The sequence below is a fragment of the Microtus oregoni genome, unplaced genomic scaffold, assembly GCF_018167655.1.
Source record: "Microtus oregoni isolate MIOR12 unplaced genomic scaffold, Mior012 000037F_ref0000500, whole genome shotgun sequence".
NCBI lineage: Eukaryota > Metazoa > Chordata > Mammalia > Rodentia > Cricetidae > Microtus > Microtus oregoni.
Genome location: NW_024543096.1, coordinates 16,537,262 through 17,113,977, shown reverse-complemented (window position 1 = coordinate 17,113,977; position 576,716 = coordinate 16,537,262). Strand labels below are relative to the sequence as shown.

Below are 576,716 nucleotides of genomic sequence, written 5' to 3'. Positions count from 1 at the left end.
GATTATTTTAATTCTGTATACTTATAGAAAAATTAAGGAGTCATTTCTAAAAACCTGTTATTGCTTTATCAAAACAAGTGAGTATTTACTTTTTTGGTTTTTCGAGGCAGGGTTCCTCTGTGGCTTTTTGAGCCTGTCATGGAACTAGCTCTTGTAGACCAGGCTGGCCTCGAACTCACAGAGGCCAGCCTGCCTCTGCCTTCAGAGTACTGGGATTAAGGGCATGTGCCACCACTGTCCGGCTTGAGTAGTTACTTTTTACACCGAGTGTTTTATTATCATATTTTAGGAAGCAAAGTACTCTGGTAAAATAAAAGGACAGTAAATGAGATTTCAAGCTAAGAAAATGCTGTTGAGTTTGGGAGAAACAATTCTATGTTCCACTGAACTACAGGTCCTGCACCTTCTCTAAGGGATAAGGGATACATCAGAGAGCCTTGTTTGGACTCTAGAAATGCAAGTACCTCAGGACGGTCAGCAGAGGGCGCTTTGACATTTATAAAGAGAAAGGGTCTCTCTGTTCCAGTGTGGAAAATTATAATGTAACTAGCGTGCCATGTGTGAATACACTGTGCGCATGACCCAGCACGCATGTGTATATTTTGATTTATATATTCGTTCACGTGAAGATTTTAAAATTCCACCCCAGCTAATGAGCTCACCAACCTGCTTGTTTTCAGACTGTAATACCTTCTTTTTCATTCCCCCATATGTTCAGCTCCTTAGGTTTATCCGGTGACATTATGCTTTGGAATATATTGTGGATATATTTTGCATAGATCATGTTATGTAGGAGGGGTTTAAAAATTGACCTTTATAAAACAGCGTCTTTCTCCCTGGTCCAATCTGTCACAGTACTTTGTTATTGTTGTTGTTGTCTTGTTTTGTCTTTTTATAGACAAAAGTCCAATCTTGGGTTTGGTCTGTGCTTATTTCTGTGAAAGTGTCACAGAATTTATCCTTGCACTTAAGGATCAAAATAATGTTCCCTATCACTATCCCATAGAAAAATCTAGTGATTTTTAGGATCTCTAGAAATAAATGCCACAGCATTTGATGCTAAAGGAAGATCCTTACTGTGGCACTATATTACTTTTTTCAGAATTGGCTCAAATTAAGTGAGCCACCCTTTATATTTTCCTAAATTTAGTTATCGCTGACTGCTAAGAAACCGCAATGTTACTGGGGTCATTTGAGGGTAGATAGGAATATGGAGAGAGAGGGAGGAGAGAGGAAGAAATAGGAGTGTTATGGTATTGGTGCTTATAAAGGACTTGTTCTTTTCAAACTCAGCGTGCTGTGTGATGCACAATTGCACAGCAGCCATAACGGGGCTATCAGCCAGTCACTCCCACTTCAAGGGCAAGTCCATGAGTATTTTCTCAGAAAGAAAAGCCTCCAGTGTATAGCTGACATAGACTGGGTTAATTCCCATGACAGTTTAGAACTGCAAAGTTAAAATTTGAGCCGAGTTGTAACAAAGTGATGGTTTTTACATTTTACTCGGATTATTAGACCCTGCCTTCTCTATTCTGAAACATGAACAAGGACTAAAAGCCCAAAGAGCAGGAAGAAAGCAGTGAGTTGGTGGGGTCACATTGCTGAGGGGCCAAGCACCAAGGGGCTGCATTTTTATTTTAAAGGTATATGATCTAGATATGGAAGTATGAATTGCATACTCCCAAAGAAACAGTGATCTATAGAAAAGCAACGCAAAAGAAAGAAAAACCACAAGATCTCGGTATTAAAGGGTTCCGCAGAAGACACACAGACAGGGGTGACCGACAGCATCACAGACTGGGCATATATCACAATTCAAGAGGTCACCAGAAATCTCAAAGTATGTCAGAACACGTGATGAGGGAGGATACGGGAGGACAGTCACGGGAGGTTGAGACCTTGAAGGCCGAGGAGAGCTGATGTGTTTCTCTGAGTAATTTCTCCAGTTGCTTCTCCCACGGGCGAAAACTCACTTAAAGTCAACAATCCCTTGTCTGGATATTTAGAAAATATCACCACAACGCCTGCCTGACCTTTTCCGAGAGTGGTCCTAAGAAATCACCAGGGGCATCATACCGACAGTTTGGCATTGCCCATCATGGGACGATTTATACCGCGGAAGTTGGCAGTCACTTTAATCCCCCTTAAGGACGTCCTGTTGAGCTTGGCCTGTGAAGCCTTAAGTGCACCTCCATTTGCCCTTTCCATATGTCTGGTTAGAGCTGTTTAACTCTTTCAGCCTTTCTGACAGGCACCTATGAACTAAAAAGGTTTCCAATTCATGCCCTTCTGTCTCATACTCCCTAGTCTTTGTTAATGTCAAGACGTCCAGTGTGGTCATGGAGAGCATCACTTGTGATTGACTCCATTCTAGAACATTCTGCCTTCATCATTTATTGACAGGAACAAGTCCTTCTGGTGGGTGTAAGTCACCCTCACGACCCTGTATTTTAATAACCCCTTTCCGTGTGCGGACCCCAGAGCAAAGGATAACAGGCAGAGATAATACAATTTAAGCCAACATCATTACGCATGATTCAAATTTAATTCTAGCTGAAATATTTCAGCACAAAAATTTTCTATAAACAGGAGCAGAGGCGCTCCACGGATGGCCATGTGGGCCTGTGGTTCTAAGAGAGATTTTTTTTCCCTTTGGGGAACTCATTTCCTAGAAGCTTGGATCCAGGAGAGAATATGCAAGGTGGGTGGAGGTGGCTTCTCTCCATTCTGCGGGAACACATGTTCCCTGGCACACGGAGCGAACTATGACAGACCAAAATGTGAGCGTGTGTGTAGATCCATATACATAGAGCTGAAAATAAAAGTAATCTATTTCCTCTCAAAGAAAAGATTGTTATTGCTAAAGAAAATAAAATATGTATTATTAGTAATACGAAAGTAAGCACATTTTGGGGGTCCGTGCAGTCTTGGGTATGTGCTAATATGAGGACATGCTTCAAGCTTTAGGGATAATCTTTGACAAGAGGATTATGAAACTGGACTGAAGGCGGGTATGATGTCTAAGTCCACAGCGAGGTCATAGATAAGACTACCATGGAAAGCGAAATTCGGTGAGGTGTAGACCCTGTCCCCATCAACTCCCAGAAGAGAATAGGGGGATTGTTCTTCTGGTACCTGGAGGTCCTTTTCACTGCCCTTGTTTCCTGCCGGAATGTAAACCCACCGTTCATCACGGAGGTGTGCCAGACTGCGGCAAGGATGAAAAGATGAGTCCGTAGAGCGAAAGTTTCTGGGCTAGGAGAAAGTCTACCTGGAGGTAAACAGGGAGCAAAGTTGTATTTTACGTAAGGAAGCCCAGCTCCTTGAAGAAAACCCAGTATTATTTGTCCCTAGCTTGCTATACCAGGACATTCCAGCAGAGGGCAGACGTTACATTAAAATGAGTCTAAACTCACCAACCCCCTTCCCTGTTGTCGCTTTCAGTATTTTATTGTAAAATTTCTGGTTTCTGAACGATATAAAAATATTTTAAAAGTATTTAAGGTATATAATACGTTAAAAATACAAAATTTCTTAGATTCCAGTTAATATTTTTGACTATTACCAAAATATTCAAAATGTGTTTCCAAAATCAAGAGATTTTGGCCCCCATAATTTACAGCCTTCTTTTAGAGATTTACTGACATTGTAAGCAAAGCTCTTGTTTTTTTCTCTTATTTGTGAAGCTATTACTCTTTAACTTTTTATTTTGAAAATCCATTTTATCTCTTAATTTAACAAGTATGATTTTCGTTGGTTCCAATAAGTCTAATACATACAGTTATATTAATAGAAATGACTTCATTTTCAAATTTATTTCATCGCTGGCTTTGATAATTGCCTTAGGGGAAAATTACACATGTAAAAGTTAATTAAACATATTTTACATTATGACTCCAATGTCCAGCACAGCTCTGCAAGAGTTTGGATTTACTTCTCTTCAAAACTCTTTTTTCTGATTTAAAAGGATTATTCTTACAATAATAAGCTTAAAAACTATAGGAGCTACTATCTATATTTTTAAATAGGAGCAAGGCACCTTGGAGTAGTGTCTGAATTCGGGTCTGGGCACTTCGCTGGGCTCCAAAGCACGTGTTCTCTTCATGGCAAAGCTCTGCCTCCTGTAACCCCTCTGTTTTGTGTGGCTTCTTGAAAAGGACACACACACACATGACTTCGGATATTAGGACCTCCTAGATCGCCATGTTTGAAGAGTACAAAGACAAAACAGGAGAATCCTGAGTAAATCTGTAGTAATTCAATGTTTGGTACATAAACTCAAAACATTGTTTGTTTGCTTGTTTTTCTTTTGTGAAACAACACATTTCTTGATAATGCTTTTCTGGAGAGGCGTGTGTGTGTGTGTGTGTGTTTGAGAGACATTTTTTTTTTTTAACTCAGGCAGAAAACCTGCAGGGAAGGTGGTTTCAGGGTTATTGGAGATATATTATTTTCTTTATTATTCAGTTTATTTCTTTTAATACTTCTATTTCGATGAAAGAACAATAAAAGCTTGCAAATAAAAGCATGCTCTTTAGGAAATTCTTTGTGAGGCTGTGAGGATTTATCATTTGAAGATTCCATGGGGCTCTGTAACTGATTTGGTGCTGCGAAGACAGAAGTGTCCCCTCTTCATATGTGTGCAAAATGAGTGTGGATGGGTGAGGCGGAAGTTTGTGTCTATCCGCGAGTCAGAAATATTAGTGAAGTGCAAACATCTCTCCAACTTGTTTCTTGGAATATAAGATGTTTTAATTTTTATGGAGAATTTGACATTACAAGGAAAATGACTTTCCAAAGTGAGTTTCATTTCATTTAGCAGAGCTTCCAAAACTTCACACAAACCATGGTCCATGCTTGACGTTTGTAAAAAGCAGTGAGATGCTGGGTGATGTGGGTGAATTCTTTAACCTCTCTGAATATCGGTTTCTCACCTTGTAAAATTGAGTTGATAATGGGTGTGGCTACTGCAGAAGATGATGATATATCACAATTTGCATTATATCTGGAAAAGCTCTGAGCTTAGTGTTCTTCTGACACAATGCAGATTTGATTGTGAAATCCACAGTACCCAAATAATGAAATCAATTGATCACACTCAGCATTGGGTACTAGCATTATTATCAGCAAATATATTTACATGCCGTATAAATCCTCCACCCCAAACTGATGTATGCTGGCTCAAAGCTGGGGGAAACCTTGGCTCTGCATACACTGAGTCATTTTAAGATTTTGGTTTAATTGCTAATGATTAGAAAATGAAATGGAAAATCAAATATTACTCCATTTCCACTGCACTCACGGGAAAATTTGACGGTAACAATATTCAATTTCTAGATTGTATATATTGGCGTTTTCCCAGCCAGTTTAGTATACTCTTCAACTCTCGTTTCTACATTTAAAATAACAAATGGAGAGTATGTCGAAATTTACTTTTTTGCCACAGAAATCTTGGCCTCTATGTCTAGAACTGGAATTATCTTCGCAATGACATTTTCCCATCTCATTTTACACCTTGCCTTTTCCTTACAAATCATATTCTCTTTTCATCAGTACATCTGCCCAAACGCTCTCCGTCTTGACAGTTCTATCCCACACTCGCCTCTGAGCCTCTAACAAGACATACCTCTGGGAATTGCAAAGTGCCATATTTAAAATCTCTCTGTGAGATATCCAGGTTTCCCGTGTGATCATGAGGGATTCCTCAGATCTGAGTTCCAGAGCTAATCTATGACAACTGATAAGCCCAGTGTTTTCACATTTGTGTGTTTGTGTTGCGCTAATACACTTAAACAGTATGTGTGTCCGTGGTGCGTTTTCGTGCGACTTTTTTCTCAGCTTCTGATTTTTTTAAGCATGGTGTCTTAAATGTTGGGTAGATAGCTTGGGCTAAACGTCCATGATACTGTCCAACCTAAATGGACTTAACCAAATTGTAGGGAGATAACTTACATGTCAGGGACATATTTCATAGGGACAAGAGTCCACAATAAAATGCAAGAAATTATTGATGCATGCCATGCATGGATGATTCTCAGATACTGCCCTCTAAGTTGATGGGGGGTTGCATGCTGCATGAATCCACTTATGGCATTCTGGAAAGGGTAGAACCATGATGCCCAGAACCAGATCAGTGATCACCAGGGGACAGCCAGAAGGCACTGATGACAAAGAAGCTTCTTCTTGAGGGGACTTGTGAGGTGATAAAGACATCCTCATTGTAGCAGTAGTTACTGAAACATTTGTCAAACTCACTGACCACAGAAGAGTAATCTCCACGTTGAAGCTATGTTCATCTGACTCAGGGTAATGAACCACTTCAAAGAAAGGACACACGGATCACTTTGAGCTGTACACCGTTCTCTTCTCAAGTTGGACTTACATACAATGGGCTTGTTTTCTTTGATTTCAGGGCTAACAAATGTGGCACTGATTGCTTTAGATAACTGACAGGTATCTTGAGGTGGCTTATTAGTGTTTTGAGAGCTTTCAGAAGAAACGAAAATTGCCTAACCAGTTATAAATATTATGAAATAGAATTAATTATAAAGAACATTATGAAATGGGATGCCTGCCCTATTACGATACCAATCGTTTGATTTTCATTTCAATTAAGCTCTTCTGCCAGTAAGTCATTGTGTCTAGTATTGCATAGTAGTTACCAAATCGAAAAACGTAAATGCTACCACAGCCATTTGACATAATAGATGCTGGGGTCAGTCCAACCTGAACAGCAAGTTCCACAGATCCTTCTGATTCCAAGTCAGCTTCCAGAACTCCTGTGCCCTGACATCTTCCAGTTTAACGTTAGTTCGGATCCTTGATGATGGTATTGCCTACGTCTTCGGAGATAAACCACGAGAAAGAAGAAGGTTGTCCAAATGGAATGACCTGACTACTGGCAGCAGCATTGGGACTCAGTGAAGGGCATACACTTGCCATTCATACTCTGGGTAGATGGCGGCTTCATATAATTATAGTAAAGAGAAACATTTCCAGACTCTCAGACTCTAGCGAATGTAATGCCAGACGTCAGTCATACTCTCTGGGAGAAGATTCTTTTAGAGATTTTAAATTCATGTTTATTTATCCCTGAAATGTTAATTTCATAACTGGTCAGTAGGTCTGCATGCTTCATTAAATTCTACCCTTTGCTCATTCCACTGTCGTGATACACAAAACAGCCCCATGGGTTCTGTAATAATTTGTGTTTGAAAGCCGCTATTAAGCTTAGGATTTCTTTCCAGGGGAGAAAATTTATGTGTACAGGTAAGATACATAATTCAAATCACAAATGTGCAGGAACTCACATTTACTTTCCTGTTGGGTGTTACTGTAGGTAGCTTTTGCAGGTTTGAGTCATTCCCGGCAGCTGCTCATCCGTAGTGGAATGCTTTCAGTGTAGCCCGTGTGAAACTCTTACCTTTGATTCATACTTGCTTGGGTGTGCCTTCCCTCCTTGCATTGAACTGTATGTGCTGTGTGCTGTAGAGGTGTGCAGCGAAAATACGTTTATTCTCAGAAATATTTTTTAAATATTTTAAAATGTTTTCCTTTACAGAATCAGACACAAGTTTGGCAGAAGGAAGTGTCAGCTGCTTAGATGAAAGTCTTGGACATAACAGCAACATGGGCAGTGATTCAGGCATCATGGGAAGAGATTCAGGTACTGCCTCAGTGTTGTGCAAACCTGGGAAAGTGTGAAGTAAGACACCATATAGTGGGATGCATGGGGGCTGTTCAGAGCGTCCCTAATGGACGGATGCAATTAAAGCAATTTTGTTTTCAACAGCGAGTCATGCTGGAACTTTGCCATTGACTTTCTTTTCCAGCACAACTTGCCCAAGTCTTACAAGGAAACCTTAATTTTGATCTAGTAGATGTCTTTTCAGTCAGGCATAAGCCATGGTTCATAGAATTATGTCCTCTCTCCTTTCATGAGATCCGTTTAAGCTAATTTAACTGTGCTTAACTTCTTTGTACTGTTTGGTTTATTTACCCCTTCCCCGGCTATTTATTTGTTTTTATTTTAAAATGTTCTAAGGCAGAAAATTAATCCTTCCCACAGGTGCAATGTGACTGCAGATAATAAGTAGGAGGCCTCTGAAAACAAGAACCTTGCAATCACACATAGAGCTAAGTTAGTTCTTACTCGGCTGCAATCGCCGCAGAGCATAGGCGGTGTTTTGATCTCTAAATGAAAACTGGACTGGGTATCTCCCATACTGTTCTCCATATTGGCTGCCTCTCGCTCCTGCAGGAAGCGAGAATGCCGGCTTCCAGTGTCCCCCACTTTATAAGGGCCTCCCCTTATTAGACTTCCAACTTGTCAGTTTGATTGATCCAAATTATCCCGTGCTCTCTCTTGAATGTTGGAGGGTGCCCATCTTTCAACTGTAGCTGCAGAGTTACTGGTGTCTGCTGCCCACCTTTCTGTATTTGTCTTCAAGTTTGAAAAGATGCCTTGGGAGAATTAATAAATAAAACTACTTGGCAATGAGCCAGTTTGGGACCAAGGGAAAAGTGACAAGTTAAGAAATAAATTAGCTTATTTTTTTGTGATTGGGTTGTTTCTACTTACAAAGTACTGTTTGGTTCATATTGTTCCGCATTGTAAGATTTATAGAGATATAGACAACAGGAAAAAGAGTTTTGGATAAGCATGGGTATCTGCCTTAAATGCTTTTGGAGTCAAACTACACCATGCTTCTATTTATGCATGTCTTTTTTTCCTTCCTCTCCCAGCTACACTACTGCAATCTTTACAAGTTAACTTGAGGCAAGCTAGCGCACCAAATGTCAGCCATGACTTTGTCATAAAAGAGGGTCAGTTTGTTTTCTGTTCAGTGAGGTCAGTGTTAAGTTCCCCACAGGAATCAAATTTGGTTTTTTGTCTTTCTTATGAAATAGTTAAATTTAATACTTGCCACGTCTACTGCGTGTCACTGATGCTAGAACTCTAAATATACTCTAGCTGATGGTTGCGGTCCATATGGGTTGTTTTAAGCTGCCGTGCCCTATCCTAATTTGTATTTGTCTAAGGAATGGTTCTTCAACAATATTTATTCATTCAATAAATATCTAAAACCCATCCTCTATTTGCAGGGCATTTTGCCTACTTAGAGCTGTCAGCAAATGTGTTTGCTGATTTTTGGTCTTCAATGCGCATGAAAGACATGATAAATCAGAGCACAGCCTCCTTTTCAAAAGCAAATACGTTTTCAAAAGCAAGTGCATTTTCCAGGGGCGCCCTTCAAGGTCTAGGTGGATCAGTGTTTAACAGCAGAGGAGGATTTTGTGTAGTGGGCAGTAAAATTCTGAAATGATGACATTTATGAAATAATTTGACCCTGAGTGCATGCTGAAGCCATTTAATAAAGGCTTTTGGTGAATTGGTGAGGGGTTAAATGCACCCTGGATCATTTAAGACTGTAAGAGCTGAAATTGCTCTCTCCTTCGAGGCTGACATCATAAGGCACCGTAAATCACACATCCTCAACCACCCCCTTTATAAGCAGTACAATGAGAACCAAGACAGTTGTTTGATGATCTGCATAGAAGTATCCTACAATAGCAGAATGTGACTGCCAGTGCTTTTCAAGTTTATATAACCTAATCAGGTCACAAGATTTCTCTTCCCCCATCTTCAGAGAGATATGTTGATTCTCAAAGCAGTGACACTTTTTGTCAGTCCGTATTGACCTGATATGGAGGATATACCTCCTGCTATTTGGAGAAGATGTCTATTAATATTTGTCCAATAGGAGCGTTTTCTCCCCGTGGTTACACACTATAGGTAAAAGGAGGCTCTGTCGATTTCAAACACATGCAGTGGCAGACCTTTTCTCTCCAAGAATAACTCAGCTGTCAAAACCCATGTGAGAATGAAATTTGCCACATGGTGTAGTTCCGATGGAATATTATTATTTAAACCCGATTTCATTTCATTTTTGACCATTTCCATGTTGTAATAGAATTTAAAGATCCTCCACTGGCTCTTATCGGAGAGGTGATGTGCAACGTGCTTCAAAGCCTGTCACTGTCTTTAATACCATGTTCATTATTGGGTTTAATTGATTATAATTTAGGTTCGATGGATTATATAATTGGTCTTAATGGATTGTAAACTGGGTTCTATTGATTATATAATTGGAATATATTGATTACATAAGAGAGAGAGAGAGAGATTCAAGAATAAATAAAGCAAAACCAAACATTTAATTTTTACTTGATGTTAGCTCGTGTGGCTCATTGATTCTAGCCAGGTTTTCTCCTTCTGGTGGCAGAGGAGATGAGCCTCTGTTTTCATTGCTCACATGGATACATTTTTTCCATGCCCGTGTCAGAAGATGTGATCAGGCAAGAATCAGGCAGAATATTTAGCACTAACCCAGCATTTTTCTTTGGATGCTGTTCTAACATTGAATCCAACTCTATTTTTTTTTTCCTGAATCTGTTCTGTTTTTTTGTTTCAAATTTCTGGGCTGCCCAGTGGGATTCCTAGTCCTGACTCAAAAATAAATAGGATTACTTATTTATCTAGTCTGATGTATTAGGTGTGAGCAGTATAGTTTCCTATATTAAAGTCCTTTGAGAAACAAATTAAGTTTGGCAGGTTATAGTGTATAACAGGTGCCTACAGAATGAATTAGCAGCATATGATCAGCTCAGTCATAACTTTGGTTCCGGAGTTGAATCTTTAAAATGATAGCCTTTTGATTCCTCTAATCCTTCTGAGTTATAAAAATATAATAAAATCCTACTATGTTGTGCTGGTTCCTTTTCTCATCAGTTAACCACATGCTTGACAAGAAACAATTTAAGGGAAGAAAGAATTACTCTAGCCCATGGTTCAGAGGATAGGGTCCATCACAGTGGAGAAGGCATGGTGGAAAGTGTAGCTCCTGAATCTAGAAGATGGAGAGTGAATTTGCTTATTTCTCTGGCAGACTAACAGGAAGCAAGTTGTCCAGGTTAGACCTCTCAAAGGCTCCCCTTGCCTCAGCCCAGACCTAACCTTTGAAAGCTTCCTCCCAAAGCTTTCAAAGAGCTACCCACAGCAGAGGAAACACAGGAGCCTGGGGGCTACTTCGCGTTCAAATGCTAACATAAGCACAATCAGTGACACCGAGAGATCATTCATTTTACTGGGGTTTTGGGTTTCTGGAACAGAGACCTAGAAAATCTTCATGTTTCTCCTATAAGTTTTGTTACCAAAGGATATAAAAGAAAACATAACAACAAAAGGGGGAAATTATTACTAAAACTGTATACACAATTACTATGAGGAACGGGACATTTTATTGCTTTTAAATCAATACTAAAATTTTGATAGAGTAAAATTAACAGAGGATATATTGATATAAAATTCCATGTCTAGATTTATATACAGCTTAGATTTTATCTTTTATTATAAATAGTCTAGCTCTTTGGGAAAATTTGGGTATTAAATGCTCTTAGTAGAGGAGAAACATGAAGGTTTTCATTAGCTATAAAAAACAATTGCTGGAAACAAGGCGTTATCGTTAAACAAACCTGAAACTTACAGAAAGATAACGGGAAGTGAATCGAAAATGCTGATGACCTCTGCGGCTGTTTGTTAATAAAAACCACATTAAATGACTCAGCAGATGATCCGTCCACAGCCTAAATGTACCCCATCTGTCGTTATCCACGTGTAGATGGCCAACGTCCCGCGTGCTCTGTAGATGGCTCTCACTAAGTGGTATTTGGTGTGAGTTTTCCTACCTGCATAGCTCGTTCTCTCTCAGCAAGTTAAAACCCACTCAAAGAGGACCAACAGTGTGCGGAAATGGAGCTGTCAGCAAGTTCTTTTAAGTTAATGGGACGGTGTTGGCTCGGTTTTATTGTGCCCATTGATAAGGGAGCGAGTGAGCATGCCTCTCCTGTGTGGCGAAGAACTGATAAGCACGGTCGTTTCATCTTTTCTGACGCTTTAGAGCACAGATGGACATTCGAGGTGGGAAAATGTTTGCCCCAATACATTCCATGCTGTCAGCAATGCAGTCTTAGAACCTTTCCTCTCGGCTAATAAGATGGAAAAACAAGGTCACCTCTGAACAAAATATATTTAAGCCAAGACATGGTATAGTAGGATTATTTTGGCATTTATAACTTCACTATCAGCTAGCATTTACCTTGTCAGAATTTTTTTATTTAAAAATGTATGTTATGGAAATACTTGTAATATATCTTGCTTTGGGTATCAGGAGAACAAATGCATACGGACTTGCATATCAGGGAGTAATGAAATGACAGTTTAAAACTACGTGGTTAAATTCCTGACGATTTAGTTCAAAGCTACGCAATTATGTTTTATCTTTTGGTGGAGACGTTATCAATTAAAGGTCAGCATAGAAAATTCTTTCCCACTGTGTTCTAAATATGCTATACAACCTAGTTGCCTCAGACACAAAAGATGTCCCTGTTCTCACTGTATGAATCTCTCTGTGTATATGTGTTCTCTTTCTCTCTTTCTCTAGTTACTCTGTTTCTCTCTGTGTGTGTGTGTCTCTCTCTGTCTCTCCCTCTGTCTGTCTCTCTCTCTGTCTCTCTCTGTCTCTCTCTCTCTCTCTCTCTCTCTCTCTCTCTCTCTCACACACACACACACACACACACACAGGCAGCCCTCCTTGTCCATAACTGCTACATATACAGATTCTGTCAACTGTGTATGGAAACTATATTTTAAAATTTGTATTGAAGACACGGAAATAGTTTGTCATTACTTCTTAAGGAATAAAAAATAGCTTTTTATATTATATCAGATTTGTAACTAGGGATCATTTGTAAGAAGATATATATGCATGTTATATGCAAGTGATGTCCCAGTTCATATGCAGGCCTTGAGTGCTTAAAGCCACGCAGACACCAATAGACGACAGCAGGTATGCTCTCTGTGGCATTTACTTGCCAGCTGATATTTTAGCAAATTAAGGAAGTAGTTCCAGCTGTTATTTTTCTTTCTTTTAAAAAAAATGAAAATGAGAGCTGATCACTCCTGCCTCTCCAGCTCATTTTGATTTACAGGTGGAAGGACTAAGAGAAGCCAGAAGGACAAATGGCTGAACAAAGTACTGAGAAACCTGGTACATCGGCAAAGGGAGCCGACAAGCCTAGAAGGCAGCCTCTTTGAGAGCCAAAGGGAACGTGTCCTTACTTGGTCTCCCCACGTCCTCTCCTCCCAAGCCCTCCCCCCCCCCCAAGCTGTTAATTCACTCTGGGGTAGAGAACCTGAAGACAAAGCCGACACTCTGTGGTATGGAAAACAGAGCGTGGGTTGACGTGGATCACAGAGGAAACGGACTTACACCACCGGAAACTTGTGTGCAGTTTCCGGCTTCAGAGCCTTTCTTTCTTCGTTGCCCGTTCCTTTACATCCCTTTTTCCATGCTTCCTTCCTTCAGATGAAAGAATGGGGGCACAAAGAGCTTCCCCTGAGCCTGAACTGCAGCTCAGGCCTTACCAAATGGAGGTGGCCCAACCAGCCTTGGAGGGGAAGAACCTTATTATCTGCCTTCCCACGGGGAGCGGGAAAACCAGAGTGGCTGTTTACATCACTAAGGATCACTTGGACAAGAAAAAGCAGGCATCGGAGCCTGGGAAGGTGATAGTCCTTGTCAATAAGGTATGGCTCCCTGTGCTCACCTTGCTTTCAATAGCCTTATTTTTGTTTCATTATTCGGAAACTTTCAGACGATGACATTTGTAGCAACAAATTGCACAGATTTTGTTTAATTAGGTGTAATGTCAAATAAACCATTTATTTTAATTTTCCACTTTAAGGTATATATACCTGAAATTTAAAAGATTAACTTTTAGGCTTTTTTTTTTCCCTCAAAAATCTGCAACATTAAATCAAATCGTTCTAACTTATGTATAAAAATTTTCCAACACCCAGTGTAAGGCCAATAAACATGAGCACGTGTGACCTGAAATTGTCTCTGGAATCTAGGATCAGGTACCTCCTTTCAAAGCACCTTTAACCACTAATGCTTAACCAAACATCCTCTTTTTCCAGAATATACAGAATGTGACTGAAAGCCAGAGAGAATATTAAGTGAATATTTTGTCTATTTCAAGTTAAATAGGCAAATTGATGGTAAAGAATTTATGCAAATATATAATATTAAATGCTATTGAACTTTTCCCTGGAAATGTATGTCTTCTGAGGACCCCAAACCCATCTTCGTATCAACATTATAATCACAATCTATTTATTTGAGTTTTATTTAAATAGATGAGAATTTATGCACTTATAGATTGGGAATATTAATCTTTCCTATTTTATAAAATAAAATTTAGTGTGCTTTTCCTGAACAACAGTAGCTTTCTTCTTGTTTCCATATATTCAATTACGGAAACTACATCGATAAACTTCTAAGACCGTATTTTTTAAGATTTAGGTTATTCCAAACCTTTTGGTTGAAAGCTGCCTCGCTATACTTAAAACTACATGCAGAATCCAAGCCTTGGCGATTTTCATCATGACATTTGAGATAGACTTGCGTGCAGCTTCAGAGTTCCACGTGCTCTCCCGGCACTGGCATGTGATTCAATGGCGGAGCCCCAGTGCCCCCAGAACAAAGCAAAGAGACATGACATCTTTATATTACAGCTTTCTACACACTATAAGAAGATAGGTTTGTTTTTCTTTGCTTGGTGATGATGACACATTAGTATTTATTTGCCCAAAACCTTTCATTTGTTCCCATTTCAAATATAATACGTTTAAATCCTACTTCTAACCATCAGCACCTTGACCTTAGACAAAATTAGAAACCTCTCTGGCTTTTTATTTGCCTAGTCTATGAAATCAAATTAGCTTCCATGTTCTGAAGTTAAAATTGGACTCTGCACGTGTGTGTATGTGTGCATGTGTGCACACACATATACACACGTGCTCACATACTAAAAAGAGTTTAATAATGCCTTATTAAATTTTCATATTTTTAATGAAGTGAAATATTTCACATATCGAACAGGATTGAGTCCTAGGTCCATAGAAAAAAAAAGAATGTTAAATTATTATCCAGGCACTTAAAGGCTCTTAAACCAATGCCTTTGTTTCTCTGGGACAATTTGCCCTTTTCTGCATTTCAACCTCATTTTCTCTCATCTCAGAGATTCTCTTTTGGATTTTTCTCTCTGTGTTATCTTTACCACCTCATCTAAACCATGAACGTTCAGTTATTATTTTCCATTCTTTCCCTTCCCTAATTTCCATTATCTGGTCATAGGACCACTGATCATAAGAGTTGAGGGGGCCTTTGTGATGTAGCCTTCTTCCTTGGCGGAGGTATGCCTGGTACCAAAAATACCCACCATATTTCAAAATAACCACAGGTATTCTTTCCACACTTGCTGCTCAAGGAGCTCCATACATGTGAATATTCATGCAAACTTATGTTTCTGTGGAACACACGGTCACTCTTTCCTCTGTCATTCTGGAGCATAAACCTCATTCTCTGGTTTTGCAACAACACTTTATAAGGAAAAGGCAACATCCTGTCATTATTCATGTAACACAATTCCCAGGCCACCCAAGATTTGGAGTTCTCCCAGACCCAGTGTTTAGAGTTGGACAAAATGCTTGTAGATGCAGTCTTAGGGGTGTGGAGTGAAGGGAAATGAGGTTGACATCCAGCTCGGGTCTGAGGACATTTGTCCATCACAGACTTCAACATTAGCTGCATCTTGTTATCAGCTTAAAATCCCTGGTTCCTTTTCATTTGAATACATACTAAGCTGAAAATCTTTTTAATTTATTTTTCTGAAACTAAGTTTCAGGCTTTCAGTGCAAGCACCCAATATTTTCCATATTATTCTTCATTCTATTTGATCATTTTAGATCGGTTTTTATTATTTTACACGTATGAGTGTTTTGACTACATGCATGTCATGCAGCACATGCATGTCTGAAACCCATGGAGGCCGTGGCATTTCAAATGGCTTTTTCTCCACAGATGAGCACTGAGAGCATCACTCAGTCCTTTTCTGCCTCATTCTTGTTTCCTTTGAAATTACTAAAATTCTTCCCACTAGCTCTCTATTTACATCATAATTGCGAACTGTAAGGTTTTTCTCAAACATAATTAAAATAACTTCAACTTTAATTATTGATTTTTTTTCTTCAGGAAATCTCTGACTTAGTAAGACAACATGTTCATGTTTAGCCCAATAGCAATGTCTTATAACTTTTAATCTAGAATGCAGAAATTCTAGTCTCTAATACCATTTCCTTTCGTCTCCATCCTTTCCAAAGTTATAGCCTTCAAGTGCAGAGAGAAAAGCAAACACCACCTGTGCTCCCAGACTTTCCGTTTCCTATCTAGGGCTTCACCATCACGAGGGATAAATCCCAGGTTCCTTCCGATGCTGGGATGCAGCCCCATATGATTCAGCAGAAGTGGGTAGCAGTTGGGCTTGATTAGTCTTGGCACGCACTGTGTCATATCTCAGGAAAAGGCTCCAAGAGGACCACACACCTCCCAATTAGCCATGTCAGACTTGCATCTGGCTTTCTCTGTGTCCTTGAGTAGGAAGTCAATGCCACCCAGAGCGAGTCTCAGGATTATCCAACAGTGACTGAATTATCAGGTAATGTGATCATTATGAGAAACTGATGGTGCTTGTGCTGAAGCTTGGCCATGACATTCTTCCTGCCAGTTTTCTATTTGCTATACTATGTATTCCTGGACTTCCAGTTTTACATCCTTCTAGAATGGAACCTGTAGCAGGCTTTTTCTTTTGGGCCACCAACCAGCTTCCAAATCATGGCACAGGGACTTCCTATTAGTTACGAATGCTCAGCCTTCTCTTATCCTCTTACAACTTAACCTGTTTCTCTTTGTCTGTTTTGCCTTGGGGATTTACCCTTTTCTTTCTGTGTGTCCCACTTTTCCTGCTTCTTCTGTTTCTGGCTGGCTGGTGCTGGCTGTCTCTCTCTTTTTCCTCCTCTGTTCTCTTCTTTTTCCTATCCTCTCTTGAGCCTCTATTCTTCTTCCTACGTATTCTCTCTGCCTGCCAGCCCCACCTATTCCTCTCCTTCCTGTTCATCTTTTAATTAGACCAATCAGGTGCAGTAGGCAGGCATGGCAAGCAACATATATTTTTAATAACTAAACAAATACAGCAAAAAACAATTGTAACATCGTTACATTGTTAATCTTACATCGTTAAACAAAGGCAGCAGAAACAAATGTAACACACCTTTACACAGGGAAAGTAATATTCCACAGCATAAATAAATGTAACACATCTTTATCCAATTAAGTAGTCCGCAAGAACCCTCAAGATAGCCTGGGATTGGCCATACAACTCAGGTGTTAGTGTATTTGCCTAGCAAACAGGAAGTCTAGAGGTCAATCCTCAGTACTTCACATAGCACAATTCATGCTTGGTGGTATTTGCTTGTAATTCCAGCAATGAAGAGGTAGAGACAGAGGGATCGGGAATTCAAGGCCAGCCTGGACTCTGTGATAATACCCTTTCTCAAACAAAAGAAAACAAAATTTAAAAGTAACATAGATGAGCTCATCTTCCTCTTGGTCCAGGAGTTGAATGACTTGAATTGTGGAAGTGGCACTGGGGTTCCAGTAGTTGCTGTCACCAGTTATTGCAACATACCACGCTGACTAGAAAGGAAGCAAAATTTCTACCTCTCTCACCCGTTCTCGCTACTTTGTTTTCATGGAGACATCAAAGCCATCCTGGTAGTCCATTCTTTCTCATCCTGCACATTGTCCTACAAAGGTGTTGACGCTACTGCCTGCGTTCCTTGCTCTTCCCACTCTCACAGTCAAATAGCCTTTAGCAGGATCCCAGGCACTAAGGATAAATGATCTCTAGAATATGTGCTCAGCTAGACTGAGTTTCTCTAAGTCAGCAGCCTTATCTTAAATACCTTTGTGTTCTGGATGCCGTGCCTACATCTAATACAAACACGGTGGGTATTTAGTGTCAGATGGAAAGATATATAGATGGTCATATCAAATTAACTGATTCAGTGTACACATTTCTCTTACAGTCCTTTGCCTGATATGCCTTTGTATCTTTCAATTTGCTTTCCTCTCTCCGTCTTCTGAATTTTAAAAAACTCTTGTGTGTTCCCATTTATAAAGGTAATGTTAGCTGAGCAGCTTTTCCGCAAAGAGTTCAACCCATTTTTGAAGAAATGGTATCGCATTATTGGATTGAGCGGTGATACCCAGCTGAAGATATCGTTTCCAGAGGTTGTCAAGTCTTATGATGTCATCATCAGCACAGCTCAGATCCTGGAGAATTCCCTCTTAAATCTGGAGCGTGGAGAGGATGATGGTGTGCAGCTGTCAGGTGTGTTGGAGTGTGTTGATTTTTAGAAAAAAAGACTGATAGAGATATTAAAGATAGTAACAAAGGCTGCTCCTTGTATCATTGTTTACTTGATGAAAATTATTTTATTTTATTTCCTGAGGCTTCATTGAAGTGCTCTACCTCCTGGAAAAATGAACAAAAACAGAAAAATGTCTAGCTTGATGGCTTGCTTTTGCATAAGTATCTTGATACTAACTCAGGCATCAAGCACTCACTATGTTCTTCCATTATTTCACACACACACACACACACACACACACACACACACACACTACAGATTTTCAACTTAACTTTTGACTGGCCCACTGCTTACCAGAGTTCCTCCAAACCCTTCCTTGAAAAGCCAATTGCTCTTCCTCTGTGCTATCATTCTGCTTATGTCTCTCTGAGAGAATCATTAGCTTGTAATATAAATATATATCATATATATAAAATATTATATATATAATTTTAAAATTTGGTGATAGATCCTATCAGAACTACCTTCTTTACTGTAGAGTAAGGCTACAATCCTGCCTACACTATTTGGAATAATTAAATGATTAGGAGAAAGACCGAGTAAAGTAAAAGTTATCTCAATAATTAAATGCAAGCTCTAAACAACACAAAATCATCCCTCTCTAAATAGCATACTTTCACTTGCTGTAATAAAAATAGAGTTTCTCAGGCTAAAATTAAAATTTTGTTCAAGAACAAAAGTGGAGCCCTGGGAAGATTTTATTTTTGTGTTTGATGTTTGTTTATTGTTTGTTTGGAAGGAAGGTATGAGTTTCACTAACACTTTCTGGATCTTGTTCTGAGACAGGGGTAATAGCTAATAGGAACAGAGTCATGGTGACCACATATGAGTTTTTGTATTCATGAATGGTAATAATGGGTAAAGTTGTATTTGTTCGTAAAGTCACAGCAGCAGACTGAAGTAGGGCTGTACCAGTATTCTTCCGGATGACTGATATGCAGAGGTAGCTCTTTCCTTTAGCTTCAAGGCTCTTGTCCTACTGTTCTAGCCCAGTTTGGGTGAACACTTCCCACCTTTTCTGTTCAGATTTCTCCCTCATTATCATTGACGAATGCCATCATACCAACAAGGAGGCGGTGTACAACAACATCATGAGGCGGTATTTGAAGCAGAAGTTGAAAAACAATGCCCACAAGAAACAAAACAAGCCAGTAATTCCCCTGCCACAGATCCTAGGACTGACAGCTTCACCAGGTGTTGGAGGAGCCAAAAAGCAAGCCGAGGCTGAAAAACATATTTTAAATGTAAGTCTCCGAGTTTATGAACAACCAACCAGCTCTCTCTAGTGCCTAGGCTTCTAAGGATTTTCAATACGTGTTGAGAGTTCAAGTGCCAACGTCATCCTTGAAGGTTGTTTGCTTTGCCTCTAGAAAATCGACTCAATCTTCTACAACATGGCAATATCCTTCATAAACGATATAAGCTGGATATAATTAGTGAGAAGGACTGTAGAGATGGCTCAGCTATTAAAGGCTAGGCTCACAACCAAAATTAGTGAGAAGTTTGGGTTGAATAGAATGCCTTTGCAGCTATTCTACTTCAACACTTGAGCGCCATGATCTCTTGATACAGACATAGAGTTAAACCACACATGCTGATAATTTTCCTTGCTGATGACTTGTTCCTCCGTGACTTTCAAAGCAGCATGCTTTTTGTGTCTTTTTCCACTATGTGTCAGTCTAGGATATGGGTTACTCACACGAAGAGATAAAAGATGCAAATGTAGTGGTTCTTGCCTTTAATCCTGGCACTTGGGAAGCAGAGCCAAGCAGATTGCTGGGAGTTTGCAGTGAGTTCCAGGCCAGCTCATGCTGCTGAGTGAGACCCTGTCCCTTCAATAAGGGTTTGGGGATGGGAGGTGGGGGAGTGGGAAATAGGAATATGAGGATCTTTTATTAAAGATGCACCCATCAGCTTCCCCAAATAGGGGTGCTATTTACAGTGCTGCTGTTGACCTCAGGTGAGACCCTCAGGGGACCTAAGAAGCCTATCATTGGAGTGGAATTCAGTAGAAACTGCTAAAGTAAAAAAATTTAGAAAAGGATTGTCTCCAGAATATACCTTATTACTGAAGTAAAGGCCTAACTGCTGCCTATGATGTAGGCACCAAGAAGAAGGTAGCCCCTCCCTTTGTGCTTTCTTCATATGTAGAAAAGAGTGGAGATGCATGGACAAGAGCGTGACCATGAATGTCGCAGCCTGATACAGACAGATAGCAGCTGCCACAAAACTATCCTGCTATCCAGTTATTTCTAAGCTATGAAATGGAATTTAAATGACAGCTGTTTTCTAGAATTAGGCATAGAACACACTTTTAGAACCAGAACAAATACTATTGATAATTGGTTGAATACATCCATAGTAGGCATTGCTAAAATGCTACATTTAATATAATGCAGCATATTACTTGAACGGAATGTTATACTACATATTTGTGCAAAAAGCTTCATATTACACTTTATTGACATAAAACTATGTATTTGGTTGTAAGAAAAGAATACTTACCGTGTCTCTCTTTCAGATATGTGCCAATCTTGATGCCTTTACCATTAAAACAGTGAAAGAGAATCTTGATCAACTTAAACACCAAATAAAGGAACCATGCAAGAAGTTTGTGATTGCTGATGACACCAGAGAAGTATGTTCCAAACAGTTCATATGTATTTGTCTGGCAATGCCATATATTTTTTATCAAAGCAGTCATCATTTTATACTTTTAAAAACTGATAAAAGGCAGCAACACTACTAGGAATTGTCATCACCATCCTCCTCCTCCTCCTATCTTAGATGGAGCGTAGTTCAGGATTTGACTACATGCGGTTCTTGGAGGAGGGGGAGCATTGGGCTGAGGAGCATGGGATGGCCAAATTACAGGGATTGTAGCAGTTAATGTCCTCTTACTGACTTGATGCTTTGCAAGATTGATTTTTTGACATTCCAGGGAGCCATTCTGTTGCAGCTGGCTGTGACAATAGATATTCTCATTTGTGTATTTTCTTTCCTTGGAAAACACTGATTGTGAAAAAGTAAAATATTTAACGTACTGATGCTTTTCTGATGAATATTTTCACTAGTTTAAAAAAATAGCTTATAGCCAATATGGATGTTACATTTAATAGGTTATTCCAATTCTTTTTTTCTTAGAATTGAAGACTTAATAAATCTTAGCTATGAATAATAAATTTAGTCCCATTGAGAAGTCCCCTCCTAAGGCTATGGGACTAAATGATGGGATATGTGTGCAGTAATGCTCGCAGTGTTTTAGGCACCAGGCCAATGCTAGTGGCCAGTGCCAGCCTCTACAATGTGCCCATTTCATTCAGAAACAGAGCTATGCTGGCGTGTTGATTACACTATACCCACTCTTTCAATTCTTGTCACTGGTATTTACCTGATAAACTCAAGTTCATGCTTCTCGTCATGATCATCCAAAAACATTTCCCTGAATATCCTTTGAGAAGAATTGCCATTCTTCTTTTACTTAACTTTTAAAATTACTCTTTAGAAAAGTTCAGTGTGTGGAGAAGAGCACAAAATGTGCCCGTGGATTTTCATAAATTGACCATACTTTTGTAGAAAAATTTAGATAACTAGACAGTACGTTACAAGGCCCTCTAGACTCCTTCTTTTTCCAGTTCCCAAGCTAAGGGAAACTATTTGTCTTGACTGATTTTGAACTTTATCCAAGTTGAATTCATATCTAGATTTTTCCAAATGATGTCGATTGCTTGTATTTTGGAAGAAATAGTGGTACCTGATAATCACAGAGGAATGTTACCTAACTACAATTAAAGACTGTCTAAGTAATTGTGACAGTGATTCAATAAATATTTGTGATTGCCTTTAGCTTTCAAGGGTTGTAATACTGACTTTTTAAGAAATTTAGATGGGCAATTTATGATAGAGGTTTATGGTGTCAGGATTGGTGTCCTGACGGTAGAAGCAAAACAGTAAAAACCAAACACAGCACACGAAGAAGTGGTCACAGGTCATTCCGTTACACTGTCTAATTCGTGATTCCGAATCAATTATAATATATAAATTATTTTAACAAAGACAATGCCATTTAGTAATACTTGTGTAATTGTTTTTAGAATCCATTTAAAGAGAAACTTATAGAAATTATGACCAGCATCCAAACTTACTGCCAAATGAATCCAATGTCAGATTTTGGAACCCAGCCTTATGAGCAATGGGCCATTCGTATGGAAAATAAAGGTAATTTGGGTCTCAATCTAACAGTTTTTCCTTGTTTACACCAAGATTTTAGATGATGCTCTCAGACTCAGAAACAATCTGAAAGCAAATGGAACATCAAGTAGAATTTCTGTTTTGTGTGTAGGGCAAGCCCGCACATGTTCTAACTCCTCATCTGAGGGAAGAGGTGTCAATTCACCCGGTTTTCACTTTCATTTATTATATATAAAGTATTAAGGCAGCTATCAACAGCTCTGTGTCCAAAGGCAATTTTACTGACGTGTTTTTCCAAGCTGTTCAGCCATGGTTCAGGTCCACGTTCCTGCTCATACTGAGCTCAGGCAGCAAGCGTTGGCATTGACAACCAGCCCCTTTACAGCCTGTGGCGCATATGGAGCCTTGCTCATCCTAACACCGCAGTGAATTCACTTCGGAGCCACAACCAAATCAAGTTTACAACACAGTTGTAGGACGGTTCTCTGCCCTTTGCCTCACTCACAGACTTGTTTTCTTCCACAGCTGCTAAAGATGGAAACCGCAAAGACCGTGTCTGTGCAGAGCACTTGAGGAAGTACAACGAAGCCCTACAAATCAATGACACGATCCGGATGATTGATGCATACAGTCACCTGGAAACTTTCTACAGCGACGAGAAAGAAAAGAAGCTCGCGGCCCTAGAGGACGACGATGAGAGCGGAGACGATGCCAGCAGCAATGACGATGTAAAGAAACCTCTGAAGCTGGACGAAACAGATAAATTTCTCATGAATTTATTCTTTGGTAAGATTCAGTGTAACACAGAGCCCAGGTTCCTGCCCTGACCTCTCAGACAGAGACTCACTGCTCTGTTTGAGTTTTACAGAATGCCTTCAAAATTCATCTTAAAACAAAAAGAATTTCATGAGGACTGTGATTTATAATTGATACCACAATTAATTGTGTGATCATATTAACCATTTGACCATCCAGCTTTTATTGTTCAGACCATTGCAATTAATTAATTAACAAGTCTGAACACTAAATATATCACAAGAAGATCACCTACAGATGAGTCGTGTCTTAGGGAATCATTATGTAAAAACTGACAGTGTGATTTTTTTGTTTGTTTGTTTTTCAAGACTCAAGACAGGGTTTCTCTGTAGCTTTGGATCCTGTCTGGGACTTGCACTGTAGACCAGGCTGGTCTTGAACTCACAGAGATCCACCTGTATCTGCCTCCCAAGTTCTGGGATTAAAGGTGTGTATACCACCTTAAAAGTATGCACCACCACCTAAATTTTTTATTTAACTTACAAATGCAAGCTAATTTTATTTTTAATAGTTTTAAAGTCAGTTTCTTCTTGAACTAACCAATAGAAATTGGACATATGTATGGTACATAATAGGTTGTGTGTGTGTATGTGCGCACACGCGTGCTTAGTGGGGTGGCTACATCATGCTAAAAACATTAATAATTATTTTTAAAGATAACAAGAAAATGCTGAAAAAACTTGCTGAAAACCCAAAATATGAAAATGAAAAACTCATTAAATTAAGAAACACTATATTGGAGCAATTTACAAAGTCTGAGGAATCATCTCGAGGAATTATTTTCACAAAAACGCGGCAGAGCACCTATGCCCTTTCCCAGTGGATTACAGAAAATGCAAAGCTCGCAGAAGTCGGCATCAAAGCGCATCATCTCATCGGAGCAGGACACAGCAGTGAGGTCAAGCCCATGACACAGGTGCACCAACTTCTTGGAGTCGTTTCTTCTAATTGCTTGCGGGACTTCTCAATCCTTTCGCCATCTCAAACAGAATCCCAGGAGGCTCTTAATTTTTGAACTAATGGTAGGCCGTTAGCTGGTACTCGATGAGTTAAGTGTCATCTCGGAATTCCCTTTTCTTTTTACTTATGGGGATTTCTGAAGTTTGGTGCCTCTTGTAAAGATGAGGAACTTTTACCTTAACAACATCGCAAAGGAATATTCACAATATAAAGTCAAGTGGGAATTCAAAGCTGCACAGGATGTGTGGGTTACAACCCAAACTGTGCAGCAAATATTTGTAAAATAAAGCCTATAAGAACCTGGAGGAATTAACGTACTGGCTGTGTGAGGGACAGGGTTTTTGAGAAGGCTTCTGCTACTTTGCCAGACTCTTAAAATGATATTATTTATTATGTGCACAGTAAAAACCGTTTCTGAGAGAAAAAAAAAGACGCTTGTAAATGGTTTTTGTGTTTAAAAAATCGTTTTACCTGTTTAAATATTCTTCAGAAAGCTAACTTTCCCTTGGGTCTGGCTTGGGGAGGAGACGCTTCAGTTCTGTGATAGGCCATCACTGTTACACACAGTGGAACAAACCAAATTTATTTAGTGTTTAAGAGAAGAAAAACTGAAATTTCTCACCCTGACACTCACTACCTGTGCACTCCCTGGTGGTAGCTGATTTAAATCTAGGGGCTGCCAGCCCTGCGGTCTCACCTTGTGAACTGGAGTGGACCCATCCATCCTGATAACAGTTAGGCACGTACTTGATCTGAGGACTTAGAGCCCTGAGCCTGGAATTTCGTATTCAAGTACTCTTTGAAATGAAGGCACAGCTGTATGCTAAAATCAAAGACATTATTTTTTTTTTTTAAATCAATGGGTGTGAAGGAAGAAGGTAGAAGGTGCAAAGATTTGTCAGGGAGGTTTCTATCATGTTCTTCCACAGTGATGAGACAAATAAAAACTCACGTTGCCTTTTAAGAAGAGAGGAAAGGGCGTAAGAGAGCACACACTTGGTCTAGAAGGGGAAGGTTGCTTAGTTTATGAGGATAGAAGTGTGCGCTGATGCCAGAGGCTAGCAGCTTTGATGAGAGCTGTGAGGAAATGAACACCACCAACTGTCCACATCAGACGGGACTTACACTCAGCTGTTTCTCTAATGTCAAGGCCAGAGGTTGGATTTCAATTGACTTATATTAACTTTCAAAGTTCACATTAAAAAAAATACTCATGGTGATTAGGCTGCAGTCATATAGTCATCTGCTTTTAATTTCTATTGTCTTTTGACTAGGCCTTATATTTACCCTGGTTAAAGTTCAATCTTCCTCAAAGTAAAATTAAAGAGTAGCGCTGCTACCCACTTTTCCAGCTCCCCTCCCTGGAGACATCCAGCACTTTGACTTTCTCCTATATCCTTTCTGGACTGTTCTGTAGGTTTTTGTGTTTGTTTTTTCCTGGGTGATCCTTAAAGTGACCAACTGCAATATACATGGGAAATTTTCTATGTCCCAAAACTGATATAAATGGTTCAGTGATTTTTTTTTTTTAATTCCCTAAATCTCAGACTCTGGGGTTGACGTACTGAAAGGTAAACCCTATTTTAGCCTGTCCCTGCCAAGCCTTTTCTGAGCCAGCAACACCTCTTTCCCTTTTCTTCCTCCCAAATCGCCCATCAATTTATTTCCTTGGCATAAAGAATGCTCTTCCCACCTCCAGACTGCAGGATGGAAATATTTTTGTTATTGTGCGGTAATCCCAGATTGGAAATCAAATGTTGTCTCACCATCATGTCTTTGTTCATTGCCAAAAACAGATGGCGGCAAATCCACGCATGATCTAATCCTCTGATTTGCACTGACCAGTTGCAATTTATGATTTCTTCTCCTAATTAGAAGATCTGAATGTGTTTAGCATCACAAAATTTAATTTATTAAAATGTTTCCACAGAATGAACAAAAAGAAGTCATTAGTAAATTTCGCACTGGAAAAATAAATCTGCTTATCGCTACCACAGTGGCAGAGGAAGGCCTGGATATCAAAGAATGCAATATCGTTATTCGCTATGGCCTCGTCACTAATGAAATAGCCATGGTCCAGGTATGCTCAGAGATCTGTACCTAGCGTGTTCCTTCTCATTCCTGTGTGCCTATATGGATTCCTCCCTTTTACTAAAACAACACAAAACCTCTGTTGTAATAAGGCCACTTGTTTGTTTCCCCGCCGACTGGCAGCTCAGACCCAAAATAATCACATAGAAACTATATTATTTAAAACACTGCTTGGTCCATTAGCTCTAGTTTCTTATTGGCTAACTTTTATATATTAATTTAACCCATTTCCATTAATCTGTGTATTGCCACATGGCAGTGACTTACTGGATAAAGTTCCATCTGGCTCTCGAGGGGCTACATGGCTTCTCTCTGACTCCACCTTCTTCCTCCCAGCATTCAGTTTAATTTTCCCCACCTAGCTAAGTTCTGCCTTGCTATAGGTCCAAAGCAGTTTCTTTATTTATCACACAGAGGGAAATCCCATGTCGCTCTTTAGCTTTAAGTAAACAACTGTCTTTCTGCTAAAAGACCAATCTTAAAGAACTGTAAGCAAAGCCTCTTATATGACTGCTGTTTGTTGAACTATTATGGCAACTTCTTATAATTTAACAAACAACCCTATTTTGGTTGCTATTTCTGTGTCCTGAGATTTTTCCAAGACCATGCATGAAATTGGCCCCATTACAAAGCTCAGAAGAGGCCTCCTCAGTCTTAAGATGTCAGTGATTCCCTAGTGGAATCAGGAATCTGAACCACACTGTCCACAAATGTCTGACAAAGTAACCCATTCAGACCTCAGGGAGCCCAGCAGTTCTGTGTTTTCCTCCTTCAGTCACGCAACTTTTCTATATATTTAGTTTCCTATAAAATCTTGAGTGGGGTCAGTAAATAAATGAATATTCCTCAGTTTGCATCCAAATTTCACAGCTCTCTTGCTCACCTATATTAACAATGCCATGGTATTTAGAGGACTTAAGATGAAGAAAATACAGGACATTATTCTTTAAACATGAAAGGGTTTTATTTCATCCTTTCATGCATGACAAGTTATTGAAGAAGGATGTCATCAGTCAGTTAGATTATTTCAGGAAGTGATCTATATATCAGAGGTTTCTGACTATACTATCAAGGCAGTTTGCCCAGGAATAGTATTATAGTTGACAGCTAAACTCTTGAGCTACGTAACCAAGCTTCTACTATTAAAAATGTGTCAATATCAACTCCAGTGACCGATTGGATCTAGTGAGTTTCACTCTATCAGTGCTAGGTTGTTTATGATCTGTTGGATGGCCTGATACCCACGCACTTATGGGGATGCTAAATGAATGGCCTTAGTGGTCATTAAAACTCAGGAAGAGGACATGAAGATGCATGTTGGGGAGGGCAAATGGGAAGTGGATATTGTCACATTTTGTTGTTTACACAAATGAAAATTTTAGAACAAAAAAATTTGGTCTCTTTTTATGTGCATATTTTTCTGGAGAAATGTGTAAAGTCCAAAGTAGGTTGCCAGGAACAGTTCTGTGTGTGCAGAAGCCCTGGTGCCAAGGCCAGAAATGTGCCTTGTCCTCATCCTTCCTCCTTTCAAATAGATGGCTTCACTGGTCCAAGCCACTGCTCAGGGTTTTCATGGTTTATAACAGTTGCTCAGGGTGCAGCAGAGCTATATGGGTGGTGTATTATTTTGGCTTCTTAGAGTTGCCAAAATCATTCTAGAACATTGCATTAGAGGACATTTAAGTTTAAAAAAGTTTATCTACAAGCCATGGGTAATAACTACCTCTACTGAGAATGGAGAGATTATTTGAAGGCTTGATACCCACAAAGACTATCTTCCCAGGAACAGCTCATAGCAAGACACATCGTTTGTTTCTTTGTTGATGTTCTCAGGCCCGCGGTCGAGCCAGAGCCGATGAAAGCACTTATGTCCTGGTCACCAGCAGTGGCTCCGGAGTTACTGAACGTGAGATTGTTAATGATTTCCGAGAGAAGATGATGTATAAAGCTATAAACCGTGTTCAGAATATGAAACCAGAGGAGTATGCGCATGAGGTATTGTTCTTGGCCACTGTTGAGTTTAGTTTTCATCTGAAAATGGCTACATTTGATGGCCACCGATGTCTGTGTGGCTACTTCTCCAGACAGAAATTGTGCTGAGTAATCACCTCCTGTCTGAAGATTTGTGCTTAGTCCAGATTCACAAAAAGCCCCAAGATCTATGGGAGGGCAGGAAATGGGGGAATTTTGTTCATTGCAGGGACACCAAACATCAACTTTGGTAATATAAAATTAGGCTGCCCTTTTCCAGAAAGACTTGTGAAACTCACTCATTAAAACCTACCTGGTAGTTTGATCCAATCCATATATACAAATACAGTGTCTTTATTACAGAAATATTTATAAAATGACTATTGTCTGCAAGGCAGTATTCTAAAAACAGAGACCATGGTGCCATATAAAACATATGCTCTATGTAGTAGAGATTCTAGTGTGTGCTTGGTGAGGATGGGGGGGAGACAAACAATAAACACAAATTTCGCAGTGTTGTGCATATCATACAGTTGTGAGCACTATGACCTTAGAATAGGATTGTGTAGCCAGGCTTGATGGCTCGTGTCTGTAATCACAGCATTCAGAAGACTGAGGCACGAGGGTGACCCCATGGTTCTGAATGATTAAAATGTATGTACTATGTCATATAGCTGAATCTCAATTTACTAACAGTTATTTGAATTGGGCAAAAGCACACAGTGGGGGGAAAAAAGAATATATTTATACAACATTTCTGGAAACTTTCATACCACTGAAGTAAAGACTGTAACTCCTATAATAGCAAACAATCCATTTAGAAGAAAATTCACACCCTTGCATATGGGTGTGAATGTTAGTTTCTTAACATTAGAATTGGCTCTCCCCTAAATAGAGTTTTAGGGAGGGGTGCTTTCAAATTGGTGTGCAAAGTATGTAACCAACTCCAAGGTTTCCTGGCCAGGTTTTCATACAAACTTACATTTTAAAACCCCTTAAATATAAAGTAAACCAAACATTTTTTCACTAAATGATCCTGCAATAAAGTTATTCCCTCATATTTATGACTAAAGGCAATGACTTAGTGAGATTCTTATAAAAGCTGATGCTTTAAGACTAAGTTGTTTAGGTGGATTCTAGGATTCTCTGTAGCTCACAGGTCAGAGTCTCCCAAACCGTAGACTAAAACATTGTATTAGTTAGCCTTTCATTACTTTAAGGAATACCTGAGGTACACTGATTTATAATGTAAAGAGGTTTATGAGTTTGACTCAGCGTTAAATCGATAAGGTCTAAGAACAGGGAGGGTTCTGTAAGCCCACACCCCCCGATCTGTTATCACATATGGCAGGAATGTATATGTTCCTCAACTTCTGTGTGCCCTCTCTGTCCTCACAAAGCCACCATAATTCAATTCTGTGGCTTCCACCCCTAACTCCTAATCCAAGATAATCTTTTCTCAAAGGCCCCGTTTCTAAGCACACAACTAGATTAAGTCTCACTTCCCCTAATACTAGTATTAACACAAGACTTTGTGGGTCCAATTCACGCATGAATACAGAGGTGCCAGCAGTATTCAAATCATGACAAATAATCCATCCAGGGCCTCCAGAATGGACTGCCTTTCTCGGTGTCCCTTAAGCAAGAGATCTGCCCTCTCAAGACTTCTCAGATGGATGGAAGAGAAAGAACAGCAATGAAGTGGACTATGTACAGTGTTGTTACACTCGAGACTCGCAGAAAGAATTCCTGCCTACCAGTTACTGAGAGAGCAACTGTCAGCAGTGTGTAGGCAACCACGAATAGAAAGTGAGAGTTGACACAAAAGACAAAGTCTGTTTTGTATGTCATAAAATGTCAGTCTTACTGCAAAGTTAAAATTATATCAAACATCTAGAATGAACCCAAACATCGCACACCACTTGACCCAACACCTTTCATTCCTTCCTTCCATTGTATTTGGACTTAGGTAGACATTGACTACAGTAGAAGACTGTATACTAGATTCATCTGGTGCTGTTTTCTCTTCATTTTTATCTTCTAGAGTACAATCTAAGATATGTGAATTTCAGCTCGTTCATGTCCATAAAACTATGAAGAAATATTTAATTCACTATTCTTGTCTCCACACAGATTTTGAAGTTACAGGTACAAAGTATCTTGGAAAAGAAAATGAAAATCAAAAGAAGTATTGCAAAGCATTACAATAACAACCCATCATTAATAACTCTACTCTGCAAAAATTGTAGTATGCTCGTCTGCTCAGGAGAAGACATCCACGTGATTGAGAAGATGCATCATGTCAACATGACACCGGAATTCAAGTGAGTGCAGCCAGACCCAGGTCTAGATTTCTTTAGCAGAGGTGAGGTTCATGCCATTGTAATCATTCTGCTTACACAGTGAGAGTGAGATTTCCTTTCTTTTCACAATTTTCCCTTTTCTAGTCCCTCTCATATAATCTGATCTCTTGAGTCTGTTTGTAAGTAATCTCCCTTGAGACAGGGAGTCAAGCTAAGACACAAAGCCCTTTTGACACAAGGCACTTAACTTGCAGATGTCTGTATCTGATCTCAATTATTCTGAATGACTGAAAAGTTAAAATAACAGCAGACCTCAAAGGAGACCCAGGGACAGTGTGACACTTGGGAGGAAGGTGTAGGATGGGGACATCCATCTGTTTTGTTACAAAAATCATGGAGAGCAGATGAGAAAGAACAAGATACAAGATTACCCAGCCATGTTGGGTGATTGTTAAGTCCCACATGATGAACCCGTGACTATGTACTGTAATTTTGTCAAGTCTCACTGTTGCTCTTTCCTTTGGGACTGTTTTAGAAGACTCTACATTGTAAGAGAAAACAAAGCACTGCAAAAGAAGTTTGCAGATTATCAAACAAATGGAGAGATTATTTGCAAATGTGGCCAGGTGAGTGAACTTTAGTGGGTTCCATTGTACTTTGGCCAAAAAGAATGTTAAATTGAATGGGCATTTGATTTCTCCTTTCTCTCTTGTTTCCTAGGCTTGGGGAACCATGATGGTGCACAAAGGTTTAGATTTGCCTTGTCTCAAAATAAGGAATTTTGTAGTGGATTTCCAAAATGACTCGTCAAAGAAACAGTATAAGAAGTGGGTGGAACTGCCTATCAGATTCCCTGCTCTTGATTGCTCAGAATATTGCCTGTATAGTGATGAAGACTAGCTCTTGATTCATGCTTAGTTTACAATGTTGCCAACTCAAACTTTAGTATGATTTTGATTGATGTCATTACACCACTGAGCTAATACAAGAATATATAAACGATCGTTTTTGTTTTGTTTTAACTTGTGTAAAGAAAGAACACAATGCATACTCCTTACTGGTTATAAATGTAATTGTTAATCTAAATTGTCAGTTTGATGAGCTCTGGCATCACCTGGGAGATGGGCTTTTGGGGTTGCCTTTAAGGGATTATTTTAACTTGATTAAGGTAGAAAGAACTGACCACTGCGAATGGTCCCATTCTCCAGGCTTGGGTCCTGGACTGTATAAAACTGAGAAAACTAACTGAGCCTGCATTTTCACTCATAATTCTGCTTCTTGACTGTGGAATGCAATATGACAAGCTACCCCAAGCTCCTGCTGCTGTGACATCCCCACAGGAATGGATTATGACCTTAAACTGGGCGCTACAAGAAATCCTTCCTGTCCACATTGCATTGGTCAGGGCATGTTATCACAACAATGGAAAAAAAGTAACTAAAACAATAGGGATGAAGAAAATCTACCAATAATACTCACCAGTGTAGAGTGTTACAGTTTTGTGGAAAATACCGGAGTATAAGAGAGAAGAATCCCAGATACCAATCTCAGCCAGTTCTGTCACGGATCAATGTGGAATATTGTTTTATCTGGGCAAAGATGTATTACATTTGTTTATTCTGTGGAATATTATTTTAACTGTGTAAAGATGTGTCACTTTTGTTTATGCTGCATTTGTTTAATTATGTAAAGATTTATCGCATTTTGTGTTTTGTGATTTTAAATATACTCATTTATTAAAGCAGCTGTTGGGTAGGTTAAATGTCTAGCTAGAGTTTCCACACAAGACTGTAATCAAGGTTTGCCAGACTCTTCTCTTCCACAGCAAGAAAGAATCCACTTCCGTGCCCACTCAGAATTTGCTTCCTTTCAGCTGTCTGGCTGGGGTTTCTGCTTTCTTGCTACATTTCCACTAGGAATTGCTCTCACATCCCAGGAATGCTTTATTCTGTGGCCTCTTCAGGAGCCCACCCTAACTATATCTCATGTGATTTTTTCAAGGCCAGAAGGAGAAACTCTCAAAGCTGCTAAGGAATCTCATGTTACTTAACTAGAGTAACAGGAACACAATTTACTTTGAAAGATAATCACGTTCTTTGAAAGTGTTTTAATTTTATGAAATGTTTTTGTAAGAAACGCACATGTATATTAAGATATTTTGAATCTTTTATTGATAAGACCTGAGCTAAGATGAATGTACTAATCAGAGCTCTTGGGAATATAAACACAAAAAAGAAGAGTTAGTTTTCTTTAAATGCCTTAAAAATTCCATCTGAGTATTTAAAGTATTTATTTATTCTAAAATGTTTTGTAAACTATGCAAGAAACCAAATATCTAAGATATCTTAATGGATCACAGTAACACATGCGGCCTGCTTTTAAGGTATCAACAAATATTCTTGTCAATGTTTTACCCTTTTTTGTTTCAACAAAAAGAGATGTTTCTTCTTTAAAGTTAAGGGCATATATTTCAGATACTATATAATTTAATATGTGATGATACCTGGCAACTTGAACTATAGAAAATATACTTTATTTTTAAAACCACTATAATTAGTGTTGTATCTTGATTAATTATTACTAAATAGTGTAGAATCCTTAACATTGGTTACTAGAATGTAGCTGTGAGGCGAAGCCATTAATTCCAGCTTGAGAATGCCTTAGTTTTTGTTCTTCAGTTGTTTGAATGCCCTTCAGTGACTTCATACCACACATCTGTGTTTCTTCTGGACTCTTAAAGTGGTTGGATTAAAGTTCCCTAACTACCCTAACATTTCCATGGTTTGTGCTTATGGCTCCCTGTCTGTTCTAAAACATAGCCCATGAATATAAAATGATTTCTCCAAAGCTTTTAGTACATGTCACAAGTAGGTGTTCAAAAAGTGTGCTATGAAAGAAGCAGACATTTTCATCTCTGCAATTCAATAGCGGCTGCAGCCGAAAGTACCACCTCAGAGAAAACAAGTCGGCCCAGAAGGCGTTGTTTACCACTCAACTGGCAAAACCGAGGAAGAGTTTGAGTTCCCCTTGTTATTACAGCTTTGAAGATGTGGGAGTCTCAAACACATTTCAGAGAAGTTAGAGGAGAGTAATAAAAAGAAAGATGAATATTTACACTGCCCAAGTTAAGCCACCCACCGGGTACCTTTGACATCTTGTGCTTTACCTAAGGCTTCTGCCACGTCACTCTGCTCCTTACTCAGATATGAAGTCATTCTTTGCCACTTCTTCAGCAGATATCTCTTAGGATCCTTCAAAAACAAAATCCAGATGTCACTTCCCAGAATTCAGCTGCATTTACATTTCCAGGACAGAAATGGGGAGAGCTTGCAAGAAAAGTATTGCTCACTCAACCCTTAGCACAAAATACTCATGAAACTGGTAAACAACTGTGTGAGTCAGAGCATTAAGCACAAAACAAGACACAGACTTGAGGCTGTTCCAAGAATTCTAAGAATTATGATGTTAATTAGAAACTTATTTTTTTTGCCATATTTAGTCTTGCTAGATATTGTTTGTTTTTGTACATAGAGTGTGGGATAAGATAAACTCAGATGTGACTCTTTACTAGTTTGGGGACTTTGAGAGTAAGCCACTAATCTCTTTAAGGTCAAAAGGAATAATAACGACCTTGAAGAGTTATCCTGGAAACATAGGCACTGAAATGAACAATGCCAGCAGTTAGCATGTACAAGAAATAACCACAGAGCACAGTGAGCATTGCTGAAAGAGCTGAAGCTTCTGTAGTCATCAAAGATATAGGAAGAACAGAGTAATATTGCGTTTTAGATCTGCATTTCATCTTTAAGTAAAATGCATACAAAATTGAAGCCTCTCCTATCTAGACTTGTCAAAGAGGGGCCATCCCAAGAAGTAGTAGTAATACACATGATAGTTGTTAATATGTCCTCAGGTTGGCTAAAGGAAGGATTTAGCTTCTACAGGCAAAACACAAAGATCAATGTAAATGTATCATTTTATTCATTCAATAGCTTTCAGATTTAACTAGATCTATCTCAGAATGATTTTAATTATGTTCGGTCTTCACCTAAAGAATTGATAGTAATGCCGTCCCAATGATTAAGTTAGGAACTACATGAGAATAAGAAGCTAGGGTACCATTCGTAATTTTGTATAGTGCAATTTATAGTTGTTGCTTGTTTCTAAGTCCGAAAACTTTTTCTCAGATTCTAAGATGCAAAATATGAAATATGGATCCTTCTCCAGGGTTTAGCCTGGTGAGTCTGACTGGTCCTCCCTATCCCTCACATCTGTTCCAACCCCTGCAGTACCAAACTCTAAGCCTGGACCAGGAATCCAACACCAAATGGTCAGTCCTGAAGATACACATACAAGTAAAATTATACAGATTGATCAGCTTGAATTTATATATTTAGGAATACACATAGACATAACAACAATTTAAGAAAAAAGGGCCATAAATTTGAAAGAGAATGATGGACAATATTTAGAGAAATTTTGCAGCATAATACCAAGTCTTTCTTTGCATGAATGTAATTCCATGAGCACATCATTTGAAGATGAAATGTAGATGGAGGTTAGCTCTATTTATTACTTTATACATTTCAAATACAATTAAAGCCAAGATCCTGAGTAGGACCAGGGGAAGAAGACTGATAATAAAAAGTAATATTTAACCATGCATCTAATAATATACTGGGGTATAATGTTACTTGAACATATTTTTTGTATCTTAGTTATCTTTTACAAATGTTAAAAATGAAATTTCTTTGATAAGAATTTAAGTGATTCATTTGGTTACAAAAATATAAAAATACTTAACCAAAGATGACCACTCTGTCAACATCAATGACACCTTTACCACCGGTCCTCCACTGTCCTTTGTAAGCTTGCACTAGGTTTCTGGATGGCTAGTTCTTTCATTTTGAACAATTAAGAAAACTATAAATATTATATCATATTTATCAAACTCTGAGAATTTTTATAATACTAAAATGACTCCAATATTTGATTTAGAGTTATCTTAAACTATTTTCCCACATGAGACCAATGTCAATCTAGTATTACACTAAGGCAAGGTTTAGAAGACGAAATTACTGTTTTCCTTAGAATTTGACCCTGATTTAAATTTGTAAGTCTTTCCTTTGATAATATGTGGTAAATTTGTGCTGAATTTAAAATTAAAACTTAACTTTTTTAAAAAGAATATATCTCACTTGATAAGTAAATCCTAAATCTCTCTCTAAAATGTTAATATTCTGTGTTAAATTGTACCAGGCGAATTTATACACACACACACACACACACACACACACACACACATTGAATGTCACTACCTCATGGGGAAAAATTCACATTATAGCCTGTAAGCTTTGTAATAAATATCTTCAGTGTTTCATTTTTATAATTTGCTTAAGATAAAATGTAAAATTGGAATAATTAAAATGAGTATTTTAAAATGTTTTACTCTGAGGAAAGGGTTGATTATGTTTCATACCTAAGATAAAAAACAATAAATAAACTAAGATGAGAATGAACATAAACAAAATAAGATATTAGCAAAAAGATAAAAATATATGCACATTAAGACAAGTTTCAAAGAAGTGAGAAAGAAAAGGAGACAAATTTAGTTGAAGAATACTTCTTCCTCTATCTAGTCAGCAAACATACTTAATGAATTAGATACTGCAATTTTGGACAAAGAATAAAGAATAAGAACTTTTTCCCCATTGCTTTAAATATTTCTTTAGAGAGTGACCACATATTTTAGAATCGATAAAGACCAGATTAGTAATGCAGTGAGAACGTTTATATGGAGGAAAGAAAATCTTTTCAGAGTTTGCAGAGAATCTTCAATGTCCTCAAAGTTGTTGCCGTGTTTGAGGTTGAAAGTGTAAAGGACTAATACCTTGCAAATAAGGAGAGATCTGTTGCAACCCACTGAAAGGTAATGTGCTATCAGCTATTATGCCTTGGAAAAGCAAAATTCATTCAGAACACATTCAAGGCAAACACATTTCTGCTTTGATGAGTGTGATTGCTGATAGATTTGTTAGAGTTGGTAATGCGTAGATAAAAATATTTGTTGAAAGAATATTACTAGACTTTACTTATCTAGGTAACTACAAATACATTAAGCTAATATTAATGAGATTCAACTCTCTAAGTGGTTGAGAAAAGAAAAAAGAAAACCTAATGAGTGAGGATGTGGAAATCTGCTATACCAGAGGTCATGATTCTCTGAGTGGAGAAAAGTGGGAGGAAAACCATACGTCTTTGTTTTGATCACACCCCTTCTCCTTCAAAATCGCCTTGCGAACAATCCTATTGCCCTCAAATTCTTCCAGACAAAGCCTTAGTAACAGGCCATTAGAGTCAGCTGCCCAGGTTAAAGGCATTCCTGTCTACCCATTCTGGAGAAATGAGTGCTCAGAATGTCAGATATTACTCTGAATCCAAGTGGCAAATGGGAGATTCAGTGTGGGGGGCATGCACATCTTCACAGGACCTTTGTTCACAAAATGCAATGATTGGTATCAAACAATGCTTAAAAATTCATATATGTTTTATGATGCATTCCCAGCTGACTGAATTATGTGAATGGGCCAAGTAGTCTTCAGTGAAAGTAAACAGGAAGCTGAGGTAACCGACTTAGGAAGCATAGATGACAAAGGGATTTGCATGAAAGAGAAAAAGAGAGATGAAGGGAGAGCTTTAACAATGGGTCCAAAACTTGAGCTGTTTTCCAGTTGGGAAATGAGTCAGGAAACAATAAACTGTTTAAAACACAGAAGGAAAGAGGCATCTTGAGAGATGGAAGAGGATGACCGCATAAGTGAAGAGGTAGTCTGAGGCTGGACAAAGAGGGTAGCTACCACTGCGTTTGGAAAGTGAAAATAGAAACGTAAAAATGAATGAAAGATACACCTTAAAGTTAAGGTACTAAACCAGCCGTGGCTGGGATTAATTCTGTTGTCATCTGCCACTAGGCTGTCTTCTAAGATTAGAAGATGAATGTACTGACCTAAGGAAATCAGTCGTGATTTTTAAATCTCCTTTGATGAATTCATAAATAGCTTCTCAGAAACCCAGACTACTGTGGAGAAATGTGGTTAGTTGAATCAGAAATAGCAAACATAGAAATAATTGTTCGGTAAACACATGCAGTGTATGAGGCTGAGTTCTGGGTATCTGTGTGTTCAAGAAGCTTTTAGAAGATGGACATTGTAGCTTGAGCCTACAGCTGCCCGCAGGAAGAGCCTCTTGAATGAAATTAAAGTCAGCTAGGGATATCTCTCTGTCTGTCTTATAAATAAAACCCAAAACAGTAGACAGCATACAACAAACAAAAACAAAACAGAACAACAACAACAAAACTTTTTAATGCTACCATCAGTTTGACCCAGTGAGGCTGAGTCCCTCTCAATATGCAAATATATTTGGGAGAAATCAATATCAACAACCAAGTTAATTAAAAACTAACTTAAACATTTGCTTCTGGTGTGCAGAAAAAGCAAGATACTTACATATTACATAAATATCTTTATTCCTTTGATATTTTTTCCAAAAGAACCATTCACTATTTCATGAGCTGATATACCACCTCTATTTTTCTCAAAATCCTTTAAGATTATCTCCCTCAGATCACCTGGTATTATTTTTCTCTTCCTGACCCTTTCTGCCAGGCTGGTTTTTTGTTCATTTTTATTTTGTTTTTTTTTTAATATTCTATTTAAAAGTTCGTTTTTTCATTATACATACTAACCAGAGTTCCCCCTCCATTCCCTCCTCCTTTCCCCCCCTCCATCACCCCCATCCACTCATTAGAAAGAATAAGCTCTCGCATGGGGAGTCAACTTCCCCTGTAATCAGATTGGTGAATACCCCACTCTCCTCATAGAGCCTTCATCCAGTAACTTCCAGGCTTTTTTAAAATAGGGATTCCATGTGCAATCCTTGCCTCTGCCCATTTATCATATGTGTGATAGATGATCAAACCATAGATGACTTTCCTGACCTAGAAGTAGGGCTTGGGAAGGAGGTAATTTTTGAGAATATTCATATTTTAATAACAGAATATCCAAAAAGATGCCAGCAACTAATATATTACCTTTTTACCTCCAAACACAACCTTTGGAATCTCCCTGAAAATGAATCCTGGTCTTCTAATTACTTTTGTTTTGCAGTAGCAAGCATGTGGAAGGACACTGCAGGAAGGAAGAGTTTTGCTTCTTGGTTCCTAGGCCCTTACACTGTAGGTCATGCCAGCATCCAGATGGCGCCTGCTACTGGGAGTGTTCTGCAATAGGCAGCTATCCTGGCACCTGCTCAGGCAGTTGTGTGTAGTATCTATGGTGAGAAAGCTTCTGCCAAGTGTTTTCTCTAGTACCTGACAGGGCACCATCCAAGAAACCCCAGTGCCTTCACAGGATCTTTGCTAGTCAACAGTCCACAGTACCTTCTCTAGCAAGGTCCGGATCTTAGTCTCACATGATCTATCAAAATTTAAAGAGTGGTTGTCGTTCTTTTGTCTGCAGTTTCTTTATCTTTTAGCTTGCTTCAGCTGTTAGTATTAGCTAGTCTTCCAATCCCATCAGAGGTCAGCAGATTTATTTTAAACTGGACCAGTGGTTTCCTCTTCTAGATTTGATTTGGACTGTGACAGTCATCACTAAAGAAATAAGTTTAGTTTGGAAGAAGTTATATGTTCCACCTAGCCAATTACTCTTACAGTATTACACTTCACATAGGAAATGACTCAATACAGCTGACCAATTAACTACCCAAATAATTCAGAGTGAACAGAATGTACTTTATAACTAACAATTTTGTTTACTTAATTAAAAACAATGTGTAATCATCTCAGTGACTGAAGAGACTAAGTATATCTTTTAGGAAAGACCTTATTCCTGAACCCCTCAATACAGATCCACCACCTCTGTTTGAGAGTTCTCTGTTGGCCGGGCGGTGGTGGCACACGCCTTTAATCCCAGCACTTGGGAGGCAGAGGCAGGCGGATCTCTGTGAGTTCGAGACCAGCCTGGTCTACAAGAGCTAGTTCCAGGACAGGCTCCAAAACCACAGAGAAACCCTGTCTCAAAAAAAAAAAAAAAAAACCAAAAAAAAAAAAAAAAAAAAAGAGAGTTCTCTGTTTAGGTCTGTACTTCAGTTTTTAAATTGGATTATTTGTTCTCTTGATGATCAATTTCTTGAGTTCTTTATATATTTTGGAGAACAGACCTCTGTCTGATGTGGGGTTGATTATTTTCTTTTAAATTTCATTTTTTTTTATTTTGGGGGTGGGAGAGGTTGCAAGGGCAGAGGGCAGAGAGATGAGTGAGATGGAGATGCATGATCTGAAATCCACAGAGTCAATAAAATGTTTTTTAAAAAGTTAATGTCCCTGCTAAGACTCTAAAGCAAATAAGAATATATTTGCTTATAAAGAGTCAATATAGAATTATGTTTTTTTATTCTTTATTGTTTTTAATTAAGCTATAAATTTCCCACTCCCCTTAGAATTCTAGTTTTAAGCTAGTTTTAATTCTAGTTTTAAGAATTCCTTTCGGGAGTACTGCCTTAGCCAAGATAGTCAAGTTTTAAAATGAACACTTTTCTTTCATTGATAAAATTTATAAAATCTGCTTATTTAAATGGAATAGAAGTATTTAGACTCTTATGAGTCTAAGTTAAACCAACGTTATGATCAAAGTTAAACGAACAGCCAAAACAGTTTATTTTAAAAGACAGTCTCAGAATCCACGTTTGTGAGTGATCTTGTTGAGCACACAGTGAGACGGAGAAGTACATGCTTTAGTTCTTGCTATACTGTACAGCCAGCCACACAAGATTCGTGATACCACCGATGACATGACCTTCAGAACATGCAGTGATTGACAGGTAAGTACAGATGATAGAAATGTAGCCAGATATAGATACATCTATAAAAAGATGGGTAGCCGATGCAGACTGAGATTGTCAGCGCCATACAGATATGAATGCTGATTATTAGAGATGTTATAATTGATGCTAAATATTAATAGCAGTTTATCACAGTTAATCTTCTGGGCCTAGCTGAAGGAAATGATTTTTCCTATCTTTAAAAATAATACTACTGCAAATATTTGGTTGACTACTGATAGACACAAAAATATGTGTCTCACTCTATGCATGTTGCGTTGGTTCACACGACATGTGTCTTAAATATGTGTAAGGAGAGGAGCAGTTTTGAAGAGTGTAATTTCTACTACATTTCTTTTCTTTCTTTTATGCAGTACTGAAGATTGAACCCGGGCCTTTTGCATGTTAGACCTGGGCAACCCCTGATCTATATCCCCAAACTTCTTGTTCTTTTATTTTGAGAAAGAATTTCACTAAGTTGCCCAGACTGACCTTAAAGTTACTCTGTAGCCTTAACAGTTTTGAATTTTCAGTGGTCAGCCTCAGCCTCCTAAGTGTCTAAGATTTTAAGCTAGAGATATCAGGCCTGTCTCCTGTTACCTTTTAAAAACAGTTACTAATATGAATTTCAAATTGTTTATGAACACTTCTGTGTCCTTTCCAATCTGATGCCTGGCTGTCACTACTACTGTCCAGTGTGGCCACTCTGTTCCCACCAAGTTAAATTTCATATAATAATTTCCTCTAAAGATGTAACATTGCACAGTGAACTTTTTTAAGTTGATTTTTTTATTGAGCTCTACATTTTTCTCTGCTCCCCTCCCTGCTTCTCCCTTTCCCTTCAACCTTCTCCCAAGGTCCCCATGCTCCCAATTTAGTCAAGAGATCTTGTGTTTTTCTACTTTCCATGCAGATTAGATCTATGTATGTCTGTCTTGAGGTCCTCTTTGTTGTCTAAGTTCTCTGGGATTGTGTTTTACTGCTCTATGAAGCCATCTCTGGAGAACCCCCTGTGTCACTTTTCCCTAGTCATAGTAACTTTTCTTACACCCCATGTTTTAACCTAAACATGCCAGTGCACATTTCTTACCTAGTACCTTAAACCTGCTTTCTAGTTATTTTATGTAGTTTTCTTTCTGTCCCCAGTGCATCTATTCAGCCCACCTGTTCATCAGCTCTAGTATTTGTCTCTGACATACATCTAGTTTCCAGGAGATTTGCTAGCTGTTTAATGATTCCGATGTTATGCAGAAAACAAATGTGGGCTGAAAGAAGGGGAAGTTCAAAAAAGGACTTAGCGAAAGTATCATTTACAAAGCCGGATGACTACCTAAAAGACAGAAATAGGGGCATCCCAGGTAAGAGCTACAGCAGGAGCTGTGTCCCAAATGGAGAAAACGCATCTTATTCAAAGAGCCGAGTGAAAAGGCCAGCGTGGTTAAGTGGGGCAACTAAGAATGGCTTGGAGCTACTGGAGCTGGAGCGGAGGAGAGGCCAGGTCCCACGAAACCCTGACGACTGGCTGTCTAAGTTGCATTTAAATCTGAAGTGATCAGAAGCCATTGGAGATGTCCATCAGGGCAGTGGCAGGAATTGATTTTCTCTGCAGCTACTCTGATGAATTAGGAGGAACGGGCAACATAGATGCAGAGAGAAGAGTTGGGTGGTGTAGAGCTTGTCTGCTGGTGTGGATCAGCGTGAAGAAAACGGCATGGAAATAAGGGAATGGAGGTGTTGTGATGGAAAAATTTCTGGTACCAGAATACAGTGAACCAAGGGAAGAAAATTCAAGGATGCGAAGAGGAGAGCCCTCTGGGTACAATTGTGGTGGTGTTAATCTGTGTGACTAAGTATGGATTTTCAAGGATGAGATCAATGATCTGTTCTTGTGAAAAGGGTGAGGATCCTGAACACAGCAGTAGCCGTTTCTGTGACCACAGTAGGTCTTGTGAGCGCACAGGTCTCAGTTCTCTCTCTCGGTAAGGATAGCAGCATCTAGTGTTTGGGCTCTGGGATCAAATCGCCTTGGTTTTTAATTAGGACTCTTTTGATTATTCTTCAAGTTTTCTGATACATTCTACTTACATTCACTCTCAACTCTGTAAAATGTGAGGAAGAGTAATTGCATTTATAGCTCAGGCTTAATCAGATCGTAGATAGCACACCCGGGGCCGTCCTGCTGTAAAGTAAACACCCAGAGAATGTTTATTGCTAGCTGCTGTGAAGTGGATTAGTGAGAGGATCAAATGAGAAAATGTGTGTGGCCTAGAAAATGAAGCACTTACAACAGGAAGAAAACATCTCAAGGAGAAAGCAAAGTCTCTTTGTTTTAAGAACTCATGGGTATATTTTTTTCTATTAAAATAATGCCTTCTTGTGACTTTATGGGGGATCAATACAAAAAGACAGCTAAACTGTCTTGCATAGAACAGGACCACTTAGAAGAGGGGGACATAGCCATGAAGAATGGTGGAGAGGGTGCCCCAGAAGCTAGGCTAGGAGGCTGCAGCCTCCATGGAAGAGCTGACTTGTGGAAATTCTGTGATTGTCTCAAAACCCTAGGAAATCTGCTACTGACTACTTGAGTTGGTGCTATTTGGTATTAGTCATCGGGGCTTTCTGGCAGGGCAATATGGGAATGATGCAGAGACATCACACACAGGAGAGCAAGGGAGGGAATTCTGGACAGCAAATGCTAAACACACGTTACAGTGACGGGCACAGAGAAAGTTGTCAGGAAATATGAATTCCTTTTCTTTATGTGAGGGATGAGCCAGCATCTCTGACCTTGAGGAGCTGGCAAGTTGGTTACAAGTCAATAAGATGCGTGAAAGCATCAGATGAAAGATGAACATACAAGAGGGTGTCCCATCAAATACAGGGGTCATGAAGTTCAGAAAAGCCAGCCATGCTCTGGATTATTTGAGAAATGCTTCTGGATTAGGAGTAAGCAAGTTAAGGTAATACCATATACATTTAATGTTCCATCTATATTAATTTAATGCAATTTCAAGAGTAGATTCGGGTAGGAAGTATGTTCTAAATGAGAAAGACTGAGGAAGAAAGACTAACATATTTTACACGTCTATTGGAATGCCATGCTGTGTCTGGATTTGATGGAATGCCATGCTGTGTCTGGGCTTGCCATACTGTCTGGACAATATGATGTCATTCTAGTTTCTTAAGCAAGGAAATGACATGTTTTAGGAAAAGAAAATGACATGTTTCTTGTTATTCTGGTTTCTTGAGCAGGAAAATGACATGTTTTGGAAAAGATGACCCACAAAGAGTTAACAGGCTAAATCATAGATTGAAGAGAGGGAAAAATTGGAACGAACCAAGATTCAGAAAGGAGCTGGAAGGAATCACCCTGGCTGAGGTAACAGAAATCTGGACTTGGTCATTGGCAGTGGGAATGGAAGGAATGGGTGGTTCTGGATGCTTCTGTAGTAAAATCATAAGCTAAGGAAAATACGGCTGGCGAGAAATTGATGGCAATATACAAAATAAATACAAAGTGCAGCACAGTTGGTGACAGAAACAAATACAAGTAATTTATTTGCATTACCTTATTTTTGCCCTAAACGTGACTCATAGTTCTGCTTGGCTGTCATCTGCTGCCATGTGTCCTCGCGTTGCTGGCATATGGAGTCACTATTTCATTGCACCCGAGAACTTGTTCCATGAGCTACAGCTGTTTCCTAGTCTAGGCACACTGATGCCTCGCTTACGGTACATGCGATCCTCTCGCCTTGAGAAAAAGGTTCAAAGTGAGTCAGAACGTCTTTTTGTTGTCAGTGAGGCCAACCCATTGGTTTCCGAAGGATTCTGCTTCACTCGGAGGGGTGCCCAGTGAAGCTTGGCTACTCCCTGTGTCCATTTCCAGGCTAGCAATGAAAGAAAATGGGCGGCAGCTGAAAGCCAGCCAGCTGTAAGACAGGAGCAGGGCCCTCGCCAAAGCCCAGCCAGACCCATACCTTGGTGTTTGACTCAGAGCCTCCAGAATTGTATATGTATCGGGGAATACATTTCTATCACTTTAGGCTACCCAGTGTGCAGTGTTTGTTTCTGGCAGCAGACGCTGACTAATGCAGTCTCTCCATAGTCCAGCAAAAAGCTTGGACCTAACATTCCAAAATTCTAGAAATAAGTTTCTGTGTATTTTTTTAAAGATGTTTTTTGTTTACTTAAACTGTGACCTGAGATAATGACACCATATGACTTTCAGATTCTCTTAGTACTAAGGATGAGAATACTTTCTCAGTAGTCATGAGACCCTGAGTTTGATCCCTTACATTGAAAAAAAATAGTAAAGAGAGCTAGGGAAGAAGGGAGGGAGGGAGGGAGGAAGGTAGGGAGGGAAGGAGGAAGGGAGGGAAAAGAAACCTTCTAGAGCAAATTTATAGTTTTCTCTCTCTCTCTCTCTCTCTCTCTCTCTCTCTCTCTCTCTCTCTCTCCATCCCCCCCCCCTTTTTTTGGCTTTTAGAGATGAGATTTCTCCATGTAACCCTGGCTGTCCTGGGATTTACTGTGTAGACCAGGCTGGCCTCAAACTCAAGAGATTCACCTGCCTCTGCCTCTCAAGTGCTGATATTAAAATCCTTTGCTACCACTGCCTCCTTATCGTGGTTATTTTTTAAATAACCACATTTTAAAATTAAATAGATAAAATTTAAAAAACTTGTTTATTGAACTGACTAGCACACTATCAAGGTGAAAATTATTAAGCTAATGTATACTATTTTATTTTTTATACATTTTCAGAAGACAGTGTATATTTTATACTTACAAACTCTTTTGATACAGTTTGTCCAGCAGGTGTTGTGTGACTAGTGGCCATGGCAGTGGGTGCTTCAATTCTAGACTCTTTGCTTTTCAAAAGGAAGATATAGGTAGAGTTTGGTTTAAATGTGAGCTCTTCTATTCCCTCCTTGATGGTTATTTAACTCTAAAGTCTTTTATTTTTCTCTTCTTGTTAGCTTTTTTATTCCAGCCATGCACACTTTTCCCCATCAAACACTGATTAATAGCTTGTAATAGATAGTGTGAGTCTCTTGTAGTTTAAATGTGTCTTCCCCAAAATTCATGTTGGGATCCAAAACCTACTATGTATGTACTGAGATAAGGCTGTACAAAGTCTAAGTGCTCTGCCATCAAAGATGGATTTCACAACCCTGTGAATAGCTTGGGGGACTGTAAGTAGAACAACTGTCTGCCCTTCTTCTTTCTGCCATCAGATGCTACAGAAACAAGGTACCCACCCCACAACAAATGGTGCTATCTTAGAATTGAGGCCTCTAGAATTCTAAGAAATGAACCCCTGCTGCTCATACATTTCCCAGATGTATGTATTTGTTAGAACAGTGCCAGCAGCCACAGATGAGCTCTCTGCCAAGATTCTTTCTGCAGGATCAAGGTACCAACACCTGAACCAGATAGTTCATGGCTGCCCACCCAGTAAGTACTGTCCTAGGCTATGTTGAAGGCCTCGACCAGCACCATCACCCTTTGGGAGTGGCTTGAAGTGAGAAAGTGATGAGTGATGGAATTCACAAGTTAATCACCCCATTTCAGACAACTGTGAAGGGACAGCCCAGCTTCCAGCGTCCTGGTGGGTCTGAATGAGGTCTTCTCTAAGGTTGTACTACAATCTGGCATTTCGTTCTACCACTTTGTGTCTCCTTCACTTCTTTCCAGGGAACGGAATGAATATCTATAACGACTGAACAATGCCCTCCACCCCAATAATCAAATAAACCCTGCTTACATTGCTCCGTTGTATGGTCCGTGGACAATGAACTCAGCTTTAGAAAGAATACTGTCACGATCTGTTTCTGAGGCAAGAGTGTGAACGGCCTGGAGTTGGGGGAGAAAGAGCGATGCTTTCTCTAATTTCTGTATCTTGTACCTAAACTTCTTCACATACAGGTAAGACTACAGCTCCTTCTTTATGCTCTTTTACTTCTTTTCCTTTTCTGTATAATCCCTTACATGAACACCACAATAACAATGGAAGAAACAGTGCTGGTGGCCATGTCAGAGCAGCAGGTGGCAATTGACTTCAGGAGTGTGGCCCACCAGAATGCAAGGCATGATGGGTGAATAGGAATGATGAATAGATAGGCAAAGACCTGAGGCATTCGACTCCAGAATGTTTCTTGTTGCTACCGTGCCTTTACATGTTTGCCACGGCCATCTTTCCCTAGGATCTGGCAGGATGTAAATGTATGTGTGTGTCGGGGGGGATTCCCACTATCTTTAATGTAGTGTGATTGGCTCATGGAAATATCCTGTTCTAGTGGGCATTTTTTAACCGGTGGGTTTTATGAAGATGATTTCTTCCTAAGCTCTACTGTTTAAGTGAAGTAATAATTTTATACAACAATAGTGTTAGTTTTACTAGAATTTTGCTGATTGAACTATTTTAATAAATATACTAAGAGATAATAATAGAGGTTAGTTTAGTGGGAAAATTAATATAGGTAAAGACAGGATCCAGTGCTGCCCTGCCCTTGACAAAGCTGGGGCTGCAGAGGATATGAGTATAAGAATAAGGAAGTGTCACATGGCTGGGACTTATGAGTTTCTCTTGAGGAGCCATAAAGATTGTGGTGTAGGTTAATGATTTAGGAAAACAATTGAGTCCCAGAAGGCAGACTAGCTCAAGTTCTTTTAGTTTTAATGTTAAAAGAGGTGTTCACAGGTTTCAGGATACATCCTAGTTAAAACAAAGCTTTAACTAATGACTTAAGATTAGGTTAATACATGTTTTTGTTAATGTCTTTGAATTAGAAAATCATGGGGAATATTTTAAAGTTTAGAGGCACTCTTAATAGCTGAGTGAGGGACTCATTGAAGTCAAGGAACAAAACAATGGCAGCCTGGCTATTGCTGGTTGACATATCCTTCTTTGCTAGATAATCAAAGGTGATGATTAATTCCTTGTACCCATTTCGGCCTTTAGCTTCCTGATATAAAAAACTCTCAATGAGCATAGTTGAGCACAGGTGTAAGATGGAATCTCACGGTTGTTTTGATTTGCATTTCTCTGGATGGCTAAGGTTGTTCAACATTTCCTTTGTATAATATGTACTCACTCATAAGTGGCTTTTAGTCATAAAGCAAAGAAAAACCAGCCTACAATCCACAACCTCAGAGAACATAGACAACAAAGAGGTCCTTAAGAGAGACATACAAGGATCTACATAGGAAGGAGAAAAAAGGCAAGATCTCTTGAGTAAATTGGGAGCATGGGGGTTGTGGAAGAGGGTAGAGGGGGAGAGGGGAGTAAAGGAGGGGAGCAGAGATAAATGTATAGTGTAATAAAAGCAATAAAAAGAGCTGTTAATGAATGGTTGTGCACCATGACAATTTAAAGTAGAGCTGACTGTTTTCCATATATAAAAGTTTAGATTCGGTCCCCATCTGGAGTGGGGGGAGGGGGAGAAGGGTGGGAGGAGGGGGAGGGAAATGGGAGGCTGGGAGGAGGTGGAAACTTGTTTTTTGTTTATGTTTTTTTTTCTTCTTCTTTCCTCAAAAAAAAAAAAATAAAGAGCACTGATGCAATTTTTTTAGAGAAAAAAAAAAGTTTAGATTCGGGATTCTTTTAAGATTTTTATAAGATTACCTTTTGAGATAAGTAATGAAGTGATTGATCTTTTCTTTGTAACTGAAAAATTCAGCCTGCCAATTAAAGAACTGGCTGTGGAAAATACCTTGCTTACTTACACTCTGTTAATCTATAACAAGCTGCGTGGTCATGAATGTATTAGGTTCTTGGGATTAATTTGTTTTTCACCTGCAATACGTAAAATGTTTTATCATGTAAGGGAGATGGCAAACATGTTTTTTTTTACTTGTACTCATTGTAATCATTCACTTAAAAATTGAAAATAACTACACTGTAATTTTTATATTGCTTGAAAGATTCTGTTGGGACATATAAGCTATAAGGGAAAAATAAAGACACAGAAGGGATACATCTAGATAAAGGGAAGAAAAATAATAAAGGGGTTGAGGGAGATGATGGAAAGACATTCAAGTTTTGTGTGTATGTGCGTGTGTGTGTGTCTTTTCCATCAGCCCCAGAGAGTTTAGCTTTGTCTCATTCTTTAGCCACAGAAAACTGTTTTACTTCCTCAAATAGAGAAGTCAAATTGAGTGCTTAGTTCACTGACTCTGTGGCTCCCCCTTAATTCCTGAACTGCTGAGAGCTGGTTCAGAACATTCAGTTACAGCATTGGGCTGAAGTATGAGACAATTATCACCAGACTAATTGGTCATTAACAGAACTGAGTAATTGTTAAGCTCCATTTACCTTGACAGGACTAACAAGGTGCACCTTGGGTTGTGTTGCTGCGAGCATATCCTGAGAGTTTTAAATGAAGAGGGAAAATCCACCACAAATGTGCATAGCACTGCCCCATGGGCTAGAGTCCAAACTCATGAAAGAATAAAGAGGAGAAAGCAGCCTGAACTCTATTATTCCTCTCTACCTTCTTTCTTCATAGGGACCAATGTGTCCACCTCCTTCACACTCCTGTCCAGGGTGGACTGTGTTTCCTCTTAAACCATTAGATAGAATAAACCCTTTCTCTTCAGACTTCCCTTTTTTGTCAGATGCTTGGTCACAGCAATGAATAGAGCAACTAATACACATGGTATGGAAAGCAGGGACATCCACTAACAATATGCCCTGCTTCTTTTTTTCTGATTGTTCCGGGCCTGTCTCCATGGTTTGCCGCAGATTCACGAGTTAACATTGTGCCCCATCCTCCACTAAGGGAATCCTCACCCGTTTTTCTTCCCCGGAAGAGTTCTATCTTTCCAGATGCTTTTTTAAAAAATCACAACACTATTGTTTGTGGTGCTCTGCCTTCACTTCCAAGAATACTTGATTCAGTACAGGACCTCTGAAAGCCTTAGGTTGACAGACAGCCCTTTCAGGGAGCTGAGTGGATTTGTAGATACCTTTATCTGCTACACAGAGATCTTCCCATAGGAGTTCCTGTCCTAGCATAGTACACAGAAACCAATGCCAGAGTTGTGTAGGCCATGAAGACCTTGACCTCCCACTTTTCCTTTCTTTCCCCTACTGTTTCCCCATCTTTCTTTATAACTGAGACCCTGCCAGGAATGCTTTACTAGGATGAGTCTAAAAGAGGAGTTATAGGGAAAGGAAGCCCTTAGCTGTGTTAAAGTTTTAGTGCGAGGGAGGAAAACCCAAAACTCCCACAGCCACTTGGGTCCTGATGGTCACGAAAGTGCCTTTTGTAACACCATAACATTAGCTCCACATGGTGCAGCCACACTGCAATCAAGGTAAATCATGCCCTAAAAAAAAAGTCATCCCACAGTTCTGACATGTTGAGCTACACAATGACTTTCCAGGGTTTTACCTCTTCTAAAATTTGATCAAGTGGTTGTTTTTATGATGAAAGGATAGTCTAGTATGACTTTTCATCTTTAAGTGATGTGGGATTCCCCCTCTGTATGTTGTGATTACCACTGATTAATAAAGAACTGCTTTGAGGCTATGGCAGGGCAGAATAGAACTAGGTGGGAAAAGCTAAACTGAATTCTGGGAGAAAGAAAGCAGAGTCAGAAGAGAAGCCATGTAGCCCCAGAGATAGATGCTGGAACTTGACCCGGTAAGCCACAGCCTCATGGTAATACACAAATTAGTGGAGATGGATTAATTTAAGATATGAGATAGCCAAAAATATACTTAAACTATTGGCCAAACAGTATTGCAAATAATATGTTTTTTGTGTGATTATTTCGAGGCTGAGCAGCCGGGAACAAACGAGCGGCCTCTTACAACATTTAAATGTCCTAGTTGCTGGAATCACAGTATTGTTTGTTAGACTGTGCATTTACTGAAATTTCACCAATTAAAATGTCATAAGAAGGAGACATGGACTTTGAATAATTCTCACCTTACTAATCCATAAAAGAGATACTTCCAATAAATAGCTGGTTAGCTTTCTTCTCTTCTCAGGGGAAAATACCCAAATAGCTGCAGTGAAGTCTCCTCTTACTAATGCTCCACCTAGAATCTAAACCCTGCAATCCACATTGAAAGACACCCTGATGCAATAGCGCAGGATTACATGACCATTGTGAGATAACAATGGCTGATATCTGATTGCATCTCAGAAACCAACCTGACCATTTGACTAACCATGCCTGGAAGTGTCCCCTTGAGTCTGGTAGAAACTGGACCCACTAGAAGCGAGGGCCCAGCTCTGACTCTCTGCCTTCCTTTTCTCGGTTATTTGGCCATGAGTATTTATTAAGTACATATATTTTAAACTAAGTGGTTGTTGCTAAATCCTGGCAATGTGAGTAAAGATAAAATTTTGCCTGATGGAGCTGTGTAGGGGAAAGAGACAGGAAGCAATAAAGATAATAAAGGAGAATGTTGCAGGATGTCGGCAAATGATTAAATCTGGGGAGGCTAGAAAGAATGGGAAAATGTAAGAGCTAAAAAGGTCAGTTTTATTTGTATTTGCTGACTTATTTATATATCTATTTATTTTTGCAGTGCCAAAGACTGAAGTCAGACCTTGGGCATATGAGGCAAGTACCCGACTACTAAGTTGCACTTGAGCCCCAAGAGTTTTATTTAGCTTTAAGTATTCATTCAATAATTTCATCACCATCATCATCGTTTAGAATTTGGGGGCTAAATGTTTGGCTAGTGTTTTTTAATATAGTTAATATAGCAGCTCACTTTGACCTGGGACTTCCTAGGTGGCCCAATCTGGTAATCTTTCTGCCTCTGCCAGAAGCAGGTTACCTTTCCTAAAAATAAGGGCTCGTATTAAATGTGTAATAAGGCATCAATAAAAGCAGGGCATTTGAGCAAGGACTTCAGCACCTTTATTGTTCCTTGTTCATAATTTGTATGTTTCTATTTCTCTCTTTTTCTTTTCCAGAGTCTATTGGACACTGTATGTCATTTGAGATCAGGAACAGTTGGTGGTGTGTGTGTTTATCAGCTTAGAATTACTTCTTGAAATCCTTTCTTTTGACTTTTAGTTCTTGAACTCTCTATGTCACTTGTCTTTTCTGTCATGCTGTTATAGAATATCTACTAGAGAAGACAGCTTTGACAATGGAAAGTCTTTATTAACCAGAAGGTGACTACACTTGGTGCTCAACTACACTGGGTTTTCTGAGTCCTCATGTAGTCCTAAGTCTCTCTGAAGGTGAAGTTTTTAAGCACACACATACACACACACATACCAAAAACATATTCTTGGTTGAATACTTCAGTTAACAAGCACAGTTATCCAGAAGGAGAATTATAGAAGCCAAAAGGCAAGGTTAATACACCTAGATACATTTCCAGCATTATGGATTTTGAAGGATTAGTTTTTGTTCATTTGTTTATCTTGTGGTGTTGTCTATATCCTGAGTTTTACAGACTGAATGACACTTCCATCATGGAGTCAGTTGTGTTAAGGTCTAGGGAGACTACTAAGGTCTAGAGCTTTCTTACACTATCCATCTTTGCGATACAGGTATAGCAACAATATAGATAAAAGATAGACAAGTAGATCTATTTGATAGATATATAGATAATGGCTAGGTAAATAGAAAAGGATAGTTGTTTTTTTTTAAATTTATTTATTTACTATGTTTACAATGCTCTGTCTGTATGTATGCCTGCAGGCCAGAAGAGGGCACCAGACCTCATTACAGATGGTTGTGAGCCACCATGTGGTTGCTGGGAATTGAACTCAGGACCTTTGGAAGAGCAGGCGATGCTCTTAACCGCTGAGCCATCTCTCCAGCCCAGAAAAGGATAGTTTTATAAATGCATGCATAGATAGATAATAGAGAACAAAAGATGATTAATAGTTAGATGGGTAAATAAGTGATTGATAGATCGATAGGTAGATGAATAGTAGATAGATGATAGATAGATAGATAGATAGATAGATAGATAGATAGATAGATTTATAGAGCTGTTCTTTTTTTGGATTTTTCAGACTCTAGAGATCAGATGAGTTTTGCCCACTTTGATAAGGATTGATTTTTATTGTTGTTCACACTCTGGATTTATCTGCAAACTTTTCTGGAGAAACACAGAAGGAATGTTTCAGCAGCTATCATAACCTTCCTTAGAACAATGCCACTGATGCACAAAATTATCCATCATGAAGATTTTTCATAATCCTTTAAATTTATTTTCTATTACCCTTACATGTAAAGGATGGTAATGATTGGGCTTACCATAACTGAAAAGAGTCAGCCAGGTTTCATTAAAATAAAAAAAAAAAGGAGGTTAAAACTGCCTGTTTCAATTCCTAGGATTATCTGACAGTTGTTTGTTGTTGTTTTTACCCCTTTGGATTTGTTTTTTTTTTCATATATTCAACTTTGTTTTATTCATTTTTTTCTTTCATGCTTAGAAATTTAATTTGTCCTGTTTTAATAAAATTATCTTTTTACCTAGATACCTTAGATATGAAACTTAAGATGGAAACGCACTTGTGCGGGGATGGAAAATAAGGATACTGATGAAGTCATGGAGCTGGAGGACGGATTAACAAAAGCAAAACTGTCTATAATAGTATCCAATTAATACTCTTTTCAGCTCCATCTCACCCTCCCTCCCTCTGCTGTAAATGCCAGGTCAGTTCTGGAGTTCCCCATTTCTTTCAGGCCAAATAGTCCCTTTCTCAGTGTGTCTCAGGGAGATGTTTATCTTTTGCACAATTGTCCAACGATTCCTTTTCCACTGTCTTCATTGCTGCTTGATAGATCCCCATTTCCCCTGTATTCTACTCTAAATGAACAAAATACCAATGCATATGTTCAGTCTGCCAATTTGGACTTCCATTTCTCCAACTCTTTTATGAAGAATTCGCAATGCGACTCAAGACAGCTCTCCTCTGCCTCCAGTTATTGGCAGCTTTTTGTCTCTTACCCACTCATTTCTTTGAATCTACCCCTGTCCTTGTCAGCGAGGACTTATTTCTTAGCTGAAACCTACCTATGCTGTCCAATAAAAGGTTTTTCCTTCCCGTTTGATCACACTAGGTCATGTACGTTTCAATTGATGAAAATTTCCAGTTGACCAACTCATCCAAAACCTTCCTTCTAACTCACCAAGGCCAGCTGGCCTAAGTCTGAAAAAGCCTGGGATAAAACCGGACTTGCTGAACATAGCATACAATGAGGACTACTGAGAACTCAAGAACAATGGCAATGGGTTTCTGATCCTACTGCATGTACTGGCTTTGTAGGAGCCTAGACAGTTTGGATGCTCACCTTACTAGAACTGGATGGAGGTGGGGGTTCCTTGGACTTCCCACAGGGCAGGGAACCCTGATTGCTCTTCGGGCTGAGGAGGGAGGGGGACTTGGTTGGGGGAGGGGTAGGGAAATGGGAGGCGTTGGCGGGGAAGAGACAGAAATCTTTAATAAATAAATAAATTTTAAAAAAAAGAAAGAAAAAAACCTTCCTTCTGTTTTTATTCATCTTCCAGGTCTAGTCTTAATTACACATCACAGTCATGTACCCCAAAAATCTCTCCAGCTAAACCTTAGCATGGATCAGTCAATTGTCTTACAGAGTACATGGTTTTGTGTCCCGTCTACACCAAGTTGTGTAACTTTCAAAAGCTGCTTAAGTTTCCCATGTCCCTGTGCTCTCTCATGTGTAACTATTAATAAAGGCAGTAAGATCTGAGGGTGGAATGAGATGGCGATAGTAAAATGCTTATAAAAGTGAGTTTGAGGCCAGCCTGGTCTACAAGAGCTAGTTCCAGGACAGGCTCCAAAGCTAAAGAGAAACCCTGTCTCGAAACAACAACAACAACAACGAAAAAGTGTCAGGCCCTGGAAAGTGTTCAATGAACACTGCTCTTCATGGTTTCCATAAACTGGTGAAAGAGTATATTCTCTGATCTAAAGTACTGTAGGTATAAATTTATACTGGCTGATTAATCTTCCCATGGATGAACCATTGTGAAGGAGTTGTATTTCAAATACCATTAAAGACAGTCAGGGCAAATTCTTGTGGTCCCAGCTCCTTCAAGAATCAGAGTTTGAAAGATCAGGTATGTGAGGCTATCCTGGCCTATAGGCTGCGTCCCAAAAAACAAAATACAACACTAATTTCATTGAAACATTGTTTATCTTCTGAGTCTGCAACATAGAGGGAAATTATTTTCTTTGTAATTCTAACTCAACAGATAACTCCCACTGCTTCCAGAACTCATTTTAATTGCAATAGGATAATGAACCCCTGGTATTTAATTATAACATTTGGGAAGGTGGTCGGTACCAATTATAAACTGAAAGACATGTTTCTTCATATTCTTCCTTACATCAAAATCATAATTTTAGAAATTAGATTAGATCTTAAAGGCAGTTTAAGCGATATCCTCTCCCATCACACTATGTCACACCACTTCCTCCAGATCTCTAACTGTGTGACAGCTATTATATGCTCTCAAGATGTCAGGACACATTCTTGCTTGGATCTGAGAAATCCTTGATGATAATCTGACAAATTCCTTAAATTACGCAAGTATTTGAAGAGAGATCTCATAGCCCCCAGAAAATGTCTATTTCTCTGATGACCAGGCTCCAGTTCGAACAGAACTCTGTCCATGGTGTTTGTAGAGTGAGACTGTGTTCTTTTGAGAAACATACAATGATGATGCAGACCAGGGATGTGGTTTAAAACTAAACTATTGTTTTAACATTGAAAGTATTGGTTATGTTTAACATCTTAAAAATGCCATGACATACTTATGTTGTGTCCCAGAGAAAACCGTGGTATATTCATTAATTCAAATAATCACTATTACTTTAGAAGCAATCAGAGAAGTCCCAGATAGAATCAATGTAACATTTTCAAACCATGCCCTATTAGAATGATGAGTAATTTATCTAATTTTTAATCTTGATGTTGTTTTATAATCAGTAAATGAGTTTAGACACAGGCAAAGTGAAATTATATATTAAAGCAGCGTGTTTACAGTGGGGAATAAGTGGTCATTACCTCTGAAGATCCAAAGTGGTGAGCAAAACATTATGGCAGAAGGGTGGTACCACAAACTTGCTTAACCTCCTGATACCTGGGAGGCCAAAAGAGACAGGAATGGACCAAGGATCCTGTATATCTTCAATGACACATTCCTACTGGCCTAACTTCTTCAGTACAGCTTAAACTTCCAGCGTTTTCAACACCTCTCTTCAGTTCCAACAGCTAAGGATCAACCCTTCAATACAAGAGCCTCTTAAGGCCACTTGAGCTCAAAACTATAGCAGAGCTATTTAGGAAAACAACCAATATTTGTTAGTAAATAGCTCTAGCAAGGTGCGTTTGTAACTTACTAGAATATCATCGTATTTCAAACTAAACCTTACAAGACCCCTGCTTTGACAGAGGCAGCTCATCATCTCTATTGTCCTAATTCATGCCTTTGAGTTTTAATGGAACAATGCCATTCTGTCTGTTTCTGTATAATTTCAATAGATACAGAGTCGTTTGATGAGAAAAGTTTTCATGCTGACAAATGGCACCATTTCACTGGAGGATGGCATGCCTGTGTCATGTGTCCCTTCTGTCCCCTGTCATAGGTCTCCAGGGTACTCCTACCAAGCACAGCTCCAGCCTGCTATGCTTACAAGAGCTCCAGAAAGGAAAAAGAAACAGAGATGCACCTTCCATACGTGTACGAGAATATGTTCCTCGGTGAAACAGACCTGCTCACAGTTATCTTTGTCTCTGTTTTCCCAGCAACAAGAACTAACTAGATGATAACTGTGCATTTTTTTTTTATAAAGTTAGTTTCCTTGGTGGAGGAAAAAGAAAGAAAATCAGACACCTTATTAAATGTATTTCTATATTGACTCCAAAAGAGAGAAGAGGGTAAAGTTGCTTTAATGGTGAAAAGTCCAAGTATTTGGAAACCATTGCCTGGATACAAGCTAGATCATGTATCTATCTGTAATTCTGCTATGAGAAATTTAGTCCTAACTTATGAAATTAGATGCAAGCGCCCATCTTTCCTTCTGCACTCAGTTGTATTCTATTTTAAACAGTTCAAACAGTTAATAAGTTTCCAGATGTTAGGGTTTGATTAAACCAACTTCCTAAGGAAAACACAAACAGAAAGAGAATGTGTATTCATCTTTATCATTTTCCCCCTCACTAACACTTCCAACTTAACTGTTTCTTCTTAAAGGCTCTCTGATGTCTTCAGCGAGTCTCTGAGAGTCCTCAAGATAAATCCTCCGCTCATTTCTAGAGTCCACAGTGCTAGTCGGCCCAGTCATATGACGGTGTCTTTAATTGCTAAAGCTAGCAGGATGCATTTTAATTATACCTCCATCGTTTATTGCAGACAGTTTCTGTCGAGAAAAGGAGGTCTTGGGAATCACTCACTACAAAGTACTTGTTGACTTGTGGGGGTTTGGCAGGCTGAGACAGAATTTCTGAGAAAGTATTAGGCGGATGTTCCAAAGAAAACAACCAATCTAAGAAGATCCACTTGAGGGCCATTCATTTGGCACCAGGCTGGTGGTTTTACCTTGGACTGAGGCCTCACGATCAAGACACATGGAGATACCTGTAAGTGCACAGCACCCCTATGACTCTCGTGACTGCTTCCATTTCTTAAGTGAGAACTCACTAGCTGCAAAGGGAACGGGAACCCACAGCGGCTGTGGGCTGTAAGTGCACTTCTCTGCCAGTTCGTGCTAATGACTCATTTTCCTTAATAGACCTTTCATGAGGCTGGAATTCGGGGATGGCTGTCTGGAGAATGTCTGAGAGGAAGTTCACAAGCCACTGTCCTGGTTTATGGTGGAGACAGCTTCCTGTGGTAATCAGAGCAGTCAACTAAGGCAAACAGCACCATATTCCAGTAATGCTTCCTCATTACTTTCCATAAACAGTTCACGAAAGAGCAGCCTGAAGTTGAGCATAGTCAGGCAAAAGACGCCGCAAACTTCTGAAGAAAGCCATCGGGGGAAAACCGAAGATAGCTTACTTCAGAAACTGTATCCGTGGGGAAACAGAGACTCTGCCCTAGTGAATTGCTCCCATCCAGAAAGAATGTCCAAAAAAGTGTGTGTGTGTGTGTGTGTGTGTGTGTGTGTGTGTGTGTGTGTGTGAATTCCAGCAGTCATCTTCCTGATCTGCCAAGATGACCGATCACTTTGAAGTATGTGGACTTGGCCACAATGGGGTACACATGACTACTCTTTTTCACTTGCCTTTTTAAGATGTATTTTAAGGTCTTTATAATTACTAAATGTTCTCCTTTCTCAGAAGATATTCTGAGAGCAAAGCAAAAATATCACTCTTGTAAAGCCGTTTCCATTCTTCCAAAGGTCTGCTGGTAAATTATTCCCACTGGTCTTTCCATCTTTCTAGCCTGTGCAAACACACCTAACCCATACTACATTTCGACAGATGGCGCTTCATTTCTTTAAAGGAAAGCAGCCGTGGGTTTAGACAGTTGAATTTTTAAACTTCTGTATTTACTGAAAGTGCATATGGTGCTATATGGACAAAGAAATTTTGCTGAAAGAAAAACATTTCTGTCTGCTGCACCTCATCGGCTCCGAGGAGGAAAGTGTGCAGTTACACCGTGTTCTTCTCACAGAGCCGCTTTTGGCTCCAATGTTCTTCCCTTCCATCCCTTCCTAAAAACCAGAAATGTGTGATGCTCGTATCAGAAAGTTTCTTTATTTGAAATTCCTCCTCTGCGCTTCAAATGGGAGGAGTCTGGAAAAGAGGGTTACCAAAGTGACTTGAGGGACTTCTCGGAGAAAATGAACACAAACCTGAACACCAAAAAAAGTGAAATACAACAACCTCTGGGTGACAACATAAGCAGAGGCTGGTGTAGAGTTTACAAGGGTGGGAGGGCTATAAAGCCTCCCTTGAGCCACTCGTAGTTCATTTAAAGGCCAAGAACGCCCCCAAAATCTGTTTCTAATTTTACAGAAATCTTTCGAAATTTGGCACAGTAGTCAAAAGTCCGTGGAAAGGAAAAAAAAAAAAAAAAAAAAAAAAAGCTCATGTCCTGACTTCAGCTTCCAACTGGAAGACGGACTTGCTTCTTTTCAACGGTTTCCACAGATGCAGTGACCCACGCTGTGCAGTGAGAATCAGCTAACTTTCAAAAACATCTGGAGAAATGAAGGTTAGTGCGTGTGGTCCCGGGGATTATCACGACGCAGGGGCAGCACGAGCTGAGTACTGTCAGAGTGTTCTATTGTTTAGAGGATTTGTGTGTGAGTGTTGCTTCCCGGTGTGTGTTAGGATTGGGAAGTGGCTCAGAATATGCTGTAGAAACATTTGTTTTAGCAGAACTGGAAAGGCTCCAGCAATTACCGCCAGATCAGTGGAATACAATCACAAGCTTTGTAGGGGAGGAGAGGTAGGAGCTAGGGATCGACAGAAATCTTACCATTCCTTAGTAGGAACTAAGCTCGTGTCTAATTTTCTGTATTCTATGTAGACATGGCTGAAAACTGTCTTCGGAGTTGCCACTTTGGCTGCGCTTGCTTTACTGGTGATATGCATTGTCTTACGGCCCTCCGGAGGTAAGAAATTTTCTGATTCACTCAGTCTGCCTCGCGTAGCCTGGAAAACGCACCAATGTGTGAACTCAGATGGGTGAACGTTTCCTAAGCGCCTATTTTCCAAAGGAAGCCTGATATTTCTAAGAAGACGTGTAAGTTCACAGTTGTCTTGTGTGCAAGACCAGAAATACTGAAGAGTTAAGGGTAGGAAGAGATTTACAGTGTTATTTCAGCAACAGAAAAACCTGGGAGCTATTCTGCATCACTCCCACCACCCCCAAAAATACATGCAGAAGACAAGTTTTGATAGGCCTCTCAAGACAATATTTTTAACTTGCATTGTTTTCTATTACTAGATTTGCCTGGTGGCAAGCAAAAATAATGAGTAAGAATAGAAAAGTTAAAAAAAGAACCTATGGAGGCTTGGAAATCACTAAATAGTGCTTCCAAAAAATGTAAGGAAGACGTTCAGAATAGAAATCTCAGGAATAGCCATATAGGAAAAGTAAAATTCTTATTCTATATGCAGTAGCAATTAACAATTAAATTAGGAGGCTTGGTATAGTTAAGCAAGTGTTATCAAGATAAACTGGATTTTGTTTTTGTTTTTATCTAATTATTTTGTGCAGAAAGGCTTGGGCTGACAATGATACCCCTTCATTGAGACCTGAAAGTTGTTATGCACTGATTTTGAAACTAGTTTTAATTTTAATGTTATCAATTGATAAGGAACTCTTTCTGATTATGAAAATTCTTATGAACAGCAACTTGTGCTTCTAGGTAGAAACATAATATAAGAATAACAGATCCTGTACTTAAGATCTGGGAAACATGATGCAGCAATAACAGATCTTGTACTGTAGGGTCTGGATAAGAGCTGGGGAATATGTGTGGTTAAAAGTGAACCGACACCAAAGGGGATTTACTGCATACCTTCAGCTGAAGAACACGTGTCCTGAATTATCTGTTGCCTTTAAATTGAAACACACAAAAATATTGAAGAGTTCAAAATACTCGTGGAACTTCCATAGAATTAGAAAATGAATACAGGTTAACCTGATGACGGTAGTGTCCCTGTGTCTGCATTTTAATATTTACCTTACATGTCCACTCCCTACAGTACAAGATTTTTCCTGGGCTATTAAAAATGTATGTCCCAATTTTTATTTTTTAAAAAATAAGTTCAAGTTCAAACTGATTTAAAGCCAGACTATCACTTCAATATTTTAGAGGACACATTTCCTTCAACCCAGAGCTATTGAGTGTTGGGTTAGGTCGCTGACCCTTTTAATCCAATCTATTACAAATTATTCTCTGACTCTTGCAAATGCTCACTAGAATTATTGAAATGAATAATCTGCCCCTTCAAAAATTAACAGTTTTTAAAACAAAAGTATATGGACTTTGTTAAGACAGCCTTTCATGTCCACCATGTTGAACTTTGGACTTTGAAGTATATTTCTAATGAGAAGCATATTCATCCAATGCAAATAGCATAAAAGGATAGATATTTGGGTCTATACTTACATTTATAGATGTAGACATTTGTGTAATTACATATAATCCCAATCCTTATCTTCTTTCCAAGTTTTTTTATGAATAGCATACTCAAAAATATGTTATAAACTATATATAACATAAAAGTCCTGTGTTTTTTTTTTAACATAGATTTCTATTTTCAATGGAAAAGATAATTCTCTAAGTGATTTCCTGTTATTGTGAAATAATCAAATTAACCTCAAGATAAAATTTTAGGACTCAGTTATAATGGAGAAATGAAAAATGCTTAAGACTTCTTTTTGGTGCATAACATCCTCGTCTTTGTACACTTCAGAACTTCTCAGAATGTCATCTGAACAGCTTTTGAGTGAGACTAATCGTTCTTCACTTCAGCAGCAGGCCTGGGGTCTAGTGTGACAACCTCCTTCCATTGGCTTGCCTTCATTTTTCTCACGCCCCACACCTTCACCATGTCCAAGATGGGAATCAGGTTCCACCCTACCTCACATTTCTCCGGTGCCTGAGAAACACAATTTGAGGTGTTCAGTCCGGGGAAAGTAGGGCGAGCACAGAAAAGAGAACTAAAAGCTATTTAAGCCTCTACCCCCACTTTATCAGATACGATGTCAGCACACATTTGTCCTCTGTGCCTTTTGTTTCTAGTCCAGGTGCTGTGTGACATTGTAACAGAAGTCAAGAAAGAGTCATCCAGTCCCTAACTTCTATGCTAATGAGCTCAGATCCCTAACTAAGTACCTCCTACCATTGTGCTGTTGTGGAGGCTCCAAAGTTCAAGATTCTCAATTTTCCTTCAGGCAAACATGGGATAATTCTTCACTGTGCACACCTCAAAACACACAGCCCTCATCTCACCATTACAGAAGATTTCTGTCACGTTCCACAAGTATAAGTGAAAGAAATAGAGTCAAGATAAAAGGGGCTTTTTATTTCCAGGATCAGAAGTCCACAAAGGATTAGCCTCCAGCCTAAAAGAGTTCTGGAGGAAAGAGAGCAGATCTTAGGAATAAGCAGAAACGTGGCAGTGAATAAGAAAGCTCTGTTTAGCTCACTGACATATTAAAAACAACTATGGTTCAGCTCTTTCTGAAGCTCCCAGAGGATTTCATTTTCATTTTCATCCAAACTGAAGACACACGCATTTCCGCTGCAGACCCACGTGATCCTTAGCTTCTGCCCCTTCATCTCTCTCTCTCTCTCTTTTTTCTCCTGCCTCCATTTATTATCTCTCTTGAGGATTTTTCTCCCTGGAGTCACCCTTAGACCGCTGTGATAGTACAGCCAGGAATAAAGTTAGCACAGTTTCCCTTCCTCTACGCCAGTGACCACCATCACACAGACTTTCTTCTCTCGAGAGACTTACAGCTATGATACAAACTAAAACCAGAATTAGAAAGTTGCAAAGGTTTTAGAATTCTTTAAAATCTCTATAGCCTTCCTTGAGTCATGATTTATGTTTTCTGGATTTTGCCTTTTCCTCCTCTGGTTCTTTGGATAGTACATTACCTTATGCGGTGATACTCAGACACTCAATACATGTTAGCTGCGATTTTTTTACATTTATTTATTTTACATGTGCTTCTCTGTGTATATGTGTATGGGTATGTTTGTACGGGTGGTTGTCAAGGACAACTTGTGGGGGTGGGTTCTTTCCTTCTACCATGTGGGTTTCTGGGATGAAACTCAGGTTGGCAGACTGGTGGCAATCACCTTTAACTGCTGGGCCATCTCACCATCCCAACTACAATTTTTTTTATTCCGAAATTTATAGCATGTGCCATATATTCAAAAAAATGTGTCTTCAATTCTATTTTCTCTCCCATCCTAATATGGGCATATATATGTGATAAAGGATGATTCATCGATTTTACTGTTGGATATAGTTAATTTTTTTTAAAAAAAAATCTATTTAATTCTGATAGTAGAAACCTATATGCCTGAGTGTCATCCTTTTTTCTATATTCCACTTGTTTGGACCTAAAACAACATATATTTTAAAAAACACTTTTGTGTGTGGCAGTCTTAAAATGAAATAAAAATGTACAGAGATAAAGGGGTGTGGGGACACAGCTGAGTGAGAGAAAGCAAAGGGGTCACACTGTGCAGAGTCCCAGGCTCTCCTGAAGTGTGACTCTGCAGATCCCGAGAAGGGCAGACCCTGCTGCTTTAGCCTTAGACCACCATATGCCCTCCTCTCCTCCTTTCCGCTCTTTCCTTCATTGGTTCTTGCTGTCAATTTGACCTAATGTGTTTTATAGAAATTTGTAGTGGATGCCAATTTAAAATCAGATTTCCCATAAGAAATTAAGTCTTGGGCTTCTTTAGAAAAATATTTTTTAAAGCAGGACCAGAAGTAGTCTGTTCTGACCACTAGGAGAACTTGAACAAAACTTTATTTTCTCACAGTTCTGGGATCTGGAAGTTTAGGAGCAAGGCGCCAGCTTGTTCCTTGTTCCAGACTTCTTTTGGCTTGAAGACCGCTGTGTCCTTACCAGACTCCTGGACTCTCCCTTATGTATGAATGTCCCTGGTGTTTCTCTTTCTCTTCTTCTTCTTCTTCTTCTTCTTCTTCTTCTTCTTCTTCTTCTTCTTCTTCTCCTCCTCCTCCTCCTCCTCCTCCTCTTCCTCCTCCTCCTCCTCCTCCTCTTTCTCCTCCTCCTCCTCCTCTTTTTTCCTTCTCCTTCTCCTCCTCTTCCTCCTTTTCCTCCTCCTCCTTCTTTCTTCTCTTCATTCTTACTTTTGTTTTTCAAAAGCTACATTTTTATTTAAAAGTTTTTTTGAATTTTATTTTACATACTAACCACAATTCCCCTTCCCTCCTCTTCTTGTAATGACACCAATCCTCCTGGATTAGAGCTCTGCCATTACAATGTCATTTGACATCCTTAATTTTCTAAACACAATCACATTGGGGTTGCCCTTCAACTTGTAACCTTTACATTTATTTTGCGTATTTGTTTATTTGTGTGTGTGTGTGTGTGTGTGTGTGTGTGTGTATGTGCACGTGTGTGCGCCCTTGCATGCCATGGTGTCTGTATGACGTTCAGAGTGCAGCTTCTAGGCATTGATTCTCTTCCTCCAAGATGTGAGTCCTATGATAGAACTCAGGTCATCAGACTTGGAGGCAAGCACCTTTAAGTGAGGAGCCTTCTCACTAGCCCTCAACTTGCCACATTTTAGAGGACACAACTCCACTCATAAGGAGATAACAAAATGATATCTGAACTAGGACTTCAAGAACAAGAAGGGTAAAAGCTCATGACAAGCCCTCATTATAGGGGGAAAGCAAGACAAGGCCTCTCACTCAGGAATGTGTTCATGAAACCAGAGCCATGACTCCAGAGCTACCTCAGTCATTAGCAAAGAATACAGGATTACACATAGAGGACAACATCAAGTAAACCTGCATCACGATTAATATTTGTTAACATTCATTAATCATAACTACTAATACCTTATATAATGGATTTTAGAAGAGTTTTTGAATTCATAACTAACTTAAATAGAACAGAGATTAGCACTTTCTTTTTTTTTTTTTTTTTTTTTTTTTTTTTTTTTTTTTTTTTTTTTTTGGTTTTTCGAGACAGGGTTTCTCTGTGGTTTTGGAGCCTGTCCTGGAACTAGCTCTTGTAGACCAGGCTGGTCTCGAACTCACAGAGATCCGCCTGCCTCTGCCTCCCGAGTGCTGGGATTAAAGGCGTGCGCCACCACCGCCCGGCAAGAGATTAGCACTTTCTAAGAAGAATAATCATTTCAGTGCTTAAGTTAGGCAGAAATAATTATTATTCTGCAAACTATAAGTGTTGTAACTTAGCAGTTACTTTTTGAAAAAAAATCTGTCAAATGCAATCATTTTGAAAGGCAATGTGAATATGTTCTTAAGATTTTCCCAGTACTAAAATCTACAACTGTAGAGCAAACTCTCATATTTTTGAAGTGTTTTAATTTCATTTACTCAATGGCACACTCCACAATTGTAGCAGGAGGTACTGAGGCAGAAGAATGGCTGCAAGTTTGAAGCTAGCCTGGTCTACTTAGCCAGTTCCAGGCTAGCCATGTAGAGAACCCACTCTCAACACCCAGAACAAGAAAATAACAGATTCAACACATTAAAGATATGTTTATGGAGGCGATTTATGTTCCTATGACACAGTCTTAACAGTCCAGCAATCTCTCTCTGCGTGTAGCAGAGGCTGAGAATTTGATAGCTGCTGAGTTCCCAAGGCTGGATGCTGCAACACTTCCAATCTGATTTCTGTAGAACTGATAGTTTTCAGTCCATGTTGGGAGGCTGGAAAAGCTGGGTTCAGTGATAGCAAAGGGTGGTGGTGATAGTGGCAGCAATACAGCAGATGCACTCACTAGCGACGAGTGGAGGTGGGCAAGCAAATGGGAATGCTGCTTTTTCTTCTGACTTCTTTATATAGAGACCACCCTAGAAGGTGTTGCTGGCTATTCTAGGGGAAGGGTTTCCCTTCTCAAACAATCCTTCTAATAACCACCCTCACAAACATGCCCAGAAGGATTTTCTGCATTCATTCTAGATCCATCAAATTCGACAACCATGGCTAGTCATCATATATTAGCAGTGACCACTGTGGAAAGAAAATATAATTACTTGGAAAGCTATCCAAGTTCAAATAATCAGAAAACAATATTTTTAAATGGCAAAAAATTCTTAATATGTGTATGCATGGAAAACAATTTCCATTGTATTCTCCATAGCTTTAACAGAAATTGAAAAGTTGATTCTGAAACCTCTAAAATAGCTGGATATTATTTCAAAGTAAACCAGAGGGACTTGTGCTTCATGCATCATAAATTATCCTGAAAACTATGCAGTCGGGGTGTTGTGCTTCAAGCACAAGAGAAGGCATCTGCATCTATGGACTGAGATAGTACAGAAGTAAAGCATTATGGTGGAGAGATGGCTCTGTGGGTGGAAGCTCTTATCAGTACATCCTGACCACCTGCGTTTGATACCCTCGTGCAGGATCCCACATGAGAAATAGGATGAGTGGTATGTATCTGTAATCCCACACGGATATAGCAGAATCAGCTGAGTATTCATTGGCCAGATATCTTGCTGCAGAACAGGACAAGAGAAACTCTGCCTCAAGAAGGTGAAACTCAAGAGATGACATTCAGAAGGTGTTTTCTGACCTCTACAAACACATGACCTCTCTCTCTCTCTCTCTCTCTCTCTCTCTCTCTCTCTCTCTCCCACGCACGCACACACACACACACACTCACACATAAACTTTTATAGCTACCTTGAAAAATCAGTGGAGGAAAATATTAACAGAAACTTCAGCTGGAGCAATTGGATGTCCATATCCAAAAGCATGGGCTCTGCCCTCACACCCTGAAAAAATTAACTCAAAGTGGGCCAAAGTCCATTCAAACTCTCCAAACCCAGGGAATATCTTTAGGTCCTTGGGTGCAGCAATGATTTCTAAACTCTGACCCTAAGTACAAACCACAAAAGACAAAATAGGTAAACTAAAACTTTTCCAAAGTTAACGCTTTTAAGTTGCCAAGAATAACATCACAAAAGTGAAGAGCGTTCACAAAATGGGGAGAGAAATTTATAAAGACCATAACAAATTCACAGTAAAGAGGGAAATACACTGACCGAAAGTCTGTCTGTGGGAGATACAGAGAAAATTAACAAGGGCTAATGAGCACGTGGATGGTGCTCAACACCAGTCATCATTAGCAAACTGCCAATCAAAGCCACAATAAAATGCCCGGAATGGAAAAAGCAGGGAAATAACTTGTCCACTGCAATGTGGCATGGAGCGGGAACAGAGGAGAGCAGCCAGAGCAGAGAGAGACGTAGGAGATGAGCTTTCAGGTCTGGTTGCCAAACAAAGACCAAGGGGAGAGGGGAGGACAAGGATCAGCCCCAGTCATTTCAATGGAGGACTGTGTGCATGGCAACTAGTGCCATTTATGGAGAGTAACCTGGAAAAGGAGCGTGGGTATTGCTTCATTTCATTTCTTCTTTCTTTCATTTTCTTTCTTTTTTTTTAAAGGATGCACTGCCATGCCTTGCAGAGACCCTAGATCATTTTTTTAAATTTTATTTATTTTTATTTTATGTACATCGGTATTTTTGACATGAGTGTCAGGTCTCTTGGAACTGGAGTTACAATTGTGAGCTGCCACTAGGTGCTGGGAATTGAACTCAGGTCCTCTGGAGAGCAGTCAGTGTTCTTAACAACTGAGCAATCTCTCTAACCCCCTCTTCCCTTTTCTTTTTTGTTATTTTCTCTCAGTCCCCTTCCCTCTCCCATCTATTTCTCTGTGAGTATGTGAGTATGCGTGTAACCATTCTACCTCCGAGTCACACCTCTAGCTGTACTAATTCTGAAGTATAAATGAAGATGTGAAGAAGCTGAACACATAGGAGTCTGGGGTGTAGAGAAGTGGGGTTCCAGTGTGGCACTGGTCCACGGGTATGTCCCCAAAAACTATACTGGGAGAATGAAATGACTTCAGAATGCGGCTACTCCTCAGGTCATGCGCAATAGCAATGAAGGACCTACGCCGCAATCTCAAACTCGAGTTAGAAGGTGTGGTGCCAAAGGAAACTGAGTCTTAAAATAGACAAGGAAGGGCTTTGTGTTTATGAACCCCAAGAAGGTCCTTGCATGCTGCTCTTATGCTGATACTGACCCTGTCCCGTGATCTTAAAAAGCTCACGATAGAAAAACTTTACGTTTCCTTTGAAAGACTTGTTCTTCAGTATGGTTGCTACCTTCTGAGATAAAGAGCTCCTGCCCTCTGTAGCCAGACAGTAAGTACTCTAGGATAGAGATGTCTTTGCTGGAAGTCAGCTCAGATGTCTTCGTGGATTTTTTTTCATCTATGTTTCAGAGAATAATTACTCTCCTTCTTGCATGTTGTTTGGTTCTTGTTCTAATTTTCATAGTTGTTGCTGTTTTACGACAAGTGTGCCTTTATGTTAAACTATGATGGCAAAGTACTCAGGCTCTCCAAAGAGATGGATTTGAAGTCCAATTTGTGATGCATTAAGCATGTTAGTTGGCCTCTAGTTTCTACTTCCTAACTTGCAACTAGTGTTCACAACAGTCTATATCTCAGAGTGTACTGTGAGGTCTTAATAGACGCAAATGAGAGATTGCTTAGTCAGTTGTAATACACCTGTTGCTGACAGAAATGTATTACTTCAGACCCTTCCACAGCAAAGCAGTAGTCTTCACTCATATTTAATTTTAAACAGCTTTAAGTATATTTTTCACCCAGTTGTGTCCTGCACTTGTTCCTTTGGACTTACTCCAGAAACAAGCGGGACCCACTCTGATGGTTAGGATGGGTGCCCCCTCTTAAGTAGGCTCTCTGAAGAGCTGTCAGGAGGATGCTCTGAGGCCATTTGTTTTCCATGGAGTGGCCTTGTGGCATCAATCCCAACTCGTTCACAAAAAAAAGAACACAAAGACCTGCCTGTCATTGTGTGCTCACTTAATGTGGCATGGCTCTTCTTGTGCTTCCTGACAAAATGTGCCTACGAAGATCGGATGTTTCTACTCTGGTACACACTCTCAATCTTTTAGGACTAGTCAATTAAATGGCAGACACAGCCTCATAAAGACACAGTGTTTTCAGGAAGAATTCGGAGTACCATGGCTCATTACTTCCTTGTGAATCATTTCACGAGTTGTAATTTCTTGAATAACTAATTGAGCTAACTTTCATCTTTGCTTAATATGTTGAAAATTCAAATAATTAAGGCATGGCTAATTAGGGCATTTAAGTGCTGTATGAGTAACTATGCTAAAGATGCGCCAAGTTGAATTTAAGGGCACAGCCAAGGATGAAGTGTTAAATGGGCAAGTGTCAATTGTGCAGAGCCGATAAATATGTTTTGATAGGTACACTCTATTTCTTTTAAGCCATCAGAGTTTGGAACCACAAATGCAAAGCTGCCATTCTAAAATCACCCAATGGTTATATTACAGCATGATTGTTTGGAAAATGGTTAGAAAGTCCATTTATTCATTCAAAATTTGAAGAATGAAATATTTTAATGGAATAATGATTCAAATTTGTTTAGTGTGTTTTGTTGTTTACACACACACACACACACACACTGCAATCAATGACCAGAATGCTTTCCCTGAAATATTACATCTAACCTGGAGCAGAATCAATCAGCTTGCCTTTCCCCTTTTCTTTGTGGTCAGGAAGGAGAGTATGCCCGAAGGAAAAGTCCACTGCAGGCGATGCTCAGGAACATAAATGTTGAAAGAGACCATACACATCTCCTGAGAGTCACAGCCATTGCGTGGTCTGGTGGTAGCTCTTCTCCATAACATGGAGATTGCTATACAGCCTTACAAGCTCCCAGGAATTTGTAGGCAGGAAGCAGATCTAATGATGGGTGAAGAGATACATTAACAGAGCAGATTTAGTGAAGCACATAAGAATCATCCAGAAACATGGAAAAAGTTACCCTACCAGACCCCAGCCAGAGACTCTGCTTCAGTGAGTTTGAATTTGAGAAAAATCTTTTTTTTAATTGTATTGACTTCCATGCTTCAGTTTTTTTGGGTTTACTTACTTGTTTTGTTTTCTTTTGTTTTGTTTGAGGCAGAGTTTCACAATGTAACTCAAACTTGCCTGGAAATCATTTTGTAGCCTAGGCTAGCCACAGAGTCATAAAAATTCCCTTGCCTGAACCTTCCTGGCCCTAGAATGATAAACAGAAGTGGCCGCGTTGGGTTTTAGAAAACCATTTTCTTTGTACATTGCAGTACTGAAGAGTGAACTCCGTACATTGTTCTTGTTAGGCAAGAGTTCAGCCATGGCCCTTTATTCTTTATGTTTTTATTTAGACTCAGTGTCTCACTATGTTGACTAGGCTGACCATGAAAACATTCAGTAGCCTAGACAGGCCTTGAACTTTCTATTTTCTTACCTCAGCCTCCAGAGTACCTCTGCTAACTAGCATAGAAATCTAGCTTTTAAGTAGCATTCCACAAGACTCCAAGGACCAAATTTGGGTAAATATTTAAATAAAGTAAAAGATTTTATATATATATATATATATATAGTGTTAATATATAATTACAATATAGACTAGAGTATAGAAAATAAGGTTGGGTATATCTTTGAGGGAGAATTATCAAAAACAAGGTAACACAGTAAACACAGTTAATTTTTTTTTCCACCTAAAGCTATTTCTTGTGTTTCTGCTTTGTGTAGGGCACATGTTAGTCATAAAAATCAAGCATGACATCTTTCTTCATGGTTGGAGTTCTATGCCTCAAGGAACATGAAAAACACACATGTTCAATACTGCCGCGATGCGGTGGCACAGCTCCACCAAGGATGTTTTAGGTGGCAGGTGCCAGTGGATGGTGCAGTGAGCGTCACACACACAATCTTTATTGTTTTATTTACACTCTAACGTAATTTGATGCAACATCCTAGAGGAGAGATCCAGCATCCACTGAGTTACAGATGCTTGGTATATCCCAGCAAAAGAAACCTCAAATCCTCCCCCTACTCCACCAGGGAGGGATGTAGTGGTACCCAGCCTAATATCAACATAGCCATGAGATTAGAAATGATCTTCCTACCTCCGTTTATGCCATGAGCCTTATCCCTCATCTGCACACATATGTTGTGCATCATGCTTGGTTGGAGGTAAGTACTATTCTCATTCTGGCAATGAAGAGCATGAGTAATACTACTTAAATACTTTACTGGTATTTTGAGCCATAATATGACATATGCTAGCTTCTCTAAATAGATTGTTGGCATTTGTAACCACTATGTGCCCACGTGAATAAGTGACTAACTACTAAATCATAGGAAATATTCTATCAAGTGCAACCTTTCTGTATCGTAATCTAATAAATACCAGGTGACCAATAATCATACAAAAAAAAAGAAAATGACTAGGTCTTTAAAATACTTTGAAAAATTGGCCATATATGCCAAATTGGTACTACTTTTATTTACAACAGTAATGGTAACATGTTAGTTCAGGAGCTGCACAATAGCCAAAGAATTCCAAGAGTGACTGATGCATTTTGATAAGTTAGGAAAAAAAGTGTGCTTTCACTGTTTATATCATAGGCTCAGCTAGCTCGGCATTGAGAAAACTGTGATTTAGTTCAGATTCAACAATAACAGAAACAAAAACGCCCAGGGATCAAAGTACTTGAGAAACACTGATCTAGATAATTTACTGATGGGCTGACTAGATAACTTTACAAAGAGGAGGGCCAGGTCTGCTTCATGAGCACCCACATGAAGGCTAGGCACTGGTGGCAAGCATTTGCCACCCCAGTGTTGTGGTAGAGAGGCAGAAGGATACTGGGGACTAGCCAGAGCAGCAAGCTCCAGGTTCACTAACAACGAGGCAGAGAATAAAGGAAAGCTTCAGCATCAACTTGTGACTTCCCCTTCTCTCTCTCTCTCTCTCTCTCTCTCTCTCTCTCTCTCTCTCTCACACACACACACACACACACACACACACACATACACACACACACACACACACACACAAACACAGCAGGGGTATTTAAAGAATACTTTTGGGCTGAGGAGACAGTTCAGCTTACTCTGTCATCATGGAGACCTGAGTTCAAATCCTCAAGCCTCACATAAAAAAATAATAAAGTTGGGTATAATCCTGTGTATCTGAAACCAGGTATTGTAGAGGGTGGAGACAGGAGGGTGGACAGTCTAGCTTCAGTTTTAGAGAGAGATTCTGCTTCAAAGAAGTATGGAAGAAAGGGAAAGGAATACAACAGGGTGCTCAACATCTGACTGGTCACATCCCATTCATATATAGGAAGCAAGGGTGGTGGAATTGAAAGCAAGTTGGGGCTATAAACTCTTAATGCCTCCCCAGTAAAGTACCTTCTCCCACCAGGGTCCACATCCTGAACGTTCTGTGATCTCTAAAACAGTGCCAGCTGCTGAGGACCAAGTATTCAAGTACTTGAGCCTTATGGGGAACATTTTCCTTTTAAAACACCACAATAACCAAACCCATGGTCATAATCAGATTGTGGACCATATGCACATCAGTAGGAATAGATTAAAAGAGCCTAGGATGCTACTGTTCAATTAACAACTTAGCTGTGATTACAGGGCACACATATATGACTGTTACTTCAAGGTAAATAAAGCAAACTGAGCCCCGCATTTCCTAGTGTAGTCTAGTACGACTGAATGGGATTGCCAGTATTGTGTGGACAGATCCCTTGTATTTTATGTGCGCAAAGTAGGGCTGCAGAGATTCACCAAAGCAATATAGAGAATTAATGGAAGAGTATATGCCCACCCACTCATACTTACATGCCTCCATCCATCCTTCATTTCACGTATACATTCATTCTATGTAATTTAATAAGCACTCGCTTATTAAATGTCTGTGTCTATTAGACATCAAAAAAAATGCAATGGCAATCAAAATTTCCAGACTTATGGCAACGATTTGGGTTGCATGGTATAATAGAACTTGGAAAGCCATTAATAGACTAGTCACACAAATGTACATGTACTTTCAAACTTAGCTTCTCTAAAATAAAGTGGCCTATGCACTGAGATTGTGAAAAGGAAAGCTGACTTGCATGCGAGGGTCAGGAAGGGCTTCTCAGAAGTAGAAGACTAAAATCAAACATTTAAGCCTAAATAGAAATCGTGAGACAAAGACGGCGAGTTGCGAGAGATGTACAGAAGCCCCGCAAGGAGACAGAGGTGGTGTAAGTTCCCCCACAGTCTCCTGCATTTGAACACATGGTTCCCTGTCGGTGGCCCGGCTTGAGGAGGTTTAGATGATACAGCCTGGCTGGAGGAAGTACATCACTGGGCGGGGTGTAGGCTTTGAGACTAAGCCTCGTGCCATTTCTACTTTGCTCTCCTTCTTCAGGCTTCCATTTAAAACTGGGGGCTCTCAGCAACTTGCTCTTTTTTCTATACCTGTAACCTGTTGCCACACCCCTTCTTTGCCATGATGGACTCTTATTCCTTTGGAACCACGAAACAATTCCTCCTTAAATTGCCTTGGTTAGGGCAGTCTATCACAGCAACAGAGAAGGGACTCATACAGGTGGTTATGGGCTGGAAATAAAACCCAGCATGTTTGGGCTCAAGACTATAATGATGGAGGAGCAGGAAAGATTGATAGCAAAGGCTGTTCCAGACTTGCCTGGACCTGTAGTCCATGTTTAGAATTTTTATCTTTATAATGAGAGTCACGGCGAGCTATGCAAGACTGTTAGCAGAAGGATAATATTATGGTTCTCATCTTCAACAGTTTTATTTTCACCTGGGCGAATGCCAGACTCATAAATGCTATTTTGAGGTATTGGGCTTTCCTGTAACTTTGAGGTTCTAAGCGGTGGCCTGGAGAAGGAGCACGTGGGATGGAGGGAGAGGGGCAGCAGGGCCATGAAGAGATGTTGGGAGGGCATCGCCTTATTGCCCATCTGGCTTAACCTGACAGTCCTGGGGCTCTGCTGAGCTTCCGAGGAAATAAACTCATGCTTAAAAATACAACTGTTTTGATGGATTCATGTGTAAAAGAAATTTTCCTGTGGTTTGTGAGCTATGTAAGGTTGGTTTTTCCACAAATTTACATAAATTTTTAAGACACTTAATGTGGTGCTCCTGGTTGTTTCTTTTTGTAAAAGTTTATATCAGGGCTAAGAAAAGTGTGTTCAGTGCGGCCCTTCTTAAGATTTCAGAGGGTAAGAATTCTGGCTGATCTCATTCATCCGAGTGGGATTCTAAAATGCATCATTGAACAATGAATAGGAAACCAAGCCAGGTTTCACAAGCGAGGGAGTACTGCCGAACTCTGTGGAGACAGAGTAGGCTGTGTGAAGTTCGGCAGTACTTCAGAGCAAGATTGTTTCTGTAAGGTCCGGAGTTGTTGGAACCTCACCTCCCTTCCTAGAAGTCCTGTACAGGTTTTATTTTTACTGCTGGATGAAATCCCTGTTTTCCCGAAATCTTCTCCTTCCTCTATACAACCCCCACCTATCCCTCCCAGGCCACTAGTGCACTCCCTAAGTCTGGGTTGCCTGTCAGCAAACACACCATTTAGTAGTTCAACAGGCACTTTGCAATGGCAGAACCTATCCACACCTGAGAAAGAACAGATGAAGGACAAGCTTAGAATTTAGTTGGGCTATTAACCTTGTTTCTAATAATATGTTTCTTCCTCCCCTAAGACCAGAACCCCGAAAGAAACACAAGGAGAGTTCTCACTCTGAAGGATATTTTAAATGGAACATTCTCATATAAAACATTTTTCCCAAACTGGATTTCAGGTAAATGAATCATGTCTTATCTTCTGGAGGTTTATAAAATAAACATTCTTTTTGTTGTTAGTGCCAAGATACTTTTACAATAGCTGGAGCTGCTATTCATCACTTGAAGGGAGCAGAGACGGATTATTCAGAAGATTCAGAGAACCTTTTGCACCACCATTCAATCTGGGCTTGCACAATTGGTATAAAGCTACCCTGAATCTTAGCAGAAAAGCAAAAGTTAGGAATGCTGTGTGGGATATTGTCAGTGAATGAAGTTGCTTGTGGGAGAGGAAGCAGGCCTTATTTTGGTGTTTTATTATTCTCTTCGAAGTCAAGAGAATTTTACCCAAAGTGGGGGGGTGGGTGGAGTTTATTGTTAATCTAGATTACCTAAGAGCAAGCCAGTTCCTTCCCTGACAAAAAATAAACTTTAAGTGTTACAGAATTGATATTCCTAGTTTTTATGATTAGAGCGTGGTCAAAGATCTAACCAAAGAAATGGTAAGATCAAAGAGATTGCATTATACTTGTGCAAATAAAGGTTCATTTATTAAGGTAGAATATTGCCTTTTTTCCCTTTAGAAAATTCATATAAAGTATCAGTTACAGTAAATCAAAACAAAGCCCAAATAAGATTTGTTTTCAGTGTTACAAAAGAAACTCACCATTTCAATCTAGTGTGTCCTCTTTGTAGCTCAGAGAAGATGACATTTTCCTTCTGAGCACCCTGAATCCGTTCTAACAAGGGCTGCCATGGGTGCCATTTAGCAAATGTGCCATCTTTATGAGATGCAAAAAGAGCACAGTTTCGTCCTCCTGTGACCAGCTTCTCTGTGCTGAAAGGGAGGAAGGCGAGGCATTATCTGTGGAACAGAAGGGGATCTTTTGTTACAAATATTTTCTTTAAGAGCCATCATTTTATGTTTTGCTTTCTTTTGCATGTAAAGCACAAGAATATCTCCATCAGTCTGCGGATGATAACATAGTGTTTTATAATATTGAAACAGGAGAATCATATGTCATTTTGAGTAATAGCACCATGGTATGTATCAGCATCGTTTGACTCCCTCAGAACCTTGGCAAGCACCCCACCGACACAAGACCACATTCAAATTCTTAGTGGTGATGGGGTTACAACCGTTTCCCACCTCCATCTCCAGTGCCTTCTTCTAGACATACCGAACCACTGCCCTCATCTTCTGCTCTCCCCCATAGTATCTTTTCCTTCTGTGTAAGTGACATAGCATAAGATATGAATTAGAAACCTAGAGTCAAGTGAACTGAGATTCAACTCCTGTCACTAATGAGAAACTTTGGATAAGTTACTACACTACCCCAACTTGCAATGCCTCTATTTATTCCACTATAAAGTGAGGGCAATAATACTTCCTTAGTTTAATATAAAAATTAAATCAAATAACATTGAAACTTGCTTAGGATATTGCTTAACATAGACTAGATGTTCAGTGGATGGTAGCTATGATGCTTGGTTCATATTCTCTCTTTTTGGACTCTCCAGCCTCCTCCATCTCTACCCATAAAGACCTGGTCTTAAGTCTGAGCTTGCAGGATATCCTTGTAGTCCTTGTAACCAATCATCCTCTTCTTCAATACCTTTGTTCTTCCCTTAATGCTTTTGCACCACTATGCTGAATCACTTTTATAACTTGCTAATTTGTACTGTCATTCTTTATAAAGTTTAATATTATATGCTTTTGAAATTGCTGTGGTTTTTTATTATATCATCCCATAGTGTCTGGTAAATTCCCTTATATGTACTAGGTCTAGCATCTGTTTTTAAAAATTGCATTTGAGTATATTAATAATGTGATACTCCTTAAGAACAAAAAATTTATATCAGGCAACTTCTTCTATATTCTAACCAACTTCTTCATAATTTCAGAAAAGTGTGAATGCTTCAGATTATGGTCTGTCACCTGATCGGCAATTTGCATATCTAGAAAGTGATTATTCAAAGGTATAAAGTACTTAATTTTGATATGTACATATATATATATATACACATACATTATTTATCCCATTAACATACAAGTTAGTATATTAAAGTAAGAAAATTTAGTGACTCTAGGGGAGGGGGCTCCTACCAGTAGAAGTATATATCTATCTCTAAACATGCAATAAATCATGATGCATGCAATAAATGAATCCTAAAGCATTGCTGAAATGTACACAATAATTTATAATTTGACATTGCATCTCATTAGTCTCATTAACTAATTATCAAGTAACAGAAACCATTTTATTTTAAACTGAGGTAAGAAAATGTCAGTTGGGTATGCTGACGTCAGAAAGGGAACAATTATTATGGTCTCTCTAGAAGTCTTTATCATCATAATTCATTAGACAATTCTTGTGCATTTTAATCTCACAAAACTACATTGCAATTCCAAATGGAAGAATCGAGGTGTAATATATGAAGTTATATATTAAAGAAGTTTATAGTCAATATACTATAGAAGAGGCCTCAGATTTGTGTATTTGAGAGTCTAATCCTTTGGGGTTACTGGTAGTTAGTTTTCTCTTCCTGAATGAATAAGTGGTAGATAGTCAATAGTTATCTCACTTCTTTTCTCCGTATGTAACAAAAGCATAAGAAACTCACATTCAAATCCAAATTCTAGCAGTTCCTTTGCTTTAATCAAAAAAAAAGAGAAAAAAGAAAGAAGGAAGGAAGGAAGGAAGAAAGAAAGAAAGAAAGAAAGAAAGAAAGAAAAGAAAAAGAGAAAAGGAACTTTTGCTTTGACGACATTTTTCAGATCTTCCCTGGGATGAAGCTCCCTGCCAAGCTTTCCTTCCTCTTCCAATGGGGAAGTCACTCGGCCGCTACCAGGATGCACAAACAGGGCTTGTTCTTCAGTAGCCCTGGTGACCTGAATCCTCAGAAATACACATTTTAGCCTGCTGGAGCTTGTCAAGAGATTGAAAGTCCTTTAAGAAACAGAATCCAGAACAATGCTTGCAATATTCACTAATCCCAGCATGCACTCAAGGAGATGAAGGGTAGCTCTGTTCAGGAGGAATATAAAGTTTGTTAAGCTAAACTCTCCTATTCATTTTTCAAGTTATATGGTTTAAATATATATACCCAAAGAAAGGAAGACGTGTTGTAACAGGCTGTGTGGTGAAATTCCTTCTAGGCAGTTGCTAGAGGCTATGAGCATCATCAGGGTCCTCCTTTATTCTAAAGACAAAGTATGTCAAAGATAGCTTTTTATACTAGAAAATGACTTTGGGTATGTTTTTAATGGAGTAAAACTTAGATCATCTTGGGGTGCCCTCTGGAACCTGAACAAACCGCACAAAAGTATACAGTAAAAGTAAACAAAACCCTGTGTGCACAGAAACACATCTCCCCTAGGGCCCAGTGAGAATCTGTCATGACATAGGATTATTTGAATAAGCTTTCTGAGCTCTAAAACTTTGTCCTCTGTCTTTGCCTCTCTTCCTAACAGCTTTGGCGATACTCATACACAGCGACATACTACATCTATGACCTTCGAAATGGGTAAAGCACCACTAACTATTAATGTAGCTTAACTCTAAGACTTCAAACTCCAATCTGAGTTTAAGACTACATTATCTTGTTACTGATATTACGCATGTAGTTTGCAATAGACGTCAACCCACAAAACAGGAGAACCCTCCTATGATATAGCTATGATATAGTATGATTTAGACTACTATTGTGTGTTATATTTACAAAATATATTTGACTTCTCTCATTTAAAAAATATAGATGTTCTACTTATGGAAATAAAAATGTGTAATAAAAGAGTTTTTTTTTTTAAATGCATGGGCACGAAACTATATTAAGGAAGGAGACCACTGCATTAGAATGAGGCCTGAGATAGGAGGTATGGCAACAATCATTGTCTGGATACACAATCTATTCGTTGATTTAAAACTGATTGCTTTTAAAATTTCAAAATGCTTATTTCAATCTTTAAAGCATTAATTATCTCTCAATTATAGAAGGAATAGGGATTGTTATTTATATATTAGTTTCTTTATTTTTATGTGCATTCCAACTACATAAATTGTCACTATTTAAAAGAAAAAAAAATGAATGTATAGGAACATTGAAGGGCAGCATTCTAGACAGAGCGTATATGATAGCGTTCAGGCAGAGAGAACACAAAGTGCTAATAAAAAAAAAAATCTTAAGTATCTCCTGTCAACTGATTACAGTAGGGCTGCCTACTAGGGGTGGGGTCTACAATACTGAAAAGACTTGGGGTCTGGAAACAGGGGCCAATAATAGCTAGGTAACCATTAAAAAGAGCTCAGATCTGTTTCTGAAGACAAAAGAAAACCATTGAAGGTTTTTATAGGAAATGACACAATCAGATTTGCAAGTCAGACAACTCACTCTGGCTAATTGAGGAAATGGATTAGTTTAGCTACTCATCTTAATATGATACCCTCTTTACTATTATATAAAAAGTAAGGATAATTATATGTCTTGAAGAAGTATTGAAAAGCTTATTCTGGGCTATTTCCCCTTTTGTTTAGCAAGGAACAAAATAAATTTTTTTTTTTTTTAAAAAAGTCACCTCCTTTTTTAAAAAAAAACGTTCAGGAAAGAAGCAAGACCTGGATTTTAAAACATAGTCTCAGTTGACCTAATGGATTTGGAGTCTCCCTTCTGTTTCAATATCACCACTAAAGGCAAAAAGTATTTACAGAGCTCTATAGCCCGAGAAGCATATAGGGAAAAATGCAAATGAGAGGAGAGAACCAACCCTACTCCTAAGAACCCTTCAGTCTGGGATTTGTAGCCTTGCAGACCAGTTTTATTCAGGCCTTAATCGGGCTCTTGTTTTTAATGTGTTGTCACTCACTTAAAAATACTTGATATTGAAGTTTAACAAGTTGAAAAGCACCCAAATGAAAACATTCCCAAATAAAATGATGATTATTAATATCTTAACAATGACTTCAGTAAGATTATTGTAATTGATACCCACAGACACTGAAAGAAAATCCCTTTTCTCCATGAAGTGTCACTGGGGTATATCAACTACACTCTAGGGTGGGCCTCATGCACAGGGGTAATTGAACACAGAACAAATTCCATAGTTTTTGTGGTTGCTGTTAGGGACTTTTTGTTTTATTTTGGTTTTTAAAATCTTAATTGTCCATTACTTGTTCATTTTAATTTTCATGGTCTTTTTTGAAAGGGAAAGAGAATATTAAGTTGGATGGTAGAAAGGATCTCAGGGAAAACATCCTCAAAATATATTGTATGAAAAAATTAACAAAAGTTTTTAATAAATTTAAGAAAAACGTCTAGTACGGAGTAATAAAGATAGCTGTGGTTAAAGCAAGGTGGGAATTCATGGTGAGAGCTTTTATAAAACATCCCCTTTCTCCATGTTTCATGGCATCAGTGATGCATAAAAGTACAAAATGACAGCTCAAGTGCCTTTCCAGTAACAAAGAGACATGCAACTGGATTTGCATCTTGCAATTGTTTATGCTATTGCGTGCCTTAACTGTATTCCATAGAGAAAAGTTAGGCTTTTTTCTGTACCTTAGGCAGTTACAATGTATTGTAACTTAGGCAGGGTTACAATGTCAGTCAAATAGAATACCCTCATTAACTTCATACATAACTGGAAACCAGATGAAGAATGGCTTCTGCCATTACCTTAACTATGTCCTTACCTCTCCATATATCCTTGACTTCTCATGTGCATGGTAATTCATGTACTGACCCCTGGCTGCCAGAAGTCATAATCTTCTTCTTTCAAGAGCATCACATTTTCCTATCAAATGTTTGTCTCGGTGTTAGGTATTGTTCTCTGTGACATAATAAATTCAAACAAGATAAAGTGCATAGCAAGTCTTCGCAGGTGTCCAGATGTGAGGGAAAGGGGAACGATAGAACTGACAGACAAATGTGAGGCCCAAGAGACAGAGATTTAAGCAAAAAGGAAATGGGGTCTTTCTGAATATCTTCAAATTGGTCTTAGGAGTAGATATTGCTAGGCTGTCCCACAAAACCAGCCCTGATGGTCAAGTAGCGAAACTTTCAGCACGGCAGCTTAGGATTCTCTAGGGCATAATGTGTTCTTATTGAAAAGCTACAAGAACTCCACAACGCGATTCACATAGCTGAAGCTTGCAAAAGGACTCTAAACATCAAAGTAAGATTTTTTTTTTTTTTTTTTTTTTTTTTTTGGCCAATAGACTATCTGAAATTTCCCCACGGGTGGAGAACTTTGCAAGCTTACGGCACACTGCCCAGCATACGATCTGTTTTTCAGTTTCGCTTGAGATCAGCTGTTCCTTTCCTTTTCTGATTTCAAGTCAGATCCCTAGGGAGATTGTCAAATGGCATCTTATTTTCAAAAATTTGAAATTCATATGCATTCACAGAGTTGGGGGTTGTGAATGAGGATGTGGAAGAGCACATATTAAACTTGAGCCCAATTATAGAAACTCAGAGCTGGAAGGCACGTCGGCGACCATCTTAGTCTGCTGTGTGCAAATTTTACAGTCTCAGGGGTTAAATGACTGGAGCTTTATCTGGGGTCTGCCCAGGAACCAGCAATGCAGTTTGTAAAAGCCATTGTCATCTCTCCGTGTCTCACAGTTAGATGCTGTCTAGATGGCCCACTCTGTGGGTGTGTTAGTCACTGTGAAGCTCTGAAAACAGACAAGTTAGGTGGCTTTTAAACCAATGGGAGGATGGCCATCACTGTGCATGGCTATTGTACCTGATTCCCATGTACTCCTCCTTTGTACTTGTAGAAGTGAGGACATTTCTTACAGATGTCCTTAATTTTAATGGTTTGTTTACTTACTCTGTTTAAGCAGATTTTTTAAAATATTGAATGCCAAGAATTGTGTTTTTATATATTTGTTTTTCTTTCTTTCTAGGGAATTTGTGAGAGGCTATGAGCTCCCTCGTCCAATTCAGTATCTATGCTGGTCGCCTGTTGGGAGTAAATTAGTAAGTGTTTAGATTATAGAAGTGTTTAATCATTTAAATAAAAAAGGAGCCATTTTATTTTGGCCTTTGTTAAATTTCCCTGCCTAAAAGGAAAAAAAAAAAAAGATACATCATGACTATTTCAGTGGCTAAAAACGGGAAGAGTTTGGATAAATTGAAACCCGTTTGAGAATTCCGCAAAATCCAAAGCTCATGGATAGACTTCTTTAAATATCGCACTCAAAAACTTTATCCTTACACTCAGCCAGAACGCGTTGTGCCAGAAAACGCAGGAAAAATATGGTTTTCACAAGTTTCCCAGACTAGCTTCAGACAACATGAAATTTTGTCCAATCTCTTATTTAAGGACTCTAAATAAAGAATAGATCTGGCTAGCTATTAATATTCAGGGATTTGTTTGACTGCCTGTCAATATGCACAATTATGTGTTGGATAATGAAATAATTATTTACAGTAGAAATTATTTTATTTGATGAAGGTTTTTAAAATCATAAAATGTTAATGTAAGTTGATTACATTTTTTTAACCTGTTAGATTATTTTAGTTGTGATCCTTTTGCATTTGAATTACCAGCCCTTTAAAGACAAATTAGGTAAATAATTAAATAAAAATTTTTACTGTTTTTGATAGAGATTTTTCACTTATTCACTAATTTTCTACCACTTCTAGGCATATGTCTATCAAAACAATATTTATTTGAAACAAAGACCAGGAGATCCACCTTTTCAAATAACTCACACTGGAAGAGAAAATAAAATATTTAATGGAATCCCTGACTGGGTTTATGAAGGTAAGTTATATTTCTTTTCTACCACTGCTGTATCAGGCTTAAAGCTGAAAATGTTCTCATATATTTAGTAGGAATTAGTTGAATGGAATCTTGTTCTTATGAGTGGCTGTTCTTCTGAAAACTGTTAATAGGTTGTAAGTAGACAGTGACTTATCTTAAAGAATAAAATCTTGTTATCAGGGACCAGTGGAATCGATATTTTTGAATGTTACAATAAAGTACATAATACTTACATTCTAAAGCGTATATGGTCCTCAGTTACTTAGTTAATTAATGTGCTATCCCATTTTTATGTGGCTTAAGGAAGAACTCTTCCTCCTTTCCAAGGTAAACAACTATGAAATTCAGCAGGAAAATGGTTTTAGTGTTTTATATTGACATTCTCTTAAATTTTATCCATATTCTGAGACATGTAGTACACATGCCTTAATTGGATTTTAAGAGGTCTTCTAATCTATTATCTCTTCCCTTTCTTTAAAAAAGATATATGTATACGTATATTTTTACAAACACACACACACACACTAACACTGGCTTTAAAAACTTCTTAGGAATGAAACTCAACCTCCACTGGCAATGTCATTTGGCAGTGAAACTATAGTCTGCTTTGTCTACTTTAGGCATTGTCTCTTTACTAGACAATCTTGTCTACCTAAGTCTGTAGCTTAGCCTATTAGGGCTACTTTAAGTTATTTTTTAATTGCCCTAAAGGGAAAATTAATTATTATCAATGTGTTTATTATTTATTTTAAATGTTGCCTTTGTGATTAGCAGCAGTTACTAACAAGACTAATTGACGTCTGATGTAGAATAAAGTTTAAACGGTTCCTCTTAATTCACAGTATTTTTTAATAACCAAAGTCTGGCATATGTTACATCCACATTAAAAACATGATTTAAGTCAATAAATATTTGTCTAGAAGTACTGACAATGATTTTAAGAATAAGCTATAGTTGTAAATTATATGTAAATACTTATTTTTCAGAGGAAATGCTTGCTGCAAAATATGCTCTTTGGTGGTCTCCAAGTGGAAAATTTTTGGCATATGCAGAATTTAACGATTCGGACATACCAATTATTGCCTATTCCTATTACGGTGATGGACAGTATCCTAGAACAATAAATATTCCATACCCAAAGGTATGCCGGATACTTTTCATAGAGGCCTTCATCCCTTGATATCAGAATGAGCAATCATTACCATGAATAGAGGTGGGATCAACACATTTGCAAAGTTACTTGTCCTTGTCACTGGAAAGCAAACACTGTACTGTGCTCTATTGTTTATGTGGACATCTGTTGCTTTGGACATCTGGCGATGCTGGAAGAAGTAGTCTTTGAAAAAATCCATTGCAGAATCTTTGAAAAAAAACATATGGTCTAGATCATGGAGGAAAAACAAGCTTAACTTAGTATATATATATATATATATATATATATATATATATATATATTCATTCTATGTTCCAAATTCAGGATAAAGTTCTGTTTCAAAATGCCTTCTTGAATTCTCATGTAAACGCGAACCCAAAAGGGAAATTCAAATGTTGAATTTGAGGACTTGGTCAGGTAGCATCAGGCAGATGATCAGATCTTTTGTAGACAGGTCAGTGAAGTCTGTGAGCCTACGTGTCTTCTTTAAGCTAATTAAATGAAGGGAAATACCATGCACACTTTTTATTCAGTTCCAAGGCTGGAGGAGGACCTGAGTGTGCAGCAGAATGGCCAAGGGACAGGGAAGGAGCATTGTTACCTATTTTAAATTTAGACAAAGGCATGAGAGCAAAAAATCAGGGAATAAATTTGTCTCATGCAAGAGAATTAGACTTTTTTTTTTTTTTAGAATGTGGCTTTTTTATACATAGCTCCTACTGCTTTTACTTGCCAAACCCTAATCATGAATTACTCCAGTGGATCCCTACATGTGACAGCATAGATGTGGTGGCATTTGCGAAAGTGGCTTTTGAAACAAGCCAAAGACAACCCAGAGAGAGAAGTCGAATTATAATGTTTATGTTAAAAGCCATTTAAGAAAAGGGAGGAGATAGGAAATGTGTGTTGAGATAGGAGTCCCCTCAAGGACTGTGTAGAAAAATTAAAAGTTGGAGTTGCTTGGAAGTGAAAACCCTGATACTTAAGAATTCAAAATCGAAAGAACTGAGGTGTTCTGGAGAAGCAGTGTGAGCAAGACGAGGTGAAGACACTCAGAATGGAGGAGTGGCAGCCGCTTATCTGGGAGTGTGGACCTAAGTTCTCGTGTTTCTTTACAAACTAGAGACACTAACACCTTTAGTGCTGGATGACGAGATTAGAAAATTCCAAAGAACTGAAGAAATTTCAGAAAAGACCAAACATCCTTTAGATTAGTGATTCTCAAGCTGTGGGTCACGACCCTCTTGGAGTGAAGCGACCCTTTCAGAGAGGTTGCCCAAGACCATCAGAACATAGATATGTACAGTATGATCCATAACAGTGGAAAACATATAGTTATGAAGTAGCAGTGGGAAGAGTTTTACAGTTGGCAGCCACCGCAGCATGAGGAACTACATTAAAGGATCACAGGATTAGGAAGGTTGAGAACCACACTTTAGATGAAGGCAAAAAGCATTGAATACTGTGCTCCCAAACTTTGCGGATTCATATTTTATTTTAACTGCAAGATTCTTTCTGAAGCAAAATAACATCAATTCCAAGAGACTGTCTAGGCATGAGGCATATAACGTCATGTAAATTTTAGGAAAATAGTAGCACAATACACACAAACCAAAGAAAAGGGTAAAAGCCCACGGGCTCTTTACTTGTTAGTGTGATTGTTTTGGGAAGGAAGCAACGGTAGTGTGTTGTGAGGCAACTGGGGAGATGAGCAATCTGGTCATTTAATCCTTGGCAAAAGCAAAAAAAAAAGGTAAGTTTCATATAGTTCTGCTTTCTTTTCTCTTCCAAACAGATCTTATCCCTGCCCTTTTGAACACATGGGTATATTGTTCTTTATCATCTGAAAAATAATGAAACACAGCTGTCTCAAAAATCAGGACAGAGTACAGGTGGCAGACGTACCCTTGACAACCCCAATGATTTCTCCTGTAAATCGAGTCCTTCATCAGACACAGGAAATAGCTTTGACTCCCATTGGTACAATATTGGTACTGCCTTGCAAGTACAATAGAAATGAAGTTTCTGACCTCTATGCAGAATATTTCCAACTGTATTACTCATAACATTATTTACTTACTAAAATAAACCTAGAATCAAGAGATGTTTTAAAAATATTGGTGGAAAGTAAAAATAGTATTAGCTTGTAAATTTCCATTTTCTTGCTAGGCTGGAGCTAAGAATCCTGTTGTCCGTATCTTTATTGTTGATACTACCTACCCGCACCACGTGGGCCCCATAGAAGTACCAGTTCCAGAAATGATAGCATCAAGGTCAGTGATCTCAGATCCCCTCTCCTTCTGTTTTCTTTGTTTTCTTTTTCAATATAGGGTTTATCTGTGTAGTCCTGGCTTGCCTGGAACTTTCTCTGTAGAACAGGCTGACCTCAAACTCACAGAGATCCACCTGCCACTGCCTCCTGAGTGCTGGGATAAAGGCGAGAGCTACCACCGGACTCTGTCTCTCAGTTTTAACCAAATTCTAACACATTGAAAAGCTTAGACTTTTTTCTAGTGAGTTAAAAATGCGCATGCCAGAAGCAGAAAATTAACATGCAAGATGCTTGCAAATTAAAAGTCACAAATAAGTTTCTTAAACTAGTTTTTAAAATACCCTCCTGCCCATTTAAAAGACTCATTTAAAGACGACCATGGTGATGAATCAAAAGCTTTCTGGGGTTTTCCTCAGAGGTAGAAATGTAAAGTTGGGACCAACTTGCAGATTGAAAAGTTTATCATGACTTCAGCGTGACTCCATTAATGTCTGATCTACTTCCCTCAAGCTGAGGTTTCTGGATCTATGAGCACCATGGGGATATTATAAACCAGATAGTCAGCCAGGTGGTGGTGGTGAATGTCTTGTATCCCAGCACTTGGGAGGCAGAGGCAGGCGGATCTCTGTGAGTTCAGAGCGAGCCTGGTCTACAAGAGCAGGCAGGACAGACTCCAAAGCTACAGAGAAATCCTGTCTCAAAATAAAAACAAAAACAAACAAACAAACAATGTCTCCAAGAGCCTTACCTGCCTAGCACACCTGCCTACATGGCTTAAGTCTTCTCCAGCTACACCAAGGGGAATCAGAGTTAAACTCAACCTGGTTAATGGAAACTTGAATAGGTGTTTTTATTTTAAAATACTATTCTCCTTTAGTGCTAACAGTAATTGTACATGAGTTAAGAGACATTCTACACACTCTCGGCCCATATTTACATATTTAAATCAGTACATTATTATTTTTATATATAAACAAAGAACTACATGGCTAAATAATTTCACTGTGGTAGGATATTATGAGATCTGGATCTGAGCCCCAAGTCCCTTCTAGCTCTATGGAAAATCAAAGTGTTCTGCAATTCTAGATATAAATGTTAATTCATAGACAAGTACATAATAGAAAATCTAACACTTTTGTGCCATATATAGAGAGAGATTAGATAGATAGATAGATAGATAGATAGATAGATAGATAGATAGAGAGCTTTGCCCTTACATCTTAACTCTTTTTTTTTTTTGCCAAAAATGAGGAGAAAACTCAAGTATGAAATAATTTGCTTAGATGAAGAAGGTCTTATTTAATCTAACTGGCAGTTCTATTTAAATATTCTTCTCTGGGAAAGTTTGTCTTTTTACCTACTAAATATAAACCCTATAAAACAACTGTCTTTATATTTAGAAAATATAAATGAAGTTATAATTTAAAAGTGATAATGGGCTATCTGTTTCGGTTTGTTGGCAGTGACTATTATTTCAGTTGGCTCACTTGGGTGACTGATGAACGAATATGTTTGCAGTGGCTAAAGAGAGTGCAGAATGTCTCAGTCCTGTCTATATGTGACTTCAGGGAAGATTGGCACTCATGGGACTGTCCAAAGGTAAAGTGTGTTAAAACCACTGGCAACTATTTCCAAAGATGAAAACACAACAGGAACTTCTTATTTATAGGCCACAGTTTGTACTGTGAAACACGACTTGGTGCATTCAAACGCTTATTGTTCTTTAGAATAGCGTGCCACGTCTTCACAGCAACTCTAGGATCCTGAGTACATAGCACAGCAGCTGTTTTTATTAAATATTTGAATATAGAAAAATACTAAATGAGACAATGTGACATTGAGATGGTGATTCTCCCATTGAGATGGTCAGGTCAGCAGTAGACAGAGCAAAACAAAGAAGATAAAGCATAAAAGAAATTACTAGAGAATATTGGAGAAATAGCTGTTTCATACACACAAAAAAAGAAGAAATGAAAATTAGGCATGTTCTATCTTGTCAAAAATTGAAAAAAAATTACAAAAGGGATTCGAATTTTGCCTATTTTTAAAATCAAAGGTGGGTGCCTGCTAATAGGACATGATCTGTTAGATCATTATGCAGCCTATGCCACTGCCCACTTATCTTTGGAGAGAGCCCCCTACTGTACTAATCCAAAGGTGGGGAGCTTGAAAGTAAGATACAAATTTGCTGTCGGGCTTCAATTAATTGCTCAAACTCAAACATTATCTGCTGAACTTAATGAGTCAAAATCATTAAAATATACCTGTCTTTAAGTACTCATTTTAAAGACTAAGAAAGTAAATTCTTTCTTTAATTAAGACATATTGAATACATTTCTAGAGAGTTCTAATTATGAAGAAATATTTTATTAAACCAAACATGAGTAAACTTATTTCATGAAGTTAAAGTCAAGATCAATCAAAGTAAGCCATTAAATTCTATCTAGGAATTAGAACATTTTATTTTATAAGGGAGAATATTTTATTCTGTTTGGAAATGTATCAGAGCTATACTAGTCAACATTACTTAAGCTAAAATTATTTTTAAGTCGTTACCTTGTCAGAAAGCCTTGACTAACCTTAAGAAAATTTGCTAGACATGGAGTTTATCTCATTTATGTCTTTATAAACAAAGCAAAAGGAAAGTTTTAAGTAGTATAATTGGCAAAACCTGATCTTAATTAAACTAGTTAATGGGAACACACTGATCTGATTGATTGGCTCTGGTTGGATATATTGTCAACACTCCCTGAATCTAAGCATTATGGACTCTGCTTTAATGTTATTAGCTTGGAAACTATAAACACAGTCCAATAAAAATGGATTCATTTGGAATCTGAAATTATAATTTATCAAAATATGAGACAATTTTAACTTAAATCAACAGAACATATGAAAACCAAAAAAAAAGTTCCCACAATGAGGAACAGAGGTTCCTGAAAAATCACCTTTATATTTAGAAAAGTAATTGTATTTGGAATATCTTGACTAAATAAACCCATAATTTTCCAACAGCCACACTAATGACAAATGTATTTGTGTTTTGAAAATCAGTAATATTTGTGGGTAGTTATTCTATATTTTATTGATGTTGCCAGACATGAAAAAGGTAAAGAGGCTGGAAGCAGTTATTTATACTATAACAATATTGGTGAAATTAATTAAAAAATTCATAGCTTGCTGGGCAGTGATGGTGCATACCTTTAATCAACATTTGGGAAGCAAAGGCAGTCAAATCTCTGAGGCCTGCCTGGTCTACAGAGGGAGTTCCAGGACATCCAGGGCTATACAAGGAACCCTGCATCAAAAGGGAAAGAAGGAAAGAAAGAAAGAAAGAAAGAAAGAAAGGAAGAAAGAAAGGAAGGAGAAAAGAGGGATGTAGGGAAGGAGGGAGAAATGGAGGGAAGGAATAGAAATGTATAGTTTAACGAACAATCATCTTATATTTTAGTCTTGTCTCTCTAAAAGTAGACTAAAATAATTTTTATCTACATGACTTATAATGCTCAAAATCTTTTTTTTTCCGATCTTGCTTTTCTTTTTCTCTGTGAGGCACTAGCTACCAGCACAGGAGATAATCAAAATCTTCTCTTAGGACAGTTTTTGTCTTCATGCCTTGTTGGAAGAGTATGCATTCCCAAGGTCTTCCTTTTATTTTGAGTCTCTCTCTATCTCTCTTTGTGTGTGTGTGTGTGTGTGTGTGTGTGTGTGTGTGTGTGTGTGTGTGGTGAGGGCAGGAGCACACACATGTGTGTTCAGAAATGACTGTAGAAGTCAGAGGACAACCTCAGGTGCCATCCTGGGGAATGTTGATGGTCTCCTTCATACAGAGTCTCTCATTACCCTGAGTTCAGCATTTAGCCTAAACCTGTATGCATGTGAACATCCAGCAGGTCCCAGGTAACAGTACTGGTATTACAGGTGCATACCAATATACCTGCCTGGCATTTAAATTTAATTCTAGGGCTGGAAGTCAGGTCATCATGCTTTCAAGGCAAGCACCTCCCTAAGAAGCCATTCTCACAGCCCCTGTTCTTTTCTTTCCTAGGTTAAGTCTCATTCATCTAGAACTTTTTTTCCTTTCTGAAATCATAATAAGTTAGAATTCTACATTCCCTTTCTTCCCTCCAAACACTTCCATATACCCCTTCCCACTTTCCTTCAAATGTATGCCCTGTTCTTTTCTAAATTATTGTTGCGTACACATATGTACATACATATATATTCCTCAGTAGGACCTGGTCAGTCTGTATAATGTACCTTGTTTGTATGTTTTCAAGATTACTTGTCACTGGACAATCAATCGGTGTCCACCTTTCCAGCTCCCAGCTTTTCTGAGTTGCCTATAGTTTGCGTGTGTGCGTGCATGCGTGTGCGTGTGTGCGTGTTCGTGTGTGTGTGTGTGTGTGTGTGTGTGTGTGTGTGTGTGTGTGTGTACAGGGGTAAGACCTCGTAGGCTTTTCCCCAACTGCTTTGGCATGTCCATTGCTATCATCCTCAAGTTTGGGCAGTCAGGCTGACTACTTACATAGAAACTTCATTCTCTACACAATACATCTCCAAGGCTGGCCAACAGCACTGCTGTAAGAAGAAATTGCAATGATGAAGTGGTGGTTTAATACTTTATACAAATACTTAATACAAATTTATGTTTTGTTTATATAACCAAGAGCAAGGCCAACAAAATGAGATGTGGTATGGAGTGGGTCCTCTGCTCCATCACATAGTCCAGAAGCCCAGCTGATGGCAATTCTGTTATCTTAATGTGTGACTCGAAGTCATTAACATTCATCTGGAACAAAGAGAAGAGGATTGGGGGGTCTGCATGTCTGCATGGGACGTTTATATGGGAAGGGCTGCAAACAGCCTGTTTCCCTTTTCTGTTCACACGCTGTTTCTAGTCCTTAACACATAACTACATCCCACTAGAAGGGAAACTGGGAAATGTGGCTCAGCTACAGAAAAACACTTCTCCCCCGAAGCGTAACCAATTATCCTGCTGGTTCTTTCACAACTGCCCGCTTAACTCCCTCCAGGTAATCTTTATTCATAGCTTAAACATAGACATTTCTAGGACTACTTGCCAATAACTCTCAAAAATGATTTCTGATTATCTGAACGTTCAATATCTCCTGTGCTCTATCCCCAGGACTGTACCTTTGATCTGGGTCTTTATCGTATTTCTTAAACATTCACATTCTAGATGGCACCTTGGCCTCATTTCACCATACCCACTACCAATTCCACATCGTCTCTCTTGTTTACAATTTTATTTTCCATATTTGGCAAGTGATATCTTTCAAAGAATTTAGCCACAGACATGCAAAATTCCTTGATGGCTTACAGGTTTCTTTGAGTTCTTGCTAATGTCTGTGTCTTCCTTGCTTCCAAATTTACTGTGGCCACTTTCCTGTCCATCACTACAGTTACTACAGTATCTATACATATTAATTCCACTCAGAATGTTTTTATTTGTCTAGAAAAAAGGCAAATATTTATTTAAGAAGTGATACTTCTGCACTTTGCTAAAACCTAAAATTACAAATGTTTAAGTTTTTAGTTACCCCGGAAGAGAAAAAAGAATACAACCTTGACTTTACTATGGTATTCCTTTTTCTCTCTAACATACCATGTGCTTGGCTTGTGCTGAACTTCCAGACATGTGCAATAATTCCAATACCTGCCTCATGGAAGAGTTAAGGGAAAAAAATTCCAAGATTAGATCCAGCGCTAATTTGTCCATACACGTATAGCAGTGCTGTTCTGTAATATTTAATAAAGTCTCCTGAACTGGAGGCTGAGCAGTTGGACATGCTACACACTGACCGGGTGTCTTGACTGTTCAAAGTGTCCATATTATGCTTTTGAAAAAACTGTTCTTATGATTAATATCAAATCTTGCTTTTGTCTTTTAGACCCGGGAACATATAGAAGAAAGCAGAACAGGATGGGCTGGTGGAGTATGAGCTTCTATATTTTCCTTTATTTTAATGGTATCCAACTCACTGAACTGAGTTTTACAGCATGTATGTGTTCTACCTTGTATGTTATGGTTAGGCATCAAACAGGAAAGTGTGTTTTATTATAATTTATGATTACTTGTGCCTGGAAGCTTTTGATAGAGTTATTCAGTGATATATGAGGTCCACTTAGTTTAAAAAAATAATCAAGTTTTAAGGGAGAATAAGTGAATGTTGTCTGGATGCTGCCACACATCACGATGGTTGCATCCGGCAAGCATTTGCATTGGGTTGACTGCTCTGCTGAGATCAGATGTAGTGTACAAGAAGGGATCCATGCATATTAATTTTTATCTTTGGAAATTTATTTAGTAGTGAAACTTCTCAATTTCAGAAGAGGAACTGCCAAAAAATTTTCATGGTGTTAACTTTGGGGAATAAGTTCCCATCCTCTGAAGGTACCTGCTTTACTGAATAGCTTTCCTTGACCTATAATCAAACTAGTAGCAATGAAATTAACCTGAGAAAACCTAGGTATGTTACTGATTCACACAGTCATTTAGGTAATGTGTGTGTGTGTGTGTGTGTGTGTGTGTGTGTGTGTACGAGTGTGTGTGTGAGTGTTTAGTACTTGTGATCAACAAAAGCCATATATACTAAGCAAGTGTTCTAACATACACTACATTCCCAGTCTTTGTAAATGAATATTTATTGGGTTTTTAGAGAAATTTCAAAGGCTAGTCATACTAGTAGTATACAATAAATAGTTAGTTATAAAAAGTGGTTTGTTTAGAATTCATCCTCAGAGATTTCGACTGCAAAAATCACAAGAAGTTAACTAGAAATATTTTTTCCTTTGAATATACAAAATAAAAGAACCTAAATTCTTGTTCTTTACATTTAGAAATCATAATAACAAAACTATCAGCAGCTAATTAAACCCTGCTCCACATATCTTTGGCCCATTGCTAAAACCTCTTGATGAAAACCAAAGCATGAATTTTGTGTTTGTTCTCTGGAAACCTGTACTTTGAACTAACTGTTAACTCGGTTTAAGCATCATCTTTTGCCATTTAGGGAGGATGGCATTATACAGCACTGTGACGAGTAAACTCGCTTTCTAGGTGGGACATTTTAAGTGGCTTTGCACTTCACACGGAGATAAGCAATTTATCAGAAAATCTAAGCATGGCAAAGAAACCAGAGCAGGACCTTGTTAAAGCTGAGGTCAGTGCAGATGAACGTCTTATCTAGGGTCCAGGTGTGACTTGCCGCAAGAAGCACTTAACTCAGACTGCATTATGGCCCTAGCCCTGCCAGCATGATAGCGGAAATATTTCACACCCTCTTTACGTCCCCTAAGTTACCTGCTCATCGGAAGCAACTGTCTTCCATGTGCGCAATGAAAGGGAGGAGATAACAGACTTAGCCTAGCAGAAAGAGTCTTCCTGTTTGCCTGGTTCTAATATCCTAAAGCAGAACAGTCTGGCCTGTTAATTTTTTATTTTCACTACAAATGAAAGCTTTATTCGGAATGCAATCTTTCTAAAAGTCCCTTAAGTAGCTCACTAGGTATAAGCGGATAACTTTTCACTACGTTACATTAAAAGGTACTGTGACTTGGGTTCCATTTTAGTAACTAAGACAATGCAGCATCAATTGTCTCTCACTGTGCAGGGCACAAGGGAGTCGTTGTAAAGAGGATCCTTGTAATTAATTCTGCTATACATAGTTGAGGGCGAAACTTTCTGAAATGAAAGAACTTTTTTCAAATACTATACTAGTGCACGGCATGCACTAAATTGCCAATTAATTTCCTAGTCCTTAACCTCTTGATTCACTTAATGTAATTTGTCTCAAGATGCAAAATCCTACAATGTAGGTCCTACAATGAAGGATGCTTATGAATTTATAAACAGAAAACAGTCTCACGTTCCTCAATTTTCCGTTCTATTACAAAACTATTTAAAGACAAATCAGACATTTACATTTAGCAGAATAAACGTGAGCCAAGACTTATTCATTGATCAGGTAGCCTCCAGGATACAGAACCCTTTCGTATGTTGCCTTGTGTCTTAACCCTCATTAGGACTGTGGTCCTTGGATCTAGGGCTAACACTAATCGAGTAGGATCACATCTTCAATTTTTTTTCCCATAATTATATCTATAAAGTTTCCATCCAGGTGGGAATGGATTTAGAGAAACATTATTCACCTAGTAAAGATATAAGAGATACATTACATTTTAATGGCACATGACCACAATATAAGAGAAATAATTTTATCGAAAGATTGCATCCAAATGTGATCATTAAATAAACCATAGTGATTCTTCCTACTATCCCTTTCTTCAGAAATTGATCTCAGAAAAAAAAATTATAGAAAGGAACAAATGTTTGTAGCTAGAAGATACTGTTTTGTGCTTTGGAGTTTATTGTTTTCCTCGAGTGTAAAATAGCTGAACACTTTTGCCTACTGTTCCATGTACTTAAAGCAGATAAAGAGACTAGGTTTCAAGGTATTCTTACATGCTATAGATGAGCTCTGCTCTCATGAGATTTTTCTCAGAAAAGTATCATCCTTTCAGAGGAGGACAACCTGTAAAAATAGCCATAAATGCAGGGCAAATAAAATTTTTACAATGATAGACACATGACACTCTTGATAGAGCAAATCAAAATTTTACAAGGGGAGAAACATGACACGATCGATGGAAATTTGGTATGAGACATTTGCAGAATTTTAGTTGTCTATTCTTAGGATATTGAGTTGCCACTAGTTCTGTCCCAAGACATGTGAATGTTTCGTAGTTCCAATGCAATTAGATGGCTCCCAGCAGGGTATGCTGAGTTCTTCAAACTCAGATCACAAGGTTATTCTGTCTCCTGAGCAAGAGCTAAAGTCATTCTACTCTCAAGTGAGCTGGGCCTGCCCGACTACTAAAATCTTTGGCCGTTAGACCATGATATCATATTCTTTCAAATGTCTTCATTAAATTGTTGACATTAGGAGCTTAGCATCAGATAGTTCAAAAATTAAAAGTACTGTAAGTTTTAGTGAGAATTATACTTTCCTCAAATGCCTCATTTTAAAGTCTGCTTTGATTAAGTACCAACACTGGTTTGTTATTCATTTTACTCAACTCCAAACCACATCACCTTAGAAGAGGAATTTGTTAGATTAGACGGTGTAATGCTAGGGGTTCTGGGGGGAGGGCATGCACAGCGGCAAGCAAGCACCAGCTGGCACATGCAAGTGCCTATTAGATCACTGGAAAAGCTGTCATCTGAAAACTTGGAATTTCAGATATGAGTGACAGGTGATAAGAGAGGCCAGGCACTAGGATCCTTAGCCATATACGGCTTTAAAAAAAAAAATCTGTGGCTTTAGTTTGTCCTTTGGAATATAACCTCTGTTCATTTCTTTCAGTTCTTTGTTTCAACACCAGCTTTTAGCTACGATGCCATTTCGTACTACAAAATATTTAGCGACAAGGATGGTTACAAACATATTCACTATATCAAAGACACTGTGGTACGTTCCTTCCAAGATTTTATCTCCTCAAAGATCATTCATTTGAGGTTGCTCAAGTAACGCTCAGCTTCACACAACATAATGTTTGTCTTTTTATAGGAAAATGCTATTCAAATTACAAGTGGCAAGTGGGAGGCCATATATATATTCAGAGTGACACAGGATTCACTGTAAGTATTTCACGCAAGCACGATGCACCATTCAGATTTTAATTGGCACCAAACAATGGATGTACAAGTGATGGGCTGTACTGTCTACTCAGCTAACCGAAAGAGCATTCTGTTGCTCTCTGGTTACGTTCAAACAGCTATGATTCCAATAAAAGTGTGCATTCTTTAATAACTAGTCAGCAAGATTTCCTTTGGGGGAGAATTTTATTAGGTACTTTTATGGAAAGTATAAAAATCCTCAGATAACAATTGGTTCTAAAGGTTAATTTTATTCTGCAACTCTTAAAGCAATGAACAAGCTTCAAAACCCCATAGAAGTTAGCCCACAGATGTGGAGACTCTTTTCTAGTGATTTGGTGTTATCTGGGTTTCATGATATCTCTAACAGCCATCAGGTATTGGAGGATTACTGCCTGCCAGAGACTGGGAGGTCAGGATGGGTGCCCCAGGTGATGAGATGAGACATCAGATCCTTAGAGCAGGTAATTGACTTGGCTAAAGGCCATTTCATTAGTGGAAGGTGAGACTTCAGAACTAAGGTTCATGAATCCAAGACTATTGCTGTTAACCTCAGTAGGGAATTCTTTAGGTTCTTTCCTTTTCTGTTCATCCCACACACTGTCTTAGAAAACTATCTTGGAATAGTCATCTGTGATGCATTTAACTAATCAGAAGTCCCTGCTTTTTTTGCCCCGTCAATGTTAATGCTGTCTATATTAGGGATATGTTCCCCCAGTACTCATAATCTGGCTGCCATTAAATGGAACTTGGGGAGCAAAGGAAGAGAATTATTAGTCTGCCCTTACCATATAGAAAGGGTTAGGACCTTACAGCCATTCTATGAAATTATTTGAGCGGGAGTCAAAGGAGTTTGGTCCTCATACAGAGCAGTCAGAAAAGTGATTAGAGTCAGAAAAGTGATGAGATAAAAATGAACGGGAGATAGATTTCACACAAAATAGGTTTGGGAAATAGGAAAAGAAAACCCTAAAGGCTTGAAGATCCTGCACTGGTTATAAGATGGCTGGGGTGACCGAGGCTTGAGCTGCTCTGATGACAATGAACTGTGGACTAGAAAGACAAAGACATGCCTCCTTTTTTGTGTGCCCTCTACATGAGGCCCGACACAGTGAGGGATCAGTTCATCTTTCTTAAGTGAATGACAGGAAAGGGAAGATGGGGTGGAATAATTATTACTGACTGTGAGAGAGAGGAGAGAGGCAACTGGGAAAGCAGGCAGGGCTGCAGTGTTGGAGGGGAAGGCAATACTGGAAACTTTGACAGCCTGGGAAAGCAAGGATGAGGAATACCACGGGGAGGGGAGTGAACAGGTAATTCACACACTGTTTGAAAGGGTGTGGGACAGGCAGGTGACAGTGATGGCCAGAGGGTGGTGACTTTAGTGCAGACATAAATAAACCGGACGGGTGCAGGTTTTGAATACGAATTTCATGCGAGAAATGCGTTGTGTTTTGTTGTCTCTTTCTTCTTTAAGGAACTTTAAAAAAAAAAAATGACACTGAGGATGCCTGAACTGCTAAGCTCTCCTGAGACTTAAAACAAACCTTGTTTATTCTAAACTTTTTCACACTCTATTATGCTTTTCTTGAGGGGGAAAAAAAAGACAGCTACCTTGAGATATTCCAATAAATCCACAGAGGAATGGAAGTCATGTCACCAAACTGGATTTTCCACTTCATAGCTATATTAAGACAGAACTGAGCCTGCACCTGGGTGGTTAGGTAGCAAGTTTGCTCTCCTGTGGTTTCTTCTGCAGCTTGGTGAATAAAAACATGGCCTGCGATATCTGCATACCATCCAGCTCAGGCGAGTTTCCTGACATGCCAGGGTAGAATAGAATCAAAATGTGTTCTTAGTCATGTACAAAGTAAATAATTTAGTTCTGAGAAACCAGTAAACATTCATTATGGAAAAGGAAAAGTATAATATTAGTCTAAATAAGTCATTTTTCATGGCTCGTACCTAATGAATCAGAATAAGATATTTTGGTCATAAAAAGTGTACTCAGCTCATTCTTACCTTTCTCTGATGTTCTGTAAACTACAGTAAATGCCCCAAACTCAAATTATAGCAGTGATTCCTATACATAAATATTAACTAACAGTTTCATTAAATGAATGGGATTTTTGCCAAAGTTACTAATATTAGTGGCAACACTTTTGTCATTTAATAATCAGTGCTTACTATTTCCTAAATTCATTTCAGGTTTTATTCTAGCAATGAATTTGAAGGTTACCCTGGAAGAAGAAACATCTACAGGTAATTTAGGTCAATCCAAAATAGTATTGATACGTAAATACAGAGACGCATAGATATTCGAGTGAAATCGAATCATAACCCTAAGTAGATAAAGAATGCTTCTTGAAGTCTGAAATGTAATAAAATTCACTTGTAAGATAAGGTAAATAATTCAGAAAATGACATACATGATATTAATATAAGCCATATGCTTCCACAATAGGAACCAACTTAAAATGTTTTCTTTAGAAAAGAACAATATAGGAAATTATAACGATGATATAAATACTACATAATGTTGCATAGTGGCACATATTTCCAAGACTTGGAGCTAATTCAGGACTTTTATGTGCATTTATTGAGCGCTTGCTGTGTGCCATACTCTTTTTATTCTTGCCATGTGGTCGCCACTCTGGCTCACTTTGCTATAGCCAGCTCCATCCCTATATCAGTCAACCCAATTGTACTGCTGATGGGTGGAATAGGAACCAAAAGACTCCTTTCTGGATGTAGAAATAGAAACAGTGGTTAGCATTCCTGGTGCTCTTCTATAAACCAGCTATCTTCTTAACCAATTTGCACCTGTAATTGCATTGAATTTTAATAACTTTTAGGAAGTAGAAAATATTGTTGGAGTTAAGATTTGAACATGCGTATGCTGTCCTCTGAGCCCTTACTGTTAACTCTCTTCTTTCTATTTCCAAGATCACACAAAAATTCAAGCATGGAATCTGTAAGAGGAAAAACAAAAGACAAAAAAAAAACAGAAAAACAAACAAACAAAAAAAAACCCTTGTTATTCATCGTCCTCTTTCACACCTGGATACACATTTATCTTTCAGTTGGGAATCCTCCTTCTCTGAAAACAGCCATGTCTCTAGACCCCCACTGTCATGCTCAAGGCAATCTCAGGGAGAAGGAAGAGAAAGCCTTGGGAGGTGGCAGAGCTCACCCTGGCCGCCAGAATGGGCTCTGACACAGCCTGACTCTTGGCAGAACACCATCGAGTATCCCCAAGAAGGGATTCTGATGAAGTGTTTGATGAGAAGTTCAGAAATCTATTATTTACTGAAACTAGTGACTCCATTCCAGAACCACAGTGTGGGAACGTGGAGGAAGGAAAGTTGCAGCTTGACCTGTGAGGGATGGAAGGACAATGTCTTCAGACAGAGCTCCCAAAAACCCGCACGATCCATTGAAAGTATGAAAGTTCAGGAGGGAGATAGAATGTGGCTTCTTATTTCCACATTACTAAAGTCCCCTTCCAGACATAGGAAAGAATAGAGATCCCTTCTTGGTAATGCTCCCAGGTTCCTTTGGATGTTTTGATGTGGAGTAAAAAAAGAGGAGGTGAGGGGTAGGGGATCTCCAACTACTTCATAAGCAATTAATGGCTATGAGAAACCACTACCCCACTCCCATCGCGAGTGTTCTACAGCTCTCCCACTTCGGGAAAACCACAGAGGGCTTCTCCCTCGAATCCTGTGCCTCTTCAGGCAAAAATGGATCAAAAATCAAGCTACATCAAAACACTGTGATTCCCCTCTACTTTAAATGATATTGGCAACAGAAAAATAGAGTGGGTTTGATGTCAATATGTAAATTAGTCACTTTACATGGAGTAGTACATTTTGATAAATACAATCTCAAAATTTTCAGCTTAGCTTTATTTTCATTTCCTTCTAGAATTAGCATTGGAAACTCTCCTCCGAGCAAGAAGTGTGTTACTTGCCATCTAAGGAAAGAAAGGTGCCAATATTACACAGCAAGTTTCAGCTACAACGCCAAGTACTATGCACTCGTCTGCTATGGTAGGTGACGGACCTAACATAAGCATCGCCATGCCCACTGCCATTGTCATCATCCTTGTCAAGCCATTTGATTGTGTGAAGCTTTTCATCTTTTGAGAACCTGTTATATACATGGATCTTATCGAATGCCTAAGGCTTGGGGAATGAACAGCATAGGAAAATTATCCTTGCTTGTTTGTGTTCAAGGAAACTGAGCAACCAGCTAAGGTGCGTAGCTCTGTTGGGGAATCGTCAGGGCTGAAGCAAGAGTTGGCTGCCTCTTATCTTCTCGCTCTTAGATGCCACATTCCACATCACTATGATGTCACATGCAGACACCATCTACCAGATAGGTACAGAAGGAGAAATGTCAAAACAGACGCGTTTTTTTTTTTTTTCTGATAAAGTGGTTGTTCTGCTTGGGCCTCATTTGTGGGAAAAGTATCAAAGAACAATGACCCAGAAACCTGAGATCAGCACAGTGAAGACAAATTATCCTTCCAATTCTAGTATCAAATGAGGACAGAAAATAAATCTTTGTCATTCTTTCCTTCCTCTCAAAAGTTGGAAGGCAGTTGAGTAATTCAGTCAAATATTAACAAATGAACCACTGTAGCACAACACAAAAAGCATTTCCTAGCTGTTTAGACCACGGTTACATTTTACAAATTATTTGCTGTCTAGATAAGTTGATTTTATTCATATGTTATCTCGAATAAATAACAAGAAATACAAGTTAAGATAACACTATAAACCAATGGAATCAATGACTACTGAGGGTTTAGTAGAATCTCTAATGCTATAGTTGCTGAATTGTCACGCTAGAGAACCCTAGTTTAGGGAAGTGGGTAGCACACTTGGCAGGAAATACAACAAAGTGCACGCCTTTCTCCTCCTATTCCTGATACCAGTTACTCCTGTGCAGGTAGGTGACTTAGAGAACAATGGAACCTTTTATCAACTGAGATCTCTACTCAGCTGCAGAGGCCTCCTGTGGGTTTCCCATATAATGAACAAGAACTAACGATATGTCACATCCCTTAATCCAAGAACCTGGCTCTAGAACCCGAGCCACGGCTCATTTGACTATGTAGGCATGAATAACCATTCTAACCCGAATGCTCCCTTCAAGATGTCACAAGATGTCAGTTTGAAATAACACTTCCATAAAATGTTTGGTCAGTGGCATCTTTGAAATGTCAAGAGATTGTTGTTCATGGCCATATGTGCTGATTGTGATGATGGCATTTAAAGGTAAACATTAAATGTCCCTCTCAAGTTATATGCAACATTTCCCAACCCAAACGCTATATTTATGTAACATGTATCAAAAGCTTACATGTCCGGCACACAGCATCCTTGAACTAAGGATGCTGAGCATCTGTTTATCTCTCTCTCCTGGAAGGCTGGGTGGGCTCATCATTTTCGTCATGCCACTCATAACTGGAAGACGAGGGTCTAATACATTACACATAGGCATCGCCGAGCAGCAAAAGAATGACTGTCTTTTGCAAACTCTACCAAGATAGTTGGTTTTTTTTTTGCTATGCTATTTGCTGATAAAGGCAAGAGTGTTACATTAACAGACATGCATTTATAGCGGTATGCACTCTGTATTTGAATAACGTGATACAGCTCTTGGGGAAAGCATGCTAACACATTTTGTATAGCTTTCTCTCTAGTATCTACTTGAACCTAAATGTTCACTGAAGTATAGATAAGGAACCAAAGACTAAACTCTCATCAAAAGTTGATGGAAGAGTCCTTTCTAGAACTTGAATCGCCTGACTTTTCTACCACTCACTCTTCCTCGGCAGTATGGTAATTTCCCATTTAGCAAAAAATACACTGTGTGGGAAGCATCACATCGTCTGGTGTTTTTGAAGCTCCAGTAAAATGAGTCATTGCACCATCATAGGAAAAACCTTGAAATCTTTCTCTTCAGGGCTAAGAGTAACGCCTTATTATGTAACTTTCAAACTCTCCAAAGGGCTCTTGAACTTGAACCCTGGAAGATAGGATTAATGCAGGTAAAAAACCGTATCCATAACGCGGGACAAAACCAGCACAAAATAGGAATTTTAGGCATTGATGCCATGTCACTGGGCTATGTCCTCATCCTGCTGGGTCATGGACAGCCCGTCATTGATTTGTCTCTTAGTTTAAGATTAAAATAAAATTGTGGGCTTTCACTACTGGAAGCATATGCCCATGAAAATTCCGTATGATGGATTCTAATATGTTAAAGCCGAGCGATTTAAACTGCCTTATCTCCTTAGATTCTAGCCCCAAATGTAATATGCATGTGTGTCCCTTTTGATAGCTTTGAAGCAACACTGAGTCTCAGGAAAAGCTTTTCAGTTATATTCTTTCTCAAACACTCTCGACTGCCACATAAGGACTGCTGGTTTTTAAGAAAGCCAAAATAAAAATCTCTTCCCTCTTGTCTCAAGTTATACTAAGAAGGAAGGGCGGAAATCAAAATATTAGCTTTATTATTTATAAAGTCTAGTCAGAGAATGTGACAGAGGTAAACTGTGTGCCTTCTAACACAGCCCCCCCCCCCCAAATTACAGTTGTACAAACATGGGTACCGTTGTAGAGTTCCAGGATTCGCCCATGGGGCTTGGCACTTAGAGCTCTACGGAATAAATCAGAAGCATGTTTTCCACAGGGAGAAAGCTGCCAGGAACCAGCCAGAAGGCCCCATTCATAAGCAGGTCTCTAAGAACTCAGAGAAGTCCTTCTTCTGCTTTATTTAAGGCCAGGGACACAATTCTAATGGGGCTCCCTTAAAGCAGAAGGAAGTATTTGGAATGCAAGAACAGCGACCCAACTATTCGTGTTGCTTTTTAATCCACGGAGTCCTTCAGTAAATGCACTCTTTAAAAGTGTACTCTGCTTATTAATTTACTCCACACTTCAGATGAGTGATAGCATGTTTGTTTGTTTGTTTATATGTTGTTAAAGTGGCCAGTTTCTACATAGAGAAGCTAAAATTTTGCAAAACACGGTAGGGCATGATGTCCAGACAGGATGAATGTATCGGTCATTATGAAAGATGCTGCTAGCTGACAGCTTACATCCCGAGTCTGGAGATTGATTTAGTCACAGGCCATATCTAACAGTTGTACTCTGTGCTGGGAGACAAGGACCTGTCGTGTTGCCCTGTTATGATAGCGCTGCATGCTCAAGAGCTTGTTGGAGGCTTGGCTCGAGTCTCTGGAACAGACGTTAAAACCTACCTTCCCTCATGACCCCATCCTTCCTTCTCTAACCCCTCAAGCATCATCTCAATATGGCCCCTCCTCGTGCCACAAATAACTAGCCCCCAAAACGTGACCTAAAACAGCATATTAGAGAAGGAAATACAGTTTATGCAAGATTATTTCTACATGTAATAATCACAAGGTTAAAAGGTGTTAGCTTTTACCCGCAAAATGAACTCAACATTCAACAGAAATATGACCTAGGTGCTGATGAAGATTGCTTGATAATGCACAACTAAAACTTGTCCAACACCGTGTGACATCTTCCCAGAAGGCCATTTTCAGCTTCTGAGGTTTTCCTGTGTAATTAATTAGGTTTTCACCATCCAGGTTTACTCCTAGCAAAGCTGCAGCACAGGTAAGACCTTTCCCACATCTGTTCTTTGATTGGGTTTTGATATGATGCATGTTGTTTGAATGTAACTTAAAATGCTTGCTTCTCTGTGGATAAAAAAAAAAAAAGTCACCGAAGAATTAAAACATGTGTTGGCACTGGTCTACAAGCAATCCTGGCTGAAAGTGAAATGTTATTTTTAAAAGAAGTCACATTTTTGTTTCCATCCTGTGCACAGGCCCTGGCCTCCCCATTTCTACCCTGCACGACGGCAGAACAGACCAAGGTACTCTCCCGCCTCTAAAGACATCCTGAGTTGTCTAACATGAGCCACTGTAGTGGGCATAGTCAGTTGGTCCACCTTGAGACGAGGAATTGTAAAGCCGCGTTGTCATCATAAAGTATATTATTCCACAGATTCAGATGTTGCTTGGATTAAACCTGATCACTTAAGGCTTGGTACTTATTGGCAGAGGCAATGTGACATAATAGAAATCGCACCACAGAGATCGGTTCTCTCCTCCCCCGACCTTCTAAAACCGCAGAAGATTAGAATCAGAAAGAATATTTACACATTTTCTTTCTCCTCAAAAAACAAAAAAGAATTTCTGCTTTTCGAGGAGCTTCTTCTTCTTCTTCTTCTTCTTCTTCTTCTTCTTCTTCTTCTTCTTCTTCTTCTTCTCCTTCTCCTTCTCCTTCTCCTTCTCCTCCTCCTCCTCCTCCTCCTCCTCCTCCTCCTCCTCCTCCTCTTCCTCCTCCTCCTCCTCCTCCTCCTCCTCCTCCTTCTTTCTCTTCCAGTTCTTCTTTTTCTTCTTCTTTTCCTCCTCCTTCTCCTCCTCCATCTACTTCTTCTTCATAATATTCTTATTGCATCACCCCGATACTGGCAAAAGAATCCAAACATTACTTCTCCGATTCAGTTCAGAGCAGAGAGGATTGCCATTCCAGCACTGCCGTTTGTTCTGCATTGAGTTAACAGCTGTATCACATTGTTGCCATGTGTGAAATCCCTGGAATTTGGGGATGCTTTCCACTTTTGATGGCTGTCATCAGAATTCTCCTCTACCTTGAATTCGTGAAGGCGGTTAAAGCCGTTTACAGTTCAAATGGGCAGTTTTGCTTTCCGCGGGGTTATTCAACTGTATAATTGCCCGGTGTTCTTCCTGATGGATCCATATTATCCTCTGATTGGCCATTAAATTAAACACCAAAAGATCAGAGTTGCTGGCGAGCAGGGGTGATGTGGGGCAAGCAGTTGCTTTCTCCTTCAGCACTCATGCCTGCAGCTGTCCCTGGACAGCCTGGCTGACAAGTCAGGACACTGCTTGGGGATTAGGTTTGTGTCAGGTTAATGGCTCAAGAAAAGGTGAAAATGAAGACGTGTGGAAGAGGCTGGGAATTAAGAAGTAGGACAGTGGATTTAGTTTCATTTTGAAGTTGTTTTAACCTTGTGTCTAATAACAAAATGGTTTGATGCACAACAGATTAAATTTGTTAATTAGACATATTCAACATTCAGAGAACAATACTTTGAAGCAATACTACTTTCAAGTCCTGAAGTTTTTGTTTTAATGGAAATCTCCATAGATATTTAAAGTCCATCTTATGACCACTCTAAAATATAACTTCTCTTCCTTTCCTCCATAAAATGAAGTTCTATATCCTAGCATTTTTTTTCTCGATGTTCTTGTTATATTCTAGGCAGATACTAATCTTTTTAATGCTTTTGAAGTTTTATTACACCACTCTCTATATGCATCATATATATTTTTATATTTTCTAATTCAAGAAACCACTCAAATTCTTTCAGAGAACAGATCCACCAACTTGTCTAATGAGAACAGTATTCTTCCACACTGTATTAGTTACTTTTCTCATTGTTCCAACTGAATCCCTGTAAGAAGCAGCTTGAAGGACACAGTCCATAATGCTTAGAAAGCATGGTGGAAGGATCCTGAGGCAGCTGGCCCTGTTATACCTGCAGTCCGGGAGCAGAGAAAGGGCAAGAAAGGCAGAGATGAGTCTCTCAGTGACTAAACAGCCTCTACCTCCTGAATGTTTTGAATGAAAAAGTGAGATTTATGCCCTGGCAATGCTGAAGCTTGTATGGGCAGTCCATTTATGGCAGTTCTGTTGATCTTGTACATATTGGGCTTCATGGTCTAAGCTGATGAGGATGACTGACCAGGTCTTCTCTTCAAGAGGCCACCAGATCTCATTACAGATGGTTGTGAGCCACCATTTGGCTGCTGGGAATTGAACTTAGGATCTTTGGAAGAGCAGGCAGTGCTCTTAACTGCTGAGTCATCTCTCCAGCCCTCCTGAACATTCTACAACCTTCCAAAACAGCGCAAGTTTGCCACTCACTGAGGAGCGGTCTCAAGAAGACACTGGCATACAAATGACAAAGAAGACACAGGGACAATTACTTTTTAGGGGCAGTTTCTAGAGAAGAGTGAAGAAACTGATGAGATTAAAGTGAAGTTGCACCTGTATAGGAAATTAGTGGGTGTTTGTTTGTTTGGGCAAAGCCACCAGAGCTTTTACTGCATATGTCTTTGAAGAGAATAGAAAAGTTGGATACTAGTTGGGAAAAGTTAATGTTCTGAAGATGATAAGTATTTACTGAAGTCTAATTGAAGAAATTATGAGGCCAAAGGGGCTTAAAGAATGCTAGGCACAGCACTTAGCATGTGTCTGTAAACTCAACACAAGAGAAAGAGAGAGAGAGAGAGAGAGAGAGAGAGAGAGAGAGAGAGAGGAGAATCAGAAGTTCCAGACTAGACTTGGCTACATTAACTGCACTATATTTGACCCAAGAAATAGAATAAGAAAGTTCCTGAGAAATTGGGAAGGGTCCAGGAATACATGAAGAGAGTAGTCTCTTTTCATGGGAAAGGAAGAAGAGTTTAGCGGTAGTTTTATGAATGTTTGAGAATCTTAGGGAAAACAATGAACTTCATTTCCTTTGCCAAGAAAAAAGTCATTTGAAAACAGCAGATTCTATTTGAATCAGATACTATGGAAACCCAGAGGTGCTGACACTTAACCACTGAGGGCCAATTTGAAGTTAGTTGCTTTGGGCATTTCAGGTTCTCATTAAATTAAGTAACTGAATGACCTCAAGATTTTCCACAGATTCTCCACAAAATTAATTAATATGAAATACAGCATTTTTATACGACAAGCAAAAATCAAATATAAGATCTATCACTTTTAAAATTCAACTCAGTTTTGTCATTAAAAAGTATCTACAAACATATGGAGACATAACCATAACTGATGCTAGACCCCCAGGAGGCTCGAGGAGTAATAAATACACAAGGACAAGTGAAGAGAAGAAAGAATATGATCCAGGCTGTACCGCCCCTTACAAACTGATGGCTCATACAGCACAGCCCCAGAGAGAAATCCTGACGTCACCTCTCACTCTTACCACAGCCCAGAAAATTCTATTTCTTTTTTAATAGATACAACCACTTCATGTTCACTATTCAGAAGAATACAACTCTAACTACAGAAGTACTGATTAGCTCTCCAATCAAACCTGACACTTCATTAAGTCATAAAATTAAAAGGTTCAATAATTGACAGAAAGGCAATAGAGTTAAAAAATCATAGAATATGATAACACCTTATATTTCCAGAACCTGTAATCATATGACAAGAATAGCAATCTATGAGTCCATCACCCACTCTATACCCTTGTGTCATACAGGGTTCACCCCTTCTGGGAGAACTCCATGTACAGACTTCACATGAAGGAAGGAAGAAGCTGGATTCACTTAGATTTGTGCATTTAATCTTTGTGAGTTTTTAACTTCTAGTAGTTCACAAGTATTTCTTTTCTGATGGGTTACTCAATGCTAATGTGGAACTTATTATGTCTTTTATATAAATCATACCCAAAGCATTTCTATGTGTGCTAAGATTAAATATAACACGTTTTGGAACGAAACACCATGAGCATACGAAAACAGAGAGCGATACTGGAAGTGGTTTGGCAAACAGAGTAGATATAAGTCTCTAGTTCACTGTCTTCGGTGACCACTTTTTAAAAATGAATATAAACAAAAATCTTCAGGATTTATTTTGTAGCAATTACCATATCTCACAAGTCATCTACTTCACCCTTTCACAGAAAATGTAACTCTACATATTGTATGAAAGCCTAATTTTTCTCACAAAGATGCTAGTATCAAATTAAAACTTAGTTTTAAAAGCTTCCTTAATATAAACCCATTTACATGTATTGCCAATATGTAACGTTCAGAGGATCAACTAATTTACTCAGTATGAAACATTAGAGTGTGGAAATATAACTGAGCTCAAGTAGAACAGAAACTTTTGTTTTGTTCTGAGGGAGGGCCTTTTAGGCTATTGACCAGGCTAATCTCAAACTCACTTCTGTGTGAGCCAAGTGAAACTTGAACTCACAGCCTCTCAAACATTGAAATTATAGGTAGGATGGTCTACTCTTGACTATGAACAGCAGCTTTGAGATTGTTGATCAGGTATGAGACAGATCAATACTGTGTAGTGTTTTCTGACTGAGATATGTGACAATTTGGGGGAAAAGATTTTGAAAGAATCGTGTACATAGCAATTTGCTTTCAAAAAAGAGAAATTTCTATATTAATCAAATATAACGGGGAAAGGTTAAATACAAACACAAATCTCAGAAACAATGTTAACTCCTCATACTGAATACATTAGGTTTGCAGTTATAACACCATTTCACCTAGATAAATCAATGATCTGGTTATTCTATTTCCTCCTTTTAGTCAACTAAAATTTTAAAACAATGTTACCTATTCAGCTCCATGGCTTCACACTGAAAAAGTACAGTTGGATGTGAGAAAACATGATCAAATTAGTATTGTTGCTTTTATGTTTCTGCTCAAAACATTGGAAATGGGCTTTTGATTTGCATATTTGATTGGTTGGTTGGTTTTGGTTGGTTGGTGTTCTGAGACAGGGTTTTCTGTGTGTAGTCCTGGTTGTTCTGGAGCTCACTCTGTAGACCAGGCTGGCCTCGAACTCACAGAGATTCGCCGGCCTCCACCTCCTGAGTGCTGGGCGTGCACCTCCACTGCCCAGCAAAATGTTGGAAATGATAGCGGCTGTAAGGATCACTGAAGGTCACTGATGGAAGTGTGATGTCCTCACACTCGGACACAGTGCACAGACAGCTCATTATGAATGTCAAGATGAGGTACCTGAAAGACCCTTGCCCAGTTATTCCAGCATTGTCTGTATAAACTGAAGGAATTTAAAGAAATTATTTGTATAAATACTATTAACTAATGCCGAACATTATATGTTTTTAAAGAAATCCAAATACTGGAAGAAAACAAGGAATTGGAAAATGCCCTGAGAAATATCCAGCTGCCTACAGAGGAAATTAAGAAGCTTGATGACGGTGAAATAAGTAAGACCTTTTAAAAACTTCTCACGTAGAGATGTGAAAATGAACACTTCTCTCACTTAGAAAAAATTACCGAGTAAATGTTATAGTCCAAGCCGTGTGCTATAAGCTCTCATTTAAAATAACGTTTCTGTAACAATATTTAGCTTTGTTAAACATTAGAACATGATTATACATACAGTTGATCATCTACTTTTTCATAGCTCCTTCTCAACACTGACATTTTAAATACAGAGATTATCTAATTTTAATTTTAGAATATATGATTCTAGAATGAAAAGTATTTTGAGATTTATAGTCATTTGCAAATTAGACCTGAAATATCTGATAAGGTCAATTTAAAACATGTTCTTAATTCTTAATGATTTACCTGGTATGGGTTGCTTTCATGATGTGTATGGTCAAAGAATAATATACCTGTGATGAAATAATTATTCTCTCTTTTTCTGTTTCCAAAGCTTTATGGTACAAGATGATTCTTCCTCCTCAATTTGACAGATCAAAGAAGTACCCTTTGCTAATCCAAGTGTATGTAATATTTTCTTTAGTGTAAAAACTATTTACTGAAAATATGCTGGATGAAATACACACTTATAAAATAGAATGAACCATTCTCCTTGGTAACAGTTCCTATTGATGCTGTTTTTATATATTCCCCCAGCTAATCAGAGTAAATAAAATATGGTTATTTAAAATAGATCGAGGGAGTTTTGAGATTTGAGATGGACTTGCTTGCATTTGTTGTGTTGAATTTCCTTGGGATGGCAAATTGCCAAATGTGTCAGAATACCTTTGAGATAGAGAGACTGCAGCCAAAAAAAAAAAAAAGTGTAAATCATCTTAACATCTTATGTAATTGAGTTAGAAATGAAATAAAGGAATGGAATACATTTAGTGGAATCACACCCAAAATCAGGGCTGACCTACACACAACTTGCTTAAAACACCATGCAGTTTTTTTAGTATATCTTATGTCTGCTTTTAGCAAGTGGCAGGTGGCAGAAATGACGAAAAACCCACACATATTCCTTGAAATGCCAACCCTAGATGTATCCGTTTTGGGGAATAGGAGAGGCTGTGTCCCAAAACAACTTCCTGGTAGCAAACCTCTGGGGAAGCCTGATCTCCTCTTGACTTAGAGCCAGCTCTGTTATTGATATTGGAATTTTTATCACATAATTGGCCTGGGAATTGCCAGAATCAGTTCTAGGCTGTGGTGGGAAACTGAATTTTATAAAGAATTCAGAAATTATTTTGTATTTTTCCTTTAGGTATGGAGGTCCCTGCAGCCAGAGTGTCAAGTCTGTCTTTGCTGTTCATTGGATAACTTATCTTGCAAGTAAGGAGGGGATAGTTGTTGCCTTGGTGGATGGCCGAGGCACTGCTTTCCAAGGTGACAAGTTCCTGTATGCGGTGTATCGGAAGCTGGGTGTATATGAAGTGGAGGACCAGATCACTGCTGTCAGGTGAGCGCTGCTCCATGGAGCTGTCCACACACAACAGACGTGGCACAAACACTAGTGTAGTTCAAACTGGGGCCCCTGAACATGGTAGCTGTGTCCTCCCACGGAGCTATACACCTAACCATGTTTTCAATTCCTAATGGCTTCCATTTTTTGTGCTTTTTTTTTTTGGTCTAGTTTCCTAAAATGATTATTGGTTATAAACGGATCTTTTGGACCAAATATGGGGAAAGTTGTTCACTGAAAGCGGCTAATAAACGTGAAGAAAAAATACTGGATAGATGTGAAACATTCCAAAGCACTTTTATTTATTATCATGGCTCACATTTGGAAAAGCGAAAAGAAAAATATTACATAACTTTAGCAATAATCTTCAGGAAATCAAATATCCAAAGGTATTCAGTTATTGTTGGTCCTACTCTTTAGTTTAGAAACGAATCAGATTTTCATCGCACTACAAGTTCTAGGTGTTGGGAATTCACTTGTGATAAAACTTGCTGTCAATTTTTGCTATGCTAGCATGAAGGTATATGCCAATTTTCCTTTGACAAAAAGCTCCTGTTTTGATATAATAGAAATATTATTATAAGAGCATTTGGAAGGAAGGCAGATCTAATTTCTTCTCCTCCAGCCAGATTTCTTTTTTTTTTAATTGAGCTCTACATTTTTCTCTGCTCCCCTCCCTACCTCTGCCCTCCCCTTCATCCCCAGCTAAATTTCTAACCACCATCTTTATGATCCCTCCATCTTTCTTGAATCGTAAAGGATGTCAGTAAAACTGCTGCTGCCCTGGGGACACTATACAGGGTTTCCCCGGACTCCCATTGCTATAATGTGAGCAGGCGGGGAAGTAAGAGCTTATCAGTCTAAAAGCGATGGGCTAAGTGGCTGATTGCATTCATAGACACAGATGATTTTGTCCATGCAACAATTTATGATTGAACACCTATTCAGAAGAAAGAGCAATTTAGAAAATTTAATAAGAATATTTCTGTTATCCCCTTAGTGCTATTGTTATTAGCAATATTAATCAACATATGCAAAAGAGATTATATTTAACAGCTAGGATAAAGACCCAGACAGCACCTGTTTCTGTATTTCTGACTCTAATCAAAGCAGAAAAGTTTAGATTCATGTGTAACTAATTTTAAGAATAGAAAGGCAGTCATGACTCATAGATTCCAATGTTTCTTCCTTTCAATGACTAGTCATTTATGCACGGATAAAATGTTCAATTAAAGCATTCAATTGTAATAAAATAGAGTAAATTAATGACTAAATTTTTAAACCAAAATCTATAATTAGCCCCTCACTTCTTGGAGGCTGCATGATTTTCACTGATCCAGATTTTTGACATTTTTACTATTAATTTATTTGGAAAAACTTTGTCCAGTGGAGAAATGATTCAAAATGAACTCCTCTGGGGTAACAGAGAACTTTGTATTTTGCTTTTGTATGTTTGTTTTTATTTTTGCAGCATTGGACTCCAAGCCCAGGACCTTGTAAATATTAATCAGCCACTAACCCACTGAGCTAAATCCTCAGCTTAGCTTTTCCAGACAATGGTGTGTCCTGTCAAGAGTATGAGCACATTTGTCAGCGTTCTGGCTTTAATTCTTCAGGTGTTTTGTTAGAGGTGCATCTAGGGCATTATCTATTAATATTTAAAACAATGAAAAACACCATGGAAATTTAAACCAAAGACTTCCCAAAGGCATGGAGATAAAAATTACAAATCATTGTTTCTTCTTTAACTGTCTCTTAGGATGGATAGGCCTAGAAGGGTGCTTGTTTTGGCTTTGGCTTAAAATAATCAATCATATAGTCCACCACCAACAAAATACGTCGTGGTACTTAAGGCATTGATTTACCATCACAAATACAGTACTCAGAAAAAAAAAGGAAATCTTAATTTCCTCTATTGAGGGAAGTAAAAGCATAGATCTGAAGCGCATGCGAAGATCTTAATGAAAATTCTTATTTCTAGCATTCAATATAGAGAACATAGAGCCACAGGTTTTACCTTCTATCAGTTTTGCATTAATACCAACTTGTCTTTGGTACTTAATTGCAGATATGCCAGAGGTAGACACTGGTAGCCATTACCTTCCCTGAACTTTTTTTTCTCAATCAGAACCTGGGGAAAGCTTCCCTGAAATAGGGTGAGCATACAGCCACCCATGTGTTCAGCTCTTTAACAATGGCACCCCAAATTTTTTTTTTTTTGTTTTTGTTTTTTGACTTTAAATTTATTTATTTATTAAGGATTTCTGCCTCGTCCCCACAACCGCTTCCCATTTCCCTCCCCCTCCCCCGATCAATTCCCCCTCCCTCATCTGCTCGAAGAGCAATCAGGGTTCCCTGACCTGTGGGAAGCCCAAGGACTGCCCACCTCTATCCAGGTCTCGTAAGGTGAGCATCCAAACTGCCTAGGCTCCCACAAAGCCAGTACGTGCAGTAGGATCAAAAACCTACTGCAATTGTTCTTGAATTCTCAGTATTCCTCATTGTCCGCTATGTTCAGCTAGTCCGGATTTATCCCATGTTTTTTCAGACCTAGGCCAGCTGGCCTTGGTGAGATCCCAATAGAACATCCCCATTGTCTTAGTGTGTGGGTGCACCCCTCGTGGTCCTGAGTTCCTTGCTCGTGCTCCGTCTCCTTCTGCTCCTGATTTGGACCTTGGGAGGCACCCCAAATTTTAACACTACATTCTGTATAAAATGGTGCAACTTGCAGTCCTGCCTTTCAATGCATTTATAATCTGGTAAGCATGGACAAATGGCCTGCATTCTATGGGGACAGCACTACTTATAGATGAAACTTTGAGCAAACTCCTCAGTGAACAGAGTGGCTGCATGGCCCGTTCAAGCAACACATCCTACAGTAGAGAGAGTTCCAGCTCTGGCCTTGGCTTTGCTTGAAATCTCTGTCTCATGAACATGTAAATGAGGCCTTTGAACCCGATCCCTAAAAAAAGGAAAAGTTAAGGAGGAGAAAATAATGATCCCAAGGATGACCCAACTCCTTCTCTCTCTCTAAGTGTTTTAGAAATCACACACCAAACCCAGACCCGAGGAAATGGGTTTGTAAGCCCTTGACTGCCACTGTCAAATAACCCCAGAAATGAAATGTTTTCTTGAATCTCTTATAAAATTGACATAGGTGAATTATGAACAGAAAAACCATATATGTGTACTTGAGACAGAAGCAAATGTGAGCCAAGCCAAGATAATAAGTTTAAACAAAGTGAAAAATGGAAGAAGACGTGACAAATACGACCTCACGGCTTGTCTGTGCGTGAGAATGCTTCTAAAGACAAGCTCTGGTGAAGAAGGAACATGACTTCCTCAGGCTCCTTGGAAAATGTTACATTAAAGAAAATCATAAATTTTTTGAAATTACAGGGGCAGTTCCACATATTTTGAGTCTCTTGGCATTGTTTATATTCTCATAGTTCTAATTTTATGTAATTTAAGGGTTAATGGTGAAAAATTACAAGAGAAAAATATATTATCACACTTATAGACGGCATCAAAGAGAAAGTTTCTCAAATAGTAAAATTGATCACTAGGATTCAAGATGACTTAGCTGAGAGTCCTTTTCATGTGTAAAAAAAAAATGGAAGTTCAGTTCAACCTCTAAGATTTGTTACTACGACTGTGCTGATAGTACCATATTATCAGTTCTTTCTGATAACCTTCCAGGAAGCTTTTCAGATTTTGGAAATGAAATTTACAGAGCCCTGTTGATCTCAAAAGGCTCGTGTTATCTAGCTAACCTTTAACCTAGTCCTGCCACATTAAGTGTTAATGTTTCATTTCCATGTTAACCACTGCTCCTATCATTTCCTGTAAATGTCATCCTTTCAGAATACACCTAGGAAGGGCACGGATAAGAATTTCCTGCTCCCATGGATCACCTGTTATTTGCTTTGTGCCCCAGATGCAAGGCAGAATGATTGTTAGCTTCTGGGAGATCATAAAATCCTGAGCAATTTTATGGCTCAGGGCCATCTTCCAACACCAGTAGCGGAACTATATATATTTTTTTAAAACAAGAAAGTGAACCTTCTCGTCCCTCATTTGGGTTTTGAAATTTGCGTGAGAATGGCTGGAGGGCCACATATTTTTGCGTTCTTGCTCGCTTTCCCTTGATCAGCTTCCACTCAGGTAGCAATTTTCCATTTGCTACTCCGTTTCTTCCCTGTACACTCAGTGTCCTTCAGAATTCGTGTCGGGTAAGCTGTGACTAACGGGGCCTCTTCCCATCTGTTTGTCCCGGGCATTTGCCCAACTCCTCAATTCGTCAGAAACGTGCATGCTGAGTCGATGCAATGAGAAAAATGGTTGCTATAAAATCCCTTTAAGTAACTCTACAGAGCTGGCAAAAAGAACTCAGAGGTAGGGCGCTAGCATAGGATACCTAAAGACCTAGGTTCTATGCCCAGAACAACAAAAGAAAAGGAGAGCCCATTATTCAACTAACAGAACACACTTGTTCTCCACTTCTGGATAGCAGACAAAGCCATTAACAGAAACCAGAGGCCACACCGCTGTATTTTCTGGGGCTGTCTCTGGGTTCCCTTCTTCCCCCTGCTGTGTCATTCTCTAGAGCCCGCCCACTCCCATCACACCTATCTCTCTTGCTTCTCTCTGTTTCTAAAGTTGTATTTAGGCTTTATCAACCTATTCCCCCAAATAAATCTCATTTTCTCTTTTATACTGGGGAATTGAGGTACAAGTGACCAGCATGCCTTGCTTTGTGTTGACTAGATGTTTCCTGAGACTTTTAAAGGTTGTTTATCTTATAGTTCATTATTCCCGAGGAAAAGAATGTTTTCAAAACTTCTTGGAAATGGGATGGAGCCAAGCAAATCAATTCAACATTTGAATTGTTCCTAATTACAATACACAATTGTCCATACAATGGTAAATTGGAGACTCCTGTTTATGAATGTCAAGAAGGATGGTTGTTTTTTGTCCTCTGAATAGGACTTAACATCAAAATGAGTATCAACAACTAAGCAAATAAGGTGATACAAATGTATTAAAAATTGAATCAAAATGAAACAAAAATCCTTCCAAGACCCAAGGATTTGGGAAATTAGGTACTTCTTAGTGGAGCCATTGTGTTCTAATGAGGCAATCTGAGGACAGGCTTTGACAAAAAAGGTTCAAACAAGGTTTAATCTCCTGAGGGCACTGGGATCGCTGCAGATAAAGAACAGAGCCTAAAATGATCCTTTTATTCTCTGCAGAAAACATGATACTTTTATTTTACTTATTTGTAAATGCAGCCTTATTATGCACGTGTTTAAACAAAGAAATGAAGCGTTTCTATTAAATCTTTGGATTAAAAATGCTTGTATAATGAAGTAAATGTCATGTGTACACAATTAAAATTCTAAAAATTTGTTTCTTTCACTTTAGAAAATTCATAGAAATGGGTTTCATTGATGAAAAAAGAATAGCCATATGGGGCTGGGTGAGTTGTTTTATAAGTTCCCTGCCTGTTATTCAGTTTGGTAATCCTCGTTTTCTGAAGTGTTCGCTTAGAAGGTTTTTCATGAAATGTCAGTGTTGCAACATAATTTAATCTGTCAATAGAAACAGTCAATTTGGATAATATCAGCCCTGAAGTGGTGGTTTTAAGTGTTTGTTCCTTTCTTTAATTCAATTTCTTCTTTGTATAACAAATGAACTCATAATTGACATATTTTTACTTAATTTTTGGTGCTGAATTATAACATACCAAACAGAACTATGCCTATCAAAGGTTTGACTGCCTCTCTGATTTTGAATTTAATAGCTATTGTATGTTTTATGTTTCATTTTGATGAAAAGCTGAGTTAAAGTATGAAATTATAGAAACTTTCAGAGCATTTTATTTAGCTCAGTGTAGTCCTACCAGGGCTGTTTGACATTTTTCTCTTTTTGGACAATCAGATTCTCCTAGTAGACCCAATATGAACTTTTGCTAACTTGAAGAGAAGCATTATTTGGCTACCTAGATACTGGTTATGGATATGGAACTCCCTCCCATGTTTTAGGAGTGATGTATTTATTGAAAATAAACACAAAAATGAGTGGCAGAAGTGATTAGTCGTGAGTCGTGAAGTCACTGGTGAAGACACTCTAGAGAAATAGTAAAAAGAGTTTAGGTTTGCCCATTACAAATGATGATAATTACCCTTCAGAGAAGTTTGCCTGCTTTACCTTTTGGTCTGAATTTGTACATTTGAAAGTCAGTTTGTGGTCGGGTGAGCTTGGGTTGTTTTTCTTGGCTGATTTCTCTGAGAGAGGCCTGCACAAGATGGACGGAATGAGACACACATGGAGAGGGACCTGCAGGATCCAGCTGAACTCCCAGCTCAGTGGCCAGAAGAAAAAGAGTTAGGAATTTGGAGAAAGTTGTTATTTCAAGCCAATTTGTCCTTCTCAAAACTATCTAACGTTACGTATCTAAACAGAGTTGGGATTCAAATGGGTAAAAACAAGTGAAATATTTTTATAGGGGAATATTTCAGATAAGATCTTTCCTAGCACCCATTTTTGTGAAATTCCTAAAGTCAGTCTTTGACAGAGTCTCATTTTAAGCAAATACTGTACAAAATCATTAACATTTTACTTAGAACTGTGCTTTTATTTTGCTGCAGGCTCTGAGTAACCATAAGTTAGAACTTTCCATTTCATTTATAGAATATGGTTATGGATTAGTTTGGTAGAGACTCTTCTATGTGGGATGATTGAAAACCCACACATCGCCCCTCAGTACATCCGTATCAGCCCAGACTCCTTCAATAAGAGACTCTTACCCTACCGGATTGTGTCAATGCCGTCAAAGACATAAATCTGTTCGTCTCCCGGCACTGCTTACGTTCTCGCATGGCAGTTACCATGAAGCAGACTGTGAGCATGTTCAAAAGGAGACAGCAAGGAGTAGATTGCCTGCCATGCTTAAGAGGCCCCAGTCAGCTAGAGAAAACAAGGTGCAAAAAGATATAATACTACATCTCCTTTTGTACCTGTTCTTCGAGTTTTGCACAACTCCATTCTTAATAGCCCATATTTCTGATCTCTGATTCATCTATCCCTTCATCCTTGTAAATTTCCATTATATCTCAACTAGGTCTTATGTTAAGCAATTTATTTTCTTTTTGCAGACATAGTCTCATGCATCTCAGCTTAACTTGCAACTGCCTATATATCTGAGAATGACCTGGAACTTCTGATCATCCTGACTGTACCTCCCAAGTGCTGGGATGACAGACGTGCACTGCTTTCCCATTTTTATGTGGTCTTAGAGCTCTAACTTGGTCTTCACACCTGCTAGGCAAGCTCTGTACCAACAGAATCACATCCTCAGCCCTCATGCTAACTTCTTTGTGGACAAAAGGGTGAATAAGGTACAGATTTGACCCTCATACGGGCAAAATTCGAAAGCAATGGTTTATAACTCATCGTACAAAACAACAGAAAGAAAAGAGGTTAATTGTGCCTGTGAGAGCTAATAGAGACGTCAGAAGTGAGTCAGAGTCTTTGATGGGCAAAAATAGCTTAGTAAATGAGCATTTGAGAATGTGAAGACCACATTTATCCTGGTTTTGATAAAGCAAAGATGCATGTTTGAGTTGATCAAGAATATGTTCAACTTTGAAAGTCTAAAGAATCATGAAGAGAAGTTTGGAGATATGTCAGGAGAAGTAGGTCATGAAGTAACCAGGACCTTTTAGGCCACATGAAAGGGAATGTGTGTGGCCTTTTACAATTTGTGCCTCTGAGACCACAGCAGTCTATAAGTTCCTTAAATGTTAGTATGTTTCTGAGTGTGGCCGTAACCCATACATCAATATTTTGTAAACCATTGGAGCAAACTCTGTGGTTTCAAAGATGATGGCTGGCCATTTGTACTCACTTCTCTTCTGAGTCTTATACTTCAGCAGCTTACCAGGTATCTCTCCTTCAGGAGATGACATTCAATAGAGTAGAAGACCCAGATTTTAACCCACAAACCTAGGATATGACATTCATGGGCTTCAAGTTTCATTTACTCCAAGCTAATCTTAAAACAAGCCCTCATCAACACTGAAGACCCTCATCTACCGAGTCACCCAAATTAGAAAGCTCAGAAGAGTTACTTCCTACCTTTAATCTCTCTAAGCTCAACATTCTCTTGATTAGTGAATTATTTTTCCACTTCTAATGGCTAAGTAGTGACTGCCATCTGCAATGACCTTATTTGATTTCAATTTCTTCATGTGTCATTAAACCAGAACTTCTCTAATGTAAGGTGTCTGAGTATAATCCCCCAAAAAACTTCTTAAAACACAGTGTCCAGTTCCTTACCATCAGAGAGTCTATTTGAGCTCAGAGATTCCATTTCTGAGCAGATTCCAGGAAATGCTGATGCCTCTGGTCTATGCTCTCAGGCTGGGCAGTTTCTAATTAAGTAATTTTAATTGTTTCTTAACTAACAACTTTGGTTAGGCCGCACAAATTCCAATGTTATTTGAAATATTGCCATTCTAATATTTTTTGTTTTTTAGTACTTCACAATTGTGCATATGGTATATTACATACATACATTATATATAATACACATACATACACACACACTATTTATATGACCAATGTTCATATATGAACTTTGGTCATTTACACCCTTTATTACCCTCTCTCTGTTCCTACCATCTACCTCCAAAACCTTTTCCCAACAAGCCCTCCTCATACTTGCATGATCTTTGAGATGGTTTTGCTTATTGGGTTTTTTTCTTTGGTGTTATTCTTTTTTTTTTTTTTTTTGCTTTTGACTCACTGATTTTTATTAAGGTTGTTGCACTAGCGTGAGTTGTGGACACGTGTTTACTAGGATATAACATGGGCAATATTTCAGTGACTATACCACTAAATAAATGACTCTCCTCCCCCAGCAGTTATTAACTGCCAATCACCCCACAGAGAGTGAGGTTTCCTGAATCCCTCTCCATGTATGATGAAAATGCTGACAGACCTGATCTTGTGCAGATCTTGTTCAGGTTAACTGCAGTTACTTTGAGTAACTGAACACAACTTCCACATCAACAACTTTTTTGTGCCTTTGGTCTCTTTAAATTCTTTCTGTCTTCTCATCCAATCTACAGCGTTCTCTGAGCCTTGAAGGAAGTAATAAATGTCACTTACTTGCCCTTATTTTCAGGACTTATTCTCACTAGTCTCCTCATTAATTATTGCCCACTGCAAAAGTGGCTTTTATGAAAAACCACAGGGAGCAGTGCTAATGTGTGGGCATAAACATCATTTTTAAAGCAAAGTCAGATAACGTGTCCATTTAGCAAGGCAACAGAAGCAGAATCCACCCTTTGACCTTCTTAGCCACATTCTCTTGAGGATGCCTAGAGAGTGAAATGGGTCTCAAAATTAATCCTATACCTTAATGTTCTCCCCAAAATTGTCCCACTCATACCAGGAGATTTTTTTCCAGGAAAATATTCTATAGTCCAACAGTTTGGGAAATAGACGTTTATTAAGAGTAGTGTGTTTAGTCTCCATGAAAGACTAGTAAAGAATTGTTAAACTTTTTTGTTTAGCACAAAAAATATTTTATTCCACAATTATTGATGCCTTCTCTTTCCGTAAGCACATATTGATAGTATGAAAAAATATGATTTCATGGATATCTCTATGAGAAGAGCTGTTGTCATTAATAATACCCCTGTACAGGTGTCTTAGAAAGATAATGCCATAGACTAGAAGGCACTTTGAGGATCGAAAAGGGATCTGAAATGATAAAACTGGGCACAAATTGCAAAGGCCTGCAGTTAGCCAGAGAGGCAGGCACTGGAAAGAGGCCATAGCCTTTTCCCTTGCAGACTAAGTCAAAAGGTTGGTGTTAATGTTTCATATCAGGAAGAAAGGTATCTTTTTTCTGGGTAATAGTAAGTATTTCTGCCGCCTGTCAAATAGGTCATGGCCAACCCAGCTAATACTATTTACAACTGGTTTGTAAAATAAGCTTCAAATCCTATATTTTCTTCCAAGATATGGACTTAAAGACAGAAAGAGAGGCACTTTCAACACCACTTTTTATGAACTGGATTATGTAACCAAAGATTTATAACCCTCATTTTAGGTGGTTGTTAAATATCTGTTATGTCTCTATCATGGTGGTTAAGAAGTGATTTTGCCCTTGGGACATTTGGCAGTCCTTAGAGACACGTTAGGGTTTTGCTCTGAAGAAAGGCTATTAGCATGTGGGACAGAGAACAGGGTGAGGTTGAAATGCTCAGCACTGCGGAAGAAAGCTTATAACATCAGTAGTCTTAAAATGTTGAATGCAATGAAAAAATTGAAGCAATATTCTTACTGTTCAGGAGCAGAGAGAGCTTTGCCTAAACTATTAGAAAAAGAAGCTACATTTTCAGGCATTGCTTTGTTAGTATAGACCTAGCCAGGTGGTGTTGAATAAGCATCAGTTCATTATTTAATCTTAGTTCCTTTCTCTTGCAGTGACTAATTATAAGCAATTTGAATTGCTATGTGAGAAGGATGTAAATGTAGGATGAATACACTTCTAATAAGAGACCACGTTAGACTATATTATTTCTTCCAGAAGAAGTCTCTCTGGTGTGGGAAGACAGGAAATGCTATGGGTTGCTAAGACAGATCGTCTAGGTTTGAGCCCCAACTCTGCTTTTTACTGATTCCACCATGCCACCATTATGAATTCACCATGAATTCTGAGGTATAGCTACTCCATTATGAAATGCATCAACAATTTCTCCCCCTGGTCTCCATGGGGATTACAGGATATAACAGTGGAATCATACTTTTAGTAAAAATGTGTATAAACATCCCTCCTGTTTATAAGGCCATTTTTTCCAGTGTTGGGAATAGATCCATAGGCAAAACAAGCAAAAGTCTCTACTCATGAAGTTGGAGAATAGTGGGAGAGAAAGGAAGAAAAGTAAATGAGTACAATACAAAAATGTTGAGCAATGGTAAGAGCTATCTAAAAAATGCAGAATAGAAGAAGGAAGGAGCATAATGAAGGGCTAGTATGCTTGCATGATTTGAAACAAAATGGCTGCAGAGGTCTTTGGAAGTCACATTTGAGCGATGACCTGAAGAAGAGTGAACAAGGGGGCTGAGGACAGGCACTTTCTGGGGAAAGAGCTAGCCAGACAGGAAGTCACAGGATTGGCAAATGTCCTCAGGTCAGTCGCCATTGCCAGAGTTCAAAGAACAAGAGATCCAAGGAACAAAGTGGAAGAAAGGCAAAGCAGGGATGGGGGGCTGGATGGGTAAAGATGGGACAGATGGTGAGGAACCTCAAAGAGCATCGCAGTGAACTCCTGGGCCAGACAAGTGTTAGCTAGTTATTGTTATTGTTGGTAGGAAAAAAATGTTCCAAAATGTATGATAGCTTAAATAAGAACACCCATACCCCTGATTTAAAATTCTGTGCCCTTCCAGGAATGATTTTAAAAGCATACTTCATTTAAACAAAATGGCAAGGCATCTAAGTGCAAAGGACACAATTCTAGAATTCTCTTGGCCAATCTGCTCTGTGGGTTCTTTTCTTACAGTAACCACCCACTCTGCCTAGGAGACCCACACTCCTGAGAGAACAGAGAAAGTCAATGTGGTTTTTTTTTTTTTTTTTTTTTTTTTCGGCTCTTCATTTGTACAGTGGGAATAGTTTTTCCCAGCCACCCGGGCACTTAAAGCCTAAACTTCTCTAGCTGTGCTCTGTATACAGTAAGATTTTGCTATTATTAATTCCTGGACAATATTTGTATTCTACCCTTAAAACAGAAAATAGCTATTTAAACATAGTGCTATAACACACTCCTGAGTTAGTACAAATTAATAATGCCTGAGGTTCTGAACGCAAACATCCGAGAAGATTTTGATACGGAGTAGGCATTTCAATGTCATGCTGTGTTATTCTCTGCTCTCAAGCGTGGAGAGGAGAGTCCATATCCAATGTTATTGTTTTAGTAAATACTCTTTTCCAATAAAATCATAAACAATAGTGTTTGATGAAGCTCTCAAGTTTACTCAGCTTTCATTTGAAATTGAAATTAAAGAGGGAAGAAATCCTTTCTATCCAGGAGCGGGTTCTTGCTGTCCTACTACTTAAAGCAAATTATTTTCATAAGTGAAATTTCAAATCATATAGAAAATTTCACTTACCAAAGTGATTTTAAAACCAAAATGTTCCTTCTGCTTTTAAAATATATTTTCCCCTATTAAAACCTAGCTTAGTTCTCCTCCAAATATAATAAAAAGAGGCCATGGTATAATTGGAGTAGCCTATTTTATTCTGTGTTTTGCAGCCAAAGGCCCTCTATAAAATTCCCCAGAGATGGAAACACAAAACCACAAACCACTTAGAGGATTCTTCATTTAACTGTTAAATTCAATGAGATTCTTAGCTCATCTTCCACAGCTTATATTTCATTGGTGAAGAATGGGCCCACTTGCCCCTCTTTGCTCCTGTCCCCCTTCTCTGTCCCCACCCCTCTCTAAAGACTAACAGCTTAGGAGGAGGCATGATTTGCATGGCTGCAGAGGGAAATTCACAAGGTCCCATGTGATGCGGACAGATGTCCCTGCATCAGGGCCCACAAAAGCACAGGGAATGACTTTCTAATCTCCTGTGTGCCTTGGTTTTTGTCCATCTTTTAGAAGTCCGCTTAGATCATGTACCCAGTACTAGCAACTCTTCCAAACTTATCTGTACAGGCAAGATTTGCTTTCCAAGAGGAAAAAAAAAATAAACCCTTGTGATGTCCTATTTATTTCTTCTGCTTGCTAAGCCACATACACATTCTGTTCACAGAGCTGTTCCTGAAATGCCCCCCCCCCCACCGATTACTTGGAGAAAGAATTCTGTGAGACCTAAAGTACTCCCAGCTCTGCCCCGCGTCTCCTTTAGCATTTCTTTACTTTTCTGTGAAATTTGTTAGACATGGAAGGGCTTGAAGGACACCAGCAATTTTCCTTCTTTTGAGTTGCTGTGTTAGAATGCCTCAAAATAGCACAAACTCCAGTTGTGCCCTGTTAATGAACGAGGTAAAAACGTAGATGCGAGTTCTGCCTCATGGGCCTCTTGGGAACTGCAGAAAGCATCTCACCTTTGCATTTGGAAACCATTCTCTTTTTCTATGCATCTCTTTCAAGAAGAAACTTGGTTTTTGTTTGTTATTTTTTTCTTTCTAACAAAGTCCTAGTTAGAAAGATCTAAATGGACAATTTGTTTTGTGTTTTTATAGAAACCTTGTAATAACATATTTCTTCTAAACATTGCCTACCCTGTTTTCAGGGAGTCTGTTATTATCAGAGATAAAATTTTTAGTGGCGCTTGCCTCTGGGGTGCAAGGTGAGCATTTAATTACTCTATGCATACCCTCCCAGCTCCCCCGGTCTTTATTGTGAGTAGGTTAGCTTTAATAACAGCTGAGAAGCTTCTGCGCATGCATTCGGAGCTGACCAATAACAATGTCTCTACAGTCCTACGGAGGTTATGTTTCATCCCTGGCCCTTGCATCCGGAACGGGTCTTTTCAAGTGTGGGATAGCAGTGGCTCCCGTCTCCAGCTGGGAATATTACGGTATGGAAACATTTCATAAACATTGCCGCGAAAACATTTAACACATAATTACTCTGTATTTGAGGTTGCTAGGAAAACAAATTATGTAGTTAAAGTTCACCCAAGCATCACTGGGGAAAAATATAATCTATAAACGAGGCTATTCCTATAACTCATTATTATTTTGCTGTGACCACCTTTAGTGGTTCAGAAGATCTCTTCAAGATCATAAGAGGAAGGATTCTTCAGAAATCCGGTATATCTTATTTTTTCCCAGAAACTTTGAGTCCCTGTTAAAGCAAATCTTTAACACCAGAGCTAACTCTGTTTTTGAAGGCACATAACTCCAGCAATGACAGCTTTTAAGCAAATCTTTTGCAAAGTCAGGCTGGGGGCCAAGGAATTCACCTTCACACTACAGTGTGGAGCACAGCTCCTTTACTTCACAAGTCAAGAGAAAAAAAATACATGTGTGTGTGCGCGCGCACGTGCATGTGCATGTAATTGAAAAGTATCCATTCCTGTGTGTGCCTGTTTTCGTGATTAACCTCAATGCAGAATGCTTATTTGAAAGGAACTCTAATAACCGTGCAAAAACAAAATTTTAAAGAGCTTCTAGACTCTCTCATGCTGGAGTAAAAATGAGACATTCATGCCTTACAAAAAATTCTTTATTCAGAAAGGTATGTGTTTGTGTGTTTGAATATGTGCGCATGATGTTGCGTCGAGCAAATTTGGGAGACACGTTGTCATCCCAGATGCAACAAGACACCAGTGAAGGAACCAGAGGTGGTGGAATTTGCACTTTAGTTTAAAATAAAATGAGGCCGTTTCCATCTCGACAATCCCCCAAGGAGAGTACATGGAAAAGCTTAAGAGCAGCCTGTGAAAGGAAACTCTTAGATGCTCATGTTTCCATAAATATTTTTTTGCGTTGTTTCTCAGGCCTCAGTGAGTTACGGAAAGGACACCTTCCTTGAGGCCACGCAGGATAGCAAGGAAAACAAGAGCTCGCCTCAAAGACTCCTCGTGGGAGGACGAGGGCACTGTAGCTAATGTAGGAGTTTCGTAAGGTTGTGAAGTGACATGTAGAAAGTGGAAATAACACACACGGGCGTCTTTTCACAGCATCCATCTACACAGAGCGATTCATGGGCCTCCCGACAAAGGATGATAATCTCGCGCACTATAAAGTAAGCGTTTCCCATTGTATCTAGGCCACTAATGTATTTCGAATGTGTTAAGTCATTCTAAAACAGTGATTCAGAGTTTTGCAGAATCAGTTCTGGATCCCCAGGGAAAAATTATGATCTTTTGTTAAACTGGAGCGCATCACTAGAATGAAGCGCTGCTCTTTGGGGATTCTATTCTTTCGCCATGCTCCTTTCCCTAACCTCCCTTTTCTCATCTCCCCTCCCCACCCCCAACGCCTACACAGCTTGAGCGGGCATCATTTATGCCTAAGGTCTCACTCATATGTAACATATGACACATAAACTTTCAGTTTTTCAAACTAAGAATCAGATGGAAGTAATGCAAATGATGATGAAAATGTGTTGCTCTGACTCTTAAATATTTATCAACCAAAGCAATACATAATTTCAGTATTGGTGCGAAGTCCATTGCACAATGATTTAGCTAGTTTTCTATTAGAACTTTGCAGCAACTAAAATGTTAATTTTTCTTCTTTTCCAGAATTCAACTGTGATGGCAAGAGCAGAATATTTCAGAAATGTAGACTATCTTCTCATCCACGGAACAGCAGATGGTGAGGTTTAAGCAAGACTCTTACACATAAAAATACTGAGCCAGCATCACTTTGTTTAAGAAACATTAAGCATCTTCCTATGCCTGCGCTCAGGGTCAGTACCTAAGAGTCAGGGACATTTCCATAGCTGAGCGTGATTGCTCGCTGTTGACAATGTCAAATGCATGACTAGATAATTGTCGGTGTTCATTTCCAGGCAGTACATTGTCACTCTAGGCTTTCTGGTATTTAGCAGCACTTTAACTCTCTCTCTCTCTCTCTCTCTCTCTCTCTCTCTCTCTCTTGCTCTCGCTCTCTCTTTGTTGCAGATAATGTGCATTTCCAGAACTCAGCACAGATTGCTAAAGCTTTGGTTAATGCACAAGTGGATTTCCAGGCCATGGTACGTGATTCCGTTTTACCCTTGTTCATGACCTTTGACTACTATGCTAAGAGACAGGGGTCTTGCATATATATTTATATAGTTATTTATTTAGTCAAATCTGGGGGAAAAACACAGCTGGTGAGTAGAAAAAGCAGAGTATTAGTAAATGAATCATAGACTTTTTTTCTGAATTCCCTCAAGAGTCGAACCACCTATGCCATATAAACTGGCCTGAATCATATAAAATAAGGTAATTTGCAAGATTGAACAGCTCAAATATGCAATGGTTCTGAAGTCCTGTGTGCATAGGTGTAGGTGCATCAGAGTTCCTACAGAACCTAGGAGTAGCAAAGCAGCTAAAAGGTTCTGTTTATTCAGTAAGAAGCAATTGCAAGATGTTCCCAGAATCTCAGTGAATTTCCACAGTTCCATTCAGCCAGAGAATCCGTTCATCTGTCTGTGCTCAGGACCTGGCACATGCATTCCAGGTTGCTAGAAGAATGCAGAATGGGATCAGAGAAGGCAATGAGGCCAAGACTGACAGTAGAGATTGGTAGCCGGGGTGTCCCTGCTTCAATAAATGTATTTTCTCCCTCAATTGCTTGTATTGGACAGGACTCCAGAAAGGGAGTTCCTCAGCTTTTAGAAGTTTGTATTTTTAAAATATAATTTACCAGAAGTGAGATAAGGTTTTGTGGCCTTTGTTTATTGTGACTTCCTAAAAAATATTCACCTAGGGAAATTTATAATATTGCATCATGGCCTTTGCCACCTTTAAGCAATGAAGGCAATTATCCTACTGCAATCCCTCCAACAAGGAAGTTTTAAGTTATGTTATTGCCCTTTTTTTCTGTTACAATGGTGTTTTAAAGTTCTATAAAAGGGATTTATGTTATTGTGACAGACTACATGGTGAATTTTTCTGAAAAAGAGAATTAGATTTACAGGCCAAAAGCTTGTGGAACTTTTGAGCTACCAGGATCCTAGGGAAAATTAAATACACTGTTTTTACTTTTCACATGAAAAACAAAAGTGCCAAAAACCAAAGTAACAGACCTAATGTACCAGTTCTGGGAGCCAAGACTCTTGGTTCTAATCCCCAGGATGCTGGCCGTTAGAAGAGCTCATCCTTTAAAATGTAAAACCTACAGTTAAAAAAAAAAATATATAAAACATTACTGGATATTGATAAGAACTCTACGTTTTCCTGCTCCCAAGGTTTGCTTACAAACAATTGTATTATTCAAGGGTTCTTCAAAGAATCTTCCAAAAATATTAGGAAACTTCCTGTGACTATACAGTCCAAGAAAGCCAAAGCGAGACATGTTCCGTAGCTCCAGGGGTAAAACCTGCCTCTCTCCTTTGTGTTGCAGTGGTACTCGGACCAGAACCACGGCCTATCATCTCGCGGGTCCACCAACCACTTATACATCCACATGACCCACTTCCTCAAACAATGCTTTTCTTTATCCGACTGAACCAAGGCGGGTACTAGCCAGTCTGGGAGTTTCGCGTGGATGACGTGGACCATGAACATTGGAAAGGCCGCTAACAATTAAGGAGGGTTCCGAAGTTCAAGCTCAATATTGTTTACATTTTCTTATACTCTGTGAAAGAAGAGAAGAAGGGAGCCACGCATCTCACTTTGGACACAATGGTTTTATCTCCTGCTCACTTGGGGTGAAATAAAGTCAGAAGTTCAAGTGATGTCTTGTCGTTTGTGGACGCTAATTTCAGGCTCTGTGCTGTACTGTGGAAAAAGACTTCTATGGGAAAAATAATTGACTAATTTGGTGTTCATAGAGGAGGATAAACTAGATGCAGTTTGCCGGGGGAGGGGGTTGTAATGAGAACCCCAAATACTGGGACACATAGCACAGAGTACAGGAAGGCACCATTCTGCACATGCAGTGATCGAATCTGAGAAGTCCTCACTTTCTGCTGTCCCTCTAAAAAATGTTTACTAACTTTAATTCCAAAAATTTCTCAAGCACTGCCAATTAATGTTGATAAGGGTAAAGTCAGACTTTTGAATCCAAGCTCCTTTTAAGAAATACATTAAAACTGGAAGTGATATGACTTTGAATTTCTATAGAATTAGTAATAAACTCTACCTCAGATTACTGAATTACTAAGTTAAACCAACAAAAATAAAACTGTCAACGATATCTAAACAAGAACAATTTACATCTATATACCTATCTATTACCTCTGACGTTTTACATTCTAAAGTTCATTTCGGAAAATAGAGAGCTACAATGCCCATCATCGATTAGAAACTCTGGGTAGTTTGCCATCTCTGTGATTGCCACACCAGAACACCAGCAGATAAGCGGGAATGAATTTGGAAGCATCCACTCAGCACTGTTGAGAGGGCATCTCATTTATGCTTCCCAGCTCTGGATTGCCCTCGGTACTCCACCCCTCCCCCAAAATTAAGTCTTCCTTTCTGGGTACAGGTTCCACACCCTCAGAACCTCCTCTCATTTTTACAGCTGGAAGACCCACTCCAAGTGAAGAACAGGTACTTGAAGGTTCACAGGTCACCATTTTTTTTCCAGAGCATGAAACAATCCTCAACCCAAAATCCTTTCTGCTGCCCAGTTTTGAAAGATGCTTCTCACTCTGGCCACCCAGTCTCACCTCCCCCAGCGACAGGGCTGCAGAGTAGATGGAGAGCTGGAAGGCCCCTTCATACCTCCATAAGATTGTCTCTCACCACACAAAGAAGCTGATGTCCTGGACCACAGAGAATGAGGCCCCCTGAGTATCTGTTCCCCACAGCACAGCCTCTGAAGCAAGCCCAGAAGGGTCTTATCCTTTATCAGCTTGGGAGGAGAGAATAACCAATAGGCATTTCCTTGTGGTACTCTGCCTAAGACTTACTAACAGGATGTCTATCAGAAACCTTGTTACATCAACAAGTTGAGTTTCACATTTTTGTGGGATGTGAAAAGCCAGTTTCTATATTAATGTACAGAAATAACTTTGAGCCTCAGACCTTTGCTTCTGGGCACACAGAAGTGACTTCCAAAAGACAACTTCTATCAGGTCATTTCCCTACTTAGACATCTCCAGGGAGTCCCCTATTTACAAATTAATCTTTACCTCAACTGCACAGCACGTGGACACACGATCCTTTCTCAATTTTTCCCATGCAGACTTCTCCTAACCTTTCTCCAATAAGAACTCCATAAGAACTGAATTTCTCCTAATATTCCATATTCCTTCACGTCTCACCACACAGAGAGAGTCTAGGGTAGCCACTAGCCGTTTGTGGCTATCTTAATCCAAATGATTAAAAATTAGATGAAATTAAAATATACTTTAACCATACTTTCCCCAAGGAGTAGTAGGTAACGTGGGAGATGTGTAGATTTAGGCTTCTGACATCAGCACAGAGAACAGTAACGAACAGCCATATGTCATGAACAGCACTCTCCATGGCCTGAATCCTACAACGCACTATAACGGAGGATTCTCACCAACAGTTCATTACAATCATACCTCTCTTCTCGTGGGAGAAGGAGGTGTCCTGCATCACTTTTGATGGCGCTTAGCCTGACCCTTTAGGAAGAAACATCTAGGTCTTCCTTGGGGCTTTGACTGTACACTCGTTCATTCATTGACTGGTTCATTCAACAGACATTTGCTGAATCTGGCTGTGTACCAGACATTGCCATACTCTGAGGAGGGAAAGGCAGGAATTTGACTGGAGATTCTTTAATATTTACATTTTATCCTGCTCCACTAGATTCTCTTTGGGGCACGGGAGAATAGAAGGACTATAAACAACAATGAGAGCTATTCTAAGTAGAAAATGCCAGATTAAAAGGATACTTCTAGAAAATAGTACCTCTTTTCTTTAAAAACAAAACAACAACAAAAAAAAAGACTAACATAGTAACATTTCTATTTTCCACATTTTACTCTTGGATTATTTGGAGTGCACATCACAAAGTATCCACCTACCACAACCAAGTTTTTCATCAGCTCATTCACTAACAGACACAAATCACTATTTTACGTACTGTGGGTGACTAAAAGAAAAACAAAATCCTCATACACGATAAGAGGAAATCGTAAAAGTGTGTAAAAAAATATTTCAACCCCTCCCCCGTGGACCTGGCCCGCTAACTACTTGTCAAGGTTTCAAAGTTTTAAATGATAACGCAATATTTCTTAGAAAGAGTGAGGAAACAGAAGCAGGTGCATGGGAAATTTGGTTAAACTCAACACAAATGAAGGAAAGTCTACTGCCGTCTTATTTTTTTTAAAAAAAATCTACCTCAGAGTACAAAGCGTATTATTTATTTCCTTCAAGGAGCCCTTCCCTGGGTTGGCACAGTGTGTGCACTTCAGGGGTTACTAAAGATGAGTGCATGTCACAGTTTCTCCATTTGTAAGCTGTTTCAGTAAAGGCGACTTAACGAATCTGATTTTCCCAACATTTAAGCATTTTTTCAGAAGCTGACAGATCTTTATGCAAATGTTGTTGCCAAGCTGTTTGTAATGGTGAAATTATACTTTGACAGTAACTCTTTAAAATATATTAAACCCAGCTAAGGTTTTTTTGGAAATGTTGCCAATTAAGTGACTTTAATGAGCTTCTTGATGGTAATGTAATTAAAATTCAGATGTTCTAATTGTTTAAAAAAATTAGTTCTGGGAGAGTAAAATAAGCAAATGTAAAATGAATTAGGGCTAATTTAAATGGTGATTATGTGGTCTTCTTAGAAGATTCTACCAAAACAATGCTTTCAATTATGCTGTTTGTAAGGAACGAATAAGGCTCCTAACGGAGATTTCAAATTGAATCAATAAAGCCGATATTCTGAGTTTACCCAATAAGACAAATTGAAAGACTGCGAGCTTGGCAAATCCTCTGCAGCCTGAGAAAACCCTGTTGCGACACTTCCTTGGCATAGCAGACAGGTACCTTGGCAATTCGGTGTGGGATAATTTTTAATTCGGGGAGAAATTAGTGCCTGGACCTCACCAAGCTATTCAGGGAGAAAATGATCTGGCTAGCAGCAAAAGCCTCTAATGACCACCTGCTCAGATCATTGGCATGCAATCCCAGCATGTTGCTCACAAACGCTTCTTTTGACACACAGGTAATGTCTTTGGCAAGCTAGACCGATATGATTCCATTTTGTTGGCTTCTAATTAATACTCCATTACTGGCTACTTTCTTTAAAAAAAAAACTGCTTTGACACCCTACGTTTTAACAAATATTTGTTGGTACAGCATGGCATCCTTTGCTGTGTGGTTGGTTATGGACAGCCTGTGTTCTGTGAGTGAGAGAAAGGCTGAGTCAAGTGGAGGTCACAGCCTGACAACCCAGCTTCCTTCTTTGGTAATTACTGTTCACTGACCTGCAAAGATAGAATCATCTGTGCCCGTCATTAATTGCTGGGAACAGGAATGCTTTTCTCTACAATAGAAAGTAAACTTTGGAAATGTGTGTCTTAAGGAAACACATAATACAGAATAAAAGTGATCAGTACGTGTAAAAACACACCCACTCACACATGGTTTAGGTTGCTATTTAACAATTCTTTCAAATAGCTTTTAGAAGTGTTTTAAATGTTTTATATCATGCTGAGAATAAGCTACTTTTCCAATGCTGAGCAGTAATTATTAAAATCCAAGAACTAATACATTTTTAAAGATATGGTGTCTAAATACTGATTTTCAGTGTATACACAGCTTTTTGTACCTACAGGCAGCATTGCTGCTATCTTGTTTGCCTTAGAAGATTAAAGCAAGGCTTTCTTTCCCTCCTAGGACATCCCTTTTACTTCAAATGGGATACAGCATATCCCCCGTGTCATCCCTTTACATACAACCTGTTCATAAAGGCTCACTTTGGAAGAAGTTCACTCTAGACAACAAGGGCATAGCTGCCAAAGTTAGAGGACCTGGTTTGAATCCAAGTTACAGCTACAAAAAATTCTTCAATTTCCATACATTCCCATTGTTTCCTTTTCCTTAACAGTGAAGTAGACATAATCACACTTCCCATTCCATGGAGCTGATTGGAAGCTTACAATAGATAATATTGTAACTCATAGGAAATTTGAGGTTTATTATTTAACACAGAAAACACTTTTCATTGTCTTAAAAAATGTAAGTCTCGAAAAACCAAAAAAAAAAAATGTAACTCTTAAGAAATTTATAGCTTGAATCTACTTTTATTATTTTATTTATTTATTTTGGTTTTTCAAGACAGTTTCTCTGTAGCTTTGGAGGCTGTCCTGGAACTAGTTCTTGTAGACCAGACTGGTCTTGAACTCACAGAGATCTACCTGCCTCTGCCTCCCGAGTGCTGGGATTAAAGGCGTGAGCCACCACCACCTGGCTGAGAAATTGATAGCTTGAATCCAAAGTCAATAATCTCTTTCTCTTCTCAACACATTTAATATGGGTTAGAATCCCTATTCATTTCTATGGAATTCTCCACATACACCTAGAACAATGGCCTTTTAGGAATGACTAACATTAAGGCTGTAAGTCTCGAAGAAGCTCACCTGCCTAGGCACTTATCCTAAATGAGTGAGTTATTCTTTTACCTCAGCAACAACCTGTCTGCAAAACCTAATGTCTGCAAAGGTGATAACCTTTGAGGCCCGATGTTGGCTAATCACCTCCGAGAAACACAGACTGCCAGAGAATTATGCAGGTAAAGGCCATGCATTCCCTTCTTGTGTGATCTACAGCACACCTTAGAGCCCCACTTTGATGACCTTTGTGGTTTCCATTCATCAGCCTTCTTTCTGTTTTAGAACTCAGGACATCAACCGCTGGTTGGGTCCTATGTAGGTCTCAGCTTAGGTGTCACCATTGAAGGAATGTCTCTGGCCACCAAGTTTTATGTTGCCTTTACCACAGTCAGAACTGTTCAGCCACATTCCTAAATTTTGCTTTCTTGATAGCACTGAGATGTATCATAATTGATCTTACTTATGTGTGTGTTCTTCTGTCCCTGCAAACACCAGAAACTTCATCTGTTACTTATCTCTTTACATTCAGTGCCAAGACTAGACCTGAAACAAAGGAGGGAAAGCTTCCATCAAAATCTGCTGACTCAGCCCCCACATTGTGTGCCTAAGAGGCCCCACGAAATTATAATGTTTGTGTAAAGCTTTCCAAGGAGACATGGTTTAGTCTTCCTGGAACTCAGCATGTAACAGAACTTTGTTGCCCCACCCCCTAAGAAGAGTAAGAAAGGAAATTCCCGGGAAGCATGCTGCCCACAGCAGAACAGGGTTAAGGAGGAAGGGAATCTTAATCAGAGACAGAAAAGATATCAGCCTTTTAAACAAAAATAATTTGGATTAGGAAATGGAAACAGCCTACTGCATTGTCCCAACTTAGATATTTGCTGCCTCTTGATGAATCATCAAAGGGACGCCACATACTGAGGACATTTGGCACAGAATGTTCAGACTCAAGATGAGTATCTGAAGTGCTGTTGAGGAACCTAGCCGCTTTTATTTATAAATACTTCTTTTCTCAAAATTTTCTTCAGGGTATAGAAATCGTTACCCTTGAAAAATACTAATTTTAAAAATGTATTTCATCTGATAAATATAGTTCAAGTACTAAAGGTTTATTTTACACTATAAAACAATTCTGCCCATGGCTTCCTGTGTCTGCCCTTTGCTAGATCTCAAGTTCAACTCCAGGAAATTTCATTGGTTCCGACTTTTAAATTCAGATGACAATGTGAAGTCATGAGAAACAACTCGATGAATGAGCCTTCCAGAAATCGTACGTCGTGAGCCATATTTTTGTCATTGATGATTCAACATGAATTAACTGAACTTTCTGAGCTCCCACCGTGGAAGATGAAGCTTGTGCTCCTCTGAATTGTCAGAGTCCAAATAGCTGTGTTCTAGTTCTCCTGTTTTAGCTAGATCTTCTCTTTTCCTAAGGCTCGGTTATTCTTTTCCTCTCTATTCTAATGGTAGAGCCATGGCTTTTAAATCAGTATGGAACATTAATGAGTCTCTTTAACGTTCCATTTTTAGGAATCGGATAGAAAATGCTCCATTGGACAGCAATCATAGATCCCCTAGGAACACTGATGTGGAAATAGCTCATCTGACCTAGGCAGCATTGGGAGAAAACTAATTTTTTCTTTTTTTATATTTATTTATTTATTATGTCTACAATATTCTGTCTGTGTACATGTCTGTAGGCCAGAAGAGGAGAAAACTATTTTAATGGGTTACGCTCACCATCACCATCTACCACAGTCCTTGGTGAACTCAAATGCTATTTGAAAATCTATTCAATAAACTATTAGACAAGTTGGCCTAGAGTTCCCTAGGCCATGCAAGCGATTAGGAGTAAATACACCCAGTGACCAAGGATGGTCAGTTACAATGAGGTCTTCTCAAATTAATGGTAGGAGGTTGATGAGCTAAGAGGAGTATCTAATGGCATGAGAACTACTGTCTCCCAGAGCTGCTTACAAAAATAGGTGACCAAGTTTCCCAGACCTTCCTAGTTCCAAAAAGAGAAACCAGAAGAGTGGGTTTTAAATGGCCCACAGGTATCTGCTTCTACTTTAAGTATAGTGTGTTTTATTTCTTTGGAGATAAACTATAACTGAAGCTCCATGTTTGTCAATCTGTTTAAGACAAGAAACTGTAATTTTGAAATGAAGATATATGTGTTTGTGATTACAAAGTAAAGTATATATACCAGATCATCTGCTCGGGTACTGTGAACTCTCTCCTACCCCCCAAGTTGTCATGTGATAGTGTCAGTACCTCTTTTTAGACACTCTAGAAAAAGAACAATGAAGTCCAAAGCCTTTTCAGATTACATATTACTGTCATTAGTCAAACATTCAATATATGGGAGGAGTTTGAGAAGAAGGGCAGGAGCAATACAGATGCAGTGATGATTATGCATGACATCCTCCACAAAATATAAAATTCAAAGAATCTAGTGTCTATATACGTGCAGCCTTTGTAGTTAGCTCTTTATTATCAATTGTTAGAATTTAAGTACAGTCAATGGCGTGTCCATTATGTAGTTGTTCAATAAAGATAGGTAGATGGCAATTGTAGAACTTGTTTCTGGCCTTAGCAAAACTGTGTGTGTCAACACACAAGCTATCTCATCTGTTAACCTCACACAGCCTCAACTCAAAATGATGCTGGGTTTCCAATCTTCTTGCCATCTCTCCTCCACTGGCATCTTCTAGTGAATATTGCCCCTGTGCTGCACACTCGCTGGCCTGCTCTGCTGCCAACTCCCACACCACAGCCACGGAAACAGAGGTGGGGGAAGGGTTGGGGGAACACTTTCATGATATCACTTAAGAATGGTCTCTAATCTAACAAGGACTCTATCATGACAACCACACTCCAACTGTCAAAGAATAGACTCCAGTCGGAAAGAAGCCTGCGTGTGCAAATCTCAAGTTTCATTTCTTCAGATTACATTTTTAGAAAGACAAAAATAAAACTTCACAAGAGTCACTGGAAAATGCCTTTCAGGTCTGACTGCCTTTTTGGTTAGTAACAATCAAATTTTGTTTTAACAAAAGTCATACATACCTACAAACTATCAAAGCACCTTCAACATTTATTATTTGCTTTTGCAACTTAGAGTAACAAGAGCCATAAAATATTATTTACCTAATCTTCTTAAGTGAAAAAGTCAAGTCCTAGGAAAAGCACAGTAGGAAATTCTCTTAGTAGATACACGATGAGTTTATTTATTAATTCATGTTTTATGTTTAGAAATAATTATGAATTTATCAAATTTTACAATGTATAATGAATATTGTAAATAGAAAAATGTTCATATAAGCCTTGTGTCATATTTGCCAGGAAATATCAAAGTTATAGAAACTATGACTATATGGCTAGCAAGTATAACTTTTAAAACTATATAATGTATTCATTAAAATGTTATCCATTTTTGGAAAAGATCTAAATACTTATTATATACATGTTTATGTGTTTATATAAATTTTACTTACATCTATATGTGTATGTATGCACACATATAAAAATTTTTTACAATATAATAACAAAAAGATGAATTCAATTTTAAAATTGAGAAAAAAAATGTTCAATGAACCTTTATCTAAAGAAAGTATACAGAAGTCCTCAACAAGCTTAGCAGTTAGAAGAATACAAATTAAAACCCCAGTTAAGTACCGCTGGTTATGGACACTGCAGTATTCTCCATAATAGCCAATAGATGTAAACAACCCAAACGTTTACCAAATCAGTGGGTGAAGGGCTGAGTAGACTGACACACACACACACACACACACACACACACATGCATACATATACACAATAGAATAGTACTTAAACATAGAAGTAGCTTTGCAAACCACAATATGAAGGAGTAGTGAGGCAAACCAAATGGAAGAGGCTAAACAAGGGGCTATTGTATATTTCCCATATGCAGAACGTCCAGAATAGGTAATTCCCAAAAGGCAGGATTTTGATTGGTGGTTGTCAAAGAGTTTGGAGGGAAAGGGGATGAAACACTGCTTGCGGGATGTGAGTTTTTATTTTGGAATGATGTGAGTTGACAGATGGCAGAGGTGTTGGTTAAAAGCGGTAAATCCATTGCTCAACTCGCTTTAAAGGGTAGAATTCTTATGCAAATCTCACCTCACCTAGGTAATTTTAATAAGCTATATTTTATATTATCTCAATCTTCAGCATAAACAATCCACAAGAACTTTCAGGTCATCTCTCTACAGGAGAGAATCTGCTGTAGGAAGAAGTGTATTCTGCATAGTTCCTGGGTATTTGGCTCTTTAATGCTATGGAGATACCAATTTTGATCCATTCTTCTTGCTAGTATACAAACAACAAACACGCAAGCAAACAGAAACCACTTTCCTTTACAATAAGAGAAGTTAAGGTTTAAGTTCTACTTACTTTAATCACACCTCTGCTGAAAGCTGTGGCTCTCAACCTTCCTAATGCTAAGAACATTTAATATGGTTCTTCATGTTGTAGAGACGCCCAACCATAAAATTATTTCATACCTACTTCATAACTCTAATTTTGCTACTGTTATGAATCATAATAGGAATATCCAATATGTAGGGTATCTGATATGTGACCCCCCCCCATGGAGTCATGACCCACAGGTTGAGAAACACAGAAATAAAGCTAAAAAGAAACTAATATTCATCCCAATTTCCTTTCATCTCACAACCATGTTTTATACTCTCTGAGCAGTCAGAGGAATTGAGCATGGCAGGTAAAAGAAACTCACTTTTCAGATTTCTGCATTATAGTTTTTAAACTCCCCCTCACTCTTCCAAAGAGACTTTTGCACACCCAACCTTGTCCTGCCCCTAACCGCCACTGCCTTCAGTTTAGACTATAGAAACCGGAACTTCAATCCTAAGTGCTTCTAATGCCCTCCTTGAAATCTTCAGCTATTGAAGACAAAAAAAACAATCAAACATGTGTACCAAATATTGTGATTCAGGTAACTAAAAACAAAACCTCCTCTGTTGCTTGGGAGAGGGTTTGGAATTTTCTCAGAAAGGTGAACATTGAGGAAACTCATAACCTAAAATTTCTGCCCCTAGTTATTTTCACAAAATAATTTAAGATATATCCATGCCAGATCTTGTCCACAAATGTTCAACATGGCTTAATTCATAATAGTTAAAAAGTAGAAGCAAACCAAATGCCCATCAAACAAGAAATGAGGACATGAAACACCATAGTGTGCATACACTGGTCTATTATTCAGCCATAAAAAAATGAATTGCTGGCTCCTGCTATAATATGGATGAACCTTAAGTCAAAAGATGTCAGACATTATCGGATACTTGAGATCAGTTCTAGTAGTGTGGAATGTGAGGAGAAAGGATGGAAATAGAAAACACTATCCTGAGTGAGGTATCCCAGTCCCCAAAAAGATGAACATGGGATGTACTCACTCATAACTGGTTTCTAGCCATAAATGAAGGACATTGAGCATATAAGTTGTGATCCTAGAAAAGCTAAATAAGAAGGTGAACCCAAAGAAAAACATAGTCATCTGCCTGGATATGGGAAGTAGACAAGACTGCAGGGCAAAACCTGGGAACTTGGGGATGAGGTGGCATGGGGCTAAGGGGAAATGGGGCAAGAAACGTGAGAAGAGGAGAATGGGGGGAGCTTGGGGGAATGGGATGGCTGGGATACAGGAAGGGTGGGCACGGGAGCAGAGAAATATATAGCCTAATTAAGGGAGCCATCTTAGGGTTGGCAAGAGACTGGACTCTAGAGGGGCTCACAGGTGTCCAGGGAGATGTCCCCAGCTAGTACCTTGAGCAACTGAGGAGAGGGAACCTGAAATGACCCTATCTTATAGCCATACTGATGAATATCTTGCATATCACCTTAGAACCTTTATCTGGCGATGGATCGAGATAGAGACAGAGACCCAAATTGGAGCACCGGACTGAGCTCTTAAGATCCAAATGAGGAGCAGAGGAGGGAGAACATGAGCAAGGAAGTCAGGACCACGAGGGGTGCACCCACCCTCTGTGACAGTGGAACTGATCTATTGGGAGCTCACCAAGGTCAGCTGGACTGGGACTGAATAAGCATGGGATGAAACCGGACTTTCTGAATGTGGCGGACAATGAAGGCTGATGAGAAGCCAAGGACAATGGCACTAGGTTTTGATCCTAATACATGAACTGGCTTTGTGGGAGCCTAGCCTGTTTGGATGCTCACCTTCCTGGTCCTGGATAGAAGTGGGAGGACCTTGGATTTCCCGCAGGGCAGGGAATCTGGACTGCTCTTCATTCTTGAGAGGGAGGGGGAATGGAGTCGCGGGGGGGGGGGGGGGGGGGGGGGGGAGAAGGGGAGGGGAGTGGAAGGAGGGGGCGATGTGTGCGAGGAGGGGGAGGAAAATGGGAAAGTTTTCTTTTTTTGCAACAACTAAAAAAAAATAAAATAAACAAAAAAAAAGAGAGAGAAAGACGAAAGACAATATAGTCTGGCAATAGTCAAAGGCCCGAGAGAGGACAAGAAAGCAGATGCCGAAGAACACGGGCCTGCTTCTTTGAATGATAACCATGTTCCCAGGGCAGAATGGCCAGACAATTCCCTGAGTGTCCAAATGGCACTTCCCTGTAGCCACTGTGTAACACTTAAAGATCTTGCACTTGGCTTTCTGACATCTGTGAGTGGATTTAGACCTAGAATAGACCGTAAGCAGCCGAATGGCTACACAGAATAAATGGCAGCTATTTCTATTCCTAGGGATTTGCTTCTCATTCATCAACCGAAAGAAAAAGCCTGCCCTAAGTCATTGGGAACATTTCACATTCCACTCCAATTATTACCATTTAAAAGACCTGGCCTACGTCTGCGTGTCTATTTTAATTCAGGTGAAAAACAAAAATAAATTCAGCAAACATGATGTCTTGGTGTTGTGTGCTGGCCACTAGAATGAATATTACATTTTGCAACAAAATGTTCATTCAAACGTGCTTTCAAATTTATCATTTTTAATTTAATGTTTTGATCAATGACAACTGTTCTATATGATATAGTTATTGAGGACAATAAAATGTTGGATCAGATTTCTAAGTAAAACCATAGATGCAGATACTCAGTGCAGTACCTTGAAGCTATGACAAAGGGGTCCAGAAAGACATGTAGGAGTCGTAGTTGTTGGTTTCATGTTGGCTGGGCTTGTGGGAAAGGATGCTGATGAGCACAGAGCAGACAGAAGAGAAGGCAGAAGAGTTTCTCCTCAACTATAGGAAGAGCCAACAGTTCATATCCCATTGTGGTCTATCAAAAGGATTTTGACTGAAATGGAAAGGGATTCTTACTGAGATAGAAGTGAGAGATCAGCCTCTATGTTTCCAGCAACAGAGTAGCAAAGAAGGGTCCTTCCAAGGGACCCATCAGCCAACGATGGTTAGGACTTCAGTCCTAGACGTGACGTTGACCACAGAACAAATGACTTCAGTAGTTCTTTATGAAATGAAAACATACAAAATCACTTTCCAGGTTTGAAAAAAATAAAACAACTAAATGATAAACTGAACTCAAATAAACAAAGCTCTATTTAAATTCGGGCAAGGGGCTATGGCTTTATACAACGTCCTCCATCGCTTTAAGGCTCCGCGGCACCAGAAAGCTGGGCCCATCTTCACAATCCATCTGATTACATGTGACTTGGCGACGCTGAGCAAGTCCCAGGCGGGGGCAAAGCTGATTACAAAGCGCAATGAATAGACAACAGTGTTGATGACTTCATTTTACATGTTCGCATGCATGCTTTTAGTATTCAGATCTCAAATGTTACATTTTCTAATGGCTGAAGTTACTTCCTTTCCGAGAAGACATTGAAAATGACAATGTTTTAATTGGTTCACATTAGAGACTCTGAGAAGCTTGAAGAGAAAAAAAAACTTTCCAGATGAGCAAGAGGTTGGATAAATGTAATGACATATGGTTTGTTTTTTTATAGCTACAATATGCAAAAAATAGTAGCAGCATAGCACATGTATTCAATGAGATATATGTATTTATACACATAAACATATATTCTGCTTATACATTATGAAATAAGGTTCTTTTGTACAAATGTGATTTTTTTTGTTTTCTTTTTCTTTCTTGTTCCCTTTAGGAATAAAAATAACAACTGAAACTTAGAACAATTTTAAACATCTCATTATACAGGGTATCTTACAAAAGATAAAAATCAACGACTGCTAAGCCATGATGCCACACGGTCCCCTGCACGGATGGTAAGTAAGTTGTCTACAGGGTCTCAGAGCCTCGGGGCAAGAAACTGTCCATCCATCTTATTAGGGAGCCTCCCATCCTCCACAGGCATCCTCCAAATCTTTCCAGATGGACGATCATGAACTGATTCCTAAATATCTCTCAGGAAGGGTATTCTCACATCCTCTCACATCACTTAGAAACCCCCTGGAAACTCTTTTCTTGCTGTTTCTTCATCCCTTAGGCCACTAGGCCACTCATGACATAAATATTTCTCTCAAATATCACACATACTTTTTTAATCATTGAATCATATTTTGACAAATCCCTTCCTACAGAAAAGAGAATTCTTACCCATATATGTATGGTTCTTTGCCACCAGGTGCCTCAGAATGCCATGCATTTTACCTCATTTCTGCTCAGTGCCTGAGAGGGCAAGCTCTCGATTCCCCAAACAATTGGTATATTGGTGCTTATGTCCCACTCCTAACAAGCAGCTATCGTAGTTTTATTTTAACTGCTTGGTATGGAAAATGTCATGCATATGCTATGTAAGTAGATCCATCCACATAATACATTCCATATGTTCATCACTCACCTGAACGTTACCAGTGCTGCCTGAGATGTTATCTATGCCTCCACCTACCCTTACACGTGTGTGTGTGTGTGTGTGTGTGTGTGTGTCTGTAAAATTTACAAAACTTGAAATCACTAACTTTGGCTTGGATCTTTTGACATTTATTGCAATAAAGAATTTTTCTTCTTATCAGAAAGTTCTATTCAAGATAACTTCTCTGGATCTCTTCCAAAAAATAGCCAAAGTTCGGGCCCTTCATAAAACTTCAGTTTTGAACCAGGTGGTTGTGGCACACACCTCTAATCCCAAGACTCCGGAGGCAAAGACAGGCAGATCTCAGTGAGTTCAAGGTCAGCCTGGTCTACAGAGCGAGTTCCAGGATAGGCTCCAAAGCTACAGAGAAACCCTGTCTCGAAAAACCAAAATAAATAAATAAAGCAAAAAGTATCTTCTGCCTGTGTTTGAACTTGCACATCTAGATCCACACAGGATGGCACTGACATTTGTGTGCCCAGCCTCTTTTCCTGTGCACATTGAATATGTAATTGATCTACATTGTTATGTGTAAACATTGTTGGTGCCTTGTTTTTGAGTAGTATTCAACTGTATGAATTTATGTCACAATTTATCAATTATTTCTCTTGTTAATGGATCTTTCAATTATTTTAATTAATAACTAAGATAAATAAAACTTCTTTCAACATTTACTACAAGCCTTCCTCTTCCTAATGTGGTTGTACTATTACTCCTTGTAGGCTGAATTTTATTGTTGTTTTGTGTAACAGTTTGAACCAAATAGTCAAAGAATAATAACTGTCGTGTAATGAGATGATTTCCTCATGCCCTACCTCTGACCACTGTACAGCCCCACACTGTATCCTACAGACAGGTAAACTTTCATCAATAGCTCATGGGTTCCTCCAGCTTTAATGCAATTATGAGTAAATAAACTTGTATTTTTTTCTCCTTGTAACATAAAAAAGTAGTCTGATATGTAGTTATTCAATGCTTCTGTCTGTTTCAATTAACAATCTCTCTTGGAATCTTTTGCATTGATAAATAGAGACCACCTGCACTGTTTGTAGACGATGCTATATGGATGGTTCCTCAGATAATTGCTAACATGTGCTTATGCAAAATGCAACAGTAGAGCCTTCCACACATCATTACAAGTATATGCGGCATCAGTCGTGCAATTAAATTTCAAAATGGTGCTTTAATCTTGCTGGGTCAGGGTTCCTAGGTATTGATAACTTTTTAAACATTAAAACTCATCCCCCAAAGGAGGACATAACACATTGTATTCTGCAAACAATACAATATATCCCTCCCTCCTGTAAACTTGCTGCCAGAATGCACTATGAACCATTCCCAAATATTTAAATCTCAATATCCTCAGGAGCTGTCAAAAATCAGTGCACAGCAACCTCACACCCACATGACTTCTGGTAAAGTCCTTAGCAAGACGAGCTATATAATTTGTACAAAGTGTGGAGCCTTGTTAATAAGACTCTCAAGACAGTAAAACAGAGGAATTAAGACAAGCATTGGGCCTTCTAAACATGTAGGTATGTGTACCCGCATAGATTGAAAACACGTGGAAGTTGTCCTTTATTCTAAGCCTCAGAAAAATAACACTAAAATTTCACTAATTATGTACCTTGTTTTATCTTAAACACTGATGTAAAAATCTTTCTTTACATTTCATAAGATAACCATTTATTACAGATAACTAAAACCAACCTTCCAGGAAGGCAAATCATATCTATCAATACAGAATGCTACAGGCAACCAAAGGTCTCCATGTTACCACCAATAGAACAATTCTAGGTGACACCCTCCCAAACACAGAGCTACTCTGTTTCAAGGCAAACTTTTTAATATTAATCTCAGGCATACATATCTACTTCTTTTCTTTCCCAACATCTAAATGTTTCAACAATTGCAATGATGGGAATTGAAGGCAAAGTAGAGATGGATGTTAAAGCTATCATTGGATCTGCTGCACACTAAATTGAGTTTAATAATTGTCTTAGCACCTACATTTTCTCATAACAAAAATGCCTTTTAAGAAGCTGATTTGATTCTCCTAGCACATCGAGGAAGAGAAGTGTACTATACAGAATGCCCCTGGCTTATCATAAGACTTATCTTCATGGTGTCCATGGTGTCCTTACCTCCATGAGCCAGAATTAGTAGGTTGGAGGTAGAGTTAGAGAAATTTTCCTTGGGAAAAAAAAAAAACTGGGATGATTACTTCTAACATAACAGAAGGCAAATAAGGGACAAAGAAGAGAAGCACAATGTGGTGAGCTATCGCAAGATTCTGGTGCTATAATTTTGGCTTTTAGACATCTTAGACATCCTCTGCAGAACTCCCTGCTATGAGTGCTTCACAAACTGATACTATCTGCAAAGGGAAAAGAGAGAGAGAAACTAGGAGAAGAGGAAATGGGGAGGGAAATGGACAACAGAATAAAAGGAGTGACACACATTTAATAAAGGTGCGGCTGTCGTGCACCTGAAGGTCGTAGCCATAAAGAGCAATTTCATCTGTGCTAAACCGTCCCACATGGTCAAGCTCATCACTACGTTTGGGTTACTTCTACTGGACCCTGAGCTGGACGTCATTCTCTGCTCTTTCACCCCATCTGCTGGTTCTGCCAAGAGCTGTCCTGGGATCAGCCAGCAGCACCAATGAGAGAGTGAGATGGACGATTTATTCAGCTGTGCTTTTCAGCCTCACCTGCCTGTAGGTTTCCTTAGGGACCTTGATAAAATGCAGATTCTGATTCTGCAAATCAGATCTGGGCCATGAGCCTTTTCCATTTTTAATAGGGTCTCATATATGTTGATATTTGGACCTCCCTCTAGGTTCCAGGGCTCTGCATCATCAATAGAGACTAGCACAAAACCCCTCAGTAATGTCTCCCAACTGACATGGAGCCTGATACCTGTTTCTGAATGTATACCGACATCCTCCAGTTAATTTAATGTACTTACTGAAGAATTAAGTTCATTCAGAGTACTTCTCCAGTTGCATCCATGGTCTGTTTCCATGTAAGTCATAAAGCATGGAGCTGACACATTGGGATACTGAGATCTAGCTGGCAAATGCTGTGGTGATATTGTCATGTAGAATATGAGTTTTACTTTAGAGAAATGCTTAACCACTGTTCTCTTCTTCCAAGTATGCAATAGAGTCACAAAGAGAATGTGTGGCTTGACCAAAGTCACACAGCTTATTGATGACAGCGGAAGGAAAAATCTTTTTATAATTGCAGGAGTTTCGTGCTGTCTGTTAGTACATCCTGGTTATTTTCCATGTTCTATTTCCTTCTGTTGAAATGACCAGAATTGTATCTGCTGTATACTATAATTAGTAAGGCCCTATATACATATCGGAAGTTGGAAACTGTAACAGCCTGCAACCCATCTCAAAAGTTCCCCTAACATAGCTTTCTTTTGTATTCTATTGCCCCCACCCCTTCTCAATAAAACTAGATTTAAAACCTTTAGCCTCATGCACCTTGGATATTCTCATTTTTGCATTCTCCTGTGTCTCATTAATATGGTGCTCATTACATTTTAATTGACATTTAAAAAGTCCCCACAAAAAGAACACAAATTTATTCCATATAATGTGGACGAGAGGTTTATTGATACATGTGGGCTAGTGAGTTATTTGTTTGCCTAGATGAATGATCAATCCATTATTCAGGAACTCGTGATGGCCAAATAGCAAGCCAAAGGACTACAAGACCCTCAAACGAGACTCGGCTTATTTGACGTCAAAATTCCCTTCAGAGAGCGTAAGTGGTTTTTCATGTCGGACGGTAGATTTCCAAACTGCCCTTTCCATTCCCAAACAGAAGGGCACAAGAGTAAATAAAAAGTTTCCGGGTCTTTGAGTCTCAACCCAGTATCAGCCGGGGAAGGCAGATGAGCAAAGCGAGTGGGCGAGTGAAATCATTTGAACAAAACCCCATTACTTACAGATGAGAAATTTATATTGTCAGCACAATATCTGCGAGGCTAAACAGCCCGGAGAATATATAAAAGCACGGCACCCTGGTGCAGAAGTGCAGAGCTTGGGCAGAGAACACCTCCGAAGTTCCCAAGTGGGTTCCCTTCATCGGCACCTGCTCTCGGCTCAGTCACACAAGGTAAGAGGCGAACTGCGCGGCTGTGAACTGAAGCCTGTTTGGAGGAAGTTGGGCAGCTAAGTATTTTTAAGTATTATGAATGAAAATATTGATTTTTCATCTTTTACCTTATTGATAGAAATATGACGGACATGATTTAGATAAAAATGTTATTGACTAGACTTATACCTACTTTGACATAATGAATCCGCAAATTACTTAGAGAAATAATGTAGGCATAAAATAGAAAGAAAAAAACAAAGATTCAGACCGATGCACTTGTTACAATGAGAACAGCATATTCAAATAAGTAAACACTGTGAAAAATAAATATTTTTTCCCTTGGATTTGATAGATGTACGCACTACTTTGAACAGAAGGGGATTTTTAATTTCACAAGGAAAGTATGTATTATGAGACCAAAACAGCAATTTCTTTATCAATTAAAAACTCTTGTTTTCCAAAAGAAGATATTCGATACCATCTTTCAAATATCCAAATTTCTAATAATCATTTCAAACCATCAAGGTCTATGCATCAACCCTTGCAAATAAACGCTGGTATCCTTGGTGCAGAAAACAAGCATCTTCGATGATGGCATTTCTTTGTAGGTTATAAACTAGCAGCTATTTACAACATTCTGAGGACCTATGATTGTAAATAAAATCCAAAGTAGCTACATCTGGAATGGAATCCTGTACCTCTCTTTAGGAAAACAAATCAGATATTCTGAAGTCCCTATTTGACTTCATATACAAAAAGCTCCAGGTCACAAATGCCAGCAACAATCAACCATCAAGCAGAGGGTGTTTGAACACACTCTAGGGACTCCTTATGAAAGGGGACAAGGAAGGAGAAAGTATTTATGTATCCTACAACACCATTATATTCTAGGAAAGTAATATGATCTTTTCTCTCCTACAAATAGATTATTATTTTCTAAGACTTTTTATAGGGGGTAGTACTGTGGCTATAGTTTCCCTTCGATTCTTATTGGAAAATTGTGGTAGTTTTCTTTGTTGTTTATTTTTTTCAAAAATATCACATTCTCTATTTACACTAGCAAAAACAGGAGAGAGGTAAATGCAGATTCCTTACTGAATAAAATTTTGATGTTAAAATAATATGCTTAATCATCAACAATAGTATTAAACTGACTAATTAATCGTATTATGTCTCCTCACAATTTTGTTGACTTTCAAAAAGTGAGCTATACCAAGAGAATCCTTTGGGTTGCATCAGAAGACATACGTTCTCAGAGTGTTACCTGCTCTAATTGTGCCCCTGATAAACATGACCAGGGTTATCGGAAAACCCTCAGGGACTTTGGGTTGAAGGAATTCTCTAGGACTCAGTTGGCATTGTTCAGTCTTTACAAGAGGCTTTCCAATACTGTTATAACCCTAAAGGGGAGTGCTTGCTTTAACTCTTCAGTATTATAAAAAGATGTGACCAGTGAGAGGCATTATCAAAAACATTACCTGAAAATAGAACAGGCTTCTAAAAATTTGCCAACTGTTTAAGCTAAAGCAATGAAATGTGCCAAAGTCATCTGATGTTGATGATCAAGAAGCATGAATGCCTAGTTTCTTTTACGTTGCTTTGTCTGATTGGCCAGCTCATCTATGAGGATTTTTTTTTTATATTTCAGAACATTACCACGGCAGGTATGACATTCTCTGTTTTACTGCCAAAGACAGATAGTAAATATGGCTGAGATGCTAAAGAAAAGATTGATGTTCTAAAATGATAATATTTGTAAAAATCCTTATTCCTAACCAAATGTCATTTGCTAAAAATACTCATTTGATTTATTTATGGAGAAGTATAATGAAACTTGGGCTGAAATTCCCACTTCTCAAAAATAAAACGCTGGAGTTCGAAAGTGGCAGAGAGCAGCCTTGACACATAGTGGACTCAAGGTTTCAATTCAGAAAACACAAGAGCTTACTCCATAGAGGCATCCTTGGTACACATTCATGTGTGTCTCCATCCTCATCATCACACACTTGGTATCTTTTGGCTTCATGGGGTATCTGTTTTTGACAAACAGACAAGAAACCAGGTGTATGCTACAGAGAGACCTATAGTGTCATTAGTGGGAAATGTCATTTCCCAGACTGAGCCTCATTACCAGATAACCCAGAGACTTCTGGGACTTCAAAAGCAAGCATTAATTTTCCCCAGGATACAAATCTTTAATTTCTTAGTTGTGATTGTTCAAGTTGCCAGGAGCATTAGTTCTTATTGCAAATTGCTTGTCTTTAAAATGATTTTTTTCTTTTAATTTAGAACAGGTCAAAGCACCCTAAAATACCTCAAATCTGTTGGCCGCTTTATAATTACAAAGTCTAGACCAAGTTACACTATTTAAAATATAAATGAATAATACATCTGAACCGACAGCTGGTATGCCAAGTTGTAGCCCGAGGCAGCTTTAAGATGGTTGAAATGCAGTATAATGTAAATGCTTGGAAGTGAAGGACGATTAATTGAAAGCCAGACTGATAGTGAAGGGGGTGGTGTTACGGATAAGGTGCCACTCAGGCTAACCATATGCAGCGTATCATCCTCAGAGGGTATTTTAAATGTTTATTGTGGACACTTTTTTATTTCAAGTCTGGAAGCCAGCCTTCTAAACATTAACAGAACTGTCCTACATTAATGAAAAAGCCTAATAGTAGAACATATCCTTTGTGTGATTTTTTTTTTTTGCTTATCAAAATTCATGGAGAGATATATTCTACTTGAAGTTAAGGTGGAATTGAAACTATAGGCAGAATGAAATTGGCAGGATAACCTTTTTCTGTGGATAATCTTTACTTAGTCAAAAGTGAACTCATCTGAACTGCCTGCTCCCCTGTCATCCCCCTACCCCCTACCCTGTGCTCCAACAGGCAGGAAAAAAAATGAAGAACATTTACATTGTGGCTGGATTTTTTATAATGCTGGTGCACGGCAGCTGGCAGCATTCCCTTCCGGACACGGAGGAGAAACCCAGGTACTCACCTGTAGACTCCACCTAGCCTGTCAATGTGGTTAGAACAAAGTTTGGAGAGCTGAGGTTGGTGAGGAGGGTCTCAGTGGTTCAGAGGTATGGCCTCCCTGCACAGTTTTGAAATACGGAAGGCACAGTGATAAGAAAGGGCGGGTTTTTCTCAAATACAGAGGAGAGTGTATATTCATCATGAAAATGGGAAACGATAGTCCTTTGGAGTCTTCAGGCGGTTTTGCAAGCACTCATTACTCACACACGACAAACTACATTGTTTTAAATATTTCAGCTTAAGCTCCTCTTTTATGTCCTTGAAACTAATATCAGTCTTTGCTAATTGTAAAAAGCATACATGTCTAAAATGCAAAATGTTAAAATTATGCAAAATTTTTAAGTATTCAAATTTCTACTATCCAAAAGAAACCCACAACAATTCAGAATATATAAAAATATATTGTGTTGCTTTCCTGGATTCTAAAAACTTTTAAAATAAGTCTTTAATTAAAATAGCATTATATCAGTTTCTCCTCACCCTTTCCCCAAGCCCCTCCCCTCTACCTGTTACAAACTATACAAATATCCCTCAGTTTATATGGCCATAAGTCATGGTTTCCTCTTGGAATTATACTGTTAACTTTCTCTTTTATTATAATATTCTTTACATATATTATATATAAGAGCTGAATACTTTTCACTTCATAAATATATGATATTTATCTAGCTGTTCATCTTCTATTGGTCATTTAAGAAGTTTTAAAATTTTTCCATAAAGGAAATTACAAGTCAGGAGTTTCCACATGCACTTTGCCCCACATTTCTTAATACTTTCTGGGGTGATAACAATATATCTCTGGCAATGGGATTATTGTGTCAAAGGGTTTGGGTGACTTTAAACCAGAGTTATACAAAGATCTTACTGATTTGCCTTCCAGACGCGTTCTGGAAGTTCATGCCACTTCCCATAACCAGTAGAGGAATATTTTATCCTCTCTAATATTTAGTAATTTTAATTCAATGAGTAAAAATAGTATATCATTTGTGGTTATTACACTGATATTCCTGTATATTTACCATGCCAACCAGTTACATAGGACTATCCACCAGGAATTTTCAAACTAGCAGATGGTGTTTTTTTGTCCCTTTCTCCAATCTTTAGCTACCGTATAACTAAGTAATTGAGCTATTTTTTTTTAACATTAGTATGTGCAAGACAAAATTGGGGGCATAGATCTGCTGCCCAAACAAATGATTTCAGAGTCTTAAACTTTTAAAATATTCAAGTCACTGCTCTCCTCTGTCATATTAGCATAATCATGAGTAGATTAATTAGTTGAAAAGATTTGTTTCATCCTGTTTGAGAAACCTGTTGCTAGAATTCAAAATAAGTATCTTCCAATACAATGAAGCTGTCCTCATAAGCAGCTGAAGTCCCTCTCAGGTCCCTTAGAAATTAAAGTGTCTGCAGAAGCATCAACCTCACTACTGCAAGGGGCCTTCTAGTTGGCAGTGAGGGATCCTCTCAATAAGCCTGCTTATAGAGTATATACTCAGGGAGTATTTACCCTTAGGGTCCTTGCTCCTGGACTATTATTTATGCTACTTAATCATGGCTGCTTGCAGATCATTCCCAGCTTCCCAGACAGAGCCGCTGCAGGACCCTGACCAGATAAACGAAGACAAGCGCCATTCACAGGGCACATTCACCAGTGACTACAGCAAATACCTGGACTCCCGCCGTGCCCAAGATTTTGTGCAGTGGCTGATGAACACCAAGAGGAACAGGTAGGAGTCTAAATCTGTTCCCCATATTGTAGATAAATGCATATCAAGAAGTTCTCCTAACTCTGAGGTTATCATGCTCATTAAATAGGCTTATTTGATTTGGATGATTTTGAGGCTATGGGTACTACCCTTTATTACAACTCTCATGATTCGCTTCTTCAATTTCCTTATCTACACACCAATATAACATAGACATTTTATTATCACAAACAAACACTAGTCTTAGCAATATTTCTTCTCATCTATTTTACCTTCAAATTGGAAACTAACTTTTGGGGACCTGCTAGGTTGGAAAGTTAATTCTTACTTAAAGTTAGAGCAAATTCAATGTGCCTTTGTGGGGTTCAAGCCAATGACTATAATCACATTAAGATTATCCCATAGCTGAGTTGATCATCGGTAAAGTATGAAAATAGATGCATTCTTTCTCTTGTAAAATAAAATCCAAGACATGCATTTAAAATTACAGCCTAGCTAGTGGCAGAGCGTAAAGAGAGAAGGCAGCAAACAGGAACACAAACCCATCATAAGGCATACATTTTAATGTTGGATTTTGTTTGAGGAGTGTTGGGGGCTTTGCTACTCCTAGGCTACTGGAGAAAATTATCCACAAGAGTTTCACAGAGATTGTGGAATTTCACAATTTCTTTGGAGGATGGCCCACTTGGGAAAGGGAGTTATGCATACCAAGTAGCTGAAGAAATCTAAAAACCAGGAAAAGGACATGGATGTGTCTGGGTGGGATGAAAGGGGAGGAAGAGGGAATGAGAAGAGGTGACAGTGCATAGATAACCTTAAAGCAGAGAGTCCAGCAGCCATGAAGATAGCCATAGTGGTCAGAGTATGCTTGAGGAGCTACCGAGTCCCTGCCAATGATTATAGGTAAGATGTCTGAACTATGAGAAAACACAAATTAATAGAGTTGAAAACAATTGTTCTCATCCTCATAGTGGGGATCTGAACCTCATAATGGGAATGATGCAACATGCAAAAATAGCACAAGGCCACCTATAACCTTGGCTGTCTATTCATCTATGATGGACTTTCCAAGGGCAATGCACAGCCAGCAAGCAGTTCCTTCTGGCTCCCCCAGGTCCCTGAACACACTGACAGGGGATAAAAGCACACCTCCACTCCTTTCCTGCTGGTTCATGTATTTTCTTTAATTCGTTATCAAATAGTTCTTATCGTAATGATTCAAAACCATCCCTTGTTTGCCCTTAAATCCGTTAGCTAACTCTGACTGGATGTTCATTACTAACAGGTTCCTAATCTGGTTTTAAGTTGCATTGCCTAGTGGACAGCCTACCTGCTCTTAGGATAAAGCAAAACCTAAAGGAAGCTTTAACAACCAATGACATGAGGAAGCAGAGAGGGTAGAGATGACACCCTGGAAAAGGGAAGGACGTTTTAGCCCCTCATTAGACTTTTCTCACTAATTTTCTATCCAGATCATTGATGCAACTTCAGAATAATCATCCAGCCACCCTCACCTCCCAAACTCCTCTGCCATCTTGCCATGAGCCTGAAGTTCCCACCGCTTCTCAGGGAGGGCCACCCTGCCGAGGAGACAGAGCTTCAATTTAACCTCCCCATTTCTTTCAGGAACAACATTGCCAAACGTCATGATGAGTTTGAGAGGCATGCTGAAGGGACCTTTACCAGCGATGTGAGCTCTTACTTGGAAGGCCAGGCAGCAAAGGAATTCATTGCTTGGCTGGTGAAAGGCAGGGGACGGCGAGAGTAAGTCTCGGGTTTCTTTCCTGATGCCTTTCCTTAATGCAGAAATCTGGGGGGGGGGGGGGGGGGGGAACAAATTATTCGATGAAAATTTTTTAAAAATTGTACTGAAAACGTAGGAGCATTTCAATATTTAATAAATGGTCATAGTCTGACCTGGAGTTCCATATTTGTTCAACTAATATTCATGTGTTAGTTAGATACTAAAACGTGTAGAGACATTGATCACATCTAACCATGTATTTAGCTTTTATAGGGCCATCATATAGATAGCCTTGCAATGTTCGAGGTGAAAAATAAGAGCAAGTTCTTTAGCTACATGCTTAGACCTTAAGCATACATAGATGCTGAAGCATCTCATTTTCCTGTGACCATTTTGATTTGCATTTGAAATGGAAGCGGGAGAAAGTTTACGTTGGACTCTAATTTTTCAGCAGAATTAAAACATGCTTTCTGAGAAAGATTAAAATGGGAAGGAGGCTGATGTGTAAGCACAGACCATCATATCTCTGTACCCAGTGGTGCATCTTGATGGATATCCATCAATCTGTAACAGATACCCAAAATTCCACTGTGGCAAATGAGTACCAAAACCAAATAAAACCACAGACGAAGTTTTAATCCCTTACACTTTGCAAGGCTGCTTTCACAGTCACTGGTTCTACGGGGCCCAAGGCATCTGTGGTGAATCAGAGAAATGATTAGTTTAAACAATGGCGTCTGTGTTGCCAACTAATGAAACTACTTAAGGCAACCATGAATTGTTGAAAAGGGGCATGAAGCTACATAAGCTTGCTTTCGCGTTCAAGGTCTAAAGCCTTCTGCCTCTGAATGGTCTCTGCTTTGTGTGGGTTTCTATGAGGGGTTTTTAATCAAAACCCTCAAATACAACTCTCATACTTCACCAAAGATCAGCAACCCACAAGGATTTACTTAAGATAATCAAGCACTAACATCAAACCCGCTCTTCTTAGCTTCCCAGAGGAAGTCACCATTGTAGAAGAACTCGGCCGCAGACATGCTGACGGCTCCTTCTCTGACGAGATGAACACGATTCTCGATAATCTTGCCACTAGAGACTTCATCAACTGGCTGATTCAGACCAAAATCACTGACAAGTAAGTGTTTTTCAGTTCATCCTGAAGTGTATCAAAACTTTCATAAATGTAGGTTAAACAGCCATTAGTTGTTCCGCCGTGCAGAAGCATCTTGTGTAATCCATATGATGAACACTGAAGTCACTTAAGAGTGCCATCCTATTAATCCCAGCACTCGGGAGGCAGAGACAGGCGGATCTCTGTGAGTTCGAGACCAGCCTGGTCTACAAGAGCTAGTTCCAGGACAGGCTCCAAAACCACAGAGAAACCCTGTCTCAAAAAACAAACAAACAAACAAACAAAAAAAAAAAAAAAAAGAGTGCCATCCTATTTAACTTTCCCTTGACATTTCTATCCACTTTTACATTCACAAAGCATTCTCTGGGTGACTGTGATAAACAAAGCACCAGCAACCTCAATATGAATGAAATATGGAGAAGAATTAAGTCATCACATACTAATACCACATTAAGATGCTATAAGTTTGGCACTTGAATAAAATGTCATTATATGTGGCATTGTTTATTTAGTTTAAAAGCCCAGCTGTGTGCCAGAATGCAGCTCAGTGGGTACAGGGCTTGCCAAGCATATGCAGGGTCCTTGACTCAGTCTCCAGCATTGAGAAAGAAAAAAACAAGAAAGAAAGACATAGGTAAAGGCACAAATAAAAAAAATCATATCAAAATGTCATTTATTGGTAAACCTTAATTTTCATAACTATTTATAAATAGTGTTTTGGTATAGTTTAAAGAATTCTTAAATGAAAATAAATTCAAGTAAAAATGTTGAGGAATTTACTGGTAAAGAGATGGCTAAACAATGTTTATTAAATGACATTAACTTATTTCCTGAATAAATTAATTACAGCATGTGGTTATTATAATCATTCTAAACAATGCTTTTTATTTTTTCCATAGGAAATAAGTATGTCACCCTTCACAAGCATCTTCACAACATCGCCAGCCGGCCACTTGGGATGTAGATTTTAAGTTCTATATGTTTAAGAGTTATATTCTGAAGCCGTATTGCTTTATGTGTGGGTGAACACACTTCCCTTTAGCATTGTGTAGCTAAAAAATTGTAAATGAAATAAAGTATTTCCAGGATGTTGATAAAATAAAAACTTTACAATAAGAAAGTACTGGGTTCTCATATTTTCTTCTCATTTTAAAGTTCTCACCTGTTCATGTGTAGCCGCGAGATTTCTCTTGTGTGATATAAATCATGACAGTCACGACACCTGCATTGTAACAACAGAAGACATGACAGCCTGGTGGCCGCAGTGGTGAAGCTGGAGAGGGGACTTCTTCCTTGAGTCCTTTATCATAAATGCACTCAGCTTTCAATGTATCAAGGATAGATTTAAATAAAAATCCCATCCTTCTTTACTGTCGTCTCCTTTCTCTAAGTCCCTCCTTCCGAGCACCCATTCCTACTTAGCTGGTGACCCATAACCCAAATCTAATGTAAGGAGCAACTTCATGCGTTGAACGACTGTGCAGTACTCTACCGTGCTGTACTAACATTGAACAATCCATCCATCATAGAAAAAAATTATGTATGTTTCATTTTGATAAAAAAATGTCATCAGGTGGTATTAGACTCAAAAGTCAAAACTTTCCTGGGGCCAAATAGCCACATCCACTTTTGGAAATCAGGTGCCTCCCAGTTTAATATTTATGCATTTACACACATGCACGCCCCAGTGCATACCTGCTTATCCTCATTCACCCTGCCTGTATACTCACACATCTAGGCACTTGCTTCTGGTCCACTCACATACTTGTCTGCCTGACACCAGCAGATAGCTGAGCTTTTCCACAATATCCCATTTCCTGCTCTCCCAGTTCTACTGTGGTCAGTGTCCTGACTGACCCTGATGACGCCTGGCCTGCCAGAGCTTTCCTCTTGCACCATGGCAACCTCTATGTCTCCATCTCCACAGCACTGAAGTGTGGTAGACTTACGACCTAATAAGATTCCAAAGTTGGCGGTAAGGTAATGTACTTGTGTAATTGATCTGCAGCTGTAGATTTGGAGAAAAACCTCTGACTTTCACTTACTCGTGTATGGCACACAATAGAAAATTTCTCCTGACTTAGAAACGATTAGACCACAGTTATCTGAATGAGGTTAGAGCTGGCGGAAGGTTCCCAAGAAGTCATTTAACTCCTTTGGGTTCAAGTTTCTCATGAAAAAAAAAAAAAAGATTAAAGCAATCTAATCACTGTTGTATCTCCATTTTTCAACGCTCTGTATTTGCTTTACATTGAGGCCTCAGTGATAGTAGGATCATAAAATGGCTGTCATATTAGTGCTCAGGGCAGGAAGCTGCATCTGTCTTTGGCTTCTCCAAAACCAGAACCATCCCTTTCTCCTCCAAAGCATCTCACAGTGAGAGGCTCACATGCTATATAACCACAGACTCAAAGTTGGGTTTCTGTCTGTTTCCATGCATGTTTGTTTAACAGAAGATGTCTGTGTTGGTGGTGAAAGTGTTCCACTGGTAGGAATAAGGAACGATACTTTTCCGCAGTTCTAGCAAAAGGAGCTCAAAGCAATGCAATGACAACACCGTGATTTCTTTTATGAAAATTATCGACTTGCGATCCTTTGTGCCCACAGATGACCTAATCGGCTCCATGTAAAATGTGTGTGTGTGTGTGTGTGTGCTTTATAAAAATAATAGTGTTTTGTAATAAATATACGTGCTCTCCAAACCCTGGAGAGTAGAGAGCATTTTTGTGTGTGTTCTAGTTAGGCCACAGCCTTCAGAACCACACAGTACACTCATATAGAAAAGAAGGGTTGATTACAATAAACTTTGACACATGGCTATAGTAAAAAGAAGAGGAATCAGTGTGAAGGTCACCAGGAATCAAGCCCAAAAGACTGCAAGTGATTACAATCAGATACTATGAATTTGCCCTTAAGATCCAGAGGCAAATAATAAAGGATAATGAAAAATAAATCATTGAGCCATGTAATATAAAACAATCTTGAATAGATCAGTTGTTGTGTGTACATATAAAATAGCACAGAAGTTCTCTCAGCATCAGACAAATGAGAATCGAAGGAGAAAGAAGGGATGTGAGGGCACGTCAAAATCCTGCTATGATTTGTCATGAAAATTTAGATGATTAATATCTCTACATCTAATTGCACCCTGCTCATGTCTATAAAGCAGAAACTATGTGCAGACTTTGGGAGAAAATATGAGACACCACAATTATAGATGCCTATGCTTTCTGGTCTGAGGTGGAGCACAAGTTAAGAAATAGAAGATGAGCAATGTAACCAGAAAGATTTTACAGGTCTAGATTGAACTACAAATTCTGATGGGAAAAGACACACGCTCTGCGAGAATACATGGAACATGCACAAACGTCGCCCACACACAGAGTAAAAGAAAAAGGAAGCCTCCGCGATTAAACAGCTCTTTTGAGGACAACAGAATGCCACCATAGCCAGAAAGGATCATCTCTTTCAAAAGCCTTTGTACCTGCCCACTAAAATAAACAATACAGGCAGCCCTTGAAACAAGTAGATGAAGAACAAATTTCAAAGAGCTATGAGAAAAATAAAACTGAAAAGAAATGAAAGATAAAACTGAGTGTGCCAATAAAGACAAAACAGCGAGATAGAAAACGAGCAGACCCGTGACTAACTCAACAAGTCCTTTGAAGGGACTGCTCACCAGAACAGACAAACACGGAAACCGCCACCCCACCCCACCCCACCCCAACCCGTTTTATTAAGGAGAAGGGTCAAAAACCAAATGAAAAGGAACAATTGGGAAATCACTACCAAAGAAAATCATTTTTGTTTTCAAATTTTGAATTTCACTGAACAACTTGTCATTATTAGATTTTAAAATGTGGCTCTTGTTTTAAGACGGGATCTCATTGTGTCCCAGGCTGGCCTCAAACTCTATGTAGCTGAGGATGCCCTTGGTCTGTGTCTACAAAGTGCTGGAGTTCCCCTAGCCTGTGCCATCTTACCTAGATAGTGAGATGCGGGACAAACTCCGGGCCTCATGCATGCTAAGCCAGCACTCCTCTGCTAAGCTCTCCCCGGTCCCATGTAATCAATACATCTTTTGATATTGGCGGGGGGAGGGGAGAGAATCTCTTGAAACTTGGGCTGGCCTTTAATACCCTGTTTAGTCAAGGATGGCTTTGAACTTTTAATCCTCCTGCATCTGGCTTCAGGGTGCCTGAATTAAAGGTGTGCGCCACCGCGCTGGATTTATGACAGGTTTGGAATGGAACCCAGGGTTCTACTCTAAAATTGAGCTACATCTCAGGCTCTATTTAAAAATTTAGAATGAAAAATACTCTTTATAGGAAAATATAACTTGACAATGTAACCACAAATATTGAAGAACAATCTAAAGTGTTCATTTTCTACTGAAAAAAAAAATAAAAATTTAAACCTCTTCCCTAGGCATGCTTGCAATCCCAACACATGGGAAACTGAGACAGTAATATTGCATAGTTTGAATCTAACCAGGACTTTGCAGCAAAACACTCACTATCTCTGTGTAGAAAGGATGAAAATGTTCCTCAACCAAATGTTTTAATAGTAATTTATACTTAATCTTGAATATTAGATAACTCAATCATAAGTAAGATTGTCTAGAAAACTGAAAGAGAAAAGGTATTAACTCATTTTCAGAAATGAGTATAACGTCAAGACCAAACTGTGAGAATAAATTGTGCTTGAATTTTCTAAATGATCTGGATTTATAAAATTGATGCAATTAAATTAAATACTAAATAGTACATTAAAAGTAGTATGTCTTGACCAGGAAGAATTGTGATATCAATGTAAAATGGTTTTATATTTTTAAATTCTTTAACATAATTTATTATATTAATAGATTCAAAAAATGCAATAGCATCTCCACAAGTAGCAAAATCAGGGGGCGATATTAAACTCACAGCCCCCTCCCCATGAGACAATAATCAACAGATATTTCTCAGGCTATTAAAACATATTTTAGCTTAGAGTTTCCAGCTAGCGGGAAGCATTGGATGAGTCCTCCATAGAGTCGCAAACGAGGGAAAGATGCTTGTTATTTTGACTGCTACTTAATGTTGTTTTAGAGGTGTTACAAACATAGCTTAACAAGAGCAAGTACACAATTTAAGGAAAAGAATATAGTGGAAATAAATCCACTGAAGAATATATCTGTGTAGCAGGAAAAACTGCAATAAAAGAGTCAATGGGGAAAATACTGCAAACAGAGAGACAATTTAGATATTGGAGGAACATAAAATATTCTAATTAATAACCTCCAGCAAGAAAGGAAACAGAGAACACAATGATCATTATACTATGTTATATTATATTATATTATATTATATTATATTATATTATATTATGTTATGTTATAATGTGGTAGTTGTGCTCTACAACAAGACCATAAATACAGAACTATTATTCCTATCAGGAATGCAGATTTAATTTCTCACAAGTCTCTGCTAACATTCTTGTCAACTAAATACCATTTTCCTTATCTATGTTTGTGCCAATTTCCTTGGGAAACAAGCCATCTTCATCACCACTGAAACCTGGTTCTCCCACATAACCCTTCTCCTGCATAGCTCTCAGCAGATATTTAATTTTTTTTTCTTTTGCATCTGCAGTCTCTTGCTAGTAGAGCCTGCCTCCTTCGCCTTCAGTGCTCAGCATTTCCCAGAAACACGTGAGGCAGCCAGTGCTATCCAAGAAAGGGTTGACAATTTCTTGATCCTGAGAAATGGGACTTCCCGGTTCATAACTTTCCATTGTGGAACAACGCTTTCTAGCATGCTGCTTTTCAAACAGTTAGCAGTCATTTCAGGAATCCACATACACAGCCACTTGTTGCGATTAGGAGCGCGGACAGTAATGTTTCAGCCCGTCATGCTTGCCCAGCATCATAAACAGAGGCATAACCAACAACACAAACTACCAAGTGTTATCGCTTATAAAGACATGGTGATGGTGGGGACCGATCCCACGAGGGGCAGCTGTGGTAATGGGGCAGGTCACCCGGAGGCCTCTGCGGGTCCCCTTGGTGGGTGGGATACCAATGCAGTGGGAGACAGACAGATACATCATGCAGAGAGAGAGTTTGAGTATAGAGTTAATTTAGTAAATTTAGTTAATTTAGTATAGTTAATTTATGGGGAGGGGAGAAGGAAAAAGGGGAGAAAGGAGAGAAGGGAGAGAGGCAGAAGCTACCTCTCCAGAAAGACAGAAAGAGAGAGAGAGAGAGAGAGAGAGAGAGAGAGGGAGGGAGGGAGACTGTTTGCCAGAAAGAGGGGGGGGGATTGTGGGGGTGGGGTTGTCTCTTAAAGGGACAGGTACCCAGGTCACAGCTTTACCTTTTTTTGAACTCAGCTAGGAAATCGTATTGATGACTCGAAAGTGTCACCAATCTACCATGCCTGCAAATAGTCACCAAAGTGCTATGGTTACCGCGTTAGAGGCTACAAATACATTTCGGAGAGAAGGTGGATATTGTAAATAGGGAGTCCGGGACAAATGAGTGTCGACTGTATTTCAGATAAAAAACCATCAGAAGAAGGCAGACACCATCCAAATATAAGTTTCACACTGACATAAAGGAACCAAATTGAAGGCGAATGGTGAAGGGCCCACGCTCTTGCCCAGACCCTTGTTTAAGACAGTCCTGCAGCCAGGGCAGGTTGAAGAAAGGACCCAGCAGGGTGTAGGCCCCTGACTCAGCATGGTGGCAGGATGTGCCCCTGACCTTGCCCTAGTTACTGGAAAAACCACAAGATGTCCCCATATGGTGCAGAACCAATCAGAAATTAGGCTAGCAGGCTCCAGAGGGGCTTTACAGGTAAAGATGGAGTGTGGTAACCATAGCAACCTCCATCAGATAGATGTAGCAGCTATACTGTAGCTGTATCTAACCAATCAGTTCAGGATAGATACCCCCAGCCCCGAGGTACACCAATCCTGAGTTTGCTACTATGCACCTCGCAGACCCCCTGACTCCCCTCACCTACCCCACCCCATGCTCTACCCCTAATAAATGCCCCTGCCCTGGTGCTGCTGGGATCTCTTCTGCTACACTGTTGCTGCATTGGGTGGACAGAAGACCTGAATTCGAACACGCAATAAAAAGACTCTTTGCTTTTGCAACGGATCTGGTCTCTTGGTGGTCTCTGGGAGTCCAGATTCTTGGTGCACCATTGTCATCCAACTTAATAGAAAATTGAACCAAATATTAAAACAAACATTTTATGCATAAAGATATATGGAGCCAAAATAAAGAAATTGAAAATTTCATAAAATACGAAGCATGTGTGAATCTTATACAAAGACATCATCAAGGAAGCTGAAGATAAAGAGGGTGCTTTAAAGTGATGAAGGCCCTGATAAGATGTCCCAATGGGTGAAGGTGCTTGGTGCCAAGCCTGAGACCTGACATTGATCTTCAGGACATATGATGGAAGATGAGAACTGACTCCCAGTAGTCGTCCACTGATGACCACGTGAGTGCCGTCATATGCACACACACAATTAATTAAATACAGAATAAATTAATTAAACACAGTTTAGGTAACAAAGGACCTCTTAGTGTCACCATTCAGGGGAGAAGAATGGGAGGCTTGAGAGAACCTAGTTGAATAATTGTTGTAGGTTGTGCTCCTGATGGCATGATTTGGAAGATGCCAAGTGAGGTCCAACTCAGGCTGGAACCTAAATCTGAAACAGAGAAGCATGTTAGTCTTGGTGAAGATGGAGGTACAGAGCTCTAAGAGTCAGGAAAATGGCAAGTAATGTGGGATTCCCCTCTGTATGTTGTGAATATGTTTTATCATCGTTGGTTAATAAAGAAGCTTATTTGGCCTATGGTAGAGCAGAATAGAGCTATAGAGGAAAATTAATTGAATGCTGGGAAAAAGAAGGCAGAGTCGGGGAGATGCCATGTAGCCACCAAGGGAGACAGATGCCCTGGAATCTTACCCGTAAACCACAAGCCTCATGGTAAAATACAAAATAATAGGGAATGGGTTAACTTAAGATGCAAGAGTTACAATGGCAATGGGTTTCTGATCCTACTGCACGCACTGGCTTTGTGGGAGCCTAGGCAGTTTGGATGCTCAACTTATTAGACCTGGATGGAGGTGTGGGTTACTTGGACTTCCCACAGGACAGGGAACCCTGATTGCTTTTCGGGCTGAGGGGGGGGACTTAATTGGGGGAGGGGGAGGGAAATGGGAGGCAGTGGCGGGGAAGAGACAGAAATCTTAAATAAATAAATTAATTAAAATAAAAAAAAGATGCAAGAGTTAGTTAATAAGAAGCCTGAATTAATAGACCAAGCAGCATTTGAATTAATGCCCTTTCTGTGTGATTTTTTTTTTAGGTCTTGGCAACCGTGAAATGAATTAGCAGCCTCCTACTACAAAAAAGGAGGAAAACTGTCCCCACTCTCTGTAACAAGAGTGCACATCTCTACGGATCATACAATGAAAATATACTGTACCAAGCTTTGTGTCCAATAAAGCTGACAATGAGATGAATAGAAAAATTCCTTTAAAAATAATAGTAAAACATATAAAACATAGAAAAACCTTAATATCTCTCCATTGTGGAAATTAGATATCTCACATTAAAACTTTCTCAAAAAATATCTTCAGGTCCCGAGGCCTTCACAGGTGAAATCTTCTAAACATTTTTTAAAAAGAAAAAAAAATTACATTGATTCTTCAAAACATGGAAAAAAGGATTTCATTTCATAATACCAGGATAATTTTCAAATAAACACTCTCAGAAGGATTTTACCTGAAAGGAAAACAGCATGGGGCTAAGGAACATAGATGAAAACCCGCTATCCAAAACATGAGAGACTCAAAGCCAGCAATGTGTGAGAGGGACAGCAGAGCATTGACAATTGTGGCTTAAAGGGAGTCTGTGAGCCACCCTGGACAGCCTTGCAATGCATCACAAAAGCTGTGATAGGTCTCCCATTAACAGACATAGAAGGAATGCTCGTATGGCTGTCTCAATAAATACAGTGAACTCATTCGTTGACATAAAAAGAGCATTTACAATTGTTGAAAATTTAAATGGAAATAAATCAAGTATAAAATAATGTAATAAAAACAATAGTACTAAAAAGGTTTTGACTGTCTAGCGAGAAACAAAGAAATAGAAAAAGACTAGCCTATCTAAATGGAAAGGGGGAAGCGGTCTGTGAAACTAATTGAGTCGGGAAATAATTATTTCAATAAGAATTAAGATGAAAAGAGAGTGCTAAAATCAATGAACAAGTGTATTTGAAAATTTAGATGAAATTTGTAAAACATTTAAGATAATGTATTTTTTTTGAAATTACACTAGTAGATAATTTAAAACGAAAACCCGAGAGTAAACCATTTTTATAGATTAAACAGAAGTATCATTTAATCTATGAACTATACCATGGAGTCGGGATATAGGTCAGTGGTGGAGTACCTGGTCACCATGTTTGAGCACGGGGTTTGATCCCCAGACCACAGCAAACAAACAAACAAACAAACAAACAAAAACTACTCATAAGAAAGGCACCAGATCCAAATACTTTCCTAGTCAAGGATTCTCAAATTTTCAATGAGTAAGAAATTATGAGCTGTGCAAATTGTTTTAGGGTCAGTTTTTAAAAAGAATATCTTAAATATTATAGCTATAAGTATTGCATATAAGTATAACATTGACAAAAAGCTTGACAAAGAGGAAAAAATAAAGAAAATCACATGGGTTTATTTCACTAATGAATACTGATTTTAAGTGGAATTCAACAGCAAGTGGGAAGCACTAACAATACACCAAGATCAGCTGTGACTTATTTCAAGCTTCTGAGGGTGGTTCACAATTAGGAAATCTGCTAAAGTCATTTGCTGATCACAAAGCAAAACAAAAAAGTTTTGTCATTAACTTCATATCCAGTACATCAACCTTTGATTAAAAATTACCATCAGTTCTCCATAAAATACGAGTAAAACAGAATTACTGCATTCTGTACTTACGCCAAACCCTCAAAAGAAACAAATATTGGCCAAAGTGTGAACAGCTGTAGTGCTCACGGTTGTATAAGGCGGGACTTAGGGAAACGATTGGGGGTTTGGTTAGATGTTTAAGCATCTACCTTATGAAAACTAAAAATAAACAATCTAACTAACTCTCAATAGGATACTGGATAAAGCTATACACACAAGATGGAGAACTAAATAACCATAAAATGGGATGACAACAAGATGGTTCTGCAGGTAAAGGCACGTACTTGCCAACAAGGCTGAAGACCTAGGTACCATTCCCAGAAAGCACCTTGTGGAAGAAGAGACAAGTTGTCCTCTGACCACCACAGGTATACCATGACACACGCTTTCCCTACCCCCCATACACACAAGAAATGAATGTAAAACAAGATTCCCCATGGTTTTCTTTATAGCCAAAACCTGGAAACAACCTGAAGTCCAATAATAGTAGAGAAGAGAAAAATGCATATGTTCACATAATGGGATACTGCAGGGCAAAAACCACATACAACACAAATAAATCTAACAAATGCTGTGTCACAAAAAGAAGCTAAGCACAAAATGGCGAGCATTGTGTGATTCTACTTATATAGCGTTTAAGAGTTGTCCAAAGTACACAGCGGCTTGGCAGTAGCTTAATGGTCGCCTCTGAGGTTAGGGATTTGAATGGAAAATGGGAATCAGAATGTTTTCTGAAATCATGGGGTAACTGGAGGGAAAAGATAATAGTGATTTGCCTAAGTATGAGCAGAAACCAGGGGCAGAGTCCAACTTAACAGCCTGTTCTCCCCAGACAACAGGGGACACCCTGATTTGAAGCTTTTGTCGGTTTTCATGGTGTTTGCCTGTCCCTGTGGCAGCCCAAGACAACATACAACAGGATGGAAAAAAAATTGACAAATAAATTGTGGTTCTGAGTAGAGTAGCTGAAACTTTACAGTGAGGGGCATAGTGATGGAAAAACCCAGATTTCCCAGTGACGTGGTGATTCTGTACTAAGTACCATGCTTCAACAATTATGCATGTTGGAGTGTTATAAAGGCAAGTAGCTCACAGATGTAGGACCCTTTAGATATGCTTTAAAAATTTCTGTAACTCTTGATCTTGCTTAACCTCTAGGCTTTATTGCTTGTAGAAGTGGAGAACTCCCTTATCTGGTAAGTTGTGAACCCAACACAGAGAACCTTCAAATTTGGATTGTTAATTTGTGTAATTTAAATCATAGCCATCATTTACATAAAATGACTATAGGCATAATTTATGGTGAAAAATATGTGTGTTTTAAGTTTTAAAATAATAAAGTGTAAATGCAAGGAAAGGTTACAAAACAGAACAAATAATTATGATATTGTATGACAGTATAGAAAACAAAATATAACAGATAATTATGGTGCCATGTGATGATACAGTATTTCGCCAGTCCAAATGTTAAGAGTTAAGTGCATAGAACAGGTATTCAATCCCCATCTCTTCCCTTTTCTTCTCTCCCAGAAGTAAAGTGATTCTCAAATTAGTGTTGATGTTTCCCATATACAATTTATGTTTAAGCTGTCTATATGTAGTATAAAGCAAATAACATACAAAATACCATGTGTTTTGAAAGTCTATCTGAATTGTAGCCATTTTAGCTAATTTATTCTGCCACGTTGGATATAAAACCCAGCGACTCAGGCCTGGTAGGCAAGTACTTGAAAATGACCTATGCCCTGATTAGAGCATCTTACTTTAACTGACTTTTGGAAGCATTTGCTGTTTTAAAATTTATGCCATATTTTAAAATATTTATTCATTGTGATTCTTACATATCTAAATCTTTTTCATGGTATAGATTATTGCCTTATGGGACTAAATCAGTTTATTCTACAACTGAAGGACATCTCGGTTAGTAAGAACACCACAATTATAAATACTGAAAAGGTGCATATTTAAGATTGGACAGAGTAGGTATCAACCAGAAAATGGATAATGTGTCAGAAATTATTAATCTTCAGCTTCTTAAGTCTAATAACCTCAGGGATTTTATATTCCACTTAAGATGCATGATATAACAACTCTTTACGTTAATAGCAAAAAGAAAATATCTAAGAGAAAAGTATCAAAGACAGTCAACAGAGAATGCATATAATATGAAAATGAAGTGGCGTCACTAGAAGCCAGACAAATACACATTGAAAAACGATGCCATTCACTCCAAGGAGACTGGCAGCATTTGAATATGTCAAAGGCAGAAGGCTTGGTTAGAAAGCAGGACCTCTAAAAACAACTGAGGGTAATTTGAGGCATTTTGTGTATGTTTGAGTGCTTTAAATGTCTCATAATACGCTTCAGAACAAAGAAAATGGAAGGAGAGAGGAAGGGAGGGAAGGAGGGAGGGAGAGAGAGAGGGAGGGAGGGAGGGAGGGAGGGAGGAAGGGAGGGAGGGAGGGATGGAGGGGGCTAGAGAGCCTGGAAGGTTTCCATGTTCCTAGTTTATAGTAAAATATCCAGGATAGCCAAGTGCTGCTAATAATAATCCACGGATTTTACAGGTTAAACTTTTGCTACCTCAGTTCCTCTCATCGGTATAAATGGCCTCCCAGTATTATGAGAGCTTCCGCAGCCTGCATTTCACGGAGCACCCTAGAGTTGTTACTGATTCAATATTTTAGCTCATCTGTTCAGACCGCTGCAGCTTCTCTTACCATCTTTTCATTTCTTAGAGGCCTTTGGCCTAGGTCACAGCCTTTCACATCTTTTTCACCCACCTTTGTAGGCAGAGGCTGCTTATTTGTTTCCCGACTGACTAGACCCAAAATAATTGCCCAGAAACTGTATGAGTTACAACATGGCTTGTGATTTACCTGTAAGGTTCTGTCCATCATCTGTCTCCTTTGGCGGCTGCTACATTACATCTCCTTGACTCTGTCTACTCTCTCAACATTTCCGGTCAGATTTCCTGCCTGGCTTTACTCTGTTAAGCCATTGGCCAAAAGTAGCTTTTTTATTAACCAATGGCAATAAAACATATTTATAGTACGCATCACCTCCCACATCACACCTCCATTCTTTCTTCTTCTTCTTCTTCTTCTTCTTCTTCTTCTTCTTCTTCCTCCTCCTCCTCCTCCTCCTCCTCCTCCTCCTTCTTCTTCTTCTTCTTCTCTCTCTCTCTCTTTCTCTCTCTCTCTCTCTCTCTCTCTCCTCTCTCCTGGGGAAAAAAAAAGGTTAATTCTGAAACTCAAGACAAGCTTTAGTCTGGAAGTCTGGAAGGCAGTTCAATAACTCCATTGAAAAATGGTGACTTGGACTGAGAAAGCAAAGGTGTTGAAGTGAGGTCAGAAGCAGCAGGGACGGTTCTAAAGAGATGCTGTGGATGCTAAGAGGGAGAGGAATCTTGGGTTTCTGGCTCAGCATCTAAATGCCACCATGCTCTGAAGAGTAAATTCTTAACAAGGAGCAATGTTCACGGCTGAGGAAACAGTGGGTTTGGCTTGGGTACAGGAAAGAAATGATACCCAACTGAACTTCTACTTCCACCCCATAAGAACCTAAGGTGTGTGTGTGTGTGTGTGTGACAGGGAAGGGGGGGTTCTATTGTGTCATGAAGGGATTGTCAAGCAAGATGCATTATAATGGACCAAGAGATAAGAAAGTGAGGAACAAAGAACAATTGTACACCACTGTGATCTTTAATGATTGAGCAGGAAGAAAAGAGGTGAGGGCACCATTAAGTTTATTTGCAAAAAGGATGTCTGTGCGTGGTCTGATAGAAACATGGATGGATCTTAAAACTATGTTTGATTAGTGATGGAAAAATTAAACTAATTGGTCAGTTTTTAAAATGGGAAAGTGGCAGATCAGCAGAGCCGATGGGTATTTGTTGACTGAATTCGTCATGGTAGATTTAAGACGAGAGGAAGGCAACAAATAGATGTGTCCCCTAGCTTCAGCAGTCCTCATACAAAGGGTGAATCAGGAAAGGTAACGTTAAAAACAAAACTGTACTTGCCCCTTTACAACAGAGAGAATGGGGAGATAAGAATAACACAGAATTGAGCCCATTGGTACTAAGAGATAGTAATGATCAGTGATTGCTAATTCCTCAGTTTTTTTTTTTTAATGGTAGTGTTTGTGTGTTTCCCTTATTTGGGGTTTGCTGGTGGGAGGTTATCTGTGGCCAATGTTTTTAGGTACAACTAATTTCCTTGGGTTGGTGTTTTCCTTCTAGTATCTTCTGTAAGGCTGGATTTGTGGTATTGTTTAAATCTGGGTTTGTCATGTAATATCTTGTTTTCCCTATCTAAGGTGATTGAAAGCTTTGCTTGGTATAGTAGTCTGGACTTGCATCTGTGGACTCTTAGTGTCTGCAGCACATCTGTCCAGGACCTTCTGGCTTCTAGAGTTTTCATTAAGAAGTTGGGTGTAATTCTGATAGGTTTACCATTATATGTTACTTGGCCTTTTTCCTTTGCATCTCTTTAATATTCTTTCTTTATTCTGTATGTTTAGTGTTTTGATTATTATATGACAAGGTGACTTTTTTTGTCCAGTGTTCTGTAAGCTTCTTATACTTTCATAGACATTTTCTTCGAGAAGGGAGGGTGGAAAGGGAGGAGGGTAGGAGGGAAGAGCAGAGGAAGATGTGAGGGAACCAAATGGTCAAGATGGGGAAAGGACAGAGAGAAAGGTCAAGGAAAGATATATCTTGATTGAGGGAGCCATTGTGGGTCTACTGAGAAACCTGGTACTAGGGGAATTCCCAGGAATCCACAAGAATGATCTCAGTTAAGACCCTAAGCAGTAGTGGAGAGGGTACCTGAACTGGCCTTTTCCTGTAATCAGAAGTTACATAGAAACTTCATCAAGCAAGTGATGGAAGCAGATGCAGAGATCCACAGCTAGCACTGGGACAAGCTCCCAAACTACAGTCAAAGAGAGGGAGGAGCAAACTGGGCCCTCTGAATGTGGGTGACAGTTGTATGGTTGGGGCAGTCTGTGGGGCCACTGGCAGTGACACCAGGATTTATCCCTAGTGCTTGAACTGGCTTTTGGGGGTCCATTCTCTTTGGAGGGATATCTTGCTCAGCCTAGATATAGGGGGGAAGGCATTGTTCCTGCCCCAAAGTGATATGCTAGACTTTGTTGACACCCCATAGGAAGCCTTATCCTCTCTAAGGAGTAGATGGGGGTAAGGTAGGAGGAAGTGGGGGGAGCTGGAGGAGGGGAGGGAGTGGGAACTGGGATTGGTATGTAAAATGAGAAAGATTGTTTTTAAAAAGTAAATTAAAAAAAGATTTTTAAAAAAAAATCACACAGAAATAAAGCTCTGTCCCTCCCTGCCTCACACGTCAAATTGCACAGGTAATAAAGTCCCACTGAAGAGCAGCACAATGACAGAAACTTCCATGGGGCAGAAGCAGAGTTCAAGCCATGCTATTTTGAAAACTAATTTAGAATCCTTTCTCCTCTGAAGTGCTGTTCCCCAGGGAAATCACAAGTTCCTGCCAAGGCAGGGAGCTCTGGCTTCTCCCTGCTCAAAAGATGTTTTTGAGTGAGTGATCCCTCTCACTTTTCTAACAATCGTAATTTTATTTTTTTGATGTTTGAAACATTTCCATCTGACATCTGGAACAAATACAAGGAATTTCTAGGAAGCTGGCATTTTCCTCCCCTCCCCAAGAAGTCACATCCATAGTAACACATCTCCCTTGACAGTGCTTGATGCTTCAAAGGCCTCACACTTTCGCACTCTGCCTAGAGACATAGAACCCGATGGCACAGCAGGTGGGCAGGTCCAGGAGAGAGGAAACAGCCTCAAAATCAGGCTAGTAGCTCAAATGTCAGCTCCGTGAGCACATAACTGTGCCGCCTCGCATCTTGAAGACCCAGAAAAGCGACCGTTTTAATCCATCTCTCACATCCCTGATAGGCACAGTTGGGTCATTCCAAGCTCATGGAGCATTCGCCTACAGGGAACTTGTTTAATAAGTGAAGCAGACTTGGAAAAACTAACTATCTTAAATAAACCGTAAGAAGTCGTGAGGTTAATGATCACCTAGTACACATCTGTTAGTTTTACTGTGGCTTTGTGTACTGGAAAGACAGAATTAATAAACCTTCATAGCCCCCCAAACATCTATAAAATAAAACCTCCTAAATTCAAAACGAGCACAGATAATTTCATCATAAATGGACCCTGTTTCTTCCCATGGCTCTAAAAGATTTCCAACAACTTTGTCCTTTCAAATCACACTAATTTATCCCTTTACAATTCTCCAGATCACAAGCCCAAATCGAGCCAGACCGAGTGGTGAAAATCTGTAATCCCAGCTATCAAGAGGGAGACTTTGGCAAGGGGGGATTATAAATTCAAGAACAGCCTCAGCTAGAAATGAATCCAAAGGCAGGCAGGGCAACTTTGAGACCACGTCTCAAAAGGAAAGAGGAGACCCAAGGATGTAACTCCATGGGAAAGCATTTGCCTAACATGCCATAGGGCCCTAGTTCCAATGCCCAGGCCTGAAGGGGAAAAAAAATAAAAAAGAACAAACCAGCCAAACTGGTTTTTTTCCCTTGGCTGAAACCAAGTTAGCAGCAGGGCCCTGCTCTCCACAGAAATTCAAAAGATTCAATAGCCACAACTTTCCCATCTGTGAATAGGCTGTGGCGCTTGGTTGGTGGCCCCCTGTCTGTCTTCAAACCTGTCACTCCGGCATCAGCTGCCATCCTTTCTCCCTGACCCAGACCCCCCTGTCTCTATTTTATCCTCGCATTTGTATCTACACTGAGTTCACCTGGATAATCATCTCCTGAACTCACGCTTCTTAATCGTAATTGCAAAAATCCTTTTGGCAGGCAAGGGAACCTGTTCACTTTCTGGAGGTCAGGACGACAGGCACTTCTGAGAAAAAAAACACAAATAAGACAGAGTACCCATGAGACAGTTACAGTAAGCAGCTTGAGATTTATTGCAGGGCAAAATCCACATGAGAAACAAAACAAGAAAGAAAGAAAGAAAGAAAGAAAGAAAGAAAGAAAGAAAGAAATGCTGTCTAGACAGCAAGGTGAGTGAGCACTGTTGTTCACTGACAGCTGATCAGGACATGAACGGCTGAGCAATTTCCAGTTTTATACAGTGAACTAGGAGATGGTTGTATTGCAAAAAAAAAAATTTACAAAAATAATAGGTTGGGGACATAAGTGTCTTGAAAAATAAAGGAATTGTGACTACTTTGCTTAGGAGGGGAAACTGCGGAGCTCTTAATAATTAGTTACGAGGGTGTGAGATGTGGGCCAGGGATAATTAGCAGAGGAGGTTGAACATGTACTCCCTGCATTCACAGTGAGCTGACAAAAAGAGGAAATGAGCCAAACGGCAGCAAGGAGCTGGGCTTTTAAAAAGGGAAGTTCTTGACCATGAAGATCAGACTACCAACGGAAGCTGTGCAATCTCCATCCTTAAAGAGCTTTAAAAATAGTATAAACAGCCATCTGCACAAGATGATTTATGCACTGACCTTCAGGAGGCGGGCCCTATCATCTCATGAAGTCCCTTCCAAGTGTGGGATTCTATGATTTAATCAGTATGTGATTTTTCTCAGCTCTCCGTTTTGTGAGATAACCAGCAGATGGAAGCCACAAATTCCCCAACATCATACCAAAATCATGGTTCCTCACACTGGTAGGGCCCAGTCAAGCTTGCCAAATTGGCATCCATTGAAAAATCATTGAGGGACCCACCTCAAACATTTATTTATCTCCTTGTGGGTGTCTGGACCACCCATGTCCACAAAATATAGATAATCTTTATCCTGATTCCTGTACATTTAGCTTTGACTTAAGGAAGAGTCACACTGGAAGTCTGAGTCTCATTTTGAAACCTGAAACAGGAGCCCCCGTGAAATGAAGGCTTTACAAATCGCAGCTGAAGGGGAAAGGAGGTCAATTAGACACAGCCTTTTCCCGGGAAACATTGCCCAGCCCACTCGAGCCTTACTCGCTCTCACTTAAATAACAGACATGGTCTCTGTATAGATTCATTAGTTCTTTGGACAGATATGTAGGTTCTTACCATATCCTAGGTTCAGTACAAAGCAACAGGGAGACAGACACCATCCACCCATCAGAGAGCTTAGTCTCTTTCAAATGGAGATGCCATCTTTTCGTAGAGTGGGCAAAGCTGTAGCAGGGTTAGGGACATGGAATGAAGGAAGGGATAATGCCAGTGAAACTCTCCAAGCCTGGGAGACCAAAGGAGCTTGAACTCGTATGCAAAGGGTAAAACGAAGCTGTCGAGGAAAGAAAGATGACAGAAATATCTTCTGGATAAAGAATAGCCTGATTAAGTGGCTGATAAATCATACAATGTGGAATCTAAATCCTTCCGCTGCCTGGGGCATAGAGAGGAGGGAGGGTGCAGATGAGTGGGGGAAAAGGGAAATGGGACACTGAGAGATCACCAGAGATCTCATCGGTCATGCAGAAGAATTTAGACTAGACCTGGAAGTGATCCAGCCACTGAGTGATCTAGATATGATCTGTCTCTTCGGATGATTGATTTAATACGGGTGATATATTTATTTAATCTCTTCAGGATCAAAAGATGGAGAAGCGTTTGCATATGATTCAGCAAAATGAAGGGCTCCTTGGGCGGATACTGAGAAGTCAGAGTAGCTCTCAACAGGGCTGAACACAGCCACAGCGGAGCACATCAGGGTACTCTGCATTCATCTCCTACGGGGGCTCCTTGGACTCTGTCCCACTTGTTTATTCTGAGGCTCAAGTTTACATTCGTGGACACCTGAAGCTTCCGAAGTTTATGCTTGCACTCAAGCCAGAAATGCATTGTCCTCATTATCTCATTCCCACACCCAAAAGGAAACTAAGGGTGGCCCGGCCCAAGTAGGCACAGAGAGGGAGAAGAATTTAACAGCAGGGAGCTATTGTTGCAAGCGTGGAGTGGAGAGAGCCTGCTTTGGGGATCAGCTCCTGTGCCAATGTAGCAATTTTGGTTTGTTTGACTGGGACTTGCGCAGGCAAAGAATGAGTGGAGATGGCCGGTGTGGCGATGGTCACGTGTGCGACCTACCTGGAGACTAGGGGGATGGGGCATTCTGCAATGAGCCCAGTAACTACTTATCTACAGCCCAGGGCAAGCGCGGAGCCTCCATAGGCTGGCGCCTCAATCTAAAGAACTGGTTTTTCCAATTGTGTTCTTTATTCAAAACTTATAACTGGCAGGTTCTGCTCCCATATATGAATTTCCAATCAGCGTGCTTTTATTCAAATTGTCCTTTTGTTTCATTGTGTTACTAAAAAAAGTATGACAGGTTGGCATGCTTGTTTATGTAAATGTCTGGAATTGTAATTTCTTGCACGTTAACTTCAGAAATTACACAGGCTACCTTAATCTTTGAGGTCCTAGAAATCATCTTATCAGCATTAAAATTAGCCTTTTCTTAAATTAGTGCTGGAGGAACAGGTATGAAATATTTTATTAGTGAATGATTTACGTTCCTGGAATCTTCGAAGAAGTTTGATTTTTGCCAGTGGAAACGTGGAACAATATATGTGCAGTTATATGAAACACCACTAGATGGCACCATACATCTTTTCTTCCAATTTATCTCGCTAAACTGGCTTTTTTAGAAAAAGAATTTTTTTTTAAGCCATGATATTTTTACAATGTTTATTGAGCACTTATCAGTGTCGCTGTTTATTGGTGAAACTATTAGTACTTAAACACCATTTACGGGTATATTAGGTGTTTTACATAGGGTATATTTCCCAAGACTTCTTTTTATTTCTCCATCTTTATTATCAAATCATACTATTTCATTTTTTTTATTTTACAGTACATTTCAATATTGCTGTCTCCATCATTTATATTCAATGATATCTTCATTTCTATTTATTTCTTATCTACGATTTTTAGAAAACAAAATCCAACTTCATTTAACTATGCTAAAAAAGAAAGGAAAACATATATTTTGTTTAAATTGTCAATTAATTTAACAATAGAAAGAATAATAAAAGTACAGGCAATTTTGGAAAAAGTTGTATCTTTTCTATGTTTTTTTCAATAGTAAAATGAACACTTTTGAAATCAGTATGTATGTTGAGGTAGGATTTTTTGTTTGTTGGGTTTTTGTTGTTGTTTTTTCAGCAGTGACTGTGTGTAAAATAAATTAATATTCTGGGAAGGGTATACTCAAGAATTCAATATCAAAGATGATAAAGTAGAGCAACTCTTTATATACAGTTGCATTTTAAATTTATTTTTTATAATTTTAATAGAAGATTTTACTCCATGTGCATAATAATCCCAAATGATTACCAAACCAGAAAACAATCATCAAAGATGCTAATAGCCACAACAGGCATAAAGCAATCACTTATTTTAATAATAAACATTATAACAACTTTGTGGAAAATAGAAAGGAAACTTATATGCTAACTCATTCTGTCAGGGAAATAAAATTCACGGAGTTTTTAGGTTTTGTTTTGTTTTAGTTTGGTTTTATTTTTGGTTTTTGTCAAGACACGGTTTCTCTGTGTAACCCTCGTTGTCCTGAAACTCACTCTGTAGTCCAGGCTGACCTCAAATTCACAGAGATCCGCCTGCCTCTGCCACCAGAATGCTGGGATTAAAGGCGTGTAATACCACCGCCTAGCAAAATTTATCTTTTTTGAGACTTTTCAGAATTCTCTACATTTTCTATAGTGATCTACATCATGCTCGTAATCAAAGAAAAGGAACAAACCTCACAGCCTTTCTAACAACTAGACTTCATAGAGATCCCAAAGAGAGGACACCATTTTTTTCAAATATAGACTCATGTCTTGCTCAGTTTTTCAGAATAATTACTTATAAAATGAATACTCTTCATGATGTTCCAGGCTAGAAAAGCTGCTGGGAACAAAAGGATGTTTTAATCGCTTTCCTACACGCATTCCTAGTCCCAGCCACTGAGAGATGATCTTGCTGGCAGATCCCAGTGATCTGAAGCCCCTGCGGGACCCTGCCTCAACCTTCTGAAACTGGCCCCTCACCCTCATCCTCTAGCAAGTGGCCAAAGTCAGAGGTTCTTAAAGTTTTTGGCGTCAGGTCCCCTTTGCTCTCTTAAATACTGGTATGTATTTATGTATACAATGTCCATGTTTAACATAATCTAAATTAAAATAAATTAGAAACTATTTATTTTAGAAGAATTGTCCCACTATAAGTTAAAAGAAACAATAGTTTTATGTGAGTATATAACTTTTATAGGACAAAGAAAATATAACAAGAGGATGGCCTGATTGTCCAGCATCTGATGTCCCTCATCTCTTCCTCCCTGGGCAGTTGGATGGATTCCAGCAATTGCCTCTGCACTCAATCCTTGTGGTCATTCTACATAGCTTCCTGACATCTCCCACTGTACTCAGAGGATAAAGGGGTAAACAACAGCAAATGACATCTTAGTATTGTTATGAAAATACTTAGGCTCAGAAAAAAATTAGGAATGCATAGAGAGAGGTTCCTAGACCTTACTTTGAGATGAATTATTAAACTGGATCATGGTAACTGAATTATAACCACTACAAATTCTTCCTTTCTCGGCTTCTTTTTTTTTTCTAATATATTTAGCTAAAATTGAAACACAATTTTGAGAGTAAAATCAATGATCCCTCACAACCCATTTGCTGGCATCAAGCACTTAGGGGACCATGTTAAGCTGGATCTGCCCGTCATACTAGAGGGAAGTGAGTTTGTTGGATTCGTCCACACCTCCGTCTGTCACGCCACCAGCACCTACTTGGTTACCCCCGTCATCTGTAAAGATAATTAAGCTCCATACTTTCTAATCCTCCTCCTCTGTAGCTTCCTGGTGAGCTCTGTGGCCATGCTGCTGCTGATGCTTTTCAGTGTCTCCTACTTCACATCTTGGAAGAGGACGCCTCTATTTATAAATAGAGGATGCGCACACGCAAACACACATCCTTGACCACTCATTTCTATGAATATGTCCTTTGATTTGAACCATAACTACAAATACCCTATGATCTCAATTTGTTTACTTTTCTGACTAATAACTATTAAAATTAATTTTTTAGCTCAGTTTCTATACCCTAATACCTGCAATCCCTCTATCCAACAATTGACCATCAATTAATGGGACATTTGGGTTTTTCATTAGCTTTTCCTTCAGCTCTCACTAACAGCTTACATTTGCCCTCAGATTCCTTGCTTTCTTTGAACTATACTGAATAACACCTGACTGGCTAAGCTTGGCATTCTGCTTACTCTGCCCCTGAGCAGGTATGGAAATCCAGAGAAAATACACTGATGATAGCAATGCAGATGCAAGCCTGTGACGAGGAAGATGGTGATCAACACTGCCCAGCAATTCATCAGGTTTCCCCTACTGCTAACTGTTCCACTGTCATGTGGAACTAACCCTTGCTTTCTCTTTTTTTTTCTAATTCCAATGCCTCATTCATAACAGAGAGTTTTTCCTCTTCTGCAATCAACTGAAGCAACCACCCACCCCCTTTCTTGTGTGCGTAAGTGTTTCACTTCCCTACAAATACTGTTGTTGAGCTATGGACGTCCCCCAAGATCAGCCTCCGGGGTGAGTCCCTGCCCAGCCCATCGGCTCTGACCTACTTTAGCCATAACTGCAGACATGTTCTTTCTCTACTTCTACTCTTCCTGCAACAATTCTCTTTCCTTTCACTTCCTAGCTCTAATTTAACAAATGTTCTTTTTATCTCTCTCCAGGTATTATCCTTTCAAGAGCTGTACCTGCATGATTCTAACTTAGCTATGGCTCCTGGCTCTAATTTGAACCTATGTGAACCACACTTTGGACCCCATCTCAACAGCAACTTCCACATTGCAGAATTCAGTGATCAATACTAAGGTCTTACCTTCCTTGAGATGCTGGCAGGGTGTCTGACATCCCTTTGCCAGCGACTAAATATCTGAGCACATCCCAGAACTTTACTCAAGTGTCTATGTTAGGATCAGAGGGTCCCCCAGTTGCTTCCGAGGTGTGGAGAGTTAATTACTTACACAGTTAGAAACTGAACAGTTCTGCACCGGATTTCCTCCTGCCCTTTGCATGATCGCTTGACTGTAGGAAATTTACTCTCTTTAGACCGCGGGTCTCTGTCCTGACTTCCTGAAGCTACTTTGAGGCTTACTGGTCAGTTTCTGAGTTAAAGCCAAATGGAGAAGTACCTAGGACTACCTTTCAGTATTCTGGGCCTGGAACGTGTTGTGGGAGAGCCCATGAGCATCCTGCAGGCTCTCTCTGACCTCCGGTCCCAGGAAGACGCATCTGACTCCAGAAGAACCAGTATGGGGACTAACTATCTTGGATTTTGCACACATGTCCCCATTTCAGAACTCGGGACTCACTAAAATGTGTCCCCTACCTTCTTAAAGGTCTCGCCTTTGTGATTTAATTATCTCCTGTAGGTGCCACCGCCACACAGAAAATTACCTAGTTCCTGCAGAGCAACTGTCTGGGCATCCCTGTGAAAGGCTCCCTGTGAATCTTTCTGCAGCCCCTAATTACCTAGTGTCAATTTTAGCTCCAGGCTCTTGGTTCTTGGTCCTTTTAGGATACTATGGGAACTCAGAACCAATTCACACTGACTCACTCACTCAAAATGCCTGTAGTTCCAGGAAATCTCTTTCTGCCCTTTGAATTCTGGAGCTAGAAGTGCCCTAGCCTGCCTGGATTTGATATTTAATGTACTTATCATCATCTGCATAGGAAAAGCTGCTCCCTTGCACCCTTCCCTGTCTCTCCTCTGGTCAGACTGGAAACTGCCTTGGGTCTGTATGAATGGGTCCCTCCCTGTGAGGTTGCCCAGAGCCTGTTAGAAGAGGCTCCTCCCTCTGAGATTGCCTTGGGGCATGTTAGAATAGGCCTCTCCCTCTGAGACTGCACTGAGCCTGTTAAAATGGGCCTCTCCCTCTGAGATTGCCTTGGGGACAGTAGAATAGGCCTCTCCCGCTGAGACTGCTCTGAGCCTGCTAGAAGAGGCCTCTCCCTCTGAGATTGTTCTGACCTGTTAGAATGAGCCCCTCCCTCTGAGAGGCTTCAGGAGTGTCAGTTTTGGATTTGGAGGGAAAAAAATGCTTATGGATATCTTAGAGTCAACTGAAGCCCTTATGATGAATTTGGTGAGCCAGAGTTCCCTGTCTTGATTGATCTGTTGATAAACTTGTCCTTAAAAATACTAATACTCCCAGCAACTAAAGTCATCATAATAAAAACAGTTAGTTCAAATAAATATTAATAAATGATAAATTTTAGAAAAATAAGATTTCCTTTAATAAAAATCAAAGATTGCAATTCATATTTACAGTTTTAAGGGTTGAACCCAGGGCTTCACACTTGCCAGGCAAGTGTTCTACCCCTGAGCCATATCCCTTCTGCAGTATTATTTTATTCTTTTCTCATTATCCTCTTGACTTTTTAAAGCATGCTAGGCTCTATTCCTCTGAGCGTTCCAGCCACGGGAAATGCGATTCAAGACCCTCCAAGTGGATTCACAGAGGTTTCTTGTGTTACTAAACTTTGGGTAAACGAGAGTGGGAGAAATGTTCTTTCCAAAGATATCCCTCGATGCCGATCCTCGCATTACCATCTTCCCATTTGGAAAGTAGTTTGTAGAGACTCAAGTCGCAGAGAGAAAGTTATGTATACTGTGATCTAGCTTTGCAATACCACATCCATTCTATCTTGGCGCCTCAGTCTCTAGCTTTAATTTTAACACTCGATTACACAAGAAACAAAATAAAAACTAACCCAGGAGGTGGCACCTGCAGAAATACATACAGAGCATGTGCGGCAGATTGTATTTTCCAAAAATGGCCGTAGCAATATTTATGTTCCCACATATTCTCCCGGAGCCTTGACATCCTTCCATCAAACAGCATAATCTATTCTCTCCCCTCTGAATATGGAACACCTCGAGCACGCACTTCTAGCAAACTGCAGTCTACTCTAAGTAATGTTGCCCGACTTCCTAGATATGGTCAAAAAGAAGAAAAACTCCTCGTAGCTTCTGAGTACTTCTCTCCCCGCGCCCCTCTCGCAGCTACCCCTTCCTCCTTTTTTCTCCCCCTTTCTCCTTTTTCCTTTCCCTTCCTCATTCTGTCCCTTTCTTTCTTAGTAGTATAATGAATTCCTGGGACCCAGCACAATGTGAAAATGAGCTTACTCATAACAAAGATTTCTAAGCCAATGGCCAGCTCAGGGTTCCCCTTCTCTCTCTCTGCATATGGGACCTGTGTACATGCACAGGTCACAAAGCTGGGTCCTGCTTAACCTTCTGACCATAAAAATTCAGAGCAAGGGATTTCAGGTGATAACTGTCTTCGCTAGTTAAGATTGCTGTAATAGAATGTCACAAACAGAGTATATTGAACAACGTGCATTTATTTTTCACGGTTCTTATGCTAAAGGCTTATATCAAGGTGTCCTCGGGGCAGACTCCATTGAGCGTTCTCTTTCTGCTTTACAGATTGCTGTCTTCTTACTGTGTTTTGTCATAGGGAGAAAGAATAAAGGGTATCTTTTTATTAAAGGACTTACACTGCTGTTCTTGTCCCAACGGGCCTTATCTCCTAAAAGGCCTACTTGTATATGCCTTGACTTTGGGGCTTGGGTTACCCTCTAACCACCAGGTTTAACTACCACACATATGAATGGCAAGCACACAGGTGATTCTAGACTCTGGCTACTCAGCCTTCCGAATGGAACCCAGACTTCACAAAACCAAATTGCTTTCACTATGCTCTGCCCAAAGAATCCCTGAGCAAAATTAATAGTAATAATAATATTGTTTTTTTTTTAATTTTCTTCTTTTTCCTTTCTGCCACTGTGTTTGGGGTTGGCACCCAGCCACAGAAACAAGAATAAATGACTATAGCTGTGACCACCCATTTCATCCCTACCCTCTTTCTTCAGTGGAAAACCTTATAACAAAGAGTTTTACAATAACATCTGTCCCTCCCCAGGGTCAACAGAACAGGCCAAGTCTCTACCCTATAACTGTCACAACCCACTAGCAAGAAAGTCCCATTCCTCTCCTGTACCATTGCTTTCTGACCATCTTTGAGGCATCCACCAGCATCAAAGCTCAAGCAGCAACCATGTAAGTCTCTGAGCTTGAACCCCAGGACCTGGGACCTGCTGAGACTACACAGCGTTGATCACTCCCACCAATGGGAATGGTCCCCAATCAGAGTAAGGGTTATTTTTTCAAGAACCACATCCTTAAAGTCCCCAGAAGAGGAGACTAATTTATCACTTATGCTAGGGTTTCTATGAAGCAGAAACCGGAGACCCAGACCTCGAACTAATGACATCGTATGTTTTCATTGGTAAAGGGCCGTGATCCATTCTGCCATCACACCCAATCCCTCCGACTTGATGACTGCTGGAAGCCTGCGACCCTGTCCCTTCCTGCCTGCTTATCTGAGTGTCTTTAGCAGCAGTATCTCTTGGAATTTAAAATGTTCAACCCGATGTAATTTAATATGCCACAGCATTCTAGAAAAGAACTATAAAAATAAAACCTCTAACTAGAAGGTTAGGCTTTTTTTGTTAGGTTCTACAAATTATGAAACCATGACCACTGAAAGAAACTCATCCATTATACAAAATGATGTGATGAGTTATTTTGAAAATGTAGGAATGTTCTCAAACTAAACAGTTTTCTTACCATGGTGAATTTATTTCATGCAGAACTGTCGAATTATCTTTTCTGTTCTTGTTAGTCGTCGAGTTTGGCTGTTGGAACTGAGGCCATCTTCCCCCTGACTTTATTTTCAGTTCTGTATTGATGCAGGAACCACCTCAGAGGCATGTAAGCACATTAGCTGACTCTATGCATACTCTCTAAGAACAGAAATATCCCCAACATTTAAACGATCCCATACATCTCCTTTTGTTATCCAGCTGTCAAATAAACTTTAAATTCTCTCAAACTTGTTTTCTATATTAAGCCACCTACTGATTACTTGAGAAACATAAACCATAATAAAATAAAAATGAAAATGGAAATAAAACCACAGTGTATTCCCCAAAGGAATCTTGCCAAATAATACTTTCTTTTTAAGTGTAAAAGGGTGTTTTCCTGCCCTTTTCTTTTGTCTGAACTATGTCCAAACTAAACCAAACATGGTCATAAAGAAAGGTTAATAAAATATATTTTGGGTTCCCTTGGGGACCATTCTTATTGCTAGGATGTTATAGGCTAGGAATAGAAATGAGTTACAAGGAAATATGTGTTCCTAGCTAGAAAACCCCAAATCAGGACTTAAGAAAACACAAAGAGATGACCTGCCTACTCGCAAATCTTCTAAGATATTGGCCTCCTAAAGCTGAATAAGTAGACACAGTTTTAAAACATTTTGGAATATGTTGACAATCTTCCACTCCATGTAACCACCCAGTTATGTTTGTGAAATAAAATGACAGGACATATCAACATTTTTTTTTCCTCTTTGACAACTTGCAAGATGAGCAACACAATAGCCATTACTCAGAAGTCCCGGCCTTAACCTACTGCTCCAGGGCTCTGCCAGTGAGTGTTCCACATCCATCCATTTGGGAAATCTTTAAAGCTAAGCTTGTGATAAGCATACTTAAAGTGAGCAACCAGTAGGTAGCAGACAGGTATCTCAAGCACTATGCTCTACAGTAAGTGGTATAATAGAAGCACACGGGTAACAGAACCAGAATAGGGCTCCCCGGTAGAACTGGTACCTAGCGGAATCTTTAAATCAAAAGTCAGCTATTTAAACTGCAAACAACTCCTTCACCCAAGCCAGCATTTCTCAAGACACACTCCCAGGAGCATTAATATCCATGACAATAGCAACAAGTATTGCAAGGATGACTGAATACCCCAAATGTAAACAGCGGCTCCAAGATTGATCCAGTATGTATTCGCTACCAATTATTTATTATTGCGTCATGAACCTGCCATGTTCGACCCTCCAGAGTAGCCGGTCATAAGACTGCCAAGGTAGTTGATGGCTGAATATTGTGCCTTACCGGCCAAGGACAAACAAGACTAAACAGAGATAACAGCACTCAGACACCAAATCACATCGCGAAACACCCCCACCCACCCCTCCCCTCTGCATAATAGGTACCTGGGGTGGCTTTTCTTAATCATTTTTTTTTGGGGGGGGGGAGAAAAAGAGACACTCTTTGGATGGACTTAGTGGGTGTGATAGCAAAACATTCGATTTTAAAACAAACTAGAAGTGATAATAAGATGGACCACGCCACATTTAAGAAACCAACACCCACATAAAGGGGCTTTCAAGTCGTACAAGGCAAAGCCGACTCTGCACTGAGGTGAGCCAGGTAGCACACATTGTGGAAAATCTCCGGGCACCCACAGTCTCTGGGAGAACAAAGGAATGTCAGTGGGGCGCCTGTTTAAAGTGGATAATCTGAGCAGAGAGATGTTGAAAGCAGAATTAAGTGAGTTAAAAAAATAAATAAATAAAGCAAGGAGGAGGCTCTCCAGGAATCTCCCACGGTGCACAGCAAGCCACCAGGCCTTGATAGAATCCTTAAGAAGAGGGCCTCCTTTGTGGATTAGATATTTGGCAGCAACGACACAGAACCAGCATAGTCATTGTGTTTCATGTCTTTTCTATAGAAGTCTCCAATCGGTGCTACTCAAATTGCCCTCAGGAGAATGTTCAGGAGAATGCATTGCAGGAGTTCCCAGGATATTTTCGGTTGACCTGTGTTTAAGGAACTCTCATGTTCAAGGTAGAGGAGTACCCTCTCTAACGTGACAGGGCCAGTCTTGAGGCTGCTCTAACATCTAAAGGGATTTTGACCTCAAATAGCATAGAGTGTACCATATTGTAGATCAGTGGTTCTCAACCTGTGGGTCATGACCCCTTTGGGTTTGTATATCAGATATCCTACATATTGTATATTCACATTATGATTCATAACAGTAGCAAAATTACAGTTGTGAAATAACAACAAGATAATTTTATGGTCGAGGGTCACCACAACATTACCGTATTAAAGGGTCACAGCATTAGGAAGGTTAGAATCAGCTGTGCTAGATGGTATTTTTATGCACAAAGGGCACTGTGCAGCTTGACCGTGTGAACACTGGGACTCCTGTACAAGGGAATCAGAAAGACAAGATAGTAACACAAAAAAAGATACTTGCTGTCCCTTTGCCCCAATCTGACCTTACGAATTTGAGACTGGCTGTCTTGTCAGAGCAGAGGGACCCTTGATTATGAAGTACCAAAACAAAGTACTCGTGCCTAAAGGTTCCCACAGCTTTCTGGCTCTGGGCAGTGCAAGGACCACACTGTTGCACCTCTGCCACAGTCCCAATTTCCTTCTACATCTTGAAGGAAGGTGACTATCCTTTTTTCCGTTCTCCAGGATCCAGAAAAGGTGCCTTTTGTACTTTGTTCACAAAGGAGAAAAAAGGGAGAGAGAGTCGGGAGAAAGGAGTGTCCTAATTCTTGTGGTAGCTTTTTCTTCCTCGGAAAGAATACAAGGTACAGGAAAGTGGTCTGTCTCTCTTCTTCCTTCATCATTTCTTCTCTGCCTTGTTTTTTGCTTTTCCCCTAAAATTTGCCTTTTAGGTACAAGAGAGTGAAGAATTGTCTCAAGCAAATCAGGTTGGGCAGGAAAAGCAAAACAAACAAACAAACAAACAAAACAAGTCGTGGTTACTGGAGATATTAGAGCCACGGAAAAGGATATGATACAAGAGTCGTGCCAGGGAACTAACCTAGATGTCCATGAACAGATGGATCGGGAAGAAAGTTCGTGTGTGTGTATGTGTGTATGTATGTATGTGTGTGTGTGTGCGTGCATGCATACACAATGACATTTTATTCAACCATGAAGAACAGAATTGTGTTTTCAGGACAACAGATGAAAAAGGAGACGATGCTATGTGAAATGAATTAATTTCACAAAGACAAGTGTGTGTTTTTGTCTTTTGAATGTGAAACAGACGTAATAAGCTCACATGCTGGAACACTTGATCCCCAGCTGGTGAAACTGCTTGTGGAAGCTTGAGGAAGTGGAGCCTCTCTCCCTGGAGGAAATGGGTCACTGGGGACAGGCCTTGAAGCAGACATGTTCCAAGAGGACCTGACTACTTCTTGAATCAGGAGAAGACAATGATGCTGGTTCTACTGGCATTAAGAATTCACTAGAGGGCTGGAGAGATGGCTCAGAGGTTAAGAGCACTGGCTGATCTTCCGGAGGTCCTGAGTTCAATTCCCAGCAACCACATGGTGGCTCACAACCATCAGTAATGAGATCTGGTGCCCTCTTCTGGCCTGCAGGCATACAAGGAGGCTGAACAGCTGAAAGCTGAACACTGTATACACAATAAATAAATAAATCTTAAAAAAAAAAGACTTCACTAGAACAGGACCATGAAGGTTTCCTCTTGTAAACTGTATTAGTTATTTTTCTATTGCTGTGATAAAATATGACCAAGCCAACTTATAAGAGAAAATGCTAAAGTGGGCTTCCACTTTCACAGGGTTAGGGTCTGTGGTGGCATAGCAAAGGCATGGGGACAGGAACAGCTGAGATCTCACATCGCAACTCACAAGAAGGAGGCAGAGAGCACAATGGGAATGATGTGAGTCTTTGAAACCTCAAGGACCACCCCCAATGACGTATCTCCTCCAACAAGGGCACAGCTCCTAATCTTTTCCAAATAGTTTCATCATCTGGGGATTATGATCCAATGGACACCATGCTTATTCAAACCACTACATATATCTTGCCATGTAGGAAAGATAGAACAGTTTCTTGCATGCTGTCTTTAGAGCCTATAGAGGGTGTAAGAGTGATGTCTAAATTCAAGAATCACAGACTGGTTAATAAAGCTGGTACTAAGTATTGTAATCTGACTACTGTTTTTGGCTTTGCCTGTATTTGTGAAAGTGATTTTCACAAACTTGATTTAAATACCAAACAACAAAATCTAAAATCACTATTAGAGAGAATAATAGTGTTCTCTATGTAAATATTATGCAGCAATTACAAAATTGATTAAAAACTGTGCCTTTTAAAGTGGAACATTGTTAAATAGAATGCAGTAAACAAAAGATTGTATCTTTATAGGCTATTCTAAGTTTTCCTTAATACACACATATATGCACATATATATTTACATACATATAAACCTGTGCACATAACACTATAAAGAGTCCTATGAACATGACCAAGATTAATTTTTTCCTCTTTATGATTTTCCAAATTTACAGTAATCAATACGCATTGTTCTGTCATCTTATCTCTAGCATGTTATCTTGGTTAGGGGTTTTTATTTCTGTGAAGAGACACGATGACCATGGCAAGTCTTATGACGAAAACATTTCACTGGAGTGGCTTCCTTACAGTTTGAGAGGTTCAGTCCATTATCATGGCAGGGAGACAAGGTGCTGGAATTGAGAGTCCAACTTCTTCACTCAGAAGCAGCAGGAAGTCAACTGACTGTCACACTGAGTGAGGGTTGAGAAAAAAGAGACCTCAAAGCCCACCCCCACAGCGACGTGCTTCATCCAACAGGGTCATACATCCTAATAGTGCCATTCCCTTTGGGAGCCACTTTCTTTTAAACCACCACATACATGTAATTAACATCCTACAAGGAGAGTGGGAAGTTAATCTTTCTACATTGGGACCGAGGCTTTCTAAAACTACCATGAAATGAGCAGTGAGCATGGCACTCTACAATGAGACTTAATAACAGTGAAGACACAGCCTTCAAGATGGCTGCGGATGACAGTCCCTCATCTCAACAATGACCACTTTATAAGAGACTCATGAAGCAGCAGGGTATTTTCTAAATTCTTCTATAGGAAGAAAGGGAAACTCAGGTAAGGATGAATACAAGAAATGAATCAATGGCCCAATATAGAACATTGCTTCTCTAACACACACACACACACACACACACACACACACACACACACACACACAGAGAGAGAGAGAGAGAGAGAGAGAGAGAGAGAGAGAGAGAGAGAAAATGTTCTGACTTAGGTAGTGCTTAACGTTTCTAACAAAGCTGTGTGATGAGCAGAATTTGGTCCCGGCAGTAGCCCTGGAGCACCAACATTTTTGATTTTACTTTATTTCCTCACTATGCACCCTGATTAACCTAGAACTCACTACGTAGGCCAGGATGACTTTGAATTCAAGAGATCCTCCTGCCTCTGCCTGTGAAGTGCTGGGGTTAAAGGTCTATGTCACTGATACTTGGCTTAGCACTAGGAAAAGTTGTCACTATCTTCTAAAAATGTAAAAAGAAGGTGAAAGAATGGATAGGATTAAAAACAGCATTTGGAAAGTAAGAGTTCAAGACCATTCATTAGAAAATGCAGTACTTTTAAGCAGTGATAGGGACAATATGCTTTCCTGCCTTACAAGTAAATATACAGGGGGAAAGAAAGTATTTCAGTGGGAGAAGTGTAGAGAAGGAATCAGAAATAGATATTTAATGACCTCTGTAGTAGCAAGAGGAACAATGAACCTTGGCTCCTGTGGTTGAACCTCATGTCTGTGCCATAGGCAATAAAATACAGTACAGATCAAGATTTAACTTAATTTTTTCAAATGGAATTTAAAGCATTTAACCATATAGTTCACAATACAACGTTTAAATTCCTATTCCTCTCTTGGGATGTCTATTAATCATTCACTCAATGTCCATTTTCCAGAAGAGCCTCTTCTTAAACAGAATACCCTGCTGGAATAGAGCAAAACATTACATGACTGCAGTCATGCAAGTAGATTGTCAGCAATGCTCTTTTTTTAAATGAATGAATTGGAGTCACTCCTGGGAAATACCTAAGAAGCACCAGCACAGTCCCTTTGTCCTTTCCTTCATGCAGCAATAATATAAGTGACTTGACTAGAGCTGAAATACCTATTTTGGTGCCTGAGAGACTGACTCCAGCAACAGTGATGGAAGACAAAGGGGGCACATATCACCAAATGCTATTGATCATGCAACTTCCATAGCAGTCATCAATACCACTTATGTCAGAACATTGTATGCAAGCATGCGTGTGTGAATGTGTGTGTATGCATGCATGTGCATGAGTGCATATGTTTGTGTGGGTGTCTGGGTGCATATGTGTGTGTGTGTGTGTGTGTGCATGTGTGGTATGTGTGTGTGTGTTCTAGAAACAATGCTCCGTATTGGCTCAGTGACTGTTACTCAGAGGTTATTCTACAGCTTGCAGCCAAGCATAAATCCCTCTGTGTTATATCTCTCAGGAGATTCTGTTTCTAAAATCCCTAGCAAACCTTCCTTCTTTTACCTTCTAGGGCAATGCTTCTCAACCTTCCTAAGGCTGCAACACTTTAATACAGTTACTCATGCAGTGGTGACTTCCAACCATAACATTATTTACTTGCTACTTCATAACTGTAATTCTGCTACTGTTACAAATTGCAATGTAAATATCTGATATGTAACCTCCAAAGGATCTTGATCCACAGGTTGAGAACCACTGCTCTAGGAACAACCATCCAGAGGAATTGTCTTTTCTCTTCTCCCCAGGCAGACTTTCTCGCCGTGCTTTCTCTCTCCTCTTCCCTTGAGCTCTAGCCACTATTTTTCAGTTTCCAGCGCCTAAATCACTCTCTCGCTATTGACTCACAGGCCACAGCAGAGTGTCTTTGAAATCTAAGAGAAGTAGCCAACAGCCACGACCAGCTCTGTAGCAAGAAAAGGGCAGGGGCAGAAAGTCAGACGGGAAAGCTCGTGTGTTATCTTTTTCTATGTAGCACAACTCTTTTCTCCTTAGAAGTAAAACAAGGAGGAAAAATTCAATTTTGACAAGATACCTTTCCATATGTACAAGCGACTTCACTTGGGGAAGGGCAGGGGAACAAAAGAGATCCTGCACTCAGAGAACCGTGAAAGAGAGTGGGAATCAGGACACAACTCAAGAAGATGGAAGGACAGCTAAAATGCACTGAAAAACGAACAAAGTGGAGAAAAGAAGGAAGCTGTCCCCAGCTCTAACTGTTCCCTGGGAGGGGAACCTAAAACCACAACCACAAGGAAAGGCAGAGAAAGCCCTGATGACAACAAACTGGCCCCTCCAGCCATGTGACAAATCCAGTTTCACAAGCTGTGAATCTAGGGCAGATCAGGGATTTAGCCTAACAGTGATCCGTTTGGCCTGGCTAGCCAACAGAGAAGGAGAAACCTCTCGAATTCATACTCCTTCCCCATTCCAGAGGACCAGACAGCCAGGCACCATCTTAATAGAGGGCCCATGATTTGACTGAGTTTCTAAGGGGAACTGAAAACAAGAAACGACCTCAAGCTGAGCAGCTTGGAGGTAACCAACAATGCTTTCTGCGGGGAACAGCAGTAAGAGGCCCAACAGGGATGGTTGTTGAGAGGAGGACTGAAAGACCCCAGCTTAGCTGCTGTAATGCCATTTTGCAAGGCTTTCACACAAACAAGTATAAGTTCAAGGTAAAGTCGGTATTCCTAGGCTGCCAAACAGGAGGTCAGACATCAGGCCTAGGAGGGGAACGAAAAGTTCTGGGAAAAACTACATGTGTCCTAGATAGAGCCAAGTCAGCTATTATCATATCTTCATGTCCCCGAGGAACTTGTCCCCAAGTAAACCCATCACCTCATTTGAACTGACCAATGGGATTCCTGTAACCATGCTTCTGCTTCTGTACGCCTGCCTCTGCCTCCCATTTCCATATAAAAGACCCCAGCCTGAGGGTGTCAGAGTCTTCCAAATAGACTCTGACACCCGCAGGTACCTGTGCACTTCTAAAAAAAAAAAAAAAAAAAAAAAACAAAAAAAAAAACCTCTTGCCATTGCAGCCAGTGGTCTTGGACTGTTCCTTGGGTTCAGGGGTCTCCTCCTGAGGGAAGGTCCTCTCTGAGGGTCTTTCAAGGATCAGATGTGGAGCTCCTGAGAGTGACTGTGGGGGGGTGCAGTAGGCTGCAGCCCCACCCTCTGTGGAAAGGTGCAAGCCACGTCTGTGGAACACAAAATGTGAAAGCTTCAAGACTCAAGGCTTGGCCTAACGGGCTGCTTGCAGGCTGTGTGGCGCTTGAAATGGGGAGTAACTGAGCTATGATCCACTCACAGCAGGTCAGCTGCTTCCTGCGAGCTTGGCTCTCCCAAGGTGGTTTCTGGCTCAACAGGATGTGAAAGCCTTAACACCAGCAGACAAAGTTTGATTCTGCCCGTCAGTATCTGCAGCACAGATATTAGTGCTGTTTCCTCCGTTCTCTACGACACCCAGGGGACACCCTTTGGCTTAAATGTGTCATGTTTCTGGGTACACAAACTAGAAGGTCTCTGGATTAAAGGACAACTTGCTGCGAGCTCAAAACTGGTTAGAACCAACAGCAAAGAAGAGAAAATCTAAGTGATTTTAGCTTTAATGGTGACGACATACTTCGGCCAAGTCCTTAGCCAGCTTGTGGAACTGATTGGTAAGGCACAATAGACGCAAGCCGCGGCTCACTACATACCTCCCACCCCAGACTAAACTCCAGGCGCTTCTCCAAGTCTTTGTCAAAAATAATTAAATAAATAAACAACTATTCAAAACCAACATATTAGCATTGGTTTTACTTTATTTTCTTATTTTTAATCTTTTATGTTCATATTTTTATTACTCATCTTTATTTTCATTTAATTTTATTTGCATATTTTTCATTAGTCTGTAATCTTTTTTATTTCATGTTCTTTTTTCTTTCTTCCACCTTTATTTCATTCATTTATCATTACTGCTGCCGCTTTTATCTTTATTAATGATTAGCTTCATAAGTATTTCTATTGCTTTTCCACCTTCTTTTCTATGGTTGACGGTAGTAAGCTAGCGTCTTGATTGCTTTTTGTTGCATTTCTCTATCTGCTTTGTTTCAGCGGTGTTGCTGTTGCAGTAGTTTGCTTTCTTCTTTCTCTGAGTGGCATTCTAGACTGAGTTGCTAAGAATCTCCATAAAGCCAGAAGAGACACCTCCTTCAACAAATGCACGATTTTATAGTTCAGTAACACAAGAAATATGGCAACAAGGTGATATGATTCCTCCTATAGTTTATAACTTTTTAACAACTGAATCCAAAGATATTGAAATGGTTAAGATAGTAAACAAGGAATTTAAAAGTCTGCCATTAAGAATGATCAGTGTCCACAAAAAGGGACTCAAATAAGAATGAACCAAATACGTCAATTTAAGATTTGAAAAAAATCCAACTATTAGAGACCCGTGGAAAAGACAGGGACACTGGAGGAGGCTGAAAAAGGCTGAGGGGAAGACGTTTAACAAACAACGCCAAAAAGTCAACGTGAGGTGTCTCCAGGAGACTAGACCAGACAAGAGAAGGAAGAGCAGGAATTGAGGATAAGATTTAAAAATTTATTTTCTTTTTTTTTTTTTTTTTTTTTTGGTTTTTCGAGACAGGGTTTCTCTGTGGTTTTGGAGCCTGTCCTGGAACTAGCTCTTGTAGACCAGGCTGGTCTCGAACTCACAGAGATCCGCCTGCCTCTGCCTCCCGAGTGCTGGGATTAAAGGCGTGCGCCACCACTGCCTGGCAAAAATTTATTTTCAATAGCAAAAAAAAAAATTAAAATCAAGACCTTTGGAGCATAGCCGATGGGATTAAAATCTCTTAACCAGACGTGTAGGGTAGGGAACTGATGTGGAATAAAAAACCCTAGAAGATTCAATCAATGAAATTAGAGCTGAGAATTTGTTACATCTAGAGAAATCAACAGATGCCGAAAAAGATAAGGATGTTTAAGTACAGGAGGGAGGTATCTAGAGCCCCAAATAAACATGACCTGAAAAGAATCTCTCCACATCCCTTGAAGTATAAAGCTACAGAACAAAGAAAGAGTACTTCTGAGAGTATTTCCTCAGATTGGCTGCTGAATTCTTCCAGAAGTAAATGAAATATGCCATGGTTCTCAAACTATCCTATAGAAGAGAAAGGGAAAGAACACTTCCCAAATCATTCTGATCTAAAGGCACTGAGAAATTTTAGCACAACTGACCCCGTGTTGGAAGCACCATTCTGACCTTAGAACCAAACAGGTAGAACCCCAACACTTGCCAAAACAGGAACAAAAACCTAATCCAACAAAACACTAGTCCACAGTTTCAGGATTGAGGATGTGTCTAAATGTAGCAACCTGCTTTTTGGCTTCTGCAGTTTTGTTTCTTGCTAACTGAAGTATGTCAACCAGGTTGTGAGTTTTATGCATTAAAAAAGCAAAGAATGGTGAGGTTTAGGGTTACATGGTTTGGGCAAGTTCCCCATGCAGTCACCAGCCTGCAATACAGAGTGTCTATTCAGCTTCAAGAGTGTCCGTGTGTTCTCCAGTGGAATTATCTCAATACTAGGCCAGCATCACCCTTCCTAAAACTAGGTGTGGATACACCACAACAACTATAGGTTAAATACCTTAATGAAAAGTTCTCAATAAAATCCTTGCAAACTGAATTCATCAACACAAAAAGATCATAATCACAATCAAGTTGCTTTCACTTAAGGTTTAAAAAAGGTGGTTTAGTGAATACAGATAAATAAATATAGCAACCACAAATAATCAGGATCATGGGTGAAAATCACACATTTTATCATGGAGGATGCTGAAAAGGCCTTTCCCAAATTCAACATCTCTTCATGCTAAAAGTTCTGGGAAAGTAGGAGCAGAAGAAACTTCCCAACATAACAGGCTATGTATGGAAAAAGCATCGTCAATATTACACTGTGTGGAGAAATGATTTACATTTCAACTCAAATGAGTCAAGGTATCAAATCTCCCCATTCTTATTCAGTACAATGCCTGGTTTCTTAGCTTGTCAATAAAGCCAGGAAACGAAATAAAAGCAATCAGTAGAGTGAAATACCAAGGATGATATGATCCTGTACCTAAAATATCCTAAAGACTGGACCAACAAACACTTAGACCTGATTAACTTTGTAGCAAGGGAGCAGGATTATAAAATCCTACAGAAAAATAAACTAGCTTTTCTACATAGCAGTAACAATCCTGTTTATAAGAATCTGCAAATTAAATGCAGTTCCCATCAAAATTACAGCGATATTCTTCACATTAACAGGCAAGAAATCCTAAAATTCACACGGAAGCACAAAATATCCTAAAAAGACCAAAAGATCTTAAGTAAAAAGAACAGTGTTGAAGGCATCACAATACTTGATTTCAGCTTTACTACAGCAAGGTATTGTAATGCAGACAACACAGACTAATGAATGGAAGACTCAGAAACAAGCCAGGCAGAAGTAACCACCTAATTCTTCACAAGGGTACCAAAAGAAGCTGCAAAAGAAAGCAGCTTCACTAAATTGGGCCAAAATAATAGATATTCTTTATAGCAGACAGAAACTAGATACTTATATCATATAATTTCACAAAGAAATAAAGACCTTAATGTAAAATCTGACACTGCTAGAGAAAATGTAGGGGAAAGATTTCAGAACAAATGTATAAGCCAAAAATAATAGCAAGAATAGACAAAGGGGAATCACATGGCAATGTCTACACCACAGAGGAAACAATTACCAAAATTAATATATAACCTTCAGAATAATAAAAAAATATTTGCCAACCTTACATCACAGAAACTGTCCATAAATATATCAATATCCAGAACATGTAAAAGAAACTTAAATGCCAAAAGAATAAAAAAAAAATCCAACCAATTAATGGGCAAGAAAAAAATGGCTCTCAAAGGAAGTGCAAAGGGCATAAATACACACACACACACACACACACACACACACACACACACACACACTGTTCAACATCTTTTCCTATCAAGGAAATGAGAAACTACACTGTAGCTCCATATCACCCACTCAGAACGGATGTTCTCAAGAGACCAAAATACAACAGATATTGGCAGAGTGTGGAAGAAAGGACTTCTTACACACTGGATAGGAAGGCAAATTACTCCAATCCTCATGGGAATTAGCTTGAGGGTGCCCCACCAGCTTAAGGTAGAGCTGACATGTAATTCAGATATACCCCTTTAGGGTACACAGCCCAAACACTCAAAGGCAGCACACCAGTATTTGTCCTGGTGCTGTGTGTAATAGCCATGTTATAGAGTCCGCTCTGTGTGCATCAGTAGATGAATGGATAAACATAACTGTGGTGTGTGTAGTAGCCGTGTTATGGAGTCCGCTCTGTGTGCATCAGTAGATGAATGGATAAACATAACTGTGGTGATTGTTCAAGATAACGAATCCTACAGTCCCAAAGAAGAATGAACTCATATTGTAGTAAAACTTGATGTGAAGCTACTGGAAATGCGTGTTTTAGTATTGTTGCTGTTGTTTCCTGGACTGAATAAAGAATTGAAGAGAGCAAATGGCCCAGCTCGGGAACAATATTTAAGAAAGAGTGACAGCAATCCAGGTGCAGCCTTTTAGATCTTTAATCTCTTAGGCATATATAGCATTTGAATCGGAGGCCACATTCTCTCTTGGTTGCCAGACCCCACCTTCTGACTCTGGAGAAGTAATATCATTGTGATCCTCCTTACAGAGAGGTAGAGCATGGAGCGTGGGCAAAGAGACTTGTTCAGGTTCACGTAGCATAGCCAGCTCTGATAAGTCTTAATACCAGCCGTGGCCCAGCAAGAAAGGATCTGACCTTGCTCCATCTTGCCTTCGGGCTTAGAGATGTGTCTGGTCTGGCCTACTGAAGTGTGAATATAAGGCCGGTCCCTGATATTAAATACATATTAAGACAGGTTTTTCTACCTTCTCCCTGCCAGGAGTTGTGCATGCTCCAGGATAAAGTGAGGTCATGCATAAGGCATTCAGGTATTGTACAATGGTCACGTAATCTGAGAAGGAATAGATTTTATAACAGAGCATTTATTCTTGTCAGGCAGTTTAGTCTAAGGTGATTGTTTAAAGGAAGTGGTGTGCAAATTAAGTGGATGGAGAGCGTATGAGTCACAAGGTTCACCCCATCCCAGGGGTCTTGTTCAGTGCTCTGGGTACCAGCAAGACTGCGTCTGCAGGCATTGTGTTACTTTTCTACTTCCCCGGTCAGCCTCCTGACCCCACAGTGGGAAGTTTGTGGGAAGTCTTCTAGGCCCGACCATCTATTAACTCAAACTAGCATGGGGGTGGCTGTTCACTCCCAGAATCAGTAGCCAGACCACAGCAGATGTAGCTCAGCATATCGCATGGTGTGGTGTGTCTCTGTGCCCCAGCCCACTTTGTGCCTGGGTGGGGAAAATACTCTATCTATCTATCTGTCTGTCTGTCTGTCTGTCTGTCTATCTGTTTTGCATAGAATGTTGTGCTAACATGTACATGCCTCAAGAGGGCACCAGACCTCATTAGAGATTGTTGTGAGCCACCATGTGGTTGTTGGGAATTGAATTCAAGACCTCTGGAAGATCAGCTGGTGCTCTTAACCTCTGAGCCATCTCTCCAGCCCTAATTCTTTTTTTTTAATTTATTTATTTATTAAGGATTTCTGCCTCCTCCCTGCAACCGCTTCCCATTTCCCTCCCCCTCCCCCGATCAAGTCCCCCTCCCTCATCTGCTCGGAGAGCAATCAGGGTTCCCTGACCTGTGGGAAGCCCAAGGACCGCCCACCTCTATCCAGGTCTAATAAGGTGAGCATCCAAACTGCCTAGGCTCCCCCAAAGCCAGTACGTGCAGTAGGATCAAAAACCCATTGCCATTGTTCTTGAGTTCTCAGTAGTCCTCATTGTCCACTATGTTCAGCTAGTCCGGATTTATCCCATGCTTTTTAAGACCCAGGCCAGCTGGCCTTGGTGAGTTCCCAATAGAACATCCCCATTGTCTCAGTGTGTGGGTGCACCCCTCGTGGTCCTGAGTTCCTTGCTCCTGCTCCGTCTCCTTCTGCTCCTGATTTGGACCTTGAGATTTCTGTCCGGTGCTCCCATGTGGAAGAATGGATGAAGAAAGTATGGAATATATACATATTAGAGTATTACTCAGCAGTAAAAAACAAGGACTTCTTGAATTTTGCATACAAATGAATGGAAATAGAAAACACTATCCTGAGTGAGGTAAGCCAGACCCAAAAAGAGGAACATGGGGTGTACTCACTCATATTTGGTTTCTAGCCATAAATAAAGGACATTGAGCTTATAATTCATGTTCCTAGAGAAGCTAAATAAGAAGGTGAATCCAAAAGCAAAACACATAGGCATCCTCATGAATATTAACCTTCATCAGGCGATGAAAGGAGACAGAGACAGAGATCCAGCCCTAATTCTTAAGAACCTTTTACACGGAGTTCCAGAGTGACTAAAGACGTTTACCTTCCCACTGGCAGTGAATAAAGGTTCTCCTCTCCCCACATCCCCACCAGTGTTTGTTGTCATGCTTTTTCTTGATGCTAGGCATTAGGCTGCCAATCTCAAAGTGTTTTCAATTAGCATTTCTGGAAAAGCCAAGATAATTAAAAAGACATCAGGTGAACGCATCAGGTACATTTTTCCCTAGGCAGAGAATCCACTGTCTCGCTCTGCTGCCCGGCTCTACTTCAGAAGATGATGGTGCCTGAGGGAAGATGAGGAAGAGTAACTCAGAACACAGAGTTCCCTGAAGGTACAAAGAGAAGCTGTGGGTTGCGGTATCCATTGCGGGCTTGACTTGTCTCACCTGTGTAACAGGAAGCTCACTTAAGGCTTTGTTTACTTTTCTTGACTAAGTCCAATGTGTCTTGCAAAAGGATACATTTCTATGTTTCGTGATCCTGTAAGCTCCTGTGAACTCATGTGTGCATGCGTGTTCACACATGATTATAATACAAAACACACCAATCATCAAATCAACATAATTTCTCACTGGATGAAACAAAGTGAGGTAGTTCTTCAGTTGAGGGTCCCTCTGTCCAGGTGACTCCAGAATAGCTCAAGGCATCAAACCAGAACATCTGCTACTCTTTCGGTAGCATGACAACATTCTTCACAGTCAGCTTCCTACATCTCTGCTTGCTTCCTCCTTTCACACAGCTTGCATATGTGCAATCTTTCTTGAACCCTTTCCCCTCTCCTTGGATGTCTTTACCTCCAAGAGGGCCCAACTCAAGGAACCATCTTTTGCGAAGTCTTTTGGGAATCCACATAGGAGTCTTTGCTTCTGCTGTTTGTTTATCAGGAAGCATGTGCATCTAAATGGCTACTTTGCTTAGGTAAGTAAAGTTGTGACTTTGTGTGCCAAAACAGGTTGTGATCAGAGCTGCCTCACCCAATACCCCAAACCCCAGACTTATCTCTTCTTTTGATATGCTGCCAAGGCCTCACTGGCTAAATAAAACTAAAAATCAAAGGGAAGAACTGTGACTGTGATAGATAGATAGATAGATAGATAGATAGATAGATAGATAGATAGATGATAGATGATAGATAGATAGATGATAGATAGATAGATATAGATGATAGATATAGATAGATGATAGATAGATAGATAGATGATAGATAGATAGATGATAGATAGATAGATAGATAGATAGATGATAGATAGATAGATAGATAGATGATAGATAGATAGATAGATAGATGATAGATAGATGATAGATAGATAGATGATAGATAGATAGATAGATATAGATAGATAGATAGATGATAGATAGATGATAGATAGATAGATGATAGATAGATAGATAGATAGATAGATAGATGATAGATAGATAGATAGATAGATAGATAGATAGATGATAGATAGATATAGATAGATGATAGATAGATAGATATAGATAGATAGATAGATAGATGATAGATATAGATAGATGATAGATGATAGATAGATGATAGATAGATAGATAGATAGATAGATAGATGATATATAGATAGATATAGATAGATGATAGGTAGATTGATATAGATAGATAGATAGATGATAGATAGATAGATAGATGATAGATAGATGATAGATAAAGAAAGATGATAGATATAGATAGATGATAGATAGATAGAGATAGAAGATAGATAGATATAGATAGATAGATAGATAGATAGATAGATAGATAGATAGATGATAGATAGATGATAGGCAGATAATACATGAGTCATATTTATTTCACTTTTCTGAAGAACTCCAGCTAACACAGAACAAGTGATACAGTTTACATATATGTCTTCTCAGGGAACGAGCAAAGCAGAGAAAGGCGTGAAGTGCACACAGCTGACTCCAAAAACGGAAGATGCCCAGCCCTTTATATGCGTTTATGAGATCTTAATGCTATTGTCTGCTTTTATGAGTTTTTCCCCCCTGAACTATTTAATTCTACTCATATTATGTCTACATTCTATGCGTGTGGCAAAAGGTTGGTAAAAAATTACTTATCTAGTATTTGTTGAATTAAATAATTAATAGGACACGGTGTTCTTGATTATTCCTCAAAATTTATTTTTAATTTTTTTCTAGGCAGTTTCTTGGTTTATATCTTCTGAAGTCTAATTTTTTTCCTGTAGTAATTTTATGATTTTTCATTCTAAACACAGCAACTCTTTGTATTGATTTGTTTGTTTGCTTGTTTGAAATATCTTAATGAGATTTTCGTTATTTAGGCCAGTTAAGAATATAGCTTTGAGCAAGTTCACTTTAGTCGTTTTATTTTTATGTATGCACTGTTGAGGCAATTTAATTTACAGAAGTGGATACATTTCTAGCACATAGTTTAAATTTTTCCATTCAATTTTTCACCAGTTACCTAAATTCCTTTACAGAATTTATATGGATCGTGTCAATCAAATTTATTCCGTATAAGGGATTAATAGAGGAATGCTACATTATAAGGCTTCCAATTTCCTTGAATTATTTTTAGTATTCTGTAACACTTTTTTGTAATTAAGATTTAAATACCCAATCCCTCAAGACTTGCCATACAGAGAGCTGTCAATCAAGGAATTGGCAGTCTCTATAAACCACATGATGAAGTCTTTCTCTCCCCTCTCTGGTGCCTTCAAGACCAGCTTTCCCGAGCTGATCCTTCATTTCACATGTCTTAGAACTTGCTCACACTTCTTATGCTTGGAAATGTAACACACAAAGTGACAACGTAATCCACAGCTAATAAGTTAGCGGCTATAAAAATGAACATCCACGCTAACGTGCCAAGCATGGAGGATGGAGGTGTTACACTGTGCTCGTGTGTTCATGTCTGCCAGGGCAGTAGTACATATGCCTTTGAAGATGCTTCTAAGTTATGCAAAAAAAGCCGACAATAATTCTTGAACTTTCTTGTCAGGATCCAGTTTCATTTAGGAGTCAGATCAGCTGCATCAAAACACTTGGCCATGATTAGCCACAGATGAGCCTTCAAAGAAAACAGCAGAGTAGCCCTTGAGTCGGAATCTCTGAGGAAATAGACTGTCCTGATGTACACTGCCGTTTCCTCCCTCAGGGTTTATTCTCTTCTGGAAAAATAACCACAAAACAACTTGGAAGTCTTCCCTGCCTATCTCCTAATTCACTGGCCAGTGATGTAAGATTAATAGTTACTACAATTACTTAGGGGAAAGGTTAAATCTATAATGTACGCCATTAGTTTAAGTGTATGAATACTAAGAATACAACTTCTATTTTTTCCATTTTCATTCAAAATGTAGGTTTTTAAGTTTACTGATGATAAGCACTAAAATAATGCCATTTGATAATTTAAACAGCATGAGCTGAACTCTGTACATTGTGATCTGTCTTTTCAGAAGAAAGGAGGAAGAAGAAAGCTGGCACAGGGTCCCATTCAGTAGCCTAGGCTGGTCTGGAATTCCCTTGTATCCAGGCTGGCAACAAACTCCTTCCCACTGTCTCAATTTACAAGTACTGGGATAAAAGCATGAGCCACAATGCCTAGCTCAAAATCCAATTATTTTATAGTGCTGGAACATGAACCCAGATGGTAGATAGTACATACTGGGCAAGTGCTCTATTGTCGAGCTATATCCCCAGATTGAAATCTAATTGTGATGATTACCTCTACAACAGGATAATATATTTTATAGACATGATCTACAATTATTTTTATATATCATAGATATAATCTATAAATACAATGCATATATATACTCTTTTGGTATCATGCTGGTTTTTTGTTTTTGAGACAAAGTCTTACTATGCTGGCTACTCACCATCCTCCTGCCCCCACCTCCCCAGAGCTGTAATTACAGGCATGTGCTGTCATGCCTCATTTGTAAATACTATCATAAGTAAATGTGAGCATAGTATGTTGCCATATTCAATGTAGTTTTAAAACTGCATAAGCTTCTCATCTTATAAATAGAAAAGGGTATCTCTAGTCCACACACAGACTGGGCAAACCAAGTGACAACAGATAAGAAAGAAGTCAACAGTTTTGTCCTTTGGAGGATATGTCTAATGTTTCTAAGCTTGCTGCAACCCAGGAGGTATATATATAGTATATATATCTTTTGTTTCTATGCTGATTCATGCAACAAGATTAGGAAGATTGAATAAATTACCTAAATTGACAGCTTGTAAATTGTAAAACTGGGACATGAACCCAGATCTAATTAAAGGAATTTTTTTAATTCTTCACAGTTTTATAACATACCAAAAGTAAAACAGGCCACATAGTCTTGGAAGATAGAAGCTTTACCTAAAACATAGTTGTGTGTCTCTGTGCTTGTCTATCCATTCATTCATTAGGCATGAATATATTTAGTATTATTCTGCAGTAGGTGGTGTCTGCTAGAAATATACTAGTGATTAAAACAGACTGGGGAATCCTTCGTCCAGAGGTTAGCAGAGTGGGTAAGTTTTGACTAAGCAGAAAGGCAGTGCAAATATGGAAATAAAAGGGTGAAGTTACTCGGGAAACAGATTCTGGGAAGCAACATATGAGTAGGGTTAGCTCTGCTGGAATTTAAAGGTACGGCTGGGGAGCTTTCTGAAAGAGAGTCCTTGTTGAAATAGGAGCAGCGGGGCTGTGTCCCCAGCACCCGGCCGCCTGCATGGCTAGCTTATGCCCCGAAATAATTACACGGAGACTGTATTCTTTTAAACACTGCTTGGCCCATTAGTTCCAGCCTCTTATTGGCTAGCTCTTACAGATTAATCTAACCCATTTCTAATAATCTGTGTAGCCCATGAGGTGGCTTACCAGGGAAGATCTTAACCTGCATCTGTCTAGAGTGGGAGAATCATGGCGACTCACTGACTCAGCTTCTTTCTCCCAGCATTCTGTTCTGTTTACTCCGCCTACCTAATTTTATGTCCTATTAAAGGGCCAAGGCAGTCTCTTTATTTAACCAATGAAATTAACACAAAACAGAAGACTCTCCCCCATCAAGTCCTAAGTGAGATAAGAGTGAGGATGAATGATTGGACACAAGAATCAAGAAGTGGGGATGGTGAGGAGATGGAGTGATTCTGCAAAGGAACTTAAATGCAAACATATGCAAGAGATTAGAAGGCAGGGGATCACACCTCTCTTTTTGAAGATCATCTTTCTGAGCAGAGCACAGAGAAATGAATGATACACGCAGAGGATGAGGTGGATGAGTGTTGTCGGGGTTTCTGTCCTGCCCAGTTCCAGCAGTCTTTAAGTCCCAAAGAAATCACACAGAGGTCTACATTAGTTATAAACCAATTGGCCCATTAGCTCAGGCTTCTTATTAACTCTTATAACTTACATTAGTCCATTATCCTTGTCTATGCTAGCCAAGTGGCTCGGTACCTTATTCGGCCTGGCAGTTACATCTTGCTTCTTCTGTGGCTGGGTCAGGACTGCAGACAAAGCTTTCCTCTTTCCAGAATTCTTCTGTTCTCATTTCCCACCTCTACTTCCTGTCTGGTTGTCCCACCTATACTCCCTGCCTGGCTACTGACCAATCAGCATTTATTTAAAATATAATTGACAGAATACAGACCATTGTCCCACACCAGATGAGGGTCTAAAGGCCAGGAGTTCAGCTCAGGGACCTGGAAGTGTCAATCCTAAGTAACACCATAGACTGAAAAGTAGAAGGGCCAACTCTGGCAGCTGGAGGGAAAATACACTGGAGGTTAGATTCCAGAAAGGTTAAGTTTCTCCTAAAGGTACCAGCTCTAGGTATCCTGTACCTAAAAGAAAGCATTCCAAGAACTGATGTAGGCCAAGACCATCCTATAAAGCTCCATGGGAAAACTATTGCAATTGTCAATCCCCAGTAAAGACAACTGGGCCTTATCACAGCCCTAAAGAACAACTCACCCTTTTTTTAAAAAAAAACCTTCAACACTTTGAAGGAAAATATCTAGTAATGAGGCCACCAGGCATCCTAAGGTGCTTATCTCTAAAAAGATCAAGGGCCCTTGCCTGACATTGATAATGTCAATAGTGAAGTCATATCTTTCTGGGCAAATGCAGACATTCCACAGTATTGATTTTACTTTTCCTTTCCAAAAAGAAATGAGATTTCCTCTGGAATGAGTGATACTGTTAGGTCCTTCCTTATGTTTGTGCTACCCCGTGCCACCAGATACTAATTAGTTCCTTTATTGAGACTGTTTATTAGATGAATGGTGGCTGAAAGAGAGTGTTAACTGTTTTGGTTAATTCCGAGTTGTGAATAATTAATGAACCTGAGACCCAAATATAAAACAAGGAGATGACTTTTGGACAGCAGCCATAACCTCAAAAATGCTTCATTACTTCAAATTCTCATTATAACAGTTAATTACAATGATTATCAATCACATTTATTAATTTGTATGCTATTTCATTCGTGTACAGAGCAGCCTACAGATTTAAAACATTTTGTGTGTGGTATGGTGCACGTGTATGTGTAGTATATGGATTTGTGGGGGGGTATGGGGAGTACAGATGTGCGGGTGCATGTGATCATCCATACACCATGTGCTGAAGCAAGCACGTGAGGATGCCAGAGGAGGTTGTTGGATGTCTTCCTCTATTATTCTCTACCTTGTTGGTTTGTTTTTGTGGTGGTTTGAAAGAAAAATGGCCCCCAAAGAGAGTGGCACTATTAGGGGGTGTGGCCTTGTTGGAGGAAGTATGTCATTGTGGAGGCAGGCTTTGAGGTCTCATATATGCTCAAGCCATACTCAGTGAGACAGACTACTTCCTGTCACCTGCAAGCCAAGATGTAGGGCACTCAGCTACTTCTCCAGCACCATGTCTTCCGGCACACCACTGTGTCTCACCATGATGATAATGGACTGAATTTTTGAAAGTGTAAGCAAGCCAATTAAATGTTTTTCCTTTATAAGAGTGGTGGTGGTCATGGTGTTTGAAACTCTAAGACAGTTTTGTTCTTTGAGACAGAGTCTCTCATTGAACTGTTTCAGTTAGGCTGGCTGATAGCAGGCTCCCAGGATCTTCTTATCTCCATCTCCAGTGTTGGGTTTATAGGTACACAAAGGCATGATGAGCTTCTATGTGGGGGCTAGGAATTTGAACTCAGATTTTACAGCAAAATTTTTTGTTCAGCAAATTCCTCCCCAGCCTCTAAAACATTTCTTGATAAAATATTGCAACAAACTAAATGTTTGTGTCTCTCAAACTTTACATCAAAAGCTGCATCTACATGTTATGTATCTGCACATGAGATCTGGGGAAGACAGAATGAATGAGCATCCACTAACAGGAGATAAAGACCTTTCAGTCATTCTCTTCCTTCTGTTTGAGGACACAGCAGGGATCACCCACAACTCTACAGAGGGTTCCCTCCTGTAATGGTCTGCTCTGTCCCTTTAAGAGACAAGCTACACCCACTCCCTTCCCTGTCCACTGAGACAAGCTGATCTTCAGCTTCCAGCCTGAGTCCCTTCCTTTTTCCATCTCCCTCTCAAAGAGGCAGCTTCTGTCTCTCCCTTCTTCCCACTTCTCCCCTTACCCCTCTCTGTTTCTCTCTTTCTCTCTCTCTCTCTCTCTCTCTCTCTCTCTCTCCCTCTCTCTCTGCTCTTCCCCTTCTCCCCTTCCCTTCCATAACCCACTAAATAAATATCCAACTTCACTCCACATGGCATGCTTGTCTGTCTTGGTCTCTCACCCACCACAAGGCTTCCTGCCTGGGCCCCAGCTGCCTTCGTGTCCTGCATGGTCTCAGGATGCCGCCACTCAGGGACCTGCAGCATTTCTGATGCTGTGCCCCTCGGAGAACCACAACATTTTACCTTTACCATAACACCTCCCTTGCTCTGGACTATCTGGCTCCAGAATAATGAAAACTAAATCTGATGGCATATAAACCACCTGTCTATGGTACTTTGTTATAGTTCCATAAGCCAAGATAAATGAGCATTCTTCAGTAAGACAATAGAAATAAACCCTGAGTCTTCTAAACCTAAATAAACACCTGACTCAAAGGGCATAACGGAGGGTTGTTTGGTAAAGTGTTATTGAATCTGGCTTTATAGAAAATGATATTTTGCATAATCATCACATTTATATCTAGTTATTGTATACAGAATAATCATTTTTCATTCATCACTGGTTCATCATCACATTTTAAAGAAATATTAAAATAACTTTCAAACTTCTTAGCTTTACTATGCCAGGATTGTAATGTTATATTTATATTTGACATATTATAAAATGTGTTGCCTTACGAATAAACCTTAGACACGGTAGTTGTACTATATTAACTGTTCATTTTGGTAAGTCAAAGGTGTTGATGGAGGAGCAATTTCTTATGATTCAAATGTATCCTTTATACATATCCTGCCCCCCCTTTTCAGTAGAGATTAGCAATGGGAACCCAGGCATTAATGGATGTTCAAAGCAAGCAGCATCCACAAAGCATCCATACTATTAAATGTTTAGTCAGAAGTATTCGCCGAGCCACAGCAAGGAGCTTTCACAGGGATGACTGGGTATAAGGGAGACTCAGAACTATGACTCTATATGCTTATGATTTTCACTAAAACAATAAAGACTCATTTGTTTTACAGTACAAACAGTGAAACAGTTTGGACAGACTTCAACGTTTCTTTGAATAAACAAACTGTCTGAAGATTGTGTACAGTTTCAAGGGAACTTTATTTGAAACTAAATAAAACTTCAAAGAGAAACCACTAAATATAAATGACCTATTTACTAATCAATGCCTTTCAAGATGCTAAGGAGTCAAACTGTCTGAAAACTGTCTACCAGCCGTAATGAGTAGGAGAAACTCTGAATCTTCATGGGAAAGAAAGGGGAAGTTTACAGACTTGGCCCTGAGAACTTTGCCAGTCCAGGTGGTTAGATGTCACTTTCTTTGAAAATAAGAAAGCCTTGATTACTCCTATCAAAGCAACTACACGTCCAAAAGGGACTGACATTTCAAGAACAGTTGTGCGCGTGCAGTGCCCTTGAGCCTCGGAGGAGACAACTAGACTAGAGCTGAGAGTAGAGGCCTCCAAGGGACCAAAGTTTTATAACTATACCTTGAATACCCAGAACTCCATAGTCAAAACCTCTCCTCGTTTATACCTTCCATGAATAATATTGATATGTCATACTACATGTTTAGCAATAAAGGTTTCTTGAATCACCAGGCTTCTTCTGTTTATTCATGCCTTCTAAGATCCTAAAAATTCTGAGAAGGAAATTTAACAAAGAGAAACCAGAAGAAACCCACCTTGCTCATGAAGGGGATGCCCATAAATAAATATGGGTTTAACATTTTTATACTGTGCCGTGTTCTAGGCCACATGCTGAGAACAGAGTAAAACACAGCATTCTTCCTAGGCAAGAAAGATGAACAGGCATGGCATGATTGGAAAGGGTATCTCCCATAAGCCCTTTCCTCCCTAAGAATTCCTGTTAATGCTATAGACATATAAAATACCTCCCCTCCCATTCGTCATATACATATATATTATACCTCCCCTCCCAACAGCCCAAACAACAGCTGCAAAACAAACTGTTGAATACATGCTTCTCACAGTCTCCTTTGGACAAAAGTCCTCAGGGAGACCAACGCTGTCCTTTTTCTCTAGTCAAGACTTCCTGACTTTAGAATCTCTTTTGATGTTTCTTTTATTCCTGAAATGGCAAGACCTTAGAAATGAAAAAAAAAAACAGTTATAATACAAATGAATATTCCACAGGTATTTGCCCAGCCATCCACAGCCCTGCAGAAGAATTCAAACCTCAGGTAACTACTTGCAGGAGTCTGCTTAGGAACAACAGGGAGGTACAGCCTGAAGCAAGTTACTGGGGTCGTAAATCTCCAGAGGCCTTGGGACCAACCAAGCTCTGCCTGTTAACCAACAGGATTCTCAAATGCAGGTAACTAGATAAACCAGACTGACCACCCAAGTCTGGCATGTGTACGTCACTGCTTCAAACCATCCAACGTCTCCTATAGAAGGAGCACAATAATTTTCAGATGTACTGAGAGTTTTAGCTGTTCATTTAGAAGAGAAAAATACACAATGCATGTGCCACCTGCTTCCCCTCCCCAGACACACTGCCACTAGCCGTGCTTCTCCTTCCTCTCTGCCTGGATCACAGGGAATCAAGGACTCCTTTTATAAGCTTTTGCTAATGTTGAAGCTGTCTTGTATCATGTTAAATTAAGGCCTGCTGTCCGTTCCTCTCCTCTGTACACATCTGTCTTCCATCCTCTGAAGGGAATCCCATCCATGCGCAGCCCTTTAGCACTCCACAATGTTGATCCACCTGTCTTTCCCTCTTCAAAATCCCCTGCAATTATTTTTAGCCTGTGGGTTTGTAGTTTTCAGCATTTCAGCCATTTCTGAGTCCATAACCTCCACCAATATCACCACATTGTGTGATAATTCTTTGTGTTATCTCTTTCCAAGGAATTCCAGGAACTTGATTCTGCAGCCCTCCACCCACATACCCGTGGGAGGCAAAAGGTTTCCTCCCTGTTTTTCTCCAGTATGGAATTGTTTGGCTCCAGAGAAACTTGTTTTTCCAGCTGTGAAGTAGCAGCTAACCAGATGTTCTTTTGACACACTGAAAACTCAGAGTCCAGTGTAGATGGTGTACTACAGCCAATGCCAAGACTGGGAAGAGGGCACGGGCAAACCTTCCAAATCTTTGAACAGGTTGGTCTCTACTACCAATGAAACTAGGCAGAGAGATGGGCTTACCCTTTTTATAATGTACCCTGTGCTGAGAAGAAACTGAATAAGACCCAGTCCCTCCCCTTTGGGAAGGAGAGACACCGTGAGTCAGCATTTATTCATTCAGTGAGCCTGGAGACTCTTAATAAGCAGGTCAGTATGTTCCAATCGTTATTTCAAGTATATGTCAGTAAACAGACAAAAACGCATAGCAAATAATTCTGTGTGCTTTAGATCAAGCCCTGTGGGTCCAGGTGCCACTTGCAGAATGCGGGGGCGGGCAGCTGCCTCTCTGTGACCCAATTTCCTCCTGTGGAAAGTAGAGAAGACAGTCTCACCTACAGCACAGATGTAAGGAGATAACACTGGATTAATGACTTCTCATGGCTATGACCAAATCCCTGACCAAAAGCAACTTGAGTGGGGAGGTGTGCTCTGCTGGTGCTGCTGGAGAGTCTGTAGTGCCAAGGAAGACACAGCAAGCGGCAGGAATGGCTTGCATCTTTGGTGACAGAATCTTGCTCAGCGTCAGGGAGATCAGGAAGCGGGTGTGGGGTTTGTGTGGAGGAAATGCTGGGACTAAGCTGACAGTCTGACTGTCTCCATTTCCTGTTGTTGATTTTTGTTTTTTTTGTTTTTTTTTTTCATTCTGGAACCCCAGCCCGTGGCATGATGCCATTCACATTCAAGGTGAATCTTCTCTTTTGTTAAACCACCGGAGACACCTCAATGGGCACCCTTCGGTCTTTCTTAATCTAGTCAAGCTAGTGGTCAAAACTGAGCACCATACATACAATGAGCTTGGGTCTAGAACACAGCATAGCTAGCATGAGTCTCAGGCATCATTTTATTAATATTATACTGCTAATTTAGACAGTAAAGGATACCCTGCTGTTGGTGTGTGTGTGTTTACTCTGGCACAAGGCTCTCTGGAGACAGTGAGGTGAAGCACCCTATTGTGACACAGCTTCTTAAAGGACATGACTTCTGACCCCTGGATGTCTACTAATGTCAAAGAAAACAAAATTCGTAGCAGGTAGGGGAGACATTGTACTTTAAAGTTCTGAAGCAAAGGGGAGAGAGGCTGCATTTCAGTTCTAAGAAATGCAAGTAGCTTAAGCTGTGCACACACAGAACTTAATCCAAGAAGCTGGAGGGTGGAGGCAAGAGGATCAGGTGTTTAGGGCCAGCTTCAGTTATTAGGAAGTTTTCAGGAGAACGTGAGTTGCATGTGACCCTGTCTCAAAGGAAGGGAGGGAAGAAAGGAGGAAGGAGAGGGACACACACACACACACACACACAGAGAGAGAGAGAGACAGAGAGACAGAGACAGACATACAGACAGAGTAGGCAGGGAAGAATGTAGGTTGGGGACAAGCTCTGAGGACACTTGGCAGACAATAGCTCAAGGGATCTGAGCAACCTTTATCCTGCTGCAGAGTGTGACACTAGCTTTAAGCAGGGAAGTAACAGAAGCTGCCTTGTGGGGCAATGGCAGGAAGACGGGCCAGTCAGAAGAGACTGGGCACTGATCCAGCCTGGGAAAGAGAAAGGCCCGAGTCAAGGCGAAGGATAGAGGGATGCAGCAGAGAGACATTAAAGAGGTCCATGTGTGGGGTCCAGCACCGACTCTGAAGAAGACCTGCCGTGTTTCCGGCTTGGGCAGTGTGCAGGTGGTTCTTTTCCTCAAGCGGGCACATTCTTGGAAAGGTTCGCATCTGATGAGTGGGGAATTTGTCCCGGTCATGATTAAGGTGCACTTGATAGCCTTCTGAGTCACCCAGGTAGGGACCATCTGGGGCTTGTAATCTAGGAGAGAGATACCAGCCAGAGAGCTACCTGGCGAAAGGACTGGTGCACGGAGGAATGTCAAACCCGGGGTCGCGCTGCTATGACTCAGGGATCATTATACCTCCACAGCTCTGGGAACTGGATTGTAAAACTTAAAAGCCAGGGGCAGATAATTGCTGGGCGCCAGAGCCAAGCTTGTCTGACTGTAAACTCTTCACTTTCTTCACTTCGATGCCTTCCAGGTGGTACGGTGAGGCACTGGAGGAGGCAGCTGTCTCTCTGTGTGGACAGCAGTGGTTGCAGATACCTTAGCCCAGCTCCGGTGACTATTTTTAAAAATACAGACATTGATAAGTCCACAGAGGATTTCCATAAAATACACTCAGGGCAGAGAAGGAAGTTTGTGCAGGGTGTGTTTGGCACCGGGTTTAAGACTCCAGAAGGGCCTCAGAGCCGCAAGGGCTCTGACAAAACGCATGCTCAGTCCGATCTACCTCCCTCAGGCTGGATTGCCACAAAAGATGCAATTTGATAATATAAAAACAGAGAAAGATGCTGTGATTTTAAAGTATTACAACAGAGGATCTTCAGCTTGGGAGGAAGATTGGAAAAGAGATAGCAAGAGCTGGAAGGGAAATAGGAGGTGAGGCAGGTAGAGGAAGGATCCAGAAAGACTACCTCATTTAGAATAAACACTATGACCTCCCAGTTCCCCACCCCTAGAAAACCCTTCAGGAAGACCAGCAAAGCCTGGCTATTTCTGGTGTTTGGTCCTGAGTTTTGCCTGCTAACCTCGGGTAAATTACAGTTGTAAGTTGGCTTGTAAACCCTTAATGGGATCATGCCTGACTCGTTTGGAGGTTGGTACACTGCCTGGCACAGGAGCTCTTTAGCAAGTACGGGAGGTCTTCCAGTTTCCCTTGGGGTCAGTTTTAGTTCACCTGTGAATGCATTCAGGCTGGTATGATGGTGGACGTGGCAAAAAGTCTTTACTGTATAGGCAAAAACATCATCTCTAATGAAAGCTTCACAAGTATTGGTCAGAACATGGATTTTTATTGTTATTATTATTTTTTACCTTCTTGGCTTAATCAATAATATGCTTTTATTTATTTATTTTGGTTTTTTGAGACAGGGTTTCTCTGTAGCTTTCGAGTCTGTCCTAGAACTAGCTCTTGTAGACCAGGCTGGCCTCGAACTCCCAGAGATCTGCCTGCCTCTGCCTCCTGAGTGCTGGGATTAAAGACGTGCGCCACCACTGCCTGGCAATAATATGCTTTTAATAAATTCAGTAACATTGTCACAGGGGAATCATCCCTCCTCACATGGGACTTGACAGCACAAACTTTCTACTAAGAATGAGAAAGGCTGAGGTCTTCCCTCATGGAGCCTGTTGGCACAGGGAAACAGGAAGCAGGCCAGCTAGAAACAACATCTATAGGATTGATGTGAGGAGCACGTGGGATCTTTTCTGATACCCCCTGGGTTGGAAGCAGAGGTCAAAGACAGGGATGCTGACAGCCACTTGACGACCCCTCACTCACCATTCTGGGCAGATTTCTTAGGAAAGGTTGTGAGTCTAGAGTCTCGTTGTCAGATATGGTTTTTGTACATATTGAGTCTCAGCACTAACACTTCAGAGGCTCGTTCTCCTGGAATGAATACAGTATTTCTGTCATGTATGTGGAACCAGTGTACCAAAAAATATTCTGCTGATCTAGAGTAATTGGAGTGGTCATACTGGAATCATATGTACATGTTGAGACTGCATGCTAAGTAAGGACAATGTCATACTGGGAAGGAGGTAGATTCTTGATGGCAAAAGAATCTTGCTCTTGTCACACCGATATCTATTGTTATGAAATGTGCATTTGCTACAATTCTTTCTAAACCTGAATGACGTACTTCTCATTCTATTCTGATCACTACTGTGTACTTTTCCTTATTTTAGTTATTCATAAAAGGGCAAACAAAAATCAAGAAGTCTTTTTATAAATCTTTTATGATTATGTGATTTACCACTTAGAATAGAAAAAAATGGTTCCATCTCCCCTCCAAAAAAAAATAATAATGAGGATTTTTTTGTTTGTTCATTTGGTTGGTTGGTTAGTTTTTAATCAAGTTTGGTCCCCGGCTCCAGCACTCTTTCGCTAATCCTTGCTATTTCTCTCCCTAAATCCTAGGAACCATAGCATCCCTACCACCTGAGCCCTAACACCAATCCATTAACACCCCATAAACATCTCCCACATCAGCACATCCCCCATGTGTTTACAGCCCAGACAACACAAGGGAACAGCTGGCCTCAGAGCTACAGCCACTTTGAAGAATCCGATTCTAAGGATTTAATATATTTTCTCATGAACCATATAATTATTCCTTAAGGCAGAGGTTGAAGTAAGCAAGTCCTTCAAATTAAAGAGCCCACACACTCTCCAAAGAGCACCATCAAAAGAAGAGCACAAAGGTCTCCAGAGACTGGCTTGTGTCTGGCTTAACAGGTGTTTACTGAGCACTTGAAGGTTACCAGGGAGAGGTGAGCTTTGATCTGAGAGCCACGGGAGATCTGCTATGTGGCCTGTACATGAGCATCAGGATCTCATTCTCAGGGATAAACTATAGCGTGGACAGTGTGGTGTTCCGGAGTGTCTGACATATAATAATAATGATGATAAATGGGAACCATTATGATTGTATGCAGCTTTCTGTCACAATAGCAAAGTACTTGAGATATTAAAATTTTAAATAGAAAAGCTTTTGTTGGTTCACAGTTTTTGAAGAATGAAACCCATGCCCAATATTTGCCCTATGAGGAGGCTGAGGATCACAGTGGTGAGCACTGGGGCAGAGCTAAACGGCATTCCTCGTTCCTAGAGAGCAAAAGTTAAAAGAAAAGGTTGGGGTCTTACATTTTTCTTTGAAGCCGTGCCTCCATGAAATAGATACCTGCCACCAAACTACAGCTGGTGTGGGAGGTCCTGCTTTCTATGTGTTGCTTTAATTGGTTAATAAGTAAAGGGACTTCTTTGGGCCTACAGAAGAGCTATAGGGGAATAGAGCTAGGTGGGGAAAACTAAACAGAATGCTGGGAGGAAGAAGGTACAGTAAGGAGATGCCATGGATCCGCTGCTGGAGATAGATGTACTGAAACTGCTGGTAAGCCACTGCCACGTGGCAATACACAGATTAATAGAAATGGGTTACATTAAGATGTAGGAGTTAGTCAATAAGCAGTTAGAGCTAATGGGCTAAGCGGTGATTTAATTAATATAGTTCATGTGTGATTATTTAGGGGTTGGGCAGCTGGGACAAACAAGCAGTATCCTTGCAACACACAGTAGTGTCACTTTGGAGACCAGCTGCTAAGAGTAGATCTTAGGGGATGTCTACACCTTAGTAATGAGGTACTTAACAATGGAGTCAATATATGATAGCATTTTAATTCAGGGATTGACTCAAGCAATCAGAAGTAGTCAGAGTCCTAATAGGCAGGATGTTACAAGGAGAGGGCCCCTTTGTTTGTCCCGGTCACCCAGCTAGCTCACACCCAAAATAATCACACAGAAACTGTATTCGTTAAAACACTGCTTGGCCCATTCACTCTAGTTTCATATTGGCTAATTCTTACATCTTAATTTAACCCATTTTTATTAATCTGTGTATTGCCATGTGACTGTGGCTTACTGGCAAGATTCTAACCAGCGTCCATCTCAGGTATAAGATCCATGGCTTCTCCTACTCTGCCCTTCTTCCCAGCATTCAGCTCCGTCTTCTCTGCCTACCTAAGTTCTGCCCTATCAGGCCCAAAGAAGTTTCTTTATTCATTAACTAATGAAAGCAAGACACAAACAGAAGCACCTTCTACACCAGGCAGAAATGTACTACTATACTAGAATATTGCAGACTGGGAAATTACAAGCTTCAGAAATTTATTTGTCTTACAGTTCTGGACACTACGGAGTGATGAAGGTCTTCTTGCTGTGTCAGTGTTCTGTACTGTCCATGGGGACCCCAAAAGACCACCAGGGAGACTGACTCACCAAAATGCAGAAGCAAGGTTTATTATCATGTATCAGTATAAGTTGGCAGGCACCTCGTCAGCGCAGCAGGGAGAGGGGAGGAGGTACGCAACCCTTCTAGAGGGCATTATTAAAGGCATAAAGCAGAAAAGTTACATTAGCATGGTGTGGGGTGATGGGTTCAATCCTGATAGGCTCGTGCCTAGGGACTTTTCACAAATTTTATTCTCAAACCTTGCCTGTTGCTTGTCAAGTTTTCTTATCGGCTGACCTCAGGGTGGGGACATTCTGCTGTTATCTGTACTTTACAGATAGCTACTCTGTTACTTTTACCCCTAGTCATTTCTGAGGACTGGAGTGCTTTATGGGAAATAGCTTACACAAGACACAGGATGGAGGCGGAGGACAAAAGGGAGGAACTTTAGTTCTTCAAGAGAATGGTGGAGGGCGTCACATGGCGAGAGTAGGATCAGGGAAGAGGGCAGAGCCTCCCACCCTCTTTTTATATTTAGTCCATTCATAGCAGCCTCTAACCTACTCCCACAGTAATGGCCTCACATCCATATTCATGAGGGTAGTGCCCCAACATCTTAATCACTTCCTAAATACCCCAACTGTTAACACTAGCCTGATACCAATTATATTTCAACAAGAGTTTTGAAGAAACTCTTTGGGTCATGGTAATCAGTCTATTAGGAAGTTTCCAGACTTAAAAATTAAAAATTTCCCTGGATGGAAATAGATCTTTTCAAGAAACAATTCTGACCCAGGATGCTGTCACTGTACATAATTTAAATACTCTCCCAAGCTTTGCTCGGTACATATAAAATTTGGGGTCCCCTATGAAAAGGGGTATACTTAGACCTGGGTTTATATGAATTTCTCTGGAATTAAAACACTTCTATGGTAGTTAGACAGACAGCTTAGCCGTTAAGAGTTCTCGCTCTTGCAGAGGATCTGGGTCCAGTTCCCAGCACCACAAGGCAGCTAACAACAGGTGGTCCTAGCTCAAGTTCCAGAGGATCCAGTGCCCTCTTCTGGATTGCACAGGCACTGCGTACACATAATGCAAGACACACGTTCAAGCAAAATACTGACAACCATAAAAAATATCTCTGGAAACAAAATGACACTGCTGTCTGTTGATAGTTCCCTTTTCTTGCCACAAACAACCACCAACTGAGTTGCTTTGCTTATGTATTTGTTTGTTTGAATGAACATACAAAGAATTTGGCATTTTCAAAGAGAATTTGCTTTTGGTGATTCTCCTACCCACTTCTTCTCCTCCATTACCCCTCCCCCACGCTGTTGTTCCAAATCCACTCTAGTATAGTTTTAGGGACTGCAAATCTGAAATAGTTTCTGCTTGGATCATCAGGGTATCAGGAGGGTTCTGCTCCTTTACAGGCTATAAAGGAGAATCTGTTTCCTCATCTGCCCCAAACTGCACCTATAGACTGCCTGTGATTATTCTCTATATTATGAAGATATATTAAGGAGGATGGGCCTACAGCGAGATGCTGGTGTTGTGGTAATGTAATTGGCCGCTACAGTCTCACTGGGAGTGGCACTATGAGGGCTGTGACTTGTTGGAGTGGGTGTGACCTTGTTGGAGGAAGCCAGTCACTGTGGGAGTGGGCTGTGAGGTTTCCTATACTCAGGATATTGTCCAGTGTGTCACTCTGATGTGGGAGTGATTTCTTTCTAATCTGTTGCTTTCATTGGTTAATTAATAAAGAAAACTGCTTGGCCCTGATAGGACACAAAATTAGGTAGGCGGAGTAAACAGAACAGAATGCTGGGAGAAAGAAGCCGAGTTAGGGAGTCGCCATGATTCTCTCACTCCAGACAGACGCAGGTTAAGATCTTTCCTGGTAAGCCAGCTCGTGGTGCTACACAGAATATTAGAAATGGGTTAGATCAATATGTAAGAGCTAGCCAATAAGAGGCTGGAACTAATGGGCCAGGCAGTGTTTAAAAGAATACAGTTTCCGTGTAATTATTTCGGGTAAAGCTAGCCGGGTGGCGGGACGCAGCCCCGCCGCTCCTATTACATCACTCAACTTCCTATTGTCTGTAAGATGTAGACATCAGCTCCAATACCATGTCGACCTGCATGTACCCATGCTCCCCACCATGATGGTAATGGATTGAACCTCCAAACTGTAAGTGAGTCACCCCAATTAAATGTTTCCTTACAAGAGATGCTGTGGTCATGGTGCCTCTTTCACAGCAATAGAAATCCTTACTTGGTGTGGGAAGTCCTTCTGTATATGTGTTGCTTTTTTGGCTAATAATAAAGTTGCTTTTGGCCAACGGCTTAACAAAGTAAAGCCAGGTGGAAAATCCAAACAGAGATGTAGAGAAAGGGTAGGTGGAGTCGGTGAGAAGTCATGTAGCCACCACAGGAGACAAACGCCTCCATCAGAGCCCAGTGAAACTTTGCTGGTAGGCCATGACCTCATGGTGATGCACAGATTAATGGAGATGGGATGATGTCACGTGCATCCGTTTTCTAGAGCTACTGTGATGAGCTACCACAAGCTTGATGGTTACAACAATCGTGGTGTGTTCCCTGAGCTAGAAGTCTGGGAGCTAGAAGTCTGAACTCAAGGGGAACTACACCGAAGATTCCTTATTGTAAGGGAAATATCTATCTGCTCTAGGCCTCTGTGGCTTATAGGTGACCATCGTCCCTCTCTCTATATGCCATTTCCCTCTGCGAGTGGCTCTATTTCCCCATTTTATAAAGATATGAATCACATTGGATTAAATCCTCATCATTTAACAAGCAGAGTACCTAAATCCAAATGAGAACCTTTAGAAGATTCACTTTAACAGATAGTCGCCAGCTACAAAAATGGATTCTCCACGATGAATGGAGGGTTTTTTTTTTTTTTTTTTTTTTTTTTGCCTGATCTTCTAAGTGAGAGAGTGGGAATGGGCAGACACCCCAGACAACTAGATAGAAATGGCATGTGTCGCAGAAGAGACAAGCCCACCAGATACCACAAGACAAAAACAAACACTGGTGTAGAGAACTTGGTTTCTGCTGTGCCTTCTCCCAGCTGGTTAGTGTCTCACTTTCCTTCAGTGGCTATGTGGAGAGCACCCTGCAACCAACGAACAGTGGAGGGGAGAGGCATCTTTCTTTAGCAAAGAAAGCTATCACAGCTCTTTGGGGATAACCGCTAATATCAAAGCTCTACTCAAGAAATCTTCCTAAGACCCAGAACCTTGAATGGTACATCTGCTTTTTTATTCTGTGTGGGGAAAGAGTGATGGGGTAGAAGATCTATGCTAACTCAAGTGGTGGTTAATGTGTTGACCAGTTGATGGACTAAGGATTTATTAAAAACACCATCAAAAGCCTGACACATGAAAGTCTCTCAAAATGTGTGCCGAGTATGGAAGTATTCATGTAGGAATGGAAGGTTTATCCCGGAAAACAAGATGATCTATTGTGTAGACGCGATCCAATGGCCCTTAGAGCAGCCCAGAGCTGACTGACATAGTTATTACTGCTGTAATTGCCCCCACTATTGTAAGTGCCCCAAGTGCTGAGAGCAATGGACACAGCAAGGCATCCATCTTATACTGTTCCCTATAGGCCTTTTTAGACTGCCTCTTCAGTTCCAGCTTAAGACCCCAGTAAGTCTTGATTCAAGTTCTTCGGGTGTTGGGAGAGAGAGGTGGAAACAGACAGGGCTCTCGGGAGATATAATGAAGGGGACAATTTGCGTACCATAGTCCATTTGAATGGCCTGCCACGGATGGCGATTGATAAAGAAATGCATTCCTTTACGTTGTGGAGACACGGAGGACCTAAAGTCAAGTTATTTTGGTATTCTAGCTGTGTCCTGCATTCTTAATTGAAGCTCCATAACTTCACGGTGGAGTAACTTAATGTCCCCATGCATGATCCTCCTCCCTGTAAAATAACACAATAAACTGTAGAGCAGTGCTTAAGTAACTTCCATGTAAGTGTTATTTTTTTGTGTCTTGATTAGAAGACGCTGCAAAATTAGTGGAAATTCCCTGGGGAGGATTAATGCAGATATTCAGGCTCAAGTGTCATTCAAAAGTGAACAATCACCCTTTCTTGCCCTTTGCCAGCCAGACAGCACGGGGCACCCAACTCCTCTCAGAATGACACACCTCTCAAAGAAAGAGATCTAGTGGTCGGTTTCTGCAGTGAACTGTGAATCTGCCAAAACCCATGCCTTCTTGGACCTCGATTTCCTCATTCGTCCCCGCAAGGAAGCAGCAGTTAAACCCCAATACGCAATGTCCCTTTCAGGAAAGATCGCTGCGTTCCCCACTCACAGACGTCCTGCCTGCCACTCCCTGGCTCGCTCAGTGTTTCTTCCACGCTCGGTCCGCTGCCCTGCGCCCGCTCTGCACGCCGCCGAAGCCTTTTCACTGAGCCCGCCTGGCGCTAACTAATGTTTAACTCGGGCCGAAACTTGGCGGCGAGCGCAGGGCGACTGCGTGCAGAGCAGCGGCGCAGGACGTCCGTCTCCGCGCGGTAATTTCTGCCTGCGCTCAAACACCAAAGCTCAGTTCAGAGGAGCCGCCCGACCATGAAGGTGAGTGCACCCAGCTTTGCACCTCCCCGGCCCCTGGCTCGGGTTGTGGGTGCTGTTTCACCAAACTCTCCCCCAAACTGACCCAGATTTCTTGGAGGCAACCAGGAGCTGCCATTAGGCAGAAGCCACGGGGCCAAGTTAACAGGTGAAGAACCGTCCCGTCCTCCGCACAGTCTTCTCCCTTAGATCTGTGGAGCGTCCTACTGAGACCCTGGCGCCGAGCCTTGGAGGTCGGGGACAATCACCCGTGGAACGCAAAGCGGCACCCTCACTTGGCTTCAGAAGGGTGGGTGGGAGGAGAGATGCCAACAAGATCATAAGGTCATGCTTGGGGCCAAAATTCAAGGGTTCCTGCCAGAGTGAACCCCAAACCGCATCGGTCTCCTCGTGCACCTGCAAACCCCTCTGTTTCTGAAGGGGCCTAGGTCCCAGTCCTCTTCCCAGAGGAGGGGCGAAGGCTTTTCTCTAACTGTCCACAATCTGACCTGCTTGCAGACACCATGGAAGGTTCTCCTGGGACTGCTGGGTGTAGCTGCGCTTGTCACCGTCATCACCGTACCAGTGGTGCTCCTGAACAAAGGTAGACAACTCGCAACATCTTTTTATAAATGAGAGAGTGACTGGAGCTGGGGTCAGGTGACATGTGGTCACGCAAAGTGGGCTTAGCTTATAGGGGGCCTGGACCAGTGTACCCCGGCTATAGGACTGACAAGATTCCAAATGACTTTGCTGCTTCTGGGGGCTCAAGTGTTTAGGTTGGAAGCCTTGAGGCTTCCTCGTTTTGTCGGGTAAAACAAACACACACTTCCTGAAACTGGAAGAGAGGCTTAGTTTCTCTTCATTAAATGTAATTGCAAAAATCGTAATCTCGAATTGATGACTTTAGAAGGCTGTGGGGAGAGAGGAGAAAGAGGGAGAGAGAGAGAGAGAATCCAGACTTTTTTTTTCTGCAGGTGTGATGAGAGTTATAAGATTCGGTTGTAGAAAAGCAATTATTTGATCATTTTTTAGAAACATTGCAGCACTAAATTGCCTCTGCGCATGACATAGTGAGCTGGAATCAGTTAGCTTCTAGTGGATTATTTCATTGAAAGATACCTGCATGCGTTTCAGCTCGCCAGAACCTTCTGTTTTAGCCTCAGTACAAAACAGATAATGGGATGCCACCTTTGGATGGGAGCTCTGAGAAGAGCTAACGCGGGCCTCCTCGGGCTCTTCTCTCGCGGACCATCCTGCATTACTCACGGCACATGTGCACGTTCTGAACCAATCACACTGGGTGAAAATGTAATCAAGTGATCTTAGATTTCCAGGCAACAACTGAAAGTTAGTATGTAGAGCTATCAAAAACATTCCATTCCATGATGGAGCAAAGGTACCAAAGGTTAATCATTGAACCCACTGCTGATGATACTGAATTGAGATATCAGTGGTTACTTCTGTTTTAGTCAATGTAGTTCTGCTGTCTCAGAACTAAGGTAGATCCAAAGTTCAAGGCCATCCTCAGCTACTGGAGAAGGCCAACCTGGAAGACATGGGACCCTATCATTAAGTAAATAAAAAATATAAAATTTAAATAAAACATTCAAAAATCTATGTGAGGAAAAGATGAGCCATACCTAGAACCAAATAATCTCAAAGCCGACTTTTCTTCTGAAAATCAGAGACATCATAGGATCCCAGGAAATACTGTAACTACAGAACTTCCTCAGGGGAAGCCAGTGGGGTTGCGACCTATGGATAAGCCCATCTGAGATGGACAATGGATCCATCTTGAATTTGCCTTCCAAAGGGCTTGCTCCAATTAACTGTAAGACGTCTATGCTATTGGATAAAGTATGCAGACTGAGGAGGGCCTGTTTTGCCTTTTCAATGGACAGCATCCAGTCTCTTCTCTAAACAAAATATCAAGGATGTTCCTCTGCAGAGGGCTTCTTGAGAGACCTGCATGTCTCCTTTCACTGACTCTTAGGGTTTTAACTAGAGAGGCCTGAGCGCACTGCCTTAAGGGCTGGAAGGAGCTCTCTTAGGGAATCTGTAAAAGCCTGAAGAGTAAGAAAACATGCATGGCTTGTGTGTCAACACACAGCGATCATATTCTGTGCTCGAGGATTCTAAAGGTCTGAGGGCCAGAGAAGAGGTTGTAGTGGGAGTAGGAAGCAAGAAGTGGACTTTAATCCCTAGGTGACATAAAGCTATGGGGAATTATATATACTTAGATGTATGCATTTTACTTTATCTATGAGTGTTTGCCTGCTCCGGGTATCAGTTGGAAGTCAGGTTGTGATTCCTGGAACTGAAGGTACAGATGCTTGTGAGCCATCCTGTAGGTGCTGGGAATTAAACCCTGATTCTCTCCAAGAGCCACAAGCACTCCTCCCCCCACCACCGAGCCATCTCTCCAGTCCCCTCCCCGTTTAATATATGAAGGGTGGGAGGTTCTAGCATGCCTGGTTTCCTGGGCTTGATAGTGGAAGAACAAGCTGGAAAGAAAAGCAAAGAACTGGGCCCCAAACAAGGCGCAGTTCACAATTTGGAAGCTGGAAGCTACTCAGATGTGAATGACTCTACTTTTGTGACTGGTTAACCTTGAGAAAGTGTGGGGGAGGGTAGCAGAGAATGCCTCCTGGGGACCTGGCAGAAACCTGGTTTCCTGGTAGCTTGTTTACACTTACGTTGCTCTTTCTACTTGCGAATTTTCCTGTGTGTTTAGATAGAAAATGAAAGTCATCTTGTTTCAACTCCTACCTTATCATAAGGGGCAGAGATGAGAGCCCAGGCACATAGCATTTCCACTAGGTCAGCAATACCTTTCCTGGGCTGTGCCACACTGTAAGGGATGAACCCAGCCTCGTAGTGATGAGGTGATGAGGTGTCTGCCCACCCCACCCCATGCCCAAGGTTTAACATCACACAACCTCAGGCAAGGAAGAAATGGGAGGGGAGAAGTGTAGGGTGAAAGAGAAAAAGAGGTTTTGAAGTAGGGAGAAAGAAAAGAGAAGAGGGAGATTTCATTGAAAACAAAAGAGACCTAGATCTGTGTACAAAGCAAAGAATTAAACAGTTAAAAGGATTGGATGAAAAGGGCAAACCCAAATTCTTCCCCTGAGAGGCTAGTTTGAGATAAAGTCAAGTGTTTCCATATGAAATGCTGATGTCAACCGAACTAGGTGCGGTAAACACAGGGAACAGGGGTGGAGGGACTTCAGCGTATTGTCTTTTTATTTGTAAAGATAAAATGCTTCCTGAAGTCAGAAGTTAGCTGAGAAGCTTGCTCTTCTCCAGGAAAAAGACAAAAACAAAAATCTTCAGGGCTTGGTGAATGTGTAGCGTAGGTAAAGCTTTTCTTTAACCTTCCACTTGCTTTGTTAGAGACATGGTACATTGTGTTTCCCAAGAACCAGCAGCAAAACATAGCAACATGTTACCTATCGAATAGCCAACAGCCAAGTGGAAATGAAGTGTTTTCATTCATAATTTGTGATTACTTCACTTTGTAGTGTGATGTTTGAGATATTCAGTTGCCAAATAGCTTTAGTCCTCTGTTTAGTTATGGAATGGAAATATCCCTCTTCTTTTGTTCCTTTGCGTCTGCGCCACAGTATATTTCCCTAATACCATCTTTTAATTCACGCAAAACCTGACTTCTCATCCACACCCCCATACTAAAAGAAAACCTAAATATGAGGAGAAAGGAGGAGCCAGAGAAACAGATAACATCTATACAGTGTGCCTGAGAAAATCCAGCATCGATTCCCAGTTGAAAGAACAGAAATGAGTCTGAAAGAAAGCTTTGTGTGCATCAGAGGACAACACCGACATATTCTGCTGTGTAAAAGCTCAGTTGACAGTCCTCAGCCCTCCTGAGTGATCCTGTCATCTGTGCTTGGTCTTTGTCTGGCCAACAACTTGGGCTTTCATTTCCCTAGCTAACTTTGCCTTGAAAATTGTTTCCTCTCCTCTCAAAAGGGGTCCGAAACCCAGAGAGACGAGATTGTTTGCCTGGTTAATGGTCAAGGAATAACAACCTAAAGAGACTGACCGGAGCTGGTGTGGTGTGCTTTTTAACGATAAGTCTTGAGGCCCCAGGGGGAGGTGTCTGGAAAGAACACAGAAGCAGTTTGCTTTGTGGCGGAGGTGTGTTCACTCTGTGCCTTGAATTGGGCTGAGGGTCTCCAAGTGTTTCTCATTTAATCAGTAAAAGAACTCTTGGGCAAAGTAGTACTATTGCCATTTACATTTGAAAAAAAAAAGTTACTTCTTCATGAAGCTTGAGGCAACAGGCATTATCTCCTATATTGTGAGTTGAGGAATTTGGGTGGGGATCACCTTGGGATCCTGGTTTAGGGTCTCTCCTGAGTCTCCTGAGTTTATCACCTGAAAGGTTAACCCGAAGATAGAGGATCTTATGCGAGGTTCCTCACCTTGTGCTTAACTGGAAACCTAAGTTTCCCTGATGAGATCCTCTGAAGTCAGCAAGGCAGATGGATTCTCTTGAAGGAATCACACAAGAAGGGCTAAGCAGGAAGGCCTGGTGCCTGCCATGATTTTTCCTCAGACGTGGCCATCACATCAGTTCTGGTGTTTGGTATTAGCAGTACAGAAGAACCCCGATACAAGGGTGTGGGGAGAGCCTGATAAACAGCAGAAGGTGCATATCACAGGACCCTCTCGGAGGATGGATAACGAAGAAATTCAGAAGTTTTCTTAGTGTTCTGTAGAGTAGATAGCCACACACAGACTATATGCCTACAGCTGATACTTGAAATTGTTAAACCCCACTGTCATTTCGTTAGCTTGGGATCAATTATAAAATCAGCTGGGTCTTATTAACATAATTATTACAGCCTCTAATTTACATAGCTGTAACATAATGTCTCCACTGTTAATGTCTACATCCTAAATGTACTTCAAGAATTATCATTCCAAGACCAGCCTGGTCTACAAAGCTAGTTCCATGACAGACTCCAAAGCCACAGAGAAACCCTGTCTCGAAAAACCAAAAAAAAAAAAAGAATTATCATTCCATTTTTCCCACCCAATAACCTTAGGTGATGCTGGAGAGTCCTTGGGATTAAATTAGGGGGCCTCATGTGTGCTGGGCACATGCTCTATCCACTGAAAGACCCCAGGCCAGCATCTGTGCTTTTGAATGGTCCTATCGACGGTAGGGGTGGGAGAGAACTGAGACACAGCTGCATGTTGCCACCTGCAATGGCAGGAGGAATTCCTTTCAGAGACCACTACTCACTGAGGTGAAGCCGGGATCGACCTCACCACAGAAACATTTCAGGACGTGCCAGTCTGAGAAAGAGTTGAAGTTCATTACGAAGCGATTTTTAACATAGAAGGTTAATGGAAAGAACAGGATAAACCTGAGCATAGGTACGAGCTTCTCAGGAGGGAGCTGGGCTTAAGTCTTTTTTACCATAGCCTTACAAAAGATCTTGGTGCTTTCTGAAGTTACATCTCAAAGGGTTGCTAAGGAACTCAATGAGATCAGAGGGTTGTTACCAGGTACACTGGACAGGATTACAGCTGATAAGATAAAAACCAGCACACAAGGCCGCACAGGGAGTTAAAAAGTTTATAGGCTTGTTTGTAAAATCCCCAGAACATTAGAGATTCTCATCTAGGATAAGAGGTAAGATCGTTTTGAAAGGCACGTATGCTTAAGACTTCAACATGGTTTGTGACTACTTAAGAATTCTTATTGGGAAAGAGCTCTGTAGAAAAGGAATATCTCTATGTTAGACAACCTTTTCAGTGAGCTTTGTTAATTGTGTTCTTGACTCAGCTGGTGAATCTTGAAGCAGACTCTCGTGTGTGTGTGTGTGTGTGTGTGTTGTTGGGGGGGGGGTCTTTTCCTTCCCCTTAAGTGTCCCTGGTTTTCACTCTGGCTTCACTAAGTGGTATTACATTAAGTAGCGTTAGTAGTCCATCCCAGTTTATCACCAACACTTGCCTTGTTTCTGATACAAGTTATGTTATTCCATCTAATCTTCGCAGAATAGCTGATTTCAGTGAGAGAGATCCATATCTTTTAAGCCTTGAAGACACTAGGGTATGGAAAGCTTACGGGCTTGTAAGTAAGTAGTAGGTGTTGGGAATCCAAATCTTAGAGTCTCCCGTGAGCGGGCCAGTCCTCAGAAATAACTGATTTAAAGAAATGCTTTGATGGCCAGTTTTTCAGAGTTAATGTTTAATCATTGCCTTATGGTTGAATGCTAATCCTTTCATAGTTGTAAATCAATATCTTGTAAATATTTCCAGCCGCACTCTTCTCCGCTCCCTTGCAACCTCAGCAAGGAAGTGGCCTCTCAATTTGAGAATAACCCCGAACCACAAACTTAGCACTTCTGAGCTGTTTTATTAGTTTCCAGGCATAGATAGGGCTTTCAGTTTTACGTTGGACTTCAAAAGTATAGCTTCATATGAAGCTTCTCTAGCTTATAGACCCTTCTCTCTCCTTGAGTGTCCACACTGATGAATACATTTCTTCAGTATTTGGCTCACTATGTGAAAGAAATAGACCCGTGAGTGTACACTGTATAATTTACCCATCTTAAGTCTGCAAAAAAGTAATTTAAATCAGAGCCAAAGCCTGTAGTGATCTTGTTCTTAGCTTCTGGGAGCTCAGAATATGTAAGCGAGGAAAATGAAATCGGAAGACCAGCACACAAATGTGGCACAATTCATGCCTTCCCCGACTTCACATTCCCCAACCTGAGTTATCCGGCTCCTATTCATACCCACCTTACTTAAGCTCCGCACCACGAGTCTAAGGTGAGTCTTAGCTCTTCATGCTCATTTATTCTTCCACTCCAGACCATATAATTAGTTCAAGCATGAGACTTAGCACCTCTTCAGGCCTAAAGTCCTAGAGTATTGCAGTCCTCGTCACGCCAACAACCCTTTTATAACGCGGACAGTTGTTGAGAGTGTGGGGACTCTGATCCCAAGAGATGTGCATAAGGACCACCTTCCTTGGGTCTTTATAGTCTACTGAAGTTGCGCTATGGGCAGTTGTAGGAATTAATTCAGATGGTAGCAAACAATTGTGACCAAAGCAAAATGGGATGGGGAGATGACGGCTACAGAAGGGCGTTTCTCTATTAGTCTCCATTAGTTTCTCTATTAGATTCTGAGCCACTGGAGGGTTTAACGACAAGGAAGACATATTAGTTACACTGGAAAGTATGTCTCTGATTCCTGTGTGGACAGTGTTTGGGGGCAAGGGCTAGTTTGTACCTGTGGGAGGGGAGATGATGGTGTCCTGGAGATGGAATAAACTGGTTTGCTCTAGTGAGTTTTAGAGGTAAGACAGCACAGGGATGCGAGGAATGCAGGGAGGAGAGCCTAGGGTTCCTAAGAGCCAGCCTAGTAGCCTAGAGTTTTCCTGAGCTAATCTGCAGAGAAGTGCCTCTGGCAAATTCTCCTCCCAAGGCCAAGCTGGGGCCTTCTCTACACCCTTCTCCTAGACCAGTTTTGCAATCTTCCTGCTCAGCAAATATCCTTGGAACATATTGTAAAGGGCGGCACTGTGTCAGGAGGAATGTAAAGATGATAGCCCTGACCTCTGTCCTCAAATGGTTCACAATATTCAAAGAAACCTGAACATGAACTGTAATAAGAGACCCGAGAGCTCTTCTAGTAAATGATCAAAGTGCCCTGGGAGCCCTCAAACGTAAATGTCAAGCACTGTCCAGGAAAGCTCGCATGGAAACCCGCCAAGTGCGAAAGAAAGATTAATGATTACTGGGCCTGAATACAATTCTTCCATCGTCCCAGTCCCCAAGCTGACGCCAGCCACGCAGGTCACACCTATTTGTTCAGTTCCCCCAAATTTACAGTCCCAGGATTCGGTAGGAAGATTATATTAAGTGGGGATATTTTTGTCTGTAGGAAACCAGCACCTAATCAGTTGTTTACAAATGCAGACTCTCATCATTGTGTTCTTATCAGCATTTTGCTTAACTGGAAGTCTAGAAATGAGCCAATGTTTTAGTTCGTTAGTGTCGCGACCAGACAACAGTCTCCAGATCTTTTTACCTTTCAAATCTGTCATCCTCTCGTCATTTGGCAGTTTTCCTCCAGCGTGTCTTCTGCAGGATCTCTCGTCCTTGGTTCTGGTTGAGCACAGCTGGACTATATATGTCCATATATAGCTATATCACCTGTTCACGGGGCTTTCAGGGAAGGAGGGGATGCCGTTCTTTCTCTACGGCCCATTGCATCAGTGGGGAAACTTTTTATAGAAATCTCCTGACTTGAGGCAGAGTTGCATTAAATTTTATCAGCTAAAATGTTGCCCCTTCTCTGTTTAAATTAGCTATCAGCAAGGAAAACAGTTCATCGTGATTTTACTAGACTAATAAGCACCAGCCTTTCTAGGGTTGAAGAGGAACTCCATTCTTTAGCGCAGGGAAAAGGGACCATGCAAGTGAAGATTCTGGAAGACCAAATGGGTTGTGCACATTGCCACCCATCTTGCTACTGCCCTCTGTTCTTTGTATTAGGAAGATGTAAGTGTCCAGCAAAAGGACAAGCATCAGGCTAGCTCTGTTCTTCAGGGAACTGGATTTTGTAACCCTCTCCTCACTTTCTTCCCTAACTACCCGAGTCGATGGTAAGACGATATTTTGATGCTCCTTTTCTCCATGGACATGTTGACTCCAGCATTTTCCTTATCTTGGCCTCCAAAGAAATTGGAAACAGGAAAAAACTGAATTCCACAATATTTACTATATAAATTTGAGGCAACAGAGGAAGTTAGAGACATTTAAAGAAAAATACCATCTAGTTTCCTGTAAGAGTACATAAGAACTATCGCATTTTATCCAATTGGCAGACATAAACCTTGACAAAAAACAGTCAATATAAAATGAGCATTAAATGTTTTGTGTTTATTTTTTATTTTATTTTTTGTGTATGGATGTTTGGCCTGCATGTATATCTTTGTACTATAGGCATTCTGTGCTCAAAGACGTCAGAGAGGGCATCCCCTAAGACTGGAGTTACAGAGAGCTGGGAGCCAACAAGTGGGTACTGGGAATAGAGCATGGGTCTTCTAGAAGAGCAGGCAGTCTCTGAACTGCAGAACCATTTCACCAGCTTCTAAATGAGCCAATATTTAAAAGATGGTAAAAATTAGACCTAAAAAATTAAGTCAGGAAAAGTAAGACTAAAAATAATTAATGGCTATAAAAACAAAATAAACAAAGGAAAAGCAAGTAAAATAACCTCAAATCCCTAGAAACTGTGACAGTTATACATGGACAAAAGAACCTAGCTGATGGCCTAAGTCTTTCAAATTTTAGTGTGTGTGTGTGTGTGTGTGTGTGTGTGTGTTGGGGGAAGGATTAACAGGCATAGCAACAAGTCTGTCTAAAAATAAATAAAAGTAGTTTATCCACACCAAAGAGAATATACAGAAGCCAAGGCAGAACAACTCCTTGCTCCTAAATCATAACACACTTATGGTCTATTGTGTCTGTGGGGAAACCATTTTTGGAAATTCCTTGATTTGTCTGCTCCCTTAATGAGGATTCTTTGTATGACCTACCCCTCGAGCCTCCACTGTGCTTCTCAGGTTAAGACCCTGCCTGCTATTTTAATAAGAACCCCAAACCTGTTGAAGATAATGCAGTTCTTACCAATCCATCTATGCACTCATTCAGGATGCTGGACCAGTTCCTGTCTAAGACCAGACCCTCCGTTTGTGCCATGAATCCCATCCCCAAGACAAAGATTTAACTCTCTGTCTGGAGGATCATTATTTTGTTCATTTCTATTCAGTCACAAGTATGACGTAATCTCTCACATCTTCAAAAGAAAACACCCTTCCCTTTCTCTGCCTCCTTACTTCAAAACCCCATGGTTCAGAGCTGGAGAGATGGCTCAGAGGTTAGGAGCACTGCCTGTTCTTCCGAAGGTCCTGAGTTCAATTCCCAGCAACCACATGGTGGCTCACAACCATCTGTAATGAGATCTGGTGCAGAATACAGTATATATAATAAATAAATAAACCTTTAAAAAAAACACAAACCCCCACGGTTCTTTGTTAACACCATCGATTGGTCACAACATAGGAAGTTAGAGATTGTAGGCACAGGAAGGATTTCTGTCTGCTCTTGCTGACTTGGAAGATGAAGATTCATGTTTCTAGGAATGTGCGCATTCTCTAAGAGGAAAGAGCAGCCCTGGCTCTGAGTCAGTAAATAAACAAAAATTCCACCCTCACAATCCCAATGAAATAAACCTGATGACAGTGTGGTGAGCTCGGGGTCAGATTTCTCCTCAGAGCCTCCAAATTCCAACCCCCAGCCAGTCAGCCCTTGATTTCACACTCCCTAAACTCAGAGGAGAAGAACCAGCTGTGGTCGGCTGGACTCAGTGACCTATAGAACTCAGGGCTGGTATGCTGGGGACTTGGAGCTGGGATCGGTGATTAATCCACTGAGGTTGTGGTAATTTGTTAACCAGCAATAGAAAACACAGGCAGTGTTTATATTTAAACATAGGCAAACCATCTCCTTCTTGCCTCAGAACCAGTCAGTGGCGTCCTATCTCCTTAACGTGAAAACAGCTATTGCAGTGGTCAGCTGGCCATCAAGTCTGAGACTCACTTGTCTGAGCTCCCTCCTGTCTCTGTGTAGCTCGTGCCTCTTGCTCTCCTTTCTCCGGAGACTATTAACCCGAGTTAGTATGATGCTACCTTGCTCACTTTCAGGTCTTGTTTCAAATGTTTCTTGTCCATCGGCCTTTCAGACTCTCCTGGTAAAAACAGAAACATCACGAAGCGAACACTCCTCTTCTTTCCCTGGTTTGTTTTCTCCATGGCACTTAGTACCACCTAGCTGGCACCATTGCCGACTTCTTTGCTCCCATGTCTCCCCTTTTAGAATGCAAGCTTCCAGAAAGTCAGTCTTTTGTGTTTTCTTTAGTTATATCTCTAGTACCCAGAATATTGCATAGCACTATAGGTGTTGAGTAAGCATCCAATGAATTAAAGGAGAGTCAGAATAAAAGGAATATCTTTTGTTTTCTCATGTGTGTGAGTGTTCATCCCTCAGCCTATGGAAGGCAGTCAGAGGACAGCACAGGGTGCCCCGTTCATTTCTTACATAATAGGTTCATCAATACAGACTCGAGTCATCCTGTGCTAGATCATGCCCCACTGCTCTCTGTACAGTGCTAGCTGGGCTTGACAAAGAAAGGTACGTTCACTCCATTGGTGCAATTCGAATCTGATGAAAGAAGAGACTTTAGGTTGTGTATTCAAAGAATAACACAAAACGTCTTGGTCAACTGGTCAAATGTCTGGTGTGGAAAATAAACAAAAGAAGTCGGGGAAGAAGAGGCACATTTGGGTGATGGAGTGAGGCAGGTGAGACGGTGGGATGAGATTATTGTGACTACGGAAGATGTGCTTATGAAGCCATCACTAGCACCCAAGATCAGGAAGAGGCTCAAACAGGTAGCAAGGTCTGGCAAGCGTTTCCTTATGAGGGATCCTCCTCACGCACACTTAAGAACTGGGAAGAAGTAAATAGTGAAGAGAAACTTAAAGGCTCAAAAGGGAAAAGATGAAAGGATGACCATGGGCTTTGCAAGTCAGGAAACCAAGGTTGTGAGGCCTCGGATGGCCAAGGCATTGTCAGAAGGAAGACTCTGCAACCCTCTGACCTCCAAGGGAAGGATGAAGCAAACAGGAGGGCCCAGTGCACAGTGATGAGCCTGGTAGTCCCTGTGTGACTCTGATGAAGAAGAAGCTGTGGATTTTTCATTAGGTCATACTATACCCTTCAAATATCTATTATCACAGGGCATGCATTATTCAGCATTCTGTAATTTTTAAAATCTAGGAATCTTTAAAAAAAAAATAGAAGAAATCTGTATTGAGCCTTACCTAACTAGTTTTAGAGAATTTAGAGAAAAAAGATGAAAATCATGTAGAGGAGAGAATGCTGGTGGAACAGATTGTTCCAGGAGCTGCTATCCTTACCACATCCCTTTGTGAAGAGGGAACAGCCACCTTTCGTGCCGCCTCCAGGGAGAGGTCAACTTTTAACTGTCTGTCTATTTCAGCCAGCTGCAAGCACTGAATTCACACCTCCATAAGGTCTAATTCACCCCCCACCAGTTCACAACATCTGCTCTCACAGCACTTAGCACGTGCACTTACTTTTCCAGATGTTTAGACTGGTTTAAAAGAAAGTCACAACCGCACCCCTTGGAGCCCATTCAGTTGTGGCTTGGGTGTTTATTAGTAATGGCACTTTGGTCACAACTATCTGTGTCTCGGTCTATTTATCTTTAACAATGGGTAAGACTAAGATGAATAGAATAAGTGACTTAATAAAATACACAATGCCTTGAACTATCCGGCACACCAAAAGAAAGCTAGAAGAGCCATAAATGTGATTCTGGATACATTTCCCAAGTGTTTTGTTTCTTAACAGTCCCAGGGCTTGAAGCATAATAATATTTACCATGTGCCCCGTGGTGCTAAAATTTTGCCTGGTAAACACTGAAAAAGGAACCATGTCTTATGGGACATTTTCCAATGATTGCTTTTCTTTGAATCTTGGATTAGAAACATCTGTCCCAAAGAGGAGCTTTGTTGATTATGATTATAAAAATTTCTGGGTGGGAAGTTCTTCAGTGAGTCAGTATCAGAGTTTTCCAGCTTCCCTAAATGATGGGTATTCTTTCAAATACCAGCTGATCATCCCCAGTTTGCATGATGACACCCATAGTCAATATCTCTCCACAATTATTTCCAGTTATTTGTCATCAGAGAAACTACCCCCTAGGTTGAAGCAATTTGATTTGATCTATGAGTCATTTATCCTGATACTTAAGTTTTCTCCTTCACCCGTTTCTTATCGCTTCAGATTACTCTGGCTCACACTGTCCAGCAGCTTAGCAAGGCATAGACACTCCTGTTGTATTAGTTTAAGCCTTTGTTGTTGTGTTTATTCCTAGGTGAGTTCTATCAAGGGCTGAGAGAGTAGCTATAATCAGAATAAAGGTTTGTTTTACTTCCAACAGTAATAAGCAAGCCTGTGGTCCTCTGTAGCATTGGCTTTGTGTGTGAATCCTCCTGGACCTTCCCTTGCAGCGGTCAGCATGGCTCATTGTTCCACACCAGTGGCAACATTGCTTTATCATGACCCAAATACGGGGCCCATTTGCTCTCTGTTGCCTTTTAAAAGACCATGTTCTTATTGCTTCCAGGTCTTCTACATCAATCTCAGTATCTGCTCATCTAATCTTGAGAAGTGTATGATTTGCCCTTATTTAACCCTCCACATCAGTCATCTGCTTTTGCAAATAAAGTTTTATGCAAACACAGCACCATTCATTCATTTACAGGTTGGTTGTAATGACTTTCGAGTTACAAAGGCCGACTTGAATAGCTACAACAAAGGTCAGACAACTTATTGACCACAGAACCCAAATTATTGCCCACTTAGTCATTCAACAAAAACTGCAACTCCAGATGAAGATGTTGCAACCTTACAACTGGTACAGACTTTATTTCTATCTACTAAGGTTTCATGCTAACCTAGAAGTCACAGGAGATGTAGGGTAAAAATTGGTCACACAGATGCACAAACAGGAGAAAGTCTAAGGAAACGCTGAGTGCAGGGAGGAACTGTGTCAAAGGCTGGAGAATACACACATTCTGAGCTCAAAACTCAGAGGGATGCAATGAACCTAACTTTTTCCAGGATCTTGATGTCTTTTTTTATGCTTAAAGTTTCATGTTTTAGTAAAAGAAATGGGAAGTGGGGAGGCATACACAGATTGCAAATTGGCAAGGAAACTTTAGGCTTCCTAGAGAGAGACAGCATGGCACCTAAATGGGAGAATACTCAAGGGCCCTGGTTATTTCTTGGAATATCTTTTTATGGAGTTTAAGAGAAGGAGCTAACTATGAGGGGGGGGGGTATGTTTTCATATTTTGATGGACAGATTTGGGTTGTGTAACCCTTTGTCTACCAAGCACATTCCTTCCTGTGATGTTTCTGAATTTAATCTTGTGCACAGCCAATTATGCAAAGATGTAAGGTGCTAATAGGGCATTTTCTCTAATAGTTCATTCAGAGGCTATACTGTCTTGCTTTACATGCCCAGACCAGTCTGAATTGGATCAACCTTCTCATGCCCATACCTAGATATATCTAAAGATATATTAGCACAGGATCTCTCCATTAAAGGGGAATCACTGATGACTATTTTGGACATAAAAACATATTCTCTGTTTGGAGCAGGTTGTGCAGGCAGCTCAGTGTAGGTGGGGGTCCGAGGTTGCTATGTGCATTGCTTAAAGTAGTGTGTGTATATCCCAAGTTGAGCAGAGTCTCAGGTTTCTAAGTTGTTCTTTCTTGTCACATGCCTCCATTATGAACATAGTGAAACTTAATTGACTGTTATTTTCTTGAAGCTGAATTGTTAATCTCAGCATCACTGTAGGTACTCCAGAGAACATTTTTCAGTTTGTTCATTCTTTCTTCCTTTCTTCCTTCCCCCCGTCTCTCTCTGTTTCTCTCTCTCTTTCTTTTTGCATCCTGACTTTCTATAGAATGCTTGGAACAACTCAATAATACACAGTGGCATAGCTGTAGAGCTTCCTAAAACTAAGTCTTCAATAAAACATATTAGAAATGTTACCTCATCTCAACAATGAAAACTCCCCTAAGCCTTAAAATGATATTTGTGTATTGAAAACGTGAGTCTTTGCATGCCTGTCTCAGCCATTTTTGTGTCCTTATAACAAAATACCAGAGATTGGGTAATTAGTAGAAACCAAAATTGTCTTACAATTATAGAGGATGTGAAGCCTGGGACCATGGCACCACAGAGAATTCAGTATCTGATAAGGGTCTTTGTGATATTGCCCTAATGGCAGAAAGGCAGAAGGACAGAAGGACAAGTTAATTCACTACAGTATTTTTTTTTATGAAGTTCTGATTACTCCATGAGAGCAGAGTGTTCATGACTCAGTCACTTTTCTACAGGCCCTGTCCCTTATTTTTTTCATTTCCTTCCTTTTATTGAAAATAGATATTTTATCATACACTATATCCTGATTATAGTTTCCTCTCCCTCTACTCCTCCTAGTTCTTCTTCCTTCCCTTCCCATTCAGATCCACTCCCTTTCTGTCTGTGGTGGTTTGAAAAAAAAAATGGCCCCCAAAGAGAGTGGCACTATTTGGAGGTGTGGCCTTGTTGGAGTAGGTGTGGTCTCATTAAAGGAAGTGTGTCACTGTGAGGGTGGACTTTGAGGTCTCTTATATGCTCAAGACAAGACCAGTGAGACAGTTTACTTCCTGTTGCCTGTATATCAACATACAGTAACTTTTTCTCCAGCACCATGTCTGCCTGCATGCCACCATGTTCCCTACAATGATAATGAACTAAACCTCTGATATTGTAAGCCACCACTTCTTTGTAAAAGTTGCCATGATCTTGGTGTCTTTTCACAGCAATAGAAACCCTAAGATATTGCCTTTCATTAAAAAAGAATGATCAGGCTTTTTCTAAAAGATAACAGCCAGACATGACAAATTAAAATATAATACGATAAAACACAAACCATCACATTGAAACTAGGACAAGGCAGCCCAACAGAAGGAAAAGAGCCCCAAGAGCAGGCACAAGAATCAGAGAACCACTTGTGGACATCCTCAGGAGTCCCATACTAAAAGCTGTAATATACAGGCAGAGGATCTGGGGAAGACACACATAGGCCCTGGGCTTGCTGTGTCAATCTCTGTGAGCTCATATGTGCCTTGTATAGTTCATTAAGAGATCCTTGTTCTCCTGGTGTTCTTCATTCCCTCTCTCTTACACTCTTTCTGCCTCCTCTTCTGTTGGGTTCCTTGAGCGCTGAGGGTTGAGATTTAATGGAGACCTCCCATTTAGAGCTGTGTGTTCTAAGGATTCTCTCTCCATGTAATGTCTGCAAGTCCTGTCTCTTAATACCACAACAGAGAGTGAGTTTTGGTGCATGACTTTTGAGGAACATTTAGACTGAAACATTTACCACCCTTCTGACATCCAGTACCTGCTTAACTCTAGAAGCTAATTCTAGCATCCACTCAAAAGCACCCAGTGAAGAGCCTCATTTAAGTCAGAAATGATAGAGCTCAAGAGAAGACTCATTCTGACGTAGGTTTTCTCCAGCTGTGGATCTGAAATCAAGCATGTTACATGCTTTAAACTACAATGGCGGTATAGAAATGTGATAGTTGCTCCTATTTCAAAAGAAAGTAAAAGGCAAGAAAGGAATGGTAGGTCTATGGTAAGCCCAAAACCCAACAGGGACAGCCTCATTAATTCTTTTGTGTATTGAGAAAAACATTTGGTTCAATGTTTACTTTTAGGTGCACTTGGGCCGGTCTTTAGTCTCTTGCTAAGCACAACCCATATAGCATCTCTTGCAGATTGAAGTCTTGTGCCTGTGACTTCCCCAGGATGGCATTTCAAGCTAGTTCCCTCATACTAGCCCAGCTCTCAAATCTCATTGCAGACTCTATCTCATTGCTCTTCTGAACTTTGTCCTACTGTGACTTTCTAGAGCAATGCTACCAAGATAGCTCTCTGTACAGGCCCTAAGTACAGGCTTTCTGAAATTATATGAGACCAGGTGGTGACTGCTATGCCTCCAAAGATCATGCATAATGTTATCTGTAGAGGCGATAGTGCATGTACTGCATATATGCCACCAAAGAGTGTGACCAATATCTTCCAAAGTGACCACCGAGACACTCCTAAAGCCACCCACAGGGCAGCAGAAGAACATTGCACCAGAATTCAGGGAGTATAGATTCAAGGCAACTCATGGTAGTAAATACTGTGTTCCTGTCGACATGCAAGGCTTCTCTTTTGGTCTCTTGCCTTGACACGCCCATGTCTATGATGAAAAGGGCAGGGCCAATAATCTCCAACATGTGTTTAAAATCATTCTTCCAGCCTTTTCGTGAATAATGCTGTCGTTTGTGATCTCTGAACTTCATGTGTTGAAAATTTAACTCCAGTGCAGAAGTCTTAAAGATGGGCCTCACAGCAGGCATTGGGCAGTGAGGGCTCTACCCTGGCAAGAGGATGATTGTTGTGTTTGAAGAAGTATGTTGAAGGAAATTGCATATACCCTTGCCCTCTCTTGAAGAATTTGTTGCCATGTGGTAATTTATGCTTAAGGTGCTTACAAAACATGAACTGATGATCTTGGACTTCCCAGTCTCCAGAACAATTAGTCAAATAAACTTCTTCTACTTCTCATGTCTTACCCACTCTGTGGTGTTCATCTTAAGCACCATAAAACAGCCCAGAGCATACAGTCCTGAGTTCCCTTCTTATACATTAACCTCTGTTTCAAATAACTACTTTGCCCGAACCCTTGACATTCTTTCTGAATATACCCTTTTCATCACTATGACCTAGTCATTGAACATTTCCCAAGTATTTAAGCTCTGATTCCCTCTACTGTCAGCTCTTTCTGTAGTTCATGTCTTTATTCTTGAATTTTGCTATAGACAGTTAAGAAAACCCACAAAATACCCTGAACACCTTGCTTAGAAATTTCTTTCACCAACTTATGGCCATAGCTCCTATATTGTACTTTTCAGAAAGCCATAATATGTAGATAACAAAGTTCTTTGCCACTCAAAGAAAGGATGGTCTTTTCTCCAGTCCCCAAAAAGATGGTCCTCATTTCTGTCTAAGATTTTGCTAGAGTGGCCTGTGCTGTCCTTATTTCTTCCACTGTCTTCCCATCCTCCCTCCCTTCCTTTCTTCTGTTTTGTTTTTACATCCTGACTGAGGTTTCTTCTCCCTCTTCCTCTTCTCCTCCTAGTCTCCCACTTTCTCTCCCTTCTCATACTCCTCCTCTGTTTCTCTTCAGAAAAGGGCAGGCCTCCCATGTGTATCAGCCAGCTATGGCATGTCAAGTTGCAGTGAGACTATGCACCTCCTCTCCATTAAGGCTGGATGAGACAACCTGGTAAAAGGAAGGAGTTCCAAAAACACATAAGAGAGTCAGAGACAGGCTTGCTCCCACTATTAGGAGTCCCACAAGAAAAGCATATATGCAGAGAGCCTAGGTCAGTCCCATGCAGGTTTCCTGGTTGCTGGTTCGTCTCTGTGATTTCCTATGAGACCAGGTTAGTCGATTCTGTCTCCCACCTTTCTTAACATGACCACTTAGAATAATTTCAAAGAAGACTGAGGCTTTCTCTGAAGCTCTGTTCTTTGGAGCCGTCACTAACATTGTTCTTAGTGCTACATTCACAGTAACAGCAGGAGGCACGTTTTGACATGTGGTTCAGATTCTATCCATCACCCAGTTCCAATGTTGCTTAGGAACTCTCCACTTCTCAGGTACCAATTTCTGTATTAGTCATTTTGTGCTGCTATGACAAAATATCTAAGGCTGGGTGATTACAAAGAATAGACATTTATTTCTCATAGTCCTAGAAGATGGGAAAGTCAAGGTCAGGGTGATAGTCAGTTAGCATTGGGTAGGAGACATCTTTTAACAGCAGCATCAGCCCATGATAGCCCATGTATAAGGCTCAAATGCATTCCTGAGAGTAAAACCTTCAGGACGTAGTTGCCTCTTTCCAAGATTGCGCCTCTTAAAACTGGTACAATGGGTTAGACCTAAATTATAGCAAGGGTGTAGTATTTCCCCTAAGCCCATGTGGTGTGATAAGTAAGTCTGTGCTCAAAACCAGGTCCTTGGCTTTCAAGGTCACCTGCTATGCCATTTTTCTAGTGTTTGGTGACTCAGTGGAGATGAGACTGGATAACCCAGTCTCAGCATCTGAGAAGCCTGGCTATTAATTGCTTCTTCCTTCTTACTGAATTTTTTTTTTTGTCCATCAAGGCTGATATTTTACAAGAGTGAATTCTGAAGTAACACCTGTTTTATTTCTTTGTACTCGTCACAGAAACAAACATCAGTGCAGAATGTTGACTGGTTGCCATATGGCACCCGCAAACTATAACCAGATACCTCTTTTGCCTGTTTTTTTATTAACAACTTTATGCATTTGCGAGTCATAAGGAGCATATTTCTTTTTAGACTTATTTCATTAGCTATTTAATTTCCAAAGAAGTTTATCTTTGCAAAGTAGAACTATTACAAATCAGAGTTCAAGAGACAAAAGATTAATGATGAAGGAACATAATTATTTAAAATGAAATATACTTTACACACACTGTGACCATTGGTCAAAGTCAAGGCTGCTTTGCAAAACCGTAGTCTCTTTTATCAGGACCTTATCATTCTGGAATTACTTTTCACCTGGAAGTAATTCTGATCCTGAAGCTAGGATTCATTACACCACTCCAACCCTTTGGTGAGATCTTATTATTAAGTCAATCCATTTTAAATGCTACTATTCTGATTTTTATGAGTGACAACTGGCATTTCCACACGGTTCAACCTAGTATTTTCAGCCAAGGAAGTAAAACCGAATGCATCGAGTATCTTTTCTAAAACTCTAAACGAAAAAGGAATGCATTTCTTTATGAGCTGATGGGTAACATATGATTAACTGCTCTCCTTGGCTGGCACAATGCTTTGAACCAATAAGTCAAGTGAACGGCATGTCCTGGGTCGCACCACGAAAACCGTGCGATCAGCCAAGTACCTTCATCTGTCGCTGCAACAGTGCCATGTCAGGGAGCAAGGAGACGAGGAAGGAGCAACACGAACACGGGCATGTCCTACACGAGTGTGACAGAATAGGTCATGCCTTGGCAGCGAACTGTGAACTTGATAAAGGTCAAAACCTGGACTTGGCATTCACATCTCACAGAACTCGCTTATCTAGATGTTTCCAAACTGTCTTCCAATGTGTCCTGCTTAGCAAAAGGCAAGTTAGAAAAGAGAAAGAAAGGGAGAAAGAAAGAAAGAAAGAAAGAAAGAAAGAAAGAAAGAAAGACACATACATATACAAGGAACATCTTTTGTTCTACTTGCTTCAGTATGGCCATGCTCTGGGTTTGCCGCTTTGGGTCTATTTGTGAATATATAGAAACTGCACTCAGTGGTTTGCATTCGGTTTGCTAAACAGACATTTCAAGCTGGAGCTCACAAGAGCTGCAGTTGCTTGCACAATATTGGGCCTGCCAATGGCCAGTCATGAATGAGAAAGGAATCAATGGGGTCCTACCCATCCTGGCTACTGATGGATTCTGGGGGAGGAAATCTTATCTTGTTCTTGCTCACTTAGATGGTTAAATGCAGTGGGTCACAAAACAAAAGATGTGAACATGGAAAAAGAACGTGGAAGAAAGAGTAGGAATTGGCAAGGGTGGGTGAGTAACAACAACCAGGATGCATTGTATACATATATAAACTTTTTAAAGAATAAGTTTCATTAAAACAATAACTCTCAACACAAGTCATTAAGTGATAAGAGCGAAAAGAACATGAGAAGCAAATTAGAGGGGACAGAAGTCCTCACGAAAGAGCTGAGAGACAGAGAACAAAAGCAGCTGAAGCCATTACAAGGAACTGATTGAGGACGAGGAGCAGAGGCGGGAAAGCCAAAGATGGCACCTGTGTTCAGTGGCAGATCACATGCCTGGATAAGATGTGTAACATGAAGGTCTGCCAGTTGGGGTTTATGTCCTGCCCAGTCCTCCAGCCGTTTAGTCCCAGAGAAAATCACACAGAGAGTCTAAAATAGGTTATAAACTGAATGGCCCATAAGATCAGGCTTCTTATTAGCTCTTATCACGTATATTAACTCATTATTCTTATCTATGTTAGCCACATGGCTCAGTACCTTTCTCAGCAGGGTAGGTCACATCTTGCTTCTTTGGTAGTCCGGGAAGGACTAGGGAGGAATGGGCTTCCTCCTTCCCAGCATTTTCCTGTTCTCATTGCCCCACGTTTACTTCCTGTCTAGTTGACCTGCCAATACTTCCTGCCTGGCCAATCAGTGTTTATTTAAAACATGATTGACAGAATACAGACAATTATCCCTCACCAAAGATGGCATCTGCAGGCCGTGGACACGAGCTGGAGAGAGTGCTTTGTCAGACAGTAGAGGGTTGCTAGGGCCAAGCAAAGGCCTTCAGGTGTTCCTGGAGGCAACAGAGAACACCTGAACAGAGAGAGTTGAGGACAAGATCACCAGGCTGAAAGGCGTTCTCTTGGTGGTGTGGAGGAGGGATAGCAATGGAGAACCTGAAATCATGACTCTTGGAAACAGATTTCTCAGGAAGAATCAACAAGGGCATTTACACAGAAGTGGGAGGAGACAAAAGAGATAATAAAAAATGATTTTAAGGACTGGCAAGGTGGTTCAGTGGGTAAAGGTGCTTGTTACCAAGCCTGAAGATGGGAGTTAGAACACAGATCCAGTATAAAGGAAGACACACACACACACTTACTTTAAAAAAACAAATTTAAAAAATGACTTTAGCCTTTGAATGTGAGTCCCTACTAGTAGAATACAGAACCCCATGAATCTCACCAAGTTTAAGAAAGAGCAATGAAAGAAACCAAGATCTCTCATGAGAATGATCAGCATATACCAAAGGTTTTGAAGAACAACAGAACTGAGAAATGACCTGAAGACCACAGCAAAGGGTGATCTGGCCCTGTGGCATCCTCTACAGTAGTCTCTGGCCTCATGTACCTATTGCCTTGAAATGAACACAGTTAAAAGGAAGTGTGCTGTAAGGTGGCATACTTTTAAGAATTAGTCCAAAAAAGATTATGGGAAGTCTAATTAGTAACATTTAAATACTGGTTAATGCTGAAATGATAATATTTTTACATGTTGTTCTAAATGCAATATGCCATTATAATTAAATTATCTTTGTCTTCAACCATGGCTGCTGGGAAATATACTCACCGCATTCCTGTTGATATTTCTGATCTAGACATTCTCAATGAACCTCACTCGTATGATCGTGAACATACTCTGTGCTTAAAGGAATTCTCACCCCATTTACATGATCTGAAATCTTTCAAGATATAGTTTGTATTCTGTGAGCTTATTTTAAGATTTTGTGATCAGGTATATTAATTTATTCCAAACTTCACTATTCTATCTTACTGAATATTTTCCTCTTTTTATTTTCCTGCCAACAGATGATGCGGCAGCTGATAGCCGCAGAACTTATTTGCTAGCTGATTATTTAAAGAACACATTTCGAATCAAGTCCTACTCAATGCGGTGGGTGTCAGGTAAGGTCCATGAGATAGAACTGTTATATTTGTATTCATTCTAGTGAGCTTGGGCTGCTGAGTGCTTTGGGCAGTGAGAAGAGACAGTCCTCGCTTTCAAAACTCATGCAGAGTATTTGTTCTTGCTTAGAAGTTAAGGGGGGAGCTGGGCAGTGATGATGCACGCCTTTAAGACCAGCACTCGGGAGGAAGAGGCAGAGTTAGGTGGATCTTTGTGAGTTCAAGGCCAGCCTGGTTTACAGAGTGAGTTCCAGGACAGCCAGAACTACACAGAGAAACTATCTCAGAAATAGCAAAAAATAAAAATAAGAAAAAAAAAAAAGCAAAGGGGCAGACAGGAGCCAACCGAAGTACTTCTTTGTTTTCTGCTGTAAAGAGTTCAATGTGAATTGAAAACTTGACATGAACTATGGACGCTGGACGGGTGTTAGTACAATGTCCTTTGTTTCTGTTTGCCTGGCATAGAGGGTTTCTGTGCCCTGTGTGAGCTTAATTTTTAAACATTTAGCTTAGGGAAGTGTTTGGCAGCAACTTGTAATACTGATCCGGCCATTTTCTCTCTTTAGATTATGAATACCTCTACAAACAAGAAAACAATATCTTGCTAGTCAATGCTGAACATGGAAACAGCTCCATTTTCTTGAAGAACAGTACCTTTGTATGTTTAGTCACACACTTAGTTCATGTCTGGAATTCTGGGGACTGTTTTCATTTCCTTTCAAATCATGAGGACTCATTTCTCACCCTGTCGGACTCTGCGACATATGGTCCCGTGGATCCTCTTCTCCTTCTTGAAATGCTCCCCGTCTTGGCTACTTTTTAGTCTCCTTTGGTGATTCCTCCTCTGCCTGTGTGTTTGAATGTAAGTGTTCCTCGGGCTTTGCCTTTCCTCACCTTGGGTGCGCGGCATGTACTTCCTGGCACTGCTGTTTCTCCTCCGGGCTTGATTCTCTTATGTACCTTAACACTAACGTCCCAAGACTGAGACTTCACTTTCCCTGACCCTGCTAGACCCTCCACAGCCCCTGTGTGCCTATTAAAGTCAGCATCCCAAGCTAGGCCAGTTTTCTTCCTGTCAGTATCCTAGTGTCTCAAGCCATCATGTTCTTGCTCAATTCCTGTCTTGTAAATAATCACTCGAAGTTTCCCAAGTCACTTCGACTGAAAACTTTATAGTCTTTAACTTTCCCACCATCTTCTATAATTAGCTACGCAACACTATGGAGTCCCTCTGCATGCCAACTATCCCACAGATTTCTATTCTTCCTGTGACTTTGTCGCTGGTCTGGAGATCAGACTGCTACCATCCCCCCTGTTTTCCTTCTGATCTCCTCCACATGCCACCAGGGTGTCCCGTGACAAATAAACAAAGTAGATATGGCACAGTCACCTCCACATACCAAAAATCTTTAGTTTGTAGTGCATGACCTATGTTTTTGTGACTTAATGTCCTTCCTCCTTCCGCCATGTTGGCACAGCCAAGCTGTATTATGATTACACGCAACCCTCTAACACACTCTAGAGATGAGCCTTCTCCCTCATGCTGTCCCTCTGTCCATGCTGCCCATCCTGTTCACAGAGTCCTGTCTGTGTCCCTGAACCATACCCCCCTCAGCCAGTCCTTCCCTTTCTGGCTTTCTAGCTCTCATTGCTGTCCCCCTAACCCCACTGCCATCTGTGTGGGTGACTGTGCTATCCCATCGTCACTGGACATTCTCAAGGCACAGTCCCTTTACGCAGGGCTCCCTCTACCTAGAGAATGACCAGGGAAGGCATCCAAGCCATTCAGTTTCCTTTCTTTTCCTTGACCAACAGGAAAGCTTTGGAGATTCTATCAGTGATTATTCAGTGTCGCCTGACGGACGGTTCGTCCTCTTAGAATACAACTATGTGAAGGTAAAGAAAATTCTTTGCTTATGAGATATCTTAAAATGAATACATTGTTTTATAATTGACTTCAACTATATGCCTATTTAAGGATAACTGACAGAAAAACCCATTCAGTCTGTATCTAATATGTTATTTATAAATGACAAATCTACCGAGTATCTTCAAAGGAATGTACCTTAATGATTTCAAGTACTAAAAGGCATAATTAATACATTAGGAGGGCAAACAATGTAGCTTAATAAAATTTATCATAGGAATTGATATGATTTTAAAGTAACTTTATGTATCTGACTTGTACACACAGTATCAGGTCCCATGTCCCCCTCTTTTCAGTGTATGTATATATAGTATGACCTTCAGTAAGTACTTGTTTTAAAGATGTTAACATCCCATCTAACCAAGGAGACTCTGCACAAGACACCGACAACATCCCAACCTTATTCAAGCCAGTCTTGAGTGAACAAAAAAATCACACAAGTCCTACTGAGAACGTCCAGCTCCTCCCAGTCACCGATGGAAAGTAGAGTTCTCAGGCATTTGAAAAGATTATCATTAAGTCACGCATCCTCTCCATGGTCATCCAGCTGAGCTTTTTGGATTATTTTGCAGTTGATAACAGCTGTCAAGAACAGGGAGTTTTAAAGTGGGGAGGAAGGACCGAAAACCTCTAGAGATACTCTATACCAAAAAACAGAATACAAAGGTGGTGATTCCTACCCTTGACTTTTTTTCCTGGGATAAATAGAGTTGAGTGGCCTTATCTCACAGACCAAGCATGCTGGACTCTGGCCAAGTCAGCACTCCCTCCTCTGTTTGCCATCTCAGGATGGTGTCGCCCAGTCATAGTGTTTACCTTGGATCCAGACCGCGTGGGATCTATTTCCTGCTTAGGGAGACTCCATGTTCTGCTAAACCCATCACCTCTAAGCAAATCAGATGCCCGCATCGCTTCTCCATGGCTGCTCTCAGTTTATGTGGTGGTGTGCCTAACTCGGTGCTTTTTATTTAAATGCCTTAATCAAACTCACTTGTGAAAAATTTGAAAGTCCTGGTGTCTTCCTTTATTCTTGCCTCCAATCAACTCAAGCTTCTGGGATTAACTTGTTCATGGTGTAGATTATTCCAACGAGAGCTGCAAACTGATGGATGACAGTTATGAATGTTAAAAGCTAATGCGTGAAGGTAAAACAGAAGTAGGATGATAAAAACACTTCAGGGTACTGTTTAGCCTGCATTGACAAGTGTGATGCCGTACACTATGAGATGTAGCTCCCTGGCTGGGCACAGACACCAGCATTAGTGATGTGTGTTTTCATCACTGGTGTTTTCCATTTCATTGTGTTTTTTAGATCCTTCTATCCACTCAGGCAGTCGTCAGTGTGTTTCTGTTACATTGTAACTTAGTTTATGCTGTACCTATGCTAACCTGTATCCTCCAATGACATCCCTTACACCAAACAAGAGCAGCGTGCATAGCACAGCAGGGCCTTTGTGTGTGGACCTCAGTCTTCCATCTGGAGCATCCCGTTCCACACACATCATGTCTGACCAGCATTCCTTTTCCCTACTTCGCTTCAGAGTCACATGACTCTGCTTTTTTCTCAAGCGTCAGTTGCCTGCCCATCCAAGAACCAAAGTACTTGCTATTGCTTTCTGATGGAGTCTTTTTCCCCCAGAATCCTTCAGTTTTCTGTCTTTATTAGCTCCTTTCCAGGCTGTTTCTGATCACTTTAGTATGGCTTCCCATCATTCCAGCTACCCCATACCCCCACATCACTCCATCTCGTTACCCTCTTTCATTTTCTTCCTAACATTTGTGCCATTTTGCTATTTCTTTGCTTATTTATTGCCTTCCATAGTTCTTGCCAGTTTTCCCATTTTTTTAAGGCTCTACCATATTTCCAGTCCCTAGGACTGAACCACATAGTAGATGTTCAAGAAATATATATTAGGTGAATGCATGCTTCATTGCCAAACACTGAATTCTCAGGTAGCTGCAAACAGGGGACTGTGTCTTCCCTTTTTTCTTCTTTTTCTTTTTTTACTTCTGAGAGTATCCAATAGAATTTGAGAACAATAGCATTGACAGCTTGACAAACACCTTCACACACAAAAAGAAAGTGCTAATTTTATTGCATTTTCTTAGCCATGCATGGTCCAGTGTATTTTCACATCCTGCTCCATCATATCTTCAATCACTGTTTCTAAGTTGCAAATAAAGGCAAATGAGCAACTGAATGTATGAGCGAGTGAATAGGTGTCCTGCCATCTGTGTGGATGCTCCCCTGGCATCTCTCCTCACTGCCACACCCTCTGGAGACAGAGTTGTGCTCCCTATTGCGCTCTGACCCTGCCTCATAGCCTGCCATGGTTGCTTTTGTCATCTGGTTTTCTTCAAAGACTAAAACAAGTTTAGAAAGCAGCTTGTCTGACCTTACACAGTGGGAACTTTGGATTCCAGGGTAGGAGATGCTGGAGCTTAGGACCTTAAACATGGCCTTTCTTATCTGTGCATTTTAGCTTCTGCTTTAGGGAAGTCTTTCTCCCATTCTCCATAGCCATCATCCACTAAGAACCCAGCTTAAGTATCCTCTTTCCCACCGGCTTGATCCAGAGCCAAATTAGAATTGCACATTTTTTTGCCTGCCTCCATCACTGCTCTTGGTACATCTTACTGGGATTTCTTTATTACAGTGCATGTTCTCATGTTCCTTGCTCGGTTAGGATCCCTTTAGTGGGAGCAGTATCTGGTAGGTGAACACAACTGTGTTTATAGACTAAGTAGATTGATAAACCGACTTCATTTTATACTTCCTGAGAAAGATTTTGTCATGATCTTGAGGTAATCTCAGTCTTTCTTAGTATTTCTAGACTTTACCACACCTTTTGGCTTTGGGAAATATTATGTTTGAGGTTGCCAAGAAACAAGCATAGGGTGTGTTGAAATAATCCAGGATTCAGGAAAGGAATGTATGACTTACAAAAAATGGGAATTTAATAAATAGGTGTTGAAATGAGGGCGTAGGAGAGTGAGAAGTGATACGTGGTCAGGTTAGGAGGCCTGGCCTGGCTGCATCTCAGCGCTGCTGCCAGGTAGCCAATTTCCTCCTTATTGACAGAGCCTGAATTGTATTGGAGTTTGGTTTCTGAAATAGTACTGCAAGGTGTGTACCACAGTTTAGCTATCTAATAAGACTCACTTTATTATACATGCAACTACTAGATAATACAAAGGCACACACAAGGAATTTCAGAAGTATCTTTAATTTTATCCACAAACACATATAGCTGCAGTTTCTCACAAATGTGAGGGTGTCCTTATACATATCACAGATCTATCCCGTACCTGTTTTTGCTTAGTTTCCTAAAGCCTAGCATATTTCTCTCTGTATCTTCTATTAATTCATATAATGTTATGAAAATATACAGGGTTCCTTTCCAGTTACTGCTTGCTCTATAGAAATGGAATGTGAGATCATAGTGCTCCTCTTTCCAAGTCATAGCTCTACATCCTGCCTCCTGGTCCTTTCCTAGTCTTCTCTATAAACATCCTGTACTGGAGAAGATCCATTTGTAGCAATGCAGGTGCCGATACTGATGCATTGGTATTAACTCAAGCCTGCGGTTCTCCATTGAAGTCCTTTGTAAATTGTGACAGGGTATAGTATGGATCCAGCACCGAGGAGTTCTGGAGATGAGTGGTCTCACTGTGACCATGGGCTTTGCCTATTCTGCCCTCCCCAGCACCACGCATTACTGTTTCTATAGTTTTGCCTTTTCTAGAAAGTCACACTGTTAATTCAGTATGTAAACTTTCCGATTGCTTGATAGTTTTTTTTTAAAACCACTAAATGGTATTCTATTGCATTCTATAATCACAGTCTGTTAATCTATTCACCCATAATTGAAAGACACTTTAGATGCTTCCAAGTTTGGACAATTCTGAATAAAGTTTCTGTAAACATTTCTATGTAGGTTTTAAACATTAAGGAATTTGCTGTAAAATCATTTGGATTTGGGATTTTCTTTACTTTTACTGATTGATTCCATATGTTTATTAGATGTAGGACTATATCAAAGAAATTTCCTTGTTTCTACTTTTTATGACTTATTGAAAAATTGTTCATAATGGTCTCTCAACCTTTTAATGATTGCAAGGTCTGTTGTGATGTCTCATTTTCATTTCTGATAGCGATTTCTTGTTTTTCTGGTATGTTAACCATTGTCAAAGTTTTAACTGTCTTATAGACCCAACATTTGATTATGTTGAGTTTCCCCACTGTGTGCATCTGTTTCAGACTAGCCTTTATTCTTTCTTTTAGCTACCTTGGATTTAGTTTGCTTTTCATTTTCAGCTGCTTGGCTGTTTAAAATTGAAGACACACATGTGTTAATCTTAAAATCTATTTACAGATAGCTTTAAAATTACAACGCTGGATAGTTTCATTATCACTGCACAAAGCATTAAGGATGCCTCCTTGTCCCCACCACTGACAGAATCAAAAATCTAAATATTTTAGAAGCCACGTGGGTGACAGGTGAAAATGTGAGTTTTTCTGAACAGACATTCTTACCGTACTATGCTCAGAATAATATCCCTCAATATCAAAACTGACATTGTGGTTCACAGAGATCCTGCAAAAGGCCCGTGGAGGAGGTGATGCAAAAGTGAATAAACTCTTCCTGACATTTTACTCGATGATTTCAAGATATTTTCAATTCTGAAATTCTAAGAATTTAAGGGATGATAATGTGTGTTGAAATTTGAACTTTATTCAATAGCCTCTTATCATCTTGAGCCAATGGCCGACCTGTCAGTATCACAGAAGACTGAGATGTCTGTTTTGTTTTCTGTTGCAGCAATGGAGGCACTCCTACACAGCTTCATACAGCGTTTATGACTTGGAGAAAAGGTCAGTGAGTTCTCCCAACAAGACTTGAAGGCTTTTCTGATATAATTTTAAAGGATCTCTCACAGGGAGTTATTCTTTGGGCATTATATCCTCCTATCTTTTCTCCAGACAGCTGATCACAGAAGAGAAGATTCCAAATAACACACAGTGGATCACATGGTCACCAAAAGGTCATAAATTGGTTAGTACATTTCTCCTGTTGTGATAAAAATGTTGGCTGGTACTACTCAGCCTGGTATAAAGTAAACACTTTGAAAGCTCACTCATTCATTATATTAGAAATATAGTATCATTACTCAGAACATTTTATTAGCACAACAAAATAGAATTATTAAAAGTTCTAGGTTTCTTTTATAGAGTTGTTTTTTCCACTAGCAAAAAAAAAAATGTTTATTAAACTCTTTTGTTCCCCTTGTGCTTGGATATTTTTGAGCCTCTCTTCAAAATCATTGTCAATATATCTCCTGTTCTATGGTCCTAGAGGAATGTTTGAAGCCGAAAGGAATTTGAATAGCAAGATGGGGCGTTTTCTGTAGCCACACTGCCCTCTCTAAGAATGCAGCTACATTCCCTCTAACATCCTAAGCAAGAAGCGCAAACATAAATCATCTCGTGAAGGCTGTGCTGGGTCTTCACGTAAACTTTACTATCTACATAGTGGCAGCTGCAAGCCTCCTTGCTCACCGCGTTAGGAGCTTTTTAGTTATTATTTCAAGATTATAGAATGCGTGCCTAGAATTTAGGAACGAGGTTTCTACTTAAATAGACTCTCTGTGGTTATCCTCTTATTTCCATAGTAGTCCAAGAATCCAAGATAAGACATACTGTAATGCGATTACTGATACCAATATGTTTTATCGTCTTTTTAGGCATATGTTTGGAAGAATGATATCTACGTTAAAATTGAGCCAAACTCACCTAGTCAGAGGATCACAACGTCAGGAAGCGAAGATGCAATATATAATGGGATAACTGACTGGGTTTATGAAGGTAGACACTAAATCTTTAATCAGAAAGTTTACAACTTCGACTACTTCAACACTGATATACTGAAAACTGGGGGCGTTTCAGTAACATTCTAAATAAGTTGTGCACTTAAACATATCGTGGGATCTCTTTGGGACCTCACAGTGACACAGAACACCGAACTGTTCCTAGTGCTCGGCCCCCATTGTCTCACAATACCCCTCTTGTCTTGGTGTTCTACCACAAAGGGCCTTTCTGTGTTGCTCGGCTAGCTTTACCAGGGCCTAACAGCATCCAGATTAACATCCAATGTTTCTCCAAGGAGGCCTGCCTCACCCAGCAGCTTCCAAGGAAAGTGAAATTTTCCACAATATTAAAAAGGAGATAACTATTGTCTGCAGTGAAATCTTCCACAATATTAAAAAAGAGATAAATATTGTCGGCAGTTGTCAAATAGAAGGAAAGAAGAAATTGCTTGTTTTTGAAAAGATTTGTGTTCATTCAGACTAACCTGGTACAAATCATGACTTCCTGTTTTTAAAGAAAGCAAAAATAATTTGATTTGGAAAGTTAAGTAAAAAAAAAAAACTTAAAAAGGAATATTCTGTCTTTCAGGATAAAGAGATTTAGGAACTATTAAGAAAGCATTTTCCATGTATTGGTTGCCAAGATAAAGGCCATTTTGGGGCCGTTCCAAATAATTCACAAGCGTGCCTCATATTTGCTGGAAAGCCTCATCTTTATTTCATCCTGTTATTTCTTCTTCAAAGTTAAAACATAGTTTAGCTCCGTGCTTTCCCCTTGATTCCTACTCAGCCAGAATCAAGTTAATTTAATGAATAACACAGGACAACAAACAGAAATAAGGTCAAGAGAAAGACATGTTTGCATTGCTCAGGAGTAAGTGTCTGATTAAAAACCACAATGCAATGATGATAAGTTCTTTAAGTGGTAGACAGCCTACCACTGAGGGTCTTCCAGGGCCTTCAACATGGAGCAGACACTGCCTCCTTTCCAGCCTGTGGTTCTTCTTAGAAACAGCTGGGTGTCGCTGAGGTAAGAATCTAACCAACTCAGCCCATCTTCTCTCGGTAATTGTGACTGGAGGATTTCATCTGACGTGTTCACAGCTGAATCACTGGGTGCAGAACAATGGCCTCCCGGCCTCCAAAAGGCCCTTCCTTTCACTACATTGTTAATTAGAGAAAAATACTCTCTGCCTCACAAATAAGTACTCATTTAAAAGTGGCCCCAATTATACCTCTTCCAGTGTTTGAAAGTGATTTAAAAACTAGAGCCATACCCTAGTTACAGCGTTGTATAACCTTGCAGGTGTGTTGTGGATGAAAACCAGTAGACAAATGTTCTAAGGAATGAGATATGAACTCAGCATACAAAGGATTTCTGATGGGGAAAGTTTTGAGTTAGAGGCCTAAGGCTCAAGTTCTAGTAAAACATTTCACTTAATTTACCTCAGTTTTCCTCTCTATAAAAGGGCTTATGAGCAGATTCTTTTAGGAATCTCTGAAGACCAAGTTGGATGTGTTTATAAAATCCAAATCACTACATAAATGTAACTCGGTGATTCGGGTTTGAAACCCTCAAAGGGAGAGAAGGCTGCCACACCAAGGGCTAGGGTTTCTGAAATGAAAACTGCTGAAAACGAGACAGGTGTGAGCTGTTTAATAAATACAAGATGGCAGGCATGCTCCCAATCCTGACAGGTCAATTCGTGGTTCTGTTAATAGCTATGCGATTTAAGGTGATTTCTTTAAAATTCTTTTTAGCCCTGTTTTGTTCTCATCAATTGTAAAGTGGGTTATAACGATGAGTGCCTGGTATAATAAATGCCAACCATTATCAATTCCTGGCACGTGGCACTCATCAAATGTCAGCTACTCATAAAGACAATTGTTACATTTCATTACCGCTACTCTTCTCCGTTCTGCAGTTGCTATTGCGGTTACTGAAAATGTATTTCCCAGGGGACTGGAGCAATAGCTCAGCGGTTTTTGTTTTTGTTTGTTTGTTTGACTTTTGCAAAGGACTAAAGTTCCATTCCCAGCACTTACCCATGCTAGCTTGCAACTGGCTGTCACTCTAGTTCTTTCAGGGATCGGCACCTCTTTTCCTTAGCCACCTTCACTCATGTGTGTGCGCATGCATGCATACGCGCACTTGTGTGTGTGTGTGTGTGTGTGTGTATACACTGTATATATATATATATATATATATATATATATATATATACCCACATACATACATATACCCTCATACACATAACTTAAAACAAAAATAAATATATTTTCCAGCTACATGCAATGAGGTTTTAGTTATTCAAAAACTAATTGGCATACATAATTTCCTAATCCTAAAATTCTAGGATGTATGTTTTGATTTTTTTTTTTTTAATTTACACGGTGACGTGATAAGTGGGTTGGGACTTTCCACTGTCTACCTGTATGTTTATCGGTTTGCTATCATTGTAACAAAATGCACATTTTGTTATATTTTAAAGAAGTGAAAGTTCATTTTGACTCCTGGTTTTGGAGACTCGGTTCATGTTCACTTGGCCACGGGCCACGTTGCTTTACTTCTGTCTCAGTGCGGTACACCTTGGCAGGAGTGGGTAGCAGAAGGGTTTCTTCACTCCATGGAGACAAGGAAGCAATGAAAGAGGAAGGGCCTGAGATCCCAATATCCTTGTCATGGTCACCACCCCAACGATCATAGACCATCTCAAGAGGATCCAGCCATCCAAATCATCACCACCTTCCAGATTGGAGATCCATACTAAGACACGGGACTCTGGAGGGAGTCCTGATGCACGCCAAAGAATCTGACTCTTCAGTTGCCTATGGGTGACAAAGACTTGGGCATTTTAAGAGCCTGAGTCAAATGTCCCACGGATAGGTCTCATTGTAATCATCAGGAGGAATTGCCTTTATCAGAGATTGAGATGAGTCCAACAATATCCCTGAGAGCTGTGCCTTTCCTTCAATTGCCTCTATCATTTATCCTCTTCTCTCTCTATTAGGGAGTGGGCTAAGGCAGGGAGCTTTCAGTTTCAAGGCTGGGCAAAAGAGATGTTTCTCTGTAGGGGTCTGTGGAGCACTCTCCATTCTAAACCCATCCTTTCCACACCTTATTTGTGCCAGAGTAGCAAACTCTGGGCACCATATTGGTTTGATAGCCTAGAGTTCTGCAGCACCCACCAGTACCTCATGGACTCAGTAGAAACTCAGCCCAGTGAGGGAGAGCATGCTGGCGTGTTGACTGAAAATTAGAAAGGAAAATCAGCCTCCTGTGCGAAATTTACTTTGGGTATGTTTTGAGGCATAAATTTAGAGGATTATAAGATAAAGAAAAAAATATAGAGCGTTTATCCAATACTGCATACTAAAATATTCTAAAATGGTCCAATGGGTGACTTATTTTTACGATCTAGATGCATTCTTGGAGGTCTTATTTTTATTCATTTGTATTACTTTGATTTTGGAATCTCAGCAAACACGAAATGGTTCATTAGTTGAACTCTTCTGTAATTACTAAAGCTAATGAGAACAATATTTTGAATGCCAAAGCCAATTTATCAGCTTTCTTGTAACAGAACAATTTATGTCTTTTTTTCAGAGGAAGTCTTCGGTGCCTACTCCGCACTGTGGTGGTCTCCAGACAGCACTTTCTTAGCATATGCTCAGTTTAATGACACCGAAGTCCCACACATTGAATACTCCTTCTATTCTGATGAGTCATTGCAGTACCCTAGGACTGTGTGGATTCCCTATCCGAAGGTCTGTGCCCCCTTCCGGGTACTGGTTCTGTGATTTGATGGGAAGAGAATGGTTGCATTTAATCCCTTCCTGCTAATGAAAATATTGTCAGTCTCTCTTCAACAGCTTGCTGTGATTTCTCTTGCTGAAGTCAACAGCATCTGGCAATTTTAAAGTATTTTTATTATCCCAGGAAAGAGTGTGATTTAAGGTTTTGTAATTTCTCCAAAAACTTTAAGAAATGACAAGCAGAAAAAGATGGTGAAAATGCTTTTGAAAGAGGTAGGGGAGGGGTAGGAAATGCTTGAATGAAGGAAAAGAGAGGCTGTAATTGAATCAGAAGCTCGTCTCATTTGGAGAAGTTGGAATGAGCCCGAATTGAAGTTGAAAAGCCTGGTTATATATCAGGCTGCATTACTAACTAACAGGGTACAGTATGGGATGAGTCTCAGTGGCTCTGGTACAGGTTTGGCACTAATGTGAGTTTTTCACGTCCTGCATTTGTGACAGTCGTGTAACATCCTGGTTTACAAGGTTGTTCCCTGCTATCCACAATGTGTGTATCAAAATCAAGGAGTTTTGTTAAGCAGTATAAGCCAGGAGAGGGCTTTAGAAGGAAGCCAGGAATTCTTCAGCACCATAATAAAAACGGCCACAGCGTCGTCTACGGGAAAAGCTAACAACGTATTTTTGCCATAAATGATTCGGAAAAAGGGAAATTTTATTTTTACCAACTCACTTAATTTGCCTTATGAAGATCTGCCATTTTAGGAAGGGAGAGGAAGTTAAAAGGAAAAAAGATCCTAAACTAAATATGGAGATGTGTTTTCAGAGAATGTTATTTTTTGATGAGAGAAACTGGGGGAAAAAAGCTGCATAAAACATTCTCTTAAAAAATCATATTATTTCTAACTAATCTGTCAATAGAAGATCTATGCGTACATTTTTAAAGGGCTTACAGGCTTCTGTCATAATATTGACTGCTGAGCACAACACATTAACCTGGACTTGGAGCGAAGTTGCTGCCTGCTTAATTAGTCCAGTTGGCTCTGGGCTCAGGCTGGTTTTCCTGGGGAACTGAGCCTGTGATGGTATACAAGTGATAGTCACAGTAAAGCCACCAAACTCTTTTGTCCTACGGAACCAGGATAATTTGGCAAATGATACCTCTGTCTTCCCTGGCACAAAGCACAACAGATCATAAACAAACAAATACGCATGATTTAATTATGAGTGTTTAGACCTTCATGTTTTATAAACACACACATGCTTGTGCACATGAATATATATTTTCACCTGAACAAATAAGGGTTTTCCTTATATTTTATTTCTATTAAATTGTTTGGCAGTGTCCAATTGTTATAAATCTATAGCCATAAATCAAACATTTAACATAGTTTAATTTATGTAATGATGAGGCTTTAAAAAAATCATTATCAACTCTGTGATTTTTTTTTTCTCCCAGGCAGGAGCTGTGAATCCAACTGTAAAGTTCTTTATTGCAAATATAGGCTCTCTCAGCTCAACCTCTAGTGTAGTCTCCATCCAAGTTCCTGCTCCTGCATCCGTGGAGAAAGGGTAAGACACTTCACCTGAATCCTTGGGTGTAGCCAATTTCCTACCTGCTGGGTAGAGTGTTTCAGGTACAAACAGCAACATCAACCATAGCATCATCTTGAATCACTGATTCCTTCTTTTATCCAGCAACTTCCCGTTGAGACTCTTCCTGTCTTCAGGCTAGGCCGAGTTCTAATGATGGGCATGCACAATGAATAGGGCAGGTGTCTCTGGGGGAGACAGACAATACCAGATGGACAAAGAGATATCAGTCTGAAATGCCAGATGGTAATAAACGTTGTGAAGAAAGCCATGGTGGGCAAAGATGATGGGGCCTGATTGGGGAGGGGTTCAGAGGAGAAGATGCAAGGCTAGGTGGACTCTCTTCATGAGATACCCTGTGTGACTACCACTGGCAGAGGAAATCCATAGTCCTGTATGAGGTATGCGCTGGAACATTAGAGATAGTACAGGGAGGAATGGAATCTAGCGAGGGAAATCAGAGGGTGGTGCGTGATAAGGATCACACGGGGTTTCTGGCATGGCCACATGCTCTTTACAGACAGGCTGGTGGTGCCCACTTGTGACCTGCCAGCCTGAAAGCAACACACATCTATGAAGAGACTCATGGATGCCTCCCACCGGTAGTTTAAAAACTTTTCAAAAAAGAACTAAACGCTGATGAGCTGTCCATTCTGCCCTGCAGTGTAAGACCCAGAGAAATTCAGAGAAACTGTGGGTCACATTTGGGAATCCCTACAGTTGATTGTCCCTCATGACGTCACTTGCGTAAATATTGTTTGAGATCCTGCCAGCACGCACGGCAAGACCTGAATAACTTTTCCTCTAAAAACCACAGCAAGTATGATTTGCCACGTAGCTCTTTATTTAAGGCTATTATTTATGCAGGTTTGGTGTAAGTAGCAACTATCACATGATGAGCGTACGCTGTGCACCAGATGTGGGTGTTAACCCATGTTCTATGTCATTCCTTAAATTGTCTTAAGTAACTCTCTTCCCAACAGCTATTATGACACATCTCTTGTACAGATAAGAGAATGAGGTCCAGAGGTTAAAAAAAAGACCTTCACCTTGGGAGGACCTATTTAATCTGTCTCTCTGAATGATGAGGAACTGTCTTCTCTGTGACTACAGCTGGTGCCCTCAGGGACCCAGAGATGTCGTCAGGGCAGTGAGAAGCACCTTGTTCTCCTGAGTTGACACTATCAAGCTGGGTGCAGGTTGTACTCTGTGCTCAGTAATTCACTAGTTTGTTTAGAAATACCTGTATTAATATGTTTATCCAGGCAAGATATCTTATCTGTAAAATTTTTAAGGCCAGTCATTTTTCCATGAGTTTCTTCCAAGGTCTAAAACTATACCCAAAGGCTCTGAAATCTGTTTTTTGGTTCAACTCACCAACCTCTCAAGTGAACACTGATGAAAAAGCATGACTTAAAATCCCAGGTATGCAGAAGGGGTTCCTAGACTCTTCCAGCATTTCTAGTCAGGGAGGATATAGCAAGCTTTCATATGAATGACTAGGGGAGAGAAGTGACAGAGGTATGAGCAACAGGTTGGAGGCACTCCAAGTTGATGAGATGGGTTTTCCTGTAGATGCTGAGGTTTTCCAAGTTGATAAAATCTTCCTGCAGTGTGGATTGCAGCAGGACAGAGGAGAGGAAGGTACTGAGCTGGAACCTACCAGGCATGGGAGTGTTTGAGGCTGCCCAGGAATAGCTGAGACATGCCTGGTACAAGCTGTAACTAAGACCTCTCTGCAGAGAGCTGCAGCTCAGAAAACAGTCTCATCTACAACCAACCAAAGAGCTCAAAAGTGGTTGACAGACTTCTTTTTTTAAAGGACCAGAAAGCCTGTATTTAGATGAGACACGGTAGTGTAGTACACTTCTAGGGAATCAATGGAAGATGGCTGCTTGTGTTGGACAAGTCTCTGTCTTGACCCCACTCCTTCCCCTAGGTTCCTGAAAAAGTAGAAAGATCCTGGGTAGCTCCCCAGAACTGTGAAGACTCCACTGACAGTGAGCTGGGGACTACAGAGAGAATAGTTTGCTTAAATCACACAGCAAGTTAGGATGGGAAATGGGAATTGGGAGGAGAGAGACCTTTGCTTACTGAATGAAAATGAGGACATGGACATGACCACTCCTAGGGATGGTTGAGGAGAAGAATTTTTTGTAGGTAATAGGGAGAGAAAACAGTCAGAGGCATCAGGAAGGATTCAGAGGAGGGAGAGAAAGAAGTAGGCTGAAGATAGCCGGCAAACTAAGGGGCAAGAGAGGAAGAGAAGAAAGAGAGAAGAGGGGAGAGGGCAAGTGAATCTAGGGAGGAGGCGTAGACCAAGAGGCCAAGAACAGAAGATCAAGGAACCACATGGCCAAAAAGACAGGTTTATATAGGTAGAGATGCTGGGGAAAGGGAAGCTTTTGGGCTGGGGAGGTTCAGGTTAGGGGGCAGGGTGAGAAGTACAAGGAGCTACAGGTACTGAGAAAGACTTCCCAGGATTCTTTGGGACCTGACACTAGAACAAAATGAGTGAATAATTAGATTTAAATATGCTGAGCTACTGATCTGCCCTTGAATTCTCATTTCTTCCTCACTATGCCCTATGACATTGCATCCAAGGTCATTTTACAGATGATGAAAAGGAGGGGGAAGAAAACAGCACTTCCCCCTGCTAAGAAAACAGGGGGAAGTGCTGAGCTCTGAGGTCTTAGCCCCGTCTAAGGACTTTGAGTTTGCTCTTGATGAATTCATCACCTTAGTTCTTTGCTCTTCCACATTTCCTTAAACCAAAGACTTGGTGAGGGCTGCCTCATTGGCTGGGGCTATTCTTGTAGAATATACATACTACCAAAGAGTTGTCTTAGGAAATGTCACGGGGAAGTGTTGTGTGGAGAATCTCAAATACAGCTGTGATCTCTGTTGGCACTGATGAGATCATAGCTTTTTAAAAATGAGACTCTAGGTTCACCTGGGGAAAATATTCTCTCACTTGGTGAGATACCACTTTCTGGTCTCAGTAAAAGCCCCCTCAGGACCACGGCAATCCCGACAAGTTATACTTAGTGAGCATTCATTCCCTTGGGCCGTGGTTTCCTCTGTGACTTACTAGATCCTGAGTACACTACCAAGCAAGATCGGCATCACCCTCCCCTCCTCTGCCCAGATCTCCTCACCTGTTTTCTGTTAGCACACACCTCCACTGAAGAGCTTCCAGCAAGTGGAGTTCTATTAGTGGATGAGCCTGGTTTGTGCTCTTGTCAGGAATTAGAGCATGAGACGTGGTGAGCCTTTCTACCACCTTCATAGATTGAGGCTTAAAGCTAATTAGGTCATTCGAACTGTTGGTGTGCATTGGCGACTCATAATGAGAATTTGAGAGCTCAACATATTTTCGAGAAAATAAGACATCATAGGGAGAAGGTGAAACTCCTAACTTTTCTTTAGAGTTGTGTTTCCAGGGTCAAATGAAGCAAGACAAGGTGTGTAGGATAAGGGCCAGTTTTGCAATAGCAACTGGTGCTGAAAAGGGTGACTGGGACACATTGTCTAGTTGTGTTTGTAGAACAGCTGAACGGATGAGAAGCTGGGTGGCTGAATGGGTGGATTGGTAGAAGAATGAATGGATGGTTGAATGGATGGATGGATGGATAAGAAAGAAGGGCTTTCCAGGTAATAGTGCATGTGTGTGTGTGCCACAAGAACTAATTCACACAGCCATCTCCAAGGACAACTTTCAAAATCATCCCATGATGGAGGAAGGTCATTGGTTAAATAAAAAGAAACTGCTTGGCCCTCATTGGTTAGAAGATATGTGGGAGGAGTAAACAGAACAGAATGCTGGGAGGAAGAGGAAGTGAGCTCAGACTCCACAGCTCTCCTCTCAGGAGCAGACGTCTCAGAGAGGGACGCCATGCTCCCAGCTCCCAGGCAGACGCACACGATGAAGCTCCGACCCAGGATGGACATAGGCTAGAATCTTCCCAGTAAGCGCACCTAGGGGCACTACACAGATGATTAGAAGTGGGCTAAATTAATATGTGAGAATTAGCCTAGAAGAGGCTAGATAGAAATGGGCCAAGCAGTGTTTAAAAGAATACAGTTTGTGTGTTGTTATTTCAGGCATAAGCTAGCCAGGCAGCCGGAGTGCTGGGGACGCAGCCCCGCTGCTTCTTATTACAATCCCACACACCAACTCGCTCTTTTCTCCTCCCTTCGACTAACCACCTGCAAATTCTGGAGGCTACAGGGCCTGGAAAGGGAGTGTCAAGTCAGGTGACCCCTCCCAACACCTGCTGGATGGCCTCAGGGGCCCATCACACCCAGCTTATGACTTACCCTGCCCTTGTTCTCTGTCCTCTCAAGGGACACGGTAGATAAAGACTCTATCTCTCTGAACACTGGATGACCCTTGGTCTGCACACGAGTCTCTTCCAAGCCTGAGGCTGCCAGGCAAGGCATAAACTGGGCTGGTATTCTGTCCCCACCCGGCCCTCATGAGAAACTAGTGACACCTGTGGAAGCAGACAAACAAGAGCTTGTGTTCTACACAATGCTGTTCCCCTCAAGGCGGCTGCATCTCACCCCACCCTTCCCTCTCCTCAGCAATCTGTCAGTGGACCCGGCAGGGTTGGCATCCCTATCAGAGCAAAGGGTGGCATGGAGCCCAAGGCCGGCACTGGCAGTACGCCTGTTTCCTCTGGTGATTCACTGACTTAATCACTCGGCAGTCTGCAGTTGCTCGGGGTAGCGGTTCTCTCTCCATTTTCTTTTCCAGTTAGCAAAGCGGGGCTTATTTTAAATATCATTAATGTACAAATGCAACATCTACACAACTAGAGGCAGAGGTGCCCCCTAAACGCCTTTCATGAAATGCTTCCCCCCCCCCCCCTTTGCAGGATAAGAAATCACATTGCGAGCATCGCCACGACAGGATGTTCAAAAGTTAGTGCTGTGTGCGCAGTCAGCTGACTTTCTTCATAAAATGTAGCTTGTTCACAACTCTCAAGGAATAAATAGATCTTATTGAGAAAGGAGTTGTAGACTCAAGGAATCTCAAAGAGTGGAACAGACTAGTAGAACTCGTTGCAGGAAAGGCAAGAATGAACAGGGAAATCTGAAGCCATCTATTTGATTTGAATCCTGGCTCCAAAACTCCTTGATTGGGTGATCCTGGGCAAGTTATTTAACCTCTCTGCACTTGTGTTTCCTCGTCAGCTAGGCAAGGAACCACAATGGGACCCGCCTCACAGGGTGGTCCGAAGTCTATGGGAGGCACTCAGGTGGCTCCTGGCTCAGAATCAAGTTCACATGGGTAAACACTCTTAGTGCAGAGATTACTTCACTGCTTCAACATTCAAGCCAACCAAATTCCCTTTCCGCATCATTGCCAAAGCCTTGAATGTGCTGTGTTGTTGGGTTACTCTGCCTAACCTAGGAAAGAGAGGCTCACAAGAAGGCTTGTAGGTGTGGGCTTCCCCCAGCATTTCCCAGTCACCACAAGAGGGGAAATTTGTTCCGGGTTTGCCCTCCTCCTCAGTCAGAATGTTATACTACAAAAGATAGTTGGCAATCCTACTGTTGGATTTTTTTTTTTTGATTTACAATGGGGACTTAAACCTTTGAGACAAGAGTTCAGTGATGTCACCTATACATTTACATCTCATTTTATGACTCTTCAGAAGTGTCTTCCCATGGCGTGATCTTGGCTCAGGAATGTAACTAGAGGGAAGTATGGTTATAAAATGTGTTTCAAGCAGACTCTCTACTGTCATGGTAAAAGGCCGCCACTGAGCCCTCTCAGAGTGCAGAGTACATTCTGGGCCAGTGACCGTGACTAAGGTATCAGGTCCAAGTCCAATAACCTTTATCTAGAAATGGACAGGGAAGATGGCCAATGCACATGAGTTTCCTGGCTACTCTCCCACATTCCACTACTCAGTGTTTTCAAATGGCAAAAAGTTGCGTTATAGTGTGGCCTTTCAAGTCTGAGGTAGAACGTATGGTTTTCATAGCTAAAGTTACCTACCACGGGTGTTGAGGGATCATAAAAGCATTCCCTTGCCCTCAGCTGCCTCTCTGCCACCAGAACACTTTTAAAAAGAGGAAGAATATCTCTGGGTGCCAGTGTGTACCTATGAGTAAAGCGGCTTGTTCTCCCTAACTAATGGGTTCCCACAATCTCCTCAGATCCTACTTAGGGTTTTGTCTTTGTTTTCTTCTGATTTTGTTTTTTTGAGACATGGTCTTCCCTTGTGGCTTAGGCTGCCTTTGAACTCTCTCAACCACCTGCCTACTTCATCCTCCGAAGAGTTTGTTGTTGTTGTTGTATTTGTTTGTCTGTTTAATCTAAATGGGCACGGATAACTGGGGTAGAACCAGTTAGAACTGACAGAAGAGGATCCCTGATTCAGCTCCATCTTGGCTGACATTCACATTCATGCCATCCCCAGCTCTGAATGGTTTTACACTTTTGTCAAAAGAACTCATGACATTGAAGCTGATGCTTTCTACTGAAGCTCAGCCACTCCTGTCCCGTGCTGCTCCCATACCGTGCTGTGACAGACGACATGTAGACCACAAAGACTAAAGCATATTTACTATCTGGGCTCCAACTACATGTTTCTTAGTCTTTTATCTAACAGATTAATTTTGAAAAACCTTACTTTCCATGTCTCCTTTTTTGATTTTCCCCTGTTATTTCACAAGGATAGATCACGTGTACTGAGTAAGAGTTAACTCTCCTTCTGCTCGTATGACAACTCCTCACGGGGTGAGCGCAGAAGAGCTGGGGTAGATTAAGTGCCCTGGCCCCTTCTCAGTAGATGAAGCGCTCTCAGACCCTGCAATCTGACAAGCTCCTGGAGGCTCGTGGTACTAATGGCTGCAGCAGCTTTCTGAGAAAATCCTACTGACATGGGAAGGGGGTGCTTCAGCTAAGAACTGGAGAAGTAAGGGGCATGACAGCCATTTCCGAATAAAAGTCAAAGTGGAAGAAAGAGAGACCAACTGGGGAAGCTGTTTGGTGTGTTCAGGAGAACACAGTCACCAAGACAGGCGAGTGTGAAGGAGACTGGCATGTTCAGGGAAACAGGACCAGCAAGACAAGGAGATCTGAACGGGAAGGCACCATTATGTGAACGAAGGTGATGCTTGCTTGGTTGCTGCCGTAGGTCCTTAGCATCTGAAACCTACAGTGAAATAACATGAGACCCAGAGGGTCTCCAGAGCATCCATGCTGTAAAAGGGGAAATGTGAAGCTTTGAGAGGCTTAAAGTGCTTATTCTTGGGTGCTCAGTTAACATCTGCTGCCAGCTTCAGAGCCTAGGAGAGGAAGGGAGACAAAAACAGATGAATGTTCTGGGAGGAAGGATGACTGTGGGTCCTAAGAAATCAGAACATGAAGTTTGCCTTTCCTGAGAGCTGCGTTCCAGGAGAACTCAGCAAGCTGTTTTATGAACAAGACTCATGGGGCCCCTGCTTCAAGGAGCTGGCAGCCAAGCCAGGAACACAGGATAACCAAAGGGAGGCATCGGCTACCTCTGGGGGAGGCCAAATAGGGGAGTGATGGAGCAGAGGAGAGCAAAGCTATGGGATCAGAAAATAAAAAAGTCAGGTGAAATACTCACTGTGAACTCCTGACAGAAGGGTGCAAGGCTTTGATCAGACACTGCAGAGAAGAGATAAGAGGAGTCGCTGAAATCACACCGAGGATGGGCAAAAATATCCAAGGAAAGAAACCACCCAGAGCCAAAACTGTTAGGGAGGCTAGCAGAAGAGCGAACTGGAAATTCCTCCCATGCGACTCTAAACCATGGCACAGTCCCAATAAGTACTTGAAGGTATGGACTGGGGAGGATGGCATGCTAGACCTGGTTCTATAACTTTGGGTAAAAATACTATAGTACTTCATTCATAAGGGCCATGTTTTGACTCTTGAGAAATGTGTTTTGGGTTATAGTTCTTGGATTTGAAAAGTATGTAGAGGGATGAGTTCAGTTCTCCCCTCCCCCAGTCTGAAAGTGAAGTTGATAAAACGATTAGCTGTGGTTTCATCCTAGTAGCAAGGACATGTGAACCACAAAGACTGAAAATGTTTACTGTCTGGGCCCCAACTAAAAGTTCCTTAATCTTTAGTCTAAAATATTAATTGTTAAGAACTTCATTTTCAGTGTCTTGTTTTTGACTCTTTTCTGTTCTTTGCAAGAAACACCTGTCCTGGGTAAGAGTTAATCCTCCTTCTGCTCATTTGACAACACCTCACCAGGTGATCCCAGAAGAGCTGGGTTAGATTAGGGACCCTGGCTTCTTCTCAGTAGGTGAGAAGAGCTCTCAGTCCCTGCTTTCTGAAAAGCTTCTGGAGGCTCGTGGTACTGATTTAGCAACAACGACTTTCCGAGCAAACACCATTGACAGGGGTTAAGTTAAACTACCAGAAGATTCTAGAGTCTCTGCCAGTGTCCCTGACCTCATGGTATTACTCTCAGGCAGCAGAGGGGGTGGGGATGGAGAAGTTTCACCTTTGACCCCTCTTCTACCAGCGGCTAAGTTCTTAACAGTCCTAAACATATGGTTTCGGTCACGTGTGTGTGTTCTTGGGTTGTGACTGCTGTTTTCTTTGTTGGATATATTTTATTGAGTAAAATGTTTATTTGCAATGAGGTCTGGGGACAAAAAAACCCTCACATTTTCCTGAGACAGGGTTTCTCTGTGTAGCCTTGGCTGTCCTGGAACTAGCTTTATAGACCAGGATGGCCTCAAACTCACAGAGATCTGCTTGCCTCTGCCTCCTAAGTGCTGGGATTAAGGGTTTGCACAAGCTCGTATTTCTTTTATGTGTGTGCGTGTATGTGTGTGGTGTACATGCTGGTACACTACAAGTTGTATGTAGTGGACACGCACTTGTAGAAACTTGAAGTTGATATGGGGCATCTTTCTGGATTGTTCTCTAGTAAACAATTTTTTTTTCTGTTCTGCCCTGTCTCATAGCTGCTTCCAAATAATCACTCAGAGGCTTATATTAATTATTAATGTTTGGCCAATATCTCAGGCTTATTACTAGCTAACTCTTACATTTAAATTAACCCATATATCTATGTTTTGCCACCTGGCTCAAGGCTTGTTACCTCATTTTCCATATGTCCTGTTTATTTGGTGACTGGCTTATATAGCTCTCAACTCTACCCTTCTCTCCCTTATTCTGTCTGGGTTTTCCACCTAACCTTATCCTGCCTGGCTATTGGTCAGTCAACTTCTTTATTAAACCAGTCATAGCATAACTTACACAGTGTACTGGAATATTCCACAACATTCTCTACTCTTATTTATTGAGCAGAATTTCTGACTGAACACAGAACTGGCCAATTCTGGCTACTCTAGCTAGAAGCTTGCCTGAGGAATCCCCCCTATCCCTGCCTTCCTATTACTGGAGTTACGAGTCAGAGATGCCTGGATTTTACTTGGATTGTGGGGTCTGAAACTCAATCTTCATGCTTGCAAGGCAAGTCCTTTATCCACTGGGCCACCTCCCCAGCTGCACAGTGTCTGAGACGTCCCCCTCGTCTTCTCTCTCTCCAGGGATCACTATTTGTGTGACGTAGCATGGGTTACAGAAGAGCGAATTTCTCTGCAGTGGCTCAGGAGGATTCAGAACTTCTCTGTGATGGCCATCTGTGACTATGATAAGACCAATCAAACGTGGAACTGTCCCGTGGTAAGATCTCACCGGAGGCTCTGCTTTTCCAACAGCATGGGACATGTGATTGGAGGGCTCCTGGTCTTGGAGATAGTGAAGGTTGGGGTTTAGTAAATGGTTGAGTCTCTCTTCTCTCTGAATCCATATTGAGCCCAGAGGCAGCAAGTCGGTCTTGCCTGTCAGACACATGCTATTGGGTGGTGCTCACTTTTCTGTTCTGCACACTAGTCACTGTGTGCTGGTTGTGAGGATGATCACCTGGGAAGGGGAGAAGGAGTGACTAGACACCCAGAGGACAGGATTTGATGTCTGTATTCAACATCAGGAAGAGGACCAGAGCCTCCTGATGACAGCTGTTTTAACAGATAAATATAGAGGATGGGAAATGACTGGCAGGGTGTGTGGGAAACAAAATGAATACCAGGAGGGTACAGATCCTGTGCTGGACCATAACCATCTCTAAGCAGAAAGCCGATTTGGAACTCAAACAAATAAGCATTGGCCTGAGAGGGTGGCGATGCTGCGGGAAGCTGAGTGTTGATCTAGCTGATTTGTAGATGGCAGGACACCTTGAAGTCTTTCTAGTCTGAGGATTTCAGCAAAACCTTTTTTGAGAGCCAGAGACCCGAGGACAGGCAGGCGCTAAAGCCTTGCAAGGAATGTGCTATGACCACTTTGTATCTCCTTGTCAGTCCTGGCCATGTTACACACTGGTAACATGTTCTGGTCTGTGTTCCACACTCCTCCCCGCTCTCATCCTAGACGGGCGCAGGGAAGATTCTCACTGGAGAACTTGAGTGATACTCCCTGTCTTGACTCATGCATGTATTTATGTGAGAAACACTGTTTAAAGTGTCTCTACCTTGTTGCTAAACTACGGGATTCTTTTTTTTTTTTTAAATTAACTAGACAGCCTGTACTTCCCCAAAATGTTTTTGTTCTGATAGGGAGTGAAGTTGTGAAGATATGCTGTGAGGCTTTCTATGCATTGAACGCTTATAATATGGCAGGTTCAGTGGAACCTGGGGCTCAGTGAGGATAAAAGGTGCTAAGGTCATAGGACACATCTGAACTCAAGCTGCAAAGCCCAAGCTCTTCGCTTTCTGCTGGCTCATCCCAGTATCAGGATATTGTGTCATAAGAGGCTTTCAGATAGCAGATACCCTGTTGGAGTCGGGTGGAACAAGACAAGGAAACGGCTTGGGGGAGGATGTGTAATCATCTAGGATAAGATGTCCTATGTGGACTGATAAGGGAGAAAGGTCCCTCTAAGCTGAGCATTGTGCAAGGACATTCATGGTGGGCAGCTCAGAGCATGGAGGGACTGAATGCACTCAAGCCCTGAGCTGGAGGTGAGGCTAGAGACTTAGGTTTGGGCTCAGGAGCCATGCCAAGGTGTTTGGATTTACCTTGTAGGGGTGGGAAGCTGCTTTAGGGTTCTGATGAAGAGTATATTGGGAATAGAGCCGTCTGTTGATATGATGAGCTAGGGGCTGAGCAGGGAGGATAATGGATCAGAAGGAATAAAAGTTAACATCCAGTTAGGAGACTGTGATGGTAGACCAGGGGAAACATCCTACAGACAGGACTGATGGATGTAACCATAGAGGAGAGAAGAGCTGAAGAAAGGGGCCGGGGGGGGGGGTTCATGAGAAGAGAGCAAAAGGCGTAGGGATCGAGACTGAGTAGCTGGAAAGAAAGGGTCTACGAATATGCTGGAGGACTAGAGGAAAGCAAAGGGCCTCATCCAGCTCTGTGAGCTTCAGGACAGCTCCAGGTCAGAGCTCCAGGCAACGGAGGTAAATGATCAAATGCAATTACGTGGGGGAAAAAATACTAACATAAATAGAATTATAGAATGAGAGATTGTTTCCAATTATTTTATCATAAGTGTAATTTCATTTCTAGTACGTTTTGTGGGGCTAGGGATGCAGCTCAGTTGGCAGGATGCTGAATTAGCATGCCCAGAGGCCTTGGTTCGATTCCCACCAGTAAGTATAGCGAGCATAGGGGTGGTCTCATGCAATCCTCGCACTTGGGAAGCTGAGACAGGATCAGAAGCTCGAGGCTTTGGCTATACTGTCAGTTTGGAGGACAACCTGGGACGCATGAGACCACGTTTTAGTAAAGGAATGGATTTCCCCGTTCCCTTTGAAGCACCGAGCTGTCCCTTTTCTCCCCAGGCACAGCAGCACGACGAGATGAGCACGACAGGCTGGGTCGGAAGAGTAAGTGTTTTGCGTTACGGATTTTATAATATTTCCAGACTGCTGCGCAGCGCCGGTTAACGTGCAACTGTCCCGTAGTAAGGCACTAGGTTGTCACTGGTAGAAATGCAAGTTGCGCCACTTCTCAGAGGGTTAGCTGTGCTTCCTAGGGTGACTGGACTGCACAGCCAAACAGGTAAAGGGACAAGCGGCACATTGAGGTCAAGAGCAGAAATGACAAAACAAAGCCTGCTCTCCAGGTCAACTGTCGCTTCCGGGCATCCGAAAGGCCACCAGGATGCCGGATGTCGTCTTTGACCCGTTGCTTGAGTTCTGCACTTTCAAGGCAGAAAACGTTTCTTAACTTAGCCTGGACTGCAGCCACGAGGAACAGAACCGACCCTATACTGTGCACGGCACACCTCTCTGGGGAACGACATCACATCCGTGTGCGTGCGCACGTTGGTAGGCACTCTGAGGAAGAGCTTTATCTGGGAAAGCAGGGTGACCCTTGGAGACTCACAGCTTGGCTCCGTTTCCATCACAGCACGCGTCTCCCAAGTCTGAGACCAGGGAAGAAAGCACCGGAGGTGGGGGCGCAGGGAGGAATTCTAGCCACTATGACACCTTGCATGACAGGTGAAAACTGACCAGCTTCCTACTTCTATGAAGAGTTCTATTCATCCTTCTTTAAAAGGGAAACAAAGTGACGCAAGCGTTGTAAACATTTCCCCGTCTTCTAGGGGAGAGAGGTGAGGCTTCAGTCCAGGAAGACGACCCCTTTCTGCTGGGCTGGAAGCTGCCATGCACTCACAGGTCCCTTTTTCTCCCTGCGCTGATTGGGCAGAGGGGAGGGGTTTGCCAACATGAAAAGTGGTTTCCTCCATGGCAAGAGACATGCTACACTTCCTCACGACTCTTTGGAAAAAAATATGTTTTTTCCTCTCTGTATTTAACCAGACAGATGCCACTTTTCACACATTTCTTCTAGGCTCAACTCCATCCAGGGGAAACAGGGAAATGTATTAAAAAGATAAGGCTGTGAACATAGGTCTAGAGAGGGGAATGTGTTTGAGAGCTCTGTAATGAGAACACCAAGTGTACTGCACGCCTCAGCTTGCTCCCTAAATGAATTCACTTTGAATCACTAAATAGAAGAGGCGAGCCTTTTCCTTCCTTTCCCCAAGTGGGAGCTCATGGGAGAGGAAATGCAGAGGGCGAAGAGAACCAACAATTTAAAAGACCATCCCCTACCTGCTCCAAGTGTAACGACGAAATAGAAATTAAAACGCAGCGTGGTCCTTCTAGGCTGAAAGAGACGCTCTTCTATTTAAACATTATTTTCGGAGAGCTATCTTTTATTGAACCTTTTTTTTTTAAATAAAAATTTTGTTCTACATTTCCATGTAACCATTTTTTCCTTTGTAAATTATTGATCATCTTTAGAAAAATGAAAAGGCTTAGGATAAAAATAAGCATATGAATGCTTCCATGGGAACTCTATAGCAGATATTCCTGGTGGCATCCAGTCTAGAAGCAGTTAAAGACTACGCCTGATTCTAAAGAAAAAAAAGACACAAACCTGTGTAAAAGCAGGGATGAAAATTTCCCCATACTATAAACCACTTCCAACCTGAAACAGTTAGACAGTAAGCCGTTTTCTAGAAAGTGCACTTGTGACATGAAGGAAGTTCCCTCTTTAAACAGAAGTGAACGTTAGGTTGCAGGCCCATAGGGGTGGAAGTCTCCAATATCATTCTCGTGAGAAATGTCCCCGAACAACGGAAACATGTCTATGTGACCATTAGGCACTGCGGGCATTTCTCTCTTCATTCTCACGTGTATTGCCACCAAATGATCCTGAGTTTGCCCTCTGTTCCATGTTTTCTAGTTAGGAAGACTTTCATTTCCAGACCCTCCACTGAAGCACAGGTACTAGAGAGGTCTTCTGCACCCTGGAGTATGTCCTGAGATGAGGCTGATGCTGTGATAATTATTATTATTATTATTATTATTATTATTTTGCTCTGTTGTCTAGTTTAGGCCCGCAGAGCCCCACTTCACCTCTGATGGTAACAATTTCTATAAGATCATCAGCGACAAGGAGGGCTACAAACACATCTGCTACTTCTCCAAAGACCAGAAAGTGAGTATACTTATACAGCAGATCCTAAGCTGACCTCTTTCCCCAGCTAGAACGACATCATTTGGTGACATTGAGTGATGTGTACCAATAGACTACTAATTCAGATTCTTCAGTGGTGTATGGGACCCAGCGGAATAGGTCACTGGAGCCCGCAAAGCGACCTCATAGTTATTTGAATTCCTGATATGGATAACTCTGCTGAACTTTGATAGGAGAGTCTAATAAATCTCATACTAACAATCCCAATCAGGACTGCACATTTATTACCAAAGGAGCCTGGGAAGTCATTGGGATCGAAGCTCTGACCAGCGATTATCTGTGAGTATATTCTAATAATCAGTAAATAGGCTGGAAACCCGCACGTTATAATCACACCCTCTCACAGAAATGCGGGAAAATCTCCCACAAAGAGTAGTCGATTTGGAATGTGTTCAATCCTTTTTTTTTTCTTCCTTTTTAACATACGGAAGCCTTAATGATTTTCACATATGCTCAGCAGACTTGATACCATGCCACCGAGCAGTTCTACCTCTTGGTCTTACCTGCTTTGCACTGGAGAGGCTGCAGCCTCTCTGGGCCACCCCGGATGGCTGCAGGGCCGTTCTGGCATCCTGTTAATGTCAGACTTACACGGACCCTATGAGAAGCTGAGAAAGACAATTTTATCTGCTGGTGTTTGGCCTTACTCTTTGGAACATGGAAAGGATTGTTTAAGTGCCTATGACAGTATACATGAGCTGTTAGCAAGAGGCATGTTTCTCTCCATTGGGCTCCTGGGCTCTTCCTTTACTGGCCTCAGCACAGAGGAATTTACCGTTTCCCAGAGCAGTTTCTGAAGACTTTGCACAAGGGGCCCTTCCAATCTCCAGAATATTCATCCCCTACATCCATGCAGTGTGTGCTATAAAAGAGAAAAGACAACACAGGATTGGTACTTGGGGCTGGAGGCTTTTGATTTCAAGCTAGTTGTCCAGACATTTTTTTCGTACAAAAGCCCTCCTTTAAGTTGTTAATTACCACATCTAGCCAGGAAGAACTCCGGGAATTCCTAGATTGGAGTATTTAAAGGAAGTGCCTGCGTAGGGAAGATGGAAGGAGGTAGCTTTGGGCTGAGGTGGAGGAACAGAACAGCAAGTGCAGACAGGGGCACACACTTGTGCAGGACAGCCGTGTGTGTCTCTGTGCCTGGGGTCGGAAAACGGGATGGACTTAACATTTCTGTAAGATGTGTTCAATATATATTATCTTTGCTTTCCTCTCAGGTACTACATTAGTAACGAAAATAAAGAAATGCCGGGAGGAAGAAATCTCTATAAGTAAGAGTGCTGTCTCTGATGTCTTGTCCTAACTGATATTACACTGGAATTGTCATGAGTACTTCTATTTATCAGTAGTATATAACTAAAACAATGGCCTTTTAAGGTGTTTATGGGAGGTCAAAGTTATTGTGAATTAAGGCATGTATTTTATGACGAAGAGAAAGAATCTAGAGGGTTGCTTTGGCAGTCTGAGTCTACTGAAACCAGAGCATGGCATCGTTTAGCTTCTTCCTTCTGCCCAGCCTTTGATGAAGCAATTGATCACCACTGTTGGTTTTCCAGAATTCAACTTACTGACCCTACAAATGTGAAGTGTCTTAGTTGTCACCTGGATCCAGAAAGGTGTCAGTATTATACGGTGTCATTTAGTAAAGAGGCAAAGTACTATCAGCTGAGATGTTTGGGTAAGTTTGCACCGGCTGTGAGGAGGGGAGGATGACCGGTCTGTGGGCGCTCCTGTCTCTACTGTCCTGAGAGAGGTGGTCCTAAGGACGTCTTCCCAACGCCAAGGCTTTCATCTATCCTTTACCCCTCGGCTTTTGTAAATTTAGGAGCCCTCAAAAACATCTCAGCCCTTTCCTACCCAATCATGTCATGTGATGTGTGTTCATTACCTTTTCTTCCCTCTGAGTTTATTCTTATACACCTACAAGTTACAGGTTTTGAATGATTATTTCGTACATTTGCCCCTTAACTTAATAAGAAACTGTGAGTGGTGCCTGTCACCCAGGACATGCCCTGCTGCTCTGTCATTGGTTGACTTCGCTACTGTATTTATTACAAGGCAAGGAGAGGCACAATGGTAGATTCAAGTCGCACAATAAGTTCAACGTACTCTAGCGGAATTCTCCTGCATCCCCTTTCTAATGCTGTGCCAGACTGGGTTTCAAAATGAGAGAAGGAATCTAGATATTCTAGAAAGAATAAATAGTCAATGGCAAAGGGGAACTTGGCACTAGTTATCCTGTTTTTTTTTTTTTTCTCACTGGTGTGTTTTGTTTATTATGATGTATTTCTTTAGTTTTTTTTTTTTTTTACTATGGCTACATTTTGCTGCCATTTTTGAGTATGACTTTACACTAGGCACTTTGCTAAAAGTTTAATATTTAGGATCTTATTTAAATCTTAATAAAACTTTTCAAAGTACATATTATCCTCATGTGAAGGTGTATTGGCATGTAGACACATTGGCTTGACTTATCCAGAGAGTCAGCCAGGATTCAAACCTAGGTCTAACATTGCCTTTGCTGTGGTTTTTCAAGCAAATATAAACATTAAATCTATCATTTTAGATGCGTTAAGATCAAATAGCTCACAAGAGAGCTTGTGATACATTACCTTCCGCTCCACAGCTGCCACAGTTGGGATAAATAGTGAAGATACGGGCTTGCGAGAAAAACACTTTTGAATGCCAGAAAGACGCGGCTTATCCAAGTCAGGCACTGCAGGTGCACTGCCTAGCTCGCAGACTCTCCTGAGTGGGCCCGTGAGGGGTGAGAGGGGACTCGCCTCCTCCTTGGGGAGCTGGCTCCGGAGCTCAGGGCTTGAGAGGTGGTCTGGTCAGTGTGGGGTGGCAGACAGGAAGTAGAGAAGCAAGCCTAAGCTCTCATTTCAGCTGGCTGATGAGAAAACTGGGCATGGAGATGGCAACCTGCCTCAAATGCCCAGCAAGGCAGAGGTCCTTTTTCTACCCCTTTTACCTGAGACCTGTACCTTTCTAGGAGTTCATCCTTTACTTGATTGCAGTTATTTTTAAGAAAAGAAAAGTGGGGGTGAGGGGGAAGCAGCTAAGCTTCTGATCTACTGCGATAGCTCTTTTGTGTTCTGCCAGACGGTGATAGCTGGTGTGTTGGAAAGCTCATGTATGCAAGCCATACTCGTCTAAAGCATCTTTTTCACTGATTGCATCCACAGGCCCTGGTCTGCCCCGCTATACTCTGCACCGTAGCGCCGATGATACAGGTATTTTGCTACGTCTCACCCTCCACTGGCTTGTAGGAAAGCGTGGGTCAATAGGACCAATATGAGATTTGTCCTTTGCGTTAGTGTCTTAACAGTGAGTTGGGCACAAGCCTCCCTACCTGAAGTGTGCACAACCCCGTTGCTGCGTTGCACACATGCTCACTCTTGCATCACGAGATCTAAATTCTTGGCCCTGTTGTGAGTTATTGCTGTTTCATATACTTGTTTAGAGCTACGCGTCCTGGAAAACAATTCTGCTTTGGATAGCATGCTGCAGAATGTACAAATGCCTTCAAAAATATTGGACTCCATTACTTTGCATGGGACAAGTAAGTTAAATTTCTTTTGGAATAGTGTTTTTTTTTTCATGGAAGATAACAATAAAATATAGATAGTGTGACAATTTGGTCTGAAAATATGTGTTTTTGTGTATGAATCTAATTTAAAAGGTTATTTTTTCTCATGAAACACTCTATCTCAAGAACTACTACCTTTGCTTTTTCGTATTTTAAAATAGGAATCTACATAAAATTTATTCTGTTGAGAGAGCACTTGGGGCAAATGTACTATTGATAGGTCAACTCATGCAATTGATGAGTCTGTCCCACTAGTAAGCATTAGTTGTAAATCACACCTGATACATTTTATCTTTGAACTCTAGCATTAGAAAACACCCAAGATGATTATGGTAAAATTTGAGGTTGTTTTTAAAGTATTCAAACTTCAGTTTTTTTTGTTTGTTTGTTTGTTTTTCTGTTCTCTTTCCTTTTCCTAGTTGGCTCAGGACTGGGTGTGGAATAAGCATGGATTGATTACTCTCAGGCACTGTTGGCCAAGATGTTAAAAAAAAAAAACAAAAAAACAATAGGATTATTTGAGCTAGAAATGCTTTTTTCTGTTCAGATTTTTCCCCCCACTGAGAAACAACAACTTATGGGAAGGAGAGAAATAAATCATAATTGATAGAGTTTAATTTTTAAGTTTAGCATAATGGGATTATGTGGAGCTGAAGAGATTGTTCAGCAGTTGGGAGCAGCAGGGACCCAGAGTTCAGTTCCCAGCACGCATATCTGGTGCTTTCCACAGGTAACTCTAGTTCCAGGAATTCCAGCCCCCTCTTCCGGATTCCCAGGGCACCCGCTCTTACTGGCACACAACCACAGACAGAAACACAGATACACATAACTTAGACCAATCAAAAATAAAATGTTTTTAAAGAGGAAATGAAAAAAAATTATTCAACTCCTGTGATTTGTAATCAGCAGGACAGACCCTGCCTGCAAAACAGAAAAACTTAACCTGCTGCTCAGAGTGAGTGTGTGTGTGAGAATCTCCAGGGCCCTTGCTTCCAGGCGCCTTCTGACCCAACAGGCTCCCTGTGCCTGAGACATCTTGAATGTAGAAAGTTCATTTTGACAGCCTGGTGCAGCGTTCTGCAGGAAATATGGAGATGGGATTCTATTTCTGTGGGCACACAGCGGGGAGTCCTTAAGGTTTTAGGGCCAGCATGGTTAAAAGGAAATTTTCATAGGCACTGACAGAACAGGGGAGAGGAATCCATTGGGCTATAGTCATTTGCACTACAGGAAAGCCGGGACTGAGACGAGGCCTGGGAGAAGAGACCAGGGAGATGGGATCTTGGGACCAGAAAGAACTCCTCCTCATAGGAATATTGCACATAACAAAAAGATGGAGTTAAAAATCCCCTCTAATCAGCAAGTCTTGACCAGACAAGAGAGACTGAAAATAGTGATGGGTGTATGCATGAAAAATACCAGTCAGTTTGCATAATAGTTATTTAATATTTGATTAAACTTATAACAAAAAATTAAAAATTTTCTTCTTACTGACACATTGCATAGAAGCACAAAAATTAATATAATATAATAGTATTGGACTACTGAATCTTTTCTCCGAATAATTATAAAATCAATCAAGAAACAAAAAGGAAATTAAATGCAAGAAACATTTCTAGAGGCCACAATTGTTTTGAGCCTGCAGTTTAAATCCTCCTGAATATGTGGAATTCTGTTTAGATTTATTAGGGTTATTACTTTGAGGGCAAAGAGAGCTGGTTCATTCTTTTGAGATAATTTTTTTATTAAGCTGCTGTCATCAAGCACAGGAGTTTCAAAGGACCCAGGGAAGAAGAGCACACAGAATACGCAAGGCAGTTTGTTCCCCAGAAGCTGTCTTCATTCTGTGAAAGACAGAGCTGAAATTGGGACTCTGCTTTGCGGTCTGGGATGGCAATAGGAATTATATTTAAAAAATGCTATTAAATGAGAATTTTAAAAGGAGAGTTATGGCCGACTACAAATTCTAAACAGCTTCAAGGAAATTCAAGAAGAGGAAAACATTTGGGAGGAAAATTTAGAACGTAAACAAGCAAGATAGCTAGAGAAGATGCCAACGAACTGAAGCATGAAAACAAAACATTAGGAAGCCGAAAACGCGCTTGTGTTCCACAAGGCGCTGGTGGCTCTCATGGCTGTATTAGAAATCACTCAATTGTTTTACCACCAGAATAACCAGCATTTATGAACCAAAGAGAGTGTTTTATATCTTAAAAACATGATCCTAAGCTGACCTTTTCCTTTTTCTATCCAATTTAACAAGTCGTTAAACTCTAGACACAACATTACTGAGAAATAAGGAATGAAATCTCACATGAATAATTATTTTTACCACGCTAATTAATCTTTCTGTTTGTTTAGAATTTTGGTATCAAATGATCTTGCCTCCTCATTTTGATAAATCCAAGAAATATCCTCTACTCTTAGAAGTGTAAGTATCCAAGAGGGGATAATTAGCAGTTAACTGCCATACTTTTCTGTGGGCACGGATTCATGAACTATTGCACCACTGTTTCTGTTCCTTCCTCCTCCACCACTATTTCCTCTTCCCATTTTCTACTCACAAATCCCATCCTATGCTTTCTCCAGACTTAACGGACAAGATAGACGCGTCTCACTGTCATAATCATATGGTTTGCTGTGCTCCCCAGAAGTTTAAGGCAGTCCCACTGGCTTTTCCAAACCCTCACCTCCAGCCTTCCTCTGGACATCGTAGCAAGCTAGAGAGAGAATGGCACTTTCGGTCTACCAAAGTTTCCATCATTGACGGGGCCAAGAAAATTCATGTTCCAAATTAAAAAAAAAAAATGTTTACTCATGTATGAATGCGTGAATACGGTCTCCTGTTTAAATTTAGAATGCTACATCATCTAGTTTAAAATTAAAATAATGTGATATTTTGTTGAAATGGAAGTTCTTTCAAATTCCATCTCCAAGAAGAGGCAAGAACATGTTGGTAGAGGCACGCGTGCAGGACTTGCCTGTGGTCTGTGGGGTGGAAACAGCCAATGAGTAGGAGCCAGACGAGGTAGGTGAGAGCTGTTATTAGAGAAGGTCTGTATGTACCCTGGAGTCATGTAGACTGTGCCGAGACGACATTGAAAGCAGCTGCAATGAGCTACAGGGTTCATCCCTTAGCACACCGAGGAGCTGCTAAAGGTTGCACGCATGGGCCACACGTGTGGTAGAGTCGAGGCTGTAAAGATTGCAAATATGGGGTGTTAAAATTCTTGGAGTGCCTAATATCGTACCTACTTCAAGTCTGTATTTCTTTATCCTTGAGGTTTGAAGGACTAGTTTTCCTTCATACTATGGTCCTTTCTACCATGATTTAAGAGTCTCAGTGTGAGCAACAGCACCCAAGATCTTTAGGAGAATGCAGTGCACACGATGCTCCAGTCGGAGTCCTTAAGGAAAACCCCAACCTAAGAATAGATGTGTGGACTGAGAGCGTAGAGACTGGAACGTAGAGCTACGCTAACTGTCACTGTTATGTTTATAAGGCAATTTCCTCTACCCCCACTATTTGATAAATTACTACTTCTATTTCTAATATTACCCAGTACTTAAAATGTAGAATATGTTTGACAATAATGTTCAAATGCAAATCTTAGGGATGTGCTTAAAGGAAACACACAGTCATAAATAGTCATGACGTCAAATTTAACGGACTCATCCTTGATAACCCAAAGGTTACTCTGCTTTTCAGGCTCCTGGTTGAGAACGATGTATATATCTGGTCCATAGGAGAAAAATTCTTTGTTTAATTTGGGAAAACAATAAAGTCATATGTGGTGGATCTTTTCACAGATATGCTGGTCCCTGTAGTCAAAAAGCAGATGCCGCCTTCAGACTCAACTGGGCCACTTACCTTGCAAGTACAGAAAACATCATAGTAGCTAGCTTTGACGGCAGAGGAAGTGGTTACCAAGGAGATAAGATCATGCATGCTATCAACAGAAGACTGGGAACATTAGAAGTTGAAGATCAAATTGAAGCAGCCAGGTATGTAACTAGAGATGAACTCAAACAATATTTACTGCTCTCCTTCCCTATCTATCTGTCTGTCCATCTGACCATTTGTCCATCCATCTGTCTGTCTGTCTGTCTATTTAAAGATGTAAAATATAAAGAATGGGAAGTTTTGTGGGGTGAATATGTAATTCTTCTTTCCTGTAGGTTTTTTTAGGACAGATAATCTATACAGATGAAAACGTGTGTCACTATAGATTTCCATGAAGTTTTAAGAAGGCTTTTTCTAAGTTTGTTTTTATATATAACTTAAGAATGGAAGTTGGCATATACACTACCGTCATCTAAGAGTGGAGACTGGAGACCCATGAAACACACGGGTAAACTGAGGGACGAGAGGACCAAGTTAGTTAGATTTTCAGTCACTGTGATAGGATGTCTGGCAGAAGGGACTTGAAGGAACAAGAGGACAGGTTTGTTAAGAATTGTAGTTTGGAAGATTTCGATCCACTGTCCTTACCTGGATCGGTTAGGGACAAACTACAGTGTTCTCAGCCCTTTCTTCTGTGTATTTTGCTGACTATAATTTCAGCCAGTGATTATCATGCCACATACTGAATGCTAGGCAGTCCTGGAAATTTCCCCCAAATAAGCTAGTCTTTCACAATTAAACCCGGCCTCCCACATGGGCCAAAGATAGACAAGTCCTTGACTACAGTTAAAGCAAAGAATCTTCGGTTAAATTCTTAATGAATTCCTTTTCCCATGTGACTCCCAATGAACAGTGTTTGCTGCCTGCATTCCTATCCGCACCCTGATTTTTTAATCTTCCCACCACAACTGCTCATTAACTCCTGCTAACATCATTCCAGCTGCCTCCTCCAAACAGTTTCCCTAGATTTCTCTTCCAAAAGTTTCCGGACGATGAGATGTGACAAGTAACAGCAATGACCCTAGCTATCTCTTGTACCAATGTCCAGTGTCAGTGAGATTTTCATTGCAATTACAAAGTCCATGACAAAACAACAGAAAAGGTGGAATTATTTACTCTGCACCGAGATTTCCGAGATTTCCACCCATAGCTTCTGGCTCTGTTGCTCGTGGGCCCACGGTGAGGTAGAAAATCACAGCAGTAAAACTTATGAGCCTAGTGGATCAGCAGGCAGAACTTTCTCCTCTCCCTGTTCTTATTCCTTCTGGGCCCTAGCTGTTGGGAAGATATTGCCCACATTCAGCATGGGTCTTCCCCTGTTGGCTGTTTCCCCATAGATACACTCAGCCATTTCTCAGTACAACCAAATTGAAAATTACATTTAACCACCACACTTACTAAATAGTTGAACCCATCACTTACAGTCAAAACTAAGTGATAGGGAAGTTGTGTGTGCATTCACCATGCAGAGAGTCATAACTATGAAACCCAAGGAATAGCTCCTAGAGCCTGGATAAGGGTGACTCTCCTGTATTTGGAACGTTGTAGAGCACAACTGTCATGAATCACAATTATAAGGGCTTCATTAAGTACGAAAACCATCTCACTCGGGCCATCCCACAGAGAAACAGAAACTGAAGTGTTTTGGACTAAAAGAGAGGAACATACTATGACAGGCAAATGGCTTTAAGCTGTAGGGAGGGGTATGCTTATTTCAAGTAACAAACAAACAAACAAACAAACAAAAACAAAACAAAAAACCAGAATTTGTCAGGGTGAGGTAGGCTTGGAATCCAATCCATTCCAGCTCTTCTGTTCCACTGAATTCAGCTTGTTAATTGGATATGTAACCTTTGGGTGTCCAGCCATTTGCACAGGTGTTTGGAGAAGTCTAATAAATGGGTGGTTTGAGACAGTGTTGTACAATTACGGATCGAGAAATGCAAAATTAACAATGGATGACCAGTGCGTTGAGAACAATCCCTTTAAGGAAAATTAACCAAAGAAAAGAAAAGATGTTAGATAAATATTTCTAAGTGAACGAAATTCCCTTGTGCCAAAGTTAATTACTGACCATTTTCTTTAAAAAGTGGAAGAAATTTTAGGTTAAAGAAAGGATAAATTAGAGGTTTCACTATTGTAAAGTTAAATTTCTATCTGGCAAGACTGGTCATCTCTCTATGAGATTTGAGTTATAAAAGTTCTAAAATTACCAAATTCAGTATTTATAAAACAAATCCCATTTAAGATGATACTGACAGGCAGTAGTATTACCTATACAATGGAACACTGTTACAGCAAATGAAAGGAACCAAATGCAGCAACGTAAGCGCATCTCAAAACAACGCTAAAGGAAAGAAGCCATGCACCAAGTTCAAAATCAAGTACAAACTTAGGTCCGTTTTTATGGAATGCAGCAAAACAGAAAGACTTTAGTTTATTTTCCCTGACGGGAAAATGACCACCAGCCTTGAAAGAGTATGCACGCGTCTACTTGGTAGCGGTCTATCACCCCGGGCAACCATGACTCAGCCCCTATTGATAGATCCTCTGTATTTAAAGATATCAATTGACAGTGAGAAAAGTTGAAAAGTGCCCTGAATTCATTCTGGTATCACTTGACTTTGCAGCCTTGGACATGCAACACCAATTGAACACAGAATCAACTGTCCATGAATGCAAAGACCTCCATAGCTCGCATAACACCGTAGAACTACACATTCTATTTGCTAGACTTCCTTAAGAAAAAAAAATATAAAAAGACTTTTGTTCTAAGGCTAAGATTAGGAAATAGGTGTACAAAACAAAGTTCATTTTTTAAAACCTGGATTTCAACTCCTGACACAGTTTGGTGGCAAAGATTTTCCTTAATCCATCAAAGAAAACCCATTTTCCTTTAATGGTGCTGTGCTTGCTAATCAACACCCAGGACAGGATTTGGTTTTGATTTGATTTGGTATTTAAATTCTCAGGTGAGAGTCCAGTCACAGCTCAAAGCCCTCCTCAGCTCTTCTCTGTACCCTTGAAATTTTTCTTCTATTGCAAGGGGGCGGGGGGGTAACCACTTTCAAACTGAAAAACATCTGGAGAGATTTAGATTCAATTATGTAAAGAAAAGTGCATCTGGACTGCAAATTTTTATATAAAGCTGTGAAAAAAACTGCCAGGATTTGTTTTCTGTGAAACACACACACACACACACACACACACACACACACACACAGAGAGAGAGAGAGAGAGAGAGAGAGAGAGAGAGAGAGAGAGAGAGAGAATTTTATGGACTCAAATGAATGCAAACCTTGTTCATGTAGCTCTGATGTTAACGGGGAGGGCATTTATCACAGGTGTTTCTGATGACTGGCCCTGCTTCCTCTTAGTTTGTCATAGAGGGAGGAGTTAACACGTGTTAGGCCATCACAGTTGTGTGGTTAGCTTAGTTTTCTCTACACTGTGGAAAACTGATTTGTGACCCTCTTTCGTGTGTTTTAGAGAATTCGTAAAAATGGGATTTGTGGACAGCACCCGGGTTGCAATTTGGGGCTGGGTGAGTAGTGTGTTATCTTTTGTGTCTCGTTGGCTCATGAATTTGTAGGCACTCCTTCGTGAATAGAAGCCCGTGCAGGTTCATTCTCTGAATGCAAATATTTGGAGATGAAATCATGTCTGTCAAGCCTTGGGCCTTGGAGCAGCAGGCTTCTGGAATCTCTACCGAGCTAGATGCGCGTACCTCTGTTCATTATGATGAGATAAAGAGCCAAGAGCAAGAGTGGGGAAGGAGGGCGGGGGTGGGCGGAAGAGGGAAAAAGAGAAAGAGAGCAGGAAAGGCATTGGGGAGGGGCAAAGCTTATTCACCAGCAAAGGTTTTCTGAGATGTGCTGTTTTTATTTATTATTTCCTTTAATATCTATGGTCACTGGAGTCCACTATATGTCCCATGCTTGTTTTCTTATCTCTGCATGAAGGGACCAGGATTCTCAGAGTGTGTTCTTTAGATACTGCCCAATTAAAGCCAATTTAAGCCTCCTATAGCATGCTTTCTATCTCTAAAGAGGCACAGTATATAAAGACGTGAGAAATGTGGAACTGCGACTCGCTTACCATATGTCCTTATTCCTTTACCTCCACAAAAATAACTGTTTCCATTCCCTAGTCATATGGAGGGTACGTCACCTCGATGGTCCTGGGATCGGGAAGTGGCGTGTTCAAGTGCGGAATCGCCGTGGCCCCTGTGTCACGGTGGGAGTATTATGGTATGTAACTGCTGCTCTAGCCACAGAACTATTAAGTGTTGACCTTAACACTCCCGTGAGAAAGTCATTCCTTTTTTTAGTTTTCTGTGTTTCTATGGAAAATAATAGGCTAGTTCCTTTCTGCGGCTCTTTATGAGAGATGTGTAGGGTGGTCTTATCCATTCTGTTGTTATTCAAGCTTGAGGGCTATTGTGTGTACCTACACATTTAATTTCTTATCAACAAACCTGTCGCCAAAATGTTTAAACAGCCTCTGTGCTGCATCTCTAGATAAACGTTTCTTTATCTGTATTCAAATTTGATTTGGGACTTGACATATTAATAGAGGAAAGGAGCTTCTGAGTGAAGATCAAATATGGTTGGGTGTCAGAGGAAGAGAAGATGGGAACAGATGCTTTTCCAGGGCGCTTTGCTTTCCTACTGTCTTTAAGTACTAGAATATCATCCTCAGCATGAGCTAGATCACACAGCATCATTCTTCTGAGACTACAATACCCAGGGAAAGACTCGGCAGAAATGAGCGCCGAGGGCTGGAAAGGAGATGCAGTGTTTTATAACACCCTCTCTGACCTCACTGAAGTTCTTTTCGTAGTAGTAATGAGAACAGAATTGTTGATAAAGAAAATGGTCATTGTAGTCATATCCTAATATACGGTAGCACCAGTCCTTTGAAAACGCCTCTTTGAAAGCCTCTCCATGTCAGGGAAGCCAATGTGCAAAACATCTCTAGCTTTCTGCTAGGAACTTGGCAGGTGCAGTTATAATTTAATTTGCACACAATGGAGTTGTTTTCATGTGGTACTTTTGTTTGGAATTAATTGTTCTGCTGGATGGTTTGTTTCTGGAGACCTCTGGTGGTCAATAAAATAAAAGAGTAGCCTCTGTGAGGTTGCAGACATGTAAGAGAAGTTCATTAAATGCACATGACCTAATACACAGTAGCAAAAAAGAGCTTTGAATATATGTGTTAATTTTCACACTTTTATTCAAAATTGCAAATAAGGAATATGGAAGTGGTGTTTCAAGACATTGTTCTAAAATTTCACAACTAAATTATGTAACCCTGTATATTTTTAAAAATATGTATATTTTAATTTTCAGATCTTAATGTACATGTAAATGTGGTTAGCATAGATAAGAAAGTGGCATTATGCTCTAGAATTAACATATAGAAGGCTGTAGAATAGATGCTGGGGAAAATTATAATTTTCTCTTGAAGACACTGTCCACCTAGCAAATATACAAGTCAAGTTGTTAATATTTGACTCTTTAAGTTAAAATGCACATGAAAAGTTTATTAGCTTGTATTTTTAAGTGTCCTTTAAGATACTATATTTTCATGGGAGTGTTCTCTGCATACATAAAATTATACATAGTCTGTATTCATTTTAAGTAAAATAATAGATATTACTATAACTCATTTAGGAGGGAAGGGAGGTAGTAGTAGAAAAGCAAACACTCTTCAGGGTGTTTTTAATTTATGCCTCAGCCGTCCAGCAGCATTACAGTGTTGAACTTAAGCAATAAAAGAATGTAAAGAATTCGTGGAATTAATGTCAACTTGCTTGCCCAAGCCAGCGACAGTCAAGCACAGAGGCAATACATGGCTTCTACATTTGTTTACTCCAACCTGACCTTTTGAGGAGACAGCTTTTAAAACATCACAGAAGCAAAAGAAATCAGATCCAGAAAGACAAATAACACATGATTTCCTTAACTTGTGGACCCTAGAATCAACATTAAAATATAAAGGAGCATACATATGACAAAAGTAGAAAGGAGAACCAAGGAGAAAAGTATTCAGTAGGAAGGGAACAGGAGCGGTGGTGGGCTCAAAGTAGGTGCAATACAGGATGTACTTGAATGGGATATCTTTATTAAACCAACTACTTTGTACAATCAATAAACGCTAACAGTTAAAGCAACAACAACAGCAATCAAACTATTTATGCAGCAAATTCCATCAGTGATCTTTTAGGATAAATATGTAATATAAAATTTCATTTTTTTAGTTGAGTAAAATTATGTTTAATTACCCAAAATAACCAAACCAATTGTACAACCTGTTATTCCACCATATTTATATATAAAGGAACTTATGTCAGTTGAGCAGACAGATATTAATATAATCTGTTCACAGTGCTCAAGTGTTACAGCACCAAACTTGAGACCTCCCCAAAAAGCAAGGGAAAACAAATGCTTAACATGAATTATGATGAAGCAGCTGTGTCAATATGGACTGTTAAATGCATTCTTTTTATCAGAGTGCATCTCAACCTGCCTAAAATATAAGGCTTAAGTAAGCCACTAGTAATTCATTATTGTTAGGTATTCCCCGATGGAGACAGATCATCACACCGGAAGGCACGTGTTTATCTCAGTATCACAATGTTCAAGATAACCGAGGCACTAGGTAGAGGACTTCCATTGAGTGGCTGTCTCTGCGCAGTTGCCCTTCCTGCAGGTCTATTGCCGATTGTGTTTCAAGTGGTCTAGTCTGTGCTCCCCTGCCCTGATGCTGAGTGCAGAAGAGGCAGTGCTGTGGAAAAGTCCTGAGGGAGAGTGGGTGGCGTGGGCATCAGCAGCTCAGGCCGTATTAGCAAGGGTGGGTTGGGGAGATACTTTCAGGAGGTAAGGCACAGGAGGACAGGTAAAGTAAGGTAACAGGTGCAAGAAACATTGTTATTGGAGGAGCTGATCCTCTCTTCTTCTCTCCCATCACAGACTCCGTGTATACAGAGCGCTACATGGGTCTCCCAACTCCAGAAGACAACCTTGACCATTACAGGGTAAGAGACAAGGAGCTGTGCCAATCATAGAACTGCGTATAAATGGTTTAAGAACGTCCTAATTGTATCTATTTTAGAAAAAATATATTATTCCCAACAAATTTCTTGTTAAAAAGAAAAAACACAGGTGGTTTAGAGATCCTCCAATAGCTTCCCCTACTATATTTTGCATAATTACAGTCGTTATCATATGCTATATAGGTCACAATATGCATTCATTTGGAAATACAAAGCAACATCAGATAATTACTTTAATTATAAAAATTTCAGTTTAGAAAACATGTCAAATCCAGCATATTCTTTTAGGACCCAGAAGACTCTTTAAAGCCTTTAGCAAGATCTTAAAATTTTTATGATGTGATAATAGTTAAAAAGGTAAATGCATGCCTATAATTTCCTTCCTCCTCGCCAAGTATGTAAATTTTGAATGCGGCGTTTGCCGAGAGCAGGTGAGGTGGCATGTGCCATGGAGCCCTGTCCGTGAATCACTAAAGAGCTTCCCATGGTGGGAGAAACAGCGGGCAGCTTGCTCTCCAGAGAAAGCCGCATTTGAAACGTGACCTGGCTGCAACTGTCACTTGCTGTCACTGCTAGTGTGGAGGGCACAGCAACGCTGTGTGGATGCCATCCTGGTGCGGCCCTATGAAACAGCGCTGCTTTGACGCTTTTGAAACCTTACTGATTCTGTGGCTGTCTTAGTGGAGGAAAAAAAAAATGTAAGCTAGCTTAAAGCTTTCTGATAACAAGGAAAATCATCTCAGACGTTTCCCGTCTCCAAAGAGGCCCGAAACTCTCCCTGGGAGAATGAATTCAACAGAAAGAAAAACAAGAAAAATGTCAACACAATTTTTTTTTTTTGTTTTGTGACTCTTAATACATAGGCCTAACTGTAATACATTGCTCGGAGCAGTATATGTACACATGTAAGATGCCATCATTGCTACTGCGGAGTCTGAAACCATCTGATCAAAACACAATGAGTTCAAAGTCTCTATGTTTGCAAGATATGTGTGTGTGCATAAGTGTGTATGTGTATATATGTAGGTGTATATATGTGTAAGTGTGTGTATGTACATGGATGCGTAAGTATGTATGTGTCTTTTGTATGTGTGTGTATGTATGTATAATAAGTAGCTTTTACCTGCTACTTTCAACTTAATTATTAAGCTTGCGTGTGCAGGAAGACATGTTTGTGTTAGTGCCTGCATGTTTTTTACATGTTTCTGAGACATGCCAGAAAAGTAACCTGAAATTAAGATGGCGTACTAGACATCTTTACCTACAAAAAAAAAAATCTTCAAAATCTGAGTATTTTCTTTCTGTCAGAGGTCTCGTCTGCACACTCCATTCTTTCACTCTGTCTCCCCCACATCCTATAATCTGCCTCAGACACTGTTTGCTTTATTCATAACTACAATGCGCTGGCAAATGACCCAGCTCCCTTTATAATGGCAGCCCAGTTCGTATCCTCTTGCTGTGCTTTCCCACAATCCAGTCCATGCCACACCCTGCCAGCACATTTACACACACGCACATGTACATATATACACAAGCCCCCCCCCCCCACACACACACAGACATACACTGCTTTAATGGCACTCTCCTGTGTAGCCAGCTAAATTCAGTCATCGGTCTTCAATAAAGTAGTCACGCCTTCTTCTCACGTGGACCTGGCTCAAGTGTCAGAATCTGTATGTCTGTAGCTTCCATTTTGTGACATTGCTATGCGTCCCTTTCACCTGGACTGTCATTTGTCCCCCATCCCCATGCATGAGGCGTTGGTTTCTTTGTGGGACTGTGAACTCTTATTTTAGTCTACCTTGAGTTACTCTACACTGGCTCCCCTCCCCCACCCTGTGTTGTTACTCAACATTACACACCTTCTGCATTTCACTCCTTGGTTGTCCTTCTAGAAAGGACACTCACACATAAGCCTACAACTTACCTTGACTCAATAAAGAAAGTTTTAAAGGGAAATACTGCAATAACAGTTGTATTTCTCCATCACTTTTCTCATTTGGATGCTTGGATTTTTCTTATTGATTATCCAACCTGAAAGAGGGTTTTCTTGCCTCTATCAAAGCACTGAAAGCCCCTGAACACGCAGAGGTTTACTGCCTAGGATTCTAACTCCTGGCTCTGGAGAATAGTGGATAAGAAGTCAAAGCGTTCATTTTAGAAACTTCTTGTTTGAAGAGCCAATGGGGCCGGAGGCACAGGGCTAAGTCCAAACTCTGGCAGCAAAGGATGCTGGCACTTGCCTTGCTTCCTTAGAATCCACACCCGTCGTATCATACACTTTCTCTCCACCAGCTCTCTCTATGGAGGACTATTGGGTGGCAGTTTTTATCTGCCACTTTATGCTTCTTTCTCCAGTCTTTCTATAGGTTCCTCTTTCCCACACCAATCCTCCCTTCCCCTGACTCTACCCCCCACGGTGGTGGCCACTTTCATTCCTCCCCTTAGGTGTTCCCTGCATGAGGTAGTCATGTAAATAGAAGTCACTTCTTCCTGCCAATGGCAACACACGCACACTGGGTGCACGAAGTCACTCTCTCACTTCGCTGTACAGATGGCACCCGAGGACTGTTTAAGCCTTCCACGCCAGGAGTCGGGTTTTCTTGGCATGAAATTCGTTGCTGGCAATGGACACATTAAAACTGCCAGTACCAGGGAGCTAAAGGTTCCCAATGTGTTACTCAGAGGAATTATCCGGGAGGGTGATAGCTAAGGTGGGCAGGAGAAAGTGAGGCAAATGCATCCAGGGAATCATCTCTACCCTGCTCAGTTGCTTCCTCAAAGCATGGAAGACATAATCTGTGTGGGGATCTGAAGCGGAGTGGAGAACTGAATCTAAGTGCCTATTTCTGGTGCACAGCAGGCTTTAGAATAAAGCTGCCCTCCTTTGTTTTTTAAATGAGCCTGTGCTTTTGTCTCTGGCAAGAATATATTCAAAGATGCTATTTTCCTCCAAGGCCCCAGCTGCCCCTCTGGACCCCACCATCTTACTACTTTTCTTTCCCAGGTTTGCTCGCTCTTGCTTTCTCTCTCTCTCTCTCTCTCTCTCTCTCTCTCTCTCTCTCTCTCTTGCACTAACTCTTGAAAAGACATGAGAGCTAATTCAATAATTCCTGAAAGGTTTTTGTCACTCTGTGTATTTCCATGGGTCAGGAAAATATTTTGAAAGAAATTCCCGTTTAGTCAGGAGTCTCTTAGCACATCCAGAATTAGTAAGGCACAAAGTGCGCAGTTGTGCAATAACTAAGTCTGTATCCTTAACTAAGAAGCCCTTGATGTATAGAGCTATAGAGTTTAAAAGAGAATATAAATTTTAATACAACCCAGATGAGATATTTCGGTCTTAGGGGATACATGACCTAGACGTTAGAGGATCCCAAACTTCCAAGAGGAACACACCTTGTGAATTTGGGCCCTTTTTCTACTTAGGAAAGAGAGGCCAGGCGAATTGTCAGGGTGTGCCCTGCTCAAAGCTCATGTGTCAACCCTTTGGGAAGTCATATTCCTGCATGGCTGATCCCTCCCAGTGGGGACATTATTTCCTGTTCTCTAGAAGTTACCACAAAAATGGAGGGATCCTGTGAAGCTTAGACTCAATGTAGTGAGACCTGCAGTGACCCCCTAAGAATTGTCACCCATCTTTGGCCAAGTGACAGGGCAGGAACTCTTTTAAAGGCTCCAATGACCTCAAGGAGGAACCCCTAAGGAGCAGGACCCAGAGAGGTAAGAAGTCTGAGCTAATGAACAGTGTCATTCTGCAGAAGGCAGATCCTCTCTCCACAGTCTCTGTTCATAACAGATAGAAATGGCAACAAAGTTAAGAAATCAGACAACCAAGGAGGCTACTCTACCTCTAGTATCAACAAGCCAGCAGCGGTGTCTTCACACCTCAAGGCGTGGGAGCCTGACCAAAGGGTGAACAATTTCTCAAAGCCCATCTGCAGTCAGAACTGCAAGGCATTAACCCCGGAAGAGACTTCCATTCCTTCGCTCAAAGGGTCTGGCATTTGATAATGTTCAAAGGTTTACTCCTTATAGATAAGAAAAAAGTAAAAACACTGGGAAGAGGAAGGGTAGCCAAACATGAATTTGAACACCATACAGTATCCGATATGTATGAAAAAGACGAGAGACTTCTAAATTGTGATGGTGGAGCCTGAGAATCTACATGTCAGAAGCTGAAGGAAGGGGTAGAGGAGAAGTCAGAAATCTAGAATTTTACACTCCCCCAACCAGCTAGACCTGTTGTTCATTTGTTGTGCTAGTATAGCTAGACTCTATTCTAAGGTCTTTACATGTATTATCAGCTTCAAGTCTCCTTAAAATACTCAGAAACAGGATAGTTATTCTAATTACCACCATTTTATTGACAGGGAAACTGAGGCACTAAAACAGTAAGCAACATATGTATGCTGAGGGTTCTAAAAGGAAGGGGACACTATCTGAGCCAGGGAAGAAGGGAGGGAGAAGACACAAGGAAGACCAGAGAGGTTCACGACAGATTATTATGTGAGGGAGGGGCCGACGAGGCACATAGACAATGACAGGGAGAAAGGTTTCCTGGGACCTCTGAGATGGATCCATTGACTTGCACGATAGCTCTGGAAAGAGCCGACCAAATGGTGACCAATAAATACGACAGGGACGGGGACTGGGGAAGGGATTGTCTTGTGAATAAACAGAGAAGTAGAAGACCAAGGGCAGGAGGAGTGGGGCCCCAGTCCTGATCCCGGCTGCCAAGAGGAGAGGGCAGCCTGGAACACACAGAAGGGCTGATTTAACTTGTAGAGGAGATTTATTTTGCATTTTGCTCAGAATTTGATAGGCTTTTGGCAAGTGTATGAAACAGTCATAGATTTGGCAGTCTTCTGCTAGCAGATTTGAAACGTTCAATCCTTAAGAACTGCTGCATCGTTAGGTTATGCAAAACAGGGTGCAATTTTGTAAATATGCCATCTTGTACTGATTTGACATTTGTTCTATTATCCCAGAATATGCCAAAGGGAGAGAGACCTTCAGATTTCAGCCAAACCTTAACTTGTTTGTGGAGTGCTGATAAAATGTTGACTGCTGTGTGATCTTTAAAGCAGCCAGTGTTGCTTGTGAGGCCTGAGGTAGAGCCCCCTGTCTGGGGTTGATGGGAGCTCTTTGCTTGGCAACTCACGGGTGCAGTTGTTTGATGGATGTACACATGTATAACATCTCATTTAGTGGATTGGATTCAGTTTTTCCTAAATGTTTTCTGTGCCCTCCACTCGGTATTAATGATGATCCTCCCAAATGGAGCCCTTTATTATTCATACAGTGTTGATTACAGGAGGAGGCTCCTTAGAGGAAGCCAGTAAGTCCAAGGCAATAGCTTACTGAGTTGCTAAATTGTTATCCTTCAGACCAGGTGACTGCTTGACCTTCTACAAAACCTGTGGACGGTACTGTGCAGCTTGACTGGGTGTCAAGTGACTGCAGAACATACTGGAGAGGGACTGGAGCTTTGGAGTTCAAATGGCCTGTATTGAAATTCTCCTTCTTTTACTTGTAGAAGTTTGAGCTTGAGGAGGTCACGTTCTCTCTCTGAGCTTCATTTCCCTCTTTAAATAACCAGATATGCCCCCCCCCCGAGTCATGAAAGTGATTATAGGAGACCCCCACACCTGCCGTGAAGTGAGCTTTGAAACCATGGCAGCTGCCACCATTCTTATCTTCGGGGAGGAAATTGTCCTTCTGGTTGGTAGATGGCACAAGGGGTAGCTTGGAAATTGTTACACCTCCTGTTTCTCACAGCATTTCCCTACTCTTATCAGCTCCTTCCTTTATTTCAAAAATACAAAGATTTATTTGTTGGAAGGTGGCTGAGGAACCAGCATGATCCAACAAGCAGCTACAGATGGTTCTTCTTGGGGATTGAAGGAAAAGCTCCTCACAGAGATGCTGTGGAATCGGCACTGCCACTGGACCAATCCTTTCCACTTCTATCTGCCAGACGGTTGCTGGCAGCAGGGCTCTCCGGAAGTTTCTAGCCTCAGGAGAATGCCAACTGCACCACCATTGCATCCTTGCCCATTTATCACTCCCAGCTTCCTTTTTAGTCATTGGTGATAGACTATTCGGCTTGTAACTTAGTCATCCATTTCCTTTTTTTACTTCTGTTTCCATGGATAGGCAACGGGGGATCATCCAATTTGGGTGGGCTAAAATAGTATAATTAATATCTTCCCGACCATTAATCATATATTGGAGGAATGCATGCATTTTCTTCACTGGCTTTGCATATTTCCGCCGCAGCTTGGAGTGTGCCACACAGTGGGCAAAAGTGTCTTTAATAGAGAAGCCAGGTGGCACAGTGCAGTAGGCAACCGCTCCCCAGTGGCTCCAGAGGCACAGGGACATCCTTGCATTTGAGGGTGCGAGGTGGTTTTCTGCACTGAAAGCCCCAAAGAGGGAGTGCTTCTAGCAGCTGTCCGTCTCCCTCATCGAAAGGTCCTTTCGGAGGCTTCTCCCAGCGAGCAGGGAAACGTGCGCTGAAATGGCACCCTTCTCTCGCAGCTGCAGGAGAAGCTTTTGTTTTATTTTTCTCTTGCTGCATTAAAGTATTTGTCTTTCTTTCTTTGTAGTGTAATATTGTTAATGTAAAACAATTTGCATCATGACACTTTTATCACAGTTTTCGTCTTTTTCTCAGTATGTTGCATTTCTCACCATGTCTAGTTCATCACAGCTACAGTGTGTACATCACAACATTTATCTTAGGCTCAGGGTTTTACTTGTTTATAAAAATTGTCTTCTTTCAGCCTGTATTCACTCCATTTAAGAAAAAAAAAAGGCAGCCAGAAACTGTTTTGGTCCAAACTCCAGTAGTTATCACATTCCTTGCTAACTGTCCTGTGTATTTATATGCCTCCTAACTATTACTCTATGTTTCAATGACATTTCTCCATCTCATGGCACAGGGAGGTGGTTGGAGCAGCTTTTGCTCTTCCTGCTGCCAAGAGAGGCAGGCCCATGGGGCTGCTGGAGGTGAGATGAGGCGACAGTTGTATATCTGGGTCGGGTCTGGGGGTTAAACTTAATGATCATCTGTGAGCGAAAGGGGGACTTGAGCTTGTGCCGTAACCAGGTGGCAGGAAGTCAGCACAGGCTGAGCCCACGACTGGCAGAAGAGATCACTGAGAAGGCTCCTTAAGGGGTCGTGGCCCTGCAACTCAGAAGGGGTCCTGAGTCTTCTCATCTCACCTGCCCATCTCCAGCTATGTAGATATGTAACAATGCATTTTAGGATGGTTTGATTTGCTTGTCTCCTCTTGGAGCCAGAATTTTGTGCTATCTTGGGTGATAAATCACCTGCCAATGGGAAAGACACCCTTCACCACTTCCAGGGTTGTTCAGACCACTGTGGCTCAGAAACTAGAGTGGCCACTGTTAGGTACTTCAAGTTCCAGGATTTTAACATTTTATTTCACATTGTTCCCTTGCTGGAGGACAATCAGAAGTCCTTTGCAATTTTAGAAGACAGACGGAGAAACAGAAAGTAAAGGAGTTTTCCCCAGGCTTGCTCCAGTTTGGACACTTCTTAGGGATGGACAAGTTACTTACTTTGTGAATCCGTCTCTTCATATATGGCTCAGGGTTGACACAGACGTGTTTCACACAGGTGTGAGACTTTGATCACACAGTGACAGCTAGGATGACTACTGCCGTGGTACAGCAGCTGGCAGAGGGCATGATGCTTAAACCACGTACAGAATGAGACTATTCTGGGTTCTGTTTACTACATTAGCACTTAACTCTGGAAAAGTAATCTCAATTATATCAGATAATGCCGGTGCTGAATATTTCATTTGCTCATTTAGTTGATAAGGATTTAGCTATTGATTAGATGAGAAGGATAAAAAAAAACAATATATAGGCGAGTTATTTTTCTCATAGACCTTATTATTTAGTTGGATACAAATGAATGATGTTTGACTTGATAAAAATGAATAGATGCACGAATATAAGGGGTGGTGTTGTGACGGCCAGAGACATGCTTGCACGCATGCTGGATGGATGGATTCAAAATGGATATGTGGGACATTCCATCAGATTTAAGTTTATCTAAAACTAAAAAGAACAACTTTTGATGAATTGCAATGTTTATTTGATTCAGAGATTTCGTGCGCTCAGGTTGAGTGGGAACCTGCATACACAGGATGGGGCATTTACTCTGAGCTTACCCAGTCCAGGATGACCCTAGGAATTGTAGCCGATGGAAACAATTTGGTAACTGCACTGAATTTTTAGACAGTATGTCACTCTCCAGAAATACTGTGTCACAGAATTTTCAGCCAGCATCAACAATTTACTTTAAACAATGCTCCTACCATGTTTCGTGGCTCCTAGGGCAATGGTTCTTCTTCCCATTTTGCAGACGTCAGGACTCAGAGTGCAGCACGTGTGTCTCCAGCTGCAAAGCTCAGCAGTGTTGAAACCAAAGACTAGACTTTAGCATGCAGCCCCGGGCCTTTCTGGCCAGGCCACTAGCACTCCTGACGACAGTATGAAGTGCTCTAGTCTGTTGCTAGACATGTCACTGAAATGGAGACCTTGACTCAGGAAGAACGAGTTGGCTACTTTTCAGTCTGTGGAGATGCCACCACCGCCTCTTCTCTGTGTACCCCATTCCAGACAGGCAAAGCAGACCCACTCTTCCCAGTCTCTGTCTGGCATTTTCCCTTCATCTCAACATTGCAATCAGACCTAAATTTAAATCATCTGACTTATGCTTGTCAAGTTTTTTTTTCTTTCCTCATCCAAGACCTCTGACCTTTAATGTGGAAGTCCCTAGTTGACTCAGACCACAAAATCGATCTTTTAACCCTTCATCCTGTCACCCTGGATGGCTTGGAAATAACATTTAACAGCACCATTTTTTTCCTCTAATATTAAAAATGAGGAAGTATCAAACACCCACTGATTTTCTGAGACTAGCCTTGATCTTTTTCACCTCTTCCTCTCCCATATGTTACACTTGCTTAGGTTTTAAACATCTGTTTCCAGAGAGGTAATGTTTGCTTTTCATTTAGAACCTAGCAATGTGGACCAAAGTTCACATGACATATTGCAGAGTATGTTTAGTTGCAAATGCTATGTACAGGCTCTTTGAAATGTAGCATGTATGGCACCATGTGACACATGGTTGCTATGGTAATACACTTTTTGGCTGAACTACAGCAGAAGCCCATGGAACATACATTGCTAATATGAGACTCTGCCCTCTGCTAATGCCTAGGACACAGCCAATCTGTGATCTGGGACTCAAGGGGTTTTGCACGCAGCCTAGAGGACAGGTGCCCTCTTGCTACATGTGCAGGGAAGATGTGACATTCTTCCTTTCCAGTCCCGTCTCCCAGGCACAGGGCATGCTGTGCATTCTGCCATGCATGGAGACAGCATTTGCTTGAATATCGGTTTGCTATATTTTGTATCAAAGGGGGCCCCAGCTGAAAACATTTTATTTTGTAAACTGAAGTGAAAAATCAGTTATGGCAGATCCTTTTTTGAATAATGACATTCTTCTTCCCAATTTCAGAATTCAACAGTCATGAGCAGAGCTGAAAATTTTAAACAAGTTCAGTACCTCCTTATTCATGGAACAGCAGATGGTGAGTTTCAGTTAATTAGACTTTTTAGTATCACAGACAGGTTTGCAATTCCACTACTGACAAAACAAAAGCATGAGGGGCAAGACTGTTACATTTACTTCAATAAAACAGTGTTGCTTTCCACAACTCACTTGTCTTGGGCTAAATGGGATGCTGAGTCTTAGGACTTCAGGCGCTTCCTTCTTGTGCTTTCCCCTTCAGTATCTGAATGCTCCAGAGGCTATTAGCTGCTTGTTTATGGCTGCTTTCCCCCTTTCTTTCCCGCAGATAATGTTCACTTTCAGCAGTCAGCTCAGATCTCCAAAGCCCTGGTGGATGCTGGTGTGGATTTCCAAGCAATGGTATAACAAGACTTTGTTCAGGGGGAACAAAGTATCTGCTGGGTCTAGTTTTCTCTTGGGGGTGACTTTTTCCCAAGGGCATCTCAGAAGATGGGACTGAAGAGGGCGTGAAGTTGGAGATGTGATCTCCTTGAGTCATACGCAGAGTAAATATTAGACAGTTTGAGGTTGAGAAACACAGTATTACATACCCTGGGAGTGTCAAAACACCATTCTTCCATTCATGTGATGGTTCAGCCTCTCCCTGTTGTGATTTGAAAGTAATCACTTATTCCGTAAATGTGTGGCAGAGTAATTCTAAAGTGAAACCAGCATGATAATAGCTGAAATGTAAGATCCATTCTGTTATTATGATTACTAGCCATCCTAACAACAGTGGGATATTAATAATCACCATACTTCAGTTCTTGCGATTGCTACACAAGCTTTTGTTGAACAACTGCAGGCAGCAAGCAATTAGGCTTGTTTATAAAGTCCGAAATGACTGGGGCTGCTTTTGCCTATACAGAGGATGTTTGGGGTATTTAGTCTTCTATATTATAATTTTTCAGATCAAATATATATATATATATATATACATATTTGCGCACACAAAATGTCTTGCACTAATAATACTATAGTTTAAAACACAGCTTCCTTATCTGTTCTGACTAGAAAACCCTGCCCACCACTCCTAACACATAATTTGCTGTGTGCTCGGTTTCAGTAGTGCCCACTGTCTAGGTTTTTTTTTTTTTTTTTTTTTTTTTTTTAAAATCTTGTCCTAAGAAAACCTGCTATACCTATACCTTTTGGGTCAGATTCCCAGTGGTTGAGGTTTATTTTTTGCCACTATTTAAAGCAAAATCAGATAATACGTGAGGCATGATTTTAAAATTTAACTTATGTCTCAGTAACATGTATTAGGCTGGCAGTGCCTTCCCAGGCATTTAGTAAGGTATGCGTTTTTATGTGTTTGCCTCAGGTTGGAGATTCTTTCTACGTAAATGTCACACAGACAGAGCTTTTAATTTCCAGTATAAAATTTAACTGTTGCTAAATAATACATTTGACTTTTGACTTCACTTATGCTATATATATAAAACTTTAACATTTAAATAGATTTTTCTAGCCATTTAGATGCTTATATTGGAAAAATTACTTTAAAAACTATTTATTTTAATACATACTCAAGTGTAGAGAAATTTAATTATTGCTAGCACCCATTAAAATAGTATGCCTGCTGGTATAAATCTTACCATTTATGTTGTGGTTTTAAGTGACCTTCGAGTCGCATTTGAAAGTTGATTTGGGTATTTTAATTAAACTCCTATGCAGTCAATCCAAATGCATAGTGCATTTTCTCAGTACCTGAAAAAGAGGACCAGAGACGTCTCGGGTCTTGAAAGGCTCTGGGGAAGAACTAGACACCCTCTTCGACCACACTTCAGTTTATAAACTGTTCCCATTTAACACCATGCGGGAGCTCCCTTGAGTTTTTCTCTTTTAAAATCCAGCCGCCATCCTACTTGTGACCTCTTTCTCTCTGCAGTGGTACACGGACGAAGACCACAGCATCGCCAGCAGCTCAGCTCACCAGCACATCTACACCCACATGAGCCATTTCCTCCAACAGTGCTTCTGCTTACAGTAGCCCGGCAAAGCTCCTGCAGCTTATTTAAAAACACGTTGTTCTCATTATCTTAAAGCTGCACTGTCAAGATGATGATCTCCATAATGCTCGCACTGAGGAATTCCAGGCTGCTTCCCAGTTTCATACCTGCAGTCCTAGGCAAGGATGTCTGTCTTTACAACAGATTCTACCTTACAGCCATTTGGATTTTTCACTCTGTTTTGTTTATCATTTCAAATTATTTCCACATCAGCTGCTGAAACAACAAATATAAATTATTTTTACAAGAGCTCTGCATAGATTTCCTGAGAAGAATTTCATTTTTTTTCCATACTAGCCTGGTCCAAATCTTGTTCCCTTATTTAAGGGGCTGACAAGATGTGGGCAATGATGCCATTAGAGCAGGGCGAGGAGATCAGAGTATGGCTAGAAATGCAGGTCCAAGCATACCCACCCACCCAGGCTACTGTCAGCTCGCCTCAAGAAGTGCTGTTCACTGCCAGACTGGCACAGGTTTCTGAGAAAGACTATTCAAACACTCTCAGGAAATCATATATGCAAAGCGCTGACTTCTCAGTAAAACCACAGCAGTTGAATAGACTCCAAAGAAATGCAAGGGAAACTGCCAGCAATGCAAGGCCCCCAGGTGCCAGTTACGGCTATAGGTGCTACAAAAACACAGCAAGGGTGATGGGAAAGCATTGTAAATGTGCTTTGAAAAATCACCGACGGTTCCTAGTGAAAAGAGGCATCTTGGAACATACCGACTTGCCCTGTTAAAAGTTGAAAATATTTGTGTCGCAAATTCTAACATGAAGGAATGCTTGCATTGGTTTTTTCTTCATTTCTTTGAGCATGTTAATTAAAATATTTTAACTTCATTGGCTTTTTAATGGAAAATGAACGAGAATGGTGTGTGCTATTATTTCTATTCTCCACACTAGAATTCTGCCTGGTCATTTAGTAAATATGCTTCTGTTTTTCAGAGGTAATGGGTTACATCGTGAATCAAACTTAAACGGCATTGACATATGGACACATTTGCTCAAAGGTTCTTGTTTAACTTGCTAGAAATCCAAGGCTGTCTTGTAAACATGGAAGGAATTCAGCTTTTTTTTTTTTAAAAAAAAAAAACAACTTAGATACATAAAAATGTTTAAAGTTAAATAATTCATAAGGGTTTATCTAATACCCATGAAATTTCAATTCTCATACTTAATACTTAGCTTTTAAGAAATCAGTTAATAATGATGTGGTCATTCATATACTATGGAAGACATAATTTAATTTAATCCAGGAAAGCATGTGGGATTCACAGCATGAGAATAAATACATCAACAAAGTCATTTGGTAGCTTGGTAGATGTGTCCTTCCAGGGCTTTGTGTCTGTTTTGTCTTGGGTCTCTCTCTCTCTCTCTCTCTCTCTCTCTCTCTCTCTCTCTCTCTCTCTCTTTTGAGGGGGACATAATAGAAAGAAAGCATAGATTTCAGAAACTGAATCTGACTTAACAATGTTTGAATAACCTAGAAAATATGATGTTTTGTTTCAATTATTTGTAACAAGCTACATTTTAAAAATGGTCTCACATTTAAATGCAGACCATTTGCTAAGCAAAATTATCGCAGACAGGTGAGCCTGCAGCATAAACTCAAAACCTGGCAGAAATGGAAACCATCTATCACTTCAAAATGAGATCAATGTACAGATAGGGTGAAATCAGCTTTGATACTGTCTCCCGGGCACACCACTGGTTCGGTTCACCTTATTTAACTCTCAAGTCCCACTCTTCACCTGAAAGCACCACTGATGCTTAGCCTTGTAGGTTCCTGGCCATTTGTTTGAATATAGCTCAGTCACGTGTGTAGCAGGACCAATCTGCATGGTCCTAGCAAGGAACAGAGGTAACACATGTTCCTGACAGCATGAAAACATAAAAGCAAATTAAATAAAACTATCCTTTGTGAGTTCATTAATCTAAACCACATTATATAATAATCCAGGTTTGTATTAATATTTCTCATGATTGTGTAATGTTTATATAATGCCCTTTGTTCATTTCTAAATATGTTGTTTCTGGAGCCTGAGGTTATAAAAATATCAAAGCACACATTTTTCAGGCAATGAGGGTTTCAAATAGTGATAATGTGAATAAATTCAGTTTTTATTTGACATTCATAGGAAGAGTTTTACTGTTCAATAAGAGTTGCAAATTAGATAAAGAAGCTAATACATAAATAATAGATAAACTTAACTTAAGGGTAAGTCTGAGACACACAAGAACTAGCAATGTCTCTACAGTATACAGACAAGTCTCTTACGAGCACATGCAGCCTCTGGACGCCTTCTTTCACAAACTGTCCTCAGAGCGCTCCAGCACCCAGGGGCACACGTGCTAAAGGGATTGAGCAGCAGTTCATGATCCAGGATGACTCAGTCTGTGTCACTCTGGGCACTGTGTTTCTTGATCAGAGTATTAGCAGCCCCACTTCTTGGCACCTACTGCTTTTGCTCTAAGTTGGAGTGAGAATACTGACTTATAAGACTACTAGATTTGTACAATATTTAAGATTCAATAAATTCTAAGTGAAAAAACATACCAAAACACAAGCATTTTTTCCTAAAATAAGATAATTCTGCTGTGCCAACTTTATGACATTATTTCGGCAGTATTTTCACATACGTCCTGAGTGACCTGAAGCATAGATTCAGGATGTTTTTGGGGATACAGATGGCTGAGAATGAAACACAAATGGGGCTTAGAAAGCATAGCATCATGGGCTACCCCATAAAAATCACAGAGCCTGGTATTACCAAGACCACTGTGAAGCTCAGTAGCATTTGATCGTCTCTCTGCATGTCATATTTCTCTGACAATATTAACATTTAAGTCCAAGAATTTGAGTTACTAGGAAGAAAATATTTTTATGGCTATTGAGAAGGGTATCTTTCAATGCATACAAAGTAGTGGTTCTCAGCCTCCCTAATGCTGCGACCCTTTTATACAGTTCTTCATGTTTTCGTGACTCCAAACCATAAAATTATATTTGTTCCTGCTTCATAACTTTAATTTGCTACTATTACAAACCACAATGCAAATATCTATGTTTTCTGATAATCTTAGGTTACCCTTGTGAAAAGGTCATTCAACTCCCATAGGGGTCACGACCCTAGGTGGAGAACCATTGGTAAAGGCTACAACTGTCAATAACTTAAGCAGAAGTCCTTATTCTACATGGTCTTTCTGAATCAATTCTCCAAGATTGCCAAATTCCTTAAAAAGCATCCATTATGACAGTGGGATTATTCAATATTCAACACTGTGACTGTTCAACAACCAAAATCCTTATCCCCATCTCTCTGTGTCTACAGGGGATGGGTTCTAGATGCCCCTGTGGATATAGGTACCCCAAATTCAAAGATCTTGCAAAGTAGCATATACTATAAGGAAATGGAAGCTTGTCTTCCTTAATACTTCAAATTACCTCCAGATTCTTATAATATCCAGGATAATGTAAGAAAATGCTATGTATCATAGTGAAAGAAACGGTAAGCGGAAAAAAAAATACATGTTGATGCAGACATACTTGTAGAAGTATTTTGAATCAGGGATTGTTTGAATCCTCAGATGCAAGACATGTGGAGGGGTGGGCCTCTGTAAGTTACTTCCATACAAAATCATCATTTTGTGATTTGTGAGCAACAAAATGGATTTCACTGATGAGTTTTGGTTCCATTGTTATCACAGAGAAATAAGTGATGAAGAAACTATAGTATATTGAGAAGACATGGTACTCAATCTGATTCTGGTTCTAAGTGAACACCCTATAGGGATGAGCAAAACCCTTTCTCACCTCATACTTGAGATATAGTGCCCTTCAGCTGAAACCAGACACGCAGGGTAAGATGATCAGCAGTTGTGACAAACGTAGTATTTTAGAGACATTATTCAGCTTCTCTGAATTCAACTCCACTTGAGCCCTAAAAGAGTAAAAACTTCCTACATCAGAACTGCTGTTTGGCTGAGATTTACATACAAGTAGTGCCTAACATCGTCTTTCCAGTTTTTGTCCTCCTAGCCGCAGTATTTTGCTGTTTTTCCTACCTTTGAGGCTGCATACATTGCATAGATTCTGGTTGTAAACTTCCATGTTCTCATGTGCTAGATCTATGTCGTATCCAATATGCACTGCTGGTTTCTCTATTTTCATAATTCTTAACTGAACAACAGCATTTTCTGAAACGTTTTACTTATGCTTCTGGAACAACTTCTGCTGTTTGGTAAATATCAGAGCAAAGAATTAGACCCTACAGAGTTAACAGGGACGGTTAAGACACCGTTACCATCAAGGGTCCCTTGATGGTAACAAATGGAGGAATGAGGTTGTCAGGCAGAAATGTATGACTCCACATAAAAAAGGAAGTGGACATGGATATAAGCTCAGTCCACAATAAGAAGAAATGAGGTCATTAGGGCTAAAGAGAAGCAGAGCATCTAAACATGCCCAGGAAAGAATCAGAAGTCATTTCTGATTATTAACCACAACCATCCTCTCAAAATACTTAGAGACTATACGACTTTCATAAAACTTTCAGAAGGTTGCTATTTCATTTTTAAAATGACTGTACCTGCCTCCCAAGTGCTGATTTTATAGATGTTTGCTACCCAGATGGTATTTTATTGTATTTCCTTACTGGATATACAAGATAGACATACTGAAAAGTTAGAAATCAGTCTGTCAATGACAGGAAAGGATTCGGGATAAAATGGGCTCTAGCTGGACAGAAGCAGAGAGGGCAGTGAAGAAAGGGAGCAGAGTCAGTCTCCACTCACCCTAAAGGATCCGGAAGTCATCACTGAAGTGTCTCTATCAGACTCTGAGTTTGAGCTACCCCCCATAGCTAGAACAACCCTGAACAATAAAATAACTGCTGGAGATCTCACCACTCCCAATTTCAAGTGGTACCACAGAGCTACAGTACTAAAAACAGCAGGGTATTGGCATAAAAACAGACATTTTGATCAATAGGATCAGATTGAAAACCAGACATAAATCTACACACCTATGGACATACACACTGGAAAATGACATCTTCAACAAATGGTGGTCAAACTGGATGTCTGCAAGCAGGAGTCTGAATCACCCCAAAAAAATATTTAGAAAGAAACATGGATGCTGTTAAGTAGGGGCAATTACAAGGAAGCCTACTAGTCAAGAGGTATTCTCCAGCAGGCAGAGTTCTGAATACAGTCTTCCCAACCATCTACTGATGGCCACAGAAGAACTGAGGTTCCATTTGACCTCTGCTGTAGAGGTACTTAAAGGGTACATGTGGGGAATGCCTTCTCCACACAGGTAAAAGCAGGCATTCATGAGTTCTACTAGTGTGATCCTACTAAGAAGCTTTTCACTTGCCATAGAGATAACATCACCCATGCCTTGTTCTGTGTGGAAAGGAGCATGTGCAACCTTACAAACTTCTCATTCTCTTCTGTTCATAAAGTTCAAGTTGTTTGAATTGTGTTTAGGTCACAAATGATTTTTAACAGTGGGAATGTCTTAATTTAAATATGCTTAGACCATTATAATACTTTACCTGATTTATTGGTTAATATGAAGGAAAAGTAAAGACAGGACACACTGCACACACTTTAAAATAAGCATGAAAATTAGTTAGGATAAATATTTATTTCCACATAACATTTCTTAGTTTTGAAAAACACAATATCCTAGTCACATTTACATATTACTTAAACATTGCAATAAATTACATTCAAGACATTCAATAATTTTGACCAGGATTCTGAAATTAGGAGTAAATATATATATATAATACTACATTTTCTTATATCTTATATAATTTCAAAATATTAAGATTAAGATAGAGATAGCATTAAAATTCACAGAAGAACAAAATTACTATAAAAATACTCAGAAATACAGAATTTCATAGGATGATTGCTTGTTCAAACCAGTGATCATATGAAGGTTTTAAGTCACTGATGGTTTTTAGCAGAGCAGGGGCTGCTATGTGGAGCCCTAGGGGACGGCTTTCGGATTGAAAAACAGTGAGGATGTTACTGGAGAGTGGGTCACAGCACACATGTGTGCAGCACACAGTTTCACATCTGTCTTCACCGCTTATAAATGCAAACTTTACTAACTGCAAAGTCTTCTCTTAATTTAGCTCGTATTTCATTAAAAAATGGATCCTGAAAAGATTGTGAGAAATTTCTTTTTCAAAAGATATCAAAATGTTATGGTTAATGTAGGCCTGTTTTTTTTTTTCACCTTCATGAGCTTCCTAATAGAGGAGTTTGCCCAATTATGTGCACTTCCATGGAGTGCATAAAGTTTACAAAAGCCACAGGCCTCTGAGTTTTTCTAAATTTGGACATTGAAAGATTATAAGGTTGTGAATTATTGATAGTCCTTAGGAACTAAGAATCCTCTGAGATTTCATTTTTAGCAACTCACATTTATCTAAAATTAAATGAATCTTATATTTAGTCATATTCAAAAATCCATAACTTCCTTCCTATTTCAATAAGCTTAATAAAGTTGGATTGCTTCATATGGACTGAAATATTTACATCACCTTCTCTAACAGAATCTGAATTTTAGTTCAAAGATTGTTTCCCCACAACATGCATTTAATTAAAATGTGGAAAAGAACTTGCAAAACTAGTTACAGCTGGATACCTGTTGGTCTAACATGACAACGTGACAGGGAACAATCCTAAGCAGAACATGACCCGTTAACAGCAGAACAGCTGTATAGGGATGTATTTCCTATGCAATGATTCACTGTGTAGCATTCCATAAGTATCTATGTCATAGGTGTATTTGGGAAGCAACTATTGTCAATGGGAGAGAAATTCAGTAACACTTTTCTGGTAAAGACTTAAAAAGAAAAAAATCTCACAAAACTCTTCAGCTCTCTAAGCATTTCATGGACGCCTAGTACACTTGACCACGTGGGTAAAACACAATTCTAAGCAAACACTACAGGACTCTCCTGCAGTATGACTTCTAAGAAGGTATAAACAGGTTTCTTTCTCAAATAACTTGAAGTATCAGTTAGCTATTAAGTATTAAATGCATCCTATGAAGTCAGGAAATACATAAATAACAAGTGTTACAAATGTTTTCAAAGTAACCTTTTGATTGGGGCCTTTCAGAACAAATCACTAACGCTAAGGCATAAAAAAGTTAAAAGTAAGACTACCTTTCCAAAAGTCCTCTGAATAAAATTATCAGGTATCTTCCGGTAGGAAAATACGAACTAGGTAAATACCCTTTTTGTTTAAAGAACACTTTGCTCTCATGACGCTGACACTGAGAACGCTGTGTTGGCGGATGTCTCACAGTAATGACTTGGGGGACTCTTGCATTAGCTACTGTATCTGCTCACGATGGGGGTCACACTGCTCAGAGGAGGTTAAACACGGAAATGGAGGAAGCGTTGCACTACTTACAGTGTGGAGGTGGGTTTGGGATAGGAGACAGGATTTACAATACATGATCAAAGCAGTTTTATTAATAATTGTGACACTCTTCTCATATATATATATATATATATATATATGTAAAAAATAAATTGAAGATCAAGTCATAGACAAGTCTCCCTGTCAACACCTTTCCCTGAGTCAGCTTTCTTCTCTTTTCGGCTTTCAGTGCTAAAGGGGGAGGAGAAAAAAAGGGAGAAATTTACCAATATAATCCAGCTTGGTTACTGTGAGATTTGTTTTCTTCAGACACAAAACCCATCAACCCCAAAGAAATACAAGAGTTCTTAGGCATTGCTCTCTCATGCTGTAACACAGAGACACAGCAGCAATTAAATCCTCTGCGCTCTGTGAGCTAGAAATCAAGAACTGCAGAGAGGGGGAAATTCAAAAACAGACACCAAGAAACAAAAAACAGATATTTCCAAACGGTTCTAAAAGCATGCAAGATTAATACACGGCCCTCATCTGGGCAAATGAATAATTGACAGTTGGTGAAAATGCCAGCCATGCTCCACACTAAGGTAGCGTAAGACTAGCAACGACAGAGAAGATGCTGCTGGAAGGGCTTTTCCTTTGTTCCTGGACTGAACCTTGATCTATGGGAAGGAAGATGTCTTGGTAGGGAGTGCAGACACATACTTCCTAGCCTGGACGCCCTGCTCTCCACACACCTGTGCTGTGTTCACAGGGAAAGCCTCCGACTACACAGCAGGGGAGGGATGCTTCATTTCCTTCTAGAATAAACTCACACCCCAGAAGCCTGTTTAGTTTCATCTTCCACTTAACTTCAATGACAATTACGTTGATAATGTGACTACCATTTTTGTTGAGTTATCTGCAATATTTTCACCATTTTGTACTTGGAAGTCTTCACGGAGGAAGAATTTGAATGTAGTGCTCAAATGGATGAAGCTTAGAAGGAAAGTGTGTACTTCCAGAAGGACAACACTCTTCTTCCTCTAGTACTCCCGGGGCCTGGTAAAGTCCTATGCACTCAGCGTCTCTCTGCAAACCCACCCCCATTGATGGCATAAAGAACAACATACAGCCAGCCTCTGAGACCCTGAACTAGAAGAATCAACACACTTTTCACTGTTAACTTTGGCCCTTAATACACATCAATGAAATAGTGGAAAGTGGAAGCACTCTTGGTTTTACAACTGTTCTCTGGGTAATAAAAGAACCAAGTTATGTTTTCTATGGGGTTTTCTGAACATCTTTCTTAGTGGTCAATAACTTAAACATATTCTAAGAGTGTGCTTTTAAAACTGTTTTTTCTCCAATTCAAGCTAGAAACAGCCCTCTCAGTTGTCACCACCACCCGGCGCCATCAGGTAAGAAGTGCCGGAGCTTCTGCCATCTGTGGCACGCTGCCAGCACTGAGAGTGGTGTGAGTGAGTGTCTATGGCACCCGGGTTTATGCCTGCCACACTTCTCAGCACATACTCCTTACAGGTCAGAGAAAAGCAACTTTTTTCCCTTTTCTTTTCTCCTTTCGTGAGAAGAGATGACAGTGTGCACATGATGTGTCGGGCGCCTTAATTCTGTATTTTTAACTTCTCTATCTGTATGACTCACTTTTTCTACTTTAAGTTCTTTTACACGACAAATGTCTGTTATTCTGTTTTTCAAATTAACTTGTCCTTGGACGTCACTTGTCCCCACCTCTTCTGTCAAACAAAGCCAATAACGCCCAACAGAACGGGGTGGAGGTGTGGGTGGAGTGCCCATTCTTACCTCCCAGAGCTAAGGGAGGTGTGTGACCCACAGCCAGTGATTTAATCTCTCTGAGACTGACTTCCTTCAACACTAAATTGAGCTTTGGACCAGATGGCCTCTGAGTCTTCTTGTAGCTTACTTCTGAAATGCTGATTCTGGTATTCCTGTTTCTAATATACTCTGTCTTTTGGAAAATTGGATGTTGTATCCTATCTATGTGAGACTTGGTAGGGGAGAGGTATTGTGGTCTCTGCTCTAACATTGAGACTTAGGTATCACATAACTTCTTGATAAATATCTTACTTCTCAATGGTCAGTGACACAATTTGTCACTAAGTAGCGTAGGTAGACAGAGAGAGAGTGTCAGAGAGAGAGAGTCAGAGAGAGAATATCAACTAGATTCACAGATAAGCCTTCTCTTTATCTGATTTAATTATATTTGTCTTTTATGTCATAAAACAATCACTTACTAAATGACTATTTTAATAAAATAATTTGGGGAGGCAGAAGTATTCCAATCTGCTCAAGACTGCTATGAAAATGTTTCTTTGGATTTTCTAACTGCATGATGATCTCCCTGTCTCTCCCCCCTCCGGGGGTTTCTTACTACATCTATTTTTCTAATGCGAATCAACTAAACTTTCATTTAAACAAACACATATCACATGTGTACTATTTCTTACTATAATAAATAAATATTGTCAGGTATTCTAGGAAGATCTAGGAAAATACGATAGATAAAATTATTCTTATAGGTCAGTCCTGAAAACATATGCACAAGTAACATACAGACTGATCATGTTCAGGTTGCATTTGCTTATTTAGAAATATATATTTATATAGTAATTATTAATGAAAAAAGAGGCCATGAATTTAAAAGCAAGGAGAGAGAGAGAGAGAGAGAGAGAGAGAGAGAGGGAGGGAGAGAGAGAGAAGAGCTTGTAAAGAAGAATGGGTAAGGGGAAAATGATACAATCATATTATAGTCTCAAAAAATAAGATAACTAAAACCATAAAAAGAAGAAAGTGATATTTCAAGAATGAGCAAATAGTAGACCACTATTGATATGCTACTTATAAATCTACGAGGAAGTTTCTTCCATGGACTCAGATATTGTTCTGGACAGCATTTATCTAGTAGCTAGGGAAAGGCCTAAGAGATCACAGCAAAGGAGGAGTCTCCATAATTGGAGGAGGTTGTGGGGAGGACAGAGGAAAGGTAGAAAGAGTAGTAGCCATCCTGGTAGTTCTTCATGCATCAATGGGTGGCCCCACTCCAGCACAAGCAAGAGTCCCATGACTTAATAAATAAAAGAGAAGACACAGTAGGAGGGTAGAGAGATGAAAGTGGATCAGGAAGGAGTTTGGGGAAAGATGGGGGCAAATATGCTAAAAATACATTGTATGAAATCCTCAAAGAATTCATTAAAATATTTCTAAGATCACTGAAAATGCTCCTTTTCCCAGCATCTATAGGTGTCACTGCAAGAAATGTTCTTAGGAGTCCATTGTGCAGTAAATGTGGTTTTGGAGAGCCCTATTTTATCATACTGTATGGGGAGCTGTGGAGGCCACCCATTGAACAAGAAGTAATCAATTGGTGCCTACAGAGAGCCTTCACACCTATGTTCTAGAGTCTTTGGTACAGGAACATACTTTGTAAGCAAAAGAGAAATCCAATCCACCCACAAACGCTCTGATCTACAATGGTGTCCTTTCTGCAAGATATGCTAGGGAATGATGGCACAAAGCCTATGGAAGTAACCAACCAATATATGATTTGGCTGAAGGTTCAATCCATGAGATGGAACCCATACCCAACACTGCTTGGGTGAACAAGAACCTGAACCTAGATATCCAAGGGACCTAGGCTAAAACAAAACACTACTGTCCAAAAGAAAAAAACAGTAATAAAATGACTCCTAATGACATTCTTCTATAATAATGTTGTATAATTATATAATTATCCATATAACTAGATAAACTATAATTATTTTATTATTAAAGAAAAGAAACAATGGGAACTACCTAGTAAAACCCTATCTCAAAAATTAAAACAAACAAAAAATCAAAGAAATGTTTTTTTAAAAAAGCAAAACAAGGTGTAAGAGAGTTGATTCTGTGGCTAAGAGCATTAGTGTAGGTATTGTTCTTGCAAAGAACCCAAGTGGGGGTTCCAGCACCTATATAAAGTGGCTCACAACCACCTGTAACTCAAGTTTGAGGGAAACCAATGCCTTCTTCTGGATTCCTTGGGGACCCACACTCATAAGCATATCTCTACACATTGACACACACATAATTAAAAGTAATATAAATTGAGTCAGAGATGATTGAGCATACCTTTGATCCCAGAACTCGGGATCAAAGACAGAACTCTATGAGTTCTAGGAGAGCCTGGTCTACATATCAATTCCAGGCCAGTTAGACTACATAGTAAGAACCTGTCTCAATAATAATGATGATGATAACGATAATGATGATGATGATGATGATGATGGTTGTGGTAGTGATGATGGTGGTGGTGATAATGATGATAAATCTTTTAAAAATCAAAACAAAAAATTGGAAACAGTCTAAGTGTGTAATAGTAGGAAATAAATTAAATTACAGTTAACATATAATTTTTACAAAGTTAAATATGGTTTGTAAAATATTAATCACACATTGCTAATGAAAAATTATGAAAGAACAAGTACATTATGAAGTCACCTTTGCAAATTTAAAATATATATGAGTAGATGGAATCCTTGAGATTATTAACGACAGTTGACACAGAGGAATCACACACAAAAACACAATTAAGGCAGAATAGTTGTAGAAGAGGCAGGCTACCCACTAACTAGCCTGTTCAGAGCAAGGTACAAATTTTAATGGCTCCTTGCTAAAACGTCCTACAGTGCCAGCTTAAGCAGCCACCTCTTCTGCAGGATACAAATGACTCACGGAGTATTTACTGTGATTTAAAGGGTATCTTACTGGATTCACTGTTTTTCTTAAAGTAATTCTTACACAGCATATTAAGAAATTAGGAAAATATTTTCCTATCCTTTTGGTAATTTACGCCCTATAAATCTTTTCCAGATCAAGATAAGTTGGGCTAGTCTTTGGAGTGACAACGAAGAGCTCCCCAGGAGCGTCCTATCCCTCCTAACTTGCTTGAAAGAGTATTCACAATTACAAGATATAGTAGCTTGGAATGCTGAGTGCCTGCATCCAGTTTTTACCTCACAGTTTTTTAGACTTTAAGTCTTTGAGTTTGAAAGTTATTTATTAGAATTTTATAGTTTATGCATTTCTTGCTAGTTACCAAGCAAGGCAATCAAACAATGAAGATAAGTTCACATGCATTAAAAGATAAAGGGATGCTGTAGAGGAGCTTGTCATGTGTGCATAGCACTTTCAACCAGGACCAAAGCAGACACCCTCCAGATGAGCTAGAATTGTAGTCGGCTCCTAGCTACTACGTCCAGTCAAACTAGATACTGTATTTCCAAAAACAAAACGTGAACAAAACACTGATGAGATACTGTTATGTGTTTACTTGAAGCATCACAGAAATCATCACATTATAAAACCTTTTCTCAACCCAAAGAAAAAACAGGAAGATTTTGCACGATGGACCCAAGTAATTCAGAATGAGAAGCATCTGAAGTCTGATGGTCTCATAGTCCCCACCCAGTGCCCATGACTGACATTTGACTTTGAACCTATCAACCTGGATTTCAGATTTTAAAATAAATTGGACTCAAATTTTCCTCCTACTACTCTGATTTTTGTTCAGGAGTTCTGACAAAACATAAAATTACTGCAAGGATGATTGATTCAAAGGGACTATAGCAAGAATTTTGAAGACAGAAAGCTAAATTCATGGTTTAGAAAGAGTATTACTGCTGCTTAACCAAAGCAAGGGAATGCAAGCTGGTTTCGAATCCTTGTTCAAAGACACCATTCAAAACTCTTAGCAATACCTTATGAAGAAACTTTTATCAAACTCCTTTGGTCTAAGTTTTAGAAAAATGTAGTCAGGCAATCAGAGGAATTTAGTCAAGCAATGAAAGAGGAAAAGTGGGGGAGAGGGAGGAACAGCCACCCCAGCTTCTGGGGTGATGACAGTCACTGCCTTGTTTACTCTCATTGCTACAGAGATGACATTGAAGCAACATGCCATTTTGGGGCGACAAAACTAGCAATAGGAGTTTTTCCCCCAAGACTAATGTAGCCTCTCTCTAGCCCATGGCTCCAATTATGTCTCACGAAGCTTGCAAGTTTGCATATATCAAAGCAACATTTGCAATTTTCAAAATTAAAGGAACAAATTTTCTTTTCCCAATCTAGAAATTTGACGGTATTATTTGCTAAGTGTGACTCTATAAGCTTGTTGTTTGATACGTGATGCATTCGTATGCTTTAAGGGGAAAAACGTTTCCTCATATTTCAGAGCCCCTCAAAGAACTGATTAGATAGAAAAAGCCATAAAAATCAGTCTTACATTGGACTGGAGTCTAAGACTCTTCAGGCCTTTTGCCTCCCCAAAACTCACACAGATGACATAGGCTGACCAGGTCTTCAGAAGACACCATTTAACATAAGGAAATGCAACCAGGGGATAGGTTTGAGGGAAAAGGTCTTACCTTTGGGGAATCAGCTTCTAGAGTGATTAGGAAGGGGAGCTTATGACAAAAAAATGTAATATAAAAATTAAGTAAAAAAAGTTAATGAAAGCTTATAAAATAAATAAATTAAATCATTATACCATCCCCAAACATCAACCACTTTCTAGAGAAGCAAAACTAGCATAACATGGGGTTTTCTTCTTCTGCACGCTAAGATCCACACTCATTTCTAAGTCCTGGAAAATCCAGCAGAAAATACCAGGACTCCCTTGCTGTTTCAAGACACACTCTTCCCTCAGCATGCACTTAAAGTCACCAGCACAGCTCCGGGACTGCTCACGTGTCCACAGACAGATGAAAATGGGTGGATGTTCGAGGTAAGGTTAGGGAAGTTTGTCAGGGACTTGAAAACAGGAAACTAGAAATCAACTAAACTAGAATGACCATTATATGTGCCAAATCGCTGTCACAAAAGCAAACAGGGAATGGGGAATGTGTTCTGGCACCTACAGTGGTCCTGCAGAGTGTGTGATGAGGGAATACGATGAAACCACATAAACAAAAAAAGAGTGGGCCAAAATGAATGTTCAAAATTGTCATGCACTGGGGTCACTGATAGCTCCATTTCCCCCGCACTGTGGTAGTTTTAGAGTGGGTTTTTATTTGAAAGGAAGATACTGACAAACATAATGTTTGTAAAAATTGTCATTCTCCCTTTAGAAAAAAAAAATTTCTGACACATCTTAAGTCTAAATTTGATTAAAACCAATGGTATCTCTTCCTAGTGCATTTATGCCATAAAATCATTAGCATTAACATAACCTTATTATTTCAAAACTCAAACCTTTTGGAAGGAAAGCGTGACTCCTTGTCTTTTGAGTTGTCGGCGGTAACCAGAAGGTTTCCCCACATGGCAGTCTTTGACATTTCATCAGAGATATTGATCACGGACGGGTCATCTCTAGACAGGAGTTTACCCAAAAGGAAATAATATACAATAAACAAGCAATGAGGCACTCAGGTAGGGAAGGTGAATATATGGCAACTTTGTAACTATGTGAAATATTCTACCTACATTCCTCACAGTAAAGTACATGCAATATAAAGTTCTCATCTTAAACATTTTAAGATGTACAATTAAAAGTTATTAAAGGCATTTACAACGTATATCCCACTACTACATCTGTCTCCAGAATTCTTTTCATCTTATCAAACTGAAATTTTATATCTATTAAACAATAACTCTCTGCTTCCTCCTCTTCACAGCCCCTGCAAGCACCACGGCATGTTCTGCCTCTATTGCTCTATTTTACGTGTGCCATGTAAGATGCCTCACACGGTGTTTGTTTTTTGTATCACTGCCTTATTTCATTTGAAAATGCCCTCAGAGTTCAAGATGCCCTATCATATGCCTAAATTTCTCTCCTTTGAAGATTAAATAATATTTCATATTGTTTATTATAATAGCATATTTTAAATAATTAAAATTGAGAAGCATAAAGTAAATCACTCAGTTACTGAAGGGTATCTGAAAAATCCAAAGAAAATATTCCAGCTGTGTAGATGTAGATTTGGGCTACAGTTTTCTTGATTCATCCCTGATCTCAGACATTTACTTCCAATTCTGTTGTAATTTAAATGCTCAAGAGGCCCATGCTGCCACCATTTTAAATTGCTGTTCCATCCTCTTAAGACCTCCATCTCTGCACTACTGGGGTTATATTTAGAAAGTGGTCTCCTGTGCCAATGCAGTCAAGTGTACTTTTCACTTTCTCTTCTATAAGGTTCAGTGTGGCTGGCTTTATGTTGAGGTCTTTGATCCATTTGAACTTGAGTTTTCTGCATAGTGATAGATATGGGTCTGCTCTCATTCTTCTACATGTTGATAGCCAGTTATGCCAGCACCATTTGTTAAATATGCTTTCATTTTTCCATTTGCTATTTTCTGCTTCTTTGTAAAAAATCAGGGGTTCGAAGGTGTGTGGATTAATATCCGGGTCTTTGATTACTGTATTGCTAGTGGGAATGCAAGCTGGCACAGCCCCTTTGGATGTCAGTGTGGCGATTTCTCAGAAAATTAGAAAACAACCTTCCTCAAGACCCAGTAATACCACTTTTTGGTATATATCCAAAGGATGCTCAATCGTGCCACAAGGACATGTGCTCAACTATGTTCATAGCAGCATTGTTTGTCATAGCCCAAACCTGGAAACAACCTAAATGCCCTTCGACAAAAGAATGGATAAGGAAAATGTGGTACATTTACACAATGGAGTACCACACAGCCAAAAAAAAAAAAAAAAAAAAGAAAAGAAAAAAAGTGACATCTTGAATTTTGCAGGCATATGAATGGAGCTAGAAAACATCATTTTGAGCAAAGTAACCCAGACCCAGAAAGACAATTATCACATGTACTCACTCATAGGTGGCTTTTAAACATAGAAAAACCGGACCACAAATCACAATCTCAGAGAACCTAGACAACAATGAGGACCCTGATAGACATACATGGATCTAATCTACATGGGTAGTAGAAAAAGACAAGATCTCCTGAGTAAATTGGGAGCATGGGGACTTTGGGAGAGGGTTAAAGGGGAGTGGGGAGGTAGGGAGGGGAGCAGAGAAAATGTAGAATTCAATAAAAATCAACAAGAAAAGACTTCCATCTCTTTTGTTTCCTTTGTCTTTCTATCCTTTTTTTCTTGCCAGCTACATCACTGCATTTGCTGTTCATATTTTTATGTTCTATCCTGATCCTCTGTTCTACTTGAATACGGTGACAACAGTATTCTAGATCACTGGTCAACAGTTGCTTCCCCCCAAAGTCAAAGCTGGACACATGACACTTACTCAGTAATTATGTGTTTGAAAGTGAATTCAGCCTGTGCCCTTGATGGGGTGTAACCGAGGAACCTACAGTATTAGGTTCTGTGCCGGTAGTTGGCTGGTTTGTTTAGCTTTGTTCTGTTTTTATATTTTAAATGTACAACAATTATAGAAAACATTCATGCTGTGTCAAAACCTCTCAAGACTTAGAAATATCATTAAATGGCAGCATAAAGTAATCACAGACCAAGTGAAAACTTTTGTAATGAAAAAAAGCATTATTTTTGTACATATAAGTAACATTCTTTACTGTGAAAAAAAATGACATTAATTAAACTCCTAAGCTGGCATCTTGTCAACTCTATTGGTAGTTGTTTCCAAGAGGACAACAAACCCAACGTTTAGTGTAAATGACACACTAGAACTCAGTCTTGCTCAATCTAAAAATGTGTTCTTAATTCCTCTAGCCTTCTTGAAAATGGAGCTTCCTAGAAACTCAGCATAGGAGAACAACTAATTTCAAAAAAGCATTAAATGAAAAACAAGTATATCATGGTCTTATGAGACAGTCTTAGGAACAAAGAGGTTTACAAAATTTTGAATAAAAAAATGTAAGCTTTAAGTGATAATACTTTTTTATTATTTCATATGCAAAGTTCCTTTATGAATTCACAAGCTAGCATGCAGTTTAGACTGTTTTTTTAACCTATTTAACTACAAAACCCTTTAGGAATGGCAGGTCATAAAGCTATAATTCACTCAAGAATATATTCAACTCAAACGAGTATTTTGAATGAGAAAAAAAAGAACTAAAATACTTTTCCCAGTTGTTTTCACCTTTAAGTAACAGGTAATTACACCTAAACTTTTGGGGAGAATATGGTTTGGGAGTAAGACGGAGATACAATGGATTCTTTCCCACTTTGTCTTTTAAGTACCATGGCAAATCTCTCCCCCTAAAAAATTTCATGTTTATTTATTTACTGGCACAGCCTAAGAACTGTGAGACTATACACTTGGGTACCAAATAGTACTTAAAACAGACTTTATGAGGAAATTATCCAAACTAAACTTTTGAAATAGGAAGGGAGATAGAAAATGGGACGAGAGAGGAAGGGAGCAGAGAAAGAAAGGGAACAAAGGAGAAATAGTCAGGGAGGGAGGGGGACAAATGTATAAAAATTTCCATTGTAACTAATAAAACTTTGCTTTGTTGTCCTTGTGAGTAAAAAAATCAGTGTATTTTGAAGAACTACATGAGTATTTTCTTAAATGGCAGACTTGACTGACTAACTAAAAAATTAGTTATCTTTTTGGAAGTGACTTTTGTTAGGAGCAAATTATCAGAATAAAAATGTTTTCATAAGATCTCCTCACAGATACTGACCTCATTTATACTAGAAGTGAACGGTGAATATCTTCAGGTGGTAATTTCTGAGAATATGAAAGTGATCTTTCATACACCTTATAAACCATGAAAAAAATACATCTCCCTGTGTTTGTTTCTTTTTGTCATTTTGTTACACAAGTGTTGGCAGAACTTACTGCAATCTGTAATTTATTTCTTGGTCTTGGGATTTTTTTTATATTTTAATACAACTTCAATAACTTTCCTATGGTATGAAGAACATAGCCAGTATATTCTATGACCCTCACTCATGTGTTTTAAATATGTGTTTACCTGTAGTGTCCCTCCAGTGGGAGTTGTACTGTGCCCTCGTCTTCCATGGCTAGCATACTTTGTTCTTCCTGGAAAGACAAATGTACCATATATAAAGTGAACCTGATGGGTCTCCATTTTACATTAAAGAGGAAACACAGATTAATGTTTTATTATCTCATTAACCTCAGGACCTTCCACTTTGTTTGCATTTATTAATGCTAGCACAGGTCGTTTCATAAAGCCTCAGCTACTAAGAACACAAGTAATTAATGAAAATCTCATAACACAAAGTAATTTAAATGCTAACAACAATCTCGCTCATGTCATTCAATGTGAAACATGGTTAATTTCCAAGCACATTATGAAATAACCTAAATTTTACAAGAATAAAAGTATGAGTAATGTTATGAGAGTTTGTTTTTTATAAATTGAATTTACAGTCCCAAATTCTCTACTAGGAAGAAGTAAGGACTACATATTTAGAGCACTGATGCTCGAACTCTACTTTAGAGTCACCTGTAAGCAATGCCAAAACTTTACCTATGGGTAAATGGGTCCTCCATCTGGAGGTTCTGATTCTGTAGGTCTAGAATAGAGAGTGCACAAGTTTACATTCCTAATAAACTGTACACGATGTTGATCACACTGTCTGAGACCACATTTTGAGAATTGCTCTAGAGAATTGGAAAAAAAGACAGCAGGCACCTTCTTATATGCATAAAAACATGGATTTGGGTCTCGTTCACTCTTGTAGTATTCTCTTAACCTGCTAATCAAGACTTCAACCTTGATGATCCAGGCTCAGGCTATATGTTGTGGAACAACGGTGACGGGACCACATGAGCTCTGCTGCTAACCTTGCTTATATGCTCCCCTCAGACACCTCAGAGTGTATTATACTCTGTGGAACTAATTATTTATCTTCTTGTATCCAGGGGAATAATTCTGTTCACTTTCTTGGGCTGTTTTGTAAGGGATTTATTTCTTTCAAAGTCCGTTTGTGTGCTGTCATTGGCAGTGCTAGGAGGACTAAGAGATGACTAGTGCGTGAGGACCTGATAAGAATCAGCTTAAGAGGAGTTATTTAGGCTTGAAGTTTAACATAGGGAGGGCAAGGTGTCAGGTACATGAGGCACCTGGTATAAGCAGCCAGGAAACAGAGCAAACAAGAAGTGAGGCCCAACTACAAATGTAAAACCCAAAGGTCTCGGTGACCAATTTCCTCCAGCGAGGCTCCATCCCATTCAAGTTCCACAACCCTCTAAACAGTGTCACTAACTGGAAACTAAGTGTTGAACCACACAATCTAAAGAGGACATATTACAACTAAACTTGACCATTATGCTCCATTCTTCCATAGGTTCATTCATGGACATCTCTGAGATCCAAGGAAATACCTTAACTGTGAACTCCTGTATAATCAAAAAGCAATTTCAATGCCTTCACCACACAACGGGACAGAATAACCGTCCCCATTCCTAAATGGAAGAATGGGACTATAGAAAGGAAAGATCATACAAAAACAAGACCAAGACCCAGGAGGGCAAACACTAAATCCTATAGATTCATGTCCAGCATTTGGAACTCATGACAGAATCATCTGTGGTCCAAAGGGCTTAGGTAGCCCCATCTCTCCTGCTTTATTACCAGCACCGTGCATAGCCTCTTTATTTGCCAGCTCTGCTCCCTGCTGCAGGCTTTGCTGTGTAGAAATCCTGTGGTTCTTGCATCTTCCACATGAGGTTTTCTTTGTAATTTCAACTTCACAGCCTCATAATTCCCTTCTTGGGGGCCTTCTTTCAGGGATTCTGACCCCATGATAAATTTCCTAGCCTCTGTGACCTTCAGAAACCTTGGCACAAGTTTCATTTAATTCTATTATTCTTGTATCTTTCATGCCTATACAACCACTACCACACAGTACTGTCAACTCCTTCAACCAGCTCAAGATGAAGTCTTGCCCTCTTTGAAGACAGCTGTATTAGCTTTTGTATCCTGACCCTAGAAAAACACATCCATAGGCAGTTGTTTCTGAGGAGGCAATGCCTTCAGCAGTATTCTCAGATTAGCCTTCAGTCTTAAAAATGAATTTCCAATTTCACAAGATGGATCTTACAGTGGGTGGAGTCTCACCTTTTCTCTTGTACAGAGCACAAGATTTCCCTTTAATGGTACTAATCTCTAATGACATACTAGCCTTATCAGCAACACTCTTACATATAATTTTAAGCTTACAGTTTTCCCCCACAAACTAGACGTCTTTATACCTTTTTGTTCCACTTGTTGCTCTCTGGCTAAAGAGCTGGATGAGAGCAATAAGTAATACCCATACAGTATGAACACCTGAACAATTTTGACATTTTCTCTCAAACAATTTAGTCTATTATTTTCAAATTTAGGTATTCTGAAGTTCTCAGGAAATAGGCAGACTAAACACAAGCAAGTTCTTTGCCATATTATGAAATAAAATTTCTCTAACCCAGATCCCAGTAGAATCCTTGTTCCCTTCTGAACCCTTTCAGGAATTGCTCCTCCACTGTCCACATTTCTTTCAACATTCTAGTCTACTGAACTCCCACCAGGGCAGCCAGCAAAGATTTGTGTATAGTCCTAGATCTTTTGCTAGCTGCATTCTAAACTCTTCCACATTTTCCCCTCAAGCCTGTGCCAAAACCCAAGAGTCGTATGGTCAAGTTTGTCACTGCAACAGCCTTATTCCTCCACAATAAACCTCTGTATTAGTTACTTTTCTCAGAACGTGAACAAATACCTGATGAGAATCAGCTTTAGAGAATGGGTTATTTTGCCTTTCATCCAGGGATATAGTCCATTATGACAGGGAAAGCACTGTATCAGGAGCAAGAGGTAGCTGGTTGCCCTGCTCCAGTAGTCAGAAAGGGGAGAGAAGCACCAAGTGGGGCTTGGCTTTTAAATCTCCAGCAATCAATTTGCTTTAGGGGCATCACTTCCTAAAAGTTACACAATCTTCTAAAAAGGTGTCATCATCTGGGCACCGAACATTCAAATATATGAGCTTATGAGAAACAATTTATACTCAATTTACAACAAGAAGACCATTAATTAAAAGAACTCATTTAAGTATAAGGAGAGCCAACCTGCAGCCTAGAATGAGGTGCTCCTTCCAACTTAGTTTGTCAAGATATATGGGATATAACATAGCATATACATAACATACTACACACCATAGAGTCAAAGACAGAACATATCTATACATTCTGGCAGAAAAATACTACTTTTTATACATTTTATGTTGCTGTACATGAAGGGACATAAAGAGAACATCAGTGATCCCAAAGACGACATAAGACAAACCAGGATAAAAACAAAGTATACACGTGTCCTTGGTTGTTCACTAGAAGATGATACACAGCATCTCTTCTGGCCAAATCAGCAAGATTTACTAAAGACTAAAGCGCAACTCAAGCTGAAAAGAATAAAAGTACAATCAGTGCCTGTGTCACCTGGCAGCACAAAAGGCAGGCCCGTTAGCAGCAGCAAAGACCGGGGCTAAGGCTTTGTGAACAGTTTTTTCTTCCTGATGATTTTCCATTTTTCTCTCAAATTGCTTTCAATAATTATTTTGCACTCCGAGGCTCGTTAGTGTGTGTGGGCTTTATTCTAGTCATCATCCTATCCAAACAAAAACTCATCACCTCTAAAGATAGCATTTCCAAGCCATGCTTATCTGATGTGAAGGGTAGCAGAGCAGCCGCTGCTGCTGTCTTCAGTGCCAGAAGGGATCTGGGTGGGCCCGGGAGTGGTGATGGAGGGACAGCTGCATCCGAACAGCACTGTTGGGAGGGAAAGGAGGAGACCTCCCATAGAGAGGCTGTGAAATCAGGCGCAGTTACCTTGATCTTCACAGCCCGGGTTATATCGTCATTCAAGAAGACAAATATCCGAATAGAACTGAGTAGATAACTACTGTAGAAGCATGAAACATGGCTCCTAGACAGCACCTCATCTATATAGGAACTGTCAATGATACGCTGATACATCGTGAAGCCCAACCACAACATGTTAGAGGGTTTGGCCAAAAAGACTTTAAAATTCCTTATGCTATGGCAGAAAGACAATCTTTTAATTAAATTGTTTATCAAAGAAGTTTTCAGGTATAAAAAAACAAGGGGAAAACAAATAATTCCATATCTAATAAAGAGCAAAAAATGACACACAGAAAAGGAACCTACTCATTTCATGCATTGATTGAAGACACATTATGTTTTAGGTACATATCAAAGAAAAATAATAGGGACACTACCAATCAGGTTCACTTAATGAATGTATATTTACATAATCTAGTGACAGCTAACTGTAAGGTACTGAGATACAAAGTTAAAAAGAAAGATATAAACTCGATTCTCAAAGAAAATAAAGATTAACACAAAGAACACAAGAACAGACAGTGAAGAGAAGAGACTTCAGGTAGGAAGAAATGATGTGAGATAAATAAGGTGTTTCCATGACAGTGAGCAAGCAGCTTCACAAAAGACAAAGACCCATGGTGAACATTTCTAGTGGTTTTTGATAAATTGAATGATATTACATCCTTAGTCTGAACTTTATTTTGTAATAGTAGAAAAAAATTGTAATTGTTATACTATAGTACCTGACATATGGTTCGTCCTTTACCTTTAATAAAATAGTTGACTTAAATTATATATCCATTTGGGGACACATTTTGTATATATGTGGAAGCCCTTTAAAATCTCAAAGTTTAAACAATAGCTGAGAGTCAGCATGCAGAAAGATACTTAAGTTACTATGGGGGACAAATACTTAGTGATTTTTGCAATTCATGTGTCCTAAGAAATGGGAGGAGATTCAGGAGTCACGTTCAACACTTCATTTTATTGAAGAGGCAAATAAGGCAAGAAGAAGTTAAAAAATTCATACCATCTCCTTCTCTCAACTAATACCATCATCTTCAGATATTGCATATGTATAAATTTGAAAACAATAAGGAGTATACTTTTAAGAACTATTATTTCTGTTTTCTAACAGATTAAAGAGTTGATAGCATAAAATAATAAAAACTTAAAAGGCAAAAGTGGGGTGGGGCATATAGAATTCAGCAAGCCCATGGAGTCATCAGAACCTATGGCTCAGCAAAGTTTTGAATTTTGTGCGTGTGTGCGCACACGTGTGTGTGCATGTGTGCATGCGTGTGCGAGATGAGCACCTGTGGCAGTCAGAAGACAACATGCAGGAGTTTGTTCTCTCCTTGCATATGTGGGTTCCAGGAAGCAAGCTGGTCGGCAGGCTTGATGGGCAGTGCCTGTACTGCTGAGCCATCTCACTGGTCCGGATTCAGCACCTTTACGTAACTGCCTAAATTACTTTAAATATAAAAATCTCTGATATGGTAATCTTGTATAAAGAACTTTGCTGTTTTATAGAGATTGAGATTATGTGAGTCTAATAAAAGGTTTATCTCAGATGTCAACATCACCTGGAGGTCTAAGAAAAATAGATTTCTGGCTCTGATATGCATCACTTGATGAAACAGGCCTGGGAATTTGCATTTTTAAAATAGTGCAAGGTGCTGGCTGGTGCAGCAGAGACCCTGGAACCAGATTTTGGGAGAGAGCTGCTTTAGGAGATAGAACATACTTGTCCCACTCCATAAGTTGAATCATAAAATCCGTTTCTCTATGTTTGTAATTAGGATGTGCTTCCTAAACCCACAGCCAACTCTTACCTTTCTGAGAGGTGAAGCACTTGCTTTGATTTATTTAATTGTGCTTATTTTTAGATTGTACTTTCTTGGAATCTTTCATGATCACAAGGCCCAGTTTGCCTTATTTTTTGTTTTCTTCTATAGGGTATGTGTTAGAGCAGTCCCTCAGTAATGAAGAAGGTATAGAAATGATTACTTCCACGGAATTGCATCTCCACCCCTACCTAACACCGGTACCCACGCTTTCCACCTGAGAGTAAACATTCTGCTGGAATTTTCTGCATTTAACAGTAGTCCTTTTGTGATGAGTACAATGTCCTAGGGAATATTTAAGTAGGGAGGAAGGCATGTTGGTACTCTGAGCACATTTGGACATTCAGAATTGATTCTGCAGTCTTCCCTTTACACAGAGCAATGTGCAAAATGTCAGGGTTCCAATATTCATTTCTACCCTGATTATAATCCTTTCTTTCTAAAAGCTGAAGCATATGTATATGCATATGCATGAAGTACATGAAAATTTGGAACAGAAGCTCTGCGACCTTGGACTGGCCTGTGTAGCTATTTATTCTGCTTAACTCATTATTGAATTTTAAGGTCAAATGAATGTTTTCTCAGTGCCATAAGACAAGAAATGGGCTACTGATAGGTAAACCCTGGAGGATAAAGGTCCAAGCTTGTAACTATCATCAGAAGGACCAGAGGTGAGCTCGCTTTAAATTCAAGTCTCAGGGAGCTGAGACATTTCTGCCGTTTATCATTTTGCCAGATCACAACCAGAGTTCCTCAATTAATTTCAACATTTCTGAAGAACTTATCCATTACCCACACTACTGTACAGTCTCTTGGAGTCCTGGGCAGTGGTACAAGACACTACAGTACAGTCATGTCTTTCAGGGGAATTCATAGGCTCAGAAAAAAGAAGATACCCAAGTCTGGGCCCCCAAGTAGAAAATTAACCTTGGATTTAAGCTTCAGTGTCATCCTCCACAGGGCCTCCTCCACTCCTCACCGGTTCTGCTTTCCCGATGCTAGTTCTAAATAGAACATAAGCATCTTCACACGTCCTTCCTTATCTCTCCACACTCTTGGTGTGATGTCTTCTTTGCACTATTTAGAACTGCTTTTCAATGTTTGAGGATAGGTTATTCCTTGAATGAAACAGCGGGTTTTTTGTTTATTTCCATGCAGTTGGGATCATATGAAATATCATCGTCATAATCTTTGTGAGATTTTAAGGATTTCTAAACCCTTCTGGTAAATATATTGCAAGTTATTTTCCCCCTCATATTTGGAACTGAAGGATTCAACTATAAAATTCCCCCAGTAAGTCTTATTCTATTTTTATGTTCTTGCTGGAAGTATAAGTTCTAGGAAATTTAGTGATATCTAGTTACTCTTAAAAATCTTTACTTTTAAATTCAAAAACAGTAAATACTATCAAAGCACAGTAAGGCATAATGTGATATAATATAAAAAGGTTAAAATTCTATACAAGGTCTCAGTGGAGTTAATAAACTCCCCCAAATGCAAATATATACATAGATAATGTATATGTTAATATATATTATATATATAACATTATAAGTAGTTATGGGCAAGAGGAGTGACTAATTCTATTAGCAATAATCATATCTGAGATAAACCTTTTGGCTGGATATCATTGTGCAAAGTTACAGTGGCTAGTTCTAAAACATTTATGAGTACTGTCAACTTGTTCTCTGAATGTCACGAACAAACAGGAGCATCTGACATTGTCTTTCTAGAATAATAGAGAAAAATGACAATGACAGCATAGTGGCTTACACAGCATTTTCCTTAGGAATTTCCCAAACACTAAGAGAAATGAAATTCTAAGACCGTTTCACTCTGAGAATGGCCTCAGGAGAACACTGTGTGAAAGAGATGGAACTCTATGGAAAAGAGTGCCTCTACCTTATCCCACCAGAAACCGAAAAGATGTTTGACAGGAAATAAAAGCAGTGCAATAAAGAAAACATAATGTATATGTTACTAGACAAATGAGCTCAGTAATAAAATCTTTGGGAAGATGGGGTAAATTCATAGACAATAAATATTGTCTTTCAACTTTAAATCTTGGGAAGTTTTTCAGGTGGGGTAAGTTTAAGTTCATCATATAGGCACTGTTAAGTTATTATTCTTAGAAGAGCTCGGCTACTTAGACAAATACAGTAAACAGAAAAGTCAAGGACTAGTGCCAGTTTCACACTATTTTAACGTGGCATTAACATTGCTAGAAATATGACCCATACATGCCTTCTACAACATTTTGGAAATTTGAAACATTCATACAGAAAAAAGATACACCATCGTGATGTCTTTATATGTGGATACCATGGAGGAAGGGTCCACAAATCACAGGTTATATAGCTATGTTGGTTGAATGTTCTTTGCCAAAAATTCATCAGAATTTGTGGCCCAATCTGGCTTATCCAAATGACTGAGCAAAACTAAAACTGTTTTTGTGTTTGCAAATAAATTTCCCTACAGGAAAGAAGAAAAGTATCTGTGGTCCAAAAAATATTCAGTGGAAAAGAAACTGAATGCTTTTAGTAATCACCTGGGAAAACAATACTGGAAAGAATGAACAAGTCTCCTAAAATGTTTCCTTTCTATTTCGTTTATATACAGAACTTTTTCTTTTGTTTTTGTGTTTGTAATCTTTGGGCTCAGTTACTCTGCTAAAAATGTTTTTATTTTTTTATTTTCATTTACATTCCTTATAGTTTTTTATGAGCTTTAAAATGGTGTGATTAAATAGCCTTCAAAAAAGGATTCAGGCTGGCATGGGAACTTTATATATTTCATAAAGCTTATATCTAACTTGTTTCTTCTTATAAAACAGGAATAGAATAAATCAGTAGTCTGTGAAAATAACTAAAACCCGAAGTTTTCTCAAATAAGTTTTGAAAGCTTGGATCACTTTAGGAGCCAGTCAGGTCTCGACACCCCCCCCCCCTCACCACCACCACCATAAGAAAGAATAATGACTTTATTCGAATCTACTGATTAAAACCTCTTAGCAAGAAACATTACCAACAGTGAAATATATCACATTATTTCCTTTTCAAACATTCAACCAAAAGCAATCATCACATGGCTATATCTCAGAAACAGTTACACTTTAGCAATTTTCCCCCCACCCATGATCAAGAAATCAGAAAATAAGCCTTATAGTTTAGAGAGTAAACAAATGCACAAGTTTTCATTTTTCATGTAGAATTGCCTTACTTGTGTAAGATCTCTGGCTTGTTCTCTGTTTATTTGTTTGATTTTCAAGACAGGGATTCTCTGTGTAACAGCGTTGGATCTAGCTCCTGTAGATCAGGCTGGCCTCGAACTCACAGAGATCTGCCTGCCTCTGCCTTCCGAGTGCTGGGATTATAGGTGTGCACCATTATTGTTCTTCTCTTAAATAAATACCAAGGTTTATTCTGACTTACTTCTTTTTCAGCATCTTCAAGTTTCTTTTTCTTACTCTCGGGCATTAAATCATCAAGCCAGCTGAGTTCCCGTTTGGTAAACAAGAAGTCCATCAACTTCCTCACAAATACCAGGGCTAACACCTAAAGACAATAACAAAATAGTTTAAAATGTAAACTATATAGATGAGCCTTAGGACTTCCATTAAACTAAAAATTGAAAACACATGTGTCTAAAATATGGCCTAATCTTTCTCTTTATTTCCTTTTCTTATCAAATCACCAGGATAGAATCTAAGATTTCATTCAATGTCAAAGGCATCTTAAAGAAAAATTTTAAACTATGAAATATACTTGATTATGCATAATTAAAAGCTCAAATTAGGATAAGTGAACATTAAAAATTCTATATGCTAATAATTTTTGAATTACATATAGTCATTCAAATTTACTATACTTATAAATGCATTTAAAATATGTCTAAAACATTCAATTAAATTTCATTTTTAAAAATTTGCCTAATTTTTCATATTTGTTAGTATATTCCAATGCTATTTTTTTAAATTTACGTTTTCCATCCCGCTTTCCATTAACTACTACATTATAAGTGACCAAGTAAAGAAACTGATATTAAATCAGCAAAATGCAAAATATTTTTCAAGCCTGATTTTAGTGCCCAAGTTTATACTAGATTTTCTAGTAACTGCTCAAAGTGATTCAAGGCTACTCGGTTATTGCTGTTTTAGTTCATGTGTTTCCCAAAATTCAGTTAAAGAGAAAGTGTTAGGGGAAGTTTCATACCATCATAGGAAAGACAATAGCAGCTCTTGAGACTTTGATTATCCACAGAAGACCAAGACAGCTCATCTGAATAATTGTGAAGAGATGGACTTTCCGAAGTGGTACATGCCTTAGATATATAAAATCTGGTTGATGTTTGGCTGGCATCCAGAAGAGCTTTATTCTGTCAAATAACTAAAAGATTAAACAGACTATATTGCATTTTAAGAACAAGACAACAATAACAGTAGGACAATTAGATATTTAGTATGTCCCAAAATATTAGGTTCAAATGACACAGTTGTAAAAACTGCAGGACATTGAAAATGACAAACAGTGTGGGCTTCTGTTTATCGAACAGTATACTGTATTTCCTATAATATGATAACAAGGTGTCATTTAAAACGGTTTGCATATAGTCAGTGCTACATTTTGCTACCTTGAGAACCACCACTATGTCAGACAAGATACATTCGTTCTCTTTCTGTTTATCACATCATAACCTCTCCCTTTTGTCCCCAAATATTGGTCTTCTAGGCTTCCTATGCTTGGTGTGCTTTTTTTTTCTCCCAGAGTGCACCATCTACCCTCATGGCTTTGGCTTTCACATGCTAAGTACTCCCAGACAGACCTCAGCTTCCTTCAAGGGCCACACAACTCCCTGCTGTTGTGTAGGGTGCCTTGGATTCCTCCTTATTGAACCCTGCCATTTTGGCTTTGGCACTTTGGTCCCCAACAAAGGTTTTGATGCTGTCTTTAGAAACATACACAACTTACATAAAGATTTGGCCTACATATATTTTTGTGACCAAAGTGTTTTATTATATTTTATACTTGGGGACTGGGGAGATAGTTTAGTCAGCAGAGAGACTCTAGTGCATCCCTGGAGCTCATTGGCCAGCCAGTCTAGCAAATCTGTGAGCTCCAGGTTCACTGAGAGACCCTGTCTTAGAAGACAAGTGACAAGTGACCAAGGAAGATACCCAGGGTTGACTCAGCACCTCCATATGCACGCACACATATTCATGTGAACCTGTGCATACCTAGGTACATGCAACTGCACCAATACCTGCATGTATGCATACATATAATGCATATCAATGCAGATACATAAAAAATTGCAAACTACCTTGTTTGGGTTAATTTAATAGATGGAACCAGTGTAACCAGTGGATTATGCCTATTTCAATTTTGTCATAATGATAAATAAAATAAATTTTTTATAAATTACATTTTTATAGACACTTCAATATATTTTGCTGAATAATTGATTTTACTACATATTAGTTTCATTTTGTGAGCCACTTGTTTAATCTTTAGGCCAAATTTTATTTATGTAATTCTTTCAGTGAGAGGTGGCTATTTAGAAAACAGTGGTTTTGACCACCCTCAGCCACTATCATATTTCATAATTTTATGATAATATATGCTACACAGCTTCAACAGAACATTGATAAATAAAATATTGCTCAGCTACCATAAGAAAACTATCAGCTACTTATCATCAAATCTTTCAACTTTACATACAGGGCAGATAAACAAGTATTTGCAGAGTTAGGACTAGAGCATCCTGGTTTGCCAAAATCCAATTTTATATGGAATAGGTGTAATAGGATACCAAACAACATAAACCTATCTTCCCTTTGGTCTTCTCTGCCTTATGTATGGCACAACTGTTCTCCAGTTATGTAAACTGCAATCAAATGCACATTACAGCATCCACCAATATTCATTCATAACATTCCAAAGTTTTTGCTGAAACCCATGACAGAACTGACTGCTAACCTCATTCTTGGCTCACCTCTCGTGTGGTGTGTGTATGTGTGTCTTTTCTACTTCATAACCCTCTCTTAAAATCAGGAATCATTAAACAGATACAATTTTGTGCATGGAGGAAGAAGAAGAAAACAACCCTTTAGCTTACAACTGAATGTCTATTCCTATAGAATTTTCCCTACCCATCATTACCCATTTAGGGAACTGTGCTGTTGCATAAGTGTGCTTCAGGGAGTGGGTGCTTCAATTGTTATTGTTTAAGTGGCACATTTGCTTCACTTTGGATCCCTGCAATGTTGGAATGAATATAGATGTGGTTATATATTTGAATACAGAAACAGCATTCATGAGAACATTGTGATCTGTTTTTTCTGCCATATTTCACAGTGAGAAGCCTACATAGTAAGTTCCTTAATAGTGCCAAAAAGCCAGGTGACAGAAAAAGTCCTCCAATTTGCTAGGTTACAAAGTAGCATGCTCCTTAGGATATCTGACATAGACAGCTAATGTGCCTGCCTAGTACTACTCCAAGAATAACAATCGTGATAATTTTATTCTAAGTTTTGCATTTGGCTTTCAGCATGGCCCAATAGCAGCATGTAGTATTTCCCCACCCAGTTAGCGTCAATTCCCAATAGGAATGTTAACTGTTCACTTAAATTTCCACCAATTCTGTTCTCAACATGAGACCTGTCAACGTGTGCCTAGGCTTTCTGTTTCATTAATGTGATTTATAACTAATTAAATTTGACTTGAGGACTTCGATGTTTTTCCTAAACTTCACTTGAAAGGATCACACCCCAAGTAATCCTAAAACTTGACATTTTTGTTTAATTCCAAACCATGTGGGTAAAAAAAAAAAATCATTTGAATGAAATTAGAAGAAAATCTGTCAGGATCTACCCACAATTGTTTTGCTTTGTTTTTTAAATTCCTGATGCTCTATTTATGTGAGCCTGAGGCCTAATAATAAATGCTTTCCACTTACAGACAAAATCACTAGTCATTGAAACTTTTGCCAAAGGCAAAAAAAAAAAATCAAAAATCAAAAACAAATGAAAACCCTAAACTAATTCTATTAAAATGCATTTCATACATGATACTTTAAATGAGCAAATTAAATCTCTGAGTAAACTCTGAAAACCTAACTGCTCCTATCACGCCCCCTTTCTTGAGGCCTAGTCCCTATGCTTTGTGTGTTTCAGCATCTTACAATGGCCTCCTGTTGAAGTTTTGTCTCAGTTATAACAGCCTACACTGTTCCAAGGTCTGACTGCTGCTTCTCTAAGAGTTGGAAGGCAGGAGGTCAGTTTGCTCAGGGACAGAGATCTTGCGCTCCTTGTGCCCCAGCCAGGATTTAACTCCTCAGCATGTTTTGGTAAGCAGTTAGTGTTGCCACACCATAGCAAAAACTGCTCTTCATATTATGTTTAGCTTAAAAAGAGATCTATACAGTAAGTAAGCCCCATAGCAGTCTCTTATGAAGAAAAGGAAGTGTTCTGGCCAAAGAGCAGCACTATAAACAAAGGCAATTCAAGGTCAATTTAAGAAAAATCTGTATTTGTTTCTGAAAGTAGCAGAACAAACTCCTACAGCATTTTGGTTTAATGCAAAAAAAAAAATGTATTGTCTAGTTGTGGAGGTCAAAAGGCTGAAATGAAGACCTTGGCCGGACTATGACCTCTGTGATCCCTAGGAGAAGGAGCCTCTCCACTTCCTGCAGTTCTTCAGTTTGCTGTATTCTTACGCTGCGGCAGCAAAACTCCAATCTCTACCTCCACCCTGCCATGGCCCTCTTCCTTCTGTCTTTCTGTCCTGCTCAGATACAGTTTGAGTCTTTTTTTTTTTTAAATTTATTTATTTATTAAGGATTTCTGCCTCGTCCCCACAACCGCTTCCCATTTCCCTCCCCCTCCCCCGATCAAGTCCCCCCCCCTCATCTGCTCGAAGAGCAATCAGGGTTCCCTGACCTGTGGGAAGCCCAAGGACTGCCCACCTCTATCCAGGTCTCGTAAGGTGAGCATTCAAACTGCCTAGGCTCCCACAAAGCCAGTACGTGCAGTAGGATCAAAAACCCACTGCAATTGTTCTTGAATTCTCAGTATTCCTCATTGTCCGCTATGTTCAGCTAGTCCGGATTTATCCCATGCTTTTTCAGACCTAGGCCAGCTGGCCTTGGTGAGATCCCTATAATTCAAGTTCCTAGAGAAGCTAAATAAGGTGAATCCAAAGACAAACACATAGGCATCCTCAGGAATATTAACCTTCATCAGGCGATGAAAGGAGACAGAGACAGAGACCCACACGGGAGCACCGGACAGAAATCTCAAGGTCCAAATCAGGAGCAGAAGGAGACGGAGCACGAGCAAGGAACTCAGGACCACGAGGGGTGCACCCACACACTAAGTCAATGGGGATGTTCTATTGGGATACAGTTTGAGTCTTAAGTGTTCCCCGCAGGTTCGTTTTCTGAACACCTGATCTCCCGTGGTGGCATTGCTTTGGGAGGCTGTGAAACCTTTAACAAGTGGTGTGGGATAGCAAAATTCTGTCCCTGGGGGCCAGGTCTTTGAAAGTTATAGCCAGCCAATAGTTCACGCCCCACACTCTCTGCTTTCTGGTTTGCTGCCCTGTGACCAACCATTATCCATATTTCCACTGCTGTAGACAGAGCTGCTCTACCAGGCCTGCTACGATGGCCTGAAATCTCCTGAGACCACAAACCAAAATAAATCTTTTGTATAGGCATTCTTTCTAATGTTGTGGACAGAATCCATAAAAATGGCTTGATGACTATCATAGTTTGCATTTGTACATATCTTGAAATGAAATTAATTCATTTTCCAAAAGGGTGATGGAAACTAAACTCTTTTCAGTGTTAATATATTTATGGTAAATGGCATCTCATCTGGCAAAGTGCTGGCCGAACAAGCATGAAGACTGAGGTCAGGTCCTCAGAGCCCACTTAGTAAAAACAGTCATGGTGGTGCTTGGCTGGAATCCCAGTGCTGGGGAAGTCAGGTTAGAAACATCCCTGGGTTCACTGGACAGCCACTCCGACTGGATAGCAGGGTTGTCTTCTGCCTTCCACACATCTGTGGAATCACACCCAAACATGCACACATGCACATAGCAATTTAAGGCTACCTATCTTTGGGGCTGGATAAAAGCACATAAGTGAGAGAGTGCCTATTTAGTAGAGACTCCTCTTTAGCATCTACAATTCTGGCCACTTTAAAAAAATTTACATGTGGTCAGAAAGCCTCTCCTCAGATGATGGCTGCTGTCACATGACTCACATCTGTACTTGAAGTTCCAACAGGTACGCCTGTAAGAGTAAAGTAATTTACCTGAATTCCCTTTAGAGATGAAGCACCCATATAGAGAAACACTCCATATAACACTGGCATGGGGATAAACTGTAAACAAACAAAACAAAACAAAACAATTAGAAAACATGAGGCATTATTTTCCAACATGTGGTCATTCATTTTGCACCTACCACAGAGGGAGGAAAAGAGAAAATTAAAAACATTCTAGAAGCCAGTATGATGTAGGATTGGAGGACATAGTTCAGACTCTACCCCGGCATTTCTATCTGGGTAACTGAAGCAGTTACATAAACTGCCTGCACCTTAGTGTCTCAATATCTAAAATAGACAATAGTGCAGTTAAGTGTTAGACTTACCCTAAAAGCCTGATGATTCCTAAGAAATAAATAGTATTATAAACTATTACTGCACCATAACGAAGATTGACTATTAGCCACATAAAGACAGTTTACATTCTATTTTAAAATAGTAAAATATCTGGATTAATGGTTAAGAACAAAGTTTAATTTACAATTTGGTCCTAGGTTACGGCAGATATTTGTTAACATGTGCATTGTTCGAATTTCTTTTATTGGGCTAGCTCATTTTATCCAGTATCCTTTTACTTATATAGCAGAAATACATTTTTGCAGTGATTAGATACAAGAAGCTGTGTAAATTAAATAATTCAATTAATATTTGATATTTAAGCAATCAAAATGAATGATAATTTATAAAGCAACTAATATGCTGTAAGAATATCTGCCAGATTTATATCATAAAACAATCCCTCTTTACTGCTACTCAAAATTAATTTGATAATTTCAAATGTGAAGATTTCTTATATGCAATGCTGATTTACATATGGCCTTCGAAATAAAAAGCTGTCTTTGCGACCACGGCATTGTCCAGTCTGTGCTACTCACTTATAGTAAATTACATCCAATCTACATACTGACAAAATAATAGACCCTTTAACCTGGGCCGGAGTACAGTGAACTCAGTCACTAGCTGCTCAGGAAATATGAGCTTCTCCCATAGCTTGAAAATTACAAATCAGAATTGTTGCTGTCAGGAAGTACAACAAAATTACACGTTCATGTACTTAAAGACTCTAAAACATAGCACAATTTTCATTCATACTTGGTGAAGGAAAATAATATAAAATTTTAAATAATATATCACTTTTATCTCATGCCATGCAATATTTACCAATTTATGTTTATATTAAACTGCTACCTTAAATATATTCATTCTTTGATCAGGGATAATTTTATTACCTTCAGAATACTGGTCATAAAAACGGATGAACCCATAAGAATAAAAATCATGAGCCCAGTCACCCTCTGTTCTCTGATGCCGAGAAATTTGGGTTGTTCTCCTGGAGCAGAGCATTCTGATTCCAGCTTCAGGCTGTTGACATGTGTGATGGAGAGGACTGTGGCAGCCACGAACCATGGCAGGCCCATAATGGAGCACACACCCAGCATGACAGCCACCATTAACAGATCCAGGTGATAGCCACAACCTTTCTGTTAAAGACACAACAGAAAGAGAAGGGAGTGGTGTCAGCAACAAGTTACGGATGTCTTGGTTGTGAATAGAAACCACTTCCTGACAATACTGAGAGTCCCTTCATGGCAGATGCCCTTGAACTAAGCCCCTAAATACTGTTTCCAGCAGCCCGCTTCTGTTTCAGCAGGAGGTGTTTTATTGGAAAGAGTATCACAGAGCCTAATCTCCCTTACTTAGTCTCACTTCTGTCTCAGTGCATTGGGGACTTCTCAACAGTCAATGAATCCAGTCATCCCTCGAAATAAGAGCATCTGTGTTTCCTGCCTTCTCTCTAATTCCACCTGACTCTCACTGTCCCACACTTAAGTGTAGGAAGGAAATTGAGGAAAAGTAAGTGCCAGGCTGTTCAGAAATGGCTCTCTTGATAGGCTGATTGGTTTAGATCTCCGAGGAAATAGTTCAAAAGACACTCAAAGGCACTCTTGGCCCCTCCAGCTGTGCCCTGTGGGTGTAGAAAGTGTAAAAACCCCAGAAGCTGCAAAACTCTTGATCTATATTGTGTTCTGGTTCTTATTTTTATTTTTTAATTCAACTTCATGAAAGTATAAGCATCATAGTTCTGGAAATGCATTGTTGGGATCAAATGATGGCAAGCATGGGCCTCCAAAGGTTTGCATGAGGTTCTCTGTGTATATGTTGTGGCTATTGGCATGGAGTTTTCATGGGATTCCTAATGGTGGGAGCAGGTGTGTCTCTGACTCTTTGCCTGTTCTTGGGACTCTTTTCCTCTTAGTGGGTTGGTTTGTTGAGCATTGATATGAGGGCTTTCACCTTGTCCTACTGCATTTTGTTTTTGTCCTATTTGGCTGTTGTCTCTTGGAGGCCAACTCTTTTCTGAAAAGGAACCAGAGCAGGTGTGTGACTCTAGGGGAGAGGAGAGATGGGAGGGGGCTGTGAGTAGTGGAGGGAGGAGGAACTGTGGTCAGATAAATTACATGAGAGAAGTAACAATTTTCAATTAAAAATAAAATTAAACACAGCAAAAAACAAATCTCAGGCCTTTTCCTATCTGAGAGAAGTTGATAATGATAATCAAAGGCATCTCATTAAGTTGTGATAACTAAATTGTTTCATTCTAGAAGTCATTGAGAGTAACATGTGCTATATCATAAGCACCAACTGCATGTTAGTTTCTCCTATTAAAAAACCAAGTTTATTAAGGACAGATAATGTCAAATCATTGCTTGGTATTTTCCATTGTTCCTTAGCATAATTATTAACACACAGAAAACAATCAATAGAATTTGCAGGTTTTTTTTTTTTGTTACAGTGTCTTATTATATAGATTAAGTGTCCTGCAGTTCATTATGTAGACCAGCCTGGCCTTGAACTCATGGGCAGTCCTGAGTGGAATGGCTTTTTATAAGGAAACATGCATTCTTGAAATGTATCTTAAAATCCAATGTAACAATTTTAATTATAGAATAATTAGGGTAGTTACAGTTGCCCTGATAGAGATGACAAAATGCCAGGGGAGATCCAGAAAATGGAAAACAATTCCTGGTGTAAACATAACCAAAAGTGCATAGAAAAATAGTTTGGCAAAACATTTTGTAAGCTATAGTTTCAGAGTATAAAACTCAAGCCCTTGAAAAGCAATGCCTGAAGCAGTTACAAGTGTGTTTCGTCCCAGGGACTGCAAATTAGAATATGAATTAGTTACCAAAATTCCTGCATCTGAGGGGATTCAATGCAATTGTGTTGCGGAACTATTTTCAAGTTGTGATGCTACCCAAAGTGAGTGGGATCTCTGAGGAGTGCTGGGCCACACGCTGAAGAGCAAAAGAAAAAAAGATGACAGCTCCTGAAGAGCTGAGGATTTTTACATTTTTTTTATTCTATTAGGAGATGCTGAATTTTCTAGGCATCCGCATATATTACATGTACTAATATAAAGAAAGTCTTCCTCAGAACAATGACTTCCTGTAGCTCGCACTAGTTTTTTAAAATATGATATAAGCATAAACAATAGAATTTTGGATTTCTGGAAGTGGGCAAGATAATTATTTTAGAGAAAATAATTTCATCTTTAAAATGAATACATGATTTCCCTTAATTATTCTGTACAATAAGAATAATTTGACTGAATGGAAATAAAGCAGTTTGACATTTCCACTCATTAATCAGCATCCTTCTTGCCTTTCTTTGAAAATGTTTTTAAAAACTAGTTCGCTGCAAACAAATTATTAGCTGATTAGGCATGCCAGCCAAAAGGAAGTATCCCTTTGTCAGAGAGAGAACTCTGCACCTTGCAACATATTTCTGTAGCTTTTTTTTTTCAAAAATAAAGACAGAACTGTAGCTTTTATTCTCACATTCATCCTTGAATCATGGGAAATGGACATATGGGAGGAAGAGGGAGCATAGCAACAGGTGATGCTGCACCAGACCCCACTAAAACCAACATGCAGCAAGACAAGAGGCCAGCCAAGAGGACCATCTGATACCCAGATGCCACCGCTGAAAAAAATCATTGCAAAGCTTGGCAGCAATTTCCTGCATCTGTCAAGTTAACCACATAAAAGACTATAGATTGACATGAAGAACCAGGCTGACAAAGAGGGCAAAAAAGAACATATCAAATGCCATAATCATCAAGGGGATGCGGTGCCAAATGAATGCTGCAAATGCATTCATTTACTCTGGTGATCTGGGATTGTATTGCTGTTTATTAAAAATTATGTCAAAAGAAGCCTGAACTGTCTACAGAAACATGCAGAAAATCCCAGAGCTGTATCTTAACAGAAACTTTCTTTTCTACAAAATAATGTCTCTCTTTATTTCCACTTCTATATAGCAAGCCCTAAACAATACCAAGCTCTTGTTTTTAATGCCTTTGAAAAGGATTCAGCTAACCCCTATGCCCTCCAACTCTAAAAGGGAAAAAAAATTCTAGAGCATGGATTTAAGTGTACATCTATACAATATATAGTATTTTTCATGGTCATATTATGATATTTGTGACTGCTTTCATGTTTGCGTGATTTCAAGTTTTGCTAATTTTACGCTCCCCATTCTCAGGTATAGTAAGTTACTTAACTAGTGAATCTCCTTAGCGCAACACTTAATTGTGTATTTACTAGCAAATATTATTGTAAGAACATTTTCTTGCTGTCATGAAAAATACCATGTAAAAGAAAATGAGTGGTTCTGGCAATACGGCGAGGAAAAATCAGAAAGATATACAATACATTTGGAAGATACAGAAAATGACATGAATGCTGGGATGACCCGAAGAGATGATGTGCACTCAGACACACTCAGTGAAGACCACAAAGTGTTTGACACAGAAATGGAGGAACAATTCCAGACAGTGTTGCAACCAACCAACAATTAGCCTTCAATTAAAAAAAAATTAGTAAAATCTGAAAGTGTAGTTTAGCTTGTGATTTGAGGATGTATTCAGGAAACATCTTTTTATAAATACGAATCTCAAGCCAAAGCCAGAAAACTTTAAAAAAAATTGAGTGTAGCAACAGGCATGTTGAATAGCCATGGAGTAAAGTGTTATTCTTAGTAAGCAGTCTTCTAAGAAAGTATACTTTCATTGTTGTCAGGAGGAAAACCAACAATAGATTATATTATAATGGAACTTATAGGAGGAAAAGGCACTATGCAGGAAGTAAGTTTCTCTTGTTGCTAAATTCTGACTGGAGGGAACCTGCTTTGAAAATATCTACATCCAACGTGAGAACAGAGCACTCGGACTGCAGACAGCTGGCGGAGGACAGCACAATGTGATGGGTCCTGTCTGATCTCAGATTTAAATTTTAATCTTTACATCTATACTGATTTAACTGTGTAACAAAAGAGATTATGTAATATAGCCTTGTGTTTATTTCCAAGACAAATATTAAACAATTTCATTCTTCATTCCATTCAATGCCATCGAGAACTTTGGAGGACCCTTAAACAAAGTTTTACTATGCTAGCAATACTCTCCTTGATTTAAAGGAGAAAAACGATGGATATATTTAGAACTTTGCAATAGTCACAAATGTAGAAGACTTATTTATTTGTATGAAGAACAAGGAACAAGAACAAAGACCTGTGATCCCCAAGTCTGAAGCCTAGAAGGAGCAAGGCTATGTGACAGCTGAGAAGATGATACTAAATCTCCATCAATGTCTAGTCTTCTAAATATAATTCCAGTAATGATTTGGAACAGTTAAACCTAGAGCAGTTTAACTCACAGTCTGGAAAGATAGCCAGGCTTCAGCAAGGTGGCATTTCTGCCTGTTATTACAAAGGCTAAACTACTCTGTTGAAAGCCAATCGATGACTTTATATCTTTTTCCCCCTAATAGTCCTTAGTTCAATTTAAAACTTCAGTATAATGAAATACATAGCTATTTAAATGATAATCCAGATTTATGGAGTTGACATAGTCTTTAATGAAATGTTCCTATATGGAAAACAGCAGATAGTATATGTACTATGTAAAATATTTGCTTTGAGCTGGATATGTTGCATGGACCAGGAGTTCTGTGTAGCTAACCAAGGAAAAGCTACCTAGGTTTGTATGAAAAGCATAAGCAATGATGCCACTTTCAGATTAATGAAATATAGAGTTTTCACTTTTTCCCTTTAACTTTTCATATTGTTTGGTTTATAAATCAAACTCATATAAAAACAGAAAAGTAAAGATATTTTTTTTTTAAAAGACCAAGATGTATAGTATAGTGATTCTAGATTTTAGCGAGTACGGGTTACTACACTTTGCAGCATCATGCTCAACTGACTTTACAGAGTTGTGCTGAGCTGTGACTAGCTGTGCTGTATTAATAATAAAGTTGTGGTGATATTTGCTTTTTAATTAATTCTGAAACTATTAAATATTACAAAATTAAATTAAATATATTCAAATTAATGAGGTTATTAAACTTATGATCTGAATTCCTTATTTTTAAAAATAAAATAAATTTTAAAAATAAAATAAATAAAACCTATAATATAAAATAGCCTGGTTTAGTGAAGCTTTGGAGCCAATTCTTTCACTTCCAAAAACTAATTACTCAATGGCTTTTTTCATGGACAGCGGATAATTTTCTCCCTCATTTTCTATTTGTGTGCTTTCATCCCTTTCTCCTGTCAAACTGCTGTACCCTGTAAGAGAGAGCAGAGCAGGCTGCCATGTCCTGGTCCTGGTCTCAGAGAGAGTGCGTCAGGTTCTTCCTCATTTGGGATGATATTGGTTGTGAACTTGTCATATATTGCATTTGTTTTTTGTTATTCTTAGTGTTTGATTACTTTGAACCTCAGTTTCCCAAGTTTTTTTTAAATAATGGAGGAATACAAATTTTATTAAATCTTTCTCTGCATTGGTCAAATTGTGAATTGAATAAATGTGTGAATAAAAACAAATAAAAATTTCCTTAGTTGATATCAGTCGGTAGTATGAACCATGAAAAACAGCAGCGTTGTAAGTCAGGGTCTCTGCTTCCTATATGGAGAACTGGTTAGGCCAACACAGCAACAGTCTAGCACTTATTTACTTCATTGTATTTTTTTACTTGTATTTGTATTCTCTATGTAGCCAGGGTAGCCTTGAACTCATGCATGCTCCTGAGTCACTTTCCCAAGTGCTGTGGTTTCTGGTGTAAGCCACAATAGCTGCCATCCCTAAGAGTTCACAGAAAATGTGAAATGGATATTTTCAATAATTAAACATTTTATTTGACAAAAACCACACACAAATTTAATTAATTATATTTAAAAGAAGTTTCATCACTAGTTTCTTCAAGAGAATGAGGAATGCCCACTCTCTCTAGTATGTACCCCAAACTCCTTAATATAATTTATTATAAGCAACTGTACATTCTTATAAATGCTTATTGTTATATCAGTGAAATAGTTTTCATAGATATTTTAATTAGCCTAATATATTTATAAAATTGTACATAGCACAATAGCTGTTACTTCAGCAATAATTTTTAGTTTTAGAGACAAGCAAAGGCAGCTGGCAATTTCTTCAGGTCAGAACAGAATAAGACTGTACATGTCCTATTTTACAAGGATTGATTTTGATTTTATAAAAGTTCTAATTAAATATAATTACTTCATTTCCCCAACTCTTTCCTGCTCCCAAACCCTTCCATGCACCCTCCCTTTAACATCTGCCATGTTCCCCACCTCCCTCTCAGAGTCATGGCTTCTTTTTCTTTATGATTGTTACATACACACCATACACACGCACACACACACACACACACACACACACACACACACACTGAAATGTGTAAGTATGCACATATAACCTGCTGATTCCATTTAGTGCTGTTGTGTGTCTATGACTTCAGCGCTGATCATTAGGTACTGGCTAACCAATGAGGGGACTCATCCCTGGGAAATATGAATTCCTCCCCTAGCAATCATTAGCAGCCTGTAGTTCTTGGTCTAGTAATGGACCTGGTGACCTTCTCCCTTTCATGTCAACATGTCTATCGGTGTTATCCTTGAGGTTTCATGGGTATAGCTTCCCTATCTCACAGCAGCCTTTCTGTTCCTCTGGCTCTTAACCGTCTTCTGACCCATCTTCCTTAATTGATTCTGATTATTTTGAACCATTCAATATTTTATCAACTTAACATTTGTATAAATGATACTTATATTGCATAAAAATTGAATAATAGTGAAAAATACTTAATTACAATTACAAAACAGCAGGACAGAATATACAGTAAATAAAATCTATTTGTTTCAAAAGTTTGTTAGAAATCTGCAATAATTCTCAAAGACGTTACTTACAAACTATAGTATTTATAGCCAAAGTTTTCCTTTGTTTTAGGCATTGCAAACAAATAATATTTCTAAATGATGTAATTCAGTGAAACATACCTGAATACATGGTCCCTTATAATAATGAACATACTTGGTGTCAAATAAAAGAAAGAGGAATCCCAAACATAGGCAGATTGGTATAAAATGTACTTCACCAGAATTGAATATTTTCTTAAATCAAGGCTAAGCATGCTAAAGTTAAAACTGATTTTCCCGATGAAGGTAAGGTTTCATACTCTGGAGGTTATTCAAATAGTGCAAGCAAATTTTCATACCTCTGAGAGACAGTTTCCTGAAATCAATAAAAACTATGACCCTGAAAACAGCATCTCATGCTGAACAGATGAATACTCAGCACAGGTAGGATCTATGACCATCAGTTCCTACCAACTAAATGAGAATGATTAGTATAATGGGCCTTAAAACACACCTTCAGCTTGTGTTCTTTTCTGTTGATGATGACAGCTGTAATCTGTTGGTCCATGAAAATCAGAATTGTACAAAGCAAAGCTGGGATAATGGCAGCTATAATTGTCCACCATGGGTTTGGACCTAACGGGGTAACAAACCATCCACGGTCGTCTCTTGTAGGCTGAGAAAAAAATTAATCATACATATTAGTACCTAGATTAATAAATACCTAATTGAACTAAGTCATATAGATATAAACAGGGAATTCTTAATTATAAAATGGTTGGCTGAGCATTCAACAATAATGAACTCATGAAGAATTTACATCACTAAGGATACCATTCTAAGTGTGTTATCTTTCAACTCATTTTTTCTACTCAACACTGCAAAGATGAAATTGAGGTATAGAACGCTATAGTAAATTGTCTAAGGTTTCTGGCTAGTAATTAATTGAGGCTGAATTTAAACTCCATCAGGTTAATTAAAAACATATTCACAATCAATATCTGCATTAAGTAAATAACACCAACACTTACCATTTACTGTTGGCAAATTTAAAATTGCATATTGAAGACTATGTTAGAAACAAGATCATAGATAAATAAGATAGAACACTCTTTCAGTTTATAATCACAAGCAGACAAATAAACAGAGTGTTCTGATATAATATAGTAACTTATTTTAGGTATGTACAGAGGCTGCTGTACAAAAATTAAAAACAAAAAAACAGAAACTCAGTCACATCAGAAGTTCAGCAAAAGGTTCAAAACATGGCTAATTCTGGAACTGGATCCCAGAGGAATTCATTATGACAGCAAAAATCCTTTGATTAAGTCCTTAGTTCTGTTTGACAGATGAGAAAACAGGCTGAGACAGTAAGTTCCTGGCTTCAAGGGCATGTCCTGCCTTTATAATATGGCTGGCATTCTCATCCAAAGACTATTTTATCTGGTTTTCAAACCCCATCCACTCTACGGTTTCACCTCACAATAATGTACGTTCCTTAGTTTCAGAATGATTCCTTGGCATTAGGCATGTTGTAATGTATGTATACATTCCAACCATAATAGCCAAGAAGAAAATGTTTAAGCAGCCTTCTGGTTTCATTTCTATAATTCTATTTTAATATTAAATTACAATTTTATTCATACTGTGTATCATTTATTTCTTATTCTATTAATGTATATTGTTCACACTCTCAGGAAAATCTCACGTACTGGGGTCACAGATATCATTTACATAAAGATTTATAGACACAGAGAGATAGAAAAGTAGATAGATGTTAAGTGCTAGTTATGTTCACCTTGAAAACACTTGGTACTTTTAGTTTTGGCGATGGAATCCCAATGGCATAGTCAATTAAAACCATACACAGAATTGTAAGAAAAACTGCAAAATCACTCACTATGGATCGAACCTAGAAATAAAGAGAACGCTGTTACTTGGGAGAGCTATAAACAACAAGGTACTCAGAAACAGTCTCAAATCATACTTTACAAGTGCTGTTACTGCAATGTTACCTTCTATGCACATTATAAAGTATTATTGTTAGCTATTCTAGAATTTGAATACATCTTCATGTTTCTCATACACACTTCTCAGAATAAAGATTTATTGACTAAAATAATGGTGGCCATTTTCCTTTCAATATTTATGTAAAATATTTATTTCTATCCCAGGTATGTGAAAACTTAGAACACAGATTTAGGTCATCTGGCCTGAATCTGATGAATTTTAGGACTCTTGCATACAAGTTACATTTTAATATTATGAATCTAAAGGACCATTAAACAAAATTACCTGCTTTATTTACTTTAATTTTTTAAATTGCTTTACTCAAGGCATGACAATTAGTAACATTCAAAAACAGTGTGGACAAGCTTTTAAAAATTCTTTTATTTAAAGCAAATTCTGTATAAATCGGTTCTTGAGTCATTTCTCGTTGTAGGAAGCCATTGGGAGTGCACAGCACACAGTACACAGGTGTAAGTCAGAAAAGAAGCTCTTAGACACTGGCCTTCACACAGTTTCTCATTGGCATGGAACTTCACCAGGTAGGCCAGGTTCATGGACAGGCACATGCAGGATTCACCTCCTCCCCTCCAATCTCACTGCCTCTGGGATTACAGGTGTATACCAATACACCAGCTTTTTAAAACACGGCTTCTGAGGCTCTGGATTCTCATACTTCCAAGGCAAGCACTGCACTGACGGAACCATCCCTAGGTCCTACAAGACGTGCTTGAGTAATTATCCTTAAGCAGTTATCAGTTATATTGATTTTCTATTAGTATGCTTTTGCAACATGTGCACAAAATACTTAGGATTAAGTTTCCAACATACAGAGAATAATTCAGTATTGATCAGGTTAAGTGGAGGTGGAGGAAATGAATCTGTCATATTAGCAAGGAGTAGGTGACAGAGAAGCGGCTCTCTGTGGAAGGGAAAACTCCACACATTTACCAAAGAGGAAGGCTTTTGAAATGGGTATCTCAACCCCAAAATATTTGTTTCCTCGGTTTTTTTTTCTATCTCACCCACTGTCCCCTTTTGTGGTGGAATCAAACATCAAAAAAGTTACTTTTCAGAGCTAAGTGTTGAACTCAACTGATTCTCTGTTTACTTCCCAAATATGCAGAAACAAGCATGGTGGATTAGGGGAAACGGTTGATGCTTTTAAAACAAGAAGACAGTTGTCTAGAGAGCATTGCAGGTTTTCTCCGTTCAACCTCTTAGTTACAACACCTTTGAGCATCAAATGACCCTTTCTCAGGGGTTGTCTAAGGCCATTGGAAAATACAGAGAGCTATATTATGATTCATAACAGTAGAGTATTGCAGCAATGAAGTAGCAATGAAAACAAACTTATGGTTGGGGTCCCCACAACATGAGGGCTGATATTAAAGGGTCACGACATTAGGAAGGCTGAGAACCAGGGATTAGACAGTGTAATGGCTGCTCCTCTGAGGTACCTGTCAGGCTGGAATAGGTCCCTCTGCCTACTGGGAAAGAACACGATACTCAGTGATATGATGTGTGCTTAGACTTTCCAAAACTGTAAGCGGGAAGGGAAGTGTTGACCCTTTCCGTGAGAGGTAAAACCTGAAGGGCTTGTGCCACCTGAGATACCTGTGTCACCAAAGTGCCTCCTCTCCAGCCCCTTCCCACCGCCTACCACTAACTCGCCAATTCCCTCAGGACTAAAACCTCTCCGTGGTTCCCTTCATTCTGTCTCTAACTCTCCTTTGTTCTTAAGAATGTGGCATCTCACAACTGTCCTTTAGTTTATGTTTGGGTCAGGAATATTAGAGCCCAGGTACCTTGGTTGGGAAATACCGGCTTGTCTTGAACTGCTTCAGGGTGGCTGACATGGTAACTGTGGAGAAGAAGAGGATCACCGACCAAAAGAGAACATCTGGCACATAGGGGTGGCCATGGCCACAGGCTCGCCCAACATACTCCCCGTGCAGTGATCGGCACTCCTGCCCGGGAAGGAAAACAGAGCTGGTAAGGAGTCCAGGGCTTTTTTTTCCCAGAAACTAATACCTGATCAGCTGCAGCTGTCCACCGATGACTCGCACAAGGAATTCTACTTGGATAGGTATTAAACCTAACTATTAAGTTCAAGATAACAGATGTACTTCAAGTGTGGCAAGTTTGATAATGCATAGTTTGTACTAACATCAGAAGCATGACAAAGCATTAAAATGTATCATTTTCACCATTTTCGACACCAACAACAGAGACAGATGTTTTCATTTATATTTGATATCTGAGAAAGTCAGGGCCTGGAGAGATTGAACAGTGTACTTCAGCCTCATCATGAGTGGTGGAGCTGACCACATGCACCACTCCTGCAGGGGGTTATAGCATATTACAACAATATGATTTAGAGAAAGTTGTTTAAAACTACCAAGAAAGAAAAGAAAGGCAACAAGAAGATGGTGATATACAATTAATGAAATGGACTTTCAGTCAGATATGGTAACTATAGAATTCAAAGAAAAAATGAAGGAAACATTACTACATGAGCAAGGGAAAAATCATGTCTATTAATCTGATATATATATATATACATATATATATATATATTTCTCCTTCTAAAAAAAGAGAAAGAAAAAAATTAATTACTGCCTTAACCATTAGGTGGCAGCAAAGTCAAAAAGAACTTCAAGACAAAATAATATTTTATATAAGCATTAAATATTATGAAAGGAAAAAATATTCTGTCATCTTGGAGAACTTTTGTATTCTAAAAATTATATTACTCTGCTCCAAAATAAATAACAGCTTAGAAATCCAGTGACTTCTTTAGTCATCTAGGCATTCTGAACAAAGTTTGAACTGTGCAATAGTAGGAAGAGAATTTAAGGGACACAGTGTTTTCACTGAATCAAACTTCAAATCCTCACGTCTTCTACAGCATAGGATTAACTCCTCTGAAAGATTTTAACATAAGTAAGTAGCTACAATGTCATCTGAAACAAGTAACCAACCAGTAAACTCCACTTGACATAGGTGCCCTACCCAAAGACTCTGGAGAAATATATCAGTATAATTTATAACCACCTAAGGGGTCTGCCAGGACCTTTCTTGCTAGCTCAATTTCAATTATTCATGTTAAGCTGACCTAAGGCACAGAAAAACGGCTATTGAAAAACTACAGAATAATCCTCTAGATAGCATTTATAGCTTTAGTTTTCTTTTCTAAATCAGAATTAATAAAAAACAATAACTAAATCTTGAAGTTTTCATTTTTCTTTTCTTTGTGTGTGTCCCTGTTCAGAAATGCTTGGAAATTGCTAAGCAGTCCAACGTGTACTGGGATGCCTAAGCAGAGGAGGCGAGAGTCCCACACAAGGCACACTGATTTGTGAGCACCTGTAATGCAGGTGTGAAAGGCTTCTAAACATTCCCTGGATGCACCTGGGTCTTATCCTCTACTTCTAAGGTGTCAGACGCCAGTGAAAGATCCTTCAAAGGCCTTATCTATAACAGACCACCAATACTGAGCCTAGTTATTCTAACTCAAGCAGATTGGACAATATTAGTTTCTCTTGTTTTTCAGGAGTCAGGGTCTATAAATTTAAAAGGTAAATCTTGTGACCTACGAAATTCAACATTTATTTTCAGTTTCTGCTATCTGTGTGTGACACACACACAAGGAGAGAGATGGGGGAAGGATAGAAACGAGAGAGAGAGAGAGAGAGAGAGAGAGAGAGAGAGAGAGAAATGAATCTTGAAATTCAGAAATGCAAACAAAATCCAAAACCTTTCACTTTAGTCTAACATGGTGTAACGTACAATGGGTACTCAAAAGATACTTGGTAACAAACAGATTTCTACTAATTACTCTATGAACACATTCTATTTCAACAATTCTGCGAGTTGACAAAAATAGGTTTTATTAAATAAGAATTAGAAACCATGAGCTAAAATGCATTACACAGATCTAAGTCTACTAGCTGGCCGTGAATTTGAACTAAATAGTAAACAGATGAGATGGCTTGCTTTTGAACCACCACCCAGCTCCGAAATCACGACACAGAGACTCAGTAGTAGTTATGAATGCTTGGCCTTATCTTATGCTTGTCCCATTAGCTTTGATAGCTTAAATTAACCTGTTTCCCTTTTAAAAGAATCTATGTTTTGTCTTGAGGTTTTTAACCTTTTTTTCATTATATATATCCTACTGTATATATGTCTGTCTGTCTCGCTCTGGGTATCTCCTGTCTTTCTCCCTAGTTCTCTTCTCTTTCCAGTTATCTTCTCTGGAGTCTAGATTCCTCCTCCTACTTATTCTCTCTACATGACAGCACTGCCTATCCCTCTATTGCCTAACTATTCGTGGTTCAGCTTTTTATAAGATCAGTTAGGTTACTTAGGCAGCAACGTAAAACAGCAGCATATCTTTACATAATTAAACAAATGCGGCATAAACAAAAGTAACACATTTTTACATAGTTAAAGTAATATCCCACAGTAATATTCAACATAATCATTCAGTATTTATCAAATAATTAACCCTTCGATTCTGATTCTTTGCTCTTTATGAGTTAGCAAGGTATAAATTAGCAATCATGAGACATATTGTGATAAAATAAAATAATATATGATATGCTAAATATATATGTAAATTAAATGTTGCATCACTATTTTTACTAATATTGTTATAATAGTTATCAATATAGTGTTTCATTAATATTTGTATTAGATAATAATTATGGTTATCCTGAGAAAAACAGCATAAGATAAGTTAACTAATCTTGTTGACTTAAGAATCATAGGGCTTTTCCTTTGTGTAACATTCATTCATGTGATTCAGAATGTTTCTGGTCAAGAATAGAAATTATCTATTGAAAACCCTGCTACATAAAAAATAATGTGAAATTTCTTTCAGAACAGTGGCCTGTAGTAGAGAATGTTACAATAAGTCAAAAATATTAGATTTTCTTTGTCTCTAAAGTATTTTTTACAAACCTCTACTTGAGCTCAAAACTTTTACTTTCAAAAGTTGGGTGGGTAGAGAGGTGGAAGAATTTGGGAGGAAGTGGGAAAAGGAAAACACTATCAAAATTTATTGATTAAAAAATCTTAAGTAAACAATTTGAAAATAATTCACTTATGACTAACTCCATCGATTATGTAATAAATCTGTCTTTTAGAAGGCTATTCAGGATTGGCTAATATATAGAATAAATTTTACAATTTAGCATTAAGTGACTCAGAAAGTATACAAAACGTGAATTATTTTTTGAATAATTCAGACTGAATTATTTTCAACTTGTGCTGAAAAGAAAATAAGAGAAAAGGGAGCAAACAGAGGCTCTTTGGATAAAATAATACAGTTTCTAAACAGGTTCTCTACAAAGACACTCACACCAAAACATGTTCACCATGACTCCAGAACTAAGCTTTCGATAAACTGGACTGTTCTTTCTTACTCACATCATCATTTCCTTTACTGATCAATTTAAAAGGTCTCTGGGTACCAGAAACCTGGCTGCATTTTAGGGAAATGCAAGTGGAAAGGAATACATGTTAACCACAAAAGGAGGTAAGAGTAAATGAAGACTTGTTCTGGAGAAAATGACAAGGGACCACTCTTCAAGATGCCTTGATTTGAAAAAGTAAAATCTGTAACCAACAAAATTCAACATTTAAATTTCTGTTTTAAGCCAAGGGGATGTCTCACACATGGGGGGTAAAGAAGGAGGGGGAGAGGGAGAGATAAGAGGAGATAAAAGAGGTCATAAAATATATACCAGCATTGAATTGTAAACCAAGGGTAAGTCCTCTGATTTATAATTCTGAAAGAACATATATAATGAAAACAGACATAAGGTCATATTTTTCTTAAACAAAAATATTTTGAGGCTTATAATATTTATAAAACAAAAATATTTCTATGTTCTGTTAACTGACTCACTTACTAAAATAATATGTGTTTGATCAAATGAAGTATTACTTGTTTGGTTTTGGGCTGATGACTATAAAGATATTTGTGGCAAAACCTTTGGATAGTAATGCACATGACTGGAAGGAATAAAAGAGAAAGTGGGGCTGCCCAGGGAATTTTATATTTGTTATAAAGCAGAACACTTGTTTTTTAAATACAAATTTCATGCTTTCACTGAATAGAAATAACTGAAACTTATGAATGCAGATTATGACACACACACACATACATGGAGTACAAAGTAAAAGCAGAGGAATGTTCCTGTGAGAAAAAAATTACAGAGAAGAAAATGAAGCAAAGGTACAGGATTTAAGCATTATAGGCAAAAATGTGTGTGTAGCCCCCTCCCTTTTCTTCTGAGTAGACTAAAGAATAAAAATGGAAGTTGGAAATCTGTTGAGAAACATATGAGAGTTTTTTTTAACTGTCACATTCATCAAAGACTAGTATTTACAGTAAAATATCAGCCCATCCGCTCCCCTCATCCTGTTCTGAACAGTGGGAGAAGCACACACAGTAAGTGGAAATATCCTCGGTCCTTCGTGGGCAAAGCAGAACGGGCCCCGCCGTGATGATCACCAGGACTCATATTTAATGGTCTTCAGTTGACTTTAGTTCTGTTCTTCTGTTTGTGTAACAGAAGGGCAACTTAGGTCTATGAGAAGTTTTTTTGTAAGGAGTGAAAACCCTACTGTGGTTGGATATCTGAAATGGAGGGACTTTAAAACCAAGCTGTCACTTGTGTAAGTTTGTATTTTCAAAATTCTTACCTTAGTTGCAATAAGTGATTAAAAATGTCAATAAAGGTCTTTACAGTAAGTGATTCAAGATGTGACTTCTTGTGCCATGTTTTACTTACGGACACGCTGAGGTTCCCCCAAATTATGTCAGAGGCAGAAATATTGGAATCCCTCCATTCCTTCAGTGTAGCGTTGCTGGGACTATGTGGCTCCATACAGTTACATCTGAAAGAGCAAAACAATTGCTTTTCTGAAATAAGAAGATTTTTTTTTACTGTATCCAAAGAATATACCTGAGAAATCATTTTCCCTAGATGAAGCATTCATCCGTCTGACAGGCAAGTAGCTAGGTCACCTAAAACACTCTTGGAAAGACTATACCAACAATTAAGACTAGAATGCTGGGATACTGGACCACTTAGCACTATTTCCTAGAAGGGATCATCCCAGCATCTATATGCCTGTGAGTTATAAGCTACCTGGAAAAATTACAAACATTCTACGTTAGCTATTTGTACAATCATATTAACTAAAAACAGAATGACATTTAATTCACGCTCTGAAGGTCACATTTAACTTTGTCATACAATTCTAAGTTAAAGACTGTAGAAAGCTCAGTGCTATTCTGGCTTTTGTGATGAGGCACAATTCTACTAAAGATCAAACAATCAATACAGATCTTTAGTGCACATTGTGTATGAGGTTTTATGATGGTTATTGGAATCATTCATGATCCTTTTACCTTGTCTGTTGGGAAGCATTTTCCTATAGACAAAGACTTCAGATGGTGCTTGGGGTCCACCACAACCCACACAGGCCACACAGCTGGAACATGCGTTAGCCTGCTGCTCTAGTCATATTACTAGAACTGACTTCCACTGCTAAGATTATTTTTTTCTTTTGTTTATTTTAGAGACAGGGTTTCTCTGTTGCTTTGGAGCCTGTCCTGGAACTCGCTCTACAGGCCAGGCTGGCCTCGAACTCACAAAGATCCACCTGCCTCTGCCTCCCCAGTGTTAGAATTAAAGCTATGTGCAACCACTGCCTGGCGCTAAGATTATTTCTATTGGAAAGTATCTGTCTGTTTAGGAAACACTCTGCTGTTTCTACTACAGGAACTTTTTTTGCTCATTACCACAAATCTTCCATGTTTCAAGTGGTTATCTAGTCTGTCACTACAAGAAATCCTACTTGAGAAGGCCTGTTGAGACAGACAGGCACGGTTGGCTCTCACTAGAGGAAGACAGAGTTCCTCTAGTGGAGCTCACTTGGAGAGGGCTCCGGGGGAAAGTTAGTGAAAAGGGTTTTAAGAGAACAGGGTAAAAAAAAAAAAACATCAGATTTTCAGCAATAGATAGTGCTTAATTATGGCTGTTCCCAAGTTCTAGACATTATGATAGAATACAGGTTTTTGTGTCAGGGAGCTCAATCATCTATGTAACCACGGGCAAATATGACTCAACCATTCTATATTTCTTTCGTTTTATGGGAAATAGAGTTGAAAACACTCACGTATTAGGGGTAATATGAGGAATAAGTTAAGATTACACACAGAGTTGTGTGTGTGTATATGTGTATTTGTCTCTGTCTCTCACTGTCTCTCATCTATCACTCTGTCTCTCTGTCTGGGTCTCTGTCTCTGCCTTCCTTCCACCCCCGTGTGTGTGTGTGTGTGTGTGTGTGTGTGTGTGTGTGTGTGGTGTTTAGTGCACATTGGCGCTCTCTGGAATTGTGGCTGCTCTCCTCATGATCATTATCATTATTGTTTTCTAGTTCCTTCCTCAGCCGTTGATGATGTATCACAAATGTTACATTTTCACTCGAACATAACATGAAAGAAACATCAATGCATTCCTACCATGCTAAAGTTCTCTTCATTTTCTTTCAAAGTAAATTCTACTTATCCAGATTCTGCCTTCACAGTCTTATTCAATGTGATTTAAAAATATCTAGAGAAAAGCTGTTTCTTTACCAAACCCATGTGGATTTATTCCTTATCATCATCTCCTAAAGAACTCAGGGTGATAACTATTTATCTTGCACACATGACAAAGATATGACACCTTAGGGTGTGTGAAGGCTATATGAACATACTACACAACTGTATAGGAGGGATAACTTAGTCAAGTCCATACTAACAGAATTAGATGGAAATCCTTGTTTGTTTGACCCTGTAAGTCCTGCTCTTTCAGCTGTGATACACTGTTTCTAGATAGAAGTTGGTGCCATTTCTATCAGGATAGCTAGAAAGGTGAGACTGTCCCAGATCAAACGAAGTGATCTACATTTCTCCTCTATTCTATGCTTCCCCTATTCTCTTTTTTGGGACCTATCTCCTTTACGAGATCCCTCTAAATGTGTTGCATTCTTGCCCTTTATTATGGCAACTCCATTGCATCTACCACTCTCATTCCTGCTGTTCAGTGCCCTGTTTCTCACAGCCCTGCATATGGTGATGTGGCTTTTCACTTCGCTTGCCTTGTATGGACTTCCTTGGGGTTGCGACCTCTGTTGTTTAGAGTGACTGAATTGGGTTAGTGAGAACAAGGGCATAAGGGTGCCACTGCATTCTTGGTATTCTATTTCCATTTACATGCTATCAATGGTTTCCTGAAAGTGCTAAGCTAGAAATCTAATATAATAGTGGCAAACTCAAAGGAAAGATGTATTTTAGAATGAATATTAGTTACGTTTGCCTCAATGACAGGGTGCTGTGGCTACTCACTTTTCTCAAATCAGTTCCAACTTGGAAAAATATTTTAGCCTAAAATATTTATTTATACATAAAGACACCATGAACAGCCAAGAAAATCACTGTAGAGTTCACACACTAGATATGAGAACAATCAGCAGGCAGGTTTCACAGTGTACATGCTTACATAGAAAGTTTCAGTTATCTTTGGGACTCTGCCTGCAACTCTCAGTAACATGTCTCTCTAGCTATGTGAGGCCTAGGGTCAATCAATCCCTAGTACAGAACCAGGAAAAAAGTAAATGATCTGTGTACAACACTTGGAGGCTCAAAAGGGACCTCTGAATACTGGACATACATGTTCTTAAATATGAATCAAGGATAAAATAAGGAAATTTTCATATCTTCCCTTGATATGAACACAATCCAAATATGGAAACAACCTAAAATCTAAAGCAAAGAAATGAAACAAAAAAACAGAAGTAGCATTGTAAGGGGATAAAACCTGAGTGAAGAGCAAATTCTCTGGCTAATTTCACTCAAACCAACTTCTGAAGACTCTAACAGTAATGTGGAAGTATAAATGCAAGACTACTCTTTAGGTATTTTCTCACAATAATGGATGTTCTAGCCAAATTTATTTATTCAAATCAATCATTTAGCTGAGTGATCTTGAACATGATACGTAAGCAATCAAACTATCGTTTCTTCATGTATAAAGTGGCAGTGACAGTCTCCAAGTTCACAGGTTATGGTGAGAGCAAACAAATTAATATTGGCAAAATCCCCAAGATAAGATCTATCATAAGTAAATACTAATAGGGTGTTCTGTGCCATCGCTGTGGTTATTACTACTGTTGTGAGTATGACAAACCCCTGGAGAAGAAAGTAGAAAATAGAGAGTCAGCCCAACTTCTCTGATACATTACTGCTTTTCTATATTGCTACTACAGCTCACTAGCTATAAACTTCAAACCGGGGATAGTGATGCCTCTACTAGTTCTGTCATCACTCAGGATGCTTTCTCTCTCTCTCTCTCTCTCTCTCTCTCTCTCTCTCTCTCTTTCTCTCTGTTTTTGGGTGTGCTTCCAAACAAAATTCAAGATTAGTTTTTTCATTTCTGTGTCAATTGAGTTGGAATTTTGATGGAGATTTCTGTGAGTCTACAACTTGCTTTTGGTAGTAAGGCCATTTCCACAATATTATTCCATCGACACAGGAGCATGGGAGGCCTTTGCATCTCCCTGTATCTTCTTCCATTACTTTCTTTGCTATCTTAACATTTTTTATTTTAAAAATTCATCTTTCGCTTCCTTAGTTAGATTTATTTCAGAATATTTTTGAGGCGACTGTGAATGGGATTGTTTCCCTTAGTAATTTCTTTCTCAGTATGTTTTCACCTGTATATAGAAAACTACTGATTTTTATGTGTTAACTGTGTATGCTGCTACTTCACTGAATAATTTATCAACTGTAGAAGTTTCCTGGTGGAGTATGTAGGTGCGTTTATACAGAACATTATATCATCTGAACATAGGGGTAATTTGACTTCCTTCTCTATTTGTACCCCTTTATCTCTTTCACTTATTTTATTGCACTAGCTAACTCTTCAAGCAAGCTACTGAACAAGAATAAAGAGGGTGAATATCCTTGTCCTGTTCCTTATTTTAGTTGAAATTCTTTTTTAAAAATTTATTTTATTTTTTTAAAAGAAAACTATCTTTTTTCATTTTACATGCCAATCCCAGTTCCTACTCCCTCCCCTCCTCCCATTACCTCCACATATTCCTTCCCCCCACCCCCCATCTACTCCTCAGAGAGGGTAAGGAACATTGCTTTGGGGAAGGCCCAAGGCCCTCTCTACTAATATCTAAGCTGAGCAAGGTATCCATCCAAAGAGAATAGGTTCCCAAAAAGCAGTAGAGATAAATCCTGGTGCCACTGCCAGTGGCCCCACAGTCTGCCCCAGCCATACAACTATCATCCACATTCAGAGGGTCTAATTTGGACCTATGCTGGTTCCTTACCTGTCCAGCTGGAGTTGGTGAGCTTCCATTAGCTTAGGTAAACTGTTCTAGTGGTTGTACCTATCATGGATTTGACCTCTTTGCTCATATTCTCACTCCTCCCACTCTTACACTGGACTTTGGGAGCTTAGCCCAGTGCTCCACTGAGGGTCTCTGCCTCTGTTTCCATCAGTTGCTGGATGAAGGTTCTATGGTGATATTTAAGATATTCATCAGTCTGACTACAGGGCAGGGCCAGTTCGAGAACCCTCTTCTCTATTGCTTAGGGTCTTAGCTGGGGTCATCCTTGTGGATTCCTGGGAATTTCTGTAGTCAACCTACCTCAGGACTAAGCAATACCACCACTCTTGGGCATAAACCCAAAAAATGCTCAATCAAGCTAACGGGTCATTTGTTCAACTATGTTCATAGTAGCATTATTTGTAAAAGCCAGAACCTGGAAACAACCTAGATGCCCCTCAACTGAAGAATGGATAAAGGAAATGTAGCACATTTACACAACAGAGTACTTCTCGTTAGAAAAAACAAACAAACAATGACATCTTGAAATTTGCTTGCAAATGGATGGAACTAGAAAAATAAAAACCCTGAGTGAGGTAACCCAGACCCAGAAAGATGAACATGGTATGTACTCACTCATAAATGGATACTAGCTGTAAAGCAAAGGCTATTGAGCCTATAGTTACATTCTAGAAAAGGTAAGTAACAAGGTGAGCCCTAAGAAAAACATACGTGGACTCTCCTGAAAGGGAAATAGACAAGATTGCAAGACAAAATTGGGAGCATAGGGGTGGGCGGAGAAGGGAGAGTGGAAGGGAAGATGAGGGAAGAAGGGGAGAGGGAGGAGAACGAGGGAATGGGATAGTCTAGATGGAGGAAGGACAGAGATGAGAGCAAGGAAAGAGATATTTTGAGGGAGCCATTATGGGGGCTACTTAGTAGAAATTCTTTTGAGTTTCTTTCATTTAACATATTTTTGGTAGTGGGATTCCTGTATACTGCCATTATGATAATGAATATGTCCTCGTGTACTTAGATTTTCTAGGACTTTTACCATAAGAGAATTTTGGATTTTGTCACAAAGCCTTTTCTGCATCTTGTGAGACGACTGTGTGGCTTCTGAAAAACAGTAAAAAATGCCTTGTAGTAATGGATCAATTGGCTTAAAATGCACTTTTTATAAAACATGCCCTCTGCTATCCTTTGCTTCCCAAAGAAAAACAAGTTCTCCCAACAATCCTGTTTATATAAATGGCCACACAGTGATTAGATAAACCGTGTAATTAAATGCCCACATGCGGAAGTCTTCGCTTTCTTTCTCAAGACTAATGGAGGCGATCTGTCTTCCCTACACAAGTGCCTATGGCTGTCTTCTGGAAAGTGTAATTTGGTAGAACTCCCTTCAGCGATGTCACAAATTTTAGTTCCTAGGCTACAGATGCTGTCCTTTGCCTTGGTAGTCATTAATAGCCCCCCCCTCCTTTGTGCACTAAACTGGAAGGGCTTTGTGTCTTTTCAAGCAATTTATAGACTAAATTAACCCCCAAGAGTGCCATATAGCACATTATATATTAACGCACAAGAAAAAAATTATAGAATCATATGTTTATCTTATGTTTATAGAAGCTAAACATATTTATGTTTTTATTTCAATAGTATTCTGAGTTATAAAATAATAAAGCCATACCACACAATATTGATTTGATAAAAAATAAAACCTCTCTCTTTCACACACACATACGAACATACTTTCCATTTGAATTTTTTCTGTATGCCAACTAATAAATGCAAAATGTGTACGTGGAACTCCTTTTATTACCAAGAAAGGCATTTGTAAATAGAGAAATATTCTGAACTAACTGAATATGGCTAGTTAATAAATATCTTACAAGAGCAATTAGAATGTTAATTTTTATAGTTAAAGGGAACTTCCTTCCACTAATACAAATTATTATAAAAGCTTCTAACAATGACAGAAGTAGCTCTGACACTGAAAACATCGAGCAAAGCTGTGATGAACGAAGAAACCAACAGTACATGGAACGTTATAGGAACCACAATAATTTGATCAAAAATTTACAACAAGGGGTGTAGAAACTTTGAGTAAATATATAAATCATATACAAACCATCAATACACGTATGACATTACTTTTATATGGAACACAAGGCAATGTGTCCAACAGGAAATATAAAGCTGTATGGTACAGAGAGAATTCACCACCTAATTAGCAAAAGCATGGCATTAAAAAATCTGTCTACTCCACTCTGTCTTATTTGATTATCGATAAGTCATACACCTGTAACTTGTTTTTTAAAGCAAATATATTCTGTTTTACAAAACGTGTGCAAACATAAAATTACAGGGAAACAGAATTTCAGAGGAACTTTACAAAATTTGCAGAGGCTCATTCTAGAGTATAGCTTCTCTGATTTAATATTAGCTGGATTCTAGGTCAGAACATCATTTTCTTGAGGCAGGAAAATGAAATTATCTCAATATCGATGCTGGGATTTTTTAATGTAAATTGAAACATCATTAAATTTCACTTTAAACACTTCAGAATACATCCTTAAATTTAGGTCAGCTCAGAAGCAAAGAGAAATTGGGTCAGCACTTCATAGACTGTGAACTCTCTAAGAATAGTCTTTCTATCTCACCAAAATCTGGTGTATAACATGTGGCTATTTGGTTCATTTTTAAGGAAAGAGTCCTCTTTTAAATATTGAATAAATGATGTAATCTTCTGCCTTCTAATTGTCCTTGACAAGGAAGTATGGAAGATTAGTCTATTTAGGACCTATAAATCAAACTATAGTAATAGAGAAGTAAAATAACCAACAGTGGACATGAAGAATGAATTGTTGACAGACACTGTCAACAAAGGTGCAGGGAGCATCTATACAGTTCTCAGGGTCTTGGGAGGTGGAAAGATGAAGACACACCAGCTCTGTTCCTGAACATTTCACAGCTTATTAGAGGGACAATGAAAATGAAACAGATCAATAGTGAACTCATGTTTTTTTTTTTTTTGTTTTTTGTTAATTAGCCTTTTTATTGGTTTTTTGTTTTTTGTTTTTAAATTGAAGGTCCCTTACTGGTCCTGCTTTCATGAGTGGCTGAGAACAAGGGGAAGGGGAGGGCAACCAGCTGGCAAGGGAGGGTCATTTCCACATTTCATTTACACACAGAACTAAACAGACAAGCACAGAGTCACTATTGTGGTTAGAAGTTGGCAGCATGGGATGGGGGGATAAGGAGTAGGGTGTCGTTAAAAAAATAGGTCAGGCTCCCCCCAAACTGGGTGCCTGGGAAGGGACTTTTGGTCTGCTTCAATCCAAGAGGAATCAGAAGATCAAAAGCAGTTTGGGAAGGCCAGAACCGTTAGGGTGGAGGGAGAAGGACGGTCCAGGGGGTGGGGGGGGACATTTGGCAACTGGGGTGAAGGGATTACCCTCCCCCTGCTGGGATCCCCCCAGCCCCCCAGGTCTGGCAGGAAAGGGGCAGCCTGCAACACCCATGAGCAGGTCTGGGGCTGCTAGATGCTCCAGGCAGGGGGCTGGAGGCGGCTCACAAAGGCTTGCTCTCCAGGGAGATGACGGCACTGCCACCTAGTTTCTCAGCCAGGGTGCAGCGGTCCTTGACCTCCTCCTCGTAGCAGTTTGCTTGCAATTCATGCTTGATTCCTGTCAGCTTCTTCTTGATGGCATCCTTGGAGCTGGCGTAGATCATTTTGCTCTTAAGGGGTGCACTCTCAGGGGCCCAGAAGATGAATATCAGGTCCTCCTTCTTGCTCTCCTTAGTCTCCTAGGTGGCATCGTAGAGAGCAGAGCAGCAGTCCTTGTCTGGCAGCATCTTGACAAAGGTGGTGTAGGGATCGTCCACAGTCTGCCGCACATCTCCTACCAGGATCTCCTTGCCCTCCTCCAGGATGATGTTCTTCTTGTCCTCACTCAGTCAGAAAAGCACCGCCTTCTTGCGTTTCTTCACTTCTTCTGGCGTTGAAGACTTGCGCACTTTCATGTCATTGAACACCTTGATGACACCATCAGAGACAGCCACACCAGAGGCCATGTTTCCGGAAGCGAAAGGGAGAAGGGGAGAGCTACAGAAGAACTAAGCCAACGCAGCTGCTACCGGGATCTGACTGAACCTGAACTCATGTTTTTATTGCTCCTGGAAACAGCTTTATCCTTTGAATAATTTAAGTCAATATACGAATGAAACTAAACCATAGTGTACTTTATGGTTTCACCATAGTCAAAAGACAGAACAAAACATATTAAAGACTGAAGTATTAGGAAACCTAAAACTATGAAACTTTTATTAGAAAACAGAGAAATGCTTCAAGATATTGGAATGAGCAAGGAGTTTGGAAGTGTGGCTCTAAAGTATAGGAAACAAAAGCAAAATGAAGACACTACAAAGTTTCTGCAGAGAGAAGAAACAACTAGGTTCCCGACAAGATAATAATAATAGCCCAAGTACCCAAACAATTCAATTAATGAGCAAATGTAACCATAAAATAATCATAATCCAATTTAGATTTAGACAACAGACCTAAGCTGGTGTTTTTCCAAGGAAGACAAACAAACATCTCCCAACCAGTGTGTGAACAAACACTCCACAGGAGCTCTCGGCCATGACAGCCCACTTCACAGCTGATAGGACAATACTATCAAGACAAAAGTGCTGGGAATGTAAGTTAGTAAAATCATTGCAGATAACCATGTGGATTTTCTCAAGGAATTAAAAACAGAACTACCATATGATTTATTAGTACCACTAATTGGCATATATATCTGAAGAAAATGAAATCACTTTGTCAAAGACATATCTGCATGATCATATTTATTGTATAAAATAGCCACAAGAGGCACAAAAAAGAACCAATTTAAGTGCAAATCAACTGATGAATAAAGAAAATTTTATATATTTATATAAATGAATATATATAAATACATATGTATATTGTGTGATACTATTTCTCTAAAACTGGCATATAATTTATCATCCGTATGAAAATGTATGGTCGGTCATTCTGTTAAGTGAAATAAGCCAGGAACAAAAAATAAACCACCACATGATTGCAGTCATATGGAATTAAAAGTGTGAATCTCACAGAGGCTGAAAGCAGAATGCTGGCTACCAGAGTCTGGGGGAACATTAGAGCAGGGGTTATGGAAAAACATCATGAACAGTAACAAGCTATTTTTATATAGGAGCAAGAAGTCATGCTGTCCTGCTGTACAGTAGAGTGACTGTAGATAATGATAACACATTGTTCTTTATCAAAAAACTAGAAAAAAATTTGTTTAAATGTTTCTACTCTAAAGAAACAATAATGTTGAATAAATAATTTTAAACACATTTGAATTAGTACACAATGTACATATGTTTTCAAACAATATATGACAAAATATGTATGTGTCAGTTTAAAAAAACAATTGAGATCAAAATCAAGAGAGGAAAAAAAGACAAGTGCTTAATAAAACTCGAGAAATAGTTGACTCATTTTTAAAAAAATTATTTTATGAGTTTTAGTGTTTTTAGTGTTTGGCCTGTATGTACACTACTTGTGTTGCTCATGCATGTATCCATATATAACTATATCACATATATTCATTCTGTGTTAAGATCCTTATAGTGTGTCAAATTTATTCCAAATTTGCAGATTCAATGATTTCTAACAACTTGAAGACTGTATTATTAGAGTTTAAAAGAAAAACACCCAAGGCAGGCAAACTATAATACCCCGCAGCTGTCTAGAAGAGGCGAAAGGGGGAAGTCATGCTATTTAAGCCATCTTGGAGGGCATAGAGGTCAGACATGTGATAGACAAGCAGCCACAAGGCAGGGCTTGGTGGAGAGTTAGAGAGAGAGTAAGGAAGTGCAAAGTGTTAGGGAAAGCACACTTAGAACAGAGAAAGACATAAAAGTTAAGCTTTTCCAAGTAATTCAGAAAAGTAGGAAGACTTACAGAGTATATATTTTAAAACAATTATACAAAAAAAATAAATTTCAGAGAAACATGGAGGCTAGAAATAACTGGAATAAAACACTTGCTGCTCTTGCACAGAACATGGTTTAGTTCCCAGCAACCCTCATGGTGGTTCACAAAGCCCTTTACCAATTTCACGACATCTGATATCCTTTTCTGCCTACCATAAGCACCCCTCTCTGTCTCTCTCTCTCTCTCTCTCTCTCTCTCTCTCTCTCTGTCTCTCTCTCTCTCTCTCTCTCTCTCTCTCTCTCTCTCTAATAAAGGACACTGAGTATAATACCAATCAGTAGCATTTATTTAAAACAAATGACTATCTTTTTATATAGGAATGAGGATATAGCAAGTATTTCAGTATAGAAAAATGAAACAGTCAATAGAAGCAAAAGCAAAAAGTATCTATCATTACTCAGTAGTAGGACACTCTTCTTTAGAAACTTGGAAAGTAGCAAAGAGAACTCAAGGGGGAATGTGTGAATCTCCCTGGGAAGGGGAAATAGAATAGATATCCCAGGTGAACTGGAGTTAGTGGGGACAGGAATAGGAGGGATGAGGTTGGGAAAGATGGAGGGAGAGAGTACAGGGAGAGAAAACTAGAACTGAGGGGCATCTTGGGGGAAGAGCTAGAAACCTAGCACAAGGAAACTGCCAGGAATCTACAAGGGCAACCCTCAAAAAGACTCCTAGTAATAAGACATATGTAACCTGAAATAGCCATATTCTGTAACCAAGCAAGAGTTCCAGTAGAGGGACTGCAACTTCAATCCAGCCATAAAACCTTCCAACTACAATTTTTCCTGCCTGAAAGATGTGTTGGGGTAATGGTGGTGCAGAATATTGTGGGACTGGTCAACCAATGACTGATCCAGATTTAGACCCATGTCACTAGAGGGGCCCCCATCACTGAAACTGCCTGGAGTGCTAGAAACAAGAGGTTGGATAGCCCAGAGACCTAGGATAGAAACAATTACCAGTGAACAGAAAAAAAGAAAGGAAGGAAGAAAAGTCAGTGTAAGATGCCTAATGATATTCTGCTATACTCATAGATTAGTACCTAGCCCAATTGCCAATTGTCATCAGAAAGGCTTCATCCAGAAAATGATGGAAACACATGCAGAGACCCACAGCCAAATATTAAGTAGAACTTGGGGAATCCATCGGAATAGGAGGAAGAGGGAGAAAAAGGATTGTAGGAGCCAGAGCAATAAAGGACACCACAAGAAAATCCATAGACTCAACTAAGCAGTGTAGATCAAGCTTCTGTCTGGCCATAGACATTCAGTTCCAAATAAATACACAGAGGCTTATATTAATTATAAAATGATTAGCCTATTGCTTAGGCTTATTACTCACTAGCTCTTACAATTTAAATTATCCCATAATTCTCATCTATCTTTAGTCATGTAGCTTGATATCTTTTCTCAGTAAGGATTTCTCATCTTGTTTCCTGTGTGTCTAGGTAGTGACTGCGTCTCTGTTTTTCCTCTTCTCTCCTACTCTAGTTGCTACTAGTCAATCAGTGTCTTATTAAACTAATATGACTGACAAATCTTTACAATGTAGAAGAGCATTTTCCTACAGGATTTCCCCCTTTTTATTTTCAAAATAAGATACTGAATCTAATCTCTTTTGTTTAGCTTTTTTCCTGACCATTATCCATAACAACTAGCAATCAATACACTAAACAAAGACAAACATCCATATTCCATTTTTGGGGGGAATGTGGGCATGGTTTTCTAGACTACTTCCTACTGGTTGGCGGCACTGATAATCATATGGGGATCCAAAGAAAATTTAGAATTATAGTCAAGCCCTAACTGGAGTATTCTGCAAGGTTGGATCATCTCAGTTAGCAGCCTTGAAACTGTTCTGGATGTAGAGGAAATGGCAACAGAAATATTCTGAGACATCAGATCATCTGGGCCTATTGGAGATTTTTCAGGGGTCTTCCTTGATCAAACCTTATCTTTCTTAATCCAGAATGAATTTACAGTCTATCATTTCTTGTGCAAACATAAGCAGAACCCTTTCCCAAAGTAACATATCTTTTGACTTATACTTTAAAGTCAAGATATTTTTAAAATATATGGATTGGTTTAATCCAGCAGCATTTATAATAAAATGTCTTTTAGCAGGTGTTGCTCCTTTCTCAGTAGTCAAACAATTCAAATACAACAAAATGATAAACACTACCCAGATTCTCTGTGTATTTTCCATCCTTATGTGGTTTTATCTTTTATTTTTATTTTTTTAATTTTTGTTTTTTTGAGGCAAAGTTTCTCTGTGTATCTTATGTTGTCCTAGAATTTACTCTGTAGACTAGGCTGACCTTAAACTCACAGAGATCCACCTGACTCAGCCTCCCAAATTGTGGGATTAAAGGCATGTGTCACCAAACCTGACTACTCTCTTTCTTTTTAAAAGCACTTTCTCTATCATTTTTCTTTTATCTCCCAAGCTTATGTATATTTTTTAACACACTGTAAACCATTTAGAGAATTTTATTCATCTGAATCTGCCTTTTCTGTATATATCTTTCTTTTTTTCTGACCACATGAGTCTTTAATCTGCTAAGCAATATGGCTCGTATTAAAGCTGTGGCTTTGGGGGCTGCCTCCACCCCATTCTTTAGCATTTTGAGAGTTATCTTCATAGCAGAGGTACTGGTGGGAGCCTGATTTGTTGCCAGAATTCTGTAGTTATTAGGTCCATGTCAAGAAACCTAATTCCAGCTGCTTATAAACACCATTTAAGTGTTTGGTGGCTGAGACCCTTAAAAGAGCTGCCAGGTTTTTGCCACTAATACTGAATCAGGAAGCCTCTCTTAAAGGAGCCATGCCTCTGCTTGCTGCAAGCAGAGTCTACAGGAGAAAAGACAGTTACCAAGAAGCTGCACTGATTCTGTTCTTGTCTGTCTAGAACCTTTTTTATTTTAAAATCTTTCTTAGGCTGTATGTGGAAATTCTTATCCCATGTTGGGTGCTATTGGTAGATGGAAGTTTCTGTCCTGCCTGGTCCTACAGCTATTCATCCCCAAATAAACACACAGAGGCTTATATTATTTATAAAATGGTTGACCTATTGCTCAGGCTTATTATTAGCTTTTACAACTTAAATTAATTCATAATTCTTATCTATATTTAGGTATGTGGCTTGGTACCTTTTCTAAGTAAGGCATTCTCATCCTGCTTCCTTTGTGTCTGGGTAGCAACTGTGTCTCTGTCTTTCCTTTTCCCAGAATTCTCTTAGCCTGGTTGCCTGACCTATACTTCTTGCCTGGCTACTGGCCAATCAGTATTTTATTAAACCAATATGAGTGACAAATCCTTACAGGGTACAAGAATATTATTCCAAGCAAAGCCAGGCTCATAAGGGCTTAGTAACTGAACTGACAATCAGAGAGCCTATATGGGTCTGATTCAGGCCATTTGCATATGGGAACTGGGGGCTGTCTATGTTTCTTTTGCTTGCTTTTGGGTCCCTTTTCCTCCTATTTGGTTGCCTCATCTAGCATTATATGAGGGGAGGTACCTAGTCTTATTGCAACTTGATATACCATGTTTGTTTGATGTCCCTGAGAGGCCTGCCCTTTTCTGAAGGTTAAAGGAGAAGGAGTGTTTGGGGAGGAGGTTGGCAGGTGAGGAGGGAGGGAAAACTGAAGTTGGGATGTAATATATTGGAGAAAAATAAATTTAAAACAAGTTTTAAAAAGGAAACCTGGAAAGTATGTTTTTAATTTAACTTGTCTTACATATATATGAGAAACTCAGGTAATAGACCCTAAATTTTGCTTGAACTCACATATTTGCAAAGAATAACATATGCCTTTTTTAAAAATTAGATTTTTAGGTTAGCATACAGAGTATGGCTTTGATTATGGCATTTCATGTATAGGTGCCATATGTTGTTCTCATGTATTATCCTCTCCACTGCCAGCACCCTCTGGCTAGTTCCCTTCCTTATTCATGGTGACCTCTTTCTCCCTTCTTATCATATACATACATTATTTTAGTAGTCAACCTTGTGAATCTTACTACATACCTCTATTTGGAAACAAGAAAAGCATTTCATCTTACACAAGTATAACATTTTATTTTTGCCATTCTTTAAAATTAAAGCTACCACATAAAGATGATTCCCTTAAACTCATTACTGATTGCTAATGTGACATATTCAGTTTGATCATCTGGTGAAAAATATACTCAAAACTAAATAGATTATCTTGACACTTGCTCTTGGCACAATAAAAGGGAACCATGTATTTTCAAGTGTAAGGTCTACATATTACCACATTGTGAGGTTGAGATGCCAGAAAAGCTAGAAATTTTTTATTATTGTTTATTTAAACCAAGAACATTTTGTTATTTGGTTGGTATAGTATATGAAATTTGAATATAGAAGGACCAAATACAAAGCATATCTGAAATGTAGAACCTAATGATGCTGGCATTTTCCCAATATCTTCTTCCTGAATACAACATATGGTATATATAGTGTAATATATATGCAATTACAGGAACATTCGGTTTGCAAAAAAACCCACAACCTCAGATATAGTGTGTCCAGGCCATAGCATTTTCTAGAACTTTTAAAATGAAACTCATGAAAGCATGAAGCCAGCAATACCAAATGTAGACAATTTTAGGTGGGCACTGGTATAATGAGCCTAAAAACTAATGACAGGACTTTAAAAAATCACTACAATGGCATATAGAAGCAGATAGATTACACAAAACATTCTTGTAATAAAATAGCTATTCTTAGCAGCTCCTTTTAAATTTTCTTTAGGACAGATAACTAAAAAGCATATGATGTATAACAAAAAAAGTTTGATTTTTTTCTTGTTTAGAAAGCAAGTCATGGTAATACCTGATAAAATTCATGTATTTATAAAAATAAAACTGTTCAATTAATAAAATTAATTCTGATGGTAGAATTTAGAGCTGTTCAACGGGTGTGTATATTAAACTGGAGGACACTGGCAAGCAATCACCATGTAAAAATAAATAAGGACTCTGGACACTGCCAGCACATGGTCAGGTCTGTGCCCGAGGTGACTGACATCCAGTTTTTGCAATTCTCATTTCAGTTGCCACTGACAGTAAAACGTCACTGTCCATCATTCCGAATCAGCCTTTCTACCTCCTTAACTTTGGTGAAGAGGCATGTGTGAGTGGACAATGGGCACAAAGAACAACACACATTTCATGCTTAATGGTCACACAGCAAGTGACCACAGCCTGTGCCCTCCAAGGAAAACGGAAATTGTGAAGATCGTTTTATTTTTCTATTTTTTTAATTTTATTTTTCCATTCAAAAATGGAGCACCGGACTGAGCTCTTAAGATCCAAATGAGGAGCAGAAGGAGGGAGAACATGAGCAAGGAAGTCAGGACCACGAGGGGTGCACCCACCCACTGTGACAGTGGAACTGATCTATTGGGAGATCACCAAGGCCAGCAGGACTGGGACTGAATAAGCATGGGATGAAACCGAACTTTCTGAACATGGTGGACAATGAAGGCTGATGAGAAGCCAAGGACAATGGCACTAGGTTTCGATCCTAATACATGAACTGGCTTTGTTCTGGATGCTCACCCTCCTGGACCTGGATAGAGGTGGGAGGACCTTGGACTACCCGCAGGGCAGGGAATCTGGACTGCTCTTCATTCTCGAGAGGGAGGGGGAATGGAGTGGGGGGGGGAGGAGGAAAGGGGGAGAGGAGTGAGGGGAGGGGCGATGTGTGGGAGGAGGGGGAGGGAAATGGGAAATGGGGAGGAGACGGAAATTTTTTTTCAACAACTAAAAAAAAATAAACAAAATAAATAAATAAATAAATAAAAATTTCTACTTCTTCCCCTTCTTCCATTCCCCTTCTGCTCCCCCACTCACCCTTCACCCTCCCCTTCCAGTCTTAAGAGAAGGCAGGGTACCCTGCCCTGTGGGAAGTCCAAGGCCCTCCCACTCCATCCAGGCCTAGGAAGGTGCGCATCCAAATAGACTATGGTCCCAAAAAGTCAGTACATGAACTCTTTAGTGAACTCTAGCCATAAACAAAGGACATTGAGCCTGTAGTTCACAAGCCTAGAGAAGCCAAATAATAAGGAGAACCCAAAGAAAAACATATATAGATCCTCCTGGAAATTGGAAGCAGATAAGATCGCCAGGCAAAAGTTGGGAGCATGGGGGTGGGGGTGGGGTGGGGAGAAGGGGAGAGGGGGAGAGAAAAGGGAGAAGGGAAGGATGTGAGAGCTTGGGAGAATAGGAGGATTAAAATGGAGGAAGGGCAAAGATCCTTTTATAAATGCTCTCTCCTCTATGGAGATCCTAGCTTCTAATGTCCCCCCCCCCCTGAGTTGGAGGGGGTAAAACAGGGGTGTTAAAGGAATGGAGGAGGGCAATGGAACCAAATGCATGGAAGGAGGCAAGGGGACGGAACAGGAGGGTAGTGGAGAAGAGTGAGGAGGAAAATCAACAAAACAAATTCTCTTTGAAAATTCCATATGAAACTTAACAGTGTGTAGACTAGTCAAAAGCTCATAATTAAGGAAGATTTGTTTTCTTCAGAGGCAGAAGTGGAAACATAAGGAAATCGGGACCTAGACACTTGTCACCATGCTCAGCAAGTCTTGCTCCCAGGCCCCCGCGTGCCATTAGTTTTATTTATTGGTATCACATGTCTAGCTCTTGTTGTTTTTGGCACCTTGTGAGCTCTAACTCTGAGTTATTCACTCTGTCTCTGACACCTCTGTGACTTTCTTCTCTCTGCTTTCAGGACTTATTTCAAAGTGATTCTTATAGATCATAAATTGACCTTCAACTGATCTCACTGCTGTATCCAACAGGCCTGTTGTCAACTTTCTTTGACCCTCAGATAGCCTAGGTACACATTCTCCATTCCTCTGCCACCTTCACTTTTCTTAATTTCTGCTTAAATGGCTTGCCTCTCAATATAACATTGTTTCTTAAAGTTAATCATGATCTTTTAAAAGTTCTTCCCTTAATTTTGTTGGATCTCTTTTCTCCTCTAAAGATCTGTGGTACATTCTTGTCCTTATATTCTACAACCGTCATCACTTTTGCCTTACCTTTTAAACCTCCAGGCCCACAATAATATCCATTTCTTTAACTTTATGCTAGCTACATTATCCGGGGCTCAGTCCTTGATTCTCAAGACTTTTCTCTCTATATGAAAAAATATTCAGCTGTGTTTTTCAGCTTAAATACCTAAGAAACTCCTACCTAAGTTGCAAGAACAGTTGGTGCCTTTCTATTACAGCTTTTACCTGTTTTATTTGTTCCACATCTTCTCTCTCAGACAGTTTATTGACATTGTACTTAAACTGTATCACATTAGTAAGACCTGGGTGACTTTTCTGGCTTTTTACAACTATCAATCTGGTTTCAAAAAAAAAAATGTTTCAAAGCTTTAGTGACTCTCCACACCCTGGGCATGATGATTTCTATGTGAGCAACTTCCCTACCCTTCTCCTCAATACCTTCCCCAAAGTTCATATCAAAGTGAGATATTCATTTGGTGTGGCACCTTAAAATTCCGTACCAATATCTCAACACACCAATCATCTTTTTATTATGTCCTTCTATGTCCTGTTTTATATAATAAGGTGTTTGAGGTAAGAATATTATTCACTATGCTTATACTAGCTTCTAGTATAGTGTGACTAGCACTTAAATTATCACTGGTTTGAGACTACAACCAGAGATAATTATGTATCATAACAGAGATATCCAAAAGTTCTACTTTCTGTTCAATGAACACAATAATGACATGTCTTAGCAGGTCAAGGTGCTTACACCAAGTCTGACAACCTGAGTTTAATGTCCAGAAATAGAAAAAAGATGCTTCCAAGCTGTCCTATTATTGCCACATGTGCCTTCTAGCAATGTGACTTTTTTCTGCTTCTTCCTGAGTGTCCAGGACATCCACCTATTTCCTTCATGGCCTTATTCACAATACCATCAATATTATTTTTATTTGGAAAATTATTCTACATGTAAATCTTGAATTTTCTTGTTTCCAAATAGAGGTATCTTGTTTGAAGCTTTCTCCAACGACCAAAAACAAAACAAAGAAATGTTAAAAACTAAGAACCATGTCATTTAAAAAATGAATCATTTTCTCACTCTTTAAAAGTTATAATATTAAACTATTATTATGTAATTTTGACAGTGGATTTCCAGCAATAAGGAAATATTTATAGTATCTGAGCTATATCTAAGTGGTGGCTAGAATAGAGGCTAAAGTGCCTGATGAAGAGCCCATCACTTCAAACATCTGCTCTGTGAACTTCCGGTGGAACAAAATCCTAAAATTAAATAAAAGTACTAATACAACAATTCCTGATTTTTAGTATACCAAATTAGAAAGCTGCAATTCATTTTCAGTCTTGATGTATTATCTTCTTCAACAATTAATACTTCAATAGCTTTATCACAAACATCCAAAAACAAAATTAAACCTTAAGTGTGTTGGTTTTCATCTGTTTTAAATCACAATTTCAAATATCAAACTACTACAACTTAGAATTGAGGAGTTTCTCTCACTTAGTTACTTTAAATCTGAACTTAAAAGAAGAGCAAAATGATACAGTCTGGAAAAACAAAACCAATCTGTATTTATATTGACTTGGTTAATTATGTGTTTATTTTATGAAACACTTGACAAACAGAGCTTTAGAACGATGTTCTTGGCAGAGATGCTGTAACAAGAACCCAAGAATCAGATGTGTAGCTGATTAGATGACTTAAAATCCTATTCAGCTCTGAAAGTCCAGGACGTAGGGTCATGAATCGATTTAAGGCACACTCTATGCTGACTAAGGTCATCATATTTCTTAAACAATAGCAATATTTGTGAGAAGAGCCTGGCAGCCAAGAGCAGAAATTGGACTTACGAGTACTGAGTCAGCAGTTCCAAATCGTTGTGCATATTGATTGGATAGGCTTCACTAAGTTCAAACAACTTTTCCAGGGCTTCATAGATAAAGATGATGCAAATAAGAGAAGCAAAAGCTTCTTCAGTAAACCGAGTAATATAGCAGACAAGGGAACTCGCATCAGTGGCCACCAGGATGATACACAGGGTTGCAGTCCAAAGCCCAATGCTGGCTCGTAAAGACAAGTATGATAGCCCGTATTCTCTAGGAAAAAGAGGAAAGTGTGGGAAGAAGGTCATTTTGCAGCTTGCCACTTTTGAAATAAGTTTAAATAAGCCCAATTTAGGAAGAAAAAGTGAGCAAATTCACATCCCTCAAGTCTCTGAGTTCAAGATGTTGCCTATATAGAAATACAAAGGAACAAATTAATGGAGGTTTCTTGGTGCTTAAAACTGAATCTCGTTTATTATAAATATTGAATGTATGATATATGCACAAATCTTTTGACTTTTCCTTCATTTCCACTGAGAGACAAAAATGACAGACTGAATCATACCAGCCAATTTCACTTCTCTCCACCGACCTCCAAAAGTGATGTTGGATGAAGAAATAAAAAAACAGCAGTAAAAAAGCATATAGTAGAGAAGAGTCATAATACTTACTTGCAAAATTTAAACAAAATCTTTTCAAACACCAAAACAGGTCCTGTACTGCCTAATATGGTAAGGGGCTGTCCACCAAAAAGAGAATAGGCTATCCCGGTCATAGATGCTCCAAACAGTGATTCGATTGCACTCTGTAAAAACAACATGAATTCCCTCATCTAAACAGGCAGACATTGTAATATATATAAACATTTCAGATACGGTGGTTCACATTTTCACCCTTCACCATGTTAGGCCTAGCAAATGCAGACAGAATATGGGAAATAAGGCTGAAAAAATGGCACATGAGGGTAGAAAATCAGTGATCAGTGATGGCAACTGGGAAGTAGGATCTAGACCTTCTTGCTTCATCTTTTATCACTTCACGAATTATTTAAATGTTGTCATAATCAGTGTCTGAACAGAAGGATGGCAAAAATTTTTGAAAAATGGACTTAACCTAAAACTGATAGAAAATTTTAGATCAAGGGATGTGGCATCATGCCGTAGCCTTGTAAAAGACTCAAAATAAATGTTTCTAAGATATTCTCTTCCCAGATCACCAGCTCCACTAGACATCCAGTATATTCATAGGAAGTTTGTTTGCTGAACCGTGTATCAAATCCCCAATACCCGAATTCCAATTCTCACTTACATAACTACAAATCTTTAAAAAAAAAACAGACTAAGATTCAAAGTTCAGAGAAAAGCATAATACATACTATACGACCTTCAGTTGCTTCTCCCAACAGTCCTCCAAACGTGATGACTGGAGACATGCACGCACAGTAGAGAAACAGGAAAGATGCTAAACACTGCAGGCTGAAAGCGTCTCTGAAGTCACTCCAGAAGAATGGAGCTTTTCTTTTGATATCTAATATAAGTCCCCCAAAAATCCTAAGACATGGGGGAAAACACAACAGTGAAACCCAAAGATAAAAAGCACATAAGTCAAAATGTGCACTTGTTCTGTTGCCCGGTCACAGTAATATTTCCATCAGCAGAGATGAGACCCATATCAGCCTACCACGTTGCTGCATAATGACTTACAGGGATAGCTTTGCACTACTACATTAACCCGAAAAGTGTGCCTACAATTAAAAACCATCAGGCTTTCTCAAGATCCAGGGATTCATCAATCAAATTTCAAATGAGATTCATGGGTTATTCCAATGTCTGTGTCATTTTTTCATTAACCCACACCATCTAAACTCAGATCCCCACTGTCAACGATGGAAGTGTTGGCTAATACTTTGCACTTAATTTAGCATAGCAGAAAGTGAGACAGAGACACGTGGTCTTTGTGAAAGCTAGTAGTAAAAATCACTTTAAAGAGAATAAAGTCGTGTTCAATCACGACTCCAGTCACCTAGTCCCTCTGCCAAAAAAACCCTGCCTCAACAAAACATTGCCTAAGGGAACAGCTAAGTCTAAATGGGCATATGCATAACAACATTCATTAGAGACATATAGACTCTGAGGTTGTTTTTAGTTTTAGAAAACTAAGAGGTTAACCTAATACATAAAACTAGATAAATGTTATTTTGATGTACTATTGTCAACACACATTCTAACACTCATCAATTATAAGACAATAAGGCCTTTTCTGGAAATAATTCACTTATTCCAAATATGACACCTTGAAACACTTCAAAGGGCTGCGTTTTCGGTTCAGGAGCTTTAATTGTAAGTTGATCTTTAAAATCTGAGTACTAATGTTCTTTACTGTATTAGGAATAAGAATATTAAATATTAAAGTAGGTATTCTCATTATTTGAATATTTGATAACATTAAAATTTAGTATTTGATATTAAAAGTTCATTTTATTCTATGGAATAAAGATGTGATCTTAAAGTAAGACTGCAATGTTGTTCCTATGTGAAAGTCAATAATTAAAAAATACATTTTAAAGCTGGAGAGGATGGCACATGACAATAAGCTCAGCACTCCAGAGGCAGGAGGCAGGAGGCAGGTTTGTGAGTTTGAAGCCAATCAGGAACATACAGCAAAACGTTGTCTCAAATGAGCAATAAAGCAAAACCTGTGAGGTTCCAGAATTCTGATATTATAATGAATGTTCTTGGATCATAAAATTAGACTTTTGTTATTTTATAATTATTCTTTGTAGTGTTATCCTAAAAGTTATGGTTTACATAAGAACCAACTTTACTTGACCTTGAAATTATACTAAAAGTAACTTATTTTTCATTTCTAGTTTTTTTTTTGGGCATATCTGTGACTTGTCAGAGGACAATTTGAGGGAATCAATTCTCTCCTTGTACCATGTGGGTTCTGGGGATGACTTGGGTGGTCAGGCTCAGCACTGAGCCCTTTATTTCCTTTAATTCCTCTGATCTGATGGAGACATAATTGTATATTAGTAACTATCTAATGACATATGAGTGTAAAAATCACTGCCTAATGATTTCTCCAACCAGAAAAGATTGAGACAAATAAAATTCTGAGACATTTGAAACTCAGAGACACTTCCAGAGAACACATGGACTGTGTACATATACAAACTTCTCATAATTCATATGGTAAAACATGAGCATGTTAATGTTGAATAGTTTCTATTTCTGAATAATATGTTATCTTGTCAAAGTACAAAGTTCAGAGTAGATTTATTCTACTAGCATCATTTATGATTTATATCCTACCTAGTTCTAAAAATAATTTGAGATATTTATGAACTATTAATTAGTAAGTAATATTTATAGCTTTGGTAGCATTTTATATTCAACCATGGCTTTGTAATTATTCACTTATTAGATCATACATTAATCTGAATAGTTGTTATATAGCTGTGTAATAAATGTGCTTTTATCGGTAAAAGTCTAAATCCAGAAGTGGGAGTTCGTTACAGAAGAAAGTGCAAGAGCAGCCCAGATGTGCACCAGCAACTCCAGGAGAGCAGATGAGTAATGGACACTTCAAGTCATGTCAGCAACAGAATCTGTGGAAGAACTCTGGAGAAGCGAAGATACCGGATATTGGTGACCTGGGAGGATTTAGGAAGCAGTAAGGAAGGTGAACTCGAAAAAAAATCTAAGCTATGCGGCATGTTACACCTGAGAGAAAAAAAAAATATATACCACCACCAAAAATCAAAAGACTGTATTTGAAAGCATGAAAGCAAACAGAATGAGTAACAGATCTTCCAGCGAAGGGAGAAGGGAAACTTGAACCATCTAAAAATAGGTACGAAGCCAAGGGAGATGCTAAAGGACATTTCCTCAGAGACAAACAGTGATAAAGGGAAAACACAGAATTAAAATACAGAATTGTAAGGGACAGAAACGTCAGCTCAGTGGGCATACTGCAAGCAGTACAGAAAACGGCCCGAGGGGAGGGCCACCATTCCTACAGAGCCTTGGCAATGTCTTTAATTCTAGGGAGGCTGTCCACACAAGTTCCCCGAAGAGACATCCACCCAAGGGTTTCTGATTTTCTCCTCACACATTGCTTGCAGAAAGACAAGCTGTCAAAAACCCATAAAAAAAAACATTTTATGAAATAAATTGAAGCTTTCATCTCTTCAAAGGTGTGTGATTAGAAAAATAAATCATAATAGCTCTTTCAAATCACAGGCATAGTAAACAATAAAACTACCATTATACATACCCTACTAGTATCTAATGAGGTAAGGTCTATAGGACTTAATTCTTGGTATATAGTTTTATTTCCATCTTGAACTTGAAACTTTCAACAAGATGTTTTGGAAGCTTCAAGTGACAGTTTTCTTAGATTCATTCTAAGACTCTGTGAATGTATTTTATGCTTCATAAAATGAAAGGCTACAATAAGGTGGAATTGTGTAGCCACTTTTCTGTTTTAACAGTAGTGACAACAATTATTTCAGAGACATCAAATTAATTGGCATTTCACTAACAAAGAGTAGCTATTAAAAGTATAAAATAAATTAGGTCTAGAAACAACAATTCCTGCCAGATGAGAATGACACACATTTGAGTCCCATACGAGTGGTTCCCACTAACCTTCCAGTTCGCTGGAGCTCAGGTCCACTATGTCCTCCATGGGGCTCAGCTTCTCCATGAGCTGCTGTTCCATTCGGCACAGCAGGAATCTTCCTCTTCTCCTGCAGGGAAGTTTTTGTTGGTGCATATTTTGTTGCAATGCCAGACATTAATGACAAAAACTCCTTTTTTTCCTCCGGTAAAGTCATGTGTAGAAGGGCTAAGATGACAGGTTCTGTGAAAATCCATCCAATCCCCTAAAGCTTTTATTCTTCCTCATCACTGAGGAAGACAACAGTTCCTATTTTATAATATGGTTTAACTTGATGAATGATGGGCATTTTTATTTTTTACACCTACCAGTTTTTGGGTGCCCTAGTTGGTGTCGTACATTGATATCTATCTGCAGTTGCAAAGATACACAGAAAATGTCAGTGTAATAGGGCTGGGGTACATACAGCTCACTGGAAATGTGATTGTCTATCATGTCTTAAGGCCCGGATTTAATTTCTACCATAAAAGAAAGAGAAGGAAAAAAAGTATGTATAATTTTCTTTTTTTAAGTATTATTGCCTTTACTCCTCTAGATCATGTCTTTCTAGAAAGGGAAATTTATGCTATAAGTCTTCATGACTCATAAACACAATATTATTACAAAAGGAAGTTTCTTCTTGAACAAAACGCAAATCAACTGAGGTTTTATGTAAGTGTTATATTCCTTCAGATTAATTCCACTTACTTTTGTCACCTACAGAGATATTTGAAATAAATCAGAAAATACTTCCTAAAATTCTACCACTGGTCATATTATTACTTTAAAGTGCTTAAAAGAATAATAAAGAACTTTTAAGTTGCATAATTAAATTTTCTCCTTGACTATCATTCCAAACAAGAATGAGTATGAATGTGAAGCACAAAAGTGATACGTTAGTGTATCGTATGCACAATTATATATGTTTCACACATGACAAAATGTATTTTGTGTGTTAAGCACAATTACAAAAGTTCATTATTTAGTATTTCTACCATTTCTGCAGGTATATGTTAAGATGCACTAGAATAAATCTTAAAGATAAAAGAGAAGATATATTTTAACTGATGAGGGGTTTGTCTTCACAGGTAATTATAAAACATTTATAAAAATGATCTAAGAGTGGCCATCACTACATACTTCCAATTACATGTTATAACTTCTATTGTTCTCAGAAAACGTGATATTATCTGGTCATTTGTGGGATAATAGCCTTTGGATAATTTAACTTTTGCTTTGTAAGTTTAAAGAACCATATGTTGATAAAATAGATAAGCAATTAATATATTAACCATTCTAAAGCACGTGTTTTCTCAAGGAGTAAAATGCATTGAAAAATGTAATGTGAATAATTAATATCAATAAAAATCTTTAAGAACTAGAACAAGTAGAACATTAAGAGGAGATATATGGATCCACCAGGAAAGGGGAAGATCTCCTTAGTAAATTGACAACATGGAAGGGAGGTGGAAGGGGAGTAGGGGGATAAGAAGGGGAGGGAGGAAAAGAACATGAGGGATCCAGAAGGTCAAGTTAGGTGAAGGACAGTGAGGGAGAACAAGGAAAGGGATACCTTGACAGAGGGAGCCATTATGGGATTAGTGAGAAACTAGGTACTAGGAAAATTCTCAGGAATCCATAAAAATAACCCCTGTTAAGAATCGGTACTTTAACTGCCCTTCCCCTGTAATCAGATTGATGACTACCTTAGTTGCCATCATAGACCCTTCATTCAGTAACTGATGGAAGCAGATGCAGAGATCCACAGCTAAGCACTGGACTGAACTCCTGAGTCTAGTCATAGAGAGGGAGGAGCAATATTATGAGCAAAGGGGTCAAGGTCATGACAGGGATACCCACAGAAACAACTGACCCTAGCAAATGGGAGCTCATTGACTCCAGACTGGGGAACCTGCATAAGACAGAATTGGGCCCTCTGAATGTGGCTTAGGCAGTTTGTGGGGCCACTGACAGTGGAACTAGTATTTATCCCCAGTGCATGAACTGGCTCTTTGGACCCATTCCTAAGGAGGAATACCTTGCTCAACCTAGAAACAAGGGGAAGGGCCTTGGTCCTGCCTCAAGTGTTGTGACAGACTTTTTTGACTCCCCATGGGAGGCCTCACCCTCTCTGAGGGGAATGGATAGGAGATGTAGTGGGTAGAAAATAGGAGCAGGAAGAAGGAAAGAGAGGGAACTGAGATTGATACGTAAAATATTTTTTTTTAAAGGAAGAGATAGAACCTACTTTAGTCCTGGCACAAACATGTATTTTGTGTGTGTATGTGTGTGTGTGTGTGTGTGAAAGACTTCTAAGGCTTGTAGAGTATATATTCTCACAGGAAATACAGAAATTTTAAAAAATTAAATATTTAATTCTACAGTATGTAGGAAGAAGGAGATCCATGGAAATGAAAAATGTTTGCACAGAACACCAGTTGACTGAGGTAACTGAGGGAAGGCAAGAGTGGCAATTATAAACTGAGTTTTCAAATAGGCCCTGTGGAAAGGACCACTTAAGAAAACTCGAGGGAGGTGAGAGAAACAGGCATGCTAAATAACTGGAGGATACCAAGGAAGAAAGAAAAGCCAGGGCTATAGACTTGAGGGTCAGAATGCCTGGAAGATTTGAAGATTACCATGAACTAAGAAAAGAGTAGAGATAAAGTTCCACAAGAAAAGATAGGTGATGATATAGAGATTTAATAAGACAGTATTATCTATATGATAATAAGTATATCTCTCTGGCTTTTATTCTCCAGAAAATGAAAAATATTCACAAGGTTTTAAAGAAAAAGCTGATCGAACAAAACATGGAATTACTTTGGCTATGATGTTGAGGAGAGATTCCAGGACACAGAACAAAGCAACCAGTTAGGGAGCTATTTCAGAAATCCATGAGAAAGGTGATAAAAGGTTGAATGAAGGCAGTCACAGGGAGAAATAGTATAAGTATTGATAAATATTGAAGGCAAAGTCAACAGAATTCTCTGGAAGAATGGATATAAGGTATAAGACAAAATAATGGATCGATTAGGCCTGATCAATTATAAAAATGTATTTAGCTATTAACTAAGAATGAAAGATACTATAATTAATTTTGAGGAAAACTCATAGACCTTTAGATATTCCTGGAAACAGATCATATGCTGCTTGTCCTAAAACTGTAATTAAAAAATAGAGAAAGATAAAGAAATGAGACTATATACAATTTGGCTTAAACTTTCAAAATGTTCAGTTTAAATGTCTATCAAATACTTAAATGGAGACAGCAGATAGGAAGATGAATAACACTTGAGTTCAGTTTAGAAAATAAGTTTGGAGTTTTGGAAAAAAAGGTTTAAAATCCTGAGATTTGTTTATATTACTAAGAATATAAGTATAGACAGCAGGAACTGTGATTAGAGAGAAGATGGTTATGGTCAAAGTCGTAGTTTCAACACAAGGAAATCATAGAGAAAATGGAAGAACCAGAAAACAAAAATGATGTAGGAGTTCCTTCTGTGTGCTGTGATTGCTATTAATGAATAAAAAAATTGCCTTGGTCTGTTGATAGGGCAGAACTTAGGTAGATGGAGAAAGCTGGACTGAATGCTGGGAAAAGGAAGGCGGAGAGAGGGACACCATTGATCTGTCCCCAGAGTCAGATATGCCGAATCTTTGCTGGTAAGCCACTGCCATGTGGTGATATACAGATTAATAGAAATGAGTTAAATTAATATAAGAGTTAGCCAATAAGAAGCTAGAGCTAATGGGCCAAGGAATGTTTTATTTAATATAGTTTTTGTGTGGTTATTTTGGGGCTGAGCAGCTAGGAACTAAGTAGCAGCCTCCTCCTACACAAAAACTGGATAGGACTGACCCCAGAGGCTGTAGAAACATCAAAAGACTGTTGTTTAGGACCAAAGCAAAGAAAGTACACCAAAGATAAGGGCATAACAAAGTCTATCAAATGTTGCTATTCCTGAATTAAGTGCAATATAGAGCAATAGGTTAGCACAGATTTTATTCATTGTGCATGGCACTAGTGGAAATAGCTAGTGCATTAAAGTGGAGAGGGAGACATATAATATAGATAACTCCTCTACAACATACAAAATACACAACTGATAATAGTAACAATTTCAAAGCAATTATACATTAAAAGATTGTGGCTTGGAAGTATGCTAATAAAATGATATAAGAGGTCATAGGACTGACATAATGATGAAAGAGAAAGAGCTTTGACAGAGCAAATCCTTCAGTAGATGCTTAGCGTGGGATCTGGCACACAAATGGAATGCTGGCTTCCATCAGCGAGGCAGGGAAGGCTGAGCTGTCAGAGGAACGTGCTGGTCAGAATCCACAGAAAGTGTTTCTGATTGTTTCAAATTTTTAATAAAACTGAGAAAAAGGAACCATGTAGCATGGAGGGTCACAGAGGGCATGTTAAGAATTTGAGAGAGAACAGATGAGAAATGTTCACTTAAAAAGTATGACTAGCCTTGGGAGGGATGGGATGATGAACATGGAGCATGAAGGGCTCATTTGAGCGCTATGATCACTAAGTCAAAGAAGTCATAGTTTCCCTTTCTGTTTTGGCTGCAACAGCGTGGATATATAATAAAATTTGAATCTCCACAGAATTGTGATTTTGACAACCCAAGTACATGACATTAAAAGAACAAAGAAGATGCAGGAACATAGAAGAAAGTGATTATAATGACTGACATAGGAGGATAAAGACAGAATTTCAGACTGATCTCTTGAGATGACAGGTTGTTCCTTTTTTTTATCTGAAAGGGAAAGGTATTAAAAATGCTGTCATCTGTACATTTCAAAAGAATGAAAACAACAGAAATTATTTGATGAGGTTAACATTATTTAAATGAGTGTGAATTCAAGGTGCTTAATATATGCTAATTCATTTTGGTCCCTTAATAAAAGGGAACATAAATCATATGATCTAGTATTTAGATATAGCATGGAGTTTTAAAATACTTGTATAACAAAGAAGTATACAACATATATATAATTCATACTCATTGGATAAAATCTTGCTATCTAATATAATAGTTTTTAACCATGCGTCTATACAAATTTAAGTTAATTACAATCAAAATTTGATTTGTTACAATTGTAATAGCCACATTATTAGCATTTGATAGTAGCTTGGTGATTAGGGGTGTCACTATAGAATGCTTCCTTTGTTAAAGAAATTCTACTAAGCATTTCTGAAACAAAGCATCAGTACTGAGAGGATAAAGCATTTATTTAAGGTCAAACAAACACACATTGACAGAACCTAGACACTAGAATCCCTAATTCAATGTTCTATTTATGTATTACTTTCTCCTAATATTCAGAATTTGCTAGTTCTTATTTTTGCATAAAATAATAGGAAATATAAACCCGCTACTCATCTTGTCTCAAAAATGCTGTTCCTCAAAACCAGAATAATTTAAAATTAATTTACTTGTAACTTTTCAAGATGTTACAGTGTTTTCAAGATGTTACAGTGAATTACAAAGTGTTACTCTCAATATTTTAATAGTTTCATTAAATTTACCCCAATATCATTAGTTAGAGGTTTTTCTATTATTTATAAACCATCATGTTGCCATTTCTAATATCATCAGTGCAGACATGTGCATGTGTGGAGAAATAAGGAAACCCTTACAATCACTCTCAAAGCCACTGTCTTTACTTCAGTTGCAGAGGAACTTAAATTATATGGTTTTAGTTACATAACTACAAAATGTTAGTTGTTAAGGAAAGTAAATAGACTTTAGTAATGGTAGAATGACTTCAAATAAAAACACAAGCCTGAGATATTAATAAGAGGAAATGACATGACCTTTTTAAACATACTCATCATTAAGTAATATATTTGCTTGTTTGCTGACTTTTTGTTTTCTGTTTGTTTGTTTTCGTTTTTGAGACAGGGTTTCTTTGTATATCCCTTGCTATCCTAGAACTCGTCTGTAGATCAGGCTGGCCTCAAACTCACAGAGATCCACCTGCCTCTGCCTTCCAAGTGCTGGAATTAAAAGCGTAAGCCACCACCACTGGACTTCAGTTTGTCAACTTCTAACTGCCCTGAAAATCTAAGTCCAGGATTGGGTCAATAGACATATTTCTCACTTCAGTCAGAACATCAGAGACTCTGTAGGACAAGAGCCTAAGACAATGTGAAGGACATGGGAGGCAGATCCTCCAGGAAGAGAGAGGCAATATGAGAAGAGAGCTTTGCCATCGTTTTCAACACTCACACCCTAGACATTAACACCAATCTTTATTATTTCTTCCGTAATATAGGATAGGTAAGACACATATTTGATTTGCATGCACAGAATTAAAACAATTATACAATACATGGAAGAATATAAGCATAAAGATCATGATGAAAAACTTTCCCCAGTTTCCACTGTGATTACCAGTAATAGGGAGTTTGTACAAAATTCTTCTTCTAATTTTCCTAATCCGTGTCAACTTTCAGAACACTGAAAATAATGGGCTTTATCTCAGGTCATATTTTATGCTTTATTAAATTTAATATTACCCAATGCAATATCTTTTATTTCAGGCCTGAAATATTTCCAGGAACATTAGACCTATTTAGTGACTCATGATCAAAATGCCAAATTTCTCAATGTGTTAGGTCTTAACAAGAACATTTTGTAAATTAATGTTTTTGCTTTCATGGAATAACATAAATAATTTCATACTTTATGGCAAGTTGCATTATTTAGGGACATGAACTTAAAGGAAATCAAAATATTAGAATTTGAAAGAATGTTTTCAGATATACCAACCTGGGAAGGAACATTTTTGGGAGGTTCTATCCGGATACTTGGATCCCATTCTCCAGGAGGGAGAACTGTGACTTGGTCTAGAAACTCATCGATACCTGACACCAAGTCATTGCGGTCTTTAGCTTTGTAAGCAACATCATGAAACACCTGTGGAAGAAAAAGAGTAGCAAATAATAACCTATAAAAGACACCAAAAGAATTAATATAATAAAATGTCCATCTTAGCAAAAGCAACCTACAGATTCAATGCAATGCCCATCAAAATTACAACACTATTGTTCACAGACCTTGAAAGGAAAAATTCAGTTTCATATGGCAACCAAAACACCTAGGATAGCTGAACAAACCTGAATAATCAATGAATCATGTATGTGTGTGTCCAGGAATGGGTATCATCATCCCCGATTTCAAGGTGTATACATAGCTATTATAATAAAAACAGCATGGTATTGACAAAAAACACATTTTTATCAATGGAATTAAAAACATAGACATAGATCCACCTACCCATGGATATACGATTTTTGATTAAAAAAACAGAAATACAAACTATAAAAAATGATAATATTGTCAAAAAATGGAACTGGTCAAACTGGATGGCTTCATGAAGAAGAATCCAAATAGATCCATTTTATCATGCTGTAGAAAACTCAATTCCAAGTGGATCAAAGACCTCATCATAAAACCAGATATACTGAACCTGTTAGAAGAAAAAATGGGGAAACGCCAGACACAAACGATGTAGAAAATGAAGTGTGGTAGGATTCTGGACATAGTGTCTGAGTCTGAAAGGGTTACTTATGGATTGGATGTGGATATGAAACTGAGGAGTCAAGGATGAGTTAAGGGTGTCTTGGGGTTCAGTTCCATACTCAAACTCTTCCATTTGTTTCCCCAGTCTGTCTAAGTTCTTTTGTGATAGACCAATGCCCTGTACAATTGGCCCATTGCCTAAATGGCCTCATTCCTACTAAGCCTTTTTGTTCTAAATGTCCCAAGTGATCCAGACATACTCCCATCTCAAAACCTTTGTCCTTGTTTGTTGTTGGCTCAGAAACGTTCTCTCTTTAAAGTAGGAAGTTCCTCATGCCACCTCTAGCTCCCTTCACTGATCTTGTATAATAACTTCTATGTTACTCCATCTTTCAACTATTTGGTCAACAAATGAAAAAGCTTTTGTCCATATTTTTATCCACCTTCTGTACAAGTGCTGATATGCAGATCACATACAATAAATATCTGAATAAATTAGCAATTCTCCATCTCCTCCCTCCAACTCCTTCTTCGTGTTCCTCTCAAATTCACAGCCCCCTTTTAAAGATTATTATTGTTACATATATAAATATATAAATTAATAAATATATTAATATAATATGCTGAGTCTATTTTGTGTTCCCTGTGTGTACATTTTCAGGATTGACCACTTGGTATTAGATAGCTAAAGTCAGCCCTGAGAAAGACTATCTCTCTCTCTCTCCCTTTCTCTCTCTCATATATACATACATACATACACACACACACACACACACACACACACACACACACACACATATATCTTTCTCTTTCTCATTTTCTCTCTCTGTATCTCTCTCTCTCTTTCTCTCTCCCTCTCCAGATAGTTGTTGCTAGCTGTTGTTTGCCAAAGGATAGTGGCCCCTAAGATTACCATCCTTCATGTTAGCATGTTTATTGGTGTTCTAGTTCATATCTTGTTTGACCAGATATGTTGTTATGGTATCAGGGGTTCAGGTTTTTAATATCTTAAATTTTTGAGACTTAACATCTCCCCATGAAAGTTTTTTATAATTCAAAATAGAAATGTACATTTTTTCTTTTACAAAGAAATATATAATGGAGATCAGCAAAATCCATCTACAGTTCCATTAATAGTTTTAAAATCACAAAGTTAGGAATATCTATCTATAGATATTTAGATATCTAGATGTCTCTCTCTATATATATAAATAGGTAGATATAGATATAAATGTAGATATATCAGGTAATTGCAGAGAGTGTGCAGAGTTTTCCTAGCTTTTTTGGTGTTATATATCCTATGCATCTTAACTACTACTTTTCATTTAGACAGCTAAGTAACTTTCCCCCCAAATTTTCTATGCTATTAACATATAAGTCATGCTTACAGAGTAGTACAAAATATAAATGCTTAACAATTTTTATGACCATATCAGCTTTAAAAAATTATTATTCTTGGCTTTACTTTATCCTTTTGGGTAAATTTTTTCAAGGAAAGTTGGTAGTGAAAACTTGGGAAAATTGGATCCAATACAGAAAAATATGATTTCCAGAAAACTGTCATGAAAGGGACTTCTAAACCTAGGTATATCTTGAGAGAATATTCCTTAGAAACATGAATAAATACCTCATCTGTCATTAAGGTTGCAATTGATCTGCCGATCTCATGATATTGTTGACCCTTTCCAAGGGGTCCCAGAAGAATGAACAGAAATCTGTAATGAAGAAGAAAAAAACTCAAGCTATAAATGTAACAATAATCTAAGTAGAGCATAATCACCAATCTCAATGGAATCAAACAGGGTTTTGATGTAAAAATTTGCATAAGTTCTTACAATTCATTATGATTTAGAAATGTTTTATAGTTGAGACTTCTATATAAAATCATCAGGCAATGAGAATATTAGGGTGTTTTTAACCCCAGGGTTTCTGCATATAACTGTCTACACAGCCTATACATTTGTGACTAGGAATTATAAAGATTGTACATTCTTAGAGGAGGATGAGAGGAAAATTAAATCTTTCTGAATAGGAAGCAGGAAAGTTCACAAGTACACAAAATGAAGATCACTCAAGTGGAAGAAGAGCAATAAAGTATTATACATTAAGGGAGAACACATTATTAACATCCAGTCACTGTACACACATTCTGATTGAACATAAAACTGCTATGACTTAATAATTAGCTAGGCAGAAGGAAAGGAAAAGGTGTGAAAATTAAAGAGTGCCATGTATTTTGCAATAGCATTCTGTAGTGTTCATGTGTTAAATGGTTTACAGTGTTAAAGACAACTCTAGCAGGTATAGTTCTTAGCTGTAAGCTCTAGATATTATATAGTTTCATACGAAGCATCTATTAGACAATCTTAGAGGTTATATGCAACATTAATTTTCTATCAGTTATAATTGAACCCAAATCAAATTCAACTCTCTGTGTGTGTGTACCCGCAGTTAATATATAAAAAGCAAAAATAGTTGAATGTGGTGGCAGAAGCTTTTATCAGCTATAATGCTGATAAAATGCTGAGATGATTTCTAACCTGTGTGTATCTTGATCATTTTAAGGTTTCTACTGCAGGTGTTATAATGTCCTAAAAGATTAATTTTCTGACATATCTACTGTATGTTGCTTGATAATCATGGCATGCCCCTGATTATAGTTCTGGTTCCCAGATAGTTTTCTTTATTCTGTTTATCTAATCTTCTTTTATTTTTTTACCTTTCCTAAATAAATATCCCTCTGTATGCTGTGAATACCATTGGTTAATAAAGAAACTGCTTCGATACATTGCAGAACAGGGCAGAAAGAGTTACATGGGGGAAAACTAAATGGAATGCTGGGAGAGAGAAGGCAGAGTCAAAGAGAAGCCATGAAGCACCAGAGACAGACATTCTGAAACTTTGGTGGTAAGCCACAGCCTTGTGGCAATACACAGATTAATATAAATGAGTTAAATTAAGATGTAAGAGTTAGTCAATAAGAAGCTAGAGCTAATGGGCTAAGCAGTGTTTTAATTAATACAGTTTCTGTGTAATTATTTTGGGTCTGAACTGCCGAGCAGACAGAAGGCCCAAGCAGCCTTCCTACAACAATATCCCAGTCTTTTGAATCTCTCCCTACATAGTGGCTCGATTGTGCCCCCAATATTTTCTTCATTGTCTCTACATACACTTTTCTGTGTCAGTATGGATGAGATCACCTAAGCCTGACACATCTCAAAGTGAGGGTATATAACCCTATTATGGCTATACTCTACTCCTGAGAATTCTTCTTCTTCTTCTTCTTTTTTTTTTTTTTTTTTTTTTTTTTTTTTGAAATACAAGCAAGCAGCTTGTATTTAAGCAGCCCTCATTTACTTGTAGGTCTCCAGATACCTTCCTCAGTGGTGAAATTCACCAAGGCCAGCTGGACTGTGACTGAAAAAGCTTGGGATAGGGCCGGACTCTCTGAACATGGCGAACAATGAGGGCTGATGAGAAGCCAAGGACAATGGCACAGGGTTTTGATCCTACTTAATGTGCTGGCTTTGTGGGAGCCTAGCCAGTTTGGATGTTCACCTTCCTAGACATGGAGGGAGGGGGAGGACCTAGGACTTACCACAGGGCAGGGAACCCTGACTGCTCTTTGGACTGGAGAGGGACTGGGAGAGGAGTGGGGGGAGGGGGAGAAGGGTGGAAGGAGGGAGAGAAGGGTGGGGGAGGGGGAGGGAAATGGGAGGCTGGGAGGAGGCGGAAACTTGGTTTTTTTTTCCTTTTCTCAATAAAAAAAAAGAAAAAAAAGAATATCTAACTGAATGGGAATTTGAAACTGCTACAGTTTCTACTGCTCTACAATTAGTAAACACGACACATGAAATCAGAACCCCAGATTTTCAGAAACTATTGTTTGTTTTGTTTTTTGAGACAGAGTTTCCTCTATAGTGTTAGCTCTCCTAGAACTCTCTTTGTAGACCGTGCTGGCCTCAAACTCACAGTGATCAGCCTACTTCTGCCTCCCAAGGCTTTCTTTTTTTTTCTTTTTGGCCACAAGCAGCTCCCTAGTCATGACACAGTGACTTAGTTTTGAATGTTCTGCCTAGCTTAGCCTCATTTCTGGTTAGATCTTTTCATTTAAGTTAACCTGTTTCTCTATCAACCTTTTGCCTCAGTGCTTCTTACTTTTGATTTCCTTGTATATATTTTACTTTCACTGCTTCTCATGTCTGTTGGCTGGAGGATACCTGGCTTTTGGCCCTAGGCCTGCCCCCTCATTCTCTCCTTTCTTCTCTTTCTCCTACTCTTCTCCTCTCATTCCTTTTCCAAGCCTAGAGCAGGATTCCTGTTCTCTCTGCCTGCCAACCTGGCCTATCCCTCTCCTGCCTAGCTATTGGCTCTTCAGCTTATTATTAGACCAGTCAGGTTCCTTAGGCAGGCAAGGTGAAACAAATGCAACACATCTTTACATAATTAAACAAATGCAGCAGAAACAAAACTAACACACCTTTACAGAAGAATTAAAATAACATTTCACAGCATAAGCAAATGTAACACATCTTTGCTTAGTTAAAAGAAAATTCTATAACAGGTGTGTACCACCACTGGCTGGAATCCAGAATATTTAATAATATGTAGTTTACATGTAGAAAAATGCAGCCTTATCAATACTGTATGCTATTTTAATATACTTAGTTTACCTCCCCATTTTTAATTGAAAGCTGATATGTACATCAGTATCCTCCAAATGGGATAAATAGAAATTTCTTCCATAACCTTAATAGTGACCAGGTTTCTTCTCAGCCCACGCAGACATGTGCTCCAACTGAAGACCTTACAGAGTCCTCACCCAAAGGGTCCTTATGAATGAGGCTTCCCTTACTTCTATGATTCCCTATAGCCTGGATATCTTATCTGCAACCAAATAGTGGAGGAATTTGTGTTATGTTTTGAGTTCTAGTCAGAGGTTCCCAGAAGAAAACATATTCTCTAAACCCACTTTGCCTGGGCAGCTGCACTTCTCAGCACCTTCCGTTTCTGTAAGCAGACAGGCTCTGCCATGGTTAAGCCAAGGCGATGTGTGCATAGGAATCAGGTTAAATAGTCTCCAGAGAAAAGGAAACAAGCTTCCTAGATAAAGCAGGAAGAGTCTAACATGCTAAAGTCAATATTCTCCTCTTTGTTTTCTTTTCTCATAGTTTTACCCATGAACACCCTTGTATCTACAAAGCAGGAATCAACAATAAGAGAATTCATTTTTAATTACCTTTATCTTTTAGTTTCAGTGCATCCTTAGGTAGTAGAAAACAAGTTCAGGTAATAAATTTAAACTTGGCCTTTTGACCAGAATCAACCATGTTCATTGGATGACCACCAATGATTCTTCAAACCCTGAGAGTGGAGACCGAATGACCTAGTACTGAAGCATGAAACACTAGATTCCAATCAGGCATTTCCATAGATGTTGAAGGCCTAACCCAACAAAATAAGTCTTCTATGATTCTCTCCAGTGGGACTACATGCTTAGATCCTCTTCTTAAACATACAGTTCAATATAATCTTTGAAAAACTGTAGAACAGCTGTAAAATAGACCTGAATTCTACTGATGAGAAGCACGAAATATGAAGTTCCAGAAGGAGACGGGAAGGTCACAGTAGTTTTTAAAGCACCCCTCCCACGTTTATAAGCAATAGACAACAGGTTTATGGATAATAAATTCATTTCTAGTAAAGGATTTGTCAGAAAACTTTATTAAAAAATTACCATTTCCTAAGATAAATTATTCCATAAGCATAAAAATTCCTTGGATACTTTTACCTGCTTGGGATTGGAACTTCAGCCAGGCCTTGGAGTAGGACAGCTGGAGACAACCTGACGAAGGCGACGACAGTTCTGTCCAGGAACTCCAGCTCTCCCACCAAGATGTTTGAAGCCTCAGCACCCGGAGGAATCTTCTTCATAAAATGCAGATCAACCTGAGAGCATCACAAGTAAATGCTTTAATCATGTTTAAGTATAATGTCAACAAATTTAATATTTTATAACAGATGAATTTTATATTCAATATATAGCTACTTTAAAATAAATATATTCTTATAGTATAATATAACTTTAATATTTGTTTTCATTCTAAATTCTAAATTGTGTTATGTTTTTCATATTGTACAGTTGGCCTGAGAAATTCTTCAGTTGAAGTTGTTCATACAACTGAGACATGACAGAATAAAGAAAAAAAATGGGTTAAAAGAATAGCATTTTAAATGACTGTAGATCCATAGTTGAATTTCTACTATGAAATGTCTGTGATTTAAATGAATGAAGATAAAACAAAAGTACCACTAAAAAGAAACACTAAGAGGAAAGGGTGATGTCTGAAAAATGCATGTAGAAGAGCCTTTAAAAACATATCATTTTTATGCATGGGGCTTCAATGGAAATGAAACAGTGGCTTTAAAGTAAAATCTGTAAGGCCTATTTCTTGTTTCTAACTCATTTGAGTTGCTTTTTATGGAATGCTGTTTTTTAGGGACTAGGAGTTTATCTGCCCTAGCAATTGGTTTTATGCAATTATGCTAATGAAAAGGGGACCAGAATCAAAGTGGGAATAATGAGAGAGAGAGAGAGAGAGAGAGAGAGAGAGAGAGAGAGAGCAAGAGAGAATGAGTGAGCTCTGCCATATAGCAATGAGGCCGGGAAGACATTTATAGAAAGATAATTAGTTTGAAGGCTTAAAAATTAGAAAATACTATTCAAAGAAGTTTTAAATCAATAAAACGTTTTAACGTACCCTGTATGCACACAAGTAACATTATACAGATTGAGCAGCCTATATTTCACACATATATGCATTTTAATAAAATTTAATGAAAAAAGAGGACATGAATCTGGAAGACAACAAGAAAGGTTATATGGGAGGGTTTGGTGGAGGGAAAGAAAAAGGAGAAACAACATAGTTACATTATAATCTCAAAATAAAAGAATTTAAAAAGCACCTTATAAATCCATAGCTATAGTCTAATGATTATGTTTAAAATGTTTTTCAAAAAAGGCATTTGTACAGCTATTTAAAGATACCTGATAAGCTATATGTAAAACACAGAAATACAGCTATATTTAGCTATATTTAATTAAAAGGATTCCATATAATAGCAGTTTATATAACTCTAATAGCAGAGCATTTGCCTAGCATGTGGTCAGCTCTACATAACCTCTCCAGCACTGAAAAACAAGGCCACAACTAAAAATAAGGATTTGCGGCATTCCACCAATAGTATAAGTGATACTTTATCTTAAAGAATCATTTACAAAATTAAAGTTTGCATAGAAAGAATATTTCACAAATATTATAAGCTACGTGCTCCACATTTTTCTCTATAAATATACACCAATATAAATGTATAAATTCTTCTCCTATGTATAATGAATATTGCATGCTACGTATTTTGCTTTTGTAGAATCTAACCTTTTAATTCGTAGAAAGCAAGTCTCATTCACAGTCTTATTGTGATATTTAAAATGCTTTAAATTAGTAATGTCTGCATTTTGCCATAATGGGAAAGATTCCAGGAAAAGGATCAAGGTTTGCTATATACTGTATGTGTTGGGATATGCTGTTGTTGTTGTGATTTATAGGACGTTGTTTATGTGGGTGTTAAAAATCTGAATGCTACACTTCATGTTTAGCCTCCATCTAACCACTCCCACTCCTACCTCTGTGAGAAATATGCAACAACTTTTTAACAAAATGTTCAAAGTTTAAAAAAATAACTAAATTTAATCAACATGTAGAAAAATCTATGACAAACAGAACAAAACTTTAAAAGATGGCATAACTTTTTACAAAGACCAATAAGCAGGTGAGTTGGCTCAGGCACTTGCTGGCAAATCTAAGACCTGAGTTTGATCCTTGCATCCAAATGGAAGAAGATAACTGACTCCTGCATACTATCCTCTACTCCTCCCATAAACACTGTAGCACACAAGCACCCTCACACGCACACGAGTGCTCACACGTGCACACAGGCATGCACATACAAAGACACGGATGCAATGCCAATATTAACATAAAAATAAAAACAGATAATTTGTAATTAATAGGAAATTTATTGGTAATGCTTGAAGTATAAATTCTGCCTAGAAGACTTTTTTCAAATTTATTTTTTTAACTCAACCAATATCAAAGTCTTTGCTATTAAAGTCTGTACCTCAGAGAAGAGGCAAAAATAGAATTAACTGCTTTAAAGTGAAATTCAGTTGAGTCAAGGATTGCATAGCATATTAAAGAAGTTTAATTAACAAAAATGTGACCATTATATATGATTTTAAATCACATAAACCAAACATATAACTGATATTTATTACCTAGAAGAAGTTATGCAGAATCTGATTTCAATATCAGCAAAATTTTCTTTTTATTTTAAATATAATAAATTACAGTCACGTGTCTTGGGTCAATCATTGTATTGCAATCATTATTTTATATTATTCTGCACTACATGGATATTTATGGAAGGTATTAGATTTTATAATGCATTAATCATATTTATATTTTCAAATTAAATTATACCTAGAATAATTCTATATTATTATATTAGTTCACAATTCATAAATAATCTCATTTAGCAATATTCCTTCTTCTTATTAAAACAAAAAACTGTATTTAAGAACCACAAATTCAATCGTGTATTAATTTATAGTTGCATAAAGAGTATTTGAGGGTCTAGGTTACAATACTTAAACATAAAGCAAAGAAAACCAGCCTACAAATCACAACCCCAGAGAACCTAGACAGTAATGAAGACCCAAGAGAGACATATATGGATCTAATCTACATGGGAAGTAGCAAAAGACAAGATCTCTTGAATAAATTGGGAGCATGGATACAGACCATGAAGGGGAGAGAAGAGAAAGGCAGGGAGGGGAGCAGAGAAAAATGTATAGCTCAACAAAATCAACAAAAAACAAAACAAAAAAACCCAATACCTTCCTAAGACACTCCCATAGTGGATTCAGACACTTGAAATGGACATAGAAAAATCCTGAAAGTTTCAAGTGCTTTGAAGAGAACTTTCAGGGAATCAAGCTACAATTTGGGAGTTGTAGATTTATACCATATTTCTAGACTCTATGGTCCCTACTACTATACCATGAAGGGAAAGAAGCTTGATTTTAGTTATTTGGGACTAAACCATTGATGAAAATAGTTCATCTCTAGGCAACTAGATAAAAGAGAAGACCATGGTGGGGCTGGAAATGCTCAGCCAAGGCACACACCTAGAGCTGAAAGAAACGGAGGTGGAAATAAAGAGAAAGCACTGAGAAGTCAATGATAATGACACCGGGTTTTGATTCTACTGCATGTACTGGCTTTTTGGGAGCCTACTCTGTTTGGATGCTCACCTTCCTAGACCTGGATGGAGCGGGGAGGGCCTTGGACTTCCCACAGGGCCGGGCACCCTGACTTCTCTTAGGACTGGAGAGCGAGGGTGGCAGGAGTGGGGGGAGTGAGAGGGAAATGGGAGGATGGGAGGAGGTGAAAATTTTTAACAAATAAACAAATAAAAGCTATTACTAAAAGCACGATAGTTAATGAGGGTTCATTCGAGGCAAATGGTATCTGACCCTGCAGTCTGGAGCAGGTGGCAGTGTAAGGTCTCTAGGACTCCGTTTTTTGCACTAAACGATATGACTAAAGTTTCTTACTCCCAATATGCTTCATGCACAGCACAAAGATGCAAAAAGGAGAGGTTCTTTCCAGGTAGGGTAATTATGGGACACTTCTTTAGGACCGTTTGAAATACAAGAATCACTGTTAACTTAAAAGAGCCATTTCAAGGAGGCGAGCAGAGAAAAATGTAGAGTGCAATAAAAATCAATAAAAAAAGAAAAAGAAAAAAGAGCCATTTCTATTGTGTTCAAAGCAAAACAAAAAAAGAGGTTTATATTATTTAGAAACACCTGCTTTTTGAAGGCATAGTGGAAAGAGCCATACTCTGACATAACAGATTATGTTAACTGAATAAACCTGGAGGGCCTAAACACTGTAGAGGCTAAAGATGCGTAGATTGGTAGAACGCAGGATCAACTTACATAAAGTGAAAAGGGCCTTTGTAATATCTCAATTTTTGAGTGAGATTTAGGATATATACAACATTAATGAAAATACTGAAATGGACACAGTAATGTGGAGATTAAGCTGAACTTTAGAAAATCCACCAGCAAACTGAAATCATTAGGTTAAAAACATCTTAACTTGCACCTTCAGAATCTGGCACTAAGAATAGCTTCCATAGTGATGGATCAATGCTTTCCAAATCCTAATTCTCTGCTCCTCCAGGTTATAAAACTAGGAATGCTTCCTGTTTTGTTTTATTGGTCTAAAACTAGAGACTAAACAATTTTGAATCTTATAAGATTCCTTCAAAAAACATCTTTCTCAAGTGTTGTTAAAGGCACTGAAGATGCAGCGGCGGCCAGCATGTTAAGTGTGGTCTGAAATTTTTGTGACACTTCCATTCACACTCTTAACGCAGTGGTCACTTTATGTTCAGTCTGACAAACCACAATACCATCGAACCTCTACAACAAAACAATAAGCACACATTATTCTTATTTTAGGCAATGGTAATGTTGCAATGTAGAGAGCTTCTTCAAAAGCCATAAAAGATAGATGCTAGACACACAGCTTTCCACAGGCGTGTTCTTTCTGATGAACAAAAGACAGAGGGCTGCAGATGGCTGGCCTAAACTTCCCCATTAAATGGGCCAGTAAATGAAAATGTGATGATGAAAGAAAGGATTAAATGAGAAAAAAACCTAGTTCTGCCATTTCTATGGTTCCATTTGCCAGGGGATCCTAGGGATGAGATTATTGTCCTGTCTAATTGGCAATCTCCATTTCTCTTTAAAGGTGATGCATTATTTTTGAAGGTCATGAAGATAGGCTACCAAACACTCCAAAATAACATGGATATATGAAATTCAATGTATAAGTTCTTAATATTAAAAGTAATTAATTTCAAGGATGATCTACATATTTTAAACTCACTGTTTTTGAAAAATGTCAACTATTCCATTGTTATAAGACAGTCAAGTTTTATGTCATCACTTTTAAGATTGATATTATTTTGAACTAAGAACAGAAAAAATCAAATTTATGGAAGTTTGTGACAGCTTTATTATAACTTACAGATGAATGATGATATAATGCTTTAAAAATATAATTCTTAGAGTGGCAGATGGAATACATTTAAACTATTTTAATATTTCAATTACATGCCTCCATACAGTGAGATGAGCTTTGAACTACTGTAGAAATAGAGCCCAAATATGCCCTCACCTCTCTCTCTTGCTGGTGTGGAGGTCCTTTTTCATGCCTTTGTTTCATCCCACATGGACTAGTATGCCCCTTTTGCTGGCCTCCCAGTCCCTGCACGCATAATTAACAGACTTAAGCTGGTACATCATGCTTCCACAATTCTCCACCAGGCACCATGGCAAAGGCATGCACATAGCTAGCCTAGCTCATGTACGCATGTCCCAGGGATGCTAAAACAGGTCCAAGGTGCTCATTGCCATTACTTTTTCAGAACTTTGATGTAGATTACTTCCTCAGACCAAAATCCATTCCCACTTCCCTTCCCTATTGCTAATGCCGAGGGCTTTACCAAAGCAATACTTCTTTATCAGCCACTCAGAGAAAATCGTCCAATTTTAGATGATTGATTTTAGACCAATATTGGAGCTTCTCTGTTCTATTCAGCTGTTACATAGCCACAGCCACTGTAGCACATACACAAGCCAGAAGTGCATAACCAAGAATCCCTTCATTTCAGTAACTCATTATTTTCTTAGTATAAATCCAAATGAATTATTTTATTTAGATAATACCAAACTAGAAGTAGCTCTCAACATAATTAGCCCTTAGGCTTGTTTTTATTCAAATTCTGTTATTTTACCTTCTAGGGTATCCTTACACTGACTTCTCATTATACAGTAATGGTAAAGATTTATATCAGATAACTTTTTTCTATATAATAGGAATTTTTGAGGGGGGACATCTAAAAATTATTTTAAAGCAACAGATTATGCTCTCTATGAAGTCCAATTGTCCTTTTTACTTCAAGAGATACACACTACAAGTGGCTGAATCCAAACTATGATTCATAAAACTTACACATCTGTGTTCTCACATAAGCAAAGCCCTGCATGTGAGCCGAACGCTAATGTTGTCTATAACAATTTAAAGGTTTGGCTAATAACCCAAATAAAGGCATGCAGATGCCTGTGTCAACAGGTAAGAAATTCTACTAGCAATTTAGCCACTTCCTTAGGTGAAATAAAGAAAGACTTACCTTGCTGAAGTCAACAGTGCTGTTTTCCCTGCTCACGTCATTTTTATTCTCGGCACAGGCTGGAGCAGACTGAGGAGAAACAACCTGACCTGCTGAAAGAGATTGTTATTACAGAATACAAACAATTACTTACACAGCTCTAGGCAGACTGGGTGAAAGATGAACTTCAATTTAACTAAACTAAGTCGAATTTTTTAATAAGCTTGTGATGTAAGCATGAATGTTCAGTTAAACAGAACTATATCAATGTAGAGATTATCAGTTACAGATAGAAATGGGAGAAGTCAATCAAGAATATTTAAGTCAATTATCAATTTAAAACTCTAAATGATTATTCTCTTTGAAGAGAAGCTGCCTTCAAAACATAATTAAATTTAACCATAAAGTTCATTTATTTCTAAATATCAATTAAAACCAATTGCACATATTAAAAAAGGCATAACCTCCAAGCTCTGAAGAATTTTTGACAATACCAGAAAAGATAAATATCAGTAACTGCCCAGCATACTTTTAGGTTCTATTATGTACTTTAGCAAAATCACTATGTACTTTAGCAATAAAATTTAGAGGTGGAACTTATTAGAAATATGAGATCTTGTGACTATAATTATCCACTCATCTGCTATTAAGATCGCTAGACTAGAGTTGTACAGCTTCCCACGAGCATTATTGAAAATATGAATACGCTGTAGTTCTCCATCCTCGAATGAAAGGTGAGGTTAGTTATCTGGATAACCAAGCTGGGAATGTGACAATAACTAGAAAACATAATGCCCGCCATTCACTATGCAGCAGTCCTTACAAGCACAAATCCTTTGAAATCTGCCCAGAGTTAGCAATTAAATAATAAGTAGCCTGGTTTATTAATTTCCCCTGCCTATCCTGAGCCCATCTCCACTTGTTACTTTCACTGTGAAACGAGTAATAAAAATTCAATGTTGAAGCCTTTACTATGTTTACATTCTTCTCAACGGCTTCAAAATCCCTTTTCCTTTCACTGCTCTCAAGCATGAGAAGTACTCTTTGTGCCTAACTTCTCTCTCTCCATGCTGAAGTCTCAGTTTTATTCAGAATTCACCTTTATTCTCAAACTTTCCGATTGCTACAAACTCTAAACTTCTCTTAATTCCTTTAAATAGTTACAGAAAAAAAATCAATTTTTCCCTGATCATCAAGTATGATTAAAAACAAAATTATTTATTTTAAATACTATAATCTTACTGCTTATACTAGTAACCTGTCAGTAAAATATCATCCTTTCATAGATAACAATTTCTGGATTAAAATAACTTTGTCAGAAAGTAATAGATTTAATTTTCTTCTAACATTTAACATTTTTCTGCTTCCATCAAACACAGAAAAACAATATATGTTGTAAAGATAAAGACAAAGTGACATCTTAAAGAAAATTCACCTCAAACCACAGCCACAGAATCTGACTTTTGAATACAGAACTCAAGGCAGTGTGCATCCTTCAGAGGAAGTCAGGTGAGCTTTCCATTCTCCCATCTCTACCTGCAATGTGTAGCTACAACTGAACTGTTCATCAGCAGCCGTTCAATTCACCATTCTCAAAATAATAACTGTTTTTATAAAAGCCTTTTACATAATGCATTTGTGCTACTAACAGATGTCTTCAATCACCAGTTTCACGACATTTCTCCATATTTTCATGAGTTAGAGCATTAAATATATTTAAAACTAAATTTATTAAACATTTTGTAAAATAGAGAGATAAGACTCAAGATATAGAAAAAATAAAGATAGATGTTTTCTTATAATAATTTTTGTCATATAGTCAGAAACTACATGAAATATCAATTGCTTAAAACTGTTAGAAAACACATATCAAAAGAGTAAAGCCAATGCAAAATCAACTTTGATGAGATAATCAGATAGCAAATATGCTACAACTTGTAATTTCAAAAATCCAGTTGCTGTTTTTATTCATATGTTTCAGGAACAATATTTCATAAATTACATTCAGGTTATGAACTACATTTAAACATTGACACTTACATTTTATTTTGTAAGTATTTGTGATTTCTAATGTGTTGCTATTACATGATAATTGTAATAGCCACATTTGGATATTTACAGTTCTATGCTATTCTTATTTTAAAATTAAAAATTATAAAATATTACCTTTCAAAGCTGATAGTGAGGAAGTGAATTAGAAACTACTTCTCTGAATATTTTAAATGATATTAATAGTGACCTAGTTCTGGATATCAAGCAGGATGCGTGTTAGATGGCAGTAAGGACATGCTATTTCCAGAGCACCGACATGTCTAGAAAATGTGTACTATAGTACAGATATCTTCTGATATAGGTACAGAAGCCCCAGTATATGTATCTTCTATACTTTAGAATGATACATTAATTTATCTGTCACTCTCAAAGTCCTTCAAAGTTTAACTATCATTTAAAATTGTAATGTTACTTCTAAAGTATACAGTGAATAATTAATGTAAAATAATATAAACAAAGTAATTTTGATAACTTTGCAGGGTACTGAGAATCTGTAGGTATCATTTAAGACTTAAGCTTAAAAAGCTTTGCTTAAGCTATTTAGGAAAATTACAGATTTCAGGTGAAACCTATACTGTTTGTTATATACATAAAGCTAAAATGCATGCTTTGCAATAGTCCATAGAACTACTAGATTCCCCAGACTGTAAAATAGCTTTCATAAATTTGTAGTGCACTATATTTTTTTTTTTTGCTTAAAACTTATTGAATTCAACAGTCACCACCTTTCAGAAGATTATGGGCTTAATTTCCAAAAGGCATTTCATGAACTCAAATACTATCACATAAAATGAATAAATAAATTGAGGGAAGGGCATCTCTAATATGATGGCTGATTGACTTCTGTGATGAAAAAATGTCATTCATACAATAACAGTTCTCAGGCATAGTGACTGCTTTCTAATGGAAGAGAGAAGAATTTGCAAGAATATTTTCCTCTCTGGGGGAAACAAGTCAGAAATCAGCACTCGGGTACTGGAAACTTTGCAAGTGCTGCTGGCTTGTGAGAAGTCTCTAGTTACTTTAACACTATGCTTACAAACGAATATTTGCCCGTCTCCTTCTAATTCCTCCCCTTGTCCACTGCCCGTTGTCCATATGGAAACTTACTGTAATCAATGGCATCACAAAGTTGGATAGCCTTTACTAGTATAGTATGTAAATCTCAAGGCATTAAGATACCACGATGAAACAGATATAAACTCACTATTCTTACTATAGTTCATGAAAATTATTCAAAGCTTGATGAAATATCATTATCACTAATGTAAACTGATGTCTATGACTTTTGAAGTGTAAATACTTGAGAAATCTAACATCATCTTTTCTATTCAATATTCATTTTTAATTCATTTACATTACTTATTTACCTGTTAAAATATGGTTATATATTTTAATAAAAATCTAATTTGTTTCATATATATGAGTTAAAGTGTATAGTGTATAGCATTTATATTAGCACCTGTTTGATTTTCTTTGAATTGTATTTGAGTCTTTACATACAGTTCTCTCATATATGTAAACTGTGTGCATGAACGATATAAAAGCAGTTTCAAAATTTTTATCTGGTTTAATTCAAATCATTAAATAATTTATTACCGACATGTATCATTATTTGCTACTGGTTAATCCAGTCTAAATCACATGTACTAGAAGGAAACTGGGATGAAGACATGGAAGTACAGTACTATTATCCTAGAGTCCAAGCTGGTTTACACTACCTCAGAACCTTCAACGCATTTAGAGTACCCAAAGGGTAGGAGATGAGGGAGGTACAGAGATGAGATGAGCCTGTTAGAGACAGACACAAGACAGAGCAAAATGAAGAAATATAGAGATGAATGACAAAGTTACATACATGTGCAGTAATACACTTATTTATGGAAATAGAAAACATGGAGAAAGAAAGATAAATATTTAGAAAATTATGCCTAGGTGAGATACATTTCAAAAACAGAAAGAGTATGCATGCAATTAAAATTGTTAAAAACTGTTATGTCTGGAAATAATTAGTTTCAAATGAAAAATTAAAATCTTAAATATGTTATCTTAGAAATATATTTGCTCTTAAAAACCAATTTTCCATAGCCCAATGATAACACAGCCTTTAAACAGGCACATAAATTGTGTATAATTAACATAATTTTAATTTTCTTTTAACATTTTTCATATATTGGAATTTCTTAATGTGCTATGTGTCCAGCGATACTAAGAAGCAATATTCTAGCTTTCTCTTTCAATGTAGACCATTATGATGGATAAATATTACATGCTCTCTTATTTATGATAATACAATATTAAAAAAGAATTTCTAAACATAAAGACCTCATGCATCTGGAAATAAAAGTACAGCATTATAATAAAAGTTAATTTAAGGTAATAAAACAAAGAAACATCATTAACATAGGAGCTGCAATCTACCCAGGTCAAAATCAAAATATTCAACATATACCCCATCCTTCTAAATCTAAATGTTCTCCACTTAAGACTTTGAACAGTAATTTAGAGAAATTAATAGAAGCCCTGCAACCCTTTCAGATTTTGCAGCCAGAAAACCTGCAACTGGAAAGTGTTCTAACTAGGAGGGAGGGAAGATGTGGAAGCAAAAGAAGAAGAGCTAGAAATCAATAGTAATGATGGAGGAATGAGATACCCCATACTACAGAAGCTATGAGGCCCAAGAATTATCAAAAACATGAAATTAGGAAAATAACATTATTTTACAATAGAATTGCAATATGAATTTCTCCACGTTAAGAAAATGCCTGATCTAAATAATAATATAAGCATTAATTTATTTTGATTTATTGATCACCTAACCAAGTCACATTTGTGTTTGAAAAAATATTTCTAGATTCAAGGAATGACTTGAATAGTATGGATAGTTTTCATTTCAGTACATTTTACAGGGTTCTAATGTCAAAGTAGATACTATTTTCTATTATTTTTGCAATTGTTTTGCCAAATGTAACTGTCACGTTTTATTGAAACATCGGAATCAGTCATTTTAATTCTCACAGTTTTGATGCTTAATGAAAAGTGAAAGTTAAACACAGCATGGTGGCATTAAAAATGCATGGTGAATCCATAGCATCCTGCATCTTAGCCCTGAGGAGAATGTGCAGAACACCAACAATATTTACATATATATGTAATGTGTACATATATATCAGCGTATTTGTAGGTGAGATTGACAAATTATCATAAACGACTAAGAAAAAAATACAAACAGAAAGCATATACTGGGAAGGAGAAGAGAAAATAATATGCTATTTTGTTGATGCAATATATGAAACATGGAAGACCTCCATTTGAAATGCAGTGTCTAGATACTTAACCTTTGAGAGAACAAGTGAGCTGGCATACCCCAAGAACAATTCAATAAAGGAAACAGAAACATATTCTAGGTGTTTTTAGACTTCTTTGGGCAAATATTGCTTTGTTTTTTAGTGCATTTCAATTTTTAACCCTAAATCAGAAACACATTATACAAAGGTAGAGAACTTATTTCTATATCTTTGCCTCTTTTGTAGTTTAAAATACAAACATGTTCTATTGTCAAGTATTTTAGAAAGCCCCCTATTGATTTTAACTTTATAACCTTAAAAGAGGAGAAGTCAATCCTTCTGAGTAAAACATTTTGCTGAAGAGACTTAAAAAAAAAAAAAGATATTGCATTTAGCTCTTTGGACATTAAAACTCCATTAAATCTCTTTTCAACATAAAAATTAAGTCTCTAATCATGTTTTGAAACAGAATGTCATTTCTATATTTATGCTTATAGATTCCAATTTCTTTGTTTATCTCAAGTTTGTCAGTGTACAGGGTTCACGAGTAGATTGAGAACCTTAGTAGTAAAGGTCTTTCGCGCGTTCTTTCGCTTGTGGGTAGGAGCCTTATTTCTAAATTGGTGAAGTCTATACACATTTTCAGACTTCTCAACACACATAATTATGTAAAGTGTGTGAGGAAGCAAAACAGAGTCATGAGGAGGTGTTAGAAGCCTAGGCTTAGAAACTACTGCTGACAGGATGCTGCACAACAATACTTAATTGGGTGTATGAATCTTATTAAAAGTGCTTCCAAGTTTCTATTACCCTAACACATGCCCTGGAAAGATTTGTATGTGTTCATATAAAGGTTGACTGTAGAAATGGAAACAGAGTCACTCAGATCCTAGTGTTCAGAAAAACTAAGCCATTTCACAAAGGAAACAAAAGTACTTTCTGTAGACCTTGAATCTACACATAGCCTTGGGATTCACAGCTGTAATTCTGTCCTCTCTCCTGAATTTTAGCGAAAGTTAAATCAGCAACAGTGCTTGCAGGTCTACATAGGATAATAAATGATCAGTCCAGTAAATCTCACACCTTCTTTCCTTTACCCTAAAATGTAATGAAACTTTCAAATACAAATATTAACCTCAGTAAAAATTACGGAAATTGCAGCATACAAAATTATTATCTGTTTGAATAAATATATTTTTATCTGTGTGCTATTATCTGATTTTCAATAAAAGCAGTGAAGACAAAGTTTATTTGTTCAGAAGGTCCCCATAATCTTGGAACATAAACATGGGATTAATTAAAACATGGGATATTTTATAAAGGTTTTTAGAATCTAGTAACTTAAACCTTTTGTCAAAATTATTAACATCGCTTATCAAAATTTTTAACATTGGCCAACCAAATAAATATGAGCACTGTAAAAGCAACAATAACATCAACAGCATGGTTTTCCCCTCCTCTTCTCCATAATCCTCCTCTGTCAGCTGCCAGAATTTACAGTTTGTCTGCCCAGGGAGTTCTCTCTTAAACTCTAATAAAATTGTCCTCAAGCTTCCATTAAAAAAAGCACTACATTTGTATCTCAGATGATAAAATCTTCAATTTCACATTAAAATGCATTATATGTTTTAAATTAAATTATAATTTAGAATATGAATTAATTTAAATATAGTTTTGTCTCAATGTGAGTTCTACATCCTCAAAATAGTCAATAGAATATTCTAATATAAGTTGATATATGTCATAGCAAGCTCGTAACACTTTTAATGAACTTCACATATGCATCAATATATATGCATCTATGTAATATCAATGCTTTACATTCAGTTAAAGACAATTTTATATTTCATTTCTGTCTTTATTAGAAGTTTAAAAAACAAAATTTAAACTGTCTTTGTTGGTTTTATAGTGTGTAATAAGTCGAAGATAATATATTTTCATAAAGAGATGGAGTCAATATAGAAACTTGAGGCAACAGACAAAACAAGAGAACACCAAAGGGCAGCACTGACCAAAGTGAGATAAAAATCTTCCTGAAAAGCAAAGAAAGAACTCTGCACATGCAGATTTTCAACAAAACATACACCTCTCTCATAGCACCTAAATCTCAAACAAATACTTTAAAAGCAACTTTTCCTGATTTTAATGTAATCACTTTGAGTTTCTCTCCATTTAGTTTAATGGTGGCAGCCGGCTTGCTGTATATTGCTTTTATTATGTTTAGATATGTTCCTTGTATCCCTAAAATCTCTCCAAAACCTTTATCATAAAGGGGTGTTGGGTTTTGTTCAATGCTTTTTCAGCACCTAATTAGATGATTATGTGTTTTTTCTTTCAGTTTGTTTATATGATGGATTACATTGATAGATTTTTTTTCGTATGTTGAACCAGTTCTGCATCTCTGGGATGAAGCCAGCTTGATCATGGTGGTTGATTTTTTGATATGTTCTTGGATTCGGTTTGCCAGTATTTTATTGAGTATTTTTGCATCCATGTTCATAAAGTGAGGTTGGTCTGTAATTCTATTTCTTGAATGAGTCTTTGTGTGGTTTCAGGGTAACCAAAGTCTCATAGAAAGAGTTTGGCAATGTCCCTTCTGTTTTTATTATGTGGAACACTTTGAGGAGTATGGGTATTAGCTCTTCTTTGAAGTTCTGGTCGAATTTTGTGCTGAAACCATCCAGCCCTGGGCTGTTTTGAGTTGGGAGGCTTTTGATGACTGCTTCTATTTCCTTGTAGGTTATAGGTCTATTTAAATTTTTCACCTGGTCTTGATTTAATTTTGGTAACTATCCAGAAAATTGTCCATTTCTTTTACATTTTCCAATTTTGTGAAGTACAGGTTTTTGTAATGTGACCTAATGATTCTCTGGAATTCCTCAGTGTCTGTTGTTATGTCTCCCTTTTCATTTCTGATTTGTTAATTTGGATGTTCTCTCTCTGCCTTTTGACTAGTTTGGATAAGGGTTTGTCTATCTTACTGATTTTTCTCAAAGAACCAGCTCTTTGTTTCATTGATTCTTTGTAATGTTTTTTTTTGTTTCTATTTTATTGATTTCAGCCCTCATAGAAATATATAATTCATTATTATTTAACATTATCTTGAGACTTAATGTACTTAATGACCTCAAGACACTCTGAAACAAAACTGGCCTGTTCATTGAAGTATTTGATTTGTGTACATTTGACTCAGCAGAATAAAAACTCCCACATAATACAAATTCTAAAAAAAACTCATCTTCATCTTGTTGTAAAGTATTTCTGAAACTTTTGAAATTGGAAAAAAAATCACACAAATATTCTGTGCTGTCAATCCATGTACTGTAGTCTATTTGCCTAAGTCAGTAGTTTTAATAGGTAATTTGAAAGAATTTACACCTTTTACATGGTTTTTAAATCAGTATCTCATATACTAGGCTCATCATTAACACTCAATGAACTTGAGGCTGACCTTGAACTTCAGATTCTCCAGTGTCTACCTAAATTCAGGGATTATAGGTATGTACCACCATGTCCAGTTTACTCCTGCCACAGACGAAACTTGGAGTACTGAGAACACATGGCGAGCACTCAACTGACCCAGCTCCATCCCAGACATCAATTTTTGTCTTTTAGAACTAAAAATCATTTACAACTGACGGAAGAGTAACAAATTCATGTTAATCTCATGGTAACTTCATTTTCCTTTACAAAACTATGATAAGAAAATGTGAAGCAATTTCTTAATGTAAATGGCAAAAGGCTAAATAGATCCAAGAAGAAAACAACATAAAAAAATAGGGTAACAAGAAAATAATGGTGATCAAGTGTGATGCTGTGTGAAGATGGTGAGGAGGCTCCCTGCACATTAAGATGCTACAGTGAAAACAGCAATGCACTCCAGAGCAGAAAATAGGCTTCAGATAGGTGGAGCTACATCAGGAGCTGCTGGACCCTTTTATTATTGGTAATGAAATCTGTTAGCTATGGCCCAGAGGGGAAACAATTCCTTTTCTACAAAAATACATTGTGATCATTACTGTTTTAATTAGAAGCCACTGCTACAACATGAACCATTGCGTCACTCTTTTCAGCTGTGGGTTATGAGCTGTGGGTTTATATTCTGTAAGTTGGTATTAGTTAAGGTTTATTTTACTGATTCAGAAACCTTTCTAGAAACAAGTTCTTTGTTAAGATATCCACATCAGGATGGTGAAACTAAGATCAATATAAAATACACACACACACACACACACAAAAAAAAAAAAAAACAATTCTACTGAAACAATATGACTTTCAATAAAGTGTTCTCAAATAAAACGTTTTGAATATTTAGAAACAATTTAACACTCCAAGGTCATACAGAAGATATAAAAGAGCACTTACCATTTTTATCCATAGAGTTTGGTTCTGATTGTTTCTTGCCAATGTCAGCAAAAGATCGAACAATAGGAATCCTGTTGGTGAGTTTTTTCTGGTTCTGGTGATGATGCTGTTTCATCAGGGCTTCATGGACTCTGTGGCGTACATCTTCATTCAGTTGACCTGAGCTGATCTGTTGGTCAAGAACCATATCTGAAGATGGAAAGAAGATAAGGAGCACAGTTTTTCTGTTAAAAACAGGCACCCTGAGTATTATTCATATTAAAATAGGGCTACAACTTCAATGTACGATGTTTTGAATAAATGTTTATTTTTTATAGGATTGCTACATGGAAATGTGAATTTTCATTATAAACCACTCATTTTTAAATACTTATTTTTTCAAATATACTAGATTTTATTACAGGAAGTTATTTTTTCATTATTTGTACTGATTGGTAGGGATATAGTGAGAATAATCTCAAACTAATTAATATGTCTGTGATTGAAAATGATTTCATTATAGTCTCTCCCCCCCCCCCCTCTCTCTCTCTCTCTCTCTCTCTCTCTCTCTCTCTCTCTCTCTCACACACACACACACACACACACACACACTCACAAACACAAAATTTTCATTAAATAGGGTATAGGGCTCCTCTGGAAATTTGCGAAGGCTCCAATACACTCAGCATTTAACTGTAGTTACGAAGTTGGGTGTAAAACTTTCAACAACAGAAAATGCCAACCAGAGTAACTAATTTAAATCCCTTTTTGCAATCCAGGCTAGCTTCAAACTTATACTCCATATTTTTGAATCACCCAGGAACTCATATTATAGGTGTGTAGTAGCCACATACTTAGCTTCCCACATATTCTAATGTGGGTTTTCTATGACTTTCTAGTGGAGAATAATTTTCTTTATTCCTCTAAGTGAGGTTAGGAACTACAGTAGTACCCTTAGAATGTGTTAGTTAACAAAAAACCATAACTGAAAAACATAGAAGTTCAGAAAACTAAACTGAGTACACTGATATTTTCTATGCATCGCATCAAGAATGCCAATAAATAAATGAACATTTATTTTATGGGCATTCGAAGTTCCTTAGTGAAATAATATCACCTCACTGTAGTCTGCCTTCAGAAAATCAAAGATTAAGTTCTAGGTTCAAAGCAGATGCCAATGAGCTGCCTCTTGCTGACATATTCAGTGAATTGCAGCCTTTAATATTAGCAACCTTTAAATATTAGCAAATTTTTCCCTTATAATACTGAGCTTTCTTTTTGTACTAAACAGAAATGGACAATGATGAGGGACTTGAAACGCTCTACAACATTCTAGCTGTGTGACTTCACAAAGCTAAATAATCACAGAATTATTACTTGTAAGACAGAAGTAACAATATATGTATCACATGTCACAGTCAGGAAAACAATCTAAGGCCCTGCAAGCACTGATCAGCAAATAGAGGACAATCAGGAAAGAACTTCCCAGTACTGGATTTTCTTTGCAATTTCCATTAATCAGGGTATAAGTCTCTGAAGTTTGTGAAGGATTTAATACACTCAGGTTATAGCAGCATCAACTAGGCTCAGCAATAAAAAGTGCAAATCCCCTTGGTTAAACTGATTCATCTGACTAGCTTGCAGGAGAGGAAAATCACAATGAGCCTGATTTCAGTTACAGTTCTCTGTATCTTTCCTCTTCTTATAGGTGTGTACTTTAGCCACCAGTTTGTCTCTTTATGGGCAGAATGTGGCGCCAGCAGCAACAAGGAAATACCCTTGTCCATATCCAGTAAGAAACAGATTAGCTTTTGCCACTTTGCTTTATAAAGGATCATTTTCACCTGGCATGGACATTCTGCGTATGACTGACATGAAGCAATCACTGTCAGTGGAGATGGAATTCATATAGATTTTGTACAAGAACTGAGTTATTTAGCCAAGTTTTTTCGGCCATGAGCCAGATGATAAACGATTTCTGTCACAACTACCCAACTCTGCCTTTCAACTACATTAAAACTTTCTAAAGATTACTGAAATTTGAGTTACACACAATTTTTACATGATAAATGCTTTTTCCTTTTCATTTGCAGCCATGTGAAATGTCCCAAATCTCAGATCAAAAGGCCTACAAGACTAGGCCGTGGGCCATATTAAAAACAAAGAGTATAGTTTGCTCTGTCACTTTCTGTTCACAATGGAAAGAAGTTAGAGATGAATATTTGGGAGTTGGCAATAATATGTGTGTGGAGTATTTGGAAGTCATCCACTGTGATTAAAAGTCCCATTCAATTCTGAAAAGTGCATGGCATTAAAAGATGAAATGCAAATTCTTATTTCAGTTCTTCGGAGATCGGTAATTATAACATCTCTGAATTAAAACAAAATAAAGGAACTAAGGAACTGTCAACATAAGACATTACTTTGAAAACTTGCTATGACAGAAAATGTATATAAAATCTGTATTTTATATATAATAGTAGAAGCTATAAGGAAGTTAATAAAACACTAATATAACACAATTTTAAGGCAGATCCAGAAATAAAATATTATGACTCCCGTCTTGTATACTAAACAGAACTTAAAGTTATCATATTAAAACCATACATTTCATAAAATTATAACTAAAATTCCATTGAGCCACATTACTTGCACACTAAAAAATTTCCCTAATTTCTACCTTTGCAATTAATGAGAGATAAGATTTATCTCAAACAGATACAGAGGAGAAAGTAAAATGTATTTTTTTCAAATACTCATTTATTCCTTAGCCATACCTCTTAGGCACAAGCCAATGACATTACAGAATATATTAGTGAACTGGAAAGGTTGCTCTTCTTGCTTGAGAATAAAGCGTTGTGGAGTGAGCACCAGAGACAGGCATAGAATTTAGTCATCACATACAGTGTTCTCTTCCAAACATTAATACTTATCAGTGTTACTTGAAAAGTTAGGAACAATGAACCAGGATGGCTTTGGGCCCACAGTCAAGTCCTCACAACTCACCAGGCAATGATGTCTAATATAGAGAACCTGGCAAAGCCCAATGCCAGGATCTTGTTAAGAAAAAAAGCAAGAAGGAAAAAGATAAATGAGAACATTGTAAAACCTACAGTGCTTGTGTTAAAATGCTTGAAACTGAAGAAGCATTTGTCGTCGCAGTGAGGTTATTGCTGTACTATAATCAACACATCTTGATTACCAAGAACACTAAGAAGGCATGATTTTCTTTGCAAAAACTTTATAAACCTCTGTCTTCTTCAAATTTACCATATAAATACTCTGAAACCGATTGCCTTAACTTTCAAAAAACAAAACAGAGGTTGGAGCGGGGAATATGAAGTGGTAATCTTTCTTGGCTGCCAATTCTAACAGCACTGTGGATACTAAATAGAGTACTTAACTTTCTAGACTAAGGATTGTCATAATATGAACAGTTTTGTGCCTTTGTTTTGTTTTTTACAGGGTCATAGTATATATCCCTGGCTGGTCTAGAACTTACTATTAAGGCCAGTCTGGCATCAAACTCAAAGAGTTCTGTCTTTACCTCCCAAGGGCTGGGATTAAAGGTGTACATCATCACACCTGGCATGAACCTGATTTTTAATACTGGATTTCCATACCAGTCTTTAGTTTTCATTCAGTGGGGTAAGCTATTAATTTATCCTCCAATGAAAAATTTAAGTAGCAAAAGTTGTTTTAATGAGTTATGATTGATTATTTGTCCATGATACTAACTTCATCTTGGTTTTAATTTCCTTCTAACTCTCATTGACAGAATCAGGGTAAAGCATTCACACTTCAAAGAGAATATTTCCATTTTTAATCTTTATAATTCTGAGTTTTAAGAGATTAGAACAGACCATAAATTGCCTACAATGTATATGAATATAAGTAGGAAGCATTTTGACATAATTAATTTCCACATCAGAATAAATCATGGTAGGAAATTATATCTAGAGAGTTTTGTATTTGAAAAGGTTAAGTAATATTTTGAGGGATGAAGTTTGGATTTATTGAGTTCCCTGAATCACAGAGAAATAGATATGTTTTAAATTAACTTCTTCCAAAAGAAAATCCTACTTTAATTATACCAGAAATTCTTAAAAGACCTGCCAGATACAAATAGGATTTTCTGCTACTAAGTCTAACAAAATCTCTTTAAGGAATTATCTGAGTCTGTTAAAAACATATCAAAATCTGATGAAAAATAAAAACATTGATATAAAATATTCCACCACTCAAAAACAATATATGTCAGGTTTTCCTATAACAAATGTCTAGAAAGCACTAGCTCTACAGATTTTATACATCCATGAAGTAGTAGGATCTGGATCCTTCAAGAAAAATGATTTAGCTTTTAGAAAATTGACACTGGCTATCAATATATGTAGTTAGCTTTTAATTTCCTGTGTTTCTTTGTGTGTTGTCTAAATATACTATTAAGGTAGAAAAATATTGAAGTTGACTATTGTAAGTGAGGCGAGATTTGTCTTATATTCAATTTATTTCAAATACAGGGATAGGAGAAAATTATTTCAATGTCCCTTACACAGACATGAGAAAAGGGATAACAAAAGCAGCTGAAATCATGAGAATTAAATAAAGAAACGAAAGCCCCACCTGCAATTTCTTCTAAAGTATTGGCATGCATGTCCAGTAGCACAGTTCCATTCAGAACACAGCTTCTCAGCTCAAACAAGCTGTGCAAGGAAAGTGTGGCCACATAGGGCTTGCTCCACCGCTCTCCTCCATCCTCCACATCTTCTTCAAACTTTAACCACCTGTACCAATAGATATGCTTGTAAATATATTAAATACCACAATGTAGAAGAATTATCCTTAACTGAAAAGTAAAGGCTATAAAAAGAAAGATCTCTTGTTTCTGTGAGTTGAGGAAATAAGGATAAAAGTAGTCCAATTTACTGTTGCCTTTTCTTTGATTTGATCAAACCAAAATTTTCATTGTAATTGATTATTAAAAAAAAAGAAAAGTTCAATTTTATTAATATTTGTAGCTCTGCAGAAGTATTTCTAATAAAAATTCACTAGTGGTCACTTTGGTAGGACTAGTAAAGAAACCACCTTCCTTTATGGAAACCTTTGTAGTTAAGAAAGAAAGTGAAAGAATAAGCAGTGTTTTCTGGAGTTGGGAATCTTAAATCTCAGTATTTTAGAAAGATAATTTGTCCTAGAAATTTGCATGATGGTTATGCAGTTTGAGACGTATTGTGTAGGAAAAATTCTTGTTATGTTTGTCATGACAATCAGTGGTAGGGCTTGGACATCCAAGGATTGAGTTGGATATCATTCCATAGGTATCCCTTTCAAGGATGAAGCAAAAACTCTGGAGCCATTTGGAAACTACTACTTTCTTAGTGTGAAAGAAATACTCATTAATATCTAGGAACATCTGTAATCAAGACAAATAATAGGAAAAATAAAGGGAGTTAATGGTTTTACTACTCAGGCATCAGCTCTCTAATCTTAACAGAGGACCTGTTAATTCAACCACTTCTGATGAAGTCTAACCTAAATTCCCTCTCCTCTTCCTTTTCCTCCATTCATGACTCTGTCCTTATCACTTTGACCATCCTTCCTCTTTGCAAAAGAAAATACACAAAATTTCTATATGATTTTATATTGCTGTTTATGTAATAAGATGACTCAATTTTAATGGATGAAAACCCCATGAGAAAAACTAGACAGAAAAATCAAATGTATTAGCAGATAGTAACCAAAAGAGCTTGTTAGACTTGTTAGACTGTGTAGTGTAGAAAGGAGTGTCAAGAAAGTCAAAAAAGTCAGATTTTATCCCTAAACCATTGACACATATCTCTTCCAAGAACACTTTGTCTATATAGTTTTTCTAGTTCCTTATTTGTTTGCTTATTCTATGATGTTGTTCTTTGTGTTGTTGTATATTGCTGCTGGGAGAAAGGAATGTGGGAGTTCTAGCTGGAGAAAAAGTCCCACTATGTAGCCCAGGCTAGCCTGCCTGCCTTTGCTTCCCAGTACTTGACATTACAGGTGTGCAGCACTTCGCTCAACTAAGGAGTTTTTCTATTTATGTATGTTAATCTCTAGTGTCACTCCCCAGGATTATCCACAATAGCTTTGATGTTTTTATCTATTTTTTGAGAATTTAGGTTGGCCACCTACTCTTGATCATGGGGCCTACCATGGAATATGGCTGACATACCCAGTATTAGCCCATCAGAGAAAAAAATTCCTCTCCCAGCAGCTATCTATTTCAAATAGCTTCTTGGTTAGTGGTGAAAATTTTTTGCCCACTTTCCCACCTCCTCAATGGGACCTTTGAGTGGCTTGAGCGTGTGCAGGTCTCTGTAACTGCTGTTACAGTCTGTGAGCTAACAGATCTGGTGATAATTAGTGTTGGTCATTTGGAGAGAGTGGAACATCAGTACTTGGCTCCCTTTAATTGTATGAGTCCATGTGACTGTAACATGTTCTGGTCAATGAGCTCAGAGTGCAAATTATGTGTCACCTCCAAGACAGAATATTTAGCTGCCAACACGTGACTCCACTGACCTTTCTTTTTACATGATATGGGAACCAGTCATGTGCAAGATGGGGGTAAGGGGAGATGGGGAGAGAAAAGGTAGAAGGGAAGGAGGGGGGACCTGGGAAACAGGAGAATTGGGATAAAGGAAAGGTGGATAGGGGAGCACGGAACCACAATTCTTAGTTAAGGGAGCCACTTTAGGGTGGGCAAGCGACTTGACCCTAGAGGGGCTCCCTAGTGCCCAAGATGAGGTTCCCAGTTAGTTCCTTGGGCAGCTGAGGATTGGGAACCTGAAATGACCCTATCCTAGAGCAATACTGACGAATATCTTGCATATCATCATAGAATCTTCATCTGGTGATGGATAGAGATAGAGACAGAGACCCACACAGGAGCACTGGACTGAGCTCCCAAGGTCCCAAGGAGGAGCAGAAGGAGGGAGAACATGAGCAAAGAATTCAGGACCACGAGGCGTGCATCCACCCACTGAGACAGTGGAGCTGATCTACGGGGAGCTCACCAAGGCCAGCTGGACTGTGACCGAAAAAGCATGGGATAAAACCGGACTCTCTGAACATGGCGAACAATGAGGGCTGATGAGACACCAAGGACAATGGCAGGGGGTTTTGATCCTACTTAATGTGCTGGCTTTGTGGGAGCCTAGCCAGTTTGGATGTTCACCTTCCTAGATATGGACGGAGGGGGGAGGACCTAGGACTTTCCACAGGGCAGGGAACCCAGACTGCTCTGTGGACTGGAGAGGGAGGGGGAGAGGAGTGGGGGGAGGGGGAGAAGGGTGGGAGGAGGGGGAGAAGGGTGGGAGGAGGGGGAGAAAAGTGGGAGGAGGGGAAGGGAAATGGGAGGCTGGGAGGAGGTGGAAACTTGTTTTTTTTGTTTATGTTTTTTTTTCTTCTTTTCGCAATAAAAAAAAAATACCCAGAAAAAAAAAAAAAGAAAAGAAACTGCCAGGGTGTTTCTCTAGCATTTTATACTTACGGCCACAAAATATGAAAAGTCTACATACTCTGTATCTTCACCAGCAGTTTTCATTTTGTTAGTGTTTTAACTATTTTAGTAGTTAAACAGTTACATGCCACAGAAGTTTTTAGGTTGCCTTTTCCTAAATATTAATGATAGTGAATACTTTATAAGATATTTGCCACACTCACGTGTGTGTGTGTTGAGTGTGTGTGTGTCTTTTATCTTCTCCCAGAACACTCACAGAAATCATGGTTCCATCAAACCATCCATGTACATAACAGGACCTGGTGTGTTCCAAGACTTTTATATTTAATTTGTCTTTCCTAAAGATTAATTGCAGTGAATCTGTATAACACACACCCACATAATATTTTTGTATACATATTTCATATACATTCATTGAAAAATCTTGTGATTTCTACACATTTTCCTATTTATTTTCATGCTTTTGAGTATTAATAGTTACTTCTTATTTCATATCTTTTGTACAATATCAAAAACCAATTAGCTACACATGGTGGTCTACTTCTTGCTTCTTGATTCAGTCCATGGATCTGTGTGTGTATCTGAAATGGCATTTAAAATACAAATCCAAGTGCTATATTGTTTCATTTATACTAAATACTTCCAACTGAGAGCTTGCTTCTGTTAGAAGGGAATGGAGTCTTGGAAGCTCTAAGCATTTTTGTAGCTAAAATGACCAAATATAAGTTACATGCATGGATGGTTTGATGGAACCATAGGTTTGTGAACATTATGGGAGAAGCCAGAAGGCACTTTCCATAAAAGAAGCATACACGCTACAAATATCAAGTTACTAAAAATACCATACTTTCAAGATTCAGTACTTTATGCCAACTCCAGAATGATGCCAAAAGCATTAAGAGACATTTAAGTGAATGTTTTAAGGAGACTATATTAAAAAAATAATACATATCATATAAGTATATTTCTGTTTTCTGTGTTTCATCCAATTTTATCCTTTAAATATGCAGATAAAGAGGTATTAGGACACCCCAGTTCCTGTTTCAAGAATTTTAGCTCTTGAGTTTATGATAAGTTGCAAAATGTCTTATTATAATTAATAACCTAATGGGTCAATTATTTCAAATAAACTCCATTGATATTTGTTTGAATAGTAAGCCAAAGCAATTAAGAGTCTCAGATCATGAAGTAAATTTGACAGATGATGCAAATAATAAAATATAAAATTTGTAGGCCAAATACATGGCATTTCTCTTGGTGGTGAGGGATTTACACCCTGGGCAAACTGTTTTCATCCCCTTGGTGTGTCTTGATCTGTTCTGACCCATGATTAGCACACTGAATTCTCTTCTAATAATTAACATTAAATAGGTGTTTCATGAATTCTTTGAGGATTAAATTGGGGAAAATCTGCCCTACTTGTATTGTGTATTAAAATACACAAAGGAAATTCTTTTACCATTAAGCAACAGATGTTTTCTAAAGAAATTAACTTGGCATGCATTATGTACCACCAACAGCTTAACATTTAGGAAGTTTTATTCTCTGATTCTGTCAAATAGAAAAGAGCTCTACAGTTCCAAAATTATGGCCTTGGAGAAAGCAAGATGTCTCCAAACAAAGCATTCACTTTAAAGAGAGTTGAAGTAGGATTAGTAAAAATCATGTAAAACAGTTCATCTTACCGGAGAAAGAAACTATCAAAACTTAATGTTTAATGGCATTAACTACTTTTTTCTTTTAAGATTTTTTTAGATTATAATATAATTGCATCATTTCTCTATTTCCTTTCCTCTCTCTCAACCCTCCCATATATTCCCCCTAGCTCTCTTTCAAATCATGGCCTTTTTTTTATTCATTAGTTATTGTTACATACATAGATGGACATGATGTATATACCTACATATTTCTAAATACTTGAATACAATCTGCTCAATCTGTATAATGTTACTTGCATGTGTGTTTTTAGAGCTGTACTAATCCTAAGATCTTTACAATTCACATTCTACTGAAAAATCCACATGATGTGAATATTTATTAATCTTGAATATCAATTGTCTTCATGGCATCAAACATTGTTTTAATGTACTAGCACTTTTCCATGCTACCTTTAAATATCAAAGACATAAGTACTAGTCCCTACCTGATGGAAGAAGGTCATTGGCTAATAAAGGAATTGCCTTGGCCCATTTTATTGGTTAGAAGATAGGTGGAAGGAGTAAACAGAACAGAACGCTGGGAGGAAGAGGAAGTGAGCTCAGACACCACAGCTCTCCTCTTGGGGGCAGATGCCTCAGAGAGGGACACCATGCTCCTCTCTCCTGGGCAGACGCAGGCAATGAAGCAAGCCGCCAGGTTAGATATGCTGAACCTTTCCCGGTAAGAAGGGTGCTCACAGATTATTAGAGATGGGTTGATCGGGATGTGAGAATTAGCCTGTAAGGGCTAGAGCTAAAGGGCCAAGCAGTGTTTAAATGAATACAGTTTGTGTATTGTTATTTCGGGACATAAGCTAGCCGAGCAGGCGGCCGGGGTGCTGGGAACGCAGCCTCGCCGCCCCTATTACTACACCTACCTGGTCCCTTCTGGACTCATTTGTAAAAAGTATTTTTAAAGGGCAAACACAGAATGAAGCCTGCTGCCTCCATGACTGCACAACTGTGGTAGCTTTGCTCACTGTCTATAAATACCACCATACGTTATTTTTAAGTGTGACATTATAATTTTGCTGTTTCATTAGCCTTTCATATACTTCTTTTATGGTTTTCAACTAAACAGATTTTTTTCACAAACATTTATTAAGTAGTTAAGATTCAAAACTTTAACTTCTAAATCTAAAACTTTGTTCAAGTTTTGGTTGGAAAAAGTAATATCTATAAATTATCTATGTGTGGTGTATGACAACTGCAGTGTGATGGTAAAATATATTTTTATTTTTGCTATCAGAGTAGAAAGCTAATAATCCCACCTACAATACTAACCAAAAGAAAGAAGTGGTTGAAAGCATATATTAATTACTTAATAGAATTATATTGCATTTGAAAAATCAGATGGATTCATAAATTAATTCAGATTATTTTTAAATGAACAAAGGCAACAAAAACAAAGCTACTTCTGTCACTTTAAAACTCAGTAGAATTTAAATCTCCAATAACTACATTCTGTTTTCCTTGAAGTGTTGCTTCTCAGCCAAAATACACGCACCTTTTTCTTAAATGTCTATTCTGATTGTTCATCAGATGTCTCCATGAACTTCAAACAGCTGTGACATGCTTCAGACTCTAAAAGTACAGCCATAAATATGAATCCTACCCAGTCTTAATAGAGGATGCTAATAATTAACTAGATCAGTTCTCTTATGCCTTAAGAGAGCTACACACTCTGGACATTTCGGATGAGCACATTATTCAAGTCACTCTATTAGAGCATGATGAAATCTTGCCTGCTCAACTCTGAGAGTGATAGACGTTTCTAATGTTCCTTCTGCTACTTGCCAGCTTTCTGAGACTGGGAAAGTTATAAGCAGATTTCTGAATCAAATAAACAGGCCATTATATGATCTAGAAAGTAGAAACTTTCCAACAATTCTAAAAACAAAGAGATACTCAAGACAAAAATGTAAGTTTCAATTTCAATTCTCATTTCTATTATGAAGATTGAAAGAAAAGAAAATCACAAGACAGTAATACCCTGAGAGTACAGTAATGGTGCATACACTACCAGTGACCAGCAGCTCTCTAAAGGACTCTAGAACTGATAAACAAGAGGAAAATCATGCCTGTTATGGGGAGCTTAGCTAACTACTCAGTACTAGTGAAGTCAGGAATCTTGGAGGAAAACCGACAACCACGATTTACTAAACCAGCCTCGTCCCTAACAAGCATATAAACCTATGTCCTTATACCCACCGATAAATGTAGTCTTTACACTTCTTGGAGAAAACTCTTTGCAAAAGATAAAGACCACTACAGAAAGCACACCTAGTCAAAATGCAGAGGTGTGGAGCACAGTCCCTGGGGATACACTGGCAAAATACTTGTACACTTAAGGCTCAGCGAACGTTGTGAAAGAGGAGGGGGAAAGGTGGTAAGAGCCAGAGAATCAGGAAGTTTTCTGTGAGATTGTATCTCCTAGTAACATCAGAAGCTATATCGACACAGTCTCAATAACATGACTAACCAAACATGAACTGAACACAGAAACCAACAGAAATGTCAAAGTCAAATGGGAAAAGCCCATGAAGCCTACACCATATACAAATAACTTCAGGCAAATAAGGAATAATGATAGAGAAATAGTCTTTTCCAGGGAAAAATACAATGAGTGGTTATTCAATAACAAATGATCATCCCTGAAAACACACATATATATGTGTGTGCTTACATATATTCATATTATGCACACACATAAAATGTTATATATAAATTACATAATATATATATATATTATAGAGAGAGAGACTGAGCATGTTATATTTAGGGATATATGTGTATATATACACACACATATAAATATACATACAATAACAATTACTGAAAAAATTACTTAATTTTAAAGAGAGAAAGAAGGGGAATATGGGAGGGTTTAGAGAAGTTCTCAACCTGTGGATCACAACCCTTTGGGGATCACTATCAGATATTTACATTACAGTTCATAACAGAAGCAAAACTACAGTGTACTGCAATATGAGAAATTGTATTAAAGGATCATAGCATTAGGAAGGAAGAGAGCCATTGCTATAGAGGGAGGAAATAATAGAACAAAATGTAATTATATTATAATCTTAAAGTTAAAAAAATAAATCTCAATTATGTTGTTGTATTTACATGGGAGGAGTTGGAATAGAAAGAGGAAGTATATTAGTATGATGTAAATACAATAGCCATTAATGAAAATCTCAAAATATATTAAATTAAAAAGTAGAAAAACAAAGCAAAACAAAAAAAAATGAGTCCACCTAGGAACCATCCATCCTGTGTGACCCCATTATCAGTTACTCTTGCAGTAAAGGTTCTTGCATCAGGAATGTGGTCCTCAAATTAAAGGATTTTATGTCACATCAAATGGAAGCTTGATAAAGAAATGAATCATTATAGTACATTTTATTTGGAAAAAAAACTTAAATTTCCATCAATATTGACTATATGAAGTTCGGTTTATAGCAATGAGGAAATTTAAAATATTGCATAAATTTATATTTCTGATACAAAAATAAAGAACTAGAGACTCTATGCCTAATTTATACAAAATCTACATTTTAGTTAGGCCTCAGGTGAGTCATAGTCACATACAGATCTGGAGAGCAGTAGACCAAGGGCAGCCCTAGGCTTTCCCAATCACTCTGCATTCCTTAGTCACAGCATTCATCATGCAACATTTCCAATTATGTCTTTGTGCCTAAACTAGACTGCGAAATTAGTGAAAGCAAGATCTAATGTTTTTGCTGCTGCTGTCCTACATACCATGTAATACTCCATAAATGATTATTAAATAAGAATTATTAAGTATAAACGAGCACAAATTAATTAAAGGCATAAAATTTAATGCATGATTTTTAGAGTAATTCATCAATTATATGGCACTATCAAAATATTAATTACAAATGATAGAAAAAGATTTTCAGAAGATATTTAAAAAAATTAAACACTCAATTTAATGTACTCCTATCCTAGAAAAACAGGATAAAATATTCTTATTCTTCACCAAATACTACGTGAAATTGAAGAGTGTAACTAAAGCCTCTTTTTGTGTTCACTTTTTATTTTTAAAAAAGCTCCACAGTGAAATTATCAAATGATAGCAGCAGTTTGAGTGTAAGTCAGCAGTTGAGAAGAGGGAAACAAATGACTTGATCTCCACTGTAGTCCCGACAGCACACAAGTCCTGTTACTGTTTATCTTTAAGACCGCAGCTGGAGCTACTCGGCATCACTACTTGATTACTGCCTTCAGAAGTCACTCTGACCCAAAACCCAGGAGAGGATCTGCCCAGGTCAGATGAGCAAGTTCAGAAAGCTGCAAAGCTCATAAACGCTTGCAGAATCGAGGCACTGGGACTCTATTCTTCTGATGACCTAATTTATAAAGAAATATTCTTTCACTTCTGGTGTGGGAGGTCCTTCTGTCTCAACCCCAATCTTTACCTGGCTGTCTCTCTCCATTCGGCATCTTCCCCTTCACGCCAGCAAATCTCATCCAGTTCTGTGAAAAGGTCATGGGGAATGTGCTCCTCGTCATCGTCCTCAGTTCCAAGAATAAACTGCACCCGTTGTGACGGGGTATCTAGGAAGAAAATCATACAGAAGGACATGTGTCTATCACAGCTACATGGCTTAAATGCTTCAAAAATAGCAATTTACTAAATGAGTATAGTCTATTTAATAAAGGATACTATTTACTTGAGTTCAAAATAACAAATGCCTTCTTCTCTGGCTTTTAATTCTTTTAAGATAAAAATTGTTTTTTGGGTTTTATGCTCTATTCACTAAAGTCTTTTCATGACTATTCAACAGTACGTTGATATGATTAAAAAGGATTTGAGTTTTGTTCCAATAGACATTCAACATGTGTTATCCAATACCTGTTTTTTATCTATTGGAATTAGATACTTTATAAAGTAGTACAATATATTATATAATATATATCCTACCAAAAAGAAGAATTCTCTTACTTAATATAAATTAAGTAAATATAAATTAATTTTCTCCTTAAAATATTGGTATTTATTGATTTTGTGGTAGTTTCTGAAATCATAGGCTACTATAATATAATCTTCAGTCAATAGTTTCATAAAATATGTTTATAGAAAAATATAACAAAAAAGTATGAACTAGATATATAGCATAAGTAAGATCAGAAAATCTGTGTTTATATTTACTAAAATATGCAGTGGAAGTAAAATTGACAACACAGAGAAATTTTCCTAAAGGCTAATATCTTATCCTCTGAGTATTCTTTTATGAAGATATGAAGATATGGCAATAACGAAATTAAAACATAAATTCCGGGTTCCTCCTACCCCCTTCATTTTTGTTTCTACAGATTTATCCTTCATCCTCCTGCCTCTAGGAGCCCCTCCTGCCACCTTACTTCTACTTGAGTACTTCATACTCTGCTTCTTGGTGGGGACCAAGTTTAGCTCTTTCCAAAATACCTTCTTATCCTTCTCTTCTAGTCCATCTCTATTTCTTTGTGTTAGCCACCAATACACACCAACATTTTCTTCCAGGATCCCCCAAGTGGCTGCAGTGGACTAGAACTCAAAAGAACTATCAAGGACCCAACAGTTATTGCACTTGTCTAGGATCCAGAGACTAGCAACAGCCACAAAAGACTGGACTATCCATCAAACAAAAGAAAATATGAGAAAGTAACATCAAGGGACACCTCAAACATCCTAACTCTAGATGCCTAGACACCAGTGCAAAAACACAAGTGTGAAGAGTCACGACAATATCCCTCTACGGGTGCTACCTATTGTAGTAGGTCCTGAGAAGTACAGTATAACTAATCATGACAAAGACTTCAAAATAGCTATTGTGAATATGTTAAAGGACCTAAAAGAGGCTATGAATTAATGCTTTAATGAATGAAATAATGAAAACAATTCAAGATACAAAATTAGAATTTAACAAAGAAATAATAGAATCACTAAAGTAAATCCAAATTGAAATAAGACTGGTCACAAAAAATATAAGATGTCAAACAGCAACCTCAAAGGTAAGTCTCACTAACAGATTGCACAAAATCTCAAGTGTTGAGACAAAAAGAATACGTAATTCCAGAACAGAAAATCAAAAGAAGGCAAAAGTCACAGCATATCAAAGAAAACAACAGGAATCAATAAACACTGCTCATTGATAACTCTCAGTACAAATAGTTTCAATTCCTCAATGAAAAGATTAAATTGGAAAATGGGATCTAACTCTCTGCTGCATCCTAGGAAACCATACCTCACCATCAAGGATATATATCAACTTAGGATAAAAGAATGGAGAAAGTTATTCCAAGCAAATGGACCCAAGAAACAAGTAGGTTCATTCATTTTGGTATGTGATTAAACATTCCTCAAACTAAGACTGACCAAAAGTGCAAAGAAAGGACATTAGACGCTTATGAAAGAAAAAAAAAAATCCACCAAGAGGAGAATGCAGCTCTAAAAATTTATGAACCAAATGCAAGGGCACAAAAATTAATAAAAGAAAAACTATTAGAGCTAAACATACATATCCACACTCACACAATGATGAGGGGATATTTCAATACTCCACTCACGAATAGATGAGTCACCCAGACCAAAAAAAAAAAACAAAAACAAAAACAAAAAACCAGAAATTCTGTAGTGAAATAACATCATAAATAAAATAGACCGCCACACATGTATTTTATCCAAACACAAAAGAATATACTCTCTTCTAGGAAGTTCGTGAAACTTCCTCCAAAACTTACCACATACTTGGGCACAAGGTAAGCCTCAGTTGTAAAATAACACTCTGCATCTTTTCTGACCACCAAGGATTAAGCTGGATATCAACAACAGAAGTAAAAGAAAGTATACAAACTTGTGGAAAATGAAGAGCTACTACTGAATGAAATGTACGCCAAAACAGAAATAAAGAAATAAATATTAAAACTTTTAGAATTGAATGAAACTGAAAACACAACATGCCCAAAACTATGAAACATAATGAAGGCAGTTCTAAGAGGAAAGTTCATACCAAGTGACTACATAAAATTGTAGATATTTCATTAGAAATGCAAGAAATAATACCCAAAAGAGAAATAATCAAGAAACAAGTATGAAAAAATATCAGGACTGAAATCAATGAAATAGAAGCAAACAGGATAAAGCACAACAACAACAACAAAAACTAAAATGGTCTATGAGAGTTGATTCTTTTAAAAAAATATCAACAAGATTGCAAACAGCCAAATTAACTAGAAGATGGAGAGGGAAATCTAAATTAATAAAATTAGGGAGGGACATCATAACAAAATAAATAAAACATTAACCCTAATTATTAGAAGTTATTTGGATCATGAAAAATCAGCAAAGTAATTATATTCCTAATATACAAAGTTCAACATCTCAGTAAGAAAAAATCTAATTGTAAACATATAACTTTGATAGTCACTTCACAAAGCAAGCTATCAAGAAGCAATTGCATTTTCCCAATTCAATTGTTGGTAAAGAAAACTAAATTAAAGCAATGAGGTGCTATTCCTCATATTTCTAGAATATTTCCTATTAACACAGCAGCACTATCAACTCTTAATTGAAAGAGTAAAGTGAAATAAGTACTCATACTTTGTTAGTCGGAGTATAAACACATACCTAGTTAAGAGAAAGTATTTGGTATTACCTGATAACGTTGAAAAATACACATCCCATAGTGCTGCAATGACCAATCTGACTCATGAATATAAAATGTGCACTGACAGGCATAAATAGAAGTATCCACATGATTTTACCCACAGTGGCTCGAACACTTTAAATTTCTATCAAGAGTAAGATGCTTAATATACAAAAGTACATTTTTACTACATAATAATGAAAATGAATAAAATAAAGCTATATCAAAAACATTAGTCATATAAAAAGAATATTGAACAAGGGCCTGCTGAAGGATCTTCTTTATATAAATTAAAGAACTTGAAAAATACTCCATTTAGGAAGAAGGAGTGAGTCTCCTAGAGAAATAAGAGTAGTGATCTTGAAAATGCAGAGAGGATTCTGGGGTCAGGAAGTTGGTTGTTAATTGGGTGTTTCTGAGTCATAGTTCTGGGAGTTGGGCAAGTATTAATCTATGTCTTAGTGCCTGTGAATACTGCTAGTATACTATAGAAAAAATAAAAAAATTCAAAACATTTTGTTATTATCTATCACCAAATTAGGAGTTAAAATAAAAGCAAAAAGCTATAACTTATCAAAAAATATCTCTTTGCATTCAGGTTTTCTATATCTCCTCCATTTATCCTGAAGTGTGCATTCAACTTGCCATCTAAATCTAGAAAAGTCCTCTGTCTAATCCCAAGATGGTGTTATTATATACAGTATCTTTGTGTCCATATTTTAAATAACTGGATAATAGAATTTATTTTTTCAAACTTATTTCTACTGCTTATAGATTAACCAGCGGTAACTGACATAATCCTCTTAATCTTCTTGTCACATTCTTTGAGAGGCTAATGGAGAAAAATCATTTTTCAAACTGGTCATTCTAAAATACTCATTAATAGTCTTACTTAAAAACATAACTTTTAATTATACAAAGATAGTAAGGATGACACTAAAACTAACAATGAAAAAATTGAACAATTCCCATTTGCTAGAAAAGAAAGGAGTATTACCTATTTACATCACATTTTTATAAAAACTCTATTTGTTAACTGCAGTATCTAAAGGAAGGGATAGAGATGGAATAGTCAGTAAAGTGCTTGTTGAGCAAGCATGGCAACTTGAGTTTAGATCCCTAGCAATCACACATAAGCCAGGCCTGACAGCACAAGTCAATAACCCCAGCACCACAGGGATGTTGAGAGAGGAGGAGCCCCGGTGCTCAGTGTCCAGGCCTTCTACAAACCAGTTAACCCCAAATTCACTAAGAGGCCCTGTCTCAGAAAAATAAGGCTCTGAACCCAATATGGATGCACATACACATGTATGTTACACACACAAACATGTATATATACATGAACACATACATACATACATACACCTAAAACTGCTTAAAAATTAGTGATATAACCTTATTTGTTGTTAGAAAATATTTTATACTATTAAACATCCTCATTGCCACTACTACACAAACACTTTTGAACTCACCAAGAAATCACATTCCAGCTCTTGGTTCTGGTGAACCTAAAGCAGCTATCACTTGTCTGTGTCCTAAGAATGCTCACTTTTAAAAGGCCTTTCCTTTAAAAATAGCCAGGTTATTAAAACCCTGAGGCAGATAACAAGTAGCATTACATATGACAGTGTGGAGCATGTACTGGAGCGAGAGAATTCTAAAGAGCGACAAACTTCAAACACTTTTTCAAAGACATTGTTAAATTGATGATTGACCTAGAAATTCTAGCTCAAATTATTCTGTTTCACTGATCCGTACAATACTTTACAACAAGCAACATGGAATATCCAGATTCACAGCAGATAATCCTCATGCACCTTGGAGTTCTTCCTACTTATCCTACATGCCATTGGAAAGTAAATTCAGAAAAACCCTGAGGCACTTGCAGTAATATCTTCTAATGTTTTCTCTGGACTCCTTGCAAGTGAGAAAATGATTTGCCTTGAAAATATTTTTTTTTATTTTATTGAGCTCTACATTTTTCTCTACTCCCCTCCCTGCCTCTGCCCTCCCCTTCAACCCTCTCCCAAGGTGCCCATGCTCCCAATTTACTCAGGAGATTTTGTCTTTTTCTACTACCCCTGTAGATTAGATCTATGTATTTCTCTCATTGTTTTCTAGGTTCTCTGGGATTGTGGGATGGTTTTCTTTCTTTGAGGCTTTCTTTCAGTATAGAAATATTTATTACACGTCCTCACTATACAAAATATCAAGTCTCCAATTGAGTGTGATGGTGTTTAGAGCATGGTATCATTCTCAAAAAGTGACTGAGTATTTGATTTTACCCATTGTAGAATAGTATTAAAGGCAAATGATTGATCCTGCTAAAGAGATTTGACAAATGTTATGTGCAGGGAGTTATATTGTTTAGAGACTGCCCATGAAATTGTGTTGTGCCTAAAGAAGCAGATCTTAAGTATAAGCCTCAGTAAAGATACTAAAACATTTGGGAGGAAAGAATAGGTAGCATAGAAACACAGTGGCTTCTGCACTGGGGGAATAACTTATTAAAACAAAGAGAATGAGGCTTACCGAAAGAAGGTGACTCTCGACCGTCCTCTAGTCCCGAATCTCTCTCTCTGTCCCTCTTCCTGTGCTTATGACCACGATGCCTGTGACGACGGTGACTTTTTCTTCCACCCAGGGGCACATGAACTCCAATAAATAATGTTCGATGACCTTCATTACAAAACAAGTACACGAATTAAACCTCTCAGTAATTCAGAACACAGAAGATGATGATTTCCATGTTAAGGGAATCTCAGTTCAATCCAAGTCAAAATGGTAAATTATTTTTGACTACTTATAGTAGAAGCTTGATTTCTTTTAGCATAGTTTTTAAAAAGATACTTAGTTAAGTGTACCACAGATGTAAACGTAAAATTAATAATAGTAGGCATTTTGCTGTAGTTTTGCAACTATTCTTATTTTAACTGTCTTAATAATGTATCTGTTATTATTCACCATACCATAACTATAATTATATTCTTCATTAGAAAATTATCTGCTTACTCCCTACACTTACTTGTTTTATTTTACCAATTTTCTACTACTATTTATAATAAAAAGATTATAATTGTGTCCCTACAAAATGACAAGGATGTTTTTATTTTTTTTAGCCATTCTCTTCTTTGTGTTTCATTTCATTCATATTATTTCCTTTGTTGACTCTTCTTTTATTTACTCATTGAAAGCTGGGGATGACATTGTCTATCCTTGCATGTGTGTGTGTGTGCACTATAAGCTCTAAGACATACACCTTGATGTCAGACTTCTCTCTTGAACTCACAATCTACAGATTACTTACCCACCAGACATTGTCACTTAAACAACCTTCTCAGAGACATTTCATCTTCAACAAGTCTATGAAACTCATGTTTTTCTTTTGCTCAGGTATGAATTATCTGTCATCTATCTTAATGAATATACCATCTATCCATTCATCTCAGGTTCTCTTCACTATCCCAACTGGTATTGTCTTGTTTTGGACTCTCATCAACTTTCAGCAAGATTATTAGAACATCTATTTCCCCCTTTGATGGTTACATTTTGGTGTAGCATCAATACTGAGGCAATTATTTTGGAAATTTTAAGGTCTTATTCTAGATTAGATTCTAAATAATCATTGTGTCTATATTGTAATCTGAATAGCCTACATATCTAGAATTTACTTTAAATATCAAATTAGTTCATTAGATTTTACCTAAATGTCTTAATAATTATGTACAAAGAAAAACTTGCACATAAATAGCTATAGTAACTTTGTTCACAGCTATACATGTCACTTAATCGGAACAAAGAAATTTATTTTCAGAAAATAAGCAATTAAGATAAAATATGTATAAGTAAAGCACAACTTAAAAAATTATATTGTTTGACTCCCTTAAGAAAATACTTATATTTTAACTCTAAAATCTTCCTCAAGCACAAAATAGTACATATGCCATAATACCAATTCCTGGGGCTATTTATCTCCTCCAAAATCTCAAATGTTAAATATTCAACACTGATTGTGACAAATTTGGAATCTCGGCATTCACAGAGGCAATCAAAGTGAGACAATGTTATAAAATAACCCAGATGTAATCAGCATTCTGAAAGAGGAGAGATTAAGACATCAGTTGCTTTCTAAGTAGGGGCACACAGAAGAATATGAGAGACCGCTACCTACCCCTGCCATAGGCGCCCTACATCTAGAACTATAAGAAAATTAAATTCTGTAGTCTTAAGCCATCCTGTGGCATCTTGTAATGGCACTCCTATCTAACTAACACACAGAGAGAACCCTAACAAAAATTCTTATGGTAATGTTAAATTTCAGGAATTTGAAAACAAAGAGTCAGCCCTAAATAGAATGCATTTGCAATTGATTCCTGCTAAGAAAGGGCAAACCAATTTTCTCTCATGGACTATCACCAGGTATACCATCTACACCAGGGCAGGCTACATGCCCAAAAGTAGGTAGACAACATAAAACAAACTCTCTCAAACTTTCTCTTTCTCTCTCTCTCTCTCTCTCTCTCTCTCTCGTTTTTTGTTTTGTTTTGGAATTTTTAATCTTTGTTTTGTTTTATATTTGTTTGGAGAAAGAAAAAGGAAGAAATTGGGTGGGTAGGGAGGATTTGGGGAACTGTAAAAATATGATCAAATTAAAAAATGTTTCATAAAAAATGAATAAATAAATATACCATTTGCATATCAAAGCCCAATCATCCCTGTAATTTAGACTGAAAGCTAAAAATGTGATCACTCTACTCAATTTCTTGCCAAATCGTGCCTGAGTGTTTTCTTCAAGAAGTCTTTGGAAACTTAATCCAAATCCTTCCTTCGTTAAGTCTTTGTTAAATGAAAAGCTCGATAGCAGAGAAGTTTCCATAGAACTTACAATGAATTCTGAGAATAAGAGATGCAAATAAAAAACAGTAGTGGAAAGGGAAAAATATCTCCCCTAAAGGTCAGAACTTATTTTTTTAACATGTGTGTCAGTAAAGAGAAAATACACTTTTTCCCATAGAACAAAAGAATGACTTAATAAAAACAATATTACCTCTGTGAACAAACCATATTAAACCTTGGTTTGACACTTAAATTATGTTGATACTATTGTGTTGTAAAGAATCAAAATTGTAAATATTTTAATTATAGAACAACAGCATCACTAAAGCAGTTCTTGATGTAGAGGTGGCTGCAGCATGTATAATGTTGATGTTGCACAACAAAGAAAAAGATGCATTTTGTGGCTAATGTTAATAACAATATGTCTTTGTCTGGCCTGAAGGAAGTCAAACCATGTGCTCACAAAGAGAATTGGGTTTTAGCTGTGAAATGACTATACCACACAGCTGGTACATAATTCCTGGGTTGCTATAACTAGATATGTCAATCACAGGGAATAGTCAAGTACATATATTAAGCTGAGTAAGCATGTGATTTTAACACAATGTAGACTCTAAAAGTGTCTAAAAACAGAAGACATTGTTTATTTTAATTTATCAAAAATTTCTAACGCAACAGAAAGTCTTTGTTGAGGAAAATAATAGGGAAAAAGAAGAAATTCAATATGAATTCATGTGTGCATACAGCAAGGATATATAATTAGACTGCTACATGTTTTGCTTTGCTAAAAGAAAAAGAAAGCATTAAATGAATACTGGTCACATTTACCTGCTCTTGGTCCATATTTGTATTCATTACAAAGAAAAGCCTCATTAATGACTATACTAGGTAGAAAGTAGAAATCTTGAAAGCCTCACAGTTGTTCATCAAAAGAGGCATAGCCAAGACCTCCATCTAGTTTAAAAGGTACTGTGGCATAATCTGGCTATATAACTCTTGTACAAATACCCAAAGGACTCTAAAGCCTGTTAAGGAAATAGTTGCTCATTCATTTTCATTGCTCTTCTATTCATAATATCCAGAGATTGAAAATAGACTAAAGGCCCACCAACTAATGACTAGATAATGAAAACATTATATATTTAAACAATGAAATTATTGCTCAACTGTTAAGAAAATTAAAGTATAAAATTTGCAAGTAAATGAGTGAAATTAGGAATAATCATCCTGAGTAGGGTAACCCAGACCCCAAAAGACAAATACTGCATGTTAGTTTTTATACTTTCAATATATGTGCTATAATCCAAATAGCCACAGAGGTTAAGTACCTATTAAGGGACCAAAGAGGAGGAGAGGATCGCCCAAGGAGTAGAAGTGGATTGGAGTGTCGGATAAAGGGGAAACTAGAAGAGGAGGATTAAATAGGGAGTGGGATAGGAAAGCAGGATAAGGGAAGGAATATGGGGAAAGACAACTTCACCAAAGGCCTTTTGAAAAATCATATGGAAACCTAAAAGGAGAAGCATCCTAAAATATAAATATATGAAAGTAATTATATGGAGTCAGTATATAATGCAGGAGACAATGCCTCAATTAGACATATTATGCCACCAAGTAAAAGTTCCAGTGCCAGGAATGAGTTACATCTTGCTTAGTCATTAGCCAAATATCACAGGGTATTTCCAAGACTCTTGGTGGCTCTCTACAACCTGATGGTAGGTCCTAGTTCTGAGGACAATACTTACAGGTTTTTATTCTCTATTGCTTTTGATAATTCCAGCCACCATGCAAGCATGTTCAAATCAGGAGAGCAAATGATGAGATCATGTGCGAGGCTGAGGAATAACTAGTCAGCTTTTGTTGACTACAGATGTAGGAGTCAGCTAGTTTAGGACAGAACGAATAACTAGTAGATTTCCACCCAAACTGATGATCTGTAAATAATAACCTAATTTAATTTTTGTTACTGTGAACTCACCAAAAACAAACTTGGGAAGAAAAAAATTCATTTTATATCTTATAATCCCATAATCAAGAGAAGCCAGGTTAGACCCAGACCCACTGAGATACTCTCATGTGGCCCTTAAAGGCATGTAGGAGACATCTGTGTTCACCAAGTCACTGCTTCTGAAAAGGAATGACTGGAAGCTCTGTTAAAGTAAGAACGTGAAGAACTGAAGAAAATTGTCAAGAAGTCATTGGACATACACAAAGGATATGGACAAGCCTCCAAACCTTTGAATTCAACATGTAATTATTGTTTATGTTGAGCTATATATCATGCCTACTATTAAATTTTATTACCATACAATGAGAATTGTTATAAATAATTCAACTGTGGTATTAATTCTTATTAAATAAAAATATTTGTTAAACAACAACAAAAATTCCTCAACCATCAGACAAGGTCAAACAATTACCTAGACATACACCAAATTCTGCACAGAGTCAAATAGCTGCAGGAAGTTTTGGAATTCATACCTACAAGATTCCCATCAATCTTATTTTGTATAGGTTTTATCACCTGTCTTGAATCCATTCCTCCAGATGTGTACTTAGGCCGTCAAGCAATGTAAGCACAACAAACCAGGCCACTCTCACGGTCAATTCCCCATTTATGAGGGAGATTTTATCTGTTTTAATTCATTTGTGGGCATCTTGAATTGCTGCAGTTTTAGACATAAGCATTTTCACACTCACTTATAATTGAGACAGCCTCTTGCATTTTAACCAGAATAGGCTTGAGTTCTATCCACAACACTGTTCAGAACCTAAGTCTAAATAGACTCTTCAGCTGTTTTGCCCAATTGAGACCCTGGCACTGAAGGATGAAGTGGTTCAGTTTAATACCTGTGAATCCCAGATAACCTGCAAATGCCATATCATGTGTCACCAGTTACGTGAAAAAGAAAATCATTAGTGTACAGAATTCGTCTACAAAGTCTATAGTAAAGTGGATCCAACTGTGAAAATCCACTCACCATGTACAAGGATCCAGTGAGCATTCTACACCAACTGCAGCATTAAAAGCAAACACTGTTCTTCTGATTGTACAACATCTATAAAACACTGGAAGTTGTTCAATCTTGTAATGCATTAATCTATACTTTGTTTGTTTTTTTGTTTTTTGTTTTTTTGAGACAGGGTTTCTCTCTAACTTTGGAGCCTGTCCTGGAACTCCCTTTGTAGACCAGGCTGGCCTCGAACTCACAGATATCCGCCTGCCTCTGCCTCCCGAGTGCTGGGATTAAAGGCGTGCGCCACCACCGCCCGGCTAATCTATACTTTGAAATGGAAGAATTTTTCATATCACAATATTTTAGGCACTAAGATATCTGTATGTGTGAGAGATGTGCTTATATGTGTACATATGTGTATATGTTGCAAATGCTTGTATACATGTTCATATGTGTTAGTGAAGTACACTTATGCCACAATGTGTGGTCAAACGACAACCTCAAATATCACTTTTTCTTTTGCCTTGTATTAGGCAGAAGTTCCTTGTTGATTCCTGATACATACCCTAGGCTACCTGGCTCTTGAATACTGTAATTCTACCTCTGCTTTCCAAACTTAACTGCAGAAGTACTAAGACTACTGCTTAAGCTTTTGCACCACAAGTTGCATCTGAATTCAGTTCTTTGTTACATGCAAGACAAGCACTTATCTAGTGAACCATCTCTATAGCATGACTCCGATGTCTTTTGAGACAAAAGACATTGAGAGCATGTCTTCTGCTCTCAAGTACGTGCAAGTTGTGGAATATTATTTTAACAATGTAAAGATGCATTACAGCTGTTTATGCTGAGGAATATTACTTTAGCTGTGTAAAGGTGTGTTTCATTTGTTTCTGCTGCCTTTGTTAATGATGTAAAGAAGTGTTACATTTGTTTCACATTGCCTGTCTGATTTTTATTAGACCTTGTTGGTCTAATAAAAAACTGAATGGCCAGTAGCAAAGCAGGAGAGGAATAGGCAGGGCTGGCAGGCAGAGAGAATAAGTAGGAGGAGAAATCCAGGCTCAAGAGAAAAAAAGGAGAAGAGAAAGAGAGTGACATGCATGGGAACAGAAGCCAGGAAGCTGTCCGCCAGACATTGAAAGAGCAGGAACGTAAGATATATAGAAATTAAGATATATAAGATATATAGAAAGAAAGGTACAAAGACCTGAGGCAAAACACAGAAAAAGAGAAACAGATTAAAATAAGAGATAAGTTAAGGCTGAGCATTCAAAATTAATAATAAGTCTCCGTGTCATGATTTGGGAGCTGGTTGGTGACCCAAGAGAAAGCCTGTTACAGGGTGCAGGTAACATTCTGACCTGAGTACGCATTACTCTGTATCTACTTTGTATATAGGTACTGCATCATTTATTATCTCTGTAATAGTCTGCATAATGTACTCTGGCTGATAAATATATAACAAAATGTCATATGAAAAGCTTGAGGGTGTTAAAAATAAGAACAACTCTAAATCAACAACATATGAAACTATGTCTAAACACAGAATTGGCATAAAAACATGGCCTACTAAATGTCTTTTTGATAAAGAGAAAAGGGGGAAACAAAACTTAAAGCAGCATGTAAATAAATGCTAAGTAACTTAGTACTAGAGATAGCTACAAGAGTTTAAAACAAAAAATGAAAGCCTATAAATATCTACAGTGAGCCTTCTATTGTGTTGTGTTTTACTAATATATTCTCCTCTGATCTTCACAAAATATTGATTTCTTTAAATATACATGACAATAATTTATACTACCACGAAGAAACTGCTATTTTTTTATGATTTTTCCACAAAATTGTAGATTAAAGCAATTCATTCAGTTTACCAATATGGCTAAGCATTAATAGAGTCAAATTTATGCTAGGCCCTGAGAGCCAGATGTGCCACTCTTTTCCTGCCTCTATGTTAACTGAAAACATTCAGTCACAGAGAAAACCTTTAGCTATAGAAAACAGCAACATTGACAAATCAAGACCAGGGAGTTAGGAGGATGGGAGGGATTCGGGCAGGGCGGGGTTACAGGACATCACAGCTTAGTAAAGGCAAAGATGAATCATTCTATATGTCTTGCCCCTAAATTTCCCCCTTTATTATCTGATACACTTACAATTTTCTACATTCAAAAGTAGTTTGGTCAACTCACCTTAATAAGGCAGATTTCCCTGTCTCACAAGAATTTCTGAAATAGTTATATTATTTTGGGGATACCAAGTAAATGTCTCCTTCTGAGTGAAGAGAGTGAAAGAATAACTGGGCAGGGGGCTGGAGAGATGGCTCAGTGGTTAAGATCACTGGCTCTTCTTCCAAAGGACCCTGGCTCACCTTGCAGCACCCACATGGCAGCTCACAGCTGTCTAACTCCAGATCCAGGAAATCTGACACCCTCATACAGACATACATGCAGGCAAAAACACCAATGCAAATAGAATAAAAATAAGTTATTTTTTAAAAAATAACGGGGCAAGTAGAAAGCAGCAAAAAACTGAAATGAGGTTAGAGTCATGTGCTCTTCTGCCCCTAGTTTGGTTGGGTTTTGTTGTTGTTGTTTGTTTGTTTGTTGTTGTTGTTTCTTTGGCTCATGTCATAGTATCTATTTTGGTACTTCTCATTGGGCTCTCCCATTTTCATTCTGTCTAAACCAGCTCCACCCCTATAAGTTCTTTCTCTGTTTATTAGTTTTGGTTTAATTAGAATCCTGTAGAATGTAGTCAGGACTGTTTGTATGATTCCAAGCTTAGAACTAACCATCAGAGTGTGGAGGGCTTGCCAGGGGGTACACAACTTGATTACATGCCTTCTCTCCTAAAACCTGTTGGTTGCCGAGAGCAGCTGTATGTGGTAGGGCCTGTGGATCTCTTCCATGTTTGTAGATCACTGTCAGGAGGGTTCAACCGATTCTGCAACCTTTTCTTTCATCCTTTTATTTTATGTAGCATCTAAAGAACCATTTAATAAGAAGATAAGCAGAACTAAAATCCCTTGCTTTGAGATTCAAAGTTTGTAAGTTATTTCTGAAATGGGCAGTATCTTACATGAAGCTAAGCTGGCAGGAATGGGTAACCACCACCAGTCCCCATCAAGAACACATACTGTGAATGCAAAAAGGCTGGCAAGATTCCCATCTCAACAGCAGTCACCAGACGTGTGTGTGTGTGTGTGTGTGTGTGTGTGTGTGTGTGTGAGTGTGTGTAACTGGTTGTAGCTCCATAACTCACCCAGTTGCTAAAAACCTCCAATTAGAATTTTTATTGAGAAAGTAATTGTATATGTTGCCTTTATTTTATATAAGGATGATAAAAGACTTGTGTTACTAAGAAGTATAACACGTAGGTTCAAGCAAGTATTCATAGGTGTATGAAGAAAAGGAGATTACATGACTGAGTAGCACAGCACTGCCCAGGTAAACAACAAGAGAATCAACAGTTTTAATGGCAATGTCCCAAGTCTTAGAGTAGCAAGTAGTTAGTCACATAACTTTTGTGGCAACTTATATCACTCTTACTGCTGCACGCCACGAGTTATCTGTCTGGTAGGAGAATTAGACCAATTGGACAGGCTGTCTGTATCAAATATTTGTCTAGAACAAACTAGAAGAGCATGTCTAGAATACAGGCTCTCTATATTTTTTTTTATCTTGTTTGTCTTCACTGCTATATTCCTAGTATCAGGAATAGTATCTACCACTTAATAATAGGCACTAATTAGAGAGTGATGGGGGCCAATGGGAAGCTAAAGAAATGATCTATAGCTCTATTAATTCTCACTAAATGGGATTCAGACTAAATGGGATATAGTCAATCATTTAGTATTAGAAATCCTTAGAAACCTATGAAGAATCCCAGAAGTGTGTACTTGCACAATGCTTAAAGTTATACCTTGAAATAATATTTTGAAAGTTAACCAATGATAACCCATGAAATCAGACATACCCTTTCAATACCAAAATTCAGACGTGAAGCACTTCTTCACATCTACTGTAATTCAAATTGCCCTTGTCTTTGAGGCAGTATAAAGCCAGTTTTGCGGCTTATTAAGACAAACATTTCATTGAACCCTTGGGAAGCCCTTAACCTATATAGACAAGAAGTCCCTTTTCAGATTTCCACTAGCAGTGCACGTGACGCCTAGAAAGCTTCAATGCTTTAATGAAATGTTTCAATGAAACATTAAACAAAGAGATATGAAATTCCTTCTAATGTACACTTGGGGTTTGGAAGTTCACTTAGAAATCATAAACTTTAGCGCTGGAAAATTATTTAGAAATTTCCCAACTGAAACCTCTCATTTAACATTTGAAATAAACTGAAGTTTGTTGAAACACAGTCCAGGAATAGGGTCATATGAGGAGAATTCTGAGTTCTTGAGACCACTACAAGAAAATAAGACAAGAGTCTTGTGACCTCAGTTTTTTCAAAACAAAGAATTGTTCTTAAAATGTGTTTTTGTGCTCCTCCCAGGTGTCGCAGGAGTGCGTTCACTGCGGGTTACTCAGTATTGCTCGCTGTTGATGTTCATTATATATTTAAACTATCCTTTAGATCCCTCTGTGCAGAAACATGGTTTTGCCATGCCACGTGCAGCTTGTCCTTGTGATTGTATACAGCTTAACTCAAGAGAACTTTACTCAGGTGACCCTTCTTATTAGCATAAATTGTCTGAGGCTCTGAATAAAGTTGACTATTGCATGAGACGTTAGTGTGCCTTATTTATCGGCCCTATTCTCCCAGGTTCCACCACCTCTAAGGGGTGCAGGGGCTAAAGTCAACTCATTTCTAAAACGAAATACTGCTAAGGAGCTTTATCCGCTGTTGTGTAGCACTAACAATTTAACAGTTGTTTTTTTTATTTTTGTAATACAGAATTCTACTATTTTTGTAACAAAATGAAAGTATATACCATCTTCCAAATACTATCTTTTAAATGCTTTAAGTTACCACTTCTAAAGATAGTTGAGAGTATCTTGCAAACATTTCCTATGCATTTTCCTCACCTCATGCTTGTATTTGCTACATAAGACTACTACTAAGATCACATCCAAAGACTATAAATCCTTTTGCTAAGGCTAGTGCCTTTTTATTACAAATGTACCAAAATCAAAACAAAAGAAAGTTTGTAAGACAAAAACTGCTAAAAACTAATCAAAATGAAACCAACACCCTATAAAACACACACAAAACAACAAACCAAAAACATGGAGTTCATTTTGTGAGTTTCTTGATGACAAACAAAATTAGATTGTTTCTTAATCTATTCAGCTATTTTGTGTCTTTTAACTAGAAACTTGTGGTTATCAATGTTGAAATTTAATGTTGGACTATGTGTGTTGATTGCAGTCATTATCTTTTGCTGCTTTTATTCTAAGTTGTATTTTGTTTCAGTAATTGTAGATCAATTTGTTTTCTTCCTAGAGTGTCATGGCTATTCCTGTTCCTCTCTTCAGTAAAAAGTACACGTCCAGATTCTCTATAGGTTTGGTTTGGTGTGTACATAAATTCTTCTGTATCGTGGAAAATTTTCCTTCTTTTTTAAGTATGACAGGTAGTTTTTGCTGGGAACAATAGCTGATGTTGTCAGTCACAGTATTTTAGAATTTGAAGTGAATTCCTCCAGGATCTTCTATCTGTACAAAGTTTCCACACTGAAATCACCTGTTACAATGATGGATTTCCCTTTGGACTTTTTTTTTTCTCTTGTAGCTTTCAATACCCTTTACTTATTCATTTTTTATATTTTGTGTCTTAACTCTGATACAATATGAGAATTTCTTTTCTGGTCTTGTATATTTGGTTTGGTGTGATTCTTGTATAAATATGGATGTCTTTCCTTAGTATGAAGAAGAATTTGGGGGGGGGTCTTGTGGAAAATGTAGTCTAAGAAAATGACTTGAGATTCTTCCCCACATCTATGCCTATAATTTGAAGATATTACATTTTCATGGCTTCTGGAAGCTCATGTACCAGTTCCTTTCTGGTGTTCTTTAAAATCTTGCATATTCTTTTGTTATGTGGTCTAATTTCTCTGCTTTTATCATAGAGTCCTGATATTCTAGCTCCTTGTTCCAGTCTACGTGCACGTATTTCTGTTGAGTTTTCAAATTGGTTTATTGAGGTTTTCAATTCCATTTTCATTCCAGGTTGAACTCTCCTCAATATTTCTCTTTATTGAATTCAGTTCTCGATTCCTGTACTGTCTTTATTGTTTTATTTACCTTCGGTTTGTTCTATCTTGAGCACTACCCAGGCATCTGCTTTAAGTTCATTCCTTTTACATTCATTGACCTGTTTCCTGGTATCCTCTAAATTTATTGGATTTTTTTTGATGAAGTTTTTTATTGTTCTTTGAATTTCTGTGCTCTGGTATTCATCTAGGTAGCTCTCATGATACAATTTTACTATAAGACTGGTAAACTGGGGTGGGGTATACTGGGCTTGGTTGGTGCACAGAATGTAAAACCTGACCCTTGCCTGAAGTTCGGCAAAGGTGTACTGGGGTTCCTCAGACGTGGCTGGTGCATTGGATGTAGGACCTGGTCTAGGTCTGGGGATGGGGAAGATGCAGGCAGAGTAGGGTCATACATATGGACTCATCACGTTAAGTAGGGCCACGGGAGGCACAGGCCATGAGTATGGACTATGTTAGATAAGAACAGGCCAACACCTATTATGCTATAAAAAGTCTTAACCACATAAGCTAACAATACAAAATGAAAGACCTGACAACTTTATGTTTTAAAACTATAGGTTCCTGGGAATATTCAATGGGCAGGTTGGACTGCTCGAAGGAAAAATGTTCTTAGATAGATATTTGTTTTCAGAGAGTTTGCTGAGAGTCAGCAATAACACCTTTGAGAAAATTAGGACACACAATTTAATACTGAAGGAAGCCAAATAATGCTTTACCTACAATAGCAGGCCCCTTTAATCCTGTGGGTAAACCCTGAAGCAGGGGTAGTACATCAGAATAGTCCATGTTTTAAGAAAGAAGGATCAACTGACTGGGCTTCTTCAGGGCAGCTTCCGTACTTTTGTTCTTTCATTTATCCAGTGTTTCATGGGGCAGGCTGCCTCCGTAGGCAACAGTCAACTCCTCACAGTGACAACAAGGTACTCAGATGTGAGCCATTAGAAGGCAAAGCTACTGATAACCAAGGAAATAAATGACTGAGTTCTCTTTTTATTATACCCATGAATGCATTTATTTATCTTTCAGGTGCAAGTGCATGCTTTCATGCATGTGTGTGCGTGTAAGTGTGTGTGGTATGTATGTGCTACACTTCTCCTATGGAGACAGAGGACAACTTGTGGGAACTGGTTCTCTCCTTCTACCAACTGGGTCCTGTGGCTCCAATCCAAGTCATCAGACTTGGCAGTAACCATTTTTACCCATGAAATTCATCTCACTAGCCTATACCTCAGTTTTTAAAGGGATGTATTAATGGGTAATCCTAATAACCAGTACTAGAGATATACATATTTAACAAATATGAAATAATACATGAAAACATATCATTGTTGTACTTATTACCATCATTCATTATTTAAACATACAGTATTTACACAAAATTCAAATTTAACTGGTTATTATACATATGTTAGAAGGTAATTAAAATAATAAAGTTCCAATGTATTTTCCCTTTGTTGTCTCACACTTCAGACTGTACTAGTCCCACACTGATATGGAAGAGAAAAAGTAAAAATCGCTTAATCTCAATTTTTATTGAGTTTTGCTTTAATCATAATCCCAAGATTATCTAGCGATAGAGATTCGACACCCTTTACTAGGCACTGACACATGAAGCAGAATAATGCCCAGAAAGAACATGCTGGTGGTGTTAAGGAGCCTGGGTAGTGGGAAAGACACAATAGACAGTAAACAGAAGATGGCCAAGCGGAGGAAACCAGTGGGAATGGAAACAGATGTCACTAATATCAATTCTGAGGATTTAGTAAGAATATATGGTATAAAATAAGCACATAAAACTTCTCTTAGTTTTAGATAATAGAAGACAGAAATGGTACAAAACATGCACGAAACAAACAAAGGAAACAGTTTGGACAGCAAAAAAGTTCTACAATTGTTGTCACTCATCAGAATGCATAATATATGTGAATAAATAGCTAATACATTACTTCAAGCTGTTGTTGTTGAGAAGGTGATTATTTTCCACTAAATATATTGTACCTGAGATTTCAAAGATATTTTTATACACCTGGCATTTCTACTAGCTGCACTCAGAATGCTAAATTATGCTAGTTATTCTAGTAACTAAGATACACATAAATCCTAGGAAACAACAAATTTCAGATAGAGAATTTTTAAAAAAAATATTTCTATTTTTAAAGCGTGTTTGTCTCCAATATCGGTCCTAATTCTCTTCCATTTAAAACATTTATTTTGTGCTATCTGCACCACTAAATATGCTCCTTAAAGTCATATTATTTTCCATTACATGAAGGAAGTAGCCACCACCTCTATAACTTCAGTGTTGCCTCCCAGTACAGGTATTCTCCCACTTATTCCTAAACTACATCATCCTGCATATCACTCCTACATTACCTAATTCCAGGTCCATCCAGATCTTATAAGCCTGTGTGTGAAATATAAACCAATTAATAGCAGAGATGCTTGCCTTTTGGTGTGTTAGGAGGATAAGAAAAATAAGTCAATATAAATAAGACTTTTTTCAATGTTAAAATTGAAAATATATTTCGATTAAAAATTTTTATGTGATGTCATTTTTGTTTCTATGAGTAATATTTTATCACAAATAACTTAAGTATAGTCATTAAGACAGTAGTTCTCAGCCTGTGGATTGTGAAGTGTTTGGGAGTTGCAGATCAGATATTTGCATTACAATTCATAACAGTAGCAAAATTACATTTATGAAGTAGCAATGAAAACATGAATTATGGTTGTTTGCCTTTGTTTAGAATGTTGGTTACAAGTTGTTACGGATAATGGCCAGGAGAAAAGCTCATCAAAGGAGATTTGATTCAGAGTTCTTGCTTTTTTTTAGAAAAAAATAAAGGGAGGGGATGCTGTGAAACAATGATCTGTACCCTGTCTATTGTATTTTTAATAAAATGCTGATTGACCAGTAGCCAGTCAGGAAGTAGAGGCGGGGCAAGGAGAACAGGAGAATTCTGGGAAGAGGAAAGTCACAGTCTGCAGTCATCATCCAGACACAGAGGAAGCAAGATGTGACTGCCTTGCCAAAAAAAGGTACCAAGCTACATGGCTAACACAAACAAGAATTATGGGCTAATATAAGTGTTAATAAGAAGCCTGAGCTAATAGGCCAATCAGTTTATAATTAATGTAGACCCTGGTGTGTTTTCTTGGGACTAAATGACTGCAGGACCTGGTAGGACAGAAACCTTGGTCAACATTCTTGGACTTGGATATTATTTTCTGTGTGCCATACAAAATATCTCCAATAGATAATGTATATTATCAACAATGTTGGTGTTGATTAAAGTTGTTTTCAAATATTATATCAGCTATAGCTATCAATTTATGGAATTAGTGAAACTAAAGATAAGACTCAAAAACTCTTAAACTATCTAAAATTTAAAAGCTTTATTGCAATTGTGAAATTTAAAAATATTGTACTTTTTAATGCTTAAATTTAAAAACACTCAATGGATAGTTAGTTATGATTACCTCTACTTAAGACTACCTAAGTTTTACCTCTCATTCAAATAACAAGCCATATATACCTTATATCTAAGAGAAGAAAACCTACATAATGTGCTGGCTTTGTGGAAGCCTAGCCAGTTTGGATGTTCACCTTCCTAGAAATGGATGGAGAGGGGAGGACTTAGGACTTACCACAGGGCAGGGAACCCTGACTGCTCTTTGGACTGGAGAGGGATGGGGAGAGGAGTGGGGGGAGGGGGAGAAGGGTGGGAGGAGGGGGAAAAGGGTGGGAGGAGGGGGAGGGAAATGGGAGGCTGGGAGGAAGTGGAAACTTGTTTTTTTTTCTCCTTTTCTCAATAAAAAATGGAAAAAAAATTAAAAATTAAAGTGAATTCTGCATAAGCATTAAATATAGTGTAATAATTGCTAATACCATGCTACTCTGTTCCTAAGTATTATTTGAAATACTCTATTTGATTTTCTAAAAATCCTTAAGATATACCTATTGCTATCAGTGTGCTAACAGTTGAGAGAACAGAGAAGCAGAAAGTTAACTAAAGGCCCTATGCTAATGAAAGGAGAGACCTGGCATTTGAACCTATGCAGTTTGCTGTTAGAGTGTGTACGATTAAATTCTACCGTGTCCACTATATTATCAGTCCTTCTCATTGAAGACAACACATAGAAATGGAGTTTCTTTCTCATTCTGCTACCTGAATCAAAAACCAATTGTCCTAAGTCTCTGCTCTTGAGAACCTGCTCTGACTATCTTCTTGTCTTAGCATATCTCATATGATATGAATATCTATTTTTATTGTTGAGGGATTCCTCTCTGTATGCTGTGAATATGTTTTATTACCACTGGTTATTAAAGAAGCTGCTTTATCCTGTGGCAGGGCAGAATTTAACCAGGCAGGAAAACTTAAATGAATACAGGGAGAAAGAAGGCAATATCAGGCAGACACCATGTAGCCACTCAAGAAGCAAGATGTGAAGTAACAAACCATGAGCCTCATGGTAAATATAAAATAATAGAAATGGGTTAATTAAAGATGTAAGAGCTAGCTAGGAATATGCATGAGCCGTTGGCTAAACAGTGTTGTAATTAATATAGTTTTTTATGATTATTTGGGTTTGGGAGGACAGAAAATGAAAACATAGTCTCCTTTTACATTTTCTTTTCATTATGTAATTAAGTATAATTCCTTGGAACAGGTTTTATAGAAAAGATGGCAACAGTCTCTAGAATATTGGATGGATCGAACAAATATCTGTGCATGGACAAATGCTTCTCACCATTTTCAGGTATGCCTGTTGGCATCCTACACTGTACCAAAAAATCATATCTACATCACATCAGCACACTATAATTACTTTCATATCAACATTTTCCATTTTTCACAACTGAAAATTTTACATTTCTCTTTGTAATACCTATGGATTATGCATATCAACTACGCCACCAAAATAACAACTTACCTTCTAAATCTTCTTTCTCAAAATGTGTTTTGAGAATAGAACGTGTTCCACCTCTATCCACAACTGCTTCTTCATCATTTCTCTATAGAGTAAGGAAAAATGAAATAAAATAAATATATGTATACATATTCTCAATTTCAAAAAGTAAGCTTTAATATGACCTACTATTTAGATATTTAGTCTGCTAGATTATCAAATATTGAGTTAAAAGAGAAACTAAAATAAATTTGTCCAAATATTCAGAGTAATAAATTATTTGACTTCACATTGACAATACTCTTACTTTCCTGCTGGCATCACTTTTTAGTGAGATGAAAAACAGAAAATAAATCCTGTCAGTTTAGTAACGGTCACTATTATCCCTGATAAAGAACTATTATTAACAAGATCACATTTTTAACTATACAAGGAAAATATGAAAATCGTTAGTATTGACACCACAAATGTTACAGCGGGGTGAAATAATTCCACTTCCATTAAAAACTGATCTAGTCCCTTGAAAGCAATTAGTAGGCAATTATTAGATAATGAAAGCCCTAATTATTTTTGCTTAAGTGTGAGGCACCTTATTAAATTAGAGTATAAATTATTATCATGTACTTTAAATCTTCATTTAGTTTCCATATATATTTTCCAATTTAGAATGGCTAGACAGATACTACCATATAAACCTTGTACACATTCACAAAACATACTAAATAATCTGGAATTCAGACAAATAAGGGGAAAGCATTTAATGTAATCAGTGTGATCACCATGATGAAAAAGAACACAATACTAAATAGTGGAACTATTCCCAGATTTTATCTGCTTGTGAATATATGAAAAATTTAATTTTAACATAAACATTTAACATAACAGGAGAAATACTTCAAAGAGTGAAGATTCTGGGATCTGTTTTTAAGTCAATTCTAGTATGTGACTGGTTAAAAAAAAATCTTTAAAAACCAAAAAGTGCATTGTAAAAGGAAGAACCTTTTCTTTCTATCCATCCATTTACTTTGAACCGTCAGATATGGGTGACAACTTCCTTTCGCTGGAAATACAGTCTTTAACTAAGTCCAATACCATGTTATCATCCCTGAACTGGGATCGTTAAAGGCAAAGAGGACAAGTGGAACTGGTACACACATGACAGGACTTAGTTACCAAAGACAAGACATATATGTTTAGCATATGGAAAACAAAATCAAAATAGTGATAAAAAATGGTCTGATTCTCAGAGACCCAAAACACTCGTTGTTGATCAAGGAGTTTTAGAAGGGAGGCAAATGGACAGTTTGTTAAATTCTTATTTGATATATATGAATGAAGAAGTTCCAGGCTACATAAACCAAGTGTCTACTTAGACTTATCAAAGCATAGCAATGGCTGCTCTATCAGTTCCCATGCTTGATTCAATTTACAACTCCAAAGATTTAAATAAGAGAAAATACAGATCTACTTGACCAAAAATCCTGCTACACTGACCCAAATTTATAGTCTTTATCATAACCATCTCCAAAAGAACATACCACCTTTTACCAAGATGACTAAGCACTGAAAAAAGGAAATCAAACACAAGGGAGTTACTGGGTCCTGTCCCTGGACTGACACTAGTGGCAGGGAACTTATAGCTAGAGCAGGCTAGATGACTGTAAGTAATCATCAGAGTTATAGCTTATGTCCATCTCATGGGTCCAGTGGGTTCCGGAACCAAGCTTGTGTTTTTTTCTCATGAGGTCGAGTGAATAACAGAAAGAGACACAGGTTATGGTTAGAAAAGTGTTCAATACAAGAGTGATGGTTTTCTTTCAAGTCAGCCCTTTGCATAGCTGATGGCCGAAAGATAGATGCCAGTATAAAGAACTAAGACATGTAGGGGAAAATCAATTAAAATATTATATTAGCAAGTTCCAGAAAAGAAAATAGAATCTAAGTCCCTATGAAGGGACTCCATTTTCCTGAGATCTAAAAGGAGGATCGGGAGAGTTGATGTATATACTCTGAGAAAGAAGGGAACATTAAGTAAAGAAGTTCCTACTGCACAGCCTTGGGGCATGGGTAATATAGGCTTTGTTATTTATCAACTTAACAAAGTGAGTAGCATTGAAGAAATGAGCCACAGATAAGAATAAACACTCAAGCCGGGCGGTGGTGGTGCACGCCTTTAATCCCAGCACTCGGGAGGCAGAGTCAGGTGGATCTCTGTGAGTTCGAGACCAGCCTGGTCTACAAGAGCTAGTTCCAGGACAGGCTCCAAAACCACAGAGAAACCCTGTCTCGAAAAAACCAAAAAAAAAAAAAAAAAAAAAGAATAAACACTCAAAACACAAGCATCAGATATTATGCTGTAATTCGTTAATACTCACTATCTTCGTCTGAAGCATGAAAGGAAGTTAAGACCCCGTGAGAGAGACCACGGCAACACGACATGTATCCAGTTAACTTGTCTGAGTTGTTTACTAATTCTTTAACATTTTCAGAAGATTAGGCACTAGGCTGGTGGGGGCAGGGGGTATTGCATACTTGTCTGTTTTCCTACTGAAAAGATGAACTGAAGAGAGATGCTACGGCAGTATGAAGACACCATTGCCAGGGACATAAAACGGGGAAAAGTACACTTCACACATATTCCACTTTGTATCAAGTAAAGGGAAGTTCTCATGTCCATAAGAAGGACTGAATTATTTACACCTATAAATGCCTTTTAGTTACAGCAAATAATATTGGCAGTTTGGCACCCATTTCTTACAAATGTACATGGCCTTAAGATAAAGGAGTATAGATGTTTTTGACCTAACAAGATCAACTGTTGTGTGCTTCACATGTGCAAAATCTATGGTAGAAGGACATTTTTTAGCCTGATGTCCTATGTCTTTCTGAAATATCCCAGTAGAGATCATAAAAGAAATACATACTATGAATGAGAAAAAATTAGAGAGAAATGAAAATGAAGAATTAATAGGCTATTGGTATATTCTTTATTAAAATACATAAACTCTTAGTTTGAGAAGAAGAAGAAATAGAGAAAACCAATGGTACAATTTATGCAATATTCTGAACACAATAAAATTCAGTCCATTTAGAACTGATTATTACTGATAATTTTACAAATTGTCTTAATATGTGTACAAAATAAATTCAAATATGTATCACACTTAAATGCATTACTGTTCTTTCACATATTTTTACGCTAAAATTAAGTCATGCATCCACATTCAAAGGCCAAGAAAGCACTTTCCCACTTAATTGCTATGCATCTATCACATAGAAATGACATATTTGACAGGGGACCAAACTAATGCCTCATCTATGCTAATTTTTCGCTGTCTATGTCTCACAAATACACCTGATTTTCAAGAACAGGATTACAGATAGATGTATTTCAACCTAAAGTTATAGCCTCCAACATCCAAACAAATTATAATATTTCTTTTAAAGAAAAATAAACCAGAAGCTATACTGAAAATGACTTTGGTTTGATTTGATGTGTTTCATTCTGAAGTTTTTACATGCACAACTCCCTTAAATGTTTCTTGGATATACAATGAAGACATTATCGAATGAACCTTTGTCTAAAAATATCACAGATGCAAATTGGTATTAATTCATGTATTTAAAGTTCTCTACTTTGGTTATGGTTCAAAGATCAAAATTATCAGAGAGACCTTAAGCTTCATTTCTTTTTTTCTTGTTACTCGGCAAAACACTAAACAAGAATTGTGATACAGGGAATGTGGAGAGACCTATGGCTTTGAAGCTACTTTGAAGTTACTCCCAAATGTATAACAATGAACTTTAATTTTGTATTGAATCTCTCTAGATGTTTCTGAATCAGTGCAACCAACCTTCTGTAATTATTTACCCATGTTTGAGTCAATTTTAGCAGTGTATAAATATATGCTTGTCTTCAATACAATTTAACATTTCCTATGGATAAAATATATGTGTGTGTGTTAATACCTCTACATATGCATATATATGTATGTATATATATATATATATATATATATACTTTGAAAATTTCATATCTTTTGGTCATAGTCCCTTCCAACAAATTTCTCCCATATCCAAATTCCTTCTCTGCTCACTCACCGTTGTGTTCTTGTATTTTTTTAAGTTAATTAAATGCAATTTCTACTGCCCATATGTTCTTGGATGCATGGACTTCCACAAGACTGTTATCCACTAACTGGTGTCTGTACTCTTAGAGAAAACAGCTTCTCCCTCCTCCAGCAGCTATCATTTCCCAATAGATCCTCAGTTAGAGGTAAGACTTCCTGTCTACCTCCATTTTCCAGATTGGGGCTTGCAGAGGCAGGTTTATGTACACTGTGGGTTGTCTTCATAATCACTGTGAGGTGATGTGACACAGATGTCCCACTTGGGGCCAGGCATTCTGTACTTTCTTGTTCTCTGTGCCTTGGTTATTTATGGCTCTCTGACATATATCCATCATGTTCCAACCTTTAAAGGCAACTGCCTCCCTTTCTGACAAAAGGATAAACCTGAGGGACATTATCCTAAGGAAGCTAGGCACAGAAAGGAAAATACTGCACAAGCTTATGTTGATGTGGAAGCTTAAAACCAGAGCCAAAATCATAGGAATTAAAAGTTGGATGGTAGATGAGAAAAGGGAAAAGAAATAGGGAGAAGCAGGCAAAAGGGTAAAAGTTTGCTGTTATATGGAATTAAATGAGAAACCAATGTCTGTTCTTTTCACTGCAGTTAGCAGCAGTAAAATTGGCTGAGAAAAAAATTTATTTAGTATTCTGACACAACAAAAATTAGCTCTGGGAAGTAATAGTTATGTGAATGCAATAATACACTTTATTATATTAAGTATATATGTGTGTAATATATACATATATATATGATACTTTGATCTTTAGAAGTATTTCTAATTCTTTTAACGAGTTTTAAAGCTTTCTGTCAGTTTATATTTGTTAAACATGGCAAAGGTCTCCATAGAGACCTATTTGATAACCGTCCTAAGTTTTCTCTTTACTGGATCAAAATTTAAATTTTTTTCTTCTTAATATATTTTCTCTCATATTATACACCTGACCACAGCCTCCCCTTCCTCTACTCATCCCAGTTCCTCCCCCACCCTTCCACTCTTCCACAGATCCAATAATTCTCCATTTCCCTTCAGAAAAGAGTAGACCTCCCAGGGGTAACAACCAAGCATGGCATAACAAGATTCAATAAGGTTAGGCACAAATTCTCATATTAAGACTGTATGTTGGATCTTAAGAGCTCAGTCCGGTGCTCCAATTTGGGTCTCTGTCTCTATCTCGATCCATCGCCAGATGAAGGTTCTAAGGTGGTATGCAAGATATTCATCAGTATTGCTATAGGATAGGGTCATTTCAGGTTCCCTCTCCTCAGATCCAAATGAGGAGCAGAAGGAGGGAGAACATGAGCGAGAAAGTCAGGACCATGAGGGGTGCACCCACCTACTGTGACAGTGGAACTGATCTATTGGGAGCTCACCAAGGCCAGCGGGACTGGGACTAAATAAGCATGGGAGGAAACCGGACTTTCTGAACATGGTGGACCAAGAAGGCTGATGAGAAGCCAAGGACAATGGTATTAGGTTTTGATCCTAATACATGAACTGGCTTTGTGGGAGCCTAGCCTGTTTGGATGCTCACCTTCCTGAACCTGGATAGAAATGGGAGGACCTTGGACATCCAGCAGGGCAGGGAATCTGGACTGCTCTTCATTCTCAAGAGGGAGGGGGAATGGAGTGGGTTGTAGGGGTTAGGGGGAGGGGAGAGGGAGGGGGCGATGTGTGGGAGGAGAGGGAGGGAAATGGGAAACGGGGAGGAGGCGGAATTTTTTTTTTCAACTAAAAAAAAAATAAACAAGAAAATAAACAAACAAACAAACAAAAAGACTGTATGTTGCAACCCAGTAGGAGGAAAAGGGTCCCAAGAGCCGGCAACTGAATCAGAGACACCCCTACTAGCACTGTTAGGAGTCCCACAAAAACTCCAAGATAACATAAGCAGAGGACCTAGTTCAGGCACAAACAGGGGCCATGACTGGTGCTTCAGTCTCTGTGAGCCCTGCTTAGTTGATTCGGTGGGCTGTGTTCTTGTGGTACCCTCCATCCCTCTGGCTCTAACAGTCCTTCTTCTCTTTTTTGAGGGTTTCGAAAGCTCATCTAATGTTTGGCTGTGGGTTTTTCGATCTGCTCCAATCATACCAGGAAAAAAAAACATATTTCTTTTCTTCTCTGAGATACAAATAAAGTATAAGACAGTAATCAAGCTAACAGCTATAGGAATGAACTAATGTGTTCTGGAGAAGATAGTTTGGACCTGAGGCTAAAATGTTCTGTTTATTTTTTCCTCTCATATAGGGCCCTGTAATACATATTAGAATCTTTAGGCCTTCCAATAATTCAGTGATACAGTCAGCCTTATTTTAGCATTCTGTATGTATGTATGTATCATGTCATATGTATGTTATGAGTTTGGGCAGCCACATTAATTCAGTGTTTTGGATGAATAAGGACTAGTGAAAATAAGCCTTCATAGTATCACCAATTCAAGCACTTACATGCTCATCGTGTAGAAAAAAAATCTAATGACAGGAGGGGATAGGGGACAAGAGTGTGCTATAGAAGTCCCTAATATTATAGTCTTTTAGATACTTTGCTATATGCATCGTGTGTTAAAATTCTAATAAGTTCTCATTTTAAAAATATGAGTCTCACCGCTACTACACAGAGAGAACCAGAAGATGCATGAGCATCCACCCAGCGGGACACCCCACTCTCTAGGCCCTCCATACTGGGGCAAAATCCCGGGCCCCTCCCCCACCTGCCTCAGCTTATCTAGCCAGTCAGCAGGCCAGTTTAGGTAGCCTGGTAGGTAGGCTGCTCCAACACTCCCAACCCATCCATAGGACTCTGCAAGCTACAAGTCCCACTCTGCCCCCAAGTCCTCCTCTGCCCCTACTCTGCAACCTCAGAGGAACTCTGAAACATAAGCTGCAACTACAAAGAGAGGACCAAGAGAGGAACTCTGAAGCACAAGCTATGACTGCACAGAGTGGACCAATAGAGTGAACCATGAAAGCAGACCAAGAGAGAAGATGAAGAGATGTCAGTGGCTCCCTGAGACACAGAGAGTGACAGTACAGAGCAGAACAAGAACAGTTCCTAAAGACACAGACAGCCACTGCAAGGATTGAACCAAGAGGCAAAGACACTGCTGGCACCAATTAGAGAAAGAGATTGGTAGGTGCCAATGCAAGAATTCATTCAAAAACTTTAAAAAATGTGAGTCTTAGAATTTACATTATTTTCCAATTTATTCAAATATCAAGGAATACAGAGGCATTGCTTTTACTGGTGAAAATATTCGATTTCAGGCTTGAGAGACAGCTCAGAGATAAGAGTACTGACTGCTCTTGCAGAGGACCTGAGTTCATTTCCCGTCACCCATATAGTGGCTAAAGCCAGCTGTAACCTTGTTCCAGGGAATATGATGCCCTATTATGACATCCACAGGTATCAGGCACACCCATGGGTAACAGACATACATGTGGACAAAACATTCATGCTGCAATAAAAATTTTAAACAATATAAAAATTTAAGAAGACAATGCCAAATTTCCACAATTCAAATGTAGTGAATTCTAAGTTTAGTGAAACTTTCCTTAGTTATTGAAAACATATCTGAAAGATGAAATGTCAATAAATCTCTATCCTTCTCAGTAATAATCTGTCTTAAACCAACCTGTAGACATACTACATGCTTCTTTATTATGGGGGAAAGACACATAACAAAATTTACCCTAAAATTTACAGTGTTAACTATTTGTACATTGTTGTTCAATGGATCTCTAAAACATTATCTTTCTGTAATCCCATCTTCATATTTTCCTCCAGAACTGGAACCCTCATTTTGTTTCTATTTTCTACCCCTCATGTTAGTTCAAACATAGGGTGCTCATCTCTTTGTGATTGGTTATTTCACATAGCATAATGTTCTAAAAGTTCATCCATTTGCAGCAAGTGTGTGTCACAATTTCTTTCCTTTTGAAGCCCGAATAGTATCCATTGGATAGATAGATAGATAGATAGATAGATAGATAGATAGATAGATAGATAGAGATATAGAAATTCACTGTATTTTATTTACTCATTCACGTATGCAGGGACATTGAGCTTTTTACATGCCTTAGATAAAGTGAATAGTGTACAAGGGTGCAAGTATGCTTTAAATACCTTGCTTAAGTTATTTCAGGCATACAGAAGTGGGTTTGCTAGATTATCAGATCATCTACTTAAACAGTCTTAGAAACTTGAGCAAACAATAGTATTTTTTATAAATAGTTGCAAATGTATGGTTACGGTTTTAGTATTTATTAATATCATACATCATCTTATAAACCATAATCCTCTCCTGTAGTTACACTTTTGAATCTTTGATATATAAGTAAAGTTCATCGCATAATTATAGAATTCTTCCAGCACAACCACAGACAAGAGACAGAATGGGATCACCTATGAGAACTCCAGATCATCTGCCCTTTATTAAATACGGTTTCTATTATCCCCTCTATTATATGGCCAGTATGTCATCTACAGGACCTTGTGACATCTAACTTATTCTCTCTATTTAACTATTTCACTTTTGGGGATGATTACCTCAACTTTACTTTTTATACTTTGTACTCTGTTTTTTGCTTGAGGTTTAAGTTCTAGGGATTCTTATTTATACTCTTTTTCATCATGCTACTGTAAAAGAGCATTCTTTTTTAGTTTAATATTTGCAATACCTTTTATTTTAGTATTTAAAGTATCATCATTTAAAGTTCTTTTTCCCACATTCTATTCTCTCTTCCCAGTAGGCTTCTTACTCTACTTGCTGTGGCTTCTACATTTTTAGTTTTCGTCAGGAGGTTTATAATCTTGAGTTACCTGTTTATATTTAAGAATTCCTTGCTCATATTCTCCCTCTTTCTGCTCCTCATTTGGACCTTTAAAATGGTGAATAAAAATGAATTGAATAGGAAGAAAACGTTCTCAACATAAATATATAAATATATTTTTATAAAGAGTTTGGTTTTTCTGGAAAGAAAAGAAATGGAGTTTTTCATGGGGATTGTGTTGCATCTGTAAATTGCTTTCAAAAGGCCAGTAATTGTTACAATATTAATATGTGTGCATGGAATGTCTTTCCATCTTTTGGAGTCATCTTCAATTTCTTTATTCAATTTTTTATATAAATCTTTATTTCCTTAGTTAAATTTACTCCAAGATATTTTGTGACAATATTGTGAATGAAAATACTTCTGGAAGCTTCATTCCAACTGTACAGCTTTTATGCTACTGGTAGGTGAAATGCAGACTACAGAGGTGAAGAGTAACCTTCATTCTCACCCTGCTGTTACCCTTGAAAGTAATAGCTCACCGTAAAGGTCTGACTACTTGAGGGACAGAGGTACAGATGCTATGGCAATTACCCACAACTTTATGATTGGCTCTAAGGCCTGCTCCTTGAGATGGAGCCGAACTTGACAAAGAACAAGAATCTGTGTCTAGCTTGGTCATAATCTCTGTGGGAGAATCCAATTATTCTGTTAAATACAGATAGTATTTAAAACATCCTAATGAACTTATTGCTGTTTCTATAGTTCAGTGCATCACTCAATCCTCATCAAAGAAGCTTCTCCTTGCATAGATGGCATCTAACACAAAGACACCTGAACTGGACAACATGCAAAGAGGTAGAGACTACAAAAGGCTCACCCTCAGAGGTGAAATACGTATTATGTACCACTTCCACCCTAGACTTAGTGATCTCTTTGGGAGACTTGGCACAAAGACTGTGAGAGCCAGAGATAGTAGATAATCAAAGAAACTGTTTTCTGGACACAACATGGCAATTGCACATATAAACTCAGCAACTATGACAGCATGTAAAACCCTTGTGCAGTCTAGACAAAGACCTAGGTATAGATGGGGTGATAGTGGACACAAAGTCCCACCACTTCGTTTTTATATCAAGCTTTCTCTCCTCAAGTTAATCTTGTACACCTAATCCAATGGGACCATTTAATCTCTCTAGAGGAAAACCAGTCTTTTCACTGAATCAGAAAAGGAGCTGTCTGGCTGTCTGAAGTGACTGAATAAGATGATCTAGAGTTGCAATTGACTTTTAAACCAATAAATACTATTTACTTTGACAACCTAACCCTTGGGGGTACCCAATAGTTTTCTTTTTTTCATATTTTTTTTTTATCAAAATGGTTCGTTATACAGTAGACTGTTCTCGGCATTGGCTACTGACAGACTACAATTCTGTTTCCTTAGCAGATCAGGGCACTTAGCGTTTTCCTTCTGTTTCTGTTAAAATATTCTGTCCTTTTTTTTTCATTTCCTATTCTCCCTTCTCCCCTACTCATTTATTCTTTGGTGTTCAAAAAGGTTTGGATGTTTTTATTTTTTAAATACTCCTAATACTATTTTTGGAGAAAAAAAAATCAAAGTGTCTGACTACTTTATGTTTAAAATGTTTTCAGAGAAACACATCAGCCAAGCTAACATTTATCCTCATCATGATTACTCTATCACTAATTGTTATTCTGCTGCTATTATTATTCACTATAATTACTGGCATATTTCTATACTCTCCAGGTCATATGCAAAATTTCACTAAGCTTGGACTGTTTTGTTTTGGTTGTCCTAATACATACTTTAGAGTTCTATAATTAACAAAGCTTAATGCATTTACTTATTTATTTCTAATGACTTAACATGTCAGAATCTGTGCTGAATTAAAAGACACAGTTGCGATCAAAGATTTTTAAGGATTTCTGCCTCCTCCCCGCAACCGCTTCCCATTTCTCTCCCCCCTCCCGATCAAGTCCCCCTCCCTCATCTGCTCAAAGAGCAATCAGGGTTCCCTGACCTGTGGGAAGCCCAAGGACCGCCCACCTCTATCCAGGTCTCCTAAGGTGAGCATCCAAACTGCCTAGGCTCCCCCAAAGCCAGTACGTGCAGTAGGATCAAAAACCCACTGCGATTGTTCTTGAGTTCTCGGTATTTCTCATTGTCCGTGATCAAAGATTTAATAGTTGAAGGGAGAAGATAGGTGTATTTTTTAAAAAATGTCAAGTATGTAAACATTATACTGGAACCTGGATGAGCAGTATAAATGCTCCCGTGATTAGCATAGAAAAGTCTATATCAAATTTCTCTAAAACAAAGTTCTTTTATCCAGAAGTAAATATTTGTGTCATGAGTATTCACTGCATTAAATGACCCCACTAGATTGTCCTTGGTTAGAAAATGTCAAACACAAAGCCAAAACTAAATCAGATTACCTACCAATAACACAGTCACATTGGGGACAAGCAGGAGGTCTCTTAAGATATGAAATCTGGGACTTTTGAGTGCTTGTGGGGAGACTGAGTAATGCTCTCATATGCAATTTTGATAGAGAATTTTATTAAAATCCCTCATTTTGCTTCTACACCCTACTGTGTCAACTAACTACTAAATCTACTCAGGAATTTAATTTTCATTCCCAAAGTCTCAAAAGAGCTGAGTTCTTAAAACGACTTCAAAATACGAGAGCTGCTCTTCTGTTCTTTATTTTATTTTTACCCCGGAATGAGGAGATCAAGAGAAAATATTATGTTCTTAGTTTGAAAATCATACTGTAATGCTCAAGACTCTATGCTCTAGGGTTCTAACAAACCTTGCTTGCGATGGTCTAATTTACTCCAATAGCCTAAAGATGAACTGGGCTATTATGACTATTCAAGTATATTGTATTCTTTATGCCTCATACTGTGCATCTCTCTTTTGGGGACACTCTACTTCTTCCACATCTACATATACACATGGAGATTCAAATAGAGATTCACGAGAGAGAACACTCAGCATTTATCGTTCAGTTTGTCTCTTTTCACATAACATGATTATCTCTAGCTCCTTCCATTTTCTTTCAAATGGCCTGATTTTGTTCTTTATGGATAAGAAATCTTCACTGTTTATATATACCAGATTTTACTTGTCAATTCTTCTGTTAACAAACATATAAACTAATTCCATCCATGATATCCATGCATAAAATTCCATGTTGAAACCCATAATCATGTACAATCAATATATTCTAGTAATATAAACAAAATCAACTTGTCAAATACCAAAAAAAAATATTAATAATTTGCACACTACATGCCACAAACTATTACAAGTACTCTCTGTATCTTAAGTCATTTAATATTTACAATACTTTGAGCTACATACCACCACTATCCCTTGGTTATGAATAAAGAAAGACTGACGATCATGCAGCTGACTAACAATATAGCTAAGTTTGAACCGAAAGGCTATGGCTGACTTGATACTTAACCAGGGTGCATACAGCCTCTTACTTTACCCCAGCTATTACAAACCAGAGTTAATTTGTAGCTCAGCCCTGTATTTCTCTAATTGAAGGCTTTAATACAAGATACCAAGCACGTTGGAGTCACTTCTGGGCAAATTGCCCAGTTTGGGACTGGAAAATAGGGGATTTGCATTTGTTCTACCCACCTCTCTGCTATTTTCAGCCCGCTTGTTGATATAAAACAGAAGAGAGTAACACCGACTGTCCACCAGCCAGAAGCTAACACCTGCTTCCATTACAGCTACTCCAATCCCCTTCCTCAGAGTCTGAGGTGACTGATCACTCTCTAGCACTTTTCATAAGATCTTGGCTTTTCCAGCCAAGTGAGGCAGTGGACAATTATGATCCTAGCAATTGGGAGACTGAATCAAAAGAGTAACAAATTTCAGCTATTCTAGCTACACAAAAAGTCTGGCAAGTCTATACTATACAGGGAGATCCTGTCTCAAAATTTTAAAGTTCTTAGAATTTTCAGTCTAAGGTGTACGGACAGATACTTTTTGTTCCAAGTATAGCTCAAATTGCCTAGTTTCTCCCATTCTTGCTACTCTTTATCTCAAATGTTTAACCCTAAGAAGAAAAACTCTTTTCCATAATACACATCCTACTAAATTATTCATACCTCCCCTAGAATTATAGCCACAGCCCTATTTTAAAGATGAGTCTCAGGGTTTCCACCATAGCTTCTTGCCAGGGACTAGGTTGAACTCAACTCTTAAATTAAGTTCATGCTGATTTATAAATCTAGAACTAATTTTTTTGAGACAGCGTTTTTCTATATAATTCAATCTGGCCTTGAATTCTCAATATTCTTGTCTATCAATAAAATTGCACCATGCATAATGATTAATCTAACACTAAATATACCTTTGATTTCTCTAATATTATGTCAAGTACATGGGAGGAAAGAACAGTAATATGTAACTCATACTAGAGTTCACCAGTTTACAAATTAAGTTAAAATTAATTGTAACAAACCAGTTTTAAGAGTCAAACCAAAATATCTGAGTTAATGTGTATTCATTTTCTCATTCATGCCTGAAAGCAATAATTTTTTTCTTTTCTGTATTTCACAGAACACTAAATATAATATTCTACAAATGAGGAGCTTTCTTATAATATTCCCTCCATAAAAAATTATCAAAACAATTATTTATGAATAGTCTACCTTTAGAGATCTTTATGATGTATAATGACATGCATTTTAAATTAGTGCAGATACAGGTAATCTTGGTAAAGAAGATCTCTTGTTCCTGGGAAGTTTCATAAGGAACTCCACTGTTCAAAGTTCAAAATCATCTTGCTGAAGAGGAAGAATGGAGGCCATTCCTTTTAAATGTCTGCTGCATTCTGCATTCCAATTAAATGTCTGTATTTTACTTTGCAGTGCAATGAATTTTGACACAGTAACAGGAATATTTTCCTGATTTGTAAAAGCAATGGCAATTTAGAGACAATTTTTCATATAATAAAATTAATGATATTTAAGTATCACTAAAAGAACATAACCAAATACTTTATGATTGGTTCTTCTGACAGGTCATAAATACAGTGAAACATTAGCAAAATTCTGTGGAAACCAAGGCCTAGAGGAATCCTGAAGTCATGCCAAGAAACAGAACGTACTCCTAGTGACTAATACACGCAAGTGCTGGAAATAAATTCTAACAGATTAAACAGGTTTTGTAGCAACTAAAAGGTATACTCAAATCATTCTAAAAATTAATCAAGCTTAAAAATATGGCAATCTTCCCAACTAATAAGAATGTAAGCTGCTAAGTAGCCAGAACAACATATAAATTATATCCAATGTCAGTAGGAAGAATTTTTAAATGTGTTTTTAATTAAAAAGAAAAAAAAACAGCTTCAACTGAATTTATTCACTGTTTCAGACTTTTTCCAATGTATTCATTTTTAATACTACATTTTCCTTCTGATGAGGTTAAGTAAATAATAGCCTTGCTACAGGATTGTGAGGTCAACAATGTTCTCTTGAGAAATTTTTAACATTCATATTCTTTTGGTAACAAATTTAACATATTTGATAGTTCCCTAAAACTGACTCAGAAATGAATAAAAATAAAAACAAATTAAATACAGCCCTTTAAAAATCTGAGTGTTAGGCATATAAATCTGTTGAGAATACAATTCTGAGGAAAGTCTAAACTAAATGAATTTTAACTTGAGAGGTTAGATATAGATACAGTTATAGATGTAGATAGAGATGACCAAATAGCAGAGTTTCAACACAAGGCAAATTCATAAATTCTATGTTCTAAGGCTTTCTACAATTTATAGTTAATGAGTTTAATGGAGTAAATTGAAAATGAAAGTAAGGAAACACTGAATCTCTCTGGATCAAACAAAAACTCTTCAAGACGCTTAGAAGCCACAAGCCTCCTTTATGTAAAACAAATTCACAGTTAGCTTTCAGATGTGGTTATTGCCTTAGCAGAGATGTACATTAAAATCTCCATGAGTAACACCAGATCCAGGAAATGATTAAAAATGGCTTTTAGATAGTCCAGAGAATAACTAAATCTCATAAATTAGCTTACAGCCTGAATAAACGTTCTTCAGCTCAGCGAACTTCATTGCTGTTTGCCTCACTCCTATCAATGCTAGCAGCATTGATTACTGTGGTTAATCAGATAATAACCATTTTGCAATACATCAGTATTTATGGGCAGAAGGTTATGATTACCAGTTGATTCATTTATGTTATTTTTATCATTTCAAATAAAATACACAGCCTGAATATAATCAGGATTAATCTAGAAAAAACTCGAAAGAGCCATAAACCCTGTTCCTAATCACATAAAAGACTAAAGCAAAACAAAGTCATATACACATGCAAACACTTCTTAATCCATATTTTACCCATTATTATGATCATTACCTATTCAAATTTCCAAATGAAAAATGAGTCAATAAGCAATTGTGTTGATTAACATATTCCAAATTCCTAAGATCTGGACAACCTTGCATATGCAAAATAGCGTCGCAATTCACAAGACCATACCTGATGACTGAGAGACTGTAAGTGCTCACTGCTTCCAGGCTGCATGATCTTTCTATTTCCTGTCTTACAAAGAATAAGCTCAGCTGTCTCTAGCTTTCAGCATTTCCAAGGTTAGTGAAGAAACCAAACAGCAGATCTGTCCATCAGAATCTATTTAAACCATCATCAAGATATCAGCTCTCACGCACTGTTCATCGTCTCCTCTGTGCAGTTCCCTACACTGCATGCTGAGAGATGCTGACACAGTGGTGTTTGCTGATGCTGTGAATGCTGTCTGAAAACACTCAGCTTACAGCTTGGAGCAATTCTGCACCATCCCAACTCAGGCACAGCGTCAGGTTCCCACTTCTGCTACTACGCAGATGCACATTCAGAGAGAGGTTTATTTCTTATCAGTACTTTAAAAATAAGTAACGCTTTATTTAATTAAGTATTCAATGTGCCTGTTGCAAATACCATGTCAAACTATGTTAACTATTAGGCAGCTTTCTCCACATATAACTAAGCTGTAGTATTATGATGTAACAGGTAAATTTGTAATCGCTTTTCAAGAAAACTTCCTTCCAAAGCATCAAAATTAGAAGAATCTAAAAGTGAAAAATTCATGAAATGGTAGATAACTGTGAACAATATAAACATGTGCATGCAATTTACATTTATTACCAGGAATCTTTAATATTTATTCTTCAGAACAACATAATCCAATTAAAAACATCTTCTATGTTTTTGATTCATCTTATACAGAGCTAAGAATGCAAAAATCAATACACTATCATCAAGTCATAAGACTAGATGATTCTTTAGCAAAGAAGCCTATGTAAAAGGTATTGCATAAGCAGTATGAAATATCATGATACCCTATTACTCAAGACACTAGGAAGGCCTTTGTTCACCACTGCACAGCAGTTTAGGGAAGTACTCTGGAAATAAAGGGCTCCAGATTACAGTTGGAAGTTTTTTGCCTTCACCCTGTGATTAAATAGCATTTGTGGATAAAGAAAAAAAAAGACTAAGACCAAAATCAAATTAAGTAAATTCAATATTAGAGCACAAAGTATAGGCCCTTATGTTAAAATAGCCCCCACATTCAGTACATGCTGAATTAATAATAATACAACACTTTATTTATATTCCTGTGAACTAAGCTACTGAAATTTCCTAATAGCTAATGTAATGCACAAAAGGTGCCTTAGAAAAACATAGACCAAAAACAAATCAGTAAATGTTCCTTGTCCTACTCACATTTGATGGGATATGTTCCAAAATATATCCATGCACATATATACACACATATAATCATGCAAAGCAGTCAAAATGAGTCTAAATAAATTTATCATTTCAGAGGCAGAAAAGAAAAAGGGTTGAAGGCTGGTGGGAAATCTATTACGGTGAGATCTGAAGGTTCAGGGTACATGTGATCAAGATATATTGCGTACACGTGTGAAAATGTCTAAGAATTAAATAAATTTAAAACACTATTTAAGAAAAAGAAACCTGGGACCAGTGAGACAGTTTGTTGAGTAAAGGCATTTGCTGCCAAATCTACCGGCCTGAGTTTAATCCACAGGGCCCATAAAGTGTGAGAAGAGAATCCCAGCAACTAGTCCTCTGACCTTCACATCCATGCCATGGCATATGCTCCCTCCCAACACACAAAATAAAATGGGAACACATAAGGAGATTACAGGCAGACGTTATGCAGGGAGTGAGAACCTTAGGAACACGCAGCCTGAAATGGGATGTCCCCATCCAATCCCTCTCCTTAGGCCTCAGAGAAACCTACAGAAGACTGTAGGGATAAGTCCCGCCCCTTAGGGGGCGTGTTCGCCTCGGGCTAATGTTGGCCTATAAATTTGACAAGCTTGCTCCCAGCCTTCCCTTTTCTGCTTTCCTGGTCTCCGCAGGAACGGTGGTTCTGTAAGTCTATTTTGCCATTAAAGATATATATATTTTTACAATCTGTCTGCATTCGTTTACGCCGTTACATTTTGGCGTCCAACGTGGGCTATTTTGCCCCCGACTCAAGCGGGTAGCCCGCTAGCTAACACAGCACCCTCCCGGGTGCTGTTTTTCAGTTCGTGACTCCGGCCCCAGTGCCTAGTCCAAGACAAACTGGGCCACACAGGCCCATTCTGCCTGCCTTGGCTAAGTTTGCAGCGGAACCCCACTGCCTGAATTAGCAGAAGCTCAAGTACCTGCGGTTTTGCAACAAAAGCTGCCACAGCAGCAGATTTGGTCTGATACAAAGTGACTTGGCCAGGCAGTGGTGGCGCACGCCTTTGATACCAGCACTTGGGAGGCAAAGGCAGGCGGATCTCTGTGAGTTTGAGGCCAGCCAGGCAGTGGTAGCACAGGCCTTTAATCCCAGCACTTGGGAGGCAGAGACAGGCGGATCTCTGTGAGTTCCAGGCCAGACTGGTCTACAAGAGCTAGTTCTAGGACAGGCTCCAAAAACACAGAGACCATCACTGGCAGGAACCGATCATTGCAGGTAAGAATTTTTTGCATCTATAAATAAAATGTCTGAACACATTAGTATTCAAGAATTTAACAGTTTTTTTTAATTGTACCATGTGGGAGATTTTACAAGAGGTGTCTAACACCCCACATCTATGGATCCTTCTGGGATTCGTAGTTTTCATTGCCACTAAATGGTTTGATAATAGAAATATGATAGAGTCTTTATGAGACGAATCCAGGATTCTTAAGGCAGAGACTGAACGCTTAAAAACAATTGAGAATCAGTTTGAAGTTCTCCAGGCTGATGTTAAGGAGAAATTCATTACTATGGAAGAGGGAACAGCTGATCTGAATTGTAAGCTTCAGTCCCTTTCTGTAGGAACTGAAACATTAGTGGCTGATATTAAGGAGAAATTTATTACTATGGAAGAGGGAACAGCTGATTTAGACCAAAAGATTCAGTCCCTTTCTGTAGGAAATGAAACATTAACTGAGAGAATCAAAACTGCTGAATGTGACAATCGGATTTTGTCTAAAGCTATGACAGATTGGCGGAAAGATTGTCAATACAAGAAGGCACGGTTTATGCCATAAAAATTATGTCCAAAGATGAGATGTTATCTCTAATGGACAAACTTCATACTTTAGAATCCTCAATGAAGGCTTTGGAACATAATTCTGGACAGGAGATTCAGACATTACAGAAGGCAATGGTGAATAGAATTGAAAAGATTGAGGAATTTCTAAATTCTGATGAAGAAGAGCAAAGGGTAGAAAGGCAAATTTTAACTACATCTATGGGTAAATCTCTCCGGGACAATTTCCACAAAGCTCTACCTACAGCTCTACCTGCATTTCCAGTAATAACAATAGAGAAGGTGATTGGTTCCAAAAACGCTAGGGTCATCAAGGAGGATACATGGGAGCCTGTCCATATGAATGATCTCAAGGAAATAAAACAGGCTGTCATGACTTTTGGGATGCAAGCCTCTTTTGTTAAAGAGATGCTAAGATCTTGGGCCACGACAAGCAGAGCAACCCCCTCCGACTGGCTCCAGCTGAGCTCTGCAGTACTTGAGAGTGGACCGCAATTGAAATGGAAATGCTTATTCAGGCAAGAGGCTAGACTCTTAGAACAGCAGGAAAAAGCGAAGGGAATTGACATTTCCCTAGATCAAATTCTAGGTGAAGGGCTCTTTTCCGACCCTCAGGAACAAGCTAATTTGGATGAAAACACACTCTCCATGTGTACTACAGCAGCCTTAAGGGCTTGGGACAGGGTACAAGACCCAGGACAGAGAATGGAATCATTTGTCACAGTTAAACAGGGTCAGAGAGAACCGTTTAGTGACTTTTTACAAAGATTAACTAAGGCTGTACAAATAGGGGTATCTGACCCAGAAGCAAGACGTATAATGATTGAGTCTTTGGCTTATGAAAATGCAAATGTGGAATGCAAAAGGATTTTGGGCCCTTTAAAGCTCAGATCAGCGCCCTTGGAAGAATGGGTCTTGCATACACTCAATGTTGATACATTTGATCATGGCACTGAAGCATGGGTAGAAGAAGCAATTTCCAATGGTAAAAGGAGACACCAGAATACCAAATGTTTTAATTGTGGCAAAATGGGTCATATGAAAAGGAATTGCAGACAACGGATTTTCAGAAATAATAATAATAATAATAATACATCTTTCAGAAATAATAATAATAATGCATCTTCTAGAAATAACAGAAATAGGAGGACTCAGCCTTCAGGTTTATGTAGAAGATGTGGAAAAGGCAGACATTGGACGAATTAATGCAGGTCTACAAGAGATAGACAAGGCAACCTGATACAGTCGGGAAACGTGAGAGGGGGTCCTCACAGGCCCCCATGGCAAACATGGTTCAGTCATTTCCAGTTTCTGCAGAGAACATGCCTCATCAGGACAATTAGGAAGCCCCATTCCTACTGTTACAAGCAATAATGATCAGAAAGATAAGTTATGTGTGTTTTGGCAAACTTCTATAAATGATCAAAGACCTAAACTGAGAGTGTGTGTAAATGGCATTTTTATTACTGGCCTGCTGGACACAGGTGCTGATGTAAGTATCATTACCCCAGAATCTTGGCATCCGTATTGGCCTCTTCAGAATGTAAATGTTCAGCTCCTGGGAATTGGAACCCTATCTCGAGTAAGGCAGAGCACGAGATGGGTTGAATGTATAGGGCCAGAGGGAAAAATAGGAAAATTAAAGCCATATGTAGCCAATATCGCAATGAATTTATGGGGTCGTGACCTATTACAACAATGGAATACCGAAATTAACATTCCTGCTATTTCTAAAGCCTATATTTCTGAGAATAATATTAAAAGATATTACAAACGGAGAAAACCAGCCATTCGGGCTGTACAAGAATAAGCAATTGATGTCCCTTCAGAGAAACCAACAGCCTTGCCTCTAAAATGGTTGACTGAGAAACCAATATGGACAAAGCAATGGCCTTTAGCTGAGGAAAAGTTACAGGCTTTAGAACAGCTGGTACAAGAACAATTAGATGCTGGACATATAGAAGAATCTACCAGCCCTTGGAATTCTCCTGTATTTGTGGTTAAGAAAAAATCAGGTAAATGGAGAATGGTGACAGATCTCAGGGCCATCAACAAGGTTATTCAACCTATGGGCCCTCTGCAATCTGGAATTCCTTTGCCCTCTTTATTACCAAAAGGATGGCCTCTCATAGTTATTGATTTAAAGGATTGTTTTTTCACTATACCTTTGCAAAAAGAAGATAGAGAAAAATTTGCCTTCACAGTGCCTACTTATAACAATTCTCAACCTTCGAGGAGGTACCACTGGACCGTTCTCCCACAGGGTATGTTAAATAGCCCCTCCCTGTGCCAATATTTTGTGAACCAACCATTGCAAATAATATGCAAGAAATTTCCCAAATCTATAGTATACCATTACATGGACGACATTTTGTTATCCGATTCAAACATGGATACCTTGAACAGACTGAAGAAATAAAGATACTTTTACCTAAATGGGAATTGCAAATCGCTCCTGAAAAGATTCAGAAGGGAGATTCTATTAATTATTTAGGTTATAAAATAGGTTTGCAAAAAATTAAGACACAAAAAGCACAAATTAGGAGAGATCGCCTACGGACTCTTAATGACTTTCAAAGACTGTTAGGAGACATTTCCAGTCTACGACCAGCTATTGGAATAACACCTGATCTAATAAATCATTTGAACAAAACCTTGGATGGTGATAAAGATTTAAACAGTCCCAGAGAATTAACAGCTGAAGCAGAAAAGGAACTGACAATGATTGAGGAAAAATTACAACAGGCACATGTGGACAGGGTGAATCCAGAGCTCGATTGTATTCTCGTCATACTACCATCAAAAATTTCTCCTACGGGAATTTTAATGCAGAGAGATGATATTATTTTAGAATGGATCTTTTTACCACATAAACCAAGTAAGAAACTGAAAACTTATGTGGAGAAAGTCTCTGAGTTAATTATAAAAGGCAAGCTGAGACTTCGTCAACTAGCAGGCATAGACCCAGCAGAAATTATAGTGCCTTTCACTGCTGATGAACTAAAGAAATTATGGGAAGATAATGAACCATGGCAAAGAGCTTGTGCTAATTTTTTGGGAGACATTAATAACAACTATCCAAAAAGCAAGCGGCTTAACTTCATAAAGAGAACTTCTTGGATTCTTCCTCGAATCGTCCGTGATGCTCCAATAACTGGAGCCCGTACGTTCTATACTGATGCCAATAAATCAGGGAAGGCAGGTTACAAATCAGAAGACTTGGGTAAGGTGGAACAAAGTCCGTATAATTCTGTCCAGAAGGTGGAATTATATGCCATTCTTATGGTGCTAAGGGATTTTAAAGAACCTATTAATATAGTCACTGATTCACAATACGCAGAAAGAGTTATTTTACATATTGAAACTGCTGAATTTATACCTGATGATACAGAACTAACCTCATTGTTTCTCCAGGTTCAAGATTTGATCAGGAACAGGCTTTGCCCTATGTACATAACACACATCTGATCCCATACGGGTCTGCCAGGTCCTCTAGCACGAGGTAATGCAGAAATTGATCAATTATTGATTGGCAGTGTGCTACAAGCCTCTGAATTTCATAAAAAACATCATGTTAATAGCAAAGGTTTGAAGAAAGAATTTTCAATTACATGGCAACAAGCTAAGGAGATTGTAAAGAAATGCCCTACTTGCTCTTTCTATAACCAAACGCCACTGCCTGCAGGGGCTAATCCAAAGGGCACCCAAAGGAATGAAATTTGGCAGGTGGATGTGTTCCACTTTGCAGAATTTGGCGAATTAAAATATGTTCATCACACCATTGACACTTATTCAGGCTTTCAGTGGGCAACTGCTTTAAGTTCAGAAAAAGCTGATTCAGTAATCACTCATTTATTAGAAGTCATGGCTATCATGGGTATACCTACACAAATAAAGACGGACAATGGTCCTGCTTATGTATCTAGGAAAATGAAACGGTTCTTTGATTATTACAATATCAAGCATGTTACAGGTATACCATACAACCCTACAGGTCAAGCAGTCATAGAAAGATCAAATCGAACTATAAAGGATATGTTGAACAAACAGAAAAGGGTGGAAAACACCCCCAGAAATAGGTTACATAATGCTTTGTTAACCTTGAATTTTCTCAACGCTAATGAGAAGGGAACAACGGCTGCAGAAAGACATTGGATAATGGAAAATTCTAATGAACTAAATCAACCAGTTTATTTCAAGGATGTGCTGACCTCACAATGGAAGACAGGAGATGTGCTACGTTGGGGAAGGGGCTTTGCTCTTATCTCCACAGGTGAGGAAAAATTGTGGATACCATCAAAATTAATAAAGGTTCAGTTTGAAGAAGAGAAGCCACTTGGAAAAGATAAATAGCAATTCATTCACAAGGATGGTGAGCATACTGATGGTAAGAAATACAGATAGGTTGGGGGCAGGGTTCTTTTCTTATCTCCACAGGAAAATACTCATCTTCAAAGAAATTGAGGGACCCTGAATATTTAATTACTGATGGATGGACACATTTTGTAAGTATTAATTTATATATAATTATATATTATAATATATATAAGACATAATATATATATATGTCTTATTAAACATTTCTTTATAAATATATGGAGCTGGTTTTGAAGTTGGACTCTGGCTCAGTCCCTCTCCAATTCCAAGCCTGTTAGTAAGAGAAAAACCCAGAGTTTCTGGAGTTTCTGTCTCATGTCATGAGCCATGATATGGGACAGAAAGAAATATGAGTTTAGAAAACATCTTTGCTTTTCTTCATATCTATCATACTTTTCATTGAATATATCTATCATGCCTTTCATTGAATATATATATGTATGTCTATATATGTCTATATGATTAATGTTTAAGTTTTTCACAATGAACAATGAGTTTTTCCTGAAGTGACATTTGAAGTTTCCAGGAAGAAGATGGGGCCCCACAACAACAACTCTACCTGGTTGATATGACATCATGATACTGATAGCTCTACTACAAGACCTGTTTTGGATACCAGCTGCACTAGACGATCCCAACTTGGTTAGCTGAAATGGTGCACATCTTGTACAACATTCTGACCAGACCTCCACAAAATACTCAGAGACTATTTGCAATTTTAAAAGACATTGATCTTGAAATTTAACCATCATTTTACTTTCACAGGATCCCCCAGAAAGAATGTCGCCCCCATGACAGCTGGAAGTAATTCTAGAGGACGACATCCCCTCTCCCAGTAAAGTTTACCCCTGGGTTAGGGACATCATTTAGAGGTTGGGAGGTTGGGGGAGGAATTTTATAAGCTCAGGGATCATTTTGGAAAAAAAAAAAGAGGGAATGATGGGATAATAGATTTATAATTGTGAGTTACTGCTTTTAGACAAATATATTGGTATAGATTCTTGTATATTGATACAAAGTTAAATTATATTGACTATTGTATGCATGCATGTTTCTATGTCTGTTTAAAACATTTTTATGTATTGACATATATTGTATTGATATATATATAGTATATATTTACCATATTGCAGTGTACATTTCTACCTCTGATTAAGATACTTATATAATGTTTGTGTATTGATATATATTTGCCATATTGCAATGTATATTTGTACAGTGTTTATATTTGGAGGTCATTATCCTCATTTGTTACACAGTTTATTGTCTTAGTCTTTAAGTTAGATTGATATTGAGAATTATATAGATAAATAGTCATCTAAGTTTGTCATTTATAATTAGACTAATCAGGTTCTCTAGATATATAGAGATTATACTCAGTATAGATAGATAATCTTCAACCTCTTCAAAGAGCTGTAGAAAATGGCCTTTAATCTAACTCAGAGTTTCGTGATAGTGAGACACTATTGCTCCTGGCAACACCGCTCTATTCCCGAGAGAATGTTGAGCTCCAAAGACACTCCACCTGGAGCCTTTCTTTTTGGCAGAACTGGCCTTGGGGCAAAGAAATGCCCATACCTCAACCACTGACAGAGATACAGAGCGTGCATCAATAGATAAAACAGGACTGTCATATCCTGCCAAGACAGGGTAAGATAGTTTTGAAAAGTTCCTTGCCTTTAATAATGGTATATCAGTTATGTTAGGCCTTAGCCAAAATTGGTTGACTCAACGTTGCAAATGAGACTTTGGGTGATTGCCCAGGTAGTCAGTTGTTGCACATTTTGGATATATCTCGTTTGTTGAGTAGTGTTTATTCCCTTCTCAGATCTTTGATGGAGTTGAAGATTATATAATTGTAGTTACTCTCTACATTATTTGGACTCCTTGAGATAGAATGTTTAGCAAAGCTTTTGTTCTCAATATTGCTTGTTATATTTATTATTTGTTGTTATTGTACATAGTTGTATTTGGTTTAGTTCTGTCTTATTTAGACAAAAAGGGGAGATGTAGGGATAAGTCCCGCCCCTTAGGAGGTGTGTTCGCCTCGGGCTAATGTTGGCCTATAAATTTGGCAAGCGTGCTCCCAGCCGTCCCTTTTCTGCTTTCCTGGTCTCCGCGGGAATGGTGGTTCTGTAAGTCTATTTCGCCATTAAAGATATAAATATATATATATATATATATATATATATATATATATATTTACAATCTGTCTGCATTTGTTTACGCCGTTACAGAAGACGAGCCACAAAGAGTGTAAGAGAGGACTAGAGGACACCCAAAAAGCAAGACCTTGTAAACCAACCTAATCAAAAGTCATATGAACTCACAGAAACTGTAGCAGCACCAGGCTGCACCAGGCCTTTGCATAGACATTAAAGTTTCCAGTTTAGTGTTTTTCTGAAATTCCTAGGGTTAGAATGTGTGGATCTCTAATTCTTTGCCTTCTCTTGGTCTCTTTTCCTTCTTTTTGCTTTGACCAATACCGATGTGCTAGTTTTTGTTTTGACTAAATTTTATTATATTACATTATATATGTATTATATTTTATTTATTATTATCCCTTAGATGTCTGTTTTCTAATGAAAGATAGAAAAGGTGTGTATCTGAATGGAAGGGGAGGAAAGGGGAGGAGGAACTGGGAGGAGTAGAAGGAAGGGCAAACATAATCAGAATATATTATGTAGAAAAAATCTGTTTTCAATAAAAGTAAAGAAATAAAAATTTTAAAAAGTAAATTAAAAAGAAGTAGTGGACTTTAGATATTGCTGCTATTAATATTTATGGATTGATTAGAGAGTCTTAACTCACCTTTCCATCCACACCCCCCTCCAGAAAGAGGGAGAAATTTGGCTTTTTAGTAGCCTGATACACACCTTTCCTTTAAGAAATTACTGTTTTCAGATGAACACATTTAGACATGGACTTGATAGTTTGACTGTACAACTAAAAAAAAATTACAAGTACCCAAATATGGTTTATACAGGTAGTATTTATCCTCATAATCAAATATGTATTCGTCTTTTGGCATTTATCTTCTTAATAAAGCCTTCCTATACCATCTCCCTTTTAAGTTCATTCCTAACATGTAAAAATAGTGAACATCTGTATGTATCAGATACTAAATATATGCTGAGACCTTGACCACCAGAAAGAGATGACTTCACAGAAATGGAGATAGCTAAATAAGACAAATGGAGGTGGTATATAGGCTTCCTTTGTTTTGATGGGCAAATTTAAAGAGAGATATGGAGCAATGGCAAGTTATCCTTCCTAATCTGGGGATCAGAAAGGGTCTCTCCAATGAGTACTATTAAAGGCTAGATGATTCTGAGAAGTCACATTTGAGAAGCAGTAAATACAATATGGCTTAGACTTTAAAGTGCAAAGCCAATGACCTAGCATGAGAAGCCTTGGGAGCCCTAGAAAAAGTTTGGACTTTGGTCTTAAGTGAACAAAATCCACCAGTGTAACCAATCATGTAGTTTTAGATTATCCAAGCTCCACTACAGACAAACAGTTGAGTAAAATAAAAAAGGAAAAAGACAGAAAAGTTAGTTACTTAAGTTTATTATTACATGATGATGGTGTAAACAAAGAGGCAATAGACATACAGATAAAAGACTCTAGATACATGGCTTAGCTGATAGAAATAGAATTGAGAGAGTGATATGAGAAATAAAGGAAAGAGAAATGTCAAGGTGTATTCCTAATCTCCTATGTTATTGTATCTTTTGTTTTATAATCAATGTGCTTTAATCACATTCTCTGGGGTTACTATTTTCATTTATATATGTCTCTTTTTTATATCTTAACTGGCACATTCAAGAGTATATGGGCAATAAAAACTGGACTTGATTTTAAGAGTGGGTAAGGAAGGGGTGAATCTGGGAGGTGGTATTGGGAGGGGGAAGGTAGGTGAATGTGATCAAAAAGTATTGGACAGAGACCCACAGCCAAAACAGGCAGGGCTCAGGGAATCCCACAGAAGAGGGGGAGGATGGAATGCAGGAGATAGGGGTCGAGGACACCATGAGAACACGGCACATAGAATCAACTAAGCATGGCTCATGGGGGCTCACACAGACTGAAGCAGCACTCATGGAGGCTACATGGGTCTGTTTTAGTCATTTAGCTTGGGGTTTTTGTGGAACTCCTTACACTGAGAGTTGGGATATGTCTGACTCTTCTCCCTACTTTTGGAACCCTTTTCATGGTACTAGGTTGCCTCCTCCAGCTTTGATAGGACAATTTGTTCCCAATCTTCATGCATCCTGTGATGCTGAGTTCAGCTGATATCTCCGGGAGGACTGATCGTTTCTGAAGGAAAACACTGAATCAGTGGATCTGATGGAGAAGGACATAAGGGGAGGTGCATTGGAGGGGGGGGGGGGGAGACTATGGCTGGGATATATTGCATGAGAAAAAAATAAATTAAAAAGAAAAAGCAAACCCAATATAAGTGACAAAAAATTAAATGGAAGTCTTGAGGAGGAATATTTGGCTTAAATTCCCCGTGTCTTCCTGAATGTGCATAATTGAATAAAGTTTTTAAATGAATATACATACTGGAAATAAGCATGTCCATCAACCTTTTATTATTCTCTTGAAGAAAAATGAAATAAATATATATTTTTAAATTTTCCTCAGTAATTTCCTGCCAACATACTTGATACTTTCTATAATATTAAAATCTGGAGACATACCTCTTAATCTATTATCTAATAATAAAACATTTTAAATAAAAAATCATTTATTTGTTGTGGATACCCAAAAATGTGAGCCTATTTCTACCTTGTCTGTTGGTTAGAGAGTTCAGAGGTTGCTAATTATTGTTGAAAACAACAAGAGCTACACAACCTGATCCAGGATGTAGTTTCTTGGTTCTTTTGACGTTAAGATACCCATACAGCTAGATCCACTCCACCCTGACAGATGGTCAGGATATGCAAGCATCCTTCTGCTCCTTCTTTTGTAATAAGATGTTACCTGGGGAGTGACTGCTTTCAGGATACTTGGTGTAATGTGGGTCCACTGCCTAAGCAACAGAATGCTAATGACTTGATGACTCAAAGTGCTGAAGCAATTAACTGTTTGAGTAGTCCTTCGTGTCATGTTAAAGAAGTCTTTTGTAGCCTCCTTCCCCCTTTTGTATTGGGGTATAAAAGCATATGAAAAACTAAACATGGATGTTGTCAGTATTAACTGAAACTATCTCCTGATACTATTCTGTTTTCTGTTTTATTATTTTTATTCATGTCTTCATCCTCTTCACTATTTTTCTGATCCCCACACCCTTAGCCTGGCAAAAGGTATTTTTGTTGAGGCTGGTGCCCTACAATTTGTTGTCCATTTTTAGATCCATATAATAGTAAATTAACATGACTAACCAACTAAACTCTAGCTGGGGCCTTGAGGCCTAGATCAGTGATTAGGATCATCATTGTGGTTCTAGAGGACTTGAGTTCAGTCCTCAGCACCAACAACAAGCATTTACAGCTCCTAGAAATCCAGTGCCCTCTTTGGTTTTATAGGTACACTCACACATGTGCACATATGCATATGCACATAAATGAATAAAAATAAACCTCAAAATAAAGTAAATCTGTTATTTTGTCTTCTTTTTTTTCAGAGCTGCAGACCAAACCCAGGGCTTTGAGGTTCCTAAGAAGGGCTTTACCTCTGAGCTAAATCCCAAATCCTTAAAAATGAAATATATCTTTATGCCACTATAGTGCTGTTAAAAATTATTTATACAATATACTACTCTTAGCATTATCATTGCAGTACAGTTATCATAGAAAAGCAGGCTGTCAATACACTTTTTCTGACAAATATTTCATAAAAGATATGAAGAGTAGACAAAACATTGCAGAAAAGAAAAGCAAAAGAGTTGATTTAGTTCTGATATAACAAATTAGAATGGGTGCTATGTAAACAGAAGAAGTATATATCACACAGCTCTGGAGGCTAAGAAATCCAAGATCAAGTGGTCAGTTGGTTCAGTGTCTAGTGAAGTTTTCCTTTTCTCTAAAACTTTACATCCAAGAATGGTAACTTTCTGTGACTTTTTTTCCCCCCACAAGGGAACAAATGTGATTCTAAAAGGCATAGCTATCACATTAGTGAGTTACCATCATGCTGGTGGTTGGGTTCTCAACAGATAAACTTGAGGGAGGTAATGAACATTGTGACTCTAGCAAGGTAAGGAGTACACATTGAAGGTGACATTGATTTTTTGATCTGTCAAACACAAGACCACCCAAATCCTAAACGTTGAGCATCCTTAAAAGAGCATACATTTTAGAACTACCACATTTTTGTGATTTTATTTCTGTTACCAGGAATTCCAACCTCTCATTTCACACATGAAGTAATTAAAATGTAGAGAAATTGAGTCAGGGCCAAAAATCAGAATCCTGTATCTTTAGTTTCACAGTTAAAGTCATTGCCTTGATATTTTATTTATATTTTTACATTTCATTGTATATGTATATATCCATTATTTACTATGTGTGTGAATGCATGTGCATATATACATACAATGGCCTACACAAAGGTCAGAATACAGCTTGGATCCCAAGGCTAGAAGTGCAGTCTTCAGACTTGAGGCATCAGATACCTGTACTCACAGAAACATCTAGCTGACCCAATATACTAACATTTTTAAAAGTACAGATCAATCCTATCTGTCACAGTAAGATAGTAAAAAATACAAAAATTCTTTAAAATATTCAATCATGTCTAAATTCTGATTTGAAGATTTTGTCTGATGGTACAGCAGTTTGGATTTAAAGTATGGTCTTCTGCCCAGAAATCATGCATTGAGGGTTTGGCAGCAACTGGTGTCACTACTTGGATGTGTTTGTGACTGGAGGAGAAGGTATCAAGTTCTCCAATGGACTACTAGGAGGTAGAGGCTGCTTCAGGAGTTCACTAGACGTTTCTTTAATGGGTGTAACTGTGCTCATCCCTTTCCCATCTGTCCTTTTGCTTCTTGACAGCCATTACATTGGCAACTCCAGACATGTGTTTTGGGCACTGTGAAGTCTCTGCTGTGTTGCTTCAGATCCAGAGCCCATGGAATTAGCTAATAGCCAATAGAGGCTGATACCTCTGAAATGACAAGCTAGAACTAGTCTTTTCTTCCTGACCCGTGATGTGAAAGCAAAAAGGAATACTATGTGGACTGTATGGGAAGGAAAGGAGAACCAGCAAGCAGGATGTGAGGAGAAATAGAAGACAGTGGGAAGGCCACAAATAAAAGCTAATTCTGTTGACATGTATGTATCTAAATGTCATAATGAAATCCAATTCTTTCTATGCTAATTTAAAAATATAACTAAATACAATTGTCATCTCTTTAATTATTTTCTCAGGTATCTGTCACAGCTAAAAGAAAATCTGAACATTTGAATATATGCAAAGTTCAACACTGCATTTTTTGGGGAGAAGAAACAGGAAAGGGTTTTTTTTTTTTTAAAAAATGACTAAATTGAAATATGCCCAAAGAATAATGTCATGCACCTGCTGAATATTAGAAATAAAAAAAACCTTTTAGGTTGAGTGAGATGGTTCAGCCAGTAAAAGTACTCCTTGAAGAAGACTGGAAACCCTAGAAGTCATACCATGTAAAAAGGAGAAAATTTATTCTAAAAGGTTCATTTCTGGCCTCCACAACTATGCCATGGCATACTCATTTACACACATGCGCAAATGCATACATACACACACAATAATAAATTTAAATGAATCAAACAGAAAAGACAAAACAAATATAATATAATAGATCATAAAGTATGTTGTTATGGTTTAAATATGAAATGGTCCTCAAAGGCTCAAGTATGGAAGGCTTAGTCCCCCAGACAGGAATGCTCAGAGGCAGAGTTTTCGGGGAATCATTGGACCACAAGAGCCCTGAGCTCGTCAATAACTGAGTTCATAACTTGAAAGGTGACTGTGAGGGGATACGGAACCTAAGACAAAGGCCCTGTGTTAAGTGCCATATCTTGTTCCAGACACCTTCCTTTCTCTTTGGGCTGACTGGCTACAGGAGGCAAACAGCTTTCCTTTCCCGCCCTCATCCTCTGATCTCCACCACCACATGCCAGACAAGTGGGCAGGGACTAAGCGCATGTACAAGACAAATCTTTCCTCCTTTGAAGTTGTTTGTCCCATGCATTTTGCCATAGCATTAAAAATCTGATTAATAAAATTATTCAGTGAAAACAATATATCTATTTGGGAGATATATTGGGAGAAAAACCTCAACTATATGAAATGTAAACTGAAATTACAAATAATATATTGAAAAGTATGATCTCCTGATGTTAACTTTATAAATATAAAGCTTATAGACTTTATTATTCCTTATAAAAGAAGGAAATTATTTCTGATAATAGTCGAACAAATGCATTTGTTTCTCACATACTCTTTCCACTTAAAAGTATTCCTTAAGTTTCGGGCTTTCTAATACTTCAGTTATATTTCCGCTCTAGTTTCATCATAAATAATAAAACTTACTTTTAGTTTATCTTTACTTTTACAAATTAATCTTATGAGGCTTCTATATCAATTACTGTATATACAATTGAGGTTTTCAGTTTTTTTTTTTAATTGGGCTAATGTTAATGGAGACTGCTTTTGACAGATCAGCTCTCAAGTCAGCCTTGGTGACAGATAAAAACCATAGTACAAAAAGGAATTTTTCTTAATCTTTGTCTTAATAATCATGGTTTAATGCAAACTGATTTTTACAAGCTAAACAAGATGAGGACCTATCTTAACTTTCTATTGTGCATGAAATATAGTTGGTTTTGAAAGCAAAGGTCACCAAAAAAATGTAGTATATAACAAAAACATCTGGAAAAAAATCTGTGAAAACATCTGTGAAGAAACTGACAATTCTTATGAAAATGATAATTATTACAATAAATAATCACTGCTTCTGATGAGTCAGGTAGACTAGAGCATAAATATCAGTTCGTATAAATTGCCCATGTCCGTAAAAATATTTCACCTGTCTCCTACATGAAATGGTAATGTTTCAATACTCTTAAAACAACAAACTGCAATAATGACTCATGTCTTTTTTAACTCAAGATTTTAATAGATTCTAATTTTTCTAATTTCATCACCATTCTGCTAGTTCCCTTAGTAAAACTGTGTAGTGTGTCAAACCATAAAGAAAATAAAAAATCTTACAATTTTCTAGGTGATATTGCCACTACACTTGAATGACGTTTTATACTTCACAGATATACACACAGGAAAACCAATAGATCAAAAAGCTAGGAAATCAATCAAAAATTTCATATACAGAAATAACTATTACTAATATTTTATTTCTAATGTTTAATTAATATTTACTAAAATTATATTGAATTCTTCTCTACTAAAAATACATTTCCCCAGGTCAGTATTTTCTACAATATAATATTTAATGCATAAATTGTATTGAATCAATGAGATACTATATTTTCACAACTTCTGTTTTATTTCAACCTTATAAATAACACAATCAGCATCATATATATAATACTGCTTTATTATATATTTCCTTCTTCCCTAAAATGAATTCCCATAAAAATACTTACTTGGTCAAAGGAAAAAAACATATTTTAAAAAATACTGGAGGGAATGTGAACATTTTGGAGGCTTGAGACAAAATGATCAAATTTTCCTCCAAAACTCTTGCCATTTGTGTTCTCCAACAAGAATATCTGTTGCCTTATTGTTTTGTCAAATTGGATTATCACATGGTATTTATGTAAAATAATAACTGCAGTGTTAATAAAAATGTTTTAAAATAGAAAGGTGGACTTACTTTAAGGCAAGCAGACTTTACTTAAATTAGGAGCTAAGCAAAATAGTGTTATCTTTATTAGTGGTCAATGAACAATAAAATTCTAGGATAAATAAAAATACAGATAAATCACAATGATTGTCCCTCCTTAGTGAAGGAACTCAGGATTGTCAAGCCAAACAATTTCCCTTTGAATTAAAGTTACCAAGCAATAACAAAGTAGATTGATTATAACCCAGTGAGATGGAAGGTGCATGCTTAGTCTTTATTTTCCCCTGTGACATTTATAGAATGAAATGACCTAGAAAGAGTGAGTCATTCTTTGAAACAGAAAGAAAACAGCCTTAGGAAACCTTTCAAATGTCTGTCAGACAAACCTGTTAAGGAACAATGTAATAAGGCACCACAATATCATGCATATACACAAGGCTTTTAATGTGTAAATTTATTTCACAAAGCACCATTGCGGTGCTGAGAATACAAAAGGAAATAGCTAAATTTCACAAGCTTTACAGTTTTGTTTATTTTATTTTATTTTATTTATTTATTAAAAATTTCCACCTCCTCTCATCCTCCCATTTTCCTCCCTCTCCTCCCACTCCCTCTCTCCCTTGCTCTCCTGTCCTAAGAGAAGTCAGGGTGCCCTGCCCTGTGGGAAGTCCAAGCCCCCCCCTCCTCCAATCCAGGTCTAGAAAGGTGTGCATCCAAACAGACTAGGCTCCCAAAAAGCCAGTACATGCAGTAGAATCAAAATCCGGTGTCATTATCATTGGCTTCTCAGTCTGCCCTCATTGTCAGCCACATTCAGAGAGTCCGGTAGTACTTCTGGAGGCACTACCATCCCTGACTTCAAACTCTATTACAGAACTACAGTAATGAAAACAGCTTGGTATTGGCATAAAAATAGAGATGTTGACCAATGGAATCGAATTGAAGACCCGGATATTAACCCACAAACCTATGAACACCCGATTTTCGACAAAGGAGCTAAAATTATACAATGGAAGAAAGAAAGCATCTTTAACAAATGGTGCTGGCATAACTGGATGTCAACCTGTAGAAGAATAAAAATAGATTCATATCTATCACCATGCACAAAACTCAAGTACAAATGGATTAAAGACCTCAATATAAATCTGACCACGCTGAACCTGACAGAAGAGAAAGTGGGAAGTAGTCTGCAACACATGGGCACAGGAGACCACTTCCTACGTATAACCCCAATAGCACAGACAATAAGAGTAACAATGAATAAATGGGACCTCCTGAAACTGAGAAGCTTCTGTAATGCAAAGGACACTGTCATTAAGACAAAAAGGCAAACCTACTGAATGGGAGAAGATCTTCACCAACCCCACATCAGACAAAGGTCTGATCCCCAAAATATATAAAGTTTTACTGTTAAAACTTCATTCTTGGAATAGGTTTTTCTGATGACTTTAAATATCACTGAAACACAGCCTTGCTCCAAAGCTTTCAGTGGATAGCTGACACCACAGTACCAAGGAGTGTGGGGGCTGCGTTTCTTTCCCTTATACATACCTACCTCTCAGAAAGTTTAACATATCAGTGAAGGATAAGAAACTAATAACAATAAGCAATAATATAGTTACAGTAGATGTTATAATACATATTACATGAAATGATCTCTATGTCTGAATATTTTATTAATTTTTGACCACCCATTACTGAAGCATGACAAGTGAAACAATAGATAATTAAGAAACAGTATCATTTAAATTACATTGGTAGAATGTCATGTTGCTTGCTCTTTTTGAATGTGGTCTGAGAAGAGAAATGGGCCCCATGTCTCAGACTTTAGCATGGTTATACTGTATCCTGAGATCTCTTTGGCGGGGGGGGGGGGGAGGGGGGCGCAGGCTGGTCATTATAATAAGGAGGAAGGAACATACCAAATATCTAACAATATTTTTAAATAGTGTTTTTAAATGATAACACTTCATCCTGGAGAACAGCCCTGAGCAAACCATTTCCAACAGATTCATTGTTGTCTATGCCTGCTATAAAATGTCTATAGTGGCTAGAAGTTCCTCAGTGGAAAGAAAGCTCTCTGCCCAAGACTGTCAATCAGGAACTACATTGACTGTTTTAGCAGGGCAGCCCCCATCATTTCTGCTGGAGTAAGTTCCTGGTCTGGTTTTATGTCCAATTGTTATCTGTTAATAATTCTTCCACTTTTGCTTTGCTGCATTTTTAATAAGCTCACTCATTTAAAACAGAAAGTACGCCTATCATAGATCATTCTCCAGACAGTCCAATTGCACTAAAACTGTATTTAAAGTAATAGTTATGGGGAACTAAAAATAAATGTGTCTTTTATTAATTCTGATACACATGAAAATCAAAGACCATAAGTAAATATTATTTTAAAGGAAAAAAACTCACTGAAAAAAGTAAAAATATTTGAAGACCTACCTTTTATTTATCAAAAAGAGTCATGGTTAAAAGCTCAGGCTACAGATGCAAATTTGTGAATTAAAATCCCAGATTTGAACCTGGGATCTGTATGTATTCTCGGTTCCTCAGGTTTCTTCTTACATAAAATAATTATCTTAGTGGAGATGCAAGTGAAATGGGTAGATCTGTGCCTGGTACAGAGTGACTGCTGGTGAGTACATGCTAGGACCGGCTGGCTTGTCTGAGTGTCAAACGGAAAAAGTCAGCTGTATTAAATAAACTCATGAATCAGAGATAACATACGATTGAGGAGATTCAAAGATCTAAGGACGGCAACGTCGACATTCCAACCTAGTAGAATGCAGTATGTTTGAGGTATAATTCAGGTCTGTTTCCCAACTTTCAGACTATAATCAGCTTCAGAGTCAGATAAACATTAAGTAAATTTTGATTCACCAATTAGTAACACTAAAGAAGAGGCTTAATCCCTTCATATCAGTTCTTCATTTTTAAGCTGTAGATAATATGTTATCTACCTCAAGAGGCTACTTTGAGAGTTAAATCAAATATACACAAATTATATTGTACACTAAAACACACAATCAGTACAGAATTTCATATTTAAGCAGAAGAAACAATACTATTCTTAGCTCCAGTATTGAGGAAAATACAGTATATCACTTAAAGTGGTAAGTTAAAGGTAGGGAAGCAATCACACAGTGGGAGGCAGCCAGGTTCTTCCCTTTACAACAGCAATGGTCATTCCTCTGTTCTTATTGCCAGCATTTACCTCACAATTCTCTCAGAGAAATGATGGAATAAATGTGGTCGCTGTCTTAATATCCACCACCTGGTTACCAATCCAAGTCATGTTTTTTACAAAGACCTTTCTTTTCAACCTATGTGAAACACTATCTCATTTCCTGGTCAAAACCCCCTGGTGAATGCCATGCCCTATTTGATGGCCCCCGAGGCTGGTTTTGATTAAATTTGCCATTCCTTTTAACTACTGAATGTCTGCTGAACATAAACCCAATGCAAACTATTCATTATTCTGTATTTTAAAGTCACATGCTTTGTTCGTGTTGTTACATCTAGATCTTGGCTCATACCATGATACTGTCTTTATTAACATTTCACGCATTCTCAAGCTTTGTGAACTGAAGTCCCCATCAGTAAAATGAAATCAATAAAATGTTATTATGAAAATGATAACAAAACTTATGGAATGTCCCCTGAGAAGTAATGAGTAAAACCTATAAAATATTTACCTCATATGGTGACAAGCTAAAAATACTTTCAATATACTGTTTGCTCTTCTTGATGCTGCAGCACATGCCTTTCTTTCTCCACTATCATTACCATGGGTCAAATGCTACCTATCCACCAAAGCTAAGTAAGTCACATCTTCCGTGAAATGGTCCATGACCCAATGTTTATGGGCTTTGACCCCTTTCCTAACCTTGTAGGCTTCAATTTTATGTGCCTGAATTCTTTAAAATATTTTCACTTTCTTTAGGTTTACTCTTATCTGTCATTTTTAATAAGGTCTAAAGACAAAGACCTATGTGTGATTGATTTTTCTACCCCCTCACTGCATGTAATATAGTTTACTGAGCTTCATGACTACTTGAATATATATGGGATTGGAGATAGACTAAAGTTAAGGGCTGGAGAGCTGGCTCGGTGGGTATTCATGTACGAGGCCAGGCATGGAAAGGAACACTTGTAATTCCAGCACTGGGAAGAAGGGACAGGAGTATCCCAGCTGCTTCTGTTTAGCCAGTTTAGACAAATGGTGTTTGGATCAGTAGCACTCTGTCTCAGAAAATAATATGAAGAATAATAGAGGAAGACTTCTGACATGGCCCTCTGGTTTCTGCACCCACACAAAAACACACACGTGTCATTTTTAAAGCCACTAAAACATACCTTTCTATGGAAACAAGGTAAATATCATTCGGCAAGTTAATTAGTACCACAGGATAATATGCCACTTAATTCCTGTTCTCTTTAACATCTTAGGATGCACTTATAAAGAAAGTATTGAACTTAATGAATGAGGGCTTCCTAAGTCAACCTAAAAATAATGTTGTGATGGTTATAGACATAATTACCAGAAAGGCGTTCTTACAAAAGTGGCCTAAAAATTACAGCAAAACCACATAAGAGCAAGGATATAGATGGCAATAGTATTTGTAACGGCAAACACAGGAGCACTTTAATGTTAGACATGAAGAAGCACAAGGATATAGATGGCAATAGCATTTGTAACGGCAAACACAGGAGCACTTTAATGTTAGACATGAAGAAGCACAAGGATATAGATGGCAATAGCATTTGTAACGGCAAACACAGGAGCACTTTAATGTTAGACATGAAGAAGCACAAGTGTGCAGGCAGAAAGCTTTCGGGAACCTCAAGGACCAGTTGATATCAGTGAGATTGTGGACTGCAGACAAAGGTAAGAGGATTTGTTTTAAAATCATGTCCTGAAAAACAGACTGAAACTAGGTACACAGATTGAAGAACCCGATTTGTTAGCTGTTCATGATGCTATCAAACCATACTCAAATTACATGGAATTTATTTCTCAGAAATAAATCTGAAGACGACAAGAGCCAAGTGAGGAATGCATAGAGAGTTTGCACAAACACACACATGGACACAGACATTGACACACACACACACACACACACACACACATATACAATGTGGCAATTCTTTCCCGGATGAGCTCTCACTTCAAGCTCATAGATTTCTAGAAAGTGAGAGACAATTCGGATCATACCTGACATAATAAGCCTATATATTTCTAAATATTGTCATTTGGGAAAGGATGGGATGGAATTCACTTTAATATCTAAAAAGTTTAAGTTATTTAAAAGGAAAGAATGCACTGGGATTCCTACCTGATTCATTTAATTGCTCCAGATTACCAAAGTCATTCAGAACAACATTACCAACAAGTCACCAAGACTATTATTATAATGAAAATAATTCAAGATATGAAAATATAATTTAATAAACAGAAAGACTCTCTGAAAAAATACAAGGTGAAATAAACCTTGCAATGAAAAATTCAGGAATTCACACAGAACATTCAAGAAAGAGCCCCACCAATGAGACTGAACCAAGTGAAAGAAAGAATGGCAGGTCTTGAAATCAAAGTATGAGAACTGTATCATTCAATTAAAGGAAATTTTGAGTCCAAAAAAAAAAACAGAACAAAACATACAGAATAGAACAAACACAAATAACAGAACAGAAAAAGAAGAGACCCAGGCCAAAGCTACAGAAAATATTTTCAAAAAAAAAAAATTTAAAGAAGAAAAGCACCCTAACCGAAGGAAAGAGATACCTATCAAAGACCAAAAGGCATAAAGAGCACCAAATAGAAAGGAATAAAGACTCCATGTTTTTAGTAAAAACACTAAACAAAAGGCACTGAAATCAGCAAAAACAAAAAGATAAAGCCATATACAAAGGTGTCTCCATCAGAATAACAGATGGTTTTTCAGTGGAGACTGTGAAAGCTGGAAACTTAGTATCATGTTCTACAAGCTATGAAAGACCATATGTACTAGTCCAGACTATTATACCCTCAAAAACTACCAGTCATACTCAAAGGAAAAGGAGATTTTTACATGATAAAAATAGAGTTAGGTATTTATAGGCATTAAACCAGCTCTAGCAGGGATACTAGAAGAAATACTAAATATGTCTAAAAAACACAGGGGATAAATAACTAATTTGAAAACACTTAATTAAAAGATTTTAACAAAATAACAAAAAAGCAACAAAATGACATCTAATACTCTACATCATTTAATAATATCTTTTCATAATGATTTCAACTCACTAATAAAGAGACACAGACAGCCTAGATTAGGAAACAAGGTCAGTCTTTTTCCTCTCCTGAGGATCTAGGGAAACAGGGATCACATATCAATATTATAGAGGCAATATACAGCAAGTCCACAGCCAACATCCTAAACAGAAATGCGCAGCATTTCCACTAAAATTAGGAACAAAGCAAGGATGTTCACCATGCCTCTTCCTGTTCAATACAGTACTGAAGTCTTATCTAGAGCAATAAAACAAGTGAAAGAGACATAGAGGATACAAATAAGAAAGACATCAAGGTACCCTTATTTGACGATGATATGATTTGTACATAAGAAGACCCTGAAGACTCCATCGAACACGCCTAGAGCTGATAGACACAGTCAGTATTTTCATACTTTGCTTACTGTGATTGAAGAGCTAGCTCAGTCAAAAAAGTTCTTGACATGCAAGCATGAAACCTGATTTTGATCCATAGAAAACAGTAAAAAAAAAAATTTTTTTTTTTTTTAAAAAAGAGTCAGGTAAGTAAGGTAGTATGTGCTTATAACCCCAGGGGCTCCTGGCCAGGTAACCCAGGCTACTTGTCAAGCTCCAGAACAGAACTTGCTAATATAATACCTCTCCAAACAGGCTACTTGTCAAGCTCCAGAACAGAACTTGCTAATATAATACCTCTCCAAAAAAAAAAAAAATTATGGTCATTATTTTTGACACTCTGTAATAATTCATTTATTAAACTTCTATCTGTATCTAATATTCTTATCATATTTGGAGAAGTTAGGTTTCTGAAATTGGAAAAAATAATCTGTTCAAATGTTCACTCCTAACACTCTACAGAATTATCCAGTTAGCTTCTTATATAGTGTTTCCACCAAAATCAGCTTAAATATTTATTACTATGCCCTTCATAGTAATAAAAATCCTCACCCTCAAGCATGAATCTAAAATTAAATTAAAATTAATTTAAAATTAAAATTAAAATTAAAATTAAAATCTAATATTAAATTTATAATATGTAAAATCAATTTTATAAAATTGCTATTTTTTAGATCTTACTACAAAAGCCTGTATGCCACAAAACTGGAAAATACAAAAGAAATGGACATTTTTTTAAATAAGTACCACATACCAAAGCTAAACCAAGACCAGGTGAATGATCTAAATAGACCGGTTTCTCGCGAAGAATTAGAAATGGTTATCAAAAATCTCCCTTCGAAAAAAAGCCCAGGACCAGATGGTTTCAATGCAGAATTCTACCAGAACTTCGAAGAAGAACTAATACCTATACTCCTTAATGTATTTCACAATATAGAATCAGAAGAGTCATTGCCAAATTCCTTTTATGAAGCTACAGTTACCCTGATACCAAAACCACAAAAAGACCCAACCAAGAAAGAGAATTACAGACCGATCTCACTCATGAACATCGACGCAAAAATTTTCAATAAAATACTGGCAAACCGAATCCAAGAACACGTAAGAAAAATTATCCATTATGATCAAGTAGGCTTCATCCCAGAGATGCAGGGCTGGTTCAACATACGCAAATCTATCAATGTAATCCACCATATAAATAAACTGAAAGAAAAAAACCATATGATCATTTCACTAGATGCTGAAAAAGCATTCGACAAAATTCAACACCCCTTTATGATAAAGGTCTTGGAGAGAATAGGGATACAAGGGTCCTACCTAAATATAATAAAAGCTATTTACAGCAAGCCAACAGCTAACATTAAATTAAACGGAGAAAAACTCAAAGCCATCCCACTTAAATCAGGAACACGACAAGGATGTCCACTCTCTCCATACCTCTTCAATATAGTGCTTGAAATTCTAGCAATAGCAATAAGACAACATAAGGAGATCAAGGGGATTCGTATTGGAAAGGAAGAAGTTAAGCTTTCGTTATTTGCAGATGATATGATAGTGTACATAAGCGACCCCAAAAATTCTACCAAAGAACTCCTACAGCTGATAAACAGCTTTAGTAATGTGGCAGGATACAAGATCAACTCCAAAAAATCAGTTGCCTTCCTATACACTAAGGATAAGGAAGCAGAGAGGGAAATCAGAGAAGCATCACCTTTCACGATAGCCACAAATAGCATAAAATACCTTGGGGTAACCCTGACCAAGGAAGTGAAAGATCTACTTGACAAGAACTATAAGTCTTTGAAGAAAGAAATTGAAGAAGACACCAGAAAATGGAAAGACCTCCCTTGCTCTTGGATTGGGAGGATCAACATAGTAAAAATGGCAATTCTACCAAAAGCAATCTATAGATTCAATGCAATCCCCATCAAAATCCCATCAAAATTCTTCACAGATCTGGAGAAGACAATAATCAACTTTATATGGAAAAACAAAAAACCCAGGATAGCTAAAACAATCTTATACAATAAAGGATTGTCTGGAGGCATTACCATCCCTGACTTCAAACTCTATTACAGAGCTACAGTATTGAAAACAGCTTGGTATTGGCATAAAAACAGAGAAGTCGACCAATGGAATCGAATAGAAGACCCTGACATTAACCCACAAACCTATGAACACCTGATCTTCGATAAAGGAGCTAAAAGTATACAATGGAAAAAAGAGAGCATCTTCAACAAATGGTGCTGGCAAAACTGGATGTCAATCTGTAGAAGAATGAAAATAGATCCATATCTATCACCATGCACAAAACTCAAATCCAAATGGATTAAAGACCTCAATATCAGTCTGAACACACTGAACCTGATAGAAGAGAAAGTGGGAAGTACTCTACAGCACATGGGCACAGGAGACCACTTCCTATGTATAACCCCAGCAGCACAGACACTAAGGGCATCATTGAATAAATGGGACTCCCTGAGGCTGAGAAGCTTCTGTAAAGCAAAGGACACTGTCACTAAGACAAAAAGACAACCCACTGACTGGGAGAAGATCTTCACCAACCCTGCAACTGACAAAGGTTTGATCTCCAAAATATATAAAGAACTCAAGAAACTAGACCGTAAAAGGCTAATCAACCCAATTATAAAGTGGGGCACTGATCTGAACAGAGAATTCTCAACAGAAGAACTTCAAATGGCCAAAAGACACTTAAGGTCATGCTCAACTTCCTTAGCGATCAGGGAAATGCAAATCAAGACAACTTTAAGATACCACCTTACACCTGTCAGAATGGCGAAAATAAAAAACACCAATGATAGCCTTTGCTGGAGAGGTTGTGGAGAAAGGGGTACACTCACCCATTGCTGGTGGGAATGCAAACTTGTGCAACCACTCTGGAAAGCAGTGTTTCGGTTTCTCAGGAAATTCGGGATCAACCTACCCCTGGATCCAGCAATACCACTCTTGGGAATATACCCAAGAGAGGCCCTATCATACAACAAAAGTATATGCTCAACTATGTTCATGGCAGCTTTGTTTGTAATAGCCAGAACCTGGAAACAACCTAGATGCCCTTCAACAGAAGAATGGATGAAGAAAGTATGGAATATATACATATTAGAGTATTACTCAGCAGTAAAAAACAAGGACTTCTTGAATTTTGCATACAAATGGATGGAAATAGAAAACACTATCCTGAGTGAGGTAAGCCAGACCCAAAAAGAGGAACATGGGATGTACTCACTCATATTTGGTTTCTAGCCATAAATAAAGGACATTGAGCTTATAATTCATGTTCCTAGAGAAGCTAAATAAGAAGGTGAATCCAAAGACAAACACATAGGCATCCTCAGGAATATTAACCTTCATCAGGCGATGAAAGGAGACAGAGACAGAGACCCACACGGGAGCACCGGACAGAAATCTCAAGGTCCAAATCAGGAGCAGAAGGAGACGGAGCACAAGCAAGGAACTCAGGACCACGAGGGGTGCACCCACACACTAAGACAATGGGGATGTTCTATTGGGATCTCACCAAGGCCAGCTGGCCTAGGTCTGAAAAAGCATGGGATAAATCCGGACTAGCTGAACATAGCGGACAATGAGGAATACTGAGAATTCAAGAACAATTGCAGTGGGTTTTTGATCCTACTGCACGTACTGGCTTTGTGGGAGCCTAGGCAGTTTGGATGCTCACCTTACGAGACCTGGATAGAGGTGGGCAGTCCTTGGGCTTCCCACAGGTCAGGGAACCCTGATTGCTCTTCGAGCAGATGAGGGAGGGGGAATTGATCGGGGGAGGGGGAGGGAAATGGGAAGCGGTTGTGGGGACGAGGCAGAAATCCTTAATAAATAAATAAATTTAAAAAAAAATAAAAAAAAAGAAAGAAAGAAAATCTTTTCCCATGTTGTCCTACTGACAGTGTACTTTGCCATGCAGAAGCTTTTCAGCTTGATGAGGTCCCATATATTAAGTGTTGATCTTAGTGTTCTTTTTGTTTCTTGTTGCAGGATATCTGATCCCACTGTGAACCTTGCATTATTTACTGGAAACCCTGTTTCCAGTTGTGGTGTGGCTCAATTCTAGCACACACCTTTAATTCAAGAGCTTTCTGCTGATTGTAAACAGGATTAAATAAACTCAAACATAGGTCAAGAGGCAGAGCAAGCAACCAATTGTCAGGAAGTGAACATATTAAGAAAAAGCCATAGAGGGTAAGAGGGAGTCAGGAGAACAAAGAGAGAAATGCACAGGAAGTAGAAGGGGGACAATCAGCTTGAGGGTTTTTGTTTGAGACTGGAGAGGGGAAGGCTTCTGGGATGTTGACTGAGGAGGAAGGTCAGCTAGGTGCTTTCACTGCCTCTGAGCTAGCAGGCTTCCACCCCAGTATCTGGATCCTAAGTCTTTTTCTGGTAAAATCAAATAACTGAGATTTTGTTAAAAACAAGTTTCTATTTTAGTGATCCCAGTCATCAGTTTGCCTATTTCCTGCCATCTTATCCAAACAAGGTGGGTGTTAGCATTCAGGCATTTGCACAGATCAGCTCTGAGGGACCAAGCAGGACACATCAGCAGCAGTAGCCAAAATGTAACAATGTAGCCACTAAATAGAGCATTCTCCCTATGTGCATTCGCTGTATCCCCTTTTAAAAGGCAAGACCTTCTCACCTCCCTCCCCTTTTCCTCCCATGCTCCACAGAGGCCACATCTGCATCTCCCCACTGCAAAGCTCCCATGTGAGTTCTGTTGTATGGTATGACTTGGTGGTGCCTCTTCGCTCCAGCCCACCAAGGTTGCCTTCTACTGCTAAACTACTACATGAAACTATTAAATTGGTGCCATGACTTGACTTTAATACACCTCAAACAGGTCAGATGCACTCCAGAGAAGTACTGTCAACCAACAGTCCAAGTTTCTCCATCTACTGCCTGTTCCTGAGGGTGGGCTCTCCCCCACCTTTCCCTGGTCTTGGGACTTACCTTCCTCAATTATCAGGATCTAGGAAAAAAAATTCCCCCTAAACTTAATCTTCAGCTCTGACAGCATCTTTCCAGGTCCAGATGTTCCTTGATCAAGTATGTTTCAAAGTAGAAAGCCCCAAGTGGTCACGGACTGCTTCAACTAGACCTGCACTTTCCTAGTGCAGGCTAGTCCCACAGAACCTGGAGAGCAAGTGAAACAGCCAGCTATCCCAGGACTTGGATGGTATCCCAGCTTTTTCAGGTACCCCCCAAAATGCCAACGACGCCAGGATAACAGGAAGCAGTCCGGAGAACACAATTTCCTCATTGCTGCCTCACCAGCTACCCCTTCCTATTTCCTCACCCTTTTATAATAAATAAAAGGGAGTAATGTTAGCATTCAGGTATTTACACTGGTCTGCTCTCTGGGACCTAGCTGAACACATGGGGGCAGCAACCAAAATGTGACCCTGTAGCCACTAAGTAGAGCACTCTCCCTATGCACCTGTACTATACACTACAGTGGGATAGGGCACATGGCAGCTTGGGTAGGGCTGGAAAAGTGTCAGCAAGGAGGGTCTTGGGATTCGAACTGAGGGTGACGATGGATTCCGAGAGCATGTGGTTCTCTTACCTGTTCTTCTAACTGGCATGGCCTGCCCCTGAACCAAAACCACTAGATTTTAAGGGTTGCGAATGAGTCACAGTGATGTAGCTTTTGCCTATCACAGGTGAAGTCATGCGTTTAAAACCAAATACCACTGAGAAATAAAACACTATTGTAAATCAAAGGGTATTATTACACCTACAAGATGTGGGTTTGCAGGTAGTTTGTTTTGCTTTGTTGCCCCCATAATATTTAACTATGATTTTAACTATATTCATATATTCATAATTGTGGTGGAAGAGTAAATGGTGATCCAAGTAAAATTGGGTTTGTTTATACAGGATGCTGTGAAACGGGTCTTCACATAGAGATACAACTTCTAAAGTTTCAGAAAACAAGACTTTTCTCAGTATAATTGAACAAATATTTATAAGTCAAACTGGAGAAAAGAAATTAAAACTTTTCTGGAAATGGGAACTTAAAAGTTTGCCATAGTCTAAAGGCTTGTACTCATGGAAGTGTCTTTGACAACTGTAAATTCTTGTTTGCATTACCAATAGTCTAAGATTTTTGCATATTACATGATCTACAACATAGCTAACTGGGTGCTTTTTCTTTAATGTCCCTGTAATCAAAAAAGCATTTTAATTTAAAAATTAGAAACGAATAACAGAAGGTGGGCAGTGCCTACGGACATCTAGGACTGATCTGGCCTCCGCACACATGCACACACACATATACCCATTTCTGCAAACACACACACACACACACACACACACACACACACTTTTATTTTATGCTAATTCAGGATTTCTTCTATTGTTGTTGCTATTAATAGAGTTGAGGGAGTTGTTTATTTTTTCACTCATAAGAATATTTGTGTTTTTAAAACTTCCCATCTTTTAGAACTCAGTCTAAAAGATTTGAGTTTAAATATATGTTCAAAAAGATGTTTTATATAGTGAAAATATTGATCCTTTTAGTATCATATCCTCAAAGTTTATGTTTTTATTAGGTTTTTACTTTTATTTATTATGCTTTTTAATTATCTTCACTTGAGCCTCAGGCCACTGAGTTCTCCCTGAGTCTCCCTCTACCAGCTAACCTTTCTCCATGTTTATTTTAGGGACTAACAGCTCTGGGCCTAGGACCCTTGCTCATCCATTCCCATCATTACAGTATAACCTCTCAAAAGGTGGATACTGTACACTTCTTCAGCTGCAAACCTTTGTACTCCCCAGCATAAGGCTGATACCAATGTACAAGAACCAATAAAGTCTTACTAAGGTGGAACCCTAATATCATTAATTCTAAAATGTAGTAATAAGTGACAGCATATCATCCTTCCAGGTTTAATCCCAATATGTTTGATCTCCAATCATCCTGTGGATTATAATGCATCTCTTGGTGAATGTATGAGCTGTCCTTTAGTTTTGCTCTACTTAGAGACAAATCAACTTTAACGCAGTAATCCTTTTCTCATTGCAAACTTTCCCGATACCCCTTTATATCTCAATAAATGAAAAACTTCATAATATATTTTGTGTAAATGTATTTAATATTTATTCAAGTAATTTGATTGGTAATTATAAAGACAAGAAAAAAGAAAATGTGTTTTTGCTTAGAAGCTAAAGGATACTTAAGTTGAAATGTTTGTGTTCATATATCAACTTTGCCACTTAGTATCTATGTAAAACTAGAATTCCTTAGTCTTGTTAAACCTCAATTTCTTCATCTCTAAATTGGGTTAGTAGTGTCTCATAGCTTAGAGTGATTGTGAGGACAGTACAGGAGAGCATTTACACTTATCCTAGAGCCAGCACATAGACAACACTCAACAAATAGTAGCTACAAACTGGGCAGTGGTGGCGCACTCTTATTATCTCGGGAGGCAGAGGCAGGTGGATCTCTGTGAGTTCAAGGCCAGCCTGGTCTACAAGAGCTAGTTCTAGGACAGGCTCCAAAGCTACAGAGAAACCTTGTCTCAAAAAAAAAATCAAAACAAAACAACAACAAAAACAAATGGTAGCTATAATTTATTAATTATAAATGAATCCTTAGGCTTGGGGCTGGAGAGATGGATCAGTGAGTAAGAATAGCAGATGTTCTTCTAGAGTGCACAGGTTCATAGCACCAACATGATAGCCCATACTGTTTGTAACTCCATTCCAAGGGATCTGATACACTCTCCTGGACTCTGTGAGCACCAGGCACACACATGGTACACAAACACACTTGCAGATAAAACACACATACAAATAAAGTAAACAATTTTTCATAAAGAATTATTAACCATAATTAAATAGGTAACTTCTGACTGATAGTTACCAAAAAGTCTAGCAAAATTGAGTTTTATGGGTTATAACCAATTTAGTTATAAATCAGTGCCTATAATTTGTCTATCTATGCTTCTTCATGGTTCCATATGAAATGCTGCTGCTTACTATCCATATCATGTGACCCTCTAACTGGCTCTTTCTATTTTTTTTTCCAAATAGGGGCTTTCCATATAATGTAGTGTAGCCTTGAATTCTTGCCAATTCTCATGGTCTCTTCTACTGTCCCCAAATCAGCATCACTAGAAGATTATCACTGTTTCTTGTGACACCATTCCATTTCCCTGAATGATTCTTCTTCAATCTATGTCTTAAATTTTGTGATCCAAAGCATTAAGCTTAAATTTGTAAAAGAACCAGTCATTGATTTCAATTATATGAGAAAAAGGACATACATCAAGACACTTCATTTGATTTATATCCTCCTGTGAGGAAAGCACATTTAATTCCCGTAGCAAACCTATGAGATATTTTACAGTTAAGGAAATTAGTAATAAAAATCATGTATATTTCCAAGGTCACGTGTCTACCTAAGTAACAAAGTCTCTTTGCTTATCTAAAAGCCTTATCCTAGATAAATATTATCATCTCCTTTTAAGACCATATTCTAAAGCTTCTCCACCCATGAGAAAAGATGGTCCTGCTTTCTACCTTCAACAGAGAATATACCCTTCACTCATCTCTCTAAGTCACTCCCATAAACTCTTCTAGATGAACAGAACTGAAAACCAGAATAGGGAGAATTTAACTAGACTATAATAAAATGAGATGAAAATGCAGCATTGTTTTCTCTCAAACAGCAAAATGAGAAAGAGAGGGAAGGAAAGAGAGAGGGAGGAAGGGAGGGAGGGTCGGTGGGAGGGAGGGATGGAGGGTGGGAAGGAGGGATGGAGGGAGAGAGAGAGATCATAATAACCAAAAGAAACCAAATGAGCTAGGTGATGGTCACACACACCTATAATCCCAGCACTTGGGAGGCAGAGGCAGGTGGATCTCTGTGAGTTTGAGGCCAGCCTGGTCTACAGAGAGAGTTCCAGGACATCCAGAGAAATGCAGAGAAACCCTATCTGAAAAAAACAAAATCAAACCTGACAATGTAGGCTCAATCATTAGAACTCACATGCTATAAGGAAAGAACCGCAAGTCGTCCTCTGACCTCCACATATGCACCATTGTACTTATGTGCATATGCATACACACACACAAACGAATTACTTAATTTAAAAGAATTAAAATTATAAATTTAAGTTATATATTTTACCACAATGACAAAAATTTGCTGTGGTTTCTATTTCTGATAATAACTAGAGTCTATTGTCTTTTCTCAATATTTTTTATTTTTTTTTCCTTTTCCTCTGGATTTTCTTTTTTAAAGAATGAATGGTTGTGAATGATAGAACACATATAATCTTAGCAGTTTGGAGTTTGAGGCAGGAGAGTCACAGGCCTGAAGCTTGTCTGGGCTACTTAGTGAGACTCTTATCTCAAAAATTATAAATGAAACTTTTAAAAAAGTACTTAAAGTTTCGAAGTAAAATATTTCTCCCATTTTAATCTAATTACAACACTCTAAGATTCCACTAGACCTATTATACTTTACAGAACCCAAAAGCCAAAATATGGTTAGAATTCTGAAACCAGAGAAATCTCTAAAGACATTTCAACCAACAAACAAAAGAAGACAAAACAAAGACTATTTCTAACTTCCAGAAATGCTAAAAGCCCTGTAAGCTTTTCTCCTCCCTTTTCCCCTTGACATTTCTGTCACAATAAACACTATTATCCACCACCCTGTCCTTTGAAACTCTTTCTTTGGTTGGTGCTACAGCTGTTCCCTAAACACGTTTACTGTGAATCCTTCCTGAGTTCAGCATTTAGCCCTCCGCTTCTCTCTTTACATGTAATCATGATACACAATAACTCATTGACTTTCTGTCAAGAAACCTTCCTGAGGATTGAGGAATACAATAGTACTCATATACGGTGCTGGTTGATACAAAACAGAAAAAATACATTTTTCTAAATAGGAAAATTTAAAACCTTCTGAGGCTGAGCAATTTTCTGTTCTATTTGCTCTGGTCGTCTATTACACATTGAGCTTCATTCAACTATAAATTTTTGTTCACACAGCAGTGCAGTGAATTTTACCTAAGGAGTCATTGCACTTTGAACAAGCTTGTGTGTGTGTGTGTGTGTGTGTGTGTGTGTAATATTTCAATAAAATATAGAAAAATAAGAAGAGCAACAGGTATGGCATTATAGAGACTCAGGAGGCTTACATCAGCATAATTCTATAATTTCTCCTTGAGTATTAGGTCTACTAAATTCTGGATAAAAACCACAGAATTGAGAAGGGGAAAGAAGGAAAACATAAAAGAGAGGGATATAAGAAGAGCTCCAAGATTTAAAATGAAAGGTTATCATATTAATAAGTGAAGTACATGAATAATCATGGATGCCCTGAAGATCAAACAAGAACTCAAGTGGTTAGAGATGTTGAATAAATTGAAGTTGATCCTAGAGGAAGCATCACCCAAGGGCAATGTGGTTGTTCAAACAGTATAAGATACAAGGAGCAAGAATACTAAGTAAATACTTAAGAAAATTTTAATCATATTCTTGAAAATAAAAATGTAAGATTAAGGACTACTAATGAAAAGCACGTTCTACTAAAATTTAGAAGACTTAAAACTAGCAGGCTGTTATACAAGCTAAGTTCTTTAATATTCCAGGCTTAGCTCATCTCTAAAATGAATATAAACCATATTCTGGTTTCAGAATTCTGTGAGCATCTGATCCTCCGTGGATTAGTGCCACATGATGATTAAGTCTTTAACAGTACACGGCTCATGTGAAGTGACAATGAGGAATTATATGAGTCATGAGCACGAATGTTGGCAGCCAACTGCAGAAAGAGGAAGCCTGTGAGTCTGTGATGTTTTCTATGAGAGTTATAAATGGATTAAGGTGGATGGTAAGTGATAATGAGCATTTGAAATAAATGGCATTCATCTCAAACAATATGAATAAAGAGAAAGCTAATTTGATAGTCTTTAAGAACACAAGATTTCTTTGAGAAGCAAGATATTTCTTAAAGATACAAAGTCAATATTTCTGGCTTCTTATTGAAATAAGGAAAGTTTAAAACGTTAAGTTTTACCATCATGTTGTTTATCTTTTTAAGTATTAATTGCATGTATCTCTCCATGGGCATCTGCCTTATCACCATTGTCTGAATTCTCATCTTCTCACTTGTTATCATGAAGGGCTTCAGGTTGGTTTCACTGGCTCAGATATTTATTAAAAATGCATGCCATAGATTGCTATTAAAATATCCCTTAGTCATTCCACAATGAATGAACACATCCAAATATCATACAACACATCTAAATACACAAAAGTATTTGTTGAGGACACTGTGATGAAGCAGGGTTAAATTAATATTTCATAAAGATTTTTTTATCATATTACATCCCTATTTAAAGACCTACAATGCCCTGCCAAAGCCATACTGATCTGAGTGATCAGTGATGCCACTTGGAGCCAAAGTGTAGTCTGGACCCCAGATGCTGCCAAGGGCCATATCTGGGTCCATGATACAGTTAAGGTCTATGTTGATGTCTGTGATCCATGTTATCACAGTGGGGCATAAGAACCATGCATGATGAAATCAGAGACACATGATAAGCTGGCCCTGCCCCTCTCTGGCCCTGGGAAAGCTGACCTTGCTTCTCACTAAACACTACAGCAAAAGAGTTAGCCATGATCCTCACCTGAAAGATGGCCCCTGTACCCAGGAGAGATGCCTCCACCCCTCACCACCTGCAGGGGAGAACTTGCCCTGATGGCAGGGGAGAACTGAATCTGATAGCAGGGGTGTGAAAGAGCTGGCTCCTCCTCTTGCCCTAGTTGAGGTGGCTCCAGTGGCCTGGAACTGACCTGCTCAGCTACCACCCAGACCCACATCCAGGGCCTTGGGTTGATCTACCCTAACATCTGCCCAAACTATGATCTGCTACAGTGATTCAAGGACTGGTTCTGTGGAACTGGAAAGATACCTGTAAGATTTCTATGACTAGGGATGCCACAGGATATATCTAAGAACAGTTTCGGTGAGGGTCCAGTGATGATGGTGTACCAGAAACCAGAGGCCTTGAATCAGACCACTGACTCATTCATGGCAATGAACATTTGCAAGTAAAGCTCATAGGACAAAAGGGTGTACTGTGTGAGACACTGAGTCTCCTAATGCCACCAAGACCAACGAAAGGGTGTTGAAGAGGCAGGAAAGACAGAGAAGCAAAAAGGGTTTTTTTGTTTGTTTGTTTGTTTGATTTGGTTTGAATATTTTTTAATTCTCTTTTTGAGGGACACTGCAAGGGTGAAAGTTGGAAATGGGGGGACTGGAAATGAGCAGAATTCGGTATATGATGTGAAATTCCCAAAGAATCAATAAAGAAATTATGTTTAAAAAAAGAAAAACCTACAATGGCTATCTTGCCATTCATGTCAAACTCTGTCAGACCCCCAAGATCCTCCATCTTCCGATCTTAGACCCCTTCTAGCCTTTGCTCATGCCCTCATCAACATAAACCCTCCATCTACTCTTATCAAGTCATTCTGAGCAGAACAACCTCACCAACCTTTCCTGAGCTCATTTCTCATCTATATCCTACATACACAATGTAATTACAATTACAATACCTTTCCTATATTTTATGTCTCTTGTAAATGTTATTATATCTTGTTCATCTATTAAAAATACTATCTGCATAGCAAAATTATAGCTAAGTGTTTGGCTTATCCACTTATTTACTGTTAATTAAAATAGATGACAGCAGTCCTGCCCTTACAACTAGAGAAAAATGTATAAATAAGTCCAAAACTTACAAACTTTTAGATCAGAATGCTTAGAATTCTGTGAGAGCATAGCAGAGAGACATTTTGATCAAGTATACCCGGTGAGTCAGAAATGGCTACTCGGTGTAAATGAAACTTCGTAAAAGTCTTTAAGGCAGAGAAACACCATATGAAAAGGTATGAAATATACTGGGTTCCAAAAATGGAATAAATGGAGGATTTATGGTAATTCTGTATACACTGTTAAGAAGTGCAAGATATGAGGCCAGAAATAAAAACTAGAGAATAGTAGTCTCGGCTCGCATGCTAAAGGGTTTTGATTTTGCTTCACAAAATGAAAAACTGTTCTGGAATTTTCACTAAGAAAGTAAATTCAAGTGATGAGACTCAGGAAAAACTTTTTAATACAAGTCTGAGTATGGGGGCTGGAGAGATGGCTAGTGGTTAATTGCACTGTTTGTTCTTCCAGAGCATCGGAACTCACTTCCCAGTACTCACATGGCAGCTTACAACTGTCTTTAATTCCAGTTCCAAGGGACCTAACACCCACAGCAAAATATCAATGTACATAGAATAAAAATAAATAATTTTTTTAAAAAGAATGAGTAAAAGATTATTCAAAATGAAGGCAGAGACCACTATGAAGACAATTCTACCATACCATACATACAAACACACACACAAAACAACCTATGCTTATTAGGAATGACATCACAGAGATTTATAATGTAGACATAGTGATTAATTCACTATGAGAAAATAAGGAAGAAAGTTTCAACAGATCCTTTGGGAGCAGCATTAGCCACACCTAGGCATGCCATTCACACAGTACTACAGATATGAACATGAAGTATAACCATCCTGTGCATGCCCAATCATAACAGAATGTTATTCTCTGAAGCAAGATAAGATACACATTTCTGAGAAATTCTGAATTAAGATCAGATCTACTTCTAATATCAATATTTTCAACATGTACATTATGCTCTCCAAAGTAGAGGAACAATCTATTCCATTTTGTAATGATTAGCATAAAATTTATACCACTATACTTTAGAAATTAAATATCTTAGCTTCTAGGATAAATAATTTCGTTAGTTTGAACGATAAATTTTGCTGGGCAGTGGTGGCTCACACCTTTAATCCCAGCACTCGGGAGGTAGGGGCAGGCGGATCTCTGTGAATTTGAGGCCAGCCTGGGCTACAAGAGCTAGTTCTAGGACAGGCTTCAAAGCTACAGAGAAACCCTGTTTCGAAAAACCCAAAAAAGAAAAAAAAAAAGATAGTTTTAAAGACTTATATTAGCTACAGTGTGAGTTTCTTAGCTGACAAAAAATAAGCAAACATTATAGTATCTCAATACATCATAAGGCATTAAATAGATAATAAAGAAGGAAGGAGAAGATTGGCATGCAGGCAAATATCACTGAAAAGCAGACTAGCACGCAGGTAATGAAGGACTGAACCATTCAACATCTGCATCTGTGATCACACCAGGCCCACATGCTTCTTAGAGGAGCATAAGCGTGATCTTTCCATTAGCTGAAATCCCTAAATAAATAAAATAAAGGGCTACAAGAATCTCTCCAAGAAACATATTTTACTAATCTGCCTGATCTAGAAAGCCCTTCATTTGCGGCAGATTATGGGTCCCTTTGATAATTCGACAACAGTTCTCTACTAAATTAAGCATAAAGTGACAACTCCAAAGTACTATTTCTATAATTTCAAGGGATTCATAAAACCCTGTACAGGGTATTAGGCCCTCAAACTGCAGCCTAAATGTTTAGCATGAAAGGCTGTTCACCAGCTTCTTAAATAAAAAATAAAAAATTCTAACTTTAAATTAAAACATAAAAATGCATTAGTTCATTGAGGGAACAGTAGAAGAAAAGGCACAGAAGAGCATAATTCAGACATACTAGGCTAATCTTAAGCAGTGCCTCAAATAAATAGTAAATTTTTGACATGTTTTTTCATAAATTTTCAGTAAAAAATTAGAAAATAGTAATTTTAAATTTAAACAAAGTATTAACTATTTTAGATTTCAGTAAAGTGTAGAAATCACTCAGAAGATACAAGGGGAAAGCACACTTTAGAAGTGCAGCTCTTTGAGCTGTGTCTCTTCACTTAGGTTGAGAGGCCTGCTTAAAGCCAAGTAACTAACAAGATATCATATACTACTTAGTTTTACACTTTGGTTTAAAATATAACTATCTCCCAAAGTAAGAACTGAACATCAGCCAGGTGGTGGTGCACACCTTTAATCCCAGCACTGGGGAGGCAGAGGCAGGCGGATCTCTGTGAATTCGAGGCCATCCTGGTCTACAAAAGCAAGTTCAAGGATAGCCAGGACTGTTACACAGATAAACCCTGTCTCGAAAAAAACAAAATAAATAAATAAACAAAACAAAACAAAAAACTAAACAAGGCTAATATATTTAATGTCAGAAATTTTATTTGAAATGAATTCTGTGAGTCCTTGCTTCACCCACCAGTAGGAGCCCTCTCTCCGAGGCAGACACTGCATGAAGAGGGTTCAGAACTGCCCTTCCCATACCCAAAGGACAGTCACAATGATAAAAGTCATTTCTTTAAACAACAAAATCCAAAAATACAGTCAGAAGAAATCCATGAGGTTTCCAGGCCTGGCAGGCACAATTTAGTCAGTGTCCAAGGAAGAGTTGTTCCCTTGTCACCTAATGTAAATAAACATCGACCTTGATGGCCACTTGGCTTAATTACAGCTATAGTGAACTGCCTGATTACAAACTCATAATTCTCATCCTGACGTCAATTTTATTTTTATAAAATCATTGAAATGGAATAGGTCTGCTGTTAGAAAGGTTTTATTAAAATCTCATTAAGTTGCTATAAGTTGGAAAACACAGATATTCGGCCACTTATAGAAAGTAAAGGTATTTGGGTGGTTGTTTAGGATTTTATTTTCTATGTCTGAAGAAACTTAATAAAACTACATCCTTCAGTTTTTTTACAACATTCGTCTTTCTTACTAAACTGTTAATCCTTTAATATACAGATTTCTGTTTTACAGATTGCCAGATCTACACCAGACACACAGTTTGCATCAAGTAGGCACTGAATGCAAGTGTACTTTGTGGAAGAAAGATGATTCTCTTTCTGAAACAGGGTAAATATAAACGGTAGTCTGTACATTCATTTCTTCACCTGAATGTTATCTCTTTGTCATCATTATTTGAATCAAACACAGGAATCAAAATCCATGTGAACAACTGGGATAGCGCCTGTTTCATCAGCAGTGTTCCCTAAACTGTTAGGATAATTTAGTTAGCAACAACAGCAGCACTGTCATAGAGCAGCTTCAACAAAAATACCACTTACCAGGGCAGGGGTAGGAAGATTAGAAAAATGTTAAGAAGGAACAGAGATAAGAAAGAATCACAAAAGGCAGTGGTGGCACACGCCTTTAATCCCCGCACTTTGGAGGCCTAGGCAGATGGATCTCTGTGAGTTCGAGGCCAACCTGGTCTATGGGAGCTAGTTCCAGGACAGGTTCCAAAGCTACAGAGAAACTCTGCCTCACTTTTATACCCCAATATAAAAAGGGGGAGAAGACAAAAGACTGTTTTAACACAATACTAAGGACAACAAAAACAGTTTTCTCTTTCTTTTCTTTAATGCCATCAAGCCGTTGGTCCATGAGAAAAGCATTCCGTTGTTTAGGCAGTGAACCCACCCTAGACCAAGTATCCTGAAGGCAGCCACTGCCTAGGTCAAACCTCCTATTTCAAAAGAAGGAGCAGAAGTATGTTTGAAAATCCTGACCATTGGTCAGGGTGGAGAGGATCTTCCTGTATGGATTATCTTAATATCAAAAAGACCCAAGTTAGGACGTGTAGTCACACTTGTGGTCAACAACTTGAGCAAACTAAAACTCTCTGACCTTCAGACAAGGTGGAAATAGGCTCACATTTTTAGGCCTCCTCACAGCAACTTCCTCCCAGATACCATACCAAAAGCTCCAGCAATAATCTTCATAAAGCTAATAGGGAGATATTTTATTTCACTAAAGTTCAAATAGGTAAAGGAATTTTCCAACAGTTGCACATTCAGAAACAATTATTCTGGGTTTCAAGTCCAGGTGTGTTTCAGGCCACACTCTCTATCACCTTACTACACTATATTGCCTCAGCAGACAATGTCCAAGTATTTACAATTCCTCCCATACAGGTTTTTAACCATGTTAGCTGATAAATCAATGTGATTATTGTGGTGAAATGAAATACAGATTTTATTCCTTTAAAATCTATTGAAATAAATTTATAATCATCATAAAATTAGTGCTACAACTTAAATGCTTTGTGACCAAGTCTTTTATCCTTTTAAATTTTATGTGGCATTTGATTGGAGAAGAGTAAATGGATTGTTCACTAAACCTGTTTGTTAAAGTAGATTGCACTCATCATTGTTAGTTATATAGATTTACATTTTTATATGAGTTGGAGGTAAAAGGTTTATTCTGTTCCTTCTTCTCCTGCTTTGTGACACTTATTCAAAATTAATGCAATTTTCTCTCTTTTACTGATGGAGATGATGGTTCTGTAGGTGAAATACTTGCCTTCCATCAGGATCTAAGTTCAACCCTTAGAATCCACAGAAAAACATTTGGACAATGATAACAATCCTAGCAGGATATGCCCACTGGTGTGATAATGTTAGAGGATTCACCAACAACTTTCTTTAGGACACACTCCACAAAAACTCACTCAAACAGTATTGTGGAGTCAATCATTTTCCTTTTCCTGGGATATTTCTAAATAAGTTAATATAGGACAAATAGCCTAATACCTACAAAGCTGAGTCTCTTACATTTACTAAGGAATCTAACATATTAAGTCCTCAGTGATATAGATGTCCCCATCTGCAAGGCAACATCTGTTCTACATTACTACAAGGTTTATTATAAAATTACTAACCCATATGAAATGTCATAGAGAATTTGAGAAAGGAAAAGAAATCTAATACTACTTTGCTTTTATTCTCTGGTTCATTTTCTTTTTTTTTTTTTTACTTTTTTTTAAATTTATTTATTTATTTATTAAAGATTTCTGTCTCTTCCCCGCCACAGCCTCCCATTTCCCTCCCCCTCCCCCAATTAAGTCCCCCCCACTCAGCCCGAAAAGCAATCAGGGTTCCCTGTCCTGTGGGAAGTCCAAGGAACCCCCACCTCCATCCAGGTCTAGTAAGTTGAGCATCCAAGCTGCCTAGGCTCCCACAAAGCCAGTGCGTGCAGTAGGATGAAAAACCCATTGCCATTGTTCTTGAGTTCTCAGTAGTATGGAATATATACATATTAGAGTACTACTCAGCAGTAAGAAACAAGGACTTCTTGAATTTTGCATACAAATGGATGGAAATAGAAAACACTATCCTGAGTGAGGTAAGCCAGACCCAAAAAGAGGAACATGGGATGTACTCACTCATATTTGGTTTCTAGCCACAAACCAAGGACATTGAGCCTATAATTAGTGATCCTAGAGAAGCTAAATAAGGAGAACCCAAAGAAAAACATATAGGCATCCTCCTGAATATTAACCTTCAGCAAGCGATGAAAGGAGACAGAGACAGAGTCCCACATTGGAGCACCGGACTGAAATCTCAAAGTCCAAATCAAGAGCAGAAGGAGAGAGAGCACGAGCAAGGATCTCTGGTTCATTTTCAAAAGTGTTTATGTCCTGATCACTTATATTCTTAACTAAGAAAAGCTTAAACATTTTTTTCACAAAATTGATACTCACCCTGAAGTATGACATCATCAGCAATTGTTAACTGTCAATTGAATTTTAGTTTTCTCATCCCATTTAATGTATATTAGTGTGTATATAGTTTATAAATAGATATTTAAAAGTTGGATGAAGTCATTTCCTACAGTGAGTCTGCAAAGATTCAGAAGCTTCTCAGACACTATGTACTCTTCTGTGAGGGACCAGCTTGGGCCTTTTCCGTGGGACACTGAGCCCAATAACACGGGCCACATGACTCGTGCAGCAAAGGTCAGAGTTTCCTCTCATACGTCCTCTTTTTTGTCATATTTATGTCCTCTGCAAATCTTCCCTCGTTCCTCAAAGAAAGCTAAATGCAAGCTGAGTTCCAAGTGCCCAGAAAACAGGGATCACATGCAGTCTTTTTGTACCTATTTTTAATTTGAAAATCGATTAATTTTCATAGAATCTATTGTTTCCTCCTCCCCCAACTTGTCCCAGATGCTCTCTGCCCATACCCTTTCTTTCTCTCTCTCATTAGAAAACAAACCAGCAGAGCAGAACAAACAAACCGGGGGCGGGGCAAAGGAAAAGCACAAGAAACCCATACAGGTGCAGACACACACACACAGAAATCCCAATACAAAACAGAATCAGAAACCATTGAATAAATGGGTCCTACTAAAACTGAGAAGCTTCAGTAAAGCAAAGGACACTGTCACTAAGACAAAAAGGCAACCTACTGACTGGGAGAAGATCTTCACCAACCCCACAACAGACAAAGGTCTGATCTCCAAAATATATAGAGAACTCAAAAAACTAGACTTTAAAATGCTAATTAACCCAATTAAAAAATGGGGCACTGAACTGAACAGAGAATTCTCAACAGAAGAAGTTCAAATGGCCAAAAGACACTTAAGGTCATGCTCAACCTCCTTAGCAATCAGGGAAATGCAAATCAAAACAACTTTGAGATATCATCTTACACTTGTCAGAATGGCTAAAATCAAAAACACCAATGATAGCCTTTGCTGGAGAGGTTGTGGAGGAAAGGGTACCCTCATCCATTGCTGGTGGGAATGCAAACTTGTGCAACCACTTTGGAAAGCAGTGTGGCGGTTTCTCAGGAAATTCGGGATCAACCTACCCCTGGACCCAGCAATACCACTCTTGGGAACATACCCAAGAGATGTCCTATCATATGACAAAAGCATTTGTTCAACTATGTTCATAGCAGTATTATTTGTAATAGCCAGAACCTGGAAACAACCTAGATGTCCTTCAATGGAAGAATGGATGAAGAAAGTGTGGAATATATACACATTAGAGTACTACACTGCGGTAAAAAACAATGACTTCTCGAATTTTGCATGCAAATGGATGGAAATAGAAAACACTATCCTGAGTGAGGTAACCCAGACCCAAAAAGATGAACATAAGATGTACTCACTCACAATTGGTTTCTAGCCATAAATAAGGGTCATGGAGTCTAAAATTGGTGAACCTAAAGAAGCTAAATAAGAAGGTGAACCCAAGGAAAAACATATAATTATCCTCTTGGCTATGGGAAGTAGACAAAATTGCCGGCGAGAAAATTGGGATCTTGGGGGTGGGGTGGGATGGGGGTAAGGGGAGATGGGAAGAGAAAAGGGAGAAGGGGAGGATGGGGGGACCTTGGGGAAACAGGATGATTGGGATAAAGGAAGGTTGGATAGGAAAGCTCGGAAGCACAAATCTTAGTTAAGGGAGCCACCCTAGGGTTGGCAAGAGACTTGAACCTAGAGTGGCTCCCAGGAGCCCAAGGCGATGTCCCCAGTTAGTTCCTTGGGCAGATGAGGATAGGGAACCTGAAACGACCCTATCCTATAGCAATACTGATGAATATTTTGCATATCACCATAGAACCTTCATCTGGTGATGGATGGAGATAGATACAGAGACCCACACTAGAGCACTGGACTGAGCTCCCAAGGTCCCAATGAGGAGCAGAAGGAGGGAGAAGATGAGCAAGGAAGTCAGGACCACGAGGGGTGCACCCACTCACTGAGACAATGGGGCTGATTTATTGGGAGCTCACCAAGGCCAGCTGGACTGTGACTGAAAGAGCATGGGATAAAACCGGACTCTGAACATGGCGAACAATGAGGGCTGATGAAAAGCCAAGGACAATGGCACAGGGTTTTGATCCTACTTCATGTTCTGGCTTTGTGGGAGTCTAGCTAGTTTGGATGTCCACCTTCCTAGACATGGACGGAGTAGGGAGGACCTTGGACTTTCCACAGGGCAGGGAACTCTTACTGCTCTTTGGACTGGAGAGGGAGGGAGAGAGGAGTGGGGGGAAGGGGGAGAAGGGTGGGAAGAGGGGGAGGGAAATGGGAGGCTGGGAGGAGGCGGAAACTTTTTTTTTTCCTTTTCTCAATAAAAAAAAAAAAAACCCATACAGGTGCAGACACACACACACAGAAATCCCAATACAAAACAGAATCAGAAACCATACTACATAAATCAAAGATCTGTGTAGGTCCCCTCCTAGCATCCCTCCCTCAGTTGCTTTATCCCAGCCCCCAACTCCAGCAAGCATCTTTTGCAAACACACAGGACAGAAAACCAGGTAAGCTGCCCACAGACCTTCTCTTCTCTCTCTGTCCTCCTTCCCAGATCAAGCTCTCCAGTCTCATTCCTAGGACTTCAGCAGAACAGAAAGGCAGGCTTCTCTTCCCCCACTGCTCCCATCTCCTGTAGATTCTGCCGAACTTCCCCTCCAATCTTCTCCATCCACTTATTGCTTTGTCCCAGATTCCAACCCCAGTGGAAATCCTCAAGGGACACTCCTTCCAGGGTAACAAGTAGGCTAAACACTTTCTTACTGTTTCTGTGATCCATTCCTCCCAGTCTCATCCCCAACTCTCTAGGAGGAAGCCCACTGCCCATTTCCTTTGTGTTCCCATACCCAGTGGATTACAAAGAACTTTCCCCCAACCTGCATTCCCCTAACTCATCCCAGTAGCCCAGCCCCCATCAACAGGCATTCCCTGAGAACCTACCAGGCCAGTAAAAGCAGGCTATGTACAAAAATCACATTCTATTAAATACTAGAAAGAAAACAGAAACCAAGAAACAAAATATCAACCCAACAAAGACAAACTCATAAATCAGCACCTAGACTTACTATCTTTCCAAACCCAGATGCATAGATAAATGCCAGTGAAAAACCACAATCAATACCAGCCAGGACAATATGTCTCCAATAGAGTCCAGCTATGTTACCACAGCAGGCCCAAATATTCTGATATAGCTGAAGCATAAAAAAAAAAGACCTTGAAGCCAACTCTATGAAGATGATAGAGGTTCTTAAAGAGGAAATGAATGAATCTCTTAAAGAAATCCAGGAAAACACAAACAATTGGAGGAAATGAACAAATTCTTAAATGAATAAATCTGTTAAAGAAAGCCAAGAAAAGACAAACAAGTAGTTGAAGGAAGTGAACTGAACTTTTCCAGACCTGAAGAAGGAGATAGAATCACTAAAGAAAACATAAATTGAGGGAATTCTAGAAATAAAAATTTTAGGAATTCAAACCGAAACTACAATGGCAAGCTTCACCAACAGAATATAAGAGATGGAAGAGAGAATCTCAGGCATTGAACATACAATAGAAAGATTTGATACAGTCAAAGAAAATGTTAAATCTAAGAAATTCCCAACACAAAATATCCAAGATATCCGGTATACTATGAAAAGACAGTCCCTAGTCTCAACCGCAGCTGTGTAATAGACAGCTTTCTGTGGTCTCCACTTCCTCTCAGTACACAGCTCCAGGCGATCACACGGATCTTTCCCTCTTAACTTCCCTCCCTCACTGCTTTATCCTAGTCCCCAACTGCAGAAGGCACTCCCTGGAAACCCACAGGCCACTCTGACCAGTAGCAGGTAGGCTAACTGCAGATTATCATCTATCCTGATCTCCCCTAAATCCAATTTCCAGGCTCATTTCTGGCTCTGCAGAAGACCCTCTGCTGAGACCCTCTATGGATCAACCAGATTTTCCCCTCCTAACTTCCCTCCCACTACTCATTGCTTTATCCAAGCTCCAACTCAAACAGGCATTCACTGGCAACCATAGGCCACTGGGCAAAATAGTATTTGATTTTCCCCTATGTTCATGACCTATCTAGCCTCAAGTTATGGGTGTCTTATCAGTGTCAGAAATAGGCTCCATCTCATGGAGTGAGCCTTAAACCTGATCAAGTGACCTGGCTGGTCACTCTCACACTTTGTGCCACTATTGTATCAGCATATCTTTCAGGCAGGTCACCATTACAGATGGAAGGGATTGCAGGTGTGCCGGTCTTCACCTTTCTCCTCTGCCAGCATGCAGAGTACATTCTAGGACCATGAACACTAGTCAGCAGGAGTAAAGGCTCTATCTAGGCACTAGCCCGACTTCTCCATGTTGATGAGTTGTGTAAATGTTATTTCAGCAATAGGGCCTTACCATTAACTTGTCTAGAGCAACCAATCACCATGGAAATACCCTGCATTTGGGGCAGGGAAGGTTATTTCCATGAATCCCTTTGGCTAATTAGATGTATCATATTCTCAGCACATTCCCAGAAAGTTTAACTTGGTGGAGAAAGTTTAGTTGAGATTTTACCACCACCCCCCATTATTTGGTGATTCCATTTAGATTTATTTCATATACTATGGTGGTTTTAATAAAGCTGGCCCCCAAAGGCCCATAGGAAGTGGCACTATAAGGTGTGTGGCCTTCCTGGAGTAGGTATAACTTTGTTGGAGGAGGTGTGTTACTAGGGGGTGGACTTTGAGGTCTCAGAAGCTCAAGCCAGGTCACATCCTTCTTCCTGTGGATCCAGATGTAGAACTCTCAGCTATTTCTCCAGCACCATGTCTGTCTTCATGCCACCATGCTTCCTGCCATGGTGATAATGAGCTGAACTTCTAAACTATAAGGCAGCCCCCAAATGTTATCCTTTATAAGAGTTGCCTTGGTCATGGTGTCTCTTCATGTCCCTAAGCAAGACATTTTAGGAAACTTCTACTGTAGTAGTGTTCTATATGATCCCCATATGCAGATTTTTAGCAAAACATTTTTTTCAGGGAGAAAACAAAAATCATACATATAAAAAATTTCCACAGATTTTTCTTTTATGTTGCTATGTGACTAAAGGCCAGTTTTACACAAAGAAAATCCTAGGCAAAGTAGTGTGCCCACATTATTCACTCATTTTTCTCTCTATTTTTTACTAGAAGTGAGGAGTGAACAAGGATAGCTAGAGAACTGTAGACAGGAAGTGTTCTCCATCTTGACTTCACTTTTCTATGATTTGTTAGCAGACAAGCATAAATATGCCATTAACGAAGGCTCCCTCATTTCATAACTAAGATACCAAAATGTAACATCTGCCCAAAGAATAAAAACTGTCTATATTTTCTTAAGTTGTACTCTAGATGCCCATATATGGTATGCAAATTATAAGCCATCTTAAGATCTTATGTGTGTTAGGATTTCAAGCTGAGTGAGCATGAAAGATTTCTGTCAAAGCTAGAAAACTGCCTGCTATGGCAGAAGTAATGAAAAGATGGCAAACCTTAGCAATAAAATATTGTGTATTCTTTGCTGAAGGGAGAAAAACAAAGCTTGACATGGTGGCACTGGCTTATAACCACAACACTGGGAAGCAAAGACAGTTGGATCCTTAGGGCACAAATGGCCATCTAGACTAACCTACGTGGTAAACTCTATGCAAGAAAGTGACCCAGTTTCAGAGGAAAGGTGGATGGCACCAAGGAACACCGTCCAAGGCTGTCCTTTGATCTCCAGACTTTAGGCACCTGTGTGCACATGTGCACCTGCATATGCACACAAGCATACACAAATGGATAAATAAGCAAATGAATGGAAGTCACTATTACAAGGATACTTGGGAATCTATCAGAGACACTCTACTTTGACCTAAAAGAAATGGTTTATATAGTATTCATATCAGCTGAAATGAAGGCAATACGTTGCATAACTTTTTTATTGATATGAATACCAAAATTTCAGGGTTACGCAGCAAGCCAGGAAGAGTTTGATAAATGGCCAGATTCTTTCAGCATGTATACAAGAATGATAGTGCTAATTCCATTTTAGTTACCCCACTGCTTCCTTGAGAGTGCTATTTGGAAGGGTAGTCTATTGATTAGTATATAATTTCTCCATCAGTTCCTGTGCCAAACCAATTTTCCTGTCTAATAATGCTACTTTCCCATGGCATGAGCACTAGCTTGAGACTTTGGAAGTACCAGAGAGCTTGACCTTTATTTGATAACCTAAAATAACTGTCCTCATTTCCAGAACCACACCATCTTAAAATGTATTCTTTTACCTTGTACGTCTGAGCACACATTTTTAAAATAGTGAAAGTAGCTGCAATTAAAAGAAAAAAATAACAAGATAGATTCAAAGCATTCTTACACTTAAGGAAGTATAAAATTAGATACTTGGTATAATTTAACATTGAGTTTTAACACTAGCAGAATTAAAGCAATCATTTGATTATAAGGTTAATGTCTGTGGTGTATTTTTCTGAATTATAAATGGCTTATTATATATAATCTTTCACAGAAAATCTATATACAAAATGATAAATACTACTGCATAAAACATTTGTTTCAGACATCCCTAAAAACAGATGTTCAAAATCAGTAACTCAAGGGGGAAAAAAAACAGTCTGAAAAAGACTATGTTCTCTAACTTGGAAAGGAGGGACAAATATGTCATTTCATTAGCTATTAGAAATTTTGTCTTTTGTAATATTTCACATTTTGAAAGGCATTCTTTAGCTGCTTCCATGATTTTAAAAATGATATGCCAGAGAATTGTTCATTTTAAAATTAAAGTTTCCTTTGTAAATAATTCAAAACCTATCGCATCTATAAAGAGATTAATGGAGCCAGGAATAGTGGCTCATGGCTGTTATCCCAATACTCAGGAGGCTGAGTGGGGAAGACTGCACGAGTCTGAGGCTAGCTGGCATCTACCACATAGTGAGACCCAGGTCAGCCTGACTACACTGTGAGAACTCTACTCAAAAGAAAGGTGATCGTTCTTAAGAGTTTAGGCCATGTGATTTTACTTCTCAAGAGCCATCAAGTCTTTAACGGATTGTTCTCAGTGTCTCTTATATAGCCTTATTTCCACTGTGATGGCTCACCTACATCCATTCTCCTTTCCCTAAATTCTTTCCAATAACCAATGCCTAATTCAAAATGTCATTGTTTTCATGAAATGCTTCCCAACAAGTCCTGTAAAGTGTACTTAATCTTCTCCTACAAAATAACAAAATGTATTATCAGTCCATTTATCTTAATCACTGTTCTATTGCTATGAAGAGACACAATGACCAGGGCAATTCTTATAAAAATAAAGCACTGAAGTGGGCATTTGCTTATAACTTCAGAGGTTTGGTCCATTATCACCATGGTGGGAAGTATGGCAGCAGGCAAAGTAGGCATGGTGCTAGAGAAGTAGCTGGGAGTCAGATTAATACATCACTCTCCCAAAGCAGGAAAAAGTGTTTTACACTGAAGGGATAAGAGAAGCTTTGCAGAATAGCAACATTTTGATATAGAACCTAGAAATTTTGATTTTTCTGATATTCCAGGGTATGGGGGAAACTGATATATACAAGAATATAGAAGTAGACTTGTTTATAAGAAAGGAAATAACTTATACAGTCCTAAGGAAAAGAAACTGGGTTGTCCCAAATTGTAAAATACTTAGTGAGAAAGTTAACCTCATGTCCTTGGTTATTGTCTGAAAATAAAGCTATCCAGGAGAGAATCATGTGAGCATAAGATCAAACCAAGTTCTGACTGACAGTGCAGGCCTCTAATCCCAACTACATGGAAATGGAGAAGAAGGAAGGAATGTGTAAAGCTTGCATAGGCTACACAGTGAATTCAAAGACAGCCTGAAAAAATTAGTGAGACCTCGTCTCAAAGTAAAAAAAAAAAATAGATAGACGCTAGGGAAATACATCAGGTGATAAGGTGCTTGCCTAACGTGCATGAGGTCTTTGCTTCAGTACCTAATTACTGCAGAGAAAAAAATAGAAGAACTGAGGAATCGTGGAGGCCAACAGCCTTGCCATATTACATTGTCATGTTCATTCTCGAGTGGATAAACCACAAAAATCAAGTTGCCTTCTATACCAGAAGATATTTCATATGCAATGAACTTGGAAAATGTCCATTTATCTCCCTCATATTTCATTCCGAGCATATAACAAATACTCACTAAATGTTCAAAAGGAAGAAAAGGGAAGAAAGGATTGAAGAAGAAAGGACAAGAAAGTTTAGTAAAGCAAAGGCATCTTTCTCAGGAAATCAGATGAACAGACACAAAAGCTGAGAATCAGACCAACAGCAGGACCATGAGTTGACCATTTCCCTTCAGACCTTGCATGTATAATCCTGAAATGGCCATGTTTTCCCTGCAGTGTCTGGAGAATATATTAAGCTGTGGCTTCATGGTGAGTGTTATTATTTCCACTGAGTCACACGGCTGGAGATCAGGACTGCAATCTAAATTATTTCTTGACTTACCACACTTTATATAAATCAGCAGTGACGATAAACATCATCTTTAAGATAAAATAAAACTCTCTGCCTATGCCATATGAATTTTGAAAGTTAATCATATCTTAAAATATTAACTATACACTCTGTTCATATATCATGTACTGTTGCCAACTTGTTATTTCAAGATATTGTTTGTCAGTATAAAATTATTTCTAAATCGAAATGCTACTTATACGAGTTTTAAAGGGAGCAAGGGGAGTTATTGGAAAGTGTTGGAAATGAAGAAAGAGAAGGATAAATGCCAAAGTTATATCTTAATTTCAAAAATAATAAAGTAAAAAATGTATGTGACAGTATTTGTATGGTAAATTAATTGCACCAAAAGCAACAATGGCAATTATTTTTGTTTTTATTGAGCTATACAATTTGTTCATTTCCCTTCCTTTACTCTCCCATTCTACCCTCTCCTGTGGTGAAGAAAATGTGGTACATTTACACAACAGAGTACTCTCAGCAGTAAAAATCAATGACATCTTGAAATTTGCAGGCAAATGGATGGGTCTAGAAAAAAATCATATTGCGTGAGGTAACCCAGAAAGACAAATATAATATTACTCACTCATAAGTGGCTTTTAGACATAAAGCAAAGAAAAACCAGGTTATAGTTCACAACCCCAGAGAACCTAGACAGCAAAGAGGACTTTAAGAGAGATATGCAGGGATGTACATAGGAAGAAAAAGACAAGATCTCCTGAGTAAATTGGGAGTGTGGGGGTCACGTGAGGGGGTACAATAGCACATTTTTAATTATTAACATTAATCCGCTTAAACTGAAAAAGAAATCAATGGTCTGTACTGTGTGTATGTGTAAAGCTTAAAACAAATGAAACAGGTCACATGACTTCAGTATTCTTGAATAAATAATTTTACTCACAAAGACCACACATTCCAGAGATTGCACAATCCCAACTGGGTAATGGAAACATTGACTTTAGCTTCTTTCTTCAGAAGACAGTATGCTCAAGACTAAAAACAAATTGTTTCATCTGATACTTTGGAAAATTTTATATTATGCAACTTATGTCTAGAATTTCAAAAGTTACTCTAAAGCTATTCCCGCACCCCCGAAAACACTGACAGAAGGCATGCTTCAATATGAAGCAGATAGAAACTATTTTTTCTAAAATAGGGAAGAGACCGTCTACACAAATTTCTAACATAAACATAGAAAACTTGATCATTTAATGAAGAATTAAGGCATCTTTTGAACCAATTAAGGTGAAATAAACCCAAAGGTTAAAGCATAGAATTAGCACTCTCTGCATAAACTAAAGTGGAGCATAAATTAAAGAACATGGGTGAGCATAAATTAATCCACTTAGAAATATGTAAACAACCTACTCAAAGAGGAAATTGTATATATATATATATATATATATATATATATATATATATATATATATACACACACACACACACACTCCAGGAATAAAAACATAAGTTAAGTATTATGCTGCAAAATATATTATAGTATAATTATCTGTGCATTTATATATAATATATTCAAATAGAATATATTTGAAAACAAAAATTGAAATATATGTAAACCATGTTATATATATACCTTTATCCACAAAAATTTATTTTAAAAAGAAAAATCTTCAGATGTGATAGTTCCATGGGCTTAGTAGAATACTACCATTTAGTACTTTAATTCTGTCCTCAGTGCAACCAAGGGATGATGTACTCTCTGAGTTTAGCAAAGAGAAATTCACTTATTAATTACTTACTAAGCTGTGGGTTCCATCTGAAGGTGAAAACTGTTCTTATTTACTCTCTGAATCTTGTTTGCCCTCTTGTAGCACAAGCTTAAGTCTGTGTGAGTTCTCAAGATAATTCCACATGGTTTTCATAGCCTCCCTGCTTCTTCTCTAGTGTGAATCCACTTAGATCATTTACCCTACCAGTGGCGAACTCACATGTCGGTACCTTCCATCCACACCCAGCATACTGCTCTTAAGTGCCAAACTCGGACCCATAGTTAGACTTCAGCAAGACTCAGAAAAAATGCAGTTCTCTATGCTAATTAGTATAGTGCTTTCAAGTTTCACCGTTAAAATTATTTATTAGTTAACATACTTACTATAGCCAGTCTCCACAGCAGGTGTAACTCACATTCCCTTTGGCTCTATAAGTGCAATATACTTTGATAATAGTTTTTAAATATCAACTTTTAGTCAGTTTACAAGTATAGAAGAAAGCCATGCCTGGTGACAGGCCTATTATCTCAAATCACAAGGAGGTGAGACTGGAGGATCTGGGACTGCCCATCCTAAGTCATAGAATAAACACAATTTTTTTAAAAAGTAAATAAGAGAATGGGTATGGTGCAGTAGCAGAGATTACTGAGTGTACGCAAAGCTTCGCACTCAGTCCTCCAATACCAGGAGAAAATAAGGTATAAAAGAAATGTAGACTCATTAATGCCTAAGTGCCTTCTTATCTAACCATGGTCTTTATTATTCTCTTTTAAGCAGTAAGAATTATTTTGTATCATTTATGTGCTTTACTTGATACTCTTTGTCCTAGAGGATTTCAGGCTTTAAAACAAACAAACAAACAAAAACAAAAATCCACACTAAACATATAAAATCTCTGCTACCACCACCCAAAGACAAGTCCAAAAGTCCAGCAAAATTAGTTGGACTAGGGCAAACTGTATATGTACATAAGAATACGGATCTGTACACATTCTTAACCTTACTAATATAGCTCATTCGGATAGGTGCATTTTAGTGTGTCCATGATATCAGCTTCTGGTTAAATAGCATATGGGGCATTTGACTGAAACAGTAATAGGAAGTCATGGTGTCTTTCTTATCCAACTTGTGAGTGTTACAAGTTTACTTCTTGATGACAAACCATAAGGCCCAAGACAGTTTCTTATTCATTAATCAATAAAAGCAACACATATACAGAAGTACTTCCCACACCAGCGTGTTGTGTCTGATAAACATCTTTAGAGACTGTACTTCACTACGAGTATGAATTAGTTTATTTCCACACATTAGTTTATTTTCCACACTGGACTGCAAGGCCCTATTGCAAAAATGTCAGTTTTGACATGTTTCACCAGCTCTAGAGCAACCTGAATCACAACAACAATATCTGCTGATCATTTGTGATTGCTAAAATAACATCAGATAACTTATTAGTATGTTTCTCTTTTCCAGTGTGGAGCTGTGGGAAGAATGGATATAAAATCCCTGATTGTACCTTAAGATAGTGTTTACAATTCTCAGATCTGTTTCATTAGCAAATACAGTAGAAAATGAAATGCTTCACATGAATATGAATACACAAATTACAATGCCTATGTTCACCAATATAATATTATTGTTATTAATGTTATTGCCTTCATTGGATTAATACTTTTTCTGACTTCGGCAATTTAATAAGTTAGTTTTCATGTGAGGGATGTTTATTCTTTGTATCTTAAAACTAAAAAGACTTTGCAGACCAACTCAATAGTGTCAGAGTAAGCAAGTCTATTTATAGAAGACAACTTAAGCGTGTATTTTTACAATTAAATGGTTCACTGCATTTTAAAATGATTAGCATGAACAGAAATATATTTACATAAATTACAAAATTACATTGTTTCTTTCAAACTATTATTAACTAGACCCTGCATTTCATAGCTTGCTGGGAAGTATAATGTATATTCAAGTAAATAAATAGCAAATCTTTAACTCCTTCCATATTAAACGTTTCATATTCTTTATTTGTTATTTGAGAAATACTGACTCATAAATTATTCATAATATCAAGCCAGATCTGTTACATCAGGTGTCAGATTAAATGAGGAGGTAGAAATCGCTGAGTTTATATGAAGTATTCATTAAACTTGGTGAACTCATTAAAGTATGTTAATTAGGTAATAGACAAAGGAACGTGGTATTGGTAGAGACTGGGCACTGTTAATACCTTGCTTTGTGCGAATACCTTGGCTGCGGTTTTGCCCCTTAATGAGCACAAGGAAAAGCTGATTATTCCAAATGCAGAAAAAAAATCTCATGTGTTACGTATTGGAAACATTGCCCCTGGTGACAAAAGGAAAGGCATACCAAAGGAGCCAGTGCTCGAACAAAGAGGATATCATTTCAAAGCTCCTAAGCCGTTCTTTGATACACTTTTATGTCATAAGAAATCTACACGTTACTTTTGATATTATAAACAATGACTTTATTGTTAGTAGTGCTTGACTAATACAGCTTTTTATCTCAATCTACATTGTTCAGTATCACTAATATATGATACCTTTGCCTGTTTAATTATTTTGGAAAAGAGTTAACATTAAAATCTTCAAAACCTGAGAATATTTGTACTCGTTTGTAGGTAAAATAAAACAAAACAAAGATAGCTTATTTCAATAAAATAATAACCTATTAAGAACAGCTTTTGAAAGGCTATATTAAGAGATCTATGCACACACACACACACACACACACACACACACAACACAACACAGTAGAGCAAACACTGTTCGATACCCACTAAGGCAAACTGTACTGAAGAGCTAGCCCTCTAGGTCCTCTTAGCTTATGTAGTGGTCTCGTAGACTTGAGTGAACATCTGTAGCTCAGAGATAATATGAAAGCTTCCTAATGCAAAATATAGATTATTCTTGAAAACATAAGTAAATGTTTTTTCAAACCATAAAATACCTTAATTTTTGGCCTTTTGGGAAAATCTTATGTTATAATTCTATATATTCAGCTCTTAACTGAAGTCCTAAAAGCCACAAATGGTGAAACCCATACTGAAATATGCTTTTTTTTCCATATGGCATTTCCTAGCTGACTGCCTTCTTTTTGTAAAAGTATTTGACATTCAAAATATAATATAACTATACAAACAAGAAGATTCCACTAATGTAAATGTCACATTTAGATGGCAACCCACAACACCACAGCTAGCTCAATTCAAAACATGGCTTTATTCATGCCCACGGCCAGGCTATATTAATCATCTACCCCTTCTGTCATCATGCTATATAGCCTCTCTGATACATAATCCTGAAAACAAGTACATTGACAAAATTATTTTATGAAAAATTAAAGTTTCTGATTATTTTATTTATTATCACTTCCAAGGAGGAATCTATTAGTTCTAAGAGCACACACAAAAGCTGCTACTGTTGGGAGCGATGCCAGAATGACCCCACTTCACTCCCACAATTCTGCTTGCAGTGTATATTCTTCAGAGTTTAAAATAAGTCACTTATTAAATCTCACAGATTTTTTTCTAGGAACATATTTCAAATGTATTATTCTAGGACTATATTTCAATAAATAATATATTCATTAACATAAAATGAATATTAGTAAGTAAAATGGGAGAGTTCCTCTACTTATTAGACTGCCTCTCAAAGATTCCAAACCTAATGAAAATAAATATCCATTCACCAAGAAAAACAATCTGCACATATAAATAAAGAATAATCACCTAACCTTGTCAATAAAAGCAAAATGATTGTATAACATTCTCTAATGCTATATCAACCAGAATATATTTTAAAAAATAGGAAGACAAGGGCTGGAGAGGTGGCTCAGCAATCTTCAGATTGCTCTTGCAGAGGACTGGAGTGCACGTCTCTGCACCCAAGTCAGGCAGCTCAAAAGTGCCCCTAACTCCAGCTCAGGGGGATCAGAACCTCTCTTCTGACCTCCATGAGCACAAACCAACAGAAATACACAATTAAATTCTTTTTTTTTGTTTTCATTTCAAGTTTATTAAAACTTTGCAGTACAAATTATCCAGGTAGCAGATTATCAAAAGATCATCAACTCAATGAAGTCCACATTTAAAAAAAAGGGGGGGGGGAGACAAACATAAAAACAACCCCAAAACAATGAGAACAACAACAAAAACAGAGATATAACAGTTAAGTCTTGAAAACTTAAAATTTGAGATAGGGAGGAAATAAGTGTACACAACTCATTCATCCACTTTTGTCTTCATCTGTTCCGGGGCTTGACTCATGATCACACTTTTTATTTTTGTCATGTACATGGTCATTTTCTTGACCCTTTGATTACACTAAATTTGGACAATAAGAAGTAAATGTTCCCCACATATGAATATTATTTGTCTCTTTCCAAATCCTTGAGTTTCTAGTTATGGTACTTTTGGACACAATGAGAAAGTTTTAATTGGTTATAGACAAATAAAGGGCATGAAATAAAGGGCAATTCATGAAGAGAAATAATACTGGACAGATATACAATATTCTTAATATTAAAATAAATGTTAATCTCACAGAGAAATTTATTTTTTAAAAGTAGCATGTACTTTTAAAAAAACAATTTACAGTCTTAATGAAGGAAAGCTGTTTGTTTTTTTCATAAATGAGCTACAAAAATCATAATTTTCACAAACATGTCTATATGCCTATAGACTAAATCCAAGATTCTAAAAATACCTTAGGACATTTTAGTAAATTATCCAGGTTGATTTGATGATGGGAACTTTCTTATAATACGCCCATCTGAATTAACTCATGGCACTTTTTAGAAGAGAAACAGTTGCCACAGGCCTGTTTGTTTCCCTGGAATCAGGAGCCCCTTACCCTTCTGGGTTTCTCCTACATGAGAGGGGAACTAAAATAAAGAGGAGACATAGGGTTCCCCCAGCCCTAAGTTTGGCAGAGTCTGATGGCAACAGAAAATCCTAAACGTGCAAATGAGGTCCACAGGGACATGGGACTCCTCCCAGAGTCTCTATGTTCCTGATACTTTGGTGAACCAGAGAGCACTGAAATATTCTTAACGGAACACACTGCCCCTCCATCCCCCCGCCCCCCCCCCACACACACACTTCCTTTTAGCATCTTAAACTAGGTACTATACATATATAGACAATTTGGTGTAGCAAGAGATATCATAATCTCTAAATATGCTGGGGGTGGTATTTACAACAAATCACTGAACTGGAATCTGTTACAGCCTGGTCCAAAAAAATTGCTTCCCATAAAATTACTCAGTTTTACTTTTAATCAATATTATACTCTTACGAAGGTTGAAATGTCAAGGCTATTGATGAAGTGACTTCTAGGTGTTTAAGTACAACGCTAGCCCAGCCCCAAATAGTTAACTATCCTATTCCTTCCTTCATATTATTTTGATCCCAAGGTTATGGAAATATCCAAAGACATCATATAGTTTATTCAGAAAATGCTACTGCATAAAAAAATTAAATGAAGAATCAGAGTTAGAATGCTATGGCTTTTATTTCTGATTTTTCTGTTTTTAGTACCACAACCAATATTAAAAATATACTCTAAATGAGGTCTAAATTGTTCACAAGTGTGGTAAAGTCCCTCACGAAAGAGTAGTCTTCAAGATCATGTTCTTTTGTTTGAGAAAAAAACCTGGCAAGTAGAGAACAAATTTTATAAACAATCTATTGCTAAAAACTCATGCAATCACAAATATACAGTCTCCACAATATATATACACATAAAGGTCTTTTATCATACCAGATGCCTTTAAAAATAACACAGTATTTGACAAGATTATATTACCATCACCTCTGGGGAAGATGAAACAAACAAAAAAAACCAATGCACAGATACAGCAAATTTTTATTGGTACTTCAACTTGGTTATATCACACAGGGCAGATCATGCAATTACATATTCTGAAAGAGTATACTAAAACCCCCTAAGTCCTATTCACTCAAGAGAAGTGCTATGAACTTCTAACATAATGCTATCATTTTTCATCTAATTTGAAAAAGCAATTTATTGTGTTATCTAATAGGGCCTTCACAGGGACACACAGCTGACCAGGTAAGACAATATGCTCCACCTAAACTGTCAGGCTCACAACTAGAACCTTCTCACTTGCAAGCTAAAGAGAAACAGGCTGGCAATATCCTTCTTCATCAACTCTTTCTCTTTTAATAAGCACCAATAAGCAATTCAAAAGACAGCATATCTTCCCACAGAAATCATTGTTTAGGGTGCATTGAAGCAATAAGGTCATCAGCTTGGAGACTAATAGATAACTGCTACTGATGATTTATTTGCTGATTCAATTCTGGGATAAAATGGAAAAAGAAAAAATTCTCTGGAATGTTGTTTTCTTAAAAATCTTCAGGCAAACCATTGAATAAGTTTTAATGTTTCATTTCTATTCATTACTTTATGTATATGGGTGGCTTTCTCCAGCATATGCACAGCTGTGAAACATGTGAATGCAGAGCCCACTGAGGCCTGAAGAGGATGTCAGATCCCCTGGACTGGAGTTATAGGCAGTTGTAAGCCCCCAACCAAGTGCTGGGAATCAAACCATGGCCCTCTTGAAGAACAACCAGTGCTTTTGGCCTTCGAATCCTCTCTCCAGACCCCACCCAAATTTTTAAATATGTATATGAAATACTGAAAGATCTTACATTGGTCAAGACTAAAGCGTACTGGTTTTAATTTTATATCTATTGGTATTCATTTGAGCAGCAAAGTATACAGAAATATGATTATCCCCCGGTCAGAATGACTCAGTTAAACTACCAGTGGACTATGAACAAGTAGGAAGTACTGTAGTTGGTTTCCATTACCATTATTGTCATTACATTGTTTGATAAGCAAGTAACCTGTTCTAAAAGAGAGGAGTAATTTTTCGTCATGGAGGTTATTGGCTAATGTCTTTTAAAACTCGTTAGAAGCCGGGCGGTGGTGACACACGCCTTTAATCCAAGCACTCAGGAGGCAGAGGAAGGCGGATCTCTGTGAGTTCGAGGCCAGCCTGTACTATAAGAGCTAGTTCCAGGACAGGAACCAAAAGCTACGGAGAAACCCTGTCTCGAAAATCAAAAAAAAAAAAAAAAAAAAAAAAAAAACCTCGTTAGAGGTGAAACTTTTGAATAGAAACTAGTTATAACAAATTATAATTTTAAGGAAATTGTAAGTTCTTCTGTGTGTCTTGCTCAGGTAAGTAATAAAAAAATATTGTTGCTCTGGACCATTTTTTAAAAATAAATTTTTCAGCAATATCTTTTCGCTGACTAAAAAAGAACTGTGAAGGTTCTAAGGTGATATGCAAGATATTCATCAGTATGGCTATAGGATAGGGTCATTTCAGGTTCCCTCTCCTCAGTTGCCCAAGGTACTAGCTGGGGACATCTCCCTGGACACCTGCAAGCCTCTCTAGAGTCAAATCTCTTGCCAACCCTAAGATGGCTCCCTTAATTAGGATATATATTTCTCTGCTCCCGTATCCACCCTTCCCTTATCCCAACCATCCCATTGCCCCAAGCTCCCCCCATCCTCCCCTTCTCACGCTTCTCACCACATTTCCCCTTAGCCCCATGCCACCTCACCCCCAAGTTCCCATTTTTTCCCCGGCAATCTTGTCTACTTCCCATATCCAGGCGGATGACTATATGTTTTTCTTTGGGTTCACATTCTTATTTAGCTTCTCTAGGATCACAAATTATATGCTCAATGGATCGAGACAGAGACAGAGACCCAAATAGGAGCACCGGACTGAGCTCTTAAGATCCAAATGAGGAGCAGAAGGAGGGAGAACATGAGCAAGGAAGTCAGGACCACGAAGGGTGCACCCACACAGTGTGACAGTGGAACTGATCTATTGGTAGCTCACCAAGGCCAGCGGGACTGGGACTGAATAAGCATGGGATGAAACCGGACTTTCTGAACATGGTGGACCAAGAAGGCTGATGAGAAGCCAAGGACAATGGCACTAGGTTTTGATCCTAATACATGAACTGGCTTTGTAGGAGCCTAGCCAGTTTGGATGCTCACCTTCCTTGACCTGGATAGAAGTGGGAGGACCTTGGACTTCCCGCAGGGCAGGGAATCTGGACTGCTCTTCATTCTCAAGAGGGAGCAGGAATAGAGTGGGGGGAGGGGCGATGTGTGGGAGGAGGGGAAGGGAAATGGGAAACGGGGAGGAGGCAGAAAATTTTTTTCAACAACAACAAAAAATAAACAAACAAAAAAAAGATCTGTGAATCAATTTAAGAAAATATAGCCAAGTGATAAAAAAATATTGTTGCTCTGGACCATTTTTTAAAAATAAATTCTTCAGCAATATCTTTTTGCTGAATAAAAAAGATCTGTGAATCAATTTAAGAAAATATAGCCAAGTGATAAATAACAAAAAAAAAGCCTTGGTCAGTTTTTGTTTGCTTGCTTTAGAGTTTCAAGCAATTATGACTAGAGTGTACACATCACTTAGAACAAGAATATTTAGATCAAAGAAATATGCATAAACTTAAGAGTCCATAGAGTTATGATAGTATTTACTTGAAAATAATATCTCTATGAAGTGTATTATCATCTAAAACTATAATTTTTACTCTTAAAGTATCAGGGGGCCATCAAGATGGCTTAGTGATAAGGTGCTTGCTTCTGCACCTGGTCACCTGGGATTGTTCCCCAAAACCCACAGGGTGAAAAGAAAACAACCAACTCCAAGTTATCCTCTGACCCATACCCACAAACATACAAATGCATGCACGAGTACATACACATAATAAATAAACAGTATTTAAACATTTTCAGTATCAGATATCATGGTTCCATGTTTGCTTTATAAATACTGCAAGTTTAACTAAAATTCCATTGCCTGAAGTTACAGTGCAATGAAATATTCTTTTTTCTTTAATGAAAAATGTACTTTGCTCCTGACAGATAAAGTTTCATTACTTTACTGACAGCCCAATTTTTGGACAAATCAATTAATCATGCAGTTTGAGTAATTCAGTTTATAACACAAAGTGGAACTGGTAAATGCCTAGGCATATTAATGAATTCCTCATATTCAGAGGTAAGCTTTACCAAAGGGCAAACGCTATATATTTTTGGAAGAAAATATCATATGGTAAAATTCCATGATGTATGTTCAAAAACAAAACAAGTTTCAGACTGTACTAAAGATTTCTACATTTAATGTAGTCCAAAGCAAGACTTCCATTCATCAACACTGTCATTAAACGTTATTCTTAGCTTGCCTCTCTATGACATTAACATTACAGTACAAGAAGAACAAATTAAATTGAAAAGCCTTAATGAGCAGCAGTGGGAAAAGAAAATTATATGATACAAGTTTAAAATTGTTAAGGCTATGGTTTTACATTGACAGTATATGACCTGTTCCTAAGGCTTACTCAGATAATAAAGCCTTATGTCTAAATTTAACACAAGAGGAAACAGGACCTTGTTATTTAATGAATACACAATGTACTTTTGTCCTTCACTTTCAACCAACAGGATACCATGTTGCTTTGGCAAAATATGGTAAAAGTACAAGACACAATGATGCTCTAACATTCATCTACTAGTGTCTACTGAAACTTCATGAACAGATGATTGCATTTTTCATTTTGAGAAGCTCATGCTTTTGCAAGTCAAACATGACCAAAATAGAAAGGCCAGAACAAAATAAGTAAGGAGAGCAGACAATAATTTAGCTGTATCAAAATACTAGAATTCCAGGCAGTTTCATATGCTAACAGTTTTATTGCAATAAATATCACAGATCATACAATCCACCCATTTAAAACACATGATACATTGTTCACTAACATGATCACAGGACTGTGCAACTATCAACACAACTGATTTGAAAGCATTTCATTCCCAGCATAAGCAGGCCTGTGAAAGCAAGAGAGTAGGGAGAATTGACCAATTTGATTACTTCATATCCTGTGACTCACCAGGTTCTGGTACGCAACCAAGAGCAATGGCAATAAAATAAACTGCATTGTTTGAGGAGTGGGACCTATTTGACAACTACACTAGTCCACTAACAATAGTAGGGAGATATTACACACCGAGGGCTGAACCTTATTTTTTTGGACAGCCTATGACATTTAAGGGAGGCATTACCCCCTATATAGAGGAAATTCATTCAAACTTGTACATATTTGTACATATTTTGTTTATCCATATATTTAATAAATATATAGAAGCTTCTGAAATAGTAGGTTTCTATATGACTTTTTCAAACATCTTAGTTTTAATTATCCCTCCCCATACTCCTTCCTCCCCCTTTTTCTCCCATTGCCCTTCCCATTTAAATCTCCCTCCCATTATTCCTTTTATCCCTTCATAGCACTTGTGTTCCACAGTCTCCCCTCCCTTCAGCCTCTCTGCACCAATGGCCCCTTTCTAGTTTCCTAGTTTCATGACTTCTATAGGTACTCCAATTTATACACACAAAGCTACAGATTTGAAGCTAGTACCCATGTAAGAGAGAGAAAATGTGACATTTATCTTTTGGGATCTGGCTTGACATCTCTCCCTAGAACTATTTCCAATTTCATATGTTTACTTGATTTTTTTTTCATAATTCCATATTTCTTTACAGAAGACCAGAATTCTGTTATGTGTGTGTACTACATTTTCATTACTCATTAATTACTTGATGGACACCTAGGCTAATTTAATTTCCTAGCTATTGTGAATGAAGAAGCAATTAGTGTGGGTGAGCAAATATCTCTGTAATAGGATATAGAGTCCTCTGAGTAGATGCTCAGGAATAGTTTTAACTGGGTCATATTGACAAACTTCCTATTACTTCCGCATGATAGAGAATATAAAACTAGTTTGATGGATTTCTGTTCTTTAGAAGTTAGCATTTATTGACTGAAACAGACATATATGCTATAAGAACATAAAATAAGGGCAGTATCATGCAAGTGAGGCAGATATTGTAAGTAAAAATAATTGAGTCCCACAAATTGATCAGTCATTATAAAGTAGATCTTTAAATGTTACCATGAGTAAACATAGGACTAACATTATCAGAAAGAAACATTCTATACTGTGTACAAAAGCCTATCCACATATAGTAACATATTTAATTCCAATTACTCTGTAAGTGGAGTCATTAGATCTTTATTTTATGAATAAGAAACCCATTATCATATAGACTAGGTAAAGACACCAAAGAGAAAATGAATTGCCAAGATTTACCCTTATATACACTGAGAATCTATACCAGCTCACAGTAGGGATGCATACCTATAACCTCAGTACTCAGGAGGCTAAGGCAAAAGAACTGCAATTTGAAAGCCTTCTTAGACTACATAGTATGGTCCTCCCTCAAAGTTTCACGGCCTGGAACTGTACTTCAGTGTTAGAACATGTATGATCCTCCCTCAAAAGATCACAGCCTGGGGCTGTACCTCGGTGCTGGAGTACTTTACAGGAGTGTTCAGAGCACTAGGCTTAGTTTCCTAGCACTGGAGAACTTTACAAGAAGTATTTATACCATATTGATGTGGGAGTTCCCCCTGTATGCTATGGTTACCATTAATAAATAAACTGCTTTGGACCTACGGCATGACAGAACTAAGATAGGCAGGGAAGACAGAACTAAATGCTGGGAGAAAGAAGGGCAGAGAGAGACACCATGGAGCCGCTGGAGATGTGCTGAACTTTGCTGGTAGGCTACGACCTCGTGGTGATACACAGATTAATAGAAATAAGTTAAATTAAGATGTAAGAGTTAGCCAACAAGAAGTTATAGCTAATGGGCCAAACAGTGATTTAATTAATACAGTTTCTGTGTCATTATTTCGGTTCTGGGCAGTCGGTAACCAACAAGCAGGCCTCCCTGCAACACTATATTGCTTTTTGTGCACATTTCATGAAATAAAAGCTTACCTTTTATTTTTTTAATCATTGAAGTATTTCACCTTATCCTAGAACAATATTATAAGGTAGTAATACCGATATCTCTACTTAAGGTTATAAAAACGTACCAAAAGTTTCACTTGTCTCTCTGTGGTGTTACAGTTACACTTGTTTAGCTATGATAAGAATACCCTGACAAAAAGCAATATGGGGGAGGAAAGGGTTTTCATGGTTTAAAGTTTCTGGTGATAGTCCATATTTACAGGTAAGTCACAGTTGGTCACAAGCCATTCGCAGTAAACAGCAGAGAGGATTAAGTGCACCATTCTGCCTGCTTGCCCGCATCTAGTTTTCTCCTGTGTTGTATAGTTCTTGACCTAGAGAATAATAACTGCCCAAAATGAGAGGACTCTTCCAACACCACATGACACTCAGGAATCTTCCACAAATACAAGCTCGGGCTATGTGAGGATTCCTCACTAAGACTCTTTTATGATGTGAGTGCCCTGGTTCCCACCTTTAAAACCCAGCAACTGGGAGGGGAGGCAGAGGCAGGGAGATCTGTGAGTTCAAAGCCAGCGTGGCATAGTGGAATCTATCTCAAAAGAAAATGGGATACTAGATTATTGGTATTCTGACTCCAAATCTTTTATTTACACAGCACTATACAATACTTCACATGCAAACCAAGACCAGAAAATTTTTGAAAGAAAGGAAACAAATGAGTAATTCTGACTGCAGCTGTCCTCTAAGTGATGAAACAACATTCCTACACTAAGACAATGCATAGATGTGTCTATACTATTTATTCACAGTGCAGATGATGTTTGCTTGTTTGTAATCCCAAAGAAAGTACGTGAAATGAGTATATCGTCACCTGGAAAATCTACTGATATAATCCTTGGCCTTTGTCATTTGGTTCCTCTTTAGTTTCCTGCAAACTTCAGCTATGATACTTTTGCTAATTCTTGTTCTACCCATAGCTTTTATAAATATTTCTTTCTCCTATTTTTTCCTTCTACATTATTTTCTTCTAACTCCTCTTTCAGAGCTCTTTTTTTATTTTTATTTTTTATTTATTTTTAAAAAACAATCTTTTTAAATTTTAACCACCAATCCAAGTTCCCACTCCTTTTCCTCCTCCTGCTCCCTCCACCTTCTCACCCACCCCATACAACATCCACTCCTCAGATAGAGTAAGGTTTCCCATGGGGAGTCAACAAAACTTATCACATCACTTTGAGGCAGGTCTAAGGACCTCCGCATAATATCTAGGCTGAACAAGATATTCCTCCAAAGAGAATGGGCTCCAAAAAGCCAGTTCAAGCACTAGGGATAAATCCTTGTCCCACTGCTAGTGACCCCACAGACTGCCTCAGCCATACAACTGTTACCCACATGGTCAAGCTTGGCTCTATGCTGGTTCTCCTGCCATTCCAGAATCAGCGAGCTCCCATTAGTTCAGGTAAGCAGTTTCAGTGGGTTTCCCCATCATAGTCTTGACCCATTTGCTCATATCATCGCTCCTCCCTCCCTTTGACTAGACATTGGGAGCTCAGCCCAGTGCTCCTCCACTGTGGATTTCTTAACCATTACTTAATTTATCCCTATAAAGACTAAGATTACTCTGCTTTGATACTTGGACCTGGCAATTTCAGGTATCTGGGATATACAAATTAATGTAACATAAGATTAAAATATCGTACTTCAGTAATTTTTCTAAACCAAAAAGAAAGGAAAGAGCGAGGGTGGTGGAAGGGAGGTAGGTAGGAAGGGTTATAGAGAGAGAGAGGAAGGGAAGGAAAGAAGGAAGAAGGCAAATAGAATGTTTTTAAAAGATGAATGGTTTGGAAAATATTTTAAAATGCTATTTATTTCAGCGAAGACTAGATGCCTCCCTACTAAGTTTCATCCAATTAATATCACTTATTAATCTTTTCTGTGTATGTTCTATTTGGCCCCTACTCATTCATCCCATCATGAGTACACAACACACAGAAGTACCACGATGAATAAAACTTAAAGGATTTCAAAAAGTCCTTTCTCTTAAACTATCTCAAACTAATTTCCTCTCAATATAAGCATTAGAAAAATAGTTACTTCTGCTGAAGACAGGTATTGTGATGACATTAAAATTTATTAAAGTGTAAATGGGACTATGGTGTTTAAGAGAAAGAACAAAGCAGTACAATCATTTGACAACAAACAAGACAATTATATTTAAAGATTTTTCCATCTAGAAGTTATTAAGCAGGACCTCCACCCTTCACAATAGCCACAAATATCATAAAACATCTCAAAGTAACTCTAACCAAAAAACTCTGAGATTTTATCTTAAAACCTGTAAGAATGGCTAAGATCAAAAACACTGATGACAGCTTAAGCTGGAGAGGATATGGGGTAAAGGGAACACTCCTGCATTGCTGGTGGGAGGGCAAGCTGGTACAGCCCCTTTGGATATCAGTATGGCGATTTCTCAGAAAATTAGAAAACAACCTTTCTCAAGACCCAGCAATACCACTTTTGGGTATATATTCAAAGGATGCTCAACCGTGCCACAAGGACATGTGCTCAACTATGTTCATAGCAGCATTGGTTGTCATAGCCAGAACCTGGAAACAACCTAAATACCCCTCGACCGAAGAATGGATAAGGAAAATGTTTACATTTACACCATGGAGTACTATACAGCAGAAAAAATATAATGTCATCTTGAAATTTGAAGGCAAATGGATGGAGCTAGAAAGCATCATATTGAGTGAGGTAACCCCAACCCAGAAAGACAATAATCACATGTACTCACTCATAAGTGGTTTTAAGACATAAAACAAAGAAAATCAGAATACAAATCACAATCCCAGAGAACCTAGACAACAATGAGGATCCTAAGAGAGACATTCATGGATCTAATCTACATGAGAAGTAGAAAAAGACAAGATCTCCTGAGTAAATTGAGAGCATGTATATATATGATTTATCTGTAGAAATATATGTGTATATATAGACATACTTTCTAAAGTATTTGAAGAAAATTCTTGCCTTTAAAGAATGTTTTAGTAGTATTTATCAATTACTCAAGTTTTAGTAATAAAAGAACTTCAATAAACATCACATTAACTCCTTTAATGTTCTGAACAAGAAATCACCTAACTTCTACACAAAAATGGAATTCAAATTCTTGGCACACTGAAACATGCACGGTGTATTTCCAAAAATATTTTCATAATGAGTAAGTTAATGAGTAAATAATCACATGAGACCCCCCATCTTTAGAAAGGATAGTTTTTTTTCCCTGGGTTCTGGATACAACAAAGATTCTATGAATAGAATTGAGTAACTGTTCTTGTGGTATGATGGAGCATCCTTTGAGTATACGTCCAAGAGTGGAATAGGTGGATTGATTCCCAGTTTTCTGAGAAACAGCCACAATAATTTTCAAAGTGACTGTACAAGTTTTCACTCCCACCAGCAATGAAAGAGAGTTTCCCTTGCTCCACATCCTCTCCAGCATAATCTGTCACTTGGGTTTTTTATCTTAGCCATTCTGATATGTATAACATGAACTCTCAGAGTCATTTTGATTCACATTTCTTTGATGAGTCATATTTTGTTAATATTCATGGGATACCGATCCTTTCCTAAACAGAAACGGAGGAGGAATGGATGGAGGGGTGAGATCAGAGTCAGGAGTGTGGCTCTGAGAGGGACTGGGATGAAAGGAGGGAGGGGAAACTGCAGGTGGGATGTAAAATTGAAAAATTAATTAATTAAAAAATAAAAGAATAGTTTTACCCTCAACTGAGGGAAACACAATATTTCATCATTTAAGAGAAGCAGCAAAAAGTTAGCAAAATTCTGAGTCAAGACATCTTATCGAATGACTTTGCCACTAACTTGTTAGATCATGGTCAGATAACTGAACTTCTATATCTGTACAATAAGATTGTTTGTCCTAATTATTTCTCAGTGGGTAGAAGCAGAAATAAAATCGTGTATGTGCTGCACTACTGTTGAAGAACCTGGAAAAAACTTGTATAAAACAGCTATCATGCTGCTAGGCAGAGTTAGTTCTAGAATGCTGCAGCAAGTACAGTAGAAAAAAGGCAGTCCACACTCACTCCCTTCACCCAACCTGCCTGATCTACGTGACAACTGAATGACAGAAAGATTTGCAACATATAAAAAGCAGAAAAAGAAACTCCCTATACTCAATTTTTGACCAAATAAACCAACGGGACAAAGTATTTTAAAGATTAAAAACTGTGAATTTAAAAACATATTAATGTAGTAGGAGGCCATTTCTTCATTACCGGCTTCCCAGACCATGAAATAATCACTGAGAAACTAGATTATTTGTAATATTGGTTGGCCAATACCTTAAGCATATTGTTAGCTAGCTCTTACACCTTAAATTAACCCATTTCCATTATTTTATATTTTACCACAAGAAGGCTCATGGCCTACTGGCAAGATTACCATGTGGCTGTCTCTAGTGGCAGCTATGTGGCTTCTCTTCAACTCCACCTTCTTTCTCTAAGCATTCAGATAATTTTCCCCTCTAGCTCTACTCTGCTAAGCCACTGGCTGAAATAGTTTTATTTATTAATCAGTAAAAGCAACACATATACAGAAGGACTTCCCACACCACATGACTATTTTTGCTTTTATCTAAAAAAGCCTGTTTTTTTTTTATTTTGTAAGAAAACATACACAAAACCCACACTACTTAACTATGCTGTGCCTCCATCTTCTAATAGCAGTCTGTTACTAAAAATAGGATTTTGTACATTCTTACCTGGTTTTAAATTTAGGTACAAATTGGGGTAACCATTTCCACTTGAACACATAAGAATTATTTTGTACTAAATGTTCTAACATTTTCATCAACATAACATTGAAAAGTTATATTTATTTCTACATTTGCATGCATAAATTATGAGTGGGACATTGATTTGGGCATGTCATCTTCATTATCAATACTTCAAGTTCTTTATGTTTACCCTCTTACAGTTTGGACATTAAAATAAATATATACCTTCACAATTGCCTTGGAAGACTGAAACACCTGAAATCAATATGTTTAATTCTGTGCAGACTTGTGACACTAATGAACACATTGATCACACAAATGATGCTACCTGTGTAGCTAGAAGGATATCTGATGAATGACCTAGTTTCAGAGTTAAATATGAGGAACTAGATTTCTCTTTAATGAGAGGGTTCCCACAAGAAATTTTGTGAACAATCTGTCATTAAGAACATCTTTATAACCATTCCAGAAAAAGAAAAGTTAGGTTTTTCAAATACGTTCTCTAAGAAATCTCAGAATAAAAGATATGACAATCTCACAAGAATAGTACCTATTATAGAGCTATGAATAAATGAAGAAATTTCTTTAAAAGTATGTTGTCAAAGAACTCTTCCTAGCAAAGATAATTAAAATTCAAGACACAATACAGATAAAAACTCCATGTAAGGAAGAATTTTAAGGACTATGAAATGCTTTTATATCTCAATAGCTAAGCTCTCCATGAGTAATTGTTTATATATGAAAAATAAAATATCTGTGGTATTCATTATAAAAAATATCCTAAGTGAGGATAACTCATATGCAAAAAGACAAATACATTATTCTCTCACATGTAGAGTTCAGCTTTTAAGCCTTCAATAGGCATGCTACAATCTGTAGAACTACAAGAGTTAGGTATAGATTAAGAGACTAGGGAGAAGGAAAGAGTGCCCAAAGAAAGAGAAATAGAATTATATTCACCAAATATCAAGGGAGGCAAAGCTTGTTTTATAAGGAGAGCTAGAGAGTACATGGAGTTGGATGGATGGAGCATTAGGAAGGATCTGGAAAGAAATGTGAGAGGGGAAACCATGAACTGAATATATTATATAAAAATTATATTCAATTTTAAAATTATTTAAAATTTAAAAGTGTGGTATTATTTTGTAAAATTTTAAAAGCAATTAACTTAACTTAAAAGTAATAAATAAATCATTTATCAACTGGTTTCAGAACAATTTTAGTAGGGCTAATTCCAAAACATAGACTAACTAATATAGACATATTAAAATATATTCTTAAGTTTCTTTTGATTCATACATAGTTTTTTTCTAATCAACTAATAGAGTAGGAAAGAATAAATTTTATTTTTATGTATAACCATGAAAATTTTCACACTGTTGAGAATAATAATGTGGAAAATATGAATTTAGCATGATGCTTTCTGCTTTTAATTAGAATGTCTTCCATTTATTTGTGATGCAATAAGTCAAACTAATAAAAACAAAGCATAAAGAAAAACTTATGTTGTTTGATTTTTAGAATCCTGAGTCAATTGTTTAAAGGTGTTAAAAAACAAATTTGAGCTACTCAGGATGAAGAACATCTCAGTAAAATCTAGCCAGTCTCAAATGGATTCACTCAGTCTAAACAAAGTACACTAAACTGTCACTATGTTTTATAGCCTTTATTGACTTTTATGTATCTTGAATCTGATCCTGGATCTCATGCATAAAGAATCTTAATTAATATATCTAGTTAGTTCCATTATATGTAAACCAAAAAAAATGGCACAAACTTGCACAAGAAATTAACTCATACTACAAGGTATAAACCTTAGGTTCAATAGCTGAATTTTGCACACATTTCCTGAATTTATAGGATAATTTTAAACTTTAAGTACTTACAAGCATAATTTATTTTAAGATGAATTATCATATGAATGCTAAAGTACTGTCACCTTTTGAGGGGCTATTATCCTTTCCTTCACCCCTAGGCAGATGCCTACTAACATTGGAGGGTCTCATATAACACATATCCCTAAAGGGGAACATGGATTATGACGAAACTTCTAAACATACCCAGTGCATGTAATAAATGTTCATTGCTTATTACTTTGACTAGATCTTGGACTTGTTACTTTACTTGGTTCCAACTAAGTGTTCAGCCAAACATAAAACTCTTTGACAATGTTACTTTAAAATCTTACATTCTTGAAAGTGTGACAATCCAAGCAATGTAGGGTGTTCTCTTATGCAGACTTTATCCAAGACAACTAAAGACAAATCTTTATTCACATAATTTGAACCGATATAACTTTTGAGAAATAAATAAAAAGTTTTAAAGTAAAATTAACAAGAGGTAATCATTAACTTGTATAAATAAACAGGCAAAATCAAGTTAAGACTAATAAAAATCACATTTCCTTTCTTGTAAATTATTCTTAAGTTTTTTATGTTCTATACATATTGATAAAACTATAGTCCTCACTATATTAAAAGCAAATATTATTATAAAATATTTACAGTATAAAAAATATTACTATTTTATCTGTAGTTCTTTTTTTGTTGTTTGAGAAAGTGTCTCCCTATGTAGCTCTAGCTGTCCTGGAACTCACTCTGTAGACCAGGCTGGCCACAAACTCACAGAGATCCTCCTTCTTTCTGCCTCCCAAGTGCTAGCATAAAACTCATGCAGCACAATGGCTGATTTATAACTGTGAATCTTGATGAAAATTCCTATTAAAGCACTTCACTCTTGAGATTTTCAGCGCATGTAAAAGCATATAAAATTGAGCGGGGAGAAATATTAGGTATTCCCCAAATCTTGTGTATAATATATATCACCTAAGTATGCAATTCATAGAAGATTGTTAGTAAATTTATAGAGCAATTATAACAGACTTTTTCTTCTGGGTCTCCACTCAGCTCCCATATCGTGACTTGGAAATAGCTTTGGCTCATTTATGGCTCTTTTAACTTAATTTAACCTGTTTCTCTTTATCTACCTTTTACCTCAGGGCTGTATGTCTTACTTTCCTGCTTCTTCATGTATCTGTCTGGCTAGGTAGTGGCCATTCAGCTTTTTATTAAACCTATCAGGGGCCTTAGGCAAACAAGGTGAAACAAATGTAACACACCTTTACACAGTTAAAGTAATATTCCGCAGCATAAACAACTGTAACATCTTTGCCTAGTTAAAGTAATATTCCTCAAGTGATGCAACTGTCACCGTAATCTAATCTTGTTTTAAAACATTTTCCGGTCCAACTCAAAATTTCTTTCAAGGCAAACAAAATCCCAGCATAAAGGGAAGAAGTAATCCCAAAGTTTAGCGCACAGATGAGGAACTAAAGGCAGCCCACACCAGAAATGTATGAGCAGCACAAATTACAGAGGACTTGTGTAAAGTTTTCTCTACCTTCTAGCTCTTAGAATCTTTAATTAGCTATGAAGGGATGTAATTATTTTTTAATTAGATGAAATATTTTCCAACTCTAGCTAAGTACTCATTTATGTGAAACTGGGTAAGTCCCTTGTCTTTCATTGCTTGAAGTCTCATCTATGAAGACAGAACGTATTAACATTTCAAGACTACCATGAGGATTGAGGTGTTTGTGCCTATCAGCCTAAAATAATACGTAATATTGCTTCATAAAGTTTGCCTAAATACCATTTCAATGTGACATTCAGATAGTGGCACTGTGTTAAGTCGGGAACTATGTAATAATATAAAGCACGACAAGAATGGAATCAAAGATTCAGATAATAGACTCAGCTCTCACTATTAACTATCAGAACCATCATGTCCTTAAATATATTTCCTTATGTCTTTCAATTTCAGGTTCATCATTTGTAAATCAAGAAACTAGTCTGCTGGGGATGGTGGCATGTGCCTCTAGTCCAAGCACTCAGGAGATAGGGTCTCTCAGGCCATCCTGGTCTATATAGAGAGCTGAAGGCCATCCAGTGCTATATAATGAGACCCTATCTCAAAAAATGAGGGACTAATTTAGACTCTAGATTCTAGTTTATTTCTACAGTACTCTTACCAAAAGACAAAAAATATAAAAATATATTAAGTTTTATCAATGATTCCACAACAAAAAGCACCAAAGTATCCCTGGCAAATTCAAATAAACTGTTAGGAATACATTATACAACATCTACAAGAAAACAAAATAGGGTCAGTTTTGTGAGGATAGCATTGCCCTAATAGTAAAACTAAACAAATACATTTGTTTAAAAAAAAAAGGAAAGGAAAGGATAAGGTAGGGAAGAAGAGAGAAAAAAAAAGGAAGACAGAGGGGGAGAGGGAAGGAAAGACATTACAGACCGACATCTCTTATGAACTTTAAGGGGTCTTTAAAATAAATCCAACTCCTTTTCAAGCTAAAAATTCAAGGACAAAGATTAACTTTCTCAAGTTAACAAAGAGCAACTACAATATCTGACAGCCAATATCATGCTTAATGATGAGATACTCATAGCTTTTCAATTTAGATCAGGAACATGGCAAGGATATCTCCTCTCACTCCTATTATTTCAACACTGCTGTAAATACAATAACATAAAAGTAAAAGAAAGAGAGAAATATAGATTGGAAAGGAAGAAATAAATTTTTCTTTATTTGGAAATAAAATAATTGTTTATGTAGAAAATCCTAAATAATCACCAAAAATTCCTTCTAAAGATAATATGTAAAGCAAAGTGCAAGATATAAGATATATACAAAAATTAATTACTGTCAGTGTCAGCACTAAACAGATACAACTGAAACTTAAAACATATTAACATCTATATTGATACCAAAAATACTTAGGTATAAATTTAATAAGATATATATAAGATCCATTTAAGGAAGAGAAAAAACTGACAAAATAAATCAAATGACTGAATAAATTAAGAATGGAGAAACGCCATGTCCATTGAGAAGGAAAACTCAGTATTTTCTAAACATCTCTGTTGGGGTTCTTTGTGCACTGTGTGAAGATGTAAAGTTGTGATTGGTGTAATAAAAAGCTGAATGGCCAATAGCTAGACAGGAGGTATAGGCCGGACTTCCTGGCAGAGAGAGAGAAGCTGGGAGGAGAAATCAAGGCATAGGATTTCGCCAGCAGACTTGGAGCTAGTCGGATGTGCCATACTAAGAAGAGGTAACTGGCAATCAAGTTACATGATAGAATGTAGAGTGATAGAAACAGGTTAATTAAGTTATGAGAGCTAATTAGAAAAAAACAATGCTAAGGCCAAGCGTTCATATTAATAATAAGTCTCCATGTTATTTGCGGGCTGGCGGCCCAAAGATAGTCTGACAAGAGCGCTTGCTACACATATATTCTTCCAAATCTGATCTTCAGATTCAATATAATCAAAAGAAAATGAACAAATCATTTTGTAGGTATCAGTAAATTGATTCTCTGTTTTTGTAGAGAAAAAAAATAATCCTCTGAAGATTTCTTTTGAAAACGAGAAACAAATCTAAAGAACTGAGAGTGTCCAACATCAAGACTGACAATAAAGCTACAGAAATATATTAAGTACCTTGAGAGAGCAGAAAAAGAGGTACTAGAAAGAGACCCACAGACATCTGGGCTTTATTATGCCCAATCTTTAATGAAAGAGTAAGGCAATACAATCTAGATAAAAGATAATCTTTTCAACAAAACTCTGAAACATCTAGATATCTATATACAGAAAAACATTAAATTTCAACATATACTTTACATACTTCAGAAAAAAATTAACTGAAGATTACTCAGAAATTTAAAAAACACAAAACTATAAAACCACTAGGAAAGAAGAAAAAAATCTAGATGACCCAGGAATTGTCAGCAACTATTTAGATAATAATAGTAAAAACATGAACAAGATATGAGTAAGGTCAAGTCAGACAAAATCCCAGCACAGAGGCAAAAAGGTGGGAGCAAAAATCCCATCACTAATGGAGGAGTGTCAATACACATTCATCAACTATAACAAAATGTACCACTCTGGTGGGTAACATTGCTAACAGAAGTGGTTATGTATGTGGACAAGAAAAGGATATGTGGAAAAACATCTGCATCGTCTACTCAGTATTATTATTAACACAAACTGCTCTAAAAATATAAAACCTATTCAGAATTAATATTGTTGAAATTGCTTTATTATTAAAACCTACCTATAGATTCAATACAATTTCCATCAAAACTATGGAACTCTTCATAAATAAAGACAGAAAAATAAATCATGAGACCCACTCCAAAAGTCAAACAAACCCTGAGCATAAAGTGCAATGCTGGAGAGTCCCAGAATCTGAACTTGAATCATACTACAGAGACCATCATGACAAGAGTAAGATGCCACTGGCACAAAAGAAGACATGTAGTTTAATAGGGCAGGGTAGAAGACACACACAAAAAAAAAACCCATAGTGCTAAATCCATCTTATTATTTATGAAGGTGCAAAAAAATACATTAAATATATTACAGGAAAAAAATAAACCCAGCTTATTAACAAATGGAGTTTGGCAAACTAGATATTTGCATGGAGAATGAAGTGAGAGTGAGGTTAGATTAATGAATTTAGATCTATATCTCTCTGTCTAAAAACCCCCCAAAATTAATTCAAGATGGATCAAAGACCTTAGGGTAGAAAGACTTGAAAACTCAGAAGGACTGTAAAAAAATGTAGGGAAGATACTTCAGGATATTATAAACTTTATTATTAAAACCTTTATTTATCGCATAGACAGACAGAGGCATCACTCCAAAAACCAAATGGCCTTATACCTTATAAGACATGAGAAAAATGGAGTTTAGGTTTCTTTGGGCACAAATGTTAGAAGTGTCACATTTCTTCATTAGCACTCAGGACATTGTAATCTACTTCTGTCAGTGTAGGTACAGTTTTGATTTCTGAAGTTACCATTATCAAAGGTCAAACTAAAATGATATCATAAATAAATAACCAAGTCTTATGATTATATTTAGATTTATGGCCCAGATTTTTCCTTTACATTTTAAACTATCCCACTTCCTTAATCTGACCTCTAAAATGTTACCATAAATTTAATACATGTATATTTTAGATTTTCCCACCCATCCTCACAATCTTAACGCCCTATGTGTATATTTATTTGTATAGTTCAACTTTCTAGAGTAGCTTTTCAAGTAAAAATTAGTATTTATATCTTATACTACATCTTCTTGTGTTGTAATATGTAATACAATAATTTTGTTTTAAATTAAAATTATATGGTCCCCAAATAGAGGAGGACAAGTCTTGGGTCAAGGGTATACAAGTAGCTGCACTGACCTGCTAGAACCTCCAATCAAGTTCTCAAATTAAAATTTTAATTTAGATTATGATTCCAATTAGATAAAAATATTATGTAGCTAATCCATGTTCTATTTTTCTAACTTTTTCTATTCCCTAATATAATTTTATAGAAGATTTTTCTCATAACTTCCACAAATAACACAATAAAGTTCGACACTTGGAAAATGTAAATAAACACAAAAAAAGATGCTAAATTCCACCATCCATTCCAATATGATCCAACTACATTTAAAATGTGGCCTTGGACCACTGGGGCAAATCAGTTGGTAAAGGTGCCTGCTGCCAACCTGAAGGACCTGAGTTCATTCACTCTCAAGGGCTCATGATGAGAGGAGAGAACTGACACTAACATTGTCCTCTGACCTTCACGTATGTGCCATGGCAGGCAAAGTGATCCCCTACACACAGAGAAATAAATGAGTGAGCACAAGTAGATTGAACTAAAAGGTATATATCATCGCCTTCCCATTTTTCAGCTGTGGAATGTAAGACCTAAGTGTTGCAAGGTTAGAGAAAAAAAATAAATAGCGGTGTCAGGCCCTGGCACAGAATGTTCCTAAATAATTTTATCAGATTGCCCCTCATATAATTGTTTGCAAAGTTACTTGATAAATTTTCTAAAATAAACTCCAAAACTATTGCTTTCTCTTTATGTATTTATATATAAAGAGTCCAGAAACTGATTGTACTAAGCCTAATTAAAAGTCTAAGTCAAAAATATTGGGTGATTTTTTTAAAGGAATTTTAAATCTATATTCTGGTCTTAGCATTCTTACTATGTAAAATTGTCAACATTTTATTTAGACTTCATGTGCCTCAATTTATTATCTTTAAAATAAAGATGATGAAATCTGCTTCAGTAAATACATATGACCTTTTATATCAAAATAATTGGAGAAGTTGAAAACTATACAAATGTAAAATCTGGCCAAAAATTCACCAATCTTCCTAAAATCTTAGGCTTATATATTTATGACATATTGCTTACATTATTCTGCATTACATTAGTGTAAAGCTATTCTATACCAGCCATCAGTACCTATGAAACGCAAACTTTTAAATGTGGCCGTTAAATTTCTCTGCCAAATATTGTAGAGCCTCTTTACTAGCCAAACTTTTATGTCCCTTGCTCATTTAAGCCACAGACCAGTTGCCTATATAGCCTAGCAAAGTCATCCATTTCTAAATTCCTCCAGATAATCCTCATTTGATCTTAAATCCTTTAACTGCCCCCACCAAGTGACAATCCATAAGCCATGCCAAACTGGTCTCAGCCTGCTTTTCTAGGACAAGTCCCAGCCCCCACCAACCCCCCTGACATAAAAGGGATTTTTCCCTCTAGTTTAATCTTTCCTGATTCTCTATCCTGTAATTTCTGTGGGTAGTTCCTCCCTGTCGTTCATAGACCAGTGAATCCTGGTATCATCAACACTGTTTATTCTGAGTATCACAAAACCATCATTTTTGTATCTATTCAAATTAAGGGTGTACACAAATCTTTTACTCAGTTTTTTCGAACAGACGCACACACACACACTAGCTCTAGTTTTATGCCGGCAGGCTAACTGACATACTTTTTTCGCCCCTCTCTGACACTGTCCTTGCCCTTAATTTAGGTTCTGTTCTTCCCACCTCTCTGCTCCCTCCCTATCCAAACCTGGCGTCCTGGGGAGCACTGGGCATGCTCAGTAGCCACAGCTGATGCAGGAAGCAAACCCGTATCTTTTTTCAGCATTAGAGTCCGACTGGAGCCAAAGGCCCTAAATCAGTGGCCCAGAAATTGCTCTATCCTCCTACGACATCGTTTAGCTCTGCGTTCGAAGGATGGGTATGGATTTGGAAATAGACAGTTTGTGGCCGTTCTAGTCTGCAAGGTGTGTCACAACCGAACAGCTAAAAAACAGCTGCTTATGTGGTTTGGTCCTGCGGAGATTTCTGCTGTTCTGAACCGTGATCACGATGATAGAAGGCTAGGAACTAACGTTTGGCATCTCTGCTTCATCAAGTAAATGCTGACCCGCACCCTCCTCCACACTGCCCTTGCCTTAAATCCGAAGTCTGTGTGCCAGACAGAGGGATTGTGTAGAAGACAGGCAAATCAATCACTCCAAAAATTAAATCTAAGCAGGCGGCTAAAGGACCCAGAGATAAACAGATGGGCTAATTCCAAATGACAGCTTAGCAACCTTTCTGACACTTAAATGTTAATATTATGCCTGCCCCCCCCCAACAAAACGTATACCTTCCACGTTCAAGAACTGTGATACATTTCCCCTTGAGAAAAATACTGACCCCCCCTCTCTCTCTGAATGAGAGAGAGAGAGAGAGAGAGAGAGAGAGAGAGAGAGAGAGAGTCCTTTCCCCCTGCTTTCTACGGAGACTAAGTCTCTAGAGCTGCAATAGCAGCATCTGCCCTCACCTCACTGAGGATGAACGGAGAAGAAATGTACCAGAGGATAAAGAGGGACTTCTTTGCAGGGGCTTGAGCCAGCACGGCAAAGCCTGAGAAACGATCAACGATCAACAATAACAGACAGGGAGAAAGATACTGGCCCTGCTGTGAAAACCATTTCTGCAAACTGCAACAAATATGAGACATTTCATCACCATGCTGCATCCATATTGAGAAGGTGGAGGGGGGAGCATGTGCTCTGTGCTTTAAGCATTTCAGTCTCCGGAGATGGGAGGAGACCCTGTCCATATGTTGTGGGAGCTATCTACCACCCCAAAAGTACACTCTCCCCGCACCTAGCCGCGCGCCACTTGCCTGACAGGTTCTGCGGCAAAGCGGTTAAGCTATCTGACAGCAGGTTGTCTCTTACCGTAGGCAGCAGTGGCTCCATTTGGGCTCCCTGGTCTTTAATGTCCATGTTCTGTAACACCTCTGGTAAAAGCACCTTGCTCTGCGGTGTCTTCAGTGTCTTACACTCAGCCCGGCACTCGCTCAGCTTAGTATTCGGATCAGGTAGCTCTGAAGCAGGAGGCAACTGCACACTCCAGCTCACGACAGTCACATGGCTCCTACTCACTCGGGCTGCTGGCCAGGTTTTGCACGGACTGCCTCGGATCCTTGGGCCAGTAAGAGCGATCCCCAAAGCCCTGAATCACTACCCACACCTGGATACTTGTATAAAGTACAGCCGACAACACTACAGGTGCAAAGGGCATTACGAATTTTGCCTGAGAGGCTAACTTCTCTTACACAAATGAGTTCATGCTGGCCTCTACCAGCTCAGTCTGATTTTGACACCTTGAAGCACTCACTGCTTTCCAGAATCCCATAGGAAATAACAGTTCAAACATGGTGATGCCAACGCATCATTAAATGATGTTTGATGAGATATGACCTCATAACTATGTCAGTGAGCTTCAACTATTCACTAATTTAAAATTTTAAGTTATCATTAAATTAGTAAGACAAATTTTTCAATGTTTAAATTGTGTGAAACGTTGGTAAACCATACACTATTTAAAATATGATAAAAATGTTTCTAAAATTTGTCTCTCAAAAAAGAGAGGGACAGAAAATATTTTGATATCAAAGCACAATGAAAAGATAGCAGATCTGATGAGCAACCTACACATATATGCCTTTGCCTTAATTAGTTAATGGAGTCAAAGACTATCATTAGAGGGAAGGAGTTGGTGATGGTCATTGAGTGGCTTCATACATGCTCCCCGAAATTAATTGTGGGATCTATTTTTCTGAATGTGGAGTCAAAGCTGGAGCTTTTGGGTGTGCTAGGCAAATCCTCTACCACTGGGCTACATCCCCATCTCTTAGAATGTTGAGAGTCTCAGTAAGTAGAAAAGGCTATCCTTGAGTTAATTGGCTTCCTGTCTCTGTCTCCTAAGTGCTGGGATCACCGATGTGAGCCAGCACTGTTCCTGGTTGTATCTATTTTAAGTGATGAAATCCATATATCACTGGACTTCAGATTAAGAAAATGAAAGTCAAAAATAAATAAAAATAAAGATCATTCAGGAGTTAAAGAGGATGACTGAAAATTATGACTATAGTTCATTGTCAACTTAAAAAGTCACCTGCTTTTATAAGATTAAATTGGTAGGAATTTATATAAAATAATATTTATAATACACTAAAGTTTACGTATCGCTGATCACAGGTGGACGTATATATCACTTTTACTGCCTTCATCTTCAATACAATTCTTACAATAACCTTTTACTGCTTTATTGGAAAATATTAGTGCTTAGACCGTAATGACATGAACAACTGCTTTTTTCAGAGGATATTTAGATTATACAATGGAATTAAATCACAAGATACTTGTCTAAAAATTCAACTTGCCTTCATACAACAAATGCGTGGTAAATATCCCTAACTATACAAATAACCATAGCCAGCCATCAGAAGTAATTTATTTGAATAAAATAATAAAAATTTCTTTAAAACATTTATTTTTATTCAAGTAAGCAGTCCTAATTCACCCAAATTATACGTTTTCTAAATTAATTTAAATATTACTAAGAAAAGTCTGACTTAACTCCCAGTGGAAAAATAAAAGCAAAATTATATTTAAATTCTTATTAGTCAGCATTTTTCTGTAATATGTACTAATAAACTATGGGCATGTTTGGCTGCAACAACCATTGCGTGGGTGCTTACTCTACTAAAAGTACCAGGGTAACAGGACTCATCAGACCTGCTACTAAGGTTCAGGCTCCGTAAGATGGCTCAGCGGGAAAAGCCTCATGACCTTACTTACTTTCCAGAGCACACATCATTGAAAGAGAGAACAGATTCCTGCAACTGTACTCTGCCCTCCACAAATACACACAAACTATAAAACAATAATATTAATAAGAAATCCCATATTTCTGTACATTGCTGATCAAAAACATCAAATGCTTGCCTGTCAAAATGAAAGAAGAGAAAGAATATTAATTACCCTCATTTAATCTACTATCTCTACTTCATAAAATATCTTAAAGTTAACATCTAAAACCTGTGATAGTGGATCAATCAATACCCTAACCAACTCCGAGTGAAAGAGGTAAATATATATAAAACTGATAATAAACTAGATATAAAACTGATAACAGTCAGGAAGAAAACATTCACCACTAGTTAATGGAATTTTTACTAAGAAGACAAAAAAAAATCTAGCTCAGTGTCATTGGTTTTTAAGCTCTGGTGGTAAAGAGAAATAGAAGAGAAGAGAAACTCCAAATTGGATTAGTAACTCTGAAATGCATAAGAACATCTTTTATTTTGTTTGTTTGTTTTTATATCCCAACAAGTTTCCTCTCCCTCCTCTCCTCCCAGTCCCTACCCCCCGCCCCTGCACCCTATTCATTCCTCCTCTTCTGATTATCTGCAAAAAATGGAGGCTATCCCATGGATAGCCAGCTGTCAAGCTGTAGTGAGACTAGGCACCTCCTCTCCTACTGAGGTTGAACAAGGCTATCCAGCAGGTCCCAGAAGCAGGTAACAGAGTCAGAGACAGCCCCTGCACCCACTGTTAGGAGTCCCACAAGAAGACTAAATTACAGAACTGTAACATATATACAGAGGGCTTAGGTCAGCCCCCACCCCGCAGGCTCCCTGGTTGTTGATTCAGGCCAGGCCCTGTGAGACAGGGTTAGCTGGTGCTGTGGGTTTTCTTGTGGTGTCCTTGACCCCACTGACTCCTACAATCCTTCCCCTTCCACCAGATACCTCAAGTTCTGCCTAATGTTTGGTTGTGGGTTTCTGCATCTGTTTCCATCAGTTGCTGGATGAAGCCTCTCTGATGACAGCTGGGCTAGGTACCAATCTGTGAGTATAGCATGGTATCATTAGGAATCAGTTCATTGACTTTTTTTCCAGTCGTGTTTGTTTCTATGTGGGCTATCCTGCCTCTGGGTCCTGGCTCTAGGGGTGAGCACTCTCGCTTGCATGAGAGCATCTTATCTGTGTATCCTTAGTAGAGTTCAGAAGATGAATTGTCTGGCGGTTTCCTTTTTGAAAATTGTTCCAAAGTGAATTCTGTATAATTCCCAGTCCAAAGCTTTTTCTCCACCATAAAGTTTTCTTGGGTCTAGATCAGTAGTTCTCAACTTGTTGGTAGCATATCAGATATTCTTCATATCAGATATATACTTTACTGTTTATAACAGTAATTTATGGTTGGGGTCACCACAACATGAGGAACTACATTAAAGGGTCACAGCATTAGGAAGGTTAAGAACCACTGGGATAGATGATTAAAAATAGGTTCATCTTGACTAGAAATCTAATAAGAATCTATTGGAACAATCTAACAGCCAGAATTTGAAACATCATATTAAAAACTGTATGATTGAGTTCAACAAAGAAAGTAAATTAACGTTCTATGAACCCTACAAAAATGTGACAGCAGTCTTATTTTCAGTCCGTCAGCCCTACTATGTCAAAGGTGCTGTGCTCATTCGTGCAGTTTTGCTGTCATATCCAACAATATTTAAGTGGAATTTTCCTCTCTGAAGAATGAATGAAAGTAGAGATTGGACAGAGTTCAATTGCACAGAGAGGAATTACAGAAAGCACTGACCAAAAGAGTCACCCTCATCTCTAGCTTTCCATGTCCTGATCATTCCATTTGTTGGTCAGGAAAGAGACATAGCCACCAATGGTGTGCTTCCTTCCTTGATACGCCCTGCATCTGAGACTCCTGCTGAGCTCAATTTCATCTCATCTCCCAAGTGTACAGTTCATCCTGAATGTAATGTACTCTCAGCTTCTACCTCCTTTCACTATTTTAAGATCTGGAAATAAGACATTCACGTTAATACAGTGTTTATCTTGCATAAGAGACCATCTAATATTATTTGTATTTGAAGAAACACTGAATTTTAGAAATTACTAACAATACTGATACTCTGAGAAGTAATAATAATAATAGATTTCTTTTAGTATTGCATTTTTAACTTGGATATCAATGTCCCTTGCTTTGGTTCTTCTTAATATAAAATATCTGAATATTAGGTTGGTAAGAGTTTCAAAAATATTTTACTTATGATAATGCATCACAGCCCTGCTTATATCATTCTTTAAGTTCTGGCCCAAAAAGTCTATATTTTTTGGGACTATACAGATGTCCTGAGCAATTTAAAACATATTATGCTGATATGTAAGAAGAATCCAAAGTACTTTGTTGAATTTAACCAACTCAAGAGATGCCAAAAATGCTTTCTCAACAACTTAAAAATGATTTCTAACCACTGTGGGAAAAGTTAAAAGTGCCTACTCTAAAACATGGCTTCCAATGTAGGACATTGTTATCCACAATTAGGAAGCCATTACTTAAACTCATTTTACAGATGTTTGGGGCCCTAACTTGACAGTAATTTAGTCAATAACCAGAAGAAGAATATACAAACTATGTAATGTATTCCGGAGGCGGGCTGAAGTTCAAGCTTAAAGAGATCATTTAACCCACACATTTCTTAGCTCATAGCTGCTTTTCCCAATCCTGAAACTTGAACAGTTTTAATTTACTGATTTTAAAGTTTTGTCTCAACTTATGCTTAAAAAAAATCATGCACAGTCTACTTCCTCAATTGAGGGCTGGAAAACAGTATCTTGATCCAAACTAGATCAAATCAGTAAGACCTGAAGGCCTATTATATACTAGAAACTACATGGGAACAAGATATGAACTCTGCTCACAAAATGTCACAGATCAGAGACAAAATAAAACATTATTTGACAACATAATTAAATAAAAATAATATGTAGGAAAACAAAGGACAGGAAACAAAAATCAAAAGATAAAATGATTTTTAATGGCATTTTTCTCATTCTTGTTATAGAAATTTAAACTTCTAAAGGGATTTCTTTCATAGTAAAAGGCTAAATTTTCCCTTCTCTGTTATTAGAAAAAAGTTCAACTTATTAATTATACAATTATCAGACTTTTGTCAAATTATTAGTGTCTTTGCAAAACAATTCTCAATATTTCATTTCTGTTCCTAACTTGAAAATAATCAACATCACACTTATTACAAAGTTGATCGCATGGTAAAATAATCTTTTACTGTTCCTTTCTACATCAAGTTAAAGAATTATACCAAAATAATCAATATTCAGAATGTGCTATGTGTAAATTTTACTATATTGTTCTCAAATTATGAACAACAAATATTTGTGTCTATAGTAAATAATGTATAGTTATGATAAATACAGTTTATAATTTTCATTCTGTCAAAGATGGCAATTGTTATATAAAGAAAAAGGAGAGTAAGAATCAAAACCCAGCAATTTTTCACTTCATCATAAGCAACCAAACCATTAGTGAATAGTATTCTGATACATTTTATGTACAATGTTCAATAAACTTTACATGATCCCACATAATCTAAAAGCCTGAATATTTATTCTTTTCGCACTGCAATTGTCAGAGAAATTCAACCAGGAAAATCTATACTGATATAAAAATTTTAAAAATGAGTCAATTATAATCTCACAAACCAGATTGTCCCTCCTAACATTTGACATGTATTATCTACTTTTTTTACTTTTCTGAAGGTGGTAGGGATAACACCTTTTGTTTACTTCTTCCATTTCATTTTTTTAAAATGGTGTTAATTTACAAATATGAAACGGAAGCCCTCATTTAAAAACCATCTAAATAAATTCTTAGATTAGATCTTTTATAGCCATTAAAGTCTATCTATGCTATTTCACCCAGGATGTGTCAAGACTGAGGTAATATTTCAAAGCCTCTAGCTAGGAATGAAGCAAACATTCTCTCTACTTCCAAATTCTATGCATTGGTTTGAAGTAGCTATCATTGTCTCTCCCTTTCTTTCTTCATCCTAAAACAAGGTTCAACTAATAGAGAAAAAGCACACATAAAAAGTGTACACTGACAATAAATGTCTTACTCATTTCCAGTTCTTCCTCTCTTCCATTCCAGAGATACCTTTGGCATGAATGCCTTGGATCTTCAGCTTTCCTTACACTGCTACTGTTTGGAACCAGTATCCATCTGCATAGCCTGAAATTCCATTGGATTTGCTACTGCATCATCCACTCCTAAGAATCAAATACAATGAATAAATGAGACAATACAAGACATTTAAATAAATGATAACATGTTTATTATAGAAAATACTATCTTGCTTCAATATAAATATAGCGCCATAATTTAACAAGCAAAATTTTGATTTTTATTTATCATAAAAAAATGATAAATTTTTATGGTGAGAAAATTAAAGTTGACTTAAAAATTTTAATACTTCTCAGGAATATAATCATCTCATAAATAAAGACAAAGATGAGTGTATTCACTTAATCAGCATTTACTGAATAATTCCTATGTAGCCAATAATGTGCAAGGCCCTGGAAAAGCTAGGCAAGTATCTTCCAAAGAGACTCCAGTATGGAAAGAAGACGACTACTAAGGCATATGTGATCGTGATGGGCATGTGAAAGAAGAAAAGGGTCCACCTGTTTCAGAACACAGTGAAAGCAGGGATGTCAAGGAGCACAAACACCCCAGGGAAGATAACATCTCAACTCAAGTTGAAGGCATAGAAAAGGACTTCCCATAACTGTGTGTTTATGGCAAGCAAAACATTACTAATACATGGTATAAAAATGCAAAAAGCATGGACAGCATCTCTACGATCATAGCACATGGAAAGGAAAACCAATGAAAAGGAAAACTACTGCTCAGTGTAAACCACAGAAACAAGGTAGGCTGAGGCTGATTTCTTGGTTTTTGCTTATTTGTTTTTCTTTTGCTCTGTTTATTTAGTTCAAAGCTAACTGTCTCTGAAGCAAGACTGAATCACTAATAAAACAAAGAACCAAATACTTGAAATCATTACAAATACTATTTTAGTTGAATATTAAACTATAATCAGAAGGATGTTTCATCAGATATGACTGAGGAGGGGAGGAAGGTAATCCACAGGGAAAGAGAGAAAGATTTACCCAAAGAAAGTTTGGAAAAGTCAGAGGGAAATATACTGTCTTATACATTTACTTAAAGTGATATATATATATATATATATATATATATATATGTCACCCATGTGGTACAACGTGGGTATGTGGTGTATGTATAGTTTAATGGAATGACACCATACAAATTGTTAGTGCTCACCTTAAGAGCCATAGACTAACAAAAGTTAGAATGCCAGTAATGAGAAACCGTTGAAGTTGTTGGTTGTGGGAGTTCCAAGAGGCTCCCAAAATAATATAGGTCTTTGCCATTGTCCTTGGCTGCCTCCTAGAACCTATTCCTAAATACACCATACACTTCGAACACATGATTCCTCATGCCAGCGTGGGCAGGAGATATTTCACAAGATCCCATCACTAGGTGCCAAGATACAGTTAATGCTACTTCAATCCTACTGAAGAGTGACAATGAGTTTTTTCCAGGGACAAGCTCCCTAGGTTATCCAGTGTCAAGTGGTTTTCTCGCAGCACATGTACACTAAATGGGCTCAAGAGGTAGTGTGTGGTGTGATGTGTGTGTGTGTGTGTGTGTGTTTGTGTGTGTGTAATTTTAAAAGATAAGGTCATAAATTTGAGAGGGAATGAAGGAACAGGAGAGGAGTGGAAGTGGGGAGAAAAGCAAAAAAAATGATGTGAGTATCAATTCATGTAAGAAAATTGCAAACCATAAATAATTTAAAGTGAGATTGAAAATAGAATTAGCAAAAATTGATATTATTTATATAACCCCATCTACAAAGTATGAATGCTATTATTTAATATGCTCTCAAATTAAGTAATAATATTTTCATTTACTGCCTTAGTGCTTAAAAAGGTTCAACAGAAATGATTTCAAATAAGTATAAATTTTATGTCATTTAACAATTTTCATGAAAGCATCTACCTTATATAAAAGAATCACTGCCCGCTATGTTCCGCTAGTCCGGATTTATCCCATGCTTTTTCAGACCTAGGCCAGCTGGCCTTGGTGAGTTCCCGATAGAACATCCCCAAAATCCTTAATAAATAAATAAATAAATAAATAAAAATAAAAGAATCACTGCAACTTATCCTAGTCAGCTTACATCTGAATTGCTATGAATGCTTTTATAATTTTTGATTTACTGTAGGTTTCATATTCAAATATTCTTATCTAGCAAGTTGGGGTGAGAATAAGTGTTCTGTATTTTCTAATTGAGTTTATATTAACTGGCTTGTGTTTTACTTATTGGACATTGATTTTCATTTGTTCTCCTATTCAAAATACAGCATGTATCTTTCTTAAAAGAAAATTATCTGAGCCAGATATTAAAGTGCAGTCCTTTACTCCCAGTACCCTGGAAGCAAAGGCAGACAGATCTCTGTGAGTTTGAAGCCAGCCTGATCTACACAGTGAGTAGTCCCAGGACAGTTGGAGATAAGTAGGGAGACCCTGCCCCAAGAAAGAAAAGAAAAAGAAAACTTTGGGCTTAAATATCAGTAATTATCAAATGACAGCATTACATACACCCTAAATGAACAAATATGCTATACATTGTTTAGCAATAAAAGATCCACCATGATTATAGTCTTCAGGATATATCCGGTACCAAACTAAATGTTTTATATAATAATTTAATTTGCCCTTCATATAAACCCTAAGAAATATGTTTTTATATCAAATTTATATATTTGAAAACTGAAATGCATCCAAGTAAAACAACTTGCTGAGCTTCATACAACTTTAAGAAGCAGAATAAGAATTCCAACCCAGGTTATCTGCCTTAAAGAGCAAACATTTTACATGATGCTGCAACTGGTCTCTAATTAGTTTAGGTTACCAAAAAATGTTTGTCCCAAATCTAATTAGCATGAAGAATTACGAGTTCCACATCTACATCCAGCATTGATACAAAATCAGACCGTGTTGTTTTTTTTTTTTTTTTTTTTTTTTTTTGGTTTTTTTCGAGACAGGGTTTCTCTGTGGCTTTGGAGCCTGTCCTGGAACTAGCTCTGTAGACCAGGCTGGTCTCGAACTCACAGAGATCCACCTGCCTCTGCCTCCCGAGTGCTGGGCGTGTTGTTTGTTTTTAATGAATGTTTTCGGCCAAACCGAAAAGGCAATGTTTCTTTAACAATCGTGCATGCGATAGTGCTCCATTTATAATAAGGCTTCTTCAAACTTCATCCAGAAAAGACTGAGAAAAAGAACATGTGATCCTGTTTCTTGACAGAAAATAACTGGAGTGATAATTCCTGTGTCAGGGTGAGAAATCCTGCCGTGTTAATGACCTGAGCCAGGCTGTTTGTCTCTGTTTAGCCACACATATAACATGTCTTTCCATGTCTTCTGTTTCTTCTATACATGTGTTAAATCATGAATTTCCAAAAGAATCTCCTGTAGTGTCAATGATAATGAAATGTTTATCCATTTGTTAAATTTCTGAAGATAAAACATTTACTAATTATTAAAATTTGAAAAAAAAAAGGGTTTCTTATGTGTCACAAAGGATGCTCGGTCCTTAACTGAACTTGGAGGCTACAGTGACATAAACTTTGCTGGAGAGGGTAGGGGACAGTCCAGTAGTAGAGTACTTGCCCAGCATGTGGCAAGCCCTGACTTTGATTCCCAGTACTTGAAAAAACAAAGGAAAAGACAAAGAAGTGGAAAAGAAAGAAAGGAGCATTGTATTATGTGCAATATAATGTCCATGCCAACTTGCAAGAGTTTTTTTGAACTCTTGAGCCCATAGTTTTGTAAAATAAGCCAAAAAAACAAGTTTATACTGTTCTGAGAATTAAATCAGCTAGTATCAATGAAGTACTTGTAATATTTCCCAGTATATAGTAATTCCTTAACAAATAGTGGGAAATAGCGTTTCACTAAGTTAATTGGCTAGGGATGTCCAGATGGAGACGGCAAGGACAGAGTTGGAAGTGAGCTTGGAATGGAAAAACACCTGAGTTTGGCTAGCTGGAGTGTCCAGCAAAAGGCAAGATCAGCTTTCCCAGGGTCAGTGAAGGATGTGGCCAGCTCAGCATGGCCCAATGATTTCATCTCCCAAGATTCCTAGGGCCTCCTGAGGTGACCCAGACATCCACACAGATTCCAGCTGTAACTGGGCCACAGACCCAGACATGTTGTCAACAGCAGCATGGGCCTACTAGACATCCTGGCTCTGGTGAAGGGACTGGTGATTCAGGTGGGAATGGTTGTGACCCTAACCTAGGGCCTCTATGTGACCTTTGGTGGCAATGCTGGACCTGAACTTCAGCACAGACCCCAGCCACAGTAAAGCCGTCTACCCCAATATGGCCCTCAACAATGACTGATTGTCATAACCCAACATTGTATAGATCCACCTAACTTTGTTTCCAATATAAACATTTATAAAATTTGAGTTTAGTCTATACTGTATCATTTCAAAACAATTTTCATATTAATAAAAAGGAATATCTAAAACTAAAATATGTAATTATCCAAAGCCAAGAAAATTAAAGTCACACAAAAAATTTTTTGTAAGATAAATACTTTGTTTTCATCATTAATTTTTGTTTTAAAATTAAAATGGGTTCCCATAGAGAAGTCAGGTGTAAGTCTGATCTGGTGGGTGGTCCTTGGACTTCCCACAGGGCAGGGAACCCTGATTGTTTGGGCTGACGAGGGAGGGGGACTTTATTGGGGGAGGGAGAGGAAAATGGGAGGCGGTGGCAGGAAAGAGACAGAAATCTTTAATTAATTAATTAATTAAAAAATAAAATTAAATTAAAATGGGTATTACATTCTTCCTTAGTAATCCAGGTCTATGGAAAGCAAATCTGTCTAGGCTGTTCTGACCTTACAGAATTCTACTAAAGAGGATGAGAAAGGATTGTAGGAGCCAGAGAGGTCAAAGTCACCACAATAAAACCCACAGAACCAACTAACCTGGGCTCATACGGGCTCACAGAGACGGAAAAACAATCACAGAGCCTGCATGGGACTGACCTAGGCCTTCTGCATACATGCTACAGTTCATAACTCGGTCTTCATATAAGACTCTGAACACTGGGTGCAGGGGCTGTCTCTGACTCTGTTGCCTTCTACTTGGTTGTCTTGTCCAACTTAATAGAAGAAGGGAAGCCTAGTCTCACTGAAACTTGATACACCTTAGCTAGCCGAGAATCACTTTGATTGGAATGTAAAAACAAGAAAAATAACATTATTTTTTAATATACACATTATATATATATATTAAAATATATATTATGTATATATTTAGCACACAAAGATGTATTTCTATTCAGCAAATTGCTATTTTTAAGCTTTCTATGGCAGATATTTGATATTTATTATCCTAGTAACTGGGGATAGAGCAGAAAAACAAGACTTTGAAAAATGATAGTCTGGAAGAAGAAAGATTAAACAGTCAAAGAATAAACAGGTAAAAAAAAAAAAAGCACATAGTATATGAGATGATGACAAGACCGGTAAGAAGCACAATACAGAAAAGGAGAATAGGGGTATCTGGATTCTATTATTAAGTGGGAGCTAGTGAGGACCTCACTGATGTGAAATTTGAGTAAGTTCTGAAGGAAATCAAGTGGTACACCATGATGCTATCTTCATGAACCAATTTCCAGAAAAAGAGAAGAAATGGATGTAGATACACAAGAAAGGATGAAGGCCCAGATCACCTGAGAAATTATGGGATTCTGGATGTGTTTCCCTTGGTACAGCCATTAGTATTTGCTGGGGGACACAATGTGGGCTGTAGGACAAAGACAGGAGCCAAGGATATTGCTAAGTTTTTTTGACTGAGGAAGAAGAATGGCATTTCCATTGCCAAAGAATGTTGAATTCTGAGCACTTTACTTATATTTACTGACAAGAAAAGTGGGGAATTTCACAGGTACAGTTCAACAGAGTGGGAGGTGGATGTGTATATATGTCTGTATGTGCGTGGGAGCGGGAGTGGAGGTTGCATGTGTGCATGCCATAGCCATTCCAAAATCAATGTTCTCTATTTCCATCACTGTCAGGCTTACACAACAAGTGCTTATACATGCTGAGCCACTTTGCCAGCCCTGGAGCAGAAAATTAAAGAAACAATTAAAAAGGCATTGTATTATCAACACACTCCAGAAGATAGAAAAAGAGAAACAAAAAAATTTAAAATGGAATTGAAAAGTGTGCTCAAAAATGTAACAATTATTGCCTGCCTTGAAAAGTATACAAGATACTTTATCTTATCTTTATAAACTATTTTACTATATCCTATTTCTATACTCTCCTGCCTTTTCTCTGAGGAGCAAGTTGGTAAAATAACGAAGTAGTTATGTCAATTCAAGTTGTTCCAACAAAGTAACAATAATCAACATGATTACAAGGACATGTAAAAATAAGCAGCAAATATTTTCATCAAAATGGGAGGTAGAGCATTTATTTGCTAGGGTAGGTTTAGTGATTTGATCAGCAATAAATAAAAGCTATTTCCTTTATTAAAATGCCTGATTACATAAGAAGTACACAAATATTTTTAAACTGTATCATGGTGTCAGTTCTCTCACTATGAAATTGTAATTCCTGCAGTCTGGTAGACATAGATCTGCTGGAGACAGGAAGCAAAGAATGCCATTCAGCTAAATGAATGAATGAATCATTATGGTAAACTCAATATAATTCCTAGAGTCAGGTCAGGACATCAGAGGTAACAACAATGCGGCTCTCTTCATGAGAGCATGGAAATTTTTTGCTGTTTTTCTCCCCCACCTTTGAAAGGAGAAGATATTGATTTGGGACCTTATTCAAAAGATTTCACCAGTATGATCTCTAGTAGTATGGGCTGAGTTTGTTTTGTTCCCTGTTTTCCCACAACTATCTTGGTGCTAAATGCTAAACAGAACTTTAATAAACACTTGCCCTGCATTGCCCTGCATAGCCCTGTTTACCCTTGCAGTGATAGCAGGGGCGGGGCTAGTTCTCCTGCTTTCACATTCTCAGGGTCAGTTCTCCTACACAGATTCCTTCAGGGCCAGCTCTACTGTGTTGCCCAGGCCAGATGTAGGAGCCACTCTCCTAGTGCTGTAGCTGATGAGGGGCAGGACCAGCTCTCAGGCTCTTCCAGCTCTTCCATGTGCCTCAGGTGGGGGCGAGGGAGGGGTAATAGGGGAAGGAGGGGCATGTCTTCCCCACCAATGCCACTATTTAAGAGATGAGTAATAGGGACAGCTCTCCTATTCTCACAACCTTGGGGCTGGCTCACCCACACCTTGCTAGTAAGATTCTTACAAGGGATTTCTGTCAGTCATACTGAGGCAGCCTTTAGAAGGGGCAGGAAAAGGAACTTCTCTGAACTTGAAGATTCAGGTTCCTAGATACAGATTTCAAGTAGATTTCTCTTTAAAGAGTATCAAGTTTGCCCTGTCGTACAGTACCACATGGGCGCAATTTGCATGAGAAAAAGTGACTTGGAGAATTAGAAGACAATATTTATTTGCTAATGTATCTTTATAAAGATGACTCAATGTGTATAACTGGTAGAGACCACAAAGCAGCGCCGAGACAGATTAATGAAACATAAGAATTTCTTCAGTACCCCACTCCCACATTAACCAGGTGAACAAAAGTAAAAAAAATAATAATAATAATAATAGCTGTGCTATCTGTGGGATGGAAGCTTGGAATCAATGTTTTAGCTTCACTCCAGGGGTCTACTGTTGTCTGTTTATCACAGGATTATTCCTTTCCTTTTGAAGAGAGTCACAGTCTTTGGCTGAAATTGTTGGATCAAGGATAGGCACCTGATCTAACACATGGCCTTCTCCTGCATCCTTAAGCTTGATATGAAATACATCTGACTCCCATGATTCAAGAGTAGAGGAGATTGCTTAGTCTTCACTATGAAAAATGCCTTAAAGAGAATGACTTTAAGTCACAGGTCAAGCATGGTGGCATATTACAGCAAACCCAGTACTGGGAAGACAGAGGTAAAAGGACCATTGCAAGTTCAAGGAAAGCCTGCTCTATATGTTAAGTCTAAGCCACTCAGGGCTACATAGTAAGATATGTCTCAAAAGATAAATAAATAGACAACAATGCAGACAGATAACAGAAAATAAACAAAAATAAATGTAATAAATGACAAATTATAAGTATCCCTGAGATCTGGGTATTATCCAACATATCCTGTGGTTTTATCACAGAAAGTTCCCCTGTGGTTTAAATTGTATTTCTGCTTCTTAACAAGTTAGAAGATGCTTACTTAATGGAAGCATTAGAAGAATTGTGGCTTCATTGTATTGTCATAGACTGGTATGGTCTAAAAATGTACTGACTATATTTTGATAGGAAATTGAAACTCAGAGAAGTGTCTTATACTTCCGAGATAAAAAAGACAGAAAGACAGAACCGCTGAATTTTAAATTCAGATGTCCTGATTTCAAAGTCAATTCAACTTCAATAAGCACTACCCTATGACAACACTACTATGCTATGTGTATCTTGACAGCTACTGGAATAGTTAACAATTGATAGGAGTAGCACAGACTGTTTTGCCTAGCAAATAGATGACCAGTACATGTTCAATGTTTTTATCTCTTGCTTATATTTTTACATTCTGTGTTCTTTTTGTCATTTCCATGAGTCCTAAGTATGCGTTTTCTTGGTTATCACCCAGACGTCTATTCTCCTTAAGCTCTTTCTCCTGAACTTCACGGAGCTGTTCCTTTGTCACCTGTGAATTCTTTGAGGAAGTTATTCTTTTAAATTCTGTGTCCTGGAGTAATTCCCATTGACAAACATTTCTACCAGACTGGTGCATTTTGGACAGGTGATCCTGGGAAGATCTTTCATATTTCTGTTATTTTTGCAGTGAGATTTGGGCATGTGGACTTCTTTTGTTACTTATGAGTCTGTTATGGATAGGCCAACTTGGGGCAAAAGAGAAGATGTGCAGGAAGGTTGGCACTTAAAGTTAGAAATGTCCTAGGTGAAATGAAGACAGATGTATGAGGGGACTGGGCTGGTGTGAAGGATGTGCATCCTGGTCCAAGCCTGGAGCATGGGAGTAGATCTACCTGGGAAGATGTAGTGGGCCGCTAGTTAGTTCCCAGCTGCTCAGCCCCAAAATAATCACACAGAAACCATATTATTTGCAATACTGTTTAGCCAATAGCTTAAGCATATTTCTGGCTAACTCATATCCAAAACTAGCCCATCTCCTTTAATCTGTGTATAGCCACATGGCTGTGGCTTACTGGGTAAAGTTCCATCCCAAGCATCTGTCTCCAGCATGGCATCTCTAAACTCTGCCTCCCTTCTCTCAGCATTCAGCTTAGTTTTCCCCGCCTAACTCTACTCTTTTGTCCTATCACAGGCCAAAACAGTTTCTTTATTAACCAATGGTATTCGCAGCATACAGAGGGGAATCCCCCATCAGGTAGGAAGTTTGGATGTGACAAAGAAGGAGTACTCTTCCCTGAGGAAGACTGTTTCCCCTACTCTCAGCACTCCTTAGCTGATTCTTTGTTTAAGGTTGAGGCCTTCTGGGATACCCCTTCTTCATGGTTGCCCCTGGCTGACCTCAGGGGTGTGTAGGTGGGTCCTGAAGGAAACCTAGAGGTTGGTTAAAGGCACATAGGCAGCTGTTGCCAGACTAAGCTGGGCCACTGGATGTGGGACTCCAGTTAAATCTAGTTGGTTAGAAAGGGTGTGAATGAGAGGGTCAGGAAGACTCACTGGGATTGACCCTTGAAAAGGCTGTTCAGGATCTGGCAGGTGGAAAGGTTGGATGTCTGTCCATTTTAATGTTTTCTCAGGTGCCATTTTCATTTTAAACTTTTTTCTAAACAAGTATTGGAATAAAATTAAGAGTAGGTTTTTTAAGTATGCTAACAAACTATTATTAAACATGGCTTAATTAAGTCAACTGCTTATTATATTTTGGTGTATTGGAAGTCATGATTTATCAGATAATATCTGTACTTGATTATTAACAGGCTATAAAAGCACTTGACTTCATCAGTGTTTAGTTACTTTGATAAGCAATAGTTTCAAGAATGTGGTACCTATTGAGGTGCTTCCTAGAGGCTCCATGCAGCTGTTAGACTTTCTTTTTTCCATTTTCCTTCCCCTTTTCTCCCTTTCTCTTCTCTGACCCCCTCCCCTCTCTTTAAATATACCAATGTGAAAGGGTTATTAAAATAAGCTTTGATATGGCCTTATAGGTCAAATTAGTGACCTGTCCCCCACCTAGAGCCACTCTTATAAACAGTGCTAACAGCAAACATGGTTACTACAGCCATATTACTTTAATAACATAAAACGAGAGGTTTACAGTAAGTCATTATTTAAAAGGATTCACTTAAATAGGGTCATGAAGTAAATGACTTTCTTTTTATATCTTACCAAGAAACCTTTGCATTTTTAATTTATTCATTTTAATTGCTTCTTTTATTTTTGAAATTTTAATGTAGTTACATCATTTCCCCCTTCCTTTTTCTCCCACCAAAACCCTCCCATGCTCTTTTTCAAATTCAAGGCCTCTTTTTCATTAATTATTATTACAAATAAATATGTTTAAGTGTGTATACAGATAGATGATTGATGATAGATACAGAGACATATAGATATCTAAATATGTAAATACAACCTTCTCAGTCTGTAAAATGCTACCTGTATGTATGTTTTCAGGGCTGGCCATTTGGTATCAGAAAAGCAATTGGTGTACTCTTCCCTGAGGAAGACTATTTTCCCTACTCTCAGCATTAGTCGACTATGGTTCTTTGCATAAGGTTGCCCCTTTCCACCAGTTCACCTTAGCATGTCTACTGCTGTTGTCCTTGTTCAGTTCTTGTTTAGGAAGTCATGTCTATGAGATTTTATAGGTATAGCTTCTGAAATTCCTAGGAGACACAGTCTCATAGCAAAATCCCTTAACAAGACCTGAACAATTCTAACAACAGCTAACATCCAATGCAGATGAAGAAAATCTCACAAGGTCCCACTCCCAGATTGAAAAGCTACAAGCACTTCACTATTGAGAACAGAATAATTAGCCTTTTTCAGACATGGGCCCTCAGGTTGGTTAAACCATTGCAAGAGGTCCGCTCCAGAAATATATACATGCAGGCAAGGCTAAAGTCAACACAGCAGGTTTTTTTACATGTTTATTCATACATTATGTGTATGCAAAAGCCATGGTTAAAGAATAAGAGGACATGTAGTTGGTAGGGAGAGCAGGTAAATCTGGGAAGGCTAGAGAGACATGGTAAATGAGATATTTTAAATAGAATTAAAGTGTTTTAAAAACACTTAAGCACTTAAAAAATATTTGTGTCACTAAAAGATGTGGACTGAGAAAAGGATATGGTACAATAGTTAAACTGCTGGCTGCGCATGCAAGAGGACAGGGTCTGGAACCCCAGTACCCATGTAAAAGCCAGGCGTCTGCATGTAGTAATAATCCCAGTCTGGGAGGAAAGATGGGTAATCCCAAGAGCTCACTGCTGGCCAGTCTAACAAATTGGAGAGTTCCTGATTTCCTGAAAGAATGTCTCAAAAGATAAGGTAGAGAATGACTGAGAAAGATACTTTCCCATACAGATGTAACCACCACAAATACTCATGATGTCACATAACTATGCATACATGTTCATACAAACACATGAACATGTATACCCACACACAAATAAAAACAATCTTTTTTGTTTATACAAAATGGTTTTTTTTCCAATATCATCCCTAGTTCTGCCGCAGAGCACTTATGGCAGCATTCCCAACACCATCTCAAGTAGGAGTCACAGATGCTCCCCACTTAGTCCTCTCTTTGTGCTTGTAGTTTTATCCCAGCAGACACCTCCTGCTAACCAAAGGGCCACTCCTAACAGGAAGTAGGCAAGCTGACTAAAGATCATTACCTCTTCTCTGCTCCTCCAGATGGAATCACTCCCAGCTCTGTAGCAGAACACCGCTGTGGTCTCCCTTTCTCTCTGGCCCGATTCCAAGGGGTTCACAATGACCTTCTCCTCCAACCTTCCTCCCCCAGCTCATCCTATTACCCCAGCTGCCAGCTCCAGCCGGCACTCCCTGATAACCCACAGGCCATTCTTGCCAGGGAACAGGTCGGCTGCCCTCTCCTTCCGTTCTTCCAGATCCCATCTCCACTCTCGTCCCCAGCTCTAGACATTCTGGAATGACCTCTCTTCAATCCCTGTTCCTAACACAATGAAACTAAATAAGCAGATGCCAGTGGAACAGTCTGCTCTCCTCCCTCCTGAGTATCTCCTCAGATCCCTAGTTTATACTCATTCCTAAGTGTCATCTCCCAATGCCCAGAAACACATTGTACCTGGAAAATGCAGGGGCCATCACTATCAGAACCACAGAAAATTCCCTAGCAGGCAACGCACAGCCATTACACTCTCCTAAAATTCAGAGAGGAAACAGAAACCAAGGAACAAAACACCTACACAACAAAGACAAAACCAGATATTAGCACCTAGAATCGTAGATGCCTAGATGCCGGTATAAAAACACAAACAAAGATAACCAGGACAACATGTCTGCACTAGAGCTCATCAACCATACCACAGTAGGCCATGACAGCTGAAGCATCTGAAAAAGACATTAAAACAGGCTTTTTGAAGATGACAGAGATCCTTAAATAAGAAATTAATAAATTCCAAATTTTTTTTTAAAAAGTACAGGAAAACACAAACAATAGAAGAAAACAAAACTGTTCAAGGTCTGAAAATGGAAATACAAGCAATAAAGAAAACAAACTGAGGGAGTTCTGGAAATGGAAAATCTAGGTAAATAAATAGGAACTATAGACCAAAAATGATGCAAGAGAATAGCTCAATAATTGGAAAACATGATAAAAGAACTGGGTACACTGTCAATAGGACAAAACACAAAACAGCAGCCTACAGAATAGGAAAAGATCCTCACCAATCCCAAATCCAACAGAAGGCTGATCTCCAAGGTATATAAAGAATTCAAGAAATTAAACATCAAAAAGTCAAATAATCAATTTATAAAATGGGGTAGAGGTCTGTACAGAGAATTCTCATTAGAGGAAACTCAAATGGCTAAGAAACACTAAAGAAATATTCAAAATCCTTAGTTTTCAGGGACATGCAAATAAATATTACTTTGATATTCCATTTCCATCTGCCAGACTTATGCTATTGAGGATGTGGAATAAGGGGAACACTTATCCATTGTTGGTGGAAGTTCAAACTTGTTCAACCACCATGGCAAGCAGTATGGGTTCTTCAGAAAGATAGTAATCAGTCTATCTCAAACTATACCACTCTTGGGTGTATACACAAAGAACGCTTCATTCTACTACAAGGACACTTGCTTATATCCATGTTCATTGCTGCTCTACTCATAATTATCAGAGACTGGAAACAATCTAGATGTCCCTCAACAAGAGAATAGATAAAGATAATGTGGTGCATTTACACAATGGAGCATTACTCGACTATTAAAAAACAATGACATCATAAAATTTTCAGGCAAATGGATAGAACTAGAAAAATAATCCCAAGTGAGGTAACCTAGTCCCAAAAAGATAAATATGGTATATCTGGATATTAATGATTAAATATATGATTAAAAAACTCCATATACCCAAAGAGTTTAAATATAGAGAAAGGTACTTGGGGGACGCATAGATTTCCCTAGGTAGGGATATACAATAAATCTTATGTGTGAACTGGGCAAAGGAAAGACAAAACTGGGAGGATCATGTAGAGAGCGGGAGGGAGATAAGGTTGAGGGAGGTAATGAGGGAAGAAACAGCTAGAATTGAGAGGCATTTGAAGGACGGCATGGAAACAGTGCAGCGGAAATTTCATAAAATATAGGAAGGTGATTATAATGAGGTCTCCAAACAATGATTGAAATGAAGTCCCAACTAGACAACTCATCATCAAATGAAGCTTCCAGTACTATTATTGAGCTATATCTAATTGAGTTATTGGCCAATCATGGGAAGCAGGACCCTCTAAATCAACTGGGCAAAGCTCATATGACCTTACAGAGACTGTAGTAGCAAGCACACGCCCTGCATGAATCTTCCCCAGATTGTCTGCATATTAGCTTTCGGTTTAGTATTTTTATGGGACTCCCAAGTGTGTGAAAGAGTAGGTCTCTGATTTTTTTCCTTTCACTCTTTTTCTTTTTATAGAGCATAGACTCTTTTCTCATAGAACATACCCTGATTATGGTTTCCCCTCCCTCTACTCCTCCCATACTCCCCTCCCCTCCCTCTGGATCCATTCTCTTTCTCTCTCTCATTAGACAGGTTTCTAAGAGATAACAAACAAACATGACAAAATGAAATATAATAAGATGAAGCAAAAACTATCATATCAAAGTTAGACATAGCAACCCAACAGAAAGAAGAGTCCCAAGAACAGGCACAGAGTCACTGACCCGCTCTTTCTCTCTGTCAGTAGTCCCCATAAAAATACTAAACTAAAAGCTAAAATGTATAACCAGAGGACTTTGTGCAGACCCATGTAGGCTCTGTTTTACATGCTCAATCTCTGTGAGCTCATGTGTGCCTTGTTTGGTGGATTCAGAGGACCTTGTTCTCCAGGTGTTCTCCATCCCCTCTGGCTCTTACAGTCTCAGCGAGATTCTTTGAGCTCTAAGGGGAAAGATTTGATAGAGATCTTCTCACTCTCCACATAATGTCTACCTGGCTATGGATTTCTGCATCTGTTCCCATCTGTTGCTGGAGGAAACCTCTCTGATGATGACTGATCTATGGGTATTGCAGAATATCATTAGGAGCAATCCTATTAAAACATATTTTCTAACCAGGATTGTTTTGTTTTACTGGATAAGGCACTGATCTATGGATATTGCAAAATATCACTAGGAGTCATTTTATTAAAACTTTTTCTTGACCAGTGTTTGGTTTTACTCCAGGTCTCTGGGCTCTCTAGTCTCTGGTACTTGATTACCCTAGCAGTGTCAGGTATGGGTTCCCTCTTGAGGAGTGTCCCTTAGATCAAACCAGACATTGGTTGATTACCCACCCCAAGTTCTGTGCCACCATTTCCCTAGCATATTTTGTAGGCAGAACAGATTGTAAGTCAAAGGTTTTGTGGATAAATTGGTGCCCATGTTTCTCTTTCAGTAGCCTGAGTAGTACCTTCCTACACCAAAAAAGCTAGATAAAACATAGGAGTGAAGACTCTGTGCAGGCACCAGCTCGACTTCTCCGTGTCCAGTGAATTGTGTGGATGTCACCCTTGGCCCTGGGGCCTCCGTTGTGGGTTTGGGTAGATAACTCTATTGTCTTGTCACAGCCTCAGTTGCTTGGGAATTTCCATGGGACCTAGGACTCAGCAATCCCATAAAAATATTAAACTGGAAGCCATAATATATACACAGAGGACCAGGTACAGACCCAAGCAGACCCTGTATATGTAGCCTCAGTCTTTGTAAGTTCATGTGAGCTTGGATCATTCTGATTTAGAGCACCTTGTTTTGTTAGGGTCCTCCATCTCCTCTTGCTCTTATATTCTTTTCACCTTCTCTTCTACAGGGTTCCCTGAGCACTGAGGGAAGGGATTTGATAGGGACATCCCACTTAAGGTTGAGTATTTCAATGTCTCTCATTCTCTGCATAATGTCAGGTTGTGCATGTCAGTCAGTCTTTGTTGCCATCTGCGGCAGGAGGAAGCTTCTCTGATGACGATTGAGCAAGGCACTGATCTATGTATATAGCAGAACATCATTACAAGTTATCTTAGTGTTGCTTTGTATTTTGTTTGTTTTATAACAGTAGTGTTTGATTTTACCATACATCTCTGTGCTGTCTAGTCTCAGGTTCTTCGTCACCCAAGTAGTGCTGGGTATATATTTAGGAGTCATTTTATTACTATGTTCCTTTAGCAAATCAATAGTACTTCATTTTCCCTTAAGTCCACGGCCTATCTAGTCTTAGGTTCTTGAATATCTAAGCAGTGTGAGACATGGGTTCCATCTCATGGTGTGGGCCATAATAGTGGTTACTGATTCCTACAATGTTTGTGACACTATTGCACTAGCATATCATGTAGGTAAATCACCATGTACGTTGTAGGGTTTATAGCTGTTAACCTTTCCCCTCTGGTAGCATCAGAGTATCTTCAAATATTATGGACACTAGTCAGGCTGGTAAAGGCTCTAGATAGGCACTAGCTTGACTTCCCCATGTTTGAAGAAATATGTAAGTGTTGCTGTCATCTTCAGCAATAGAACCCCACCCTCAGTTTCTAGAGAACAAAACATTAGCCTTTGTAATAGTCTGAGATGTTTTAAGGGTTTCCTTTGGTCTAATTGGGATGGAGTTTTTCTTTTTTGTGGGGTAGATCCGTAAGTTTACAGCATCTATATACAGAGACTCAGTGAGGGGTTATTTACACAGTGAATCCATGAGTTCACTGAGTTTATATACAGGGCATCAGGGAGGAGTTAGTTGCACAGCAGGGAGGAAGTCAAAGCAGCTGTGTTACTGAGAAGTCTAACCCCAACTCACATTACACATGTGAACACTTCCCTGTTTTATTTTCTTGATATTTAATTTTTCAGTTTTTTATATATTCTAGAAATTATTTTTTGTCAAATATAGAACTGGTAGAAAATTTTTTCTATCCTGTAATACAGCATTCTGTAATGATGCATCTTTTTTTTTCTTTTTTTTATTGAGAAAAGGAGAAAAAAAACAAGTTTCCACCTCCTCCCAGCCTCCCATTTCCCTCCCCCTCCTCCCCCCCTACGCCCCCTCCTCCCACCCTTCTCCCCCTCCCCCTACTCCTTTCCTCCTCCCTCTCCAGTCCAAAGAGCAGTCAGGGTTCCCTGCCCTGTGGTAAGTCCAAGGTCCTCCCCCCTCCGTCCATATCTAGGAAGGTGAACATCCAAACTGGCTGGGCTCCCACAAAGCCATCACATTACGTAGGATCAAACCCCCGTGCCATTGTCCTTTGCGTCTCATCAGCCCTCATAGTTCGCCATGTTCAGAGAGTCCAGTTTTATCCCATGCTTTTTCAGTCACAGTCCAGCTGGTCTTGGTGAGCTCTCAATAGATCAGCTCCACTGTCTCAGTGGGTGGGTGCATCCCTCGTGGTCCCGACTTCTTTGCTCATGTTCTCCCTCCTTCTGCTCCTCATTGGGACTTTGGGAGCTCAGTCCAGTGCTCCAGTGTGGGTCTCTGTCTCTATCTCCATCCATCACCAGATGAAGGTTCTATGATGATATGCAAGATATTCGTCAGTATTGCTCAAGGATAGGGTCATTTCAGGTTCCCTATTCTCAGCTGCCCAAGGAACTAACTGTCATTCATTGATTGAATGACAGTATCCTTTGCTGTGCAGAGCTTTTTAGTTTCATGAGGCCCCACTTTTGAATTGTTGGTCTTAATGCCTATGACACCGGGGTCTGGTTCATAAAATTGTTTCATGTGCCTATAAGTTGAAGAGTATTCTCTACTTTCAATCAGAGTCAGGGAAATAGGTTTTGTATTAAAGTCCTTGATGCATTTGGATTGAGTTGAGTTTGGTGTAGAGTGAGATATCAATCTAGTTTCATTCTTCTACACATACTTACCCAATTTGACCAACACGGGTAAGATGCTACTTTCTCTCTAATATATATTCTTTGCCTCTTTGTGAAACATCAAGTGGTCAAAATAGTGTAGGATTATATACAGGTCCTCAATTAAATTCCATTTAATTGTGTTGAGGACTGTGGACCCCCAGACCCTGAATTTCCTGTAAACAACTTGTTTTCCTATGCTTGCAGCTACTCTGAGAAAAGCAACTTGTTTTTCTGTGTTTGCAGCTGCTCTGAGCACAAGACCCTCAGAAGTTCATAATGGCAGGGGAGTGGTTTCTGGTAGGCTTGCAGCTGAGAGTTAGTGCGTGGCCATTAGTCAAGGAGACCCTGTATAAGCTGCCCTGGAACACAATAAAGCTGGCATTTTTGATTCAAGGCGTCATTCTTGGCGTTCTTGTCTCAAGGATGACCTGTGTCTCTGTCTGTGTGTATGTGTGTGTGTTTCATTCTCCAGTCCCTTGCCTGGCTAGCGAACTGTACAATAGCATGTAGCATGGAGAGCAGGTGTTGTGTTACAAATATGTCTGTTTTTATGGCAATACCATGGTTTTTGTTACTGTAACTTTAGAGAATAACTTGAAATCAGGGATGGTGATGCCATCCCTGGTTTTTTGTTCAGTGTGTTTGTTGCTCGGGGTTGTTTTTCCTAGTCTGAGTCATTGGTGTTTTCAAATAAAATTTAAGATTTTTTTCAATTCTGAGAATTGCATTGAAATTCACATGTGGATTGGGTTAAATCTAGAGACTGCTTTTGGTAGAATGGCTATTTTCACAATATTAATCCTATCACTCTATGACCATGAGAAGTCTTTCCATCTTTTGATATCTTATTCAATTTCTTTTCTCAATGTCTTAAAGTTTGCACTATACAAGTCTTTCAGTTCTTTGATTATATTTTGAGGTTTATTTATTTATTTACTTGTTTATTTATTTATTTTGCATTCTGACCATAGTTTCCCTTCCCTCCTCCCCTTTCAGTCCCTTGCCCACTCCTTTCTCTGCTCCCCCATTCACTCCTACTCCCTTTCTTTTCAGAAAAGGGCAGGCCTCCCACGTATATCAAGAAAAATTGACATATCAAGTTGCAATAAGACTAAGAACCTGCTCCTGTATTAAGGCTGTGCCAGGCCACCAGTATTAGGAATAGAGTACTAAAATTCAGCAGAAGAGTTAGAATCGGCCCCTGCTCCCACTGTTAGGAGTCCCACAAGAAGATCAAGCTACACAACTGTCACATATATAGAGGGCCTAGTTCAATCCCATACATGCTCAACCTCTGTGAGCCCCTGTGAGCTCAAGTTGATTTTGTGGTTTTTATTGTAAAATGTCCTTGACCCTCCTGGTCCCTACAATTCTTCCTCCTTGAGACTATTTTAAATAGACTTGTTTCCCTGCTCTTTTTCTTGGTATGCTTGCTGTTCATCTATAGGAAGGCTACTAATTCTTGTGTATTAATACTGCATATTACTATTTGATTAATGTGTTTATCAACTGTGGGAGTTTTCTGGTGGAGTTTAGGGTTTTTATGTGTAGAATCATGGAATCCACAAACAAAGATACTTTGACTTCTTCGTTTCCAGTTTGTATCTCCTTCATTTGTTTTATTGCTCTATCTCATTCAAGGATTATGTTGAACAGGAGTGGAAAGAGTGGACATTCTCATTTTGTTCCTGATATTAGTGGGGGATGTGGTTAGTTTCTCTTCATTTAGAATGATGCTGGCAGTGGAGTTGTTCTATAGTGTCTTTATTATGCTGAGCTATATCTACTGTATCCCTATATTCTCTAAGACTTTTATCATGAAGGGATTTTGGATTTTATCCAAGACCTTTTCTGTGTCTAATGAGATGATTATGTGGTTTCTGTCTTTGAGTCTATTTATGTGGTGGATTACATTTATAATTTGCATATGTTGAACCAACCCTGAATCTCTGGGATAAAGCCAATTTGATCTTCATAGATAATCTTCTTGATGTGTTCTGAATTCAGTCTGAAAGTACTTTATTGAGATTTTCTTTTGAATCTATATGCATCAGAAAAATTGACTTCTAATTTTCTGTTTTGTTAGGTCTTTCTCTGCCTTTGTTAGCAAGGTAATACTGGTTCAGTAGAAAGTCTTAATCAAAAACTTTTTAAAAATCTCAAATTAACTATTTAATAAAGTACCTGAAAGTCTTGGAAAAAATACAAAGAAACACCTTACCCAAAACAATAGATAGGAAAAAATCATCAAAATTAGTGCTGACTATATGTGAAGCCTTTATCAAACCCCTTCCCTCAAACCTCAGAGATCTATGGGAAGATAAGACATTAAGACTGTAAGAGCCAGAGGAGTCAAACAGCTTCAGGGAAAGAGTGTCTTCCAGATACAACAAGGCTGATGTACATATGATCTCATAGAGACTGTTACAGCATGTACAATATTTGCACAAATTTAATCAAGACAAAATTTCAGCATGGAGAGGAAGTGGACACAACTTCCTACCCCTAACCAAGAAGCTATCTACAATTAATGCTTCTGGGGGTTGGGACGTGGTTTCTCCAATGCAGCATTAGATCAACCACATTACAGGGTGGGTTTCATGCTCAGAAGTAGATGGCCAACATAAAATGACTTGAAATTTTTTGTGTACTTTTTTGTTGTTGTTGTTACAGTTTGGGTTTTTTGGGGGGTTTTGAGGGTTTGGGGGTTGTCTTTTAGGTGTTTCATTTTTTGTAAATAAAATAAATATGGCTGAAATTATTAAAATAGAAACAAATACATTTTAAAATGCAAGGAATCAATAAAATCAAGAGTTAATTGCTATAAAAGATAAACAGAGTTGACAATTTTTAATCAAATTAATCCAAAAGTAAACAAGACCCAATTAATAAAATCAGAAATAAGAAGGAAGATACTTTTAAAGGCTTTCAAACTCCTTTAAACACCAGTTTTACCTTGCTAACAAAACCAGGTAAGATACACAATAAAAGAAAAATACAGCCCAATCTCCCTGATGAACACAGATGGAAATTTCTCAGTAGAATACTGGCAAACTGAATTCAAGCTCATATCAGACAGATCAATACCAAATTTATTTCACTCGAGAGATGCAGGGACGGTTTAACATACGTAAACCAATAAATGTTATCTTCCATATAAATAAACTCAAAGAAAGAAATCACATGATCATCTATTAAAAGCTCTTGACAAAAATCAACATCCTTTCATGATGAAATGTCATGCTGGAGCTAGTGTTGGAGGGAGCATGCTTCAACATAATAAAGACTCTTCAACAAACCTGTAGCAACATCATACTAAACAGAGAAAACCTCAAAGAGCTCCCAACAAGAAGACCAGAAGCAAAAATAGTGCTTGAAGTCTAAAGAGAGGAAATAAAGGAAATACAAGTAATAAATTATCCAGGGTGTTCCTATTTATAGAAAATGTGATTCTATAAATAAGAGACCCTAAAAAATCCACCAAAAATGCTCTTGCAGCTAATAAATTTCAGCAAACTAGCAAGCTACAAAATTAACACTGTCAAAATAGTAGCCTTCCTGTATATCAATTAAAACGTTCTGTTTTATCTATCATTTATTTATGTGGATGTGCCAGCAGAGTGTATGTATGTAGCATACATGTGTGCTCATGTAGGCCAGAAGATGGCATTAAATCATCTGGAACTGAAGTTACAGGCAGTGGTGAGCTATCATGTGAGTGGTGCGATCGGAACATACATCCTCTGCAAGAGATGTTAGCAATTTTAACCACCACACCACCTTGCCAGCCCCAGAATTGATCAGTTTTAAATGTAAATAATAGATTCCTTACTTATAATCTAATAAAGGAATTATCAAACTACAATAACTAAATTTTATACAGTATCTAAAAGAAGTGTTACCAGATGCAGTATGACATTTGCAAACTGAATGCATAAAGAACTGCATGCATATATATTTGAATATGGAGAGATTGTGCCGAATATGGCATAGTCATATAATAAACATAGCTACTCTGAAGGCTAAGGAATGAAGATCACCATTTCAAGGCTAAAGTATGGAATTTTGTGAAAGCCTGTCTTAAACTAAAATTTTTAAAAGTCATAAAGATGTTACATCAGTTGTACACTGCTTCCTTAATATGTACAAGGTCGTGAGTTTATTCTTTAGGGAAGGCTTATTTTATTCTAGAGAGCATAGAGTCAGTGAAATGAAGAAATCTGTTTGTTACATGGGTATACTTGCTCTGCAATAAATGAGGCAATGTGAGTAGCATGTATATTAAAGAAACATGTTTTTAAGATGAAATCATTACTAGAAAGTAATAATAGAAAGTATAAGCAATATGGTTATTAAGAAATCTTTGGAAAAAGATCTAGAGATGTGTGTTTTAAATTTAAAATATATATTTATTAAGTTTCTCTTCAAATCTACCTTAACTAGCTCCAATATATTCTTTTTTTTTTTCTTCTGCTGTAGACTTGCTTCTGGTAATGAAGAGAAGAGTTAGAATCTAGCATCTTAAGATACATGTCATAAGCCCATACAGGAGTCACACAATGATGTGATGGTTTGACCTGGGCCTGAGGATCGTTCTTCATTGACATGCTCCTGAGAGAAAGTGGACCAGGGAATGAGAAGATAGAAAACATAGGAAAACTGGGGTCAGGAGGTATTGCATAAGCTATGTCTTATGCCAAGTAAATTTATTAAAGTACAGCATCTTGTAAACTAATTATAATGTGGGAATGGGCCAAAGTCAGCAAAAAAGTCAAATCAGTGTTTGCAAAGAGAACACAGAATACACAGGATACCTATGCACAGCTTCCTTAGAACTGATAACCACAGCCCTTCAGAAGGGAAAGTCAGGTTCTTTGGAACTGAAACCTTAACTTCTAGTTCAGGCCTCATTCCCAAAGCAGACCTTGCCAAGCCTATACCAGCCAAGAATACAGAAGTAGTGTTTCCTTTGTCCTTTCATTGGGGGTTCTGAGAAAGCCTTGGATCAGTCTTGTTCCCAACAGGGTTTAGGAAATTTTGGCAACAGCAAAAGATTTTTGAATGTGTGATGATCTTACATTAATTCAAAAATCAAATACATAATGAATCTGAGGTGTTTTCTTGCAGCGCTTGCCCATGCTTCATCCTGATTCACTCAAGTTTTTGTTCAGAGTTTAGAATATGCCATATTGCTATGGGCATGTGTCACAATATACAATGCCAAAGAAAACTGCTTGAAACACCTCAATTCAGAGTCAGGACTACTGTGTGTTAGAAATTTCAATGATTTTACTACACAATTCTCTGCTCTTACAGAATAGTAGTTTACTTATGAAAACAAAAACTCTTTTCCTGCTATCATTCCTTACTACATGTCAAATTAGTCTATCATTAGATACTACTATGAGAATGTTTGACTGCTTTAGATTTTATTGGGGTTTTGGTTTGAGTTTTTTAGAGTCTTTGGAGATTGTTGTTTGTTTTGTTTTCTGAGACAGGGTCTCACTGTGTAGCCTTGGCTAGTCTGGAACTCACTGTGTAGCCTTGACTGCACACATCTGCCTGCTTCTGCCTCCTGAATCCTGGAATTAAATACAAGCAGTGCTACACACAGTAAAATGTTTGATTTTCAAAATTGCTGTTTGGTTTATTAGCTTGAATTTAATTTCTAAAATCTATTAAATAAGTTTGACTTTTAACTAAGACAAAATTAGCAACATTTTCTTCCATGGCCCTAAACATAGATCTGCTATTTTTGCACTACATAAATATATAAAGTGGCATTCTCAGTATTGATGATTATAAATTCAAAATATCAATCAACTCTAAATAATTTTGTAGGTTCTGTGATGTGAAATAGTCATCCAAGAGTTAGTTCTTTATGTAAAAATAGACAGTTGTATTGTTGTCACTAGTATGCAAATTGCTTCCATCTTTAATATTAAAATTATATTTATACCAAAGAATGGCTTTAATATAAATTTGTTTATGATCTATAACTAGTAAACACTTGATATTCACACCTATTAGAATACTGTACACTCAGGGAGACATCAAAATTTCTCAGGCACGAAGGAGTCACAAATGAAGTAGATTTAATAAGTCCTCAAACAGATAATTAAAATATAATATATTTATGAACTATTTCCTAGGCATTGTTCTAGTTTGCTTTCTATTGTTGTGTTCTATTACTGAACTACAGTAATAAAAACAGCTTGGTTTTGGCATAAAAACAGAGAAATTGACCAATGGAATCAAATTGAACATCCAGATATTAATCCACACACCTATGAACACCTGATTTTTGACAAAGAAGCAAAAATTATACTGTGGAAAAAAAGAAAGTATCTTCAGCAAATGATGCTGGCATAACTGGATGTCAACATGTAGAAGAAGGCTGATAGATCCACATCTATTACCATGCACAAAACTCAAGTCTAATATAAATTTGACCACTCTGAACCTGACAGAAGAGAAAGTGGGAAGTAGCCTTCAATGCATGGGCACAGGAGACCACTTCCTAAATATAACACCAGTAGCACAGATAATGAGAGCAACAATATATATATGGGACCTCCTAAAACTGAGAAGCTTCTGTAAAGCAAAGAACACAGTCAATCAGACAAAAAGACAGCCTACTGAATGGGAAAAGATCTTCACCAACCCCACATCAAACATAGGACTGATCTCCAAAATATATAAAGAACTTAAGAAATTAGACATTAAAATTCTAAATAACCCAATTAAAAAATGGGGTACAGAACTAAACAGAGATTTTCAACAGAAGAATCTCAAATGGGCAAAAGACACTTAAGGAAATGTTCAACATCCTTAGCTATCAGAGAAATACAAATCAAAACAACTCTAAGATACCATCTTACACCTGACAGAATGATTAAGATCAAAAACACCAATGACAGCTTATGCTGGAGAGGATGTGGAATAAGGGGAATACTTGTCCATTACTGGTTGGAATGCAAACTTGTACAACCACTCTGGAAATCAGTATGGTGGTTTCTCAGAAAATTGGGAATCAACCTACCTAAAGAATACCACTTTCGGGTATATACCCAAAAGGTACTCAATCATACTAAAAGGACATCTGTTCAGCTATGTTCATAGCAGCATCATTTGTAATAGCCAGAAACTGGAAACAACCTAGATGCCCCTCAACCAAAAAATGGGTAAAGAAAATGTGGCACATTTACACTTTGGAGTACTACTCAGCAGAAAAAAAAAACACAATGACATCTTGAATTTTGCATGCAAATGGATAGAACTAGAAAAAAAATCCTGAGTGAGGTAACCCCCAGAAAGATGAACATGATATGCATTCACTCATAAGCGGATACTAGCTGTAAAGCAAAGGATATTGAGCCTATAGTTCATGATCCTGAGAAGCTAAGTACCAAGATGAACCCTAAGAAAAATATACATAGATCCACCTGGAAAGGGGAAATAGACAAGATCACCTGACAAAATTGAGAGCATGGGGATGGGAGAAAAGAAGATAGAAGGGGGAGAGGAGAGGAGAAGAGAGAAGAGGAGAGATAGAGAAGAGAGGAGAGGAGGAGAGAAGGGGGAAGGAAAACTTGAGGGAACAGGATAGCCGAGATGGAGGAAGGACAGAGATGAAAGCAAAGAAAGAGATATTTTGATTGAGGCAGTCATTTGTGGACTAGCAAGAAACCTGGAACTAGAGAAATTCCCAGGAATCCACAGGGATGACCCCAGCTAACACCCTAAGCAATAGAGGAGAGGGTGCCCAAACTGGCCTTGCCCTGTAGACTGATGAATATCTTAAATATCATCATACAACCTTCATCCAGCAACTGATGGAAACAGAGGCAGACCCCCACAGCAGAGCACTGGGCTGAGCTCCCAAAGTCCAGCTGAAGAGTCAGAGAAGTGAGAATATGAGCAAAGAGGTCAAGACTATGATGGGAATACGCACTGAGACAGTCTACTTGAGCTTATGGGAGTTCACCATCTCCAGACAGACCAGAAAGGAATCAGCATAGATCCAAACTAGTCCCTCTGAATGTAGGTGACAGTTGTATGGCTAGGGCAGCCTGTGGGACCACTGGCAGTGGCATAGGATTTATCCACACTGCTTGTACTGGCTTTTAGGGAACCTATTCTCTTTGGATGGGTACCTTGCTCAGTCTAGGTATAGTAGAGAGGGCATTGGACCTTCCCCAAAGCAATGTGCCTTATCTTCTCTGAGGAATGGATGGGGTGAGGACGGGGAGAAGGTGGAAGGAAAAGGAGGAGGGAGTGGGAACTGGGATTGGTATGTAAAATGAAAAAAAATGGAAGTTTGTTTTCAGTTTAAAAAAGAAAAATAAAATAAATGAAAAAAGAAATAAAACAAGCATTTTTACAGTCACTAAAAAAAACAAAAACATGATTCCCACTTGGAGCTGCTGTTCTAGGAGGTTGTGCAAACTTTAGAAGCTGGAGGGAATATATACCTGGGTTTTGGAGGATGGCCTCACTTTCTGTTCTCTTTCTGTTCTACTTCCTGTGTGTAGCTGAAAGTGTGATCAACCAGCTTCCTACCCCTGCTCTGTCTGCATGCTTCCCCAGCCTGCTGCCATTCCCCACTATGATGAACTCTACTCTGCTGGCTTCAAATAGGCTGGGTCTTGGCTGTAATCCAAGCCTCCAGGGGAGTAGGTGAGGCCATGAGAAGGTATTAAGGCCCAGAAGCTAGGCAGTAGGTCTTTCCTGGAGAAGTCCTGCTTTGACTAGCAGTGTGCCAAGCAAGGCATCCTTGACACGATGGAAAATCGCGCCAATCTGAGGGGCAGCACTGTGGCCCAGGAATCCAGGTACACAAGGACTGTCTGGCAGGCCAGACAAAAGAATACCCTGATAGCAGCTTTCTCCAAGAACCCTTACCCAACTATCAGGGGCAAGAAGGGAAATGGGACTGCCGGAGTCCCGTGTCCTGGTGTAGTTTCAGAACAGCCACAGCCGCACAGGGGTGGTGAGGAAGCTAGTGTCTCCACAGAGACCCGAAGTGCCTGGTGCCAAGGCAAAGAGCACCCTCGCAGAACGCAGGAGGCTTCTCATTCAAATCAGTTCCGGCACAGTTGACGATCCTGGTCCAAGCTTTTGAGAGGAACCGAATCGCGGGCTTTCCTGCCAGGGAGGAGCTCACCAGAAGGACCGGTTTACCCAAGAGACTATCCACATACAGTTTCAGAAGAGCATGCCACCATGGCTGTGGCAGGGGAAGAGATCGAGGTCAAGACTCTCTGGCTTTATCTATGCGGAAGAGAGGCAGGGAGACTGAGCTTTCCCGGGGCAGCTTGTTGCCACTGACTGCTGCAGGAGGTGGGGACATCCAGGCTTTGACCCAGACCTCCTCCCCAACCTCATCTGGAGTCTCCTTGCCTGCAGCGGCACAGACCTCTGAATCAGACCACCCAGAGCTCCACGAAGCTGCATGGAACATCCACCCTGAGGAGTTCCTCCAGGAACTGCTGACACAACCCAAGCTGATAAACCGACACAGGCCACTCTGGACCCAGATGACCGAGGGGAGCAGAGAGACCAAACACCTAAGAAAACACCAAAACCTCCTGGAAAAAATAACTGGAAATAATATTCTTATTTCAACTCCAATTATTACAGGTCTCATTTCCTCCAGGAAAAACAGCTCACTATCTAAGATGGACACGACCTGAGATGGAAAAGGCAGTTAAAACAAATGAAACTAGGAAACAAGCAGGCATAGCTGTTCTTATGTTCAAAAAATAGACTTTAAACAAATTCCAATCAGAGAAGATTGCTTCATACCCATTATTAATTAAATAATCAATCAAAAAGACATTAATTGCTGGTAGGACTGAGAATTGCTATGGAACCAAGTGTGGAAGTTTCAAAAAAAAAAAACCTTCAAAGTAGGTCTGTCATAAGATTCATTTATAACACTATTGGCTGTATACACAAAAGACTCCATATTCTACTCTAAAGATACCTGATCATCCACGTTCATTGCCAGTGTTCACAACAGCCAAGAAAATGAAAACAGCCTACATGTTTATAAACAGATGAACAGATAATAAAATGTGGTATATTTACACACTGGAATATTATTCAGCTGTTAAGAAAAATGAAGTTGTAAAATTCACAGATAAATTGATAGAACTGAAAATATTTATTCTAAGAGAGGTAAACTAGGCCCAGAAAGACAAATGTCACATTCATCCTCTCATCTGGGAATGTTGGCTTTGAGTCCTCAGATGTATGCTTCTTTGGAAACATCCACAAAAGTCAGTAAATTACTAAGGAGAAGAAATATAATGCACTGGTAGGAGGGGTAGAAAAGAATAATGGAACAGGAATATACGTGCAGATAGATAGATAGATAGATAGATAGATAGATAGATAGATCTTTATGGAAAGAGAGAGGTTTAAATGAAGTTACAACATAACAGGGCAATACATATCAGACAGACCTCATAAGATAACCTATCAATATACCTCAAGGTTCTAGAAAAAGAAAAGGCAAACCTAAAGACATCAGATGGTTATATGTAGGTATCGATATATTTATATGTATACACATATATCAGGACAGATTGGTAAAATAGTAAAAGAAGAATGCATGCAATTCACTAAACATTTTTTAGCATGAAAGGAAAGATTTTATTATCTCCTTTCATGTTCTGTTGCTTTAGCTCTTAAGTTCAGGGATTAACCATCTAGAGCAATAAAGGCTGACACAGTTCAAAATTAGATGAAAAAGAGTAGGTTTTTTAGAAGACTAACAAGATTGATCAGCTCCTGGTCAAACTAACCAAAAGAAAAAGAAAAAGATTTTTAAATTAATAAAGTTAGAAATGAAAAGGGAGGTGTTACTACAGATTTCAATAAAATACAGAAGAGATCAGCAAATAAATTATGAAAAGTTGAAGAATCTAGAAGAATTGGATACATTTCTAAGTGCATATTACTGACTAAAATTAAAGACAGAAGATACAAACAATTTAAAAGATCCATAACAAACATTCAGATTGAAGTTGCAATTTAGTGTCTTGACAAAATGTAAAGCCCAAGACCAGATAGATTTATTGGTGAATCCCACCAAACTTCCAAAGGTGATCTAAAACACACTTCTCAAACTGTAATGAAAAATAGAAAGGGAGAAAACTACTCTACCAAACTTACTCTACAAAGCTAGTAAACCTTGACATCAAAACTAGATAAAGATACACATATTTTTAAAAAAAGAAAAGAAAGAAAAAAAGAAAGAAAGAAAGAAAGAAAGAGGGAGGGAGGAAGGGAGGGAGAGAGGGAAGGAGGGAGGGAGGAAACTAAACACCAATCTCCCTGGCAAATATTGATAATTCTTAACCAAATGCAAACCAAAAAGATCACATTAAGAAGACTGTGTATTGTAACCAAGCTGGGTTTCATCCTATAGAGGTAAGGTTGATTCTACATACATGAATCATAAATATAATATCAATATTGATACACTTAAAGACAGAGAGGTCTACATTAGTTATAAACTGATTGGCCCATAGCTCAGGCTTCTTATTAACTCTTATAACTTATACTAGCCCATTAGTCTTGTCTATGTTAGCCATGTGGCTTGGTACCTTTTTCAGCGAGGCAGTCACATCTTGCTTTTCTGTGACGGGATCAGGACTGCAGACTAGGACTTCCTTCTTTCCAGAATTCTCCTGTTCTCATTGGACCACCTCTACTTCCTGCCTGGTTGTCCCACCTCTATTTCCTGCCTAGCTACTAGCCAATCAGTGTTTATTTGAAATATAATTGACAGAATACAGACCATTGTCCCACACCATACCTCAACAAACAAACATACATATATGTATTTATGTACATATGTATGTATATATAAAATGTTCCTCTCCCAGATAGACAAAGTCAACTGTTTACTTGAGGTTCTGATTCTTTATTACAATCAGTTCAAAGGAGAGAATTATTTTGGATGTCAAGAGGCACATAGGGATAATGAGGGCTGCATTCCAGGCACTAAGAAAGGTTTGGTCGGAAAGAGACATAAAGACAACAACAAAATTATAACTATATGAGACACTAGTCTTGTTGCCTCTGAAACCTGGATAACAAAATGCTCCTCAGAACAGTGACTGAATGTGTTTGAGATGCCATGTCTCAAGAGGATTCTAGATGTCACATGAAGAGATAGACTGTGCAACGATGACATTAAGAAACATCTCCATCTACAGAAGGAAGTAAACTACAGGATACAGCAAGGGTGCTTGAGATACTTCAGCCATGTTATGAGAATGAATGAAAGCAGACACCTGAAGATAGCACTGCTTGGAGGAATGCATGGGATAAAGTAAAGAGGAAGGTCCAAAAAACACTGGATAGACAGCATAAAGGAAGACTTGGGTATAATAATAGCACAAGTATCTAGGACTGCCTAGGATAGGAACAGTTGGAGAACCACCATAAACAGGCTGCCCATGCATGCTTAAGCATTGCCAGGGCATAAATGATAATGAAATGATGATATATAAAATCTGTGTGATAAAAAATATAGCTAATATATATTAAATGGAAAAAACTAATAACATTTCCTCTAACATGGACTAAGACAAGGGTACCCACTCTTTCCACTCATATTCAATATAGTGTTCAGTCTTAGCAACAGCAATGAAATAAAACTATAAAATGGATTTATAGAACTAGAAAAAAGTTAAACTATCCCTTTTTGCAGATGACATGATTCTTTATTTAAAAGACTCCATAAATTCCATAGAAAATTTTTAGATCTTTTTTAATTTTAATTTAATTTTTTATTAATTTTTTTACTTTTATTTTTTAATTTTTATTAATCTTTCAGGACACACAATTGACATGCAAAACTGAGTTCTTCTGTACACACTAATGGTGAATTTGGCAAGAATAAATTGAGAAAGTTTCTCCATTCACAAGTATTTAAAAATACAGAGGTATAAAAAGAGCAAAGAGAGAAAAAAAATTCTACAATAAAAACTTTAGGACACTGAATAAAGAGATTGAAAAAGACACTAACCTTACACACTCCAAGATTGTCAGAATTAATACTGTGAAAAGGACTTTAGTACCAAAATTCATCTACATAGTCAATGCAGTATCAATCATATTCCAATAATATTTTCATGAAACTAAAAAGGAAGTCCTAAAATTCATATGGAAACACAAAAAATCATGTATATCCAAAGCAATACAAAGCAAAAAGAACATAAGTAGAGGCATTGCATTATCTAACCTCAAACTATACTACAGATTTATAGTGACAAAGATAGCACAGTACTGGCACAAAAATAGAGATGTAGAGAAGGTGAACATCATAGGGCAGCCATAGATAAACCAGCACAGCTATAGACACATGAGTTTTATACAGTGTATGAAGAGCCATATACTGAGCAAAAGACAGTCTGTTCAATAAATGGTGCTGAAAATAGGAAACATACTTATAAAAAGTGAAATTATATTCATTATCTCTCAGCCTGCACAAAAAATCAATTCAAGCTGAATTAAAAACCTTAATTAAAACCTAAACTGAAGGAAAACATGGAGAAAGCACTTTAGGATATAGGCCATAAGTACAGCCAATAATCAGAACCCTAACAATATAGGAAATTGCTCCAAAAATTTACAGATGAAGCTACTACCTGAAATTGGAAAATTTCTGAAAAGCAAATGAAATTTTCAAAAGAATGAGCAGACAACTTGTGGAATGGGGAAGGGGTCTTTGCAAGTAAAAGCAATACTTCAAACAAGAAGTAAATATCTAGAACCTGTAAGGAACTGCAAAAACATAACACCAATAAATGGCTATGGATCTATAAACAAGTCATCAAACTGAACAGAAAATCCACAAAAGAAGAAATACAAACACCCAATAATAATTTATTCAAAATTATGGCCCTTCCAAAAAATGTAAATTGAAGCTACTTTGAGATTTCCATCTTATCCCGGTCAGAATCAAGAAAGCAAATCACAAATTTGAAAATCTTGGGGAAAAAATTATGTTGAAAAGAAAAGGAACCCCTAATGACTGTTGGTGAGAGAGTAAAATTATAGTCACTATGGAAATCAGTATGGAGACTTCTCAGTATACTAAAAAATAAAGACATAAGACCCAGTTTTCCCACTCCTGGACATAAACTCAAAAGATTCTATACCCTACCACAGAGACACATGCACATCCATGTTTACCGAGCTCTTTCGACAACAGTCAGGAAATGGAATCAGCCTACATGTCCATCTATAGATGAATGAATAATTAAAATGTGGCAGATAAACACAGTGAAATAAAAGGAAAAAGAAAACAATTAAGAAATTTTGAAGATAATTTTTAAACTTAGAAAATATTATATTCAGATTCAACTAGACAAATACCTTGTTTCTTTTCATATGCTGATAATGGTTTCTAAATATTAAAGTTGTATATTTAGGTGTAGACAGAGAACAAAAAACAAGAACGAGGTCTATGAAATGAAAAATAAAAGGCCTTGAATGAGTGTGGTAGGGAAGTCAATAAAACACTTGATGTGAAAATAAAAGGAGGAACATGGGGAGCAGAAGTGTACATGGAAATGGGGTAAGGGAGGACAGGAGAGAGTGCGGGAAACGATCCAAAACTAAACACACGTTAAAACAACATAGGAAAACCTGCTGTGTTGTGCTATATTTTTTACAGTATGTGGGTTGTATGTGTGCATGCGTGCGTGCGCGCGTGTGTGTGTGTGTGTGTGTAAGGGCATGCATCTGTGTAAGTTAGAGGACAGTCTCGAAAGATGTCCTTCTCACCTTCCACCATGTAAATTCCAGGCTTGATGCAAATGTTGAGCTCTCTCCAGTCCCTGTGTTTTATTTTTCCATGTGTTAAAAGTTCTGAGAACTAGAAAAACTTAAGAATAATTTTTCTCCAATATAACCATAATTTAATAACCAATTTCTAATTTTATTTCAATACTATTGAAAACTACCAAATTCAGGCGAAAAAAAATGTATGAACACACATTATTCCTCCCTAATATTCTAGAAGTAATATTTACTGTGTGCTTGACAACTATAGGCATACAGGCATTTATAAGGCCACATACTTCAAGGTTTATTCTAGCTGCAAATCTTTTTCTAAGAGTGTATTCTTCCTCTTTCCAAACAGGAGGAGTGTGGGAATGAGGAATGAGTGAAACAGACTGACTGGCTTTGACTCTTTCACAGCAGTTTGCCATTTGCCCCTCTACCAATTTGCAGATAGAATAGGATAGCCAGATTCCAGTTCCCATAGGACTCGTTGTCAAACTCACCTTCATATCTTCTATATTTATGCTCAAAGTACTTTTGAGAAATCCCATTTGTACTTTCCAAAGTCATTTTACCTATCAAGAGACCCCTGAATCATAAATTTTGGATTAATATTTCATCTGTGACCTAGGCTTTAGTGCCACTCAGTGTTCAAATCCTAGAACTGCAGTAAATCAAACCACCAAAACCCGTAATAATTTAGATGTGTGCTGCAGCCTCAGAATACTTTCTTAGGATGTGATTCTATTAATTCGAGTTTCTGATCCTGCTTTGCACTTCGTAGTACATATAACAGTGATAAGAAGCCCAACATACACTAGGCACCTATTGGAACTCCACTTAGAAGAAACGAGTGCCAGAGATCTTTTTCTGTTCTTTCTCAGATTGAATCATCTAGAACTGTGCCATTCTTCCAAATATAAACTGACTGACTGAACTCAGAAAAGAGATTATTTTTTAAAAACGAAAAAGATCCAACTGCTCAAGAGCAAGCTCCTAACTAAAGGATATAATGCTTGCAGAAAGTAAAATGTAGCAATGGAAGTTACTGAACAAATAATGAAATTAAACCAATGTGAACAATTAGGTTATGAAATCTGAAACATTTTCACAAAAAAAAATCATGCCAGTGGAATGGCAGAATGATCATTTGTGTAGGAAAAAAACAAGATGGACACTGGAAACTGTTACAAAGGGATGAATGGGGTGTTTTGTAAAGGGAGAAAGTATATCAAAAACAATCACAAATAGAAGACAAGTATAAACATGAAAAAATAAAGAAAGAAAAACATAAAATTTGGTCAGTAATAAGACTATGAAGAATTCACATAGAAGTTATAAATAAAATATTATTCAAGATGACCTGAAAATAACATATTAGCAACTGGTCATTTTAAAAATAAGATAATTACCCACTGTATGGCATTTATTAGGAATTTAAAGGGGATGAAAAGAATGGCATTTTTCTTTTGCAAATATCTACTGATATTTTTAAGAATCTTACATAAAACAAGAGGTAGTTTAAAGAAATTTTATATTTCCTTTAATGTCAAAATTTAGAAAATTTAAATCAAAATCTTAATACTCTCACTATATAGAGAACATCATTTCTAGTAGTTGGTATAAACCTTTCAATCTATAAAAATGCAGAACTGCATAATTTACAGGTTAAGAACATGACTCTGGAGTCAGACAACCCAATGACTGTTAAGCTTATGATTTATTATTGAGTGAAAGACCTCTCTAAATCTCAATTTCTTCATATGTACAATAAACATGATTACAGTTCCTAGCTCTACAGAGAAAGAAATATGGCTTGGCATGCACCACATGCTCTTCTGTACTTTAAGAGTGATGTGTAAGGATTTTCACCTTTGATCACCAGAGGTGTTGCACCATTCTTCCCAATTGCCAGTTGACTTTCAGTCTTGTTTATATTGGACTTGACACACAGAAGCTTTATAATTTTTATAGTAAACATCACTTTCTTCTTCAGGATATTTGCCTTTGGTATTATGCTTAGAAAGGCAACAGATTTAAAGAAGGAGTAAAGATAGTACAGCTTTGAGGAAAGTAAACTATATCTGGCACGCATAGTGTGACTAAGAGAAAACCCAGCAGTCCTCTCTCGTGCTCCTCTGATAACCCAGCAGTCCTCTTCCCGTGCTCTTCTCCTAAGAAGGCATCATTTCAAAATCACTTCAGCTGGAGACAAAATGCCAACTGGAAACCTTCTAGTGATCACAGGCTATACGGGTCTCTGGCCTGTCTGAACCTTGATCTTTGACTTAAATGAGAGCATAAATATTTACAACCATAGTCAATTTGTAGCAAGTAAAAATTAGTTTTCCATGTAACTGTGAAATATTTATAATAAATTACTCTACAAATCCAGAAACTCATCAGAAGCAAGAATATTTGAGTGAATTAGGTTTGCGGGTACAAGTCCCTTTCCTCCAACCTCAACAAAACCACATGATGACTTTCAAAGTTTAAATAAGTCATGACTAAGCTATCACTTCTAATCATTTTAATCAACATGACATTGTCATCTAGCAGAGGACAGGATACACAAGCTTGAATAGCAAAAGATAACCTGTTTCCTTGTTTGTGTCTTATACAATATCATTCATTCATTATTATAGTTTTTGAGATCCAGTATTCAAAAAATTAATACCTCTGAATTAAAACTATTAGTAGACAAAAGAGAAATAGAATAAGTCTTAAAGAAAACTAAATGGAACCTGAGATAGTCTGATTATCAGAAAGTTTTCCAAATAATCCCATCCCTACCTTCAACCACTGCTTCCCTTATGTAAAAAATAATAATAACAATAATAATTCTGAAAAATCGAATGTAATCTTTGCTGGTTGGTGGTGGCACACACCTTTAATTCCAACACTCAGAAGGCAGAGGCAGACAGATCTATGTGAGTTCAAGGCCAGCCAGAGCTACACAGAGAAACACTGTCTCAAAAAAACCAATTATATATGCAGAAAATCAGTTGCAACTTTCTAACTTCTTTTTAAAATTTTTATTAATACTAACTCGGTATTAATTAAATTAAGAGGTAATTGCTTTTGGTTTTGTGTGTGTGTGTGTGTGTGTGTGTGTTACTGAAGATTAAACCCAGGGTCTTGTACATACTAGGCAAACACTCTATCACTAAGCTACATCCCAATCCCACTAACTGTTTTAAATAGTTTTATTTTTATTGTTTGTATGTGTGTATGGAAAAGAGAGAGAGAGAGAGAGAGAGAGAGAGAGAGAGAGAGAGAGAACAAGTGCAGATGTTAAAGGAGTCCAGTTAAGGCAGTTAAGAGTATCAAACAGATGGAGCTGAAGTTACAGATAGTAAGTAAGTGCCCAACATGGGTTCTGGGAACAAACTGGGGTTCTCTGTAAAACTAGCACACTCTCTTAACTGCTAAGTCATATCTGTAGCCCTTAATTCAGCTTTAATCCCTAGAATATTTTAATATCTAAGAAACATTTAGTGTGAGTAAAAATTCAGGGGCTATGGAAATGGCTCCGTTGGTACAGTTTCTATCAGGCAAGCATGAAGAATGGAATTCATACACTCATCAACCACATGCAAATTGTAAAATGTAGGTGTGTGCACCCATGATCCCACTGCTAGAGGTGGAGTGCAAAAAGCTGGGATCTCTTTGACTTCGTGGTCGGCAGTTTTGACAATCAGCAAACTCCAGGCCCAGTCTTATAAAGTAAGGTGGAAATCAATGGGAAAGACACCCAACACCTACCTCAATCCTCTAAACATACATGAATACCCACACAGACATGTACATGCACTGCACACATACAAAAGTGTTCATTTTCATAACTTTTACAACTCATAAAGGAATTCAAACAAAAAGCTACTACTAATCATATAGAGATCTTTCCCAAATAAACCCCTTTAGAAACAGCAGGAGTAACATATTATACATTTATAATATAATTATAGTACTCTCTCCCCTCCCTCAAAACTCTCTCTATCCCCCTCCCTACACTCTTCCAAATCCATGGCCTCTTTGTTCACTAATTATTACATTCTTATGTGTATATACATACACACTTCTAAATATAACCTATTCAGTCCATATGTTATTTATATGTACATTTTCAAGGTTGATGGGAAACCAAACAACCAATTGGCATGCTCTTCCCTGGGAAATGCCACCTCTCTCACTCCCAGCACTCCTCAGTTGTCTATGATTCTTTGTGTAGCGTTAAGGCCTCACAGGTTTTTCCCAACCACTATGCCAAGTCCATTGGTGTTAGGCCATGTTTCTGCAGTCTTGTTGGTGATATTTTACAGCATGCAGCTTCTAATATTACTAGGAAACACAATATTACAGCAAACTTTCTGATCCTCTGGCTCTTAAAATCTGCATGCCCCCTCTTCCACAATGTTTCCTGAACCTTGTGTTCCAAGTTTTTTGTAGATGTATCCATTGGGACTGGACTCTACAACTCTGAATTTTGATTGGTTTTGGTTTTTGTAGTGGTCTCCATCTGTTGCAAAGAGAAATTTCCTTGATGAAGGGCAGAATTATGGCTAAAATTTTCAACATTCCTATTATGCATATATTGGAGACAATAAAAATGTTTCTGATTTTCTCAAGGTCACAAACAAGTAAGCGGCAGCATATCAATCATAAATGTTTCTCTTAGTCTGCTGCTCCATCTACCACAGTATATAATTTCTGCCATAAACATCTTGAAATATGTAGAAAGTCATAAGAATTGCTAATACTACTTTTCAGCACTGTCATATTTTGTCCACTGAGCCAACCATACCAGATGTCTTTAAATAAAAGATTTAGACAGCATAAAAATAAAGTGCTATTGAATATGAGCTTCTTAAAAATATAGCAATACATTAGAAATATCATAAGGTATTATGGGAGAAGTGAATGTTTAAAATATGAATGAAATATACCCAGAAATACAGAAAGTGCCCATAGGTGCAGATAATGAGGTAGAAAATAATGAAAAAGTAATGGAACATTTGGCATGATAAAATACATTTATCTAACATAATGAGCTAGAATCATACAGTCCCATTTGTCAAGATAAATGTGGACTGTTTTGTTTCCTAAAATTAATATGCCCTTGTCAGTGTATAATTCTATTAGAGTCTTAAAGAAAATTAACAACTATTGATTAGTAGGCTAATGTGGTTAAGAGGGTAACAGAGTTGTAAGGTGACTACTACACTGCCCAGGTGCTACCTAATGTAAGTGCCCAATACTAACAACTAGTGAAGATGGGATCTGTGAGAACAGATCTGAAACAAAAGCTTTTCCGGCATTCACTGTGTGTCTGTCCTAGCTACACAGTTCTATCTAGTAACTCTAAATAATTAAGCAAACATTACTCTACCATTTCTTTCTTTCTTCATATTAATTTATTTACTTGAGAAAGGTGGCATGTGTACATACAAGTGTACATGTGCACATGCAGAGGTCAGAAGATAACTCGAAGAAATCAGTTCTCTTCTACCACATAGGTCCCAAGGATTGAATTCTAATGGTGAGGCTTGGTAGTAAATGCCTCCACCCACTGAACTATGTCAACAGCCCCTGCATTCCCCAGTCTTGCCACAGATGATCATATAATAAAAGGTAAAAAAAAAACACACAGATGAAGGCAAAGTAGTAAGTCTTACACCCATCATGAAGAGAAATTAAAGAATGAATATAGACACAAAAAGGAAAAAAGTCATTTGGGAATTTTTCATTCATTTTCTCTTCTTTTCCTATGTTGTTGATATTTTAGTCTGCATATATGAGTTAATGGTTTAGTAGTTAAACTTCATACATACATCGTGTGTGTGTGTGTGTATCACTATACTTTTCATATATGTCCAGTGTCCAAAGACTTTGTCTTCTGGGGCTCCTTCAAGTCATTTGAAGATTACGTTATTGCTTGCAGAAAGTATAAAACCTCCTTAAAGCATGGCCTTAAGATTTGAAGGTATTTTAGCCTGATCTTACACTGTTTACAATATGAACTTCTTACTCATTTTTATACCAATCTTGTCATTTTCCATAAACTCAAAATAATTTTATGCCACTCTGCCTTCCAACAAACCATTCTTTTCACTTACATCATCTTCTCATGAATTAAAGACCTTCCACTTCTTCAAGACTTACCACAAGATTCTGTAAATATTTGCTGACTTGAAGAGTAGCCTTTACCAAGTGTTGAGCTAACAGAAAAGTAATCATGCTTGTTCTTGAGATGCTAACCCTAGTCACAGTGCCAGGTACAGTGGTACATACATATATGTTTGCTGAGAGCTTAACAAATAAGCAAATATTCAATCAGTATTCAAATTTATTTTTCTTTCTTTCCTTTAATTTTTAAAATATTGACAGAACCTATTTCCCTGCCTTTCTTTCCCCTGTCCTGAAAACTATCTCATTCTTATTTTTGTTTTATTGGCATATATTAGTTATGCATAATCGAGATTTTAAATGAAAGTTTCACAGATGCATGCGATGTATTTTGATTATATTCACCCTTATAACCCTGTAAGTCCCCTTACACTTCTACCAACTCTTCCCAAATAGTTCCAGTTCTACTTCCATTTTCACAGGTTTGCATTTATTTTTGTTCAGCAAATTTCTACCTTTAATTAAGGTTACATACAGCAACATGGATAAGAGGTTTCTTACACATCTATGGAAAACTTGTCCATGGTTGTACCCTCTAGCAATCATTAACATAGTTCCACACGAACTGGAGAAGGACTCAGAAGACTCTCCCCTCGAGATCATTAACTGCCTATCAATCTTTGAAGGACTGGGTCACATGGGCCCTTCCTTACTGCCTTACTTCATGATAAAATGTTGACGAGCCAAATCATGTGCAGGTGTTGTGCAGGCAATCACAGCTAAGTGTTAAAGAAAGCAAGTGTCTCATCATACCAGAAAGGAATCGCTTTACAATATTCCATCCCTTACTCCAGCTACCAAGTTCTTCCCATCCACCTCTTCTTTGATACCTCCTGACTCTAAGCAGGAAGATGATACAGATTTCTCAATTAGGGCTTGGCATGCAACAGTCTATGATTCACAGGCCTTGAATCAGAAAATTATTCCACTCTTGTCCCAAGAACTCCTAACGTCAATAATATTTTTATCTGTTATATTTTAAGGCATTAAAAGACAGTATTCAAAGAAAAAGAGATATAAGTACTTTCCTCTTCCCCATGCTAAGTAGAACTAAAAACCCTGAACATTATACAAAACAAATACAAGAAACTCCAAGATATAGCAAGAAGACAGACTAGCCAGAAGCTTCAGTACCCAAGGAGTAACAAGAAAAACGCTTAATCATAATGTATCTAAGAAAGGAAAAAGCAAACAGACTAGGAGTTTTAATTTATTTTCTATTGGTGTGATACTATACCATAATCAAGGCAACTTATAGAAGAATGAGTTAATTTGGTGCTTTCCTACAGTTTCAAAGAGTGAGTCTGTGACTATCATAGCAGAAAACATGGCAGCGGGCAGGCATGGCACTGTAGCAGTAGTTAAGAGCATACATATTAACAAAAATTGAAGACAAAGAGAGACTGGGAATGGAGTCATCCCAACCCTGTTACACATCTCCTTCAACAAGGGCACACCTCCTAATCCTTCCTAAATAGTTCCACCAACTGAAGACCAAGATGGAAATATGAGGTGAGAAGATCCACCCCAAATCTAGCTCAACACTTCTGGTGGCACCTTATATAAAAGAATATGGAAAAAGAAAGCTTGTACTTTTTGCCTACTGGTGCTTTCTCTCACTGACAAGTTCATCTATCCTGCTGCTTGTATTAAAACCTACTCTTTCAGGATTCCAATATAAATTCAAGACTACCTGAAATATTTAGTCTCATAGATTGAACACATCAAATTCATGACCTTTCCATCAGAAGACAGCCATTATTGGGCTATCCAGAACAGAGTCTGGAAGTCACTGTAATGAATTCCCTTTTAGTTTATATAGGTTCATTCTATCCGTACTGTTCCTCTACAGAATTCTTGCAAATATAATACCACAATCAAAATGCTGAAAACTAAAGGCAAAGAAAGGATCTTACAAGCAGCCAAAAAAAAACTTACATGAAGAGAAAAGGCAATTTGGAGGACAGAGAAGTTCTAATCAGAATTCCTAGAAGCCATAACAAAGTATCACAATAAATGATTATAATGACATAATGAGAACAACTCAGGTTATAAAATTAGATTCAATAAAAAGATAGGAATATTGATGAAAACCCAAACTAAAATAAAACTGGAATTTAAAAAAAAATCCAAGAAGACTAAAAACATAGTAGAAACCCTCACCAAGCATAATGGATCTTACAGAAGAAAAAATATCAGGGCTTGAAGACAAGGTAGAGAAAATTTTATCATTCAATCAAAGAAGATGATTTTCTTAAAAGTTTTTAACCACAGGAACAGAATATTCAAGAAGTTTTGGATATCAAGAAAAGACAAATCTATAAATTAAGCTCATAGAAAAAGGGAGAGTTGTGTAGGAGGTCCTTCTGTTTATGTGTTGGTTTCATTGGTTAATCAATAAAAAAAAACAATTGGCCTGATAGGGCAGAACTTCGGTAGGTGGAGAAGACAGAACTGAATTCTGGGAGGAAAAAAGCAAAGTCAGAGAGCCGCAATGGAGCTGCCAGGTCAAACATGCTGAATCTTTCCTGGTAAGCCACAACCTCGTGGTGATATACAAATTATTAGAAATGAGTTAAATCAAGATGTGAGAGTTAGCCAATAATGGGCCAGGCAGTGATTTAAATGAATACAGTTTCTGTGTGATTATTTCGGGTGTAAGCTAGCCAGGCGGCCAGAACAAGGGGCCCTACCACCTACAACAGGAGAGCATTTCCAAGTAAAACATATAGACAGTATTGCCATAAAATTATAAGAAAACTGCCCGAATCTAGGAAGAAACCAGGTAAAAGAGACACAAAGGACACCAAATAGACAGGATACATAAACTCTCTGTGCTATACTATAGTTAAAACACCAAACATACAAAAGAAACGGTACTGAAAGCTGGAACAGAGAAAAGTCAAGTCATATATCATATAAAGGCAAGCCATCAGGATAACAGCCATATTTTCAATTGAAACTTTAAATCAAAAGACCTTGAAGAAATGTGCTTTAAATTCTAGAAAACAGAGACCAACCTGGACTATTTTACTTGCAAAAATTATCATCTGTCATAATTGAAGTGAAATAAAACCTTCCCATAATTAAAAAATGATTTATGACCACCATAAAATATTTATGACAACCAAGTCAGCCTTACAGAGAATACCAGAAGGAATATTTCATATTGAGTAGGATAAGAGGCAACAGAGAGGAAATAAGTGATGACAGGATGGTGATTATGCAAAGAACTAAGGAAATAAACACCATAAAATCATCATTGCTCAACAATAATTTTGAATACTAACAGCCTCAATTCCCCCCGCAAAAAAAAAGTACAAGATAAATTGGCAAAGGAAACAATTTTCTGAATAGAACACTAGAGGCAGGGGCACTAAGATTGACAATTAATAAATGGAACCTCATGAAACTGAAATTTTTCTATAAGGAAAAGGACACCATCAATAGGACAAAATGGCAGCCTATAGAATAGAAAAAGATCTTAACAAACCCCACAATCAACAGAAATATGATTTCCAAAATATATTAAAAAAAACTCAAGAAACTAGACATAAAAATATTAAATAATCCAGTTTAAAAATGAGGTGCATATCTAAACAGAGAATTCTCAGCAAAGAAACTCAAACGGCCAAGAAACGCTTAAGAAAATGTTCAACATCCTTAACCATCAGGGAAATGCAAATGAAAAGAACTCTGAAATTCCATCTTCTGCTTCTCAGAATGACCAAGATCAAAAACACAAGCAATAGCTTAGACTGGAGAGGATGTGGAACAAGAAGAGCACTTCTCCATTGTTTGCGCAAATTTGTATAGCCACTTTGGAAGTCAGAGTATCAGTTTCTCAAAATATTTGAAATCAATCTACTACAAAAGCCAACTATACCAATCTTGGGCAAATACCACAAGGACACTTGCTCAGCTATATCCATAGCAGCTTTATTCATAATAGTCAGAAACTAGAAACAGCCTAGATGTCCCACAGCTGCAGAATGGATAAAGAAAATATGGTACATTTTATACAGTGTAGTATTACTCAGCTGTCAAAAACAAGGCACCAGGCAATTTGAAGGCAAATAGATGGAACTTGGAAAAAACCATGCTGAGTGAGATAACCCAGACTGAGAAAGACAAACATGGTATGTACCCACTCATAAGTGAATATCAACTGTAAGGTAAGGGATAACTATGCTATAATCCACAAGCCCCAGTGAGACTAGGTAACAAGGAACGTTCATTATAAACAGGTGGTACTAAAAACAGTGGTTCTCTTTAAGCATAATCCAAACACAATGCCCTTTCCTTCTGGATTATGCAGAAGGTATGCCAAAGACAAGCATTGGACTAGTGAATGTCCATCAACAAGCGATATTGAAGGTAACACTTTGCCATTGGGAAACTCCTTGAGGGACCTCTTGTAGGCCCCATCTGGGAATGAAACTCCTTCCCAGAGCAATTAACCTAATGCCTGTTATAAGGAACCATATTGCTCTAGATAATAAAACAGCTATAGAAGAAAGAATGAAAAATTCAGGAGAAACCATAAAGTGAGTATTTTGGAAAACTTCTATAAATGAATAAAGACCAAAATAAAAATACAAATAAATGGCATTTTCGTTGAAGGTTTGGTAGACACAAGTGTGGCTGTAACAACAATTTCACCAGAATCTTGGCATCCAAATTGGCCTCTTCAGGAGGTAAATGTTCAGCTTTTAGGAATTGGAACTTTATCTCAGGAAATACAGAGCATGAAATAGGTCAAATGTATAAGACCAGAAGGACAGAGAGAAAAATTAAAGCCATATGTGGTTAACATAGCAATGAATTTGTGAGGACATGGTTTGTTACAGCAATGAAATATTCAGATTAACTTTTTCACCAATCATAGAAGCAAACCATAAATTAATGTATGTTTCTGAGAAAAGTATTAGAAGGTTTTATAAAGAACAGTCACTGACCACTAAGGTTGCTCAAGAACAGGGCACAACAGCTGCTGATCTTCCAAAGGCACAAACAGCCCTACCTTTAAAATGGTTGACAGACAAACCTGTATGGGTTGCAAAATGGCCTTTAGCAAAAGCGAAACTTCAAGTTTCTTAGAAAAGTTCTCTTAGAAAAGCTGGTAGAGGAGCAACTCTTAGCATATTCAAGAGTCAACCAGCCCTTGGAATTCTCCTATATTTGTTGTTAAAAAGAAATCTGGAAGATGGAGAATAGTAACAGATCCAAGAGCTAGCTGTTAATAAAGTGATACATCCAGTGGACTCTAAAGTCTGGATTTCCTTTGGCCTCTAAGTTATTGATTTAAAAGATTGTTTCTTCATTACACCTTGACAAGAAAAAAGAAAAAGAAAAATTTGCCTTTATGGAGCATACTTACAATAATTCTCTGCCGAATAAGAGATATAATGGAAGAATCCCCACAGAGAATGTTAAGTTGTCCCACCCTGTGCAAATATTTTGTACAGCAGTCATTGGAAATGATACATAATCAATTTCCCGAATCTATAGCTTATCGTTTACATGAATGACATTTTATTATCTAATTAAAGTATAGATACTTTAGATAGAATATTTGAAGAAGAAAATTTTTGCTTGATAGGGATTACTAAACTGCTCGTGAAAATATTCAAAGAGAAGAGTCTATTAATTATATAGGCTAAAAAATAGGTTTATAAAAAATTAGACCACAAAAAGTGAAAATTAGGAGAGATCAATTACAGACTCTTAATGACTTCCAAATATTGCTAAGCGACATTTCCAATCTATGCCCTAATATTGAAATAAAACTTGATGAATTGATTAATTTAAACAAAACCTTAGCTAGTGAGAAAAACTTAAATAATCCCAGAAATTACCAGATGAGAGAGAATTGGCTTTGATTGAAAGGAAATTCCAGAAGGCACATGTGAATCTTGTGGATCTCAAGCTTAACTGCATTCTTGTCATATTAACCTCCAAGCATTCTCCTAGAGAAATTTTTATGCTGAGGGAAGAAGGAAGATATTATCTTGAAATGGATCTTTTTACCACATAAGCCGAATAAAAACTTTAAAATTTATTTAGAAAAGGTCTCTGAGTTAACTCTAAAATGAAATTTGTGCCTTCACTCACTAGCAGAAATAGACCCAACAGAAATTAGCACTTTTTAATAATGATGAAATTGAAAATTTATGGGCAGAAAGTGAATCCTGGCAAAGAGTTTGTAGTAATTTTGGGGAGAGATTAACCACAAAGGGCCCAAGAACAATAGAATTCAACTTATAAAGAGAACTAGCTGGATCCTTCTTTACATTGTATCGGAAACATCAATAACTGGGCCCTCTACATTCTGTACTGATGCAAATAAATCAGGAAAAGCAGGTTACAAATCAGAAAATTTAAGTAAAGTAGAACAACGCCCTCATGATTCTGTCCAAAAGTCAAAATTATATGCTATTCTCACAGTACTAAGGGATTTACAAACTACTCCAACTAAGACCTAAAAATTATCTTGACTTTCTCAAGGTTTCCACAAAGATACCAACACCCACATACAACAGGGAACAGTCTAGACCAACACCGACATTCCCAAGAGATGGGTTATGGGTGGGTTTTAGTTATTCAACATAGTAGAGATGTTTGGCATTTTTGGGGGGAGTCATAGTCAAAGAAAAGCTAAACAAAAGTTAAATTCAAATGTTTCTTTCTCAAGGGAAAAGAAGGAATATGACAAAGGAATGATATATATTTAGATATTAGCCCTCAATCAGATGTGTAATTGGGGGGAAAAAAAACCTTTGTCCATTCTCTCAGAGGCTACCTTCTCCAAATTATAGTGTCCATTGCCAT

General features: G+C 38.5%; 5 protein-coding genes and 1 pseudogene across 12 annotated transcripts in view; 4 read left to right on the top strand and 2 right to left on the bottom strand.

Moving 5' to 3' along the window:
- The window catches only part of Ifih1 (interferon induced with helicase C domain 1), a 49,264-nt gene extending 15,765 nt beyond the window's left edge, over positions 1-33,499 (top strand). Inside the window, exons 4-16 of the mRNA XM_041631607.1 lie at positions 7,562-7,666; positions 13,428-13,648; positions 18,144-18,354; positions 19,421-19,638; positions 20,916-21,032; positions 22,489-22,612; positions 23,111-23,371; positions 24,058-24,317; positions 26,292-26,441; positions 28,286-28,447; positions 30,557-30,747; positions 31,262-31,352; positions 31,447-33,499. Of these exons, the coding sequence (XP_041487541.1) occupies positions 7,562-7,666; positions 13,428-13,648; positions 18,144-18,354; positions 19,421-19,638; positions 20,916-21,032; positions 22,489-22,612; positions 23,111-23,371; positions 24,058-24,317; positions 26,292-26,441; positions 28,286-28,447; positions 30,557-30,747; positions 31,262-31,352; positions 31,447-31,626 (2,291 nt within the window). The 3' untranslated portion in view covers positions 31,627-33,499. The remainder of the gene's footprint in view (positions 1-7,561; positions 7,667-13,427; positions 13,649-18,143; positions 18,355-19,420; positions 19,639-20,915; positions 21,033-22,488; positions 22,613-23,110; positions 23,372-24,057; positions 24,318-26,291; positions 26,442-28,285; positions 28,448-30,556; positions 30,748-31,261; positions 31,353-31,446) is intronic.
- Positions 33,500-58,686: 25,187 nt separating this feature from the next.
- Positions 58,687-126,804, top strand: LOC121433203 (fibroblast activation protein alpha). 2 transcript variants are annotated; one of them, XR_005972293.1, is made up of 25 exons: positions 58,687-58,789; positions 59,108-59,192; positions 73,910-74,008; positions 75,894-75,968; positions 77,464-77,516; positions 80,897-80,969; positions 81,639-81,759; positions 82,746-82,900; positions 85,082-85,185; positions 86,648-86,783; positions 91,100-91,144; positions 94,574-94,678; positions 94,778-94,848; positions 97,075-97,128; positions 98,794-98,918; positions 102,739-102,786; positions 107,833-107,931; positions 108,387-108,456; positions 109,200-109,394; positions 114,822-114,876; positions 122,907-123,006; positions 124,114-124,178; positions 124,681-124,847; positions 125,062-125,135; positions 126,491-126,553. XR_005972293.1 is itself a non-coding variant. In XM_041631547.1 (25 exons), the coding sequence occupies exons 3-25, from the start codon at positions 73,964-73,966 to the stop codon at positions 126,593-126,595; spliced, it is 2,046 nt and encodes a 681-aa protein (XP_041487481.1). In that variant the 5' UTR covers positions 58,687-58,789; positions 59,108-59,192; positions 73,910-73,963; the 3' UTR covers positions 126,596-126,804. The 2 variants fall into 2 exon arrangements, 1 of the variants encoding a protein (XP_041487481.1); XM_041631547.1 differs by having other exon boundaries at positions 124,681-124,753; positions 126,491-126,804.
- Positions 126,805-144,531: 17,727 nt separating this feature from the next.
- Positions 144,532-153,525, top strand: Gcg (glucagon). 2 transcript variants are annotated; one of them, XM_041631651.1, is made up of 6 exons: positions 144,532-144,605; positions 147,482-147,585; positions 149,200-149,361; positions 150,967-151,104; positions 152,076-152,219; positions 153,116-153,525. In XM_041631651.1, the coding sequence occupies exons 2-6, from the start codon at positions 147,494-147,496 to the stop codon at positions 153,120-153,122; spliced, it is 543 nt and encodes a 180-aa protein (XP_041487585.1). In that variant the 5' UTR covers positions 144,532-144,605; positions 147,482-147,493; the 3' UTR covers positions 153,123-153,525. The 2 variants fall into 2 exon arrangements, with proteins under 2 accessions (XP_041487585.1, XP_041487586.1); XM_041631652.1 differs by lacking the exon at positions 153,116-153,525 and having other exon boundaries at positions 152,076-152,223.
- A 60,987-nt stretch (positions 153,526-214,512) lies between these two features.
- Positions 214,513-291,174, top strand: Dpp4 (dipeptidyl peptidase 4). Its single transcript, XM_041631604.1, has 26 exons — positions 214,513-214,709; positions 215,205-215,289; positions 236,839-236,934; positions 237,501-237,592; positions 238,750-238,830; positions 243,685-243,737; positions 243,846-243,918; positions 244,607-244,727; positions 248,337-248,497; positions 249,942-250,054; positions 259,634-259,769; positions 261,935-261,979; positions 263,997-264,104; positions 264,355-264,422; positions 265,367-265,420; positions 265,706-265,827; positions 267,338-267,385; positions 267,616-267,714; positions 270,103-270,172; positions 271,552-271,746; positions 275,135-275,189; positions 275,796-275,895; positions 278,620-278,684; positions 288,268-288,340; positions 288,608-288,681; positions 290,213-291,174. Exons 1-26 carry the CDS (start codon positions 214,704-214,706, stop codon positions 290,312-290,314), a joined length of 2,295 nt encoding a protein of 764 aa, XP_041487538.1. The 5' UTR covers positions 214,513-214,703; the 3' UTR covers positions 290,315-291,174.
- A 5,390-nt stretch (positions 291,175-296,564) lies between these two features.
- Positions 296,565-525,441, bottom strand: Slc4a10 (solute carrier family 4 member 10). Of its 6 annotated transcripts, XM_041631599.1 has the most exons (27): positions 525,219-525,440; positions 430,214-430,295; positions 413,786-413,932; positions 408,044-408,182; positions 399,033-399,193; positions 394,431-394,619; positions 384,748-384,839; positions 383,733-383,822; positions 378,212-378,369; positions 374,048-374,135; positions 371,668-371,814; positions 364,864-364,964; positions 361,587-361,761; positions 360,883-361,016; positions 360,239-360,484; positions 340,724-340,829; positions 335,726-335,887; positions 333,709-333,822; positions 332,425-332,586; positions 324,920-325,171; positions 323,679-323,747; positions 318,574-318,747; positions 317,794-317,916; positions 308,647-308,714; positions 304,984-305,100; positions 304,158-304,196; positions 296,565-297,972 (listed from the first exon to the last, which is right to left on the bottom strand). In XM_041631599.1, the coding sequence occupies exons 1-26, from the start codon at positions 525,264-525,266 to the stop codon at positions 304,184-304,186; spliced, it is 3,357 nt and encodes a 1,118-aa protein (XP_041487533.1). In that variant the 5' UTR covers positions 525,267-525,440; the 3' UTR covers positions 296,565-297,972; positions 304,158-304,183. The 6 variants fall into 6 exon arrangements, with proteins under 6 accessions (XP_041487533.1, XP_041487530.1, XP_041487531.1 ...); XM_041631596.1 differs by lacking the exon at positions 304,158-304,196 and having other exon boundaries at positions 525,219-525,441; XM_041631597.1 differs by lacking the exon at positions 304,158-304,196 and having other exon boundaries at positions 384,748-384,836; positions 525,219-525,441.
- LOC121433241 lies at positions 348,717-349,397 on the bottom strand (annotated as a pseudogene).
- Positions 525,442-576,716: the final 51,275 nt, after the last annotated feature.

What these genes read in the sequence shown, in the direction of transcription:
- LOC121433203 (XM_041631547.1), top strand. Translation starts at nt 73,964, where the DNA reads ATGGAACATTCTCATATAAAACATTTTTCCCAAACTGGATTTCAG. An exon ending in CCAGAAATGATAGCATCAAG is followed by an intron (nt 85,186 to 86,647) that starts GTCAGTGATCTC and finishes GTTTGTTGGCAG; the next exon opens with TGACTATTATTTCAGTTGGC. An exon ending in GAACAGGATGGGCTGGTGGA is followed by an intron (nt 91,145 to 94,573) that starts GTATGAGCTTCT and finishes CATTTCTTTCAG; the next exon opens with TTCTTTGTTTCAACACCAGC.
- Gcg (XM_041631651.1), top strand. Translation starts at nt 147,494, where the DNA reads ATGAAGAACATTTACATTGTGGCTGGATTTTTTATAATGCTGGTGCAC. An exon ending in GACACGGAGGAGAAACCCAG is followed by an intron (nt 147,586 to 149,199) that starts GTACTCACCTGT and finishes GGCTGCTTGCAG; the next exon opens with ATCATTCCCAGCTTCCCAGA. An exon ending in ATGAACACCAAGAGGAACAG is followed by an intron (nt 149,362 to 150,966) that starts GTAGGAGTCTAA and finishes CATTTCTTTCAG; the next exon opens with GAACAACATTGCCAAACGTC.
- Dpp4 (XM_041631604.1), top strand. An exon ending in AGTGGTGCTCCTGAACAAAG is followed by an intron (nt 215,290 to 236,838) that starts GTAGACAACTCG and finishes TCCTGCCAACAG; the next exon opens with ATGATGCGGCAGCTGATAGC. An exon ending in AAACGTGGAACTGTCCCGTG is followed by an intron (nt 259,770 to 261,934) that starts GTAAGATCTCAC and finishes TTTTCTCCCCAG; the next exon opens with GCACAGCAGCACGACGAGAT.
- Slc4a10 (XM_041631596.1), bottom strand. Translation starts at nt 525,266, where the DNA reads ATGGACATTAAAGACCAGGGAGCCCAAATGGAGCCACTGCTGCCTACG. An exon ending in CACACCAGCAAGAGAGAGAG is followed by an intron (nt 378,370 to 383,732) that starts GTGAGGGCATAT and finishes TGATGCTCTCAG; the next exon opens with GTTGATCTGCATTTTATGAA. An exon ending in TCACGCTTTCCTTCCAAAAG is followed by an intron (nt 297,973 to 304,983) that starts GTTTGAGTTTTG and finishes CTCCCCCTTTAG; the next exon opens with CACTGAAAGCCGAAAAGAGA.